Consider the following 576,716-nt stretch of genomic DNA (forward strand, 5'->3'; position numbering starts at 1 on the left):
GAAGCGGGGAGGTGTGCGAGGGGCATGGTGTCTCCCAGAGCACTTCCTGAGATGAGGCAGCCACCTCAGCTTCTGCATCGCTCAGAGCGAAGCCTTGAGACGCATGCTGGCCCAAAGTAATGAGCCTGGCTCTGGCAATGAAGTGATTGTGGCAGTAAAGTGAAACAGCCATTATGTGCTTGGCAGCGGCTCTAGCCTTGAGATAACCTGCTTTTTAATTGAGCTGAGGAATGTTTTCATTCTTTCTCAAGTTGCATATTATTTATGGGTACAATGTGTAATAATAAAAATTACATATCTTGGCAAAAACAGTGAGCAAAAAGTCAGCTGGAAGAACACTACACAGCGGGCGTATATTTTTCTAGAGAGGTAGTCATCTATTTTAAGTACCATTGTGCTCCGTCTCGCTGTGGTAAATCCACACAGAAAGCAGCCGAATGCTAGCGATGTTTTTGCACGTACAAAGAGACACAGTTTAAAAGCACAACCTCTAGGGGTGTGCTGTGAAGGACCTCACCTCCGAGCCCTGTAGACGCATCTCTTCGCAGACCCTTCCCAATCTGTACTCCAGCAGAGATACCGGCGGAGTGGACGGCCACAAAAGCTACACCCCGTGCCACTGCTCCGAAGTGTTCGTCCTCAGCAGAGCATCTTCCCACTCCTCTATAAAGGGAGCAGCAAAAAATTGCTCCCAATTTCCTTTCACACTTCAGTGCGCTGAGCACAGGCGTTATTGACAATTTGGGGGAGGGGGGGGAAAGAAGGAATGCGCTGCCTTTATCCATTTTTAATTGCTGGGGACTGTAAAGTTGTTCTTTAGGAAATAAATACTTTACTACTTTCCTCTCCCACTCCCAGCATGCCAGCACATTTGGTTTATCGATGGGTATTTAATAATAACTTTCAATACCGGAATTTTTTCAATTGCTTCTTCAGATTTTTGCTCCAAACCACTGCGGTTGGATTACTCATGGGAAAAGCTGAGCAAATGGATTTTCTGTAGTGTGCGCCTGCACAGAGGGAGAGTGAGAGAGCACAGAATCACTTAAATGATAAATCAACTTTTTTTTTTTTAAAGTAATTTTCTTTGTGCAATAACCTTTTATCTACAGCCGCGCTGTCACAAATACGCTGTTTAACGCTTTGTGTCCCGTGAGCAGAAAAAGCAGGACTGCGCCGCACACATTATCTTAAAACTCTTTTGCAGCCAACAGGTCTTGCATTTTAAATGGGAACAGGGCTACCTCCAGGTTTGTCAGCCTGACGTCTACTTGTCTTTGGGCCTACAAACCAAACATGGGGAGAACTGACGGAGGGGAAAAAAAAATGAAGGCTGAAAAATAAAGAAAGAAAAGGAAAGAATGCTGAACCTATAATGTGAATCTCATGTTTAATTAGGAGGGCTGAAGAATTGCGGCCAGGAAAAACATGTTTCTCTGTAAGTGGTTTTGAATAGCACTGAAGATGAATATAATAAGGCTGACAAATACACCTTGGAGGGTGACTGCAAGAATAAAATCGATTTATTTAATAATTTAGAAATTGCTTCCAGCCATATCTCCCATTAAAATCTGCAGGCCATTGTATTCTGTATTTCTTTGGTCTTTTTTCTCCCTTTTAGTTATGCTCCACCAGCTTTAATAAATAAGTAATACATGGGGGGAAACACTTATCTCAAGTGCTTTGCCACATTCCTGTAGGGCTTTTTTATTCTTTCTAACTCTAAATAGATCAAGTCAGGAACAATCACCTCCCTGGAGAAGAAGGATGTTTCAGGGTTAATACTCTAAATATAAGCAAGGAAGTCCGAAAATTAAAATTGTATTAATGACCATCAAAGATCGAAGCAAGTAAGCAACGTATTAAATGCATATTCTGCTTCTCAAAACCAAATGAAAAATCACCTGGACATGTAAACAGCAGTCAGCAGTTATATGCTCTTTTGTAGGAAGAGTTAAAGGAAAATGAGACATAATAAGAGTAATGATTAATCCAGAGATAACATTTTTTTATTATTCTATCACCTGTTTTGAAGTTTCCTCCTTATAAATGTTCCTACAGCTCAAGCTTCCTGAGATTTATCTCCTGATGGTGTTTTGACCATAATTGTTACAGATTCTTGTTTTTACACTGTGCGTTTTAGAAAGGAAATATATTGGGCAGTCTTGCTTGTAAATCAATTAAACTTTAAGTACTCACCACCTTACTCATTGAAAAGCAAATGTAGTCCAGGCACAATTCTTCTGCAACTATTTTATGCAAAATTCATAGTGTGAATTCTATAAACAATTCATAAAGTCAAGTACGAGTTTGATATAGGTGCATATCAGCAATGTAGGCCAACTTCATTTACTCTGGAAAATTAAACATAAGCATGGAAAATGCCTTTCTGCCCACTTGAGTTTGGCAATAAAGCCAGCTGCATGGTCAGGGAGACCATCCTTAGTTGCAGTTTGTTGCTTTCACTTGCAAGACCAACAGAATAGTTGAACTCTGCTACAGCAATAGGAATAACAATATTAATTAATTCTTTTCAGCCAAGGACTTCCATTTTCCCCTAATATTGTTCTTTTTAACCATTCTAAAACTAAATAAAATGGAGAAAGGAAAGAGAAAAGAGCACACAGTAAAAGCCATTATAGAAGAACCGGCTGAATGGATGTCTTTCTATTGATGTCAGTGGACTTCAGATAAATAAATGGGAAATTACGTTAACGTGCTCTTACTTTTCCCAACATACCAACAAAAAGTAGCTTTTGAAAGAGCTTACATAATAGGCCCACGTGGATTTCCTTCAGCAGCTCAGACAAGGCAGCACTCTCCACCTCAAAGTGCTGTCTGGCGAGCCACGAGCACACAGCTGGACCACGGGAGCAGGGCCAGTGGTTTTCACCCATGACGTGACCGCGTGATTCAGATGGGATGCGGGCCTGATTACACACCATAACCCCATCATCTTCATCTCCTGACACCTTAGCTTCTTGTTCCCATACCCTAGGGTTCTCCCGTCTTCCCATGGCTTTGGTAGTCACATAGCTTTGTCCCCACAAGGTTTCGGGGAAGTAATAGCTGCTTACCAGGAGCTCTCAGCGTGGCCTATTGTCTCTAATGAAGGAGTTGGCTCCAGAGCTCCCACCCCAAAAGCTTTATAGCTTTTTTGTCCCCTAGGTGGACAAAACCCCACTGATCGGACAAAATAGTGTCAGAGTTTCCCTGTGAAGTGCCGGACCACGGGGGAGATCTTCCCGCATCAGAAACTTGTAGGTGAGAACAATACAATGGAAGAAAACCAAACGCAGCCCCTTTGCACCCTCACCCTACAAATGCAGGCTTGCACCCCTGATGCGTGGGATGTTTTCTTAACGCTAGGGACAGTTCCTATCATTCCTGCGCTCCTAAGGGGATGGTTTGGGCTGTATCACAGCCTTGACGGTTCAAAGGGCAGGACAAGGATGAGGAGCCAGAGAAAGGTTATGTGGGTAGACAGGCAATGTGGCCCTCACCCTCAAAGACCGCAGCATTTCCCTTTGAACAGTCTCACAGTGCTCTCCGCAAGAGTTTATTCAGGTCTTTAGGGGCTCTCTTCAGCCATCTCCAAGAGGAGCCCCGTAGCCTCCAGCAGGTCATGCAGACTACAACCTTTTTAAGTATTTCTTCCATTAGGGGACCCCTGAGAGCTGGTGCTTAGGGCAGGCCCTGTAGAGCACTAAGCAAACACCAAAACCATCTACTGTTTGTTTTTGTGTTGAGGTCTCATCAGGGAATACAGAGAACTTATTGTCGCGGAGTGGAACAAAAGCAGGCAGTGGCTGGGTGGTGACCTTCCCTCCCCTCCTCTTCTCCATCTCAGGTACCTTGCTCACTTGTCAGGTTTAGCCCAGATAAGCAGCGCGGTGGCTGTGGCCGGCATGGCCAGCGTGCCATATTTCAACAGCCAGCTTCCCCTATAATCCTGATTATTCTTTAGAGCTGAAATGGGGGAGGGGGCGGAGATGGATTTTCCTTCTTTTTGTGCCTGTGTAGGGCTGTGTTGTCTCTCTTGTCTGCACAGGGGCAGGCTCACTGCTCCCGTGTGTGACCTGATAGGAACCCAGCAAAAGGAGGAGGAGGCAGCACTGAAGCAAGCGAGGGACAAAAGTGACTTGGTTGCTACTGCTGCTGCTGCAGGAGTTGCTAAGAGGAGGCACAAAGCCCCCTGGACATTACCACTGGAAAGTCATTAGGAAGCTCCCAGCCACATCCCCAGCACAGATTGCAAGTCCTCCTCTCCCAAGGCATACACAAGGGCATGGGGGGGCTCGGCAGGGAGAGGCGGGGGGGCCAGGAAGGAAGGAGGGGGAGCAGTCCGTTCCCCAGAAGGGTGGAAATGAACTGGAAAGGGGTGGGTGGAGCTCAGTGTGAGCAGGCTGTGGGTTTGACAGGGTGGGTTTCTTTCTAGCTGTAAAGTTTGCCCCTCCCCTCAGGATATTCTTTTTTTTTTTTTTTAAGTTTTATTCATGAGTTGTTAACCATTTTGTTTAGCAAATCGGTTTATCCCAATGACCTTTCCCTGCTTTAATTTTCGAGATGGCAGATGGCTCTAAAGAAATCCCCCTTAAATGCAGACCCAGACCCAGCCTGTTTTTTCACACACTGGACCTGCATCAACATGCCAAGCACAGCTCCAGAAAGAAGACAAAGTCCCCAAGAAAGAAGCGGGGAGGGAGAAGGAGGGGGCAGGGAAGAGAGAGAGGCTAGACAGAGTCCAGGTTGACTATTCCTTGCATTGTTAATAGTCTGGGATTTCTGTCTGGTGCCATTTGCAACCCCCTGCCACTACTATCTGCACACAGGCAGCAAACTCTGTGGAGGATGTCCTGTAGGATTGGTGTCCCCAGGTCTCTGTTGCAAGAAGGGAACATTGTAAGGAAGCAAAACAGCTGGGAGTGAGGGACCTGTGCAGGAATGAAGGGCAGGAGTGACGTGCAGAAAGCAGAGTCAACCCTGAACCAAGCTGAGCAGCCGCACCGGCATGAAAATACAAAATGGGAACAGCAGGTTGGAAGGAAGTATTGGAAAAAAAGCCGTTTGAAGCCCCAGTGATTTGAACTGCCCCCTCAGCCTCGTGGTGACTCCTCATCTGGCACCCAAGCAAAGGGCAAAGTGTCCTTCCAAAGGTGCCCTACCCCAACTGTTGTAAAAGACCTTAGTCCCAATTCTTCCCGCTGTAGCCCCCCGACACATTTCCAAGTTTAACCCATTCAGTTGTTGTGGATGAATAAGTGAAGCATGTTCAAGAGCTGTCATTTTTCTCTTCCCCAGCTGCCAAATTTGTGAGAAAAATCTATACAAATTATCACATCTCCTATCTTTCTCAACTGGTAACTAATACCACCCAGGAATGCCAAATTCCAACAAGCCATTCTGTTCGTTTTAGCCCACCATCATGTGGTTCTGGTTGAAAATGTGGTGAGAACAGCAATTGTTTCAACCAAAAAAACCCTGTAGGGATGAAAAGCATTCAGGTTCCACACCACTGGATTCCTCCCTGACCACAGTTTATGCCTAAAATGACAGATCCCAACCAGGGCTTGCAAATGGCAATGTGAGCTCCTGACTCAAGCCAATTCTTTCCAGTCTCCAGAGGGACTGTACAAACCCAGTTCTACTAACCATTTAATCCTGTGATTCATTTAAAGCACTTAAGTGAACCCTATTGGCTTTCCTGACTGGATTGGGTCATTTTGAGGGGGAAAGTTGGGGGAAAGATGCAACCACATCATGCAACATGTCACAGCCCACCACACCAAAAAGGGACAAAGGTGAAGGCACAACCCCTTACTTTTTCCCTCCCTTTCACTCAAGCCTATGGACTTCTCAGCACAAGAAGGACATGGACCTGTTGGAATGGGTCCAGCAGACGGCCACAAAGATGATCAGAGGGCTGGAGCACCTATGCTATGAGGACAGGCTGAGAGAGTTGGGGTTGTTCAGCCTGGAGAAGACAAGGCTCCAGGGAGACCTTATAGCGGCCTTCCAGTACCTGAAGGGGGCCTACAGGAAAGATGGGGAGGGACTCTTCATCAGGGAGTGTAGCGATAGGACACAGGGTAATGGTTGCAAACTGAAAGAGGGGAGATTTAGATTGTATATTAGGAAGAAATTCTTTACTGTGAGGGTGGTGAGACACTGGAACCCCCAGGTTGCCCAGAGAAGCTGTGGCTGCCCCATCCCTGGAAGTGTTCAAGGCCAGGCTGGATGAGGCTTTGAGCAGCCTGGTCTAATGGGAGGTGTTCCTGCCCATGGCAGGGGGGTTGGAACTACATGATCTTCCATCCCTTCCAACCCCAACCATTCCGTGATTCTGTGACTTCCATGGGGTGAGCACTCGGCTGACCCAAGTCCTACCAACAATAACTTTAGCCCATCGCCAGGATATAATCTTTGGACTACATCATGGGACGCTGCTGGGAACAAACTGGGCAAGACACCAAGAGCAGCTGTCACAAGCCTTTTTTACCTCAAGAAAGGTGCATGTTATGCCTAGAAAGATGCAAATTACTAAGGACTCGAGCTTCTTTCATGGAGCCTCTTGGCCTCTTTTCATTCTGCATGGCTTGTTTTTCACTTGGCTTAATCAAAACTCTACCCTGAGCTGAGAGAGACAATGGAGGAAGACAAAAGGTCTCCAACTGCATCAAAGTCCAAAAGCAGCCCTAGGTTAATATTGATGAATCTCACTGGTGAATCCCGCAAATGCCACTATCACGCAGCTCAGTCCTAACCCACACAAAATAAAGGAATTATTCCTGGTTTGGGGTATGCAGGGTACTACTCCAGAATAACAAGGCCAACTGCTCACCAAGGTAGTGCCTAATAGACCTAAATAAAATGACCACAGGAACATCGCCCCAGAACTTCCCAAAAAATGGAGAAAAAAATCAAAGTTCTAACACCACTGAAGTATAGAGCCAGGCTGTTGACTTCACTGTTTTGTCTCATGTCTACCTTCACATGAACTGTTTGCCCAGCACAAAACATACTCCAGCCCTTCTACTATTAGAGACAAGTGACCAGTTTCCCTCAAATGACTTACCTGCAGGGCATAGTTTGTTGGGTTTTTTTAATTTTGTTTATTCCCCAAGTGGATTGTGATTTCTTCAAATGCTTCCATTCAAACCATCTTTCCTCAGCGCTTGACTTTGGTGTAATGTCAGTTAACTGAGATGGGCCATGATTATTTCTGTTCCCTGATGCAGCTCAGAGTCTGGAGGTCTATCAAACCACTGTGGCTTCCATTCGCTCAAGGAGAGGTAGCAGCAAAACAGCATTTGGAAATTTTATAAAATATTAAACCTCCTGCTTTCTAGGCCACACGGTCCTTGCCTGAGGCAGCATTCATATAAAAAGTTAAGCTATTACAAGATTTATTGCCTAGATGCAAAGGAGCACACAAAATTGAAGTCTATGTCTCAGCCAGTTGGAACACAAGCAGATATTCCTCCTAAGGTGCCCTGAACTGTGCTAGAGACAGGCAACAAGACAAAGTAGTAGGCCCAATGCAGACCAGCCTGTGCTAAAATAAGAGCACCAGCCTGCAAGCACTCATGCCGTATAAAATAATCAGATTAAAGAGGGCACAGCCAGCCACAGTCCACGTACACTGTGCAGCTTCATCAGTGCAACGCTTTGTCATTGCCAGCGTGACACCAATCACCAGCATGAAGGATCCTGACTGTGGGAGGCAAGTAGCTGTCTAAGGAGGAACCTTCAGTACATGCACTTAGATTCATTCACAGGTCCTTCAGTCACCATAAGTCTAACCATACTGTGCTCCAGATGGGCAATAGATGTGTGGTATTTGAGGTGGGAAATCACTGGTATGGCCTCATATGCCAAATGCACTCAGCATTGATATACAGACCAAGCTTCCCAGGGGCTCCTCAGCAAGATGTGATTTTCTAAGACCTAATGCTTCACTTCTTCTCTGTGCTACTCAGTGTCTGCAGGCTGACAGATGATTTTTTTTTCATTACGTTCAAGCGAGGAATATGATTTTACAGGAATTCAGAATCGAGAGGACCATTTTCAAGTGGTTTTATGAAGACATATGGAAGCCAGGTCCCTCTATAGCCCTAGTGAGACTTCTTCTATCGTAACTATTGCACATTAGCTCTCCTCCTCCAAAGTGGTAATTCTCCAGTGCTTGACAAAGCTTTCAGCTCACTGCTGCAGTGAGACAGTAGCATTATGAATCTGTTATGCCACCTGCCTCAAACTGAATATTGTAAGAAGATGAACTGTGTGTTCTGAAGAATGTAAATAAACTTTGTTAGTCATACCATATCCTCCACACTTTGCATCCAGCAAAGATTTGGTACATATCCTGGGGCAAGTTTTATCCATTGCAAGTGTCATGGTACCTCATCTACCTGGTGCCAAAATATACCCTAGTTGCAGTAGGAACAGGATTACCATTTTTACACACACACAGTGGCAATAATTTTTTTAAGCCAAAGAAACATCCAACGTCATTTCCAACCTTAATTTATCAATAAATCCCCATAGAATCATAGACTTAGGCTGGAAGGGACCTCGGGTGTCACCTCATTCAACCAATGGCTCAGAGCTTAATACTGAAAATGATCACCAGATTCAACATTCATTGCAACTAGCCTGCTTCACCTGGCATTGAGATGAAGAGCCACTAACTCCATTTCAACTGAGAGGTTTTCTTTGTGACAGGCTACTGCCTGCTTTCTATGACAAAATAACCTGCTTGGTCGATGTGGGGCAAGCAGTGGACATTGTCTACCTGGTTTTCTCCTGGGCTTTTGACACGGTTTCCCACAGCCTCCTCCTAGAGAGACTGATGCTTTACAGTCTAGACAAGTGCTCTGTGTGGTGGGTGGGGAACTGGCTGCACCCAGGGGGTGGTGGTTAATAGCTCCATTTCAAACTGTCAACCTGTCACAAGTGGGGTCCCCCAGGGATGGATATTGGGCTCAATGTTGTTTAATATCTTCATAAGTGATCTGGATGATGGGATCAACTGTACCCTGATGAAGTTGGCTGGTCATACCAAACTGAGTGGGGAAGTGGACACTTTGGAAGGGAGAGCCACTGTGCCTGGATAGGCTGGAAGCGTGGGCTAACAAGAAACATATGAAGTTCAATAAGGACAAGTGTAAGGTCTTGCACCTGGGAAGACATAAACGAGGAGTGCAGCACAGGCTGGGATCTACCCAGCTGAGGAACACCTCTGTGGAAAGGGGCCTGGTGGTCCTGGTGGACAACAAGCTCAGTATGAGTGAACAGTGTGCTGCTGCAGCACAGAAAGCGAACGGGATGCTGGGTTGCATCAACAAGGACATCACCAGCAGAGATGAAGAAGTCATTATTCCACTCTACTCAGCACTTGTTGGGCTGCACCTGGAATACTGTGTTCAGTTTTTGTCCCCACTACACAAAAAAGTTGTGGACAGGCTGGAGAGGGTCCAGAGAAGGGCCACCAAGATCATCAAAGGGCTGGGAAGCCTGCCACATGAGCAAAGGCTGAGAGAACTGGGTTTGTTCAGCCTCAAGAAAAGAAGGCTTAGGGGAGACCTTATCACCATATTCCACTATTTAAAGGGTGGCTTAAGATGGAGATTCCTTTTTTACAAAGAGATTCCTTTTTTACAAGGAGTCACATGGAAAAGACGAGGGGTAATGAGTACAAGTTACTCCTGGGGAGATTCCAACTGGATACAAGAGGAAAATTTTTCCCAATGAAAACAATCAGCCATTGGAATAATCTCCCCAGGGAGGTGGTGGATTCCCCAACATTGGACACTTTCAAGATTTGGCTGGACAGGGTGTTGGGCCATCTTGTCTAGACTGTGCTTTTGCCAAGAAAGGTTGGACCAAATGATCCTTGAGGTCCCTTCCAACCTGCTATTCTATGATTCTGTGATATGATTCTATGATATGTTCTGACTCCCTCACCTCCAAATGTCTACAGCTGTGCTCTCTAAAGATAAAAAATAAGCTTTTTTTCTTCTTTTCTTACCCTATTTGTAGAACACATCTTTGCTCTCTTTGCATTGTCAGCCAAACAGTTGGGAACCGTGACCTCAGAAATGCTATGTTCTGCAGTAATGATCCAAAATTCAATAGCATCACATAAGGTTGACATCTGTGTTGGACCATCACTCACCATGGTTCTGTATCTTTTGAGGCTACAGAAGGGAATTATTGCAGACATCATAAAATGAAGTAGAGATGAAGGTTTAGAATAGTCAGTTCCTGGAACACCAAAAATAAGGTGTTCCTTACTTATTTTAAAGAATTTTTAAAGGAGTGTGCATAGTGCATAATATAGATGTGTAGTTCATTATAATAAATAAATTTTTAAAAATAGGGAAAATGAAAACTTAAGATGAATAACAAAACTCAGGTGTCCCAAGGAAAATTTTTGCATATAAAATTATGACTGCTGCCTTGGCACTGCAAATTTAAATTCACTGCTGCAGTCCTCTCTGTCACATTCGTTGACTACCTTCTTGGGAAATATTTATGTGACTAAGGGTTTGCAGGATCAAACCCAATATAAATAATAATAGGATCACTTAGGCAGAGCTTTACATCTGTACAAACACTGTCTAATGAATTCCTGATGGAGTTCTGCTGTTGACTAAGGAAATCATGTGAGAACCTCCACAATAAATGAAGCAGCAACAACATTTTGGATCAAAGGAAATCATACAGAAAAGCAAACTAATATACAAAGGGCTGCAGTCATTCTTGGCATATTTCCTCCTAAGTCATTTAGTCCTTCTTTAGGCATTGGCACTCTTTACTTTATAGCAAAACTGCCTGGCCTTTGAATCGAAAGATTTTTAGTCTTTGATATCAGAGCTCTCGTGTTTAACCAAGAGGACAGTCTTCAGGGGGAAGAGGGTGATACATGCAAACTTCAGCTCCATACAGTGTGAACTTTAATGCAGAGGTGACCTTTCATTGTGCCATTGTGCAGTGTGAGCACAGCAAGGTCCAGATCCATGCCAAAGATTCCTAGGCATTCAGGGACACAAACAAATAGTAACAGTCCAAAATTAACTAAGGTATGACCATACTGAAACTAACACCACATGCTATAGCTGGGTGCGCTTCTTGAAGTGAATCTCTCTGGAAAGTGACCTCTTTTCTACATGTTTTTAGGAACTATGTCATCCCCTGCAATTGCAGAAGCTGTACGCTTTGGTAACCTCCACCAGACCCTGTTGTGGCTGTCTTCTCCCTCAAGCCACATACACAAGGCCAAACAAAGGCACAAATAGCATTTTCAGACTCAGACCATAAGGAAGAAGTGTCCTGACCCTGTTCAATTTACCTGCCAGGTGTCACCAAGGATTCCCCCTGCTTTTTTACACTCTTCCATGTCCTCTAACTCAGGTTCCAACAATTTATCATACTCTAAAAACCCCACTGAAAGATAATTTCCTGAAATTGCCCATACTGTCCTCTTTTTCAATCCATAAAAATGTATCTGTCATCCTTTCTCTCATGTGTGTGGTGTGTATATTGCCAATATCAGGGACCACTGCTAAGGAGCTTCCTAACTACTCTGCTATCCAGGACTTCTGTATTTATGAGATGGCTGTTGAATGTAAACCCTTTTTCCAGGACGTCTGTAGCCAGCACTCCCTGCTTCCCACTGTACATCTCTAGGGCATGCCTCATCCTCCTTCTTCCCCCAGGATTTACATGCTCTTGCTGCCTTCCTCAGCAGGGTGCTAAGAAACTCAGTGTGCTCCCCACATCTATCACGGAATCACAGAATTTTTCAGAGTTGGAAGGGACCTCTAGAGATCACCTAGTCCAGCTCCCCTGCTAAAGCAGGACTGCCTAGAGCACATCCCTCAGGACTGCATCCAGGCGGGTCTTGAAAGTCTCCAGAGAAGGGGATTCCACAGCCTCCCTGGGCAGCCTGTTCCAGCGCTCTGCCACTCTCACTGTAAATAAGTTTTTTCTCATATTTGATCGGAACTTCCTATGTTCCAACTTGCGCCCATTACCCCTCGTCCTGTTACTGGGAACCACTGAAAAGAGTTTGGCTCCATCCTCCTTCAACCCACCCTTTAGATACTTGTATGCCATAATAAGGTCTCCCCTCAGCCTTCTCCAGGCTAAAGAGTCCCAGCTCTCTCAGCCTATCCTACAGCCTGACACAGCACTGCTCCAGGGTGGCCTTGAGACAAGAGAGATATCAGGGCTCATTCAGTTGCCCACAAATAGACATCTAGCTCCATTTGAGATGTCCTCATTACCCACAAATGGATACTCGGCATGAAGCAGACAGGACTGGAGACCTGTACCCTCCGAGACCAGCTGGGTGGGCTGCCCCAGGGCAGCACAATAAGGGTGGACACGGGCACGTTGGCAGCTGAAATGAGTCCATAGGGAAGGCTTCATGTTCCTTTGACTGTACTGGCCAACTCTCTTTGAATATAATGGGACATCTAGACCCACAAGTGAAGTTTAGACACTCAAATATAGGGCTGTATAAACTGGAGTCCAATCTGTCTTAATTCTCTGAGACTGGATTTCAGCCCTCAAGGCTGACAGGTTCTTGAGGATCCAATGCATGGGGCTATTCAGTCCAAGTCTCTGTCCTGCAAAAGGAGTCTGTCAGGTTAGCATGGGGTCCTCTTGGCTGTGCTGTTGGGAGCCATACAGCAATGTGCCTCTTAAACACACATATCCTTCACTGGAGCTGGCTCCTCATCAGGGATGAACTCCGGAAGTGCCAAAAAAGTGAATGAGAGCAATCCGAAAGCAAAGAACAGGCAAGATGTTTTGTCTTGGATGAGGACCTGCAGAGGAAGGGACTGCAGAAACAGCTAGAAGGAAGAGCGGAGGTCCACAATGCCTGAGCCAGCGTGCAACCGAAAGGCAGGTGAGACTAAAGACATGGGTGAGTAGTGCTGTAATTTAAGGAATCCAGCACCCCCAGTGATGCACAAATATTGAGCAGTGAGATCCAAACAGCAGAGCATCTGATACAGATCCCAGCCCGTAAGGATATAAATATATGGATGAACTGTCAGCCTTGGATCAAGAAAAAGGGAAGAAATAGATGCCGCAGTTACAGATCAAAGCAGCAGTAAATTCCTAAGAATATTTTTGTTTTTTAGCAGAGAACCTCATCTACTGTCCAGTAAACTGGTCAAAGTGCCCGCAGGGAGAAAATTTATCGAAATGGTTTCTCACCACTTTAATGCTCTAAAATTAGCATTTCCAGGAAATAAGCATGTAAAGAGAAGAGATTATTCCTGGCATAGAGTTAAAAAAAGTAGATAATGTTACCTGAATCACTTCTACTGACATCAAAATAACTAAAATATGTCCAAGGGGTTAGTTGGGTACCAAAAAGGGACCTGCTAACACCACATATGAAAAACAAAGGACATGTCAGCAAATGAGTGGGAAAATATCCTGAAGGTTTCAAGGAAGGAAATGAAATCTTGAGAAGTAGCAAGAATACATCTATTCATGGAATTGATAAGAAAATCTCCAAGGCATGTAGACTGCTGAACATAAAAATAAAATTATAAAAAAAAAAAAGGATGAAACACAAAAGCAAGAAACTAATGAACAACAGCTGCCTGGCTTGGCTCAAGGGCCTCTTTGAACCAGTTAGAAACCCTTCAGCATTTGTAAATCTGACCAAACTGATGCAAATAGCAAGAAGCATAAAGTACAGCAAGCGACAGGTAAGGAGTGAACGAAAAGAGGCTGAAAGGATTTCACAGAGAAGCAATACCTAAAAGTCATAGAAGCTGCTTATAAACAGGAAGGCAGTTTGGGAAAGTGCAACGTTCGTGGGTTATCAGAGATTAAAAGAAGCGGTTGTTAGACCACTGCCAGAGAGAGCAGGAGCCATACAAGGGATCTCTAGGTTATCACATGGCTGATTTTCTTCACAGATGGATACTGTTAGCATTTCAAGGAACAGTCTTTTATTGTCATTTTTCCAGCATGTTTTAAATGGCTTTACAGATTACATGCCCAACTCCAAATGCTTGGGCAAAGTTTACAGAAACCAGTTATTACTTCTTGTTATTGTTACATGCACATATTTCCAAGCCACTAAATAATTACCATCGTGTTTCAATGCAGAATATTTCTTTACAATCTGAAAACATAATGGCACCAGACACACTGAATAGAGAAATGTATTTTTTGATTATGTCATGGTAATAAGTGCCTTCACTGCTTTATATGAATTGAATTCTTAAAAAATCATCATAAAAATAGCAATCCTTTAATAGGTATTATCCTCTCCCATAATGGAGGCAAAGGTCACAGAACACCTTCCTTTCCTCATTACTGACGCTGCTAGAAACCAGGCTAATAACTTCATTGTCAGCGCAACATTTCTGCAAGGTTTTGCATGTGTCTAAAATGCAGATATTAACCCCTGCTTTAAACATTCGTTCACCAGCATACGGCTGTGAACCCACTCTCTAAGAACTCCAGATAAGGTGCCTGGCCTGAAATGAAAGAGCTTTTCCAGTTTCTTGGTAAGAGAGAAAAAGGGAGTTCTTTATCGAAAGCATATTAGCATATTTTGCCTCATTAATAACTTCACTGCAGCATTAATTTGCTTAATTATTACACTTAGAATTCAACATGGTAGCTAATTAATTCAAAGGCTAAAAAAAACCCATAAATTTGGAATCATAACACATACACATATCGCCCTGTTTTCTGAGCGCACCTTTTTGGGAAATCATTCTTTTTTGTCCTATTCCATGAAACACTAAGTCTGTGGACACAGTAAGTCAAAAGTTATCTTTTCAATGATTTATTTTAATACATTTTCCCAGGTTTGCCCATTTAGGCTTCTCTCCTGATGAATCTCCCTATAATAAATGGGGTTAATGCATCTCAACAGCCTGCTATCAGGACTTCCAGCTCCATTACCCACTATTAAGATCTTGTTCTCTTTCTCTGCAACTCTTTCTTTCTATTTTACTGGCAATGGCCAACAGGCACACTAAATTCTTAGCAGGTCATTTAAAAGGAGTAGTTCACTTCTTTCTAAGCAGCCCCAAAATTACCTTCTTATAGCCCAAAAGAGACCAAAAAAGAGACCAAAAAAAAATACAAAAAAAAAAAACCCTCCACTCCAAAACACCACTCTCCATTTCATAAAGTCTTTCATTGTACTCAAAAAGAAAATCTTGATGTATTTGTGTCACCCCTAAAATTCTCACAATCTTAACTGCTTGCTTACCTGTTACACATCTTAGCAAGACAAAACCATCACAAACCAATTAATGCTCCAGGGCTACTCTGAGCCAACTGTCTCTCATGTGCTGCTACAAAGGCTGCCCAGTAACGCAGGAGATGGTCACAGTGATGCTCCAGTGATGCTCACAGAGGTATATGGTCCATAGCTGTGTTAACAGAAAACCTTAACTGAATACAGCCATATCCAAAAAAAGCTATTTCAAGCCCTGCTACTCAAACTGAAAAAAATAGTTACATATTGGTAAGAAGCTGGTATAGCTGGACTGGTCACCAGGGTTGCTGGGGCAGCTCACTTCCCACTACGAGCACTTTGCTGGTGGTGTCCTCATCCATTTATAGTTTGGCATGTGCCGGCTTGGTGAGGCAAGGGAGGATTTCAAGGTTCTGGCCTCAACTGTCCACAATTTTATTCTCTTGGGTTGTTTCTATTTATACAACAAGCCTGTTTACCCTCAACTGCACTTTTTAAAGAGAGATACCAGGAACGGGGATTGACAGAATCTGCTGTAGATGGCTCAGCCTTATAGCTCATGTTATGTTGCAAGATAATTGTGTTTAATGATTCTCTCTGCTTTTATTGGCAGTATTTCCACAAGGACCAAAGAAGCCCATCAATGCAGTCATCATTTTCTTAGGGCTTTGGGTATCTAAAGTGGGACTTCAGTGAAACTGAGGCCCTTAAATCCAAATCACCCCATTCAAAAGCTATTTAGCCCTGGAAGTACATAAATTCAGTAGGCATTCTCTTTACAGTTGAAAACATTAGAAAACATCCTAAAAATTCTGCTTCCTGGCAAGCCTAGATCTGCTCCGGGTAGGGAGCTCAGCCTTATAGACTGTCAGGATGCAGAAACAAAATATACGAAAAACTAGGTTGCCTGCATAGCCCTCTCCAAAAGGTACTCTCAGATCACACCTAACACTGATGCTGTTCAAGCCCTCACAAAATGCACTCTGAGGCCTCTTACTTTTAAAAAGGATCCAGAAAACAAGGTGCTGAGGGTAGCCTTCTTCCATATAACAGCCTGAAGAGGCTTTTCTAGAGGGTCACACAGCCATCTTGCCTCTTACATGCATTCCTGTTCCCTCTTCCATCCTTTCTCCCTGGAGTCACGTATAAGGCATTTTTTTTCTGGCACAGTGTCCCTCCCCACCTCTTAAGCCCATCATCTGGTAGTTGTGTCTTTTGTGACCTGCAGATTCAAACCCTTTCCAAGAGAGCAGAGAACAAACCTGGGTCTTTAACTGCTTGGATAACTGCCCTAACCAGGAGGCCACCATGCAAGAGGCAGATTCCATCACATTCCAGATGTCTCTTGCAGCAAAAGAATGAACCTTGTTCCATCCTTTAAAAAAAAATTTAAATTATGGTTTGGAAAAGCCCTACCGTGAGGTGAGAGATGGTCCTCACTACAGCCAGGAGATGGACACCTCGGGGCTGCAGGTTGGGAGGATTTCGGACACTGCAGAGTCCTCCGCCACAGGTCTGGTCAACCCTCCACACCATGGACACCCCTCTGAGAAGTCAAACCCATAGCCATGCTTGAGAGCTCTGGCTGGGCAAGTGAAAGATGGGCAACAAAGCACGTGGATTTGAGAACTTCCAGATCTTGCCTCTGGTTTTGGTGCAAGGTAGTGCCCTGGGCTGGAAATTCTGTAGCAGCATCACATTCGCTACAAAAATGATGGATGTTGTTAAATTAAACATGAGGATGAATAACGAGAGTGCACACTCTGTTATTTATCTGACTTTTTAAATCATTTTACATATTTTATATATCAGACCACTTCCAGAACAGAATGAGCCATAAATTTTTGTGCAGCTAACTCAGTGTCTGCATCACCAGAATTGCCAATGCACCTTCCTGTGGGATAACCGGGTACTCAGGAAAGAACACGGTAAATTTGAATGTCTCTGCTAAGAAGTAAGCATCAAAAAGAGACAATTTTGCCACATGAAATCTTAACTTTCAGTTGCTGCATTGATCCAGTGTGTGAATGAAGCCGTTCAAATCCCTTTAAATGAAAACTGTGGCTTGAGGCTATCTGTGGTCACTTAGAGATAGTCTGCTTTTTGGGGGCCTTCCTCTTTGTCTGTTTGTGAGGGAAGCTGAAGTCCCTGGTCACAGTTCTGGGCCAAGCTATAGCATCCCCAGCAAGTTCTTTAGCAGGGGAATTACAGACCGGACACCCAGAGCAGGCAGAGAGCTAACACTGAGCTAAATTAGCAAAAGATCTATTTAAGGCAACATGTCTAGCATCTGTTTTATCGAGCATATGTACTCTGCTCATTGCTGTGCACCATTAACACTTTTCATGCAGAGATCATAAGACGCACATGAGCGCTGCAGAAGCTTAGGAGACTGCTATTTTTTTTTTCCTTCTTTCCTTTGCCTCATCAAGACATCATTCAGGACTGCTGTAGCCTAAAATTACCCCAGTGGTAAAAAATAAAATCCCCCTGACAATGATCTGAAGGACAAGGGGAATCAAATACAGAGGGAATTTTCAGAGTGATTAACAGACATCAGGAACGTGACTTTATTTCAGCTAGAGGAGTCTGGATAACCGAGGACAGATGCACTGAGTTATACATGAAAACACATGCTTAACCACTGTTAGCAATGACAGGATCTAACAAGACAGGATGCTCTGTCCTCTGGCTGTGTTGATCTCGGCAGGCAAATGCCCTGAGCCACGGTCCGAGGGAGGACACCCAGTGGGAGAGCAGTCACCCTTTCCACCATCCCACGTCCCCTGGAAAGCTGTACTTGGGAGCACCTTCACCAAACACGGAGCCACCTTCCCATCCTTCCAGCTGTGATGGATGCGACAAGGGAAACCCTGTGGAGCAGCCCTCTGTCCCGTACTCCTGGTCCCCGACTCCCAGAGCTGGGAGGACCCAGCAAGGACCCTTTCTCCAGGCTTTCTCCCAGACTAAGGCATCCCAGCTAGAATATGTGGAGTCTGAACCAGGTGAAGACAGTGGGTAATTGACTGCACTGCAAGGGAAAAAAAACGACCCTGCTCAAGCATCGCACAGTCTCGCTGCCTCGTTTCTGGTCTGGAGACCCCAAAAAGCACACAGGCCAAGAGGTTAATCTAAAATAATTAGAAAACTCAGAAGCTAGTGGTTGGATCTCCTTGGGGCTCACAAGGGGCAGATCAGCCTTTCGTTGCTTTCATTACCTGGATTACAATGAAAAGAGAGGAAAGATGGTAGAGACAGACACTTCCCTGCAGACTCCTTGCCCAGATGTTAAACCATCTGGCTACAAACCCCACACAGACGCTTTGATGCCAAAGCCAGGGCTGATGACAGGAGACGGAGACATGGCCTCTACCTTTCCCCTTCATGCCAAAGCAGACCAAATGATCCGTAGCACAGCCCAAATTCCCCACAGCAAACGCCACCTGGAATACTGATCTGCAGAGTCCCACTTCCCTGTTGGTACCATGTCCCTCAGGGTTTGGAGAAGACCTTCACCATCTGCACCAGCTCTTGCCAGTGGACCTGGAGGGGAAATCACACGAGGACCACAAGCTGTGGGGCTGCACTGCCCATACCTTGCGTTGCCTTTGCCTTGAACCACTGCAGCACCTTGCCCGCCCCCATCCCCATATGCATCTCACAGCTTCTTAGTCCCCACGTCACTGCTTCGAGCTGTCGCGGTGACCCTCCTCCAAAGATTTTTCATCCTCCTTCTTTTAAGTCATCTCCTTCCCTTTTACCCAGCACATTTTTCTAATTTGTATTTTAAGTACCCTTCTCATGAGAAATGCGCTTAGCCCACCAGGCAGGGCAGGAGAGGTAGCTCAAATAGACACCTGCGCTGGAGAGAGAATAGCTCTGTCATCTGGTAATCCATCATATTCTGGGCCACATGCAGGGAATTCAGCAAATCCTCCTCAGGAGATGTCCCTCGTGTCTCTGAACTGAACGGCTGGCACTCCGCACCCTGTTCATCCACAGCATGCTGGCATTCATAACAGGTAAATAAAACATTATTGCCAAATGCTTCTCCCTTCTCATTTCAAAAAAAAAAAAAAAAACAGCAGTCTGTTGATAGAAAATTTTGATTTACATAACCAGCAACTATCAAACCGATAACACAGAGCAGCCAACAACGATAAGCAGAAATTAGGACATTTACCAGCTTCAGCATGCTTGAAATCCTGTGTTGTCTCTTTAAAAACAATGAAAAACCATTCTGGATAAAGTCTTTCGGAATGTTTTATTTCCTCAAGAGAACAGATCTCTTTTCTTAAAAAAAAAAAAATTCTCGCTAATATTAAAATATACTGAACCTGGTAGAACAGAACGTCTCCTTTGAAGTTGTTTCAATCTTTTTAAATATCTAAAGGACATAACCCACACAGGGCTTGCACGTTTTCAGCCTGGAAAAAAAAAATCAAAGCTTTCTCCCCTTTTTTCCCCCATGTACACCCACTTGCCAATTATGGGAATTAGAAAAAAATCAGTGTCTGAAAGAGGTAGAGTTTTTTTACACTTTTGTAATTATGCGCAGGATTTAATCATTTGGGGAGAGGGACTGCTTGTGGGGAGAGGAGAGTTTTATTCCAAGAGTTATATACGCACTTTCGTCCTGGATCAAGTGTCAACCACCAGGTGATTTTTCGCAGGGATCGCCACGCTCCTCTGCTTAACAGCTCATCTCCGATTTGCCCAAACCATCAACAGCGCCTCGTCTTCTTCATTAGTCTCTCTGTTTATCTGCCCGGCGATGAGCTCCAGCTCCCGCAGCCAGAGAACAAGCCAAGAATAGCCAGATCCAGAGCCGTGAAAGATATTCTTCCAGCATCATCTGGCTCCTTGGCAGAGTCTGCGGGCAGCTGTACTCGCAGCCCCGTGCCTGCCGCTGGGTATGTCATGTGGCCACGCCGTAGCGGTACTGGCTGAGCATCTCTGTCCTCCTGGACACAATTTTCCTTTGATTCACCTTGAATCCGAGAAACCCATTACATGACCGTTGTCTCAGATCTGATAAATAAGGGCTTTTTTTTAATGACCACCCGTAAAAGCCAGCCAACGCGTCATATTTCTGCTGTCATACTTTATAAATCTACGCACTGCCTTTAAGGACCATTCCCTTTGCCGTACAAGGCATACTTCGGCAGCACTTTTTCACAGCACACGAGCAGGATCTTTTCCAGTTGATTTGTAGCACAAGGGCTGGACTTCTTCGCTGAAGGATAAACAAAAAGCCTGAAAAAAAGGCATGGAGGACGGGAGGGCTCCTTCAGGACTGCTCTAGATATTAAGGCTACATTAGCCAGTCTATAATTTCCAGAATACATTTGCTTATTTTCTTCAGGAAAACCACACTAAAAAAAATTAAAATGAGCAAAACCTTATCCCTGATGTGAAGGATACAATCCTACATGGCTGTTGCTTTGTGCTTTTCTATTCCTCTCTTCCTTCTCCCTCCTTTTCTTCCTTTCACAAGCAAGACCAGTAAAAGCCCTGTGTATATTAGCTACAAGCATCACCCATAAAAATCCTGTCTTAAACTATTACTCATATCACACGGTTGCACAGCCAAATTTCATAGGAAACAAGGCACTAAATGCAACATAAATTACATCAGCATTACAACTTGAGCATAAATTATCTGAACTAAACAAAATCTGACCTTGCTTCTACTCGTTTGGTCAGTGTCTCCATTTTAGATGCTGCCGGTCATCCTTAAACATAAGTTTGTCCTTTCAGTTGATTTTTACGTTTAAATCGGTTTAATAATTCATGACATAACAAGCATTAAAATATAAGCATTTTCTACCTAAGGAACTAATAGTCTGTCAGCTTCAGCAGTAGATGTGACACAGCTGAACACTTGAATCAAAAAAAGAAAATATTTCCATGAACTGCGACTGATGCAATTGTGTACAGGCTCTTATTTGTCTGCTCAAAGTTTCAACCCCGATAGTATTTTTCTTTCTTATTGTATTTGTCTAAATCCGATTGTAAGTTCTTCAGGGCAGCAATCTGTCTCCTCATATGTTCGTAAAGAACCGTGTACACCTATGGCACTCTCTAATAAGTAATTTCCTATCTGCTTATGATTAAAGAGGGATTTCAGGTGAAATATTGTCAATTGAAATGGACAGGGTTGGAGGAGAGCTTACATTACCAACACCATCAGGTTGGACATTGTGCTCCAACGCAGGACTGCAGCCAACATGCTATGCATGGTTTGAGCTTGCCTATGTGCAGCTCTAAATGCTTTTGAGAGCCATCCTAAAACCATTCCCCATGTCCTGGCACCATGCCCCTAAACAACGCATTGTGCAGGGTAAGAGAGCTCTCCATTAAATGCTTCGCACTGCGGGACACATCTGTTTGTAAGAGTATCTATCGCTTTTTCCAAGGTTACTCTCCAAGACTGTATTGGGTTTGTGTGGCAAGATTTTGGTAGCAGGGGGGCTACAGGGGTGGCTTCTGTGAGAAGCTGCCAGAAGCTTCCCCAATGTCCAATAGAACCAATGCCAGCAGTTCCAAGACGGACCTGCCGCTTGGGATAACATATTTAAGAAGGCGGGGGGAAGGAATCAACTGGGCACTTACAGCCAGAAAGAAAAGTGAGAACATGTGAGAGAAACAGCCCTGCAGACCCCAAGGTCAGTGAAGAAGGAGGGGGAGGAGGTGCTCCGGGCACCAGAGGAGAGATTCCCCTGCAGCCCATGCTGAACACCATTGTGACGCAGGCTGTCCTCCTGCAGCCCATGGAGGTTAACGCTGGAGCAGATATCTACTTGCAGCCTATGGAGAACCCCATGCCAAAGCAGATGGATGCCCGACAGAGGCTGTGACCCCCTGGGAAGCCCACGCTGGAGCAGGTTTGCTGGCAGGACCTGTGGACCCATGGGGGACCCACGCTGGAGCAGTCTGTTCCTGAAGGACTGCACCCCGTGGAAAGAACCCACGCTGGAGAATTTAGTGAAGAGCTGCAGCCCTTGGGAAGGACTCATGTTGGAGAAGTTTGTGGAGGACTGTGTCCCGTGGGAGAGACCTCATGCTGCAGCAGGGGAAGAGTGTGAGGAGTCCTCCTCAGGGGGAGGAAGGAGCAGCAGAAACAGTATGTGATGAACTGACCACAACCCCCATTCCCCGTCCCCCTGCACCGCTCAGGGGGAGGAGGTAGAGAAAATGGGAGTGAAGTTGAGCCCGGGAAGAAGGGAGGGGTGGGGAAAAGGTGTTTTAAGATCTGGTTTTATTTTCTCATTATCCTCTTCTGATTTGATTGATAGTAAATTAAATTCTTTTTCCCCAAGATGAGTCTGTTTTACCATGTCTGTTTTGGTAACTGGTGAGTGATCTCCCTGTCCTTATCCCAACACATGAGCCTTTCGTTACATTTTCTCTCCCCTGTCCAGCTGAGGAGGGGGAGTGATAGAGCAGCTTCGGTGGGGACCTGGCATCCAGCCCGGGCCAACCTGCCACAGAGAGCAAGCTGGACACACTGTAGAGCGACTGGAAAGACCGGAGTGCGCTGTCTTGGAGGTAAAAAAGAAAAGTGGAATAAGCAACAGAAGGGGGAGCAGAGAGAGAAGTTGAGAATTTGTTATATTAATAGGATCACCTGGTGACTCGCTCGAGGCATGGACACATCCGGACAGGTCTGTTCCCCACTTAATGGTAACTGATTTGTGCAGGTGAAACATGAGAGTCCAGCTGCATGATGCATGCATGGATGAAGCTCCCAGCATGCTTAGGATTACCATATTTTTGACAGCAAAAAGGCATGCAATAGCCTTCTGGGAGTGGTCTCCAGCTCATGACCCTGCCTGCACCCTAGGACACTACAATGCCTATTGGTGGCCATCCCAAAATCCCTCCTTTTCCAGAAATTCAGCCCTATGTATGGCCTTGCTGTTCCCTAAAAAGCAAAGCCCCTCTCCCTCAACTCTTCCCACTCCAGGTTCTTCAGCTTTGCACAGAGTGCCCATATCCAAACTCTGCTGACCCAAACCTCTTCAACCATCTCAGAGCTCAAATTCCCCAGTGACTCACAGACCATAGCTCCCAGCCTCCCCCACTCCAGATGCTGGCCCCAAAGCCTCTGGGACCCCAGAATTCCCACCGTGTCTCCCTCATCACCTTCCCCCTCAGGTCCCCTGGCTTCCTCAAGCCCCCCAACACTCTCCAGTCCTGCACCCCAGACTTTCCATCTCACAACCGTCTCACAACCCCCTTTCCTCCCTTTAGGGTCTACCCACATTTCCCCTTGATTCTTTCCCTTTCAAATCCTCCCACCAACTCCCTTCACTTGTCCCCTTCTTTTACCTTTGCTCACTCACCCCAAGTTTTCCCACCCCACCATCTCCTACCTGCCTCCATCCCTGCCACGCTGCTGACAACCCTGACATCCCACGGGGGCAGACCTTCATCTTCCCCCACAGGTGTTTTTTTTTTCCTACCCACATCCTTTCCAAAGAGTTGTTCTGGATGAAATCCCCATCAATAGTGACTTCACTGAGACTTTAGGTATCTGGAAGGGTTTTAGAAAAATAAAACCGGTAGCTTTGATTTGACTACAGCATTTCTAAGGGACCTAACCATAGACTGCCCTCTGTGGAGTATTATTTCAACTGTAAGACAAGGAACTGTCTTGCCCAAGAACACAAAAAGAGGCCATGGCATGGCAGTATAACCTAGATCTTCAAACTCACAAGGCACACCTTAAACAAACTGTGCCTGAGCATCAATTCTGGCTGCCCAAAATAAGTTCCTCACAGCCTCAAGGCTCACACGGGTCTTCAGCCTTTAACCGCCTTAGAAGCCCATTTTCGCCCTCAAAAATCTTCAGTCCCTCTATAATGCCTCAGTACCATTTATTTCCAAATACCACATTCCTGAGGCAGCAAAATGAGGGGGCCCCATGCAGTGGTTCCTTCCTTGCTGAGGGAAGAGCAGGGAAGGTTTACGGCAGCAGGGAAAAGGAAGCCAAAAAAGGTCACTGCATACCTGGAGGACAGGGAACAAAGAAGTCACCACCTGGGCAGCCAAACTTTGCTGCTTAATGAGCAATCACTGATCTAAAGTCCCATCATGCCCCAGGCAAGTTGTGTGATTACTGGGCATACAGGACAGGGTTGTCCCTCCACGGACCTATATATTTCAATGGCTATGACACCCAAGAGAACTGCACTGGAAGCACGTCAGTAAGACTGCAAAGTCAGGCACTTAAACTAGGAAATATGGGGCCTAAGGTGGTCTTTGCAGCCCCAGTCACGCTGTGATACAATCCTTATTTGGACGGTGAAGTGTTATTTCTCCACCAGCCTCCTGCTCCGCTCCACAGACCCGAGAGCCCTCGTTCCCTTCAGTGGTGTGTTCTGGGTCCTTGCTCCACGCCGCAGTTTCCTCACCACTCCAGTCCTGCTCAGGATGGAAGCAATAATTTTCTTATAGACTTCTCTTTGGCCTTCCCCACTCTTAAATTAGAGAGATTTGCAGGTGTTAATTATCTTATTTCCATAATGAACCTTTGGAAAGAAGGTGTATCATTAACTCTGCATTACAGCTGGTGAGCTGAGACACAAAGAGATGCAGGTTAGTAGATTAATATCCACGAATTTTGCACACCTAAGCTGAAACACTCAAGGCCTGCTTTTCTCTTCACTTTGGAGGGCCTGACACTGCAAACTCCACGATGCTCTACGAGTATCTCCCTGGACTTTAAGGCACAGATACTGGAAAAGCATAATGTCACCACCAGCTTTCCAGCATTCATCCCCAAGGTTAGGTTCGTCACACGGACCATGTCCCATTTGAGGAGGCACAGACCCAAGACCAGCATTGGGCTATCATGGCCAACTTTTCTTGAAACCGAGAGGGTAAGAGAGATTTTGTTGATGGTTTTTGATGGCTGTTTCCTGATAGCAGAGGTATACTTGGCTCTGTCTCACAAATACCCGGAATAGCAATCCAAGTTTGTGGCAGACCAGGAAAAAAGGTACTGTGCTTGGAAGATACTCTTCTGACTTTTTTCTCCCCAAACTTTCATCCCTGCTTCATTCAAACCCAGCAGTTTCCTTCTCCACCTGCCTGAGACCACAGAGAGATACAGAGTGCTTTCAGGCCTCTGGATCTGCCCAGCCTGTGCTTAAATCAAAAGCCAGTCCCAGCTAACATCATGGTGCACTTACTGCAGGTAGAACCTGGGAGGGATTTACCTGCTTAATCTCTACTCTACTTAACGCCTGCAGGCTGCAGTGTTTCAAATGTGTGGCCCAGTTTGGTTGAATGCTCATAAAAATGGCACAAGTCACTTGCCTGCTCTAGCCAGGCATCTTCTTGCAAGATTTCAAGTCCTCAAATGAAACTATGAAAACTCCATGGTTTAAGGGAAAAAAAAAAAAAAAACGGCAAACAAACCAGAAAAGAAAAAGAAGAGAGCCTGGATATTTATCCCACAGGCAAAAGAACCATAAAAAATAGCCCAGGATAAATTTATCCCAGCCTCCTTTCTGGAGATAGATGAACTGCTTCAGCTGAAACTTTCTCTTAGAAAGAACCAACAGCCTGAAGCGGATGCCCAGCATGGAAAATTTCAGCTTAAACAGTTAATGCTTCCTGAAAAATAAGCTCCTGGAGACAGTCTTCTATACAATATAAGTACTGTTATTACAGGGCTCTCCCCGAGTGCCTTTCCCCACTGCACCCACAGCCTCTGCCCCTGCTCCCCTTGCCCGGGTCCCCGCTGCCCCTTCCCAACCCGGCTCTGCCAGGTCCAGACGCACTTTTCCACCAGCCCCACACCAGTTTCTCACCCCAGCTGCTTTCTCCAGGGGAGGATGGCACAGCAAAACAAATACTGGGGAGTCACTAATCCAGCATCCTTCAATCCAAGATGCAGCTGTCCTATACATACTTCCAGCGTCCTGCAATCCAAGCTGCGGCTCTCCTATACATACTTACAGTTCCTTATATTTCATACTTTTTGCTGCCCTTATCACCTGTGAGTCTGGCACATATTTTTTTTTTAACTGGTGAATGACTTTATCCCTGAGCTGAGCACGCAGCCTCTAGTCATTAGCGAGCATCATGTGTTGGTGTCCCGTTATGTATCTTGGAAAGCTGTGTTTGGATACGGTGTACCTTCCTCGTTGCAATGCCAGGGGTGTCTTGCTCAAGCCTCCCTTAGTCTTTTGATGGACTGTAGACAGCTTGCTCATTAGTCTAGTATCTAATTACTTATCAGTCACACTCTCAAGCTCCTCATTACTTCACTTACACAGCTACAGTAATTAGATTTCACATTTCTTTAGACTCTCGTGGCATTGTTTTAGCCTACTGAGGAGGCACTCGTATATAATACACATATATTATAAATTATCTCCTACAATTATCATATTCATTATAATATATAACACATACATATACATACATAATGCTGCTGAGGCAAACTCAAACCTCTCCGATTCTGAGCGTCTGGGATGCTCCAGGAGCATCTCCGAGTACTTGTTTATCGGTTTTAACTTCCGCAAGGCTTCATCCATCTGTGACCCTTCGCTTACAAACCCGGCCCGATGGCACCGTTTTCTGCCTCTCACCCACCACCGCACACCTCTCCCACAACACAGAGCTTTCAGACCTGCTCGCTGCAGAGATGCAGATTCTTCTAGGCAGAAACACGAATTTGATGTTTAGTACAGCGGCAGGCAGAAAAGTCGCTTGAGCCGTCAGACCTCATTTTGGGGGATAACGGAGATTTTATGCCTTTTCTTTGGTCTAATTTGATGCATTTCTTTAGCACCTATTCTCTAAGCCTCAAGCTTTTTTTGCGAGATCATTCCACACATTTATTACTGCACTTAAAAAGCGACAATGTATTTAGCTTTTCAGAACAGAATTCTGCAGACTTTGGGGCCAGATGATGGTTGTTTTTTTCCTGGGGATGGGATCACGTGTGAAATATGTGTTGGTGTCCCTATTTCCAAATGCAAAAAACCACAGACGCTGGGTGGCATGTAAAATTGTGCACCTCTTTTTGAAGTGAATTAAATAAGTGAATGCACTAGGCGGTTAAAGTTGAAAAGGCAAGCAAGCGGTTCCCCCCACATTGGAAAAGGGACTTATCATCAAAGGCTACATCTACAAAAATAAACTAAGCAGAGCCAAAGTACGGAGCATTTTATTCAGTGTTATAGATATAACTGTAGAGACTGCAGTGGTTTCCAGATCACCTCCTTGTCCTGCTGCGGTGCACACTTACAGGCGCAGGAGGGACAGGTGACAAATCACAGAAGCACAGAATCACAGAATGGTAGGGTCGGAAGGGACCTCTGGAGATCATCCAGTCCAACCCCCCTGCCAGAGCAGGGTCACCTAGAGCAGGTTGCACAGGAACGCGTCCAGGCAGGTTTTGAATGTCTCCAGAGACGGAGACTCCACCACCTCTCTGGGCAGCCTGTTCCAGTGCTCTGCCACCCTCAAGGTAAAGAAGTTCTTCCTCATGTTTAGGTGGAACTTCCTATGCTCAAGTTTGTGCCTGTTACCTCTTGTCCTGTTGCTGGGCACCACTGAAAGGAGCCTGGCCCCATCCTCCTGACACCCATCCTTTAAATATTTATAAGCCTTGATAAGGTCCCCCCTCAGTCGTCTTTTTTCCAGACTGAAGAGACCCAAATCCTTCAGCCTTTCTTCATAAGAGAGGTGTTCCAATCCCCTAATCATCTTGGTATCCCTTTGCTGTACCAGTACCAACATATTTGGCCATCTCCTAAAGATGGGGAGACACAACACACTGGGCTATGGCGCAGATGCATCCCTCAGCCACAGGAAACAGCTCCACTCCTCTCCGCTCTCTGCCACCAGCTCCGGCCCCAGGCCATGTCACCCAGGGGCAGCACTGTGCCTCCTCAGCCAGACCCCTTCAGCGGAGCGTGCGTGGAGAAGGAGCAAGCGCCGTGCGTGAAAGGCGGGCGGTAAGCACAGGAACGTTGTGTAGCTCTGAAAGTCAAAGTCCTGCGGAGGTTAAAGAATAGCAGGTTCGGACAAAAAAAATAAATAAATAAGGAGGGAAAAGTCTTCCCATGGCCTCCTCAAGCAGTCTGATCTAGTCCTGAGCAACAGCCCAAACGCATGAAATGCAGCAAAATATGGTAGTAAAAAACCTTAAAGGGAAAAATCAAGAGTACTTAAAAGATTTAGGAAGCAAATTTCCACTAGTCCCCAAGCTTCTGAAAGGTTTAATTCTCGGTGACTCGGTGTGAATATCTAAAGCCTTTACAAATTTCTTGTAACAGGATGTGTTTGCTCTCCATCCTCCTTATTGTTGTGTGCCGTTACCCTGCCTTGCTCTGCCCAGAGGCCGGCTGCACCTCGGGCAGCAGCACACTGGCAGTTATCCCAGCTAAATTTGGTCCTTATAGGAAACCCAGCACGTTAAAGGTGGAGAGGGAAAGGGATGTTTAACTCCAAGCCCCGCCTGCAGATAAGAAAGGGACATGATCCCAAACTCAGGATGAAGAAAGGTGGCCTTATCGAACTCACCACCCGCTCCCCCCTCACCTTCAGTCCCGCGGCTGGGGGACTGAGTCCCGCAACCTCGGGCTGGGCAGATTCCCGAAGGGCTGACGGGAGGATGCTCACCCGCTCCCTGGGAAGTGAATAGCATCCCTGCCCTGGCAGGCAGCCAAGCGCGGCAGCCGCCCGCGTCTGGGCTCTTCCCCCTGCTCTCACAGCCTCTTCAACAGAAGTGACACCAGGCACGCTCTTGCTCGCAGCCTGCTGCCGCTCACGAGGTCGGGAGAAGAAGAGACTTAGTCCTTCACAGCTGGGGGTCTCTGACTTTGCAAGCCGAGGCGCGATTAAGATGGAGGACGAAGGGGAGGAAGAGAGGGGGGGAGAAGGCGAGGTGAGACGGAGAAAGGGACTCACGGCACAAGGCTGAGTCCCTGCCCCTCCATCACATTTTTCCCCCTTCACTGTAATACTCCGGGAAACAACCGGGAGCAGACCGGGACACAAACCTGCAAAGTATCCCCTAGCCCAGGAATCAGAAGCTGTGGCGCTGTGCCCAAGCTCATTAACCCCGCTGTGACGCCAGGCTAATTAGCTAGAGCATGGCATCACGCTAATGCAACTTCTCCATTTCCAAGACGGGGATCCAAACGGATCCTCAACAAGGATCGGTTCCCAGTGTCCCCTCCTGTCCCATGGACGTATCAGCAGGAGGGGGCAAGAAATCACATGTGCCGGGTAAGACTGAAAATAAAGAGACAGCAGAGAAATGGGGAGGATATTTTTATTGGCATAGTAACAATATATTGGCATGTGCGTAACTATCCTCGTGCTCGTGTAAGGATATGATTTTACTGGGAAGGTCATAACAGCAGGAAGGAGGCAGACCCCAAGGAGTGACCTGGCCAGGCTTGTTTAGTACAGCACTGGGTGGGTGGCACTGTCTGGGTGACACTGGCTGGCCAGGGACAGCAGAAGGACGTTCGGAAAGGGACTTTGCACACTAAATCGCAAGCGAGCCGCCTCTCGGAGAAATCAGTGGAGCCCGTCACAACCGCCCCACGTAAGTATTTGCAGAGGACTGCACATCTTCCTGGTAGCTGAGAGGCGTAATTCTTCCACCCATTCATCATTCATAAGAGTCTAAAATCCCAAACAGTCCTTCAAGGAGGAGAGTGTGAATGAGGCCCAGGAGGAAACAAGGAGCTGCTGGAGGAAAGCCAAACATACCAGCCTGGACACCTTCAAAGTGGTATGAAAGACATCCCAGCCAGGTGTACGGCAGCAGCCACAGAAGGGGAGCACCAAATCACAACAGCCAGGGAAAGAAGCCATGAGGCTCCCCCCTTTAATGTCCTACTGATCTGACCAGACCGCAAGCTACAGAGAGGGCAGGCATCTCTTCTAAGGGTCTACATCAGAGCCTGGTGTGAGTAAGTACTCTGTCACCCGCACCCTCTTAAAACCGAAGGCACCGAGGCAAAATAGCCAGGAAGGACCTGCATAATAAAGTTTGTTCCTTCGGAGGGCACCTCTGATCTCCTCCTACCAGTCCTGATGGGGGACAAACAGCAGGACTTGGGCTGTCACCTGTCCAATGCACTCACAGTCTGTGGTGCATTTGTCCTCACAGCACTGCTGTGAGGTACAGAAGTGCTCTGTGGACATGAGGGGCTGCGTCTGAGAGAGCCTCAAGCCTTCATCCAAGCTGAAATATGTCTATCTCCCATCACGTTCAATGGCAGTTCAGTACCTAAATACCTCAGACCTCGTCAGGGCTGAGCCTCATTAGCTTGCTCCAGATGAGGGAGCTGAGAACTGAACCTGGGCACCTGCCTCCTGGTTTAACAACTGGAAAGCCTCACCCAGCTCTTCTGGTGTGGAAAAGGTAGACGGTAAAGAGAGCTGGAAAAGGGGGAGGCAGAAGAGGGGAGGGACACCAAGGCGTAAGGTTATGCGAGACCACAAGCTGGGTTGTGGGACAGGAGGAAAAAACTCACGTCTAGCTACCTTGCAGGCAAGGCAGACTAGGGAGCACCCCAAAAAAACCCACAGTAGACCCCGGCTGAGTGCCACATGGGTGGACCTTTAGGAATGCGCTGCTCCAGGGATACCTCCGGGCAGCGCGCACGAGGCCCACGCTGTGCAGGGAATGCGAAGAACTGGTCTTTTGTTTCACGCCCCTTTGTTTTAACCTCTTGAATCAAAGACCCCAGCTGCTACTCCGGGAGAGGCTAGAAATTAATCCAATTAAAAAATAAATTCACTGTGGAATCAAAACTGCTTGCCGAGTGGGGGGTACGGGCATGCGATTTCTTTCTCCCGCAAAACAAACTCTTTCTTCTAAGCCACGTTTCACAGAGGGGAGATACCGACTGGGAAGCATTTGGAGCAAATATAACAAACAAATAACCGAGATGATTTATAACCCCGGTACCAGTCCGCAGCTCCCGGGAAGGATTGCAGCCTCTGTCTTCTATAGCCTGCGTGGACGGAGACAGAAGCACAATGCCGCGTGCTACCCTCCAACACAAACAGTCATAGAGCAACAAAACCCTTTGCCGCTTCGTTCCACTCTTTTGTTTTCCAGGGTTTTTGGTCGGCCGGGGCTTGTGGAGCTTGACAGGTTAACCCACACTTCCTTGGTTGCGGCAGAAATGATTAAACAGGGGGGGGATTGTTTATGCCGTGAAGCAGAAGGAATTCCTTTGTTTTTGTAGATCACTCCAAGGCAGCCGAGCCCGCCGGGATGCCCAAGAAGAAAGAGGCTGTGGCTGAGCGCAGAGACTGGTTTCCAGGGAGGGAGGTCATGCCACCCCTCTGCAGGCTCGGAGACGAGGGGTGAGAGGACATGTTGCATCCCAACTTCACAGATGGAGAGAAGGCAGCCGGACCCTCTGGATATGTTGGTGAGCAGAACCAGCTGGAGACCATGCCCAAATAGCCTGGCTTCTCCCTGCCAGGCTCAGCAAAGCCCCGGCAAAGTTGTACCACCCTAGGGCTTGTGCCACAAGGAGATCCCACCCCGCTGCCCCGAGGGCATGCAGCCACTGTGTAGCATGTGGTGAGGGCAACCGGGGCCAAGGGGAGAAGGGGACTTTCAATAGCCAGGGCTTGGTGCCCCTAAGTTGTCCCGGGACAGGAGAAGCACATACAACACAGCCACCTCTTCTTAAAGCCTGGCTCTCTTCCACCACCCCATGCATGTGTTAAGCTGCACATCCTCCCTCAAGGTCAACCGTAGACCTGAGGTACTAGGCTGGATCTCCACATGAGTCTTACCTTCTCTCGCAGCCCCAAAATGTAACACCTCTTGGCTTATCTCCATCGACAGAGATCACTGGTGAGGATCCCAGGAAGCTGCTGAGAGGAGGACAGCCTTACCCCATTGCGCTGGGGACACCAACACTTTGGGACATATGCAAACATACTGTGCTGTCGGTGATGGCGAAAAGGGCCATCACAAATGCCTGTGCTCAGCTGGAGGAGTGAAGGGAAGAGGAAAAGGAGATCCTGGATTTTGTCACCCTGCATAAGGCAATAACTATCTGTGGAGAGGGAAAGAGCACCCACAAATGTTAATTTCCAAGAGATGGATCAGAATCAGGGAAAAAGTAAATTTAAAGCTAAATATAAGGCACCTGGAGTGATTTGTCAGCTATCTCTCTGACTTGGTTGCTGTTGGCATCAGGCTGGTGGTCTAGGAGTGCTTTCACTCCTTGGGAGCAACACATTACCCAGGGATTTGGGTTTGCAAGGGGTGGGTGGGGGAATCTTGCTTTTTTCTTTGCCTGACACCCACCTCTCAGAGCAGCTTTGATTTCTGCATCTAAAAGGTACAGGAAGGAGCTCGGCAGCAGAGATCAGACCTCCGGACACTGCGAAACGCCTCCTTCTTAGCGGGCTCTGAGTCTCCGCACCAGCACTAAGTGCAAGAGAACTGGTGAATTATTAAAACAACCTTGCAACAGCTCCGGAGAAACCACCAGTGCCTCGGATTCAAAGGAAAGGCTGTGGTGTGAGAATCCCCATTAGTAACAATGCGCACAGTTTGCAAGAACATATGTCCCCGCATGGAGCAATCAACCAATCTGGGCTGTTTAACCACAATATTTCAAAGAAGTGCTTTTAATGCAGCTGATCCGTATGTTTATTTTTGAGCTGTAAAACGGGATTCTTCACTGGCCTTTCAGAACGTTTCTGTAATGGACTCTATCCAAACTATCGGGGAGAAGGCTTTGCTCCAGCGGAGCGACTGATACGTGGGGTTTTTTTAACTCAAAGTCACGACCGCGAAAAAAAGTATAACCCAGGCAGACAGAAAGTGCATTTTCCCCTCTAAAAATAAGGCAAGAGGAGCAAGACCCCACTGGGACCCTCTTAAGAACGGGTTTGGATCAAAAGTGTGTGAGCTGGGGACCGAGCGGATGGGAAAGGGGAAGGATTTCCGAGCCTCTTCTGACGCGGATGCTTGAGCACACATTGAAAATACAGCCCTTTGCACCCTTTTCTCCTGCAAAGTGCGTGGGAGGTGAAAGCAGTTCCTGGTTTATCGATTGATTGATTTTTTATAAAGAATAAGAGCTCCTCGTGGAATAGCCATGCCTTTGCTGGGAGGGAGGGGGAGGTGGAAGGGGAGGGCGGGGGGGGGAAAGGTCTGGTCTCCTTCCCTGCTCGATCTAATCCTAATTAAAAATAAATTACATGCTGTATGGAACTTGAAATGGCAAAGATAATCCTGTTACACACGAGGGGCCGCCCCGCTGCCCGCTGCCCGCTCCCGGACAGCGGCTTCGTTCTCAGGCGCCCAAACCCGGGACCCCGGCCCGGTCCCCGGCCCCCGGCCCGGCCCAAGGCGACCCGTCCCGGCCGGGCTACCCCCCCCGCCCAGCCACACCGCCGTCTGCGGAGCTCCCGCGGCGGGGAATGGGGAGGGGGGGCGGGGGGGGGGGGAAGACCTGCGCGGAGGCTTTTCGTATGGAAACCAGGCGTTTGGGGAGCTTTTGTTGGCGGCAGAGTGTGTCCCCCCCCCGCCTTTCCTCCCCCTTTCCCCCTCCTCCCCTCCCCGCAGTGTCAGCGCTGAGGCGCGATTTAAATCCCATTTCCATAAGCCGGCGCTGCGGGCAGCCTGCCGGCCCCCGCTCGCGTGCCGCCCCGCGCAGCGCCCCGCGCAACGACCCGCGCAGCGCCCCGCGCAGCCCCGCGGTACCCCTGCGGAGAAGAGCGGCCCCGCACGGAGCCGGGGATGGAGCCCCCTCTTCGCCCCGGGATGCTACATCCATCCGTCGGTGTGCGCAGCGGAGCGGAGCGCTTTTATCCCAGGCTGCCAAAGCAAAGCGGGGAGGCGGCGGGGGGCGGGGGGGAATCCGTTCGGTTTGTCCCCCCTCTTCCTTTAAAAAGCATCTCTTAGGTTCCCTGACAGATGGAAAGAGGGGAAGAGGAAAGGGAAGGAGGGAGAGAAGGAAGGAAGCAAGGAAGAGGGGAAGGAGGCAAGGAAAGAGGGAAAGGAAGGAGGAAAGATGAACGGAAAGGAAGAAGGAAAAGAAAGCGAGAGGAAGGAGGAAAAGGAAAGATGAAAGAGGGAGAGGAAGGAAGGGAGGAAGGGAGGAAGGGAGGAAGGGAGGAAGGAAGGAAGGAAGGAAGGAAGGAAGGAAGGAAGGAAGGAAGGAAGGAAGGAAGGAAGGAAGGAAGGAAGGAAGGAAGGAAGGAAGGAAGGAAGGAAGGAAGGAAGGAAGGAAGGAAGGAAGGAAGGAAGGAAGGAAGGAAGAAAAAGAGGGAAGGAAGACAGAAAGGGAAGGGAAGAGAGAAGGAAGGAAGGAAGGAAGGAAGGAAGGAAGGAAGGAAGGAAGGAAGGAAGGAAGGAAGGAAGGAAGGAAGGAAGGAAGGAAGGAAGGAAGGAAGGAAGGAAGGAAGGAAGGAAGGAAGGAAAAGAGGGAAGGAAGACAGAAAGGGAAGGGAAGAGAGAAGAAAGGAAAGGAGGAAGGAAAAGAGGGAAGGGAAGGGAAGGGAAGGGAAGGGAAGGGAAGGGAAGGGAAGGGAAGGGAAGGGAAGGGAAGGGAAGGGAAGGGAAGGGAAGGGAAGGGAAGGGAAGGGAAGGGAAGGGAAGGGAAGGGAAGGGAAGGGAAGGGAAGGGAAGGGAAGGGAAGGGAAGGGAAGGGAAGGGAAGGGAAGGGAAGGGAAGGGAAGGGAAGGGAAGGGAAGGGAAGGGAAGGGAAGGGAAGGGAAGGGAAGGGAAGGGAAGGGAAGGGAAGGGAAGGGAAGGGAAGGGAAGGGAAGGGAAGGGAAGGGAAGGGAAGGGAAGGGAAGGGAAGGGAAGGGAAGGGAAGGGAAGGGAAGGGAAGGGAAGGGAAGGGAAGGGAAGGGAAGGGAAGGGAAGGGAAGGGAAGGGAAGGGAAGGGAAGGGAAGGGAAGGAAGAAAAAAGGGAAGGAAGAGGGAAGGAGTCAGGAAAAGAGGGAAGGAAGAGGGAAGGAGGGAAGGAAGGAAGGGCATGCAGCTTCCTGGAGAGCTGGATGGATGCCCATCAGGACCCCCAGCTTCCCTCCCTGTCGGGTCCCTTCTCTGCGGGCCGGGGCCGGCGGCTGCCCTCCCCATGGCTGCCCAGGCACCGCAGGGCCAGGGGGCTGCGCAGGGCTCCGCGCCGGGGCCTTGGTGCTTTGCGGGGCAGATGGTTTCGTTCCCCCCAGTTCGTGCCAGGTTTCAGCCTCATGCTGTTATTTTGTTCTTCTGGAACGAGACTGGTGTTGCTTCCCAGAGAGGCCCTATTAGGACAAAAAGAAAATCCCGTGAATAGGCGTAACAGGGCACCAGGAGGGATAGGTCTTAAATGTATTTTAATATGAGCAGGGCATTGTGTGTAATTCAGCGCTCATCATCGTTTAGTCAAAGAGTTATGGCAGTGATTGGGAATGAATAGGGGGACATAATGGATACATGTGGCGTTTGCTCATTATATTCAACTTAGTCCAACTCCTCTGTGGAAACTGTTCAACTTTCTCTCCCTTTAGCCTGTCATAGTGAAATAATACAGACATTGGTTCCTCGAATGGGATAGCCTGCCATGCTATTATATTTCTACAGCTAACGAGGGCTTCATAAGCCTTTGATACAGCCTGATCTTTGAAACCTTTCCAAATCTCCTCAAGCTTATGCTAAATCCTATTTGGAACTTTTTTTTTTTCTTTTTCTTTTTTTTTTTTCCCTCGCCTGCTAGTGCCCCAGGCTTAAGAAACCCGGGCGGTGACATGCATACTAAAGCATGCGGGGACACCTCCTGAAAGGCGACTTACGGCGCTGATCACAGGCTCTCACGCGAGTAACACACCACTCCGGCCGCGCAGCTGAATGCCGCCAACCCCCCGGAACCCACCCACCGCCCCCTCCATCCCCCCCGCTCCGCACCCCGCACCCCGCTAATCCGCGCCCGCCGCCGCCCCGCGCACCCACCCGCGCGGCGCGGCACGGCACGACACGACACGGCGCGACATGCCACGGCGCGACACGCCACGACACGACGTGCCACGGCACCTGTCCGACCTGTGCCGCAAATTAACAAACCCCGCGCCCCGCATTTTACTCCGGCGCTCCCCGCGCCTGCTCCGCCGCCGCCCCTCCGGAGAGACAGAGAGAGAAAAGACGGGAAGGGAGGGAAAAGAAAGAAAGGGAAAAAAGACAGAAATGAAGGGTAAGAAAAAAAAGGAATAAAGCCGGGGGAAAGGGGAAAAAAAAAACAAACCCCGGAGAGTTAAAGAAAACAAAGGCGATAGCCTCGCGCCCCCGCTCCCGCCGGCTGCCGGAGCCGCCCCGGTCCGGGGACCGCCGGGGGGCCGCCCGCGCCCCGCAGCCTCCCATTGGCTCCGGAGCCCGCTCATTTGCATACCGCCGTCTATTAAAGGGCGGGCGGAGGCGCGGAGGGGCGCAGACGACGGTGGCGGGTGCGCGGAGCCGCGCACCATCACCCCCGGGTACCGCGCACCATCACCCCCATCCACCATCACCCCCGGACCGCGCCGTCGGGCTGAGCCCCGCGCAAGTGCCATGAGCCCCCTGCGGCTGCTGGCCGTCGCCTGCCTGCTGGCCCTGTCCCGCGGCAAGACGGTGAGGTACCGCACGGACGAGGAGGGGGCGCCCGGCACGGTGATCGGTACGCTGGCCGACGAGATGCCGGTGAAGGCGCCGGGGGAGATGAGCTTCCGCCTGATGCGGCAGTTCAGCAACAGCTCGCTGGTGCGGGTGCGGGAGGAGGACGGGCAGCTGAGCATCGGGGAAGCGGGGCTGGACCGGGAGCGGCTGTGCGGGCAGGCCCCCCAGTGCGTCCTGGCCTTCGACGTGGTGAGCTGCTGGCGGGAGCGCTACCGCCTGGTGCACGTGGAGCTGGAGGTGCGTGACATCAACGACAATGCCCCACGTTTCCCTCGTGCCCAGATGGCGCTGGAGGTGTCGGAGAGCGCCACACCGGGCACCCGTCTCCCACTGGAGGTGGCCGTGGATGAGGACGTGGGCTCCAACTCCATCCAGAGCTTCCAGGTCTCCCTCAACAGCCACTTTGGTGTGGAGGCGCAGACACGGGCAGATGGAGCACGCTGCGCAGACCTCGTGCTGCTCCAGGAGCTGGACCGCGAGCGCCAGCCCTCCTACACACTGGAGCTGGTGGCCAAGGATGGTGGCAGCCCGGCACGCTCAGGCACGGCCACTGTGCACGTCCGTGTCCTCGATGCCAACGACAACAGCCCTGCCTTCGCCCAGGGCTCAGTCACAGTGGAGCTGCCTGAGGATGCGCCACCTGGCTCCCTGCTGCTCGACCTGGACGCTGCGGATCCCGACGAGGGCCCCAATGGCGAGGTGGTCTACACCTTCGGCAGCCAGGTGCCCCCCGAGGCACGGCGGCTCTTCCGCCTCGACCCACGCTCGGGCCGCCTCACGTTGGAGGCCGCTGTGGACTATGAGCGCACCCGTACCTACGAGCTGGACGTGCGTGCTCAGGACCGTGGCGCCAGCCCCCGCACCGCCACCTGCACTGTCATCGTGCGCCTCACTGATGTCAACGACAACGCGCCACGCATCAGCATCAGCGCCCTCCGTGGTGCCGCCAGTGCCGCTGGTGTGGCCTACGTTAGTGAGGCGGCAGCCAGCGAGAGTTTTGTGGCCCTTGTCAGTGCCTCAGACCGTGACTCAGGTGCCAATGGGCAGGTGCGCTGTAGCCTTCGTGGCCATGACCACTTTGCCCTGCAGCGTGCATATGAGGACAGCTACATGATCGTCACCACGGCGGCGCTGGACCGCGAGCGCATCCCTGAGTACAACCTCACCGTGGTGGCCGAGGACCTGGGCTCACCACCCTTCAAGACCGTCCGCCAGTACACAGTGCGGGTGAGCGATGAGAATGACAATGCGCCACTCTTTGCCAAGCCCCTCTATGAGGTGGCCGTGCCAGAGAACAACCCTCCAGGTGCCTACATCACCACTGTGGTGGCCCGCGACCCTGATCTTGGCCACAACGGTAAGGTCACTTACCGGCTCCTGGAGACACAGGTCATGGGGGCCCCCATCTCCACCTATGTCTCAGTGGACCCTGCCACTGGGGCCATCTATGCCCTCAGGACGTTCAACTATGAGATCCTCAAGCAGTTGGACCTGAGGATCCAGGCCACTGACGGTGGCTCCCCACAGCTTTCCAGCAGCACCCTTGTCAAAGTGAGGATGGTGGACCAGAACGACAACCCTCCCGTCATCATCCACCCAGTGCTCACCAACGGGACAGTGGAAATCAGTGTGTCCAGCAAGACCTCCCGTGATTCCCTGGTAGCCCAGATCAAAGCTCGAGACGCAGATGACGGGGCCAATGCCGAACTCACCTTTGCCTTCCTGGAAGAGCCCCAGCAGGACCTTTTCACCATCAACCCAAGTAATGGGGACATTGTGCTGAGGGGAGACCTCTCCGAAGAGCTGGGACAGCTGTTCAAGGTCATCCTCACCGTGACAGACAATGGCAGACCCCCTCTGGCCACGACTGCCACAGTCAACTTCCTGGTGACCGCCACTGCTCCTTCCAGTATCCAGGAGATAGCCAAGCCCAGCTCCTGGGAAGGAAAGGCTTTGCAGTGGGATATCCCTCTGATAGTGATCATCGTCCTGGCGGGCAGCTGCACCCTCCTCCTGGTGGCTATAATCACCATCGCCACCACCTGCAACAGGCGCAAGAAGGGGAATGAGATCAAAAACAACGCTTCTTTGAAGGAGCAGATAGACATCTCCCACCTGGAGAAGGGCCGACAGGAGGAGGGCAGCCCGAGGGGGAATGTGTTTGAGGTACGAACCTTTCCCAGCAAAACCTCTTTCACCAGCCCCGACGCTTCTCCAGCTGCTGAAGAGATCTCCACTGCTGAGAGCGGCAGCGACAGCACTTGCCTCTACGAGGGTCAGAAGAGGCTCAGAGGACCAAACGGGGAGGTAAGGTCCTGCTGCGGGGAAGGGGGTCACAGGGTGTGTGTCGGGGGGGGTGGTGGTCTCAGAGGATGTAAATTGCAGAGATGAGATTCTGATGTTGATTTACCCTTCAGCACTCCCCCTCTCACCTCTCCTTTGATCCCCCCCACCCCAGCAGGGTTTCGCTGCTGCTCCGAGCTATGGCAAGGAGGCTGCTCCCCCCGTGGCCATTTGGAAGGGGCACTCCTTCAACACCATCTCCGGCCGGGAGGCAGAGAAGTTCAGCGGCAAAGACAGCGGCAAAGGCGACAGCGATTTTAATGACAGCGACTCAGATATCAGCGGAGATGCCCTGAAGAAAGATCTCATCACGCACATGCAGAACGGTAAGGGCTCAGCCCCTGCCCCCGGCTGGCCCCTCCAGACAGATGGACGGGTGGATGGGGAGATGGATGGAGGGACCCGTCCCTGGGGCACGGTGATTAGGCAGGGCAGCTGGAGGGGGAAACCTGAGGCTGCATGACTCAAACTGCCCGTCTCTCCGCAGCAGAGCTGCTAGATGCTGGTTCCTCCACCCAGCACGAATTTGCAGATGCTGGAAGTACTGTAGGATTGGGGTTTTTTTTTTTCTTCCCCAAAAAGCTTCCCTTAAAGTTAGGACTGTCCCTAGCAAAACGATGTAACCTTCCCAAGCATGTTTTTGTGTGGTGCTGTAGAGCATCACCTCCCGACTCCCACTGTCAGTGCATTGAATCATCCCGCAACTGATAACTCTGAGGATTATGAATGATGTTGATTTATTCCTGCAGTAATGACAGATTTCTCTCTCTCTCTCTCTCTCTCTTTCGCTCTCTCTTCTTTAGGTTTGTGGGCATGCACGGCCGAGTGCAAGATCCTGGGCCACTCGGACCGCTGCTGGAGCCCCTCCTGTGGCCGAGCCAACCCCCACCCCTCTCCCCATCCCTCAGCACCCCTCTCCACCTTCTGCAAGAGCACGTCCTTGCCCAGGGATCCCCTCCGCAGGGACAACTTTTATCAAGCCCAGCTGCCCAAAACAGTGGGGCTGCAGAGCGTCTACGAGAAAGTGCTGCACAGGGACTTTGACCGGACGATCACGCTGCTCTCCCCGCCGCGCCCCGCGCGGCTCCCCGACCTTCAGGAGATTGGGGTGCCCCTCTACCCAGCCCCCTCGACTAGATACCTGGGTCCCCAGACTGACACGGCTGAGAAAGTGTAGCCCGACACGCTCCCCGCCCCGGTACACACGTCCCTGCGCGCACACGACTAGGTCACTCCCGAGAGCCTTTAAGTTATTGACCAGATCCGGTGTCGTACGTGTAAATATGCAAGATGTGCCTTAAAAAATGAAGCCGTGGGGAAAGATTTCCAATCACGTCGGTACTGTTTGATATTTGCAAACAAAAAAAAATTGTTTGTAGTTAATGTAATTTTTATGAAATGTGCAGTATTTAAATTTTTTTTTCATGTTTTCTACATTGGGGGTTGTTGGTTGGTTTTTGGTTTTTTTTGCTTTCGGTTCACCCATGGCCTGCGATTTTTTTTGTAGTGTTTTTAACCTGTACATTGTGTAATGTAATGTTTGTACATAATGAAAATTGGTTATATTTTTATATAATAAAAGCTTAAAAAATGGGAATTCTTGCCAAAGGAACTGTCTGAAAGACACAATAATAATAATTAATAATACTATCCTGACTATGTAGAACCTTATAAGGGAAATTCCTCTTTCACGGTGTAATAATAGCCTAAGCAACCCAGTGTACTGAGAAGTTTGCCTTGCCAAATGTGACTTGTATTTCTTGAGTCTGTGGTCAACTTAAATGTTATTTAATTGCCTTTGGTTCCTGTAATCTGTGTCACTGATAAACACTAATAAAGGTTTTGTGGTGTGTTGGAGGGATCTGTTCATGGATTTCATGCTTCAGAGCGCAGAGGTCTTCACAGGTCAACAACAGCCTTTTGTGCGGAGAAACGCCAAGTGGGGAGGAGTGTGGACGATGCTACTTTTAGTCTTGCCCATCCTTCACCTCCAGCAATACCTCACTGGAGGTTTAGCTCTAGAGAGGATGTTAAAGATAGGTTGCAGGGCGGGAGGGCTGCGTGACGGAGCTGGCCTTTGCCTTCCACCACCTGGTCTGAGCTCTTCCAGCCCCATCCTTCGCTGGTGGGAGGGCGTGTAATTTGGGTGAAGCGAATGAAACTGCGCCCATCAACCAAAGTGTTCAGGCTGTGCAAATATCTTAGCAGCCGCTCGAGCACTTTGCTTTCTGATCTGGCTGAGATGTTGATTCGAGTCAAGCTGCATCGGTATGTGCTTATATGTTTATCCCTTGTCAAGGCAGCTTTACTTAAGGGCAGTAACTTGCATTTTTGTACATGTTTTTATTCACCAAGAAGAAGGATAGGCTTATATTTGTGCATAGAACAGAGAAAGAATAGATGTCAATTATGTCGAGATTGTCTGTGCTACATATTTTGCCGCCTCCTAGAAATGACAAAGGCCTGGAAAAAAAAATCACGTAGAGCTTTGAAATCCCCTCCCCTCAAGGTTTCAAGTTAAAAGCAGATCTCAAAACCTTTTGCTGAAATCAGGTATAGAAAATCAGGAATGAAACGAACTAAGCATGAGCATTTTTTCCTGTGTTCAAAAAACCTGTTTATAACAGAGATAACATTTATATTGGAGTTTTAATTTATATCGGGTTGAACTTTTCCAAAAGGAAGAAGTGCTATTCGCTTGAAATATATAATTTTGCATTTTGTACCAATCAAGAATCCAGAAATTTGAACACGACGAAGCTTTTGCTTTTTATCATGAATTCTTCAATTATATTGCTAATTACTACAGTACGTATATAGAGGAGATGACTCATGAAGAAAATATGAAGCCTTCTTAGACATAAACAAGGCTCTTTTAGACTTTGTGTGTCAAAAACGTAAGTAGAAAACAGTATCCCACCTGCATATCCCTTAACCAACAGAAATTTCCTTTTTCCCCAGGTCTTCCAGCTTTCTCAAGCCCTTGTAGGAAGAATGACAGAGCCTGACCGAATTTTCATGCACACATGGGCTGAGTTTTAACAGGGGCTTCATGAAAGCCTCTGCGTGAAGATTTGTGGTGGGCAGAGATCTTCAGAGGCTGTACTTGAAGGGAATTGAAATCAAGCTGACGCAAGACGCAACTGGGAAGCAACGTCTGTGATACAGCTTTTATGGTCAGGAAAATAGGCGAGCGTCTCTGGCGATTCATCTAAACCTGGTAGTAAAAATCATGATGCCTCTAATGAACTAAGAGGGTCGTCTTGATTAAATTTAGAGCTGGAATTGGGGAGGAAGGGTGGGTGCTGAGAAGGAAGGCTGGGAGCCTCCCTGCCGGCTAATCCTCAGTGATGCAGAGCAGCGAGCCCGCATGTGAAGTAATTAGTCATAACTCCGAATGCGGAGAGGGAAAGGCTCTCCGTCAAAAAAAAGCAGGCCAGTCTCATAAGCTGGTTCTTCCTCATCTGGTTCGAATGCCTGGATGACATACTCCAAGACCTTGGCAGCAGGTCCCTAGGCTCTTGCGGGAGGCAACCACGTCCGAAGGGCAGTTCCTCGCTTTGGGTTGAGGTGCCGAATTCGCTGCCTGCAACAGAGCCTGTGCGCTTCTATGGGTGGCTCAATGCTCCTCGCTGCCTAACCAGGAGTTGGGGCCACCCCAGAGTGAGGCAGTCTTGAAATGGGGGGAAAATAAAGTCACCCATTCCTGTTCTCAAAGCAGCTTTCCGCAGCAAGCAGCTACGGTCTTGTAGTTCAGGGCCTAGGATCTGTCTGTTCTGGGGTCCTATGGGCTGCCAGTAAAATGTGGGATTTATCCACCGGGATAAAAAGCTCAGCATTTAAATCTGAGCCAGTCACTTTGCAGGCAGTAATGGTAAGGTATGGACCTCTTCTGAGAGCATCTCTTCTTGGCTTGGAGACAGGCAATGGGGACAGCTCAGGTGCACCACTGAAGCTCCTGATCTCCCCTCTGCCTGTAAGGGCAAGGGGCAGCAGCCCAGACTCCTTTAACTTTTAGACTCCTAAAATTAGGTGAGGGAAATCCCCAAGCTCCATCAGTTAACATCACACATCATCCAAAATGCAGATGAGCGGAGAGGGGAGCCCAAGGCTTAGCTCCTGGGCAGGGCCCCTTGAAGCAAGTGTTTGCTTCATCAATGCTGTTTCAGTGTGTATGTCCTAGTTGTTTTTTTTTTCTTTTATTTTTCAATTAACATAACGGAGGTTTTTGCCAACATACTTCAGAAATTAATGCAGACCTATCAAGTAAATTCCATTTATTTGCGTGTAGCAAATGGTGTGGCATCAGCCCTGTGTCACGTGCGGGGGAAGAGACTGCGTGGCCACACAACCTCTCCTTGGTGGAGAGCTGCCCTCTCCTGCCTGCCTTTCCCTGACTGGGAGGGCAGAGGTGGGGAGGGGGAGCAGGTACGTGGGACTGGACACAGGACTCTCACACTGACCTGGCATTAATTCCACAGCCCAAAGTGTCTACAAGCAGCTGGAGATCACACAAGCCCTAACACCGAGCTTGAGTCTGCTCCTGCAGAAGTCTCCGGTAGTCACCTACAATGGAACAAAGCACCCTCAGCTCCCTTCACAGTCAGTGGAGAAAAATAGGCACTTTTAAGACACCAATCATCTCGTCCTGAACCAGCCAGCTAAAATAGATCTGGTGTGTTGCACTGAGAAGTTCCCCATCCCTGCCTACACGCAGCCTGCGGTGGCTGTAGGAGGCTGCACTGCGGACATCCAACAACTAGTGAAACCAAGCTCACCCCATGTGCTTTCAAACACTGCCAGGTAGTTTGCTGTTAGCAATTGCCATGAGAGCATCTGATCTGAGCACGCTGACAGTGTGGCAAAATGAGGGAGCTGTAACAACATCATTTAGATGAAGGTGAAGATACCTAGTAGCACCAGTACCGCCAAGCCAGGCCCTTGGAGACCAGCAGACTCACAACCAGGTGCCAGTGTGCAATTTCTTTGGCATCAAGGGAGGAGGACTGAAACACAGAAGTGGCTAATTGCCACAGCCTCTTCTCCAGGTGTATCTGCACAGCCATGAAGACCTACCCAGGACACACAGGAGTGATGCTACAGCAGCACAGCCATGAAATGCCTCATTTCCTGAGTGCCCCTGAGATCTTCTGGGACTGTGGGCTTGCAACTGCCACCCTGGAGACCTTGGGCAGATATCCAAATCTGTTGTAATTGTTAATAAATTAAATTCATTTTCTCAAAGTCGAGTCTGTTTTGCCTGTGACAGTAACCGCTAAGTGATCTCTCTATATTTATCTTGACCCATGAGCTTTTACATCTGATTTTCTCCCTCTGTCCTGTTGAGAACAAGGAGTGAGTGAGCAGCTGCGTGGGGGTTCTGGCTGCTGGCCAAGGTCAACCCACCACACACACCAAGAAAAGAAGATCCCAGAGATGCATTCTGTGGCGCTTTAGGCAAAAAAACCCACTGCCAGGCTCGTGTCTCCTGTGCCTCTTGAATGCTTTCAAGGATATTTTATGTTAATGAGTCAAACACCACCATAAGGTGCCTAATTCTGTTTCTGCAGTGCATGTTCCAGATGCAGGACTTCTAGTAAAATGAGATGTCAGCACTCATGCTTGTATGTGGATATGGCTATGACCTCTGGGATGGGGGTTTAATCCTGTTAACGCATGTGAGAAATGCTCGCTGCCTGTACCAGGCCCTGAAGGCAGAGACACCAGGGTGGGATTTAGCTGAAGATTCAGACGGATGTGCCTTTTGTGGCCAATGGGTCGGTGTCTACACACACGGTGGGCATCTACGTTCCTGTGACGGACAAGGAGGACTCATCAGGGGTGTCTAGAGGGCTGTCTGGCTCATCTCACAGTGGGCACCTTCGTTCAGTGAGCAAAATCACCCTCTAGTCTCCCATAACTGCATTGACTACCTTGTCGTTGTATGTGACAGCAGATTAAGCACCTGCCTTACACATAGAATCATGGAATCGTTTAGGCTGGAAAAAACCTTTAAGATCATCAAGTTCAACTGTTAACCTAGCACTGACAAGTCCACCACTAAACCATGTCTCCAAGCACCACATCTACAGGTCTTTTAAATACCTCCAGGGATGGTGACTCAACCACTTCCCTGGGCAGCCTGTTCCAATGCTTGACAACCCTTTCAGGGAAGAAATTTTTCCTAATATCCAATGCAAACCTCCCTCAGTGCATCTTGAGGCTGTTCCCTCTTGTCCTATCACTTTTTACTTGGGAGAAGAGACTAACACCGACATCACTACAATCTTCTTCCAGGTAGTTGCAGAGAGCAATAAGGTCTCCCCGAGCTTCCTTTTCCTTCAGATTCCTCCCCTGAGCTAAACAACACCAGTTCCCTCATCCACTCCTCATAAGACTTGTGCTCTAGACCCTTCACCAGCTTCGTTGACCTTCTTTGGACACGCTCCAGCACCTCGATGTCTGGACATGGACACACACATTGTGGATACAGAAATTCAGGTGGGTGAGCCGTCACCAAAGGAATGGTCCACGCTTCTCTCCATCTCCAGCTTCACGTTCCCATCACTCCTTTGTCACCAGCACCCAGAAAAGTCATCTGTCCAAGGGCAGATGTACAGAAGCACCACAACTGGGTAGAGTTCTGCAGGTTTAGCTCAACCAGGGGTCAGGCAATTATCAGACACTGTCAGGGAGGGAGCAAAAAGGAAGGAGGCCCCCAGGGCCTGGGAAGAAGGCAGGACTATGCTTTTGGCCAGCAGCCAACAGGTAGATCGGCCTATACATAATGTAAAACCTCTGGAGGTTTCTAGGCGATGTCAAAGTTGGACAAGGAGGAACCTAATGCCTTTTGAATGCTTTGAAGGCTTGGCATCACTAGTGATAATGACAGCTCACTCCCCAAATGTCACCTAAGCCCAAATTTAGGCTGAAGAATGTGGACCGGTAGCTGGGGAGAAGTAAGCATTACTTCCCACCATATATGCCAAGCTCTTCAAGCCTTCCTTATTGTCCTGGTTTCATCTGGGAAAGAGTTAATTTTCTTTCTAGTGATGGCTGTGAAGGGAATGCCAATAATACTTATTGGTTTTAGTTGTTGCTAAGTGATGTTTACACTATTCAAGGACTTTTTTCAGCTTCCCATGGAGGCATAGACTGGCCAATGAAATATTCCATACCATAGACGTCATGCTCAGTACATAAATGGAGGTTAGCCAGGAGGCGGGAATCCGCAATCACTGCTCGGGACGGTGCCAGTTCACCGGGAGGTGAGAGTGAACCGTGTCATTATCTTTATTGTTATTTTTCCTTTTCTGTTGTTGTTTCTATTAAACTGCCTTTAACTCAACCCACAAGGGATTTTTTTTCCTCCCTTTCCCCCTTTTGTTTCCCCTGTTCCCTGCACCCTTCTGAGGGGGGAAAAGGGGGTGGGTGTGTGGTTCTAGTTGCCAGCTGGGGTTAAACCATGACACTTATTTAAGAGGATGCTTTAGAGAAGCTCCCTGAAGTTGGGTTTTCCCCTCCTTAAGCAGTGGTAGGGATCCCTCCACTTGTCCATCATAGAATCATAGAATCTTCATGGTTGGAAAGGACCTTTGAGATCATTGAGTCCAACCATACACACACCAAAGGAAAAAAAAAAATCACAAACCACCACAAACAACCTACAATCTCTGCCACTAGAGCATGCCCTGAAGTGCCACATCTAGACGTTTCTTAAACACCTCTAGGGATGGTGACTCAACCACCTCCCTGGGCAGGCTGTTCCAGTGCCTGACCACTCTTTCAGTAAAGTAATTCTTCCTAATATCTAATCTAAACCTCCCCTGCCGCAACTTCAGACCATTTCCTCTGGTCCTGTCATTATTCACCTGGGAGAAGAGGCCAACACCCACCTCTCTCCAACCTCCTTTCAGGTAGCTGTAGAGGGCAATGAGGTCTCCCCTCAGCCTCCTCTTCTCCAATCTAAACGTGCCCAGCTCCCTCAGCCCCTCCTCCATATCTCCATCCTTCCTGATGGATGCAAAAAGCTGGTTTTGCCCTCATACCCACGATGCCAGTGGCAGTGGGATCCCCACCACTCTCAGGGCTCCTGGGACATGCCACCCATCCAACATTAACCATGTTGGGAGAGTTTGCAGGGAGCCAGTCACCCAGCCACAGGCGGGGAGAGATGCAGGGATCAGGAGGGCAGCGGGCTTCAGTAGGTGCGCCCCCACACCACAGGCCTGGGGAGGGTTAAAATCCCGGGAGGTAAATTGGAAAGAGAGCAGAGGGACACCAAGTTGGGAAAAGCAGTGACTTAGCCTGGCTGTGGGAAGCCAGTGGGTTCGTTCAGTTGGTAATTATTAGTTATATTTGAGTGGGCATGAGTATCCTCCGGGTCACGGGCATGAGCACCCATTTTAGCCTGCAGCAGGCAAAGCCCAGTTGCCAGTCAGCTCCTGCCGCAGTGGGCAGCCAGCCGATGTGCCCTGCCTTCTTGAGTAAGGAGGACCTACCAGCCCCACACACGAGGTAAGGAAGCAACCCTGTGTGGTGCTATAGTCAAATGTTGTTTAAAGATGCAGACGTTCCTGTGTTAAGTCCATCTTTCAGATTTGAAGGTAGGTCTCTGTTCCAAGCCCAGTTGAGGTCCATTGCCTTAACCTGCGCAGGGTGAACGTGCTAGGGGCCAGAGGTGGAGGCTGTCTCCTACCCGTTCTCCCCTCCCAGGTGACCGCTTCAGATCCCAACGCAACGTCCACTTTCCAGCTACCTCCAGCCACAAAACAGTTGACTCACATTTTACAAGTGCTTCGTCAGTCAAGGTATTGGGCCTCAGCAATAAGTTTCTACGGTCACACTGGTCCTCTGGGTTATCTGGGTGCCATGAGATTTGGGCATTTCTGCCCTGGCATGAGCACACAGGTGGCTGCAAGTGCTCCCAGTTCCCACCAGGGCAAAATCATCTCTAGGCTTTCTTCCAGATCTAAAGCGGACGTGCAGTGGGAACAGCCTCTGCGCCCACCACAGACAGCTGAGCACCTACACTTTCGCAGCTTCCCAAGGTCTTGGGGCGGACCGTCCGAAACTGGGTGCCAGAAATGACATTTGTCCCTGCAACTCTCTGCCCGGCAGCCTCTGCCCACCCTCGCAGCCCAGGTCCTGGGACACTTCATCCACCTGCCTGCTAACTGTAGCCTCCTGGCCCTGCCTGGCTCGGCTGCTCTACACACAGTCACTGTAACCCCAGCCATGTGCTCCATCCCCTTGGGGTGGAAAATGGCACCAAACAATGACCAGCCCAAAGGGCCCTGCAGACAAGACTTTCTCCATGGGCTCATGCTCTGTGTAGAAATACTCCTTATGGTTAAAGCAAAATGGCCCAGGGATAACTTGAATCTGCTCTTGCAAGAAGAAGGGAGTTTTGTGGGAGGTCAGCAGAGGCCACGATGATGAACTGTAAAACTCCGTTAGAGGGACAGAGAGACACAAAGAGAAGAGGAAAGGGCAACAGCTTCTTCCCTTCACCTGGAAAAGTCTTCTTCCCACTCACAGTGAGAGGAATACAAAGAAAGCAGGGAGTTTTGGGGGACAGGAGAGGGGGACCCACAAGATGTGGGACTAAGCTGTCTAGAGACTGCAAACGCACAATGGTTTTGGAGGACAATCCACAGTGAAATAACCAATTTCATTTACGTACAGAGGATGCTCAGCTTAATTCATCCTCTCTTTTCATTCAAAACATGTCCACTGGATTTGGAAGAAATTCAAGAATCCTGACCTTCCAAAAATCCTACAGCAGACACTGAAAGCAGGTTTACTGGATGACTAGGTAGACAATAGCATGAAGAGGCACCTCCACAGATCAAGATCTTAACATTACTTTTGCCTGGAAATTTGCTACTGCCTGAGCGTCTGCCTGTGGGACAGCAGTGCATTTGGCGTGTGACCCTTGAGCGGGGGCACATCCCATCCCCAGCTCTTTGCTGAGGCTCATGGATAATAATTCACCAAGGTGTCCTCCGTCCCCAGAGTTCAATTTCACTGCTGTACCAAAGACGTTCCTCCTCCCTCCCTTGGGGGCTAGACCACTTCAGGAAAGGGCTCCGGGCAGGGCTGGCAGCCTGCTGTGGCCTTTGCCTGTTTGAGTAACGCACGATAACAAGAGATCTGAGACGCCTCCAAACACACCGCTTGGCAGGATGTTAATTAAAACAGAGTAGCACTACCTCTACCCTTCGTGGGGCTGTAGCTCAGGGCGTTTTATGAATGCCCAGGAGGTAAAGGAACAAGTTCAAGGCCAGAAAACACATCTGTGAGAGAGCTGGGAGTAAATCCAAGAGGTTTTTGTTTACATATCAGCATACAACCTGTCATATAGGACGAATCCCCGGCTAAGACCAGCTGGATGTACCAGAGACTGGTGGCATGGGAAGGCAGAAAAATTGCTTCCAATCACTTCACTTGAAAGGGGAAGAGTAACCTGTCTCCGTCCCTTCTCGCCCACACCAGCAGCAAACCACCACTGTCCAAATTGCCTTTGCAAAGGTCCTCACGGTCCCTCGCTCCTCTGTCAGAGGATAACAAAGAGGTTCTGTCTACCACTTTCACATTCATGGTCACTTTGGGCCCCGGAATGGCCGGGATTCTGCTTTGTTTTACCACCCTGACGTGACCCGGGTTTTCTTAGAAGTTATTTATTTTTATTTATTTAACTGCATAAACTGATTATCCATGTAACAACTTTAATCAATTATCTGTGGCAAAGAACTTCTCTGCAACTTAATTAGCAAAGTTCTTCCCTGACCTAGCAATATCTGATTGCATCATATAAGAGCTTAACTTTGAAATGGCAACACAGTTCATTAAAAATAACTAATAGCTGCAGGGTTTAAAGATGTAAATGTTCATTTTCTTAATGAGGAAAAAAAAGGGCATGCAGACTCTACCTGTCTATATTCATTATACTGTGTCCACATGGGATGACTCACATTTGCAAAACTCAAGTTTAATTAACATGCTTATTTTTACAATGATATTTCTCATTATAATAAATTAAATGTTTAAACAGCCAGTGCAAACATTTTGATCCAAGACAAAAATGCTTGCACAGTGCTAGTTTAAGCATTTAATTTATTATAATCCTTTCCATAACAAATGCCTTAGAAGTTGATTTTTTCGCTGTGAAAGGCTATTAGTATTATTTCCTCTGGTAATGTTTAATCCAAGACAATCAAAATGTAAGGCGTGAACAAAATTGGACTGGAAGCGATGATGATAAATGAGATAGTGAAAAGAATCTGCCTCCGCCGGTAGCTGCGCCGGAGCCTGCAGCTGGTGCCAGCTCTGCGGCGAAGCTGCGCCCTGGCAGGCCGCGTTGTCATTAGGAGCTCATACACAAATTAATCAAAGCGCATCCGCTAATCCAAAAGCGCGTTTGGTCCCCGAGAGCGTTTACCCTGACCCCATCCGCCGCCCTCCGGCGTACCCGCTGTAGGCGGGGGGGGGTGGTCTTTCCGTAGGGCTCCTTCCAGTTGAAGTTTGCTTTATTTTAAACCAACCCTTCGACAGGTCGCGGCTGGAGAAGGGGGATGGATGTGGTTCCTGACACCTGGGGCCGGGAGGGACACAAAACCGCCGGCGGGATCCCCGCATCCCCCGGCCGCTGCCGCCGGCTCCGGCGGGGCCACCGCTAGATGGGGGTGCGGATCCGCGGCCGGGGCAGGAGCCAAACCGGGGCTGGAAGAGGGGGGTGGATTTGGGAAACATCCGTGATAAGTGGAAACAGAGGATCCAGGAGACTCCAGCATCCCCCACCGTGAAAGCGGAGCGGGAGGGGATTATGCTAAAATCACGCGGTCTTGCAAGATTTAGGAGGTCTCAGGTTAAGGTAGCTGCTTATTTTCCTGGGGTTTCCAGCCTGGGCTTTGGTGCAGGATAGGAGGAGGCTCAGCCATGAAATCGGCGGTTGCTTTACACCCACTACGACAAGGTTCAGCTGCAAATTTCTGAAAAGCTCCTAAAAGCTGCGAATTTCTAAAAAGCCCAGCTCCTGCGGGGACGAGGTGCTGGGGACAAGCTGAGGCAGGGAGAGCATCGTTCCCCGCTTGGTGTAAATTCACCAAAGGTGATATTATTCCCCAAAGGGATGCCCACTGAGTGAGCTCCATCATCTCCCACGCTGTATGGGGACTGGCATGTGAGGCCCCATGAGAGGTGGGGACAGCAGGGCACGGCGGGGCAGGCCAGGGGCTCTTCAGGGACACGGGGATAGCAGGAAGGGGTGCTCAGCCTGGCTGGGAGCCAAGATCCAGCCTCCAGCCAGCTTTCCCTGGGTTTGTGTCCCCTGGAGACATCTTCTGGACCTCCTCAGGGGAAATTTCCATCTTTGAGCTGGAGCCGTGTCTGCAGAAAGAAACGGGCCAGGAGGCAAATTCCTCTCAAAGTGGACCAAGAGGAAAAGTCTTGCAAGGGATAAAGTCAAGTCAGGGCCGTGCAATCAGGTGAAAAAAAAGCTCATGTGTTCAAACCCCCCGAGCAGCTAGAAAAAGACCAAGGCAATGAGCCACCAGGGCTGGGGACTGGCAAGCAAGGTCCCACTGTATGTCCCCAGCATAAAGCCACCAGCATCCCCTGCCACCATCTCACCCTTGCATCCAGGAAACCTCCCACCCTGGCTTGAAGTCAAATAATCACAGCCGTACAGCATATTTCGGCGATGCTGAAAAGTTAGTCTGCAAGTTACTTCAGTTTAGTACCTAATTCAAAAGTATATCATTTGAATTAATAAATAAAGCCCTTCAGGGGATCTCATTACACCGCGAAGAGCATTAGTGAAACACAAGTTGTCCATCGGTTTAGCCAGAAGACAAGCTACAAACCATCCGATGGTCCAGGCTGAGCCAAATCAGGAAAGGAGAACAGAAATCTCTTCCGAATTTACCTCTGATGAATGACCATGGCAGTGATTTTTTAAAGAAACAGGCATTAAAACATTCGTGGACAAATTACCAAGTGTCCCCAAAACACTGAATTAAATTCAGAGGTTGCTCACCATCTGACAAACGTCCTGCCAGAAGGCGCCCATTTATTTTTCATTGCTTGGTGCTTGAGAAATTGCTGCACTCACAAAAACTCGGTGGATTAATAAACTGATCCCACTGCTTAACTAATTGCGAAAAGCCAAAAAAGTGATTTGAGTAGTAGTACGATGGTCATTACAAAAATATCCACTGACTCTGGAAAATTGAGGGCACAACATCTTTACCTCGGAGGGCAGGTTTATGTAGGCCACAAAGTGCCTTGGGTATTTCTTAGAGTCCTCAAGTTTATTCATGTATTATTTCCTTGGATATTCAGTATATTTTTCCAGCAGGCAAGAAACTGAGGCTTCTGTGTACGAGTTTCATCTGCTCAAAATGTGAAAAAATATAGATCCCCTTAGCACATTCTGCCACAGTAGAAGCAAAGTGTAAAAGAAAAATTCCAAATATGTAGATTTAAAAATAAAAACACAGAACTCTTTCCTCCCTAAAAGGGATTTGAAGGAAAGAAAAAAGAAAAAAAAAAAAAAAAAGCTGGGCTACAGATAAGTCTAGACTTTAATTGTGGGGTTGCCTAAGAAGAATTGTTGGCCTGGGGTCATTTTAATCAGGTTGCATGTCAGCTTGCAAAATCTCCAAATTAGCTTACAGCTCGGGGAGAGAAAGATGTTTCTCTTTCCTGAAGAACGCAAACAGATTGTTGTGACATTTTCTCAGTCATCATGACAGATCAGATCCCTGCTTTGCGCTGCGAGCCGGGAAAGAAGGCAGCCGCTTCTCCAGCTCCTTTGGAGATTTGGGCATCTCCCAATTTGTCAGAGCCGGGGATGGAGTTTATAGAAATCCTCCTGAAAGTGAAGTTTATATGCAAAGACTCTGATAAAAGAGATTGACCTTAATTGGGAAGCAAGTTTCTTTCACGTTTTTTAACAACCTCCAGGCCTTCCTAGCAGTCTGATGAAAGGGACGTTGTGAAAAGAAACAATCTGTATTTATGCAGCAGGAACTATCATATCCTGAGCTGCGTGCAGAATGACAAGGAACCGACTCATCCTTTTTAAAAAAAGGATTAATTTGCCATTTTCTTCCTGAGTTTGTATAAAAGTAAGGCTGTGGGTGGATTTCAAAACAGGCTGAGTACTTTAGTTAGATTTACGGCAGGCTCTGAGCCTCTCTGAGACCCTGCACATCGCTGTGGAGCAGATGACCTGGGATGGTGTCCCCCCCCAGGGTGTCCCCAGCCTATGTGTCCAGTTCAGTCCCTTGGCTCTAGCACATTTGGGTGCTTTTTTCTTTTTACTTCCCCACGTTTTTCATCTGCCTCGATAAACGGCTCCAACGGGATCACCGGGGGAGGAGGAAGCGGGGGGACAGGAGCTGGGGTGGTGACTGGGTTTCATCTTGATGGACTACCAGAGGGAAGTGCAAATTCATGACAACTGGCCGACAGTGGGACTCATCTCGCCTACCTGGTGGCCCGCAAAAGGTCTGCATCTGAACTAGCAACCAGCAGTGTTTGGCCCACAGGATGAGGGAAAGATATAGGGGTCTCCAAAAGGCAATTCCTCCGACTTCTAGCTGCTGCCTCCTTCTCATAACAAGTTCGGGCACCTTATTTATGGAAAATGAATTTATCTGTCCCTGGTAGTGGCCGAGGGCTCAGTATTGCCTGCAGCTGGGAAAGGACACAGGCGGCAGCAGAAGCCCTCCCTTGGGACCCTGGCATGCCACAAACATGGGCACATCCCTGGGCAGAGACAGACCTGGGACCCCTTTGCCAAAACAGAAGAGGATGGGACGTGCAACAGGAGATCCTGCGTTCACCAGGAAGGACCCATCCTGAGTAGTTGACCTTCAAAATTGGGTGGGACAAGACAGTGTGGGGGGGGATATCTCTGTCGGGACAACCCCTGGCATCAGGAGAAGAGACTCTATTTCCCCATCTCTCTTTTTTCCTTCTGTGTCTCTGCAAGCCAAGAGAAGTCCCAATTGTACGTCTCTGGGTGGAAGCTGCCAGTTTCTTTCTCCCAGAGGCCTCCACGCTGACAGCAGAAAAACCTTCATCTTCCCTGTTGTGCGAGTTTGAGAAATTTAGGGTTTTTATTATTTTTTTTGCTGCCTGGCTCCCTGCCATCGGCCCCGGTGGGACCCAGGGCAAGGCAGCAGTGCCACGCAACCCAGATGTCAGCAAACCGCTAATCCCAAGGGACAGACCCCCCAGGGTGAGATTCCTGCTGCAACTTCTCCAATTAGACGGCTTACCTCCTGCTTTGCCTCTGCTTCAGCCATTTCGGACCTAACATATTTTATTGTTCAGCCTCCTCGTTAAACGGCTGGGAAGCTCTGGCTGTAAGCAGGCAGAGATTACTCATTCAATAATAGAGTCAGGCACGTTGGATTTACTTCTTTTTGCTAATAAAGCTCCAAAATAAAGCTGTTGACTCTTCTTTCATCAGCGTCAGCCCCACAAGGCTGTCCCACGTCTCGCCCGGTGATTAGAGCAGAGGGCTGGGAAGACGGGGCTGGAGTTCAGCCCTTAATGAGCCGCCTTCTTCAGCGTGTTTCACTCGGGGCTTTTGACCCCTTTGCACCTCGGCCAACTCAGCTGTAACACCAGCTGAAGGGTGGACCTCATGGAAACCAGCCACCATGCCCCACTTGAGTCCGGGTCTCACGGCTGAACACAAAATAAAAATCCACAACGATTTGAACCTGCGGTGACCCAGCTGGAATGCCACGAGGACGTCAGGGCCTTGCCAGCGCCAGCAGCGTCAGTCTCCGGGGTCCCCTGTCACAATGTCACAGCAAATCTAAGCAGTGCCCCTGCGATTTGTGAAATAAAAAGGTGCTGCAGACACCAGCACAGACAAGGCAACGTGAGGCCAGCTCTGGTACCCAGGTACCTGCAGCACCGAGCAGTGCCGGGAAAACCCGGGTGGCAACGCACCCATCCGGGTGGGGATGTGGTCCCCCATCCGGGGAGACCAGGGTCCCCATTACTCTCTAAATTTCTGAGCTGCAAGACAGCCCACAGCTCATCGCTTCTCCAGGAAGGCTCCTAGTGGAGAAGCCAGCATGAGCCGTGCCAAGGAGAGGAAAGCCCTAGTGCTCTTTCACACCAAGACCAAAACATTTCCAACCTGTCCCACAGCCGGGATGGCTGCAGCTGCTGGCACCTCTGTTAGCACTCGTTGCCCAGTGCAACAGAAGGAGATGAAAGGAGGAGCTTGTGTCTGGTAACAGCTTGTTTGCTGTGTAACATCTTCTGGGTACTATGGGGATGCTGAAGAGAAGTCCTGCCTCAGAGACCTGACCCTGCCCAACGCACGCATGTGTCTACTCACATGAAACACGGTGGTTTCTCTCAAAGTTGAGAACAGTTGAGAGCTTTTTCCCTTTTAAACAGGAGGTTGCAGGTCTGACTCGGAGGTGGCATAGAAGAGCCAGAGCTGCCAAACTGGGACTTCATGGGGGAGGCAGTGAAAAAGGGAGAAGCACCCTTCCTTGGGATTTCAGCGGTGTGGGGTCAGCCTTGCACATGCTGTTTGTCACAGTAAAATGGAGAAAGAATCTGTTTTCAGGCAGAGCAAGAGCACCTGGGATCCAGTCAATCCAGTCCTGGGGCAGGGCCATTCGTTCCCACACCTTCTCTGCACCTCCTCATACAGTCCTTCACCATACAGCCATATGGAGATGAGACTCCTGAACCAGAAAGCTCTTCCTTGGGGATCAACAGGAGTCCCATCTCAACAACATCCCACCTTGCACCATGCAGACATACCAAACCAAGCACAGGCTTGGAAAGAGCTGAGGTTGAGAACTGTATTATAAAGCCTTCTCCGTACCAGGTACCCACCACTTATAACCCCAGCTGCCCTGCAAAGTGCCCTTGTAGGTGCTTGGTGACTTGTAGGTGTGGAGAAGAGGCTGGCATGAGGTGTCTTCTGGAGCTGGGAAGGTGGGTATTTGCACGGCTTTTCCACCGTACAACGTGCTGGGATCAGTGCGGGTGGCTGGGTGTGAGACAGACCTTCAGCATACAACGGAGATCTCTGTTCTGGTGTAAGGATCCTTTCGCTGAGGATTTTCCATCCCTTGAGGAAAATATGCTAACAGGCTTTAAATAATTAAACAGATCACATTGCGGGCAAACCCAAGTTGATCTTTAAAATGCATTATCCTCAGAACGCGAGAGAAATGCTCAGCGCTTTACACCTTCCTCCAACCTCTTCACACATTAACTCATTCATCACACGAGGGACCACCCAGCTGCATCTCCACCACGGAGCAAAGGCTATGCCAGTCACCTCCGCCTTTAAAACCAGTATTGCCACAGCTGGGGGCCAGGTTTCTTCAGCGCCAACAAGCACAGGCAGTGGGGGAACAAAGCTCTTTTCATCAGGCCAAGCTTGCACAGAGGAAATGTCTCCCACAGAGCCGCTTGCTGGTCTTGGCCTGGAAGGGTGGGCTTCCCTCATGGCAATGAGATGCTCTGGTGCAACTGCAGCCACCCCCTTGCAGGAGGAGGGCGTCGTGTGTGGTCACGAGTTTGGCTTTCTGTGGGCAGAGGCAAGGAAATCAGCTACCTTGAACATCTCCTGTGGGCCACCAAGACCACGTATGGTGGAGACCTTCAAAGAGAGGAAGGCAGAGCAGCTGCGAGGCAGTTCTCTCCACTTAGCGTAATACTGCAGAACATTTATCTGGTTCTTTGCAAGCTAACTCTTCTGCTTCCCCAAAACCAGCCTAAAAACTGCCTGAAGACAAGTCCTTACTGTGTCCGTCAGACTGTGCAAGGACAGGTGAGCAGCTTGAGGCAACAACCAGAAGGTCTGTCAACGAGGAGAAAGCCTTGCCAGCGAGGAGCAGAGGAAGGCCAAGCCCATCCTCAGCCTGCCCTGACGTCCCCCTGTCCCAGCAGTGGGGCTGGGCTTTGCCCCTCCCCTGCACTTGCAGGACCCCCTGGAGGACAAACTGGTGGACAGAGGCCGCTGACACCCCCACTCCAATTAGTCTGGTTTCTTGCGGTGGTGTTTTCCGGCTCCTCAGCTCTCGCCCATGCCGTGCATGGCCCAGAGCAGAAAGGCTATAACATGTGGAGCTTAAATTATTTGACAGTTCCCCCTTTTGGGATTAGGGAATGCCATGGAAATGGCTGCTCGTGGCACTGTGGGATGGCACCGTGGTATAACCCCGTTTCTCAGGGCTGTGCTGGGGGTGCTGAGGGCAGCCATGGCTGTGAGCCCCACGGCAGCCAGCTCTTCCCAGGAGCTCACCATCCCTTCTCCCACTTCACCTGGCCTCCAGGTTCACGGGCTGCCATTCCTCCCTCCATCGCTTGCTATTCCAGGCTGTCCAAGGTGAAAGGCCCTCAGCGTTTTTCATGCTATTTCTCAAGTATTTGCTCCCCTCAGCAATCAACACTGGACACACATGAGGACCCCGCTGCTCCAGGCTTACCAAATCATGTCCTTGGGAAAGGACATTTGTCCCTATCCAGGCCAAAATGATTATCCTTGTTGTTGCTAGAGCTCGATTTTGTAAGTGAAGCCACGGAGGGAGGACAGGGAGTGCCCAGAAATGATGGTTGCTCTTGGTCTAGCTCTACCCTATCTTTTATTTCTCAGGGAAATATTTATCCAAGAGCTCCAAGGCTCCAGTTGAGCCATGGCACTGTCAGCTGGATTTTCCAGTGAGAACTTACTGGTTTTCTCCACCGTGTCCCACCCTGAGCACAGAGGTCCTCAGAGAGATTGAATCTCTCACAGCCTTCAGTGGGGAACACAGAGGCCTTGGACTATCTTGATGGAAATGTCGTAGTCTCCATAGTCATTTCTGAGGACCAGCAACCTCAAGAAAAGGGATGTGAAGTGACAAAAAAAAAAAATCAACACAGTACTAAAATTTAGCAGAAGACATGGTTATTTAGTGGTCCTTCTACTCTCCCAGGTTTAGTTTCTTAAATCCAATGTGAGGGAGGTTTTTTTGGAAGAATCCTTTTTTTTTTAAAGCACAGATCTGAATCCAGGGGGAGGAGTATTATAGATTGGATCAAAAAAGCCTGATGTAAGAGGCTAAAGGAAAGAACAGAGTACGGGTGAATAAGGATTAAACTCGCTGGAATCAACCTGCACAAACATCTTGCAAAGGTAATGAAGGTTAAAAAAAATAAAAAAGTGTCTAAAGTGTTGTCAGACGGGTGAGTAAAATAAACATTTCAGGAGACGGTATTTGTGAAAAACTTTCGGCTGCTGCAGGCACCTCCAGGACAATCTCATTGGAAATATTCTCTAAAGTTGGGTCATGAAATTATTAGAAGAATGGTGCATAGATTGAAAAAGAGAAATATAGTTGATTCATGGGTGCCTTCAGATGAGGAAAAAAAAAAACAAACCAGGCTCGGCCTTCGCTACAAAGCAAAAAAGAAACTTAGCAGATTTCTCATCAAAGGGTAAAGAAGCCTCTGGGAAAGAAACAGATTGATGCTACCAAGTTGTTTAAGATAATAACTACCTCCAAAGCACGAAGCTGTGGTTGGAGGTTAAGAAAGTAGCCTATGAGCAATTTACACAGAATAGCTACAAAAGAGACCACATCGCTAGAGGTAGGAATGAAAGCACGTGGTGACGGCTAGTTATTTTATTTTATTTCTTTAATTCAAGGAAAACAGAAGGCACAGCCACTAGCTAAATTAGGAAGAATAAGATGAAGACATATGGATAGATGGGATTCAGCCCTGGGGAAAAACAAATCAGCCTTTAGCGCCCTGGGGTGAGGAAGAGCAAACCGTGATGGGCCATATGTCCTCACCCGACCACCGGGGAGAAGAGGAAGGATTCGGGATGAGCGAGGTCCTGCACTGAGCACGTTTTGGACCATCCCTTCAAGCGGGGTCAGTCAGCTGCACTGTGCCGTCCTCCTGGGGATGGACCCCAAACGGGGATGTCCATCTTCTCCGGAGAGTAGCATCAGAGCAAGGGACGTTGCAGGGCTTTCCAGGGAGAATTTCACAGCCTACCAGGAAAAACAATGGTTTTGGGGTTTGAAATTTCATGTGTTGCCAGTCAAAGGAGGGAGGATGGTGTCAGCACACCCTGCGCATGGGGCAGGGAGGGAGAGGAGGAAAACCAGCATCCCAGGGACACCACAACAGTCCAAGGCCACCGCAGAGACAAGAGCTGTGGAGATGACATACATAGATGGTTTTTCATCCTTTGATCTCACTGCCAGCAAGAATTCTGAGAGTTTCTCAAAATCCTCAGGCTGTCACGGGTCAAATACCAAAGCCAAAATTTTCTTTTTCTGTAGGAATTTTTCCCCAAAGGACCTTGGCTATTTTGAAGAGACATCAAGTAAGTGGGACCTGAATCACCACCAGGCTATGGTGGTGTAAAACCATGGAAAAGCAGAGCAGTCAGTTGGGTGCCTGGTCTCAGTTCCCCTCACGAATTTCTGTTCAGTCTATTGCGGAGTTCAAATAGCTATTTGGGCCACTTAGAAAATGAAGATAAAACGCATAAGGCACCACAAGAGTCTTCCGGAAAGGCGCACAACATCACCAAATCCTTCTCATTTTTAATATTTCCACTTCCCCTTCTAAACTTCTTCTTTAAACTGGAAAATAATGAGAAAATGTGCTTCCTTGAGACAAGCTGGTACTATCGGCTAAGCAACCTCACATTCATCGTAGCACTCCAAGTACTCTGGAATGCTTTTCAGCCCGGAGGATAATAGTATTAGACGACCAGAAAGGCTGTCCTGTAAAAAGACTGTTATTATGATTTCCAGTCTCAGAAGTTGACTTAATCCAGCTGAGCACACACATGTTATTTAGAGAGGAGGCTGAGCTCAGACACTGCTATCATCGTCATCTTTCTTGCAAATGAAGAATTCAGCCGGTGAAAGGCAAGTCACGTTTTTTTTGTGTCCTAAGCCCTGCAAACACTGGCTGTTCCACTCGTCTTTGGGCGAGCGTCTGGAGCTGCTGAATGCTGGGCTGTTTGTTCGGATTTGCATCTGTCTAAAAAAAAAAACAACCCCATTTTTTCTCTCTTGGCCCCTAATCAATCAAATGGCAAAAGATGCGCTCCCTGCACCCTCCAAGGAAAACAGATACATCCCCCCACAAAAGGCAAAGCGTGAACACGGGGGTTAATGAGAGGTGGTAAGCTGCAAATCGTGTAACGGGAACATTTTTTTTCTCTTCTCTCTGCTTGAAATTTCATGCTGCTCTTCCTCTGCCCGTGGAACAAAAGAAGAGGCAGCGATGCTCTGAGTTTGGGGAGGAAAAAAAAAAAAAAAAAAAAGAAAAGAAAAGAAAATCTGGGATTGTTCCCAGCATAAGAAAAATATGTTTGGAGGATTATTTGGGGGGTTTGCACCTTGGCTTGTGAAGGCAGAGCTGCACAGCTTCTATCCCAGGGTTTGGGCAGAACGGCTCCCTCCCGAAGGACCGCTTCTCCCACCCACATCTCCCCAGGCCAGCAGGACCCGTCTCACGCCCCAGCACACAGAGGACCGGCAGCCGGGCGCCCATCCCTGCGGATCGGCTCGTGGCTGGCACTGCTGCCAAGACGGGGTGAGCCCTCCAACCCCATCCTTCACCTTCCATGGGGTGATACTGCTCTTCACCACGCGCTGCCCTCGCGGCACCTGGAGTGAAGATACCTCTGCAAACATCCAGCACAGATGTATTAATTACACCTATTTGTTCTTGCACCCATAGCGTCTCTGCTAACGCTCCCCCTCCACGCCATGTCCCCAGCCACAGTTTTGCTGGCCAAAATGGCATAGTGTCCCTCCATCCTTCCGTTGGCATCCCGGGCAAGGAGCCGTCGGGTGCTCAGTTGGGTACCAGGATGGGGGGACAGCTGTTCCCCCACCTCAGTCGCAGGGAAGCAGCTTCAAACGAGCCGAACCCCAGTGAGCAGCAGCTCTTCCCCAGGCAAGCGCTCCCTCCCTGGCACGTTTTCCCACGGGAGAGGAGCACAGGGACCTTAAAATAAATCTGTCTTTTTAAAGCAGCGATGCTAAATGGAGGTTTGAGATCAAAGGCTGGGATTCTCACATTTTGCCAAGATAGACATATCCATTCACGAGATTTTTGGTGTAACAAAATACTTGCTAATGAAGAGGATCATAATCTTATTACTAGCCCCAACCTACAACAGTATGTCATTCCAGAGTGGGCTAGAATATGCCCTAGTTTAGGAAGTTGCACAGTAGGCTTCGTTTTTGATTTAATGAGCTGTGATTGTATTTATTTTCAGCGGCAACTATGCCCGCTAAATTTTTGTTTAAGGTCTGATCGTTAACGACAGCAATCGACAGGAAGGCTGAATTTGGGTTGAAGGGAAGGAAAACGAGGAGAGTGTCTCTGGGATTCGGTCCCCAAACACAGGGATGCAAGGCGATCAGCGGGGACTGAGTTGTCTCCACTTTTGCATTGCCATCCAGCGTGACCTGGACAGGCTGGAGAGCTGGGCAGAGAAGAACCTAATGAGGTTCAACAAAAGCAAGTGTAGGGTCCTGCACCTGGGAAGGAAGAATGCCAAACACCAGTATATGTTAGGGGCGGACATGCTGGGAAGCAGCTCTGAGGAGAAGGACCTGGGGGTCCTGGTAGACAGCAAATTATCCATGAGCCAGCAGTGTGCCCTTGTCGCCAAGAAGGCCAATGGAATCCTGGGCTGCATAGGGAAGACTGTGGCCAGTAGGTCGAGGGAGGTCATTCTCCCCCTCTACTCTGCACTGGTGAGGCCACAACTGAAGTACTGTGTCCAGTTTTGGGCTCCCCAGTTCAAGAGGGACAGGGAACTGCTGGAGCGAGTCCAGCGAAGGGCAACCAAGATGATTATGGGACTGGAGCACCTCCCTTATGAGGAAAGGCTGAAAGAGCTGGGACTCTTTAGCCTGGAGAAGAGAAGGTTGAGGGGGGACCTGATTAATGTTTACAAGTACCTAAAGGGTGGGTTTAAGGAGGACGGAGCCAGGCTCTTTTCAGTGGTTCCCAGTGACAGGACAAGGGGCAATGGGCACAAGCTAGAACATAGGAAGTTCCGTTCAAATACACGGAAAAACTTCTTTACGGTGAGGGTGACAGAGCACTGGAACAGGCTGCCCAGGGAGGTTGTGGAGTCCCCTTCTCTGGAGATTTTCAAGACCCGCCTGGATGCAGCCCTGAGGGATATGCTCTAGGCAATGCTGCTCTAGCAGGGGAGTTGGACTAGATGATCTCTAGAGGTCCCTTCCAACTCTGAAGATTCCGTGATTCCATGATTCCGTTTGATGATGGTTTTTAAGCTACTGCTCCCATGAGCGAGGTGATTTAGACACGAGAAACAGCAAAGACTTCTGCAGTTATGGAGTGGGGCGCAGAGGAGAGGCAAGTGTGGGAAATCAACCGGAGGGGCCAAACCTGCCTCTTGGGGACACGCAGAGCTGGGATGAGCCGCGGTGGGATGGGGCCATTGCCCAGCCTCTGCTGTCAAGATTCCAGAAGTTCTAAGATGGGGGACACACATCAGTAGCGTGCTACAACTGAGCAAGACCTGCCAGACAAGCGAAATGGAGAAGAGAGGGGAAGAGAAATACAAACGGAGACGTATACCATGAAAAAAAACAATTGCTATGGCAGAGCTGGTTGGTGTAGGCACTGCTCCAGCGTGAGATGGGGCCCCACGTGGCAGGGTCTCCCCAGTAGAGGTTAGGGGCTGGCCTGCTGGAAAGCAGCTCTGCAGAGAAGGACCTGGGAGTCCTGGTGGACAACCAGTTGACCATGAGGCAGCAATGTGCCTTTGTGGCCAAGAAGGCCAGTGGTCTCCTGGGGTGCATTAGAAAGAACGTGGCCAGAAGGTTGAGGGAGATCATCCTCCCCCTCTACTCTGCCCTGGTGAGGGGTCATCCTCCCCCTCTACTCTGCCCTGCTGAGGCCACATCTGGAGTACTGTGTCCAGCTCTGGGCCCCCCAGTTCAAGAAGGACAGGGAACTGCTGGAGAGAGTCCAGTGGAGGGCTACAAAGATGATCAAGGGACTGGAGCACCTCACTTTTGAGGAAAGGCTGAGAGACCTGGGTCTGTTTAGCCCGGAGAACAGAAGACTGAGAGGGGACCTCACCAATGCCCGCCCTGCCTCCAGTGCCGTGTCCTGCCTGGGTAACTGGAGCTGGGCCGCTGAGCAAGCAGGGCAAGGCTCAACCCAGACATCTCTCCTCCACGCTCTTTTTGCAGTTGATCTTTTTTTTCTCTGCGTCCAGCCTTATGAAGGACGATCTGCTCCGTGTTTGACAATGTCAGCCCCAAAGGGTTCCAGCACTGGTTTATTCTCCAACGTCGCAGAGTGCACACACCGACACATCCATGTGCATGTCCAGGCAGGACGTCCATGCGGTGCATGATGGAAACAGATATGCGGACAGACACACGGACAGACACACACCGCCAGTTGTAGCTCTTAAAAGCTTCTCATGTACCGTATTAGAATAGGTGCGGATGAACAACCCTTGCAACCCAAATTCCCTGTGATCCTACTATACTTTAGATGCTCAAAAAAACCCACCCAACTGAGCGTCACGAGTGACAGGAAACGGAAGAAATCCCAGGGAAGTGTCTGCTTTAGAGGTCAAGTCGCAGGGTATCCATGACCTTTTTCAATGAAAAGATGAAATTCCCCCGCTCCCCCACGCTTTGCCCCTGCTGATCCTGTGGGTCTCAGCCGGAGGCAGGGCTTTTCGCTTGCGCCAGGCACCCAGCAGCAGCTTGAGAGCTCCAGCGCCTGCGAATTCCCGCGGCAAATGTAAAAAAGCACTTAAAGCCCTCTTTCTGTTTTAAAAAGCTGCTTTTTACGACGGCCGCCTGCCTGCCGGGGCACCTCTCCTCTCCTCAATGGCATGTGGGGTGGGGGGGTATCCCCTACACCCCCCTGACTCGCCCATCTCCAAAGCTGGAGACAAGCCCCGGGGGTGATGGTGGTTGGGGACGGGCTGGGACGGGGGGGTCGAAACCTCGGGGAGCTGCTGGGCGGCTCAAGAGGCTCATTGTGCCCGGGGAGGGGGGAGGGGGGCGGTGCTGACCCCCCCTCCCAGCCGGGGCCGGGGCCGGGGCGGGCCGGGGCGGTGCTGTCCCCCCGTCGGGGCCGGGGCCGGGGCCGGGGCTGGGGCCGGGGCCGGGGCCGGGATCGGGGCGGCGGCGGAGGCCGGGGTAGCTGTCCCTGCTGCGGCAGCCATGGCGGAGGGCTCCGAGAAGGTGCCCATCGCCCGAGCGGGGCCCGACGATGTGGAGCAGTGTCTGCCCCCCGTGAGTGCTGCCCGGCGGCACCGGCGGGGCGGGACGGGACCCAGCGGGCCGGGTCGGGTCGGAATGGGACGGGACGGGACGGGACGGGACCGAGCGGGTCGGGGTCGGAAGGGTTGGGATAGGATGAGATGGCTCAGGACAGGAAGAGATGGGATGGGATGGGATGGGTCAAGACGGGCCGGGATGTGTCGGGACGGGACAGGACGGGACCCAGCAGGTCGGGATAGGATGAGATGGGTCAGGACGGGTCGAGACGGGACGGGACGGGACAGAGCAGGTCGGATCGGGATGGGATGGGTCGGGATAGGATGTGACGGGTCAGGACGGGGGCGGGATGGGTAGGGACGGGATGGGTCGGGACCGGACCGAGCGGATCGGGATGGGATGGGTCGGGCCGGGATCGAGGAGGTCGGGTCGGATCGCATCGGGACGGGACGGGACGGGACGGGACGGGTCGGATCAGGGTGGGTTGGGTCGGGCCGGATCAGAACCGAACGGGTCGTGTCGGGTCGCATCAGGACGGGTCGCATCGGGACCGAACGGGTCGGGTGGGGTCAGGACCGGGATGCGGAGAACCCGGGGGGTCAGGACGGGACGCCGCCTTCCGCTCGGCCGGGGACCGAAGGGGGGGTCCCAGGGCGGGGGTCCCTGCCGGGCCGGGGGGGGTCCCTGCCCCGCAGCCATCACCGCGCTCTCCCCAGGCGTACGCGGCGGCGGCGGCGCCCCCGGGGCCGGGGCGGCTGCTGAAGGCGGGGGCCGCCGTGCTGATCGCCGGAGCCCTCCTGCTGCTGGCCGGGGCCATCGGCGCCTTCTACTTCTGGAAAGCCACCGAGCGGCAGGTGAGGGCGAGAGAGCCTGGAAGCGCATCCTCGCATGGAGACGGGGTGCGGGGAGGTTTTCAGCTGGTTTCATGGAAGAGGAACAGGCTGGAAACTTTTCTTGAGAGGTCGATAAAGAGGTCTTTAAGCAGATCTTTATTTTCTCCATGCTTAAACCCCCCCCCCCCCCCAAGAAATCCACCCCCCAAAAAACCCTATAATCATTATCTTTACTGGCTGTTTGGATGGAGCCTCGTGGAAGCACATTTATTAACGAACATGAAACGTAACTTTGAGAGCACAGATGCCACATTGATTTCTGCTCGCAAACCCTCAGCAAGCTCAAACCCCAACAAGTCCCCGGGGATTCACATCCTGGACAAACTCCAGCTCCCAGGACAAAAAAAGCATTGAAAGGGGAAAATTCCTTTTTCACATCATCTGCATTCTTGGTCCAGATCCTACCTGGACCCTCAAATATGTAATGCTATATTTAACCCATTAATAGGCACCATTATTTCACCCTGGTGGTTCGTATGACTGTGCATACACATAGACTTTTATGGTTAGCAGCTGTGCAGCAATTTTTGAAGTCATGATAAGTTTTCTTATTTACGTTTTTCTGGGGTACAGGGAAAACCCTGTATGCAAAGAACAAATCCGAGAAGCTGCTGATCAGTTTAAGAGCACTAGAATGTGATTAAATAATAGCTTTCCTTTCTGTTTACCTAAGATTTGGTTTAAAACATATTTGAAACATGATGGTGCGTACGTGAATGGAACTTGCTCCCTACGTGCAATTAGTATCTTTGAATTTACTTTGGAAGAAGCTTTGTACCGCCTCCAGCCCCGCGCCAGAACCCATCAAGGAGAGCCTTGTGCGAATCCCAGCAGCCAGAGCAGAGGTTCCCCCTGCGAGATACACCCACGCACAGGGGGATAATTCACATAATCAGAAAGTACAAGTTTTTACACCAAAAAGACAGGACACGTCGCTGACCTCTGGGACGTGCCATAAGAGCCATCTGCTTCTCTTGGCTTTTGAAAAGGGAAGGGGAGCCGAATGGGGAGGGAGGCAGGGAGCAGGTACAGCATATTCAGCTCTGAGCGAGTGTCAGAGTACAGGACAAAGTTTCCCATTTTTTATGGCTCCCGTTGTCTAAATTCTGCTTTGCAAAATGTGTCACATCCATAGCTGTCATTAAGCTTCAAAGCTGATCTCCAGGTGAAGACACGGGGAAAGCTTAGAGTTATTTTTCCAAGCTGCCTTCAAAGTCAAAAAGCTACGCTTGCCGTGCAAATGTTTAGGAAGCAACTGTAGAAATTATATTTAGGGTCATTCATAAAAAAAATAAGGTATTTTTATTGTTACTATTTTTATTTTAAATCTTTACATTCTCCTATAATGGATGAAGGTAACAAAGTCTCACCTCTAGCTCAGCCCCTGGCAGGGGACACCTTGTACACTGGTCCGGTTTTATGGACCATGTTCAACAAGAGTCCTAGACAGCCAAGAATACGGGACTGAATCTGTATAGCTGAGGAACCATAAATCTTTAGCACCTTAAGATTTTCCTGAGCGAAGGTGAGAGAAGAAGAAATTTGTCTCTAGCTGTCAGTGTAAATTTTTCATTAAAATGCTGCAAGGCTTTTTTTAAGACCAAAAGTAAACTGCTTGGGCAGCACTTTTAGCAGAGCTGCACAAGAGAATCGCAAAACCCCTCCAGATTGTGGTCCTCCAGCAAATACAAACCACACTGCAGCTTCCCTCATTGAAAACAGGATAAGAGCAAATTCGCTGACAAGGAAAATAGGAGTCTATACAACTTCACATCCAATTTAAACAAAGTTCACGTCCATTACAAGCTAGGAAGCATGTTCATATTCAAGAGGAACCCGTTTTCCTGCACCTCAGCAGAACATTGCAAGAGATAAATAGGGGTTGGCCTCCTTCAGTGCAGGATGCTCACTCCTGCTCTCCCCTTGGGAATCACGCCAGCATAAGAAGCGACTCCTAAAATATGGCCTTGGAGAAGGTTTTTAAGTCAGAGTGAGCCTGGATGTGGATTCGCCCCACATTGTTTTTGAAGTAAAACTGCAAGTGGTCCCTGGAGGAAGGACCTCAGGAGGTCTCTAGTCCTACCTGCTGCTCAGAGCAGGGACGGCTGTGGGGTCAGAGACGGTTGCTCAGGGCTTTACCCCGTCAGGCCGTGAAGGCTTCCAAGGATGGAGACTGCACAACCTCCCTGGGCAACCTCCTCCACTGCTGGCCTGCCCCAATGATCAAGTGTTGCAGTGGGGTGGCGGTGGCTGCTGGAGGGTTATCAAATGCCTACGGAAATAGAAGTTAGGAGCAGAATAGGATTGTAACAGTCAGATTGACCCATTGCCTGGTGTAGGAGGAAGGCAATAGGCAATTGCTGACACGTGCTACTGCTCTTTTATCGATTCCAGGTGTACAATGTTCACTATACGATGAGCATTAACGGAAAAGTACAAGATGGATCGATGGAAATAGACGCTGGAAACAACTTAGAGACATTCAAAACGGGAAGCGGGAGTGAAGAGGCTGTTGAAGTTCATGATTTTCAGATTGTAAGTACCACCACACTTGCCCTTCATGTAACATGCTCCAGCGCTGGACTCTAAGGATACCCTGCCCTGCCCGGACTTCACTGCCCCAGCAGGTCTCAGGTTCCAGCCCCCAGCTGGCTGGAACCACAACCACTCACACTCTCCCAGCTTACCTTTACAAGGCAGGCCATTTCCTCCAAAACAAAGTCTAAGTGCCTTTTGGGGACAGGTCGTGCCAGGTCCCACTCCGGGAAGCAGTATGGATTAGGCTGCACCGGGTTTGGCTCCGCATAACACTTTTCCTTTTCAAGCCACTGAACACAGCTGCAACATGTGCCCTTGGGGTCTTGCTAGAAAAACGTTCCCGGAGGCTGTGACACAGCCCCTGCGTGATTTCATATGATTTGAACCAAAAAAACCACCTCCCCCTCCCCAAAACATCACCATTTTAGGAGCACAGGGTGAACACTGTAAGTCGAGTAGATGCCAGGAGAGATGACTATACAGTGCTGGACTCGGGCAGCATCTCCACAGCTTGGCCTGGGTTCATCCCCAGGGGAGAGGATGGAGGCATTTAGCACAGCTTAAGCATCCGTGCACCAAACACACAGTGCTGGGCCACTTGGGCTGACAGCAAACACACTGGGGTAGCCCAGGGGGTTGGCTGCGGCAGCTCAGCACAGAGCCTGGGCTAACAGATGCCGAACCTCAGCGGAGCAGTTCACCGAGCTGCACCACCTTTGATCTACCAAAGGCACATCTAGGTGATCTTGCAGAAACCTATTTATAGGGCCCCGATCCTGCGATTGATGTTCTCAGGGGTGAAACGCTCTACTTAGCTTCAGAGTTAAGTCCTCTGTAAGTCCAAGCAACACCTAAAATAGAGGTGGTGCTGTCAGGAAGACTTGCCCAGGGCTTCTGGAGCAGCCAGTTCCCACTTGCTGAATCCAGAATGGTGAGGAAATTCAGCTCCTTGGCTTCTCGGGAGTACAAACAAATCCACTCCAGGAGACCCAGGACCCCGACTTATCCTCACAGCTGCAGTTCAGCCTTCGTGAAACTCTCGTTAACATCACCATAGCAACATTATTAGCAGCTCAATAACAGCACCCACAACGAGGTCTTCTCATTTGCCTTCACCATTCCACATCTGCACAAAAGCACAATTGATGTCCTCCACGTGTGCCTCTAGTAAGCCACCGCCTGTCACAACCCGGTCAGAAATCAGCTCCCAACACCGACCAGGAAAAGGCACCTCCCAGGGATTGTGCAATTACAGCTGGCTGGGGACAGGCTCAGCCAGGGCAAAAGGATGCTGCCAGTTGGGCTTTGCGCCAAAAATGCACATCAAGGAGAAAGAAATGGAAGAGATGCGCTTCCAACGGCCAAGCATTTACATTAGCAGCTCCAGATTGACTGGCACCGCTCCAACAATTGCACGCTGGGCGAAGACTTGGATTTGGCAATATTAGGATGCTCCTAGCACACTTGGTGCACCACGAAGTCTCATTCCCCTGTGCGCTCATCCCTGCATAGCCATCCCCTCTCTCGCAGCTTCACAATCAGTCGTTTTGTTTCGATGGGCGTCTGTCCAACTGTACAGGACTTGCAGGTGCACGGGAGGAGACTCAGGCGCCTCAGTACTGTCCATCTGAAGCCCCACTAGATGCCTACAGTACCTACGATGTCCATACAAGGCAGATGAGAGAGGCTGTGATGACACCCATGCCTCCCTGGCCCGGCAGCTAGAGGCCGGGCAGAAAACCAGCATATCTCAAATGGCACTAGGTATTTATATTTAGGTGGTCGAATGGAGCTTATGCAACCCTATGAGAAACATGCAAACCTTGCCATCTCCAAAAAAGCATCTGAATTCATAACATAAAGGAGAGCTCTTTTACAGGTACCCCAAAACCTACAGCAGAAACATGGAAACTACAGACGAGGTTCCCCTGCCCAAGTGCTGGCATAAGGCTGGCAGATACAACCCCGGACCTACAGGAGACCTGCAGCCCTCTGTAGCTGCTGAGATACCCTTCTCTTGCTTTAAACTAGACATCCATGGTTTAGACAACTGCCTTTCACCCTCCTAGGCCAGATGAAGGAAGTCCCACACACAGATTTCTGCACCAAATTCCCCGTCACGAGCTTCCCCTCGCTGTCACAGCCACTTATGTGTATAAATTGGACCGAGCTGCCCCCATATTTTTGTTCAGTCTGTGTCACAAGGGTACCGCACCGCCAGCTAACACAATTTCGAAGCTGCCTACGTTGGGTGCTAAGTTACGGTTCAAATCGTGTCAACTAATTCCTTAACAGAGCTACTTTGAGTAGCCTACAGCTGGCATGGAGGCACTTATATAAAACACCCCCATCCTTCAGAAATGATGGAGTGAAAACTTCTAGACCCATTTGACCAAAACTGTAAAGCTAAAATGAAGAGGGAAGAGCATTTTATTGCAGCTGGTTTTAAGTAAGATTTAACCTTCAGACTAAAAATTCAGTGGGAATTTCAGCTGAGCTCGAGCACTTTCTTGGGGGCGGTGGGGAGCTGGAGGGCTGCGCACAACCCCCTGCCTTCTGCTTTTCCAGGGCATAACTGGAATCCGTTTTGCTGAAGGAGAAAAGTGTTACATCAAAGCTCAGCCGAAAGCTCACGTCCCCGAAGTTGATGCTATGACTAAAGCGAGCCTCTCATCCGAGCTGGTAAGGGGTAATTTAACTTATTTTTTAAAAACAAATCTTTGTATGGAGAGGGACTTAAAGGGGTATTTGAATACAAACAAAAATGACATATGAAAACCACTGAAGAAGTCACAGAATCACAGAATGGCAGGGGTTGGAAGGGACTTCTGGAGATCATCTAGTCCAACCCCCCTGCCAGAGCAGGGTCACCCAGAGCAGGTTGCACAGGAACGTGTCCAGGTGGGTTTTGAATGTCTCCAGAGATGGAGACTCCACCACCTCTCTGGGCAGCCTGTTCCAGTGCTCTGCCACCCTCAAAGTCAAGAAGCTCCTCCTCATGTTTAGGTGGAACTTCCAATGCTTACGTTTGTGCCCATTACCTCTTGTCCTGTCACTGGGCACCACTGAAAAGAGCCTGGCCCCATCCTCCTGACACCCACCCTTTAAGTATTTATAAGCGTTGATAAGATCCCCCCGAGTCTTCTTTTTTCCAGACTAAAAAGACCCAAGTCCCTCAGCTTTTCAAAGTCATAGAACCATAGAATGGCTTGGGTTAGAAGGAACCTGCAAAGCCATCTAGTCCAACCCCCTGCAATGAGCAGTCATCAGTGGAGAGTTGAGGGTTCATTGACTGATTGCAAGGGGTCCCTGAAAGGGAAGAAAAGCAAGACTGGTGACAGAGATGCACTTATTATGCTGCATCCAGGGGCATGGTGGGAGTCTGCAGGCTGGGGAGTGGGGGAAGCCATGGACCAGCGTCTAGCAGATCCACAGGAGACCTCAATGACAAGCGTATCTGCCTGAGATCAGGCTGCACACAAGGCTGGAAGGGAGAGCGTGGAGGAAGCAACTGCTTTAGTCAATGCAAAGAGGGATAGTGGTAGATCCCAGGAGATTTCTATCAACACTCTTGAGCAGAAGCAGGGACTCCATTGCTCAAGTCCTCTGAGATAGTCAATAAGGGGGACCTGTGGAAAACATTATTGCAAAAATTTAGCTAACTCATAAGAAATAAGAGCTAAAAAATTCAAGAATTTGCCTTCTTAAATGGCATCAGGCTTCATTCTAGGACATCATGTTAACTAAGTTTCATGGAATCTGCATCGCAACCACCACAAAAGCTGCAGTTCTCACCCAGATACTGTCAAAACCTCTCCTTACCTCACATTTGTAAAAATGCCCATGGCTTTAGGTGCGCAATGCCTGAGTTTCCCAGAGCTCAGACCCCCAAACCCATCGCTCAGACAGGAGTGGCTCCGGTGCCTTCAGTACAGCTGAGCCTGGGCACTGGCAGGGGCTCAGCCACCGGCAGGAGATCACAGGAGTTCCACAACCCCTTTCCCTGGGTTTGCTCTGATCCAGAGAAAATAAGAGCAGATACAATTAATTGGCAGAGCGGCACTGTTAAGGCTGCACCTGCCTGCAATGCTGCCGTGATTACCAAACATCTACTTTAAAATGAATAGAAAAAAGGCGTGCCTAAATCCAGTCAGCAAGGCACCAGCAATGCTAAAAGGCCCCTGAAGTTGGTGAGGTTTTCCCCATGATGGGGAAGAGATCTTGCCCAAATCCCAGGCAAGGACCTAGCTCTTTCCCGCCTTGCCTTATTTTAAAGGCAGGCTGGGCTTCTTGACTTCATTAGCACTATTGCCTACAGTCAAGGTTTCAATTTTTCATCTTTTCGTAAGAATAAAGTCACAGTCCTGAAGACATTGTCCTAAAATAGTCAAAAAGTTATTTCTAATCTTCCACCTGGCTACAGTGTACTTATTTCCTTGTCCTGTTTTCTCTGCATCTTCTCCAAAGATGCATCACCTACACAACCGCTGCAATAAATCGTACGCATGGAGGCCAAACCAAGCCGCCGACTCAGTGCTACCATTGGGATATTAACCTTTCCCTGTTGCTCAACTTTCCAGTTTAGATGCACAACAGGAACGGCCAAGTAGTATTTATTTTTCTAGAGCAAGTCCCCTCTCTGTATTTAGGAGAAAGTACGTATTCTTACAACATGCATCATAACCAACGCTGCCTATAAAAAAAATGGTTGATCCAAATAAGCTTTTATAGATACCCAAACTCCGCCTGCTCACAAGTCAGGATCATCTCAAACAGAAACAAAGGATATTTTTATTTCTGAAAATTAGATTCAGATATTTCTGATGCTGATAAAAGCTTAAGTGGGAGAATATAAATAAAGAGCACTTCTCACTAGACAGATTGGATTGAGAACTTAAATGACTTGAGACCTACAAAAGAAATCAATAAACACATTAAAGGAACAGCAACGCGACGGAATAAATTGATCTAGTCAGTTATATAACAAGTTCTGATGACTTTTATGGAAGCAATTTAGAATTTTAACTTTGAAATCATACTGGTTTTCATGATTCACAAGTTGGTTTTCTTTTAATATTTCACTGTTGCTATAAAATACTTACACATTTTATGTAAAGTAATACTTTGAACTAACAACTTTAAAGAATCAATCACTGGCATTTTCCTACATTACTTTGAAGATATGAACCAAAAACCTGCAGGGTACACTTCAAAAAGGCAGGCTCCTTTAACTCGCACTTCAAGCTTTTGGTCAATTGAATTGCTTTCACCAAACGAGACCTTTAATCAGACCGATCACGTTGCCTTAAAACTGGAAGCTGGAGCAGTTCTCAAGCTATAATCCTCTCCAAAGCTTTTGAATGAGATTTTTTTTTATTTTTTTATTTCCCCCCTATTGTAAATACAGTTAACTCTTGAGAGTACATCAAATGAGAACGGGGCATGATAAAAGATTCGGGTCTTGATTTTAGCTGGTGTATTTCATTGCTGCTCTGCTGAAGGTGGTAAATCTTCACAGTTTCTACCACCTGAAAAATCTGGTGCTTTGGGCTGAAAGATCTCCAACGCCTAGTCCTTGCACAGGGGGCAAAAGCCTTCCAAGAGAGAGACGGGTGAAATTTTAGCCCTAGCAAAGCTGACAGTAGTTTTGCCGTTCATTGCAGTGGTGTCAACCGTTACTCGGGCTTTGGCTCGGTACAACCCGTTCACATTCATGAAATACAAGGATGCTCAGTATTAGCTGCAGCAGGTGATTATTCAGTTTGATGCTCAAGAATTAGCAGCAAGCAGGCACCTGACTGTTCACTGAGCTAGCAAAGGATTTATGCTCTTCTATTTGCAGGAAGATGAAATCATGCCTGTGAGATTTGATGAAAACTCCCTTATCTGGGTGGCTGCAGACGAGCCTATCAAGCATAACAGTTTCCTAAGCCCCAAAATTTTAGAGCTTTGCGGGGATCTTCCAATTTTCTGGCTGCGACCAACGTATCCCAAAGGTAACGCTTCTTTTATTTGAAAAGTATGTTATCCCTCCCTTCATCTAAATACCTCCCCCAAATCAGGTTTGCCACCGAGACTTGCACATCTGGAACACCAGGATCCTTTCCTCCTTTGCCCAGCCTGTCTTCCCAAGCCCTTGCGGGCTGGTGCCAAGACTGCAGGTTTGGAGTTTATCCATGCTTCCTAGATGTTTTCTATATTTGTATTTCCTGAGACAATTTATATAGCCCATGTGGGTGGCTTACCATGAGATGAAACCGTCCCAGAGAGGTCAACCTCCTCCTACAGAAGGACAAGACTTGCACTAGCTTAAACAAGGCTTAAACTAGCCCCCAAAACGTTTAGGCAGCTGACACCAGGATATCAGGTACCTACAGGTATCAGGAACACTATACCTCGACAAGAATTGGGGAATATCAAGCTCCTGATCTGGGACCATAGCCTGTCCCGTTCTCTACCCAGCTTCTCCAGAGGATTTCACTGGAGTAGAGGGACAAGATGCTTTAGGTAGGCAACCGGCAAATGAAGTTTATGAGGTCCTGGTGGCAGTCCCAGGACTGAAGTTCTCCCATCACCCACAGCCAAGCTTAGCAAAAGGTGTTCAGGGGTCACCAGGGAGGCAGCAACTTCTTCAGGTAACTTCCAGGCCTGGGAGGAGAAGAGAAGGCTTGAAAAGATTTAACTCCTCCTTGGCCCAGTTAATACTGGAACGCTCAAAGGGGGGGGGGTGGGGGGGGGTGGGGGTGGGGAGAGGAAAAAAAAGAAAAGAAAAAATCCCACCACATTTTAGAGCACCTGTGGATCCAAACTGCCAATATTTTCCACTTTTCTCATGACCCTGCATATCCCACTGGGCAACAAAGAGCAGTATCAAAGCTGTCCAGAAGCTGTTTCCACTAGTTTCACCAGCTGCCCTTGGGAGCAGGGCACCAGTCTGTCACAAAAGCACTTTAAAAAAAATGAGATGCACGTGACCCGTCTTGCTAGTGCTGGCAGCTGCTGCCGAGTTAACATCAGTGACCACAGGGTGGCTCAAAAAAAAACCCCAAACCCAACCAAATCTCCTCACACCCGTTTTGTCTACAGGGGAGGAAAAAGCGGCAGGGGGGGGAAGGCCATCTCACACCCCTTTGGACTCACACTGTCTGCAGATACAACACAGGGAGGCAAGCAGCTCCCATGGAGATGCTCATCAAGTTTGCCACCACAGTTTTGTCTCTCCCTCTGCCCCCCTCCCCCTTTTTTAAAAATATTTAAAAAAAAAAAAAAAAAAATCACAAAAACCTTACTGTGTGGATAAATACAAGGACATGCTGAAGATTATCCTCCTGTGATTATTTCTTCAGATAGCCCAAGGAGAGAAATGAAGAGAAACAAACGCCAATCAGAATCAAACTTTGATACAGAAGACTTGGGAGCTGCTACTGAAGAAGTAAACACCAGATCGCCCACCACGCAGCTGACTCGAGAGCTCCATCACCAATCTAACGAGACCAGGCCAATGGGACAAGAAACCGATGAAACACTTAATCCGGACAACCCATATAATGTAAGTATTTGCACTGTAATCTTCTTTCAGAGCCCAAGACTGTTGTAGACAGGTAAATACTGGTGATGGTGGGTTTTGTTTGTCTGTCTAATCTGCACAGTCTTTGGCTGTTCAGCTTTTCTCCGAAAGTAGAGACTTGTAAAACACCTTCCAAGAAGTTAAAAAAAAGTCTTCCCCCAGTCCTCTTCTCTCTCCCTCAACATAGTTTTCATTAGACTTCAGTCTGAAACAAGGACAAATGCTTGAAGTGCCAAGATTACGGCAATTGGTGCCAAGTGGCTTTTCAGGGTTCCAATCCACATGGAAGCAGCACTAGCAAGGTTCCAACCAGGACAGCAACCATCCGAAAACAAACCAAAGCTGCTCTTGATCAGACAGCTGATCCCCATCATGTACTGACAGTGTAAAGAAAGAGTCCAGTAGGTAGAAACATAGTTTGCCCTCAAACAGAAATTAGTAACAGAAGTGACTACTACAGAGGAAAGCAGTACTAGTGCCTGGTTGCAAAGAGATTAGGGTTAGGCCAAATAAATGTGTTTTCTCAGCCCCTTCTCTATGAGAGTAAACAGTCCTAAGTCTAGCAAGCAATTCACAGAAGAGAACCCGTTCAGAGGCACCAACAGTGGGTGGAGGATGAGAATCACAAAGTTTATTCTCGCACTTTGAGACGAAGCAGCCCGCAGAAAGAGCACAGGAGCCGCCACGCTGAGCCCCAACACCTTTGTCGCACCACAGGAGACCTGACTGTACGGTAGGCACCTTCCAGTCTACTGCACCAGCGCCAGACAATTTACACCCACCATTTGGTGCAGCAGGAGCAAGTCATTTTAATACAACACTGTCACAAGATAAATGCCTCCTGCTTTGGAAGTAAGTCCCAGCTCTGACTTGACATTTATGCAACAGCAGGAGATCATTATACTGTGACAGCGTTCTGCCGAGTTGACATCCCTTAATTAAACTTAAATTAATCACTCCAAATAAAGTGGATCTAAATCGACTCTCTCACGAGGTCAGTAAAACAGCAGCGGCTCTGGAATGTTAACTTCTCACAGCTACTAACGGGACCATGTCCCATGGGGTTCAAGCTGCCCTGTCTCTGGAGGGCAGCGGCAGAACAACTGCCGCGGGTCCCTTCTTCCAGCCAGAGGGACCCCGGGCCGAACGGAGAACGTCTCATCAGACACGGTCACCAGACTTCCCTCAGCCTGCCGGGCAGGATTCACCTTCACTAGCAGTTCTTCCATAGATGCCTATATCCAAGCTTTCTTTAGAGGCAGACTCGTTCAATTCAAAAGGATCACTAATTACACTGTAGGTCTTTCCCGTAGGATGAAACGAATCCTCCCTAGAACCATTTCTCTTCACCTGCTATGAGTAGAGTCTGGACAATGAGCACAGGTGTAGAAGGTCACACTGCTGATACCTGAATTCAAGAATGATGGATCCTGCCCAAGGAAATGACACCCTCCCTGCTCTCACAGCTAGGGGCCCGAACGACACCGAGCTGTCACTAGTGTCCCGTACAAGCCCAGACAAAAGATGGCACCCCCTTTCTGTGCCTCACCTTTTCAGTGTGCTGCTAAGTTTTCTGAATGAAAAATGGTCAGGTAAAAAGCTAAGCGTTACTCTTCAATTTGTTCTTTGCTGCTGCTTTTCTTGAAATAACACCAATGGGAAAAGAACAAATGAGTTTCAAAAAGCAGAATATCCAGGTTACTTTTTCTCCCAGAAAGGAAGAAAGGAATTTTGAAGGGCAGTAGCAAAAGCCTGCCTTTACATATTTTTTTTTACATATTTTATGCATGTCTTGCTCCACATAACTCCTTACTGTCAGATACAGAACAGGCAGAACTCTCACTGTCCACAATGCACCTAAGTGTAGCCAAGAGGAAAAAAAAAAAAGCAGACTGAAGACAAGGGAGAAATATTCAGAAAACTTCAGCGTACTAGCTTCCTGAATTATTCCTGGGAATGCTGTATAAAGCATTAAAATACAAAAATTAAAACAAAACATTAAAAACACAGCACACACTTCAGACATTGTCATCTACATAAAAGACCCAGACAACCGTCTTGAAATCTTTTCCATCGCTAGTATTTATTGGGAGTTTACTGCTTCTGGATCTTTTGCAAGGACTGTAGAAGAAAAATAATGAAGTAAGAGCTCCCTGTTGTTTCTTTCCATTTTACATGGGTGACTGCACCAATTCCACACTTCCACCAAACAGAGCAAGACAAAAGAGAAAAAAAAAATAAAGCAAGATGCACGGGTCAGTTAGTAGGAGTTCTGTTAACTTTGACAGGACCAAGATTTCAGTTTTTATCCTTTGTAGGGTTCTACATTCTGTGAGAATGAGAGCAGCGGGATGACGTTGAGTATTTTCCATTTCAGCAACTGGAAGGTGAAGGGATGGCTTTTGACCCCATGCTGGATCACCTGGGCGTGTGCTGCATCGAATGCAGACGAAGTTACACGCAGTGCCAGCGAATTTGCGAGCCTCTCATGGGCTACTACCCATGGCCTTACAACTACCAAGGCTGCCGTACCGCCTGCCGAATCATCATGCCCTGCAGCTGGTGGGTTGCTCGCATCATGGGTGTCGTGTGAGAAAAAGCATCCGGATCCTTGGCAAAAGAAGCAGGAATGCAACGACGACAAACTGGTAAAAGACTACAACCAAAGCAGCAGTACCAATCCTGGGTTTTAAAAAATAAATAAATAAATAAATAAATCAAAGTGTGCGTTACTGCACCAAAAGCAAAGTCAGATATTCTAACCGTAAATAAAAATTTGCAGTTAACATTCCATTAGCTTTACAAGCGATAAGGGTATACGAGCACTTACTGAATTCAAAAAACTAAGACATCCCCAAAAAAGACAGTATTAAACTTTGCTCACAAACTGGTTTAGCAGTCCAGAAGCTTGCTCATAAATCCAAATTCAGCCTTTCGAAACAAAACCCTCTCTTTCCAAGCTAGATGTGAAAATTTACGTCCAATTAGGCAACTAGCTCAACTTGTACACTTGGGAGTACCTTTCATCCATGTAGCTTACTTAAATAAATCACAAGTTAAGTTGCTCCCCGTTGCTATTCATACCGAGTTGCCAGGTCATTATGAATGGTTATAAACCAATTACAGCATACCTTTCCCACAAAGCTGCTCCAGGGGACACAGGAAAGCGCATATTGTGCTAAATCGGAAACAAATGGCAGGAAAAGGGGCTGCGGAAGGGAATGTGCGTGGCCGCAGAATCAAAACCCTTCGCACATCCCAACATCAAAGAAACCCCTCCATCAAGAATCTTGTATCCATGATACCACTGTAGTGTCTAACAAGTATCTGCTATCCAGCTACTACGGCAAAAGTATTTACATGCAGTTGCAGACCAAAGAGTCTCAAGACCCTTCAGAATCTACAACAGCCACTGTATTTATAAATCCTTGAACTAGACACTTTTGACACAAGATTACAACCCCTCTTTATTCCACATGGATAGCAGCCATTCATGCTAGCTCCTTTAGCTTTGCTGAAGCTAACCTCCGTTCCCTGCAAGAGAAACTGCTTACCAGTAAGGAGAAAAAAAAAAAAAAAAAAAAAAAGAAAAAGGTTTATAACCTCACCCTTTTTGCTTACTTGCAAAACTCTGCAATTACTGGGATTGATCCTATTACATATTAAATCTCGAAGGAAGGTACTAAGCTGAAACACTCACAAAGATGGAATGACTTAGGATTTCTAGTCTTGAAAAACAAAGACAGAGGTACTGCGCTGCCTTCATCCACACTATACGTCTCGAACTCTACCACTGAGTTTATGGAGCCATCTACACAGGCTTTAAACACACAATGGTCCAATTTTTCTTAAGTTCAGTTTCTGGAGCATTCATTTTTGTGACTAAACAGCTCTTGAGGTGTTGCAAGCCCAGTAATGTTATTAACACTGCGTGACACACAGAAAAGAGGAATTAATTTGACATAATCGTGGCTTAAAGAAAATAAAGACAACCTCATGTGGAATGCTAAACTGCATATCTAAAAAGCAAAGTGTTAAATGAGAATAAGATGAGAATAGAATTCAGTATTTTGCTCTATTGTAGTTGTTGTTTTTTTTTTTTTTAATATAAGCTTCACCTTCCCCTAATCTGAAGAACAGACTTGCTTTGAAATATTTAAATTAAAAACTTCTTAAAGTGGGATTTCAAGGCCTGTTAAATTTGAGTTTCTGCTTTTCAAAATGAAAGTGACCTTGATCATTTTGTTGTTTTAGAAGTACATAATTCATATGCTTAGAAAAGTCAGGTTTCCTTTTGTTTTGTGTTTTGTTTTTTTTTTACTGCAGATTAAACAAATACATTAAAAAACAGCAACTGCCTTCTGTGCTTTTTTCAATGTAGAAAGTGTAACAGTACCTTTACGTACATGTTCAAGAACTGTTTGGAGAGGAAAACAAGGGGATCAGCAAGTGAAACACTGAAGGCAAAGAGAAGGAAATGTGACTGTATATATGAACTGGACTGTTGCTCTCTTGCATCTAAGGCCATCTTGAGGCAACCCATGACCTGCTTCTCCCTGTGACCCCCCAGTAAAAAAAAAAAAAAAAAAAAAGTCTTCAGAAGATGATAAAAAAACCCCAGTCTCGTAGGTGATTTCCATGTCTACGCATTCTTAACAAAATTAACTTTTTTACCAAAAGCTTACATGCTTTGTTTTCTATAGGCCCTCACAAAGCACGTAAGAAGTAAAAAAGCATCCTACTCATGGATGCATTAAACTGCCACGTACAGCATGTACATCTTGAGAACTCTTCTGTACGCAGCATGCCAAGAAAGCCCCAGTGATCACACGAGAAGCAGATACACTACTTACATGGTCTGTGACTAGTAAAATTGCCGGAACTACAACATTGCCTAAGTACTTCACAGAGGGCACAATTTACCCATTTCCAAAAGAAATGCAGCAAAATGCTTTCCTCAACTCATGCTTCAAGTAAGAAAATTTTTGTTTACCTACATATTGCATTCAAAGTAAAAAGTAAAGATCTCTTGCTGCGGCAAGGTTGAAAAATCTTATTTAAGTGCAACATCTAATTTTGAAGGAAACATTCTGAGGCGACATAGGAACAACAATAAAACCAATGATCCAACAGCATGAAAAGACGTAGCAATATTCCCTGCGGTGGTGGCTCAGGCTACAGTTCTAGCTATCCGCAGTGATCCCATTCATTTCTGTACAGCATTTACTACCAATGTTGAAGACAAGTCTTCCACTGCCACCACAAATATAATATCTTGCACACTAAAGAGGTTGTTACAACATGTCCGCATTTGGGCGGCTGGGGGGGGATGTTCCTGGAATCTGACCCTGTGCTAGTACAAATCAGTTCAAAACCATCCTTTGGCCAAAGTTTAGGCGAGGAGGAAAGAAAGAGGGATGAGCTTGTCACCAACAGTGTTTCCCAGCCACAGGTGGGTGGATGTTAGAGCACCACAACTCTACTATCCTTAATCACCCATGTGGTTGCGTACTAGGAGGATTAGGATGGCAGAGCAGATTAAAGCAGAAAAAGGGGATAAATACAGGCTGGTGGTAAAGAGAAGGAAAACAGCCCACAAAGCCATAGAATTAGAAGGACTGAAATCCAGTGATGGGAAGGCAGGAGGAGTATCTTTTCTGCATCTACAGCCCCTTTTTCCTCCACTTACAAGGAATGAACCTGAGTCTCCTCTCCCTTTTTCCTTTTTGACGTGGGAATCATCCTCCACTTGTATCTACACCAAGAAAGTAAGATGCAGCTGGGGGGCATAGTAGGGAGAGATCTGTCTGCTGCTTTCCATGTAACACTTCACCCTGCTGCAGCACGAATAAATTCCAAGAAAGTTTCAGCAAAGAACAGATTGATCACTTGTTCCATGCAGTGCAAAAATAAAAAAAAAAATATTAAAAAGTGTAGAGAAGCATAAAACTACAGTTGGCAAAGAACAGGCTGTTGATTGGCACATTGGGGTGGACAGAATCTCCGCTCAGAAAGGGCAAAAGTTAGACTACACCAGCAGCAGCACCATCTTCTGCTTCTGAGAGGCTCAACTGATCTTTTACAAACACTGCACGAATACCAGAGATGAGAGGCAGCCTTAAGCTACAACAGACAGGCATTTTCTATGACCCCCAGAACAGTAGCAGAGAGTAATCCCATCTGTGATATTAAATGGGAAAGCTACTATTACCTCTTGCTGTCCTGTTCCCGTATTTGCAACAAGACCATAAATCAGAGCACTGAGGTGAAACTGCCTTGGTCTTCTGTACAATACTATCTACAGATGACCAGAAGGCTTGGGGAAAAAAACCCTCAAGAGAAGCCTGAACACAATTAAAATATCATCCACTCTATCCTTGCAGGCAGTTCTCTGCCTCCAGCCAACTCATTGCCAGTCCTGCAACAAATTCCACTCATCCTCTCCCAAAGGAAATTCCCTTTGCCACTGGTACCCTTCACAGCCTCTATCCAACCTCCAAGCTCCCTGCTAGTTTTCTCTTGACCTAGGGCTTCTAGAATCATTCTGTGCATGTGTTTTGCCAAGACCAAAACATCTATTGTTCATAAAGCACCTTCACAACAACTTCATAAGGAGATTTTGACTACTGCTTTAATCCAATCCCTTCCCACCAGAAAAAAACCAACCCCCCTCCCCAGCCTCCCCCCAGTTCCACCCCCCCACAAGGTAACAAGGGCTGCCATTATTGGTTCACCTAAATTGTCAGGTGGAACAGATACAGATTATCTGTCAGTGCTCAGAAACATGCTGGAATTATGTTTAGACCCACAAACTTGGCTTACAGGATTGAGATGGACAGGGAGGTCTACCACTTGATTGCTACAAGTTTTAGCCCGAAGCTAAAGCATTACATTTGCATTACATATGCCTCAAGAGTACGTAAGTAGCAATGCATTTTATTTTACTTTTTGCCTTAAGCTAAGTGAATCGAGTCCTAGAGCAGTGAAACAGTACCCACTTAATACAAGAATACCCTGTGCTTATCTGACAAAATATTCCCATGGTCTTTCTGTAAGTGAAAGCAGACAGAGGAACCCCTACCGTGTTCCCTTCAGTAAGAAAGAGCAACTTGATTGGCAGAAAACATCCTCAAATTACTTTTTCATTTCTATTTAAGAGATTTTTATCTAGACTCTTCCCATAGCGAGTCTTTGCTAAGCACTGTTAAGTGCTCTGAATGACATTTATAAAGCAAGGCTGGCCGGGAGACAAGAACCCAATTTTGTGACAAAGTGAAGCACTCAGACATTGTCTTCCTTCTGCATTAGAAAGGAAGAAATGCCTTTCAGAGCATAAATAAAAAGCAGCAAAGCACTTATCCAGGAGAATCAAATTCAAGTCCCTGTTCCAAATCCAGTCAACTTCAATGTTAGCATCCCATATGGATGCCAAATGCTCTAGGTATTGAGCAACTAGTTACTCAGAATTCTCTGAAGGGCAAGAAATTTCCCACTGAAGATAAACCTTCACTGAAACATGCCACAAGTATACGCTTTGAGAAACTCTTCCAAGAAGCAGACATTGCTCAGTGAGAGTCAAGAGGTAAGGCACACACAAAAACCTTCCTAAATCCAATCCATCTCCCTTCATCGTACTCAAAGCCCAGGATAACATTCAGTTCTGAAGGTCATCAAATCCAAGCTTTGGAAAACATGAGTCTGTTCTGGAGAAAAAAGTGATTCAAAAAGAAATCCAAGCCTTGCACTATAGAATAATCATGACCTAAGTGCACCAAGAAACTGCAGCTATAAGACCGCAGTCATAGTCTACAGCTGCCAAGTATGATGTTCTGAAGTTCACAGATATGGCATACATCCCCAAACAAGCTCTTTTTAAGATTTGTGAGATTTTAAACCCTTGGTATTTATCTACTGCACAGGTACAGTAACAATACTAGGAAAAAAACAACCCACTGCACTTCCTCATTGTCACTCCAAAACTTAGATTCCTAGTCCGCAGGAGGAACAGAATACTTACTTTCTTCCTCCTTAGTTTTCAATCATCTTTTACATACATTTACTACTGTAACAGGTGCAGACTTCACTTGTCCTATTAAAACACCTGTTCTAATAGCCTTTATATTTTACCAAGCTAATCCAATTCTCCCTGCAGTAAAATAACATATCAAATACAAAGAAAACAGACAGAATAACAAACAATCTGGAAAAGCTTACGTAATTAGGAATGCAAGAAAAAGTAGCAAACTTAAAGCAGCATCCAATGGTTAGCAAGGAATGAAGTGGCTCCCAGGGGGCTGCCAATACTTGCAGTTCATGGGGTTTCCTAGAATCATAGAATATTCAGGTATCTCTGAATTCCCAAAAGACAGCAGCACGTGGAATAGGCATGTTTACCACAACTTTGTAAATTCATATTCCTTTCACAGAACCACAGAATGGTTGAGATTGGAAGGGACCTCTGGAAGTCATCTTGTCCAACCTCCCTGCTCAAGCAGGGCCACCCAGAGCCAGGTGCCCAGGACCGTGTCCAGACAGCTTTGGAGCATCTAAAGGCCCTTGCAGGCTTGTATTCAAGCACGGACGTTATCTCTTATGTTTCTCTGTTCTTTCGCTGTGAATACTGCTATTTAAAATTTGATCATGATGGAAAAGCTGAACTGATAGAAACAAGGATGTATGGGCTCTTTTCTAAAATATAAATGGTTTCCAGTATTCTGAAATAACAGAACTTCAAGCAACTGCTTGCTATCTTTGCTTTCAAGCAACTGCAATAGATCCTTCTTTTTGAATATAGAAGGCAGACAAAGGACCCACTTTTCTGTAGAAATTTCCAGTCACTACTGACTTTCTCCCTTCCATCGCATATGACTGCAGTTCAACCCATCACCCAGGTGGAAGGACTCCATAAGTAGAAATTTTATGTCTGCAACAACAGCAATCTCATCCTCTTCACTGAACACAAGCTTTGCTCCCACACACACCAGTTGCTTTTTTTTTTTAAAGCAGTGTATTCACATCCTTACCTATATGCTTTCAGTGATGCCCCCACTGAAAAATAAGATTACTAAAAATGAAATGAAGCAACTTCCGTATAGAAAAAGTTATATTTACAGTTTTATTTAGCAGAGTTAAAGAGCAAACAATTTTAACACTGTTGTTGAAAGGTGTTTTTACCCAAAGTTGCCAAGATCTAATAAGTTATTGAACAGAAATATCGGGCGTAAGGCAATAATCCTGACTAGCCCATTAGAGATCACACCATCCCCAAAGAGCAGAGCTGATAAAGGCGGTAGAAAATTTAGGCTGTGATTGACTCTATTTCCAAAAATTAGACAGAGATGATGAAAATAGGGTTCCACTCTTGAGTATATCTTTAACATCTGCAGATGAAGGAATTTCTAAAGCACGCAAAATGCAAAGACAATTCCTGTTTCCAAGGGAACATTCAGTGCTTTGAATCCAAGAATGCTATGTCCATACACAGTGGTCAGTACATGACTATGGCAACACATAGATGGTAAAAGATTAAAAATAGGATTAGAATTTTTTCCATTCCATGTCATCAGGAGGATTTACTTCTACCTTCCTTTTACCAACGTCAGACCAGTTGGTGCTCAGAACTGTGCCTCCAGACTCCATCTGCAACATGAGAGAAAACTTGTTTAGTTTGCTAGAGAAATTCTAGCAACATAAAAGCCACATTTCTTATAGCAGATTAACAAATTCTGAAGAAAGGTGAAGAATTTAGCTTCAAGTAGAAGCAGCTTACATAGGAATTCTGTGTATCAATAGAATAAAATTTGACAAAGCTGTCATTCAATAATCTTCAGCCCAACAATACTTGGCCACAATGAGACGTTACTTCACTAACAAGAAGCTTTTAAAAGGTCAGTCAGGTTCTTGCATACATGGGCTACAAATACAAGGAACTAGATATAAACAATTAAAAAGTATTCGATCCCTTCATTCATGGCAACTCTTCAGGCTCTGGATGAGTCAAACCCTGTATTTCCTTTGATAACACTTATTGAAACAAAGAGATCACTGACGAAGCACAAGCTTCAGTGAGGCACAAACTTGGACTTAAAGAGTCACATTCGTTAGTGTACAACATTGTAGCTTTCAGCGAGACTCATTACACCAATAGCTCTGACAAAATCACTGCCATTCATTATAGGCCCAAGGCTTTGGTAGCCAGAGGCTTCCCAGTTCATGCAAAGCTTAGTAAATTGTGTCAGCATGCAGTTACACATTTTTTTCAAAGAAAAAGAGTGAAGACTTACAAACGATTTGTTCATGGCACGTTTCACTTCATCTGTACCATCTGAATAAATCTGCTGGAAGAGTTTATTTAAAGCAGCGTCTCCTTCTAACTTCTCATTCTTCTCCTCCTCTTTGATTTCAACTACCAGTTTGTCCCAGTTCCTCGTATAGTGAGAGGATGATGGATATAAGTGCTGGGTATCTGAAAACAGAAGTGTTACTTAACTAAGCATTTTCTCACGACTTTTAGAGCAGCAGAGAACACGTAGATATATATGTATCCGATGAATCAAGAGACAATAATGGAACATGAATCCGAAAATCCAAATGGATTCTTCCTTATTGATATAAGCATTGCAGTAACAAAAATAAAGGAAATTAAGAAATGCTACAGACTATGTTCAGCAGCTGCAAAAGTTTACATTTAAGTAAAGTTACATAATTTAGTTATCCAACAACAAAGTGGTGGATAACAGCAACGCAAATAATTGAAGTCAAAACAAGGCAGAAGATATTGGCTGACAGTAAGAAAACAAACAAAAAAAACCCCAAACCAGCCATCACCCTAGAGACGTAGGAAAATTTGAGCTAAATTTCAAAAAATATCTGAAAGCAATAAACGAGGAAGTTCAAATTCTCTCAAAGACAGACTGTTAATCTGTCTTGAAAACCTGCAAAAGTATTACTTTAAGAGCGATGGAATACTGAAGTAAATAATAATTAATTATTTAAGCAACAACAGAGGCATTACAATGCACAGAACTGCAAAACAGTGACCAAAACAGATAGCAAACAGATAAACCCAGAGGAGTTAATGACAAGCATATATCCTTAACAATCCATAGATTAATGGAAGTTATGACTAAATTTAATACTTAAGTTTTAGTAATGCCCTGCAGACTTTTTCCTGTCAATTCTTGGCAGCAAAACCAAGGCTATTAAGCTTTTCATTGTAAATATGAAGCAGTGTTTTTATAAACAATATTTAACACAAAAAAATATTATTAATAACTGCAAGTAACTTAATACAAATAAACCATTTAATACTTAATAGTTCAGAGAACAAACCTGGTGTAAATTGCTTTAACTTAAGAGAATCTCCCTGCCCCTCCAGCTTCTCCCATCTTACAGCCTCCGGCTTCTTCATTTTTATCTCAACCTACAAAACACAAGACAAAGAACATATTAATCCAGATGGCAAAGAACTCTGCCAAATAGGCTTGAATTAGTTGGATCCTGTCGCAGTAAGAAAATAAATTTGCTTTCAGAAACACAGTCTCTAATATGAAACCTGTATTTTAACAAAATTTACCCACCTTACAAGATGAAGTTACATGACTTCAAGTCACAGGTCAACTAAGCTCTTATGTGGCTGCATAGCTCTTGTATTGGACTTTTACCCTTTTGTTTAGTACCACATACTTCCTTTTGCTTACTATTCACTTGGTTCTTTTTGTAAATTATGGTATCCCAAAAGTAATGATCAGTCCCAATGTCTCTCTACTGCCAGGCACCAAAGTATTATCTTTCAAGCATCCCGTTCTTGCCAGCCAGCTCTAATAATTAAACAGTACTTTTGAAGGACTGCAAAATCCAACTTTATCTAGGTTTACATTTCATCCACCAAAAAAATTCATATTTTACGTGCAGTACATAAACCAGAGAAACATCCTGGGACTATGCAGATCTTCCCACTGGAGAAATTCAGAAGCTGTATTAATTTGGTTCAATGAACACACACTGCTATGGAGAAAACTGTCTAGTATTCATTGACAAAACTGGCAATTAAAAATAGATATGGTTGCAATTATCATAGGAGATCACAAAATTAAGTGAAGTATGTCATGCCCTATTCACAACTACACGTAATCCCATTAGACAACCATATTGAAATGTTTTTTCGTAATTAACCTTATCCTTTGGTTGCAGGGTTACAAAGTTGCAAAACAATGTCTGCAAAACAAGGACTGTCTAATGTCACTCCAAACAACAAATTCACTTAAGAAAATGTCACAAAGTTCACATGACGCTATTAATTAACTGAAATCAGTGCCTGCTAAACTTCAGCAGTTCCTTATTTGTGAGCAGCTCAGCAGAAGTGAGTTCTTAGCTCTACCTAAAGCCATTACAACCTGGGGATCCCTGCAGACCCAAGAACAAAGGCACCACTGTACAAGCCAACCGTAGACATCCTAACAGCAAGCTCCTCGCACAGCATCAAGTTGATCTGAAACTTGAACCTTACTTAATCCATTCTTCAAATCAGTCACTGGTAAGCAACAGACTGAGATACCTTATAAAAATAAAGAAATGAGCTCATTTAAGGTTCAAAGCTTCCATGTGTGCAATCATGATGCATTTTAAGAATCAGAATATTTAATTACGATTGCTTCTTTTTGTATTTTTCCCCCTGGGGAAGCTACCATTTCCCTAGGCAACTTTAAATACTTTTTTTCCATCACTAACTTGTAATAACTGAGAAAAACAAATGTTTAAGAAATGAGGCATGGAATGCCCTTCAAGGCAGGGAAGAGTTTCAGTAAGTTTTTAAGTCCAACACCCACATGCATTTGACTTCCCACTCCCCATGTCTGTTGGATTTCCAATGTTTTTAGCAACTTTTTCAGTAACAAATTAAGCATCAGTTTTTAAAATAGTGCAAGTCACAGAACCAAAAATAAACAAACAAAATACCGTATTACTCTAGTTGCTCAAACTATGTCCCTAAAGAAGGCCTGTATTCCAGAGTTTAATATTGCAATCTGTAAGGATGCAGATTCTGTTCAAACTATGCAGAAGCAGCACTCAAACTGTGACAATGGTTAGTCTTCCGTAGAACTAAACAAGTCAGCAAAGGTTCCTTCACTGAACTCTTCTAAAAACACTTTGGAAATTACAACCTGAAAGTTCATTTTTGAACACCTACACTCATAAATCTAATGCTCTGCAATTAGCTTAAGGAAGCTAAAATATTTGTATATCTAAGACAAACACGTAGTTCCACGAGTGCCAGAACTACCAGGGTTGGGTTTTTTTTCCAATGGATTTGGAGCTCATGAGTCAAACATTTAAGTTAATTAGCCACTTACAAAGGCACTGATTTGAGTATTAATTATAACTCATTTCAACCTGAGGAAACTGTACGACCAATTCATTTGTACATTTCAGTTGAGCATACCCCTATATGATCTATTTTTAAAAAAAAAAAAAAAAAAAAAAAGAGAGAGAGTAAATGCTTGATACTGAGACTGCTCAACCCTATACATCTTCAATTTCTCTTCTGTTTGTTTCTTCCTTCACTATCTGCTCCTATCTCTCACTTCAGGCTTTCCACCAGTGTCTTTCAGTATTTCAAATACAGACTATTTCATCCACACCAAGAATGACCTCTAATGCAATGTAACACTTGATGGGAACTCCTAAACATGGACTTTTTTCTTCTCAGAATAAAACCCTCCTCAAAGAACGCTTATAAAGACCTTTGGCTATTCATCAGAGCATTCTGCCCACGCACAAAAAGAAGAAAAAAAGGAAGATCTTTACTTCTGCTGCTCCAGTAATCCCCCTCTTTTTTAATCTGCTAGTTCTTACATTTTCGTCTCTGAAACTGTCCCTAAGATGGTACTAGATGACAAACATCCCTAAGGAAAAGGAAATGCTACAAACTAATTCCCAGTGCAAGATGCAGATTTCTTAAATCTAAACCATTTCAACCCTGCCGAGCTAGAAGTATAGACAGCTGAAGAATTGAGACAGAATGTATTTATGACATGATTAAACCTCTACCCCATCTACTCCATCCACTTCAATTGAAGCTACTCATTAGGCAAAGTGGCAGGCAAGAGCAAAACTAGGGAAATCATTAGCTGTATACCATTATACAACCACGTTTTCCAAAAATATAAAGCTATAAAATTCTGCCTGTGAAGGCGCATATTTCTTCAACTTGAGAGCTTTATTTGATCTAAGGAGAAACAAGTTTGCAAGTCCCAATTATGCACACAAATGGCAATAAATGCATTTTAATGAACATTTTAAAGCAGATACTGATAGCTATCACACAGAAAAGTAACATCAGTATGGACATTTGTGTCATATCTAACACACAAGTAATGTTAGCTTTTTCCTCTCCTTTGAAAAAAAATTCAGTACTCAGGCAAGAGAAATACATCAACACTTCGCCAACTACTTTGATTTAACATTTATATTTCATAAAATGTATGCCTGTGTGCCTCCTGCCAACTTCAGAATAAAAGACAGGAAAATTTTATTGCAAATTAAATGCTTTGCATGCCACTTAAGGACAAGCCTAATTCCTCAGCCTCCACTTGTAGCTCATGCCATGCAGCCACCTGACCACCTTGGTAGCCCTCCACTAGGACTTGCTCCACGTTAGTGCCTTTCTTGCACTGGGATGCCCCAAACTGGACACAGTACTCCAGATGTATGAAAAGTTCCAACGCAGAAATAATCCACCTTCTGATGTAATTTTTAAACTGCTAGTATTTCAGGCTCAAAGTGAGCAAAGCAAAAAAGAAAAGAAACATGGAATTTTGTCAGAGTAATTCATGCACTATTTGTTTGAAATACCATCTTGACAGAAACCTACCCTTCTGAGAAGAGGGTCAAATGGGGGACTCATCATCTACAAGGAACCCGATCCTCAGTGAAAGGATACAGAGAAGTTTCTACTCACAGAAGTAACTGATTTTTTAAAACCTATCAGAGATTTACACAAGTTTGTTTGCAGCTTAATCCAAGCACTACCTATCAGAAAAGATGCCACAGAGTTGCTCTCAAAAGCTATTCTAAACTATTTGTTAGTATAAGAACACAAAACCCCCTTACTTTAAGAATACTGGCATAAAAGAAGATTTAATCCAGTTTTAAGAAAGAATTTCTCCCCTTAGTTACAGATAAACACAAGACTAGTTAGCCAACATTAATTTCCTAGGTAGAAGCTTACTGTTAAAAAGCCTAAATCTTCGATGAACTAGATTTCACTTGAACTTACTACGTTTTGGGACAGGCATTGCCAATTTAACTGAGAAACATTAAAAAGGGAAAGAAATTTTACCTTCCTCCCTAGAAGAAGATGCTGGTATACACTGATGAGTTACAAGAATTTCTGTTTCTGATTTCTACTTCTTTTATATTTTACAGTCCATGCTAAGGGAAAGTTCACTTACCACTGGCAAATTTGTGTCAAGCTCTGATCAGATGGATGAAGGAAATCAGAACTGGCAAAGATTAAGCAGCAGTTCAGCCATTAATTTTAAGATGCATCAAAAAAATACCCTTTTAAATTGTGATGTTTTGCTATAGCAAAGACACGAGAATTCAGGGTTTCCAGTCAACTACTTGGACATTTACTGAACTACTGACTGCCTTGTCCAAGTTGTAAATTTTAAGTGTTTAGAGTTGTAATTTTGCAATCATCTCATGTATTTTGTAATCTAAATTTAAGGGTAGGACAAAACAGCACTATCTTCTAAAAATGTATGACCTATTCAAACTTACCTCTAAGATCACATGCACATACAGTTTTGTTATCTCAGTTATTCAAAGACCTTTTATACATTGCTTGAACTAGATGATCTGAAAGGTCCCTTCCAACCTAGGCAATTCTATGGTCTTTGGTCCATAACTTTAATAAAGTATACTAAGATGAAAACAACTCTTATTTGTTTTCACAAATAAGTGAACATTAAGAAATTTATTCTGTAGCAAATATATTGCAACAGAAGGGATTTAGTGGACACCTTTTAGTTTCTTTGCCAGCTATGTACTATGGAGAACTGAGTGGAAAAAGGTCAAAGTTTCCACCTTGCTGATATTACACAGCAACCACTTGTTAAAATTTTGAATTTTACAGAATGAGCTGGCAATACTGATCATTTTGGAATCCTAATACTCTTTCTTAGTGCTTCCTCAATGTAAACAATCGCTATTCCAATAGTTCTTCAATCCATCTTCTGTTAAGACAGAGAAAAACCCTTATGCATAGTTTTCCTATATGTATTTATATAATGCATGGGCACTGACTTTTATGCTTGTTTAAAATATAGTTCTGAGTATTTACAAGTTTAAATCTGCCCCACACCAATCTGCATTCATAAGAAGGAAAAAAAAAATCAAACTTATTTTCAGCCAAATAAATATCATGCCTATCATTGGGATGGTTTCTTTATGGTCTAGCCAGGAAATTGCTCCAACTAGCCCTGCCTAAGAGACACAAGAAATTTCAGAAAAGTATCCAACTCGTATCTTAAATATCAGTTTATAATTTACAGAAAACACTCAAGAATACATACGGGAGATATGAATCTGCATTAAAGCCTCACAGAGAAAACAAGTACATGAGAGCAGGGAAGTCTGCATTGAAGTGTCTGCAAGCAATTTAATGAAAATATCCAAAATGAGAAAGTATCTTTTAAGGATCGGAATGCAACGGTAAGAACCAACTTCAGTTAAAATAAATCTGTTCCTCTGTTTATCTATTTGTGTACATTCGCCTCTGAATAGAGACTCTGACGACAGTCCAAGAGTGTTTGAAACAGTTTCACTCTTTGCCTCTTCCCAGAGTTTGCAAGGCAAAATGTTGGTCTGAGGAAAATAAACATTCCACTGATGCGCACTACCATATTCTTGGCATGAAGCTGCTGAGAGCGTGCTTCTACTTCAGACATCTCTATTAAGTAACAAATGTCAACTGTAAAAGAGGCTGAGGATTTCTAACGCCTCCCCTGTTTGCAGCACAACTTTACCCCAGAACTGTCCTTGAATTAGAGATCAAAGAAACCACTTTTCCAAATGGCTCTAAATTGCTGCAAGTCATTGCTTGCAAAAAGCCCAAACCACTGAAAACTGAAAACTCACAGTAATTGTCCCCAGACCATTTGTGGATGCAAGAGCAGAGGGGATGAAAAAGACAAAGCACTATTTCAAGTTTCCTTCCAGTTCATAAGCACACGTGCTAAAAGCACATACTCGTCCTCATGCTCCTCTTCTAGGTCTTACAGAGAAGAAAACCCTGAGCATCACCTAGAACATAACAGAAGACTGAGAGAAGTGCTCACGTTACACAAGTTTCCAACAGAACACGGCAGAATATTCCCCTGGAATCCCCAAAACACTGACTGATAGACTGAATAAAAGAAGGAAAAGAAAGCAAGGCTGATTGTGCACAAAGAACTGTTTCAGAACATCAGAAATCCTTACACTATTTATGCATTTCTACTTTCCTGCCGTATTTTCTGGACAGAGACAGATCAGATAGCTTTGTCTTAAACATATTTAGTCATTCATTTGAAGTTTTTGTGCCTTTTTTACTTTTATGAAGGGGGCACGATGATATTACGCACTCTGAGCTACAAGATAACTGCGCACAGGCAACTTCCTGAGAGCAAACTTGCTCCAGCCTTTACATTTTGGCTCCCTCTTCTGGAAAGAAGTAAAAAAAACTAAATTGCATCACTAAAGGCTACCTTCCTCCTGTTAAACAGTTTTCAGTGTGGCACAGTTTTTCCCCCACTTCACCTGACACATGAACACAACTAGGGATCATAGAATCATAGAATGTGTTGGGTTGGAAGAAGCCTTTAAAGGTCATCTAGCCCAACCCCCCTGCAGTAAGCAGGGACATCTTCAACTAGATCAGGTTGCTCAGAGCCTCACCAAGCCTGGCCTTGAATGTTTCCAGGGATGGGGCCTCTACCACTTCTCTGGGCAACCTGTTCCAATGTCTCACCACCCTCATTGCAAAGAGCTTCTTCCTAAGGGATGACCACCAAAATACACAAAATCCTACCTACTGCGTACAAAGTCACGCTACAGACAAAGACCAGATCAGCTTCCATTTGTAAGACACAAATCTCAAATTTATATGGTGCTTTTTGGAGCTGCTGTTACTTTTTGCTTATCAGATTACTACAGTCGGACACCTTTGACGTGAGGAGTATAACCAATAACATCAATTGATCTAGTTGTTCTAATTATGATCTATCAACTGTGCTGTTCATCTACAAGAAAAAAAATGCCATGCATATATAGCAATTCCCTCAAGAGAAGGACTCAATACAGTTGTATTCAGCATTTTCTTACATGAACATTAGGTTGAGGCCTTAGATCATAAGAATTATACGCTGGACAACACGGGGCAATTCTAAGTAACTCATGACTAAATGTGAGCAAGAACCATAATAATAATAAAAAGCTGAATTCGCAACTAGCGTTATCTACTAAATAGCAAATTTTGAATTAGGTAAAAAAAAGTCTCCAAGCATGGCAGTAATACATACAGCCACTATTAAAGGCAGTCTGTATCATCTGTAAAACTGTTGACAACTAGAATATATACAATACCAGAATGCATAAAGAAAGAAATGAAGATTTTATTTCAAAACTGGACTTCACCTACACATTATGCTGTTCTTGAGTCGGACTCAAGTGTTTTACCTCTTCTAACTCACAGCTTGAAGTCAAAAGTCTGCGGATTATGAACACTAATTTACTCCTGCTCATACAGAAACCATTCAAACACCTCCAAACATCTATCTGTGCTACCTCTGTACCCTTTGCTAGTTCTGTTCTTTTCCAAACAGAGACTTTGTATCTCAGAGCCAGATACAGCATGGACTTACTGAAAGGTATAATTTCTATTTCATTGCTAGTAAAGAACCAATTCTTAAGGTATCAACTGCATTTTTCACCACTGTTAACGTTCCCAGAATCAATCCCAGAGTCTGTAGGTTCTGTCTGCTCGCTCTTTGTAGTTATTTTAGAATTTGTAATTCTGCAAATGTAATTAAGGCTATTTTCTCCTCCCGAATTTGCATCTTTACCTTTATTCCTTTGCATTTCTGAAGTGATGCTGAATTTTCAAGCAGCATTGTGAAATCCCTCTCCAGCTTCTCTTAGTTACCAAAACGCACAGGATTGTTCTACTATCTGCCAGTTCTGCTGTTTCATCCTCTATCCATTACGTTTATTAGCTTTATGAAGTTCATGGGAAACCCGAACTATCCACCACATAACCTGCCCATATATTTGACTCTGTTTCCCCATGTATTTCCTCATATAATTGGAAAAGAAAGACGAGACTCTTCGTTGCCTAGTGAAGACTACACGATGCTAATGGCAATGTGGCTCACACGTTCAAAGGAGCAATACAAAGTAAAGCAGAGTGAAAACATGCCGCTATTCTTATCTGAAATTATTAATCCACAGCTGTTCCTATCCCATGAAAATACAATTTCTTTAGGAGTGTATAGTAAAAAATTCACGTAATTGGGAAGATAATGAAATTATGTCTTTCTTTCCAAGTCCTTAGAAAAGGACTTCGTGTAAATGGTACAAAATAATTTTTAAAGCGTTTGAGAAGTTCTAAGTAATAAGATAGTTTACTCAAAGTAATAACTGTGTATTTTCCACACCACTTATAAGAAGAAAGTACATACACAAAACTTTTGAAAAGAAATCTGAATTTCTAGTATTCAAACACTAAGGCCACACTATTCCCTTGAAGTGCTTAATGTTTTTCAAAGTAAAATATTCTTAACTTTTAAAGAAGTCTTTGCAGGCTTTACGGAGACCTGCTTTTAAATGTTTTTCTTCAGCCAGACTCCATCTGCTGGTCAGAACCAGAATTAGCTGGGGCATGATTTAAATTGTATTTCCTTCACTATGCTTTCACAGGTGTCCTTATATTGTTCTTTTCTGCAAGAGGAAGAACATGTTGAAGCACTGCATTCTGCTGTTAGAACACCTCCTGCGTTCTCTCTCATCCCATTTAGTCTCAAAAATATTCTTTCACAACTACATAGGAACAGTAACATTTGGAAACAAATGCAAAACATTTACAATTCAGACACTGCCTGAACAAAACTAAAGCTTTCACACCACTTTATAAACCTCAGTCTAACCCAGGCTCCAGACTACTAGAGGTTATTCCAGAAATTAACCCAGGCTAGAGACAGTAGCATAGAAAGACAAAGTCAAGTTCATTTCAACAGTGCAGATGCTTCATGAAAGTAATGGTACACTTCAAGACAAGTGAGAAGTATAACATAAGCTAGATAGGAACATAAAGCAAACAGGACACCTCACGGTTACTCCTCTTGACAAGGCCCATGCCCATTCCACTCAAATTTATACAAATACTAATAGACTAGCAGATTTCCTACATACTTCGAACACTCTGCTCATCTCCCACAGCGTAAACGCTCACGTGACTCAATCACATAAACTGCCCAGCTTCCTTAGAGCCAGGAGTGGAAAAACAAGACCAGCTTTCTATAGCAAACCACTCCTGTCATCTTGAAATCCCTCTTCCCTGAAATGATGCAAGAACTATTATAGGTACCTTTCTGAGAAAGGAACAGGTAAAATGGAACAGGAGAACACAAAGGAATTTCCAAAAGCTCTGCAGAATCAACAATACATTCCTGCTTCAGAGATTCATGTTTGGCTCTATGGACAAAGCATATGTCTATCTATGCACTGTGCCGACAATATATGCTATGCCAGACCAGTCAGTTTCTTATTTTTCTATACCTGTAATGTAAAAGAAACAAAACTGAGACAAAAGCATTCTCTCTCACACCATGTGATTTTCAAGTGCCTCCTACCACTCGAAGTACTATTTCCAGGAACGGCACAGAACACACCCTCTTGAAAAGCCAAGAACAGTTAACTGCACGGCTAACCTTTACTGGCAAGAAAAGGTCATGAAAGTCTAAAGAATTATTTCAACACTGAAATCCTCAACGTCTGACTTTTATTTATTGGGCACACAAAGACAACAATGCTTCAAAAGGCAATATCAGCTCCTAAAAGTTTAGTAAAAGGGTGTCCATACTTTCCCGATACCTGAATTGTAAGAGTGAAGACCAGTCTTCTTTCTACAGTAACAAGTAAAACCATCCTCAATATAAGTGTCATTTGCACTTCAGTAAGCTCCATATTACTATTTCTGACATTTGCACAAGTTTAGAAAGCCTTCCATTGGCTGAAAGGCACCCTGAAGAAAGAAAAAGCAATTCTATATGAAAAATAAGATATTATGACTTGCAGAGAGACAAGACAATACAGCAGAAGCGTTTTCAACATGAGGGACAGTCAAGGAAATAATTTACACTTTAAGAAGCTTACCTTTGTTGAAAGCACTTTAAATGTACTTTGCTCTGGCACTATCGAATGAAGAAGAACAAGCTTTAAGTTGTAGTCTTCACCTGATGGAAGTCTCACTGATGCATTCATCTGTTAACAGTTGAAAACACGTCTCTGGTCATCTTTGAGAGCAGTTTTCCATTTCCAAGTAAAGCATTGTCATTTGGCACCAAGATTAAGTGATTAAATTAATGACCCTTCACTAGGGCACTTAAAGCATCAGGTGTCAGAATTTCAGACGATGCCATTACATTACTGCATTATTGAATAAGGTGTTTCTAAAGTACACTAGAAAATGAACAAGAGATTTCAATTCTTAGCCAGCAAGCACTCAAAAAGCCTATTATCTTGTCAGCTTGATCTGCATTCTTTGGCTGAAGAATTGTATGTCAAATGAAGTCTCAACACATTAATAATGGAACATGAAAACAATTCACAACTTCCCTTCTAATACACGCAAACTACGTGGCAAGTGCTCACACAATTTTAACCATCTAAAGCAGATAGCAACAACCGAGTACTTCTGGTAGTTCATGAAGGAGCAACTTAGTTGAAAATAAGAACTTAATTCTTCAATGTTCTCAGCTAAATTAAACGTGATCATCAGTACTGCACATGGTATTACAATAAAGAGATTACTGCACCTCCTTGAAATATATACGTTGCTGCCATTGACAATTTTCGTAATGCCAAAATCAAGAAAAAACCCACCCACCAACATTCACTCTTTTTCTATAGTTGTCCTAAAGCAAGGTATTACTCATTCATACATATTTTTAGAATACCTTGCTTCTGTCCATTCCTACTCCAGATGTATGCATACTCAAATATTTTAAGTCCAGATCACTTTCTCCTCCACCCCTCCAAACAAACAGGCAGCCAAAACCCAGATGTCTCCTTTGCAGCATGCACACTACACTACCGTTTGTGTATAAGTCCCATGGACACTGCTGGGACAACAGATCCCAGTTCACTTGATTGGGTGTATACACATCTACAGCACAACCGTACATAGAAAAGCTCAGACAAAGGACCTCTTGTACCATTTTTTTCATGCTATTGCAGCAGATAACATTCACTGGTTTAATTACTGCATCTTAGGGAATCTAGGGACACGTATCAATAACCAACACAAATCACCTCTTTCTCTGAGAACTGCACACTGACATCATCCTTCTGTGCATTCTTGATCATTATAGTCACAATTACTTGAGATTCTGTTTGGTACCAGTCATACCTGAAAAGAAAAAAAAAAAAAAAATAAGAAAGAGGAAAAACTGACTGCAAAGAGATGTACAGAAGAATACCAAAAGCTGGAAAAGTGCATTGTGTAGTTTAACAAGGGAAGACACAGAAAATAAGATTTCTTCCCCTTCCTCTAACAGAGCAGTTGCAGAATTGACAAGATAAGTGGTTGAAGAACAAATAATCATTTTTAATCAAGAAGCATATCAAAATTAGGTCACTTTCTTAACCAATGCATAATATTGTTTGCCTTCTATAAATTAAATGGCACTTTTTAGTTCAGGATCTTAAAAGCATCTCAAAAACATTACCTATACTAGGCACAATGGGCCAGTCTTTGAATTAAGCTCAGCATGAGAATTAGAAACAGAACCCAAAATGCTTACTCCATTCCCCACTCTCCCAGTAGGCATAATCTCCGGAAAGTAAAATTCAGTCTGAACAGAAGCAATGTCACAGTTTGAAATACATTTCACTTAGACTACCATGTTCTCAAGCTACAGAAAACGAATTATCTTGCTTCTCCGATCCCCAAGCCAAAGAATAGCTACTTGTCAATTATTTTAATTCCCACAGTAAAGCAAAAGTCAACTTACTTGATCTTTGGTGGCAGAGGTTGCTGCTGCATATTCTAGTTGAAGCATATTCCATTGGAAAGAAAGTTACATCAGTGTGAGTGAAAATATACCATGAAGTACTTTCCAAAGACACAAGTTATTTTCACAGTGATTGCTGCCCTTCTCTTGATTTATGCATGAGCATTAACTTAAGAGGTAAAGCTCTTCACTGTTCTTCCAGCCGTTTATGCCAGATTAAGAATTAAAGAGTTTCAGTTTACATTAAACATGTCAGTCTATAACTCAGAATATATTGGTAAAACATCTTTATAAATAGCAGTAAGTTCAGCTTTAACTCATTTTCTTCCTGGATAAGAAGGATACCTGAAAGACACACAGTGGCTACGTTGCTAATCTAAAAGTCAGGAAGGAAACCTGAAACAGATCTGAGAACTTAGGTATAACTTTTAAACATAAAAACCTTTTAACTGTAAGATCAGTCTTTACATACACCCACCATATTTCCTGTACACTTTCCTCCTCTATCCTATTCTTAAAATGTAAAAAATGGAAATTACTATGAAAGAGGGAGTAGAACATGCAATGCAAATTCCCATTTTTGTCTAAAAAAAAAAAAAAAAAAAAGAGGGGGTCTATTTCAACACCACTTCTGAAGATTTCCAATAAAAAAGAAAATTAAAAGCTGAACAAGTTACAGCAGAAAAAATTCCACACAAACCACCTGCAGGCTACTGGAAAACAAAGTTACTTTCCAGCAGTCACAAGCAAGTTAGTATTAAGATGAGCTGGTTAATTTGTAGAATTAAGAAGCAAGAAAGTTAAAGTTTACTTCAATGAGTGCACTGTAATTGCCAGATTTAAATGCTATTCCTAAAAGTTTTCAGGGCTCAAATTTCGCAACCTTGGTCTCAAATAAAACAAAAAAAACGCATTTAGAAGAAAACTTAAATCCTTCAGAACTGCATGAAATAGAAAAGATTAAAGTCTGAAAATTTTAAGAAGCCACTGAGGTTTAGAACCATACTTTAGCTTAACAAAGAAATTGAAACTGTAAAGGTATTCAGGAAAACATCTTACCGCTTCTGTCTGTGATGCTGCAGAAAGAAAGGAAAGTTGCACTTTCAGAAGAGAGATATTGAACGTATATGGCATACATTTATTCTAGCTTTTCTCGGTTACTCTAGACATTCTGCATTTATTTCACTCTCAACAGTAACGAGTTAAAAACATGTCAGTTCTACCTCTAGTATATTGCTTTTATGACAACCTACTTTTTAATCAGACTTCAATCAGCAACTTGAGCAATGAAACAACTGTAATATAGAGCATGTTCTGATTAACAGAAGGAACAGATTTTCCACTACTTTCCCTCGTTTATCAGAAACCTTTTATAATGAAAGCAACATCACAACATACAAAAGTTTTCAAAATCCCTTCCCGTAAGTCTGTACTAGGTTTATCATCCATCCATAGGAATAGCACAAAGTTCTCATCAAATCTGTATCTCCTGCTAGGCCAATGCAATTGGTGAATGAGATAGAAACCTGGCAGAAAAATTCACTTATATGGCCTTAATAATATTGTAAATACTTTGATCTAAACTATAGCTCAGTATTTCCCCTTCTAAACATTTTTTCCTAAAATATGTTTGAAAAGAAACAAACTTTCCCCTTGCTTCTTTATAATGCGTACTGCTAAAAAGACATAAAGATTAATAAAAAGAAGAATATAAAGTTGTAATTAAGAAATTAGAGGTTTTGGGGTTGGGGTTTTTTGGTTTCTTGTTTTTCTTTCTTTCTTTCGACTCCTTTTTCACAAGGAGTCACATGGAAAAGATAAAGGGTAATGGGTACAAGTTACTCCTGGGGAGATTCTGATTGGACACAAGTGGAACATTTTTCACAATGAGAACTATCAGCCATTGAAATAATCTCCCCAGGGAAGTGGTGGGTTCCCCAACATTGGGCACTTTTAGGATTCAGCTGGACAAGGTGCAGGGTCACCTTGTCTAGACCGTGCTTTTGCCAAGAAAGGTTGGACCAGATAATCCTTTATGTCCCTTCCAACCTGGTATTCTATGATTCCATGTTATTTATTTTTCCTGGAGTATCAGAGAATTAAGATAATGGCTCAAAAAAAGAAAAGACAGGGATGAATATTCAAGATGAAACAGGACAACTGAGTTGAACCAGACAAACACTGCAAAAAGTAATGATGACATTAGAGAAAAACATGTATTCTAACCTCTTTCCTTGAGAGGGCAAAGAAAGTTGTCACCCAAGATAACTCTTTGCAAATAAGACTACGCATACTGATCACTTCCCTAATTTCTCCAAATAAAAATAAACCTGGCAAAAATGTATCATGAAGCAGAAATTTATTCATTCCTATACAACACAGAAGGCTTCTCTTTTATTTGGTTTTTAGTCAAGAGGTTGATGTGAACTTGTATTGTTTCTACTGTGTGCACCACACAGAGGAGGGAAGTCACAACAGGTGAAGGAAAAAAAACTAAATCAGTTATCGTGTTGTACCTCACTAAAATCCACAGGCAGTTTAAGCTTGGTGGATGACTTCATTGCCAGGGATGTCAGTTTGTAGGAAGGTATGAAAGGAACCTATACTCACACTCACTGACCACCACAGATAAGACGTCAGAGCAGCAACTAGCACCTGACTAAGACACTCTCAGACTGTCTGGAATCAGAGTAAAATCCCCAAATTTCCACCTCTCTTTCCAACTTTACGTTCTGCAAGACTTAAAAACTGATTTTGATGCTGGTTTTAGAAAGCAAGTTGATACATGCTTCCACAGTTAAAATTAGCTAGCAGTTGTATATGAAAGCCAGTTAAAATTATTTAAGATTGGACTTCAAATACGTACTCCTCTGTACTAGCTAACTATTACATTAAAAACCCAGTATTTGTGTTCCTTTAAATCTGAGGCATAGAAGCGTTCAGGATATATAGTCTGAGAGAAACAAAAGATAGGAAAAATTGACTTTTTTTTTTTTTTTAAACAAAAATTTCTTTTGTTGTAAGTAAGAGATAAGCTGCAAGTCTTTGAAAAAACATGACACAGCTCCAAAGCACAGGGCATATCAAACCCCTTATCAAGTAAGTGTGTTTTTTCTTACCGTTTAGTGTTTCTTCACATCTTTTAATCCAAATACTAAAGGTATCATCTACATCTAGAAGAGATCAAACACAGTAACATTAAAACTCTTCAAGAACTACACATATTGCATAAAGAACAATTTCTCACAACTGCCGATTAGAAGAAATTCATCCCAAACTCGCATCAATTTACTAAAAAACAGTATTATTCCCAATTATCTTCTTGTAACCTGTCATTCCAGTTAAAACTTTAAATATTTTTACACAACTCTACTATTTAACTCTGTTACATTTAATTAACTTCAAATTAATTTGTAGGACACTCGATTTTCTTTGAATTGACCCAAATACACTATCGCTTTCCAGTCTGCTCAACCTCTATATAACTCTTTAGAAAGCAAGAAGTACAGTTTTACATATTTTTCCATTATTCTTAAGATATTTTTTTTTCCAAACACTCAGTCACATGCTTCCTCTCTAGAGGAATATCGGAAGAGACAGTCTGTTCTTAGGAAAAAGTTGCACAAGTTTTCACAAACACCAAGTATTTTCTCCTGCTGGTTTTACACAAACTTTAGAAACACATCTGAAATTTCAGGGATGTTAGGAATACGTAGGTGGTCATTCCACTCTATGAATCAAAATCACAGAAAAGTTTGCTAAGACCTTGATATTCTAGGAAGCAAGCTCTCCAGATAGAAATAAAGGTAGTGGTGTAACGATGGAGTGATCACCTTATTTCAACAAAATTCCCAGAAAAATCTCTCACAGTCAGGAAAATAAAAAAGTAGCAATGTTACTGACCAACTACTAAGAATAGCTAAACTTTTTATCTTTTTACAGTAGAGAGAATTCACACTGAGGGAGTTCACACAGTCAACCACCCAGCAAAGGGCTTGAACAGGTTCAAAAGAAAGAAGAGTTCCCAGCAGACATGCACGTAAGTGTGACTCCACTGCAGTTATGCAAAGTAGTCACAGCAACCCCTTCAAATATAAAACATACATCAACTTTAAGGTGTGCCTTAGGTCTTAAAATTGCTATGCCACTTCTAAGGCCACCTCCCCTTCCCTTTTATTCTGCCATCCCCAACAGTAATCTTAAAAGTTACCTAAATTTTAAGCTACATAACATTTATGTTACCTCTCAGTTCCTGCTAGAAAAAAGTAAAAATTCAAACAATATGGCTGTCTTGACGTTACAATAGAATCAGTCACTGACTGCACTGTCTTTTCTATAATCCTAACAAATCCTGGAAAGAAGATTCCTATTTTCAGATGGAGTTTACCAAAGTTAACTGTCAAAGGGTTCTGTTGGGATATCCAAGGGTTGTCTTCAATTATCTAATGTACACTTAAGGTATTCAAGATGACTGAGGGCAGACTGTTCTCAGAAGTACACTGGGAAAGGAAGTGAGGCAAAGGACCCAACATGCTGCAAAGTAAGTTCTGATTAGAGAAGGTAAATTCTTTACTAAAAAAGTGGTCAAACAGTGGAGCAGGTTGCCTAAAGAGGCTGTAGAATCTTCAGCCTTGGAGATACCTGGAAATCCGCAGTAGAAGGATCTGAGCAAACACACACAAGTTCAAAGTTAATACTACCTTTGGCCAGGGCATGGAATTAGATGAGCTCCAGAGCTTCCCTGCAACCTAATTTAATCTATAATTTTAAAAACTAGGAGTCTTTTTAGGGTATGGATGCTAAGTTTTGCATCTGGGAACAAAGTTTATTAATCAAAAGAGGAATTAAATGAAATTAGTTCAGGAGTCTAAGCAAAAAGAAACTGAGTCAAGTCTCCACTGATCCAGCCTCTGACTTTCAGCAGCAGGTGAGAAATTCTCTTTTCAACTATGTAACACAAATTTTAAGAGAAAGGTCCAGTGTTATCTGCCCCGTTTTCCTAGAAGACCCCCCTCACCAGCCACTGCCTCTTTCCCTGCAGCTCAGCACATTTTATAATTTGAGGCAAAAGAATTTTTTTTGTGTGCTCTATAATTGTATTATTCTCCCAAAGAACTTACCAACAATTTCTACTAACAACTTTCTAGTTCAGAAAACCTAACTGGGTCTTCACTTACCGATCGTCTACTAACTCTTGGAATACAAGAAAAGTACGTACTAAGATGTTTCTTTAAAAAATTGGCACATTACACCTTTATTAATTTCATTAGGCAGTGACAGCAAAAAAAACCCCAAGAAAGTTTGATTATAATTGTCCTAAATCCACATAACATACTGAAAAGTAACAGATCACGCTGCTTTTTCAATCTAAGGCACATTAATGAACTCCACAAATCCACATGCGTCTAGTCTCACGGTTAAGTGAAAGAAATCTTGTTTCCTAATGTTATTTTATAAAATAGAAACATTGCACATTTAACAATTCATCACGTCAAGCCATATTTAGATATCACCGTAGGTGGGTAATGGGAAGCTTGCTGTAGTACCCTGGGCCTGTCAGGCCTACCAGTAATGAGCACAAGTAGGAAGCTCATCATTGTTAGCATTCCAGACTAAGATCCTTACATGAGCAAGGAACAGAAAAACATACCGGTGAACTTCCGCCCCCTTGCGTGGCAAAGACACCAGCCTTGCCAGCAAAGAATTCCCCACCACAGCAATTCTCTCTGAGGCAGGAACAGCTAAAGTCTTCCCTCTTTATCACCTGCTTAGCCGTATGTGGCAAATTTTCCCTCTGCACTTTGTTCGTTTCGCACTAGCTGCATTTAACTGGAAGTTAATTGTTCTTCTAAAATGCTTATGCTCACAATTGTTTTCACCTGGGATCCATCAAACATTCCACAGAAATGCAAAGGCAAATTCTATTACTGACATAAACTTGCCAGCAAATTAGGTAATACACGGAAAAGAATCAACTAAAAATATGTATTTGTAAAAAGGCCTTCAGGAGAGTCCTCATCTCACAGCAGGTCACAGAATTTTGTAACGAGACACGGGAAGCACAGCGGAAACTACCTTCAGATGAGAGAGTAATCAGGAAGGACTGGGAAGCTTCAGAAACACTTCAACTGGGTAAGCAGCAAAACAATGGCAAATTAAATTCAAAAAGGTAGAAGTCAAGCAATTCAACACAGGAAAAGGATGTGCTGTATTTCAGGGATTCTGAGTTAGCTAAGAGGGTCCTGCAGCTCTGTGTGCTGTTGCACCCTACAACATAAGTAGGACGTGAGGTTAAACAGAACCAAAAAAAAAAAAAAAAAAAAAAAAAAAGTGATACGTTTTTTGTATAACCTGGATTTTAAACAGTCCAACTGACAAACCAGAAAGGTGACAAAATCCATACATGTGAAAAGGCTCAAACTGACAGTGATTGCTTGGGGTGGCGCAAGAATATGAAAAAAAATACAGATTAATCATTAAATTAATTGAGTTCAGGAGCGATGAGTTTGGAGATGTATGAAAAGTTACCTATCAAGTAAGGAAAGCTACAGAAGTCACTGGAAGGAATCACTTCCTTTCACGGGAAAATACTAGAGAACTTGGCTAGACTGCAGACGTGCTTGTCTTTTTAGTGTACAAACTAGTGGAGACTATCTAGTTATCCAAACTAACAAAACTGAAAGAACTTTAGGCAATGTCTTATATTTTAACTCCTATTCCAGAGCAGCCTAAGCTGACAACTAACAGTTGCTGCAATTCCACCACATCCCCCTTCCACCACCATTACCCCAACGCTGCTCTGCAGCTTCACTTCTGTAGGCTTCAGCAGTCAGACCCTTCATTGCTCTATTTCAACACATTAATCCAGGGGGAAAATACTTTAAAAATAGTAGTTTTCTGAAGACTTAAAGCATTGAAAGAAGCAGCTAAACAAGCACAAGTGTGGGAGGGAGCACAATCACTTGGCAGCAAGCATATAAATTAGCTTACACTCCCATGAAACTCCAGTTTTAGATCAGAGAAGCAGATCACTTATTTGGGGGAAGCAAAGTAATTACATTTTTGCTAAACCTTCAGGTCCCAGCCACTGTTACAGATAAGACAGCACACTAGAAACATCTGAGACCATGAAAATTCTTATCAGATTAGCACACTTTGCTCTGTGTAACCTTTCGAGGTACTTTTCTTACTATGTTCTTCTGCTGTTGGGAAGGGATGGAATGGGGTGAGTGATTTAAAATATGGGGGATATGAGAAAAGAAAAGAGAAAGACATCACAACCACCTAGAGGGCAGAGAGGAGGGTGCACAGCAAGCTCACTACCATGGACTTCAGGAGAGCAGACTTTGGCCTCTTCAGGGATCTCCTGAGTAGAGTACCATAGGATAAAGCCCTGGAGGGAAGAGGTGCCCAAGAAAGTTAGTTAATATTTAAAGATAACCTTCAAGCTCAGGAGCAATGCATCCCAACAAAGAAGTCAGGCAAAACCACCAGAAGGCCTGCATGGATTAACAAGGAGCTCCTGGACAATCTCAAACACAAAAAGGAAGCCTACAGAGGGTGGAAGCAAGGACAGGTAGCCTGTTAGGAATACAGAGAAATTGTCTGAGCAGCCAGGGATCAGGTTAGGAAAGCTACAGCCCAGAGAGAATTAAATATGGCCAGGGACGTCAAGGGCAACAAGAAAGGCTTCTACAGGTACGTCAGTGATAAAAGGAAGACTAGGGAAAACATGGGCCCTCTCCGGAAGGAATAAGAGACTTGGTTACCCAGGATATGGAAAAGGCTGAGGTACTCAGCCTTTTTGAGGGTTGTTTTTTTTGCCTCAGTCTTCACCAGCAAGTGCTCTAGTAACACCACCCAAGGCGCAGAAAGCAAAGGCAAGGACTGGGAGAATGAGGAACCCCCCACTGCAGGAAAAGATCATGTTCAAAACCATCTGAGGAACCTGAGGGTGCAGAAATCCATGGGACCTGATGAAATACATCCACAGGTCCAGAGGGAATGGGTGGATGAAGTTGCTAAGCCACTATCCATCATATTTGAGAAGCCATGGCAGTCCACTGAAGTTCCCACTGACTGGAAAAGGGAAATTTTTAAAAAGGGGAAAAAGGAAAAGGAGGAGCCGGCGAACTACAGGCCACTCAGTCTCACCTCTGTGCCTGGCAAGATCATGGAGCAGATCCTCCTGGAAACTGTGCTAAGGCACATGGAAAATAAGAAGGTGACTGGTGACAGCCAACATGGCTTCACCAAGGGCAAGTCATGCCTGACAAATTTGGTGGCCTTCGACGACAGGGGTACAGCATTGGTGGATAAGGAAAGAGCAACTGACACCATCTACCTGGACTTGTGCAAAGCATTTGACACTGTCCCACACAACATCCTGGTCTCTAAACTGCAGAGACATGGATTTGATGGATAAGGAATTGGCTGGATGGGTGCACTCAAAGACTTGCGGTCAATACCTCCATGTCCAGGTGGAGACCAGTGATGAGAGAGGTTCCTCTGGGATTGGTACCGGGAACAGTGCTGTTTAACATTTTTTGCTGGCGACATGGACAGAGGGATTGAGTGCATCCTCAGCAAGTTTGTCAACAACACCAAGATGTGTGGTGTGGCTGACATGCTGGAGGGAATGGATGCCATCCAGAGGGACCTGGACAGGCTTGAGAGGTGGGCCTCTGCGAATCTCATGAAGTTCAACAAGGCCAAGTGCAAGGTCCTGCACATGGGTCATGGCAATCCCAGGCACAAATACAGGCTGGGAGGAAAACAGATTGAAAGCAGCCCTCAGGAGAAGGACTTGGAGATGTTGGCTGACGAGAAGCTCAACATGTCCCAGCAGTGCATGCTTGCAGCCCACAAAACCAATCGTATCCTGGTCTGCATCAGGAGAAACATGGCCAGTAGGTCGAGGGAGGTGATTCTGCCCCTCTACTCCACCCTGGTGAGACCCCAGCTGCAGTACTGTTTCCAGCTCTGGGGCCTCAGCACAGGAGAGACATGGACCTGCTGGAATAGGGCCAGAGAAGGGCCACAAAGATGACCAGAGGGCTGGAACACTTCTGCTATGAAGACAGGCTGAGGGAGAAGGCTCCAGGGAGACCTTATTGTGGCCTTTCAGTACCTAAAGTGGGCCTACTGGAAAGACAGGGTGGGACTCTTGATCAGGGAGTGTAATAGATAGGACGAGGGCTCATGGTTTTAAATTGAAAGAGGGGAGATTTAGATTAGATATTAGGAAGAAATTCTTTACTGTGAGGGTGGTGAGGCACTGGAACAGGGTGCCCAGAGAAGCTGTGGATGCCCCATCCCTGGAAGTGTTCAAGGCCAGGCTGGATGGGGCTTTGAGCAGCCTGGTCTAGTGGGAGATGTCCCTGCCCATGGCAGGGGGGTTGGAACTAGATGGTCTTTAAGGTCCCTTCCAACCCAAACCATTCTATGATTCTGTGATCTTGCAATTGTTTTGCAGTATGCATTCCCATAACTTCTACCAAAGCTTTCTGTATTGATCTACTCCCTTCCTGCTTCCAGATGAAAATCAGATTTTTAAAAAAAGCTCTAATTCTCCGCAAACTAAAACATGTGTGAGTCCAGCTGGGAGGCTAACACTTCAAGAAAGAGACAGATAGTAACTACGCTTCTGTAATTAAGTGATACCAAATGTGAGGTAAAAATCCATTTTTGCCAGTTTTAACACCCATCAAGGTACACGTCCTTTCTGAAGACCAGTCTATCAAATGGTTTAACTACTAAAAAATTCCAGCTGCATGTAAGGAGCCTTTTCCATTCAGAAGCTTTTCTACTTGACATTGCCACCATTTATCTGTGACCTCCAGGAAGCAGGGAAACACCCCCCATTTTATACAGAAAAAAAAATAAATTCATATACCACTTGCTAATAATTTTGATACACATTTTTAGGCAGTTTTACTCTTTAATGCAGTGATTACAAAAACCTCTACAAAAGCCAGACATCTCAAATCAGGCACCTAATTCATTAGCCTTCTAAAGAAAAGAAAGCTTTTACCTTTACTTTCAGCTAACACATTAGAAAAAGGTTTTTTCTCATTAGCAATGAAGTACTGCGCACACAAGAAATTGTAATACTTACTGTCCAACCTCTGTCCCTCTCTGAAAGACTGTAATGCAGATGCATAGTTTTTGGTATGGTATTCACCTAACCTGACATGAATAAAGGAAAACACAAGGAAACAGTAATTACTTTTCGATCTAATCGACATTCTGAAGATCACAACATCCTTAGTTTACACACTATATTGGTTAAAATTACACATGTAAGAATTTAAACCGACAAAGAGATGTGTATTTGAAAAGGCCAGGATAACGTCAAGGTAAACACCCCAAACTAATTTGCTTCTTACAACCGCAGCTTTATTATGGATGGGTTATAAGCAGTATGGCATTAAATTTATTCATTCATGGTGTTGCAAAAAGCCTGTATAGAGCCATAATCCAAATGCTAATATTGCCCTACAGATTATCACAATATTACCAAAACACAATATATGATACATACCCTTTTCTAAGGAGAGCTACAGCATTACTGGGGTTGAGTTCTAGGGACTTCTTTGCATCTGCAACTGCATCTGTTGGAAGTCAGTTTAAAGGTGAGGAACATAATAACATCTTATAAAAAGCAGCAAACTGCGAGTCTTTTAGTAGTGAAAATTTTGGAAGGTGTACGATGCTAGCTTTCTTAAGTTGCACACAAATCACACTGAATTAAATCCAGCCACAGCTGCTACGGGTGAACCCTTCATTCAGCTACAGAGCTAGCTCTATTTAAGACAAGGCATGACTTAGTGAAATCCTCTACTTAGATCTGAAGTGTGAACCTGTTTGTTTGGTTTTTGCTGTAAAAAAACCAAATAGACCAAATCTTAAGTTATTCAGTTAATCTTTTTCCCAGGCATTATTCAGTTACCACATTCCTACCATGACAGGATTCAGTCTCTACCAAAAACATAAGGATGGAAGATGCTTACAACACAAAACTTAAAATCTGCCTAATAACTCTGCTTAAAAAAAAGGTGCCAAGATAATACTAGGCTAAAATCAAATGGAAAGCTGGGACTGCAGAGAACCCAATTCATTGCAAGTTTTGCAGAAACAAAACAATCAAAAAAACCTGTAAAATTATGCCCTAACTGTAGAATCAGCATATTAAGTTACAAATAACACTTTCTGCTACTACTATATTTGGCTGCAGATTTAAGATATCTTCTGTACAGAACATGTCATAATATACTTGTAAGAGGATTCTCAGTGTTGTCTGAAGATGTTACCAGCATATTTCTGTAGAAGGATATGAGCATAAGCTCGTTGACAATAACATTCGGCATCATCTGGATTCTTCTCCAAAGCTGTTGTCAGTTCCTGTAAAGACACATCGAAAAACATGAAATGGCACCTCAGAAGTCCCCTGTCAATTAAGAGACTTTTCAGAAGAAAATATCCTAAGTGGAATGACCGTTTACCTGTCGCTCAGTTCTCACTCACAAAGCTTAAGCGTTAAATCTTGAAGTACAAGGAACCTGCTAATTGTATCAAATTCAAGGAGCCTGTTTTCAAGGAAACAGGACTTTCAGCTGCCTTAAACATGAAGTCTTAACACACACATGATCCTCCATATTCCAAAGACCTTCCTACAATTCTCAGCATTTTTGTACAGAAATCTGCTGGACTTGAGGAAGCACTGCAGGATCAGGACTTTGGAAATCAACATGCAGTGTGTCAAAACACTTGTGTGGGGGTAACACACTCAAAGCATTGTAACACATGATGAAATACCACATTACATTATATTAGTGAGCACAGGAAATTGTTCCGATTTATGCTGAGCACAAAAACAGGAGAACAAAAGACTTATGCAGCACAGGCCTCACAGGAAATATCGTTGCACAATGGAAATAAGCATTAAGTAGTCCCTTGCTAGGGGAATCACTGGGTATACAGATTGAAATAATAATAATAGTATGCTCACTATGAGAAAAGTTTATGACTTTTGCATAACAGAATAAAATCACAATGACTCGATGCACACACCTGGAAAGAGCATCTGCAATTCCCCCCTTATTAATGAGATAAGTTCTTCTCTTCGCTAGAAAACAGTAGGTCTTCCAAAGCCACTAGAGTACATTGCTAAGTACAGTAACTCTGTTTACTAAGTTGACTGGACCCCTACTCAGAATTTAGCAAGCTCGAGGGTGGCTAAGATACAGGCTTCAAACCTGCATGAATATTAGTAGAGTGCAGCTGCCAGAACACTGTCCCACCAAGACAGAGAAAAAGAGCAGAAGGACCTGCCTTAGTTTTAATTCAGATGAGTACCTTGCTCTGTTTCACAGCTGTCACACAAAACACGCCAACTAGGAGTTAAGTGGCAACAACAGCTTTTTTTTAGCAGTAGCATGAGTTTTTATTAGCATAAAATACAAATAGGTACAGCATATGCTTCTAAAACATCTGGGGTCTCTAAAGAAAGTGGCAAGAAGTAGACAGTTGTAACCAGCAACACTTGATCAAATTATACAGATGCCCTCTTAAGATTTAAAGCCATGTAAAAGCAGTCATTACAGAAATATTCATGGCTATAGGTACTCCACACGGGATGGACATGAGGTAAAACATATAATAAAATAGGTGCATATTATGCTGAGAGGTGAAGTACAGCTTTTGATCCTCAAAACCAAGCATGGTCTGACTCTGATACTGAACATTACTCTTCACAAGCAGAGTCACTTCTGTGACAGGTCACCTCTCACTCCAAACATTAGTTCCTGTGATTTACGCTGATGACAGAAGCCCTGATTAGAACCACCGCACAACATACGAATGGATTCCTCTGCAGAACTAGCCCTCACACCAGGAAAGAAAAAAAAACAAAAAACAAACAAAAACCAAACCAAACCCAAACCCAAGCATCCTGAAGAGCATGAAACTCACCTCTTCGTTGGCTTTTTGTCAGTAAGTTGTGACATCTCACTCACACAAATGCAAAGTTACTCCTATAATACAGCTATTTGAGAAGACGGCCAAGTAATACTTGACGAGCACCACGAACTCCGGATTATGGACATGAGCAACAGTCACTTAGAACAAGCTTAGACTTAGTCTTCAAACTCTCAAGTATGTGCTCTCTACATGTTTTTACTCTAAAGGCCCTTACCATGCAACCAAGTTGCAAACATATTTCTAAATACATTGGGACGTCTCATGTCCCTCCATGCTCATGATAAGGAGTTTGTGTGAATTAAAGGTATTTTCGGTTTTTTGAATCACTAGTGCCTGAATCTAAGAGGGTCAGCACCCTTGTTTCTCATTTGGCAAAACACCAAAACAATGAATGTTTGTTTTAACATACAATTCTGATTGTCTCCTGAATCATCACCACTTGCATTGAAGAGTAACTAGAAAACATCCTTATTCCACACAGTAAACTATTTTTTCAATTTAAAATGCCAAAAAAGTCATTAAAGAGTTTACAGCTTTATCATTCAGATGGTATTTAAAGATGGATGATGACCTTTCAGTTGTATCAGATCCAGGTGCAGAAAGCTGAAGCATGCTCTCCAGGACTTAAAGGACTTAAGAGTCCTGACGACACAGTGCAGAAATGCCATGCCACGCTTCAGGCGTGGAAGCATTACACAGCACCATTTATAGGGTATCATGTCCTAGATTAGAAATATTAAGCACATGAGCTAAAAGACCACACCTAAGGTCGTGCAAACATGGTGTACTACCCGTAGACCCAAGCTTCTAAATCAGCAAAACGCTACATTGCACTACGGGACTTGGCAGTTCAGAGATTATCAAGCACAATCTGCCTACTCAATTCAGTACTTTTCAAAAAGGCTACACAAGTGACACCAGTATTACTGTATCAAGTAGTAAATATTGCCCACAGAATGTGTTATATATTGTTTTGAAGCACTGAATGTACAAAGAACTGAAATATAAACTAGGAAAGCAAAGCAGCTCTGTAAATACAGAAAAAAACCTAAATGCACATTCTGATAGTATTCTTTAATACTTCGAAAGGCCTTTTGGTGTTGGGGTTTTTTTTGGTTTGTTTGGTGGTGGGATGGTTTCTTCCCCTCCGCAATTGGAAAGACTTGTTTTTTAGATCTTAAACTAGTTTTACTATGCCAAATATATTTGTTTATTCCAAATTGCTTTTTAGATACCGTTTATCTTCTGAAAAACTTTTACAAGCTACATCCTAAACCCCAAAGAACTTTCAGCTTCACCATTTTCCTTATGGAATGATAATTCAGCATCATCTTATGCTTCTGCCACCTACTCTACTGAAGCAGAACTAACCCTTTACATCCTCCCCCCTTCCAAGTACGTTAAATGGAAATGCTTATCCACCCTCCAGTTCTGTCTTCTCATTAACCCTCTGTTTTAAGTAAAAACAACCTTTGAAAGCACGTTAATAACTGTTAATGGGTAAAATCATAGAACAGGCCAGGTTGGAAGGGACCTCAAAAGACCACCTTGCCCAACTTTTTGGGGGAAAGGCCCAGGTGTGGTTATCTAGCACCCTGTCTAGTTGCGTCCTGAAAACCTCCAGTGATGAGGGCTCTACCACATCCTTAGGGAGGTTGTTCCAGTGAAGGGCTGTTCTCACCGTAAAAAAAAATTATTTCTTACTTCGAGATGAAATGAAATTCAGTTCTGTTCCCCACAAAATATAGAAAGAGGAAAAAATATAGATCTGGGGAGAATAAAAACTAATGAAGATTGAATACATTTCTCCAATAAACTTGGGGCTTTTTTTTAAACTGCAAATAGCAATTGATTTAGTTAACTGAACCACCATCTACACAGAAGAAAAAGTTTAGGGTTCGTTTTTTTTTTTTCGTTTTTGCAACGCAGGTAACACAAATATTTTGACAGAAGGGCGCTAATCCGAACCATTCTATGATTCCATGAACTCCTCGGTAGCCAGACCTCACCCCAAAGGGGCTTCCAAGAGAAAATCTGCCAGACACCCGCTCACCCCACCCCCGCTCGCCTCAGCCCTTCCCCTCGCTCCCACCAGCGGCACCGCACCCCAAAAGACCGGGGCTCCCGCCGGTACCGCCCCCCCCTCGGCCCCCTCCGTCACCCCCCGGCTGGGCAGGCCGGGAAACTTCACACAGCCATGGGACAAGGCTCACCGCCCCCGAACCCCCGCCGGCCCGGCCCGGCTCGGCTCGGCTCGGCCCACCCCGGCCCTCACCTCCACCGCTGCCGCCGGGTCCCGGTCGACGTCGCCGTCCGAGAACCTGCCGAGGAAACACAGCGGCGTGAGAGGGCGAGGCGGGGGCGGGCGGAAGGAGCACGGGGTGAGGAAGCAGCGATGGGAGCTCACCGCGGAGGGGACGCCGCTCCCGCCGCCGCCATGGCGCCCGCCCCCCCGGGAAACTTCTGGAGCCGCCGCGGCACCCGCGCGCCGAACCCCAAGGCCGCAGCCGCCGCAAGGCCTGACGGGATACGGCCCTGCAAGCTCCTCCCGCGCCTCCCCGGGCGAGGCGGGGCTCAGCCGTAGCTACCGAGGCAAGCGCGCCGCCTCGCCGTAGAGTTGGAGGACCGGTCGTGGCAGAGGGGATCCCGGAGCCCTTTCCGCGCGCCTCTTTTGCCCCTTAGGGCAGCCCTGAGGGAGATGATGGTGGCGCCTTCACTGACGAAGCTTGCTGCAGGGCTTCCCAAGCAGGGTCCGCGCAGACACGGGGGAAGAGCGGGCGGTTGGCGAAGCCGCGCAGCCGCCATTTGGAGTGCGAGCCTGAGGGGAAGGGCGAGGGGGTGAAGGCTGAGGCCGCCCAGGAGGCGCCGGGCTTGCCTGAAGCTCCGGCGCCGCCTCTCGGCCCAGCCCGGCGGGTGCCGGCGATCGCCGCGCCTCAGCGAGCGCCGCCGGGCAGCTCCCGCCCGGGCGGGCCCGGCGCTGGCAGCTTGAGGCCTCCTTCCGTCCTCCTCCCGGGGCTGCCTTCCGTGAAACGCCTCAGACAAAAAAATGCCTTTTTTTTTTTCTCCTCCGCAGCCTCACACGCCTGCAGAAAAGAACGGCGGCCTCATTTTTTCCCTTTCTGAGTCAGCAGCGGCTGGGATTTGAGATGGCGGGTTGTGTTTGGCCACTGCCACAGGCACAAAGGCATTGCCCAAACTCCGCTTTTACTATTTATTCCAGCTTCTCCCATCCTCCATCCTAGTAAGGATAAAAAGTCTTTTTAGAGCACAAGTCTTGTGAGGAGCGGCTGAGGGAGCTGTGGTTGTTCAGCCTGGAGAAAAGGAGGCTGAGGGGAGACCTTCTCGCTCTCTACAACTACCTGAAAGGAGGTTGTAGCGAGGTGGGGGTCGGTCTTTTGTCCCAGGTAACAGGCGACAGGACAAGAGGAAATGGCCTCAAGTTGCACCAGGGGAGGTTTAAATTGGTTATTAGGAAAAATTTCTACACCGAAAGCATTGTCAAGCATTGGAACAGGCTGCTCAGGGAAATAAGTGGAATTGTTGTCCCTGGAGGTATTTAAAAGACGGGAAGACATCGTGCTTAGGTTGATGGTTGGACTAGATGATCTGAAAGGTCCCTTCCAACCTAGGCAATTCTATGATTCTAAGGAGAGCTAGAAGTACAGATACACTCGGCTGGCAGACTGGAGCCTAAGGGACATGGGAAGGGAGTGATTTTCATTTACTGTTTGTTACACAACCGAGTCTGCTGTTGGAGACACTGTTACCGTCTGCTGGAGATTTTCTCTGCTTCTCCAAGTGATACAAACTAAGGAGACAAATCATTTTTCCTTTGTAACGTAGTTGCATCTATGGCAAGAGGTTTTGTTGTCAAAGTTGTAACCTTAAGGAGTGATTTATTTTTTTTTTTAATTTATTTTCCAGGTTTCCAGTAAATTGGCAAAACAACATCCCTGCTTTTCAAAATGTCAGTCAAGCGTTATCACATCAGGTTTCCTAGTATTATGAAATACTTGTACTACAGGAAAAAGTCCCTATTTTAACCTGAATTAAAAAAAGCTATCCTCCCTCTCCAGTGCTTTCCTCAATCTGAAATAGCCCTCAGGATGAGAACTGTATCAGATCAGCATCCTTCATGCTTACCCGCATTCCTAGCCATATTGCCAGCCCTCCCCAGCAGCGGGGAGTGCTGCCAGATAAACAACCCCCGGTCAAGCTGGCAGCTTCGGTGTGGGTATGCCCAGCCTTCCTGAAAATGGGGTGAAACACCTGGGATTTGCAGGTGGAAGCTTGACTGCATGGGAGTCAGAGGGAAGAAACATTGACTTAAGCAGGGTGTTTTCAACTGCCAAGAAACAGGGCGGCTGTGGCAAAGAACTGCTCGTTCCATACAGTTTGTAGAGTTACATGTATTCAACTAGACCAAACTGTCTCTGCCTAGTTCTGCTCCCACTAGTTTTTCTAGTACTCATGTGCTTATCTTTAACCTTATGAACCAATCCATAAAACTCCTAACATGAATTCAATCATAGAAAGTCATATTCCCTTTAATTTTACATTCCATGAATCTTACCAGGCATCGTATTTATTTTTAATTCACCTTCTGTTGAGACATTGCAATATGCAAGGTTTTGAAGCCCTAGAAGTTTGGGCCAATGGTTGTGTTATAGGAGCTACAAAGACCTTTGCAATGAATGGCACTCCAGAATGACATTCAAAGCTTTGAATTGTTGTCTGTAACATATTGGGAAGTGACAGAAAAGGAGAAGTTTAAGTCCCATTTCTGAACTTAGCTCAACTTTCACTGGAGCTACAAAAACATACAGTACCGCTATTTCAAAGGATACCCAGGGCATGTTGGGTGTGTTGGAGTCTGTTCGGAAGTGATTTGTGAATTGCTCGTGTCCCACCACAGACCCACACTGATTAATGACACTGTCCCGTTCCTCAGTGTATTTTGGTTATTTATGATGACCATCAAAACACTACAATAATATAAAAAACATTTCAGAGTAAATACAGAAAAATGTTTTTCCACTTGATTTATTTTCATAATAAACCAATTAAAAATACAAAAGACAAGGACCCAAGGTTCAGAGGGCTCCATCATTTAAAAATTTGTCTTTAAATACAAATTCACTCTGTAATATGAATACATATAACATTAAACCTCTAAACATAATGATCTTATTTGCATCTATCAAAAATTTGTTTGGAAACAAATTAGCTGAAAAAACTTCCTTGTGACATTGAATGTACATTATTTACAATCAAAAAAAGAACTCTTAGCAGTATTAAACTCCAAATACCTGCATAAATTTATATTTCATTTCCCTCCCCCCTTACAAAATAATCTGAAGTAGAAAGCAAGATTGTTAAGCTTCATAGTTGCAAAATGGCATGAAACGCTTGCACCTGCAGTGATGCTGTTAGCTTCTGTAATTAAATATATTTGATGTTTTCATATAAAATATAGACATGGCATTGTCCAGTACTGGAATAAATGCGTACTCTCAATAGGAGTGTATATTCCATTTTGCACGCACAAAAAGCTTGTGCTGCAAAAAATGCAAGAAGATACCTGGTTATCAAAGTCTAAAACTGGTGTAAATTCACCAGTATGAAACAAGATACTTGATCATAAAAACACACGGAATGAAAAGGTCCCACTAAAAGTAACTGTTGCTTCAAAAGTTAAGTGATACACATGGATTAAACAGAAAAGGTTATAATAACATTACTGCAAGGTAAATCGGTGACAGACTGAAAAGATACAGTAAGAAGTTTGAAACTTTGGCCAACAACCTCAGGAGAAAGTCTTCATAGCATAAAAAGCATGTTCCTTCATGCCTGTATTTTGAAACATAAGTAATATATACTTTTATTTGTATGATAACATTTAGCAATTAATAGAAAATCAAAATCCATTCTAAAGCATGAATTCTAACAATTAACTGCAGAAATTAAGTAGCTTTGCAACATCTTGCTTCAGAATCAAATCATATATACATAACTGAAAAAGGTCCCATCACATTTATGAAAATAGTCATCCACAGGGTCTTTTTTTTTTTTTTTTCCTCAAATTTATTAATACGAATTGGGTTCCAATGGCTCATTTTCTTGCTTCACTTGCACGTTAGACGGGAAACCATTCGAACTGGACACTACCATCACAAACGGCTGCTGCTGGAATCTCTGCTCCGACTGCTCGGCATCATCTGATTTGTCACTGTCGTCTTCTTTTGCCACTCCTTGTCCGCCGACCTGTTTCGTTTCTGGTGCTTTAATGACTGAAGTGATCACCGTGCCCGACGGATGAGCCACCACCTGTGAGCTGCTCGGCGAAAACGTTACCACGGGGGTAGTGGCACTGAAGGATGGAGACGAAGCCATGTTGACTGTTCCATTGCAAATTGTCTGCACGCTGCTGGTGAGCACCTGCTGAACTTGTGCTGGGCTCAGCACAATGGAGGAAGGAGGCGAGACTGGCTTCTGAGACTGCAGCATGACGTTTTCTTTAAGAACCGTCATGGGTTGTGAAGTAGGAATGGCTTGTAAAATGAATTTTTGGGGCGTTGTTGCTGAGGCTGGATCCGTGCTGGCTATCACTGTTGTAAGAGGCACTGTCTGGAGTGTTACAGTATGCAGCTGCTGATTTCCAGGAGAAACAACCACTGGAACTTGAGTTGGAGTCTGTAAAGTCCTATTAAGATTAGAAAAGATTATAGGGTCAGAACACTTCCACGCTGAGTTTTGAAAAATAATTACAGATTTACTATTGAAAAATTGCTTGTCATCATAAACATTTCATTTACCCAACGGTTCCAGAAGAGGTAGCAGTCACCCTCCTAATAAAACAAGAACTGGACCTGACCCCTGATTTCAGCAACACAGTTCCCAAAGTAAAGGTACCCAGCACAAACGCTACTACCATCGCCAAACTGAACAGCCAGCCTTTGAGACGTCCTGTAGTTCATCAGAAAACCTGGAAATCACATCCAAGATCTCCTTTTCAAGCATCAACCAACATCACGAGCATGACGCGCTACATATCTGCCATCAATTTCATGAGGTACCCTAAATAATTCGTAAGTCACGAGCCTAAATAACGCGTAACTCAGGCCTCAATTCTCCTGACATCTGTATATACATTTACCTATATGTAAAAGTATCTGCACTGGAACAGTGAGTCTGGGCAGGACCTTCTCAGACTCCCAGGACACAGAGTTGTCTCTCTGCCAGGCTTGTACGCACCTTCTGGTAAAGCAACTGAACAGAATTTGCTCCCAGAACATCAGTTTAACTTAGGAATGATTCCATCAGTTTCAGGCTCACAGACTTGGGTACCACCTTACTTTCTACATACGTACAGCTGAAAGGGCAACATTAGAGAATTAACAGCCATATTGCTGAAGCACACAATTACTACAATGGACAATGGTGAATGAAGAGGTACGGCTGAAACGCATATACTCCAGTCATGCAAATCAAACCAAACCAAACAAACAAAACCCCCAAACCACAACATAGTCCTGGCGAAGCAAATGATTTCCAGGGGCGGGAAAGAGGAAGGAAAGGGTAAGTGCTTCGACACCCTCCCACAGCCTGCTGCAGCCCACCATGCCACGCTGTCTCTGACAATCTTTTTCTTTCCTTCTGTCTGCCCTGCAAAGTTCTCTCCAATCTTCCTGCTTCTCTTCAGTGGCAACGGACACAAGCTGGGACACAGGAAATTCCATCTCAACATGATGAGAAGGAACTTCTTGACTTTGAGGGTGGCAGAGCACTGGAACAGGCTGCCCAGAGAGGTGGTGGAGTCTCCGTCTCTGGAGACATTCCAAACCCGCCTGGACGCGTTCCTGTGCAACCTGCTCTAGGTGACCCTGCTCTGGCACGGGGCTTGGACTAGATGATCTCCAGAGGTCCCTTCCAACCCCTACCATTCTGTGATTCTGTTTTCTCCTGCCTGCCCACCTCCCCTTTTTCAGTCTTAAGCTCTCCCTTGTGTTTTCTTGAACATGCTTGACACTGACTGAAAACAAAAATAACTGTCTCCTCCTCCTCCTAGCTTATTTCTGCCCCTGCTGAAATCCCTTTAAATGGAAAGCAATTTTCTATCAACATTTGTACTTTCAAGTCCTTGCACGCTCTTCCTTCTGAAGCCTGGTCCTCAGCTATGCTGTAAGGGTTGCCTACTATACATCTACCATGGAATGTCCTCCTTTCTATAGTCCTTCTACCCCTGTCGTACCTATTTTTTACAGCTCTGTGAAATCCTGCTTGCCAGTGTTTAACCACTGACCAGTCAGATCAGACTCAGCATATTCAAAACTTCAACTTAAAACCATGCTCTGGCTATCATAGTTACAAAAAAAAGCTTACCAAAGCAAGACTTATGAAATGCTGAAGCCGTGGGGCAATGTGGATGCAGATGCTGCTGCTGGCAATAGTCCAATTGCACAGGGAGCTGCACTCCCCCTTCCTTAGTGCGGCAGCAGAGACAAGTGAAGGAATATTTGTAGAGGATTTCCCAGGTCCCTCTCTGCTCAGTCCTCTGGGAAAGGCCTCTAGTTGAGCTCCACAGATTGCACCAGCAAGGGCAGCGCTCCAGTAACCCAACTGGTATCGGGCTCAGGGCGCATCAGTCCTCCCCAAGCATTGTCCAGCTGCCAGTCCCTGCTGTAGGCAATCTCTTCCCCACCTCCTGTGTGGCTTGGTAATACAAGGAACAAAATCTGTATCTGTAGCTTTCTCATCCTCACAAGAAAGACAGGTTGCAGTACCCAAGAATGCTGCTATAGCAAAACAAATCCCAACCCTTGCCCATGAGGCTCCCACGTAAGTCTCATCACAGAGGCCATAATAACCAGGACACAAAATTTGATGCAACGACACCAGAGTCAATCTTGAGCTCCAGTTTCACACAACTGGAGACAGCTCATGGAAATGGGGGCTGGATGGAGGTGAAGCACCAGCTAGAGCTTGGTGCTGCACAGCAAATACCAGCAACCAAACTTAAAGTGCAAGGCTCAGAATGACAGCACCAAAGCTCACACCAAGTCTGCTGAGGGTTATCAGTGCTAACTTCCCCACCTCCCCCCCCCCCACTCCCCGCTATCAATTCCCCCCTGGCACCTTGATAGGAAAATCACAAGTGTCTGTGTCAGAAGTAGTAACAGGATGAGGGCATCCACTAGCTTTAAAAAAAAACAAAAACAAAAACAACCAACAAAACTACCTACAGTTAAACAAGCTTGCAGTAAAATCGCAATGTCATATAGATACAGTTCAACCCAGGAAAGTCTACAGAAAACAGCAATGCAAGTGGAACAGCTAAGAAGGAAAGACAACTGACACTTGCCATCAGAAAAGCATTAAAAATATCAGAGTAGATACCAAGCCAGCTCTTAACCCATGAAGAAATTTACTTGAGCCTGAAGGATTAAGACCAACTCAACTGTAGCAGTTTTGAAAGCAGCAGCTGAAGCTGCTAGCCTGTGCTGGTATGCCATCCAAGTATTTCTTTGAAGCTACTTTCTTGCTCTTTAGCCATTTTGTTTTAAAACAAAACAGTAAAAATAAAAGCTTCTAGCCGCTAAATGGCTGTAAAGGACAACCTCAAGAAGTGTGAACTGGATCTCATCAGTGCAGAAGGTATTCTGCAAAGCAGTATGAGCAACAGCTCTGAGAGGACCGAACCAGAGTCTCAGCAGACTGTAATTAGTATTTGCATATTGATATTACACCAATTTATTTCTTGTGAAAGCATGTCCCAGACCTGTAAATCATACTGTGACTAGCAGTTTACTCCAGATGCTCTGTCTTCTCCATCAGTCAAGATACATACATATGATACGCATACATAAACATGTATACACACATATATGTATACACACTCACCGAGTGTGAACTTGCTCCAGAGAAAGCATGCAGCAGATGTCTGTACAAGCACAGGATTAAGTAGCACACAGCACCATAAATACAAATTGTTATTTATGCTAATGGTGGCCAAGCAAGACATTTGCCTTAATTGGTAAGACTACAGACAACTGAGTCTGTTTACACACTAAAAATTTACCTGCTCAAACTATTTGCTTTGAACATCATTGAAAACAATACAGGTTTGATTAATTGTTTTGCCTGTTTAAAAAAAACCAAAGCAAAACCACATTACTTCAGGTGATCTGCTAACACTGGGCTACATTATTTTAGGTGCTTTAAACTGTGTATTTTGCTATGCGTCTGATGCTTCACCATCAATTTGTTCACACCCTTCTTACTCTAAGGTACAAATCTATTGGGTGAATAAAAGTTCCTGCAGAGGTTACAAAAAGAACAAGAACATTGAGCAACAGTGATGAAAAGGAAACGCTGCCATAAAACATTCTGGTTACAACTGAGAAAAGAATGACAAAAATTCTGAAGTCATTTTAGCTTGGCAGAAAATGATCATCTATGTCGTGGTCCACTTGGTATTACTCTTAACAGCCTGGAATTGTGCAATATCGTATTAGCTCATCAAGAGGTAACTAGTGATAAAGCAAACAATAAGTGACAGGCAGGAAAAACAGCTTTATTCACGGTAATTTATGTTAAATTTATTAAATGGAGAAAGAAGATACAAAAAAAACCCCAACCCACTGAAGCTATAAGGCAAGGTAAAACAAGTATTTCACAGCACAATAAGAAAATAAAACAGGGCAATATTAAGAAATACATAAAGAGAGAGGTAACAGAGGAGAATTCCCTCTCCAACATACACATTGTTCAACCTACAGCTATAAGGTAAAGGATGGCCTTGAGATAAACGGGCGGATTTCCAGGGACTTTCCCCATTTGTTCAACTAACTGGTTGCAAACAACTCATTTAGTCAAGCCAGGAAGAGCGAGGGAGGTGAAGGGGTGGGATATGCCTGTTAGAACCACTTCAGATGCCTGAGTTGAGAGGCAATCTCTTTTGAGGGACTATGGGAAGCATCAGGAGCTCTACTGTCACTGCAAACTGCTCCACAGCTGCGCTCGTGTACATCATCCTCACAGTCGCCAACAATCTTGTTGATACTGCACCCCAGCGTATCACTGTCATGGCCACTGGCCCTTTTACAGCACAAGCCACGTGGACGGGAGCTGCTAAGCAGTGTAGGGGGAGATGCCCACATGAGGTAAAAATGCACTTGATGCCTTCATACCCAGTCTGAACACCGTCTCCTCCAAAGGTAAGGCAGAACTTGCCTGTTCTTGTCTAGCTCTTTGCCTAGACAAGATAATGTCTTACAGAGGTTAAGATAATCTCTAAAGGAAAGAGACAGAGGACTTAACTCTCAAGTCTAGCGTCCTTTTTACTGACCCAACACAGTCTTACAGTCTTCTTTCCAGAATTTTTCAAAACTGCACACTCGCCTGAATTAAAAATCAGAAACTTTGCTACTAACAGAGACATGCAGAAACCCCACCTCTTTCGACAGTGGCAAAGACACGTAAAGAGAACTCCTGTGGATAGTTTGTCATTGCGCAGAAACAAAACTGACATTTCTAGAAGACTCTGAAGTCCCTTCTGCCGTAAGCAACCTTCTTCCTACCTACCACAGAAATTAAATCAGAAATGGGCTGAAGAAAAGGTCTTCTCAGCTGCAGGAAAATCCAATCAAAACATCTGGTTACAACCAAAGTCTTTGCTCTGATAGAAATTGTCCCTATTGACCTTATTTGGCATACAAGTATCTAAAGGGTGGGTTGAAGGAGGATGGAGCCAGACTCTTTTCAGTGGTTCCCAGTAACAGGACGAGGGGTAACGGGCACAAGCTGGAACACAGGAAGTTCCAATCAAATATGAGAAAAAACTTCTTTACGGTGAGGGTGGCAGAGCACTGGAACAGGCTGCCCAGGGAGGTTGTGGAGTCCCCTTCTCTGGAGACTTTCAAGACCCGCCTGGATGCAGTCCTGAGGGATGTGCTCTAGGCAATCCTGCTTTAGCAGGGGAGTTGGACTAGGTGACCTCTAGAGGTCCCTTCCAACTCTGAAGATTCTGTGATTCTGTGATACCTATAGCAATGGCAGAGGAGTGATGGGCCACAACATTAGTTGATATCATGCAGATCTGACACTCATTCTTACTCAGGGAAAAAAGACTGAAAGCAGATGGTCAATGCAAAATCTCAGTAGGACGGTCCCAGACTGCCTCCCTGTGTCTCTGTGGTTATGCAAGCTTGAGTAAAACCAATATAGATAGGGTGTAAAAGTATGATTACAGAACATAACAGCGACATTCACTGCAGAACTTACACAAGCTAACGCCTATACATGGCACAAGATGAAGACACTTCATTTGAAATAGCAGCTGTAATCACATTTTCAGAGTTGATAAACTCAGGCTAGCCAAATCTGTCTGTTTTTCAGCATCAGCGTAGCTGCAGTCAGACCACCAATACATCACAGCCTGGACACCGAAACAGATTATGGAACAATAGCAGAAAGCGTATATGTTTGCTTGGGGTAGACATGACTTTCAAAGGTAATTCCCTCTGCTTATTGGGACAATCCCTTGTGTTAGCATATTGTTGGCTTTATCATTGTTCTCACACAGAATGCTCATGCCCAGAAAAAACATGATTCACTTTCAGCTACTTCCTTCTCCTCTTGAACAAGGATCTTGCCACTGTGGTCCACGCTTGTGTCACCTTCAGGATGCATTATTGCAACATTTTCTACCCCAAAAGCTGGAAAAAGGTCAAGCTGAAAGCTGTGGCTGATTCATCATGTAGCAGTTCTCTGGTTCAGAAGGGAACACGCAGAGCATATCCCACTGGTCCCCTGTGGACCCCAGCTACAGAGCAGAGTCACGATACTGGTCTTCTAACATTCTCTGTCCATGCTATAAAAACAACAACTTGAAAATACAGAAAAGTAAAAATAAACTGAATTTTGATAGAAATATTGTGTTTGAAACCTTAAGTCCACTAAAGCATTACACAGGATCTGTCAGTAGTCAGCTAATTGCAAGTTTCTTGGTATACAGAGCTGCCAGCTAGAAGACTCGGCTATGTCCCGTACAGTCAAGAAGAAACAGAGACATGAAATTTTAAATTACTCACAATATGGTCTTCTCTGAACCATTAGTAACATGAGAACCTCTTTTGACTCCATCCAGAAGACACTCCACCTTGAATCACTACTACTCTAGATTAAAGGTAAATGAAAAGGCATGTCTCTACCTGCAGCCCTAATCATTTAAGGGAGCAATTTAATTGCCCCAATGCAGGCACCTTAGAGCCCTGTATGATGTCCTAGATTCTCCACAACAAGGTAAGTCCCTAACCTTACATGAAATGTACACTTTCTAGAGCAACAGAAGGGATGCCCTTTATGCTCAGAATGACTCGAGGAGCATGGAGCTGAATCCAAGGCCTACTTCAGTGCCTCTGAATTCCAAGCTAAAACACAATTACTCCAATAAACCAGGTATTCTGGTTAACCTGTATCAGTTATTCTAGTTTAAACAGAACAATTTTACAAGCACTAAAATCAAACACTTATTTTTTTTTTTCTTCCTTAAAAAAGATGGCTCATCGGAAAAAGTGAGAAATAAATCATCTCATCCAGAGAGGCATTTTTATTTTTGTCCTATCACTGGAAACACGTGGTGCCAAATTCAGCTCCCAGTTACACGACTGGAGACTGCAGTAACTGTCCTTGCATCCACCGAGCCAGAGTGATTAGATCTGCAGAACAGCAGTGAGTTTGCAATTCCAAATATTCCCACTGGTGATACTAGATGTCTTCCCTGGTCCACCAAATCCAGTTTACGTGACCTGACCCCACTCCTGCCCCGTTTCCCAGCTTGGGTTAGCACCACATCACCGCCTTTTCGTTTAACCACTAGCGACGAAGAAGAGCCATATTCCCCTGACCACTTCTTGTCTCCTGCATACAGCAGCACCAGAACTTGTATAAAAAGCCCCTTAGAAGCCATCCAGAAAGACAAGACCTTTCCACTTTGGAGTACGACACTACCCTCCCCTCAAAAGTGCACAAAAACTCTACAAGAGCTTTGTGCAGCTATAAATGAAGCCACTGCCTGTCTCCTGCAAAGAGCCAACCCCTGATTTTCACTGTCCCTTTCTTTGAGAAACACAAAAAGGCCTTGTGGAATGGCTGCCACACACACTCCCAGCAATGCTCTAGGAGTAGGCTTTACCAGGCAATGCCACCTAGCGCAGGGGAGGATGGTGACACGAGCCCTTCATCACATTACACAGAATCACAGAATGGTAGGGTTGGAAGGGACCTCTGGAGATCATCTAGTCCAACCCTCCTGCCAGAGCAGGGTCACCTACAGCAGGCTGCACAGGAACACGTCCAGACGGGTTTTGAATGCCTCCAGAGGCGGAGACTCCACCACCTCTCTGGGCAGCCTGTTCCAGTGCTCTGCCACCCTCAAAGTAAAGAAGTTCCTCCTCACATTAAATGGAACTTCCTAGGTTCAAGTTTGTGCCCATTACCTCTTGTCCTGTCACTGGGCACCACTGAAATATGATTCTTTTCCAAATTTCTTAGCAGAGAAGATGCATGTTCAGACTTCTGCTATGAAGGATATGGTTAAGTGTCAAGAAGGCAGTTGTTTTGACCTCAAAAATCCTCAATGTTTTCTCTATAGCATGTGGTTAATCACATAAATTTTTTTCTTCTCACAACACAACAGAAGCAAATCGCTGCAGAGAGAAGAACACTTATTTCCGTGAAGAAGACGGGAGAACATTTATATTAACGAAACTTTAGAAGCTACATTGCGTCAAGATAAATTAGATGGGTCCAAGATGTTCATGCTTAAAGGCAGAGCCCAACCACTAACCAATATGCATCAGAAAAACTTCTGAGGATCATTCCCAAACCCTGGTTGCCCTGACTCCAAAATGACTTTGACTATCTACATGCTCCAACCTCTGAAGAGAAACTGGCAAGCAATGTTGCTATTTGTCCTCATGCTTCCTTGTAAAACGGCTATAAAGTGACTCCAGCCACAATCCCGCAGAGAGTGTGCATACATCAGAAGGTTTGTCAGCTCTTACTCTATAATGGCAATTGTACGTGCTGTACATTTTCAAATCATGTAGACCACTTATTTCATCCCTTATGGAAACCCCACTGCAGCAATTCAGACTGTGTACACAAACACGTTCAGCTGCTACAGATTTATGGCTGCTTGAACAAGCAAACCCAAAATCCAGTTCCTTTGTTTTAGCCTTATTATAAAACAAGACCTAAAACATATGCTCAAAAAAATATTCCATGTGCCCTTCTACCTCACAGAACTATTTTAAGTCTGCATTTTGAAACTGAGCCGAAAAGTATCTGTCATAAACTGTATTTTGAGAGTCACTGCCCATTCCATACTGCACAGGACTTATCACCACCTTGGTCTGCAGACTGGCACATAAAATCTGGGTTGTGTTTTTTATTTTCACTCTAACTGCTCAGACACCTCAGTACATTCTTTCTTAATTAGCAGTGCCTCTATACCATTCAGTAATTACATACTATACTGAAAAGATCCGATGGGTCTTTTTTTTTTTCCCCCCCCTTCATCTGAGACACTTTGTCATCCTGGCTAAGAGAAGTGCAATTGAAGACTTCGTGTAATAATGTTTTAAGTTCCAAACACGGGATTAGAACCGATGCAATACAGAACTCTATGGCTTTAAGGCTTTTACTTCCTTGGAACTTACACATCTATCATCTCTACTACTTTTTTCCCCTTAGCTTATTGCCCAAAGTCTGATTGTGAAATGCCATAATGCAATAATTGGATGTCATAATGTCACTGAGAAACTTCCCAAATGTTCGCCTGGACTTCTTGCCTGCCTGCCTTATTAGGTCTTACAGATACTTCTGTTTATTACCATTTTTTATACCATCTATACTATAGTTATTGGTTTTGATATATAATCTAGTGTAGGTCTAAGACTAGAGCTATTTAACTCTGCAAATTGCAGATCTTTCCCCCTATTAATGTTTAATAGCATTATTCTACTGAGTTAAATGATACTGTATAGCTTCAATTATGTCTGTACTTGTTTCCTTTCACTATATTGCCCCAGTCAATTTCTACACGTAATTAAATCCTTCATCAACTCTGAAATCATAGCATTGCACTGTACAGAGTAGCTTCATGCCTAAGCTTTAAAAACTGACAAGACATCACCTTGATGCAGACTCCTATTAATTTTCTAAATTCATTCCAAAACCGGTTCTTTTCCTCGGGGGGGGGTGGGGGGGGGGTGGGGTGGGGTGGGGGGGTGTGGGGTGGTGGTGTCAAATTCTTCATAATTATCTTTCAGTAAACTTCCGATCAAATATAATCCTTCCCTCCCCTATCTGCATCTTGAACTAATTCTAGTTGGTTAGAACAATAAACAAAACTCAATTGCATTCCAAATAATGCATTTCAAAATTAAAAGACAAATGAAAACAGATATTGTCTACTTAAAAATGGTAACTCTTTCCATTTTATTTTACAGTGCCTACCAGTAACTATGAAAAATATTTTTGCTTTCATGGTCCCATGTATTTATTCCCTTGCAGCCTTTACTAACCAATGAATTTCTCTTTTCCGTGTGAATTTTTCATGTTGCAGCGTGAATGAAAACATTTCATAATCTTTAAGGGAAACTTTAAAAAAAGCAGGATTCAAACTAGGAAGACTAGGGATAATTTTAAAGTTCGGGGGTTTTGTACCCCAAGTAAAGAAAAGATAATATAACTTTTTTTCTTGATTGAAGCTGCATTCTGGGTTTGTCATTTCCTGTATATAAATCTTCAGCTTCCTCAACTACTCAGTTATCTCCTAAAGCGTTTCTTATTGATTCTATTGTATCAGTCACCAGAGGCTGATCTAAACAGTTTCAGTCGTTCTTTCAGTTCTTCTGAAAAATCTCTTACTGCTGTTCTGGACTTTCCTTTTATGTAAGTGGAGTTTTAATAACCAACTAGCTTTTACAGCATCCCCCTCGTAGCAGAGATGAGAGGGCAAAACTTATTCTTTGGAAACAAAGAAATTATTTGGTCTCATTACTTTCTGACAAAATTGTGTGGTCAACCCCAGATAGTCAGCACCATTCCAAATCTATTGGTGGCTCTGGATGTAATTTTCAAAGGAAAGAATAGAAGGAGGGAGTAGGAAATAACATTATTGCCATTTTGCAGCACAAAGTTATACCCATTATAATGGTGATGTTAACAGAACAAATCTCAAAAAAATGCGATGCTCATAATTCATTAAGAATGTGCAGCTTCTGAATTATATCCTGAAATAGCTTTAAGGTCCTGAATCACAATATACAACTCTGACGTTCCTGTGAGGAACCTAGATTACAAGAACGTAAATTTGGTTTTGGTCTTTTGTAGTCAGTGGAGATGAACAAGCTCCATCAGGGGACGCCCTCAGGCTACGATAAAACCAGGCTTAAATAATTGTTTTTAAAGCTTCTTCAATTAGGGTGCTGCTGCTAACGAGTAAGTGCAAAAGAGTCATGATGCTTAAACCCTGTGTAGCATTAGCCAGTTGACTGACAAATTAAGCATGGAAGCATGACTATCTCCCAAAATAGTCTGCAGATACCCAGCTCCCACGAGATTATTCTGTTAATTGTTTTCTGAAATCAAAAGAACATGCTCTTGTAACTGCAGCAAAATGCTAGCATAACACCGAGCTTTCCCTTGTTGTAACTGGGGACAATACAAAAGATGAAAGAGATGACAAAAAATTCTTAGGAAGAAAAATTAAGAAGCAAGAAGGAAAAATCTTTTTGAAGGGGTCATACAGACACACCATGTATAATTCAAAAGTGAAGACACCAGTCAGTGAAAAAGCAGAGCCATGAAATTACTGCCTCTGCTGTGGTTCAGAACTGACGATACCAATTTGAAAGGGAAGTTAGGTACTTTTCCTCTCTAAAGGACTTGCATCAGGCCTGATACCAGAGGAAAAATGCGCTTCCCTCCACCAAAGGCAGAGCATTTATGAGTGTACACGTCGCAGTATGCTGTAGTACCTCCCAATTCCTAGGATCAGCCACAAAGACAACGTTTCGCTTCAACCAAGCTGGGAGACGAGCGTTTTTTGGAAGCACAACAAAGAATCTAGTCTATCTAGCCATCATCCAGGGCATTTATTATTATTCACACGTTTATTTTCCGTACATTTTCTTACCTTATATTCTGAACTGAGGGATTTAACGTTTCATCCGAAACATTACTGGCTACAGCAGCATGTCCTTCTGTGAGGGACTGCAATGGCTGCATTACGTGAACTGTCCGAAAAAGCTGAGTGGGATGTACTGGCTGCGGAGATTGCATTGTCCTCAAAACTTCTGAAGTCAAGCCAGGTGTCTGCTGCTGTACAACCTCTACGTGCTCCTTCAGCTTAGCAGGCTTTGAGTTTCCTGTTTTTAGCACTGTGGTCGATCCTCCCTTTGTTCCCGCGTTTGCAGACGCTCTAGATCTGCTTGACTGGTTTCTATTGGCCACAGGAGTTGAGAGCAGAGTTGAATCTGAGGGTTCAGTGCTAGGGCTCGCATCTTCATCATCTATGTAGACAAGATCTTTTGGCATTTCTTTAAATTGATATACTAGGCGCTGACCTTCTACTTTAGCCAGTATTCCTCTTTGGTAATAGTATCTGTTTAAAGTGTACACACATCAAGTTACAAAGTGTTTTTTGACCAAAAAAACCAAACAAAAACAAACACAAAAAAGGCACCAAACCCCCCAGAAAATAAGACCAGCAAGTAAACGACATTTTAAGTGCCTAGGTTCTTCATTATAAAGGAGCAGCCAGTTTAGTAGCGTATTTTTATCACAAACAACTTTCTTTTACTGGTATTTCTTGTCACCTTTTAATTTCAACTTCAGATAACTCTGAGGAGAAGAGAAGAACTCCATGACTTGGCAGCTCTGCTATCAACTCATACTCTTTAAAAGTTGCATGAAACTTGTAATCCTCCTCTTGACTCATACAGTTCTTTCAGTTACCTGAATTTATGGTAACGAGTAAGCAAAGGCAGACATTTTAGCTACAACAAAGCAAAGGGAATAGAACAGGAGAGCGCTACTACTGCTACATTTACGAATTATATGGCACTTTGAAATGACACACACTGAAGTGAGAGGTGAAGGGAAATAAAAAGAAATGCACAGCTGCTCAGTTGGACAATTATCAATCAGCAGGTAAGACCGAAATGTTGTGGATGTCTGCTTATTATGTAGTCTTTTATGTATGAGAAAAATCCCAGCCTGGTAGGCAGAGGCACGTGATAAGATGCTTTAAAAATGTCTGTACACGCAAGTTCAGAGAAGAGCCACCAGACCTTAATTCTAAAACTATATTTTTCACTGGAAATGGGATCATTTGCAACAAGTAGAAATGATTTCATTAATACCCCTGAATTTAGCATTTTTTTGGAGAAAAGAGATTCAAATTTTATGTAAAAGGCTTGCCCCACTTGGAATCTTCAGTCTCTTACATCGTCTGGCTGACTGTGAAGATGCAGTTTTTGCAGCAGTACTGAAAATGTCTGAGCTGAGACTGAAGGTGACTGATTTGGGGTTGAGGTTAGTAAGGGTTTCTCTTACTTAGCTAATTTATTTTGCTGAAATAACTTAATTTCCCGAATGGATAGAGTGTTAACTCTTTTCTGTTGTCACACGACTTAGATGAGGCAGTTAATGCATGCAAACACTAAGGCAACAATATCAGTCTATTATTAAAAATGCACATACCTGAGAGCTCTACCCATTGTTTCGTAATTCATGTCAGGTTTGTTTTTGTGTTTTCCCCATAACCTGGACACAGCCTTGGAATCTACCAGTTTGAAAATGCCCTTCTCTCTTTGAGTCCATTTGATATATTTAGGACACGTAGCTTTGTCCTGGAGCAGTGCTAGTAAGAACTCCCAGAGATAAATTGTATTTCCTAAAATAAAAGTATTTCAGGACACAGAAAAAGAAAAAAAAAACAAGCATTAGTTGACCACATTTTATTAACAATGTAAATAATCTAAGAATTAAGAAGCTGGTTTTGTTACAAATACACTGTAATAGATCATCACGACTAGGAAATAGTGATGGAAAGGCACGGGAAGGGACTCTTAGTTACTATAATCTGGGTGCCCAAACACCCTTGCCACTGTCTGTAACCCACGGAATCAGGTACCAGTCAACCTACGGTCACCCCGATCCAACCACCAACGTTAGACAGCGTTAGTCACCTATGGGACACTTCCCTCCAGCCTAATCCAGTTACAGAAGCCGTCACTACTGCTTTGCCTCGAATAGGAACATGTTCAGGTCCATTCTCTGAAAATGCCGGAAATAAAGCCCTTGCTTAAACACTTTGCTGAACTGAGATGAGTGTTATAATCCTAAAAGGCTAAACAAAATCCTTTTAACAATTAGATTTATATGGGGCAATCAGTGGCATATGCTGAGGTAGGCAAACCTTCAAGAGTAAAATTCAGAAAAAGATATTTTTTTTTAAATCCAGTGAGCGCTTGCACTTGCTGGTAAACAACATTCAAATTTAATTTTACAAACAAAAAACTTACATACAAGCAATTTACAAACACTTGTATATGGAAATCCATCACACCTGCTTGGTGTTTACCACATATAAAGAAACAGTACTAAAATCATAGATTGTGAATACTTATAACTGCTCCAAAATTTGCATATTCTTTTTTCGAAAAGCACTAATTAAACCCTTTTTCCTGCTTTTTATAAGGTTTTTTTTGGTGCCTGATGTTCTTTTGGACACTTGAAGCTGCACATAAGCTTCTTAGTGATACGTTGTTAGTCTGAGAAAGGAAGAAAAAACTTTTTGTACGAAAGTATCACCTCCCACAAACAGCCCTGCAAAAACACAGCAAGGACAGCGTGTGCAGATTTCTTAAGTTTCACAAAAAATGATGCCCAGTGCATCAGAAGGCAACAGGATCTCTTTTGTTAGTTTCAGTTTAACCCGGCGTTTTTTTCAACTTTAATAACCACCAGTCTGAACTTTTTTCGACAAGAGGAGGTGACTTACAAACTAAAACTCCCGTACAACTGCATTACAATCTACATTCTGCAAATATTCAGCAAAGTCACTAGCTCTGGCAGTACAAAACGTTAGCAGTTCCTTCAGCAGGTGGAAACTTGAAAAGGGAGCATCCCTAGAGAAAAAACACTGCCTTTGCAACACGTCTCCCAACTTATATAAAAACGGCCAGCCTGTTCACCTTCAGATACCCCGAAGGCAAAGGTTAAGACTGCTTAGGCAAGACACCATGTCAGCCAGGAGTAAGAGCATTCCCAGCCACTTAACATCTAATCCCGGGTGCTTTTGTCGTAGTCTAGACTAAAAATGTTCAGCTGCATCCAGGCAGTCTGAAAATTTGTCACTGCTTAGCTACTGAAAATCACTGTGAAGAGGACTGTCTGCAAAAACCATGTCTGCTTTACTCACAGGCAGAATTTTTAACCTCCTCCGAGTCACAGCATAAGAAGAAATATGTAGAAAACTGAGTTTTCTCCATGCATCACATCAAATAATTATATGGAGGGCTTGCTATTTTAGCATACATGTTCCCCTTAGGGGAACACTGTGGATACTGAGAGACAGGCAACTCTCATGATTTTCTAGCTGCTTCCCTGACATGGCCAGTTATATTAATATCCCTTTTACTTCAATTCTATGTTCCTCAAAATGCAAAACATGTGCTTCTGTTGTAGCTTTTTTCATAACAGGCAGCGGCTTCGGGCAACAAGTTCCTTTTTAATTCCTTCTGAATTAGCAATTTTGTAACAATGGACAAATGTGAAACACAGCGTATCCTTGCTATCAGAAGGAAACTCTTCCACCCTTCAATTCTGTGGCTAGCTGCTTTAGTATTTTTTGTTATTTCCTTTGAGCACTACCTGTAGGTTCCTCTAATACTTTTCTTTAATTTTTACTTAAAAATCATGTTTTAATTTTTAAAAAAGAGGCAACAACGCATACTCAAAATTGCTGGTATTAACCTGTTAAATATTTATTGTTTGCCAACAGTTTGGTTTTTTTTCTCTGTTATTGCAGAAAATCCCTCTTCAGAAGAAAAAAAAACAAAACATAACATCCTCATTTGTCAGTGTAGTGATTTTTCTGATTTCAAGAAAGCCTGACATTCTTATGCCACCACCTTCCAGGTTTGTCTGGACTTCTGTTGTGGCAAGGACTCCACGCAGGCAAGCACATTAGTCCCTAGGCATGTGTGCAGGCGCTCGTGATGACACCGGGGGGGCTCATTTCCAGCTCCCACCCAGCCCAGCAGAACCCAGTGAGGGCTGGGGCATCAGGCTGCCATCCAAACACCAGCCCGAGCACTGGTGTGGGCACCGGACCCAACAGCAAAGCAACCCAGTTGTTGACAAAACCGACAAGCACTACTAAACAGTTCAGTCTGGAGGAAATGATTTATTGTATCAGTTATGTGGTATTTATTTTCTTTCTTCCTTTTCATCACAGGAGGAATGAAAGAAGTATCGAAAATGCAAGTTTTCTGCCCAAGTCTTCAAGCTGTGTTATAACTTTCCTCAAAATTCACGGCTTGGTACTTCCTGCTGCCAACTGGCAGCCTTGATTAGCCCCTCATGCAGAATTAGACACACACAGATGGAAAAAGTTTTCAAAGATCATCTGTCAAAATAACCACAGCCCAAGAAACACTAATACAATGCAAAGCACTCCCCAAGACTTCACTCAAAACGCAGCAGCTTCTGCAGGGGGTTGAAAAGTTTCCAAGAACCCTTGCAACTAAAGTGAAAAATACGTTATTCTCCCTAGGAACCGGGTATTTCACCAAGAAATCTCATGCGCTATTTTTTTCCTTGCCTTAAGATGAGATGTTAACCACCCCTGAGCAATAAGACCTAGTTTTACATCGCATGAGAACCAGTGAAGCTTTTCTTTTTACAGGTCACTCAGAAACAACGTCCTTTTAAAAATTTTAGTGACAACTCTTTGACTTACCCTTTCCATCTTTGTTTTTCTTTTTCACAGATATGTTTGGAGTTGTAGTAGGGGACTCAGGACGAGATGGTTTCGGCTTCTTCCCTGAAATAAACCACCAGTAAGTCAACTGCAGCTTAAAAAAAAAGGAAATAAAAAAGAGCAAAGACCTAAAAAGGGAAGAGATTTGTTTCCCAATTCAGAGAGGATTCAATTTCTGCTAAGTTAGGAGATCAGTTCTATGCTGAACTTTTTCAATTTCTACAGCAGGATTAGACCCCCCATGCTCTTAGTGTACTTCCAGTAAGGATTATGCTCACTTTTCTGAAGTCCATGTACCTTGGAAATTTCTATGTCTTTTTAGGTACTCTCAAGAGCACTTAAAACATACGAGATGAGAAGAATAAGCTATTAACTGTGGGCACGAGTTTAAACAGGAAAAGCCAGACAAAATACAGAGCACTATCTTGTTCACTCACCACCAAAATGGAATTTGGGGATAAAACAATATTGTCCGCTTGTTTAATAGACTGGAAGTCTTCACTGACAGCAGCAAACTACACTGCCATGTGAAGAAAACATTTTTCAATCCTACTGTCTTCTACACCTTTCTCAACAGTGGCTACAGGTAAAGGAGAGTCACTTGTTTGTTTGTTAAGACCAGCAGAACCAGTAATGGGCTCCGAAAAACCACCAGTTTTCAGTCATAAGCATGGTGGCTCTATCTGGTGAGGAAGACTGAAAGGAAGAAGTTAGTTACAACCGATGACAAGAATGAAGAGCATTCATTTGAAAATGTTGAGAAATCAACTACCTAAACATAAGCGGAGTAAAAAATATAAGTTGTGCTAAAGTATTTTTCAACATAAAACCTTGAAACTATTCCGTTACTAGTTCTCATTCCCTGCAATAGCAGCTTTTACAGGTAATGTAATTAATCAGAAACCTTCAGAACTTAAACATTTCTCTTACCAGGTTTTGCAGTGACCCCTTAGTACATTGGCAATACCTAAATTATTCACATACTGCCTTTGCTCTTTTGTGAGGCAGAATAGACCACGCAGACACAGGACTCAGAGAAACATATTTCTAGTCCAAGTAGCATATTGTCATAATTAAAGATCTAAAGAAAAATATTTTTCTTTTTCTCTATTTATTGCATTTCCAAAGAGTTTATGTCCTAAGGAGGCAAGACCAATAGACCTGTGAAATCCCATACACTATGATGTTCCACTTTTGGTTTTGTTTTTAGGGGTTGTTTTAGAAAGGAAATGTCTCTGCTGCAGAGTAAAAGTGAGGGTTTTTTCACTAGCTCTGAAAAAAAATGCTCTGTGCCAGCCAGCGCTGTCTGCTTTATTCTAGACTTCCAGGTATCTATAAAGAAGTCATAAGAAACACTGGCTTGAGCACTCACCTTTTGATATGAGCAGTCTTGCTAAGCCCACCTTTGGACCTTTTTCTTTCTCTTTCTTTTTTTGTCAGGGCTTGGGGGAGGAGGGATAGCTAGTTGAGAGAGCTACAGTGAGGAAACTCTAGTAATTTTCTTGCTTCCATTCAGACAGGATTCATGACTGAGGATGGGACACAAAGTTCAGCCATCGTCTTGGCCAGTAACGTCTTCCTTGATTTGAAAGAAGATGGGAGGGAGGAAATCCTACAATATTGTCTTTTTCATGTATCATCATACAAAAAGATAAAGAACTACTGGAGTATATTTTTAGCAGCTTTGTTCCACTCACCATTATTGGTTGCAGAAATGTCTGTTTTCCCTAAAATGTCTCAATGAAGTCAGTCATAGGTGAGTTTCTACTGCACAAGTCATCCCTCAGGGTAACTTTGATAAGTGCTTTGCTCCCCTTAGAGTTTTGCCATGGCAAGACTCTGTTGGGTGCTCACCCCCTCTTGTAGAAACGTGAATGTATACCAATAAGGAGCAGGGAGTGTTATTTTGATGTCATTAATTACCTTGTGTCCAAATGAGATCAAGTCTTAAAATAAAGTGAAGTGGATAAGGGTTCAAGTAGGTCATGACTGAACTTCTGCTGGTCAACTTCAAGAAATGTGAGTACCAATCACATATAATTTGTGCACTTCTGAGTAGGGATAGCCTAGACTACTAAATATGAATACTACTGCTACAGCAACTCGAGGCTCTCTTACTTTATCCTAGACTACTTCAGGACATCCTATTCGAACAAGTCTCTACCTGAAATCCGTCCAAAATTAGAAATCAGTGAAGAATGTGAAACTCATTTACGGAAAGGTATTGATGTTACTGCTCTATATCTGCGCTAGAGATACTTAAGATGATGGTTTCAGACTACACTGTGAGCTATAATCTCCAGGCGCTCACTGATACCATCAAAAGCACAGTTATCAGAGACACACAAGATACGTTTCCTTTGTTTAAAAGAAGGTATTTTCTGAAAGCACATTAAGCATTAGCACGCTTCCTCCTTTGGTTCAATAGAGCATGAATTTGTTACCTTTCAGAGTGCACCACTAAACTCCTTTTTAGGAGAGAATTTTACAAAGAGGAAGGATGAAGTATGTGCCAGAGCTAGGCCTTATGTGGGGCTATCATAATTTTGTATAGCTAACCAAATTTATAATTGGTATTTCCACTTTCCTATTTCCATGGTGGCAAAAACACTTAAGGTTAGAAATTCATGCTACAAATTAACGTGATATTTAGACAGTGAGATGCTCATCCTGATTAAAAAATTTATACCACACCAGAAAGAGTTCAATACATTTTCTTGCACTGTTTTCAGTAGTTTTTATTTAAAATAATGTGTGTATAACTTATGTGACCACCTACTGCCACACACCTCCCATAGCAAAAACAGGGCTGAAGGTATTAGCATAGGAAATTTCCAAGTTTCTTTCTCTGACATCCCTTTGTTTTTCCTGTCTTTCTGATCTGTAGTTTGGCAGCTCAGTGCTCAGACATTCATAAGTACAAACATCATGCTGAACATAGGTTTGGAGTTGAGCAGATGGGTGGATGCAGCTCTCCTGCTGCAGCAATAAGGCCCACAAGGAAAGGAAGTGAAATCACTCCATCACTTCTGGAGAACATTTTCTTGGAGGAGCTCTACATGGCAGTGCCATTCTGGCTCAGTTAGCTGCCAAAGCTCTGCACAATGCAACCCTGTAAGTGTAGCTGATGGGTTATATATGCTAGAAGCCTACAAAATCGTAAGTGGTATGGATAGGGCAAAATGGTCCTTTGCTGTGCCATAAAACTGACCAAAGGAAGGGAAACAGATTGCACTTAAAAAAAAAAAAAAACAACAAAAAAAAACAAACCCAAAAGAACCCCACCCACACACTGCACATCATCCTAAAGTGCACTACAAATTAATAACATTTTGCAGCAACTGTTGTACACCAATGCCTTGCAAATCCCTGGAGATTTTGAAGTAACACTTCAACAGCACTCAGACCATACCATCTACCTCATGAAGTCTCAACTTCATTGAAAATGAGTAGTTAATGAAACACTAAGCTGATGCATCTTTTCTCGTATTTTTTCTATCTGATGTAACTGTCAAAAACAAGCACACGCATTTGCTGTGAAACAACTGGTTTTCTAACCTACGTCTAGGGAGGAGGAAGGAGTGGGAGTAAGCAGAAACACAACACTGAAGAGGGTATGAAAGCATCAAGCCAAAGAGGTTAAATGTCTGCCAGACAGCGGCTCCTTGTTTTGACCCAGATAGCAGCCAACATTAAAAAGAAGAAGAAAAGAAAAGAACAAAACCAAAAAAACAGTTTAAAATCCTCTTACGGTTGGTTATCTTACAGTAGTGCACATCGCACGGTAGTTTCCCCAGCAGCACTCTCGGGGCAGCTGCTGGTAAAGCTCTCCTCCACAGCGGTTTCAGTTCAGCTTTCTTAGGGGAATCGGAGACTTCCTGACCCACACCCGTCCCTACCAGACCTTGTGACACACACGGGGCTCAGGAGGCTTCCCCAAGACCTCCACAGGCTGACACGCTCTGACAGATAACAAGTCCCAACATTTGGAAGCAGCAGCAAAAGTAGCAGTAAAAATGCACTCTCTCATTCAGCAGGAGCATGGCAGGGTAGCAGGAGACCTGTTCTGCAAGGCTTCTATTTCACAGGGGAACCTGTCAAAGTCATAGTGCTCTGACTCAGCCCTATGATTAGTTCCAGAAATACGGCGCTCTCAGTTTATTTTTCTTTTCTTTTCTTTTTTTTTTTTTTTTTAAATTTGTTGCAATGGCACCTTACATCTGCCTGCACTGCATGACTCCCTTCCACTGTAGACATCAGCTTCAGGACCTCTGGTAGGGTCCACGCTGAAGCAGCGTGAGAAAACAGGAGCAGAAAGTCTGGCTAACACCACCTCATTACTCTTTGGCGCAGCACCGACTCCAACGGAACATTCCTCGGTGAACACTGTGTAAGTGTTAGCTACTGAAAATGGGACTTACACTTATGATAGCATACAGGTACTTAAAAAAGTAAAATTAAACCATTTATATTTAAGAAAAGCTAAAAACCCTCCTGATTCTCATCCCATACTCTGAACAGATCAAGTATCTTTAGTCGAAGCTAAGTAAGAGCCAATTAAAGTGCTTCAGGATTCACAGTAACAAAAGCTCTATAACTTGTATAACTTTACCTAGGAACAAGCAGAGATTCGTGTTTCCTTTGGGATAAGCCATCATTGCTACCTCTTCAACATCATTAGTATCTGAGCACCAGTGTGTGTGCTCATTACCCAGTAAGAAAACGCTTTCTCTGCATTTCTAGCTGAGCCCACTCAGTTGTTTTGATCTGACACCCAGAATGGTTCCAGACACCCACAGGGGAGGTGAGCACCCCACCCACTGCTCTCCTACTGCACGCCACTGATCTCCAGTAGCATCTTACCTTTTTTCTTCTTTGGCTGTTCAAATTCAGGAGTCTCTGGTGATTCAGCGTAAGGGTCTGGGGCTTGGTGAACTTCCACCACCTCAGGGATCCCATCAAGGGTGACGGACACATGTGTAATAGGAGGCACCATATCATCCTCTTCACTTGCACCAAACATAGTTGCTTATGGGAAAGAGACGATAGTAATATTTTCACACAGCCACAAGGACTTCTAAAAGGCTATTTATTTTTTTACAGCAAAAATTTAAACATAGAATAAAATAAAACTATGCCACTCAAGACCTTCATGGGAGAGAAGACTAGTTCATAATGGAATACACGTGCTGATAAGATTTTACACAAGCAGAAGCACTATTAAAATAGAACAATTTAATGATATAACCCACTCCCCCAAAAAGCATGATTATTTGGTGATCACACATTTTTATTGATGTTTAAGGCAATCTGCAGATATAAGTGTATATTCTTTTATCGTGGTAACATAAACAGACTAATCCTCTATCAGACAAACAAACCACTGCAATATAAACCACCCGACTTCACTCACACCATCCCTCTGTAACTTCTGATTCCTTCCTTACCTGTTCAACTCTGGCATAGCAATGAAATCCTTCACTGCATGCAACATGGCACTTCTGATACCCAAACTATGTATGTAAAGGCTACCTGGAAGCAAAATAATCTTACCAATTCCATGCAACCATGCTGTACTGAATCCCTCCTTCTTTCACAAATAAACAAGGCAAATACAGATTGGATTTGCTTTCACAAAAAACTTACTTATTCTTTTTTCATCCAACATAGGACCAGGGGAGTCCATATTGAGAAGTGCTTCAGCAGCCTCGATTGTTTCCATTGTTTCATCCCCATTATGACAAGATGCTTCGACTAAAAGCAAGAGAGTAAAATTAATTCTTAACAAGCTACAAACTAGACTTAAAACTTGACATGATATTTATTCCTATTTCATTTGCAGAAAAAAATTAAGTGGTAAACACGGTCTTCCACTAGATCATTAGTAACAGGTTAGCTGGGGGGAAAATGCACAGTGCAATCATTTCATTTATTTATTGTATGTACTAAAAGTCCCACAAAAACAACACAAACCCTGTATTTCTCCCTCATTGTTCTAACTCCTCTCTTTGCTGATCAAGCATATGCAGCAAAACACAACACCCATGAACTCTAAGAAATATCACTATCTTCTGATGGTGTTCCAAAGGAGTGGATTCTGTAATTAAGAGATGCTCACCAAAAATATCCTGTCATTTAGCCTGGACGACAGACAAGAAAATATCCCTCAACTTCCATTAGAGAGCATGTGATCTGAACCCTAAACCATTCAAATCCATGGGGATTACAGGTAGGGCTAACAGTGCAGGCTGCAGGAACACATTGGAAAGCAAATGTCAAACACGAAAAAGCAATGCAGAGGGCTGGTAAACTTTTAAAAAAGTTTTGACTACTAGACAATATGTCATCAATCTCAGGAGGGTGGTGATCAGACAAATCCAAAGTTCTTGAGCATTAATTTATAATTAAGGTCATCTGAGGCTATAAAACAAAAAAATCTAGTAAAATATCATTTTGCAAAATAACAGCTGTCCAAGAAGATAATACTGGTTTGACTGGAGGAGTACCTTACCAGAGGATTTTTTTCAATATAATTGTAGCATGACAAATAAGTTAGATATTAGTTCCAGTACCTGGTACCGTAAACCTTTAGAACTGTTTAACACATTATTTTAGAAATTACTCTTTGTTGTATGGAAATGCTCGGGCCAGGCTTCCTTATCCTTCGACACAAATTTGAAACTCTGTTGGGGAATTCACTTGCATCTATCAAAGCAGTCCAAAGGGCTGCATTAGTATTCCCCTCCCTAGGATACCGATGAACCTCAGTTACTTTCTCAGTCCGGTAATGAGTCAGCTTCTCGCCCTCTCTCCCTGTTCAGCTTTGAGGAATTTTGGGTGGGGCAGTCACATACACACACACACAAAAAGGAGACAGACTGACGGACAGAGCAGGCACAAATGCACCATAAAACACAATGCAATGACCTTGGAACATTTCTTCTTCGCGTAAAAGCAAGAGGTTTATGCCAGAATTTCTATACTTTAAAAAATAATAAAAAAAAAATCACTATAACAACAAAGCACCCAGCTCACTAGCACTAAACAATCCCACAATTAAAAAAACAACCAACCAACCAAAAAAAAACCAGTTTCACCCTAAATATTTAAAGCTTCAGTAATCGTATCATTAGGAGAGGGCAAAGATGAATGGAGATGTTCACGCATCAGCCTTACCTCCTTCACCCAGCTGTGATTTACAGGCAGCACACCGTGTTTGCTCAGGAGCAAAACACACCGTGTTTTGCTCAGTTCTCTCGTGAGCTCAGGAGAAGCCTCCTTACCTTCTGGATTTTTTTCTTGACCTTAGTCCTACCATGCCCCAAGAGTCAGAGGCTTAGGCTAAGACAAAGTAGATGAGCATTGGATACCCCCGACCTGTACAGCCACTCACCCTGTTGTCTACAGGACCCCCTTCACCCTGCATCTTACGCAGACATTCAGGCCGTTAAGGATCCTCACCTTCTGGCTGATATCTCCCAACAGGATTAAGAAATGAGAAACACAAAGTTTGGGAGGATAGCATGAAAAAAAAGGGGAGGTAGTGAGTATGGACCAAGGTCCTGGCTTGGGAAGCCATAAAGTGAGTCAGGGCAGCAAACCGCTGACACTTCTGTCATGCAGCTTGCAGGCTCAGGAGCTCAGCCACAGAATATCTCAACGCCCAGAGCCGAACAGCATCCCCAGGGAATGCCTGGCCAGCTGAGGAGAAGACAGAACCAAGCGTAGCCCATGAGTCTGCAGGCACGCTCACACTCGGCCTGGCAGTGCTGATCTGATCGCTTCTGGTTCTAAGTTTTAACTGGATGGGAACTTCCCATACCATCTACCAGCATAACAACGACCACAGTAAGGATGTCACCCTAAATAGAGGCACACAGCACTGCCAAAGCAGCTGCCATCACTTCTGACATTGTCTGAATGGATGGGAAGGTAACCCTCCACGATCCAGCTCAGCCGAAGCCATTGAGCGGGGCTGGTTTATGCTGCAGCAGTACCCCCTGGTTCTCAGTGCTACGGGCGGGGAGGAGGAAGCAGCCGTTGTTTGCTCTTTTGTCAGCGAGAGCTGTACAAAGAGCAAACCCTCCCGCTTGCTTCAGGAGCTGAGGTGACAGAGCAGGGTCTGCGAATTCTTCACTCTGAATAATGGCAAGCGAGGCAGAGGTTGCCAGCTTTACAATGCTGTTACACTGTGTGGCTAAAAATCGACCATCCATATCCAAGACTAATAAAAGGAACCTATAATAGTCATATAAATAATGTAAACATAGAAATTAATACAATCTGATGATCACAAAAAACCATAAAGAGTGCCAGCTATCTGTCTATCCACAAACACACAATGGCAAAAATATTTTTTAACCACATTAATGCCCTTGCTAACACCCTTCAAGCCTCTTCTTAGATGATGACTTCACAAGGTGGTTTGAGCCAAATTGATATTTCCCTGTTGCTGAATAAACAAGGGCCATGGTTCTTCCTCCCATCTCTGCCCCTGGTTCATGATCCAAATTCCTGTGACTTAACACAAGCCAGGCTTCGCGCTTTTTTGATCATGCAGCGAGACAGTTTCGTTTTATAAAATGGCTCAAAATGAGTTTTTTGGGTTTTGCTGGGTCAGCAAGTTGAATTACAAAAACTCAAGAGCTAACACAACCAAGATGTGGGGTACTGTACAGAGGAGATGGAGAACCACGTCTCTGTCCCACTAGCAGCAAGATGCTAATATGCATCACTGAACTTGAGACAGCGCTTGGAGACAACCAACTCAACTACCAAAGACAAGTCGGTGTCTGTTATTTTAGTTCTGATGTTGCAGAGAGCTATTCCAATCACTAACAGTTATGATACATTCACAAATTTAAGAAGAACTGGGATGAAATACTTTATTTGTTACACTTTGGCAAAGCCAGAGCTGAAAGAATGGGGGGGGGGGGGGGGGGAAGTAATTTCTGAGAAGCACCAGATTTGAAATGTTATCTTAAATAGTTAGAAATGTTAAAAAAAGAGAGGAAAAAAAGCAGGGGGGGGGGAGGAAAAGGAGGGAAGGAAAAAAGGGAAAAGGAAAAAAGAGGGGAGAAGAAAAAGGAAAAAAAGGTAGGGAGAAAAAAGAAAAAAGGGGGAGGAGGGGAGAGAAAAATAGAAGGGGGGGAAGGGAAAACCACACCCAAAAGTAACTTCATTTTTTTCCCAGGGTACTCTACAAGTTCTTGTTTATCTGAGCAAGCCACAAATGTAAGCCTCTCTATCTGCACGCCAATTACAGCCTAGTTACTGCGAATCCAAGTTCGCTATGAATCAGCACTTCCCGTTTACGCAAGGCTTGCCCAAACACACCTTTCTGCTCTTCTCACCTGGTGGAGAAAGAAACCGTGCCTCATGCTGGAAGCTCCCCACCTCAGTCCAAAGTCCTGCTTTCCCTACTCCTGCCTAGAGTTTTTTGAAAGCTTTATACCGCTTTTGGAGGTCCCGTCCTGTTCCCGTTGCTCCCTCGGTGGCTGGCAGCTACAGAGAGTGGACAATGCGAGTCCTTGTCCAGGCCACGACAAAGAGCTGTGCAAGTCACAGCTGGGTTTAAATTCACTGCTGGTTTTACTATAGACAAAAAAGAGGGACCACAGAGCCTCAAAATAACGTCGGAAGAAATCTAAAGTTGCTAGAAGCAGAAAGAGATCCATTAAACATGGACAGAGCCCCCTTTTGCAGACTAGCTAAACGTAAGTGAAGAGTTAAATGTAAGCGATTGCTTTTTAGTACCAGCTCTGAGCTGATTGTTAACTGACATTGGAAAACCAAGTTTAAGAACAGAGGTATTTCAGGAGACCTACACATCACCCTTCATTTTCTCTTTTAAATAAGGCTTTACAATTTGTAAAGAAAATTATCTCATTGGAGAGCCATACCAAAAAACCTCTCACTAGTTTTAACCAGATGGTATGTGCAGCAGTGAATAATTTCTTTGCAAAGTAACTGAAACCGTATACATTTTTTTTTTTTTTTTTTTTTTTTTTTTTTTTTTTACACAATTGGCATCTTATCAACTCAAAATCCTCACGGATTAACACTATGAAGTTCAGTTTCCACCTAACTACTCCTTTGGATTTCTCTGAAGCATCATAAATGGTCACCGATAATGATGGGTTTCTGCAGGACTCAGTACCCAACATCTTTTTGCCTTCGTTCTCCTACCTGACCAGCTTGGCTTGTGCCACGAAAGCTAGAGCTTCACCAAACGGACAAGCCAAATGTTAGCCAACCTTGAAGTGCTTTAAAATAACTTGTGAACTGGTTATTAAGTACCACTATCAATCTATGAAAATGCACACTTCCATGCTCCCTATTCAGACCAGGGCACAGGGCATCTAAGCTCCATTTTTCTGTCCCTCCTCACTTATCCCCCAAAACTGTCTCAAGTGCAGATGCTTCCCTGATCCCATGAAGACAACTCCAGAAGAGGTGAACCACAAAATGGCAGAGTTTGACTTATTGTTATTTTTCTAAAGTAAACTGTCCAGAAACAGCAAAGTTAAAAAAAAAAATAAATTACTAACTAATTAAAAAAAAGTTTTCAGGAAGTTACATAATCCAATTAGTTCCTCCTTCCTATGCACCTTATAACCATAGTCAGTCACATTAAAAAGGTACATAAAGTGTAGCAAATTGTACCAAATTGTACCACCTGACAAGTTGGCCTAGAATTTATTCTGCACAAAACATTACACCCTGTATTTTTCAGAGAACAAACCCGCCACAATTCAATATTCCCTTTAGAGATAAAGCTTAATTCAAGGCCAAATGCTCCAATTTATTTTGTTAATCACCCTTTACTACATGATGGTTAATCATTTAAAATCCTATAACATTGGCAACAAACTGACCATATAAATTGCCACTGCAGCTTTACCAGGGAAAAGTGCTTTTAAAGAGGAAGGTGATAAGGCAGGTCTGCCTATTCATTATAAAAAAAATTGCTGCGTGAGCATTCACATAACTAAAAAGCTGGTTTTTAGCCATCTTTCAGCAGGGTTTCATGTGAAACAGATGCTGTTCTCAGTTTTCTGCATGGTACAACTTCTATTTCAGGTAAGTAATCACCAGCGTGGGATAGCTGTGGTTTTGAAGGGCTGAAGCTACATCCTATAGATGGAGAAACCTACCAGCATCTGTCGTTCTGCAGATAGATCCCTAAAAACTAATTGCTTCAGTTTCAGGAGAGCTACTGCTAATTTCTGTTAGCTTAGGAGAAAAGACAAGCTTAACGTATGACAGAGTCATTGAAGAGTACTGAAAAACTGGTAACTTAAAAAAAAACATATCATGCATGTTAAGCAGCCATTTCTCAGTAACGTTTTGCACAAATGATGGCGGTTTCAGTTTCATTTTGCAGTGAACTTCAGTCTTACGAATATTTTAATGTGGAATTAGTATAGTCTTTATTATAAAGTCTGATCCTCTCTCAAAGGCATGACATGGAAGTGATTGAAAAGACTGGTACAAACTTCAAAGAGCAAAACAACCCATTTCGCTGTTAAGACCAAACACGCCCCATGAAAAAAAAAAAAAAAAATCAAGAAGGGAACTTCAAAGAAGGGAAGGGGGAGAAAAAAAAAAGCAGCTGAATAAATAGAGCAGGTGGGAAATTTCAGTTATGATCAGCCCCATTTCAGAGGCAGCCTACAGGCGAGCCGTGCTTGAACCAGGTCTCTTCCACAGCAGCCTTGCAGTTAAGCGAGCAGGGAGGCGATGGGGTGGGGGGGTACTCCTTCCCCAGTGTCCTCTCCTCACCTCCTGTGGGGTGCCTTTGCACCCCTAGGCGCCCGAATTCTGCTCCACCTGAGTCAGGCTGCCAGAAACTAGAGGCTGAGCTGCCACCACTGCCCGCCTTGCATCCTGAGCAGGAGCTTTCGGCAGTGGTGCTGGTCCCTGCCCGGCCTGGGCTCATCAACTTTCCTTTCCAAGGAAACCCACAGCATGCACAGTAGCTAGCGGGATGGAGAGTGTGAAACAGATAACTAGTTAACACCTCCTTCACAACAATAATCTCTGCAAAGTGGCGGCTCTGGTTTTCTAAGGACTTTGCCTTTACAGAAAACCAGACTGCTTGAACTACAATGGATGATGGGAACAATACCCGTACTTGTCTGCCTCCAAAGTATCCCAGAAACCCTTGGACACCATCGGTTACAAGGATTACATATTTTCAGTCTCTGGCAGCAATTTGCAAACCCTTCTCATGTGACCAGCAACAACAACAACAAAAAAATGTTAATAAGAGCATTCACAAGAGTGGAGTTTCACCATTAGTCATATGCAAGTAAAAATTCACACACAATATATTACAGTGAATATGGATTCATAAAAACGATCTGCTATGAAAAATTTGCACAGCCGCATTAAGCAGTGCTTAAGTAACACGCGGAGGAAATGCCAGTTGCAGTGTGAATAATTAATATGAATAGCAAGTGAATAGTTGGCAAGGGGTCTCAACTTGAAATAATGTTTAAGTATGAAAAACCTTCTTGAATAATCAGCTAACTTATTTGTACGGTCACAGTCTGTTCACAGATAATTCACTACTGAAAAAAAAGCCATTTTTATAATAAACCATTATAAAATGGTTTATTATAAAATAATATAAAAGATAAAGAATAGATAAAAAAGATCTTATAAAAGATAAAACCATTTACTGAGAACAGCTCACATCAATTCACTCTGTGAACTGTTCCTCATGTTAAGTTTTGTTGAGTTTTTGGTTTGCTTTTGGTGGTAAACGATTGTATCAGAGTACGCCTTTGGAAATAACGTCAAAAGCATGACTGAAACCAGTACGCTGTCTCCAGCCCTGGACACAGTCCAGGTGTGGAGCCTAATGGCTGAAAAAAGATGCAGAAACAGATCCTCTCTATGTGAGGTATCTACTCCACCTTTCAGACTTGTTCTGCACAAATGTTTCATTTGCATTCATTCAGTGAGGGGTTATTTTTTAAAAAACTGTGACATATCTTTGAGCTTTCCTCTTGAGAACTGTTTTCTCTTTGGGGCTCCCTTTTCTAACAGAACTTACACAGAACATCTGAATTTTAGGTGTTAATTATTATTAGCAATCCAAAATGAATACTATGCTGAGTATACTTACACCAGTACGTCATGCTAACATGCATATTTTATGGCTAATTGTATATCCTTGGGAAGCTAAAAGCAGTACATCTACACAAGCTGCATATTCCTGCTTTTTGGCATGTATGCTTACTTAGGTATGTACCAACCATTAAATAAGAGCAAACAAATCTTATGAAGAGCAAAGAAAGATCTTGTTAGTACTCTGAGCAGGACTCTGTCTTAATCTCTGTTGATGGATGAAACTCTTCAGCATTATCAGCTGCGCAGCTGGGACTGCAAACCACCAGCTAACAGTACTAATGCAATTTTCTCCATCTTGTACAGAATTAACAGTATTCAATACTACTACGATTTTGTTTCCTGTTTTTTGTCATTAAGCTTTTTTTCCACCATTAGCCACAGCCACCTTGGTGCAAAAGCATGTCACAGAAATGTTTTTATTGCCAACCTGTGAGGGTGATATCATCATCTTCTATGATTTGCTCTTCTGCGACGTCCAGAGAGCTCTCAGTGATCATGTCACTAGGTTCATCCACGCAGGTTAAGCCAGAGTAGTTATGCAGGAGGTCTGCGCTAGGAACATGTTCCACGATGACAGCAGGGAAAATAGACGGATCACCAAGCTGGGGGGTGGGGGGGTAGAAAAAAGAAAATTAAAATAACAGTAGTTAGTCTACAGCGAATCTAACCCTTTACTTCAACGGACCTATACTACATCACTTGAATATTAGACAGTCAGAAGGGAGTACCAAAGAACGAGATGATTTTTAACACATAAAACCAAAGTAGCAGCAGTGTCCCACTGAGTATCACTGTAGTATCTAATATATTGACTTTACTCCAGTAGGTAATACCAAACTCCCACAACGCTATTTTGCGGCATAAAAGCTGACAATACAGAGAAGTGGCACAGCAGAGTGAATGCTAAACTTTGCTGGCAATAGTACTGGGCAAGCAACTTGTTGCAAGCACCTTAACCATTCGCTCTTCCCATCAAGCTGGGGGTGGAGGAGTCCTGTGGCTGTCAGGATGGGACAAAGCTCTCCCAGGCACCAGGTTTCCCCATGAGACACTAGTTGAAGATCACTATTTTAGGGGACGCTTGCTACAGGAGCAAGGGGTGTAACAGAGAGTGCTTGATACACGTGTTGTATTACTTTCCCTCTCTAATTCTTATGGCTTTAGTCACTTGGCGTTACTTCCCCCCCCGCTTTCTTCCTTAGCCTGCTTTCAGACATCGTCTTTCTGTCTCGATAGCTATTTTGCATCAGATACAGAAGAGGCAGCTGGGAAAACAGAAATCAAGCTGACCAGTCATAATAATAAGATGCACATTCTCTGAAAAAGCAACCATTCAACAGAAAGAGATTTTCAGAAAATACCATTTACTACAGATACAGTATTTTCCAAAGCGAGTCTTTTAAAATGTCATTTGCGGGAAGAAAGCCATAGCTGATGATAGCAGAGCAGGCTCAAAGAAAGCCCAGTGTAATTCTAAGGCTCTTTCACAATACAAATAAACAACATTCTGAATGCAGAAAGCTTAAAAACAAGAAAACAAACCAAAAAATTGCTAAGGCATGTTTTTGAGAAAACCAGCATATGTACATTTGGTCTCACCCTCCAGAGAAGAGTGCAGACATGCACAGATCAAGCAGGTTTTTTATTTTAACCACACAAGAAAAAAACCAACCCAGTCATACAATTATGAACGTACTTAGGGATTGCTTATGTCTCAATATCTCACCACCATGCACACCGCCACCAACGGAAAATGGTATCAGAGCTACTGGCTCAACACATAGACAACAGCTATGGGAGTAAGCCTCTCCTAGGGAAGAGTCAGTCGCTTCAGGACTGAAAGAAAGTGCAATTAGAAGTTTTAAAAAGCAGTAATTACCACTTTAAATTGCTCTGTGTTTTGTAAAACATGTCTCAGCAGCAACTGTGGTAAAGAGCAATCAGGAAAAAAGGGGAGAATCAAGAAACAAAATTAGGATTTCTATGAGCTTCTATCATGGACAGTCTGCTAAACAATAAACCTCAACAAAACTAAAAACAACAAACCTCCTACCTACTCTACCAAACATAAGCTTCCAAATAGAATAACACGGCTGGAGATCAATAAAAAATAACAAAGGGCAGACCAGTTAATGCCCCCTTGTGCATCCACGTTGCCAGATGATGGGCGTATATCCAGTCAAGCCATGGGACAGCTTCTACCCCACACCTTTGCGGCCACCTCTATCCAAGGTTGCATCTTGCTGGAGCTGAGAAACCAGGAATCAATGGTGGCCAAGAGGCCCTCTCTTCTCCTCAGAAAGAACCGTGTTCACATTACGCATCCTGTTTGTTTACTGACCCCAACATCCCTGATCCCATTTGCTTCCAGGCAAGAATAAAAAAATAGATTTGATTAAATAAAAGCCACATCAATAACAAAAGGTAAGGACTGTAAAGAGAGAAGAAAAATAAAATACTGTATGCATTAAAAAAAGGTTTTGTTTTCAACAATATATTCCATAAACTAGAAGGAAGATGGCCCATTACAGACTCATTACTGAGATACAACTCATGCTGTAAAAATAGTTTAAATACCTCAATTTCAGTAATACGCCACAGTCTATAACTTTTGGGATATAAGTTACATATTTTGTGCACCCATATATGTAACAACATTTAAAAAACAATTAAAAAAGGATGACATACAACACTCCACTCAGGCTCCTGTCACCTGCAAGCAAGAAGAGTACATACTTTGCAAGTACCTGTTCAGTATTCTACTGAGCAGGTAAAAACTATGGATTCTGGGTATGGAAGATGCAAGTAAGAAGACTTCAGTCCTCTCATCCTTAGTTCATAGACACTAAGGGTGAAGTTCATCTCATCAAACTTCAGACAGCTGTGGTGCAGGCACTCGGACTTGAGCTGGGAACCTCAGGTTTCCTTGAGAGCCAACGGAGACAAATAGGTATTTCCAGGGCACAATTTCCCTGACCAGTTTCAGGCTCCTGTGCTACGATAGGATGAACCATGCCCTAAAAATGCCTATTCCTCTCCGTTGACTATAAAAGGGAGGAGGCGTTGGGGTGTCTATTTCTAATGTAGGTGTCCATCTCCTACATGCTCATCAGCAAATGGCCAGCTGCCTCCCCACAGTGTCTTCGAAGTGAGGTGCTCCTTCCTCCCTGCTTCTGCCGTGGCACCAGCTCGATAGCTGCAGCATCTTCAGCAACATATGGAGTTGCCTGTGCCTCACCTTAGCTCCTTCTGGATTAAAAAAAATAAATTACTCTGGCTCAGCACCGTCCTTCTCTAATGACTGACACTCATGTCACTGACTTGGCCTCCAAGAGGCAAAACCAACTCCAGTGCTGCTGTTATTCTTCAGTGGGGACAAGTCATAAAAAACCGTTTCAGAATAATAAATGACACACAGATAAAACCAACCGCTTGTCACACGTTTTTCAGCTCAGTTTCTCAAAGCCCTGTTTATATTACACCCTACTTGTCACTCTGCTCGGAAACCTAATTACAAAAGCCTGATCATCCACATGTTACTGAAACACGCTTCACCGCTGACTGAAATGTTTCCCGTGGTACTGAGTATTGCTGCTGCCACCCATTTCAGCAGCAGTTGGCTTGATCCGTATGACCAGATGTGACCTGCTCTGCAAGGTTAAACTGTATTTTGACCATGTCTAGAAACAACCATCATACACATACTCCAACACGGTCCCTTTGTCTGTCTACAGGCAGAGAAACCCCCACGGCAGGGGTGTACCTGGTCACTTGAACTCAGCGCCAGACCATCCGAGGAGCTTCCAAAATACAAGAGATGACCAGAAAAGCACTCACTCATGGTAAGACACTTTCAGTGTGGTTCTCTTTAAATTAATAACAGTTTTGAGCTGGGAGAATCAGAATAAATATCACTCCTTGCGGTCTTTCATTTTAAAAAGATTTTTACACCTGCTTCCAACATGTATCTTATGGAGGTACAAAGTATGGATTTTCTTTCCTGCCACACTTGTGAAAAGGAAAGGCCGGAACAAATACATGATATGCTTTCAGAAAGAAAAGCAGTCATGTAACTGCAAACAAATCTGATTTGAAACACATTTTTGCAGAAACCGTCACCACGTTTTTGCAATTGGTTATGATTTCCTTAACAAGCATTTTATTCAGTTTTAAAAGCTACTACTAATCTACGCTGATGTTTATATGACCGTTGAGAGGTAAAATCCTCTCTCAGTGCTTCTGTAAGTCCTTGATTTCATTGAAAGCACCTGGATCCCAGTCGAGAGCCAAGCTAAAACTTCCTGTAGCTCTGTTGTTGCAAGACACAGAAATAACTTTGTCCACATTTAGAACTGCAGAATAGCCCAGGTTTACCACAGCTCCCTTTGATGATAGTGTGTAATCAGAATTACACACAGGGAAAAAAACATTAAATACAGGAATTGAAGGTAGTGATTCAATTAAGACAAATGAAATTACTTATCTAATAGCAAGATCACAAAATAATTTATTTCTAACGCAAAGGTGGTTCTGCACACACTAACGAAAAGTGCAAAGTATCCCAAAATTTAAAAAACAGTCCCAAATTAAAGTGTCAGCAATGATTTTCAAGAAATCAATACATAAAACCATAGAAAAACAATTTGTGCATTTTTTCTTTTGCCTACTTCTGCTGCTTCATCTTTCTTATGCAAAATACAGTTAAAATATGACATGCTAGCAGTACCAAAGCTTTGGCTTGTCTTCAATGCATCTCCCACATCTGCTGGACACATAAAGGAGTTGAGCTACTGCTGAAACCTTCCCGAGTCTTAGACACCAAATTCCTCACTGTAGTTTATCTACAAACCAGTCCTGTAGACTGACCTTTAACAATTTGGAGGAGTGCAAAGCTTCAGACAGATGCTGAAGTCCATGGAAGCTCCCATGAGCAGGTCCCTGAAAGCACTGGTCATGCCCCATGACCCCCTGAAAACTGAACCCTGTTCTCCTGCGGGGGCCAAAGGCAGCGATCTTCCTTCCTGCTCTCAAATTCTTCTTGAGTGTTTGACATAATGACAAGGTGTTTCTTTTTTTTCCTTTGAGAGTTTTCTCATCAGCTGTCACCAACCGACAGAAGATCAAAACACCACCCTGGTTGTGGAAATGGAAAGTAAGGAAGGGGATTTCTTCTGCTTTGGAGGCATTGGCTTCTCATACTACAAGTCCTCTAAGGAAGAAAACTTGTCCTTGGAATAGGTGACTAACTTCTAACTGGTGTGGAACCGATTTTGTGCGAGTGATGGGTGGGAAGAAAGGCACGCAATACACAGGAGCAGGGAAAAGCTACACAGAAAAAAAAAAAAAGAGAAAGAAACCTCAGTGAAAAAAAACGGCCTTTTAACAGAGCAACAGAATTCAGACTTGCGATACACTTGACCATTTATTTTTTTAAAATAAAACTAAATGAAACTAGGCAAAGTGACCTTGGTGAGTAGAAAATAGGCTTTAGTTTTATCTTGCTGAAGTTCCTGTGCCAACAGCAGAGGCAGCCTCTTGACTTTAAAGGCATTCCCATGGCCAGCATCTGAGAAATTACTAAGTTTCACGGAGGGATGCTGGAAGCAGATAAATGCCACTTGCTTTCCTGAAGAGATAACCTCATTATGGATCTCACAATCATTTCCTGAAAGTCTTCATGAAACTGCAAGTGGATAAGGGGGGGACTTTCAGCAGGAGCTGGAAATAGGCAAAAGAACGTAGACCTTGGTGTTGACCAGGTGACTCTATGTTTCCTGATGTTTCCCATGGCAATGTGGAAGAGCAAGCCAAGGCACGAGAAGCTGGTGCAGAATTCATGGCCCAACCTAAGGGTTTGGACCTCTCTTCCTCAGAGGAAGGGAAGAGAAAAACATCCCTTGGAGATACAGAAGGTGTCTTCAGGCACAGGTTATTACACATGTCAGAGCCACTTGTTTTGCTGGCACAGAGCCATCACGCTGGGGACCCTGCTAGTAATTTAATGGTTGCAATGATTCAGCATGTCCCTGGCACCATTTAAAACTTCCTAGTATGGATCCAGCCTCTGTGGCTGCTTTTATTCATCTTTTTAAGTCAAGAATGTCCCGGTCAAGTGTCATGTTAAGAGTAAGTTAACAAAGGGCTAAATGAAAAGACATTGAGAGAAGCTGCAGACATAAAGAAAAGCAGTTTTAGGCAGCGGCACTGACTCAGCCAAAGCCTGTAGCTCCTGCCCAGTTTTACACGTGCAGTCTCTCTCTCAAAAAAAAGGGAAGAAAATAAATTAAAAAAAAAAAAAGCAAACGGTCTATTTAACCAGGACCTCTGACATGTAGCTGCAGCCAGTCAGGTTATCAGTAGCATTGGTGCAAGCCACTTGTTCCCTTCTCAAAATTACAAGTGTATTTTCACCCCATTTCTTCCTCGCCATATACGCACAATGCGATAAACGAACCCCCGCAAGAAAAAAAAATTTAAAAAGAATCATTATTTTCTAAACTGAAAAGGATAGAGCTGATAAGAGAGAGACTCTCCCTTTCACACGAGACCACATGATTGAGTCCCTCCCACTGGCATCTGCCACTGGCTGAATGCTTACATTTGCAAATGGACTGTTCATAATTTATTGTTGTTTAACCAAGACTTTTAAAAAAAAATTAAAAAAATAGCCATGAATTATGACTTCCGTGAAACACCGAGTGTAGCTGCCATCTAGACCCCGAACCTCTCCCCACAGCTGTTCCACGTCCTGACAGCTCTTGGCACACCAAGGCTCTGGCAAAGCTTTGACAAGAAAAAAATTACCAAAATTCTTTCAATGACAGCTATTGTGGGCATCACAAAAAGAGTTATCCAAAAGACCAGTTAACTGACACCCTTGTATCACCTTCTGTATTCTGATGAAGCTCAAAAAATGCTTTTGACCAACACCAGAGCAGTTCCAGAGCTAAATTTTTTGCAAAGCATACAAATCATGTTATCTATCCTTGAATGCAATTTACCTGTCCAGGAATTAAAAACTTCAGGAGTAGCAATAGCTCCTATGTTGTAAGAAGATCAACGAGGGATACACATAATCAATTGTTTTAGGTTAATGTTGAAGCATAAATCCTTGTCTGAGCTAAATCTTGCTACAGCTTCCCAGATTTTTCCCTATGCAGGATTCCTTTTCTACAACTGAGTATTTAAGATCCATCTTTGGTGCAGCCAGCTAGCTGGCTACCTGTACCTTTGATATCTGAACTAAGGTAACCCAGTGATTTAAGAGGAACTTGCATCCAACTGTTTGCAGTGATGGACCTTCTGCTATGCACTCTCTCTGGCCTTTCTCATCTTTGATTTCATCATTTCGGGTATGCTACAGGACACCTGCTTTCTTCAGGCTTCATCTGGAGTAGGATTTATTTGGGTTATGAGATAAATGCTAAAGTTGAGTTTGTTCTGGGGCTGGTGAAAGTTCTGTATAGGGAAGTTTTACTGCCCTGTTGAGTGCTCTTTAATATTTTAAAAGTTTTTCAGGTGAGCATCTGAAGTTGCAAGAGGCAGAACACACAGCTAAACTGAACAAAACCACGTTTGCTTATATTACCCTTTCCAGAAACCACACTGAAGTTAGCCCTCCCCATCTCAACTCTCCTCTCTCCCATTGCCTTGTAAAGTAAAACCAGCAATGAACAACAAACAGAGGTAATAAATAAGGCTCGTTTTCCACTGTGTTTGTGCAATTCCCATATCTAAATCCCCAGGCTACCACAAGCTCTGGAAAAATACAGGGAAGGAAGTTACATTACTAGTTCCACCCAAAACTGAGTTAGCACTTTAGACAGACAACGCTCAGTTCATTGAAATGATCGCATGATTCTGACAGCAGAAACAGGCCACTGACCCAGCCAGACATTAGGCCATACAGAAACCCCAGAGACAAGATTATAAAGCCAGAAGTATTTTTGAGAGAGAGGAGAATAAATGCTTTTCACATTCACAAAAAGAGGAACAGTTTGTTGTGGCACTTCGCAGCCTTTTAAGAACTGTCTCTCCACAGTACCCAGACACCTAATTTCTTGTTAACAAATGCAAAATCCTACTATTAACCACCACCTACAGAGGATCTGCCTGATTTTTGTAATAGGAATCCTTCACTGAAGCCTCAGGACTCACGGGATGTGGTTTAGATAATCAACACCTAACTGAGAGCCTCCTCGGTTAGAGAGACATATTTTCCCTGCAGTGTGAAAGAAATCAATTTAAAATTACTTTGAAGCTTATTTCTGAATAGCCAACATACAGTAACACAGTTTAGAAATCAATCTGTAAAAAGCAGTGAGCAGGTACCTACTGCTCTTTCTAGTCACCTGTAGTGTTACCATTACTTTTATGCAGAATTTCATCCTAGCATGCTAGGAAAGTTAAAACTACTGTCAAATAGCACAATTTGGAGAATTTTGCATCACAAATGGATGGATTCTATTGGCACAAATCAGCAACACAGGAAAAACATTTTCGGAGGAGGATGTCTCTGCAATACTGCAGAAGTTATAACATTTCAACCAATTTCTGTTTTGCCCATGGAAGTTACAGGAAGCAACAGGAAGATTTTGAAACAGCACAAAGATCTGCTGTAACAACAATGACCTCGATATTAGCTTTTTTGTGTTTTACACCCCATTTTTTCCTCATGTTTTCATAACATTCCTAGCACCAACTGGGACGAACATGGCTTCTTACACTATCCCATACCTGCTGCTCATCCTCCATGACGTTGCTGGCAAATTCAAACACAAGCTCATTCTGCTGTACAACTGCTGCCATAATAACGCATTCCCAGGTCTCAGCTCCACATACAAAGAAAGATGTTCTCGAATGCAAAAGAACGGAGAGAGTCACCGAGGTCCAGCTGGGCAGAAAGGCAGGATCACAGGATGAATCAAGTATCGTTGTCGGTACTTCTTAGATCATCGGTATTCCCAGGTTCTTGTCTTCTTGAAGGGAAACAAACCAAGGGAAATCTTGTCCTGAGCTGTTCTTCCTGCCTTGATAGCCTTTATCGCTGTGGAGGGAAAAAATAAAAAAGTTATAATTAATAAACGATCGCTTTAGCTATGTGAAATAGTAGCAGTCACAATAAAGCTTGCTCCAAACTACAACTGTTCTAAGTCTGACGAAGTCAGACACCTTTGTATCTTCAGAGGTATCACTTTTACTGATTAATACATGCAAATTTTCATTCCCTTAAAATTAAACTGTTTCAGGAAGTAAAATATCAGTTTCAAAGTGTTTAATATTAAAAGCATGGGACTAAGAAAAAGTTAGGAAAGGTAACAAAAAGAAAATCCATCTTTTCATTTGACTCATATACACAGTTTTCACATCCATTAGCAACTCTCATCTTTAAGGTATGTTCAAAGTAACGATACAAAACCCAGACGGACCTACTCAGCTGTAAGGTATCTCGAGTATATCACCTTTCTTCTTCATACACAGTGCAAATTTAGCAAAGTTACTATTTTAAAAGTAAAATGCTCTCGATCTTGATTCCCACAGTGTCAACCAGATGAAACCAGCACATAAATTCTTTGTACAATCCAGAGAGCCCCCCGAGTTCCTACACGAAGCAGATCTTCAGCTTCTTGTTAAAAATGCACTGTAAACGTATCCTTATCTCTACCACAGGCTCGCAAGCAGCCGGAAGGAAACAGCACTGACCACGTCATGGCAAATTAGAACAGGCAAAAAAAAACTGCACAGTACAATAGCAAAGAAAAAAAAAATATCCCAAACTATGGAATGTAAACAGCTTCACTGGAGGGATGCGTGCCTGCAGCTCCCACATTTTCATTTACTCATCAGTGCCAACGGTAAACATGAGGTTACAAAGAGATGTGCTGTATCACTCCTGGGGAAAAAGGTGAGCACAAAACGTAATGTTTTTATACAACTAAGGTGACCAATACATTAAGAAAAAAAATAATCTAGCATTTCAACATAACAACAGAAGCAGGTGTCTAAAATTAGGAACCTAAGGGAGTTTAAATTAATATGTTTTTAAGGAAGCAAAATGTGTGCTGCCTAGCATTTTGATCAAAATTATTTAAACTGCCTTAGACTAAGGGCTGCTGTGAGAGAAGAATAAGGGGCAGAGGTCTACCACATACCCATCCAGACTGAGACCCCCAGGAAAGGCTCTGGGTGACTTCAGTGACATTGGTGAGGATTAATATTTGCCTTTGTACAGGAGGTTTAGCTTTGCCTTGTTTTTGCAGTAGGCTGAAACTAAAAAAAAAAAAAAAAAAAAAAATGAAGGGCATCTTGCTCTCCTCAATGCCAAGCAATTTAATTAGGGAGGATCATGTCACAGGCTCATACTCCCTCACTCTAGGAAATGTAACAGCTGTTTTTCCCATATAGATTGTGGTATTCCAAAATTCCTAAGTAGTGATGGCAGAGCATTCAAGCATTTAAGTCACTAGATCCTACCCTTCTAAGAAATCAGGAAACCCAAGATTATGCAAACAGGAGAACCTCCCCAACTTCCAAAGCATGCTTTAATTAGCTGTTAAAGGGTTCATAAGAGTAGCCACAACCCTAACAAGAGAATATTTGCACTAATGAGAGCTACATGCATGAACAGAAAAGGATGTGCTTTGGGAACCGTGACTGTTCAACCTCAGCCCTTGCCATTTTGCAGGATGCCTTAAATACTTACAAGGCTTTCTCTGTACTTCAGCAAGACTACGGCAGTGAAAACACTACATGCAACCATATAATGCTGGGTAACTTCCCTAATTTAATTAGTTGGCCTCGCCTTTGAGAAGATAAGAATGCTATTAAAAAGTTACACACACTCCAGCAGTGGGACTAACACCAACTTGTCCCATCCCAGACTCTTGCCAGCTTTGTATGCCAGCCTCAAAATAAAGTATGTTATCTATAAAATACATAGTTTAATCCTACAGTGGTTGAAATTGGTCAGTATGGGTCAATAGGGACATACCAGCTCTTTCAGAAGAGAGGACAGGTATGGAAATTTATTTAAGTACAACTTCTATTTTGGTTACTGCCTAGAAACAAATTATAACTCTCCAACAAGATGAAATAATAATACCTGAAGTCACTCCCTCTAATCAGTGAAGAGTAACTCCAAAACATCACCGGGCAAATACAAGAACCTCCTCAGCTTCCAAATGGAGACTTATTTTAAAACGGGGGTTAACCTAATTGTCCAGGGAGAATGAGAGCCGGAATACAGCAAGGGCTTATAATCATCTCCATTACACTAATTGAAGCCACGTGTATGAACAAACAGTACAAATTCTTAAGGTCCAGTAACTTTCTAAGGTCAGTAACGATTAACAGCGTCAATGTAAAATTAGGATAAATGAAGTGCCGGAGACATGGGCTACCTAGGAAGCTCATGTGGTACAAGGAAAAACGGAGCTATAGCCACCGTGACAGATTTTAGAAGTTCCCTGCATGCACTGGGAACTGGCATATTTTTCCATTAATGCCAGATCATTCTCTGTAAAATAAGGATATTTTACAGTACATACTACCATACGAAGATGCACACTAAATGTGTAAGATCCAAAAGCTTTGGCAGTGCACTTACTAAAAGCCATCGAGGTCTTTTTTTACTTTTTATTTTTTAAAAAAACAACAAAGCGCTCAATGCAAAACTAATCATCGTGATTTAACATCATTTAAGAGAAGACAGCAGTGTAATGCATTTGATCCTGAAGGGATCCACATGAACACTACTTACAATAGTCACACTTATTTTACTTTTTTGAAGTTCCTAATCATCCAGTACTGTTGCGGGAACAGCTATTCAAAAGCCGTTTTATAAATTTTGCACCATGGTGATGCAGTGATGCAAGAATATATAGCAGACTGTTCCTTCTCCCTACACCCCCTCCCCAAAACCACAAAGAAGGAATCTATAAATAAAGTAGAATGATACCTTTTCACAAGAAAAGAGCCATCTAACCACAACATTGCCACCAAAGTCAAAGACAAGTGAGTGAATAGGCTTTAGTGGGCTTTTATATCTAAGCTTATAAAGGTTAGGCACTCAAACTATTCTTATTTATGGGAAATTTTTCATTACTTCTTTAGTGGTAGGCAGTAATAGCAAATGATCTATCGGGCAATAATAGCATGGCAAAATAATGCAAAAGTACTTTCCCTTAACCCATATCACTTTCTCTGGCATACAGAAAACAAGCACAGCTTTTCACAGAAGCCAGCACAATTCTAAACCAGCTACATTTTCCTGCACATCTATTTTTATAAACTGTGCTTTCATTATTCCAAGTATCACAGGATCCTGCTGTCTATAGGCTAACACAAACATAACTGTTGTTTTTGATATATAATGCCACTTATCTCCCTGCCTGGTTATATGTACATCTGTGAGTAGAAAATTAATTATTTGCAAACAGCACAAAATGTGTACATTGTATTCACATGCACAATAAGCTTGACTACATACAAATAGTCCTAGGAGAAAGGGAACCCAGTATATATTACCATAAAATTTACATCAAATTTTCAGAACTACAGAATAAGTAAGGTTTTGCTTTCATATTTACTAATTGTTGTACAGACCTGTTATAAAAAGCTATATTAAGACACAGCAATATATATAAACATCTTAGTTTTGCTTAATCCTTGAAACTGAACATACAAATAAATTACTTCAATCCCTCTTGGAAATTCCCCTCCTCTAGTGATTTCAACATCTAGAAACAAGTCCTCAACCAGTCTGTCAAAAAGCACATTCAGCCAGTTTAACCCTTAGTACACTGCCGCTCTGGTTTCCCAGAAGATACATTGCAGGACTCCTTCCAGCTAGAAATCACAACATTTTTCCCCACCACTCTTCACCATATATACCCTGCACTTGAACCTTAGCCCTATTTAGCCAGTTCAACAAAGCTCATAAGAAATACTTCCAGAACCAGCGTTTTTGGTCCCAACGGTGAAGTTGCAATACTGCAACTAGGCTCCAACTTGGAAGCAACAAATCCACAATTATACGAAATAACACAGTGGCACCATGCTGGAGCAGGTAGCAGGCACCAAAGTGCTAGGCACAAACATAAAATTTGCTGAAGGAGCTCAGCGGTAAGCTAGGAAGACCCAAGTCTTGGCACTGAGAGCACCCCAGCTAAGCAGAAAGACACCTCCAGCCAGCTCCCGGATCCAGTCCCATTTAGGGTTATTACAGATGACTGTAATCATCCCGCGCTGCCTTTTTTTGGTGAAATTAGTAAGATCATTCATACATTTAAAATTAAGAACCAGCTTAGCTGCTTTAAGATTCAAACGCAGATCTGAATCCCGAGTCACTGCTGAAACAGCTCAACTCGTTAAGCACAGGGACAAATGACTTGGGACTGAAGTTTCACAATGATTTTCTACGACAGTCTGCAGCATGAGCTCTAGCCTAGAAGTATGGAAGTTGTGACTTAACAGAAACGCAAAGCTGAGCCCCTTTCTCAACACCATCTTGGATGTGGGAGGAAGATGGGAGTGAACGAGAGGAAAGGGAAGAATAAAGACATCACCTGGAAATTTTGGACTGAAGGACTGAAAACCATCCCAGGTGAAGTCAGACAAACACACGGATGGTAACTGCACCGTCTCACTCAAGTTTCTAATTCCTTTCTACCAGTGGAGGTTAACGACAGATCAAGCCAGAGGCAGTCCACGCTCTGCAGAGTCACATCTTTTTAAGATAGAGTCTGGTTTTCTTAAAAAGGGGGGAAAAGCTGAATGATATTGCAGTTCTCGTAATGCAGAAATCCCAAACCCATGATGATCTTCTTTACATATGGTCCACACTGAACATAGATGCTAACAACATAGTCTACTGTGGCATTCTTCACAGATTGATTATTCCTATTCAGCAATATTAAGAAATTGCACAGAACAGGAGCTTTGAACCATGTCCTTAGACCCAGGGCACCTGTCGTTGTCAGAATGACAAGCAAGAAGAACGAGTTAATCTATGTTACTTGGCACAAAAAGTTTCTGAAGGCTCAGTATCTCAACTGCTCATACAAATTAAAGGAGATAGGAAAACAACATGGTAAGGGGCTATCACCGAGTAAGGAAAGAAACCACATAAGGAACAGCCTGAAATCTTCTGAAAGCATCCACACTGCCTAGGGGAAACTGCAAAAAGCAGCTACATAATAAAAGTCAACAGAGTGACCTTTGCAGAGCTTTCGTTAAGGACAAAGAAATCTTCGGTATCAATAAATCCCTGTTTTGCAGCCAGGCTGGAAACTAGCCTATGTCACCACGGGCTCTCAGTACACATCCAGCAAGAGGACAGAGAGTAAGAGGCTTCATCTGTTAAATACAAACAAGCATAAAAGAAAAAAGAATAGGCACACAATTCAGTCAATACAAAAGAAGTGAAATGAACCCCCCTTCCCTAAATCTCACATAAAAAGCACACGCTTACTCCAAAGAGAGCAGAAAGCACAAACGCAAGCAACAAGCTCTTCTTTGCTGTCACCAAAAAAAATCACATTTTCAACGAGTATCTTTTTTTTTTTGCAACTACTTTTTTTTTTTTGACAACTACTTCTTTTAGCCTGAACATTTAATATGAGGCAAGATTCCTTTCTAGACTATTAACGGTAACAACTCCAGCACTGTTTACACACTCCCCCACCCCTGAAAACCTTCCTTTTCCTATCTCCCATGTTCCTTCATACTTTTTAAGTCCCTTTTATTTAGCACATTTATATAACACAGCTGTTGTACACAAACCCAGCAACCTGGTGAAGCGCTGCAGGGAAATCTGAAGAAAATTACAGTGTGGTTCATGCTTTTTTTTCCTCTGTATCCTCTCCCGCCAGCATGCTCGACGTATAGAGGTAGCCCCAAATCAGTGTAAGTGTGTAGACGTAGAGCACTGTAAATAATTGATTTATGCTGCAGCAACAAAAGATGAGACTATCACCAAAAGGCCAATCCTAAACAGCAAGCTAGAAGATATTGAGGCAAGGAAGGCTCTCCCCAACTCAACTACTGAAGCTCTTGAGCTCTGAATACAGTATTTGAATATCCGCTACGATAAAGAGCAAGCCTCCCTAATCCGATCAGGAAGAGAAAGGCCATGCTGGGTTTTAGTCACCTCTCTGCAAAGTGTTTGCTCTTTCAAAGTAGAGCCAACTCAACAGGAAAAGTTATCTGTAACTTGTCCTAAAGCAAGGGAGCCAGGGCATTCCAGGGGGAAGCAAGGGTCCAAATCCTCTCCCCCACTTCTTCATTCACCTGAGAAGAAAATAACTGAATTTTGCATTTCTATAGGTTGGGTGCATGGTATAAGAAAAAGAGGTTAGGGAGATGGGACATCACAACATCATCTCTTCCTGCCTCCCCAAATCATGTCAGAGATTGGAACTACTTCCCTGCCTGCCCCCTCCCCGTATCAAAACTGTTTAGTGGATTCAAACACCATTTTGCAGCTGCCCAAATTGCACTTTCTGGCACATCAGACACACAAAAGAGAAGATGAGGATAAATTTTCAGAAGTGGTTATGTGAGCTGGCAGTCTTGGCCATCCATAGGGCTTTGAAACTTTTCAGATTGAATTTGGGTTACTAAAGCCTCAGCTCACAGATAAGCTGCATTACTTCAACTACAGTTAGATAAAAGCCACATAATATTGCTTTAATGCATAGCACCTACTCAAGATGCCTGGGTGGATGCACGCATACACCTATCAGTTGCAGTCACATAAAAACACTTTACCCCTATTTTTGTATGTGTACACCCAACATAAGAAGGACATGGACGTGTTACAGTGAGTCCAGAGGAGGGCCACGAAGATGATCCGAGGGCTGAAGCACCTCTCTCATGAAGACAGGCTGAGAGAGTTGGCATTTTTCAGCCTGGAGAAGAGAAGGCTCTGGGGAGACCTTATAGCGCCCTTCCAGTACCTGAAGGGGGCCTACAGGAAAGATGGGAAGGGATTTTTAACAAGGGCATGTAGTGACAGGACAAGGGGTAATGTTTTTAAACTAAAAGAGTGTAGATTTAGATTAGACATTAGGAAGAAATTCTTTACTGTGAGGGTAGTGAGACACTGGAACAGGTTGCCCACAGACGCTGTGGATGTCCCATCCATGGAGGTGTTCAAGGCCAGGCTGGTGGAAGGCATCCCTGCCCATGGCAGGGGCGTTGGAACTAGATGATCTTTAAGGTCCCATCCAACTCTAACCATTCTATGACTCTATGAAATGTATGCTCTTCTAATGCTTTGACTTTTTACTTTTGGTGTAGCTGTTTTGGCTACCAAAGAAGCAAAACTCCCACAACCTCCCACATCCCTATACAAAGGGCGATATGCAGAAGTGCTCCTTCTCTGCTTTCAGTTCAGTCACCTCCACCCATTGCTGCTCACCACCACCTCGGTTCCACTGGGAGAATATTTAGCTTGATCTTCCCCTCATCTGCTGAAGGCCAAACAAAGTAGATTAACTGGACACCACCTCCCCCCTCCCCCCCCCGCAAAAGGACAGTGTCCCCCCAGGCAGTGCACAGGGAGTTCACACAGTCAGCCAAGCCAAGAACTCAGCAGTCGGCCTACCAGCCTGGGGAAGAGAGTAGCACTAACATCTCCGTCTTGCAAAGATAACATCTGTATGTAGTTACGGTCAAAAAGGGGAGAAAAGTATGTGCAAGTCAGGCCTTCACCACCTGAAAAACATTGGCCACAAGCACACCAAGCTTCCTGGTGACCGACAGCATGACTGCCAGTCTTTCTAAGAACTCCGTGATGGTCTGTCTAGAGTCCTCTTATCCTAACAACCACCAGGTTTTGTTATGAAGAACATTTACGAAAGCGTGGCCTTATTTAGCAATATAATATAGATCCAAGGACCAGCTTAAAACAGCAGCATTCACAGCAAAGACCTGCTTCTCTTCTTGCTACTGCATAATGGTACACGTGCGTGCTTATCTCCAGTAAACGCAGAGGCTGGGGAGTGCGGTTTGCTGGTCCAAAACTCTTGGGAATCACTAACATGGTCTGTCCTTTAATTCTGCCTTTGTAGTTAATTCATCACTATTGGTAAAGAGGAGGAACAAATCAGGTGCTCATATTTCCTAGTTGATAAAATGAGAACAAGGAGACGTTCAATTAAGTCGAGAAGCAACTAGTTTTGAAAGGACAAAAGGCAAGCAATTAAAAATGCATCAGCCTAGACGTACTTGCTCAAACTCCTTGCTACAAACATGACAGAAAAATTATAAAATGTTTTAAAAACAGCTCGATGTAATTAGAACAAATCAGCTTCATTACATAAGGTTTTCGTTTTAAACAGAATGGAAAAGACCTGTCATAACACAAGGCAAACCTCCAGCAATGCAGATTGCAACCACACATTTCTACGGGCAGGATTTTGCTGCCTTTTTTTTTCCTTTGTACTTGCTCACTTCTGGACTCACTTATTCCCCACCAGAAAAAAAGAATACACTAAACACTCCAAAACCAGAATAGATGGACTACAAGTTTAATATGACACTGCAAGTGTCCACATAGTCTAGCTCATCAAGAGGTAAGTGATACTGAGCATGGAGAGAAAGGAAAACAAAAGATCTCTCATTACTTCCTCTCCTAAAACACACTGTATATGCTGTTTTATCCAATACTAAATTGGATTGGTTTATGTGTTATCATAAAATAAACAAATTACCAGCATTAATAAATAACATTAGTATCAAAGATGTCTTACTATTTTTTATATTTCAGAAAAATCTCAAAAAGCTGGTTAAAAAAAGATACCGAGAAAACTGTAAATGGATAAAATCCCCAACCTGTTTCAGAAATTTCTGCAAACAAAATGAATTATTCCAGTGACACAGAATAAATGTTTTAAAAGGCACCCTCAGGCGGTTTCTGGCCTTTAATAGCACCTTTTAAGGAGCATTCAGACCACGATCCTATAAGCAACTATAACAAGAGAGCGGCAGATAAATCAGATCTCACTGATTTCAAAGGGAAAGGGTCTCAACATAGAGACAGCCGAAGGGCTGAGCTCCAAGACAGCTACAACAGGATACAAGGAAACTTGTAAAGGAGGGTGGAGGGGGAAAGAACTGCTTGACCCCCAGAGGTTTTGCTCTTTTGATTAACACATACACACAGGAGAATGAAGAGGTGGCAGCAGAGGAAGAAAGATCAGGGGAAACTAAATGTAATTGCTTTGGCTAGGTGCCAAATTTCACAAATTACCAGTTGCCAGTCTGTACCCAATACTGATATAAAACTGTCAACCGTTCTCTAAAAATTACTTTGCCCACAAATTAGTAATGCAGTCATCATTTTTAAATCACCTGCAGGTAAGTTAAGTTTACCAAAGAAAAATACACTGGCCAAAAGACATAGACTTTTTTTTTTTTTTGAAGCTGGAATATAAATGCACATAAAAAATATACATTAAAGGGGGAAACTGAAAAAAGGCCAGCGGAGATCAGGTTCAAGTCAAAAGTTTCTTATTCCAGGCGACCTTTTCCAGCCAAGCGTTGGTAATTCTAGATCAGGGAGTTAAACTCCCACAGGATTTTTCAGCATTCTGCAGAAGATGCTACAAGACCAAGCTCAGTAAAAATCCCTGTTACAATTTCTGCAACACGGATTTTTAGCATTCTGTGGCTTTCCTTTTGCAATTAATTAATTTAAACTTTTCCAACTGGACTGTCAAGCACAAAGAACAAAACATTTAAACAAGTTCAAAATTACTCTCTGTTGTAGCCATAAAAATACTGTGTGATTTGCATTTCTAGGAGTATCCAAGCAGTTTCAGAAGTCTGAACTTGATTTAATTGATGTGCACCAACTAGAAAGGGGGACAAACTAATCGACGCAGAACTTGCTGAAGCTGCCCCTTTCCCAAACACACACAGGCACAGACTTCAAGCTTCAGTTTACTCCTATCGACGATGTGTATGTTCAAGGCTACATTCAGCAACTCTGCCCGGTTGAGAAATGTAAAATGTCTTACCTTTGCAGTGTCTTTAAAGAACCTGTATGAATACAGAGCAGATTAGGCAATGTTTCTGTTGTTTGCCTCTCATTCGCTGTCAGCTGTCAGCAATATGAACAGTCAAAACCTTTTGGAGCAGGCTGGTATTAGTCAGCTAGACTTGAATTTCCAGTTCTTTTACATTGCTCTCTATTTTCCTTCATTAAGTTAGGCTGTCCTACCCTGGCATCAGATTACACGGAGCCAACATTTATAGCACCTTGCAAAACAGTCAAACATATCACATACCTAAGTCTGCCTATACCTGTTGCCCTCAATGTTTAACCCTTGCTACCAATGGGAAAAACTTTTATTCTAGCATGTATCACCTAAAAAACATTTGTAGCAGAGGAGTCATTTTTCCTTCTTACCTGACAGCTAGAGGACGGCGTGAGATTTCGTTTTAGGAACTGGAGGACACAGGCTGGCTACACCAAGAACAGCAGCTCTGAGATGCCCTCAAGAACAAACCCAGAGAACCAGCAGCAGAGAGACTTCTCCTACCTCCGATGAAAACCATGGCCAGGAAGCACTTGCTGCTTATTTTAGCAGGTCTCAGAAACCCCTAACAGCTTGTTCTGGGTTCAAGATCATTTAATTACACTAATTTCTCACCTCCCTTCAGACCCTGCTGCTACAGCAGGAGGCAGGCAGGTGTATTTTCAGTACATGACCAGCACAGCATGAGATGATGGCTTTTCCAGCCCATGGCCCTCCCAGCACCACCAGCTTCCCTCTGCCCGGCCAGGACACGGTGCTGCCCTGGGCTTGGCTCTTCCACCTTTTCCCTGATGGCCTTTAGCCTGCCTTCTCTTTCTGGAGCATGTGCTGCTAATCCTGTTTCCACAGTCTAGGGTCTGCAGTCTAGACAGCAGCGAGTTAAACCCCGCAGTGCTGGAAAAAAAGTAGCAGCGATTTATCTCTTTATGCAAGATGCATGGCCATCCCTATGAACATCAGCTTCAGGTGACGCTTCAGAGGACTACATAAGGTATTTTATGTGTTCTTGTATGACAGGTGCCTTAGCTTTCCTACACCCACATAGAATGGTTAGAGTTGGAAGGGACCTTAAAGATCATCTAGTTCCAACCCCCCTGCCGTGGGCAGGGACACCTCCCACTAGACTAGGTTGCTAGTTATGAATGGGTTACTCCATGTGAAAGGAAGTCATAAAAAGCACACAATCAACTTGTTAGTGAATGTTCATGAGCTGGTTCAAAACAAGACACTGGCAGGTTGCAACCACTGGGGACAACATGCCACATTCTTTCCTCCTCTCCAGCTGCCAGCGTTGAGAAGAACCCCATAACACAAGGAAATCCACAATACACTTCAAAACCAGCAAATCAATGTGTTTCCCTGTGATTCCATCTCGGCCTTACTCTGCTGCTTTGAACAGGGGTGCTACGTTGCACGCCTCAATCCGTCGGTGTGCAACTCTACACCTCACCAGGATCCCACCTCCACAGCACACACTTCAGCAGTCTCCTAAGTTCATACACCTTGGAATTAAACAGCGTTTTAACAAATAAATATGTATACTCTTACAACTCACAGAGGACTACTCAGGCAGCATCCTTCTTGGGACAGGTGGTCCATTTTGCTAAAGCTGAGAATACAAGATAATACCCCATTACACTCACACAAGCGAGCTAACTTGGAGAGCGTAGATGAAACAACCAAGAAGAGTTTTATCGCATGCTGCTTTAACCTAAACCTTTATTTAAATAACTTTTTAACCCTTCAGACAAGAGTCACAGGCCCAATCAAAGCAAAGCAAAAAAATAAAATCATAAAATGAGAGCTTGTGTCAAGAAACAGTACAGCCAGTATCACAAAGCACTGCAACTATAAGCTGCTTTCTTAAAACAGCGTTAAACAAGCATTTCGGTCTTTCAGAGTTTCTAGCTCCAGATTTAGAAGAGCACTTAGGTTTATATTTAAGTTAGCATTGTGGTTAACAATGACGCGCGGGTAAAATATAGATAGAAACATCAGATTTTCAGTCTTTCTTATTAATAAAGCTTATCAGTTAAAACACATTTTTGCAAACTGTGCCTGAAGCTTTTTAATCTAATTGTCACAAAGATCCTCATTGAGCTTTTCCCACCAGCTTTACCTCAAATATAAGAAATGAAAGTACTCAGTCACGCATTTCCAATGGTTATACCACAGGAATTCATCAGTGAGGTTTTTCGCACCAGGCAAGAGGTGACCTGTTTTCTCCAGTCTGTGATCAGACAGAGCACGGCACCCACAGGGTGCCCCAACACACACCTTCCTTAGAAATCCCCAAGGGTCCACTTTGTCTCCTGCTCAACCACGACCGTTGAGGTTACTTCTTCTTATAAGTTCTTTCTGAAATAGTTTGATGGGTGTACTAAGACGAGTACTACTGTGAATTTTTTATGTTTAAGAGCTTGGAGAGTCTAATACTATTACTAACACAGCCAGGGAGTTATTTATGAGGTTGGGACAGAAGAGACACTTCTCAGTCAGCAAATCTTTCAGAAAAATTAAGACAAATCTTGTACTTCGTCAAAATCACAAAGCTAATGTTTGCACTAAGCTTTCATACAGATTCCAAAAAAAACCTCAAAAGGCAACAAAAAAGCCCAACCCAAGAGTGAGTGACACCACCTCCTAACATTTCACAAGCACAAACACTTGATTCCAAAAAGCCTGTAGAAACAGGAATGCAAGGTCATACAAGAGGAGGTGCAAAGTACCAAACCACCAAACCGTACCTACCATCAGGCAGACTGATAAGGAACAGTTGCACACAGGGAAGTCAAGAGATGTCAGTCAGACTCCAGGAGCACCCTCCCACTAACCTCCAGGACTGACGAGTCTTTTTTTTCCACACTATTTGTCTTTTCTAACGTAACTGGGTCTTTTTAGCCTGAGTGCATTCAACTTTATTTTTGGCTTAATCAGGTTCTTTAGCTCAGAGCGTTCATGTAAGAAGAATTCACGTAGGCCATCATAGTCTTGCTCTCCTAAATGGGACACCAAAACAAACTCCACACCTTCAAAACAGTGTCCCAAATCAAGGCGTGGGGTTTGTTACTCCTTTCTGAGCTGAACTCTTCCACCTGATTTCTAGTTTATCATATTTTACAGATCACTGTAGCTGCAACTCATGTAACTTCTACAGGCCTAACCAAAAAAAAAAAAAAAAAAAAAAAAGAAAACTGTAGAATGAGGGAGCTTAGCTTTTAAACTCACAGGCAGAAGGGCTAAGGATAGAAGGCTGTAACCGTACGTTTTCCCTCAGCAGAACGAGTCACAGCTCTGAAGTGGTACGTGCTTACTGCATGGGTAATTCATACCAGCGTTGCTGGTCACAGCTCACCACAGAGAAAGGCAAGAAGCAACAAAATACTCCAGATATGCTCAAGTAAACACGATTAGTAAGCTCTCCGGCAGCATGCAGGAAAGGGAGCAAAGTAAGCCACCAACCAGTTTGCTCTGAACTCAAGGAATACTCTCAAAACATTATTTAAAACTGAACTTGAGCTGGAAACAACTTTAGGAAAGCACCAACACACACATGCAAAGACAAGGAGGGAGGGATGTGGCCTTGGTTAGAAAAGGTGAGCATTACATAGCCAGAGAGACTTGAAAAAACAAAACAAAGCAAAAATAAACCCCACCGAACCCTATGCTCTCACTGTAACATGTTTGGTACACAAACCACCTTGTTTCTAGACAGCTAGCTACTTAATGGGCGTGGAGCACACAGCATGAAGAGCTCTACATGCAAGTTATCCCAATAATCTCGTCTAATGTAGACACACTGAATATACTTCCACTGTATACGGAAAAAGGTACAGAATTGTCTTTGTCTCTCACCCTTCCGGAGACGACAGCTTCATCCATATAGAGATCGCAGGTTTGGGTTTTTTCTTCCCCAACCTTTGCATCATCTTTTCTTCTTTCTCCTATTAGCATCATCTTTTCTTCTTTCTCCTATTAGCATCTTCAGTGTTAACTCACTTGATATACTTAAAGAATATTGTTTTGAGAGGCAAATGCTTCTACATTTCTCTTGTTTACCTCTTGGATACCTTTGTCTCATTTCAGCCAGCTTTTCAAAAGGTAATCATCTATGTCCAGGTTCCAGGTGTTTGCCAAGTCAGACATTCACTGAACAGTTGTGCTGTTTTCACAGAATGGTTGGGGTTGGAGGGAACCGTTAAAGATCATCTAGCCCACTCCCCCTGCCATGAGCAGGGGCATTTTCAACTAGATCAGGCTGCTCAGAGCCCCATACAACCTGACCTTGAATGTTTCCAGGGCTGGGGCCTCTACCACCTCTCTGGTCAACCTGTTCCTGTGTTACAACACCCTTATTGTAAAATATTTATTCCTTCTATCTAGTCTAAATCTACCCTCTTTTAGTTTAAAGGCCGTTGTAAGGTCTCCCCAGAGCCTTCTCTTCTCCAGGCTGAACAACGCCAACTCTCTCAGCCTGTCCTCATAGGAGAGGTGCTCCAGCCCTCTAAGCATTTTTGTGGCCCTCCTCTGGACTCGCTGTAACAGGTCCATGTCATTCATATGTTGGGGGCCCCAGAGCTGAACGCAGTACTCCAGCTGGGGTCTCACCAGAATGGAGCAGAGGTGTAGAATCACCTCCCTCGACCTGCTGGCCACGCTTCTTTTGATGCAGCCCAGGATACAGTTGGCTTTCTGGGCTGCAAGTGCTCATTGCTGACCCGTGTTGAGCTTCTCATCAACCGGTACCCCTAAGTCCAAAGACACGGAATATTGTGGTGCCTTTCCCTTTTCAGCCTGCATAGCAAGAGTGGTCATCTCCTGACCTGACAAGCTGCCTTTTTTAAAATGATGCCCTTCACCTACTTATTCAGTACTACCCTTCCCCAAAAGCTGCTGCTGGGTTAAATCAATTAAATGCTGAAGTCTGCCTAAATTGGAGAAGGAGCATTAACAGTATGAAGAGTACAGGCATTTCTGCTCTACTGAACATCTACCCAGGACGCACCATGTGACAGATCTGATTCACTTAACTGTCTGCAGAAAAAAAAAAAACCTTAAGTAAAGAACCAAACAGAGAATACCACGTCTAAAATCATGCCTTAAACCTCTGCAAGGTGAGAGACTGCTTACACAGTTACAGTGGAGAAGAACATTCACTCAAGCCATAATTAAAAGTTAGATAATACTTTTTAAGCTGCCAATTTTAATGCATTCTAAAATGCAATGTATTCATTCATATTATTCTGAAAATGTGTGTACTTCATGATGCTTAGCGTAATTACAATATTAAATACATTAACTTGCAGCTATGTAGGATAAGACAGAAGCTAATACTCCCATGCCATCTGTACATTTTTATTCTTACAGATCAGTGTAGCTTAAATTTTATGTCCTAAAGTATTTGCATAGGGTGGGCTTAAGAAGGGAGACTATTTGTCTGGGGAATTTCAAACTAGTGAACTTGGCTATTAAGGGAATATAAATTATCTCCTGGCTTGTTGCTAGACGAACAATTCCCACCGTGGGGTTTCAAACAATGAAACGCAAGTTAAAGACCAACAAGATTAATATAGAAAAGCAAAACGATTTCTCTGAAGAGTGATGTGGAAAAGGAGCAGGGTCTGCAAAGGTCCCTCCAGGGAAGGCAACGTCTGGACAGGCCAGTATTTCTCATTTCGTAATGTCTGGGGAAATGTTCGCACTGAAGCCAAAGTCACTCTCATATGAGCACACACCTGCCCCTGGGAGACACGGGAATTCACTGCTAATGAACTAGACACAGAATTTATGAGTGCTACATTAAAAGACCGACAAAATCAGGGTATTCTGGAAAGTTTCAGAGCCCCCACAAAGCAGGTGTAGAGAAATTCAAGCCTCACCTCTTCCTCATTTCATCATTCAAGTTCCTGTGTCTTTTGCAGAACTAAATCCGGCATCAGAGGTGGCTGCTGTGCACGTCTCTGTGCCATCCAGCCGTAGCCCCTACTGCAGGGCTCCGTGAGCCAGCCTGACTCCCCAGCTGCAGGGGGAAGCAAGGTAGCAGGGCTGGAGGGGGGGGAACCAAATCACCTGGGGAAAACACAAAATTGCCCGGTCACCTTGGGCTGAGTTGCGTGCCCAACTTGGTCTCACCCCGCAACAGAAATCAGCACAACCTTGCCAAAGTCACCGGCTCACAAGCCTGGAGACCTCTTTCTACCTCCCCTTGTCTCTGCAGAACAAATAATACAGATATTACGGCACCCGGGCCTCATAAAGATTTTGATATGCAGCTTGTCAGCTCAGGAGATGACCGCTTTTGCTATGCAGGCTTCAAAGGCAAAGGCAACACCATATCCCATGTCCCTGTTCACAGAGGCAAACATGCACATGCACATGTGCGCCCACACACACACACACATGCACTTGCCCACCATCTCAGGCGCTGTCTGAACAGGGCCATTGCGCAAGTCCACCCATGCCTCCCAAAAGAGAAATCCCGATGGTGTCATACACAGAAGGGTTGAGCAGACATGCACCCACACAGCTTCTGCCATCCGGAAACAATTTTCTCCTATGACAGCTTTTCCGCCTTTGACCCACAAAGTAGGATTCTTCCTGACAATCAAGTCCTCTAAATTCAGATTAATTCTAAGAAACTCAAACACCTCGGTAAGAAAGGACTTTGGTTGCTCTAGCTTTTCCCTACAACCAATGGGAGGAAAGGCAGGCTGCATCTCCTGGAGATGAAAGGCCCTTCCTTGAGTCATTTATCTGAGTTGCCTAAATTAGGAGTTGATCCAGGCCTCAAGTCATAGAATCACAGAACGGTTTGGGTTGGAAGGGACCTTCAAAGAGCATCCAGTCCAACCCCCCTGCAGGGACAGGGACATGGGCAGGGACATCTTTCACTAGACCAGGTTGCTTAAAGCCCCATCCAGCCTGGCCTTGTGGAGCAGCCACAACTTCCCCGGGCAAACTGTGCCAGTGTCTCACCACCCTCACAGTAAACAATTTCTTCCTTATGTCCAATCTAAATCTAAATCTACCATCTTTCGGTTTAAAACTGTGGTCCCTTTTCCTGTCACTACAGGCCTCGGTAAAATGTCTTTCTCGATCTTTATTACAAGCCCTATCTATATATTGGAAGGCTGCAATCAGGTCTCCCCAGAGCCTTCTCTTCTCCAGACTGAACAACCCCAACTCTCTCAGCCTGTCTTCACAAGAGAGGTGTTCCAGCCCTCTGACCATCTTCATTTAGCTCTGTGGGAAAACAAGCACGCAGTGTGGTTGAAGCAAGCATTCCAGCCTTTCTCGCAGCACAACAGCCTCATCATGCAAGAAGCTCCTCAGCGGCTCAGCAGACATCTGCTCTTTTATGAAAACGTGCAAATTATCACCGAAACCAGAGATTAAAAAAACATTCTATCTACCATTTCTACCCTACCCTTTCCTCACCCAGCATGACATTCAACCTGTACACAGTCAGGACAAAAAAAGAAAAAAAAAAAGAAAAAAACAAACAAACAAAAAAAACAAGGAAAAGCTGAGGTTAAAGCGAAAGATTAACTAGTACCATAAACAAGGCAATGCAGGAAGAGGTTGCTTTACAGACTTTCGAATCCATCCCTTCATTTATCCTCCAGCCTCCTTTCTTTTTCTTCTTTTCTGTTGCCTATCATTTCATCTACTTCTGTGAAGTCTCAGTGGTTTGCTGTGATCACAGATATAATAAATGAGTATCAGAACTGTGGGTGGGTAGGGAAAAGGAAACAATATTACACTTTTTTCCAAGATGCCATAGACTTCAAGCAGAGTTTTGTGGAGGTTTTACTATGTGTTCCCTCCAGAGGATTGTGCCCCATTTGTACCTTTCCTCTTTCAAACAAGACAGTACTAAGAGAAACGATGCTCAAAACTGAAAGGAAAAAAGGTTAGCAGAAGCATCCTGTTGCTGTGAAGGGCTTCCAGCTCAGCTATGCTAGAAATGCGAGAGCTGGTGCCTTTCACAGAGGCAAAATGCAGAGTTTTGCCCTTGTGGTGCTGGCTGTGGCCCTGCAGAAACCCAGCGGGACCAGAAGCTGCTCCCTCAGGGTCAAGGCATCGCCAAGAGATAGGAGTGGTGCCTGCCTCTGTGAGAGCAGCTCTTCTGCCAAGCGCGCGAATTCTCCCCACCTCTCATGCAGGGTGTGATGCACGGTGCTCCATAACCCACGAGAAGTCAGGAGAACAAACAAAAAAAAAACCCAAACCCCTTATCCATCCAATCTCACTGCCCCTACAACCTTTCTACTCTTCCCCACCCAGAGGATGTGCCCCTCAGGCTGAGAGCCTCTATTATAAAGAGCACGTAGTACAAAAACATCTTATCACGCGGCAAAGACATCTCCACTCAATGCTGGCTAGTCAACAAATAAACAGTTAAAGGGGAAAAAAACCCCAGTATTTTGGGAGTTATGCTGTCACATGAGGACGAAAAGAGCATAAAATCAGGCAAAAAGGCTGAAATGAATCCACACAGTTTCAGTTCTAACATAATTTTGATGCGCAGAGTACTTGGTTCTCTAAAATCTGATGCTGGGGAAGATATTATTAGAGTTCTAGCTCCAATAAATGAAGTATGTTGTAATAATATGTGTATCTTCAGAAATCATGAGACCTACTTAAAAAACATTACATCTTTTAGAGTAGAAGGCTTTGCGTGCTTTTTCTGTGCATTTGTAACAAGTTGTTTAGCTGAAAGCCGGAGCTGCCTCAGAAACACACAGATCCACAAGAGGATTAAAATGAAAAAATTAATAATAATTTAAAAAAAAAAAAAAAATCACTCCAAAGATCACAGAATCTTACAATAAAACTCACCGGGTCAAGTAACATGGCAGCATCTGCCCAGAAAGATGTAAATGAAATTGCATGACTTCATGCTTAATCTGTCTGTTTCTCATATGCATTTAAAAACTCCTACACTGGCAGCAGTGGAAACAGAAATACTGGACCTCAGCTCTCACTGCATTAGGATAACTCCCATGGTTACTCTTTTACGGTCCATGCTCCAAGAGTTCAAGTACTGCTTTCTGTGGCACTAATTCAAATTCTGATCTTTACTCTCAGATATCTAAATGAGGGTCTCGGACGGATAACAAAGTCAAAAGCGTATGGGCACGAGTACGCTCTTGAGAAGACAGTTTGTTACACAATGGCTGCCTGGGGCAGACGGAGGAGTCGTCATCTCTGGGTGCATCTGCTCCCCTGCTCGTGGTTTAACTGACAGGAAGCACAGACAAAGATACTGGGACCCAGCGACGAGTGTTTCCTGCCAGCACAGCCACGTGTGTCGTGTCCGTCCCCCCCCACCCCGCCACACTTGTCACTGAGTGCGCCTGTCCTACTGCACGGGCCACGGCCTCCCACGAGGGGGAGAAAACCCATGACACCTTTAAAAAAAAAAAAAAAACCAGCAAAAAAATTTAAATAAGTTAAGCCCACGCACAGAAAGCCAGACAGCTGGATGGATGAAAACTGATCAGGTCAAGCGTGTTGAAATGGGGCCCCAGAAAGCCACCAAAACAGGGTATAAAAAGCTGGTGGCACGTTCTCATCTGGCAAGCCATCTCTGGAGGTTTTAGAGTCCGGCCTTCCTCAGACTTGTACACCACCAAGGAACCAAGCTACCTGACTTAACAGATGAGGAAGCAAACAAGCAGAAACCTTCAAAAATGAACCGCAACCAGCGTCAGAAACCACACTGCCAAATAAGGCACCAGCAAGCCTACTTAATGGGACCACCCCGTCCTACAGAAGGGGACAAGTTAGATGACCTATGGGGCTTTTCTAACACTAATACCTAGAGTAACACCTGTTAGTCTACCACAAAATTGAAGTGCTGAGGAAGCACTGAGTACCAACAGGATAAGCACAAGAATGAATAAAGCTTAAGTAAGCAAAGAATCAACGGCTAGATACAGAAAAATTTCAGTGAAAAGCAGAAACTCCTACTGTTACTCCTACTGTAATTTCTACAGTATCTATATGCAAAGCTATACTCAGCCCCTCTCTAAGTAGTCTTCTGCTCAGTCTTAGATCACCCCATAATGTCACCCGTCAGAAAACACCCTCTCCTACACCTCCAGGTAGGATGAGAAATTATTAAGATGGCCTCATATCCTTCCTCCACCAACAGCCAACTGGTGGTATAAAACTGAGGAAAACCGATTTTGAGTTATATCTGCAGGGTTGCCAACTAAAGCAACAGAAGACATGTTACTTGTGCAATTAAGTTGGGAAATATATCAACTGGTAGATATCTAGTACGTTTAATACTAGCATCTATTGCTATAGTCTACGAACATTTTCTGCATAAACTTTAAAGCAGTAAAAAAGTCTTTATTGGATTTCATGGAGTTTCTGCCACAGTTCACCCTTTATGGAACCAAGGGTCTCCATCCTAACACGCTCTCCATCCTAAGGTGCTCTCCATCCCTGTACCAGAACAGCTGGGAATAAAAATGCCTTTACATGGTGACTGGCGCTGTCAGTAGAACAGCCATCTCAAAGTCAGGAGTCTGCAATTTCCTGAAAATGACCAGCCTTCAAATTCTCCTCATTTTTAGCTAGAAACCTGTTCTGTAACCAGGTTCCTCTGACAGAGCATGCTTTGTCCCCAGCTTTCACGTGCTTCCATCTGAGCTCTGTGACCATCTGGGTTATCCCGGAGAACCGCAGCTGTCCAGTGCTTCAAAAGACAAGACTACATCCCTCCACGTCACTGGGCACTTGACCCCTTCAGGCCTTGAAAGTCAGAACAAATGCCCTAAACCAGGACCCATCAGACACTAACACAAAGCCAGTGGTTGAACTTTTAGCAGAAGTTCGCTTCTGCAGCATTTCTGAGGTCCACTTAAGACACAATTCCCACCCTCAACAAATACTCAAGTAACCCCAAGAAGCCAACAAAATTAAAAAAAATACAAAGTTACGGTTGCTCGAAAGCCTTTCTGAACAAAAAAGCCTCGCAGCATGATCTGAACCTTACAAAATTTTGCTGGATTGGCAAAAGGACTTAGAAGAGAACCGAAAAAAAAAAAAAAAGTATTTTCCATCTCAGATTCCAACAATACTATGTAGCCAACAGCATTTTGTAGATTTGCTTCTTAGTTTGTAAGTCACGTTGGTCATATCTTGCAACATGTACTGGCAGGATTCAATGTTTTCCTAAGAAAACTGGGGTGGCAGACACTGACACTGATCCAGAAACGGTTTATTCTCAAGCTGGATATTCTTTTTAACCCTGAAAGTTCATCTGTGTCCCGCTAATGAACTACAGATTCTATTACAGCAAATATTTCAAAATTCTTGTATGTATTTATTTTCATGGTGTATTACTATTGTACTAGCTCTAAGCATAACACTGAAAAAGTTATATTTACAAGCATAATAATTTCTATTATACTGATTATAAACTATTAAATTAGACAAAAAATTAATGTAACACAAGCATGGGGCTAGAATAAGGGTGGGGGTGTTCTTTTGTAAATGATTTTGCGGCACCTTAAGATCACCTAAGTTTTCAAAGCTCTGTATATTTTAAGGAAAAATGGAAAGGTAAGTGTTGCGGTATTTATACTTACAAAAGCAAACCAAAAATCAGGATGCCTCAGTTCTTGCAAAATTGAAAACGTGAATACGGCGGCTGCTGCGTGGCATCAGCAACACACCCGCATGCTCCCAACTGCCTGCCCCCTGCGCGTCTTCCTCCGACGTGGTTTTACAGCTACCAGGGGAGGAGTGGTCTCCACAAAACTGCTTTTCCTGCAGAACAGCTATGAGTCAACTTGTCTCACGTCTCTGCAACCAGCAGCCGAACGGCCTTGCTACCCAGGGTGTTTTTTGAGGAGGTAGGAAGGATCACACCTCGCCCAAGCGCTGTAGAGAGAGAGGAGCAAAAGCGAAACCGAGCTCATCGGCACCCACTGACCAGGCTCCCCACACAGCAAGAAAGAAAATGCCTTCCCGGATTTCTATTTGCTATAACCAGCTGCAACAGAGGGGAACATGATTTTTAATCCTACCATGTCCCTTTAATAAACACCCCAAAGAAGACATTTTCCAGATAACCAAGGAATTTTTTACAGTGTTGACTTACCAAGCAGAGCACAATAACCAGCTATTCTGTTTGCACTACAAGGCAGTACAGTGCAATGAGTTAATAATTTATCACGGCATTACTCTTGGCAACTGACCATAATCAACTTTTAAAATTCTTCCTCATTCTTACATTTTTAGCCTTAGCAAGAATATGGCATCCTTAGAGCTTCAGCTCTATCTGAACATTTTCTAGCTGAGGTAGGAGGTTTAATCTTCCCAAACACCTGCTTTCCTCCTGTATTGTTTAAGGCTCAGAGCAAAGGTCATCATTTCATTTCAATAACCTGATTTAGCAGGCAGGAATAACTAGAATATTTTTAACAAAGCAAAAAGTTAACACTATTCTTTTGAAAGCCTCGGCGGTGCAGTTCTCATCCCTGTGCTTCCTTCCCCCTCCTCTCACACAAGGAAAAAGAACAAAAAAGCCCAAGCTTCTCCCTCAACGTGAAGCTTTTATTTGCAAATGTTCCCCAACCAACAAGCAATGAGCTTTTTGTCCCTTTTTACATTATCAAGTCTTACGCCTCTATATAATTTTGAGCAAAACCTAATTTATTAGTTAACACGCTCTTCCTCTCAATCAGAAGGATCCAGCTGTGGTGTTCAGACAACTCACTTGGAAAACAAGTTTTCAAAAGAGTTTAGATGTGACATGTAGAAGAGCGTTAACTGTCCTAATTACCATTTTGTGGAAGCTTTGGCCATGGACAACAGTCCTCGTCCAAGGACAACTGTGCTACTTCATCCTCCCCCTTATTTCTCAACCACAGCTCTTACAAACTCCCCAGCTCCACCACTCCGAAATCAATCCTTAACCTGGTTCGGTCAACCAGCCCAGCAACTTCTCATGGTGTGGACACCTGACTTGCCAACTTGGCTCATCTTGGCTGAACCAGATAAGAGGTTGCTCACACAAACAGTTTGGACTGCAGATGGGAGGGGAGGGCAATAAAAAAACAGGAAAAAAACTATGCTGCCAGTTTGGAAAAAAGAGGGTGGCACGCCTCAAGCAGCACGGAGGCAGCTGGATGAGTACTCCTGCCATGGAAACATCTAGGAACGATCATGCCCACCTCTAACTGTTTCACTAAGGGTACGCTTTAAATTAAATTAGGCTGGTGCAAGTTTGTACACTCACAAAAATGTGCATCTAGAGTTTAAATTGCAACTTTACCTCAACTAGTTCAGCTTACTGTTGAGTCAAGAACCTGAAGGCAAGCTAAGGGCCTGGGCAGATGCTATATGAGCTAAATGCGCCATTTAAGGATTTATAACCCATCGCCTCCAGGACAGTTCATTACCTGAGTAAAACTTGCTTGATCCAAGCCTCCCTTCGGTGCTTCAGGGCCTATCCAGGTAAACCCTTGCCGTGTGTGTTTTAACGGGGTAGTTATGCACGCAGCCTTTGCTGATGAGTGAAAACGAGCAGCTGGGGTGAGGCTGAAGCACCTTCAGTCTGCACATAAGCTGGGTAAGCACATGGTGCGTGGAGTTACTGGAGACAGCATTGAGGCACGAGCATCATTCTCTCTTCTAGTCAGTAAATACCAGGCTTCTTCATGACAGACAGCATAGCAGGTTCATCCAAGGCAGCCTCTGTCAGAAAGCAAGCTGCTTCCTCCACAGTCGTCTTTTTTACCAATTTCACCCCATCTAGATATCCTCATGTAAGGCAGCAAAAATGAACCCACAAAACTTCCCACTGATTTTTTTTTTCTTTTCTTATTCCTGAATGCTGCATCCATGCAGCACGTATGGATCAGTGGTTCTGGGTCTCTTCTCTCAGGGCAGCGACTATTCTATCCAGCTAGCTATTTGTAACTAATAACTGCTACCATCTCTCCCCTCAAATGCACACATTTTAAAACACAGTATATCAATAAAACGTCATCACAGCTCTTTTGTTTACAAAGCCTGGTAGTACAAATTAACGAATTCTTCCTAACTCCACCTCAATGCAGGGCACCAGTAAGAGAAGCTTTAAAAATTAGGAACGTCAGAATCTAGATACAAACCATACCCTTTCTAACTACATGGCTTCAAAAGTATTAAACCTTTTCTGCAAATATCCCTATTATTTTTAAACAAAATATTTGCAAGACCAAGCCCTTATCTTGTAGTTTGGCAAAAGTTTTCTGACATTTCTTACTGTTGAGAATTATTTCTAGTCCATTACCACTGAAACAACATTTAATACAGCTCATTCGAAGGACTGTATTAAAAGACAACTAGTTTGTTGGGTTTTTTTATAAAAACAAACGGTAGGATGTTGTATAATTAGACATATATCTTTCAGAAGTGTACACTTAGTAAAGCAGCCATCCAGCGGTAACCTCCTCCTCGGTTTTCTTCTCAGGAAATCCCTCCAGAGCCCATTCTTAAATGGTCAAAATTAATAGCTTTCTATATTAAGGCCCCACCAGACAAATGAAAATTGTATTTCACTTAGTTGCTTCAAAAGCGGCTAATTTCACTGTTGATTTTAGCTGGTACTAAAAGAAAAACAATTTTTTAATTAGAAAAGGGCCAGTATTTTTAAAAATGCCACAAGCCAACCCTAGCAAACTTGAGACTGTTTCTCAACACAGAAAGTTTCATTTTCATTCATATGTCTAAACCACCTTTGTAAAGAAAAAAAGCCCCCGAACAAACACTTCCTCACTACAGTTCCTTCTTTTCTCTTTTTGAAATAAACAAAAGTTCGTTGTTTTTTTGAAAAAAAAAAAAAAAAAAAACAACCCCCAAAAAACAACAGGATGGCAGCCTCTCAGTAGCACACCACCAAGGGCATCTTGAGGCCCCTGCTGGACTCATAGAGCTCTCGGCAAGCTGGTTCAGAGGCACCAGGGGCTGACAAAGTAAATTCTTGCAATTTATGCAGGTTTCAGACCCTTTGCACTCCAGGGCAACGCAAGCTTCGTAATTATTTTTTGATAGCTAACACCCTCATTGGCATGCTTAATTTACAGGCACCGTGACAAAGCCTGAATAGCTACAGAGAGTAAATAATTTACAGAGGCTCTGGAGAGGGGAGGGGGGGGAAACAGTACAAAACAGCAAACATACCAAGAGATCGGGAGTCGAAAATGTAACCCCCACCTCCAAGGACAATGTCAGGACAAATTTTGCCTTCAACAGACAACACGCAAGCCCTGGTGCCTTCAAGATCCAGTTTTCATGAAAGCTCTTCCTAAGAGGGTCATCTTCTGGTCAGAAAGACAGCTTCCACTAAAAACAAACCATGCCATCATATCCTTGGGAAACTATTCTTGTTAGCTACAAAATTATCTAGTGCAGAACATGTAGCATGCACAAAGAGGAGAAAACTAACAGTATCTTTGTGAACTTGCTTTTAACTTGAAATTGAGTCTGCTTGGAAGAGCAAGTTAAAGATTAATTTTCTGACAGTGGTCAGCCCTGGGTATCACAAGTTGTAACCGTAGTTTCACAATCAGGTTTTGCTGCTTCTTTCCCTCGCTGCAATATAAAACTGAACAAACACCGAGATAGCCAGGAACTGGAGAACAGCATTAGTGACCTGCTGCAAAGCTCATAAAAGCAAGGTAGCTTTCTCCTAACCGGTCAGCTTTATTAACTCTGTCGAAAGATCCTATGAACAACACTAGTAACTCTGGAGGAACATACAGCATGACAAAACAGCATATGCAGCCACAATAGACATTAACATGTTTTTTTCTGTCAACAGCAGGCAACAATTTGAATCAACCAAGCACACCGCTCCGTTACAATTCTGAAACCCAGTCTCATGTGGGATGACATTTATACTGAGAACACTGAAGAAGTTAAACCACTACCACGCAAGAAGGTAAATGAGGCAAATGCGGAAGGAGCTTGCAAATGGAGTGATGAGACCATTAGTAGGCTAACGGTAACCATTCAAGAAGCACAAAACATACCCCTCAAAAATCAAAAATATATTTGGTATATTCACACAGAAATGCTGACGATGAGTTAAATATAGGGTGTTCTAGAAATAGACTAAAATGTCTAATTATGGAAGTGGACAGTGACATTCAATCCATCTAAAAACAAGCCTTTCCCACAGTTTCTAACCTATGTATTTAGTATTCCTATTCCTAGCACATTATCTTAACCATAATATTTTTCCCCCCCAAACAGAAAGAAATAATTTTTATGTGCAAGTATAAGAACTGGAGGCTCTTCCCAGGCTAACAAAACGGCTATCATTTTCACATTTAAACCTGAACCTAGTACAAAGTCATACCTGACCCAAGATGACTGATCTCTTTAAGGACAAATAAATGACCTGAGCTCTAGCCATCCGATTCATCACTAAAGATAGCTGGTAGGTAGTTAAGGCCTAAAGCACATCAAAGTAAGAATGCATAAACTTCAGTCCCTATCTAATGGGATCCTTTTAGCACAAAGGCTGACGCGGTGGGAAGCTTTGCCGCAGGACAGACCCATACTGAAGAATAAATCGTTTTTACCTCTACACAGATTAGCCCCTTCAGGTCAGGAGAGTTGGGAATGTCTAGAGTCTTTCACATGGCTGCTGCAGACTTTTGATAAGCAAAAGACTTCAAATTTCAGTATGTATAGTCTCTGTCAACTACTTTATCTGTGAAGGAACATTTAAGTAAGATTTATGAAAGCAACATTTAAGTAAGATTTAAGGAAGCAAATAATCTTTAAAGCACATCAGTGGCGTTAAAAGGATAAGCACAGTAAATCACTGGCGTACGGTAGCAAAGCTTCAGTGCTTACGGAACAGATCATAACCAAGGCTGGAAACGTGAACTCCACCTCCTGCCACTCCTGTGCTGAATCACTCCGGCGGGGGAAAGTCCTTGCTGCTCCTCACACACCCAACAAAACTCCAGCGAGTTACCAAAACTGTCAGTGAAAACAACAAAATCTGCCAGCAAAAGCTGAGAAACTTTTGCTAACGCTTGCAAGAAGTGAAAGCTGTTTTGGAGATCAAAGCGTCTCCTCTGATACAGAGGGAAATCCCACGTTTTTCTTAAAAAGTCTTTTTTATCAGCTCACCGAACGCAGCCCTACTGTAGTCCCCTCCCTTGAATACAGCTGTGCTGAAGAGAGAGAAAAGGTTACTCTTCTACACCTCATATATTTATTTTTTTTATATATACACAGAAGTGTCCCAATAGTAATGCACACCACTGAAGTATGAGTTTGCAGCAATACTGAAACATCAGGCTATACCAGGCCAACAACATTCTTCAAATCTGGACATTCACTTCTTTTATTTTCTCATTTGAGTGCCAAGATCACGGACTTGGCAATTCTAATATTCAACATCAACAGATGAAAAAAAGCGCACATTAGAAAACAGGCACTTCTGTAAAAGCATGGGTCTGGAAATAATGTTCAAGCTAACTGGCATCTAATGATACCACTCCCATGGTTCATCTCTCAACAAGCACTCAATCCAAATTGAAAGATCCCTGCCTTAGGGTGAGGGGAAAAAAGACAAGTTGGGGTTTTGGGGTTTTTTGAGACAAACACAGGTTTCAGCTATAAAAATCAACAAAAACTACTGCCATTTCTCTGTCCCTTCTAATCCACCTCTCTGCCTTCTAGAAGATCTGTACAAGCTATCATCTGCAAGGCTTGGAGGACTTTCAAATCATGTTTTCCTAGCTCCACCACTGCATCCCAGATGATTCTGTAGCCCTGGCGCAGTCCTTTCGTAGCAGCAAGAGAGCCCAAACATGGCAGCTTTGCCTTCAAAGAGGAACTGCTCCTCCACGAAGCCCTGCTCGAGAGAAAGCAGCAGCAGCAGCGACTTACCCTTTAGCACACAAAAAGCGTCCTGCCCAAGATAAGCAGCTACAGCTTGGGAGCCGACTGAGGATAACTCAAGTTTTTAAGGTTGGATGTCTTGGCAGGGTCCGGCAGAAAGAAGGGGAGGAAAGAGGCAAGGAAAGGGAGGTCTCTGCTCTGCCAGTTGCAAGCATGGCAGACAGTTGTTGCCTCAGCCCTAAGATCTGAAAATAAAACTCACGATGAAAAAAAGGAAGATGCAAATACCTTAAAGAATTTTTCAGTAAAAAAACCTTTTATCACTAACTCAAAACAATTTTTTTTCCAACTGGTTCCTCTGTAGTTCTATTATTTTCTCAGTGGATTTTTTAACATGAAACAAGGCACCAAATAAATCTCCCAAACCCTTGCAAAAACTGTTGCTTTTCGAAAGAAAAAAGGCAAAACATACAATCAAAAGATGGTAAAAACCACACCATACTGTAAGATGTAGAAGGAAGATACAGGTGAACACTGGAAAGGCTGAAGACAAGAGACAGCCTCACCCAAAACACGACCATTTACTTAATGGTTGCCTCCCTCTACCTCTCCCCTGTACCGACCACAGTATTAAGCAAGACTCCATTACTCCATTATACTTCACAGATAGAGGCTCCATACGCTAAATGAAACTGGAAAGTTTCATTTATGTGCAACAGTTTGAGCTCACTGTCACTTCATTCTCAGTAAGAAGATAATCAACTTTATTTCTCAACTGAAAGACTGAAATATAGGGTTGAAAGTTATGTGCCCATACAAAAATTCTAGAGGTATTAGCGTGCATTTCTGTTCAACTATAAACAAGGTCGAAACACTCATTCTTTTCTAAAATATTGTGCTGTTGTACATAATTAGGAGAATCAAGGCGGTTTTAATCCACTGAAAGTTTAAAAAGCAATTTGACACACCGCAATTACCTCCAGGATTTTCTTCTCCCATTACAACCACCACTAAGCCCATTTTATAATTGGTCTGTCCCTCTGCCATGAACACCATCCCCATTACTATTGTTCCCTAATCATTTTCAGGAAAAGGTGAGTACCTGCCCATTTTTTCCACACGAAACAACTTAACCCCCTCTATTTTAAAACGACACCGTGGCGGCTGGCGCCGATGGAGTTTGTTTCGGCCGAAAGAGAACCGCAGTTTTAAGGTGGCGGGCACAGAGAAGTGATCCATCTTTGAAACGACAAACCTGCCATTTTACAAGCCCTCTCAGGACCACAGCGGGCAAAGGGCGGCGGCGACAGAGCCAAGGTGCTCAAAGGCACTGCTGATTACTAATACTTTGCCCGAATCGCTTTGGACCAGGCTCTGCTACACGCTAACTGGGTCCCAGGTAAAGGCAGATTGGGAATAAATAAAATTAGTTTACCGTATGGCAGCGGCTGAGGGGGTCAGACCAGCAGCCTGCCCGACACCCCCACAGCCTTCGAAGGCGACAAAATTATAAAAGATACAGCCAAATTACCGATCAGGTCATGAAGCGTGTTGTTCAGAGCAGCACAGTGGCGTCTGCTGTGCCCTTCGCCCGCAGCCACACGCTCAGCTACCGGCACCTCCCGGCGCTGCTGCCCCGAAACCCAGCTGAATTTATTTTTTTTTCCGCTTTTCCCCGAGGACGCTGCACTTTACCAGAAGTTCCCTTTTTAACACACCCCCCCCGCCAGTCCTCCCCAGACGGCTGAGGAGAGCTGCTCCAGAAGCGGGCCCCGCACGTCGGAGGCCACCAGCCCCGGGAAAGCCGCGTCCCCCCCGCCCCGGCCGCCCTTCCCTCCCTCCCCGGGGAGCACGTACCGCCTCGCCGCGGGGCCTCCACCGCCCCGGCCGCCCCGCAGCTTCGTGCAGCTAAAATGGCTCCTTGTCGAGGGGGGGAAGTGGTGCCCGGGCCCCGGCCGGTGAGTCACCGCGGGGCCGGGCGGGCTCGACGCGGCTCGGCTCCACACGACACGACACGCCCCGGGCGGCGGCCAAGCGCTCCGCCGGGCCCGGCCCGCAGGTGGCGGCGGCCCCGCTCCGCTCGCCGGGCTGTGCTGCCGACAGGGTGCCTTGTGGGGAACCGGGGACGATGCGGGGGGCCGGCCGGCTTCGCGCCCCGCTTCGCCTCCCCTCGTGTGAGGAGCCTGAGCAGGCGTGGCTCCACGTCCCGGCTCGCACCAGCCCTGGGCTCATGGCGGCGTCTCCGCTCTCCGTCCCTGAGGGGGCCCGGGGCCAAGCGCCCACACCTAGGAGTGCTAAGGTTAACATCCCACCTGCTCCTCTTCACGAGTAACAAATAAATAAACACACACGTTTCTGTGGAACATCTGGCCCAAATCGCTGTGGGAAATTCAGTTAATGCACAGGGTTCAACGAAGTACTGACACGCACCTGATTCCAGAGCCAGGGTTTTCAGGCATCCGCAATAAATCACCTATATCCTCCTTATGCTCTTCAAACGAACTTCTGTGAGGAGTAAACACGATGCTGGAAGCTGCCCAGCCCACGGGCTGACAGCAAGGAAAGGGCTTGCGATGGGCTCTAGGAACTTACAGGGCACTCCCAAAGGCCCCACAGAAATTCAGTCGTAAAAACATGGCATGGAGAGCCACGCATCAAAAGAACCATGGCCAGCAATTCAAGAGAGGTGATTCTGCCCCTCTACTCTGCTCTGGCGAGACCCCACCTGGAGCACTGTGTCCAGCTCTGGAGCCCTCATCACAAGAAGGACATGGACCTGTTGGAGCTGGTCCAGAGGAGGGCCACGAAGATGATCCAAGGGCTGGAGCACCTCTGCTGTGAAGACAGGCTGAGAGAGCCGGGGTTGTTCAGCCTGGAGAAGAGAAGGCTCCGGGGGGACTTTATAGCGCCCTTCCAGTACCTGAAGGGGGCCTGCAGGAAAGCTGGGGAGGGGCTGTTTGCAAGGCCATGTAGCGATAGGACGAGGGGCAATGGTTTTAAACTAGAGCATGGTAGGTTTAGCTTAGACATTAGGGAGAAGTTCTTTCCAATGAGGGTAGTGAGACATTGGAACAGGTTGCCCAGAGAGGTGGTGGAGGCCCCATCCCTGGAGACATTCAAGGCCAGGCTTGATGAGGCTCTGAGCAACCTGATCTAGTTAAAGATGTCCCTGCTTACTGCAGGTTTGGGACTAGATGACCTTTAAAGGTCACTTCGAACTCAACACATTCTATGATTCTATTCTATGATTCTATGACAGAATTGCACCCACCTTTTACTGTGAAGGGTAAGCGCAGCCTCTGTTGGCAGGCTGGCATGGGCATTCGTTTTCCACCAGTTTCCAGAAGGACGGAGCCCACCACAGCACGCTGGCCCTGAGGGACAGCACGGCACAAAGACCCAAGCCCATGCAGACAAGGAGAGGGGCAAAGAGACGAGAGGCTCCTTGGGGAGGAAAGAAAGCAGCAGAGGCGAGCTTGCAACAAGCAGGGAAGGTGTGAGTGAAAACCTGAAGCTACATCTAGCAAACACACTGAAATAATTACAAATATGATTAGGTTAAATCAGGTTGAAATTAATAAACTATTACTCCCCCCCCGCCCCGTAATAATTAAACAGTAGTCCCACAAGTGGTTCATTGTTTTACGGACATTAATATCTCCAACTACTGTTCATGTTAAATAACTGAAAAGAAAATTTTGGGTTTACTTCCAAGTAATTCAGTTCCTATGTCCTATATTCAGTCCTATACCTGCCTGGCACTCAAAGGCAAAACTGGCTCACAGTTTATTGTCTAAAGAGCAGTTATCCAGGTACAATTTTATTAGATGTATTTTATCATTAAATTTTGTAGCCTGCTTTAGCAGGAGATCTGAAAAAAGAAGGAGCAGGATATTTTTTATGACTTACTGAGCAAAGGTATCAAGTCACTACTAAAGTAGCTTCACTAGAGCTCTTTATTAAAATATGTCTTCATTTGTATTTCTCAGTTGAAAAAAGACCATGTGGAAGAAACACCACAATCACAGAATCTTCATGGTTGGAAAGGACCCTTAAGATCATCAAGTCCAAACAAACAACCTACAATCTCTGCCACTAGAGCATGCCCTGAAGTGCCACATCTAGATGTTTCTTAAACACCTCTAGGGATGGTGGCTCAACCACCTCCCTGGGCAGGCTGTTCCAGTGCCTGACCACTCTTTCAGTAACGTAATTCTTCCTAATATCTAACCTAAACCTCCCCTGCCGCAACTTCAGACCATTTCCTCTGGTTCTGTCATTATTCACTTGGGAAAAGAGGCCAACCCCCACCTCTCTCCAACCTCCTTTCAGGTAGTTGTAGAGGGCAATGAGGTCTCCCCTCAGCCTCCTCTTCTCCAAGCTAAACATGCCCAGCTCCCTCAGCCTCTCCTCATATGACCTGGTCTCCAGACCCCTCACCAGCCTGGTAGCTCTCCTCTGGACACGCTCCAGCACTTCAATGTCCCTCTTGTACAGAGGGGCCCAGAACTGAACACAGTACTCGAGGTGAGGCCTCACCAGTGCCGAGTACAGAGGCACGGTCACTTCCCTGCTCCTGCTGGCCACGCTATTCCTGATACAATGTTATGTTAGTCTCCATATATTTTCCACCTCTCACAACAGATGTATTTTCCCTCTCTCCAACAATTCTAATCCAATGTTACATCTAAAATTATTTGTTTCGTGTGCTGCAAAGCCCTTTGGGGCTTTCCCTGCGGAAATCTTGGGGCATTGAGAGGAGAAATCTGACCCAGAGGCACAGCGGTTACAAGCAAACTGTAACATTGGCACAGGGAGAGTGCCATTTTAATTAGTAAAAAAAGTCTAATAGTTGTCTTTTCCAGGGGGAAAAAAACAACAGTCTTATCCAGGCAATCAACTAAATTGAAAAACCATTTCGTAGTGATATATGAGCACAAGCTATGCAAACATTTCGCCGTTTCTAAGCTAAATCTGGAAGCAGTATTTTTTTTTAAAGCGTATGTAAAATGTAAACATACTTAGCGAGAGAGAATGCAGGTAGATGTTCATCCCCGGAACTGCATCAGGTTTCTTGCTAATTGTAATTTGGGCTTAAAGAAGTGACCTTGCCCATTGCTGGGATGAGTATCTCTACGAAACTTAGATCATCGTTTGCCCAAAAGACATAGCTAGACACTGACCAACAGCATGACTTAAGCCAATTTAAACAGCTTTATCCCTCTGCTCCGTCCCGACTGCATATTCCTCACACCAAGCTACTCCCCCCACTGTTTCCCAGCGCAAATATTTGTGCAGCCGCACAGGGCGGCAGAGGGTGGATACCCACCAGTGGAAAAGTTAAGGCTGCACAAAGAAATAAATAACGCATAATACAATTTTCACGTTGCCGTTAGCCCCAGCTCCCAGAGAGATGCATGCCAAACGACACCCCGAGGGGAGCAGTGCAGCTGAGTAGGCCACACACTGGCTGGGGCGGCAGAGACCTGGATGCAGCTCCCACTTCTGCTGGTCTCATGCGTGACGCCAAGGAAGCCGCTTCTCTTTTCACACCCTGGTTTGGTAATCGCTGTCCCCCCTTCTCTACTGGCTTTGAAAGCTAACAGTCTACAAGAGTGGGATGGGATGGGATGGGATGGGATGGGATGGGATGGGATGGGATGGGATGGGATGGGATGGGATGGGATGGGATGGTTCCCCAGGAGGGGACCACAGCAGCCTGCCTGCACAAGGGATGGCATGAGGCTCTGAAGCCACATGAGGACAGACCAGAGAGATGTGCTCTGGAGGTATGCTGTCCCACCTGAAAGACAGATACATTTTAGTCTCATAAAAATGGGCTGAAAGGGAAGGTTGTGACTGTATAGAGCTTTTGGGTTTGGGAAGAAAAAATATTATTTTGACAAAGGAAAGGGAGCAGACACTTCAGATTTAAAAGCTCCCTGTTTTTTATTTTCCTGCTATCTTATACACAAGGTATATATCAGAAGCCTATGCTTCACCACATGAGAAGCCTAGCAAGCTCCCATTTACGTGGGACCCTGTGCTGCCATTCCTAAAGGAGCTCGAGATGCCGTAACTCCTCTCCACTATTCCAAGAGAAGATCCCACCACCCTGCTTCTCAGCTCAGACTCATACCGCCAACTCACATAGGCTCAGGGCCTCATCAAACTCTGGCTCAAGACTGGATAAAAACCTGATTTAAAGAACTTCTGTTTCGTATTTGTTTTTGTAGGATCCCAGCATCTCAAGCCTTCACCCAAGCCTTTGAGTTAGCACCCGGACTCCTGCACCTTCCTTTCTTCTTGTATACAACATCAAGAAACAGTAGTACACTGCTACAATGTTTTAATGTAATACAGATCTATCATGGTGTTACTGTCCTGGTACTTTGAATTTGTGGACTGGCACTTCCCGCTGTGGTAGATGCCACATAAAACACAGAATGAAACTATTATGGTTTTCTAACACTGCCAGATGCATAATGACCTAAATATTTACGCATGGAGAAATTCCATCAGGAGATAAGGTTACTTGCTCCTATCCCCACAGGAAGCCTCTGCTGCAGGACATTAGGTATAGAACAGTTCTCATCACTGTGTTATTTAACAACTTAATCACAAATTCAGACCGTATACTTCTGATAATTTTAAGATGATTGTTTGCCGTCTACAAACCTCTTGCATTTTCAGAGATTTCAGTAAAAAAGCATCTCAAAGCAGAAACGTGGAACCCAGGGTTTCAGATACCTGGAGTGCATCCCCGGCAGCTCACAGTTCTTAATTTGCAATTTAGAAGTATGGTTCAGTGATGTCTCAAATTCAGCACAATGATTTTGAGGGAAAACAGGCTATTTTTTTGCTGTGCTGGTCTTCTGAACTTTAGTTGAATTGTAGGAAAGGAAAGGTGGTAGTAAACAGAGTGGGTATGAACAGGCCACTATTCTTTTCAGAAGCTGGGAGGGAAGGAATCCCAGGAGTCCTCTGTTTAATTGGAATCCTTCACATAGTAAATGTCGTCTTCTTTCAAAACACAGAAGAGAGTCTTTTGCAAGCCTGCGGTCAGGAAACTCCCAAGCCTCCAGAAATTATGCCTTGGCAGCAGAAGGGGCAAGAGAGGTGTTTGAAATGAAATGGACTCACAACTGAGCACCAGGCAGCTTTAACCTCATCCATTTTACGCTTCCAAGTTTGCCTCCAGTGGTTCCTAGTGAAGGCAGATTTGGCAAGGTGGCTGCCTTTGCCAGCAGCACAGCAACATTCCACACAGCTACAAACCCCTGACCTTGTACAGCCTTGCACAAACGCTTCTTGGATCACCTCTAAGGTATTCCTAGGTCACATCCCAGAGATGACAAGCCTCTAGGAAAATCGACTTATATAGTCACTTTTCCTCGCTCTTTTAAGTTCCTTCCTTCCTCCTTTTGTTGTGGGTTTGCCTCTGCTGAGAAGTATGCTTCTCAGTATTTCTGAGAATGGTTTAAAAGGTGGTTATATCCTCCTTTCTACTGACAAGCAGGCTTTGGAGGGAAAGATTGCAAAAATCCAGGTAGGAAATACAGTTCCGACACCCGATAACCACTGATCCACTCTCAGCCAGAAGCTGCATGATCCAGCTTCTCTCTGACACTTCTCTACCAACCCCGACCACACTTTTCTCTCCCCATTCTCTCCTTGCATCCCCTCCTCTACTCCATGCGGTACCTGTTAAACCTTCCACTGATCCCGTTAAACACCTTAGTGCGGCAGAAAGCTGACTGGGGTGGGTGGGGAGCCACTGGCTGCTCTTCAGTCAGCTCAAAAAGGATATGATGAGCACGGCCAGCAAAGGACATAGGACCTCCCTCTGTGGGTGGTAATGCACTTCTAGACTGGCCCAGCACTAAGGTAAATTTTCACTCTTAAGACTCACATGATTGTACAATAGCTGAAAAAAAAAAAAGAAAAAAAGCTCAAGGCATGTTACCTGGGGAATGCTGCAAGCAGAAAGAAGGGACAAACATGCCACTTAACCCATGGATCTTAGACCTGAGCTAACTCTGTTCCACCCTCCCTCTGCACACTACTTGCCCACTTGTGTTGGACGGTGCACTGAAAGTCATTTAACATCCCATAAACACGCCTGCCTGTAGGTGCCACAGAAGTCACACTAGTAAATCCACAACTCTGTCGCACAAAGAAATCAAAACAAGGGCAGGACAAATTTATAGCTGACACTACTTCTCTCAGCAGGCTTTAGACCCCCCCCCAAAAATCACAAAACAGAAAGAATTAAACCACTATCTGCAAACATTTGTAAATCACATGCAACATTACCTGTTCTTCTCAGGTGACAGAGAGGAGAAATCCTTGTGCCTCACCTAATGTTATCACCAACCACATTCAGACAGGCAGTTACGGCTCCTGCATCCTGAAACCCAACTCACTTACAAATTGCTGCTTCCCAGTCCTTCATTCGGGATCATGAAACTCTTCCAACAAGGCCAACATCCCTTACATCTTTAAATATCACCTCTAGACCCTGTTCCAGCACGGGCCCTAAAACAAATCAGGCAACTACTGGAAAGACTGGGAAGTAAACAGGCAGATAAATGTATTTTATACCATCAAATGGGTAACTCTATCTGGATTTTTTATCGTTTTTCATCTAGAAGAGCTTACTGCTTGAGAAGACAGAAACAGTTTCTGAAACAAGGCAGAAGACAGTGTAGTTCTACTTAATGCCCAAGTATAGCTATGCACTGTAACGGTAATGCTATTTTATGGACAGAGCACCTCACTACCATGTATTTGCAACAAAGCAAGCCAAAATGACCTCATTTTTGTATGGTAGTAATTACTGGATATCCAAAGAACCAGCAAGGACGTAGCAACACAATGTTTTTATCCCAAATTCTCATGTAATATGTATACCAGCCCTGAAAATTCTTTAAAAATATACCATAATATCATACAAGGCTATGCAATCCTGACTGCAGTCAGATTACAGTAAGATCCACAGCTCTCCAAAGGAAATTATCACCTGGGTGTACAGCTGGTTTGAAAGACAAGCGTTAGGTCGCCTATGTATTTCTATAGATTTGCACTCCAAACGAAGCTTTTAGGCAAATATGGATTTCCCCACTCTTGTGCAAGACACAAAGGCGTAGGGATACTAGGCATGAAGTGAAACTAATAAACAGTGTTAAAATTTAAAAAAAAAAACCCATACGCATGGAAGAAAAGGCCAGATTTTCCAAGAATAAGAAACAATCTTCCCAGAAAGAAAGTCAGTGTTGATTTTTGAAGTAGATCAGCGCTGGACATCATCCCACAAAGTAAGCTTCAGATCCCCCACCATTGTACTCCCTCAGAGCTGTGTTGCTTTAATGGGATGGTTATATTTGCTCTGGAGTCCTTGCAAGGATAATTTTTAAGAATATAAGCTCAGTCTAAAACTATTAGAGATGTTACTATGCCAGTAACAGTAAACTTAGCCTTTGCTCTTTTCCTTTCTAACAAAAAAAATAGAAAAACTCCAGAACTATTTGTAAACATGCTGTTCTGTGGTTTTTGTTTGTTTTTAATGTCAGAATTTTGTCATCCCTGATACAAGGCAGAGAAAAAAAAAAAAAATCGGGCAAATGAATGAATAAAAATATATACCAAGCGAAACTATGTTGGAAATGCACACAGAAGGAACATGAAAGCAAGGGCTGGGTGGGTTTTAGATAGTCAAACAGTGGTTTCTTAACTGGGATGCTTGTAGTCCTCTGAGGAATCCTCATTAAAAAGCTATAACTGTATTTTTCCTCTTCTATTCTGTGAGTCACTCATTACATTTTTGGATGTTGCAACACATTCATGCATAATAAACACATACTGGGAAGAAGAAGAAAAAAAAAACAAAACAAAACCCAGCATTCGCACTGGACTTTTTTTATGTCTATATTTATCAGGATAAAAATCAAATCAAGAATGAAGCTGAGATTTGTAAAAGTTTCTATGCAAGGAATGCTATTAATCATAGACGAAGTATTTGGTATACTAGGGAGAAGCGTACAGATATGCACAGAAGTTACAGCACGGCAATGTTAGTATTACTATTATTGTTTGGCCTTTATACAGAGCGAGAGGATCAGGGGAGGGATCATAATGTTCCCCATCAAACCCTCTCCTAAGGGAGAACAGCCAGGCGCCGCCCTTAGCTAGACAATTCTGGACCCAAAGCTGTACTTTTGCAGCTGCTTTTTTTTTTTTTTTTTTTTTTTTTCCCAGAGGCTAGGGAGTTAGGTTGCAGAGACTGAGCAGCCCCAGAAAGTCAGCCATGGTACAGGAAATTATTGCTGACATCTTGAAGAAATACCAGGGAATTATTTATTCACGTTGGTGTTTTAGACAACAACAAAGAGCGTCTCACATATGCTCATGTCAGGGTGGTGGCTGCAAGGTTTTCCACTGCTCCAGTCAGATCAAAAAACCGTTTGCTTCTCTTCCAGTTTTTGCGGTCCTTTCGATCCCGCCACCCCAGGCAGGCCACATTGGCTACCTCGCACACTTGTGCCGACTCCCTGTACGGATGCAGGCCAAATTTATGGAATTAAAGGAAATCCAAATAAACATCGGGTTTGGTTTTTTTTAGAAAAATGTTGAGCTAGAGTTCCACAAATATTTTACATGCTTGTGAGAGTGCAATGGGGTATTTCTGCACTGCTCAGGATGTGAACACAAAGGAAAGGAAAGTGTGTTTATTACTGCTCTTCCAGCTGCTCTAATTAAAGGAAAAAGATAAAAGTGCTAATTTGGAGAGGCAGGATTAAAAAAAATTAAGTCGTGCAAAAATTAAGCTCATGTGAGTGAACGCATTTTCCATCGCAACGCATTCAGATAGGGAATGGGCTATTAAAGAACAGTTAGCTAGAAACACGACCCGATTACTTGTTTGTTCAGGAGATAATCAATCCTTTTAGTAGCAGGCTTACCTATCCAAACACATGCTACGCTAACCAGTTGGTGAATACATAAATCACGGAGAAGAGAGAAAAGAAATAAAGACTGCGGGACACACAAAGGAGGGGCGTCTGGGAGCTTGGTGCCGCTGGAAGGCCAACATTTTGATTTCTCAGCTACATTTCAAGGTGCACAAACAGCAGCCTCCCATCTCCAAGCTGATCTCCGGACGGGTGAGCAATCCTACCAGAAAATCCTGTAGGATTATAATCTTGTGGATCGCTCCAAGAAATCAATAGTCACCTCTACTATTGTCACTCGCCTATAAAAATGAGGTACAGCAGTCGGACATATCCTAGAAGATACCACAAGCAGAGAGGCTCGGTTCCAGAGAGAATTGCTGCTACTGCGGTGTGTTTTCCAAGAGCCTCACAGGAATCACCTTTCTTGACTCTGTGGCCTAGGGAGTTCTGAAAACAAAACCGGGAACCGGAGGCTAAGAGAATGAGAGGACATCATGGCAGGCATGGTTTCACAGATGTGATTTTTCTCCTGCTTTCCACTAACAGAGGTCATTTATTTAGTGGAGGGACCTCAATATTCTCCTCAAGTAACCTGTCATAAAGACTTTGTATTCTCAATACTCCATTCAAAGTACTATGTATATATTTCTGCTTATTGTTCTAGTCTAATATTGTCAATTTAGCATTTTCAGTATATACATTTAACCTTATAACCCATTTTGTCCTGCATTTACTGAGGGTCCATCAGCTTTAAAGATGTCTGTGCTCTGGAAAACATCCCACTAGCCAGAGTGGAATGATTTCAAATCCCTCACTCCCTCTACCATCAAGGGACAGAGACGTAAATTTGAGGGTAAAGCGCCCACGTTCTAGGACCGTAGCCTAAATTCAGAGTGTTTCATCCACTGCTTCACTGTTACCAATTTTATTTCTTGAACTTCTACTTTTTAATGCTCTCCCTTTTTAGTGAGACACATTAGAAATGTCTTCCAGCTTTGCATATCAGACAAAAAAAAAAAAACACTATTTGTAACTGTGGTCACAGAAATTTGCCTTTATTTCAACCACTACGTAAGAGTAACATCAAACTAATTTAATTTTAATATTCCGAATAAGAATGATTAAAACAGCTTTTCTTAGGACAGATCTCACTCGGGAGGGAGAAAGAGTAAAGAAAATGACTTTATTATTTTTTTTTTTTTTTCATTAATTGCCCACATCCTCAGGCCTGTTGGTTTTATGATACGAGCCCTTGCTGCTTTGCACGAACTCAGAGCAGCTTTCTCCCTGCTACTCTGTTCCGGGAGAAAACTAATTCCCCTAGTGTAAACAAGCATCCTTTCATTCCTTCATTGCTAATCCTTAATTGCATGCAGCAGGCTGCTGCTTCACCAGAAGATCCCAAATAACCTATCCAAAGGTTTTGGATTCAGGTGATTCTAACAGAGTTAGGTACATTATTTCTACTTACTTTCTGAAAATATACGAATTTCCCTCCATCCTATTTGATTAAATTACATTATCCAGTGAGCATTTTCAAAGCTACGTGGGTATATCATATGTGCACTATTCCGGCAGAAGTCAGATCTGGAGGTGCAGGAATTACACAACAAAATCATACAGCACGTTGGAAAATTCATTTGTACCATTGAGCGCCAACTCGCAACACCAGGCAGCAAACAGGAAAGATACCACCTGTATCACCAGGAGATGCACATTTGCATTTTTGAGGTGAAATGGCAGCTGGATTCCGTGTAGGGAGAGAAACAGGGAGGAGGGAGCACCACACTTTGGATACAAATCCATGGGCAACTTGGCTCTTTGCTTATAATGTCCAGGGAACAATTCACGTTTATAGGCAGAAAAGAGCAGTCTAAAGATCTGCAGGCCAAAGTTAATACAGCAAAGACCTTTTAATCCAAACAGACAAAACAAAAGAACGTGGAAAACAGCATATAATCATTGAGCAGTTGTGCTGGTTCAAGGATTGTTTTCTTCTACACTTCTGTATTCCCCAAAATGGAGGGCGGGTGGGGGGGTAATGTAAGGTATAAATAGGCCTTCTCCTTCCTAATTCTACTTAACTATAGAAAATTAGACCCGGGCTCTTGCCCCTTTGCCCATCAGCCTTTCACCTTGCAGAACATCATTACTGGCGTAACCACACAGGTCTTAAAAAAGGAGAATGACATTTACTAACACAAGGTCATTCCCCTTACCTCCATATCCAAAATGGTCAAAAAATGCTGCAAAGTCAGTTCTCCTAAAGGGATTTGGATGCCAGTGCTTCTGGATGAGAAAGCTCGTGTTAGGTGAGGTTTAATCCATGACAGGAGAGAAGAGGATAAAAGGGTCCCACTCATGACTTCATTTGATGTTGTATTCAAAATATCCCCAAAGTCAAGTTACTAAATTCCTATATATTTATAGGAAAGGTCAAAATACACAATGAAAGAGCAAAACCCTCAAGATAATTTAAACATGCTGTTACAAAGCAAACAGAGAAATAGGCAGAACATAGTTAAGGTAGATGCAAATACACCACTATAAACTGGTTAACATTTTGACTCCCAAGACTTGCCCAAAATCATGCTATTTATAGAGAGTATACTTATATACATGGTGTATATATACATACACTACATGGCTGTATATACAATATAATATATGGCTATACATACACTATACAGCTTCTGGTGTGCTGGGAAGCCATATTTAGAAAAACATTGCAAAGGAATTATGAGGAAATCTGAGTGACATCTCCCCAGTTATCTGAAACACCACAGTTGGATACTTTTTGAGTCTGTATTCTACCCCCTATACATTTTGGCACACTCAAGTTTGGTTTTGTTATGAAGCCCTTCTCTGACACGCCATCCAACATCACAGAATGGTTTGGGTCAGAAGGGACCTTCAAGGATCATCTAGTCCACCCTTTCCGCCATGGGCAGGGACACCTTGCACTACATCATGTTGCTCAAAGCCTCGTCCAACCTGACTTTGAACACTTGTTCACCCACACTCTCTCTCTGACTCTGAGCAGAGCAGAAATACAGTGTGCTTGCACAAGCCTCAAAAAGATGTATCCTCATCATCCATTTATTTTCATTTTCATTCAATGTCAAAGGTATAAAGACTGGAAATCCTCTGAAAAAAACCAGAAACATTGCTGGTGAGATAAAATGGAGCTGGTGGCAGGCTACTCATTGATATATTCTTTTTCCCCCACGTCCCTGATGGGGCCTTGTTGCTTCAGTTTCCCCATCACTCTCCCCTTGGGTCTGATCGCTGACACCAATCCCAAGCTAAAACCAGCACCTGACTCCCCACAGAGTTGCTCAGGGCTTTCTGTACCTTCATCCCTGAGTGTAAAGCACAGCAAAGTAAGCCCAAATTGTCTAAAGGGAATGGGGAGAGGTTGAGCTCTTGGTCACACCCAAGGGGGAAAGCTCTGGCACTTCACTGACGGCTACCGCTCACTTAGAAAATCTGATCATTAATTAGGTGAAAAAACTGCCTGTCCACGCTTCATGCTCTTAATCTCCTCAAAACTACATCACGCTAACACAATGTTTGGGAGAGGAGGAGAGAAATCTAAGCTGTAACTACAGATTATTGTTCTTCACATTGTCCACACATGAAGTTGGGTGAGAGGAATTTAAATTTCTCACCATGGGTAATGAATTCAACTCAAGATTCTTGTGTACACACTGATCTAGCTCCCAGTTATTCTACAACAGTTTAAATTATCTCTATTTTATCAGCAGGATTATTCAGAGTTTCTTCCGCATCTCATTTCCCTGACAGTTAAAAGGAGACAACTACTTCGGATTTATCTTCTTCTATTTCCTTCCCTTTCTAATTTGTTTTACCTGATTTTCTTACATCCCCAGCTCTGTTCCCTATTCCTCAAGCATATGGACGAACTCTCAAGATACATTTTGGAATAAAGATGGAAGAGTTTTATTGCAGTGGCTCCACAAAACGAAAGCATAGAGATGTCTGTTTTCAAGCCACCCAAGCTGTGACCTTCTTCCAGACAGAATCCAGATACGGGAGTCATCTCCTCACCTGCATATCTGGCAGATAAAACAAGTAATCTCAAGAAAGAGATTTTCCTCAGAATGTTGAAAAAACAAACACCTTTAGGATTTTTATTTCTGCTTGTCTTCAGTTTACTAAAAAATTGGAGAACGTGATTTAGAAATCTGACTAGATAAGAAAGAGGGAGCACACATACAAAAAAGCGCCAGCGACAGTGTTCATAAAGCCACCTTCTCACATCAGTCCTCCAATTTCTTTAACACAGTATCCAAGTTCAGTGGTTTTCCTAATACTTCCCATTTATAATAGCTTCCTCTGCTAAAATGTAGTCATTCTGCAAAAGTGAGTGTGGTCCTATACAAAAGAACCAGAATTATGCATTTTCTCCCTTAAACTGCACCTGCACGAATACTTGTGCCTATTGAAACACCTGTAATTAGACTACTGCTCAGTCTGATAATAACATATACAGAATGGATACCTAAATCTGAACATGCACATAACTGATCCTTCTCCACCTAAAAAAAAAGAAAAAAAAAAGGAAAGAAAAAGCATTTTTTGGTTGTCCACCATACGTCTTAAACCAAAAGCTCCAATCAACTATGTAGTCTCTAACTACATTTAATGGCATTGCATGTCCTGACATCAATCCAAAACAAGAAAAGGGAGGATTAAAGAACTCAGAAAAGTAAGCAATGTTCTTGACAGGTATTGAAGCAAAGACGTAAGACCTGGTACTTAGTCTGAGTCTTAAAGTACGTGAAGAAGTATGCAATATTTATCACTAATTCTCCACAATAAAGCCAATTCCCTGTATAACTACCTTTTTTCTTCATGAAATGAGTGATTTTCTTTCACAAACGTGTACAGATTTGGGAAAAGACAAAAACCCCACACCTAGCTAAGTGAAGACAATGACGGGGGGTTGTACAGTAACAGCCTTGCCTATGACTTGACCTTCCAGCTGCTCGTCACACAGAGATGCTAAAACAGAGACTATGAACCCCCATTTCTGATGCAGCTTTTATTTCAGAGGGACAGAACACAACACCTACAAAAGTTAATGGATTGGTTTTCTCACAGAAAAAATACAGAGACCTCTTAAGCAAACAACATCCTGAAAAAGTGCTTCGACCGCTCAGCTGTCTGACCTCTGTTTTAGACTGACCCAGAAACTGTGTCCAGGGGCAAAGCAAGCAGCTAGATCACACTTTACATAATATATTTGCAATAATTCACCTTGAATGAGATACATAATGATGCAATCACCCCCTTCCCCTCCTGAAAGAGTATAAAAATTATAAAAATATACCAGTAAATTTGATCACATGGAAATGAAAACTATTTAACATCAATAGATGCATCCTGGAAAATTTTCACAAATGGTCATTTGCCAAGAATATGAAAGTATATTTCTGGCTCTCACCATCTTGGCTGCAATATGTTTATGGTCAGAAACCAATTCATTCATTCATTAAAATTTTACACCTGTAACAGCTGAAAGGTTTTACTATGCTGTAACACTAACATTTGAAAAGTGAATTTGAAAAAGCTTTAGTAAAGTTTTTAGAAGCCCTAAAGACTAAACCTGTTAACATATAAAATTTGTTCAACTAGGAAAACCTAAAAAAAAAAACAGCCCTAAAGGTTTGTTTTGGATGGCTCAAGATGAAGGTCTCACTTGAAAAGGCAACCAGTGAAATGCTGCACAGCAGCCAGATACCCAAATACATAAGAAAAAAGCTCAGCGCTACTTCAGTGCAGGTAGGCAGGTGGTGGGGCACCTATTCTCCACACACAATTACATGTGGGTGTAATTCCCCTCTCCCAGAAGGAAACATAAGAGTAAAATGCCGGCACAAGGCTGGAGAAAGGTTTACAGTTCAATAGACTGCAGACACATCTCATTACCACTGTCTCCACTAACACACCACTAATTTCCGCAACCCACCCCCCAGCAGCTTCTCGGTACACTTACCAGAACCTGCCTCAGCTCCCCAGTCCACTTAAACTGAAATGAATCTACTGTTTACACCATGTAGTTAAGCAAAATCATTTGTGCAGAAACAGAAGGGTTCCCGTGTTCAGCCAGCAGGTCGGGGTGCGGCAGTAAATGCCGGCAGAAGATGAGCAACAAGCTGCTGGGGGGGTGACCGATGGAGAAGAGAGGTAACCATCACAGCCACGGCAGTCATGGGCATGGAGACCCAGCCACCCTATACTTCTTAAACATGCCACCGACACTTTTTCAGCACGAAAAAGCTGGCACCTTTGCCTGCATGGCTGCCCCTCAGGCCCATCATCTTACTTAGATGTCTGCCTGCAGTTGGGATCCATATCAATTAAATGTCAGCCATTTCATTTGAAGGTGCTGTCTGGCATGTGCGAGGTGGGGATGTGAAGGGAGAGCAAAAAAAAGCTCTGGGCAAGAGCTGCCCAAAGGTGTTCGGAGAAATTACTGCTAAGAATATTCAAGCTTGGCAGTGGCTTCATTTCTGTTGGGTTCATCCGCACCCCAGGAAGTAGCACAGGATGGAAGAGGCCCAGGGTCCAGGCCAAGAAGGTGTTGGGGCTCTCTTGTCTCCCACTGTCATTTTCACTCAGTACAAATGGCTGCATGAAGACCAGGAGCAGTCTTCCTTAGGCTCAAGGGGAAATGAATTTTGATGCATGAATGAATTCAGTTATCTGTACCGAGTTACTCAGTTTGCACATTGACGATGTTTAAATCAGTTGATCTCCCCCAAAATACTGAAGTTCCTGAAACTCTTTTCCCAGAGATTTATTGTTGCTTGGGTAACACATTATTATCATGACATGTTGGATCAGTCTGTGCTCCTACAGCAGTATATGAACGCTAAGTACTGTCACCATCCGTTTGCTGACTAGTCTTGCTGTCCTTTTACCCACAATACCACTTCCCCTGTCATTTATCTGAAATCTTAAAAAAATAGCAAATCCTATGCCACAGGGTAGCACAACATCCTCACCTCTTTAGTTGTTTAAACTGGTGACAAAGTGGGCTCTTTCAGTTTCCCTCAAAACAAACCAGCCTGCTGTCATTCTCTTGATCAACACTGGAAAACCTTGCAATTTCTCATTAACTTCCCCTCCTAACAAAATTAAAAAGCAGAGAACAGATACCACGATGCTGTTCAACCCCTCTTGCCCAAAAGAGGTCTCTGAAGGTCTGCAGCAAGTTGCAGATCCAACAACTTTCCCACCAGCGGTTCCACTTCTCAACCACCAGCTCGTGTCCCCAAAAGCATCTGATACAGGCTTAACCCGCGAAATGACACAGCAGCAGCACCTCTCCGAGCAGCAGCAGATGTCGAAACAGAAGCTGCAGCAGCAGATAACACGTGAGCAACCTTCTGCCAGGGCTCGGAGCAGGCTTGGTTTCCTACCCGAATACATGACACGTAAACAAGTCGCAGAACATGGTCAAGCAAGCTGAAACACCTCATTAAATTTCCTCGATGCCTGTATGACCAGGTACTCCAGACACTGTAACTGCTTAACATCACTATGGTATAAAAAGAAGGAAAGAGACAGGAATATCACGCTGCCTAGAGTATGTGGATGAATCTGAAATAGTAGGTTTTAACAAGAGAAAAGGTATTTCTGTATACATACATAAATAAAAGAAGGAAATTAAACGAATTCTGGGGGGCAGGCAAAATTAGATCTTCACTGGCCGCAGATGTGCTGGACAAGGGACTGCGTGGGAAGTTTGCAGACACACAGCAGATACAGCACAATACATTCAGTAAAAACACCTAACTTGACTATCTCGATTACAGTTACATTTGTCACCAGTGAGGAGAAAAAAAAAAAAACAAACCTGGCAGAGAACTTGGTCCTACTGCTATTTCTAGCCTTTGTTAATTCGGTTGTTGGGGTGCATAATTATCCTACGCACCCAAAATTTATGCTGTTAGGCGTACAAACAGGCAGTTAAATAGCTCAGATATTTAATAGTATTATGTTCAAATTTGATATACCCCCCAAGATGGACATAGGTCACTTAACAATTCTGTAAATTTTAATCTCAGCCTAAAACACTGTTTGACTTCACAACCGGCAAAGGGATAAAACTCACTAAATATTACAAACACAATCCGATGTCATGAGGTGGAAAACTACAACCCGTGACTGCACTGTCAAAACAGACACCACACGGCGATTCTCGTTATCATCTCCATATTGACCCAAGTTTTACCCAACTACTGGAACATTAAAAGAGGATTCAAAATTTACTGTCGATTCTACGATTTTGACATTTTACAAGAAGAAATTTATTAAATAACCTGACTTAAATTATTAAAAACTGAAAACATCCAACCTGATTTGTACTTTATTAGTGAGTTGGATCCTGTATCTCTTGAAAATCAATAGAGCATTACCATTAACTCCAATGAGCGTAGCAACAGACATACAGGCCAAAGCCTAGAAGGCTGTACTCTCATTATTTTCTTTGAGAAAATAATGCACGCCTCAATAAGGCAGCTGAGGAAAGTGTTTTTAGAAATCATGTTTGAGAGGAGTACTTTAGCACTTAAGTATTTCCAAGTAAGCAGAAATGCTTAGATGCATGTTTTGGAGAAGTCTAGAGATACTGATTTACAAGAACTTAGGCTCCTCAAGTTTCAGTTGTTCTCAGCAGGAAAATTTCCGGTAATGTCATCCTGTACAGAAAATGCAATTCGTTACCTTAAAACATTCATGGGATATTTTAAAGCATGAACGAAAAAGCCCAAATCAAGACCACTGTGTGCAATACTGAATATCAGATCCTGGCACGCTTTTGTGTACCAGGTACCCTAGAGTAGGTACAAGAAAATAAATTTCCTACAAAAAGAAATACTTCACACTCCACTTCAAGTGAATTTATTCTAGTTCAGATGCCAGGGGAAAAAATGTGTCTGTTAAATTAAAAAGAATGAACTATGGAATGATAAAACATCATCTCATAACTATCTAGGCTGAAGTGCAATTCCCAAGCCAAATTAAACCTTCAGCTTTATTGTGAAGCTGCCTGAAAAGTAACTCTGCAGGTGATGCTTCAACTTGATTCAAGCAGTCAGTCTCGTGTTTTCAGGTTACAAAATTATTCTACTGCCGTAACTTCTGTTGTTTTAGCGTCTGCCAGGGGTGCTATGCTGCCAAGCCATACGCACACATGGCTCCCATCCCCGGTGCCTGCTTGCAGCAGGAGATCCGGTGGCAGGAGAGCCATGTCTGAAGGACAGAGAGGTGGTTATGGGGAGAGCAGACTTGCAGGTACCACAAGCCCTCGGCAACTGACTTCTGAACGGTGAGCGACATCCTTGCCTACCTAACAGCAGGGGAAATTTCTTCATCCCTGAATATAGCTGTCAGCATCCTGAGAAAAGAAAGATGGTATGCCAACCTGGAAACATGATGGGACTCTGTACTGACAGAAAGAAGTCAGTGAGGAAGGTGAGTACCCAATATCCTGCCTCCAGCTGCAACCAGATGTTGATGCTCTGGAGGCAAGTGAATAGTATACAATCATTAATCATAATCCCAGAAAGCAAATCAAGGACCAAGAAAAAATGGTCTTCCTGACCCAAGAGAAAACCAGCCAAGTTCTGAGGCATGACTTTTATTATAATCTTGTCCAAGGCAGCAATATGTGCTACAATACACGGAACGCACTACAAATAATCCTGTTTTCTCAATCCGGGGTAGAACGTGGGTGAACAGAGCACTGTCCTTCCCTCTTCTGGGAATGACATGCACTGGAAATGTCCTCCACTGAACCAAGCCAAAGTACATCTTTGGTAAGGAAACCTCATCTCACCTTAAACACTCCCAGCAGCAGCAAATCCATTACAATGCTTTATTTCCCACATTGCTACTTATAACTTCAAGGTACAACACACCTAACCAGCTCCTGGACGCTTTATGTCTCAGTAGGGTCAAGTAAGTATCATGTATTTTCCTAAAACATACGAATGATATATATACAGGCATCATTTCCCCTCCCTGTCTCTTCTGCACTGAATAAACTCCGTACACCCTTTATTGTGAAGCTTTGTTTCCAAACCCTGGATCGCTTTCATCACTGCACTCTTACTAATATTTCACATCCTTCCTCACGTGCGAGCAGCAAAACCAGACACAGAATTCCCATGATCTTACTAATGCCACGTACTTTCCTATTTCTGTGCAATATTTATATTGCTGTACAGCCAAAGACCACACTTCAGTCACAGCATTACAATGAAAACTCCTGGTGAGATGATTCTCCACGCAAATTCTTAAGCTTTCTTTCAAATTACCAGTTCGAAGACAGTCTCCTATCCTGCTGGTGCAACTGTATTCCTGGTTCCTTTGTATCTGGCTGCATGAAGAATGCCTTCTGCTGGATGCAAACCATTTTTAAAAAGTGATGTTTTTTTAAAGTATGCCATACTAGTATCTCATTCCGCACGCGCACCAAACTGCATGTGATCTGTTGGTAACAATGAGATATTATCACAAAAACTGCAAATATAACGATATTAAACAGCCTTACACCGAGATCCAGCCCCCGGGGAACCCCGCAAGAAACAGCTGCACTCCCCTAGAAGAAAGGCACGCCTAAGTGCCTCGCTAAACGAAGAAAGATTTATGAAGCAACTTTGCCAATGTTTGTGGTATTTATTCCACAGTGACTCCATGGCACAATTGTTTTAAACTCACACTTCGCTGCAGAGTTAGTAGATATATCGGGGACACAATATAGGGTGAGTCTGCTACAACAGAACAGTTGATGAATAGCTTAGGAATTTGGGAGATGTGGTTTTTTACAATTCAGAACACTGGGAAGCAATTTGCTCTCGCTCTACTGTAAATTGGTCTTTAACAATTGTTAAGTCATTCTGAAAGACTCAGAACGAGTAAGCCCTGGCTTGTCACTTATTTCAGAGGCTCCATGTTAAAGTTTTCAATTTTTCAGCCAGGAAAACAATAATGAATAATGTGCATAAAGAAAAGCATTCATACAATTAACCGAAAACTTTTAGGTTCCATTGTCTATTAAAAAAAAATCAGAAACAACTGGGTGCCAATTCGTCAACTGGGTAATCTATTAATTAATAATAGAATTCAGCAGCATATTTCCACGTTCATAAACATACACACATTATTGATGAAGCTTGTAGCACTGCCTATTAGGCAATTGCAGAACACTTCCAATGCAAGATGCTGCTTCCAGCTGCTTGTAACTTGGCCAGACATTGACTGTTTGGGCTGAAATTTTCCAAGTTGAATGTCTGCCTCGGGCTAAATTTTGTTCCATGTGTTGTAGAGGTTGCCTCTGAGGGAGGGGTGCAGAAGGAGGTAGACTGCAATTAGAAGAACTCGGCCAAAATACTTCAGCTGTTTTCAGAACAAGACCAGGGAAAATGCTGTCTTTCAACGTTAACAGAAATCTTTGACAAACTTGGAAGGCTACAGCACCCTTCCAGCTCTTGGTGACAGATTTGAAATCTGACATGAGGGCTGGAGCCGCTGTATCGGAGGTGTCCCTCTTGCTGCGCCCCAGGAAAAATCCACCTGCATTTGGTCACTTTATGCATTCTCAGTTGGTAATTGCTAGGCCACATTCACATTCTTCTCAACTCCTCACGCTGATGAGACAGCATAGGTCATCTCCACAGCAATAAGCAACTCAAATAACCACGCTCCAAGCCAGAAAACGGCAGCAGGCTCCAGGCTTTCCATGTAGGGGCTGGTGGTGGTTGTGATGGCACCAGGTATTCAGGACACGAACATGAGTCCTGCTTCTCCTTGTCCTTTCCCTGCCCCATCCTATCGGTCTTTGCAGCAACACAGACCACAGCCATGACCTACCACCAGCGGTTATCCTCAACAGAGAGCTCCAAAAGCAGAGTGCCAGGTGTTACATTAGGAATCCAGCTGATGAAGGATGGTGACACAAGTACACTACCCTAGGCTGCCTATCTGCTTTTTGGCTCTTTTCCTGAGGGAAAGAAAACCTAGGGAATTACACACAAAAAGCAGTATTAAAAATGTGATTAACGCGGCAGAATTCAGGAATTATCAGAACCAAGTGGCGTACAGTAATTAAAACCATCTCCTAGTGCTTATATGCATAGAGGTCAATCTCTAATTGCAACTGACCTGGTCACATTTTTTTCCCCATAGAATCTTTGCTACAATTAACACACAAATTCCTCTTTTTGCCCTTGTTCTCTAGAGCATGACTACACACTTTCGAAGCACAGAGGGAATTATTTCTTTTCTCCCAGGTTCTTTTTATGGTTCTCATCACTACAGTAATCTATAGGATAAAGGATACTGTTATCCACATTTTTTTTTAAAGATGGGAAGCTAAGACATGAAAAGATCAGAGCAAAAAGCTGCAGGACACTGAGCAGGCAATTCTGACACTCAAGACCTGTATTTCTAACATGCTTAGACCTACAAAACATCTTCTGTACATCAAGAGTGAACAGCTGTTGACTTTTGTTCCAGATGGCCAAGGTCAGCATAACTACACAGCAGATCCCAGGGACTCAGGCCAGGCACCCAGACAAACCGCGTGCAAAAACCTTTATGTTTATGTGGAAATCCCGCAGGAAAGGCAGGGGCTGCAAGATCCAATTCTCCAGCCGTCTCAGGCATGAAACCACCTCTCCCTCATTCGCGTCACCTCTTCTGACTGCTGCACCTTGGTGGATGCACCGCTGGTTCATCACCCAAGCTGGACGGGAAGGATGGTGGCGGATCACGTCACATCATCGCACACAGGTCCAGCGCAGCCAGATGATCCCAGCATTTTTACAACTCCTCAGCACTTTGCTTTGCAAATTTACCTACAGGGTAGGGCTGGGAGGTAGTAAATGTATAGAATAGAGTATATAGAGCTCAGCTACATCCACTGGGTGGCAGACATGTTTCGTGGGATCCAGATACGTGTACATACAGAGGTATACAAACGAAACCTCTTAAATACTCCGCTTGTTCCCTGTCTCAGAAGCAGCAATTGAACAGACGCGGCAAAAAAAATAAAAAAAATCAATCCCACAGAATGAAGTTAACATATTCTGCCTTCATTTTAACACCGGCTTCTCATCTGCAGCGCTGAGGTGTCTAAGCTGTCCTGGCACTCGGTCGGAGCTGTGCATACACGCGGTGCCCCACGTCACTTCTGTAGGTGGGTGCCCTAATGCGAGGCAGCAGGACCATGCAAGAGTCTTCAGGGTCTCTGATGCACTAATTAACGTGTAAAAAGCCATGCCTGCAGAGGCCAAGCCTTTAAACTCTTCCCTAATTTAACAAACTTTGTGGGGGGAAATTCTTTTTTTTTTTTTTTTGGACTAACAGCTGTAAATGTGTCCATGTGCGTAAGCGGCTAAGTTTTAAAGTTCAGAGAAACATAAAAAGCCAATATTTTCCATGGATTTCCACTTAACATCTAAGCAGAGTAATTTCAAAATTTGCTTAAAAAGATGTTTTTGGAGAAGAGACCGCCAACCAAGTTTCAACCCAACGCATATTTTTATAACCAAGTTGTAAACTCCATAAAAACTACACTTATAATGGAAATGCTGACAAACGCATAACTACTGCAGCTAGCTATGACAGCCCGACCACAAGTCCTCCTTCAGGAAAAAGCAACGTTTACTTCCCCCCCCCCCCCTCCTTTTTCAAGGCTGCGCGATCACAAGCCGGGGCAGGGGCTGGGTGGTACGTACGGGTACCTCTGCCTTAACCTTCCATTATGAATTTAAGCAGCTCTTATTCCGCTTTATCTCCCACATGTTGAATGAGCCACCCCCTCTGGTTTTGCCATAAACAACCAGAGGGCCTCTTAAATCCATGACTCACTCCGCTGGCTTCTCCTCCAACCCTTGTGCGCGACTAGAGCAAAAAAGTTGCCAGCCGTAGCCGGTGAATTAAGCTTTTTTTTTTTATTTTTTTTTTTCGCGGCACCGTCGGGAAATGACCCACACAGCGCTAAGAGTGAATACAAACCCGGTATGACTTTTATTGAGGGGGTGCGTGAGGAGGACCGGCAGCTGAGAGGGCTCCTCTACCCCCGGCCACCCTAAGGCACGGGAGGGACGAACACCACCACCACCACCACCACCACCACCACCCCCCCGCCCCGGGGGCGGCAACGCGGAGGCCCATCGGGGGCCAACGTGTCGCCCGTGTGCGACCGTGTCCCCGTCCCGCCACCGGGGCGCCGCCGTCCCTCAGCTCCGGCCGCCGCCCCCCCCCCCCCCCCGCCTCAACCGCCGCCGCCTCAGGGGCGCCCGCACGCGCCGCGGCCTCCCCGCGCAGGGGCGCGCGCCCGCCAACCGTCCGCGCCTCGCGCCCCCCCGCCCAGCCCCGGGCAGCGCGGAGCCGCCGCCGCCTGGCCTCTCCCCGCCGTCTGTGAGGCGGCGGCGGCAGGGCGAGGAGGAGTAGGCGGCGGCAGGCAGCACCCCCCCCGCCCTCCTTCCCCCCGGCGGCACACGCGCTGCCCGAACTCTTCAGAAAGTTGGCAGCGGCGTCCGGCGCAAGACGGGGCGCCGGCTGGCCCCGCACCGCCGTCCCCCACCCCGCCCGCGCGGGGCCCGCCGCCGCCCCCCCAGCCCTCTTCGCGCACCCACCCCACCACCCCCCGCACCTCCCGTCTCCCACAGCCGAGGTGGGGCAGGGGCAGTCCGGCCCGGGGTAGTTTGCCGGCGGCGGGGATCGAACCCGCGGCTCCAGCAGGCTCCAGAAGGGGGAGAGCCTCCCCGTTCCCCCCGAGCCCGGGGTTGGCCGCAACCTGCGGCGGGCGGACACTCACCGAGCGGCGGCGGCGGCTCCCTCGCCGAGTGGCTCCCCGCAGAGCGCTCGCTTCTCCCGGGGGCGGGGGAGGAGGAGCGGGCGAAGGGCGGAGGGAGGGAGGGAGAGCGCGGATTGAGCCCTGCCGGCTGCCGTCGCCGCGCTCCCTGCCCCCGCCCCGGCCCGCCCCAGCGGCGCGGCGAGCGGCGGGGACCGGCGAGGCGAGGCGGTGGTGTGCTGCGCTGCGCTGCCGGGGAAGCGGCGATGTGAGTGTCCAGGGGCCGGGAGGGAGCGCGGGTAGGGCCGGCCGTGTGAAGCTCTCCCACAACCCCCGGCACCTGCGCGCCGGGGCGGGCAGGGCCGGCAAGGCGGAGTGGGGGCGGGCGGGCGGGCCGGGCCCCCGGTGCCCGCAGGCTCTGGGGAGGCCTTGGGCAGCCGGGCAGAGGCTGTGCCCCCGCTGGGGCCGGCGACCCCCGCCTTGCTGTCCGAGTTATTTCCCTCTCGCTCCGGTGCCTCTGCTCCCGTCTGTCCTGCTTTTCTCCCCGCACCCTCCCAGTTGTTTGTTTCTGCTGCCCTTTCGGCCCCTTATCGCTCCCGGGCAGCTTCGCCTCCCGCCCGCGGGGACGCCGCCACCCGAGCGGTGCGGGGGAAGGCGGCTGGGTGTCCCCGACCACCCACACACCGCCGGCTTCCTCGGAGCCTCCGGGCCTGGGGGAAGCGTGTGGGGGAAAAGCCGCTGTGCCTCGGTTTTGCTGACCATCGCGACTTCCTTTACGTCTTTAACGAGAAAATTTGTGTTAATACCTGACCACATTTGGGGTGGGCGTGGTGTAAAAATCCAAGCTTTGGTCTTTATGAAGTGAGAATGTCATACGAATGGCATTTTTTCGTTTCTGCTACTTTTCTGGATATCCTAACTTCCCTGCTGAAAAAAAAAAAGAAAAAGAAAAAGTAAGAAATCTGAACCTGACCAAAAATATCTTTAGAGATCTTTTTTGTGGGGAAGTATTTGATGGTTAGGTTGTGTCAGCCTGTCTTGCAGGCTGGTACTACATACAGCAGTGTTCTTAATTTTAGTTATTGCTAAAATTATACCTGAACAATTTCTTGACCCAGTTTATGTTGCTGGGTTTTTCCTCTCCTAATTCTTATCATATTCTTCCTGACATAGCCCATATCCTCCTTCTGCATCTACAGTAGCAGACCTCTGCTCTCAGTAGATATCCCTGACTTCAGATACTGAACTTTTGAAGGCTGACTCAGGCAGTTCGCTTTAGGTTCCCTGTATGAGGAAGAAATACGCATCTGTGGAGTTCAGTTTGCTTCTCAGATGCCTACTTAGGATGGAAAGAGTGGCGTTCAGGAGATGACAGTCTCCCATCTATTGACATGGAGAACTTAGATGACTTGATATCTCACTTTTTAGACAACTGAAGTTAGGAGAGATGAGCTCCGTTGGAGCTCCATACATGCAGAAGGCTCCCTGCCCTGATACTCTTGTGCATTCTTGTATATTGTTAAAAATATTTGTAGTATTACCTTTCAAGTTATATAATTTACGATTTAGAAAAGAGATCTGGCAAAGCAGATCCATGCAAATGATCTTCAGCACCAATATAGGTCAGACTGAGCAGCTTCTGCAGACTCTGTGCTCCACTCAGATTGTCTTGCGGGATATGACGATTTGTATGTTGATCAGAGGGGGCTAATACAGTAATAAAAAAAACCAGCCGCTTGGGTTGTAAATTAGAATTTACAGAAGGATTGCAAAAAATATAATCAACTTGAAGGCCAGAAGAACTAAACCCCTCACAGGACTGCTCTGTTCCATGTGGATGAAACTGCCATCCAGTACTACTCTGTAGGAGCCCGCATATAGACCTATATTCTGTGATATATGCGAAGGCCGACACGCTAAGGTTAGGTAGAAGGACAGCCCCATATACTCAGTGTGCCAGGGATGCTATTTTCTTGTGTCCTTATTTTTAAATACCATTTTTTAAAAAATAAAAATTAAGGGTATGTATGTATCTGAGAAGTGTTTTGAGGGTAGGATTAGTGCACTATGAATTAACGGAGTTGCTGTGAATTATTTGGGAGCGTGGGCTGTTAGGGCCATGGCACCAGGACCTACTTCATGGGACAAGAAAACCTTTTCTTTTTTGGCCTTCATCCCTGCCGATTCTAGCATTGCATTCTTAAGTCTTACTAATACTGGGATGTTTGAATTAGAATTAGCTGTTCTTGAATGGTTTCCTATGTGGAGGAGGATCTATTGTGAAATATATGTGATTTTTTTCTTTCATTCTTTCTACTTCTTTCCATTACAAAACAACTATTTTTATTTAGAAGTACACAGTATTCCCAAATAGAATTTATTAGTATTTCTGAATACTGTCCTGTTGAGTGGCTGTTATAGAACAGCCATAGTAGCTAATCTGAATTCATTCCCTTCTGTAGTCAGGAACTTGAATCCGTGTATTTATTACTTCAGATGCCTGTATTCAAAAAGATGATGCACACACAGGCTGTTCAGTGTTCAAACCTGCAGAAAGCTGGAAGATATTAACTTTGTTCAAAGTCTTCAGAGGTTGTAGATATTAAAAACAAAGAAGACTGCTGAGCATGCGGATGATGTTTTTCCCCCCCCTAAAGGCTTATAATTTGGACAGATATATCCCTGATACAAACCCCCCTTCATCCCTGCCAAATTTCAAGTCTGGTGTTTTAGAACAGAGCTATTCAAAGCAAATGCTTCCAGATTTTGTTTACATAGCCAAATTATTTTTTTTCTTGTGTTCAGAACCACCTGAAACAGTTGTTTCGGATTTTTTCCACCTTTTTTTTTTCCCACCTTTTAATTTCAGCCAGTATATGGTAGGAACAAAAACCTACAGCCCAGTCTCAAAGTAAAGTTTGGCAACACTGTCCAAGCTGAAGATAGTTCTTTTATGAGGGTTTCTTAAGCTTCCCTATATAAAGAAGCCTGACTGCACCACCTGTTAAAACATTAATAATACTGTAAGTTGTGAGGAGAAGCAGCTCGCAGGCTGATGGTTTGGGGCCCTGGACCCTGGTACTGCTGGAGTTACTCTGCGGGTTACTTTCTGAATGTTGTCGACACAACCTGTCCCCTTGGCGTGCTCCCAAATGCATGGTTCGCATGCAGTGGGAGTGCATAACCCCTTCATTGCAGTTGTAGGTTGCAATGTTTGAGTTTTGGAGTTTTCTCTCTGAATTTAAATGTTTTCATACCTTTTGAGATGGCAAGTGTGGCAGGTGCTGTTAAAGCAGAGTTGCGATTTGTTCTTCCCCATCTCCTTGTTCCCTCTGAAGTTTTAAATGAATTTCAGAAATCTGAAAATGGTTTCAAGATTGACACTACGTGCACTTTCCAGCTGTTTGCAGCAAAGAGTTTGTCATTTCGTTAAAGTTTCAAGAAAACAGTTTGATGTTTGCTCCCCCTTTTTCCCTCCTTCCCATTTAGTCCTTGGAACTGTTGCACATTCTGCCCCTGGGTGGTTTAACGAGTAGAAGATGAAAGAAAATCCCTTTATTGTGTGTTTTTCTTATTGGAAAAAATCTTATAATTAATAAATCTTCTTACTACTAAAATCACAATTTCTTCAAGAGACGTGCATTTCTTGCAAGTTAGTACAAGATTTCCAGCTCTGGCTGAAAGATTACAGCAGTTTGTCGAGAAGTTGCCCAGTACCCATCTGTATCCGTGCTGCTGTGTTCTCTGTGTGCCAGGTAGCAGGTTGCCAAGCTGACTTGCTCGGCCAGCTCTGGAAAATCGGGCTCCAAGCGGACTTGGAGGTAGAGCTTCTCAGTAAAAGTTGCCCACCTCTCAGGGTCGGTGTCACCACGCTCCCTTTGGGATAGCTGCACCTAGGTGAATGTGTACAGAGCTGAAGTCTCAACCCTGCAAACCTGGACAAGCCAGACTTGATGCACTCTGGACTGTCTCTTCGTTTTAGTGCCAGGAAGAACGATTGTTGCGGTGGTGATGGCTAGCTGGTCGGCTTTGTGGTCCTTAGCAGGTTGGCCCAGCTGTAAGGGTGAAAACAAGAATCTTAACTTTACTTATATAAGTGCAGGCAGAAGATAAGGAGTCTTAAAAGCTGTACTGTTTTTACTGGAATGACTTTTAAAAATAACTGCGTTTCCCTTGATTTGATTCAAGTGTAAAGGACTTCTGTACCACTTTAATGGCATCTCCTCTCAGGCGTGTATTTGGCAGATTAATAAAATAATCACATACTTAAACATTGTCTTTGATCTGGATTAACTTTAAGGCTTGTGACTGGAGCCTGTGGAGCACTTGTAGCACCTCACCGAAGTTGGGTCTCGCTTCAGTTGCCACTCCTTTCCAAACACTCCTCTTTGCTTTGCTCTCATTGCAGGGCCATTGGTGCTTTGCAGGCTCCGTCACTGTTATAATGGCAGATGTTATTCGCTGGATGTTTCAGCTGAGCTTGCTCTTTTATTGAGTGTTATGAACTCAAGTGGAAAATCTTTAAGAGAATTACTCGACATATAACACTCCTCATTCTCATAAGTCATGGAATTGGGACCATAATTTACACAATTAACTTCATTAATCATGAAGTGCAGGATTTAAGGTTCCCCGGATACCAAGTCTTCTGCACAGAGTATCATTTACGCTTATATGTAACAACAGAGAGCCAGCTCCAATCTTTATCAAAACCAAAGAAGAGATGAAAACAAAAGGCTTCCGTCGTCAAGACCTGGATTTGTGTTTGAGCCCCAGGTGTGCCCTCAGGTTCTCCAGCTACACGATTACTCTCTGTGTAGCTGCAGAGGTTTGCAACAGATGTGGCGTCCAGTAGCGCTTAGGAAAGAAATCGGTGGAAAATATAGCTGTGAAAATACAGCTCGTCACACTCTCAGGTCTTGACTTTTGGTGGGTGCAGCTGTACAGTCTTAATTTTGGCACTTACGCTTGATTCTGTTGAAGAGAAAGAGCCAGCCCCGTTAGGTTAAACTTGGAAATACGCAGATGTTCTTGCATCTCCGAAGCACACAGTGAGGCTCTTTGACAATTTATTTGTTTTCTGTCAGAGTTGGTCCGTGGCCTTAGGAAGGTTAACACAGCTTTTAGCTGCAAATTTATCTTAGATGACGTCGAAGGATTTAGAGACAATTTAGGAGCTATAGCTCAATAGGAAAAAGGGCCTCGAGGTATTTCTGAGCTCTGAATTTCTCCCTCCCACTCAGCTGGTTTTTCAGCCAGAGTGTTCGATTTCCCAGGCTTTGGCCCTAGGACATTCTGATATATAAATCTCGAAAGCCTTTTAATTAAATGTGTGACTAAATAATCACCCAGTTTTAAAGTACACCATTTAGGGATGAGCAGATTTCTGTTTAAAGGGGGGGGAAGCCCAGCTGCTTCTTTCTAGCTTCCCAGAAAATTGCTTGAAAAGCTGTGCGTTGCTAACGCAGTATTGCTTACAGGTTGATACATTTTTGCAGAGGATATCCTTCGTACTTAAACTTCTCAATAATCATAGCCTCGTAGAAATTGTGTTTTTTCATTAAGCATGGTAGGAGAGTGTATTTTGATATCTACTTAAATTTTAAAGAGTTGAATTGATCAGCTGTTTCTGTTATGAAAGATCCGTTCGCAGGTATCCTAAGGTGCTGTTCGAGGGTGCTGTTGCTGTGCATGGAAGAATTTTTGTGTTTATTGAATAAAAATGTCAGGAAGTATTTTCCTTGAACTCTGTACATTGATCTTCAGATGGAAGGCAAAGATACATTTTTTGGACTGATCTTTTTTAATGTTCTCAGGGTAATCTTGAATTGGTTTTGGTTTTGCCCCTCCGTCTTTTTCATTTTAACTTAAAAACATAGAAATGTGTTGCTGGAAGGTGTTCTGTTGAACCAAAGCATTGCATCTGTTGCTGCAAGTCAATGACAAATGGAATTATTTCTGCACAAGCCTCATCTGGCAATAGAAAGCAGTTTTTGATGAAGAAACAGCCATTGGAGCGGTTGTTTGTTTTATTGTTAAATGCTTTCATGTAGTAAGTTTTGAGCTCTGAAGAATTTCCCCCAAGTTTCCTCACACATGTGCAACTTATCTAAATTGCATGGTTCAGAAATATTCACATTTTTACACTGAAACATCCAAACAATTTAGTGCTGTGTCTGTGACCCCACGGGTCAGAATCTGTTCTAGGATTCCCCGCAGTAGCTCACGTTGTCCAGAACTGCATCTTTGTGTTCCTAAGCGCACTCTGTACAGTATCCCAAGAAGACTTTAACATTAAATCTGAAGTTTTACACTTAGAACCGTTTGTTGTATGCATTTTTATGGAAAATAGTGCAAGTTGTACTTTTCTGACAGTTCTGTGTTTAATTAGGGTATCTAGAGATGCTTGTTTATCTCTGGCTTGCTTTGTCTTGTATTTCTGGTTCTTACAGCATCGCCTCCATTGTAAAAAAATTGCAGTCTTCAGGGGTCAGATGAGCACAGTCTCAATACTGAGCTGTGCTTTATGGGGACAGTAGTCAACAGTAGTCAATATAGCTACTCATGCTTGCTCCCCATAATTTGTTTTTTTTTTTAAAAAAAGAAAAACTTTTAGCACTCAATCACCCAAAGAAGACTAAATTTAGTTTCTGAAGCTATACATATATATATATATATATGTATACAAAAACCTGTGGCTGGGATTATTGTTTCAGATTATACATCTTATTTTTTTTTTCTCTCCCCAGGGCCGATTACTGGAAATCTCAGCCAAAAAAATTCTGCGATTACTGCAAGTGCTGGATAGCAGACAACAGACCTGTACGATGGTCTACCGTACAATGTCAATGATTCTGAAATACTAGGAATTTGAATTACAGGCTTTTAACATCACTTTTGATACTATTCTCTTGATGCATGAAATGTGTGGGTTTAAAATGCCGTTGTAATACTTGTGATATTTAAAGTATATTATGTTGAGAGCCAGATGCTGCATAAAAGGTGGTCTGTGCTGTTCTACTTGGCAGTACAGATAAGAACTGAAATATCTGACCCTGCTTTTTCTTCAGCTTCTGTAACTTAACATTTGATCTGTCTTGAAACTTTGTCCATGCCTGTTCCTAGCCTTTGTATGCAAGTAGAAAGCAAAACCTGGCATATGTGCTGTTTATATCTGGTAGGCCTGGTGCAGCCAGCACTCTAAGCATTTAAAGCAGGTTTCTTTCATTTCACACAGCCCACAGAAACGTTCCTGGGTTACAGAAAGGTGTTTCTGACTTGCAGATGCCATTTGCACACTGCTAGACCCATTGGTTTCTCACTTAGAAATAAATTTTGCCTTCCTGACTCGATGCCGAGGGTACTTCTGGAGCTGAGCTTCATCTGGCTTGCAATTAGATACCTGCAGTTCAGAGTGACACGTGTGAGCTAATTGGTTTAAGTTTCTTCTTGCAGTCAGTGAAGAGAAATGCACGTTAAAGGGGCGGGGGATTTGGCTAACTTATATCTCATTTAACTGTCTTTAAATGAGATGAATCGTCCCCTGGATGCGCATCCTCTGCAATTCGGTTTGTGCAAAGAAAATCCAGGGTTACTAGGTCAGGCTTATGCACCTGATATTTGGGCACCTAAATGAGCTCAGATACTTTTTGTAAGAACCACATGAGGACTTCCACTGTTGTACCTGTGGAGCCTCTGAACTGCTTCCAGCTCCTGCTGGCTTCAGTCTTTCTGGCAGCTTTTTGGCTTGCAGACTGTTCCGTTGTCCTTAGTCACCCAACTCTCCCACCTTACCTTTTCCTCTCTCAGATTTGCGGACCTGCAGACTAGTTTGAGTTCATGGGATATTTGTGGAGCATAGCATAATCAAATTAAGGACCGTAGCTAATATTTGGAACTCTAAATAAGCCATACTGTTTTTAAAAATTTGCATGAAAACAGAGAGGTAAAAAAAAATGACAAGCGATGATACTTGGAAGGATGGCATGGAGAGGGAGCTCAGATTACCTGTTACTTGTCTCTAATCTGTGTTCTGAACAGTATTATTTGAAAAAAATTAAATCTGATAGACCATGAAATTTTATTATACCATTTTGGAGTGTTACTGATTTTTCATAATTTCTATGTTGAGTGTTTCTCAGTGTTCCTGAATTCCTATAGCCATTTTATAGCTGTAGTGTTTGCTGTAAGTGTTTTCAGAACAGATTACATTTAGGCTTGTTCAGCTAAATTTAGTCTAACTAAATTTTAACTGTGTAAATTAACTGCATTAAAATTGTGTAATACATATTATTTTTCTTGGGTTTTTTCTCGCTTTTAAGAGCATTGATTTTCATGAAAGAGGGAAGAATCATAAAGAAAATGTGGCAAAGAGAATTAGTGAGGTAACTCAAATATCTTATTTGGACGAACACTTTTTTTTAATCTCTCTTATTATCAGACTTGTTTTATTTATTCTCTTGGGGTTGTTTTGTCTTGTTTTGTTTTAGATTAAAAAGAAAAGCTTGGAAAAAGCAAAAGAAGAAGAAAACATGTCAAAAGAATTTGCAGCAATGGAGGAGGCTGCAATGAAAGCATATCAAGAGGACATGAAAAGGCTTGGAATTAAGCCAGGTAGTTCATATAGCTGCCAAAGGATTAAAGACAGAATTGAAAGAATATTCAGTAGGAATGTTTTTTCTTAAATTAGGTTTTAGGAACATGAGAACAGGCCTTCAGGACTGTGTTTGCTGATAAAAAAATAAAATCAAAAGCAAAACAACAAGGAGTCTGCAAATTGCCAGTAGTAGAAGTTGCAGTACAGAATGTTTTTAGCTACAAAGTCCTCTGGTCCGTGGAACAATATGATTTGGAATAAAAAAATTAAACAATGTGATAACAAAAAATAGGCTGTAGCTGGTGCTTTGAATCAGCAGTGCAGCTTCCCTTAGGTAATTTTATGTTAGATTTTTGCCAATTGGAGACAAAAGTTCCTATTGAATAGGAGAGGTTGGGTTCCCGCTGGGGTTAAACAGTGGAGATGAGAATCTCCTACTCAGCTTGCAGTTCAGCAAGTGCCTTTGTTTTGTCCATGTGAAGACATATTATCCTTTAAAATAGTTTGTAGTTTCAAGCTCCTGTAGGATTTATCTTTTTCGTAATTCTTTTAGTTTCTTTTCTGTTGTTGTTCAGTTAAAGATCATTGGTCCTTATGGTTTTTCTCTTTAGGTTAGTCATCTTTTGGTATTTGGGCTTTCTTATGACACTATAGTATTGCTACAATGCAAGATTCTTTAAATATAGTCTTTTAAACTTACCTGCTATGAGTGTAATACTAGTGAGTGAAAGTACTCATAAAACAACATTTCCTATTTGCTGTTGCTCAAAAGTGACTAATATTTAAGCTCAGATTATTACTCTTTTTTAAAAAGAGAATATTATTTTCTTTAAGATGAGGTAGGTCCCAGTTCGACACAGAGTAAACCACAGAGTAACACAGTGGAAACTCCAGGAAAGAAAGAAAAGAAAGAGAAGAAGGAAAAAAAGGAAAAGAAAGAAAAGAAAAAAAAGACACCTCAGGACCCCTCAATGCCACCAAAAACTGAAACGAAGGAGTGGGTGCAAGGATTTTCTCCCGAAGGCTATACGTATTACTACAACACAAAAACAGGAGGTAAAAAATAGTGAGAAGCAAATGCAGACACAGTTACTGGATATAAATGAGAAAAGACTGCCTGCATTTCTTTACTCTTCTGCTCTCTCAGTAGTAAGCTGATTATTAAAAGGTGAACAATTAGGTGGAGTTTTGATATTCAGCATTCAAGGCTTAGGCACCTAGAACTTCAGACTGGTTTTGCTGTTTCTTAATAATGTAAGAATGCAGTAATTCCAGTTTCTGGAGATGTTTAGCCTTTCACAGGTTAAGTATACAAAAGATAGCTGTGTTAAAGAAGCTTCCTTATCAGGAATGTGAAATAAATGAGAGTAAGTAAATGAGAGCTGTTAGGGATTGCTGTCTGATTGTTTCTTTCCACATTGACAGGATTTATCTGACTGACTTCTGTTGAGGAGCTATGTGTTATGATCTACTTTAGAGTGTAAAAGCAACCTTCTTTTAATTAGACTTAATGAGACTGTTACAAACTGTTTCTTATAAATTTAAGAATTGCCATTAGTATTTGCCGTAGTCTTTCCTCATGCAAGATAACTTCCAAAAGGTAAAAATCTCGCGTGTTTCATTTCCCCTGGTGTATGCTACCATTTCAAAAACAAACACCTTTTTTGTATGAAGATTCCAGTATCTGTGTATCAGCCATAGTTTAATAGTCTGGGAGGTGGTTAATCCTCATAAAGCCAACTGTAATAATTATGATACTTTGGTTTATTGTTCATACCGTGGTTTGATCAAGGCAGATTTATATTCCAGTGAGGTGTATCTGTATTACTTGTTTGTATGTGTGCACACATAAGTGTCATACCTTTTACATCTGTTTTTTTCTAAATATTATTAAACAGGATTGAATGATGGGTGAAATATGGTTTTGCTTTTTTAGAATCACAGTGGGAGAAACCTAAAGGATTCCAAGGCAACTCTCAAAACTCACAAACGGTAATCAAATACTGTTATTCAAACTTTTCTTTGTCCTTGTAAGCACTTATCAGAAATAAGAGAAGCAATTTGCAAGTCTTCTGATTGCAGAAGATAAATTGTTTGCTCTTAGTAAACTTAGAAAAACATAATTTGAATATATGGAATGTTTTATGATGTACTTGATGAAAGCACAAATTTTGCTATACAAATGTTTTTTGGCTAATTTGTTTATCAAGGGAAGAGAAGTCATAGTGGTGGTTGTGTTTTTACAGAATATGTTTTTTGGATGCTTCAACCCATAAATTCTGTTCAACCTTTCGTGAATGAAATCTAATTAAAAAAATTAAAACTTACACATTTGAAGTAGTTAAGACTCTTTTATCTTAGGAAACATTGAGATTGCATTGTCAGAGAGTGAAAAAAAAAAAAGAGTGCCTATTTTTTGTGTTTGCTTTAGGATATGGCTATGTGATAATTTGTCTTTTTCATGGAACCTATGTGCAAGCAATATTTTGAGAATATTACTTTTAGAATATCACTTTCTTTTTCTTATTTAAGGCACTGGAAAACTTGCCAAATAGCCCAGAGAGAGAAATATTTCTTATTACTATTAGTGGGCTTTGCCCTGATGCTTACCACTCGAGGATTTTTGTGCTTCACAACATTAAAAGTTTTTTTTTGTGCTTCACAACACTCCTGTAAAGTGATGTTACGTTTCTCCATTTTTGAGATAGGTGTCATAAGTATAGTATGATTTAAAGTCAGTGTTGTTTGCTAATGTTGGTTTTATGTTAGAGATCAGAAAAGCCTGGCTTTTTCAGAGCGCTAGGCATTCTGTAGGTCAATATTGTTGTATCTGAGAAGTGGCTTATGCTTGGTACTGGGTTACTTACAGTCAGAGGAGAAAATGGTTATAATCGTGTATATTTTTAGGCAATTGAATCAATTCACAAAATGTACGTGAAGTTTTGTCAGTATTCCCTCTCTTGATAAGGCAGTGTTTTATCTCAAAAATGCAGGCTTTTTCCATCCAGCGTTCATTCCCAAGAGACCGCACACTTCGTGTCAGAGCTGCCCATCACACGCTATTCTGGCTTTCTGATTCCTTTATCCTGCGGTTTTGCACAGCTTGTTAACAGCACTTCAACTTTATCTTTTCAGTCAAGGCCTAGCTTTGCAATATTTATAAGCCAGTCTTACTGTAGCCTTCCCCTGGAAGAGGTGGTCCTGTGACTAATCTTGTACGTTCCTTGGTGCGTATTTGCCCTGACAGTAAACTTGTTTAGGGAGCGAAGACATCAGAGTTTAGGTTAGCACTTTGTAGGCTTAATGTCCTTGCAATCAGCTCTCGGGGTGATCAGAGAAGTGCCGGTGCGGGGAGAGCAGATGGAGGAGAGAAGGAGCTGCCTCTTGGCAACAATTTGAAGTTAGCTCATCTCAGCTATATCATAAACACACACCTTCAGCCTCGGGTATCTCTCCAGTGCCACATGGCTGTATTTTGCCATTCCTCCCTCACCCTCCTTGGTGACTTTGTGGTGTCTTGAGTTATTTTCGCTATTGCTAAAAACAAGCATTTGATTGCTCCCTTATTTAGTCTGAGCTAAAGATACTGGGAACATTCCAGATCTCTAACAAGGACTCACACTGCCCAGAAATCAAAGGGCATGCTTGCAGTATGTAGTGCAAGTGAGATTCACAGGCCTTCCATGTTTTGCAGCATGTTAGCCTGCTGCTTAGACTTTGTGGTGAGAGAGCAGAGTAATGAAAAGGCATGTTGAAGACTTGAAGACTACCTACAGCTTCAGTTAGATTGACATCATGCATGTTAGCATTTGCATAGGAGGATACTCGGTGTGCCTAAAGTCAAATAGCTGCTGAAAACCTCTAAGAACCAGGTCTAAAATGTTCAGGATCTAACTCTTAACAAAAAGGATAAGTTGTACTTAAGACTAGTCTTTTGTCCTCTTTCAACTTAGATAAAATAATTTTTCCTTTTGCTTCTTTTGTTGAAACTAGTACACTGAAACTTTTGAGAGCCAAATCTCGAGGAAACTTGCTCACTGACGGCTTTCTTGCTTTTTTGCCTGCTCTGAACCTGTTATTATTCTGATATTATTAATCTGTTTCATATATAGCTTTCTACAGAGCAGGTATGAGAACGTTAAGTCCTGATTGTTTTGTGTTTTTTTAAAAAAACGCAAAGTTTTAATAGAGCATTAAGCAAATGCATAGGAACGTGTGTGCAGAAGCCTATTGGGGGGGGAGGTGTTTATGTGTACCCACAGAGAAATTCATTAATGCAAAAATCATGTGTGATGAAGCGGCATAGAAGTTCTGCCCAGTACAGGGGAATGGGCAGTATTAGTATTTAAGGAGCAGTGAAGTAGTGTATGTGTAAGTGTTAGTGTTAATGGAAATCAGGTTCTTAAGGAAGATGTTAAGCCACGTGTAATGACTGACTAGCTGTGTCTGATTCTGCAAAACATCTTTATTTTAATTACACATCCACAGAGCAGAGACATAACAGCAACTTCTGCCGCATTTCATATTAATTAGTAGGGAAAAACAGTGCTTTGCTGAAATTGGTGCTTTACTAAATAAGTAAATTCACGGCATGCATTCCTGCAAAGTCTGCTTCTCCGGTATTTTTGGTGAAGATCTATTTTGGAATAAATTTTAGATGTTTTGGTTTTGTTTGCTTATGTTTAATTTGTGATAGTATTTATCGTACTGTTTTTCTATAGCCCTCATAAAACCCTGAGTCTTCCAGAGAAATCTTTTCTTGGTCTCTACTTAAGACAATAACAAAACCAGGAAATGTTAACTTCAGGTGTGAATACTTTGGAAAATAAAAAACATGGCCTTTTATGGCTTTTATCATAATATGAACTGTATGGCAACCTTTACTATACTGCTTCATACTAATTATCTACTGTTTGAAAAAACTGTCTATGTGCATTTGCAATACATTAAGTTAATTCAATCTCACTTGAGTCAAAGGGAATACTTTCTAACAACTTCAGGGGTTCAAGCTTAAAAACAGTAAAATTATCATTAACAAAAAATACTCAAGGTTTGAATAGTCTTGTAAGCGATGCTTTGGCTGATCCTTAAAACTCTCTTGTTTAACGAGCGCCTGTATCGTTTTCTCAGGGAGCAGAGTGGGTAGAAGGTGTCACTGAAGATGGTCATACCTATTACTATAACACACAAACAGGAGGTAAGGAGAGCTTGTTTTCCAGTTAATCTCTATTTCAGAAGAGAGGGTTTTCAGAGCAGCATTTTATTTTGCAAATAACTGCATTTTAAGGCCATTACTAAGTTTTCTATTTCTTAAGCTGTTGCCTTGGTTGAAATATACTAGTTGTTAAGTCAAGGCTGGCTTTATAGTTGTATCATCAGTGTGTATGCATTTGTGCTTCATAGGTTTTATTTGACATTCCACTTACAACTCTAAAATATGGGTTCTTCTTTTCTACATATATATTGAAATTATTGTTTGAAAAACAGAAAGAAGCAGGATGTTTGGGGGTTTTTTTGACAGAAGAATATCTTGAACTTTTCTTCCTGCTGACGTAGCGTTGATAAGAGAGTCCAGAATCTTACCTCCTACTTCTTTTCCCCATTTTTTTCCCTACATGGGGAACTTTGTGGTAACTCCCCCACAACAAGCATCTGTTTTCTGAATCTGTTTGAATCGTTTTAAGGTCAATGATTCCTCTCTGGAGAGCACATGATTTTATGCTGGCTATGAGTTTTCCTTCTGCTGTTGGGTATGAAGTGGCATTCCTGACGATGCCAGGAATAGCAAAAAAAAAAACAAACCCAAAGCCTTTCAGTTTTTCAGCATGCCACTCCCCTGCTCAAATGATTTGTGATTTATTTTTTTTTTTGAAAGGGAAATGAGATGATGGTTATTTTTAAACAGTACCTTCCAAGTTCAGATACATTTTTTGCCTTTGGTTGTATTGTTTTTTAAAGTTCTTCATGGACACACGACACTCGTGAAGAATGTTTTTGTAATCATTGTATTTGGTTAAATTTTGACTTGTGAGATTTTAAAGCAATGCCTGACTTTTATAGAGCTGTAAGTATCTTGGAAATGCTTGAAAATTACTTGTCAGTTCTGTTAACGCTAAACCCATCCTCTGAAGACAAGACAAAGTGTTAACCGAGGGGACTGATGGCAGTGTCTCATCTCAGGTGTATAACTTAAGAAGCCAGTATCTCTAGGCTTAGCTCCTGCTACGAGTCATGCTTTGGGAGGCTGCAACTTACTCCGCTGGCTGTATGTGACACCCAGGAAGGTGAATTTTTCCAGTTACTGGTCTAAAGCTACGTGGCGGCAGTACCATTTTTTGTTCATTCAGAGCCACTTATTGCCAGTTTCTTACACCTTTACTTCTTCAAGATAAATCTAGAAGCATACCTGTTAAATGTTGTTTTCAGGTAGGGATTTCTCTGGAAATAGATAAAATAATTGGAAAAATAGTAGTTTTATCACATTTGAAAGCTTAAATAAAATTGTAGTTTGAAAGTTGGTGTACTTTTGCCTTATTGTTACCAAAAGCAGTTTTAAGACCATTGAGTCAACTTTTATTTAAATATTTCCTCTCAGTATATTTACTGGAATATTACGTTCTCATTGAAAATGAGATTATACCCCGTAGATACTTTAATGGCTTTTCAGAATAATGGTTGTATTTCCTTATTTACTTGACGGCTCTTTAATTAGAGACCTAATGCTCCCAAGCCAAGTAGTACAGGGAAGGGGGTTATCTGCCCGGGGAGCTGAGGCTCACAGTTAACATTCTTTACCTTATCCTTTCTTTGTAATCAATGGACAACTCAAATCAAATAGGCACCTCTAGAGGCCAATTTGTCTGTCCTGTGATAGGATGGGACCACAGTTCACCATGCATGATATTTTTCTTAAGCACTAATTACAACACGCTTTATCAACAGTGAACTCAGCTGTCATGACAGTATCTCTGCTGGGAAGTGAAATGTTGTCTTTCTGATTATATTTATGAAAACAAACATACCAAACAAAGGCAAAAGCCTTGTGCTAAATTATTTGCTGTATTTTTGCATAAGGCAGCGCTGCTTCTGAAAGGTAATGTTGTCAAAGCAATAACAGATCAGAGTTAGAAACATAAATAACGTGGTTATTCAAATATCTTGGACAGTATCTACATGGGAGAAACCAGCTGGTTTCGTTTCATCTTCAAATGAGAAAAGTCAACGTGACAAGCATTCTGAAGAGCTTGCAGAAACAGATTCCAAAGGGTCTGATTCCGACTCAGAAGACAGTGAAAATGAAGCACAGGGTTCAGAAAGAAATTTCAAGGTACGTTCTCTCTTCAGATTTATTTTACATACAGTATTAATTTTCTGGCTTAAAATGATTTCTCTCTTGTGACAGGCTTTACTCATTGTAATGAGGTTAAACCGTATGACTGAAAGTAGAAGTTTGCACTTGTTCGAATAGCAAAATGAATCTTTATTCAATTATTTGGCCCATGGGTGTCACCATTCCAGAATAGAAAGCATGATCTTTCCTTCAGCCCACCAGAAGTAGATTGAATTCTGCCAGAAATGTGATGTTCTCTGAGAAAGGACTGTCATCTCTCTGAAGTAATCCACAAAATGATTTGGATTTCAGTGTGAGCATATGACTTCTAACCTTCATTGGTACGTGTGACTGCCAAGAAATCTTCAGGGAATGCCTTTGACTGAAAATTACATGGTTAAGTTTCTTTATTAATTGAGGAAAACATTGGCAGCACACAATACAAAACCTGTATCAATTAAATATTTTTGTCTTCAAATTTAAAACTTAAGGGTGTGATTATGGCTCTGGTTGGGTCAGATGGTTTTTCTGAAACTGGTATTTCAGAACAGGCAGAGACAGTTTAAATATAAAATGTATTCATAGACAGGTGTTAATTCTACAGTACATATTTTTATATCACTGTGCATCATTATAAACTACTAGGTATTAGCTGGAAAGTGTGTGTATCTGCATGTACAGAAAGCTGTATGTGAATTTTTGCCTCTTTTTTTTTTTAAACATGATAAGCTTTGTTTTGAAGTAAGTCTGTATTGGCTACTCCTTGCTAACTTCAGCCTTCATAGATGGGATTTTCCAACTTTAACTTTTTGTAACATTTAAGATTTTTTTTCAACTCTGTATGTGACGAAAGCTCAAGGAGAAAAATTTAAAGATTTTATTACAATATGAATTTATTGTTTCAAGTTACTCTTGATTGAAAAGTATGAATAGTAGGTAATAGTAAATAAAAGATGTAAAATAAAGCTGCATTGTGTTTTTATTTAGGCGTTTTTGCTTAAGGTGGGTTTTTTCCTCTTTAGAGGAAAGGAGATAATGGTGAAGAATCAGAGGAAGGGAAAAAGTCTTCCAAAGCTAAAAAGTTAAGTCCTTATGGGAAATGGCGAGAAGTTAAACCAGAAGAAACAGCTGGTAAAGAGGAGAGTACATTGGCTTCCCAAGAATCCTCCAGTGATGCACCTAACAAGACCAACCCTTATGGAAAATGGAAAGCAATTAAGCAAGAAGGAGAAGAAGAAGAAGAAGAAGAACCATGGTGAGGATCTTTTTACTGTAGTTATTTTCATAATATTTGCTTCCGGAATACTTGTTTTCAGAGCTGAAGCTTTTTCGTCTGAATTCTGGCAGAATTAGCACAGCAGTGATTGGAAATGTAGCCCAAATACAATTCTTTCTGCAGTGATTATTTTAAGTAATAGCTCTCCATGGCAGACAGTGGTGGGGTTTTGGTTTTAACGTAGAAGTTCACCATGAGTACAAAGTAAATTAAAGTGATTTAAAGGATGATTGTAATCCATTGTTCTTCTCAGAGGCTGAGTATCAACTTTACATGCAGTTACTCTAAGCTTATGTTCCTTAACATCATCTCCTTCAACAGTCTCGTTCAGCTGCCTCTTGTTTTTTCAACTGCTTCCAGCCTTGGAACGGCACGGGCAGCTTTCTCGGGGCCTCTAGCTTCCAGGCTAAGTTCTGTTTCTTTCTGATGAGTAATTAGCTGGGCTAACTTTGCCTGGAATTCAAGATCTGTCTTGATCTTCGAGGGCCAGCAGCAACCTGATCTTGATCGTACTGGGTTAGCATTGTTTTGAATCCCTTCCCTGTGGGATCAATAGTTGCTGACATAATGAGTATGCTTTTTGGACTCCGAGCAATTTCTACCTAAGCCCGGTATGTTTGGCTGAGTTACTTCCACAAGCAGTGAATTATTTCTCACTTTGTGGTCTTGTACTAACTCTAAACTGTTCACTTGAAGGACACAGCCTAAAAGACACTTCAATTTTTTTGTCTTACTTTCACCCAGTATTGCAGTAAAAGACTTCTGATGGCCCTGTTTCTTGTTCTCTCATTTCCCTCATTTTAAAACAAAGTTAAGCAAGACCAAACCAAAATCCACTACGACCTTTTCTGCTGTCACTCTGGGTGAGTCCTGGGGCCTCTTACAATGTGGTGGGAGACACTTTCTGTAATGATTTAAATAAGGAGACGAAAGACAAAACATGTGTAATCTGTTTATGCCAATTTTAATTTTGGAAGCTCTGTCCCATGCCCAACCGATGTACTGCAGATGTTTTCATGACATGCATCTGATCAGAAGGGGGTTTTTTTTGTTTTGTTTTACTGCATAATGCCTGAGATGGCTCCTTTTCTTTGAGCTGAGATGGCTCTGGCTGTCTTTTATGGCCAGTTTCTTGTTATGGGGCCTCTAGGGGTCTTGAAAAATTAGGTTTGGGAGAATGAAATCAATCTTTTCCCTCACACTGACCCCATTCTCCAGCATTATTGTTCTAAATTATTCAGCAGAAACAGTTTTGACACTGTTTGAACTAAATTACACTTCCGTGGAGATGATAATGTCACTTGATCAGTTCCCCTAACGCCTCCTGTATTGGACCAGCTAATCGCTCCTTGACTTCAGAGCTGATAAATTCTTTCAGATTTTGGGGAAGCACTGTCCAATAAAAAGTGCTTTCACCTACTGACCTACATTCTAGGGATGCTGCAACAGTCACATTTTTTTGACTTGCAGTCATTTTCATGGCTCTGTTTTGGGTGCTTGAGCTGATCCGTGTTTTCCTTGAAGCACAGGACCTGAAACTAGGTATAGGACACGAGCTATCAGGCTAGCACTCGGTAGTACTGAAAGATTTATTGCATGGATTGGCCAGGAATACAATGTGTATCTCTTTGCAATAGTGTTATGCTGGTGTGATTCCCGATGGACTTGTGATTTAGATCATTTTCTGTGAACTGTTCAGTTGTTCTCCATCGTATGTTTGTGCCACAGGTTATTCTTGTAGAACACAGTGTTTTGCTGTTGACCTCTTAAAACTGACTGGTCATTTTTAGATGGTCTGATTTGTTCAGATCAATATTAGCCGTGATCCTGTCCTCCAGAGCTGCTTTTCCCAACTTGGGGTCATTGGCTGATTTTGTAAGCCTGTTCTCTGCTCTGACACGCAGACCTTCAAGGTTGGACACCTGCAGAAAACTACTTAATATCATTTTGGCAATGAACTATTGCTAATTACTCACCAACTACTGTCTTTCAACATTCTTAGATTTACACACTGAAGTCCTGTTGTCTTTTACAGGACTATTTATGTGATGAGTGCTTGGGCCATGGTATAAGCTCTGCAGCGAATGAGGTCTTAGTTTTTCACTTTTCGTAACCAGCCCACACAGAAGAAACAAAGAACATGTTTTTTTTCTTGATCCCTGTCATGATGATGATCTTGGCTAGAAAACTGCATCTAGCTCAAAGCTGCTTTGACAATTAAATACGGACGTTTGACAATTAAATATGGGGTGCTGCGTCCAGCTCTGGAGCCCTCAGCACAGGATAGACACGGACCTGTTGGAGCAGGTCCAGAGGAGGGCCATGAAAATGGTCAGAGGGCTGGAGCACCCCTCCCATGAGGACAGGCTGAGAGAGTTGGGGTTGTTCAGCCTGGAGAGGAGAAGGGAGACCTTATTGCAGCCTTTCAGTACTTAAAGGGGGCTCATAAGAAAGATGGGGATAAAGTTTTTAGCAGGGCCTGTTGTGACAGGACAAGAAGTAATTATTTTAAACTAAAAGAGGGTAGATTTATACTAGGTATAAGGAAGAAATTTTTTACAGTGAAGGTGGTGAAACACTGGCACAGGTTGCCCGGAGAGGTGGTGGAGGCCCAATCCCTGGAGACATTCAAGGCCAGGCTTGATGAGGCTCTGAGCAACCTGATCTAGTTGAAGATGTCCCTGCTCATTGCGGGGGGGTTGGACTAGATGACCTTTAAAGGTCCCTTCTAACCCAAACTATTCTGTGATTCTGTGTTACCATCTGCAGTACACCATGTTGTTTTCTCCATGTAGATCAACCCCTTTATGTTTTCCTCTCTTCTCCCAGTGAAAAAGTGGACCTGGAGCTTCCCAGTACGGAGAGTGACAATCTACCACCACCAGTGCTAGATGTTCCAGAAGATGCGACAATGATATTTAAAGAGAAGACAGTCACCTCCCTTGGAGATATGACAGAAGGGGTGCCAACATTTAAAAAGAGGAAATTTGAAAATGGAAAATCTAGAAACTTAAGACAAAGACTAAGTGATCAGTAATACTTAACAAATCATTTTAGATTCTGTTTAAGCTAGAGTGAATCAAAAGTTTAATATTTTAAACAGGCTTTTATAAAGAAAATGTTGGATAGAAATTAAGGATTTATAGGTATTAAAACATGTGTGAGTTGTAATATTTTTTTATTTCATTTTGATGTGATTGATTTTGGAATGGAAGTTTGTGTTTTGTTACTTATGCAATATTGTAAATACGTTTACTTTTTATTTTAACCATGCCATCTAAGTTCAATTTGCTCTATGTATGCTGTTTTAAAATCATTGTGTAAGGTTTTTTACTCCTTTTCTGAGTATGGGAGAAAGTAGAAATCCTTAATCTGGCAAAAATGATGCAGACCTTTTATTTTTACAGAGGAAATGGATTGATGGAAGGTACTAGAGAGTAAAATCATCCCCCAAGATTGTTTATGTGGAGTAGTTTCCCAATTAATTGAGTAAAAATGTTGTGCTTACTAACCTTTGGCTAATCGCTCGCAAAAGAGTACGTTCTGAGAGTGCCAACATTTTCAAGCGTAGACCATTTGAAAGCTGTTTTTAGAGGAATTAGTTGCATCAGTGCCACTCATTCCAAACAACTTTCTGAAAGAAATTCTTTGTGTCCATGCATGATAAATGTCTTAAACCTCTGCAGAAGATTTAAACCTGATGAATTTTAACTTTTAATAACAGCACTGGAGCCATGCTTGTTGGAGTAGGTATTTCTGTGGTGTCTTCCTGCTGTGTTTTGCTCTATTGTTGTCTCTGCTTGAATTTTTCTTTCTTCTTTGTGTCAAGTTTTCTTTTTTTGGTCTTGTTTTCTTTTTGTCTCTTTCCCTGTAAAAAACCAATTCCCTGGTATTTCCAGGAAAAAAAATATTCCAAAGACCTGGCCCTGCTACAGCATGCAGCACCCTTTCTGAGGCTGATGGGTTTTGTCTGTTGATAAGAGGAGTGCGCTGAATAGTTGCGGTGTTCGCTAAGCTGGGAGGGGCTAAGTGTATTGAAGCTTCATTTTTCTCAGTACCATAGGAGAGGAAGACAAGAGATGGATAAGTAGAGCTGATGGCTGTACTCTCCAAGATGGCTTGGACACTTTCTTAAGGATTGGACATTTGATTTCTTCACTCGGTGGGATTGGTCTGCGTTTAGCATCATCAAGATTCATTGTCTGCATAAGAACACAGCTACGCCCATTGCTTCTCTTGGTATCAAACAGGGGACCATAAAGGTTCACATCATGAATCCATTAAAAAATATGTCTCTGTTTCTAAAGCTGACAGTGTTTTGTTTGGAGAGTCTCAGTCAAAAACAGAGGGTGCAACTTAGACAGTTGTCAGAGTCCAGCTACAGCAAAATAGAGTTGGTAACTGCTGAGCTTGAACTTAATTGAGAAAATGACTGTTCATCTGTCAGGTCGGCGTAGAAAGGAGTGCAAGACAGGGAATCTGGCTTATCCTGTGTTACAAAGGCAGCTGAAGTCCTTTTTTCTCATCTGCAACGTTTTCTCTGTGTACAGAATTAAGTATTGTATTTAATCCCATGTGTTTCTTTGGCTTCATCAGGGTTGTTGTATTTCTTCCAATGTTTGTTTTGAGAAATGTGAAAGCTTCCTGTAATATCTTCCCCTGGATTGTCATTTAGGGATGCAGGATGCGTGCCGGATGCTCTCATAGTCATAGATGCAGGAACATACAGCGTATACCCCACGTGAGAAACCTCCCATGCAAGGCTACAACAGAAATGTCCTTTCTACTGAGGAGAGGTTGCCAGGTTTCTTAAAAAGCAGGTTTTTTAGGTTTTGCTCTTACTCGAACTTTATTCCAGCAGCTAAGAGCCTGCTCTGCCTTGGAGCCTTCGTGTGTTTGCCACCAGTTTGCACTCATTTCCTCCCAACTAAGACGAGTATTGCCCTTCAGCTAAGTAGCTTTTCTTCCTCTTGAATCCATCACATCTTTTCTGAATCACATAAAGCGTCCTTGTGTGACAGGACCTTCAGCGCTCCACCAGCGCTTCTCTTCATCCATTCCAGCCTGAGTTTGCCTAGGCTTTGTGTTCAAGGAAGATTAAGGCCACACGTGATGTCACTAATGCTTCCTTATCGTATTGGAAATAACTTTTGATATGTCCCTAAACCACATTTGCCTTTCACATGACTGCATCGTGCTGTCTGCCGTGGGTGCCCTGTGATTTACCAGTACAACTACCCCTTTCTGCTCCTTTGCCATGGCCAACTGCTGAGTTAGCAGCTGATCATGCTTTCCTTTCAAGCACAATTTTATTTTTTCTTACAAATTTGTTTTGTACTGCTTCTGTTACTCCAAGCCTAAAGTATGTATCCATTTCTGTATGATCTCTGTACAATGATTGTATTGTTTGCTAGTACAGTTTTAGACAGTAGTATAGGTGTTTCGCAGGCTCCGCTTTTAATATCCTCTGAGGAGCACATCTTTCCGTAAAAATGTTTCATCACATTGAAGTGGTCATAGGCAGTGATTTAAGATACCCTAAATTGCTCGAGCTGATGTTTAAAACCATCTGGAAACAGGAGTGTTCAAAACTTGTTTCCTTAAGGAGCTGCTGTTAGTTGTAACATGAACCAAAGGTCTTTGTCAAGTACTGCGTTTAACAGACCAAAACAAGTATTTACGTTAGGAAAAAAGATGAAATGTTTTCTTTGTTCACTGCTAGTAAAGTTGGTTTAAATCCCATGCGCTTGCTTTTGCTGATGTGACCTCTAAAGCCTGCATTTTACAAAGAAATACAGCGCCTCACTCCCCACTACCTCTGAAGGGCAGTTTGAGGAGAGACCAGTTTATACTTTGTCCTTACGTGTAAATTGTAACAAGGGCCAGTTGAATCCAGTTTGATCTATCCAAAGCCACTGTTTAATTTTGCACCATGCTGTCATTCGATTTCCTTATTGTCTATCTAAAACAAATATTTTCTCTTCTGTACAAAAATACTACTGTCTTGTGTTGAGATTTAAGGCAGACGCTGCTTTTCCAGGACATCTGTTCTGCACAGACCTCTCTCCCTTCTGCGCTATCTCCCTGCAAAAATCTTCTGCCTTTGGAATTTGCCGTAGGAATCCTCTAGGTATTACCACAGTTAGGCTCCTCATCTGCTCATCCTTCCTTGGGCCGGAGGACAAGGACAAAGGAATGTTCCTTTTACTGTTTCAGAAGAACAGTGTTTTCGGAAGAAGAGTGCTTTTGTTTTCTGAGTAACCCATTTTCTGTCACGCGGCGTGTTTGTCTCTGCTTGCCTGCTTTTATTGCAAGCTCCTTGAGTGAGGGCTACATCCTTGGCTTTATAGGTGGTCGTAGACATTATTAGCAATATGAGAAGGGGAGTTGGAGAGAGAGGGGGAATCATTGCCATTTCTCTTGGTGATTTCTGATTTCTTTTGTGTGATTTTGAGCAAGTCAGTTCACTGCTCTGTATTTTTCTTTCCTCGTCTCATCTTTCACTTGTCTGACCTGTTTAGAAAGAGCTTCGTGGTACAGGTGTGCGTGTTTTTACAGTAGGGTCTGCCTGAAGTTGGTGATGCTTTTAGAAGTAAACATATTGCACATACTAAAAAAGAAAATTATTTTGTTGGGCATTTGTTATGCCAGGAGCTGTGCAGCAACTTGCTCAACTTGACTCAGGTTACAGAATAATCCTTGTTCCTATTTAGGCTCACACAAATTTTAACCCTTCACCTGGGAATTTGTAGATTTAAATCCAGACTTGTCCAACAGGGTGAAGTTTGGTTTTTGTTTGACGCTTGTAGGCAAAATCTGTGCTGCAGCATCATCTAATCCAAATATTCAGATTTAGAAGGTGGGGAGGCCTGGTCATGACATGCATAAAAACATTTCTCCTTCCCCCTCCCTCCCCAAAAAAGATTATTTCAGTGCATATTTTGGCATCTCAGAAAGGGAGTAAAAAACCGTTTCATGCTGCATGGTTTCCTTGATTTGCTTTTTGAGTTGTGCCTCCCCTTTTTCGTACTTTTCTTATTACTGGTGTCTTCCTCAAACCGTCTTCCTCCAGCATTCCTATATATGCAAATCTATGTGTCACCGCTGTGCCGCGTTTCTGGTGTCCACCTTCACCTTCCCCCCCTGCTCTCCCGAGATCTTCAGAAGGCCTCACCTTGGCTTACGTCGGCCACCGTGTCTCCAGATCCCAGCTTACGCCGAGCGCTTCTGCTGCCTGTTCGCGTCATGCCCTGAAGAAGCACAAGCTCACCTATTTTCAAACAACATGCGAGCTATTTCAAGACCGGCTACATGCGCTCTTTTGATTTTCTTGATAATTTGTTTTCCTGAGATGATAGATTTCATTCCATTCCTCATACGGGGTTTTGCAGCCCTTAAATCCTTCTGCTTGTTGGTGCAAAAGCTGTCTGTGTACCTTCTGCTCTCTGCTGCGGCAGCCCTGGGGTTCTGTTTTGTCAGACACATCTCTGCAGTCTCTCTTGTATCTACCTCTTAAGTCCTCGTACCTTCTACCTGCTAAATTATTTAGCCTAGAAATCATGTTAACCGTTTGTGTGATTAACAGATCTACCTTTTGTGCAACGTTTCGGGATATCGCTTGAGTGAAAGTTTCTGTACAAAGCAAAACACGTTGCAAATAATAAGCTGGAAAAGGCAAAATTTGCCCAAGAGGATTCCCAGAGAATGTTGGCAAACACGGGTTTGATTTCACTTATAAAAGCAGATATAGCTCATGCTAAAAACCAGCAGTGTTCCACAGACCAGGGGCTGAAGACAGTGGGTTTTAATGGCTTGCTTAACTGAAGACGCAGTGAAGAACAGTGGGGTGACTGAAAAGCGCTTGTTTTAGTTTATAAGTATTGTCCGCAAAGTTACAACAGCTGGTTGCTCTTTAGCAGCTTCCCAGTTGCAATTACAAAACATTGCAAGCTCTTGAAGTGGAGTTTGTATGAAAATACCGAATAAAGCTTTCATTTGAACAATCTCTATTACTGTTGTTCATCTGTTCGAGGGTTTTGGGACAACCTGAGAGATTTATGGGTGCATATTCTGTTACAAATGGGGCCCAGGGTAAATAATAACCAAATCAGGTATGTAAATATGGAAATGCTTCTTAAAAGAAACACTTTTATTTTGTGGTCACCAACGTAGTGTCTGGGTGCCTCCCAGCAGCGCATTAAGCAGTTACCGGAAATCGGTTTATTCTGTGCATCAATTATGAGTAACAAATGACCTGGGTTACAATTGTTAATCTTAAAATTCCTAGCAGAGTTCAGGTAAGGCTTGTTGTCGTTCCTATTTAGTAAAATTCAGAATGTAGCTGAATATATAAACTTGCTGATGGTAACAGATTGTGATTCAGTAGTCTTCAAAGATACGCCCTTTTAAAAGGTGGGGAATGCGTGTAAATTATTTCATGACATTTTTCTTTTACTGAAAAAAATGTTTCTGTCAGCATGATTTTTTTGGCAACTTTTTTCACAGAAAGTGAAAAAACTATTCAGCTAGAAAAACCTAAGTTATGATCCGGGCAAACAGCTCTGTTTGTTAGAGTAGGAAATATGTTTCGTTGCTAACAGCGTTTGGTTATTTCTTCCTTTTAGCTGAATGAGAACAAGCAGCTCGCTACTTAAAGTGAATAAATTCATGATTCTACGATTTGTAGTTCCAGGATTTCCGAGACATTCCCTTGTATGTTCTGCTGGTGATTAAATGGAGGTAATGGAGGTAAGGCACCAGGGCTGTTCTTCGTACGCAGAGGGGAAGCAGAGGGCTACTTCCAGGCTCGGCTTTTGTCTGGGTGGGATGCCGCCGCTCCAGACCTCAGGAGAAAAATGAAAGAGATCCAGGAACTACGTTTCGTGTCAATCACCAGGAACTTAGGAGAGATGAAGCTGGTGTCTGCCACCAGCTGCAACATCACACCCATGCGCAAGGTCCCGGTTATGCACACGGATGACCGTGAGGGGAAGCCAGGCGGAGGAGGTGGTATTTTGTTCCCGTGGTTGTAGCACTATTTGACAATGGAATACGAAGCTGCAGGAGAAGGCTGGTCCTACCAGGTGAACCTGCTCTTGCTCTGCTCTCCCATGACCCCTCGTGCTGTCCTGAGGGGCTTTGCTGCCTTCCAAGGAAACACTTTCCTTTCCATTTTCCTCCCTGTGCTTAGTTATCATAATTTTTCCTGCTAATGGTTTCACTGCTGAAAGTCAGGGTTGCTTTTCAAGCCCAAGTTCAGAGTATTCCATCCTGAAAACGCCCCAGCGATGCCATCATTCTACGTCACACCCCTCCCATGAGGAGAAGCACCATCACACAGGCAAACCCCATCACAGTCTCTCAGCTCCTACTTCCTACAAAGAGACTGGGATGGAAGAACTTAGAATTAAGTTTCAAAAAATAGTTTGGAAGTTAGGAGAAAGCATTGCTTCAAATAATGCTTCGTCGATGAGGAGAAGCAAATATATCCGGTTTTAGTAAAAGAGAGCGCTGCAGGCAATGACCTCCCATAGAAGTGGGTCTGCTCTCTATCAAAGTCTCTGTCGTAGCTGAGCAGAGCAGTGTTTTGCTGTCATACACAGATATGAGCTATTGCAGCATAAGCTTAATATGACAAAGATCCTTCAGAATGCACCGGATCAGGCTGGGAGAAGGGATTGAGCTGCTAAATTTCAATCCCTACATTGGGGGCACCCAAAATGTAGCAGTAGAGGGGAGCTGCCTCCTGCTTTCCCCTTTCTCATCACCCTGCACAAAAACCATCAACAACAAAGCAGCACTACAGAAAATTATCTTTGTTGCAAATATCCCTAAGGCCCAGCAGTCAAAACACGAGCGTCTTTCTTCCCGTAACACGTGAGGCTCATTTTTTAAAAGCACTGCAAGTTTTTCACAGTAAAGAACTTCATGGGCATTAACCGAGCTTAGAAGGACAACCTCATCATTTAAAAGGCCTACTTTGTACGAAGTTTCCAAGATTGTCAGGATACATAATTAATAAAATCAATTGGCTTGCATCATGAAAGCGAGCATAGTAACTGGATAAGCAGGTTAACTGGATACTCTAATATTGCAGCTGATCATATTAATTATTGCCAGCCTGTCAGCACCGTGTAAGTATAAGCTGAGTTGTGTATCTTCCTGGAGGTCTTTTTTTTTTTTCTGAACTGCTTTCTGCAAGTAGTCAAAGTTCAAGTGTGCAAATGACTCTAAGTCACGTGGTAAGAAGTTTCCTGACTGACTTAGAGTACTATAAATTAAAAAAAAAAAAACCCAACCACCAAAAGAACCAACAACAACTCACAAACAAACAAAAGCTTTCGTAATTAAAGTGTTGGAAGCAAGTCAAAAATTGTCAGACAAAGCTTGCTGATAAGAATGTGCAAACACACAAAAGAACTGAAAAAAAAATCCAGAATTGAGAACCTGAGTATAGTTTTCCTGCTTTCTTCCTGCTACAAATTGTCTTTCTTAATATAGCCGAATAAAATTAAAACTGTTGTTTGTTATATATACAGTAGTAAAACCTATGCCATTTAGAAGAACTCAGTTTTGAAATAATTCTTTTTCCTAAAATAGGTGACATTTTCTCAGTCCTGTATCATTCGTGATTACAAAATAAACATGTAAATATAAATCAACCACGAGGTGTCATTTAAATCATTAACAACGAATTGATTCTTCACACACAAAAGATGGTGCAGAGCAGCTCTATAGCATAATCTGGGAAGAGCGGGATAAGAAGAGCACGCCGTGATCCAGCAAGTCAACCCCGGTGGGCAGAGCCCTTGCGTGTTTTTGTGGAACATGAAAATATGTGAGTATTGCCAAATTGCTGCGTACGACTCCTGACTGCCTACAGCATCCTGCGCAACATGCGCTTGGGTGAAAACATGAACACAAGTCCTACTAAAGCCGAGCGCGATCTACAGATACTTGGGCCCTGTACTCGGTCGGCACTGGTGAGGCACCACCTGGAGTACTGTGTCCAGTTTTGGGCCCCTCACTACAGCAAAGACACTGGCGTTCTGGAGCGGGTCCAGAGAAGGGCAACAAAGCTGGTGAAGGGTCTAGAGCACAAGCCTTACGAGGAGCAGCTGAGGGAGCTGGGGTTGTTCAGCCTGGAGAAAAGGAGGCTGAGGGGAGACCTTCTCGCTCTTTACAACTACCTGAAGGGAGGGCATAGCAAGGTGGAGGTCGGTCTCTTCTCCCAGGCAACAGGACCAGAGGAAATGGCCTCAAGTTGCACCAGGGGAGATTTAGACTGGATATTATGAAAAATTTCTACACTGAAAGGGTTATCGAACACTGGAAGAGGCTGCCCAGGGAAGTGGTGGAATTGTCATCCTGGAGGTATTTAAAAGACGGGTTAGGTGTGGTGCTTAGGGACACGGTTTAGTGGTGGTTTTGTCAGTATTAGCTTGGACTGGATGATCTTAAAGGTCCCTTCCAACCTAGACAATTCTATGATTCTATATCTGGATCGCCCTCAGAGACAGGCACACGTTCCCAAAGACATCAAGGCCGAAACTGAATTCCAGAGCTCCCGATTTGCTAAAATGCAGCTACACTGTGAACTTGTTTTCTCTGCCAAGAAGCAGGGAGCTGCCTGTTATCACTGCTAAACTCCTTCCAGAATCTCATCAACTTAATTTGAAACTAAAACACGCACTTTCACGCTCCATGGCAGCATGTGGTCCAGACCCACTCTAAGCTGACCCAAGAATGGCTGGAAGAAAGCTTGACAGGCTTCTCTGTTAAGATTCTGGCTCCTTGCCTGACACCACTCCCTTTGCTTTTGCGTGTTCACTCTAAAAAATAAAGCATCATAATGCAGAGTTATCTTTACGGGACTAAATTTAGGAAGCTCACCCAATCAATGGATAAAAATATGTATTATTCATGAGGCCATATTCTAGACTATACTGGGGGAGCTTAGGTTCTGTCACCTGCAGGGGAACATCTCCCACCCCCAAAACAAAAGGTGCACTATACGTTGTATTTATTCTGCTCCATGACCACGATTCTGTATCTTTACAGCTGAATATGGTCAAGAGAAGGAATAGCTTAGCAAAGCCACACTGTCAAGACAGAAGGTACGTGCACACAGTACTCCAAGGTTGTTCTTTTCTGCTAGGGCTGCTGTAATAAATTCAACCCATTTGCACCAATATATATATAGATATATATATATATGTATATATAAAAAAGAGTAGTATCACACAGTGAAAAAGAGAGGCATGGATTTTAATCCATTTATCATCTAACAAATGCATTCGTTTTATTTTGCTACTGAACACAACATTTCTGCTTTAACTCTACCTAAGGTCTTCAGCAGCCTCCTCCTTCTAAAGCCTGCAGATTTTCTAGATATTCGGTGACAGCCTCTATCTCTGCAAACTCCAGTAGTCTGTTGATCAGCTTATCCAGTGCTTCTTTCCCGCTTAGAATTTCCTATGGAAAAAAAAAAAAATAACAACAGACAAAAGCATGACTGACTGCATACATCAGTATTATTCTGCAACGCTGACGACTCAAACGAGGAGCTCCTGGAATGCACTTTGCCTGGAGTCTTATCTTAGCGCATCCACCTGCTGGTGTCCGCGGCTCCCTGTGTGACACCGACACAGTGAGATGTGCAGCCCCCAGGACTTCTGCTGCCTGCCTGTGAAAAGCACGGTGCCTCTGGCAGCAACAAGAGGAGCAATCAGTGCCCTCCTGCCATGCTTTCATGGAACGCAAGGGTTTACATGAAAATCTCCCAGCAAGAACAATCCAGGACTGAAGAACCTAATTCAAATACTGTTGTTCGTGCCAAGAACTAGTTCACTTTCCAAGCAAAGCTTAACTAGTTTTTCTTAGGCAGTTGACCGTTTCAGTTTCACTCAAGAAAAGTAACAAGTTCCCAACACTGAAAAGCTTGACTAACAAAAGTTATTTTTATATAGTGATGGAAATTCTTCCCATTCTCCTCCACCGTTGTATTTGTGTAGCTATTCCCCACTCCATGAAATATTCCACATGCCCTGTGTTCTCTGTAGTTAACCAGGACAGCTGTGGGTACAGTTCAAAAAGTGTTGCTTCTTATGCAACAGCACTTACAGTAAACTGGATATCTAAGCCAAAATATTGAAGGGTCACCCTAAATTTTGTCCTCAAATTAAAAACATTTTCATAAATTTAATACAGAAAAATGCATTACTAGGTACTTTTTTCCCTGTAAAAGAACCCAATAAATAAGATTCAAGCCTTAAATAAAGATTTACTCAGAAATAAGACATCAGGCAATCTTAAAATGAAAGCATTTGGTTTCAGGCTTTTTTAACTGTGGCTTGTGAGGCAAACATAGAGAAAAGTTTTTCTCTTTCTTCACTCCGTTGTTAGAAGGAGGAGGAAAGATTGGCTTGAGGCAAAAATAAAAAAAGTCCTTTGCATCAGGTTTTTCTTTTGGATGTACTAAGCTTCAAGAACCTCAAATAACACTTGCCCAGTTTGGCCAAGGGACTCTCAGAGTTCACTGAGGACTACATGCGGGATCATTTTTCACTTATATAGTAGGAGAAAAATAGGCAGAGAAGTAGAACAGCGAGTTATATCCTGTGCCAGTCACCTTTAGCACTACCCTACAACAAGGCAGGAAAGGAAGTTTAAATTTTCTAAATCTACGATGTTCTGTCAGAGCACAACTAGAACTTTGATTTCCTCATATATATTAAATCATTTTCACAAGGTTTAACTTTTCTTCATATGGTATACATAAGCGTCGTAAGTTTTAAAACTCTCATAAGAAACCGTTACCTTGATATTGCGTGCATCATACGAGATCCTGTGGTCAGTGACTCTGTCCTGGGTGAAGTTATAAGTACGAATTCTCTCTGACTGGGCTCTTGTTCCCAACTGTAGCGAAACAGCAAAAAACAAATTCTACTACATTTTGGTTAAAAAAAAAAATAAAAAAAATCAACTACTACTCTAAAACAGAATAAACTTTAATAGATCAGCCTGTTTCACCTACAAACCTAGTGGTCACTGACAGCTTTTGTAAAATATCATGGCATTACTAAACTGTATTGTTTGATATTTTGCATCATAGACCAAGATTTTACATCCTCCAGTATACTTTTATTCCAGCTCTGCAGCTGGAAGAACTACATAACTCTCAAAAGCCATGCAAGGCAAGAGATATGTCTATACATGTCCTTAGTTCAAAAATTTAAGTGTGTTTTTCTTTTTTGGAGGGTTGTAGCTCCCACAAAAGCTAAGGAGAGTAGGCACCAGTAACAACAGAAGCAGCACAGTCAACGTTGTGGCAAAGCAGTTCCACTAACGTTTGGCTGCCAGAAATTAGCACTGAAGAGGATTAAATTGAGACTACGAAGAGTAGTCCTCTAGTGGTAAAGTGCAAGACTGCAAGCAATTCTAAAAGTTTTAAAGCAGAAATCCAAATGTAGCGTTGTTGTGGGGTTAAACGCTTTATTAAAGTGGAGAATTAAATGCTAAAAATTGCTTAGACAAACAGGTGTCTACTTCAATGGGCTTTTTTGAAAATTTCACCTGTACTCACATGTATATTGCAAAACAGGGAATTTATCGAATATATTCTGAAAGAAAAGGTAATTTACTTTTGCCTGGGTTTCTGTAGTATTCATATAAATGTACTACATCTAAGTACTTTATGCAGCTTTGAAGATTCTCAAGATAATAACAAAAGACAAACGGCTCACTGCTTACAATGGCTGAGTTAATAATCTGCAGGAACAATACATTTAAATGCAACCTGAAATTAGTGATTAAATAGCTAAGAAGGAAATTCTGGAGTACTGAATAATTCTGTAATTCTGAAGTATTTTTATTCCTGTTGATCACTATTGAAGTTTGCACCACAGATGGGAAAATACTCGAAGAATGGGAAAAGAGAAAGAAAAGCACACTTTGCAGCATAACTTGAGGTAACTCCCTCAGGGAAGTTGCTTCTTCCATAATATGTTACCTAAACCCATAGCAAATAAACTGTTACCCAACTGCGAAGTGGCAGGATTGTTTATATTCTTGTTTCTTTCAAAAGCTCTGTATGATCTTATCGAATACTTTGTTTTAGAAACAGGTTAAAATACAACTCTGAGAACTTCTGATCCTAGTTTTCATGGAGGGTAACTCTTTAACTGCTGCTCTAACTGTGTTAACTCTGGCCTTAGTCGGGGGGATTCAATACATGATGATGAGTGCTGCCTTTTGGATAACTCCAGCTACAGTCTTTTGACTCTTTTCTTTCCAGCTACAGGTGATGTTTCTTTTTCATTGTCTGCAAAGTCTACCCTAGCATTGAACTGGGATAAGTAAAAAAACGGATTTACCATTTCAAAGCAGACTTATCATCTTAATATACTGGACTCCCCTCTGCAAGCACACCTGGTCAGACACACACACTCATTTGCTCTGTCACTGTCACTCAAAAAGACCAGAAATAAATCTACAACAGAGCACCCTCTCCAAATTTCATCAATCACGTGTTCTCACCTGCAGTTTTCTGGCACTCTGCTCTTGACTTAGTTGTTTTTCAATGACCTGCTGGTACAGCTTAGCTCTCAGTGTCCGCAGAGCTATTTCCTTGTTCAAAAGCTGTGATCGCTCCTGCTGGCACTCAACCGCTAGTCCTTTACAGAGGGATTCAAGAGAGCTCAGATCAAAAGCCCATTATAGCAAAGAACAAACAAGCTAAATTAATTCTAACACATTAGGCAAATGAAGCCTTCTAGAGTGCTGGTTTGTAGGGCCTTTCAGCCGTAGGATAAAAAGTCATTTTAACACGCTGGCCAGAAACATCAGTATGTTTTTAAATTCTTCTCAGCTGCATCAGCGGCTTTGTTCAGTGCTACAGAAAAGTCAGGGATATTTTAAAATTTCATGAAGCAAATGAGTTTCTGACATTCCCTCCAGAAAATGGATTCACTCCAATTAGCTATCACATGTTAAAAATGTAATTCGCACGGTCTACAGAAGCATGTTTAAAACAGTGTCACACAAGTTTTTAAAGTCTTAGCCTAGACAAGCTCTTAGAGACCAGAAAACTCAATATTCTAGCAGAGCAAGGTGTCTAAACAATACTGGAGAGTCTTGAACTTAATTATGAATAATGAAATAAAGTAAAATAAAGGTCTTTAAAAAAAAAATAGTATTTATTTTTACTTCTCATTTGATTTCTGAAATAAAAAGGCATATAGGAAACAGCTGTTTTCAGGTCACTACCAGAATTTCAGAGAGTCATAGAATGGTTCAGGTTGGAAGGGACCTTATAGATCACCTAGTTCCAACTCCCCTGCCATGGGAAGGGACACCTCCCACTACACCAGTCGGCTCAAAGCCCCATCCAGCCTGGCCTTGAACACTTCCAGGGATGGGGCATCCACAGCCTCCCTGGGCAATATGGACAGACAGCAGAATTTCAATAAAAAAAAAAATCCTGAGAAAGACAGAGTGGTCCAGTATATAAACTACCTTCCCATTCACATACATTTTCCTTCCTATTCAACATATGATAGCATTATCTAGTACTGAGTGAAAACCTTCAACTCTTCTTTTTTCTCAGCCACGTAACTACACAGGTTGCAGCCAGGCAAAGTGCACCCTGGATTGCCAATGGCCATTATTTCTGAAGGTACAGAGCACACAGCACGAATTATTTACATCTTCCATCCCATCCCTGTCACCCTCCATTTGTTCTTTCATCCTTCAAAGACAGTCTATTCATTAAATACTCCCTCTGAAGATAAAACTGGCATAATAGCAACATGCTGACCATTGCGCAACTGGTACATGACCCCTTTCTCACACGTTGCCTTGCTGTAAGAGGGGCAGAACAAGAAGGTGCTACTTCATCGTTTTGCTATAAGGTCCAACCTTGCAAACTCACTCTAAGAGCCAACTTGCAGGATGACAAGTTTTCTCTTCAGGATGCAGATTTAGGCTCATTAGAATTTCGAAATACAGCCAGACTTACCTGTGGGAAGGTGTACAATTCTCACAGCACTATCGGTTTTATTAACATGTTGCCCTCCTGCTCCTTTGGCCCTGAATGTATCTATACGCAAGTCTTTGGGATCCACTTTAACATCAACCTAGAATCAAAGAAAATTACTACTTTCTACTTATTCTAAAAATATTTTGAATGTCTTTTCAACGTTGAAAAAAAAAATCACTCCTCAAAAACCTGCTCTTTTACAACTGTTCCTAAGTAACAGCTATAATTATTATACTTTAAAAAAATGCAATGTCAAATATCTCCGCAAAGCGAGTGATGCTTTAAATATCTAACTTATTTTTTCAAACTCTTTCTCCAGGTGCTTCACAAAACAATGTATGTGTGTGTGTGTGTGTGAAACAAAACAAAATCAACAACTTTGTGTAAAACCACTAGCTTTGGCAGGGAGACTAAGAAATAAGCAAATAACAAAAAACTACTTCTAAGGATCTTGTGCAAGGATCTCGTCCATGAGTCAAGCCAGAATTATTCTTGCAAGACTGCTTAAAAACATATAACTGAGGAAAAACTGGGTGTATCCTGATCCAACATTGGAAACATGAGTCCATGATGACCTGGAACATAGTTTGAGCTCAGTGGATAGGAAAGGAACATTCAGATCTGATCAATGTTGCAAGGAAAGCATTACAAGGAAGCAGGATAATGTGCAGGGAAAGCCTACAGGATCTGGTTTTGTTTATTTTGTGTGTAAATTGCTGGTTTAAGTGAGAACTGCCGGTATCACCGGGAGCTCACAAAGACTAGCCAACACACTCACTCACTCAAATTCAAAGTCCTTGGTTTAACAGAGAAGGACACCAATAATTTGAACGAAACAAAAACAAACCAAAAAAAAAGACCTGCAGAATCACATTACTATGCAACACTGAATATTTTCTTGGATATATTCCCCGTCTTACTACATGATGTAATTTAAAATTGGCTTACTCATAGCAGTCAGCTTCGTGAGTGTTGGGACTGGAATACTCATTGAAGCAATTATTGATTTACATGTCATTTCAGGCAATAGCAAATCTCTGCAAAGCTGCTTCTGATGATCCATTTGAACACATAAGGTACAAAGCCAAGGACTATTGCCTTTCAGAGTCAGAGAACTTGTGGTTCACTTGCTGAAACTTGCACAAAGCACTTGGGTATCAATAAAATCTCAAAACAGTAACAGTAACATCATTTTAAACACCTATTCCAATGCCTAAATGAGTGAGCGGGGATACACCACCTCGTCACCCTGATTAACAGTTATTTTACCTCCTCTGGTTGAGGGAGGACAATAACTGACATTGTCCCAGTGTGAATACGCTGCATTCTTGATGACAGGCCCGTCTCAGGGATTCGTTGGACTCGATGAGTCCCTCCTTCATATTTCAGATGCCTGTAGACATCATCTCCTGAAATATGAGCAGCGGCGTGATGCAACCCACCTAGAGAGACAAATAATGTGTGACAAATATAGCACAGAAACACAGCTTTTAATTTCGTTGTCTTGGTGGAATGTCTGAAGAAGTACTGTACCTATCTCAGCCGGCGTATAATTCACAATGTCAAAGGTCCAGCTTTTATAGTCTGCATAGTTCTGGTACATCTCAAACATTTCTTTAGTGAACTGTTGGCAGATGTCTCCTAAAAATATAAAGGCACTACAACATAAAAAGCAATTCACAAAATGGCAGCCACTGGTTTTTAGATTTAGACGCAACTCTAACCACAATCATTAGACAGATTGACACTCTTCTTCAGAAAATATTACTTTATACCATTAAAGTACAAAAAAAGGCATTAAGAATAACCCATAAGAGGTTTAATAAAGTTGGATGGAGGTTTTAAGCAACCTTTACTGTAGGAACTTTGCTGACCTCCAGTTGTTCTGCCAGCTGTCACTTCCAATATGACATGACTTCTATCATATTTTTCCTTTGGCACTAGAAGCTGGAAAAGCTGAAAAGGAAAAAAAAAAACCAAAACAACACAGAATGTCATTATCTCCTTCATGACTCTGTATCTCCTCTTAATCAAATTTACGGCTGGCCTTCACAATTGCCACAGCTTGACCACACACAACCACTGATTTCTTTTGGCAAACTGGTAAGGAGGACTGAAAACTAGTCCTACTAGTTGCAACTAGTTGCAATAGCCATTACAACTCAGTGCAGTCGGAGTGGAAATGGGATATGCTGGTGCATCCACAATAAAGCTAGCTGAAAATTTGATCCCGCTAAGTCAGGTACCAGGTCATCCACTCCAGCCCCAACTACCTATGAACACAAAGTTATTAGCTATAACCCAGCCAATCTTTACATTAATCTTATTTTTCAGAAAGTCCCATTTCATATTATCTCAATCTGAACATAGAAATGAGACCAAATATTGAGCTCTCCACTGAATTGTTTCAGCTTCTCTGCTTATAATTAATTTCCCCACCCATGGAGTGCTGTCCGCTGAAGAGAAAATGAAAGACTGCAAGTTCCAATCAGAAATCTTTCAAGAATGCATGCTCTGCTGCCACAAACAGTTACTAGGATGTCATGTCAGGTCTCAATAGCACAGACTTGCCACTTTTTTAATTCCCTTCAGCATCTGCAGACAGACAAGCAAGCAACGAAAAATGACTAAAATAATAAGCTTCTAAGACACAGTCATCAGCAAGAAGCTTACTAGTAATTAATGTTGCCACTTCTTCTCAGGGAGAATAGAGAGGCTGGACTTCTATTTCATTAAATGCAAGTGTCAGAAGCTATTGGTAAGATCACAAAGGAATGTTTTTCTGACAACTTTATTTACAAAGCCATATAATTTTACCTCAGGCTCACCTTTCTGCACAACATGTTGATTTTTTTATCCAGGGTTTCCTTCTCTTCTAAGGCAAGCTCTAGAAGTTGTTTCTCATCTCTGCTGTCTAGCTCTAAATTCAACAGGAACAGATGTTAGCCCATGTCACCTAGCTTAGAGCAAACTGAAATACAGCTGATCAAAGGCATGCACTGCAGCACATAAAAGCTTGCAGTTGCATTTTGCCAGTATGAAATATCAAAGAAGAGCAGCCCAAACCAGGATGCATACTGCTAACTAAATGATCAGATTTTTCACGCATGCTGAAGGAGTAGCGGATATCTTACCTCTCAATCTCTACCTTAGGGCTCAAAGTCTGCATTAAATAGATGCCAGTCCCACGGGACAGTTACTCAATCTCAGTTATAGTGATGGTTATGTTACACAGATTGACAGTCCAGGGGTAAACCCAGAAACTGATTTAACAAAATATGCCAAAAAACATGCCTGCAGACAAGAAGTGCCTCAGTTTCCCATATTACAATTTTTTCATGAAGCAAAATTTTTTGTTTCTAGGCTTGCCCAGATACACCCATATATTCCACAATTCTTAGGCAACTCATTAAGGTGAGCACTACAAATAATGGTATGATGATAATAATGAGGTTTCTAACCTTCTGCCTCCTGCTACTCAAGAGATCACCGAGACGTGGGAGTTATGGATGCAAGTCATCAGGATGTGGGAGACCTCACTTTGACTCTTTGCTTTGCTTAAGGAGATTCCCTTCCCCTCTCTTCAGCACATGAGACTACAATCTGGAGTACCGTGTCCAGTTTTGAGCTCCCCAGTACAAGAAAGGCATAGAAATACTGGAGTGAGTCTAGTTGAGAATCACCAAGATGACCAAGGGCTGATGGAGCAAAGGATGTATGAGAAGAGGCTGAGAAAATTGTGTTTGTTCCCCCTTAAGAAAATCAGAGGGAGGAAAGGTTTTATTGTTGTGTACAACTACCTAAGAGAAAGACGAAAAGATGGAGACAGACTCTGTATGTCATGATAAAAGGAGACATAAACTGGAATATGGGAAGTTCTGATTAGATATTGGGATAACTATTTTCACCCTCAGGATGGTCAGACATCTGAACAGGGGCTCAGAGACGTTGTAGGGTCCCTGTCCTTGGATATATTCCAAACTCAACTGGACAAGGCCCTGGACAACCTGCTCTAACTGGTCCTGCTTTAAGTAGGACATCAGACCAAATGACCTTCGGAGGTCCCCTTCAAACTGAATTATTTGATGATTCTGTGATTAGCCTGCCCCTTTCCACATTTTAAAGCTTACTACCAGACAAGGAAACATTCTCAGGTAAAGCTAGGAGAAGCTCCAACCCTCTTCTGCTATGGAGACTCCAGTTTACAATAGTTAAAGAAAACCTGCCACTACCAAAATAGGGACTATCCTCTCCTTTTTATCTTTCTTCCCACCAGCTGAGGAGTGGCTCTGTCACTCAGCTCACCAGAACATAAGCCAATTCAACTCACCAAAAGAAAAAAAGCAGGTCTGGTTAAATAAATGCATATATTTTACCATGCCAAGCTGAACTAGATTTCATTTACAACCGAACAATCACCAGCACAAATGAACAGCTGGGAGTGCAAGCAAAGGAGGAAAGAAACAAAGAGAAGGAGAAAGCCCTATGCCTTCTGGCCAGCTTGGAAACCGTAGGTTTGCCTCAGATGCAGCATAAAACCAGTCACTTAGCAGCTGAATGCATCTCCTCGCCTGGCATTACCAGTTGCCTGAGCTCTGGATTCTGCGGCAGAAATCAGGTATCTCAAAGGCAGGCGCAAGGATCGTGGGCTACACATCTCTGGGCATCTGGAGCCTGGTTCCCATTCACAGCAGCTAACACACAGACACACAGACATTTACTGGTGGCCCCATCAGAGAGTTTTAAGAACTAAATGGGCTGGGATGTTGAACCAGCTTTGTACACTGGGCAAGGACAGCAGCAGCTCTTCCATATCACAGTTCTGCATTTATGCTCTGGGTCTTTTTTCCTTAAATAAAAGATGTCAGATCAACACTTGAAACTAGCATCCCCTGTACATAAGGCAAGAACTGTATAAATTTCCCGACCAGTATGTCATGACTCCAACTCAAAGCTCGTACTGAATCAAACGCTTCTAGCTGGTCCAAAAAGCATCATTATTGATTAGTTACATAAACAGTATCAAATTAACTACTGTCAGCAGAGATGAAAGAATGGTCTGGTGGTGACCAACGAGCTTGAGGTTCAAAGGATTGGCATCCTATTCCTACCTCCCTGCAAACTTGACCTTTAAGAATTCACTTAATCTACCCTGTGATTCACATCACCAGTGGCAAACCAGGAAATAAAATTTTTCTCCTTCACTGAGTGTTGCAAATATAAAATCCTAAAGCAATTGTGAGGAACTACAGAGAAGAGGATAAGTTAGGGAGCTAAACGGAACGCAAAGAGCAGTCAAACGAAGGGAACACCTGTGTTTTAAATTGGCCACACGATAAACAGTACAGATAGAATAATTTGGCTCCATTTAATTAAATTCTTGGCTGTAATTTTCCTTCATTCTTTTCATTTCCCTTCTTTCAACTAGAACTCACTCCATTCATCCACATCATAATTTATGGAATTAGAAAAATTCTTCATTATGTTTACTTGATCCAAAAATAGCCTTCTTAAGTTGAAGTATGAATTTTCCAGTGTTTTCTTAATACTTTCTAATTCTTCCAAGAACATTTCTTTTTCAGTTTTAAATTTTTGTCCCTTCTCACCTTCACTCTTTTTCCTCTTTCTCCAATGCAGGGAACTTGAGAGGGGTGGGGATTAAAACATTTTCAATAACCACTGTTTTTTTCAAAAGCACAAACATCTATTTATTTCTAAAACTAAAGAACACAAATGTTTTCTACCTTTCTAAACATTTTACCAGCTTTATTTCAACATGGCATTTATTGTTTTATCAATAACCCTTCATTCTCTCTGAAAAACACCATGAACTTTCATACTTCTCCATTTACACTGCTGACTACGCTTTTCTCCTGTCCTTTGTTTTTCCCTTGCTTCAGTTCTTTAATGTAAACCCCATTCTCTCCAGGCCAGCATTCCCCTCTCTTGGCTTAATACCTCCTCTCATGGTTTAATACCATGTAGCAGAATGGATGACATTTTTTCTTTCCTACTTTGTGCACCTCCTCACACTTTTAACAATGTTTTTTTGTCAAAATGTTGCACCGTTACTGGTGTTGTAAACTCTTTTACTCCCTGCGTACTTTCTTATTCCTGAACGGTATAAAAAACAGCGACAATTTTTAATTCTTTTTTACCCCAACTTCTATTGTAGCAGAGTATTGAAAAATTGAAAAGCAACAGCTTCTTAGGCAACCATCATTTTTTATTCCTTGAAGGACTATTCAAATATTTTCAAAGAAATATTAGCTTTTGCCATTTAAATTGTAATCTGACAATGCATGTCATAATGAAAATTCATGTAATTTACTCAATAAGTATCAATGACCTGGCTAGATGGAATCCCGTTTTAAATAACACATGTGAAGTCTGCATCTATCAGATGTATTAGGCTCACTAAATTTTCTCCTTCAGCTCACACTGCTCTTGGTTCTTAAAACAAACATTTTCAAACTATTTCTGCTAGACGGATAGCCCTGAAATTCCAGACGATCCCTACTCTCCCAAGCTGACTATATGAAGACCTCAAACTGAAGTGAGGTGAGATGAAAAATGAAAGGATTTGGTCGGATGCACAAAGCCCTAGCAGCACGCAGGCTCTCAGGAGCAGGCAGGACCAAAGTGTTCCAGGGCTGGCTTAACTTACTTAAAAGCTTTCTTTAAAGCCTGGGCAACGAAGTTTATCGCAAGCAAAGCTACTGTTTTGAAACAAGTAAGTAGACGTCTGCTCCTTACCTCTGCACATAGCTTCTAACTCCTGACCTTCCCTTTCAGCCTCTTTGATTTCTTGAAATGCAGCTGCAATGGGGGACAGATCGGCACATCTTTTCCGCAGGGTTCTTTGCTCAAAGTCATTTATTGAGTCAGCATTTAACAGACGACTAACCTGCTGGTATTCTTTGCTTAGAGTCTCCAGATACTTCTGCACAGCCTCATGCTTCCACAACGCTCGAGAATCCTGATGTTTTTTCCTATGCCGACTGTTAAAAGACAGAGTGAATCTAGACGTGTCCAACAAAGATTTTGGCCTCCAAAATCCACACTTGTGCAGTCCCACCACATAAGTTATCTTCTTTGCAAGAGGAGGGAGAAGACAGCTGTGAAGTTGACCATGACAGTAGCAACTGGCAAGCAGGCTCTTAAAAAGACAGACGCTATGGAAAGGCTTCATTTTTGTTTTTTACTTTTCCACCACCTGAAATTAAAAGTAGACAGTACATGGACCACTGTTATTCTCTAGTAAAAGAGCGCGTTCTATTAAAAAAAACCCACAACCGAACAAGCACAAGAACTGCATCAGGCCAAATCCTATTCTTGATTACACCAACACAAATGCAACTGTCATGGACAAAACCAGGATAAAAGTCCTGGTTTAAAACAGGAACACTTATCAGCACCATTACACTGACTGAGGGCTGGAAAAGGTCTCTTCCCCTCCTCCTCAGTTTATTTATGCTGTGAAAAAGCTACTGTAGATGTGGCTTTTCAGGCAACAGCTTTATTTTTCCATATGTCTCATTGGAAAAATCCAACTATTTCATGCCTTACCAGTGAAAAAAAAATATTGCTCAGAGAAGAGGTGCAGAATTATACATAGAGAATGTATGAAATGTGCAGAACTAATGTGCAAAGTCATACCCACTACCATAACAAGATATAACTTTGGCAGGAGGACATTAGGAACATCGAACTGACCTTGCAGCAGATTAGTCAATAGGACTACAACACACTTGCAATAAATTACTCATGCATATATGTACTATGTAAGACATAAGCACAGCACTTTATGTCCCATGTACTCCTTCCCATGATATATTTACATATAAGTGTTATAAATATTTTCTGTCCAAAAAAGTAAGTACTCTGAAATGCAACCCCTGTATTTTTCTGAGACACTTGGCCTACAGCTTTGCAGGACAAAGGCTCCCTTTAGCATCACTGTTGCTCTAGGAAAGATCTTTTCCCTCTTCATTTTATAACACAAACATGGCAAACTACACTATGAATTCTTACTATGTTCTAAAAATGTATATTGGAGTGCAAGGGTCTACCAAGAGGACTAAAGTGAAATCATTCTTATTCTAGGACTACTCACACAGAAAAGGTCTGACAAATAAAGAAGCACTCCTTAATATCTCTGCCAGTGCCACAATCCCATCTGTCTACTGATTTTTACAAAAGTGGATTCCAAGAAAATGAGAGTATGAAACTTTTGCAGCAGGATCTCCTTGAAACATACACTTCAGTTTTCTGACACAATTATTTTTTACTCATCAGTGACAAGACCTTCTGTGCATCTTCAGGCATTTTATTAACAAATTACTATGACATTCTGACTACTCAACTCACCCATTATCCTCCCCTATTTACTTTCATCCATTTGTCCACAATGACTAATAAGCAATATGCAGTAAAACCAGAAGTACTGCATCTTGCTAGCCAGGATGCCTGTTTTACTGCCTACAGAAGGAGGGAGGCACCTTTATTGTACTTCTGCACCTTCCACAGATTCCCAGCCAGCAGGTGCTACTGAACCCTCAGTGGCATCTTCAGGACTGCTGTAATTTACAGAAAGCCAACACTACCCCTCATGGCTTCTTCTAGTGACTAAAGCTGGCTGTAGCAGAGGGATCATGTTCCCTTCACCAGCAACACAGCAAAAGGCACAAATCAGGCTCATCATTTACAATCCTGGGCTTAGTTGCTCACAGGCACGTGTAGACTCAATTCCAAAAGACCTAATTCTGCTGATGGTACTGGAATTGCTCCAGGCCTGCATGGCCCACCACAGAATCATAGAGTGGTTTGAGTTGGAAGAAACCCTAAAGATCATCTAGATCCAACCACCCTGCCATGGGCAGGGACATCTCCCACTAGACCAGGCTGCTCAAAGTCCCATCCAGCCTGGCCTTGAACACCTCCAGGGATGGGGGTTTGGTCAAGTGCTAACCATCAACTCATTTTTAAAATATTAATTTTACATCTTGTTTAATTAATTAATAAATTCAATATATTTACTTTTAATATTCATTATAAATTAATTTATAATATAAAATATTAATTATAAAAATGTAAAATCTTTATAGAAAATATTAATTAATTATATTAATTTTTTTTACTGGCATAGTTAAGAAGCAATGTACTCAAATAATAACAGATTTGTACTATAGTACACCAGATTTTAGTAACTTCTTTATGTGACAAAATTACCCTGTGCACATTCACAAATCAAAACCAGTAAGCAAAAGTGACAACTGTAATTGTCTTATTACAATATAACTTAGTTATGTTACTTACATAACAAAAAAAAAAAATTTCCAGACAAGAAAGAGTTATTAATGCTGTGACCACTTTTACGAGGTTTTAAAAATCATTTCTAAGACACCATTAACCTCATGCAAATTAATTCAGGCATGTAAGAATATGTAGGTACACGGAAGGAGCATGTATTTCAAAGCATGCTGTAAGAGGAACAGCTCAAGGCCGTGCTGCCGAGGCCACTTTTCATACACCTCTGCCTCTCACCCAGAGCAAACCCCCCAAAAGCTGTGCACCAAGTCCCCCGGCAGCCCTCCCCCATTCCAGGGGTTACGGGTGGACGCGGAAGGCAGCAACAGGCAGGAGCAGGCAGAGGTCATGCAGCAGCAGCGGAGAGCGGCTGTGTGGGACACGGGGGGATCCACTCCCCGTCACCCACCGAGGAGCTTTGGCACTCACCGTCTGCACGCATTGGCGCCAGATGGATCCTACCTCGAAATAGGAGGCCATGGCAGACAGGAAGTAAAGCGGAAAAACTCCCAGTCCCAGCATGCCTGCTAAAAAACACGACTCCCGGCATGCTTCAGCTTCGGCTCAGGCCTGCGTGACCAGCTGGCCAGCCCTCCACAGCACGGCCAGCCTGCAGGGGCACGGGGTACCCTTACCAAAGGTCTACCCGCATCGCTCCAGCAACGTCGTCAGTAAAGGTGGGCTTTGCTTGGCTTTGTGAAATGCAAGCCCCCAAATTAAAAATGGGGAATGCGACCGTAAAAACAGCTCTTAATTTTCCGTATCTTCCTCACAGTAACACACTCTGACTTCAGCAATGCGTTGGGAGAAATGGCAAGAGTAACAACACCTGGGAATATTTCACTTCTGTTTCCAACTTCTAAGCTGTTCTATGACATACACTCTTCCATGTATTTTCCCAAAACGTGGGCTGAAAATACACATCATTTCAAATCTGGTTATTCAAAGGCTAATTTCAGAGAAGTTTGCATAAAACAACATTAAGTTCCACTTTATGTCAAAGCTCCCTACTGAATTATATTTAAAATGAATTATTACTATGCTACTAAAGACAAACATCAGTTATAAAATATTAATAAACATATAACCATTCAGATTATCATTCCACTAATGGGCTGCAGCTTCCTAATAAGGTATGTTTTAAAACATACTATGCATATGCACATTTTAATAGATAGTATTAAACAGATTATACAACTACCTCGCTAATTATATTTGCATTTTAAAAAGACTTAAGTAACATTGTTTTTTTATGCCTATAATCACCTAAAAATACACTTTACTTACTCTTTGCTATCTATGCTACAGGAGGGAAATGTATTCAAACATTTAAGATGAAAAATTCTGCTGCTTGAGACTGTTTAATGTTTCCCATAGGTGCACACTTGAATTGAAAAGCCATTCTTTCTTCTGAAGTTTGCTTTATTCCAGTAACTTTCCCCACCTCATTTATATTTAAGCAAATTCAGCTCCGCTGTAAATGCTTGAAAACCCACTGTGCACTGAGTTTCTTTCTTCCCAGCTACTGTCAATCAACAGGATTTTAAAAAGGTAAAAATTTGGTGTTTGGCACATATAGCATCTATGGGGTTTGCTGAGGTAAATACTCCAAAAGACCGAAAATGAGACTGATAGGGAGGATTTGGATCAAACCTCATTGGCACCTAAATGACAACTAATGGCATGTCTAGATCTGAGGACAGATTCTGGCTCTGCTCCATCCCCCAGGACAAAAGGTAAGGCAGACAAATTAAAAGGCTCTTCCAGAGAAAAGGACCCACCCCAGAGCCAATCCAATCTACAAAGGGGCCACAGCAAACAGCACCCTGAAAGCTCCAAGGCACTTCCCCAGGCCTGAGCCTGCTGGGCTGAGCTGTGCAACGCCACCGTCCAGACACCGTCCCCACCACCCCTCACTCTTCTGCCGCTGCAACTTAGACCTCAGTCAAAGGAAATAATAAAATTATCCTTGCATTGGGACTCTAAGTATGCAATCTGATACTTAAAAATCTTGGGAAGGTAATCTATGGGAGGACAACCGAGAAGCTAGTAAGAACATGAAAGCAAACCACAAACTAAAAAATTGATTTTAAGAGAAGAGGGTAGGCAAAGGAAAATCAAATAAACTTCTACTCTAGCCAGTAATAGTTCTTGCATTAAAGCCTCTGATTAAATATGATTGTGATTCTCAGCCATCCCTACCAGGCAGCAGCCTGGGCAGGGACCACATGGCCAAGACAAGAGCTGGACCCCATACTGTCAGCAGGGTTCCCAGATACACCATCAACCACAGGACCTAACCCATGTATCTCATATTCAAAGCATATAAGATAACACCCTTTCCCCATATTTACCATATGCTTTTAGAATGCAATATGGGAACTGAGTATGAAGGATGGGAAATCCCGTTGCCATCTGTCCTTCCACCTCCTTCATGGTTTGCTTTGATGCCTTAAAACCTGCGTGGCTGAAGCAGCTGCCTACGGAGCTGGTGAGGACCAGTGGTTTGGGGATGGAGGCTGCTTGGGGCAGGGTGCCACTGCCTTCCTCAGCCACCATGGCAGCCCACAGAGACAACGGGTGGAGAAGGGAAGAGTGACAGAAGTACAGCAAGGCTTCAGGACAGACATGGCGGTCCTGTACTTGAAAATCTGGCAATCCTAAACTGCCAATTGCTTTAGAAACTGGAGGCAAAGAAATGGCTCATGAGACAAAGCAGGCTCCAGGCCTTACAATGTGCTTGTCCCTGCCCACACAGAGGCCCTTTTTCGCTCAGGGGGCCCTAACCGGGTTTAGCGATCTGCAAGCACCGTGCCACAAACTTCTACGGATACCAAGTGATTTTGACAGGTCATGGAGCAACGTGAGAGACCTGGCAAAATGACACAGTTGTTATAATGTACATATCACTTTAATATTGCTCCCCCCTTTCAACCCAAATAGCTTGTCAACTGACTTCTGAATTCTTTCTGTTTGAAGGAAAAACTGGTGACAAAACCATACGCGTCTCGAATACAGTCCTGTTTATTAACAAAGCCTGTAGAAAGAGCTTTGTTTTGACCAGCACAGTGGGATTAAACGACAAGAAGTTTTCTTGACTGCGATCCCAAACCTCACTTTTAACTAGAGCTCTGCCTCCCCCAAAAGCTCCCTTCTTTGTTTATTCTCGCCCAGCTAGCCTACAAACGTTTCTTTTATTGCCTCCTTGCTTTCCTTTTCTTGCTGCTTTTAACACAGATTTTTAATACAGACACATGTCTAAATGCAAATCGAAGCCCTGCCTCTTATTTGCAATTTGTTTATTTTCAGACAGCATCCCTTCCAGTATTTGGACTAGCAGGAAACAGAGATCTTTAGCTGTCAAGAATAGCCTTACTGCTTCAGACCAAAGGTCCACCTAGCACGATATTTGCCTGACCATCTCAGGGATGCATCTGTTTTATCACTCAAGCCAGCCGGCGGCATAACATGCCTTTTGCTAAGACAGAAAACTAGAGCTCATAAAGTCTAGGCTTCAACTAGTTATAAACAGTGCCGAATACATGCTGTGGTACAACCAGGCTCTGAAAACAACGCAGCAGGGCAAAGCCAAGTTGGCCATCCTTGTCAACAGTACTCCTGCTTTGAAAAAATCAGATACCGAATACAGCAGTACTCCACCATGTAGCAGAAAGAACAGTGAATTGGGTACAGCATGTGGAAAATACCCATACTGCTGTCAGTGACCCATGATTAGAAGCATGCCGGAACAAGAGAGTGAGAAATAAACACAATAAAGATAGCCCTTCTACAAAGAAACTTATTACTGACCATACATCTAAACAGATTAACAAAACAACACCAAAAAGAACCACCATCTACAAAAAGTGGCCATAAACTGATGCTCAGCTACGAGGAACCAGGAAAGCATACACTGTGCTGCTTTAACATTCTCCTCACCCTTGCTATTTTCATCTCAGGAGGCTTCCAAAGCCTACCACAGTATTATTTTTTTTTTCTAATTATTAGTCCCCAAGTTCGGCCATCATCCAGGTTACTCTCTTCCGAGAAAATGTCCACTCTCTTGTTCCCTCTTTTCGCCTGAAAGGAAAGCAGCTATCATGTCCATCAGCTTCAGCACTGGCCAAGTCAAAGACATGCTGCTTGGGATGCTGTCACAGTCACCTACTTTATGTGTAACCAAATAAAATATGTTAAGTACACAGCTTTTCTAATTAGCTCTTGTTATAGACTGGTTTCCACACACTTGCTTTACTGTGGGTATCTATCACGTTCATCATCTGGGGCAGTAGGTGGATAACCACATTATTACAAAATTAATATCCTTTTAAAACATACCAAAATATAATTAATATTTTTAAAGGGTAATTACATAAACAGAGATTCTAATTGAAGCTGCCTAATTTTTTTTTCCCCTGTAAGATGGTCCTTTTTAATTGGTTGTAACCTTGACAGTTTAACTAGTTTTCCTTCTAAGCAAATGCCCCAGGCCATGTGGGTTTGGTGTTTATGGTTGGTTATTTTTTGTTTTTTTTTTTTTAAATTTTTGCAAAGATTCATTTAAGAACGATTTCTGGGAATAACGAGAAGAAAAAATTATTTCCAAAAGACCTTAAACCTCCTTTGGCGAAGGAGCCAAGCCACAAATAAACACTTACTGTTCTAAGCGGGCACGATAGCGCTGCGAAGCTTTACATAACCAGCTGCTGAAAAACGCATTAAACGCAATAGATGACATCCCCGCTTGCTCGAAGTCTGACTGCTAAGTTTGCTGTTCTTTCCTTAAATTACCAGCCTGGGCACGGCGAGCCAGCAGCCGCTCAAAGCTCTACAGTTTTGTACAGACTTTGCTCTCCTCCAGCAATCCCTCCCAAGGCTTTCAGGCAGCCTGGCTCTCCGAAATAACCAGTTTAAAGCGAGCTGGTGGGATGGCGGCCACCACAACCGGGTTACCAGGGGTAGAGGAGCGGGGCGGCCACCACACAGAAGGACACTTTCTGCCCACCCAGCCGCGGCCGGAGGAGGCCAAACCGCTGCAAAAACCCCCTTCGCCTTAGAAACCGCCGCAAGCCGGGCGAGCGGGAGTCGGGATTTGGGACAAACCTCAGCGGGTGGGAGCCCCCTTGCTTCCCTCGGGACCTTGCCGAGGGCTCCCCGCCTCAGGGCCGCCGGCTGGGCCCGCGGCAGGTAACTCCCCTCAGGGCCGACCAACAGCGAAACCTCCCCTCACGCCGGGGGATAAGAGGCCGAGGCACCGCAGAAGACCCCCTCGCGCCCTGGCGGATCCCCCCCCTTCACGTCCCGGCTCGACACGGAGCAGGGTGTATGTGTGAGGGGGGGGAAGCAGCGGGTGGCCGCCTGGCGGCGGTGCGCCTGCGCGGAGGGGACCCCGTCTGCCATTTTGCAGCGTCAGGCGGGCCGGCGAGGCCTCCCCCGGCAGCTGCGCAGAGGGGCCGCGCTCCCGCGCCGCGTCTGAGGGGAGCCGGCGGGGAGGGCGGTGCAGGCCAATGAGTTAAAGAGTCGCCGCCGCCGTTCGGGCAGGAGTCGCGCCGCCGAGTCCGGGGTTCTCCTTCCCCCTCCCCTTCCCCTCCCTCGTACCGACAGCCGCTGGGCCACCCCCGACACCCCCCCCCTCCCCCCACCCCCCCTTCCTCCTGCCGTGCCTGCCCCGGGGCCGCCCGCACCATGCCGTCTGTGCCGCTGCCGCCCAAGGAGAGCAACCTCTTCAAGCGGATCCTGGTGAGCTACCAGCCGCGCTCCTCTCTCTCTCTCTATCTTCTCTCTTCCCCCGGCGCTTCTCCCTCCTCTTTCCGCTCGCACACTGGCCTTGCTCGGTGCCCTCCGACCCGCGGCGCGCCTCACTTCGCCCGCTGCCGGAGTTGGCTCTGGCCGAGCGAAAGAGGATGCGGCGGCCGTGCTCGCCCGGGGAGGGAGCCGCCGGCGCCTCCTCGTCCCGGTTCGTCCCCGTTTCCTTCCTTTGTCTGGGGCCCGCCGAGCAGGCCGGGCGAGCCCCCCTCACTCCTGTTGGCGGGGGGGGAGGCCGGGAGGGGCCGGTGTCGCCCCCGGCCGGGCGAGGGCGGGAAGGAGGGAGGGAACCAGCTGCCGCTTTCCCCGGGGCCGCGGTTCTCCTTCCTCCCCGCCCGCGGCGGTAACTCCGGGGCGAGCTCCGGGCCGCCGCCGCTCCGTCCTCCCCGGCCCTGCCGGCAGAGGCGGGCCCGAACCCGCGCCTTGAGGGGGCTTGCGGACGGCTGGGGACGGCAGCTTTGGGGCGTGGGGGGAGCTGTCACCCCCCCACACCCCGGGGATCTGGCTGAGGGCTCGGCGTGGCACTCAGCCGCAGCGGCCTCCCGCCCCCGGGAGGATGGGAGAAGACCTCGAAGCAGGCTGGAAGCGTAGCAGGGATTTGGTGTTGCTAAGTTGGTTTCCATAGGTGCCTCACTTCCCATAAGAACATCATTTATTAGTACAGGGACTCGATTAAAGCTCGTTTGCTGAGCCATCCGAAGTGTAGCTGAAGAAGTCTGGCAGATTAAAGTGTCCTGACCCTGTAGACTTGTCTCAACTTCTATGTGGGGGGCTACTTTGACTAAATTATTATCTTGGACTCCTTCAGCTCTTTGATACTTAATGGTGCAAAGGACATCTGGTGTTTGTGAGGTAACTTTAAAGGAAGAGCTCGCTTTAGCTGTAAGTTTCTACTCAATCACTGTATATTTCATAGTGCTAACTCGTTATGGAAAGAAACGCACTGAGGTGCATCCCAACCTCCCAAGGGGGGAAAAAAAAACTACAACCCACAACAAAACACCAGATCCCCCCTTTCCTGAGCTTTTCAGTGCGTTACTAATGGAATTCTGGCTTCAATAAAGTTGAGGCGTTTTGTGCCAGTTTGCTAGTCAGCAGGCAGAGGAGGTCTATGCAGCACAGTGGTAATCTGTTGGCAGGCACAAATTTCTTCACTTATATGGGAATTTGTTATGCTAGTTTCAGTAACTCTGTGGTTGAGAGGTGGGCACTCTGTCTTCAGGAAACTGAGCTCAAAACAAGCAGTGTGTGTAAGCCTGTATACTCTGTACGTAGCTGGTGCATTTCGGCAGGTGCTTCAGAACTGTTTTCTTTTACCTGCTTTGGGTAGTATGCAAATTTTAAGACTTAATGGTTCTTAATGGTGATTTGTTGCTTACTGCATGCTTATGGTATGCATCTTAGTAAGTCATTCTAGCACTCCTCTTTCTCTCTGCTAAAAATAAGTGACTAATATTAGAACAGTTAAGTGATTATTGTTACTAGTAGCAAACAAGTTCACAGTAGCAGTCACTTCTGAAGTTTTTTCAACTGAAATATAGAAGCGCTTTTCTGGAGATCTTATTTTAGACAAGCTTTATTTTTTCTGTATTAAGCACTGGACAAAACATAAGTGCTTAGGCAAGGAAAAGAGATGCATAGAACTTCATTGAAGCTGATACGGAAATTTACTTGCTTCCTAAAACCTTCAGAAGGTTTAACTGGTGCTGTTTAGCACCAGGAAATTTTTTACAATTCCCAAAGTTTTAATCACAAACTTCTTTACTTGTTAGGTGGTTACTTCATGTACTGATACTTCTTGAAATTTAATTTCTTATTACTTATTCTAGCTTTGCGTTTTCATGACTCTCTCCGGAATACTACTGTCTAAATAGTACAAATTGAACCCTTTGGTTGATTGACATATTTCAGAGTATTTTAGTGTAGTAATACAGCTTGTAGTGCTAAAGGCTCTTCTCTAATTGAAGCAGCTTTTGCCTACTCTGGCGCTGCCAGCATACTCGAAATTATTAGGGATGCTATAGGCATTTTAAAAATTGTAGGGAGAGGGGGGAATTATGTAGGATGCTGTATAGTAAGACCTTACAAGCATGTAGTGATCTAATCACTCGGAACAGATATGAGGAAACTGTACTTATATATTAAGACTAAGTATTTTTACAAACACTCTGCGGAGAATTAGCAGTTATGAAATGGGAAACTCATTTGGAGATCATTGAGAATTACTTAGCAGTCAGTGACTTGGTGTGTGGTGTAACACATGAGACAGGTTATCAACAGTCTGAACAAGATGTCCACATAACAGCACACCAAACTTAGAGGTGCCCAAACTAGCGTGGCCTCGTGGAGTTCAGCGTAAGCTGTGAAGTCTGCTCAGGAAGCTGAGTAAATAGTCTTTAAGCCACATCAATTGGTGTGTCTGCATGCTTGGCAGTACTTGAAGAAGCTGACTTAAAACTAGCTGTCATGTGATTAGAGAACTAATAGCAATTGGAGCATAGGTAACAAGTTATAGTTTCTCAGTACTACTGTAAAGTAGTGCTAGAGCTCAATTCTCTCACTGTCCTGGCTTCCAGGTCTGCTTTGCTTCTTAAGCCTTACTTCTACTCTGCTGCAGGGGCTTTTTCTCGGACTAGTGCTCTTCCCTTGGAAGCTCTGATGGTGCTTGAAGGTGTGATGTTGGTTGGGAGGGAGGGGCTGAGCAACTTCAGGCTCTTCTCTTTCACTGCTCAGCGTCACAGAAGGCATGGAGGAAGTGTTTGAAAGCTTCCTGGCTCGCCCTTTATGGAAAGAGAGAAAGGCATCCATAAAGAAGAATTAATACAGGAATGCTGGAGTGTTTCTTGCCACTTAAAATCAGTCTTCAGCTGATGTCACTTGAGTGGGGCAGATGCAATCTAAAGTAAATGTGTAGACTAGTAATTTAAAAATACTTCTTGTTAACATTGAAGTTTGGTAATGTGCATTTGGTGTTTAATTCTAATAAGCCTAGGCAGATCTTTTATTTTGTGTATTTAAAACAGAGTTGTAAGCTTGCCTTCAGAGTATGTTTCAGTTTGAGCAGCTTTTATTTATTTTTTTCTCCACCTGTGAACCTAGATTATAAACTATGTCTCATCTTAAAATTCAGATGTTTTAAGATTTGGCTTTATAGAGTCAAATCAGCTCTGTCTGGACAGGGCATGGCAGTAGTCCTTATGAGTGCTTTAGAGGAAAGCCATGGGGTTGTTGTACTTTCATGGCTTACTTGCCAAATTGTTTTTGTTTTTAAGAAATGCTTAGTGTCCTTTAATAACTATTGGTGTCTGCCCAGTGTCACACAGTGTAAGTTATTGTCTACTGTTTGTTTCATGCCTAGTATAACTGTGGATAGTATCATGCTTGTAAATAACTAATCCTTTGATTTCTTAGTGAATTCCACATGTTGTTGTTGCATAAAATAAGGTTTGCTGCTTTAATTGCAAATGCGTTTCCCTTGAGGAAGGGCTAGCCTGTGAGTATTTCATCCTGTTGGGAGGGAGCTAAGTTCTAATACCTCTTCAGATACAAAGCATTACTCTTACTGAGACCAGTTTAGCCGTTTACTCTTCTTTGACTTCAAGTAATTAAACACAAAAAGTCTGCAAGTATGTCTCTGTAGCAGTCACTTGTTGCTGCATAGTTCATTCAGGCATGTATCTTCCACTTCTTTGGGTGAGGGAATCTTAAAAGTTATCTTAAGTGCCCTATCTCTGAGGAGTTGTTCAACTTCTCTGTAGGGTCCTTTTTGTTTCCTGACTTCTACAGTAATCTTAAAAGACTTCTTCTTTGATAAAAGATAAATGTGCAAGCATTTGTAGGAGTTAATTAAATTAATTCTGATTCATAAAATTCTAAAAATCTTTTCCATTTTATTTAATGAAATAATAATGGATTATAAGCATGCATAAGTCAGGCTCCTAGTAATGAAGTGGTGGAATTACCAAACTATACAACTCAATAATTGGGAAGGTATGATGCTATTCTAGTTAATGCCTCCCAAATGACATGAATAACATAGCTGAGGTAGCCATTGTAATTCATTATTGGAGTAGTGGATGTTGGAAGTCAATGTTAAAGACCCCTTTCTTCAAAGGTAAGGGTATGGAGCTGTCATTAAAAAATCTTCTGGTGTGACTAATAAAACTGATTTGTGGTGCAGTTGTTACTTGAGCTGCTAAGGAGGGGCAGCATAGGAAGAGTGCAGGCTGTTTCCTTTCAAAAGAGGTGGTGAGGATGCCTGGCCAGCTGCAGACTACTAAAATGACAGAGTTGTGGAGGATAGATGATAGACTAATGGTAAGAGTAAGATTTTGATAAGGGAAAATCATGCTTCACATTTGTCAGTGATTTGAGAGAATGTGATTTGGAGGGGACTTTATCCCAAATAAACATTCCTGGTTTAATTTTTCAAAAGGTGTTTGTAAATGTCATCATGAAAGGCTCATAAAACAGACTTCCATGGAATGGTGCTGGTTGTTTATTCACCTGGGACTTTTTTTTAAGGAAAGTTCTTGTATGAATAAATGATAATTTTCCAGAATTAAGTCCCATAGTATTTTGTGCTGGAACTTTTTCTTAATTGCCTATGGTTATATTGAACAGAACAAGTGATGAATAGCAAGAAGAGTTCAGTTGTACTAAACTACTCAGGGCACAAGAAGTGAAGGCCATCTGAAAACATGCAGAATTACTTCATGTTTATGGAGTAAGTTGAGTTGTAGCAAGTAAAATTGTTTGTAGGTGAGTTAGACTTGGAAATACTAACTTAATGTAGACCTAGTATGGGCTGTGAGCTGGATTGCCCTTAAGATTTGAGATTTTTAGGGATTTTCGAAGTTCTTAAAAACTGTTTCCTTATACAGTAGTTGAAAGCTGGTGAATCCTGGTGTCATGAAGAGAAAAAATGCTGTTATCCCACTGCTCAAGTACACTGCAAGTCTAGATTTGCAGTGCTGTTCCCCTGGTCCTGCCCCCCACTGCCCACCCCCAGGCCTCCTCAGAAGAAGGATGCAAGTATGAAATGACCTTCTTGAAGGAGAAAGAACTTAATAGAAGATTCTCAAATTATGAATAGTCTGGAGAAGTTAAGCAGGGACTTGTCTATTTTCAAGCTATTGTGCCTAGTTTGTATTTTGGTAGAAATGGTGGCTGCAAAGTAGCAGGCTTCAGACAAAAAGTTCTTAACAAAAAGATACTTACACAGTGGAACCCTTTGCTGCAAGATGTAGTAGCTACAAAAAGTTTTAGGCACTTCAAGGTGTGTGTGGGGAGCCCTTTTCTTCTTTGTGTGTGAATATATACCCTTTGGCTTGGAGGATTGGTGAGGCACAAATACCTGGAGGCTGAGAACATTCTGGAGAGAGCTGTAATAATGCTTATCTTATAATAAGCCTCACCCTATGCATCTCCCACTTGTATCTTACCTCTAATGGCCTATACCAGGTAGGTCTGATCTCTCTGGCCTCATCTGTTATGATTCATGCAACTTTTTTGTCTGAATCGCTGTGAAACCTTCTAGGGAATGTTGAGATGCAGTTAGTGTTAAAGGCTTGCATCAGTGATTGCCTTGAACTTGCTTTAAGATGTCTAAATAAAAGCATAACTTTTTAAAGTGCGAGTTTTATGTTTATGTCCATCAGGTCTTACAAAACAGTGCTCATGTTGATAGTTTCATTTGTTTAACTGCTCACAGATGCAGTTCCACTAGCTTGTGGAGCACCTGCTCTGTCTGAGTTCTTGCTAGGCAAATTGCAGTTTCATCCTAGGAGATGTGGCAGATTGGTCTCTTCAGTACTTCTACACAAAGTGCAGATTAAAAACTACTAGAAAAATGTGTGATGGGGGCTATGACTTGTCTAATTTCTAGTGTTGCCGTTACGATTTCTGCTTTGCAGAGGCATACATGTGCTCATAAATGGTAGAGAACTCTACTAGCTCAGATAGTGAGGAAGTTACAGATGCTAAGTGCTGGTAAGCAAGAGCTCTTTCTACTGTGTGTTCTCTTGGTTTTGCCCCCTCAAAGAAAAGGATGTTCTAGGGATTCAAGTTGCCTTGAGCGTGTATGCACGGTGCGGAATTAGAATGGGCCTTAATTTAAGACAAGCTTTTAAATAATGAGTTTCCCTCTTTAAAAGGTTTATAGGGCTGTTAAAGACATCTCTGACAACAAATGTTGAAACAACATTCTCTTATCACAAATGTTCTTTCCAATAATAAATACAAAATCAGTTTTATTCTGCCAATAATAAAGTACAAACAGCAATGATTACAACTGTTTATACAGAATGCAGGTGGAAGTATGTTTTATGTATTCTGGAGATTTGAACTTAAATAATTGGAAGAAAACTGGTTAAACGAAAAGATGCTGTTGTACACAGACAGTCATGATAGTGAAAGCTTAGATACCACTGTGACATTAGTACTCTGATCAAAATGTTACTGCTATATATGATGCTGGCCACATGTTCTATTGTACACTACCATCTGTGGTCTGACTCAACATAGTTCTGCATTGCCAGGTCCCCAGCTCTGGGGAAGAACTGTGTGACCTGCCCATTTTGACAACGGGAGCAAGCAAGGCTGGAGCCAAGTTGTCTTCCTCTTCCTGTCTACCTCCCAGAAGGAATGGCCATGCATATATAAAATACCAGTAGGGCTTGGGGGAAAGGGTAGAAGAACATGTTGATACTCTGGAAGGGTTGTCCTGGGACTAGAAATCTAGGATTCTGTGGGAATGGGAAAATGATAATGAACTTTTTCCTTGGCCTCCATGAGCTGAAGCCCCTTCTGGCTGAGAGTTTTTGTTTCTGTTCTCTCAAACATCAGTGAACTGAAATTGTTGTGGAGAGAGGCTTGCTGGTTGGGGAACCTCATGCAGAGGACCCCAGCCTGTCTCTGAAATGTAATAGTATCATGATGCTTTCTTTTCCTGTATCAGTATTGCAAAGTATCCAAATATTTCATGATACAAGGAGCATTTCCAATGCAGATGGAAAGCTGAACTCTTTTGGAACTTAATCATATATCATTCAAACAAGATGGTGTCAGACCTTGCTATCAAACTGGTGAATAATTGAGTAATTATTATTTGTTAGCATAGAAACAGTACATGCTGAGTTCTGCCTGAAGTATCATTAAGGTCCTTGGATAACTAATTTCATCAATGGCTGTGAGAAACATAGGTTGTCTGTTAGATGCAGATGACATTGTTTTATAGATGTGCAATAAAACAAGGAAGGCTTTTTAAAAGGTCCAAGTGTTAAATACTAATTAAGAAGAATACTGACAGTATGCTGATGTTCCTGTATTGATTGTGCCTGGCTTTGGTTAGAAATTCGTATTAATAATTTGAACAGCCCCTAAATAACTGTCAGATAGCTCCTAGGAAAAGTTGCTGATCAGGATCACTGTCAGTGATAACTTTGACGGCTTTTTATTACTGAACTTAATAACCATTGTGGCTTGGACAGATTTCCAGCACAACTGACTTCCAGCATTCTTTCCGTAGGGCTTGATGTGTAAGCCTTGTCCTTTTCTCTGGGCTTGGGTGTTCAACGTTTAGCTCTTGGGTTCCTTCCTTACCCAGCCCAGTTTTTTAAACTGTTTGTCTGCTGTGTAACACTGGTGGGGATCAGTGTTACACAGCAGACACACAGTTTAAAAAACTGAAGATGTAAGCATTGCTAACACTCCAACTCATTTAAAAATAAAATATTAATCTTATGTTCTCAAAAAAACCCCAGAGTTTTGCACCGAAATCTTGGCAACAACAGAGAAGATGCTATGTGACAAGAAGAATGTTGAAGCTGAGTGTTCTGCAAGCAGGATTATGTGGAAGTACAGTAGCAGAAGACTAATAAACAAATTAAATTCTTCTAGTAAAGCTTGAAGCTGCTGTTATTCAGCTAGTTAGAAATCCGTTGAAATGCTTATTTTTCTTATTGGTGATTCTCGTGGTCCAGCATGTTTCTGGTGAAGCAGTCTATCAATGTGCAGACCTGTATTAATAGTGTGTGGACTGCACAGGTAGGATTTGAGATTAGTGTTAAATTGCTGGCAGTAGTTTGGATTTATTGTTTGACAAGCTCTTGTCAAGAGGTACAAAACCAACTTCTAAATTGCAGTGTTGTTATTAAAGAAAATTGCACGTAGAATCATAGGATAGTTTGGGTTGGAAGGGACCTTTAAAGGTTATCTAGTCCAACCCCCCTGCAATAAGCAGGGACATCTTCAACTAGATCAGGTTGCTCAGAGCCCCGTCCAACCTGACCTTGAATGTCTCCAGGGATGGGGCCTCTACCACCTCTCTGGGCAGCCTGTGCCAGTGCTTTACCACCCTCATTGTAAAAGAATTTCTTCCTTATATCTAGTCTAAATTTACCCCTTGTGCTATTGAAACAGGCCCTCCTAAAAGTCTGTTCCCACCTTTCTTGTAAGACCCCTTTACACATGCTTGCTGTGAGGCTGGTCACTGTGTCTCATTTCGATTGAACTTCTTCGCACATCTGTTATAGTCACAGGACATCTTAAACAAAATTATTAAAACATTTAGGTTGATCAAGGAAACCTGGTTGCTGTGCTTAACACTGCTATTTGATTTGATGTAATAACTGTCCTCGTTCTTCAAATGTGATACTGCATTTTATTCAGCCTTCACATGAATTCAGTATGTTCAGAGGCACTAGGGACAGGGAGTGAGGAAGGGAATTGGTTGCTGCAACTGCAGTGTCTCTTTGAGTAGCAAGTTGAGATTTTTTTTTTGTTAGGTGGCTTCTCAGAAGTGAGTGCTCTTGTCTGAGGGCCATAATGAGATGTTCTTCAGCCATAAAACTGCTGATCTGTGTATTACACTACTGTTAGTATGTGAAAAACATAGCTGTTCTCCCAGTGCAAGACCTTTTAACTGGCAAATGCTGTGTCTAGGGAGATGTAGTCTGTAAAGCCTCCCTTTACTAACCTGATCTTGCAAATAGTTAAACATAATTTATGTGTAAATTGCATATGTGATTGAGTAGTGATACATTAAGTCCTTCTGTTTTATAAGCAATGTTAGGGAGCCACTCAGATCCCTGATTCTGTTGATATTTAGTAGTGGAAGGGGGTTTTGTCTGTTTAAAGGGTGGAAGGGTCTTTGTCTCTTTAAAAAAAGATGGCATGGTACAAAAAAAATTGGAATTTGTGAATGGTAGTTCCTTATGTAGAAGCAGCAAAGCACTGTAATATAGGATTAAATTCTCCTCTTGCTCTTCATTGTTGTTTCCTTGTTATTAGTATGTTTCTACCTTTACAAATATAGTTACTTCCTAGGTGCTGTGCCCATTTGACCTCTGTGTAGTGACACTTGATACTTACCTGAAAGGGCATAAAATGATGTCTAGCTTAATTGTATGGTAAAGTCTACAAGTAGATTGTATCTTTGAATTAGTGTTGAAAAAGGGAATAAACCAGGATGTGATGTTTGCTAGAGGAGGTAACGTCCTTCAGGAACATCTGGTAGCAGAAGTTCTGGATAACATTTTGGCCTTGCCAAAATCTCCCTTTGAGGTTTCAGGCTTGTAAACATTCATGATTTGGCTTTTATGGCAATAGTTTCCTGCTAAAATTAAAGGGTGATGAGGAACATCACATCAAGCACAACAGATAAGGCTGTTCTTATAAAAAAAAACAAAACAATCCCAGAAGAATATCTTGAGCCTTTAGTATACCAAAGACTTAATGCAATGGGACAGATGCTAATGAATGCATTTCAGCTATATTTGTGCTGATTGGTACAAAATTTGAGAATACATATGGAGACATCAGATCTCTCAACTATGAAATTCTCATCTGTACTACAAGATGAGATGGTATCGTGTGGCATCAAACTCTGGTCTCCTGTAAACAAGTTACAGGTGGAGTGTGGTGTGTTCATTCACAGTTTTTGGACAGACAGAAGTTTAAAAGCAGTCCATTCACAACGTTTGGATGCTTTGAAGCCCCAGGCTTATCCAGGTAACTGAATCTGTAAGCCTTTCAGTATATCTATATATGTTGATGATGAGAGCCAAATAATTTGCTTTGCTGAGCAAAGTCCTCTTGTCTTATGTTGGTGTATGCTTAAGCCAATGTACTGGTACAAATACATAACTTATTTACAAATGTGTGTGTATATATATCTGTATGTATTTGGAGGGAGTGGGGCTCCGAGTCACCTTTGACTAACCAGCAAGGCTTGTCCCATAAAGCAGTGGAATTGCATAAAGTTGTGTTTCTGTAATGAGCTCCTCTTTTTGTTTAGTAACTAGCAGCTGGGCAAAAAATGGTGTGATTTGTGTCTAGTTTTGTGCTAACCTGTTTGTCAACATGTAGAAGTATGTTGGTTCTATATCAGCAAGCCAGACAACTGTGAATGTTGAACTCGTGCATCTTTCTTGGTGGAGAGCATTAACTTCTCTCTTCCATCCATCTATTGGCCTTTAGAAAATGTGATCTTGTTTATCCTCCAAAAATTATTTTTCTGTAATTATCTAAGTGGAGTTCTTATTCTAGGCCTGAAACTGAACTCTGTAGGATAAAAATGTCAGAACAAGGATAACAGATATGATTTCCTCAAGTAGTTAATCTATTTTAAATGCATACTTGACTCAAATAGCTTCTGTTCTATGGTTAAGCATTGTTTTATATTTGGAGTTTCAGACAACATTGCAAGAGTTGTAGAATTGTGGATGAATGTTCACTATTCTGTTACTTTTTTAGGCATATCTGAATAAACTTATAGAACATACTTAGAGAATCTTATTATGATTCTGTAAAAATGATACTAAGCATCTTATGTCAAGAAAGGAAAAAAAAAAAATAGATGAATGGGAGAATTTTACTTTCCCCTGGAGGGGACTCCAAGTTTTGCTGCAACCTGGGTTATTTCAGATGAAGATGTGGAAACTAGTTCTCAGCTTAAAATTCTCAAAGCTTTTCTGTTGCTGTTGTTTAAATGTTAATTGCTGTAGTATAACTATTTGCCTCTAATGGGAACTCCCTGGCAGAAGTCAGCCAGGCAAAGCAACCTGATCTAATATTAAGGCTAGCTCTCTTTGTTTTGAGGGGTGATTTAGGTGACCTCCAAAGGTTCCTGCTGACCTAAATTATTCTGTGATGTAGTCTCCACTTAATCATGGTTAACTACAAGTGTCTTGAGTTTCAGGCAACAAAGATTTAAAAACTGTGGTTAAGCCCTTTCCCACAGACTGGAGGAGGACCCTTGTTTTGGCACCTTAGCCAATTACCCAAGAGTTAGCATAGGCATGTGTCTGTATTGCTTGTACCCTGGGAAGCAATGTGGTGATGTATTATGTCTGCAAAGGAGTTACTATGTTCTGCATTAATTTAACATAAATTTTTACCTCTGTCCTGGAAGATTGATGCAGTGTGAATGACCAGTTAAAGTACTCAAGCACATAGCTGAAATGACATAGTTTCTCCTGAGAATAGCTGTCTAAATTACAGCAGGACAATGCACCTTATTAACTGAAAATGGTGCCAAGTTAAGCCTGTTGGCTTTTGTTTCCTTCAAGTTAAACGTAAATGACCTTAAATCATTTTCATGCTTACTGATACAAGCATGCCTTTAACTGGATTAAGTAAACTTGTTTTGAAGTGATCAGCTGTAGTGATCAGTAATCCATTTAAATTACTGAGACCTTACTGATGTATTAACGTCAGGTGGTGTCTTTCCAAAGAAAGGGGACCCAGGTTCACATGGTTGGTTTTTTTATCTTGTGTTCCCACAGTTGAACCACATTGTTTTCCAGTTTACCTAGTGATTAGGTAAATGGTACCCTACATAAATCTAAAAGTTACTCTTAGCTGTACTATTCCAGCTAACCATTGGATTTTTTTTAATTCCCGGGTAAATTCTCCCTCCTCGTATCTGTATATATAGATTTTTGAGGTTACAATAGGTCTATCCTACTTCGTGGTTTCTCTCTTCCTCCCAGAATTCTACATCAGCAACAAGGAAAGTTTTCTGTCTGAGGTCTCTTACTCTGAGGGGTCACTTAGGCTAGGGAAATGGGACGTTGAAAGGAGTATTTATACTCTTTAAGACTGGCTCTTCTCAAAATAATTTCTGAATCGAAGTGGACGCTCATACTTGCCTTTCCTCTTTCTGTTGAAAAGGAATTACTAACTTTTCTAAAAAAGGAGACCATGAGGTAGAACATTGGCTGCATGTAAATGAAGGCAGATGCTGTTCTGAATGCTGAAAAAAGGGAATGTAATATAAAGTCATATTCAACTAGAGCTTGTTAGTGATCTGATTACCATACCTTACTGAAGGAACTACTGCATTTGTACTAGTATGTTAGGGTAATCAGTTTTTAAATGCATTTCAGTGATTGTATTCTACCTTTTTTCCAGAAATGTTACGAACAAAAGCAGTACAAAAATGGACTCAAGTTCTGCAAGATGATCCTCTCTAACCCAAAATTCGCTGAACATGGAGGTAACTTCAGGTTCAAAAGTTGTTTTTTCTTTTTTCTTCTGTCATGAGTTTAAATGTATAATCAGTCTATTCCATACTATCGTGAAAGAGAGGAGCCAGTTGCTGGGCATTATTCTGTCCTTATGACTGAATAATTACTCTGGATTTTCAGTCTTTGTGCATTCAGACCAAGTTTCCACCCTAGCACTCCTTTGTGGTGGGATGATGAAGATCAAGGTATATGGTGGAAGCACACTTCAGTGAAGCTTCCAAGTAAGTTGCCTTTCTAGGTTTCTGGGTCAGAATGCTCATGTGGGTTTTTCTTATGTTCCTGTTTAACAGCAAGCTCAGCCTTTTTTGGAATATTACATAAAGGTATTCTGCCAATGAATTAAAAATCTTGCTCTTCTTTTTGTCAAGTACATACACTAAATTTTCTGTACTGCATACCAAATTGTTAGTAATAAGGAGCGAAGTTAAGTGTAATATTTATTGTTGCTGCTAAGATGTGAAGCTGAAGACAGAATCTGGAGATCTTGTTCTGAGAAATACTGTAGGAAACTGAACAGCAAAAATGTGGCTTCTATTTACATCTGTCAGAACTTAATCCTCAGTAAGATATTTTAGTCTTACTGTATTATAGGGCTTCTGTTGCATGGTTCAGCCAATCTTTACTTCTGATGCAATAAATCTTTCTTGCTTCTATGCTGTTGAAGCAGCCTAACACTGACTGTGCTTGTACTGTGTCAGTAAAATTATTTTCCTATTTGACACTGTCAAATCTTGGCAAAATGTTCGACTAATCCTTTTCATGCTTCTGTCAGTGTCTGCTTTTTCTTCATTGTCTTCATTACTTCCCCTAGAGATAAAAGTAAGGTTTTCTTGTTGTTTCAAAGCTAGTGGCTTGTCCAGCTCTGACCTCATGCATTTTTCTCTACTAGCATTTGTGTTTTTATAACATCTCAGTATATATCTCTGTCTTTTCTGCTCTTGCTGCCTCTTAAACTTTTCCAGGACAACTAGCTGCCTTGGCAGTACACATACTACTTGGGCTCTGAGCCACTAATGGCTTTGAAGCTTGGGAGCAAAGCCTGGAATGAACAGCTGAAGCAGAACTAAGCCAATGAAATGATCTGATGGGAAGCTGCACTGTTGTCACACTTAGCTTCAGAGACAAGGAATTTGAAAAATTTAGTGAGAAGGTGACAAACAGATGGATTGCTGTGGCTGGACAGCTATCTCCCTAGTGCGGGAAGGTAGGAGTAGCTTGCCCTCCTTCCCACAGTGGGGATATTCTTTTTCAAGCTTCCTGATGTTATTGGGAAGGTATCATTCTAGCATTCTCTGTTCTTATAGTGTGGATGTAGGACAACTTAAAAACAAAAACTTTGGGTCACTTCGGGTCATCATTCCCTTTACATGTACTTTTACAGAAAACTGTGTTAAACCGCTTGATAGACCTTATCAATGAAACTTCAAACTGCTCTTATGGCTGGTCTTGAGCTGATGGGACATTGCCATTAATACTGGGGAAAAGGTTGCAATTGGAGGAAAACCAAAATGCTATGATGAAAATGTGACTCATAATCTTCTGGCAGAGACTAGAAGTGGTCTCTTATTTAGCAAAAAAAACCACCCCAAAATATGAATCTGGAACAAGTTTCAGGCATAGCACATGCATTGCATGCAAGGTGTTGCCCACAATGTTAGTTAATGGGGGAAGAGGGGAAGCAATAGTAGTACCAAAGTATTATGTGGCATCTTGTGCCTCTTGGAATGTTGATTAAAATGCTATGACTTTGAGAAGGTCTTTTACCCCCAAAATACTGTAGCAGAAAATATACTTCTCTTAACTAATGCTTTGTAAGCAACCTGTAGTAGTGGAACTGACTGTGACAGAGGTCTGTTTCTTATGTGTGACACAACCTGATGAATTTTTCTCATTCTGTGTACCTGGAACTTTAACACACATTAAGCTCTCTAAAATTGCTTTAGATTATTATTAACTCCCTTAAAGCCAGTTAAACATATTTATTAAAGGTTTATGTTGTCTGTGTTCATGACATCTGCATGATATTCTGCAGTGGTCTTTTTAAGACTAATTTCAAGAAAGGAAATGCTTCCATATAACAGTCTTCAGCTGTGCTAGGCTGCTGTCCTGATCTAAATTTATCATTTAATGGGGAACTTCACTGTGTAACAACTTCAAAGGGTATCTGCACTGTGAAACTGGCATATGGGAAGTCAGAAACATAAGTATATGATATGTCTTACAGAGACGCTTGCGATGAAAGGACTGACCTTGAACTGTTTAGGGAAGAAGGAAGAAGCATATGAATTTGTTCGTAAAGGACTTCGTAATGATGTAAAGAGTCATGTCTGTATCCTTTGTAATACAAAACCTGATCTTTTTGCTGTAAGTTCTCACTCCTGTGTATAATTTTGTTGCTACATGAGTGCATACTTTTGAAGTACATAATGTGGCCTTTATAAAAGCAGTCTAAAATAAGGTGTGTACAGTGAATATTAAATGGTAATCGGATACTTGAAGTCTTACTTTCCTTCTACAATTTTGCAAATTCTTTAAGGAAAAATGCCTTTTAGGAAAAGACCATCTATGATATTTACTTTCTGCAGAGAGTAGGTATGACTTGTAAAATCTGGCCTTTTCTAAAATTTTCTTCTCTGTTAAAAAGGTATACGAAATACAGTCTAGAGGTGTTCTGAAAATAGCTATTTTGACACTAAATTTTAGATAATGGCTTAGGTCTACTGGCTTGATGACTACTACTCTATTCTGAACTTGTCATTGAAAACTTTATATCTGTGAAATAACTTAACAGCTACCCAAGAGCTTCGGGAGTAGCTGTCTTATGTTTAAACCACAGATAGGAGGCTACTTCAGATTTGCACAGAATGCCTCACTTGTTTTGTGTGAATTTGAGTTGCACATTATGGGGCAAATTTACCATTAAATATTTAAGTTTTTAACATTTTTAAAAAAAAATCTTCCTTTAGTATCACAGTTGAAAGAAACACTTTCAGATGGCCGTCTAGTTAAGACAAAGGGATGGTTGTTTGCACCATTCCCATATTAAATATCCAGGAAGCTTGAGATTGGGAAAAACCTCTAAGGCTATAGAGGTTATCAGAGTTACTAGAGGTATGCCATAGAACAGTCAAGGACAATTTGTACTTTCTTGATCTTAAAAGCTGAACAGCTAAGGAACACCAGACCAACTTTAATGTATGTGTAAGAAGTCTTGCATCTTAAATCAGGAAGCAAAAGGATCTGGGTGAGGTAGTGGAGAGTTTGTGGGGAATTCTGATTCCTAAACAAATTTCCAGAGTGGGATTGATCGGCATCCCTAACTCTTCTCTGCAGTTCATACCAACTCTAAAACCGTCTGGAAGACTTCCATGTAAATCCGGGAGGGATATGTGCTTTTTCTGATCTAATTTGGGGGGTGGGGTGGTCAAAGGGACCCTCTTCCTGGACAAGTTTGTTCTTTGTTTTTTTTAAAAAGACACATTGATATTTTTAATGAGTTCTAGTGAATTTTATCACTGTTTTGCTGACTTCTTAAACTTACCTTAAGAAAACAACAAGGATTTTTGTTTTCTGAATTCAGAGAAAGTGTGAACTCATCTAAATCCTATTAGGCACAAATGTGGTGGTGTTCTTGCTGCGTCCATAGAACTAGCTCTGACAAAGCAAGGAGTTCCAACTTTTTGCATTTAAGTGTATTGTTATAGCTCTACAGAAAATCCCCTTGAGTAATCTGTCTATGCAGAATTGCTTCTCTACTGAGCACAAGCTAGCTGATAAAGAATTAATTCCAGGCTGTCACAGTACGTTCAGTTATCAACTCTTGGTAAATTCTAAAGAAATAGCAAACCTCTTTTACTATTACCATACTTCAGGTGCACCTGATGATCATAATGTCACTACCCAAATATCTGAATGTTTCCTGATGGTGGGGCTCCAGTACATGGGGAGAGTCAAGACTAGGAGAATATATGTTCTAGCCCATGAGAAACTGAGATCTGAGGCTGAGATTTTTAATAGAGGTTCTGCTACATACTTTGCCAAAGGCTTGTGACCAGCTATGAAGTTCTGATGAAAACTTGAAGGCCTGTTGATCCTCAGTGCTATCTAAGCAGAACTTGGGAGGTTCTCTAAAATAATTGTTTACATTTCCTGTTTTATGTGAGCTTAATGCCTGTCATTTGGTTTAAAGGGAGAGGTGGGGAGTAGCCATTAAAGTCACCTCATTCCATTAGCTGGTTTCAAGGATGTACAAGACATCTCTGCGTTCTTATGTTCTTGTGGTAGCAGGTGAAGGTGCTTTGGTGTATTTCGTCATCTGTGCTTTTTAGAAAACACCTGGTAGAGGGTGTTTAAAGTACAGCTGGTCACTTCAGTGTTCTGATGTTTAAGGAGGAGTAGAAGATTTTAATTCTTCTGCAGTTCCCCATATTGAGGTTTGGGGAAAATGGCTGCTGTAAAATTGTTTAGAAATCTAGAAGTTTTCTGGCCAAATTACAGATTAATTCTGACCCCTTTTTGGATACAACTTGAGTAATGATCTGGTCAGATATCTACACTTATTTCAAGAATAACTGTTTCAGATAGCGCCACGTTACACTTGGGACGCTATGGGAACACATGCAAGACTACTCAGAGCTGTCTACTAGAATAAATTGGTGGCACTGTGCGTAATTGACTTGTGTCAGCTGTTAAAATTTCTTATGCTTAGTCTTGACTACTGTACACACTTATTTCTGGATGGGTTTATGCTTTTCTTTACTTGATTGCTTGGTGAAGAATATGATTTATGAAAGATTAAGCCAGATTACCAATTGTATCCAGGAGTGGTAATGATCCCTGATATATTACTCAAAGCATTATCTTAGTCTAAGTACACTGTAAAAGTGCATATAAATTCTTTTGGACTGAATTGTCTTGTCTTAGGTGAGAATCTAAAATATCAGTAGTTCTGAGGCAGGTGTAAGAAGTTGTAGAAAGGCAAAACAGGGTCTCTTGCTTATGTATTGGAAGCTTCCTTCAGCCTATTAATTCTCACAAGTCTTTTCTTTTGTCCAGAATCATATATCTTTTCTTCTTGATAATTACAGACCTGCTTTGTATCTTCATATCTAGAAGACATAAGTCTTTCTAAGAAAGAGGGAACTTACGGTTCTGTTTCTTTGATTAATTTGACCAGGTTAACACATTGAATTTTCTATGTGCTTTCTCAACTTTTTGAGATACAAAGTTTAAAAATGTTAATATCTTTGGAGGGAACAGTTGTTTCTGTTTCAGTTCAGTAGCATAAGAACTCTTAAATATTTTGGTTATTAACACTATGAGTTATTTGTGCCATCTTAGTTGGAAGAGGGTGAAGGATGCATATACCTCCCCCCAAGATTTGCTGTGTTTTGCTGCTTCGGGGCACATGGGACAGCTTCTTGAGAGAACTGTTTAGCCACTTCTAATTTGAAAAGCAAAGTAAGTTCAGATTTACTGTTGTGGAAGGTGTTGCCTCAGTGAGCTACCAGTAACCTGGAGTAGCAAAAGGTAGAGCATGTCAAGTAAACTATACACACAGTGTAACACGTTGCTCTCACATACGTTGGTTTCATACTTTGAATTCAGAATCTTTCCAGGACAAAAAAAGATGCTTGTGAGAGGAAAGTCTATTGAAATGACACACTACTGATGGAAATCTGAGATGTTGAGAATGTGACAAAGACTTCTGACACACAGAAATGCTAGTATTTCCTTTTGTCAATGAATAAAATGTAGCTCTGTGTGTATCCATTACTGTAAAATCTGGAGACTAAGTGAGGTTACAGATAGGCAAGTGAGGAAAAGTAAAACTTGTACACAATTGTATTGTTAGAATGAGATACTTCTAAGAGTAAGAATTCTTACTGTAATTACAGTAGTATGTTTTAAACAATAAATGTCTAGGAATAACTCTTCTGAAGCTTGTAGGTTTTGGATCATTTAGTTTCTATAACTGTTTTGGGGGCGTTATGAATGTGGCTTAGAAGACTTTTAAATGAGGTGGTGGTTTATTTGGAAGCATTTAATATTTAAAAATGTATCAGTAAAGTCTGGCTGCAGTAATCAGACTTAATTTATAACGGTGGTGGTCTTCAAGGAAGGCGTCACGTTGTTTAGTCTGTAACACAAATGCACTGCAGTTACTTTGTGAAAATTTTGAATGTATTTTCCTTAACGTGCACTAGGTTGGCACGTCTATGGTCTTTTGCAACGTTCTGATAAGAAATATGATGAAGCCATCAAGTGTTACCGGAATGCACTCAAACTAGATAAAGATAATCTACAGATCTTGAGAGATCTCTCTCTGTTGCAGATTCAGATGAGGGATTTAGAAGGATACAGGGTAAGTATTCCCTTTGAATTCCCACTTATTGCTGTTAGCATTCTCTTGTTATTCTACTCCATTAAGTCTTTCATTTGTAGTCGTTCTGTTGCTACTTGGTTTTGCTGTTTCAGAAGTGTTTTAAGCTCTTGTTTAGGAAAGCATGAAAACATATTGCAGCAGAGCTCCATAAAAGTTGAGAACAGAACTAGAAGTACAGTCATTCTGTACAATTTGACTTGTGGATCACTTCTTAAAACTGTAGCTCTCAGCTCATTTTTCACTAAAATAAAAAGGATGACTTAAAGCTGAACAAGTAACAGTACTTACTGTGCTATTGTGAAGTACTGCAAATGATGGTTTGGGTGCATATACTGAAGGTGGCTGCTTTTTTCTTTTTTAAGAGAGACACTGACATGTTTCTTGGAGTATGCGGGGAAACGCCCCACGATGACTGATTTCTTGAACCCCAATACTGATTTTTATCATAAATAAAACCCTATAATCTGTCTAAAAACAGATTTAGTGGTTTCAAAATGGCTGAACTGATTTGGCTGTGAAAGGGCAAAGTCCTGTTCCTCTCCCATCCTCTATTTCATGTGAAGTAGAGGGCTGGGCTGTAGGCTTTGGCATAAGTTGGCCTCCTTCACTGGGGATGTTGAATTTACTCATGCAAGAAAAGGGAATAACTGATTTAGGAATGTGATTTGACTCAGGAAGGGGGTCTGAGAAGTCCTGCAGCAGCATAAGTCTAAGGACCTTGTTGCCTGGGTATGAGGAGGGTGGGACTGCTCTGTCAGTGGCAGTGAGTGCATGTTTTCTAATGGAAACCTCTCCTGGAGTTTTCAAAGCTCTATCTTTGGAAATAATGTAGGCCCTTAAGAGGTAGTCTTGAAAATGGCACCTTTTGTGTACCAACGATCTTGTGGTATGACTTCTATATTTAGTATGTAGCTCCGAGATTTATGAGACAGAAACATGCTGCTTTTTCCCATGCTGTTAGAATTCCAAAAATGGCCCAGGGCTTTTAAAAGATTAACTGTAGTGGTGGTGAATTGTGATAAAGATGTAATAACTCTTTTTTTTAACATCTCTTATTTTTAAATTGCTTTTCTATCACCGAAGGAGACAAGATACCAGCTACTTCAGCTGCGCCCTACACAACGGGCTTCCTGGATTGGATATGCCATTGCATACCACTTATTAAAAGATTATGATATGGCCTTAAAACTACTTGAAGAGTTTAGGAAAACCCAACAGGTAAGACTTTCTATTCTGGACAGAGAACACTGTCTGTATGAGACCCACAGTCTGAGGAATTGGTTCTTCGTAATTATGAAGAACTAACTAGGAATGAGTTAAGAATTAGAGAAGGAACTTGCTATTTGTGGAGCTTTCTGGTTTGAGCGGTAAGATTTCCAGAGCTTAGCAGCTGATGCAAATAATACAGGAATACTTTTCCCCTTTGCATTAGGCTGTTAGGGTTGTGGATATAAGGGTAGATTGATGTGGACTAACTTAAAGTTTGAGATTTCTAGCTAAAGAAAACGTGTGATGATCCTGTCCCTTTACAGTAGGTAAAACTTCAGAAAATACTGTTTAGTGTTGGATGTGCTCATGTGCCCTCTCCTGCGATAGCCTGGATGCCATTACACCTCCACAAAGAATGTGAAAAAGTTTTTCATTGCTTTGTATGCATCTGTATATTGCACTCTTAAAGTCAGTACTTGGTGTCAAAGAAACCATAGCTGAAAATTCTTTGAGAAGATTTGGTGTTACTGAAACTTGTTGGAACAAATCAAATGGTACAATGCTAAAATCACCGAGTATAACCTTTTTTTTAAGAGAGACCATTCCCATGTTCTGTTATTGGTAGCTCAGAACTATAAAATCTGAGTTAACAGAACAGAATGGATGTGTTGATTATTCTGTAACATGGAAAGAAAAACCATGTTTATAGATGCATTCAGCTTGAGAGGTGTGTTGGAATTAACATGTGCAGATACTAAGCTATTACTTGACCTATAGATTGTGATTTCTTTTTTAAACAAAAAATCTCGCATCCTTTCTGAGAACTGCATTTGAGATCTTGTACAGCCAGAATGGGATTAACTGTAAAAAAAGAAATTAATTAATTGCTGTGAGCGACCAGTGTTTGTGTCTTGGTCATGTATCATGGTCAAACAAAGGATGTTGCAAGCCAGGGATATATATAGCTTAGTATTTCAAAAGAGCTGTAACTTCAAGGTTGAATACAAACTGAAAACAAGAAGTTTAAATGAAAACTGGGTCATCCTCTATGAGTGTTTGACAGCCAAAAAGTCCTGGCTCTCGAATGAGTCAGCAGAGCCCAATCTGAGTTCAATGTCTAAATGACTACTTGAATTAGAAAAAAAATCTATAATAGATGGAAAAACTGCAAATGAAGTGTAAGAAATTTGGGCTCTTCTAAGGACTAAAAGGGCTTAAGAGTGGTATTGACCACTTGGAGAGAATGGAAGTGATGCTGTTAACGTTGTTGTCTTTTCTAAAAGGTTGTGTGTAAATATGCTTCTTGAGGGCAGACATGATGATAGTTCTTTAGTCTAGTGACTAAGCTGGATTTAAATACCATTTACTGTAGATTAACGTATTAAATCAGTTGAGTCGGCTGTGCAAGTTATCACGATCTTCAGTCTCACCCTAAAACAAATCATTAGAAGATCTTAGGCTCTCATGCCATTTTTTTAGTAAAACTGGAAGTATTTGGTAAACTTCCATAAATAGGAAAATGGTTTGTACTTGAACAGTATGAGCTGTTTAACTATTGCTTAGCATAGTATCAGTGACAGGAAAATGGTGGAAAAGCTGATTAAGCATTTAAGGACAGAAATATACTAGAAATTTTGGACAAGGTGAGTTTATAGAAAACTATTTATATCAAGCCTCTCCTCTTTTTTGAGACTGGTAGAGACAGTTAAGTGGTATACTGTGTTTTCTCCCCAAAAACACTAAAAATAAGGATCACCGCATTAGTATCATTTCTCCTGCGAGTAGAGACTCTGGTGCTTTGCTGTGCTAGCTCCCCTGAGGAGTGCAGGCCCATGGAGACCCCCAGCCATTGGAAGAGAAATATCAATGTGTTGTGTCCAGAACAGTCATGAGAGGCCAAGCAAACTCACAGCTCAATTTTGCCACTCTTTGGCTCTTCCATGATAGTCCCCAAATGTACTAGTTGTGGTGTCTCTATGTATTTAACAGTCCTGCACTTAAAATGGTTGAGTTCAGGATACTCCATTGATCTTTGAGGAGGTACATTTCTTGCTTACTTTACTTTTCTAATCTCTCCTCTTGCCCTGTCCTTTGTATTCACTCCAACTCCACAGATGAACTTTTGTGACTGATTTGATAGAATATTGCATGTGACTGTGATAAAAGGGTGTTGGGTGTTCAAGGTTCAAAAGGAGGGTTGAAAGACTGAAGGGTTTCAAAGTCACTAGTGAATGGGAAGGTTCAACAGACTGATGGTTTCAGGGAGTCTTATGGCAATCTGTATTAGGTCTGATACTGTTTACTGTTAATGAACAAAGTAGTAAATGTAACATGTAAAATGCTTCTGTTGTAATAATTGGTGATTAATGGTGATGTAGGGTGGTCATATTCATTTACTTGGATTACTCAAGCAGCTCTGTCGATTCAGATGTGAATTAACACAGCCAAAGCCAAGCAGTAAGATTAAGAAAAAGATCAAGGAACTTTAGAGTTTGTAGGTGAGTATTTAAAGATGCAGTATTACAAAATAATGGAGCTAATCTAACTACAAGCTGTTGCCAAAGCCAGCAGTCTGACTCTTTCCTGTGTGCTCCCACTGCTTCCTTGTGCAGCACTGGTTGACTCGTGGAGGGCTGGTTCAGGAAGCCAAAGTGACAGAAAAATAATCACTCTTTTGAAGGATTGATTGGCTGAACTGAACAACTGTGAGGTGAGAGGGGAAAGAGGAAGGGGAATAATAGAGGGAAGTGAACTGCCTTTGTTGATCCAGACTGCGGACAGATTAACTTAGCTTACTGTAAAATTGCTCCTCAGTGCAGGCTCATGGGTGAAAAGCAAAAGCCACCCTTATTTCTGTGGAGAAGCAGGGATTTTCTCTATATAGCACTGATTACTGAGAGATCAAGACTTACTGATGACCCTGTTCTTAAAAAGTTAGAAAATAAAAGGAACAATATGGGAAGATAAGAGGTCTAGTGAAAATGCTGTCTAGTGAAGGGCAGAGAATTCTCTTTGTTTACTGTAGGCAGGAAAAAACCCTAGGTGATTGTAGTACGGTTTAGATTCTGTATTTTGGAAGAATGATAGCAGAAAGACTGCTTAGTGGGGAAAAATAAAGAAACAAGTAGCTGCAGGAAGTTGAGCAACAAATTCAAAAGATAAATCACTTTTTATCACTGGCGTTTTTATTCTAATGGCTAAGTTATCATTGGAAATGGTGAATTTTCTGTCTCTTAGTGTATCCAGATCAACACTGCCTGTCATCTGAAAGCTGCAAGTTAGCCAGATGCACAATATTTCAGTCAAAAACAGGTTATGTGGTTGAATGCAGACATCACTGCAGGAAATGTAACAGCCTGTGCTGTCCAAGTTAAATCAAATGATTTAAGAGTCCCTTCAGAATTTAAATTTTGGGATCAAAGGTGTAAAACAACTATGCAATTTGTTTTACTGTTGTATGTCCCATTTTCCTTCTTTTCCAGAATAAAACTTTTATTCTTAATTTTTATTTTATTCCTAATTTCTGCATCAGGCCCACAATTACAGATATGGACAGAAAACCTCTGGAATTTTGGGGGTCTGCTCTTAGGTATGTTTTGGCTGCATCTTGTCACATTCTTTCAGTGACAGTTATGTTAGGGCATCTGTGGTTGTAAAGTTGACTCTTTTTTTTTTTGGTCCAGGAGAGGAAGAAATTTATTCTGAAACAGCAGAATTGAGTTCAAGAGGAAGTTGGACATCTCATGTGCAAAAATCATAATTCTGGGGGGAGGGAGGAGTAAAGATGTTGTGCAGCAATAACAGCGGTGTGGAAAAAAACTTTTTATAGAATGTCTTATTCTTTATAAGACAATCTGATTATTCAGATAAAGTACTGGGGTTATAAGCTGCTTGCCTTCTGATGAATTGCATGTTTAAATCATCATTATCATGAGGAGTTTTCAAAATCTCTTTAAAAATGGACTTCTAAAACTGCTTTTAAAATGTCTCTGGTAGTGACAGTGAGCACAGTATCCTTCTGGTGGATTTGCCCTATGTGTAAGAGGGAGTTAATTTGATTTTTTTTTGAGATTTCATAATCTCTTTTCTTAGTCCTGCCATGCCAGAATAGGTTAATACATGTTTCTTCTCTTTTTATATAAATATATATATATAGTTTTTTTTAAGGGTTGTTGGGGTATTCTGTTTTGAAGGCCTAAAACCAATTCATGACATGCCAAAAAGCTGTGCTACTTGCAGACTTTAGATATGTGTATTATATTGTATGAGAGGATATTTTTGAGGGAAGTCAAGGAGAAAACTAAATTGGTGCTCTGAAGTTTCAGTTTCGTAGTATTGCAGGAAGACATATTTAAATGCTTAATCCCTGTTGCATGTGTCAATTCTGTGAAGCAGTTAAAAATGCTTTCCAGGTAACAAAGTTTTTTTTTTTTTATTAGTGCCTTCCAATGTTTAATAGGGATAAAAACTGAGCAAAGGTGGGAACAGAAATGGAGCTGCAGATGGAGGAAATATACTTAAAGAAATGGGTAGGGCTTCATGCTGCCTGCTGACTAGTATGCACAAGGTCTAGTCTTGTTCCGTTAGCCATCATTTGCTATAATACATTAACAGTTAGCAAAAAATACTTTAATGCTGTTATTTTCAGCCCCAAACCTGATGTTCTTTGTCAGATATACACTTCTTTACAATATTGTAATTTAGTTATGCTGTCTTTAGAACATTTTTACCTAAAAGGAAATCTTCTAAAAGCTCACAGCTATAAAAGCTGCCTCTAAAAATTCAAAAAGCACATAAACAGAAATGTTAAATCTCATAAAATTGATCTGTGCTTAGGGAAGGACTGGAAGTAGTGGTTTAGGACAAGATTCTTCTAATATGAATGTTAATTTCAACTGGTTTAATGTTTTGGGGTGTTTTTTGTTGTTTATTAAATTACTTAGTTCTTTAAAGGAGATAGTGGAAAAGCTTTACTCAGGGAACAGAAAAGTAACAGTAAACCATTTGGTGACCAATTTGACTTCAAAGTGTTGCTTGCTCAGGAAGAAACAAAGTATCTACTGTCATGGGAAAGAACATCAGTAACATTTATCAAACTGAACTGCATCTTATCCATTTTTATTTAAAAACAACAAACATGTAGACTATAACTGTCTTTACTTCTACAATTTCTATTTAGGCGGTATATTTCATATATTAAACTGTTGCATAGATCAGCTGGGCATTGTCTGGAGACTTCCGCATTTGGTTTCTGAAATTCTTGGAATTTACTTGTGGTTGAAGTAGCTTCTGTGCATATTAGTGAAGAGTATTTCATATGAAATAATTACTATAACTCTGTCAAGAGTTTTCATTGCCTAAATGCACTTTTGGGAGTTATCCCTAGAAAGGAATACTTTTGAATGTCATCCTCTTCCAGTGGCTGATGTATCACTGGCAGGTGGATGACCCACTAGTCTTGTATAGCCTGTAGGCAAAGTCCTCAGTATACAACTGGCAGCAAACCTCAAAATAATTACCCGTTGCTTGAAAATGCTCTTTGCATGCTTCTGCGCTCTGTTTTCCGGGGGATTGAACTGCAGGAAAAAGAACACTTGGTTAGAGAGAACTAGCGTAAGCTTCCTGTCTGAAAAATTCTAGTTGTCAAACTACGGCTAGTATTTGGGTGGTTCATTGCTCTTGGAAATAGTTTAATCCGGAGTTTTTGCTATGCTGAAAATGAGTCTTGTGATGTCCCAGCAATTTCCTACAGAACTTAGGTCAAAATTGTTGTGGAGTACATGAGTCCTTCAGAAGGAAAAGATTACCAAGATCTCTGCAAATTTTACTGAATTGCATGAGAGAAGGCAAGGATTCTTTTTTAAATTAGCTCGCCACAGTGATAGAGATAAGAGAAATATAGGAATTCTTTTGAACTGTTCTCTAACAACATCCTGAGTGAATCTAATTTAATTGCGAATAACAGGAGTTTCACATTTTGAATGTTTGGATGGGTATATAAATAGACCTGACTTATTCTGTAGCCTGAATCTTGTGTTCTGTAATACTGCATATAGTTGATATATGGGTAAATGTTAACTAACCTATTGCTTTTTTCCCCTGCAGATTCCTCCTAATAAAATAGATTATGAATATAGTGAACTGATTTTATATCAAAATCAAGTGATGAGAGAGGCAGATCTATTTCAGGAGTCTTTAGAACATATAGAGACATATGAAAAGCAAATATGTGATAAATTAATAGTAGAAGAAATCAAAGGTAAGTCATTCTTCTGCCCTCAGCCAGTTTTGTTCTAAACATTTGCGACTGCCTTTCAGATACAATAAAGCAGTAAAAGAAAAAAACCATGTGAAATCTTTTATTTGAAAGAATTACTATAAGGAAACTGGTAACACCAGATTTACAATTTTGTGCTCCAGTAACTCGCCCTACCAAAGTGGAGAGTGGATGCAGGTAGTTTAATTTAGATTGACACAGGAACAGAGATCTCGGAGATTATTATATTGGTGTATATTAGAGGAGCCTTCTGTAAATCGGAGCTCTTACAAACCAGTTTTAATCTCATGAAGAATACTGTTTGTAGTACAGATGCTGACTTTTTTTTTGACTGAAGTATCAGATTCTTGTTTCCTCCTTAAGCTTGCACTTACTTGTACTGCCCTACTTAGGTGAATACTAAAATTGACTTTTTTGATTAAAAATAACCCACAGTTGTTTTGGGGATCTGAAGTACTGAGTTCTGAATATGCACAATTATACAGTATAATAGCATGTATTCTTTAATTGCTCCTTGGTTGCACAGTTGTGGTGGGTTGCCCCTGGCCAGCAGCTAAGCCCTGTACAGCTGCTCACTCACTTCCTCTAGCCTCCCCCATCAGGACAGGAGAGAGGAAGAGCAAAAGCAAGAAAATTCATGGGTTGAGATAATGATGGCTTGAGTGAAGGGGACACCCCACCACCAAAAAAAAAAAAAAAAAAACCCCAAAAAAAACCCCCAAACACCAAACCAGATCCCCCAGTGGTGCAAAGGCAATCACTTACCACCTCCCACAAGCAGACTGATGCCCAGCTAGTCTCCAAGCAGTGGCTACCTGCCCGAACGCTCCTTCCCCTCAGTTTTTATTACTAAGTGTGACATTATATAGCAGGAAATATCCCTTTGCAGTTTGGGTCAGCTGTCCACATTGTATTGCCTCCCAACCTGCTTGCTGGGTGGCAGTGTAGGGGTAAAAAGAGAAAGCCTTGATGCTCTACAAGTACTGCTTAGCAGTAGTGAAAACATTGTAGTGTTATCGGTGTTTGCTCACAAATCCCAAAACACAGCCATGTATGGGCTGCTGTAAAGAAAATTAATTCTATGCAAGCCAGACCTGGTAGAACAACTTACTTAGTAGCAAACCAGTGTCATTTAACAGGTTAAAAACTGGTTAGTCGGTGTAAAAAATGTATGTGTAGTAAAGTAAACAGCCTTGTAAAAAGTGACAGTCATGTGTTGGAGTCCTGGAAGGAAGAGTTTCTTGTTTCTTTGATATTTTAAAGACTCAGATACAAGCATCAAAATAATCACTTTTTTCCCAGGTGCTGAATGCTCCAAACTGTGTTGATCTGTGTGTTTAGTAGCTTTAAGTAGCATTTGTAATACATATTAAAAGCCTCTTTAAAAGTATCTACATATGATTAAGCCCAATTTTATGTATCTATTTTTGTAAACTTTACTCCAAAGCCATCAGTGTTTTCCCATGTAATTCAGTTATTTACTGCATTGTTTTTAGGAGAGATGTTACTGAAGTTGGGAAGACTGAAAGAAGCTGGTGAAGTATACAAAGAGTTAATTGAGCGCAATGCAGAAAACTGGTATTATTATGAAGGCTTGGAGAAGGCCCTACAACCTAGTAAGTTAAGATACACAGATACATTGAAAATACATATGATATAGGATATACTTAAAGCTTCTGTTTGATATATTACTGTTTTAGATTAAAAGCCTTACTTGGCAGAAAACAATGTACTTTCGTATCTTGGATATGATATAGTTGTGTTTATCCATTTAAAAAAATGTTCACTGACAAACTTGCATGCATGAAAATAGCAGCAGCAAGTCTTTCACTTTTTGGAGCTAGAGGTGGTGTTTGGTAATGTGCTTACACGGAGAATACTTCCTTGCCACACACAAACTTGGAAACCAAATTGCAATTCATTCCTATCTAGTTAGTTGTATGTCAGACTACTATCATATACCACAACATAAAATTGTCATTCTGAAACTTGTTTAGGTGGTACCTCTTTCAATGAGCATATGCAGAAATACTCAAATATCTATTTCAGATGGCCTTTTAAAGATAGGTTATCTGAAAAAAAAAATATCTTTTTTAAGCTGACTGTTCTTTGGAGGAAAAGGTGATAAATGTGATAAAATCTTTGTTATTCCAGTGCTAGTTCACATTACTGCTGTTCTGTCTTTCCAGGAAAATAGCTAGTTGTTTGGTTTTGTTTTTTCTTTTTAAATTACAATATTGTAACAATTTATACTGTAAGTGTTTTGCAGTTGTAACTTTCCCAAGTGTTTACACAGGAGTGGTTTCCTTGTATTTCACTGTTCACTAATTAGTGGAAATTTTATTGGAATTATTCTGATGACATCATAAATCATAAGCCCGCAAGGATATCATTTGTAGATACTATAGTTGCATTATATTTCTCTACCAGCTTCCTCCTAAACCATTTCACAGTTGGTTTTTTGTAAGCTCTGGGAATATGGCTTGTGATTGGGAAACGAAAATGATGGCATTTGTTATATTTATGCAGAGGGTAACATTGCCCTTTGAATGGTTTTCCTAGCATATCCATGGAGTTGGAGATGGTGATTATTGTCTCAGAAGATAAATTACCCAAGAACTTGATTATTCTGTTTGATATAACAAATATGTTTACGAAAATGTGTAGTTCTTATCAAAGAACCAATCTAGTAGTTTATTTGACCTATTAAAATCCTATGTAGTTTGAAACTGTACTAATTTATAAAACTAATAATGCTACTTTATTTTTTAGGTGGTCTTAGGACTATTTCCTCCCCCATGGTAAGTTCTGGAGCTCCAACTTGTGACTTCAATTAGGGCTTTTATATGCTTTAGTTCCAATCCAAACATTATTTTAGTGTAACTCTTAGAACTGTACATCTCTTGGAGCCACTGGGTAACATATTCCCCCCCCTTCCCCAACGTCTGAGCTCAGTGACAAGACAAATTATTTTTCGTATGAAATTAAACCAAACATATTTATTAAATATATGTTGTGTCGTAGTCTTGATCTGTACACTCAGTTTTACTTAAATTGCTTGATCAATTTAAAAATATTCAAGCAAAATTGATCTTAATTATGTGAAAATGGCATTTCAAAGCAACAGATTAGTTTTATTTAAGTTGTACCACATTGGAGCTCCAAAGCATATTATGGGGGAAAGGGGAGGAGTGGGAAGAAAAAAAAAACCTAACAGAAATAAAGCTACTTAAACATTAAGGTATAAAAAGTTCTGGTGCTCAGTACTCACACTGGCAGTGTTGTGCCTTGTTTTTGCTGCCACCAGAGGACCTATAATAAAAACATGCTTGCATAGTATGTTATTTGTATGCCTATGACTTAGAAACACAATATATTTCTCTGGATGCTTTAAGTATGTCTAAAACAGATGCATAATGAAAAACAGTTAATTGAAGCTATGAATGTCAAACTACTGTGTGAATGGGTCTGCACAGCTTGTAACTAAAAGAAACCAAACTTTAGTACTCTATGATTGAATGTGCAAGGTAATTGTTCTGTCTGCAGTTTCTTTACTGTGATTGATGCTGGTAGTTGTGTATTGTACATACAGTTTGTTTTCAATACAGTTGTACACAGTAATGTTTATGATTAACTGGAAAAAATAGCTTGAAGTATTTAATTGTTCCAAATCCAAACTGTATAACAAATGTAGCTAAATTAATTCTCAACACTTAAACATTTAGAAGAATAGATTTTTGTCTCTGTTACTTATGTCTATTATATTTACTGATAATAGGCACTTTAGAAGAGAGGCTTCAGATTTATGAAGAAGTTAGTAAAAGACATCCCAGAGCAGTTTCACCTAGAAGATTACCTTTAAACTTTGTTTCAGGTAACAAGTTGCATATCTGTTCTGTAATAGTTTGTTTGGTTTTTTAACTTTTCATCAGGCTGTTGAATATGCATTTAATACCTATTTGTACATGTACACAAATCAAACCTAGGCATTTTTCTTGCAATAGACAAAATTATTTGTTATGTCTTAGAAATTGATAGAAAAAGTTCATGTGCTCTAATGGTGATACGATTGATGTAATGTTTGTATTGATAAAACTACAGTATGGAATGGCATATAGATTGTAGGAATTCTTCTACATAACTCTTCTGCATCATGCAAGTTAAGAATTGTAAGTTAAAACGTAGAGGGTATAGCACACTTGAATTAAAAGTATAGGGGCGTGTGTATATACCTCCCCCATACCTTTTAATGTTTTATATATAAACTGACTTACATTACTTATGAACACTGAAAAATGTAAATGATGCATATAACAATCACAATAGCATAGGACTAAGAAATTTCCTATCAATTTTTGTACTGGTGGTATACCAGAAAATACCAGATCTTTTTTGTGACTCTGAATATCTTACTGGGTGTACAACATATTGTTGTAGAACCATTAGAATTTAAATCTACAACATGAACTAACTTTGTGCTGATAATTTAATAAGAATAGGAATAAAAAGCAGGTCTGCAGTGTTACATAGCACAAACTTTTAATTTTATAGCAAAGTTCTTTCAGTGACTCTATCTTTTCAAAAGTTTTATTGAAATACGGTGCACAAATATCCTCAGTTTTGGAGTGAGTATGTATATACTCTTTAAAACAGAAAGCTATGATCATCCAAAATAGAAGGAAGGACGCTAAATGAAATGGTAAATCCCATAAAAATTTACACTTGACATGTAGCTGTCTAGCTGCTGTAGCTCCAGTAGAGAACTTTTGGAAAGAAATAGAAAGTACCCAAGTTAAAAACTTCATGACAGCTAGATATCTAAGTTCAGCTGCAAATTCCCAATGTATCTGCTCATGCTTTTGGTTTTCTGAGGTTAGTTTTCTGTTTCTCACTTACTGAGCACCGCATATGTGTACCTTAAATGCTACAGAGCATAGCTAGTCCACTTTTCTGTTGTTGCTCAGGAGTCTGTGCATACACCTCTCCTTGTAAAATTACAAGATTTTAACTGCTTCATAAGAGATTTAGACTTGAAGTTAACACTTGTGGCTTACTCAGTCCCAGATGTTTCAGTTTCTTTGAAGACACAAGGGCAAATTTTAAGGCAGTTCGGCTAGATTTGAAAAGCTAGGTGATAAGTAATTGTTTTCCTCTTGTAATAAAATTATTTATGGTAATGAATAGCAAACAAGGAAATAACCTGCAAAATGCTTTTCCCTGTCTTTATTAATAGCGTGTTTTGCTGTTGACTTCATTTATTTTTTTCACTGGATGTTTTGCACTGTTACCTCACAATATCTGACAGTGTAGTTTCACAGCTAATGTTCATTTAAATAGAAATATGTTTGGTAATAAGGATTAGTTGTTCCTGCTATAGTATTACTCTAAATGAAAGCAAAATTCATTATTAAATCAGTCCAGAAAAAAACTCATAAGTAGACTGCCTTCTGCAGTGTTTCATAGCACATAAGAATTTTCTGGAATTAAAACTTTTGTTTCTATTAAGCTTGTATCAGTCATGATACAGCGTTTTCGATCCTGTAGAAATTAATACGTTAGGTTTACATCTATTTACTAAATGATTTCTTGTGTTTGTAAGTACAGCAGATGAGGCATCCTGTTGGCGAAAGTTAATAGTGAATGTGAAGGTGTAGAAACAAACTTTTTTGCAGAAATGTATTTGCAAATTTCAATAGGGTAGAATTTTTGGTGAAACGAGGCTGTTTGTTCCAGTGTGGTCACTGACCGGTTGCTTGCAAAGAACACTGGTTGATTCAGAACTGGCTTAAAATACTTTAAAGTGCAGGGTTGTATTAAAAGAGCAGCCCTTCCCAGACTTTGTCAGGCACTGCATCTTAATAACCTTGTATTCGATATAGATCAGCTCCTTGATCCAGTTAGAAACCACCTTTATGGAGGAAGGCTGTTCCAATTAATTTCAGTTTTAGATTTATTTGTGCTGCTGTGGATTCACTGTTCCTGTGGACAGGTCTTTTCTGTGCCTCAGAGACTAAATTTTGAGCTGGGCTTCATGTGATAGGTGGGTGCCTAGCTGTATGTTTTGCGTATTTCAGACATTGTTTTAAAGCTGTTCTGCCTTCTAAAAATATATATGTAGTTAATGGAAACTTGAGTCTTGCTTTCCTAAATTCTGAATTACAATTCTTCCATCAAGAACATAAATGAGAATAATTCAACAGAAGAAACTGAGAAACTGAGATTGGTATATTTTTTTTTGTCATATAGGAGAGTTTCTTATAGTGCAAGAGAACAACTTTTAATTAACCCCTGTGTAATAAAGCATGTGTTTATAGCCCAGTTATGGATCCTCCTCCATAAGTAGCAGGAGTTTCTATGTACAGCAGTTTGGTTTAGTACAGCTAGAGAAGAACATGAGGTACTCGTATTAGTCTTGGTAACAGTGCTTGATATAATAAGTGTAGGGAAATTAAGAAATGGTGGAAATACCTGAGAAACAATGTTATATACAAAGCAGTAGTATCCTCATTTTCTGAATATCTCTACAACACTGTTAATCAAACTTATTAATGCATTCTTAATGAATTGGAGTTTTTCGACAGTTTTGCATGTGTATATGTTAGCGTTATGTGAAGTGCGCTACTTCCTTGTTTAAAGACTTGGAGAGGACCACAGTAGAGTAGGCAGTGAAGTGTAGCAACTTCATCCCTATGCAAAGCAAACAATACCAATAAAAAATCAAAACCAAATTGAAACAACTGAAAACAACCACTTTTCATCATAGGAATAAGAATGTGAATAAGAATATAAGAATACATTTTCATCCTGACTGGATATCTTCTCTTTGAAGTCCTGCTTTTTTTTTTTGAGATAGCATTTCTCAGAAAGGTAGCATACTGCAAGTACTGTGATTTTTACCTGAAAACATGATTAAATCACACTTTTAGCTTTTTGCCAGTATATTTTGATAAAGATGATTCTGATGTGGTGCTTATCCTTCTGAAACCCAGTCTTTTATTCTGTTTCTGATTCCAGAAACAATCATATTATCATCGGAAGTCATGTCCTACTCATAAAAAATAGGACTAGAAGAGAGGTAGAGGGTTCATTTCATCCATCCTTCTCCCTCAAAGCAGGATAATTTATATCTGCACTATTCCTAACACACATTTGTCTAACTTAATCATTAAAACTTCCAATGATGGAGCTTTTACAAGATCTCCAAGGTAATCCATTCAAGTGCTTAGTTATTCTTACCATTATATTTTTTCCAATGTTTGTTTAAATAGCCCTTGCTACATCCTCTGTAGCCAGCACTTAATACTTTCTCTTTTTAATAGCTTCTACAAGGTTTGAGGACTCTTACTGTGTCTTCATCAGCAGTCTCTTAAACACTAGCCATTTAAGCATTTTAGTCTGATTTATTTTTTTTTAAATCTGGAGCATATTAGCATCTTATTCTTAAATAACAGGAAAGATGAAAACCCTTAATCGCAGTTTCTCAGTTGCTCTATTACCCAAGTTGCACAGCGATTAGTGCTTATATTTATACAACACTTGTAGTCACTGACATGTAACCAAATACACTTTTGTTTCTAGGTGAAAAATTTAGAGAACTAATGGATAAGTTCCTGAGGGTTAACTTCAGTAAAGGCTGCCCACCCTTGTTTACCACTTTGAAATCTTTATATTACAATCCAGAAAAGGTAAAATTTAGTATTTATTTGGTTTTAATGAAGTCTTCTATACTGAATTTCTAATGTATTATCTGTTTTTGTATGGACTTTTCCCTTGTAACTTACCAATAACTGTTGCTGAACACTTTTCTCGTTAATGTGCTATTTTGTGCTATGTGAAACATCACTTGTTGATGCTTAATATGTATGAAACTTCACTTCTGTAGACAGTTGATGTCAAAATATTTGAAGTTGGATTGGTGCAGAATGCACTGAAGTTCTTGAAAAATCAAAGATAATAACTTTATTTTCGTATACGTTGAATGCAAGTGTGTCAGAATTCTTTCAGCTTATGGTTTATGATGTCACCAGAAGTCATGATTTTAAAATATCACACAGATGGCTATTGTTCTACATACGTTTCTGAATTGCATGGATGTATTCTTTACCACAAAGGCTTGTTTCCTGTTTCAGGCTTTGGCTAAAACTTTAGTGCTTAATTTTTGCACTTCTAAACTCTCCGAGTTTTGGCAAAATTGTGTCACATTAGAACTGTTTCAAATGTAGTTCTTTGTTGCAAGCTTGTCAGTAAGGTATAGTAAAAATAAATTTTCAAACTAAATCGTGTTACTAAAATGTGTCAAAAAAAAAAAACCCAAACCCCAAAACAACAACAACAACAAAAAAAACAAACCAGAGCCTGTTCTGATGTTGCTATCTTTGCTACAAGCAATAAAAACTCTGGGTATTCTAATCCATTCATGACTAGGTAAGAAGAGGTTTTTGTAGCTGGAAATACCCTAAATACACGATGCAGCTTTTTAACCAGCCTTGGATATTCCTTTAATTGGACTAAAATTACTCTTCTTTCAAAGAGCCTCTTTGTTAGTTGTCCTACCATGAATTTTTTAATATGCTTATGTCTGGAGAATGTATTCTGTACTATGTCTCCATGGTTGACATAATTTTAGTAAATTCTGGTATTGTGTATAGTACAAGGTGTTCTACAGTGCCTACTGCTAATGCAGACTTTCCAGTGTAAACTTCTGAAACTGGATTGAATTATTTTTTTAAAATTAAGATAGACTGACTACCTAGACAGAAAGACAGTGCTGTGAAAGTGTTCTCTGCTATTTGAAGTATGAAAATCTAGAAGTTAAGATACAAATAAACACATTTGGCTTGCAAAAAGATTTTAGCACTTAATTCTTTTTGAAATGATGGGTAAAAAAGATGAGGACTGCCATGTTTTGGGACAGACTTACCCAGAAAGCTGCCTTGCTGCGAGTTATCTTCACTGACTCAAATCAGCAGTGCTCAGAACTTAATACTAAAAAGTAATTAAAATTAAAATCAAGAGCCTCACAACTTCCAAATATGCTTGGTTTTGTTTGCACTGCTAACTTCTGCAAAAGCATTTTCCTCTTCCTTCTCATCCTTCTTTTCCCAAGAGAGTCTCTTTCACATTTCACTTGGTTGGGGTTTCATGAAACTGCAGCGTAACAGAAGGGACTTTGAAACTTTAATTTTAGTCTCTGACAGTTAATATTAGAATCGCTATAACTTAGGGGTTAGGGGGCAGAAAATTGTGTCAAACTAATGTGTGCTACACCTTTCAGGAAAATGTTACATGTTAGTATCTGACTGGTCTAAGTTGGTGCTTAATTCTAGCTTCTCACATAAATTATTGGTACATTTTGACTGAAAATACAAAGAATTGTGGTCAGGATCCTGTTACATGTACTACAAAATACCTAGGAAACGACTCAATTCTCTACAGGTTGGGAATGAGCAGTTCCCTCTTATTTCTTTGGAAACAGGTGTAATTTGGTGTAGTCAACTGCAGTTGTATTTTGAAGTGGCATAGATATGACTATTTTATGAAGAGTTTGTTTTTAAGCCTAGAGAATTCCTTCTTTCTAGAAGTCCAGGTGTGTCCAGGATCTTTCATAAACCATGGCTCTGGGAAAAGGTCAAATAAGCAATATTTATATTAATAGATGTTTTCTATTTATATGTACTTAGCTCAAACAAAGTCCTGCAATATTTTATATGTAGGAAAGGAAAATGTAAGTTAACTCAATACCTGCACAAATACAGAGGGATTTAAAAGCAGACTGTAGTCTACTAATACTAGTTAGCGGGTTTTGGCGAAATCTAGCTTCAGGTACATGGAGCTGCAAAACTCTGGGACTTGCCCAGATCAAAGTGAAGACTATTCAGGGAGGTTTTAGAAAATCTTCAGTACTTAGACTGCTTAGAAAGACTCCAAATACGAAGGTTATAGGTTGGAAGTTGCGCTTTGTCTTCCAATACAGACACTATTGTGATAAAGATCTGAACCAGATTTACTGTACTTACGTAAGTTGTAGGAGTAACATCAGAAAATTAGTTGGGAAAAATTCTGATTTTTGGTCTATGTAAGGAGTTAAAGTTCATCTGTGTTTTTGTGATGACCCACTAGCTGTGTTTTAGTATGTTAGCATTGACTTGATCAAAGATCCTTTAAGCAGTTAAAAAGTTTAAAAGGTAAATTGCTCAACAAGTAATCAAATCCACCAAGAGCACCCTGGAGTAACTTTTAATTTACACATTAGCCTAACATTACATTTGACTTTTTTCTTTCAGCTACACTTATTTTTGTTCTGAGAATTGTTTTGACAAAAATCTCTCTCTGGTACTATTTTTTACATACTTGTTGCACTTGTTACACTCAGACTTGTTTTAGGGAGACTAGAAGTGTGGCTTTTGAGGTTGTGATTCTTAAAGTTTTGTGCTCTTATTCTAGTCTGATAAGAAGCATGTGAACTGTTCTTTGTCTGCTTCTTCCTCTTCGTCAAGCCCCCTAGACTGGGGGGAGATAAAAGTAGTAGAGACTGAAGGGTGAGAAGCTTGAAGAAATGGAGCTTACAATTGTCTTTTGCCTAGAAACTGTGCTATCATTTAAACTTCATTGAATGTATTGTGCTGTGGATAGGGCTTTTGATTATTAAAATGCTGTATCATTAAAAAAAAATCGTGCCAGCTGTTCAGTATCCTGAGTGCACTTCTATACCATGTTGTAGTATAAAATCGACCTAATATTGAAATAAGAAAGGAGCATTTAATTGCAGGAGGAAACATTGGACAAAGGCCAACTGAAAAGGAGATGTTTGTTTTACCACTTTCTTTAATACTGGCAACTGATTTTTCTCCGGGTAATGTGGGATGAGTAAGAATACAAGTTCGTTCTTGAGTGATAATTGCTATTATGCTCACTGTTTGCAGATACCAAAGGCATGCACTAATAGCTTCCCAGCTTGCTACGTTGGTACACAGCCAGATTCTGTGTCTTTCCAGCTGAAAAAAAGATCAGTTAAACGGTGATAAGAGACTGTCAGACTGAGTATTACTGTATTTTCCAGGGTGTCTCATTCAAAACAACTTTGTAATACTATATAGAGTATGTTCACTGGTATATCATTGTGGATATTGAGTCATAGATCACTTTTAACCTACAACATATTAGAGAAATCATTTGATGAAACACAGTCTTGATGGCTTTGTTCTTAACTCTAAAAAGAAAAAAAAAAAGTAAGAATAATGATCATCACTGTATCTGTATCTGGAGTGACTATTGGAGTAGCCACTATTTGTTGTGAAGAAACTGTCCAATTCTTCCTTCTGTTCATTGGATGTCAGCCTCTAGAGAATGCTGCAAATACAGCCTGGGGCTTTTTAAATGTGAAAACTCCTGGTCATGATGAATTAGTGTAAAGTGAGCATCGTTACGTAAAAGACAAAGCTCATAAATGTAAGAAGTACAGTACCAGGTTCTACTTAGCTGTTAGCGTTGGAGAAAAGAAAGGAAATGGCTGGTCTGAACAAGAGCTGAGACCTTTTGTGCAGGTTACCAGTGTTAAGGAGCAAACCCGCATTCTGAGATCAGTATTTACTTTTCTCAACTGATCTTGTTATGTCTTGTAAGGACAGTATGTTTGACTTGTCATGTCAAGTAGCTGACTTCTACGTTGCTGAAACATCTAGCAGACTCTCAAATACCACTCAAAGACACACTTCTTGTATGGGACAAGTGCAGGGAAGTATCTTTTACACGTAGCAAAACAGTCACAAGCAAAATGCAAAAAACCCTCTTCATATCTCTTCAGGAAAATTAAAATTCACTCACTTTCCTGCATAAGCTGTTACCATATGTAACATACGTGTTGGATTGGGTGGATAGTGGTTTCATTAGTGTGTATTTAAAAAGTATGATTTTACTAAAATATGGATAAAAAGAATATTGTTGATGTTTTTGTGGTGTTTATAGGTGTTGCTATCTGTCATTCAGAAACAATTTGCTGTTTTCTGTCAAAAATAGGAAATTCAGTCTTCAGAAGAACATGCTTTAATTAATCTACATGAATCAAATTTTAATTAGTCATCTACATTAATCTATGGCTGCTAATTTGAAGGAAGAAACGAAGATGGGGAAAATATGAGTATAGACTTAAAGTGTTTCTATTCCATGTATTAAAACAAATGCCAGCAACCTGTGGTTCTGTTCTTCATCAATATCTGATTTTTAAAATAGCTTTTAGAATATGGAACCATTACAGAGATTCCACAGTAAACACATGCGCCTTGGCCATGAGTTCAGTCACCTTCTCAAATACCAGCCTGTGCCTGTTTGTGCAAGTCTTCTTCAAACACACTCTTGGTTCCGGCTATTGCTCAAGACACCAAGAGGGAACCCTGTGAATATCCTGCTGCTCTGCAAAACTCCTTAAGTTAATCCCTTGTTTGTTTCTTGGGACATTTTTTCCCCTTGTTAACTTTATTTGGATAATTTCTGTCACAAAATGGAAGAATTCGGAGGGAAGAGTTATCTAGAAAGGGAAGGCACTCTGTGCTAAATCCCATCATGGTGATGTTTAAACTGCAGATTTAGTGTAAACTGTACCCTTCATACATTGAATCTATGCCTTTAATTGGCAGATACAGCTGATCTTCCTCTGAGGAAGACGTGCCCCAAGCAGCTACTTTGTAGGTTGGTTTGGGTTTTTTTGCCTTCTCAACCTGTGTCTTTCCCTCATCCACTAGCACCAAGACAAGCATGGATATGGTGATACTTTTATTCCTGTCTTCTAAGTATCATTCACTCCTCTGATAGTCTCCTTCTGATCTAAGAAGTGTCCTAAGTAAGGCAACTGCATCTATTCTGTACTTCGTGCAACAAAACAGCAGTGGATGGTTCAACTGACACCTAGTTGATGCCCTTAGTGCTGTCTTGGTGATACTTGCCTTTATTCTCTTACCCATCCGAGAGTGGATTCCTGTTACACATCAAGGAAAAGCAGAAGATAACAATTGTCAGAGACTTCACTGACAACTTTCACTGTTGTGGTAAAAAAAACCACCAAAACCCAAACATCTTCAGCGAGGCCCAATTCAGAGAAATTCGAAGCCTCTTTCATGGTAATGCACTTTGTCATTTTTCCTAACAAGATTCTCATTTCAAACTCAACACCTGTGGTAAACCGTCTTAAAGCCTTCTTGAGAGTTGCTGAGAGAAGGAGCAGGTTTGGTATACCAAGGCAATAGAGAATGTACACGTTATCTGTGATTTTTTTTTTTTTTTGAGAGCGTATGGGTGTCACTTTCATTACTTTATTAAATACATGCTTCTCAGTGAGGAGGATCATAGGTTATAGAACATTTAAACAGATTGGATGTGGCCATGCCCATTAGACCTGATGAGGTGTGTCCACAACTACCGACAATGTCACTACACTGCCACTTCATCTTTGAACAATCATAGCGATAGCTGAAGTTTCCTGAGGACTGGAGGAAAGCAAATGTCACTCCTGTTTTCATGAAGTACAAAAAGGAGGATCTGAGGAGGTTATGGGCCTTGTGAAATCAACAGAGCTTAATCTCAATCCTTGTGAAGTTAACAGAGCAAATAATCCCGGAAACGATTACCAAACATACAGAGGACAAAGTGTGGCTGGGAGTACGTAGGATGGATTTACGAAGGGCAAGCCATGCCTCGCTAACTCGATAGCCTTCTATGACAAAGTTACTACCTCGGTGGACAAGGGGAGAGCAGTTGATACTGTTTATCTGGACTTCAGCAAGGATTTTGACACTGTCTCCCATAACACAAACAAACTGTTAAAGTACAGCTTAGTAGACAGTAAGGTGGACTGAAAACTGACTGAACTGCCAGGCTCAGTGTTGTGATCAGCAGCATGAAGTGCAACTAGTGTCCCCATGCAGTTAATACTGGGGCCAATAATATATAACATCTTCATTAGTGACTTGGTTGATGGGGCAGAGCGTACCCCTCAACAACCTTGCAGATGACACAAAACTGGGCTAGTTCTGGGTTCCCCTGTATGAGAGCTACATGGACGTATTGGAAAGAGTCTAGAGACAGTTGATGAAGGGACTGGAGTGTTTGGCACATGAGGAGAGGCTGAGAGCTAGAATTGGTTAGCCTGGAGAAGAGAAGGCTCAGCTGGAACTTTACATGTATAAATACCTGAAGGCAAGAGTGCAAAAAGACAGCTAGCTGCTTCTCAGTGGTGCCCAGTGAACAGACAAGATATTATGAGCACAATTTAAAATATAAGAGAATATTTGAGCAAAAGAAAAGACGCTTTTATCATGAGGGTTGTCAAACATGGGAGCAAGTTGCTCAGAGAGGTAGTAGAGTTGTCATCCTTGGAGGTAGTCAAAATGTGACTGGACGTGGCCAGCAGTAACCTGCTTCAGCTGACCCTGTTCTTTAAAGGGGGGGTTGGACTAGCCGGTCAGTAGAGGTCTCTTCCAACCTTGATCATTCTGTGATAGTATCTTCTTACTGGGTTTCACCTTCAAGTCTAGGACCAGCTTGTAGAGTTGACTTGCTAGCCAACAAGCTAGTCTTCGACTGCTACTTCAGTATTGGGGCAAACGTGTTTTATGCAAGTCTGGCAACACTGAGATCCTATAGCAAGCCATGTGGAAAGGCACAATAAAGATGGACATGCCTCTATATATATGAGTGTCTATATACAGAAGCATTGAGATCCCTAATCTGGATACTGTGATTTGGAATCTTTGTGATTTTTATATCTGTTTGCCAGCATAGCCCTCCTAATCAGTTCCTAGAATTTCTTGCTTCTTCCTTCTCAGACCATTCATACAGGCAAAACCAGGCACTTGTTGCAGAATCTGCCTTTCAGAAATGGATTAACCTCACACAGAGGTGAATTACTGCAGACTTGCCTCAGTATTAGGTTAAATGTGAGTACATGCATGGTTCACCATGTGTCAAGTGAAGCATCTGTAATTGCTGCTTCAGGGTAGGGACTTTCCTAAGAGCAGGTTGTTTATTCAAGAGTGAAGTGGGGTTAAGCTGAGGACGCTATCTATAGATATGAAGGGATCTAATCATTATTTCAGTGTAGTCCTCCATCCATCATTCTTGATTTTGAAGCTCTTTAAGTGGCACATATGGCATCCCTGTTTATTTCTGCGGTGTTCCACAGTGCAAATTCTAATAGACAATGTAATAATTTTGCATTTCGTGTTTTGTCACTGATCATCTGCTTGTAGTCTCAAGTAAAGAGAAAGAGCTGTATAAAGAATACTTTGAACTTCCTAGAAATTAGCAGTCAGTTGGCCAAGCTGTTGATGTAGCTGTTCACTGAAGTTGAGTTTGCCCTTATCTAGTTGGTAAAGGAAAAGTGGAGATACTGATAAAATTCTAGGAAACTCATAGTTGTGTCCAGGTTATTTCTCAGGTCAGATAGCTCACGTTCAACTTGAGTAGTTGCCTGCTGATGGAAACAGTCTGGTCCAGCAAACCTGCTGATGTTTGTAATGTTATTGATGTGACAGCGGTGGGATCGCAGCATGCTGTGCTCTCACTTTCGACGCCCTGTGTTAATGCACAGCTGTTGGGAGGTGCTCAGTGGAGCTGTTGTTTTTAATGCTTCACAAACGCCACATGCTAGGCTTTAAATGAGGAGCTGTATTTTGGAGATCAGTACTTCAATTTTTAATGACTGTTATTTATACTCACTATCCCGAGTACCTATTGCCGCCTTCTACTCTTCAGTGGCCTTTTACCCTAAAGTAGGCTGCTCTATGAGATGTGATAATGCAAGTCCCACGATCTGTCATCTTCATTTTGGAGTTCTGATTTATGTAAATTCTGCGCCAGAAAAGTTCATGGTCTTTGTATACTCTGTGTGTTGAAGGTGAGAATAATGGGCACAGAATCTGTACGACTCCAGCAGATGATGCTACTCAGGGAACTGATGCGTGAGCGTGCGTGTGTCATGCAATTCAGAATGGATTATCTAAAGGCCCTGACTCATGGACAGAGTGGTTCACGTTCCCAATTGTTCATTCCACCCTTGTCCTTCAGTTGCCACTTTTGCTGAAAGAACAGCGCAGGTGTTTGAGTACCAGTTTCTGAATCTATACAGCTTTAAATTTGTACTCGTTTTGGGTTCCCTTAATACGTTGCGCTGTTTAGCTAAAAGCGCAGCTGCTCAACAAACCATTTCTGCAGTGGCAATCTCTAAAAGATGGCTGGATTGAACATATGAAAATTAAAAACACTAGCTGTCCTTCCCTGAAAAATCCACTGGCATAATTTAGAAAAAAAATCACATGCTACGAGAGAGGTGTTTGTGTGTAGTGGGGGCAGTGTTGATAGTGTGTTTTGAAGAACTGTAGTTTTTTCTGGAAAAAAGTAGTTTCTTTTAAGAACGTTATTTAAAACATGTACTTCTCATACTGCTTTTGGAGATTTATCCACTTGATTTTCTTGATCTTGCCATAGAATACTAAGCTTCTGCATCATCAATTCATAAGCATACTGTGGAGGTAATTTGCATTTTAAAGTGCATTTGTCGTCTTTTCACTTTTAACCATGGACTAAGTAGTAAGAATTGTAGGTGACAGTTTAACTAAAATGAGTTAATTATAAGCAAGTGAGATACATGGGAGGATATCAGAGGAGGCTATAATAAAAAGGCAGCTTCACCCTACATAAGGAAACTTGTGAGTTTGTGTTTTGAGTTTTTTTCACTAACAAGATATCCTGCTTTCCTCTAGAACTTTGAAGTGTTATCTAAACAAGACGTGGCTTTAAAAAATGTGAATATAGTGGAATTTTTTTTACTTACGGTTGATACTTCTAAAATAGCATGAAAAGTTTCATTTTTTGTGATTTGTGGAGCCTTTTGGAATAACCACTTTACTGCTGTGTAAATGAAAGGTTTTGAAATGTGACTGAATATGTGTTTTATTTACATGCTAAGCCCCAGAGCATTTACAAGGAAAATGTCTCAACACAATACAGTATGTGTGTACATTAAATACTTTGGTATGGGTGTCTTAATCCTTTTCTTGGGTATAGGAGACTTACTATCTAGCCACTGGGCTTTTCTTCTTTTATGCTACAAGTGGTTTTACAGTTTTTATTCTTTGCTTAGTGCTTTAGTTTTGAAGTTTGTTATTATTAAAAAATGGGTATCAGCAAAGTAGCCATTCTCCTTGAGTTTTCTATAATGCTAAACCTTTAATTTAAAAAGCCTGCTATATAGCATGGAGGCTTATTAAATTTTTTTATTAGGCTTCTTTTAATTTCTAAATAGCAAGTATACTTGGCTATTTGAACTACATTCATCATGTTGATATAATAATAAAATTCACACAGTTGACACAATACGTATTCTGTTGGGAAAAAGCTGTAGTCTTTTTTGCATATTCGAGAAGCAAAGTCTTGTGTTTAGGAGTACCGCTGCATTATTATGAGTTGTTCATGCAAAGTTACTGTTCAGGGTGAATGTAGCTCTGGCTTTTGGTAGAATGTTTCTTCTGGAAGCTGGTAACCTGAGGTATAAGCAATTGTATGGGATATAGTAATGTTCACATTCTGTAAGCTGCTGTCCAGATGTATTAGAAATAACTGTGAACAGCCTTATCTCTTATTGTTCCTCACAAGAGAAGGATCTTGAAATGCTACCCTCACCTACCCAAAAAAAGTTCTCTTTGTACTTGAGCAATATTCAGAAATACTCTTTCGTTCCCCATACGTGCTGGTCTCTGTGCCCATGAGATAAAAATCCAAAGAGTGAAGATCTTCAATTAGTCAACATCAAGGTTTGCGTCGATTGTGTTGCAGGTGCGTTGATTCCATTGAAGCTCGACATTAGTGCACATGTGCCCTTTTTCTGAGTAACTAAAAACATGGAGACTGTGAGGAAATACTGGATGAGAGAAAATGTCTGACTGGAAGAAACATCAGAAACAACAGTCTCAAAAAAAGGTGTAAGACTGTCTACACAGGAAGGTAGGCTGTCTCCAGTGAAGATCTTTCTTTAACCCTTTCAGGAAAGAAGGCATTTTCCCCTCCTTGATGTGTAAAGCTAAAGGAATTTAAAGCAAGTTGCAACTGTTTTTGTAGTTAGATGCCCTCTGTGAACTATTGGTGGCTTTCATAAGGAAGTAAAAACATTAGTTCGGCTAGGAGTCATTTTAAGAAGAAATAATGCTGTAAGATCAACCAAGGACAGCCTTTTGTTCATTCAAATTTTAGAAAGTAGTGTCTTTGAGTTAAAATTCCAGGAGGGGAAATCTGGTAAGTGGACTTGCTCAGGATCTGGTTAACAACTGGTACATTCATAGCAAAAGATAGTATGTCTGCTATATAACTGTAGCTTGAGGAGGAGTAAGGAAATTATGTTAAAGTAAGTGGAGGAAGGAGAAGGATGAGAAACTTCATTGCGGGTACTGCCAGGGTAGGATGCTTCCACTCTGTAATAAGAATGGGTAGTGTAAAACATGATGGCTGAGAATTCAGGTCCCTGAGGTAACATGTAAACCAAGAGCCAACCAATGTAGCAGCTGACTTACAAACTACTTTATCAAGAGAGCTTTTTTAGTCTTGAGTGGTCTATATTGGGAATAACTGCTCCAGTTACCCATCTGAAGACCCACAAGAAATGCTTTCAGCAACTCTGCTGGTAGTTGCTCCTGTTGATGCTCTCCTCATATGAAACTATTTGTTTTCTTTTGTGCCGTCTTAGCGCGTTTGTTTGCTCTGAATTTGTATTATGAGTGTCTTAAAACTTTCAGTACAAACTTGTACTGCTGTTGCTAACTTACTCCATTGTGGCAACAGTTTTATGGCTTGATCGTTAGGAGTAATAGTAAGACTGGAAAGTCAAGTGCTCTAAAATGAAGAATACTATTTTTTTGAGTGTGTTTGCACACTGTGGTATAATACAAATGTTTTGTTTGTCAGTTTTCTCATATGCTGTGGTTTATGTCACGTCTCGCAAGTTATTAGTCTTGACACAGTACAATAAAGAGGGGAAGTATTATCCATACGTCACAGGCAGTAAAATGTCAAGGCCAAATTCTGCAGGCATTGAGCATATAGCTCAAGAGTTACGGTTTATGGGATGTTGGGATGTTCATCTTCAGAAGCATTCCCTGACCTCAGCTGATGCGGAATGCTCAGGATGTTAGAAAATCTGGTTCTGGATGTTTTAAGGCAATAGGAAAATGAAAGCAAAAAATCTGTTTCGTGGGTGTCACTACTTCCATAGAACGTTACCCTGTTTCTTTCCCATTTCATTCATACTCTGGTATATGTTAAATGAGGCAAACACTCTTCAGGAGAAAATAAGTAACAAAAAAACTTCATGTTGTGTTGTTTAGTATCTGTATTTCTGTCACTTTAGGGCAGCTCCTTGATTTGTACCTTACAACCTGACGTCTTTAGTGTAATTCAGGCATGTGACTGCTGTTGGAACAGTAAATCTGAGCTAGCCGGTCATTTCTGAATTTTAGTATTGTTTTTCTTCTGTATTACAATGATATGAAGAAAACGTCAGGTTTTTTAACTTATCAGATATTTTCAGTTCACTATTAAGTGTAGATTAATTTGGGGTGAGGTCTCAGTCCTCCATATGAAGGGCTATCATAGCAGAACTTTCTGATTTATCACTATGTAACTTTAAGAGTCCGTTTCATAAGGCTCTGTCATGTCTGTGACGGTACGTCTGGGGAAAAATAATACCCCATTTATGGTCTGTTTATCCTTTTGGGCTAATTCCTAGATGAAAAATGTCTAATACATTTAAGCAATGTGCTTTTTCTAGAGATCTATCTTTGTAATCAGAAACAGCAGATAAATGAGTGGGCTTCTCTAAGTTACAGGCAGGCGTCAGTAGTAGGCTGGCATGTTAAATGTCTATAGTTTATTTTGAAAATGCAGTGAAAGATCAGTGTTTGGAAGCATAAAATCAGAAAAGAAACTTAATCAGGCCTTTATTAGCCTTTTGCGCAGTCCATAGGTTTTTATTTTAATTTTGTGTTGTACGTTTTACAGCTTCACTACTGTGGGAGAGTTTTCCTGGGACAGCCTGTTCTGTCTGTGATGATGTTGTCCTACTGAACACTGGGTTGCTGCACAAAAGTCTTCTAAATTGCGTAACTTCTCACTGGCAGTTTTGTAAATTGCTGATCTGAGGTAGCTTTCAGTTCCAAAAAAAGATATCCTATGTAGAAATCTGATATGAACATCATAGTAAAATCAGTTTATATTTTTGATACAGCTGAACACTAATGTTCGTACTTGTAAGTGTTCTGTAGCTTTACGATAGGCAGTGTATTTGCTGCACCTGTAGACAATATACATTTTCTTTGAGGTTTCCTTCAGTTTTTGAGGGAAGTTAAACTTTGTATTATATAGATAATGTAGCTAGATGTGTGGTTGAATTTGAAAAATTATTTAATTAATTGTACTTTTATCATTTTCTGAATGGAAAGATGCTACATTTTATGGAAAAGACTTGAGCAATTCTGACAGTTCCCAGCAATCTCAAAGTTAAGACCTCATTTCCAAGTCTGGATGAATCTTACATTTTTTTCCATCTCAAATAGATGCCTAACAGTTTGTTCGTAAAGATATTCAAGGATTATTGCTTTAAAATAACTTTTAAGGAGTTGTTTTAATATTCAACTCGTTACATTTGAAGAACTTAAAATTCACGGCTGTCTCTCGTATTTATTGTCATCTTACTTCAAGTTCTTAACGTGAGGCTGATCTTGTATTTCTAATAATGGTTGCACAGTTCCAGAGGAGCTTGTGCAGTTGTGCTTTCAATGTGTAAACATACACATGCTAGACCTTTCCAAAGCAGCAGTAAATTCTTTAATGAAGAATGTTCTTGTTGTGACTTATTTGCCATTCTGCTGGGGTAGTCAGCTCTCTGCAAAGCTGGTGTACTGAGCAGCTTTCTCCTAGCTGAGAGTTCTGTCCTCTGAGAATAACTCAAAGTGCAAAACCTGTTATATATGGGACAAAATATGTTTCCAGTGCAGACGTTCGAGACAAAAACTGGTTAATGCAGTCACATATGACTAGAAATGTTGTGTGGTTCAGTCAAAATCACAAAACAATCGGTATGTTTATCAAATGCCACTTGTACTATAATCTTCCCAGTTCATTATGCTTGTACACAGCATGCCCTAAAAAAGAAAGCAAGCTGTTTCAACAGAGCAAATGTACAAAATACCATGTCACAAGTTACTTTTTGAATGACAAATAAAAACTAAACTCATTTAGATAAATGGAGGAAGTTTTTTCTTCTGGAGTTTAGTATTTCAAATAGCCTGTGTGTTCATTGGTGGTATTGACACTAGAAAAAAGTATCACCTGTTTTATTTCAGGAGTAGCTGTTATCAGTGCTAGCAGCAATAGACAGCAACAGTAATCTTCACTTACAGGCTAAGTTAGCTTTATCTTGAGATGCTAAATCAGAGTAGGATTTGACGGCGTATGTTGTCAGCACAGATTACTCACAAACTTACTGCAATGCAGCTGTACTGTTCAGGAAGACATGCAGTTTACTAGCAATGACGTGTATCATAAGGCACACCTCAAAACGTAAGCCAGGGCAAAAAGGAGCCCTAGTTATGCTTGCTTTTTAGCAAATTTTAAATTCTGAATGTATCTGCCACTGCAATGGATGTATTTCGCGTTTGAAAGTGATTACAAGTCATTAATGGAGGTGTTTAGTTGTAATGAACTAGTGTAAAGAAAAATCTAAAAGCTAATAAAGCTCATGTCTCATTTTTTCTATGAAAATATACAATAAACCAAAATGCGTGAACTTCCTCTGAGTGTAGACCACCTCTAAAGAAACATATCCAGTAGAAGGCTACTTTTTCTGCTGCTTACAAAGCATGTAACTGATTTCTTAGACGGTCAGGGATCAAAGAAATCTATAACTTTCCAAAGTTGTGGGGTGGGTTAGTTTTTTGCTTTTAATTCTGTTTTGTTTAAATACAGTACTGCAGAGTTAATGCTTTGTGGCTAGCCAGTCTCTTTGGTGAAATTGGTAGCTCTTTGGTGAAATTCCTGAGAATTATGTCTGCTTAGCCACTATGTGCTGAGAAATGCTGAAGTTAGTGACTAACGATGATACTATAGGATTAGCTTTATAGAAAAGTAAATAATAAAAAATTCCTACTAGCTGGGTCAAGATGGCCAGTTGCAAGCTGACTTGGAAAAAGGGGTTTTTACAGGTAGTTGAAGTTGACTGTAGAATACCTAGCTTCCCACTGAGAGGGACTGCAAGGTTCTGTGCAGCTGCTTAGCGAACTAGATCAAGGAACACATCTGAATGAAAACCCACTGATTTTTATTTTATTTTGTTTGGCAGTTGACTCTCATTTAGGTCAATTTAAAAAGACTGTGGAACCTCCCTTATAGATGTGTGTTTTACTGCAAGTGACAGATTTTTGTCTTGCCGTGTGTATGCATGAGCATACACGCGCATTTAACAGTGCTTTTCTTAGGGAAGCAGGAGTGAGTATTGATGGCTCAGCTGAATAAATTTAAAAATAGATGCACCTATGTCTGAACTGCTGTTAGTTTCAAAGCAACACTTTCATTGTGTGTTATACAAAATAGTAAAGCTTCTTACAAAAACATACTTAGCATCTGTATGTGTCAAAGATACATAGGAAATTTAAGGAGACTTGTGTTAAGTAGAAGGCTGCTTGTCATGTTTTCCTGTTTATACTTGCATGGCATGAGGTGGTCAAATAATTTGTAATGGATTGTGATTTTTTTTTATTGCATTCAGATGTTAGCCACATAGTAAAATGTGCAATGGAAATTCTCCGTATGAGGCTGAGTAACTTTTCACAATTGGAGTAATTTATTTGAATAGTCTCTGTGGGCTAGTTCCGTGGTTCATACCTCATTGGGTGGGGTAAATCTGTATGCGCTATACTACAAGTTGTCGAGCAGAAACTCTTCAAAGGAGACTAAGGAAGTTGTTGCAAGTAAGTGAGTGCATAGCTGCTTTGAGTAAAAATGGAAATATTCACTCATTTGCATACCCTACACCTTTTCTGTTTTACACTGATAAATCAGAGTGTCAATATCTTATGTTTAAAGTAGGGGACCTTTTTTAAATAGTGGAGGAACATTGCTTTAAAAAAAAAATCAATCAGTGTGAGCCTTGCTGAAGAGGTGTTTTGGTTCTTCTGTGAACTGTGTCAGTTTATAAATGTTGTGATCTTAGATATTCTTTCAGTTAAATTTATAGTAAGTCATAGGAAATAGCACTTCTTTAGGTGGCTGCCCATATACACCTCCCTGTGTGGATACACTGTAAAAGTCTGAACTCAGACCTTTTGTGCTGTGCCAGTGTGCCAGCTGGCTCATGTGTTTGGCGTGCTCTGTTCTTTGCTGCCTTGATTAAAAAGCACATCTCGATTTATGCCAATCACCTCTTGGCTATAGATGAAGATGCTTCTTGTCTTCATTAGGCTGTAGTAAACCCCCCGCCCTTTTTTCCCTCAATGTAGTTAATTGAATTTATGAGCTTTTTTACTCCATTGTCAGCATCTTTATTTGAAACTTCCTTCCTTTTTTCAGTATTTCCATCCAGAAAGGTATGGTCAGAGTGTCCTGGATTGAAATACCGTTAATCATGTGGTGGGACTGTGCTAGATACGATAGGTGATCAGAAGTGTGCCTCTTTGACCACTTGTAATATTTTTCAGGCCTCAAAGTTCACATCTAAGTGTCTGCATTTGTAGAGATGGGGACTTCAGGCTGGCTTTGAACCCAGGATCCTCCTGTACAGCATCTCTAAGGGCGTAGAGAAGGGTGTACAGTTCCTTGCCAAGCTGTATGTCTGTCTCTTCCATCACAAGTAATAAAGTAGCCCTTTTCAGGGAGGCTGGGAAGGTGCCTCTGTGAGCAAAGGGAGTTTTGAAACAAAATTGTTCAAGAAATATTACTTCAGAAGATGTTCTTGTTTGTGCCGTCATTGTATTGGAGCTTTTTTTAGTGCTAAACTGTTTCTGAGGAAGGTTCTGTTCAGAATGGTGTGGAGAGCGTAGCATCAAAAGAAAAGCAAGGAACCAACTCTTTATGGTATTCCTATTTTGTGGGTTCAGCTCCCCAGCTTTCAGCTCTGTGTTGGCTGGTTTTGTGTGTGTGTGTGAATGATTACCACGGTCTCAGAAATGGACTGATAATGGAGGCAACTCAAGAAAGGTGTGGTTTAGTACTGGTATTGTGTGCCACAGACCAGCCGCTAGCACTGTTCAAAATGTTACCATCAAAGGCTTTCTCCAGAACTCTGAGCCAGCAACTGCTTTCTTTTTTTTCCGCCTTAACTTATTCGGTACTAAATTCATAAATATCTTTCAGAGTGGATTGATAGCGCTTCTGCACGTTGTAAGCACCTTCTTATGTCTCTATTAAATAACATCTCATTGTAGCAAAGACTTCAAGTATTGACAGCACTCTTATGGACTGGTTTTTATTGTTGCTTCTCTGTTTCACATGAAGCATTTAGGGTATTGCCTCAGGGTATGTCCTGGATACTTCTTTCTGTCTTGTGAAAGATACTCTTAATAATTTGATCACAAGGGCTTTATCTGTTAACGTCAACATGATTTTCTTCTGCCCCAGGGAAAACAGTTTGCCAGGGCTGCTGTTGAAAAGGCTTAGTTTGTCATTCAGTCTTTAGGTATCCCATCTTTTCTGGATGATGAGGAGTGTTTTGAAGTTGCACAACAGCAATTTCCTTTAGGTACTCTGTAGCAAAAGAATTTGCAAATGTTTTCTAGGTATTTTGAAAAGTACAACTATCTTTCGATTTCTCTCACAGACATAAGGATCCTTAGCAATTCCAGTGGATGTCTCTCATGCTGTGCTGGAAAAGCGGTGTCACAAAGCCAACTACATCCCACTTCCCTGAATAAAGAATACTTTTCTTACTCAAAGCTTTCACAATACTGGTGGTAGGAAATACAGTCAAAATTCAATTGTACTTTGTTTGTACTTGTACTCTTTGTTTTTTCCAGTCTAAGTACTCATTCTAGATGGCTTTTGAATATAGAATGATCCTTCTATGTCATCTTTCTCTTACAGTTTAATTCAAGAGCTTTCTGAAACAGATGAATCTGAGTAGGTGAGATTCTTGTGATAGTTCTATTTTATTTTTTTTTTATACCTTTCTGCTGTAATTACTGAGAAGTAAATACCCGAGGTTTCATAAGAGAAGCCTCATTGGGTCACCTACTGTAAGCTGAAGAGCTGTTGTCTAATTTTTCTCCTCTAGCCCTTTGTGGATGGTTATGAAAGGAGTTAACCATAGTGTTCCCACATGGAAAACCCTCCAGCTCTGTCATGGGGGTCTCAAACTTGTAGGATCCATTGAATTCTATTTGAAGAACAATTTGAAAGCTTGTAGGTTTGACACTGAGGTGAGGTTGGACTATTTTCTGAGACAGCAGCATCCTCTTAAAGACACCAGTTTTGGAATGGGTTGCAGTGAACCGTGCAGCTGTGTTTGAAGCAGGAGAAAAAATTGCTCTCATTAAAGTAACGGAATAATTAAAATTATTCTGGATGCAATACGAAACTGTGAATAGCTAGTCGTTATAATTTTAATTTCTCTTAAAAAAAACAAAACAAAAACAAAAACAAAAACCAAAAAAACCCCAACAAAACAAACCAAACAAAAAACCCCAACAATACCACTAACCACCACCACCCCACCCCCAAATGCAAAACAACAACATGCAAATATTTACCTTCTGGTATGTATGATTATTAGGCATTCCTAAGGAAACAGTCAAAGTGGTTTTCTAAAGTGTCAGTCTCCTACTGTGTGGTAATTCCCAGAAGTCATCCATTTGATGCATGATGGTGATGGGCTATTTCAGTGATTTTAATGTCACTCTGCACATGTTTGTGCCAAGTTATGTGTGATTTGTTCTTGTCTACTGTCTTTTTACTCGTCTGCACTGTTTTGTATCCTTTTCATTGTTGATGGTGTTCAGGGCAAGATAATGTATCCGTTGCCTGTGTCTCAGTAATGTAAATGTGTATTAATTTTGTAATAGTTAAATCTTTTTATAAAACAACATACTAGAGCACATCTTTCTAAAGTATTTATGGGATTTGCTTGAAGATTCTTCCGCACTAATGTGTAACTAAACTTTCTTAACTTAAGATGACCATTGCATTTATATCTACAGGCCAGTAGCATATTTTCTTGTTTGGGCAGCCTTATAAATGCACCTTGAAACTTTATACCTCAGTAGCAGTATTCAAACCGTTCCTTTTGGTTGTTTGCCTTTGAGAACAGTGCAGATAATACTGAACATGTTCTCAGGAATTCAAAAGGCAGGGGCTGAAACCTGTGCCAAATGTTAAACCTATGGATTGCTTCTGAAACTGCCTACAGTAGCTTTTAATCGATTTGTGCACTGGAAGTGCTGGTACCTTCTTACTGATTTATACTGGCAGCAATTAAAAAAAATACTTAAATTGTGACTGATAAATTAACAAGCTGAATTCTTGGGGAAAAAAAAAAGCTATTGGCACAGCTTAAGTTTGACCACTTTATAGTACATTACAGTATTTCTGTATGATTGGTATTGATAATTCAGTTCCTTTTCTTACAGTTGTTTCACTGAAGAAGGAAATGCAGTATTAGTGTTTTGAAGGTTGTCGTTGAAACAGAAGTCTATTACAAAATATTTTGCCCAGCTGCTGTAATAATAGGTTATACAATCAATGTAGTAATTTAACTTCCATAGTAATGAACCAGAGAGTTTTAGCCTTTTATTTGAAAAATTTGCATCCCTCCTTTGTGCTAGTGGGTGTTGATTTAATCTTTTATTGCATATTTCACCTCACCTTTGTTATATGTTTCTTAAAAACCTTTCTGTATTGCCTTTCTCTTTTATTCCATTGTCATTCCGTTCAACTTACCTCCTACATGGAGTACATAAAAAAAAAAAAATCAAACTAGGATTTAGCCTACTGAAGTAATAACACCTCATTTTGGATCCCCATATTATTGTTCATATCTTCAACAATCCTCTTTTGCTCTTTGTCTAAAGAAAAATTTATGTGGTAGTAGTCACCTGGTGTATGGCATAGCATGCAGCACAGATTGCCATTTAATGACTGGCCCATAGGTGCCACCATAACAGCTACAAGTCATGACAAAAGAATTCTAGCCATCAGCCATTTACCTGGAAAGCAGTAACCTTCACTTAGGCTGTCCCATACAAAAGAGGAGACAAAATATTTCTCAGTATAATCAGATAAGTAAAAAAACCCTAAAGCTCACAGGAAAAAGTAATTCAGAATTGGGGTTCAAGTAAATTGGGTTTCTGTTGCTTACAGTTTAAAAAGAAATTAAGATGTGTATGCATTATATTTATTTCAGTCTCAGTTTTGCTTTTTTTTTTTTTTGGAAAAAACTTAATTTAAGACATTTACTTATGAAACCATAATTTCCAATTGAAACAAACTGCACAGAAATGGAAAAAAAAAAAAAAAAGACCATTCTGGCCTTTGTGGAGTCTTTGTTTCAAGTAATATGGAGTGTGGAAGATTCTTTCTTAACTTTCAAGATTATTACACTTGAAAAGAATCTGTACTGGTTTGTGAGCATGTGCAATTTTAATCTTGACATAAGGTACAGGAGGGAAAACAAGCACTTCACTTGTCTGTGCTAATGGGGAAGGCTAAAGCCCATTTCCCCCTTCTTGCATTCGTGCTCATTGTTCTTTTGTAATGAAATTAAAGTTGTAGGTTGTAGGTCGTTGACCTATGAAGAGGTTTGAATTTTGATTACTTAAGAGCCATCTGAAACTGGTGACCCCAGTTCTGGAATTGGCTCTGTTCTTGTTGTAAAACCTGAGATTTGCTGATGACTTCAGTTATGCTTTTGTAATACCTTAAGCTTTTTCAGATGCATGGCAAGGGAGTAACTGAAACTTTTTTCCTCGAATAATACCGTTTTAAAGTAACTCATCGTCAGTATCATGATATTTCCAGGTACCTCGGCTTGATTTTTAGAAATTGTAACACATGATCTTTATGAAGAATGCTGCAGTGTTTAGAAATAGTCAAGTATTATTGTCTTAAAGATGACAGTGGTGACTCTAGAATACAAATAATAAATGGTAGTAAATCCAAGAGAAACAGTTTAGTACTAAACTTGCAGTTGATATGGACACAGAAATTAGGGTTCATATTTCCAGATCATTTATTCCCTGAAGCAGCACATGAACCTGAAATTATTTTCCTAAATGACTAGCAAGACACAGAAGCATAAGCATAAAAAGGGAGAAGGAAGATTCCGAGTAGTCATGAGAAACAAAGATACTGTCACTTTCATCAAAAATGTCTGCAATAACCTACCTGCCTGGTTTGCATGATTTTTGTAGCTGTTGCTTTCACAGAATACTTTTTTCTAGATGTATTGTTCAAAGTAGTTTTCAGAATGACAATTCCAGTGTAGTTTCTTGGAATATAGAAGCCAAAACCACTGCAGAGTGAATTTGGAAAAACTCAGCATCTTTTAAAACACGATACAGCGTGGTGTTCTCCATCGCATCAGGATCAGAGGGTTTGAGCCAGCAGTGTGCCCAGGTGGCCAAGAAGGCCAACAGCATTCTGGCTTGTATCAGGAATAGCGTGGCCAGCAGGAGCAGGGAAGTGACGGTGCCTCTGTGCTCGGCACTGGTGAGGCCTCACCTCGAGTGCTGTGTTCAGTTCTGGGCCCCTCTGTACAAGAGGGACATTGAAGTGCTGGAGCGTGTCCAGAGGAGAGCTACCAGGCTGGTGAGGGGTCTGGAGACCAGGTCATATGAGGAGAGGCTGAGGGAGCTGGGCATGTTTAGCTTGGAGAAGAGGAGGCTGAGGGGAGACCTCATTGCCCTCTACAGCTACCTGAAAGGAGGTTGGAGAGCGGTGGGTGTTGGCCTCTTCTCCCAGGTGAATAATGACGGGACCAGAGGAAATGGTCTGAAGTTGCGGCAGGGGAGGTTTAGATTAGATATTAGGAAGGATTACTTTACTGAAGGAGTGGTCAGGCACTGGAACAGCCTGCCCAGGGAGGTGGTTGAGTCACCATCCCTAGAGGTATTTAAGAAACATCTAGATGTGGCACTTCAGGGCATGCTCTAGTGGCAGAGATTGTAGGTTGTTTGTTTGTGGTGGTTTGGGTTTTTGGGGGGGTTTGGGGGCTTTTTTGGGTTTTTTTTTTGGTGTGTGTGTATGGTTGGACTCAGTGATCTCAAAGGTCCTTTCCAACCATGAAGATTCTGTGATTCTATGATTTCACTGGTGCTGTAAGCTGATTGAAGACCCTCCAGCTAAGAAGAGCAGCTTTCTTACTGCCTCACTGCCAGCTCCCTCTGATGATGGAACTAGTAATTGGGCATCTGTACGCTGAGGGTGGAGCAGGGCGTAAATCACTTGTAACCCTGGCTACAGCCACTAGCACTCACCCAAAGCAGGGACCAGGCACATGTGGCTTGGAGGTGGTGGCACCATTCTTTTTGGTGGTAGCATGGTCTTTGTCCAGCTGTGAAGCCATTACTCCAAGTGTGCATTAGTGGGGAAAAAAAAAAATACATGTAGAGTTTGGTAGTGGTGTTTGTTAAGGAAATGAAGGGCTCTTTCTCACTTTACACACAGTTCATTTGCAGTCTGGCTGCTCTCAAGGGAATTTGAGTTTACCAACAGCCAGATGAGAATAACTTTGGGAACACTTTGAAGTTCCAGTGAAAAACAGCAAGGAAATAACACTTACTCTGTTGCATGTACACACTGCAAGCCTGCTACCTGAAGCAGGTGCTTACTTCTGCATTTAAACTCATTTTAGAGAAGAGAATCTTCAAAGATCTTCTGAGGTTGTTGAAGGTTTCTTTTAGTAAATAGCTGTCTGCAGTCAGAGAACAGCTTAATGCATTTATTTGCCTTTGACTTGTGACTTCTTCACGTTCTTTTATCACTCTGTAGTTATTTGAAGTCTAGTAACACTTTATTGTATTTGAGATTTTGCTACCAGAAACCATTCCTTAGGAGATTTGCCCAGAGCTTTCCAGAATGCGTGTGTGTTTATACGTTTTATTACACTTTTGAGACATTTACACTGGCTGTGTGTGACTTGGGTGTGTCACTTTCTCTGCTCTCTTTGAAACAAAATGTTTGACATTCCTTGCTTATTGTGTTGAATTAGGTTAAATAAAGTAGTATCCTTCAAATTGTATATTTTGATCTTCAAGAACAAGATTTATTCCCTTCCCCTCCTCTCACAAAGTGTATCTTGAAGTGGATGCATGCTTTTTTAAACTTTGATGTCTCTCCATGATATTTTTTATTTTACTCTTGCAGCCAGCTTTTTTTTTAATGTAGGATTGTCTTACTTTCAACCATTAAAGTGTTAGGTTTTTACTGTCTATAGGTTTCACCTAATTGGTGAATGTAGCCATTATCCTACTATGCTTACAGTCAGATCTTAATTTTTAAATCCCTTCTGTGTTTTGGGTATATATACGTAGATCCTATTTCTTTCTTTTTTTCTTTAGTATTATCCTTGTTCCATAGGAGGCTGGTTACTTGGTGGATATGGCAGGCACACTTGGAACGTAGCTACAAAACAGGTTGAGCCTTTCATAAATGCTTAGAAATACTACGTGGCACTTGTAAGCCACAGACCCGGTATTGGACTAGTTCATTGTTATGACATGCACAGATAATAACACTTGCATGTATTGTAAATGTCAGACTTGTGTAGTGTGAATTCAGAACTGTGTGGGTGAATTTTGAGTCTTCGCCCCTTGGAATGAACGACAATATTGTTGACAAGGTCTGATTTCAGAAAGTATTAGCCTTAAATTAATCAATATGTAGATTTTTTATGCAAAAAGATGCAGTCCGTATTCTAGGCAGCAATACCTTTTTAACAAAAAAAAATATCTTTAATGGTACATATCAGCCTGCCAGGAAACCACAGAAGTCTCTTCTGTACTTTCATTGTTATGGGAGGTCCATGCAGGGTCTTTTCCAAAGCACCTTTCTTCAGTTGGCTTGGTTTGGAAACTTAAAAATTCCAAAATACAATTTAAAAAGGATACTGATCAAATGTACTTGACTACTTTCTGCCGTAAACTGCCAAAGATTACACCTGTTTCCCTGCCACATCACCAGTTAAAAACAGTGATCAAAGGTAGTTTGTGAAAGATGAAGTAAACTATATGAGGATACATCCAGGTTTTTTTTCCAGATTAAGTTTTTATGGTTTAGTATACTATTTTTAATTTTGCCAAGTACTTTTTCTCAGTGTGTTAATTTATGTAAACATGATAGTAAAGCATAATTTAAGTTGACATCTCTTTATATGCAGGTTTCTACAATCCAAGAACTTGTTACTGGTTATGAAGCCTCATTGAAAACTTGTGACCTTTTTAGTACATGTGGTAAGTTTCTATTGTCTTATGTTAATTACACTGTAATTACCAGTACTGTTTATGGCAGTTACCAAGAACTGTTGAAGTGATGATACTTTTAGCAAGAAAATAGTTGTAATACGTCCTAGCAAATGCACGCATTACAGCAAATATTTGCTGAATTTGCCAAGCTTTGTTTTCTGTGTGTGTTTTTTCAAATGCAGTCTTCACCCTTACTGGTTACTGTAATTTTTTCCATTTTGTTGCAGAAAACGGAGAGAAAGAGCCCCCAACAACACTGCTTTGGGTTCGATATTTCCTGGCACAGCACTTTGACAAACTTGGCCAGTGCTCTTTGGCCTTGGATTACATTAACGCTGCGATTGCTAGCACTCCAACATTAATAGAACTATTCTATTTAAAAGCAAAAATTTACAAGGTAAGAAATTAATTTGGACACATAGAGTATCTAGTTTATAAAAAACCAACCCATCTAATTGGTGTGAATGTGTGGATAGTATGGTTATGGGCATCAGTTTTCATGTGGGTTTCTTTTGGGGCACTGTTCTGTCAGTAAGAAAATGAAAACCCTTTTGTTTAGATTTTGCAAAGCAACTTACAGCGAATTGTCATTCTGAAAAAATCTGGGGGTGGGGAGAGCGAACAATAAATAATGCCTTTTGTTATTTCTGAGGGAGAAATACCAGTAACTGTAGATTTCAGGAGCTGGTCAATAGCAGGCTTATACTGAAAGCTAACTATTTAATTTCTCCCTAACAGCATGTAGGTAACCTCAAGGAAGCTGCCAAATGGATGGATGAAGCACAGTCTCTGGATACTGCAGACAGATTTATTAATTCTAAGTGTGCTAAATACATGCTGCGAGCAAATATGGTAAAGGACGCGGAGGAGATGTGCTCTAAATTCACGAGGGTAAGTATATGGCTTTAATGAAGAGAGGTTTTGTTTGCCTCTGGCAGTTTATTTTTCACTCGTGTAACTTTTGACCAAAATAAAAATATATATTTTATTAGTGTCCACTTTTAAGATAACGCTCTTACACTTAGTGGTAAATAAGTATGTAGAATCTTAGAATGGTTTGGGTTGGGAGGGACTCTTTAAGGATCATCCAGTCCAACCCCCCTGCCATGGGCAGGGACACCTCCCACTAGACCAGGCTGCTCAAAGCCCCATCCAGCCTGGCCTTGAACACTTCCAGGGATGGGGCATCCACAACTTCCCTGGGCAACCTGTTCCAGTGCCTCACCACCCTCACAGTAAGTTATTTTTTCCTTACGTACAACCTGAATTTCCCCTCTTTCAGTTTAAAACTGTTAACCTCTTGTCCTGTCACTACAGGCCCTGGTGAAAAGTCTCTCTTTCTTACAAGCCCCCTTTATATATTGACAGGTCGCAGTAAGGTCTCACTGGAGCCTTCTCTTCTCCAGGCTGAACAGCCCCAGCTCTCTCAGCCTGTCTTCATAGGAGAGGTGTTCCAAGCCTCTGATTTTTCGTGGCCCTCCTCTGGACTTGCTCTAGCAGACTCATGTCCCTCTTGTGCTGGGGGCCCCAGGGCTGGACACAGTACTCCAGCTGTATAGATCCCGTAAATACTGGAAAAAATGGTCATTCAAAGGTGGTTGTCCAGAAGTACTTTATACTGCCGTACTTCCAAGTACCTCTCTGAAAATGCATCTGATGGATACCTTGTTTGCCAAACCCGCTATTCCCCAGTAATACCATCTGAGTGAGTGCATGGGAATGTGCACTGTATTCATTATGATTTAGCATTAACATAAATTAATTTGGACTTGAACATTTCGTTCCTTTAAGCTAGTTCTAAAGATGAAAGTTTTGTTAAAGCAAATCCTGTCCTTAAAAGATGGGGTAAGCACTTGAAATTCTGTATTGTTTGACACTGAACAAAATTTAGATTCATAAAGACTGGATTTCCATATTATTTATGTAACTAAATATGAAGACAGCTACTTGTAGGGATTTTCTGGAGCAGATAAATGAGTCAGGCTCCTTAATCCTTCTTAATTTTAGGTGTGAAAACACTTGAAAATGAATCTGAACTTTGTGGATATTTCTAGGAACGACTAAAAATTTGATCACTAAAACTCATTGTGTATGCTTGTCAGAAGTGTTAGAGCAAGAAATACAGAACTCTAGCCATAGATATTGTGGTAAGATAGGATAAATCTGATCCTGAATAATTAAATGTTGTGAGTTGAAGTGGGTTTTCTTTTTAGTAAAAAGGCTGTTCTGAAAATTTGGTGGCTAACATTCGTGATATGTGGAATGTGCTTCCAGTTTGGTTTAGAGCATTGAAACTATAAAGAATAAATCCTAGGATTTTTTCTTGTAAAAGTATGAAGGATAAATCTAACTTCATTTATTTAGACTAACAAGTTCTAAGAAACTTATTATTCATACTACATGATAAAGCAGTAAATATATTAGTGAATTTTTAGACTAGTAGATGACACCTGACAAGGGGAAAAAACAACAAAAATTATGTACTGAACTTAAAGATTTTTTTAAAATAATGTTGTTTTCTGCCCCCAAATTATAAAACTAAGACTGTGTATACAAGCATGAGTTAATCGTAAAAATCTGTTGAGACAGTAATCTTGTTCAGGTAACTTTTTTTTAAAAAATCATTTAATCTGTCCTTTTCTATCTTGGGAGCATAGGCTATCACCAGTGTTATTCTCGGTCATTGGGTGGTTGTATCTATTTTCTATTGTATTCCAAGTAGTTGAAGGATTGATTGTTTCCTACTAATGGCCTGAAACTAGCCATAGTTGAAAGAAGCCATTGATAAATTGTAATAGCAAAAAGTGATAATGACACTTATTTCAGGAAGGAACTTCTGCTATGGAAAACCTAAATGAGATGCAGTGTATGTGGTTCCAGACTGAATGTGCCGCAGCTTATCAAAGGTTAGGAAAGTATGGTGATGCCTTGAAAAAATGCCACGAAGTAGAAAGGGTAAGTAGGTACAAACACCATCAGTTTCTTTCCCAATATTTCTCACACACTAATGAAAATATTTGAGGTAATCAGCATGATTTTCTTTGCATATAAAGTTTCTAGTATAATGCCTTTTAAAAACAGGTTGATACTTGATGATTTATTGTAATAGATGTCACCCCTAGCTATTGTGTGAAAAACATTTGAAGTGAAAAGGATTCAATATAAAATACCATGTCTCCCAACTATACAACTATTTGTACATTAACTTTATGCTGTCTTTTGCCAGCTCTTTTTTTTTTTTTTTTTAATCAGAACAACAACATTTCAGTTGGCTTTGAAAGGGTGCCTAAGTCTTTGAACAATCACATTATAGTTTTTGTTATGAAAGTGAGATTTTTCAGCGTGGGTTTTTTCCCCTGCTGAGAGGTTCCCTTGGACAGTCAGTATTATACGGATATTTCTATGCCTGTTAAATATTTTATGTAAATAATCAGTTGTAACTTTATTCACCTCCATCTAACTAAAAAAATAGATGAAGCAAGGGAAGCGCATAAGAGTTGTGTGTGTGTGTTCTTTTTTTTCTTGAAGCATTTTTTTGAGATAACGGATGATCAATTTGACTTCCACACATACTGTATGAGAAAGATGACTCTCCGTGCCTATGTAGACCTTTTGAGATTAGAAGATGTGCTCAGGAAACATGCCTTCTACTTCAAGGCTGCTCGGTCAGCAATTGAAATCTACCTGAAGCTCCATGATAATCCTCTTACCAATGAAAGCAAAGAACAAGAAGTGAATTCAGGTACCTAGACCATAATGGAGGCTCATATGTGTATGACGCATGTAAAAGCTTATTAAGCTAAGTAAGTTATGTGCTAATAGAACAAATATGAGTTGTAACATACACAAGTTTTTCCTCTTTTCTGTCACGATTTGATGACTGGTGAGATCACAGGTAACATGCTACAGCTTTCTTCCTCTCTTTTCTCTCATCGTGTTGTAAAACTAGTACACGAATGAACCTAGCTGTAGTCGGAGTCCTTGGGGATGAGTGGCATTTCAGAACATTAAAAAGAAAAATCGAATTCAGTTCAGCCATTTATCCATTTAAACAAAAGATAAATGTCAGTAACAGACAAACTATGAAACGCTGGATAGATTTTGTGGGAAAGCAGTCTGAATTGTAAGAATTTAGTTTTGATTTAGTGTATTTAATTTATTCCATAGTAATACTAGTTAATCCTGTGTTACACTTCAGCCTTTTTTCACATGACTTCAGGACCAAAGAAAACATGCATAAGTGTATATTAGCAAGATTAATACATTTGGGAAACAATTTAAAACTAGCATTAAGTGAAAAGCAGGCTTTCTTAAGAAACCAGTGGGGTGTGGTTTGGAAAAATGAGGCTTCAATGACAAATGAGTTATGAGGTTTTTTCCTTTAAGATAAGTAGTTGCTTCTCCGTTTGTGGAATCGCAGCTACTGTCAACACTGCAGTGGCTGTTGACTAAAGGGGTGCAATTAATGTCTAGCACTTTACAAAGGGAAAAATATTTGACATGGGTTAAAAAAAGTTAAACTGAACGAAAAATGCCACTTAATATTGCCAATACAATTTTACCTTTCATTCAGAAGTGAATAATAAGTTTTCTCCATATCTGCCTATGTATAATGAAGTACGTATAAAAAGAGACACATTTCACAGCACGGTTCGACTTGCATCTTTTTTTCTCTCCGATTTTAATTTGTTTCTATATATAGTGGAAGATCAGTGTGTGACAGAGGATCCTGATAGCAATATGTCATAGAAACATAGACATTCAGTAGGCTCATCCACAGGGCATGATAGCACTGTATGAACTGAGTTAAAAAGAACACTTGCTTCTCCTTCCTTCCCTGTTTCAGAGTGGTGGCTGGCCCCAGTAGAGAGGTCATGGTGCCATAGCCACAAAAAAAAAAAGTGTTAGTCCCTCAGTAGCGCATTCTTCTGTTCCTTGACACATTATTAGCACAGATTCTGTTCTCAGTGAAACACCACAGTAAGCAGACTGGAAACTACAATATTATTCGGGCTAAACTGGTCAGGTCAGTGGGATGGCAGGGAAGGAAAAAAAAGGGTGAATGGAAAGGCTGGAGGCTCCTCGCTTCTGTGTGAAATGTAGGAAACCCATGTTTTGTGTGTTCTGCTTTTCATGCAGCCGTTAAACTGTCTTGGTTTATGTAAATGCTTGTCCAATCTAAAAATCTGAACACAGCAACCAGACTGGAGGTACATATAATGGTCCTGCTAATACATACCAGAATATTTGACCTCTCCTCACCCTAAACAATATCAGTTTTTACTTGCATCCATTTAGCTATTCCGTGGTGTTTGCAGAAAATCAATGCAGTTATCATGGCTGTATGTTGTTCAGACACTTTAATGAAAGATAGCAAGCTTGTTTTAAGATGGAGTGTAAATCCGTCTGGGTGTTTCTAGTTAGCATGGAAAGGAAACTGAGCTATGGTCAATATGGGAGCTTAGTATTACCCTTGAAAACCACTTCTGAGGCAAAACCTGCCATAGATACAACAATTTCATGTAGTTAACCTTTCAAACAGTTGAGGCTTCTATAACAAATACATGAGAGTGTTGTGTTATGCCGTAAATAGTAATCCAGTAGTAATGTTGGACTATATAGTGATGATAGTCTGGCAAATGCTGATATTTCTGGAAATCACTGTAAAAGTATGCCATTTTGAGATGGGGGAGGAGCTTAGTGGGATGGCTGGGTGTTTGAGAGAAACAAGATTTTTTAATTAAATACTCTGTGAATATAAGTTATCTGTTTGTTACTTTAATCTGTAGAAAATCTCTCAGCCAAAGAATTGAAGAAAATGCTTAGCAAGCAAAGAAGAGCACAGAAGAAAGCAAAACTTGAAGAGGAAAGAAAACATGCAGAAAGAGAGCGACAACAAAAGAATCAAAAGAAAAAGCGAGATGAAGAAGAGGAGGAAACTAGTGGACCCAGGGAAGAGCTAGTTCCTGAAAAACTGGAAAGGGTTAGCATGGTCTTTCATGTTAAATTCATGTGATTTTCATAAAAAGCCTATAATAAGCGATTACTGTCAGGTTCCACTGAAAGAATCCAGGTGTTTCTATAAAATTATTTTTCTATGCAAAGATACCTTTTTGTTGTCTGTTTACACTAAAAAAAGTCATTTTTTCCTCTAATAAGTCAAATATTATTAATAATATTGTTACTTTCTTTAAATTTGAGGTTTTTTTGAACAGTAGGCCATCCTTCATTAAAATAGATACTGAACAAGAAGATGGTTTTTGTCTGAAGAACTCTGTTTTTTGTACAGTGAATAGAGGAAAAACTAACAGAAATGTGATAGCAGTTCACAAAATTTGAAGACATGAGCCAGTATTGCTCTAAGTACAAAGAACTGCCTCCTTTATCACAGTGACTTCAGAAGTTTAAGCTTGCTGTCTAAGGTGATTGTATTTAATTGTTTCCTAAATACTAAATTACAACGCTGAGCACGCTACATAGGCAGTGCCAGAGTTAGCCATGATGCCGTCTTTGTCAACATGAAATAATGAGCAAACACTTTTAATTCAGAAAGTTCGCTTTTGGCCTCTGATTATTTAAATGCACTGAATAATGGAAACTATCCTTGGTGGGTTTTATTTGACATTTATTTTAAGTTTTAAATTTCACTGTGTTTTCATTAAAACAGGTAGAAAATCCATTAGAAGAAGCCATTAAGTTCCTTATACCACTTAAGAATCTTATTGGAGATGACATAGAAACACATTTATTAGCATTTGAAATATACTTCAGAAAAGGTAAAGTACCGCATGATTTTATTTTGCTCTACAAAATTTTAAACCCTTCACTGCAACCTGTGTTATCTGAGTGTAGCCTAAAGTGCTCTGGAATAGATCTTTACTTGACTGAAGTTGGGGTTTGCATCGTATCCAGTAATAATAGGAAAAGTAGAGGAAAGAACAAAGTAAGTTGTAGTAGATACCGATAAATGCGGTAGAGAGATATTTGCAGTGTGATCTTTAATTATCTAGGGGAAAACAAAGCCAAACAGTAACACCTATGCAGTGTTGCCAGAGTTTGAGCAGCAGACATTTCTGTTATTCAAGAATTAGGATGGGAAAAATTAAATCTTCTTTTTAATTCTGTGTGGGCATTGATGTTTCTAATATTTGTACTAGATTTACTAAAAGAAACAGTGAAACAGAGAAGAAGTTCTGTATTCTTAATCTTGGTATGTTTTTGTTGTTTTTTTTTCCTTCCCACAGGAAAGTTCCTGTTAATGTTACAGTCTGTCAAAAGAGCTTTTGCCATCAACAGTAATAACCCATGGCTACACGAGTGCTTGATTAAATTCTCTAAAGCTGGTATGTGTGTAGGAAGTACGCATGTATGTAAAAAGATACAGGAAGTTACGTTGTACAAAGGCGTAACTACATATTTTTGCAATGTATAAATACTCTTGAAACACAAACTGATATAAAATAAGAATAGAAATAGACGGCTTGTTTTCCGTGGTAATACCCAAGAAAGTACTACGCAGGGTACTGTGCATGTATTATATTATGCTCTTTCCTCCGTTAATCCACCAGGTGGACCCAATAACTCACTTTGGCTAGATTTCACAGAGAGTAGGTGTTCCAGAGATCCTTGAAATTCTTAAGTTTTAAGAAAAGTGGCAAATATGGGAGATTTTGACTTGAAGCAAAGCACACGTTCAGCAGGAAGTTTACATGACAGAGCATCCTTGATGACTGTTTCATCTATAAATGCATCAGTATAACTGCTTGTGATGTGTTTTGAATGGAAATTTGTGTTTTCTTTCTGTGCCCTAATTTTAAAAATGGGAATTTTAGCAGTGATGTTTGTGGTTTCATACTGTTTTCTAGTTGTTTAAATGGCTCTTTTTGCTTCTCTCGCTCTTACCTTCCCCCTTCTAGTATCTGACCATAGTAACCTCCCGGAAATTGTGAGCAAGGTCCTAACTCAAGAAATGCAGAAAATCTTTGTTAATAAAAACTTGGAAAGTTTTAATGAAGAATTTCTCAAACACAACGCTACCTCCATTCAGCACCAGCTGTCAGGTTTGTTTAGCTTTTTAATGCTCTTGAAAAGTAGATGATTTAAGTGATTTAAATCCAGAATCTTTATCTGCAATCTATAATTCGTACATAAATTCCAACGAGCTAGAAATTCACATGTTTACCTTGAGTTTTTGCTGCCTGCTTTTACCATGTTAAAAAAACCAAACACCCTCATTGACTTCTTTATTAGATGCATAAGGAATGTGCTTCTTACCTCCAAAAAGTGTGCAATAAAACCCCTAGAGATATTCAAGTATGGAAGCACTGTCATCCCTGCTGTTGCAGGTTCTAATTTTGAAATGATTAGAAAATACAAACCAAAAAATCCTATATAATAGAAGCAGTGCTTTCCCCTGCTTTCTCATCAGCTGGAATGTCTCTCTTCCTACTCCTAGCTTTGTCATGTAGCAACAGCATCAATAAAAATATCATGACAAACTTGTTATGCTAGTTTTGCTTTTCTGCTTCATGGTCAACAATGAAAATGTTGAAATATGAGAGTCTTCCCCTATTTGTGTAGAAGAGGTGCAAGTAGCTGCTGGAGGTAAGTCAAAGGAAGGTGGAATTGAAATTTGTCATGTCTACTGAGTACAGAAAGGTTTGGAATAAAAATTGATGTCACCTGAGAAGCTAGAAGAGGAGAAAACAGAACACCTCTCCAGCAGTTAGGAAGAAAAAAAAATAAGTGTAGATTTATCAGGCATTTAAAGTACTTAGAACAGTACTAATCTCACCTAGTTTGTAAAAGTTACCCAGGGCCTGTCCAGAATCACTAGAGAAAGTTAGCCTCAGAGGATTGTTTATGTCTTAAAGGAAGGTTAGGTAACTTACCCCAAACTTACAGAGGCCACTAAAAGATCCCTGTTTCAGGGCAGCATCCTGAGAGGAATACTTGCACTTCTTTTCCTGTGAGCAGGCTCAAGATTTGGGAAGTCAATATAGATTTCTTGGCAGGCAATTGCTGCTCATTCTTACAGATGTGTCCTTCCACTCTTGTCATTGTTGGGCATCTAACTGGATGTTTTCCGAGTTCTATTTTCTGGCCCTCCGTTGTTATGGAAAATAGTGTAGTCACTTTGTCATAGTAATTGTACAGGCGAAGACTGTCACAATTCCAAGTTTGGCTTCACACTGCCTACATCTTTATTGACTTTGAGAAGGAGCCAAGCTAGATCATGGACAGTGGTGGCACCCATGTTAAGAGAGGTGTCAGGGAGCCCTTTGAAGAAAGTGAGTCTATTCACATTCAGTGGAGATGAGGGACTTCAATGTGTAAAACCTCCGTAGGGTCAATCAGTGAACCTTAGGGTCCATTGATGGCTGTGATCCAACAGTGTATCAATTTACAGGCAGTGGGAACAAACGTGGGATTAGGATTTTAAAGTGAAATGAGTGAACTAACTGTAGACATGCCCTTGGTAGCTCTGGGTCTTCGCCTACGTGTCAGTCTTCTGTTTATGCTGAGGCAGATTTGAAGAGATTGACTTATCTACTGTACAGTAGATAACTACTTAAACTGTCACCTTTAATTCAAGTTTGAAAATGGAAAGGTCTGAAAGACCTAAACCTTTGTTGTCTGAGAGTACAAATGAGTGTTTTAGCTTAAAATGATTACTAGTAAAAAAATTATGAGCAGAATTTTAATCCCTTTGGGTTTCTGTACCATAACCTCCCTGTAAACAAATGTAACTAGGTTAAATTTCATAAGTTTTTTGACAATGATGAATCAAACCCAAATATATTCAGTCTGGCAATTTATTTTCTGAAACCTGGATATAATAAGCAGTAAGAATTAGGAAAGTTTCTTTAATTAGGAAAAAAATTTTAATAATCTGGGAAATGAGTTGAGCAAGAAGAGATAATACACTCAGAATGTGGGGTTTTAATTATTTCAGTAAAATGATTTCTTAAGTTTTTGTTCTTTGTAGTAGATTATGTAGTGAAGTGTGCCCGGACTTTGTGTTTGGGAAAAGGAAAGTGTATGAAACGTCTGCATGTTCATTAAGATGAGATTTTAAATCAAGGCAGTTACGATACGAGGAGCAACATAATATTTTGCTGAGATGCCCAGATGCATCTTAATAAACTGTTCGTGGTCCAAGAAGCTGGAGAGTTTCTTCGGGACTGTGTTCCATAATTTTTTCATAGCTCTATTCGCTTATCTCCAGTACTTTTCAAAAGAATTCAGAGTATCACTGAGAAAATATATTTTACTCACTCGTACGTTTGGAGGACGGATTTCATTTAGCCTGCTGATTTGAAGGGCTTAGTCACCAATATACTCTGTACGTGTGTTTCAGTAACGTGAGGCATTTCAGTTTTGCAGAAGCAGATCTCCTCCATTACTCAATCCTTACGCTTCTAATAAATTTCAAAATAGCTTAGAAAATAGAAAATTAGTTTCGTTAGTTTTAAGTTACAAATAAGAGAGGAAAATGTGGTTTATTAAAACTTGCAAGAAGTCTTAATTCATATTGATTTGCACGGTTTCGGATTCTGTGTGTCTGTACGTGCGGTATTGCATTTAGGAACACTTATCTAAATATTGTGTTGTTTCTTACGATAAGGTGCAAAGATGATGTATTTCCTGGACAAATCAAGACAAGAAAAAGCAATTGCTGTTGCTACTAGATTGGATAAAAACATGAGAGACAAAAACGTGAAGGTAAAAGATACAGTACCTCAAGCCAAAAAATGTGTGGGATCTTAAATAACTTACATTTAACTGCAGGGTAACGTACATGCTTCATGTACCATGATATATTAGTAGTATTTGAAAGGACAAGGTTTCAGGTTTTTTTCACCTAAGTAACTATAAGATATCTGAATGCCAACAGAGAACTTGCTGAGATTAATATTGTTTAACAGTACATCTTTTAGTAGAAAAGCAATTCTATAAATCACATTTATTAACTGTTACTTTTGTTTCTTTAGACGTTAACAAAGGTTTTTGAGGCGCTGCTTGATGGCAGTTTTGGAAGCTGCCACAGTCAATGCGAAGAATATCAAGCAGCATGTCATAAACTGTTTCCTTTTACGTCTGCCTTTATGCCTGCCACAAACGAGGACGATAGCAGCATTGCATCTGTGAATCATACAGCCATTAACCATGATTTGCTGTCTAATGAAATTTGAAGTCGTGTGCGTGAGCCCGGGTGTGCGTTATACCCAACATGCACACGCGTATACGAAACTCTGACTCTCATTACATGCTGGCTGGATACAGATCAGGGTTTACTTCTCCAGGTTGTATTTTAATATCTTTAACAGGTATAAAACAAAATATTTGGATAGTTAAATGAAATGGAGTATGCTTTTAGTTATTTTTTTTTTCCTCCCAACAAAAACTGCCAATATTTATGTAAACATTATCCTTAATCAGCATTTTTCATGTTTATACTTGTACAGTTTTAAGTCTTCTAATAATCCATCAGCCCTCCCTCACAAAAATTATGGATGTTAAAGACTGCTTTCACATAAGTGTCGTTACATATACAGATAAATGTGATCATATCTTGTTAATAAATTATCATTTGAGCATTATTAGCAGATTAAGACTGAGGTGCTGCTTGAACTGCCCTCTTTGTCTTTTACTGGTTTTTTTAGGTTTTTTTCTGGGTTTCTTTGGGTTTTATTGTTTGTTGGGGTTTTTTTTGTTGTTTTTTTTTTGTTTTTTGTTTTTTGTTTTTTAAATCTTTGGTCAGCTTGGTTTGTTTTGAAGCACAGTGACAATGAAAGCTTGGGGCTTTGCATGTTTTTGTCAGGTGTGTGTCTTACATGGAACCAGTGTTGATGGATACGAAGATTAGGTTTGTGTTAAAAAAAAAACTAAGGCTTTTTGAAAACTATTCTATCTACCTTGTGTTCCATAGCTATTGTTTCCTTAAGTTTATGGTCAGTTTAACATTTTTGAGTATCCTGAAGCAATTCCCTGTGAAAACATAACGAATTCGATACTGTTGTTTGTCTTTCGTTCCATCCTTCCCCTTTCCTCCTCTTCCTTCTGGTTTCTCCCCATCTGTTCCCCTATTGACACTTAAGTTGAAAAAGCTGCTCCAATTTTGGGCAAGTGCGTAAGGTACAGTAATGGGGGAATACAGTTCTTCTCTACATCGTAAAAAATTCACTGGTAGGTTTACTGTATTACCTCCATTAAAAGGCCTTAGTTGTCCACTTACGGCCAATACTCCAGTACTTCTCACGACTAAATACTATTGCTTTAGGTGCTACAAAGCACATGGTATGTGAGGAGTATGTTTTACATTTAAAAACTACTTAAGGGAGCACAAAGAGGCTGACTACAAATCACAATGAACCTTTTTCTTACTTTATATTCTGGTGCATTAACTATTAAATATACAACACATCAAAACGGAAGTCTGAATCTAATATACCTATTTAAAGCATAGTATTGCCGGACAAAATGGCTACATATGACAGCTTTACATTCTATAAGAACTGCTATCAAAACATAACTATACTGTGGCTTGTACAGAAAATCTGTTTTCTGGAAACTGTAATGGAATCATTCGATCTCGGTTTGTTTTTATTTCACTGCAATGTAAATAATTTCAGTAATATTAACTAGCCCCTCAAAGGCAAATATAAGTTCACGAAGAGGGGATTTTATTAAGACAAATAAACTGTTCTAATTAAAATTCTCCTTTGTGTGTCATCTGTTTAGATTCAAAATTGTTGAATGGAAAACTCACTGTAAAATATTGCCAACATATGTTATGCTGTAATAAATTATTTTGTACACACTTGCCTTTGGTTTGGAATTTTTGCGTATTTATGGACATCAAACTTAGGTCCATCACATTTATTAGGTTTTTTTCCCACTCAGTTGCAACATTCACTGGTTTAACAGGAACTCTGTAAGTAGTTAAGAAAAAAAGCATAAAAATCACTATTTAGCACATTGAGACATGTATCTCTCTATATAGTAACACGCTGCCCTGAGAAATATGGCGAGATGTTTTTATCCTACATATTCACCGTGCCGCTTGCTGCGGAACAACTTGCTCAAAGATGTCTCAAGGAGGGAGAGGTGGTTGGTCATAATGGGATTGTTCTGGCTCAGCTGTACCCTAGAGGGATACTTCTCATCCTAGGGAATAAGCCTGTTCCAAAAGCCCAGGCCCTAATGGAAAATCCTGTACCTGATAGTCGTGTGGATCACAAAAGTTTAGTCCAGAATTAGCAATTACGGTGGAAAGGGCAGTTTCTCACATCTCTTCAGCTCTAGCGTCTTCAGGCTTCCCAAATAATGAATCCCTCGGCTAGGAAGGGGTCAAGCTTTAAGTGTGTCACGAAAGATTGAAGCATAATGATGTTTCCGGATGTGAATGCACTTGCCACTTGCTGGTTCAACAGCATCATTGTACGTACTTTTGGCATTTGGTTTTTTGTGGCTGAAACCAGAGGTGTTAACGAGAAGTGGTCAGTTCACGGATTTTCCCAGTAGAGGGAAGCCTTGCATCCAGAATGCTTTCGCAGCCACGAAAGGCTGTGGTCGTGTTTGTTTTCTGGTTTCATAGTAAGCGCGCAAGAAAACGCTGTCTTCTTTTTTTTTCTTCCAGGCAGTGCAGAGGGGTCATTGGTGCTTTGTATCTGCTTAAATGGCTGAACTAGACTTGTATTCACGTAACCCAGCACTCCTTGGCATTGACTTGGGGATCTGAAGTTGAGAGCGGAGTTGCTTGAGCTTATTTCATACCTGCTGAGAACAGAGACACCGGGAGAGGGTATCTGAGCCCACAGATGGTCAGAAGCACCTTTTGGGAGATCCCAAAATATGCAGAAAGCGTCGGTCAGGCTTCTGAAGAGAAGCTGTAGTCTTCCTCTACTGCCTGTAAGCTGAGGCAGAATGTATTGGCCTTGATGAGCCTTGGCTCCAGTTAATTTATCATGGACTAAACATGCTGTCTGTCCACCACTCAGACGTCGCTGCTTAAGCATATTTCAAGTCTAGACAAAGTATTTGAGAACGTGCTGTTGACGCTTAAGAGAAGCTTCACGTTTTGAGAGGTTCCTAGAGGTATTTTAGGTATGCAGTAAGGCGGGAGAAGGAAACACATGGTAGTTCCAGGACTGATTTCATATGAGAAATGGTCAAACTTAAAGCAAACCAGGGAGGGAGGACCAGAGCAGGAGCTGTTTTCCTGTTCCCTGTGCAGAGTGCCTAGCACAGAGCAGTCCTAGTTCAAGACAAGGGTTTATACCACAAGTAATAAACTGTCATAAAAACGATCTATAAACGTAAGCAAACTATACCTGCTTGAGGCCTGGTTCTGTAAATACTAGTGCAAAAGATATCCAGGGATCCACAAAAGGTGTCAGGCATAAAAGGAGTCTGTTAATTGTCACTGGATATGTTTAACCAAATTTTAGCTAAGCCACACAGTGATTATATTTGAAATGAGCTCAGAGAGTACCTGAAGTTGAAGGAACTATTATTTCAATTAATAACGTTCCCTGCAGGTCTAACTGTCTTTCTAGGGAAATTCAAAGCAATGAACTGAAGCAGTTAGGTTTGCCATGGATAAATTTACTACTTTGGGATCCATAGGAGAGACCATGAGTTGTTTGCTGAGAGGCTGAGTGCTAATCCAGGTGGTGAGGACGTGCTCTGATGGTTAGCTCGGGTGTTGCAGAGCATCCAGACATGAACTAGTACAGAAATGTCAGCAGGTACTTTACTGTCATTGCACTGTTCGGGACTACGACACTCAGCTGTGGGGTTTGCCCTTGTGGCCAAGAAGGCCAATGGTCTCCTGGGGGGCATTAAAAAGAGCGTGGCCAGCAGGTCAAGGGAGGTCATCCTCCCCCTCTACTCTGCCCTGCTGAGGCCACATCTGGAGTACTGTGTCCAGCTCTGGGCCCCCAGGTTCAAGAAGGACAGGGAACTGCTGGAGAGAGTCCAGCGGAGGGCTACAAAGATAATCAAGGGACTGGAGCACCTCTCTTTTGAGGAAAGGCTGAGAGACCTGGGTCTGTTCAGCCTGGAGAAGAGAAGACTGAGAGGGGGCCTCATCAATGCTTATAAATATCTAAAGGGGTGGTGTCAAGAGGATGGGGTCAGACTCTTTTCAGTGATGCCCAGCAATAGGACAAGGGGCAACGGGCACAAGCTGGAACACAGGAAGTTCCATCTCAACATGAGGAAAAACTTCTTGACTTTGAGGGTGGCAGAGCACTGGAACAGGCTGCCCAGAGAGGTGGTGGAGTCTCCGTCTCGAGATATTCAAAACCCGCCTGGTCACGTTCCTGTGCAACCTGCTCTAGGTGACCCTGCTCAGGCAGGGGGGCTGCACTAGATGATGCCCAAAAGCCACTTCCAACCCCTACCATTCTATGATTTGTTTACACTGAAGTATCCGCCAGGTGCTTCTCCAGGACACAGAGACAACAAAAGCCAAACAAGCCTGTAGTGACATCAATAGGTGCAAATCTTCTCTTTAGAAGCCTAAAGCTTCCCTAGGGAATTTCTTTTTCAGTAAGCAGGGAATTCATCAAAAATCAAAAGGTTGGACAGCTCTGCTGCCAGGGAACCCCAATGTCCAATTCAAAGCCATGGGCACCTCAGGATGCCAAATATCTAAAAATAGTTATTGCAATACGGAGATCTGCAAGACTGATATCCTTTTTGCTTCTGAGGTGCCACCTTGACTGTAACACGTTGTGCTGAAAGATGTAGATTCACAGGATTTCGTGAGCGCATCTGACAATTTGCTGCTAAAAACTTTCTGCCGTCTCCCCGCCGTACTTCTCCTCCAGCCTCTCTCCCTGCTTCAGGCTCTGGCACTTGCTGTTCGCTTCTGTGAGCGGATTCAAATGAACAGCTTAGCAGGAACCTCACCCAGCCAATGTCGGTTGGTTATCTCCCGATTATACATAGATAGACAGGGAAGAGACAGCAAAGTCTAATCAAATGTGAGTAGCAGTCAAATCAATATGAGGAGCAGCCCACACACAGCTGTATCAGGCTTTGAATATTTTGTTCATGGCCTTCCATTCACAGAAGGTACAAATTCCTCTCAATTACCTCCCAGAAGTAAGTTTTTCTGGAAGAAACTGTGCTCCTCCTGGGTTTGCTCAAACAGAGCCCTGGCTATGGCCGTGCATGGTTTCTCCTAGCGTGTTTCACGGACGATCTCACAATACCGGCCATCTCTAAGGAGCAGAAGCGGGCACTGGGGAAATGGCAGCAATAACTAATTGATCCAAATAAAGTTTCCTCGGTGTTTGGCTGTTTACTATTAGACAAACTCTCGTCAGCATTGCCTGTCATGGCAGAAGCCCGGGCCTTCCTGAGGAATGAGGACCACAGCGGCTGGTGGCCACACTGGCCTGACCTACCACGACAGAATTGGCTGCAGAGACCCCTTTTTTCTCCAGAAACATCAGCTATTGCTATCTCTGCAGGTCTTCTCTTTCCCTCTCTTGTCTCCTCCTACTTGATGAGGGCTTGTAAACTTGCTCTCCATGACAATTCATGTCTGTGTGGAGTGCTAAGCCTGGCACAACACCACCTAAGTGTTAAGTTAGTGTCTGCTCTTTGAGGTCTGCTTTAAGGAAGACTCGTAGCCCGAGTAATCCTGGATGCAATGGCTTAACACACACCTTTCTCAATGCCATGGCAGGATAAGAGGTAACAGGCACAAACTTGAGCATAGGAAGTTCCACCTAAACATGAGGAGGAACTTCTTGACTTTGAGGGTGGCAGAGCACTGGAACAGGCTGCCCAGAGAGGTGGTGGAGTCTCCGTCTCTGGAGACATTCAAAACCCGCCTGGACGTGTTCCTGTGCAACCTGCTCTAGGTGACCCTGCTCTGGCAGGGGGGTTGGACTAGACGATCTCCAGAGGTCCCTTCCAACCCTATGATTCTATGATTCTATGATAAACCTGGATGTGCAGAGCTGGGTTTTTGCAGTGGCAAAGCCTGTATTTTCCAGTGGTATTTTATGTCCGATGATTTTTTTTTTAAACTGCTGTCCTCTTGTGTAAATGCTCTGACTCCCGTTGTGTATGCAAGTCCTCTGCTGTAGAAATAAAACTGATAAATCAGTGCTGGGCAGTATGGAGTGGGCAACTCTGAAAGCCTGTTATTTATGACATAAAAGTTGGAAATAGAAAATGAGCATATGGAAGAAGTGGCTGCCGCAGATCCTCCCTCTGGCTGGGGGAATTAGAGTACGGTTTACTTAACTTTCATTTGTGAGGTGGACAGGATGCTGCTATGGCTTGTCACAAAAATTATTCGAGGCTGAGAAAAATGGAAAAAACCCAGGGCTTTTAATAATTATTCTTAAATAGAAATGCAGTTGTCTCAGTCAGAGGAAGGAGCTGGATGCAGTACGCGGTCCCTGGCTGTAACACTGATTCTTTTCTTCCCATCTACACACCCCCCTGTGCCCTCCTAACACGAGAGGCTCCAATGGACCAAAGCACGGTTATTTCCCAACCGTAAATATGCAAATCCCCGTCCCTTAAAGGAGGGTGATTTACTGGCTAACCAAAGTGCGAGGATTACTGCTTTTGTTCCAGGTTTGTATGCTGACTGACTCAATGGGGTCCCGGTCCATGATTGGCACTACTGCAAGACAAAGAAATGAAGAGCTCCACTTCTGTTCTAACATATGCAACCACATGCCTTCGGCAAACAAGCCGCCTTGGCTTCTCCTTTGGCCTCCTACCACCTTAATGCCAACAGTGCATGGGAGGGAGAGTAAGACTTGATTTTTTTCAGCCTGCTTCGGTAGCTTGCTTCAGCAGGGTGGACGGGAACGACATCCTGCCCCACCCCACCATTCCTGACGTCCCCTATTCTTGTGGCTGTGCCGGTCTGAGTTACCTGGAGATTGGTGCAATACAAGAGAAAGATGCTTCTGGACATGGAAAAACCAAAGCATTGATTTAGTCCCACAAGGGGAAGTAAAACAGACAAAATGGAAAGCCATGTACATTTTTAAAAAGAAAAAAAACCCAAAACAACACGCCACAAAACCCAGAGGATATTCAGCGTTCCCAGAAAAATCTAATAAGGATTCTTCTTGGGTAAGGAATATTTCTCATTTTGGGGATGTGGTTAATATCTTTTTGGACAGGTATTTTGGCCACAAGTTTATTTTATTATCATTGTAATTATCAATTACTTCAATGTAGAGCATATATTTCTCGGCCAGAGTTAAGGCTCTGGAAAGACACAGTCCCCAAACAATGCTGGATGTGAATTACAAGATGACTGAGCCAAACAGGCTACGGGTACGTGGCTGAGTGAAATATCACAATAGAAACAGTACAAAATGCATAAATTTTAGTTGGAGCAAATAGCATTGATGTAAAATACATCTGCCTGAAAATTTCACTGCCTTTTATTTTACTCGTGGAGGAGATGAATTGGGAGAGATGTCTTATTATTTTAATTAAAAGCTTCCTTATACGTTTCATTTCGCATGACTTAAAATTTGTTTCCAATGTGGTTTGCGTGTCAGGTATTTTTCATGAAATGCAAGCCTTTCATGAAATGTAAGGCTCTCAAGCCTTAAATTCCCATTTGTTTCTTATATGTAATCATCCACTGTTGAGTCAGCATTCCTTCTTCTCTTGACAAAATTACCATTTTTCTGAAGTAGCACGGTATCCAGCCACCTCAACTCCTCAATTTCTCAACAATTCAGAGCAAAAGCAAGTGGAAAACAACAACTGTTTCTCATTTGCATTTGAAATGGTACAAGTTCCTTGATGGAGCGGTAGTCATGGAAGGGTTTGAAGCAAAACTGGCAGAAAAGTAGAGAATGCAGCTTCTGCAGTTCATGGTCCAGCACATGAACGTACACCAACCCTGCTATGGTGGCAGGAGCATCAGGTGGAGGTAGAAACGGCGGTTTGCCTTGAGCTAGAGCTCATGATCTAGTGACACGGAAAATACAGTTGTCGTTACATTGCATTCATGCGTATGGGTTTTGTGCATTTTTTAAAGTTTCACATTACCCTATTAAACTGATGTTTACTGCTACTGGACTCTTTTAGATGACTTCTGCTGGGGGAGAACTTAATGGAAGAACAAACTCTTTCCTTACTCAGTCTTGTGCAGAGTCTGGTGTGCAATCTGCCGAGGCAGAGGATACGTGCACAGCCTTGTTTTCCTGAAAACAGAGTCAAAAGGAGGCAATTTCTTCACTTCCAGTTGCCACACAGCACTCCAGCTGCCAGGCTCTCTCCCCCTCCTGGCTTACTGCCATGGTCCCTTTGCTTACATTTCTCTTGCTGTCTTCTTGGCTCTTTGACCACTTCTTTCCACTTGTTCGCTGGTTGATCCTTTGCACTACAGGGGAAAAAATACCATACGACATCCATCTCCTTGCATTAAGATCCAGAAACACTAGTGCGGCTTTCAAGCCGCGTTTTGGTTGGTTTCTCCTACACCTGAAACCATCTCGTTCTAGCAAAGGAGCTTCTTATATCTCTCCACTGCCACTATAGCATTATCTATGAGTATCTATTATAAGAGGAGGATCACGAAGATTGTGAAAGGTCTTGAGGGCAAGACCTATGAGGAGCAGCTGAGGTCATTTGCCTTGTTCAGCTTGGAGAAGAGAAGGCTGAGGGGGGCAGTGGAGGGAGAGATGTTGATCTCCTCTCTCTGGTGACCAGTGATAGGACAAGAGGGAATGGAATGAAGCTGCATCAGGGGAAGTTCAGGTTGGACATTAAGAAAAGGTTCTTCACTGAGAGGGTGGTCGGTCACTGGAACAGGCTCCCCAGGTCATGGCGCCAAGCCTTCCAGAGTTCAAGGAGTCTTAGTCATAAGGTGTAGTGATACGGTTTAGTTTTAGGTAGTCCTGTGAGGAGCAGGGAGTTTGAGCTGGCGATTCTTATGGGTGCCATCCAACTTGACATATTCTGTGATTCTGTGATCTTTTGCCTATATACTTTCTGGTCAGTGCACGCTCTGTGCCGTTGGATTTTGAGGATTTTCTGATGGACATGAACTTTTGCTGTGACTTTCAGTGAACTCCAGATTGAAGGTTCCCCAAAACCTGGCTGTAATGTATATTACAGCCCAGTGTCTCTCGTGTTTGGTTTTATAATGCACTCCTTTCAGTTTGCTCTGCTCCTAGCCATTCTGTTCTCAGGATATCGGCAATGTTTTGTAGTTGCAAAACAAACTTATGTATAATTGGAAAAACCTGGTGACCAATAAGGAAAGGAAGAAAAAGACTTGTCATGCAGCTTGATATTAGAAGTGTTTCTGCAAATATAACCAGGAATTAGATTGTCAGCAGTGTCTCTTTTGACCCAAACAGCTGAGATTTAGCTTGTTACACCAACATGAAGAAAAGGAGGTGGTCCTAGGTACCTCCAGCAGTTCTGTGCCAAGAATATGCAAGGGAGTACTTTCCTGAGTACAGAAGAACTAAACAAGCAAAGACCAACTCCATGTTTTCAGGTCCAAGCCTTTGGTTGGGACCTATATGTCTCCTGTAGAGTTGGAGTATGTTTGAGATGGTCTTGCAGTTAAGTTTCCTCTGAAAGTGAAGTCAGCTCCTGCACAGGAAAAATGCTTAGAAACTGAAACCACCAGAAGGCAGCTGGAGACAATAGCAGATCTGCATCAAAGTTACTATTGCCCCAAGTCAGATTGATAATATGAACATACCTTTCATTAAGTGACACTATTCCTTTAATCTTCTCTCAAAAAGGCACCAAACAGAATCTGATCGAGTTATTTTGAAACTTCCTTATCTCTCCTTTTTACTCACTGCCATCCCTCTCTTTACCTGAACTCCTCTCCCTTTCCCATGCAATGCTCAGCCAAAGTCCCTTGACCCAGAACTTTCAAATTCTTGAGTGGTTTTGCATATCTCTTTGCTGTGGACAGAAGCTCTCACTAAACCATCCCTTCCAGCAATGTCAATATAGGTTACAATTGCACCTATCAGTTTCAATGACTTTTAATCCAGCTGCAACAATAGTGATTACATTTAAACTGCCATAAACATGTTTCAGAGTAAATAACTCATTTAAATATATCCACTCAAAACTCCAAGACCTTCTGCCTCATGTTACTGACAGACAGAGGAAGAGAAAACCGCACAGGCTACATTGTGTTCGCGTTTAGGGGGTTAATTTACAAGCAGAACATTTAGAAGTGTAACAGGGTTGAGAAAGTGAGTTTAGGTTTTCGCAGAATTCAGCAGGAAGACGTCTGCTTTGCTTGCAAGGCCACAGTCATGGGTGGCAGTGAGCTGGTCCACGAGTTTGCATCCACTGTGTGTCAATCAGAGTGAGAGAGAAAATCAAAAGAAGTTTGCGGTAAGTTCAGGTTCAGGCTTAAGGTCCACAGAAAAGGTTGGGAGAAGAGGAAGGAAAATCCTGTGAAAGATCTCTGGCAAAAAGTTTGGGGGTCTTTTGCAGTTTTTCAAGATGAATTATATTGCTGTGTGACACACACTCTTCCCGCTGCTGTCGTGGATTGAGCTACAGGTCACAGGCTTGTATTTAGCCCGACTGGCAGCAAATGCAGGTTGTTACGCCTCTGATGGTAGTTAGGTAGCCTATGTAAAATGCATGGCTCATCTCAGCCAAGTTTTAATTAGGCAGCTGTCCTCATTACAGAACAAGTTTAGCAATTCACTCACATAGGCAATTCCACTTGCAGTGCGAAGGATGAAATAGACTGGAGTGTTAACCACCGTCACACCCTTCAAAAGAGCATCCCGAGGGCAGGGTTGTGATGTGCTGAACAGGAGACAAGTTATACCCATGATGTTGGGTCTATTCCTGCTCTGTGGCTCAAGGAGTTGGGTTTCCCCGTGTGTCAGTCTGGCTGGCACCTGTGCTTTTTCATCCTCCGGCAGTTTTCATTTTTCTTCTCCACAGCTGTCTGAATGTTGGGTTCCCTTGCTTTCCATCAGCTAGAAGTTTGGCGATGATGGGCTTATATTTCTCATTCCCACGTTTTAAATGAAGCATCTACTCTAGCCACTTGGTAGTTACTTCTGTAAAGAATTATTATTTTCACAGACTGAAAAATATTAGAAGACACCTGGAAATTGCATATTCAAAATTCCAGGCTGCTTCCACGGGCAGGGATCTATCACTCTAGCTTTTGTCTAGCACCAAAACCAGTGAGAAGACGGGATGAGATTTCACAAAACATCTGCTTTTAACTGTGGAAACATGGTGCTTACTCAACAGGATTGATATTTTGGGGTACTCTTGATCTTTGAAGCGGTGAAAAGAAATGATTGATTAGACCAGAAGTTTTCAGCCATTTCTGACTTGCAAATTCCCCCCTTCCGCAGCTCCGGTTTCTGCATATGTGCATATGGGGCTGCATATGTACTGTGAATTTTAACCTACTTCCAGTAAATTTGCCTTTCTTTTTTTTTCCTGTCTTAAGTGAATGTCTCAGAAGTTGTTCATGGATCTGTAGGCATCTCTGGGCCACAGTTTGAAAACTACTACGTTAGCCAACCTGCAGCAAATGCCTGTCTAAACCAGTCCTAGGATTCTCTTCGGCGTAGCAACACAAGGTTTTGTGTCCCAAATTACTCCGTGTTTCACTTAGAAAACTAGTACCTTGAGAGCCTTGCAACTTGGCTATATCAGACTACCTGTTTTAAAAGTCTTTGCCTGAAGCATATTTACAGGCAGGATTTGTTGGTTTAAATAGCTATGTGGCTTACAAGGTTGTGAGGTCAAAAACGCAGTAGGAAACCACTGTAAACATTGCATCACCAGCTGAGGAGGAACTGGAGACACTGTGTCGAATGGTCAAGAAGAAATTCACTTTAAATACAGCTTGGACGGCTGCCTAGAAGAAGGGAGGGACTCGGTAGCTGAGGTTTACATTACAAGTTGCGTTGGATGTTTCCACCGATAAACAAGCGCAGCCTGCCGCGTCAGTCTGCAGGGTTTGAGGGCACTGCGCTTAAAAGTCACCTCTTCATTTTGCCGGATGTGGGCTGATCCTGTTGGCATCAATGGCAAAAACGCATCTAATTCAGTGGCAGCGTGTTGGGATCCTTTGAGAATATTTATGGAGACGCATGGCTACGTGGTCTATAACAAAGAACCGATAGGCATAAAAATCAATCTTTAATTCCCTCATGTATAAGATAATGGCTTATGCAGAAGATTAAAATTCACCAGCTGGATCTCAGCTGCATTCAGTGGAATCACGGGCTGCTTAGGAGAAAGACGGAGCTGCAGTAGAAAACATGAGTATTTACTGGAAGAAATGCTAAGAGGCTCGTCTACGGAGCAGTAAACATGACCAAGGATTTTTAAGCCCGGGTTTTCTTAAGGAAAGGAGATTCCCAAACACATGGCTGTAAAGAAGGGAAGTTTATGGAATCATTTCTTCAGCATGCCTAGAAATGATTCTGAAAATGGTAAATTTGAGTGTATAATAATAATTTAAAGAGAATGCCAGGGATAAACTCTTGTATCCCTGCGGGGAAGCAGTTGTTCTCCTCCCCTATCCACGTTGCTCGCTCCTTTTACCGGCTCTGGAGCTCAGCTATCCGAGATGAGTCCGTTCAACTCAGTCCAACAGAAAACAACTCACTCTCTCGCAAGATTAGTTTTCTGCTGTTTTAATGTGTTGAATTGGATCAACAGAAGACGAGACAAACTCACTACAACAGAGATGCAGAAGGTCTATGTCAGGAGTATGAGAAGGAAGAAGTAGGACAGGTCATTCCCTGTTTTGTGGCCCCTGAACATTCAAGCCTTATCGTACAGCTTCCTGTGCTACATGTGTGCGCTTCGTGATGATGTGACGCCGTCCCAGACAGCTGTGAGACTGCTTGACCATCTTCAGAAGACATAATAGGGAGGGCACAGGAGGACTGTTAGCCTTTGGTTATTTTGCCTGTCTTCCTCACAAAACAGATAGGCTCAAGCCTGGTCTAAAACACCATTTGCCTCCACGCCATGTCTTGCTATACCAACAAGCGTGAGACTAAACAACCAGTGCTTGATGGGCATGTGTGTGGACAGTAAGGCTGATCATATGTGTAGGTGCTTGGGCAAAAGAGAGTTGATGTCAGCTGCGGGGCCAGGTCCTTGCCTTTTTGGGCGGGGAGTCACGTACTCGACGGTTCTCCTTTCTGCCCGGTGTCTATTGTCGTTCATCCTGCTCGTGCTCTTGACGTCATGCCCTCGTTATCTTCTGGTTCCCTACGTTTTAACCCCGCTTTCCGCCTATGTCACTACTGTCTTCAAAAAGGATTGTTTGTAGCCACTTTTATTAGCAGAAAGAAAAACAGAGGAAGACCACAAGAAAGGAGGAAACCGCAGAATAAATAACGACTGAACTTCACCATGAAAACTTCTTTTGATCCACTGTAAAAATAAATAAATGCCTCCATATCAGCTGGTAAGGAGAGGTGAACAAATCTGTCAGATACAGATGGTTTATTGTCTAGAATATTGTTTTTCTTATTTTATATCTTGCAAGAGCAATGACAACATGTCTGAAAACATCGAGAAGTTTCGGAGAGATGTTTTTCTTCCCTCTCCCTGTCCTCGGCTCTTCTATTTTAATTCTAGATAGTCTCATCAACACACAAACATAATCATAGCTCTTGATGCATATGCACGGAATAGCACCTGATGTCTGTTTTCAGTATTACTGGCCGTAACTAAATGCGACAGAGCCTTCCCCGGTGGGTATTTAACAGAACTGGTATTTTGCTGCTCAGGCAGCTTTTATTTAAAATGAGCGAGAGGCAGCGCAAGAGCAATACTCGGTAGCAATGGCACATATAAACATCAGGTTAACCTGACTTCAGGACAAGTGCTAATATCTTTCTCCCAAGCATAAGGAAAGCTCTCCACTGGAGAACGCTCTGGCTGGTGCAGCTGGGGCCATGGCTCTGTGTCCCTGCACAGCCCCACGTGTCACCCCTGACACCTGCTCCTCTTCTCAGGTCACCCTCTGTAACAAACCACCCCAGCTGGCTCCGTGGCTGTGTTTGCAGCAGCTGAGCCATAACCACAGACATGCCAGCACAAGGCAGGGTGGGGGGCAGGCAGCCATGGCGATGGGGAAGGGGCTCCCAGCGGTGTCCGAAGTGGCACTGCTGCCACATGTGAAGCTACAGGCTCACTGCAAGGGTAAACCAAGCTACACAAGGCAGGCTGCTGCCTCTCCATGCTGCTCTGTGCCCACAGCAGGCAGCAGCCACGGGGCTGGGTAAGAACCATCTAGTCATGAGTTTTTCACAGAATCACAGAATGGTAGGGGTTGGAAGGGACCTCTGGAGATCATCTAGTCCAACCCCCCTGCCAGAGCAGGGTCACCCAGAGCAGGTTGCACAGGAGCACATCCAGGCGGGGTTTGACTATCTCCAGAGAAGGAGACTCCACAAAGTAAAGTTTTTCCTCATGTTGAGATGGAATTTCCTGTGTTCCAGCTTGTGCCCGTTGCCCCTTGTCCTATTGCTGGGCATCACTGAAAAGAGTCTGACCCCATCCTCTTGATACCCACCGTTTAGATATTTATAAGCATTGATGAGGTCCCCTCTCACTCTTCTCTTCTCCAGGCTGAACAGACCCAGGTCTCTCAGCCTTTCCTCCTAAGAGAGGTGCTCCAGTCCCTTGATTATCTTTGTAGCCCTCCGCTGGACTCTCTCCAGCAGTTCCCTGTCCTTCTTGAACCGGGGGGCCCAGAGCTGGACACAGTACTCCAGATGTGGCCTCAGCAGGGCAGAGTAGAGGGGGAGGATGACCTCCCTTGACCTGCTGGCCACGCTCTTTTTAATGCCCCCCAGGAGACCACAAAGGCACATTGCTGCCTCATGGACAAGTGGTTGTCCACCAGGACTCCCAGGTCTCTCTCTGCAGAGCTGCTCTCCAGCAGGTCAGCCCCCAACCTGTACCAGGGCATGGGGTTATTCCTCCCCAGGTGCAGGACCTTACACTTGCCCTTGTAGTTTTGTGAGATTCCCTCCTCGCAGCGGGCTCTGATGCTCGTTGTACCCTCCACCACCACAAAGCCAGTGCAGACACCCCCTCCTGAACCACAAACAGCAAACTGAAATCAGCCAGAAGGTGGGATGGGAGGACGAGGGGCGACAATTCCCACCTGTGGTAGCGGGGAGCTGTTCACAGAATCACAGAATGGTAGGGGTCGGAAGGGACCTCTGGAGATCATCCAGTCCAACCCCCCTGCCAGAGCAGGGTCACCTACAGCAGGTTGCACAGGAACGCGTCCAGGCAGGTTTTGAATGTCTCCAGAGATGGAGACTCCACCACCTCTCTGGGCAGCCTGTTCCAGTGCTCTGCCACCCTCAAAGTCAAGAAGTTCCTCCTCATGTTTAGGTGGAACTTCCTATGCTCAAGTTTGTGCCCGTTACCTCTTGTCCTGTTGCCGGGTTCCACTGAAAAGAGCCTGGCCCCATCCTCCTGACACCCACCCTTTAAGTATTTATAAGTGTTGATAAGATCCCCCCTCAGTCATCTTTTTTTCCAGACTGAAGAGACTCAAATCCTTCAGCCTTTCTTCATAAGAGAGGTGTTCCAGCCCCCTAATCATCTTTGTAGCCCTTTGCCATACCCTTTCCGGCAGTTCCCTCTCCTTCTTGAACCGGGGAGCCCAGAACTGGAGTGTTCAAGGGACTCATGTTGGTCTGCAAACCCCAGCCTCCGGCCGAACATCCCTGCCGGCTCGCAGGCCGTGGGGTTTCCCCCCCGGCCCGGCCCGGCCCGGCGCACCTGCACCGCCCGCCGGCCCCCCTGGGCGGGCCGGGCCGGGCCGGGCCGTGGTGCCACCTCCTCCTCCCGCCCCCTCCGCCTCAGCCCCCAGCCCGGGCGGGGTATAAGAGGCGGCGGCGGCGGGGCCGGGCCGCCCATGTTGGCGGCAAGAGGCTGGGGCGGCAGCGGTGGTGGGGCACCCCCGCCCGCCGCCGCCATGAAGTCGCCTCAGGCCCAGCGGCCGGCGGGTCAAGGTGGGAGCGGGTGAGGGGGGGGCGCGGCGGGACCCTTTCCCCTTCCCTCCGCCGGGGTGTGGGTGTGGGCTCGGGATGCTGGGGGAGGGGGCTGCGGCGGGTGTCCCCTCACAGCGCGGGGGGTCCGGAGGGCGGGCAGCGCCCGGCGGGCCCCTCACGCTGCGGCCGGCAGGGCTGGGGGAGGACGGCGGCGGGGGCCTGGCGGAGGCGCTGGGGGAGTTCGACGCGGTGCTGGCGGAGTTCTCCTGCCCCGCCGGCCGGCGCCGCTTCCACTACGGCGAGCACCTGGAGCGCATGAAGCGGAGGAGCAGCGCCAGCGTCAGCGACGGCAGCGGCCTCAGCGACTCGGAGAGTGAGTGTCCGTCCATCGGTCCGTCCGGCCGTGCCCGTCTCTGGGGCGGGAGTGGGGTGGGTGGGTGAGGGAGGCTCAAAAGCGGGTGTTAAACCAGCCTGTCCCCCTCCTGCCTGAGAGAGGCAGGCACCCTGTGCGAGGAACCCGTGTTAAAAATAATAATAAATAAATCGCGTTTTATTTGCTTTTTTGGGGGTTGGAAGCGGGACGGATGCGGAGTCTGGCCCCGCTGGGTTTGAACAGCGGGGGAGGGGGGGAAGAAGCCGCAGCAAGGTGGGCTCCTGGGCAGACCAGGCTGAAAAACTGGCCCTAGGTAAAGGTCAGGGCTTCCACCAGGCTGCTGGAACACCCAGGCATCCCGGTGTTATAAAAAAATAAAATAATAATAATAAAAAAAATCTCTGGATTTAACGGGGTCCATCCGTTGTATCTCAGTAGCTGAGGAATCAGTTTAGAGACAGTGAACTGAAGTTGTGCTTTCCAGAAGAGACTGAAACTCACCCGGGCTTCTGGTTTAGTGTTATCACTGTTTTGGAGGTGGTAATTTTAAGCTAACTTGTACTGGAGTGTACTAGACGCATAGGAACAGTGCATGCAGAAACTAGTACAAGAAGGGTGGGAAGCTGATACCGACTCATGACCCGCTTTGAGCAAGAAAACATAGAATTGGAACTAAGGTTTTTCTAGTTATCTTGGAAAAAAAGTTTTACCCCTCTTACTTTTTTTTTTTTGCCAGTCAGGGAGAGAAAACATCTTTTCTCTTCCAGACAGTGAGGTTGGAAACTGCTGTTCTCCTCGGGAGCAGTAGACCCAAGGGCTGCTTTGTCAGAAGTAAGTTCTGCTAAAAACAAACAAGCTATACCTATTTTTTTTTTAGATCCTAAACTGTACAGGAGGTTTTAAGATGCTTATCTGCTTTTCAGTTACTTAAAGTTGCTCCTTTTATTTCTGTTGTGCATTTTCGTAAGTTCAGCAACTTACCATGCAGTTCTGTTGATTTAGCACTAAAACATTAATATAATCTTCCTAGTGCTTAAGCTGTGAGAGCATAGCTTCTCCATATTATCGGAGCCCCTTATTCCATCATCATGGGCAGGATTAATTTCATTTCATTGACAGGTAACGTTTTAACTGCCCTGAACTTGGATACCTTTCCATGTAGTGCTTTTGAGTTTGATTTTTTTTCCCTGAAGTCAGTGGAGGTATGTGGATCCAGATGCTGCTATGCTGTTTCGTAATGTAGTGCATGAACCACTCCTTGCAAGTATCTCTTTCCCTCTGAGGGAAGTTTAGAAATGCACACCCAATTTAGGCTGGACACCAGCCTTTTGGATGGCAGAGGGTGCATAAGGTGAGGTCTGCCTTTACTGCATCAGACTAATGAACTATGTGAGCCGTGTTGTAAATCCAAGTCTATTATTAACTGCAGCAATACAGCCCTAGTGTTGCTCTTTCTTGTGCAGTCTTCAGTGTTGTAATACATTAACCTCTCACATACTTTTACCACACATGAGACACTTAGAAAATCTTCATTCCATCAATTTATCTAGTGAAATAATTTATTGTTGAGAAAGCAAGAAAAAAGCCAAAACAGTATCAAGAACTTTGTCTTCTTGCATGGATAAAGACATCTGTAGTTGCTTAGTATATCTGCTGTGGTTCAGAAAACTTAAATCCTGAACAGAGCTTAAAATAGCTAGCTTGTTTAGGATGGACAGGAAGGGCGTTTTGAGCAAGATGGTGTTCTCTGACAGGGCAGGAGGCCTGGTGAGAAACAACGTGCTCATGCAAATTGGCAGACAAGATCTTCAGGAAGATCTGGGAAATAAAAGTCGGTGTCAGAAATCTGCACTGATTTAGGCTGAAGGCATTAACAGGATAGCAGGATAGACAGGGTTTGATGGTTCTGTAAAAGTCCTTAAGGATCTTGTAAGAGGAACTTGTCAAGCTCCCAAATCCTGTCCTGTGCTGGGGTTCTTCCCTTGGTGGTGCATCATGTGAAAAGTGACTCTGGAAAAATCAGAAGTCACCAACTTCTGGAAACTGGCATATACTGGATCAGGAGGTGCACTAAGAGTGCTCTGTTGGCGTCCAACAGTGTCAAGCATATGAGGATATGTCTAAGGGAAGGGAAACGGAAAGTTAGCTGGCTCTCCTCATTTCTCAGAACAGGCCCAGTAAAACTCTTATTCCTAAAGGCGTCCTTCAGCATGGACAACTTCTTATTTTGAAGTTATAGTAGGATTGGAGAGGAGTTGCAGATTTATAAAGAACTCCTTTTATAAAACAGGCTCCAGTGTCTGATGTAATACAGCTACACTCCCAACATCTATTTTAAGAACAGAATTCTTACCCAGGCTCTTTTTGTTCAAACTCAGGCTTTTCTTCCCCCTAGGTTCACGTTCCCTTTGGTCTCTATCATTTAGTGCAGATGTAGTGCTGAATTCATGACCTCGCTTTTCCCATGGTAGTGCTTAGGCTAAACATTGCTGCAGGATGAAGGACAAACTGGGCTGAAAGAGCAAGTTCTGACAGCAGGAATCTGTAGCAACCCAACAGAAATTCCAACAATATTATATCTGCAGATAGTTTGAATGATCCTCTTGTTCATGAAGACTCTTTACGTCTTTGCAAAATCTTGTTATCCAGAGCCAAGACTATTTGAAGTACACTTTGTCATGTATGTACAAAACAGTTCACACTATTATATTTTGTCTCTTCTTGTTTGTTGGTTAATCTAAGCGTCCTAACTCATGTGATGTGGCTGAAGGTTAGGCGTATGTGTCTTTTGGCCACTCCTGCAGTGATGTCTTTTGATTCTAGACTGTAAAGGGGAGGTAACATTTTAAACCATTGCAACTGTTTGTTTCGGGGCCCCTGAATCAGTCTTAAATTCAACTTTATGGGAAGCCGGTGACCTGTGTCAAATGGTCATACTCAAACAGTACTGTTTTGTAGTATGGTAAGGAAAGACTTTCCTTTCCTGGGACTTCTGCCATGAGGATGAGCCCATTTAATTTAACAGAAGTATTTACAGAAGATTTTTATTGATATACTTAATCCTGGAAATATTGCTTTTAACCCAAAAATCCCCTCTTGAGGGACCTAGCTCCAAAAGTACTACCTGAAATTCTTATATTACATATTTCAGGCTTGTAAGAAAAAAAAAATAAGAATTTGAAGACACTACTGTGGAAAATGGGCATTATAGTACTTGGCTCTCCCACAACTTGTCCTGTTATTTGACTAAATGATCTTTGGACAAGGCCTGTCTTGGCTGTGGTTAAGCATTGTACCTAACACAATGGACTCTAGACCTTACAGTAATAGAAAGGCTCGCATGTGCAGATGTTCGTGATGATCTTAGTTCTTGGCCCACAAGTATTACATTAACCACAACAGCTGACTAGGTCAGTGCTGGAAATCATGATGCAACTGCTGACTTACTCCAGCAGGCATTCTTGAGTTGCTGGGCTGTGAGTGAGTACCAGTTATGTTTCAACTTGATGTACTCAACCGAATCGAAGTGTAACAGCTTTGTACTTTAGGTTATTAATCGTGCTGAAACTTCTAAGCTGAGGAATACCTTATAGCTCTTTGCAGCATATGTTGGTTGTCATAAAATAGGATTTGTGTTAAGAGTGCTGTGCTGGCAAAAGTCACTAGTGCAGTTGTAGTTACGTTGATGAACTCTTACAGATATCATTTGCTGATGTGCTGGAGGAAGCTTGCAAAGTGTGAACTTGACCATGTATGTTGTATGTCCACTCAGTGCATTGTGCTAGTACAGTGGCATGGCTAGTACATGGCAATGTCAGGACAGCCTTCCAAGCTTAGGCTTAGGATAATGAATAGAAAGTTGGACTTTGAGGGGTTGTGAAGGGAAGCACTCTAACATTTCTTGTGCTAAAGCTATGACACCACCAGAAAGCTAAACGATGATCTGTTGTTGTGCTCTCAGAAATGTTTCACACTTGTAGCTCCAGATGTGTTTTCTTGAGGCAGGTTCAACTTCCAGCCTCTCTGTTAAAAGCACTGCAAAATAAATGTCTTCATTCAATTCTTGCACTCATACAGCCTGCAGTGTATCTTCATAGTTATTTTTAGGAGTGTGTAAATGTTTTCTGACAAATACCTCCTGGCTTTTAAACACAACAAAAGACCTTGAGTGGATCTAGAACTCTTAATTTTATAATTTCAAAATCAAACAGGTGCGGGTCAACTACAGGATTGCGCAGTAGCTGTTAGCACCCAGTGCCTGGTGTAGCGTAAGCATTTGTGGTTATGTGCCATGGATGTCTCTGCGTGGTTGTGCCAATGCCTCCCCTATCTAGAGATGAAGCATAAGCCACTGTTAATACTGCAGCACCCATCCTGAAAAGCCTGCTTGCATTTGCAATCTTTTATAGAGAAGGTGCAGAAAAAGGCAAAAGAAATTATTGAAGAAATAAAATAGTTTCCGAATGACTAAATAGACTGTGATTGTCAGCCCAAAGGAGAGATTGACTTGGGTGGGGACAAGCTAGTCTTCCAGAAAATCTTAAGTGACATTAGGAAAGTGACTGCTACCTCACCCAGTATGAGGAAATCAAATTAAACCAGCATGTTTCAGAGAAATAAGAGGAGCCATTTCTTCTCATGGTGTATCGTTAAACTGTAAAACCTATTGCCTTAAGGTATCGTGGATGATAAAAGTTTACATACTCAAAAAATAACTAGGTAAAATCATGATGGGAGGGACAGGGCCATCGGGGACTGCTGTAGGCTAAGATGCATCTGCTGTCTTAGAAAAAGTATTGATCTGTGCATCACTAGAACCTGGTAGAGTTTATCTGGGAACTATCAGTTCTGTGGCAGCACCACTCTTAAACTCTTCTATAGGCATCTGCTATGAGATATGTGATAGATTAGCAGCAAAGATGGTCTTAACAGCAAATCCCAGTATTACATGATGAAGAGGAGAATATTTTAAGGAGGTAGACTGTTACTGCAAACTTCTAATGGCCTGTCTCTATCCAGAAGGCAATACAATATTTATAAAGAAAAAATGAAGTGAGACTCATGGAGAAATTACCTTTTATTAAATCATCTGAGAAATAATGTTTTATTAAATTACTGATACATTCGAAAGGAAGAAAACCCAGAAGTTTCAGGTGCGTAGGCTTCTCTCCTGGTATTTCAATTTAATGAGAAATGTGCTTTTTTGTAAGAGTTCCTGTTCTTACCTCTCCAGCATACCTGTTTCTCTTACACTTTAGAAGGGAAGCATTAATAAAGGGGAAGGTTGGAGTTGGAAACGCCGCCTCACAGATAAGTGTGGTGGGGGAGTGGAAAGGTAGGCTTTGTATATGATGAGAAGGCACGCTTGTATATCTGCATTTCAGGCTTCCTAGCTAACTTCCTTTTAACTATGTGATTTGAAATCTTTTAAATCATGAAGCCTAGACATATAGAAGATAGTGAAAAGGTGTGATTTTTGTGTCAGTGTTGAAACAGATGTTTGTTAGCTTGGCAAAAACAAAAAAAAACACCCAACTAACGCAGCCGAGTGTAACTGTGATTATGACAAAAAGAAACACTATCCTTGAGGGCTGCAACATATGTATTGTGAAACAAGCTCTTTGCATCATGAATGTTTCTTGCTTCTACTGTTGGCATTAGAAATTCCTGATTTTATCTTGTTTATTATTTTAACAAGTAGGCTATGTTCTCCCTAGGAATGAGTTGTGCAGTCTGTTCATTAAATGCTGAACTATTGTTTTATAATAAATCTATGGCTTGTAGAGGCTTACGTGGAATTTTAAAGCTCCTCTCTGAAAAATTTTGAGATGTGATTTATTTTTTCCTCTAAAAACTTTCTCCACTGAAAACTGCAGTAAAAATTTTACCCACTCTAGTGCTCTTTAAAATTGTATCCTGAACTACGGTACTAGAAAGAGCATAATATTAAAGAAGTCAGACAGCTGAACTCTTCCATTGTCTGTTTTTAAAATGAAAAGTTTGAGGTTTTCCTCCTTCAGTTATTACTGCCCAGAACCTTTCAATTACTCATTTCATGGGGACATTCTATATTTACATGGTATTGCCATGGTTTTTCTTTGTGGTTTAACCATATAGTGGAACAGCAAAGGTCAATACTAACTACAGATTACTTTGCCAAAGTAAAATACACCTATATTTATTCCAAACCCCTAATTTTGCAGCTACTGGCTTAGTTTGACTCACGTAAATCAACTCAGGAGCTTAACTCTCAGTTTTTAAGGCCCTTTTTGAAAGAGATAGTTTGAGTGTTTTGTTAAAATAGCTAAAGGGGCATAGTCTATATATGCACACAGGCAGTAGAATGAAGATACCAAGTGAAAAAATAAGTAATGGATGATAGATGAACTTGTGTGGTGGTGTGTGAGAGGGGCTGGATGAGGAAGGACAGCAGTGATGAGAGATCCTTGGCATCAGCCTCTGGCTATTGAATTGCAGGGGATGTTGCGTTTGTGTGGCAGCGGAAATCTTCCAAGGGCCATTATTGGAGGTGAATGAGCAAATCTTGGCTGTGGCAGCTGGTAGAAAGCAAGGACTAATGCGTCCTTTTCCCAGAGCTTTCTGCCCTACAGCCACGCTTTGCCAAAGCAGATATTTTTGTGCGATGGGTATCGCAAGTATGTTTTTTTAACAGCACATCGTTTTCGGCAGTTATAATGACCTTGATGGTGGAGTCAATGCATTCCTCCTCCCATCACCAGAATTTCTGCTGCTTGGTGGCCACAGCCAGTAGCTAAAGTATGTTTTTGCTTTTTGAGAAAGATAAATGTTGATATTTTCCTGAAAATACTAATTTTACAATCCATCAGAAGATGACACTGTTTTGCAAAAACATTTCACCTTTTGAAACTGGAAAAAAAACCTTCAGGTATTTAAAGCAACAGTTCTGTCTTATTTTCTCTTTGCCTGGTTGTAAATATTTCCCAGCATAAGGCTTGTGGAAGCCAGTATGAAATAATGTTTTTTTGGTCTCTATACATTGCGAGGTGAGCGGTCAGTACTTTCAACTGCTTATAGAAGAAGTATGGAGAGAAAAACCACAAAAAGAATCAAAGGTGACTGGTAGCTCGGTACATGGATATGAATAAAAAGAATTGTGTGAAAAGTTTGTGGCCAATTTAAGTGGCTTATTAAAGCTTTCATAATTTGAGTTGCCCTCACAAGCATTCACAAAAAGAACACTTTATTCCAGCTATATATAAGAGCAACTGGAGCTTTAAATTTGGTGTATGGGGATTGGTTTGTAATACACATTCCCAGCGTCACTGCACTTAGTGTCTGCATACTAGTAGCATAGACACCACATTAAAAGTACGCTCTGTTTTGTAGCTGTTGTTCCCTGGATTATTTTTTTATTAATTCAACTAGCTCTAAAGCCTTTAAAATATGAAATCATTTGGAAGTTCTCGCTTTGCTGTTTTCAAATACACTGCCTGGAAAGTGTTCTGTCTTTTGATGGTCTGTTCCGTCAGTGTTTCAGTGAGTTGTAGTCTTGGCTACAGGTCTGTTTGTGTGAGGCATTACGAGATACTTGGCTTTTTTGTGGTGGTAGGGGCTTTCTTCTGAACAGCTGGAATTTTCCATTCTAAATTTCATGGTCATTGGGATTTGCATCTTGGCTGGAAAGAAATGTGGTTTTAGTTGAAATTTGGTCTATAAACTGGAATTTTATCATCCCTTTAGTTGTTATTTCACTCCATTAATGTACGGGGTTTGTGTTGTGTAGCACAACACTGATGACACATCACTGCAGAACAGTGTCAGATTTTTTTACCCCTTTAGGTTGTTTTTTTGGGAGCTACTTTTAAAATTGCTTATTTTCCCATTTTTCTATCTAAAACTATCTCAATTCTGCATTGTATTCCTCAAATCTTTCTAATATCTGAAGTTTTAATTAGGCTGGGTTTGATCTGCTCAGGTTTAGAGAGGAGAACAGGCACTTAAGAGTGAAGATTAAAAAAAAAAAAAAAAAACAACAAACAAACACACAACCAAAAACTAGTATGGAGAAGCATACCACCCTTTCTGAAGAAGAAATACCAACTGGTGGCTGATTTGGGCAAGCAGTAGTCCCAGGTAACAGGTGTCACTCACATCATTGCTCACGTTCGCACAGAGCTGCAGGTAGCATGTGCATATGCTGGAAGAGGTTGCCAGGTGATGGTGGAGCAAACTGAAAGACCCCACTACGGTGGGTCACCATGCTTGTGAAAGAGGAAAATATTCTGGGGTGAAGCTTGTAGCACAAGCTTCTTCAGTGTGTGTTGCAGCAGAGGTAGGCTTGGAAGCTAGCGCAGAAGAAACAAATAGACAGCTGAGGAAACATCTGACAGGCTTAGATGCAGTTGTCCTGCCTGGCCTGATTTCACACTGTACCTGTATACTCCTGTGGAAGGTGGGTTTATGCTGGTGAGGGCTCCAGGCTAGAGGAGATGAGGTGTGTAGACACATGCTCTTCTTCCCAAAGATAGGAGGAACTTACGGTAGAGGAGTGGTCAGCTGGGGGATGGTCCCTGTTTGATATTTGCAGACATCATGGTGATGTTCAGTGAAGGTGCAGATGTGCAGATCTTGGTAAGGTGAGCCGTGGTCCTGTCCCCTTTTTGCTAATTCAGCAGCATACCTGAGGCAGTCATCTCCTGGCACAGCACATGGGACGGGTGTCCAAGGAAGTGTGACAATTCTGACTTGGATGGCCTTAATGCAGTGTAACCACCTCCTATGCTGGGGCTCCAAGGACAAATGCTACATGTGCTGCAGGTAGGCAACATTGCTGCCCTCAATGATGGCAGTGGTAGTCACCACGCTGTATAATAAGACATACATTTATTTTCCTAGGACATGTGACAAATAAATGGAGACTGTTGCCATGTTCATATTACAACGGTTTCTTTTTGTAGAACTACAGTTTTCAGGTCACTGGCTCAAAACTGCAGGAACCAGCGGTTTTAGTGTCTCCAACACAATGACAATTCCTCCTTCCAGTGGAGCCATGACTAATACTTTGTGTGCACTGTGCATCATGGAACTCTCTCTTTATGAAAAGAGAAAAAATAAAGATCATTTTATTGAAAGTTAAGGCCTTGTCTAAAATCCAAGAACATCAGAACAGTATTGGAACCTTTCCTGTTGCTTTCCATGGCGTATAAAAGCTTTCTTTGAAAGACCACCTAAAATAAGATTGCAGAACATCTTGTGTACAGATTTACTGCTTTGTGAACTCCAGAGAGTTACAGAATAAAAGAAAATTAAAAGATGCTGTACAGGTTCTCTAGAACACAAGACTGAAGCAGCAGAGTATGGAGAAATGGGTGAGTTTGCTTCAGGGATGAAGACAGTGCTGAATATCTTCTCTGTTCTGGGGGACTGTCTTTGTCCTGGAGCTCTTTATACAGCTTTTAAAATAGCTTTTGAAAAATTCAGGTAATTTCTCAAACTAATTTGAATTTCAAACTAATTCAGAATTTCCCAGAATATTGTGAATTGAGCCAGTCCTACCAGGCCTAATGTAGTGGGTGTGGGATGATTGCCATTCCTGTAGTATTTTCCAAGTGATGCTGATTCCAGGGGAAGCTGACGCTTCCCTTACGGGGGCGGGTGGGGGGGTGAGGATTTGGTCTAGGGCTGCTTGCTTTTTAACAGTAGGTGTTGTAACAGCCTTCACACGATAGATGATTTATTTGTCACTCTGGCTTTAAAGTCCGTAAATTTGAGTTCTACAGATGTTGAAGCCAATGTAGGAAATGTCCCACTTCTCTCTTTTTAATTGTATTGCAAAATAGCAGAAAGTGTTAATTTTACTTTAATATAACTTTTTTACAGGTGCAGATTCACTCTACAGAAATAGTTTCAGTCTCAGTGATGAAAAGCTTAACTCTCCAACTGCATCTATGCCAAGCTTGCCATCTCCATCAGTAACTCCATGTAAAGGTAAACTTAATTTTAACTATTGGCATTTCTTCCTAATTCTCAGCTCTCTAGGCTTCTTTCTGTGAGCCAGGATTCACATGTGTGCATTGACTTCTTTTTTTTATAAAAATGACAAGAAAACTAAGAATTACTGTTAAGCACACTGCAGATTTAAGTATTATTGTCTTGATTATAAATAGAAGTAGCACAATGCACCCACACTTCTTTGCAGGTGACCTGGCAACTCTTTTGATTCTGAAACACCAAGCTAAAGAAAATAACTTTTTTTTTTGGTTGATGAGGAATCATGGTACAACTTACAGCATATTTCACTTAAAAGAAAAAACAAGTTAAGAATTAGCTTAAGCAACTAAGTAACTTAAGTGTCCTGTCTATATACAGAAATATTTAGCCTGAATGCAGGGGTGCAGTAGGTGACTTCTCCAAAACCATATGCTCCCATTGAAGTTAACACAGTTAGTGGGGTCCATATAAACCCTGCACTGCTGATACAAGCATGTACTAGTAATTCCTTCCTCCTTTGTACCTTTGCTGTTTCAGAGTGGCATCTGTCTTGCAGCTGATCTAATTCCTCAGGAGCTTGTTTCATTTAGTTTAACTTAGATTAACTTTGGCGTAGATGTATAAATAAATGAACAGATATACCTAGACACTACATGGTACTTTCATTCCAACTAGTCTTCTCAGATGCATGCTCAAGAGCTTTTCACACTTTCCTGTCGCTTCCACATTGGCCAGTCACAAAAAAGTAAAATGCCTTTTCTTTTTTCTCATTAGCATGATACTAGGGAGAAATGATGAGTAATAGTTAATAAGAAGTAGCAAAAAAAAAAAAAGTTCAGTTAAACTGGCAGGAAACACTTGTCAAGGAATTACACTAAAGGTCAAGATGCTCTTCCTGATGAGAAGACAAAAAGACAGAAATAGAGTTGGAACCAGCTTGGAATAGACCGCAGAAATGCGATAAGGGAGCCACTGGCAGTAAAACTAGATTGAATGGAACCAGTGGTGTTCTCAGGAGTGGGAATTTAGGTGGATGTTCGGATCCAAATTTATAGTGTATGGACCAAGATCAAAGGATCTGACATCAGAGCAAACCAGTGATACCGGGATGATTTAAGAGGGTTAGGTTTGGGTAGGACTGGGAGCTAACTGGGTGGGGTTTGATTAGGGCCATGAATGCAATATCTGAATACATGCGATAAGGACTCCCACAGTAGCAAGGACATGAATTAGTTGACGTAGCTTTTTTTCTCCACTTCAGCCTCTGCTTTTTAAGGAAACTGAAGAAGAGGATTGCTTTGCCTCTGACAAACAGTAAAAACTAGACTTTTAATTCAGTCTCCCCCTGCTTTCTAAGAGTGCATTTGGACATTGCAGCAACCTTATCGCACTTACCTGAAACCAATCCACGGCACCTTTGATACCACTGAAAATGATCTGGGGGGATTGTGTGGTTCCAGTGTTTCTTTTGGCCAGAGAAATATGGCATGGCTGAGCAGTATTTAACTGTTTCTTATTTTACAGCAAAGCTCGGAGACACAAAAGAACTGGAAGACTTCATTGCTGATCTTGACAGAACACTAGCAAGTAAGTAGATTTTTGTTAGTAGGCTGCTTCTCACTTGGTAGCAATCATTTTATATAATGTGGCTTCATTTTAGTTTGCTAGACTAGACCTATGGATCATTCGGTGGATAAAAAGGTAAAATAGACTAAATTCTAGTCTTTGCCTGAATGTCCAAGGTATGCAGTTTAGTTTGTGTGACAAAGGCTGTACTCAGTGAACTCTGGTCCCCACCTCTGAGGCAGCTGCAATTCACCCCTCCCTGACAGCATATAGATCAAGTAAACATCACTTGCTTAAATGCTCAAAACTCAGCTAAAACATGGGGGTTTGTTTCTTCATTGTAAATCTGAGTAACTGTAAGGGAGGGAAACCTTTTTATTCTAGAATTTGATTTATGAAAGAATTAAGGAGCAGCCATCTGTATCTATAGACTTAGATTAAATGTCAAAATCTTGTTTGTGCTTGTCTTTACCAGGAACGGAACTTAGATCACATTTTCTGTCACTATCTAGAAATTGTATTTTCCAGTTATGGTACTAGGTTCTTCATTATGATTTTTAAAGAAAACCAACAAGAACAAAAAAAAAAAATCCACCCTCCTATCTCCAACCACGTACTCTGCCTATTCTTTCTGCTTCTTCCTGTGCTGTTATGGACATGATACATTTTTTGTGGTATGGAACCAGACTATAGAGCCCAAAACAACAAATTCTAGGACTAGACCTAAATAGCTGCATGAACAAAACTCCCCTAATAAACTATGAACTGAGAGTTTCTTGTATTCATTAGGTGTTTTCCCTTCCCTCTACTTCTTGAAGCCTTGGCCATCTGCCTTGGACTTAAGACAGCTGCCCTTATGAGCTTCCTACTTCCCTGTCATCTTACTTGTGGCTTAATCCCGGTTTCACTTCTCTTACTTAAAATATATTTCTAGTTTCCTGACTTCTGTCGTGGATGTATGCTTGAGCCAACTCCATCTTTACCACTGAAACCTATTTGACTGCCCTTCTGAAAAACCTTCTGAGTTTTTGAAGGTTTGTGTAGAGCAAGAAAACCCCAAACCAGCAAATATGGTCACAAATATACGTTGCTGTATCTTGCACAGCGCGACTGCATATGGTATATAGGTTTCATTGTCCCCTTGCAAGGTACATTGAAGGTGAGGGTGCCACCTGCTGTGGTGGGTTTGAGGGTTTTTGTTGGTTTTGGGTTTTGGGGTTTTTTTTTAACCTGACTAAGCAAATCTCTAGTGATTTCAGCGGAGTCTCACTTATAGAGTGCCATTTGTCTTGCAGTGATACACTATCACACAGAAAGTCTGAGGAAAATGTCCAACTGCCATCTGATATTTTATCATCATGTTTTTAAGGAGTTGTATTTATATGCTTGAGGTTACACAGAACTCTGTACAGGTGCCTTTTCAAGCCTAATGCACTCGTTAGAACAGTAGTTGCCTTGATTTTTTACACACTAACCTTTTGGCTCTCATATTAATTTAAAAAGGCATAATTTTGGCCTGTCGGGCAGTCTAGCATGCTGGGCATAGATAGGGTGTCTGGTATTTCAACAACATGCGATCTTATTTAATATAGAACTCAATGGTCTTCCTTGTTTTGTATTTCCAGGTATGTGAAATGAATCTTTGGCATTGTACTTGCCTATGAATGTCATCTGAAGGATAAGTGACATCACTCACCGAGAACTGCTGCCCTTGTCTGATAACTGTGCTACCCCAGATATTCACCTTCTGAACATAACCTTTGTCAAATCCTATAAGTATTTAGCTGGCAACATCAGTTTTGTTACTTTGCAGCAGATGGAATAGGATAACTTAAGTGTTGCAGCTGTATTTTGCTTTAAACTATAGCTTGGATTTTAATTTAAAGTTGCTTTTATGAAAATATATTTGTAATTTTATATAGTTGAGAACTTTTAATGCTTTTTTTCCATTATAATATATTTTTGTATGCAAATAAACCCTGAACCTGGAATCTGGATGTCTGAAAGTTTCATATGAACACGTGAACTCTGAAACATAAGTACAAATTAAGCTCTTATTGAAAACATCAAGCTTTAAAATATCTGATAAGGATGTATTTCCTGTTAGGCAAAATGTGTTATGCTGGCTTCACGTGGAACTTAATATTTTTCTTTTCAGGTTGCTTAAATAGGAGAATTTTGTACTACGTAAAAATAATACAGTCAGGAAAATAATAAAATTAATTGGTCAAACTGTTACTTCAGACTTGCTTTAATACAAATGAAATAACACTGACTTAGTACAGATTTGAACAGTAACATCTATTTCAAACCTTAGGTAAAAGCTAGCTTGAAAATTCATTCATTCTACGTATGAAGTACGAGTTGGGAGGTCAGACATTTAGGCCTATGGGTTTAAAGGTGTGGAGATCCTGTAGCACCCAGAAAACACTTGTCTGGATGTTTCTGATACCAGCCCTTTGAGTCCGGCAGCCTACCACTATGAAAAGACTTCCTGGCTATTGGTGTTACGCTGAAAGAGTGGAAGGTGAACCTGTGTTTTTACAAGGAACCTGATTCTTTCCGTGTGCATCAGCTGCTGGAGATGTCATTGTGGGAGCTCTCCTCCAGCTGCTGCAGGCATTACACTCGGTTCTGCTGTCTGAGCTGCTTATGCAATGGCTCTCTAATCTGTTCAGACCAAGTCAGCTGGGCTTGTTTAAACTCCAGGTCGTCTTTTGACCAAAGCCGGGCCAGTGGGCAGTTACATAAGTGGTCTGGATGTTGTGCCTCCTTGGTCTGTTGTCTTCGCTGAGCCCATGGCACGGTGACCACCCAATTGCTTAGGGCCCTTAAACCATGGACTTGGACCCATCTTCTGCAGCTAGGGGAAAGTCTACTGTGTATTTGCTGATGGGAACCCCATGAGGATGACGGAAATCCATCTCCCTGCTTTGGATTTTCAAAAAAAATTGACCAAAACATTTGGGTCTTGTTAAACATCATATGATTTTTCCAGTTTTAGTCATTGGTAAGAAAACGTAATTCTGAACCAGGTACATCTTAATCAGTCTGAAACAACCTTGAGGTGGTTGTGTGGGGTTTTTTTTTTCCTCCTTTCAGGTAGAAGGGCAATGTAAGGTGGTGGAGTATTTTTCTGAAGAGGAAAAACTGCCTTCAAGGTCTTACGAGGAGCAGCTGAGGGAGTTGGGGATGTTTATCCTGGAGAAAAGGAGGCTGAGGGGAGACTTTATTGTGCTCTACAACTACCTGAAAGGAGTTGTAGAGAGGTGGGGGTCGGTCTCCTCTCCCAAGTAACAGGCAATAGGACAACAGGAAATGGCCTCAAGTTGCGCCAGGGGAGATTTAGATTGGATATTAGGAAAAATTTCTACACCGAAAGCATTGTCAAGCATTGGAACAGGCTGCCCAGGGAAGTGTTGGAATCGTCATCCCTGGAGGTATTTAAAAGACGGGCAGATGTTGTGCTTAGACATATGGTTTAGTGATGGTTTTTGTCAGAGTTAGGTTGATGGTTGGACTCGATGACCTGAAAGGTCCCTTCCAACCTTGGCAATTCTATGATTCTAATGTTTCTTACCCCAGGTTCGGGGGTAAATTGTCTCTTTAAACAGAAAAGGAGTGAACTGATTCAGGAGGGTGAAGTTTTGTGTTGCTCTAGGTGAACTCTAAAGTCTGTGAAGGAAGGTGGTATGGCTCAAGTACAAGACAGTAAGGAGCTTCTGCATGCTTTTGGACCTTCTCAGAGGCTCCTGCGCAGCAGGAAACCCATTTTGAGCCGCAAGGTAGGCTTGCCCTGGCAAAGCCAGAGCATTATGGAAAGTCACTGCTGCTAGACGATAAACACAGAGGAGAAAATCCTCCTTTTGGCTGCCTCTGTGAAAATGAGAGGGGGGCCTGGCCCTTCTCCCTGGTCCCAGACGCGAAGGGATATGTTGGCGTGCAAAGCCAGGGAGGGGGATTCCTTTGGCTGGCGTCGGATTTGCTGTGACGTAGGGAGGGAGGGACATCGTGCCTTTCAGCAGGAACAGAGGGAAGAGGAACCAGGAGAGCGGAGCCAAGCTCACGCTTTTCTTTTAAGAAGTGTCATTAGCGTAAGGTATGTTTTTAAAGTTGCTTGAATAGCAGCAGCAGCAGTTTGGGCCGGATTTCTGCATTTTAATGCTCTTCAGTAGGGTGAACGATGGAGTGGTGGTGAATGACGGATGTTACTGTCCTGAAGGCAGAATACCCCGACTAAGCATGTGTTAAATAAGCCAAGAGTTTCAGAGGAGGCCACCCCAAGCGATGGCGAGGTACAGGGGAGATGGACAGCTGTTTGCTCCTCTGTTCCTCAGATGGGATTGTTTGAGGTATTGGGTGTCAGTTTTTCCACTTTCCCTCTGCACGTGCAGTTGTTGCTTGATCCCGCCAAACACTCTGGGCCTATTGGAGATGGGAGGTGCACAGGCAAACTGTTGAATTTTGCATTTTGTGTTTTTTATGCGTGTGCTTCCACAACCATCTCTGGAGGATCCAGCATGTCCAGAGCATCAAGACACATATGGCTCCAGCCTTGGCAGAGACAGGCGTCTCCTTGCAGCCAAAGGGTGTCACAGAAGTCTCACAAGCCTGGTGGGGGTTGGTGCTGCTCTCCCATCCTTGGCTTGAACCACCTCAATGGGTTTGGGCTAATTCTCTCAGGTGCCATGGGGAGCGGGACGGTGATGGAGCCTGAGCCGCGTCGTCCCCCCAGTGCAATGTGGGCAGCATCCTTTGGCAGCTGCCGACGTCCTCATCCATGGAAGTCCTTTGCTTTGGTGGGTGTGAGTCAGAGCCCAAGGCAACAGAGGTGGTTTTGTCTTAATTCATTATCGCAGCACACCTGCGCCAGGCAGAGAGGGGACACGCACACAAACAAGGCTCGTGCAACTTTGGTAGTTGGACTCGGTGATCCTTATGGGTCCCTTCCAACTTGAGACATTCTGTGATTCTATAATCAGTACTTAAAGTTGGATGTCTCCCTTTATAGAGTGATATCACCAAATTAGCACAGTGCTTCGGAATGGCAATACTTTGTCCTTACGGACACCCAGTGGTGAAGATTTTTCCAGTATAGGCAAAGGTTTAAAGCAAGGCGTGTTCCTCATTTGGTGTAATGTCAGCTGGGGATGGAGTTGGGGATTAAGTCGCCATCTGTTTGGGTTTTTTAATCTCATTTATGCATGAACAGGTGGAGACTTCTGCTTGCTTATACAGCAGTTCTGGAGATCATCGGCTGCAAAATCTGGGAGTGTCTTCGGTGGAGCTGTTGATCTGAATTCCCTCCCTTTTGTTACGCTCAATTTTGAACATCTTGCTGTGTCAGAAGGAAGGCACTAAAGTAGATGTCATTTCATGGGAGTATGCTTATGATTTAAGTTCATCATCTCATTACATATGGCACTGAAAAATGCATTGCTGAGAAAAGTTCCTGCCATACTCTGGCCCCAGCGAGCATTGCTGGAAGCTGCACTGTCCTTATGGACCAGCCTAGCTTTTTAATTCTTGTTTTGACCTCCCTCTCGTGCTGTGATGCTGAATTTGGATTCAGAAAAGAGTCTCGGCCCTGCCGTGCCAACGCCACGCATCCAGAAATGGAAACGAGGAGCTTAAACTAAGCAGATATGTTGCTGCAACTTCACGTGTGTAAGGTGAGGTGCAACGGTTACTTGCACGTATGCTCTTTACCTATTGTAAATTCAAGGTTAAATGGATTAGTTTAAACCTCCATCACTGCGGCTTGAGCTGATGTGTCTTATCTTGGGTTCGCTATCGACTGCGTGTGTCCTCGGTGCCGTCACCCAGGCTCAGCTGATAGGTGGTAACTCATTAAGCTTGCTAACGTGCTCATTTGTCTGAGCCCTTAATAAGGGAGAGAAGAGACAAAGGAGGGACGACTTTTCTTTTTTCCTGGCTGCGTGTGTGTCCGTAGCCACTACTGATGCACTGACAGCCGGGGGAGTTTTTGGGAGGGAGGAAAACAGTTGCATTGGTGGTGATGGAACTTGCTTATAGGGAAGGGCTCAACCCTGCCGACTCCTACAGCCTGTTGTCCCAACGCCTTCCCCCCGGCTCCTTTGTTGCTGGTATTTGCTTTGCAGTACACGATGGGCGTGGAACTGATTTTCAGCAGGGTTTCCTGATGGGAAGGGTCAGAGAGGGGACAAGAAACCGTGTTCACAGCTTCACAGATTTGTTTAAGCCTTGGGTTCGGTAGTGGATGCTTGCAAAGAGAAAACCCACACAGGGCACTTCTGCCTGCTGGGAAACGTTTGTGTCTGCAAACACGGAATATTTTTTTTTTCAGTTCGCATCATTAATTGTTGCTTTTAGATTGTTGTCCAGCTGCTTCACACCCTGCGTGAAGTGAAAAGAATCCACCAGTGGGAAAGGTCCACCCAGCGCAGGTCTCTGTAGAGGAACTCAGATGGACTCAGAACTCCATCTGAGTTCATCTTGGATGGTGTTCTGCTCAGACATACGCCGTTGACCATCCGAGAGGTATTTGCACCATGCTGGAGCCCATACGTGAGATTTCATTTATCTGAAGATGCCTAAATGTGCTAGACATGACATCTGTTAGACTGTTGGAGAGAAACTTCCAACGCTGTGATGCTTGGAAGCAAAGCGAGTATCATGAAGCCAATATGACGGCAGCAGCTCTTGAACTAAATCCAGCTCTGTGTGCTAACAGCACGAACTCCATACTCTCCATGGGGAAAACTCCTGTTTTCTATGTTACTTTCTACATCACTGACTTCATTGCAGCCTGGCTAGCAGCTCTAGCTGTCTAAATAACTTCACAATAATGTAAGATGATCCTGGCTGCTATATCTCATCGCCTTAGAGTCGTAAAACAGATCTTTTCAAGGTCCTTTTCTTACAGATTCGAAGCTATCAGTTAAATGCTGCAGATTGGCTTGTGGGATTAAAACTGGCCAGTCAATACAAAGGGATGCTAATTCTTTGGTTGCTTTTGCTCTTTCATGCCTCTGTTTTGGAAACTAAAATATTGATCAGCTCAAGTTTTAAAAGCTACAGCCTAGAGGCCTGTGCCTCCGTTCTCCCAAGACATCAGAGCTCACTGGCTTCTCTGGGAGGCTTGGGAATGCTTAAATGGGCTTCAAACTGGAACAAAGTGTTGCCTTCTCCATAGTGCATGGCTGTAAGACTGACCACCACCCTTAGGTTCTGTTTATAATGTATTTCAGTAATGTATTTCAGATCAGTATGTATAATTACGAACGTTGCCCTTGTCTCAAAAAACAAATCATGGTATTCTGGTCTATATGCAGTCTTCACACATCCAAAAAAATTAATTCTTGCTAGTGTATCAAACCAGGTCAGGGCTGATCCCACCTGACTTAGGCACTTATGCAAAACACTGAAGTGAGGATGCTGCCCTTGGCTCCTTCACTAGCCATTACAAGAAGGAGAGGGAGGCTGAATTGTCCCCTAATGATGTTCCTTTGCTACAGTGAAGACTACAGATAAGACTACAGTGAAGACTACAGATAAGCAGACTTTTCACTTGGGCTTCTTAATCAGCCGCCTAAAGAAAAGCATGTGTGTGTTGAAATAAACACACCTACAACTGGACTTAGAGTGTAACAGTTTGTGGGGCTGGAAGAGCAGAGGTAAAACTACCCACCTGGCCAGGGTTACCTGTTTTGGGGGCTTTGCATCACCTTGTGCCAGCACAGCAGCTTGCTTCAGCCCTGTGAGTTGGGACATGTCTCCCTGTCTGTGCCGGGCAGGGCAATGCCTGCTGGTGTGTCACCGCTGGGCCGTGCAGGTATGTGCTGGGACCATGGCCTGAGGATAAAGCCACAGGAACTCTGTGGTGATGTGAAGCAGAGTTGCCAGAACAAGCTGGAGGAGAAACGTGCTCCTCGTCCTCGTTGCTGCCACCGCACTGCCTGCCAATTCCCACCGTGTTAGCCTGTAGAAGAGAAGACTGAGAGCGGACCTCATCAATGCTTATCCAAATGGGCGGGTTTCAAGAGGATGGGTCCAGACTTTTTCAGTGGCGCCCAGTGAAAGGACAAGGGGCAACGGGCACAAACTGGAACACAGGAAATTCCATCTCACCATGAGGAAAAACTTGACTTTGAGGGTGCCAGAGCGCTGGAACAGGCTGCCCAGAGAGGCTGTGAAGTCTCCTTCTCTGGAGATATTCAAAACCCACCTGGATGCATTCCTGTCCAGCCTGCTCTATGTGACCCTGCTTTGGTGGGGGAGTTGGACTAGATGATCTCTGAAGGTCCCTTCCAATCCTTACCATACTGTGATACTGTGATGGAGGATGCGGAGAAGCCGGAGTTACTGAATGTCATCTTTGCTTTGGTCTTTACTGCTTGGCCCAGCCCTCAGGAATCCCAGGCTTTGGGGAAAGTAATGGGGAAAGAAGACGACTTCCCTTGGATTGAGGAATATAGAGTGAGGGATCAATTAGGTCAATTAGATATTCAAAAGTCCATGGGCCCTGATGGAATGCACCTGAGAGTGCTGAGGGAGCTGGCGGAAGTCATTGCTGGGCCGCTCTCCATCATCTTTGAAAGGTCCTGGAGAACAGGCGAGGTGCCTGAGGACTGGAGGAAAGCCAGTGTCACTCCAGTCTTCAAAAAAGGCAAGAAGGAGGAGCCAGGAACTACAGGCCGGTCAGCCTCACCTCCATCCCTGGAAAGATGATGGAACAGCTCGTTCTGGGTGTCATCTTAAGGCATGTGGAGGAAAAGAAAGCTATCAGAAGTACTCAACATGGATTCACCAAGGGGAAATCATGTCTGACTAATCTGATAGCCTTCTATGATGGCATGACTGGATGGATAGATGAGGGGAGGGCAGTAGATGTGGTCTACCTTGACTTAAGCAAGGCGTTCGACACGATCTCCCACAGCATCTTCATAGGGAAGCTTAGGAAGAGTGGGCTTGATGAATGGACAGTAAGGTGGATAGATGACTGGTTGAAAGACAGAGCTCAGAGGGTCATGATTAGGGGCACAGAGTCTAGTTGGAGGTCAGTGACAAGTGGTGTTCCCCAGGGGTCAGTACCGGGTCCAGTCCTCTTCAATATATTCATCAACGACCTGGATGAGGGGATAGAGTGCACCCTCAGCAAGTTTGCTGATGACACAAAGCTGGGGGCAGTGGCTGACACACCGGAAGGCTGGGCCGCCATACAGAGAGACGTGGACAGGTTGGAGAGTTGGGCAAAGAGGAACCTCATGAAATTCAACAAGGGCAAGTGTAGGGTGCTGCACCTGGGGAGGAATAACCCCATGCACCAGTACAGGTTGGGGGCTGACCTGCTGGAGAGCAGCTCAGTGGAAAGAGACCTGGGAGTCCTGGTAGGCAACAGGATGACCATGAGCCAGCAATGTGCCCTTGTGGCCAAGAAGGCCAATGGCATCCTGGGTTACATCAAGAAGAGTGTGGCCAGCAGGTGGAGGGAGGTCATCCTCCCCCTCTACTCTGCCTTGGTGAGGCCGCACCTGGAGTACTGGGTCCAGTTCTGGGCTCCCCGGTTCAAGAAGGACAGCGAACTGCTGGAGAGGGTGCAGCAAAGGGCTATGAAGATGATTAGGGGATTGGAACACCTCTCTTATGAAGAAAGGCTGAAGGATTTGGGTCTCTGCAGTCTGGAAAAAAGATGACTGAGGGGGGATCTTATCAACACTTGTAATTACTTAAAGGGTGGGTGTCAGGAGGATGGGGCCAGGCTCTTTTCAGTGGTGCCCAGTGACGGGACAAGAGGTAATGGGCACAAACTTGTGCGTAGGAAGTTCCACCTAAACATGAGGAGGAATTTCTTGACTTTGAGGGTGGCAGAACACTGGAACAGGCTGCCCAGAGAGGTGGTGGAGTCTCTAACTCTGGAGACATTCAAAACCCACCTGGATGTGTTCCTGTGCAACCTGCTCTAGGTGACCCTGCTCTGGCAGGGGGGTTGGACTAGATCATAGAATCATAGAATCTTCGTGGTTGGAAAGGACCTTTGAGATCATCGAGTCCAACCATACACACACACAAAAACCCCTACAATCTCTGTCACTAGAGCATGCCCTGAAGTGCCACATCTAGACGTTTCTTAAATACCTCTAGGGATGGTGACCCAACCACCTCCCTGGGCAGGCTGTTCCAGTGCCTGACCACTCTTTCAGTAAAGTAATTCCTCCTAATATCTAACCTAAACCTCCCCTGCCGCAACTTCAGACCATTTCCTCTGGTCCTGTCATTATTCACCTGGGAGAAGAGGCCAACCCCCACCTCTCTCCAACCTCCTTTCAGGTAGCTGTAGAGGGCAATGAGGTCTCCCCTCAGCCTCCTCTTCTCCAGACTAAACTTGCCCAGCTCCCTCAGCCTCTCCTCATATGACTTAGATGATCTCCAGAGGTCCCTTCCAACCCTATGGTTCTAAGATTCTATGGTTCTTTGATTCTATGAAGCTCCAGTCAACTCATTTGGCAGGACCAAGGCAATAATGGGGAATCTCAGGTTGGTGCTTGGGTGTCTTGGTGCTGATCTCTGGATGTTTGCCCTTTGGCTTTATGAAGCCTCAGAACATTTTCTCTCCCATCTTTGTCGCAGGGCCTTGCCTCCCCACCTCATGCTCACAGTCAGGCCAAGCATGCTAGTGTAGCAGGATGTTTGGAGGCTTTGGGTTTTTTTTAAACTATTCTAAGCTATTCTAGGATGATGCCAGTGGCTATCTCAGCTGCAGATCACTTCTCAGCTAATTATCCATAATGAGTGGCTTAATGGCTGAGGACCAAATGGATGCCACTGAAGTCCATGGCAAAATTTGCAGGTGGGTGGGGATTTCATTCTGTGTCAGTACATAGCTGGGCTGATGGCTCCATCAGCGCTCCAGAAAGTCTTAACAAATTGCAAGGGGCGGGTGGGGTGGGGGTGTCAGCTTTCTCATGCAATGCAAAAAGGAGTTTCTGGACAGTATTTGAAACATCTCAGGAGACCTTTCCCCTAATAGCTAAGTTAAACTTGAGTGAGGGATGGTGTTTTCCCCTGCTTTTTCTCCATCTCCCTGAGAAGTAGAGTGATTCACGATGGTGGATGGGGCTCGTCGCCATTCCCCCGCAGGTCTTGGCAGCGGGATTGACTGAGAGCTTACACCCACAACTGTTTTGCACTTTCGAGCTGTGACTTCAGCGGGCTTTTGCGCTGAATCTTAGCTAGAGTTAGGCTCTGATCTTGGCAACCTGTCTTCATAGACTGGTTCTCAAGGCTGTGTATAGTTTAATAGGTTTATGCTCTTGGGAAACTGATTTATAAGCAGTAGCTTTATGTTTGTTTATGGATAGAGTTTATGACGTGAAACAAAATGCATGTTTTTCTTAGATGCCAAACAGAACAGCTCAGCTCTCAGGCTCCAAATAGCGTCCTAGATGATAATTTATTTTGTTGACAGCTGGTACAGCGTGCTGCTAATACAACAGTAATTATTACACATTAGCAGCTACACACTGGCTGTGTCAGAGCTCTTTGGCATGCTCTAATAAATACCACTTCAAAGCACAAGGCGGATTTCTCTAGCATGCAGCAACCCTAACTTAGAGGGAGATGGTGAAAGTTTGGTCTCGCCCGATGGCTTGGCCAAAGGACGCTGGTGGTGCCAGTGGTCTGAAGCCTGCATTAACGCTGAGGTTAGGATTAGGACCTCTTGCTCACAGCACTTCTGCAGCTTTAAATAACCTTGTAGGAAATGCCTTGCCCTAGCAAGCGTCTCTGGCATTGCCAAGCCCTCCTTGAACAAAATTAGGAGGAGTAACTCGGTGGTTTTTTTCTGAGCTTGCTACTGGGTAACTCCAGCCCTGTTGATTGCAGGGGGAAGTTACAGAGTTTCCAGAAACTTGTCCAAAAAGCACTAGTATCCTTGCTTGGTGTTTTCAGTAATGTATTTCATCAGGGACCATGTGATTCTTCATACCTTCACCATCCATGCAAAGTACCTTGTAACGCAAAATGATTCTCATGAGCTCTTCTTTTCCCTCTACTTTCTTTTGTACGTAGCTAAACCCTTCCTTCCAGTGTCCCCTTCGCAAATTGGGCCAAAAGATGAGCATCACAACCCGCCCAGCAGCTGGTCCCTCTGTGGAAAAGCAGGAGGAAAGAGGAGTGACCCAGCCAGAGGTTGCAGACTTCTTGTCCTCCTTCACCCCTTTTCGTGTCTCAGCGTTCACGTGGTCTTCTGTGGGAAAGTGCTGTGAGGGGCATGAGCCCCTTTCCTGTAGCCTCAGAGGCAGAAAGCAGGCAGAGCCAGAGCCGAGCTAACGAGATCCTGCTCATCTCTCCAGGATTTTAAATCTCCTGTGTCCTAGCTGGCCCTGTCCCCCTGAGTTGTAAAGCCATAGGAAAAGCGTAGGAGTGAATATTGTGCATACATAACAAGCCTTTAGACTCTTCTCTCATGGACTCTGGCCTTCTCCAGCATCGTTGGTGCCCCGCTGTGTAACGAGGGCCGGCGGCTCCCCCATCACATCCCTCCTCGGTGGCCCAATGGGTCTGTGTGGTGGCCATGCTCCTGCCCCCCACCGGCACGTCCAGCTGAGACGCAGCCTTGCACGCGCCTTGGCTGTGCTGCAGCAGCGGCAAGCACTGAAGAGCAATAAAATAAGAAAGGGGCCTTATGTGTAAGGGTTTTCCGAGATCCGATTTCACACTTTCTCTCCTGGCTCATGTAGTTTTCTGTTTCCCCTATCTGTTTTGCAGGGTGTTTCAACCATGGGGTTTTTAATTAATGTTTTTTTTCATGCAGATGAGAAAAGGTTTAGTTATACACTTGGGTCTCGTGTTAGAGGGAGGAAATCTTGTCACGTCCAGTTGTGCATGCTTCGTTTAATGCACTTGATAAAAATGTAAGGTTTTGCCATCACAGAACTTGTGCTACGGCAAGATACACCCAGCAGCCACTCCAACTTGTTGATATTTTTAAGTCTACATGTAAATTAAACTATATCTGTTGGTGATCTACCCATGGTTGATCTTGAGAATCACATCGGCTTCACCAAACCCAGCTTTTAGGTTTCTGGGTAGCAGAATTTGGTAGCTGGCCTGAAAAATGTTATTTTGGTGAGGCATAACTCTGGCTTTGTAATGTCAGTGTAGTTATGCTGACTCCTCTATGATTCCTATATGACTCTTCTATGGCTCTGTAACTCCTCTATGAAGTGACCATGGTCACTTCATCCAAAGGCTCGTCCATGGCATGGTTGCCCAGGATTGCCGAGCAGCTGAGCTGACAAGTTGTCTCTGCTTTCCAGTGTCTCTCCTGGAACTTCACCTGCTTTCTAAAGCAGCACATCCATGTGGGAAACAGCTTCTTGGCAGCTTTTTAAATATGCTAACACCCTCAGATATTTAACTTCCACAGGAGTGCAGTTGGCCTCATCTTACTAGACTAGGTAACTTCTTTAAAAAGGAACCAATCCTGGAAAAGCTCATTGTTGGCAGCAATAATGAACCTTCTCTCTGTTCTCTGGGGTGAAGTGTCAAATCATCTCTGCTCAGCATCTGCGTTTAGCAACACGTTTCAGTTCTGCTTCACCCTCGGGTGAAATGCCTTCCTAGAGCGCTATAAAATCACATTTCCCCACAGATCTCAGAGCAGATATCTTTGTGAAACGCTCGTGCTAAAATGCTGCCTTGCCTCCAGCCCGTAGATGACAATCAAAGCATTGCCCATGGTTCGGAATGGGAATGGGACTGCAATGATCCTGAGCAGAGCGCAAGCGTGTGGGAGTGTAGGAAATAATTATTTTGTAAACTCCCGTGGTACACAAAGAAATTCAGACAAAAAAAACCCCAAACCGAAAGAACAGTGTGGCAGGGCAAAACCCTACTTTTCTCCCCAGAACATTAAATTTTCCTACTGTGAGACACAGTCACCTTAAATGTGCACCTAAAGACAGCCAGATTTTACCCTTATTGGGCTCTTTGTTTTCCTCACCCCTTAGGAAAAAAAAAAAATTATCCAGCAGTACCAGCAGCTCAGTCTGCATCTTTGGGAGAATTTTCTCCCACACAGATTTCTACAGTTAAGAGCGTTGACACGAAGTTGTCGGAATTTGCTGTCTGTTGTTTTTTTCCTTTCTTTTTTGGTGATTAAATGGCTTAGCTTCAGAGGATGGGCCCTGGGTGTATGGGCTGCTTTGTTTATCCCTGTCAGGAATGGGGGTGGAGGGGAAGGGAAAATACACCAAAACAGTGGGCAATCTTGACTGGAAAACATTTCAATATTTAAAATGTCAGATCCATTTTAGTATTTCTTTAATATGACGCATCCACAAGGGCTCACATTTTATTTCCGGAGTCTATGGGCTTGTGTTTAAGACTAAAACAAGCTTTTCTCCCAGTGATGGCTGGGCCATTTGCCACTCTTCCCTAGCCCTCATGGCTGGGTGGCTAAATAAGAAGGAGTCATTCAGCTAACCTCAGCATCTGCCAATTGTGCTTTCTCAGTGACCTTTCCAAAAACTGACTTCTTTTTGACTAAAAATAAATTTTACATTACCAAGCTTGAAGAGGCAGACATCCCTATGCATTTTGAATAACATCTTTGTTTCTAAACATCTCCTGGCCCCCATGCAGTGAAAGCCTGACATTAAAAAAAGGTGTTTAAAATTGGTGCTGAGTATTGGCTGGTACTCCAAATACAATAGGACAGTTGAGCTTCTGTGCTATCTTGTGACACGCCATCATTAGCACCTCATGAAATAGAGGGGAAGGAGAGGAAAAACATTCAAACATTTCCTGGAAACCTTCCTTCAGCTATTTTTTTTTTTATGCAGGAATTTTCACTTTCAGAGTGCCTCCCTTTCAAACCATTTCGCCAAAATGACACATCTAGCTTTTGATGAAAAATTTTCAGGCAGATCTTAATTTCTCAGGCTTCTTCTCTCTTTCCGCCCAGGGAGGAGCAGTTGGTGTGGTGATGACCATATCCAAAATGGGAAACGAACTCTGAACTGATCCAGTTCCTCAAGGAAAGCCTTTCCTTTTGGGGTTTGGCATGCATATATATGTGTGTGTATATATACATATAAAAGCTTGGCCTGAAATATGACAGTGATCATCCTTAAAATGAGAGCTCGGTAGCAGAGGTGAAGCTGCGGAAGTAGGGAAAGGTCGGGTAGGATTTGGAGGGCACTGGGCTGCGATGATTTGCTTTCTCAGCTTCTGCCATACAACAGAATTTGGTGAAGAGCTTTCAGAGCCAGAGCTGCACGAGCCAGTGTGTCCTTGCATGCAGTACCATGTTAATAGACTGGAAACTGGGCTCCCAAAAGCGTAATTCCTGCTTTATATCTGTATGTAAAAATGGATTTGCAATATGTGTCTGTTAAATCACTGATACCATTTCAGACGGTTTCCTCCACAGTTTACAGATCATTTCCTAAAGTCAACCCAGTTCCATTGCATCTTTTGCCTCTTGCAATATAAATGTTAATTTTTCCTGGCTTTTGTGAGAGGCAGAAGGCAAAATGACAGACCTGCCAGCCCTGCAAATGTAGACTTCTTATCAAGAAGGGACACTACCGTATGGTAGCGATGTGTGACTGCAAACTGACCATGCTAAAGGCAGAAAGCAGGAAAACCGACCCCACTTAGCTTTGCTCAGACAAGGGCTCAGCCTCTTATTTTGCCTATTCTTTGGCTTTTCTCCAACTGACGTGTTGTCGAACTTTTATTTTCCCTATAATCAGGCTGATATCATAGAGATTTGCATGGAAACTGATGCTCTCAGCTCATCTCAGCGCCAGAATTACAACAGTCTCTTGTTCCTAATGGAAAAAAGATGTAAAATCTCCAGACGGCCCCAGTTCGTGTGGTGAGTGATTTGCTAGCCTATACGCAGGGGCCAGTTTGATGCCTTCGTCTAATTCCATGAAACCGGAGGAGAAGTAGAAAAAGAAAGGATCTATTTATATGGTATATGCATGTGTACTTGTTCATTGGGTCAGTGTTTCTCTGCTGCTTCTGTCTGCAATCCCCATGGGACCTTGCCTCTGGCACCTGGGTGATACCGTCCTCTTTTGTGAAGAAAAGGCCCCAGGGTGCTTGGTTATCCCCAAATGGAGCAAAGATGCCTTTGTTTTGGGACCCTACAGCCATTCTGCTGCTGTCAAGCTCCCTGCAGATTCAGGCAAGCGTCACTAATGGCTTCTAAGTTTTGCTGAAGTTGTTGGGTCCAGTGTCCAGCCCTTTGGGGGTTAGCTTCTTGGTTTAAAGTAAGTTTGGCCTCAAACTCTACCAGCTGAAGTAAACCATTCCTCCTCTGTCTAGCAGTAGCTAAAGTGAAACGGTAGGACTGGTAGAATGAAAACGCACTCATGTCCTCAGGCTTCGGTACCCTCATTTGGTACCATCAAAGCAGGTCTGGCAGAAATGGGTCATGAATCACGATCAGATAATGCTGGATAGATGGATTATAGTGTTAATAATACTGTCACTCATCCAGAGGAAAGAAGCCAATGGATAGGCCTTGAGTGCCTTCCCTCTTCTAGCATATTTAGTTCCTGGCCAAAGCTTTGGGAAAAATAAACTGCTTTTAACAGAAGCTTGCGCCAAAAACACCCAAATATTGACACAGGGCTGTTGCCACATGGCAAGATTGAATCTACCTGGCTTGTTGGCTCGCTCCCTTCTGAAAACAAGCCACCGTCCAAGCTGCGAACAAGTCATAGTCTGACGCTCCCGCCTGATGCAATTTGAAGCAGCCAATGTGGGAATGCACACCGGAGAGCCAGCTCAATAAAAATCAAGACCTACTTTAGCGGTGGATTATGTGTAAGCCACAGTCATTTCAGTTTTTAAAGCCTTGGCTTTGGACCATTTTTTCCTATTTAGCTCACTACTTGCTTTAACCAGAGCTGAGAAAGATGCTGACTCCGTACTGTGAAACCTCAGCGACCCAGACGAGAAGATGATGTGACTTAGTGCCAGCATCGTGCTTGAAATTACTGGCTGTTGTTGCAGTGATGTTCAAAAGACCTCCAGCTCCTACTCCTGACCCCATGTGAGAGTCTCTCCTGGCAGTCCCCACCTGCAAGCCAAATCAACCCAAGTCCCTAGCAATTTTAGGGAAATAATGGTGTTTTGAAATAATAGGCTTCACATAGGTCTTTTTCCTGGGCAAGAAAGCTGGAGTGGATGGTTTCTCCTCCTACATGCACACAGGTATTTTTTCTTTATATGTCATGCAGAAGCAGTCCCTCCTGTTTACATTTCTTTGGTAAGCTTGCAACCTTGAGGGATACAAGATGCTTCAGTGAAAGAAAATAGAGAGTTTTGAGGTGGGTTTGGGGAGGAATTCTGCGTTTTCCTTGGGGCTGTTAAAGTTGCCCAATATCTGGGGCTTTTCGGCCTTTGGGTCTGCAGGAGGTGTAGGAAGGAGCAGCGGGTAGAGGTCTGAGGCTCTCTCCTTGCCTCCATCCTGATGTGAAGGGGTCTCTGAGGAGTGTCTGCCCCCCCAGGAACACCCCTTGCAGGCACTGAGATCCCCAGCAAAAGGGTCTATTTTCGCAAGTGTCAAAATTAGGGACAAATGAGTAGTATTTATTTACATGGTATGTGTAGGTGCTTTTCTGGCTTTCTTGGGAGATGTCCTCTTTCCACTCTCTGCCTCCCCATTCATCTTCTCCTCTCTTGCCTCCCGTGATCCCCCCTCGCACCCCCCGATGGATTACTCTCACTAACAGGAATTGGGGCTGGCAGGCTCTCCTGCGGACGGAGAAGGAATTGGCCTCGGCAGCTGCTCAAGAGCCAGGGTGGTGCAGCTTGGGTGTCCTCCAGGCTCCTGACTCACTGCAGGGGGGCACAGGGGGCAACAGCATCCCTCCTAGGGGGCTGACCTGCTCCAGTTTGAACTCCAGGCCCCTTTCCACCTCTTTCCTGTCCATTTTTGGGTTTCAGGATTCAGAGAGGAGGAAGGGCTCTCTGAAAGGGACTGGGGCTGCAGATGGACCAGCCCTACTTGGGAAAGGCTGCGTGAACATTTTTTGTCCAGCTGGTCAGCTGTGTAGTGTTGTTTTGGTATGACTCAGGAGTGACTGACTTTGCCTGAAATAAAGACGCCTTGTAAGAAAGCATCCCTCTTCCAGAAGCAGGTGACTCACTGGAGATGTGCCTCCTCCCTTTGCGGGTACAGCCCCCCGCTGTGATCTCCTTTGGAGCCCTTCCTGGGTTTCTTTCACCCCAAAACATGTGCTGACTTTTAGAAGCGGAATTCAACATCCCAGGCCAAAGTCTGCTCCTGCGCACCTTGTGTGGGCCAAGTGGCTCCTCGGTCCCCTGCAGGCCACATCCAAGGTTTCCATTTTGGATTGAGTTCAGTTCAGGGTTAAAAGGCACTGTCATGAGCAGTTACTCTGATTTTCTGTGCTTAACGTACACCTTAGGATTTCCTCCAGTATTTCTGATCCAAGCCCAGAGTCTGTGGCTGGTTGAGGACACAGGTCTGCAGCCAAGATGTGCGGCGGGGGCCAGTCTCTGTAACCGAATATTGGCAGTAACTGATCATAAAAGTTCTCCAGCCCCTGGAAAGGCTTCCAAGGCTTTTAAATTACTGACTGCATTCCTGATCTCACTGACAAAAACTTCTGTTTCTGCAAGATGTGGATGCTGAAATCAGGCAGGGGGAGAAGATGCTTGAGACAAGGAGCTGCAGCAGCCTACAAGCAGAGCAATGAGCTGGTTTTAGGCACTGAGAACCAGGACCTTGCTGGAGGGAAGTGCTCGCCCAGGTCAGCACCTAAACCCAACCCTGTTCCCGAACACCTCTCTGCTCCCCAGCAAAACACCTTTCTCACTGCTGCCCTCCAAGGATCCTTTCCAAGGTGTCTGCTAATCTGCAAAGGCAAGATTCTCCTTGATGCCCAAAAATGCCTCATGACCGCTGTGATTTAAAAGTTAAGCATTGCAATGCAGAAGTTTTTATGAAAACATTGGAAATCAGTGCTTAAAAGATACTGTTTCACTCCTATAAAGTGTCACTAATGGTGACAGAAAAAAACAGTGTTCGTAGACATTTCTTTTCCTTGCAAAAAAAGTGGAGACTTAGCAGTAAATTACAGTCAGGGAACCGGTATCTTCTCACCCTCACAGATATGGGTGCCGTGGCTCGGCTGGGCATCTTTCCAGTCCACTTTTACCAACATTAATGGTGCCCATGGAGATAAACCTCTGTGATATAAACGTAAGGTTTAGCTTCAGATTGACTTTGCATGGGAATAGCAGCTGTAGAATAACAGTATTTTTTCTTAGATTTCTCTCAAACATAAGGCTTGGGTTTGGAAAAAAACAAGTTAAATTAGTGTATAGCATGTCTTAGGCTCTTTTTTTCCCTCACACTGAACTTCTGTAGCCACCAAGGACATAGCTGCAGCATGCGACAGTGTGAATAAAGGAGGTGGAAACATCTACTTCTTGCTTTATGTAGTCCACCGAGAAAGGAGAGCATGCTTGGGCAGAACAGCCCCACTGGGACTGAGATGTTTGGGTTGAACAGTCTCCTTAGGAAGCTCAGGGATGCTCTGGAAAACAGCAGGAACGAGTTAGCTTGCTTCTGAAATGTAGCATCCTCTTGACTTCCCAAAGGAATGATGGGTCCTCAAGGTTGCAGCGGAAGGATGGAGTGGTTTCATATCCCCCCAAAATCTGGTGTAACTGTGAGATGCAGCCCAAAGGGTAGCTCCCCTCTCTTCACCCCGATGTGTCCCCTCTCAGCACTTGGGTGGGAGCTGGTGACGACCTATCATATATGGTAGCCCACAGAGGCCTTGTATTGGTTTTGCAAGGGAAATGGTAGTCACCTGGGGCTGGAGCTGGGGCTATGTTTGGGGAGGAGCGAGACTACTCCTCACCTCTTCCAGCTTGTCAGGGACCTGCAGTGTCAGCTGAGCGTGAAGCCATAGTAGGAGTATTTTTCTCTCTTCTTTTTTTTTTATTTAAATAACCCCATCTGAAACTACAATGAGGTAAGAGCTAATCCTACTGCAAACAGTTTAAGTGACAAATGTTTAAACATCTGAAGATGGTTTTAGATGAAGCAAAAGAAGCAAAACCACAGGAAAAGCAGAAGTCACTGGCTGTGGCTTTACAACCTGAAGCCCACGTGAGCTTGGGCCCAGCAGAGAATTTTCACAGGGGAAGAGAAATGTCTCCTTCCTTTCAGGCAGTGCTGTGGCTTCATGTGAAGATTTGTCCTCAGCTGGGATACAAATCGAGGCATGGAAGGAGATGAAAAGCTCAGTTTCTTCCCTCTGTCCATGGAGGGAGAGAGGGACACGTGTGGCTGAGCTCTGTCGCTGCTGAAGCACTTTGAGCCAAGCAAATGGCAGGAGATCGGTTCAGCTCATTTCTCCATCATTTGCATATGTGGCTTAGATTTGAATATACAAATTTTGTTACTGTCAGGTAGAAAAAAAATCTGTAACATAGTTACTGCATCAAATTGTGTTCTAGTACTTAGCTAATGCTTAAAAAAAAGTGTTCTGACATGGACTTTGGGAAATACCTGTGGTGGCGGGAATCATAGAATCATAGAATGTGTTGAGTTCGAAGTGACCTTTAAAGGTCATCTAGTCCAACCCCCCTGCAGTAAGCAGGGACATCTTCAACTAGATCAGGTTGCTCAGAGCCTCACCAAGCCTGGCCTTGAATGTCTCCAGGGATGGGGCCTCCACCACCTCTGTGGGCAACATGTGCCAGTGTCTCACCACCCTCATTGTAAAGAACTTCTTCCTAATGTCTAATCTAAACCTACCCTGCTCTAGTTTAAAACCATTGCCCTGGAGATCCCTGGTGGTCCTTGGCCCTGGGATGGGTTATCAGTCCCTGCTCACTTGCCGAGCGGCAGCACCACAGGGCTGCAGAGCTGCTCCTCGTCCCTGTCTGAGAGGCTGGAGCCTGGCGACGGATGATGTGGTTCGTCACGTTCTCTGTTTTCAGTGAGCCTTTGGGCCAGAGCTGCCCTTCATCCAAGTCAGGCTGCAGGACTCGTGGCTGTTGTGTTGATGTGATGGCGCAGCACTGGTGGGACAAGACTAAACAATATATCCTGCTCTGGAAGGATTTCTGGCAACATGGAAAATCCTGCAGAAGGAGGAAAATATCATTAATTACAGTGCTAAAAGTACATGTAGGGGATGCCAGTGAAAGGAGAACCTGGTCATCTCCATTGTACCACATACAGGTGATCTACACCAGTAGCTTATTTTGCTACCCCTGTTCCTGCACGCTTGTGTGACTAAGTAATTGCACCTCATTTAATTGTGTCTTTCTGATTAGTCTGATACATTAATTTATGGCATTCCTTGATGCCTTTGATGAACTTTTTGTGCTGAGTAGGTCCCCTCATTTTTATCTTCTGACACTCAGTCTGAAAGGAGCCCTGCTCCTGCCTGAATAACATGCTAACCTTGGACACCAGATGCTTGTTCTTTTACACCAAGATCCCAAATTATCTCTGGTGAAAGATTATAGTGTCTTAAGTCTGTTGATTCCAATATAAACAATGTTCTGGCCTTGGAAACATGAGGCTACTCTCAGATTTGGCCTCAAGCTTCTCCTCTTCTCTATTTGTGAAGGCCAGAAATACTCGAGCACCTTCTCCAGTCCCCCATAAGCTGCCTTGGACTTTGAGGCATCACAAACAGGGGGAAAAAAAGCTCTCCAGACCTTCCTAGCAGCCCAGCTGTGAATTGCCCCAGCTGGAACCAGTTTATACTGATTTTTACAAGACTTTTGATAGACTTGGAAACCAGTGGTCCAAGGCTTGTCCCTCAGTGGTAACGAGACTCATGTGAGTAGGAGTCTTTGAGGACATGCCCACCTAAGCAGGAGCCAACACATCATGGGGGATAATATGAAATCTGAAGAGAATTTTAAAAGCATATTAAAATATTTAATAGTGACAAAGTGACTCAAAGAATAGCCAGGGGAGTATCTCCCAATGCTACCACGGAATTGCTGTTTGATAAGAAAGGTCAAATAGCAAACTGCTGAGGACACGCATACTTAGCCAAAAATCATATTATCTTTCAGGACAGTGTCTCTGATTTGCTCAGGTCAAACAGTCATCTATGTTTTTGTCTGCCTGCCTTAGAAGTGAACATTTTAGGAAGCTAAAGCTATGACAAGTATTCAAAACAAAGCAATGAGATTCCGAACTGTCTCAAACCTGATTTCAGAGAAGACATCAGAAATTATTATTCTTTTCTTTACCTTGTGGCATTTTAATCCTTTGCTTGAATTGTGTCACATTTTTAAAACTTTCCCTGCAGCCAGAAGGGCTGGAAACTTCACTTAAGAAGAAGGGGGAAATTTCACCTAATGTGGTCTCCAAAGAGACTTTCATGATCTCTCAATAAAAACTGAGCGCTCCAAAGTCAATAAGCTGGAGCTTGGAAGGGGGAAAATAAAAAATGATTCTTCAGTTATGATCAGGGTTAAGTGTGGCAGCTATGGCTTTGCCAGGAGTTCTGTATGCCACTGTCTTTGGTGGCATGTAGATATTTACTATCTAGACAGGTTTCTTTCTGAAGTGTTGTTAAATCAGGTAGGAATTTCTTAATTTACTCTCTTCTAGCCTGAGATTTAAGGAACTCATCAGTAAGTCATTCTGGACTTCAAATAAGATCTTTGATTTCACCTTAGGCTTCTTGAGCAGATGTTGTGATTGCTACGTAGGTCCATGGTGAGCAATGAGAGTCATACAGGTAGTTCCAGCTATTTTTTTGTAGCTCTTTCACAGCTTACAAACCAATTCTCACCTTCCTTCCCCTCAAATATTCCCCAAGGATGAGACACTAGTTTTGGCCTTATACGCTTTAGATTAGATATGAGGAAGAAACTCTTTACTGTGAGGGTGGTGAGACACTGGAACAGGTTGCCCAGAGAAGGGATGCCCCTTCCCTTCAAGGCCAGGCGGGATGAGGCTTTGAGTAACCTGGTCTAGTGGGAGGTGTCCCTGCCCATGGCAGGGGGGGTTGGCACTGGATGATCTTTGAAAGTCCCTTCCAACGTAAACCATTCTATGATTCTATGAGTCTGTGCTGCAAATCACTTGCAGCCTCTTCTTGCATTCGCCATAAATACAAACCAATGTCCCTTGCAAGCTTCCCAGGAGGTCAGAACCTGCACTGCCATCTCACACAAGCCCCCACATATATTCAGCTAATGAGGGCGAGCCACACCTGTTTTTTTGGTAATGATTTTGTCCAATGCAAAGGGACAAACCCATGCCATTTTCTGTCTTTTGTATTGTACAGCTGTGTATGCAGGGACCAGTGGTTTCAGATGTGGTGTCGTACAAACCTGTATGTCATAGAGGCATAACCAAATATTCTCTCTGTGCACAGCAAAGCAAGTTTGGCCAGAAGTCTGGGTAAGCAGAGCTGCGGTGACCTGGGACAGCCTGAGTGCAACAGCTCTGCCAATCTCACCTTGGAAAACCTTAACCCCAGCTGCCAATGAGGCTTTGCAGCTCTTTCTGAGTCTGGAAATGTAAAATGACCTTCTGTGAGTCCTACCCTGTGCATTTCTTCCCAACGTGACCGTCGCCTTTGAGGAAGTGCTTTGCCAGAGGTGAGGTATTTGTCCATCTGCAAAGGTAAAGCCTGAAAAAGCTCCTCCATGGGAGAGAAATCTGTGTTGGGGAAGGGAGAAGGAACGTTTCTGCTGATGGAAGACTTGGTGGTAAAATTGTTTTTTTCTGTTTTTTATGGGAAGGGGCAGCTGACAAATCCATCCCGCCTGTGCTTTTTGTGTGGCATTACAAAATTAGAAAGTTGTTTTTCAATGAACACGAAATTGCTGAAGAATAGAAACCGAAGTGCCAGAAATAGCGCTGGGCTCTTTGAAGCCACAAAGAGGAGGCTGTTCTGCTGGGAGATGCCAGGCCTGGGAACACGAGTTTTCTTTGTTCGTACGCCATTATGCAGCAGCTGGCATACTTTGAGCACAACTCCCAGATTTGCTTGTGCTGTTAACTCCAGACGAAGAGAAAATAGAGACAGGCTGTGAGTGGGGGCCAAGAGAGATCTGAGTCCTTCAACCCACCTAGCCCAACGGGCAACGATCTGCTAAGGAGACACGTGGTAGGGTAAAGAACAGGTCTGCAAGTAAAATTTGGAAGGAGCATATTTTTTGATTCCCCTAAATATTGTTCATTTCTGTGTTGTCTGAGCAGGGATAAAGAAATCCTAGTTCTTAGGAGGTACGGCTTTGTCTCCAATGTCATTGTCACCATCTCCAGTGGGTTTTGCACTGGGGATGGTGGCAGCTGACACAACCTGTAGGTTGTCCACCCCTACTGAAAGGAGCATTTTAGTGCCCTGTTTGAGCCGTTTGGCTTAAAATGCAGCTAAGGAAGCAACGGACACTGATGGAGTTAGTGCTGAGCCCGTCTGAAACCCCTTCGTCGTTACACCCCAATGCCAGGAAGGGCAAATTATGGGCAACTTTGGTTGGACGCAACTCCCCAAAGGTGTCACCTAATGAGATAGTTGAACCGAGCCCAAACACACAGGAGACAACTGTAGAAACCTGTTACATTTTACCTGGTGCAAATGCACATCTTTGGGTAATTGTGACCCCATCCTACCATCCGTGTCTTCTTTCTGGATGGGTGATGTCTTGGCTTGAAACTCAGAGATGCCTTTTCCCCCTCAACTGTCCATGGCTGTGCCTCGGCTTCACACAGCCCCAGCTTGGCTTTTGGTGTTGGAAACAAGGATGGTCATTAAAACCTGTTGACCTTCCAAAAAGCCCCAATCTAAACCCTCACAACTTTATTAAAAAAGGGGAAGGTGCTGACTCTGAAGGCTTTTTGTCTCATGTACTGCGTGCCGGATAACGGCATAAGAGATGCTTCTAAACGGGAACTTCATTAAAATTTATTAAAGGACTCTCAGGAGTGAGGGCTGCGCCTTCCAGCCTTGTCATGGGAGAACCGCTGCAATAAAACTTAGTTTTAAAACTAGGCTGCAGAAAGCAGGTTTAAATGCTGTCAGTGCTTTTATTATATGGGTATGCACGGAAACATTTTCTTAACTAACGAACACATGGTGAAGTCGTTAATTAGTTTTAGGTGCTTGCGAGCCTCAGTGCATTGCACTGTTTAATTGCTTGCTCAGTTTTCAGTCTATGAATGGTGCAGGAATAAATGCCCCATGGAGCCAAGCTTGAGGACAGACAACCACAATGCAAGAGGGGGTTAGGCACAGTTTCTCCAAGGAACAGTAGCCAAGATCTGGGGGAAAAAGCTGCCAAAATCATCAGCTGAAGTAAGTAACTCAAGAAGGAGCTGGGCAGGTTTCCAGAGCTGCAGGGTATGAGGTAAAGCCATTAACAGGATTTTTGGTTTTAAGATAATGAGAGATTGGTTAGTGATTGGGATTTCCTGGACTCCCAGGGCTTAGGAAATGGTAGAAACATGGACATGGATGGCTCGCCTTGGGGAAGCGGGTGCAGGGGCTCCTCTGTGCCCACCACCAGCCTCCCCTGTCCCAGCGCCCACCCAGTTCCCTGCAGGAGGAGGTGCCTGGCAGGGGGGGTCCGCACCATGCCAGTGCTCCCCCAGCCAAGGAAAGGACGGGGTCCCCTGTTTGGCTTGGCCCTCCTGCCCACTTGGCAGCCATGGGGCAACAGCAGGTGGTCTGCACCCAGAGGAGGATGGGGTTACTGCCATGGCAGGGGGTCCTTTTGGATATTTTTGTTATATTCCCTATTCTTCCAGTTATTTGGACAAAGGAGCTGGTTCTTTTCAGGGACAAAACTCACAAAACCCAGCTGGTGACCACGAGAGCACAATGGGGTGCCTGCTTGCGAATTGTAGCTTCTGGGGTTTTAATGCCAAACCCTGTCCTTGCATTTGGAGGAGCTGGAGAGAATTTTTTGATTTTAAGGGTTTTTTGACAGGGTTGTGCTAAAAAGTTGGAGGACCGCATAAAAATGAATCGGTCACTGACTGGGGGGGGTCTAAGTCTGGGCAGACCCAGAAGGGTTTATGTGTGCTGGCATCCTGCTGAATAGCCAGCAGGACCTTGGATGATGGATTAGTCATCTTATTGAGCTACTTATTTGTCTGTGTCTTTAGGTTTTCTGCATGCCGGGGGCTGGAGCTGACCCTCTCAGATCTGACCCAGAGGGCCGCCATCCTGCTGCCCTTTTGTGGCTGGTGGCCTCTGAGTGACAGCAGCCAACACATTTGCCATGCCTGTGGGGAGAGGGAAGATGGCCTCTCAAAATCCTCTGATTGCTTTCTCCTTGGTTTTTTTGTCGGTTGGGTTTTTTGTTTTTGTTTTTGTTTTTTTTAATATGCATGAGGTACACATAGCATAAATTTACAGAGCCCATCAGCCTAATTGAAGAGAGTCATCTTCAGGTGGGCACACAAGATGGAGCTGGACCTTTCCTAAAGCACTTTGCTACGATTAGGTTGTGCCAAATCTGGCAGGGAGGTAGCATCACATCTGGCTGCGCAAGGGCTAATGTGATCATAGGATGTCTCTTTGCTTTAAGTTTTTTCCATAGGCAAATGATCATTGCAAGTCTCTTGGCACGCTTTACAGTAATGACCAAGAAATCAAATAAATAGTAATGAAATAACTAGCTTTCCGGAAAAATAAGGTTAAACCACACTCCCAGCTGCGTCTTCACAAACACCACAGCATCTGAACTGACAATAAATAATGTTCAAACTCCAACTATGTGTTAAGGTTAATTTTATGCCTATGGGTAAATTTGCTCTGTCTTTGCCTGCCTGAAGAGTTTGCTTCATCTTAGTGCCATTCAGTGTTGATCAAGGCTCCATGAGTGGTGCAAAGACATTGGGAGTTTCACTTACTAGAACCAGGTATTCAAAGAGTCAAATATTTGTACGCACTAGCCTTTGTTAAATTAAAATGGTCTTAATCACGGGTTTGTTGCAGGAATCTTAATTCCTATCTTGACCTAATGTAATCCTGTCCCATAACACTTTAATGCCTTCTGAGAAAGCCTTGTTTCATTTTTCCCCACCCTTTCCTGTACGAGGCATGCCTACCCTACGGCAGCTTGGGAGCATACTGGTATATCCTCCCTGCTGTGGACAAGGCTGGCATCCTTGTCCATCCAAGGCTGGATCCCATTAGCATCCACAAGAAAATATCCCAAATAACAATGCTGAAACCAAGGAATTCTCCCCACTTGCAGTGATCCTACTCAAGCAGGAGATAAGAAACAGGAAGAAATGGTATACGACATAGTGCTTAGAGATATAGTTTAGATTAGTGATGGTTTCTGTCAGAGTTGGGTTGATGGTTGGACTAGATGACCTGAAAGGTCCCTTCCAACCTAGGCAATTCTACGATTCTATGACGTGAGCTATACCCTAAAGCAGTGGAGGACAATATTAGTGGCTACCTCACCAGTTAGGGATGTGGGTTGTTCGGCACACTGGCTGGGTGGAATGCTGTCAGCAACGAGTATTGCCGCCTGGAGGGAAGTGGAGATTTAGGCCTGGAGACTGGTCCCTTACAGTGTGGGTCCAGGTCCATCCAAAACACTGGAGGCTGAGAAGAATTTAAGGGCCAAGCAAATGACACTTACCTAGTTTCAGATGGAGTGTGAAACTTGAGCAATTCAAAGGGGGTTGGTTGTTTTTTTTTAAACCCATAAAGTGTTGGATTCCTGTTTTGAGGAAAAAATGACTAAACTTTGACATTCACTGCCTTGCCAGCCTGAGTTTCCCACATTCGCACAGATGCTTTTCCTAGAAGAAATCAACCAGAGAAACAATATGCCTTTTGTTAAGAGCAGCCGGTTGAGTTAAATAATGCTGCTTTCAGACTCCTCCACGATAACGGAAAAAGCTTGGTGACCTTTTGGTTCGCTGTCTGCCATCATCTCAAGTTCAGCTGGGCTTTGCGGGCTGCGAGGTGACAGAGAGGATGCCCCAGGCCCTCTGAAGAGGTGCGTTTGGTTTCTGGAGTACGGGCCGAGCCAGTTTTGGCCAAAATCACAAGGAGATGCTGCCCTGCAAAGCCCCGGCCTTGAAGGGTGAGGGCGGCCGGGGAAGAGCTGCTGGGTGGGGTGAGGAGACGCCAAGTCTAGAGGCCGACTCCTACTCAGATCCACTCTCCACGGCACTTGAGAAGACTAAATAGAGAGGGAAAAGAGCTCTTCCAGGATCTCTTCTGTCTCACTCTGTGCCTGGGCACGCTTATTCTCGACTACTTGCTTTTGTTCGCCTCAGCTTGGCTTTGGATCGTTTCCCGCCTCTTTCTAGCCAGCCCTCTTGTATCTGTTTCTGTTCTTATTTCTTTTACCAAAATGAATTCTCCTCTCCTGCTTTCCCCTCTTCCCTCTTTATCACTTTTAGTGGTGGAAGGAAGGTTCTTTTGAATTTTTGTTCATTTTTTGGAGAATAGCTGCTTCCTTTTTTTTTTTTCACCCTGCAAATCACATTACTGAGGCAAACGTACTCTAGATGAGGGTGCACACCAGCGCTAGGGAAGTAGGAAGCTTCTAAAAACCACACGCTGACTACAGTTTCTGTAACGGATTGTATCACAGGTGTTCTGTGTGGAGTATGCAAAGAGCTTCTCAGAAGGCTCACGTGCGAGTTCGTTATAAGGGTCATGCTTAGGTGTTAATGTAACGACTTGCTGCAGACGCTTAGTGTACATCACCGGCTTGCTTTAGCAAATCTTTTGCGAAACGTTTTAGCCACACCATCTGGATGATGCTGAGGAAGGAACAGGGCATCTCATTTAGGGGACTTGCACATACCAGTGACTGAGATTTAACTTGTGTATGAAGTAATTTGTCCGTCCACCCTAGATGGTGTACTAAGCAGAAATGATGATTTTTAAAAAAAGAAAAAGCTAATAGGTTTTGACCATTTTCCAACAAGTTGAAGCACCTGACTTTTTCAACTGCTTTGTAAATCATTTAGCTGCATTTATAGAGGTGTTTTGCATTTGTTTTGTGATTCCAAGATACTAGTTTTAAATTATACCTTGGCCTTTGGCAGTATCTAGCTCTTCTCCGGCTGAATAATTTATTTATTCATTTGTACATGGATAAAAATTCACAGAGTATGAATTAAAAAGCAGAGGAGAAAGGACACTCTATGTTTTCATTGCATTCTAAAACTTATTAGTGAGTTTAGAGCTATAATATCACATGCTAAAAAGCTAAATAAAAGAATTTGTACTTCTCGGCATCCAGCGCACAGCAGCATTAATTCTGGCCCGTGTTTGAGTACACATGCTGCAGCTCAGGGCTTGGCTCCGTAGTGCTGTGGCATGGGTTTTTGTGCTGTGTTAATCCAGATCTTGCGTATTTTAAGATCTTCTGGTCCCACCTTGTCCTGCCTGCAAAAGACCAGACCCTACAGAGGCTCCTTGGTCTGCTGGGACTATTTGCAGCAGCGAGAGGAGCGATTTGGGGCAGGAAGGTGATGAGATATTTTTTTTTTCTGAGCTGGCGGTAAAGAAGATGAGAGTTTTGAATTCTTAAATACACTGTGACAAAGAGGGAAATCTGCTGTTTCATGGGTGGGCATGGAGACCTTGAATGAAGTGGCAGAATGAGGTGGCTTAAAAGTGGCAGAATAAGGGAGAATAAGGTAACGTCTTAAAAAATTCTCTTGGTGGCACTTGCAGTGACTACCCCCTCTTCACTGCCCCATCAGTCTGTGCCTGCTCAGTGCTCAGCTATGACCTTTGCAGTGAATTTGTGAAATTACAGCCAACTTGCGTTCCTCCCTGTCACAAGCTAAACTGCTGGGAGCGGAAAACGATCTCCCTCCTCTTCTCTCCTCTTCGGGTCTTACAGCAAATATATGGACAAACGTAAGGTCTTGGTCTTCCTCTTGCATCTGGCTTGCTCTCATCGAAAGAGGGTCATGTCAGAAAATTGAGGGAGTGAGGGGAACTAGTATCTACTAATATCTCTAGTATGATTTTGCTTATTTCGAGCACATTACGCAACTTCTCGCTTAAGGGATGCAGGGAGGGACTCAGTCCTTTCCCCTCACGGTGACAGCAGAGAAAGAGGACACGGCATTTCAGTGTTCCCTGTTCACCCTCCGTATGGTGAGGAGCACCAAGGGGCTTGGGGACAGCAGGGAGCAGGAGGGACCTGCAGAGCATTTTCAGATAATTCGGATGGAATCACAGAATCATAGAATGGTTTGGGTTGGAAGGAACCTTTAAGATCATTTAGTTCCAACCCCCCTGCCATGGGCAGGGACACCTCCCACTAGACCAGGCTGCTCAAAGCCCCATCCAGCCTGGCCTTGAACACTTCCAGGAATGGGGCAGCCACAGCTTCTCTGGGCAACCTGTTCCAGTGTCTCACCACCCTCACAGTCAAGAATTTCTTCCTGATATCCAATCTAAATCTACCCTCCTTCAGTTTGAAACCGTTACCCCTCTTCCTATCCCTACACTCCCTGATAAAGAGTCCCTCCCCATCTTTCCTGTAGGCCCCCTTCAGATACTGAAAGGCTGCTATAAGGTCTCCCTGGAGCCTTCTCTTGTCCAGGCTGAACAACCCCAACTCTCTCAGCCTGTCCTCATAGCATAGGTGCTCCAGCCCTCGGATCGTCTAAAAAAATAAATATATAGCCATTTTGGGGTATCGAATTTCCACCGCACTTTCTGCTGCTGAGTGCAGAGCTGGCAGGCTTTTCATTAAAATGGACTTTGGGCTTTCCCATGAGCCAGAAGCAGTGAATTAAGCTGGCAGAGCCCTGGGCGGACACAAGCTCCAGCTGGGGGGAAGGAAGCAGCAGGAGAGGAGCAGCTGGTGGGGTCACTGGCTTGGATGGAGGGGTGTGAGATGCAGGGGCCAGCGGAGACGCCTACATGTCCTTGTCCTTGCTAAATCTGTCCCTGCACCACCCTGCCCTGCACCGCCCGAGCAGGAAGAGGAGATGAGGCCATGCTAAAGTTGCTCCTTTGCTACCACCAAATGTTTTTGGGATGGGGACAGCGTGTGCAGGCTATGACAACAGGGAGGCATGTCCCTTCCGTCAACAATTCTCTGTAAATCACGGCAGGGGAGCCGTGACTTGTCCCTACTCAAATGCATTTCTTTAAAAAAAGCAACCATGAACTTGTATTTATAATTGTCAATTTGGAAACTATAGTAGGTGACCTTATGGATGTCAAACCCATCCAAGCTGGAATGCAGATGTTGGTACAGATGGCATGGAGCATGATTTAGTCATGACGACAGCAAAAGTATCGGGTACACCATTACTCGTATCACTCTCCCGTATAACACATATTCCTAACCAAGTAATGCTATTTTTGGACTTCTTCCAAACCACCGTCTGCATGTAATATTGTCATCTTACTCAGAGAGCCCGGCCAGAGAAGTTGACATGAAATACCCATTTAATGATTGGAACTGAAAATGCTGTTCCTAAGAATGGGTTTTGTATCAAGTCCTGGTATAAAAAGGACTTTTTTTTTTTCATATTTGTGAGATGTACTTAGTTTGCAGGTGTTTTTTACATTTCCAGCTATCAGTATACCTACTGTGATTAGTTTTTTCTTGAACAGGGTCTTCCACAGGTGTAGTGTGGAGCATACAGAATTTTTCCACGTGCAACCAACGCCAGATGTCCAGACTAATGATGCTGTGAGTAATGTCAAGGATATTTGTTTGGTTTTTTAAAGTAGATTTTCATATGTTTATTTATCCTATCAAAAGTTAGAGAACAGATAGTCCTGAAAAAGAAGTTATTCAAATTTTATAATGCTTTCCTCATGTTTGAAAAAAACCCCTCACCTTCATCTTAAGCTTGAAGAGTGTTGAATATCTTCTTCAAATCTTCACACGTACACTTATTTCCCAGAAAATGTAGTCGACTTTAAAACATTTTATTCAGCGACGATGCTGTTGACATTGTCACAACAATCTCAAAAGCAAAAGCACTTCTGAGTTAGGCAATTTGTTACCTGTTTATTTTGATGACGCCCTGAACTCTAGGGTTTTTTTAAGCTTTTTGAAGACTGATCAACACAAATAACCCTTTAATGCTTGTAATATCAGAGAATAACTTAGTTTTCGTCTTTCCAGACCTACCGGTACAGAAGAGATATCGTACATCACACTGCAGCAATGTCCATACTGAGAAATAAACCACGGATAAAGTTGTATTCATGCAGCAATTTTGCAAAAAGACTTTCTAAAATAGCCTGCTTACAAATCAGCGCATGACTGGTGATAAAGACAGACCTTTTCTGGCTTTAAGCATTAAAATGGTGTAACGCCTGTCTCCTAGAAGAAGAACCTTCAGCTGAACGGTCTGCACTTTTTTTTTTCCCTAGGGGAATTTCTTCACTGCAAACTGTTGTAAACAATCACAGATTCTTGAGTTCGACATCACCAACATTCCCAGCAAAGAGCGTGGTCACATCAAACAGTTACACTGAGACTTGTCTTGGAAAAAATATCCTTAATAGCACAGTCCCATATGGCATGGGAGGCATTTTTAATTCAACCGATACGGGAAGGTCTTGACTTCACTGGACTATTCCAAAATGCTCAAATGCTTTGGGCATCAATATCTATCACTCAGCAACTGCAAAACCCAGAGCACCAATCCAGGGTTAAAGACCGTAACTTACCTCGTGTGATGTTCAGGGATTGTTGGACACCCATTATGTTGGATAAAATGACTTCCGCACCTAATGGACCATGTAAGATGCTTCCATAGGTTGAGTGCTGTTACTACACAGGGGCTGAGAGGGAGAAATGTTGACCTTCCTTGTCTAAAAGGTTCATTGTCAGGGCAGGAGAGCGGGTTTGCTCTCCCCAGATGCTGGCAGAAAGAACAGTAAGTGATAAAATGCAAGGGTTTGTGGGTTGGTCTTTTTGTTGATGTTGGGTTTTGTTGGTTTTGTTTTTTTTTTTTCCAAAGACAGGGCCAAAATAGACATGTTTGCCGCAGAAGCAGAATTATCTAGGAGCCAAACAACAACTTCCACTATATTTACAGCAGATAAAACTGAAGAGCTTTAACCTATTTACGCTGAACCGGTAGCATTTAAAGCACTAACCAAAGCCTGAACCTTTTCTGATCTAGAGATTCTGTACAACAATTATATTTTCAAATCAGCCTTCCAGATTCGATACATGGTTAGGAATTTGACTTTTATTCCTCAATAAGTATCTTCTACATTCCCATTTTTATAGGGACATTATTTATTAATAAACACGACAATGTGCAATAGCCAACACAGCACAGTCGCTTGGGTTATTTAGTTGTCCAAATTATTTTAACACTTGTTTTGTATTAATTCAAAAAATAATCGCAACCGCATAGATAAAGAAAACCTCTAGTATTCTTGCGTCTCTTACCTGTACTCTCAAATAGGCATCAGGGTTCTTTCTTCAGCTTGAATTTGCACATCCAACACCCTCTCTACACCTCCTGTTGTAGGCCTGTTTGCTGGAATATTACGTCAGTATATTTGATCAGCGATTAGGATCTTTGGTCTTAATTTTACCAGGCTAACGGGTAACCTATAGCATGACATTCGCAATCATGTTTGACACCTAGTGTTGGTAAAGGAAAGAAGTGAAAAAAAAAGACTGCTGGAATCAAAGATGACAAGTCCCACCTCACTCTCCTTGCACTTCATGCTAATTCATCACTTTTACACGTAGTCGCGTGGAGCTGTTTATGTCTCTAAATGTTGGCCGGGCTTTGCTCTGACCGAAATCACATCTGCCTGGGTTTTCTGTATTATTTTTTTAAAATCACAGTTAAATAACAATCCTAAATGACTCTGTACTCCTATTAACTGGTCAATGAATATGAACACATTACACATACAACCAGAACAGGACCAAAATCTGCACCGTAAGAGGCAGCTGACTATTAAGGCACTACCGATAGGTCAGGACCCGCTCCAACCAGCAGCTCGATTCATTCGCCGACAACAGTGCCTTTTCATAAAAACTGATGAGCGCGAAAGTGCCTTAATATACTGTGAGAAGGATGAAAAATACCTTAGCGCGCTTTCCGAGGGCCTGAGTGACACACGCCGCCAGCGCACGCGTTGCAACGCGAGCAGTCACTGGTGCTGCTGCTAGTTAAACCCAGCCACGTTACTCTTAAGCGTTTTCCTAATTAAAAACAAATGCGTATCAAGAAGCTCTGCAATTCCCAGGGACGTGGAAGAAGAGTGTTTGCTGAATTTCTGAGCAGTCCAACAGCCCTGCCAGTCCTTGTGAGACAGGGAAAAGCGCAGCTGCTGCTTTGATTTCCCCGGGGCAGCGATGGGCATTAAAGCAGGTGAGAGATGCACGGCCGGGGGAAAATTTTGCCCTGAATTATTACCATTTAGAGAGACGCTGTCGGGTCAAATACGCTCTGCAATGAAGCGTTGGTAAAAGCAAAACCTCAATTCCCTCCTTCTGAAAAAAAAAAAAAAAAGGGAAAAAAAAAAGTTTTATTCATCTCTTCTCCTCTTCTCTCAAAATCTACTGGGAACCGTTTCCATTCTCTCCCAGCCACCCTCCTGGCCAGGCCTGGCCCTGGACATGCCCATGAAATATGAACCGAAACACAACGGACATCTCCCGAAACCAAGAATAAAACCAAACACTTCAGAAAGGTAACTTTAAATAGCATGGCATGAAATACAATTTACAAGGATAATCAAAACCAAAAGGTTTAAAATCGGATTTATCCTAGAGTTTCACTTAAATAACGCTATTTTTTTTTACAATAAAGATAACAATAAAGTATCATACTGCATGTAAATCCAAGGCGAGAAAGTTTATCCACTCAAGTAATCTAGAAAGGGTACTAATTTGCTAATTAACAGCAATAAAATGTTTCTTTTTTGAAGGGCTGCTGGCAATAAAAGCAGAGGTGCCGAAGGAATTTCCATGTAAAAACACATTTACTAACACACTTATTAATATGCCAATTCTTTATTGCATTTAGTATCTCATCATATGTGTACAGGACCAAGATATTTATATTTTGAAGCGTACTTCCACTTGCTAGCCGTGTCTGTGTGTGTGTGCGTGTACATGCATTTGTCCCAGCCAGGGGTAACCTCCTCGACCTTCTCCTCCCAATTCCCTTCTCTCCAAACAGGAATCGCATCTTCAACCTCTTTGTTTTCACATCTATAGTTATCATAACAATACAAACAAGCCTTTGAAAAACGTCTTCCGTCCTCTCTTGCCATAGAGAGTTTCAAAGCTGGCCAGGCTTCGAAACACGTCCTAAATAGGGGACATTTTTGATGCTCTGGTAAAGATTTTTGCTGCAGGACGGATGGAGTAGAGAATGACCGCTAGCAACCGGACCCTTTAAAACACCGATGGTTGTATTTAACAAGACCAAATTAATTTGCCTCCTCCTCTCCAAACACACTGCTCACAGTGCGGTTTGAGCAACTGTGGGATTAAGAGAAATATTAGAAGTGAAGTATTGCAGTTGCTCCTTCAGATTTTTAGAAGTAGAAGTTGTGGGGGTTTTTTTAGAAGTTTTTTGTCTGTTTTTCTATTCAGTTACCCTCAAATTAACATCAGCAGGCTATCAGTGACGATGCACACCCCCTCATCCCAGCGTAATTAAATCATACATTCAATTCATCAAGTATTCCAGTGCTCCTGATGCACTACAAGATATCTATTCTTTGGCAGATAGAGAGGAACTATCGCCCCATGGGACCTGCCAAACACCAGCCGATTGAATTATAAAATAAGTCTTTATAACTATCCTGGATATTAAATATACCCCCCCTCCCCAGATAGCTTGCTAAAATAAAAATAGATTTTTTTTACCCTTTCTTAATAAAAAAGAACTCATTTCCCCATGGCCAGATCTCTCCTCCAGCCTCATCTCCAAAAGACCCAAGGAACACAGATCATGAAGGAGCTCTAGCAAAGCACTAGTAGTAACTTAAAAGTCTCCCGACCGAAAAAGCACCTCCACGTACTGAGGCCATCCCAGGGAGTCTGAGAAACAGTGCCACAGGACAGCATCATCCGTCATGCAAAGGAAACGTGGCAGCAGTTCCCTCCTTGGCAACGCTGGCTGTTGGGTTCTTCAGACCATTTTGACCCTTTCCCCTTACTTTTCACAGGCAGAACTGAAAGAATCTATTTTTGTTTTGTTTTCCTTCTGAAGAGCCACTTTCTCTACATCTGACAACCGAGCACCGTGCCTGATCAGATAATGAATGTTTACACGCCACGGTCAGTGTTTGCAAACTGCTCCATTGTTCCCAGCATCCAGCGGTGAAGCCCCGGTGCCTCGTCAGGACAAGAAAGCAACAGCAGAGGAAGGAAGGGTTTCCTGCCCGACAAGAGCAGGCCTGTTTAAATCAGAGATGGAGTTAACTACCCATTCAAACGTAGGCACAAGAAACACTGAAACAGATTGCCTGGCTCTGCCTTGCATAATATTAGCAAAACCCAGCGAACCGCGTTTAATAAAATAGGGCGAGATGATAGCGGAGCGCTGGCAACACGGCAGGCAGAGGAATGATCACAAACCGTCCTTTATTTGTTTGTCCCTCCGGAAAAAACATTCGCTCTGTTGCCATCCGGCGATTTACCTCCGCCCCGCTGCAATTCTTTGAACGTGCTATAAGTTCGGTTGAGAGATTTTTGGGCGAAATTTTACAGCCCGGCTGTCATGCAGATTTGGGTCGCTTTGCTGATTAGAGAACAGTATGTATTTTATTAAATAACTGTGTTTATCTGCAGCTTTAGGGTTTATAACTCCAGCAGAGTGGGTTTTCTTCTTTGAATTCAGGCACGGTGACATCGGTGACGCTTAGGCACTTGACAACATGGTAGATGTGAAGATCTGCTGCAGAATCTGGGGGATCTCTTTGGTATCCATGGCAATGAAAGACCGACCTGCTGGTAGCGTCCTCTGCAGCCTAAGGAGCAGAAGGAGAGACAAGACACAATTACCATTTCAAATCATCTTCCCTACCACAAGCCAGGCTTCCTTAAGAATGGATGTTTTTCCTTTTGAATACCTTCCCAGCCCATGCCGTTCACGTTGCTGTCACCATGCAATTAAAGGCTTGGGAAAGAAGCAGAGGGAGGAACCACTGAGAGCGGCTAAGTCACAGAGGTCCTTTCAGCAAGATAATCAAGAGCCGTTCTCGAGATTCCTATTCATGTCCTCTTTCTGACGTGCAAAAACTCCGTCTTGATCAAGGTACCAGTGACCCCACGAGGTATTACCACAGCTGGTTTTTTTGAGGGCAGCTAGAGATTTACTCTGGAAATGAAGATATTTACTCTAAATACATCACCATGAACCCACAGCTCTTTCAGTTCAACACCTCCAGTGATTCTAAATGCGCTCTTTGTATTTCCCCTTTGAGATCGCAGCAGATTAGATGGAAAGATATTTTTCTGTCAATATTAGCTCGACACATTTTTATTCACAGCTTAACCCTCCTTAAAAAAGCTAAACAAGATGCATGTTACAAACCCCATCTCCCCCACGTCCCATCAGGAGGCTTGGAATTTATTTTTTCACTGCTTTTTTAAAGGAGTTTATGCTCCACGCTATTTCTCCAATGCTAAGACTCACTTTTAAAGCGAGTTTTTAAAAAAGCTGCAACAGAGAATTCCCTTCTCCTGCCCCCACAGCGGTTACAGGAAGGCTTTGTCTAATTCTGCACTTCCACGTACATAGAAATGCGTTTCAGTGACAGCATTGTGTGCATTTTCCATCGCCAGTGAACTCGGGAATTTGAACTAGGGCAATTATACGATCTCCTCTTACACAGCAGGATTACGGTCAACGCTTTTTTTTTTCTTTTTCCTTTTTTTTTTTTTAATTCCTAGCAGAAGGAAAAGGACTTTCTGTAATTATAATCTTTCAGAATGTATTCTCTTTTTAGGCGTAACGCAGCTCCGAGGCACAGACCTGCAGACACGACTAACGGCGGCTGTGCAGCTGTATCTTTCAACCCTTTTCTGACTAAAACTAGTTACTCAGGGCCAATTCCCTTTGGGCCTTCTCTCATTCTGCTCTAGTTGAAGAGCCGAAGAGAAGCAGAAAAGGCACTGTTGATATTTGTGGCTATACCAGCTCTTTGCTGCATGTACTGGTCCTCAGTGGGTATGGAACCGAGGGACACCTGACATAGAATTTCCCTCTTTTCCCCTGTGCCCAAACAATTTAAAGTGAAATTACGTAGTAGCACTAAAAATAGGTGTATTGGCTCAGATTCGCTGAAGAATTTGTCTCTAACAGAAGGGGAATATCTGAGTCAAACTTTTGGCAGTTTTGAAGACCATTAAACTCCAGCTTGTCTTGCTCTAATCTCTTTTCTTAGGCACCCCCACACATTCAAAGCACATACTGGGCAATGGCAAAGGCACCATGTCTCCGTCATGATTACATAGTGATATCACGTACGGGGACAGTGCACAACCTCTAGTGGGAGGATGGCTTCAGATGCTCCCTTTGGATGAGCAGAATGCTCTGAACTAGCTGGCCATTTTATGATTAAGGTGGTGAGACACTGGAACAGGTTGCCCAGAGAAGCTGTGGATGCCCCATCCCTGGAAGTGTTCAAGGCCAGGCTGGATGGGGCTTTGAGCAGCCTGGTCTAGTGGGAGGTGTCCCTGCCCATGGCAGGGGGTTGGAACTAGGTGATCTTTAAGGTCCCTTCCAACCCAATCCATTCTATGTTTTTATGCATGGGCAACTATGCCTAACTCCACTGCAATAAAAGCAGTTTAGATTTATGATGAATGGAAAGAAAGAAAGTTATATTAGGCATAAAACAAATATACTTACCTATCTGCCTGGTCTCCTAAGGATCCTATAAATATGGCAAAAGCATTGACTTGAGCATTGGTGGTCAAGACCTGGGCAAACCTCGCTGGCTGAATACCATATCGCTCGAGATTTGCATCACTCAAGACGATAACAAAATACTCGTCAGCCTCTTCCTTGGCGATTTCACGAATGGCATGCTCTGTCCCTTCCAAGGTATGGTCTCCACTCATGCAGAACTGAGCATGGGCATGCATGATCTGTGTGCACAGCATATCCAAGTGGAAATATGTAAGAGGACTTTAGGAATAAACATTCCTTTCAGCTTGCACAGAAGGGAGTAAATATTCAGCTATGCTATATTAGGGGATGCTTCAGATATTGCAGAAGATGCAGCTTTTTGTACACAATACGTTGCATTTTAAGACAGGCGTCGCTTCTTAAAACCACAGTGGTTTTAAGACCACAATCAATACCTGAGTACTCAGGGAGCTGGTGGGAGAGCTCACCAAGCCTCTCTCCATCATTTATCAACAATCCTGGTCAACAGGGCAGGTGCTAGATGACTGGGGGGTGGCTAATGTGACGCCCATCTACAAGAAGGGTCGGAAGGAGGATCCGGGGAACTACAGGCCTGTCAGCCTGACCTCGGTAACGAGGAAAGATCATGGAGAGGATCATCTTGAGTGAGCTCTCACGGCAAGGGCAGGGCAGCCAAGGGATCAGGGTCAGCCAGCGCGGGTTTAGGAAGGGGAGGTCCTGCTTAACCAACCTGATCTCTTTCTATGACCATGTGACCCACCTTCTGGATGCGGGGAAGGTGGTGGACGTTGTCTATCTGGACTTTGGTAAGGCCTTTGACACCGTCCCCCACAGCATTCTCCTGGAGAAGCTGGCGAATCATGGCATAGACAAGTGTACTCTTCGCTGGGTTAAAAACTGGCTGGATGGCCGTGCCCAGAGGGTTGTGATTAATGGGGTGAAATCCTCTTGGCGGCCGGTCACCAGTGGTGTCCCTCAGGGCTCAGTTTTGGGGACAGTTTTGTTTAATATCTTTATCAATGATCTGGATGAGGGGATTGAGTGCACCCTCAGTAAGTTTGCAGACGACACCAAACTAGGAGGGAGTGTTGATCTGCTTGAGGGTAGGAAGGCTCTAGGGAGGGACCTGGACAGGCTGGATCGATGGGCCAAGGCCAGCTGTATGAGGTTTAATAAGGCCAAGTGCCAGGTCCTGCATTTCGGTCACAACAACCCCAAGCCAACGCTACAGGCTTGGGGAAGAGTGGCTCGAAAGCTGCCCGGCAGAAAAGGACCTGGGGGTGCTGGTGGACGGCCAGCTTAACATGAGCCAGCAGTGTGCCCAGGTGGCCAAGAAGGCCAACAGCATTCTGGCTTGTATCAGGAATAGCGTGGCCAGCAGGAGCAGGGAAGTGATGGTGCCTCTGTACTCGGCACTGGTGAGGCCTCACCTCGAGTGCTGTGTTCAGTTCTGGCCCCTCTGTACAAGAGGGACATTGAAGTGCTGGAGCATGTCCAGAGGAGAGCTACCAGGCTGGTGAGGGGTCTGGAGACCAGGTCATATGAGGAGAGGCTGAGGGAGCTGGGCATGTTTAGCTTGGAGAAGAGGAGGCTGAGGGGAGACCTCATTGCCCTCTACAACTACCTGAAAGGAGGTTGGAGAGAGGTGGGGGTTGGCCTCTTCTCCCAGGTGAATAATGACGGGACCAGAGGAAATGGTCTGAAGCTGCGGCAGGGGAGGTTTAGGTTAGATATTAGGAAGAATTACTTTACTGAAAGAGTGGTCAGGCACTGGAACAGCCTGCCCAGGGAGGTGGTTGAGTCACCATCCCTAGAGGTGTTTAAGAAACGTCTAGATGTGTCACTTCAGGGCATGCTCTAGTGGCAGAGATTGTAGGTTGTTTGGTTGGACTCTATGACCTTAAAGGTCCTTTCCAAACATGAAGATTCTGTGATTCTGTGATCAAAACCCATGCATGGACATAATTAGATTGGGCCTTAGGGAAGGTAAAATGCTTTGATTAGCTGCAGTTTGAGTAGCTACATTTCTATGTATCTAAGGAAGAAAATAGGGCTTAATTTCCTAATGGTGTGACCAGCTCCTGCCTGTTTATAATTTGCACTAGACTTCCAAACCCTAGTAGTGTCACAGTCATTATCAAATATCTGACTCCTGACAGTGGCAGCAAGGTTTAAAAATGTCAAAACATTTTGTTCGAGCTTTTATGAAATAAATACACTGTTTTCATTGACGAAGCTGTTTCCTATGCAGAAGTCAAGGTATTTTAGAAACATTAAGGAACATTAGAAAATCCAGTCCGTCTAACTCAAGTAGCTGCCGATCTTTTAAACATACTTTTTGAAGGAAGCTCAATTACATAGTTCTAACCCATTGAGCTGCCAACCAGGTAAATCCTAAAATAGACTCCATTTTTCTTCATCCTATTACAGTAAAATCTTGGTGAATACACTCACTTGGCAATTGTGATTTGACACATTTTCAATCTAGAATTGACACATTTTCCCACTGCTACTGTGACACAGAACTTCTTGAAGGTACCAGGCTAAATCACTGACCTGGGATCCCTCTACAGTCTGAATTAGTCACTTAGGCACTAATGATATCACCACGTGACTCAGGTAGAGCTATCTATATGATTGTATAAAGCCTGGAACTTCCTAGGATGTTGGGTAATGGTAGGACTAGAGGGAATGGATTAAAACTAGAGATGAGTTGATTCAGACTGGACGTTAGGAAGAAGTTCTTCACCATGAGGGTGGTGAGACACTGGAACAGGTTGCCCAGAGAGGTGGTGGAAGCCCCATCCCTGGAAGTGTTCAAGGCCAGGCTGGACGGGGCTCTGAGCAACCTGATCTAGTGGGAGATGTCCCTGCCCACGGCAGGGGGGTTGGAACTAGATGATCTTTAAGAATTGTTAGTGTTGGAAGGGACCTATGATTCTATATCCTTTGACAGGTAGTTAAAATGACACATTTATGACACATCAGTCCAGAAAAAGGCATATCTAGCTTCTACTATTTTGGCATAATTTGTTTTCTGCCACCTCTCTGAAAAGTCCTGTTTCAATTTCATGCAAATACACAAGATTTTACTTTCTTGCCTTTCTTTTATTTTACTCTCCTTACGTTTCGCATTCTGTGACCCACCTACAGTTTAATCTTTGCAGTCACAAAATCCTTAATTATCCAGCAACACTTATCAGTAGGATTTACCTTAAGAATCTCTAATCTTTGCTTATTGTTCTTGGGAACTTTGTCACTTCCAACCAAGGCGATGTCGAAGCCATCTCCTGAATGTCCAACAATATCATACTGCAAGAAAGAAACTTCATCAGTCATCTGTTAGTCACAAATGCCCCTCGGGTCACAATGACACAAGACAGATCAAAGGCAATTTGCTTTCAACAAGAAAACCCAAATACTGTTCCCCGCTTCTGTTCATGAGCTGCTTAAGGGAACTACTTGCAATTTCTCACCAACATGAAAACACGGGAAAGGATTGCTAAATAATGAAATTAAAGAACAGTTACTTATTTCCATGGTCTGTTTTTCACATCACCCCATCAATTGCAGAGCGTTGATGCATAACATCAAGACCTTGCCCTCTCACATTGTCCATGTATTTTTTTAAAGTAGCAATTTTCGTCCTCTTGAGTCTGACACACAAGAAGTGCATTGTTTAAGAGTAGCTCCCATGTTTGATAGATCTTTTTTGTGACCTCATTCTTCTCTGAAAAGAAAGTATTACAAGCCTTCCTTTTTGAAAATCAGCACTCCTTATTTTTGTGCCTAACAGATCAAAGTCGCTGCTCAAAGTAGGTAGAGAAGTGAATTCCAAGTGTCTCTGTATGTTTTCAGAGATGATGTGCACATCATTCTCCTGTGAAAGATGCTGCAAAAGTGACATGTAGAGCTGTGATAGTTCAAATATCTTGTTGAACAAATAATGTAACATTGGGAAGGGCTTTGTTTTATGTGAGAGTTTTATTGTCTTTACATGAAAACCAAGACAAGCTGAGTTATGGCAAGGTCCTGACCTGCCCTTTGTGTTGTAGATGTGGCAGTCACCCCAGGGAGAACTCATGAGCATGACAAAAGTGGATTTAAGAGCTGTCTACACCAAGTAATAGAGCACAGTGCACGGATCCTGAGCCCGAAGAGACGTGAGCTGGCAGTTCCTCGACATGAACATGCCTGTATTTCCCCCTGACTAGCTGGTACAGACCTGTCTTTAGTTAACAGGGAGCCCTTGTGCAATATTTTGCCTTTCTGTTATCTTTTATTCAAGTGCCGCATACAGGTCCCTGATGGGTTCACCATCCCTAATTCCTATATAATCAATTCATAAAAGGCAGGTCTGTTCCTCACAGTTTTTCTGTTCTTTCTTTCTTATCGAAGACCACTTTATTTGGTATAAGTTGGGTCCTGTAGACTGGGGAAATGGCATTCTTTATCAACAAAGCTCTTATTATTTGTTTCCACATCACTAATCTGCTTAAAAACATATCAAGAGTAAAAGAAACCTACAGCAGCTGGAACAACACTTTTAAAGGTGACACCTCCCTCTGCAAAACAGCAAACATGCCCCATACTATAGATTATGTCACCCAAGGTCAGACCATTTTATGACAGCCTCACATAACCCAGACTTCCTCCCCTGGGGAAATCTTTATATAATCTGGTCCCCACGCTATCCCATTTATTTCTGCTCTGTTGGCTTTTCCCATTCCTGTTCTCAGCTCTTCCATCTCTAGTATTTGCTACCCAGCCTCATGTAAAGCTTCCAGTCTGACACATGCTTGCTCTTCAAAACCTATTTCTTATCACCAGTAATGCTTCAGACTCTCTCTTTCTTGATGAATATTTCACTGGTGCTTCTGTCTTCCTCAAACCATTATCTTTCCTGGCGAAAAGATGTGGCAAATGAAAATACACCAGTTTTGCGAATAATGTTGAGGTTACGTTCATCATACTTCCAAATTAATAGAGGAATACATTCAGAATGTGAACCACACTAAAAGAGGGCGTGCATTCATATTGTTTTAAAAACTAGAGATCATTCAAATCAGAGGAACTAAATAAAGCAGTCGTTTAATGGAGCAGAAAATATACGGCGCTAATGTCATTCTTATGCAATGTCAGAAATGTCCACAAATCTTCAGGGTAGGCTCTTAATTATGAAACCCCTGCACGTCCTTTTCTGAGCAGTTTTGTGTTCAGTATAATTTTTAAATCAACAACCTAATTACATAGAGCAAAATGCTGTCACTCTCCTGTGCAAAAAGAAGGCTGATTCCTTCGTAATGAGCTCCTTCCCAGCATTTCGTGGACCTCTCCCACCAGGTGTCCTGGTATCAGCTTTGCCATATTGAGTTCATGCGAGTAGGCCAAACTTTGCTACTTGGGAATACCATTTTGGTTCTTGGCACACACGAGTAACAGACCAACCTTTCATCTGAAAAAGGCTGGATTTAAACTCAGCGTGACAGTCTGCGTTAAGGGAACTGCTGTAGCTCCTAGCTGAAACCCCAGAGGTTGACCCTACGGTTGGGGCCCCTCCACATTCTTGCACGAGGCGGGAACGTACAACCTGGGTACAGGCAAGGTGAGGCTGAAATAATCTGAGCAAAATATTGCAGGCACGTAAAGGCGTTCACCTGGGAACGTCATGTCCTCTCCGTTCCCTCCTCGGGTAGCTGCTTATTATTCTCTGTGTGTGCCCATGCATGCGCCTGAGTACGTATACTTATATTTAACAGATGTGAACTGTTTCCTTGTTTCTTTGCTGACATTTTACTACGCTATTTATGATTAAAAAAAGTATGGTGAGGCAGCAGGGAAGAAGTGGCTATTTGCTTTGTCCTGGCTGCTGCATTCCGGCTCAAATAGGGCCTCCTGAAAAGCAGGGTAAGATCCTGCTGAGCTGTGGAAGAGATGTGCTGTGGTCACCAGCCCTCGCGTGCTGGTCCTCACAGTCCTCTGATCCCCCCAGAAGTCAAGTCAAGGACCAGAATAGCCCAAACCTAATGAGTGTGAGGTTGCTTTTGGGCAGCTTAGCTCCCCAAACTGTGAGGCTGGATAAGTACTCGTGCCCCAGTGAAGAAGGGGATGGAAATGTAGCAGCACTGATTGACTTAAGTCAACATAGGGCTGCGGCCTGGGAGACCCTGTGACCTCATTCAAGGTCACAAGCCAAGCTTTCGAGGTGACAGAGGGAGATGTTTGCCCAGTGGAGTCTATGGAGCCTACCACAATTTAGGAATACAGGGTTTGGGGCCGGAGTAAAACTGGAGCGAAGCAGCCCACTGCAAGGGCAAAGAAGGAGGACTTAAATTTGTCACCCAGGTTTTCTTTCAGTAAATTATTACCTCCTCCTGATTTGTGTTCTAGTAAAATGAACCCTTGGTGATTTGATGTTATCTTGGAGCGCTCATTTTAAAGAGAAGGTGCAGACAGCTCCACAGCCCTGGCCAACTGGGGACCCCAACACATGCAGGCATGTGCACGCTTTGTCAGAACCAGTTCCCTTCCTCTGCAACCCGAAAGACGAGCACAGAAAAAGGGCCTCTGAGAAGCAAGGATCCAATGCATTTTTCTCAGAAATTCCCTACGAGAATTCACGTGGATGGTGTTACAAGTGAGAGAAGAGCTGCGATACCATCTTACTCGGAACTGACTTCTGTTTCGTTTTACAAAATAGACTGCAAGCACAGGCTCTCAGGAAAATACATGCTTGCCACAGTGCAGGCTTAATTGAATTAATTTATTATTGTGGTAGACAGCGGCTTGTTTTCCAACAGCCTCAGGTACACCGAGACAAGAACTGCTCTATTCAGAGCCGTGAGTACGCAATATGTAAACACGCCTCTTGAAATAGCATCATTTTGTTGGTTTCTTTCCTTACAGGTTAAAACAATCCTTATTCCACTGTCACATTTTGCACTGAATGGATGGTTGCTGCTGCCTAAAACGGGTAAAATGGAAGACTTTGTCTTCTGCAGCTGCCATGCCAAAAGGTTTAATTTCTGAAGGCATTTAAAAAGCTGAAAGACGAACGCATGCTGAATGTAAAAGGCAGTGCGAATTAGACAAGGCCTCTGCCGGAGGGCTAGACCTTTATAAATGCGTCTCTTCTTTGGACAACACTGAACACTCTTTTTTTTTCTTTTTTTTCTGAATTTATTTCAAACCTTTTGTTTATTATTTAAAAGAAAGTTTTCTGCCAAGCACATGGAACATTTCTTCTTTTCCCGAATTAACAGTGCTGCCTCCGTAGTACATTTTACAAATGGGGAATGCTGAAACGGGCGTCTAAAATCTGCAATATCCCTTTCATATAGCGATAAATAACAATTCAGGCTTTCCCTGCCTGTTACATAACTTGCTATTTATTGAGCCACTTACAATATTTTAAAGGCTTCATAAAATTGCTGTTGGATAATTTACTGGACATGCCTCCTGAATCTGCCATCATGTGTGCAAATGATGGTAATTAGGGATGATACAAAACCGTATGGTTTGTGCGACAGACATAATGCTACCTCAGATAAAACAAAGGACAAACTGCCCTTCTGTACGTTTTCAAATAATTGTCACCTAAAATGAGATGTACGAAAGATGTAAGAACTTTAATCCGGCAAAATAACTTGCTTATTACAACCTATGCATATAAGGGATGCAGCCACGCATTTAAAGGGTCCAAGGGGCATTTGTAGGAACGTATTTAGCCCCCATTATTAGGGTGAGACTGAGAATGTGGCTTCTGTTACCTCAGTCACTCCCACTCTTTTCTTTAATAAAGCGCTTCAGAGGAGGCGTGGATGAGATGACATTGGAGGAGGGCTTCGAAACATGGCTGTTAATTTAAATGGATTTCCCGACTGTGGGATGAGCCTCTCATTTCCCCCTTGACAAGGAATGATTCACTGCCTGCACTGATGGGAAACGGAAGCAGGCAGGTTGTCCTACGCCAGCAGAAAAAGCTGACAAATACCTGCTGGCGCTTGTCTGCCTTTTTTTTGAAGGATAACTTTGTTACCTGCTTGGTACGGTCACATACCCAATAGTTAGCTCTTCGGTGTAAGAAGGCAGGGAGAAAGTATTCTCTACCTTCATTCAGTGCTGTAAAGACCAACCATACAATCAACATCATCAGTGATACCAAGGGGTACAACACATGGGGAAAGCTCAGCTGGTAGGATAAAACAACCAAGGAAAAGCCCATCTGATTCGTTCACAACCTTCTTTAGCAGAGAACTAAACCAAGCACCAGCAGAAAAGTCATCCTGAACCACGAATTGGTTTCCAAAGTTTGCACTGCACTTAGACAGCAGAAGGGAACTCTACTATGTAAATCCCTTTTGAACGCTTTGCTCAACAAGCCTGATGGTCCCCCAGGTTCAACACATGGCGTACAAGAAACCCCTCAGATTTGCGGCACATGTTGTTGTGACCCTCGCAGATGGGGCCACAACAGGAACAGATAACAGCAGGCATATCTAAAGGCCAAAAAAAGTCTATTTTTATAAAACCACTCTTGGAAGGCAAGAAGAGGATAAGGAAGAGAAAGAAAAAAGTGATAAATGGCAGATTTCTCATGGCACGCTACACAGTTGTGTGTTCTTTTCTCTTTTTTCAAATGGTTCCTCTTTTAGACATGAGAAATATATGCTACTTTTGCAGACACACCAAAACTTCAGCTTTGTCCTGAGAAAAATTAGTAGCATCTTGCAAAGTGTCCGTGTTTTACAGACTGGAGCCATTGATATTTTAAAACAGTCACTGACTCTCTTACTCTCTAAAGATCTAATTACAGTCATTAGAAACTGAGGAACCGGCACGAGCAGCTGGTTATTGATTGCATTCATGCAGGTGTAGCATCTGCCACAGCAGATTATACGCCAAAAAAATAATATGTATTTTTGAGCTGGAGATTTTGGAAATGCTATTTATTTTTATCAAAGGAAAGAATCTCATTCCTCATATGAGCGCACTGTGTACTATAGGTTAAAAAGAGATATTTTGCCATAATTATTGGATCATGTTGAGAATATGGTTCAAACATGACCAGTTAATAAATGCCTCTCTTTGTGCTCATTTTGGGGGATGACTTCAGTGGTCAGTGAAACATAAGGCCATATCTTGTTTCCTGTCCTAGTCATCTCTGGTCTGCTCTGGTAGATGTTATGCTTAGAGTGAATCAAATCCCAATGAGGCAGCACAGAGACGTGGCGAAAGAAAAACACTTTTCTCCCCTTGGGCAAAAGCAGCTCTGAAGCTGACAGAGTTCACGCTGGATCTGACCAGCCTTGAATCAAGGGGCTGTTACTGCACCTTCCAAGTTCTCTATCCAGTGGAAGGAGCCCTTAAATGGAGGAGAGCTACCCTAGAGGCAACTGAAGTTGAACAGATGTAGAAGCTGATGGCAACTTTTTTTCCTTGATGTGTCACTAAAATTTCTAGCAGCTTCCTCACCACGATTATTTTAAACATAAAATTGGCCTTACAGTTCTTTTGACTCAGAGATTGTAAGGATACTCCTGTCTTATTATCATCAAAGAGTGGCAATTTTCACATCTAATAACTGCACATGGTTTTCATGTGTTTTTATAAATGGTTAGTGGTTGTTAGAGAGGCACATTTACTATTACAACTAACTGCATTTTGAGCTATTTGCTCAACTAAATACAGGTTTTCATCTATGTGCGGAGCAAAACACTGGCCAATAGCAACTATTGCCAAGCAAAATATAATAATCTGTAATAGCCACAGAGGGATTTGAAAGGTAACGAAACATAGATTTTAAAATCCCAGAACTGAAAACAGTTCATAATGATCTTACTAATTCTGCACAGTGGGCTATCTGTCTGTCTACTTCTACATGTTATTCCTTTACCATGCACCTGAGGGTCATGTCTGGGTTCTCAGCTATAGAGCTGCACAGGAAATAAGGACAGCTGGTTAAAAGACCTTTAAGATCATTAAGTCCAACCGTTAACCTAACACTACCAAGTCCACCACTAAACCATGTGCCTAAGCATCACGTCTACACATCTTTTAAATACCTCTAGGGATGGTGACTCAACCACTTCCCTGGGCAGCCTGTTCCAATGCTTGACAACCCTTTTGGGGAAGAAATTTTTCCTAATATCTGACCTAAACCTCCCCTGGTGCAACTTGAGGCTGTTTCCTCTTGTCCTATCGCCTGTTACTTGGGAGAAGAGACTGACCCCCACCTCGCTATGACCTACTTTCCGGTAGTTGTAGAGAGTGATAAGGTCTCCCCTCAGCCTCCTTTTCTCCAAGCTGAACAACCCCAGCTCCCTCAGCTGCTCCTCATAGGACTTGTGCTCTAGACCCTTCCCCAGTTTCACTGCCCTTCTTTGGACACGCTCCAGCACCTCAATGTCTTTCTTGTAATGAGGGGCCCATCTACCACTGCACTACATCTATTTTCAGAGTTATCACTTTCTAAAGCACTGTCCTCTGCTGTATAAATGTAAAATAATCCATTATTCATAACAAGAGCAGAATGGCTGTAGTAGAACAGAATGAACAATTGTCCCCGTGTCATTATTTCCATTTTAGTCAAGATTTTATCAGCTCCTTGATTTTTATCTCCTCCAAACTGAGTAGTTCTTGCCTACTTAGCCACTACTCATACCTGGACACTTCCATACCCTTTGTAATCTTTGTCACCCTCTCTTCTTTTTCAGCTCTACAAGAATTTTTGTGAAATGGGGGACCAAAGTTGCACACATTATTCCTGATATGAATGTACTATGGAGGTTTACAGCAACATTCTGATGCTTTGTGCTTTATTCTCTGTTCTTTTGTTAATAGCTTCTAACATTCAATTAGCCTTTTTGACAGCTGGTGGGCACCGAGTGTTCAAAGAACCATACAACATAATTACAAAATGCCTTTGTTGAGCACTGATATATAGCTGAGAGAAAGCACTAATGGATAGCTGAGACTTCCTTACTGAGTATTTTAAATCAAAATTGCTTTCTTCCATCTGCAGCACTTTCCATTTAGCAGCACTGGACACCATCTGCCATTTTATTTCCCAGTCACCATTTATGGCCACGTCCTTCTCCAGAGGAGGGCCACGAAGATGATCAGAGGGCTGGAGCACCTATGCTATGAGGACAGGCTGAGAGAGTTAGGGTTGTTCAGCCTGCACAAGAGAAGGCTCCAAAGAGACCTTATAGCACCCTTCCAGTACCTAAAGGGGGCCTATAGGTGAGATGGGGAGGGACTCTTTGTCAGGGAGCGTAGTGATAGGACAAGGGGTAACAGTTTTAAACTGAAAGAGGGGAAATCTAGATTAGGTATTAGGAAGAAATTCTTTACTGTGAGGGTGGTGAGGCACTGGAACAGGTTGCCCAGAGAAGCTGTGGATGCCCCATCCCTGGAGGTGTTCAAGGTCAGGCTGGATGGGGCTTTGAGCAGCCTGGTCTAGTGGGCGGTGTCCCTGCCCATGGCAGGGGGGTTGGAACTAGATGATCTTTAAGGTCCCTTCCAACTCTAACCATGCTATGATTTTATGATTCTCCAGCTTTTTGCAGCTGGATTTCCCTTTTGTTTTCCCAAACAACTTCATACAACTAGCAACTTTTGTCACCTCACTATCCATCCCTTTTTACAGATCATTTATGAATATATAGAACAACATAACAATACGGGCTCTGGTCCAAATCCCAACACCAGTGACCTTCCTTCACTTCTTCACTCTAAAAAATGACCACTTAGTCTGTTTTCTATATTTTTAGCAGTAGTTCATTTATCTGAAGGCTCTCCCTTTTATCCCCATAGTATCATTTCTTCACGAGCCTCTGGTGAGGGACTTGGTGAAATGGTTTTGGCTAAGGAGACTATCAACCAACCCTGCTTGTCACATACATGGAGACTCTTCAGAACGTATTACTTCCCTTTACAAAAGCCATGTTGACTATACCCCAGTATATCATGTTTATCCTTGTGTCCACAACTTCTGTTTCATCTTCTTGTGTGCTTGATCCTGCATTTGGCTGTAGTAATATGTGTGTTGCTCAGGTATGTCTGATTTACCAAATATACACAAATTGTGTTGTATAATTACACTGCCCCTGTTAATATATGTAATTGACTTTTCTATTATCAGTGAGCAGGAGATACATGAGCAGCTGAGCAAATAAACCCCTCATTTCCCATTAATTACAGTCGAGTTTCCACATGGCTTCTCTGGGCCAAGGTCTAAGGTTATGGTTACAGCATTTTTCTCCATCAGGAATACAGAGCATCACTCTCTACCTGGCCTGTTTTCATGACATTTGCAGGAATTTAGTGTCTTTGGGAACAAACCCACGGTTTCTAATTTGATTGAAATTGTGCAACATGCTCTGTTTAAGGGGGAGAAAGCATTATGGTAGCACACCCCTTGTTTCCTTAGAAAAACAGGCTAAAACATAATGCCTGTCTCCTTTTATAGCCTTTTCCCTGACAAATGGAAGTCTGAATGATTGTACTTTAGAAGACATTCTAGAAGCACATGCCTCCATATGGCCTGGTTTGATTTTGTACAGGAGATTCTATGAAAGAACAGAAATCTGTAGGATTACGCTGTTGGAGGAACAACGTGGAGCAGACCTGGCTGAATTGACCTGGCCTAAGTTTTCTATTAATTTTGTTTAGGAGATTTTACATTTTGTTCAGATGTATTTTAAGTCTTAACGTTTGAGATGCTCTTCGGTAAAAGCATCGGACAACTTTATTCTTCCATTAAACACTGAATCTGTCAAGAATTAACTTGAGACTGGCCATTACTCTCTTTTTTAAGGTTAAAGAAACATACCCTAGACTTTAGGCTTACTGAGACAAAAAACAGTATAAAATTTGTTTCCATTTCCTTTGCAGGCTACCACTAAATAACATTTGGAACCTAATACCTTTCAGTACAAGAAATTATTTTCTTGCTTTCAGGTAAATGTAAGAGAACACAAGTAAGGGATAAAGTTTGGTCTTTTCCTGAGACAAAGTACTCCTGTCTGTACTCTGGGCAGATGGAAAGGCAGGGCATCTTTGCATGTCTTGAAGCTCATATTTACTTGTGTTCTGTAGGTTTAAGCATTTCTGCCCAAAGAAACAAACAGATAAATACAGAAAAAGGCAGCAAATTTCACTCACTCAAAGTCTTAAAAGTCTTAGATTGAATTCTCCACTGCTGAAGCCTGTAATGTTTCTTATCCATTCACTAGTATTATTTTTCAGGTTGCTAGAAATAGATTAATGTCTATATTTCCTTGTGGGAATGAATAACGTTCTTTGGCTGGACTGATTGCTGAAACACTTTTTCCACTGCTGCGCACGGCCTGTGCAATAACCACAGCGCTCCTAGCCCAGCTGTAATTACCTTGAATTTGTGCTCATAATTCTCAAAAGCTTCCATGACCATGCAGACAGCCTCCATGGAGCGTTCCAGCCGTCCATCCACCCCGTTAAAGCGGTACATGCTACCGGATACATCCACCACCAGGCGCAAGCGTTTAGGTTTCTGCTGGGGGCTCCCAGGCTGACAGGGAAACACAGGAGAAAAAAAACCCCAAACAATATAAATGGGAAAGCTAAACATCCGTAATGATAAAACATTTCAGAAAGACAACCCAATGCACTCTGCGAAGCAAGAAACTTTTACCCAGCAAACGCCGATTATTTTTTTAAAAAAGAACAAAACCATTTTAACCTTTTTTCTAACTGTTTCAAACCAGTTACTTGACAGATACCTCAATTCATTCTTTCCCCTCGCCTTCAATGACTGGAAACAAAATACCTTGAAAAATTCCACACATGCTTGTCAGGAAAATACTTTTTCTGTCTCAGTTTTGATTCTTAACATTTTATTTCAGTGAACAGACTCTCACATTCACTCTTTCTGCCAAGGCTCATAATGGAAATGCTTTTCCTTGGCTTACGGTACTAACAGGGACCCGTATAAGACTGTAAAAACTTGTCTGATGAGGTTAATAACGTTCCAAAAATGTTTGAAATCTTGTTCTGATTAACTAGTAGTTTCTTCTTCATTCTGATGCTGAAATCATTATTTCTTCCTGAAAACAATCCCCATCTGTTTTAACAATTTCTGGCACAGTACATTCAAGGGAGGTGTTTTATTTAGTGTGCAATGAGTCTGGATTCAAGTATAAGGCTATTAAAGATGATCTGGCAAAAAACCCAGTTACATTAAAAACAAATAACCAAAACGTTTCTTTTACCTGTAAAGGGCTGCAAGCATTTGTGTGCTTTGTTCTTTTAATTATTCTCTTAATAGACTGTGGCATCACTGTCCTCCCAAAAAAAAAGGAAGGGCGAGGGCCCATTAAATCCTGCATTTCTTTTGGGTTTTATGCAAAACTTAAAGGTGCCCCCCCCCCTTTCTTTTTTTCTAATTGAACTATTTTTACAAAGCCCTAAAACTGACACATTGAGTAAATACATTTTGGAAAAAAATGAGAAATGAAGATCTAGTCACTTTTCCCTTATTGATCTTTCACACAGGCCATGCCAAATTCCACAATCTGTTCAAAGCAACAGACATCAGGACCAAGTAGCATAAAAAAATAATACCAGGGATTCATCAGATGTGGGTAGCTGATGTGCAAAAAGATGTTGTACTCAGCTATTTGAAAAAAAAAAAAAATCCTAGTGCAGTTAAAAACTGCAATCTGTCATTAAGCATTACTGTTAAATATTACGGACTAGCCCCACCAGTTTTGGCCAGGTTTTGTTGGTCTGATTCAAGTGGTTTCTCTGCTGCTGACTCACACAGGCCTAACTATAATGTCTCCTAAGGAAAGGCTGAATTGAAACACAGAATGGACAACTTTACTGCATCTTAATGGCTTTTTTCCGATTGTAATTTTTATTTTCGTAAATCCAAATACCTGTGGAAGCTGAAATTCTTCACATATCACAGAATAACGAGAAGACATTTGTAAAGCACTTTTTTTTTTTTTTTAAATTTCACAGGGTAATTATTATCGAAAATTAAATTAAATTAAGTTAGTGAGAAAATATTTTCCTTTTTCTTAGACAAACAAACAAAATGTTGTGTGCTAACTGCCTTCAGCTCAATAAAATATAAAATAAGAACATAAAAACTGTTGCACTGGATCAAAACAAAGGACCGCCTAGATCAGCATCCTCTCTCTGAGAGTGACAAATAGCAAATATATGTGTATGACTATAAGAAGTGAAGCAAATCTTCCATCTTGTGGTTGCCTCTGTCTCAGGGACTTCCCAAGATTCTTCCCAATCTTCCCAAGATTCTTCCGAGTTTCTCATCCCGGTAACTCCCTGAATATTTGTACTTATATTTGTACGGCCACTACAAAAACAGCAAATTGGTTAAGCACTTCCCTACCTTTCCCTGCTACTTGTTGGATACTCACTTGTGGTTCAAGTTCTCCCCGTCGTTTATATATGGCTTTTTCTCCTGTCAGCCCATCAATGATTTTGGCGTCATCTAGCTCTCCAACAGCTTGGTGTCTCAGCCATTGTCTTTCTTTACCCTTGGCCTACAACAGAAAAGAAACCTTAATTCACTCAGTGATGTGATTCTAAAGACATACTGAACGTGACACACGAATGAATTTTCTTTGTAATGATGTGATAGTTTTGGCATAAATCAAAGAAATCTGAACACGTTTTCATAGCTGTCCTGTTCTTTTCTCTGAAAGAAAAACTAACATTGACAAAGAACACGTTCCCTCTGTAATTTTATCTTAAGTCATTTCATATATGGGAATTTAACTGTGGACTGTGGAAATGTTAACCTTTCTTCTTGTAAACGTGCTGGAAATCTGTGTAGCTTAATCAGAAATACATACAACCAGAGGGACAGGCACGACTGACTGTTTGTTATCAGTTCTCCATCCAAGCAGCGCAAGAAAAAAAATAATTGGGTGACTTAAAGGTAAAACTAAGTAGTAATGGTAAGTAGTTTCTTTTAAACTAATGTCCATAAGAAACTATATTTATATTTTAAAATAAAAACCTTGAAAATTATGATACTCGAGACAGTCCACTGAATGTTTCTTTTATTTTCTTTAAAAGAACACTGGTTACCTACGGCCTGACTTGATGAACATGCATGACAATCCAGGAACTCAAATATTCATAGAAGCAAGCACTAGAGATTTAAGACTCAAATGGCTTAAGATTATAAACAACACATTTAAGAATATTTGCAAAGGATAGCTTCATCATGGTTCATAACACGTACGATCCATCTAAAGACAGCAAAGTCTGCATATTTGGGTTTCATGGTCTATTTCATTTCTGCTTAAATCTTCAGGCTGAAGTTGCTCATCCTAGCAGCAAGCCCAGCAAGGAAAGAAGATTTTAAATCTATCTATATATATATATATATAGTGCTTTTGCACTCTCAGCAGATTGCTGGTCAGAGCAGCTGGAGGAAAACCAAATACCCAGCAAGACACAAATTGCCTTAAACATCGGTTTTCAGGAATGAAAATCAGTTGCTCCCTGATGAGCAGGAAGCGTTACATTTCAAATCCCCAGTGAACTGCAGGCCTGGGATTTGAGAGGATGTATCTTTGTGATTTCGGGCACTCTGAGCAGTCAGATGATGGCTTATTAAGCCTCAGAGAATCTTTGATTTTGCTTTGGTCAAAATTTATGAGTTTTTCTTTCTGGTGTGTATGGAAGAAGGAGTTCTGGACTACTGTCTACTGCCTATAGTTACTCAAGACTAATGGACTATTTCTGAAAAATGAAAAATTACGAAAATAAGTGAGCAGAAAGAATACAAAGGCAGAAGGAAAAAAGTTTGGATTAATTCATTTTAAAGTGTAGAATTAACATAGTTGCAACAAACATGTTTGTTGCAGTTTCGTTTAGTTAGGTTGTGTCAGAAGCTTTACAGATGCTTCCTAATGGGTGGCAAAAATAATGCCAATACACAGAAACCTCAGTCTTTTAGTAAATCACAGAAGGGGAAAGTGGAAAGGATTTCTTAGGTCGTGAATTCAGTCAGTTGTGCTTCAGTCCACTTAAGCTTTAACCCACTTTGGCAGTGGGGCATCTATGAATTTGTTTGTATCACCAATTAGTAGTTTCCAATACCATTAAATATTCTTGGGATGAAATTTGCAGTCCCTTCTTCCATAGGATTATCGATTCTTTTGTTGCCTGAAGAGTTGTGCAATACCACAAAAAGATACCAGCAAATTCCAGGTGACCTCCATGTGTTCCACCAAAATGTCACACTGTAGGAGTTTTCCTGCTGTGAAAACCACAGTGGGATAACCTGTGGCAAATTTCAACAACTCTCCAACTAACCATTAAAAAAACGGTCCTGGAGACAACATGGTGTTGAGTAAACAGAGCCAGTCTGAAGTGAATCATGCACCTTCCAGGATGATGCAGATGAGATGACTTCGTTCCTAGTCATTCTCGCGCTACAGACACTGTACAGATACAGATCCTTAATACTTCCTTCAGAGGAATACTTCAGAGCTGCTGTTTTGTCAAATTTTTGTCATTTGCTCCCTTTCAGTAGGCAGGAGGGACAAACAACAGAAGATAATAAAGTTTTGGCTTCGCTGAGCAAATTCTCAACTAGTTTCACTATTGCTTTCATTGACAATAGCTTTGTGGCTATTTGCTGTTGCAGGAACAGCAGTGTGAGGAGAAAACTGCTTTTAACTATGGACATAGTTAAAAAACATTTAATAACTTTTGAAGCTTATGCAACAAAAGCCAGTATTTGAGCTGAAATCTTATTGGAGGAACACAGAGTTGACATTTTCTCCTAAAATAGGAAAGAATGCTGACAAAATCTGACCTCACCCCTTCCCAAAATAATGCTAAAATTATTTAGACTATTTAGTATCTGCCTCTTCCCTGCAGAATTCCTAAGAATTTATTTCCTTTTATAAAAGCTGAAAAAAAATCCCCTTAAGCACGTGTTATACAATGCACACAGAAAGCTTTGAAGCATTTTCAATATGTAATTTTCATAAGCTTAAAAGCAACATAAGTTTAAAAGCATTTAGAATTTTAAGAGAAAAACAGAACTATTACATATCCACCTTGCTTTGATATTTTACCAGAAAGGGCATACAACCCGTTACTATTGCAATATACTGCAACCATATTGATGAAAAAATACTGTATATATGTTCGGTGTGTTGCTTTTGAAATTAGAAAAATGTGCTAGATACCGTATCTTAACAGCATGGCAATGGCTGATCACAACACACCACTGCGGTAACTCTTTTCACTGAAAGATATCGAGCGCGTATTTACAAACAATCCTGCAAAATATAACTGTGATGTCTGTAAACACCACAGAAAAAGTTGTGTATGTGAGGTGATCACGTTTAATTACGTAATTCGTAACAGTATAGGATGGTATGAAATACTGCCCTTTGTTCCTGGGATAACACTATGCAAATGTTCCCTTACCTGCTGACATCAGAAAACTACTACTGACAGGGCACGGGGTTTTTCACATCGCCAGCTCTCTAAGCCATGTTTATTATACGACTGCCACTATTTTATTTTCGCTGCTATGACCAGACAGTTCCCACTTGGTCTAAATCAGACAGACCCCCAACTAAGCTCGGTGACTCAGGCTCAGGTTTGCCCAGTTTAAATGTAGGTGCCTAAATGATGCTCAGAAGCCACAGGGACAGGTGCCCCAGATTCCCTTTGTAATAATCAATAAAAAGAGAAGCACTTTCTGGAAGGCAAATCATCTAAAATCCAAGAAGGCCTTTCTGAGTGACGGACTGACCATAAACTTTTGAATCTGGAGTTCAGACAAGCAAGCTTTCTTCAGGCTTTGGCCAGCATTAGGAGAGAGAAGAAAGCTCGTCACTGACGGGATTTCCTGGACTTCTGGCTTTGCTACTTCTATAGAAGATAAACGACAACTCATAACATTTGCTAATGTTGTTCAAAGATCTGACAGAGATGAGTGAGTTATGCAAAGTAAAATGAACAATGAAATGACATTCTCAGACTGTATTTATGCATCGCTTCCAAGGATCAGCCTATTCCAAGCATCTCTTTCTGCTACTACTAGTTTTTGTGAGCCGTCAACAACGGGACCCGAATCCAGCCCCTCCACTCTTGGAATGTAAAATATAATCAAAGGAAGATTTTTTTAAAACCCCCACAAACCTAACAATAAAAAGGCATACGTTGAAAAGAAAATCCAAGTTAAATAAACATGGACAATATATTTCCATTAGGTGGACACACTGAGTTTGAAACAAAGAGAACTCAGACATTTGTAAAAAGCCGAAAACGTTCTCTACTGAGAAGGTAATTTGGGATTTTCACAAAGTCCAAACCACACAGACATCTGAGCTGCAAAGTTTACTGCAACTGACTGTGCCATTGACTTGTTATTTGAGAAATGAGGAATGTCTGACTGATAACAGAAAGAAAACAGTTTTAGCGAAGAACCCATGGTGTACATAGGACTATCCGGAAACAAGAAGAGACGGAGGCATAATCCTTCATCAGGGTTGAATGACTCACCATGCTGAAGAATTCAAATGGATTTTTTTTTTTCTCAAAGAGATAACACGAAACATGAAAGAGCTTCTCAATTAACAGCAAGCATTTTGCAACTAAGTAACTCCTGTTATCATTTATCTTCACTTTCCTAGTGCATCTTCTAATAAAAAACCTACCAAAATCTGTATAAAATTTATAAAGCGAAAAACTCGCTTTCAATATTGCTCTTATTCTATGAGCTAGCTTTTCCAAATACAGTGAGTTTGTTTTTTCATCTTAAAGTCCATTTACTGGCTCTGTGGTTAGCTGTTACGGATTTTGCCAGGAAGTTAGCAAAGTCTCATAAAATACTGAGGCTTATAAGACTTTGCCTCGATATTAAAATGACCTTTTTACCAAAGCAACAGGATATGTCTCCTTATACTAAAAGATATTATATTTTGATTATGTTTAATGTGATCTCTGAATGTAAGAATTTTGGCTCCAAGGAATAGACGAGGCACTCTAAAAAAAGACTTTAAACTGAAGATTCACTTATTCACTTCCCCCCGAGAATGTGCTTCCAATGGCATGGCTACTAGAAACACAGTAAAAAAAGCACCTAGATATAAATGTAGGAAAAACTGAGATTTATATCTAAAATTTTTCAATTGAAACCTGTCTTTACAAGCCAAAAGCTTACGTCCTGAACTGAAACACATATTAGGTGCATGAATCACCTAATCACGACCATCTTAAATGTTCATTATTTGAGGAGCTCTCTGAATTGATACATTCATAATAAAACCCGCTAATGGATCTCTGTATAGATATGTGATTATAGTAATGTTGTTGTTTTTTGCTGTGTTGTTGTTTTTTCGTAGTCACAATGGCTTACAGATACAAGTAAGGCAAAGAAAAATGTTAGCTTTCTTACTTGCAACACCAGAGGATTGGATTTTTTGACACAGGAGGAGCCTGTTGATCATACAAAGTAATTTCTTTCTATATTTCAGTGTTATTGCTGAAGTAAGGAGACAGATTAGACACAGCACAGTGACTGACTAATAGGCTAAGGTATGTGTATACCAGTGGTTGGTAGCCTTCCACAGAAATATTTTTTATCATCAGAGACATCTTATAAGGAGCAAAATTATTTTCCTTTTATTTTCACTGAAGATTAGCAGATTCCTCCTAGAAACAATGCCCTTTTTATTTTATTCACCCCGTATACAAGCACTAATATTAACAAAATCTGGAACCACAGGACCAATTACTAGAAGACAGGCAAACTGGTGGTTTTGGTCAGCTTCCACTTAGATTTGGGGTACATCTATTTTTAGTAGCAAGAGTTAAAAACAAACCTGAGAAAAAGTCATGCTTTCAGCTGCATATGCAGTAAAGCTATGGCCTGGTGTGAGTGTTTCTTTTAACATCTATAGCATTTGCGCTTCTAAGCTAAAAAAGTCTTTTGGACAGGAGGGTAAAGACAAAGGCTGTGATCTACACACCGCTATATATTCTTCTAATAACATATAGTATTTTCTTTCATAAAATTGTGCTCCTGAATAAGTAACCTCTGTAAGGCGTGGTATGGAAATACTGTAACTTGTAGAGATGAACACTGGCATCCACTTAAAAACTGCCTTTGAAATATCAATATGAGACTTTTTTCTAACTATGATATAACCTGAATCTGCTTTTAGCTCTCAAAGGTATGATCATCACATGCTAACAGGATATTAGCAGGATAGTATTTAGAATCATAGAATGGTTTGGGTTAAAAGGGACCTTAAAGATCATCTAGTTCCAACCCCCCTGCCATGGGCAGGGACACCTCCCACTAGACCAGGCTGCTCAAAGCCCCATCCAGCCTGGCCTGGAACAATTCCAGGGATGGGACTTCCACAGCTTCCCTGGGCAACCTGTTCCAGAGTCTCACTACCCTCACAGTAAAGAATTTCTTCCTAATATCCAATCTAAATCTACCCTCCTTCAGTTTGAAACCGTTACCCCTCTTCCTATCCCTACACTCCCTGATCAAGAGTCCCTCCCCATCTTTCCTGTAGGCCCCCTTTAGGTACTGGAAGGCTGCTATAAGGTCTCCCCGGAGCCTTCTCTTCTCCAGGCTGAACAACCCCAGCTCTCTCAGCCTGTCCTCATAACATAGGTGCTCCAGCCCTTGGATCATCATTTGGGGCCTCAGGTAACGAGCTCACCACATTCCTTTATCAGTGAATCTAAGGTTACCTGCAGATTGTCTAAGATGATGCGGAGTGACTGAACTTGACGTCGGACTGCTCCAGAGAACCTTTCGTAAGTTGATGCGTCATATTCACTCATCTGAATCTCTTTCAATCTAAAGCAAAGAACAGGGAGCTAAGAACAGTTTAGGAAACATGCATATCATCTATTTACATATGTAAATTACAAGCTTACTTGATATCAGACAAATTCAGACTGTAATAACCGGATGCAAGAGACAAATCAAAGTAGTGGCAGCTGCTTTTGTGAATTTTTGAAAAGGCAGGTGATCACCAATGTCTACAGGGATTGCATTACATTAAAACTTATTAAAGTTAGTAATCCTTTGTCTCTCTTCTAATCTGCTTTAATGTTTGGGAAGTAAATCAGATGTTCTGAAAACTGTGATGAAATTCTAAAGGTTTTATTGGCTCAGGTGTTGCTATCTGTACATAAAAGGATCATAAGCGTCTATTCATTACTTCACCGTCGGAGTATTTTAAACATATCATGATCCATGCTTTAACACAAAGGTTAAGTAAAGACACACTATAAAATCTGTCCTTGAAGATCCACAACTAGTAACTCTGTCTCAAATACCTATCTTTGTGCTTCATAAAATGATGAAACCCTGAAACAAAGAAGTTCTAAATAAACATTAACGAAAATGTGCTCCCTCACAAAAAAATGAGTCATGTCACTGAACAGTATTCTGTCCAGAGGTCAAAGAGTGTGCAACATTTGCACCTTAAAAAAACAGATATAAGCTTTTTCTGTGGCCACTTAAAGTTCTGTATAATTATTCTCAACATCGTAGCTAAGTGGATACTCTTAAACTGGTGAAACTCACAACCGGAATTGAATTACCGAGGTCTAATGTTGAAGAAGGAGCCAGGAGAGAGGTGGAAATGCTGGGACTGTGCACTGTTCGATATTTTCCATGATGCAGAATCATGTAGCGAGGCAGCAACTGTGCATCTGCCCACGTATCCAGCACGTTGCTGGGTTCAGTCCTGAGCTAAAACGTATTGACCTATCTGTGCAGAGCTCATTTCAAACAAGCACTTCATTACAGCATAACCTCACTCACACTGCTTTGAAAATACCGATTTTTGAATGAACTATATATGGATAGTAAAGTACGTATAGGCTAGTTGTATTTTTAATGACAATTTTTTTAATATCATGACAAGTTACTCGCCTGGAACATACAGTATACTTGTGAACTGCTGTTTAGACTAGCCCTTAAATGATAATATTAAAATCATACATCAAATCTTTGTTGTCTTTAGTATGACTATGTCTTTTCCTACTTTGAATTTAGCATATGGTCATTAGAGCTAACTATTATTCATTAGAGGCAGGAAAAGGTAACTTTCAGTGCTACACACTTTATTTTATGAATCCTGCCAACGGAGTTCAGTATCTTAACATCAATGATGAAAACATTTTGTTTCAAATAAAAAAAAACCCTCACGTGCAGTTTCATGACTCTACATCAATCCACAGTGAAAGACAGTTCAGAGAAACGCCATGAAAAATACCGCATCTATTCAAGGGCAGTTGCTAATTTCATTCTACTGAAATAGGGCGATTTAAAATGTTTGCCACTAGCAGTACTATCTAGCCAGGAAAACAATCAATAGCGTTCATATTAAAATCCTCCCTTCCAGATAATCATGTATAAAGAAAGCAGTGATATTTGCAGTCCCCCTTAATTTTTTTTCTTTAGCCTGAGGACTCCAACCTCCCAACCTGTTAGTTCCCACAGCTATCCAAAAGGTACAGAATAATAATCCATGTCAAATGTGGCTTCAGAATAGGCTACACTTACAGCTGGTACATGCCATCTCACTGCTTTTAGCAGGACACGAGTTGTTATCTCATGTACCAATACTCAGGTTTTACAGGACACAGCTGCGTTGTTTCCACAACACGTAGCAGTCTCCAGGAATTTCCCCGAGCACGAATTCTATAAATCACCATACAGGCAGGTAGAAACTCATCCAAAGCATGCCATGTGTGTCTGTGTGCACAGACACAAAGAGATGTACAGTCTCCAAACCCATACATACTGATTGTTTCTACTACAGAGCAAACGATAAGCAATTTTGAAGAATGGAGACGTGGAAAGGGTTAAAAGTAGTCCTCCCCACCTACCTCCCCCTCTAAATCACCAGGAAAAAAGACAAAACAAGCTCTGCCTTTCCCCTGAAAACAAAGCCTTACGTGACTATTTTTAATTTATAATTCTGTATGTTGTTTGTGTAAATTAAATCACTATTGAAAGGTATTTTGCCTTTCAGGGTCTTTTGCTCCAAAGCACTGACATAATCTATACATTTTTCCCTGTCTTGATTAATTACTAATGCTCTGATGGCAATGCTAAATGCTCCAGGTAATTTACTAGTAAAACATGATTAAAAAAGAAACTTGACCTGAATGCAATAGATAAAATGCTGTTTTTAAAGACAGTGATTCGTGTACGGTGTGTGCTCTGTGCTTAACAGCCTAATTATTTACCCATCAGTGGAAGCAAACGGCAACCTCACCTGCTCCTCACAGCACCCAGATTTGCCCCCTGTTGGGAACCACTTTGTTAATAGCAACAAAATGTGAGCTGATTAAGTCGCTGCTAATTTTATTTGCTCTGATGTTTGAATCTGTGTCTAGTACTCCCTACTTTCAGGCAGATACTCACATTGCTATATGATCTGGGCTGAAATGTAAAACTCATTTGGAATGACTGTCGATACACTTTGATTTTTTCATGCCCGGTACCAGAGTTTGACTTGAGAGTTCAGCGGGTGGAAAAAATCTGAATCTCTGTGCACAGGCTGGGAAACAGTTGATTAGTAACCACGCATTACACTAATGCTGGGGAGATCTGTGGTTTCTCTGAAAGTCTCTGCTGAGCTCCAACAGTTCAAATCATCTCACCATTTGGCTATGGGTCTCACAAACAGAAGCAATTCGCTCACAATGGTCCATTTTGAAAGTCAGGTGATGTATTCCTAACATCATACAATCTGGATTCATCAAAATTCAAACTAACTTTCACATGGTAGATCCCTTTTTTACAAAGATAAATATTCAGATCAGTCTCCTTATCCACCTAGCTATGTTTTACTCTACCAAATCACACAATCATCTTAAAAGCGTGGCTTAATTCAATAAAACATCCTATACATCTTGTCCAGACCAGTTAAACACGTGCTCGTAAGCTCTGTTAAATGATAACGATCAGCGTAAGGTAGTTGATAAATGCAGTTAAGAAAAGACAATTCTTTTAGCCATCTTTTTAAAAGCCACCTTTTTCTTCTGGGAAAGGGAAGGGAAAATAAAGACTTTCACATTACCTCTGTTTAAAGGCCTTTTCACCCATCTCTCGAGCAGCTCTCTTAACCTCCTCAGGAACAGCATCCTTTTCAGCTTGAGATATTTGGTAAACCCTGTGGCCAGCATCCAGTCGATATGGCCCACCTTTGCCACCTAATCCAGCCGTGTCCCTCCCACCTGACACGAGGAGATAAAAAGTAATTAAAAATATGCATTTGATAATAAATAAGACCACATTTTCTTTAAAGCTTCCTTTGTCGTATATACAGATGTTCCAAAAATTTTGCCAACAATCCCCAGGAGAAATATTTATTGCCAAAGATTTTCAAAACCAAACAGCTATCACGGTTAAGAAGAACTTCAAAGGAAGACTTGTGTTTATAGTCCCCTGAGACCAGCTTCATGAAGGTTTCCACCTTGAACGAAGGGGACTATAGATCATATGTGTCTTGTACATCTCCTCAGAGCTCCTGGTTCTTACAGCCATTCATTAAGACTCTGTCTTCTCCCTAGAATTTGTTGGTTTACATTGTTCCCAAACCACTTCATCTAGTGATCTTTTAGAATTAGGAGGCACTCAGCTTCTTCTGTGTGACTCTGGCCTATACTAACTAAATTGCTGCAGCTACAGAGACATTTAAGAGAACGGCAAATAACCTAGTTTCTGTGGCTGCAAGCTTCTGGTTCTCTATACGGTGAATGAAAAGAAACAACAACAAAATGTAACTGAAGTAGAGATCTACTATATACACTTTGATACTGCAAATACTTCTTTTCACTGGCAATAAAGTGAGCTGGTATTGAGTAAAACAGCTCTAAGTAGAGGGAGGCCTTGAATAAATCCATTTTTGACTGGCACAGCATCTCCCTTAGACATTCTTCAATGATGCATTAAAAAAAAAAGAGAATGGAAAACCTGTTCCACCAGCCCAAGTATTTCCACCAACATGTGGCATGTTGTCTGGATCCACTTTTCCATGTTTGGGGGAACTAACATCCAAACCACTGTCCCTCTGAATGGTTATCTGTAAAATAAAAAATAGAGCAGTAAATCTATAGATTCTATGAAATCTCTCCCATAGCAAGGAAAACCACTCTAACAACCTAACAATAACATACTAGGTCTGCTGAAGAGCTCTTGAACCAGAATTAATTAAAAAATCGCAACATCCCACCTGCTGAAGACAACAGGATAAAGGAGAGTAAAATAGGGCTCCCGAGTAGCACGTTAAACTCACAGCAGATCTAAGACTACTGCCACACCTGAACCACCCAGTGCTTCCAAGTCTTACCCACACTAGAAAAGTGCTTACTGATAATCACAGAATCACAGGTAGGGGTTGGAAGGGACCTCTGGAGATCATCTAGTCCAACCCCCCTGCCAGAGCAGGGTCACCTACAGCAGGTTGCACAGGAATGCGTCCAGGCGGGTTTGGAATGTCTCCAGAGACGGAGACTCCACCACCTCTCTGGGCAGCCTGTTCCAGTGCTCTGCCACCCTCAAAGTCAAGAAGTTTTTCCGCATGTTGAGATGGAATTTCCCGTGTTCCAGCTTGTGTCCGTTGCACCTTGTCCTGTCACTGGGCACCACTGAGAAGAGTCCGGCCCCATTCTCTTGACACCCGCCCTTTAGATATTTATAAGTATTGATGAGGTCTCAGTCTTCTCTTCTCCAGGCTGAACAGACCCAGGTCTCTCAGCCTTTCCTCATGAGAGGTGCTCCAGTCCCTTGACCATCTTTGTAGCCTTAAATAAAATTGCCAACATAATTCAAAATCCCCCTGTAGACAGGATCACCTGCAGTTTGAATGCTTCTCATAGTATTGGCAACACCTGGCTGTACATCCATTCACAAATTTCAAGCACACCCAACCACAGGTCCCCATTCTGTATGGATGAGCTGACTGATCTTCCTTTCATGAACAGGGACTAAAGAAAGGACATGCCAAGGTTTGTCAGTAAATGGCTAGTTCAAATGTCACGCTCACATAATCCTGAACTTCCCTGCCATGACCGCAAGAGTCATACAGCGGTGAGTTTTCTACACTTGCCTACTGACTGTACTCTCCCCACCGATTCCCCGCGCAGCTCAACACCCAGCAGCTGTCAGATGGTCAGGGCTGAGTCACTTCAGGCTGGGGCTGGATTTAAGTGGGCGACTGAAGGTAAAAATACTTCTTCCCATTACCAACTCTGAGTCATGGAGTGAATCGATTCATGTGTAAACTGCCCTTCAGTTACTAATCTCCTATAATTTAATGCCAGTTTCTTTTTTTTTATGAAACTTAATGACAGAGATGTAAAATCGATGCCTTTAACCTCTAAAAATTAATGTCCTTCTCATCTAACATAATACATTTAATTCTCTGATGAATGTATGTGCCCCAATAACTACAATTTACTGCCTCAGAAGTTCACTGGCATTATCAGGGTATTCACTGGGGCTGCGGAGCAGTTTAATCCTTGAATTCACTGTCTTGCAGACTCCACTTTACGCTGACATGAATTCCATACATGTTTTCGAACTGAAAACATGTGCTCTAACAACAGTGTCTTGGCAGCTATTCAAAACATCATTTTCTTTCCCTTTATAGAATTTATATTAATTCAAAGAGGTACAATACATCCTCTGTGAACCATGTCATTAGTGTAAAATCGAGATCTAATCTGATTAATTACATTAAATTAACGTTTGTATAGGAAGAAAGACACTTAACCACAACAGCATGTCACCCTTAGGGTTCTATATATTTCTGTTTATAGGATTTCCTCCAAAATAAACACTTTTTTGCATAACTGGCAGATTTCAAAACTATCAAAAACACAGCTCAACAAAACCAGCTGAACTTAGGTTAAAATAAAATCATAAAACCAAAACTGTAGCGTCAGCCTTATGTATCAAAACAAAACATTATTCTGTAAAGAGAAACAACAATATGATGGAAAATCCTCTACGGTTTCATCCTTCTGGGTTTTTCACAGAAAAATACTCAAAATTCTGCAAAAGGAAGCTCTGAGGCAAACATAACCATAATCCATACCATATTCTATTTTTGTCAAGTTTTCCCATGAAAAAATGTCACCAAATATTTTGCAACACAAGTATTGTTTAAATTTTGAGTGAAAAGTTCTGTAGACAACAGAGCTTTGTTACTCACGTATTTCTCACATATAATTAGTTGTTCACAAATATTTTTAGTATGTATGTCCTGGGTAAGTTTGCAATATAAACCTATTTTACAATAGCATTGATCTGATTAAAGCAGGTATTTGTAACTTTGAAACAGCGTGTAGTTAATACAAAATCTTTTATTTTATAATGATTTGTGACTTCTGTTCTTAAAAGGACAGCACAACATCCAACATCTGATTTCTATTAAAACTGAAAAAAATTGCATGAGAGAGAGAAAGAGAGAGAGACAAGTGGTACAATCTGTCACGGCTTAAGAATGTGACCTTCTTATTAATTTTTTTAAATATATAGTTAATAGGTTACTGTCTAAAATAATTGAAAATTTAAGGATACTAGAATGGACCACCACCAGCAGACGTGTAAATGTCACACCAGTGAATTGCAGCAGTTTCATTCATTCACTTGTTTTTTTTAAGTATGCGCACAATAGGTAGTAGAATTTTGCTACATCTGAATACTTTAGCAACCAATTTTTATTAGCACTGGTTTGCTGGGATAATTGTTTTTTAAATTTACCATGCACTTAGAAACTGCATTAAATTAGTGCACTCTAGGGCCCTTTGAAGAATGTCTTCTGAATGTACTTTCCTGGTTTTCCTTTGAGCTCTTAGATAATTCCATTATCTGATATATATACATTTTTTTTATATATATATATATTTATATATATACACACACACATATATATGTGTGTATATATATATGATAATTCCATATCATTATTCCAAGTGACTTATGCTTTTCTCCTCCCCATCCCTGTCTCCATGGAAGCATTTCAAGGCGATTTTACAACTAACAACTTGTCTCTGCTCTGAAGGCGCCCCTATAAAGTAAAAGTTAGACTAGCAAATATCTACAATAGAATTGAAAATATATTTTAGAAAGAAGTAAACAGTAAATCACTGAGTCTGGATGTGAAATCAGAGGAAGGGTGAGGAAAAGAACTGAGACAAAAACTTTTGGACAAAGACACATTCTTCGGTATGACAGATATACGGAGATGGAAGAGTCATAGATAAGTCACCCCTCTGAGGGTTGGAGGAATTCTTGATGTTCGAAACTGTTGGAAAGGTAGATTTAAGGGGGAGGATCCAAAACTGGATGTATTATGACCCTGGCAAACTGAAAGACAGTCAGTAGGAAAAATCTAGTTTGTCTGGAGTGAGAAGGAAGACGAGAAAAACAAGTACTGAAAGTAGACACGAAGCTCAAATAAATCTAACAAATCCCTAGTAACTTTTCCAAGCTTGTCTGATTGGAATTTATAAACCTACTGAGATTTCTCTTAATGTTGTGATGGATATTTTTCCAAATACATAAATAATTTGCTTGATCAAAAGTTGATCTGTCCCCTCCTGAATACTTTCTGTTTGACTCTATTGCAAGACTTCTACCAACTTTGTTTCTTTCAGCAAGAGTTTTGACTAAGCGTCTCTTTTTGAGAGAAATCTGTGCTCTTCCTAGCTATACATGCACTGAAAGGCGCTATTCATTACTGCATTATTGCGAAGATTTCATACCGCCTGGTGTGCATATCACAGCTTTGTAAAACAACAGACGAATTCAAGCTAGTAGCCATGAGGTCAGAGTAGAATAGCTGGAAAAACTGTGAAACTTTCCTTCTGAGACTTCCTTTAGCTTTCCAAAATAACCACAATTTCCAAAACACAGGGCACGCGTGTGTCAATTATGTATTTTCTAAACTTGTTTATGCATATTGGTGATTCATGATCAGAGCATGAAAGCACTTTTCCACTGCCTGTTTGGGCAGGTTCTTCTTTAAAGTTCTCACCACACAAGAAGCACAACTGCCATCCTCTCCTGGCATGATTCTTATTCTCTGTGAAGTCATCATCAATGATCTTAGTCCCTGGTTTACAATCTTGTTCTCTCCTTTTCTTTGACTGTATGGTATCCTCAGGCACTTATGCCAATAGGTAATGGAGGCATTCAAAAGGACTTTATGGATGAAGACTTGGTAGGTCTTCCAAAGTCAACGAAGCAAACAAACAAAAATTTTATGCAAGATGAACATGAATACTGCAGGTCAGAAAGATGCTAAAGGGATGTGCTTTTCTGAAGAGGCAATGGTATGAAGAAAGCACTTGAGAAAAAAGGAAATGAAGAAACAACAGCAAATACCAAGACTTGTTAATGCTTTGACTTAATTTTCTGTTCCTGCCTCTTACACATCCCTTCACCTGCCCCCAGCAAGCGCAGCCAGACAGGAATAGAACTGAACTCTCATTTTACATTCAGTGAGACATACGCAGTATCCGAACATCCGAACAACTCCCTCTGTATCAGTTCCGTGAGATACGTGAATGGATGCCAAAACAGTTTTACATGGCTACACTTCTTTTTTTTTTTTTTTTTTTTTTTTCTGACAACACTGGGATTCTAAGAGACAACTGAATAAGGAAAACTGATACAAACACTCCGTTTGGAAACTAAGTGATCTTATCATCCTTCATATAGTAATATAAAGAAGATAAAGAGGCTCAGAGAAGCCAGTTACATGATTTAATGCACTCCACAACACAACGAAACCAGGTGTTTCACATCTGTGTCATATTTACGCCAAACAGCAATTAAATGCATACCAATCCGTAATAGCGGGTACTCTGAAGATGAGTCAAAGGCTGGTAGTTTTGTCTAGACTTTAGCTGGTCAGACAAAGTATGGTAAGGGAACTTTATATTGTGTACTAACCAAATCTTAACCGTGTTTGGAAGTGGATCTAGAACCACATTCATGCCATTTAAGTGAACGTGGGTTTGAATCCTATTGCATTCTGATGTGAAATTATCTATTTTAATAAAATTAACCCCTGGAGAATAAGGAAGCACTGGCATACATCACAGTTTGATACTTTTATCACCCTTCAGTAAAACACAGGTGCTGAATTTGTTGAGGATCACCCAGCTGACCCAGATACAACGTGCATTGCCTCTGCAGGACACCATCACAGCTATGTGAAAAAAGGAGCTTGTAATAACCCATAAAAAAAGTGTGTGAATTATGGAGAGGGCTGCTATACTCTGTTATTAAAGTGATTTATGTCCCACACTTTTACATTAGCATTTCATTCTAATATGAGCTATTTTCACAATTACAGTACTTCCTTTCTGAGCTCAGGATTAATCTTCTATTATCTTGCAAACAAATCTCTCAGGCCCTATGAGTAAAATGAACCAAAAACCTTATCAAATTTAGCTTCGACTGATTTCTTGCAAGCAAGCTTAACAATATTTTAGCTCCCAGCAATCTTGATCATTCATTGCAATGAAACTGAGAAGAAAAAAAATGTCTTTAAAAAGAAGCTTCACCACCTCACAGGCAGTCTCAAGTAGCGCAACTGTGCATTTCTGTATCTTAACAAGCCCTGGTTACCACCAATTTGCTTGTGCCAAGCAAATAAATATAAAAAAAAGAAACGATAGCCAGTCTTCAGCATGTCAGATTTATACGTCTGATGGCAATAAAATCATTAAACTGTCTGACTTTTTACGAGATGCTTTTAAGGAACTATTCAAAGTACATCTAGACTGAATATATATTGATTTCTCTATTATAATGTGTTTATAATGGTATTCAATTTAATGAGTAAAGACACTTAGCAAAGCCAACTGAAATGAACATTTCAGTATGTCTATTATTCAATCATTCATATTTCAGAGTATTCACGGCCTTCAACACTGCTGTTTTTTCACCCATGCATTTCAAGCCCATACATCAGCTCCCTGTTGTTCAAGTCTGTTAAAATAAACCAAAGACTAAAATTCCAGGAGTTATCTTTATTGTGGAGACAGGGAAAAAGAGAGGGAATCTCATCTCCTTCTGTATTTTGCCACTTGAAATTTTCTTTATTCCTGGGATTTTCATGCAGGAGATAAAACCAGCAACTCTTGCTATCTTAGATGTCCATACTTCCATTACAGCCTTGTAAAAAGCTCTTTAAAAGAAGGGGCAGAACACGAACTTAACCGCTGGCAGAAAAAGAACTTGTGGTTACAGGTTAGGAAATATCTTTTAGACTTTGTAAGCAGAAGTCAGACGCGGTTGAAAATATTTCTAGCTTTGAACAGAAAAGTAATAAATGAGTGATGGCTTTCAGTAAAAATGTGAAGGATTATTTTCTCAATGCAGTCTGGGACGCGTCTCTGTTATGGATTGATTTTTTTGGTCATAGATATTCCCGTCCGCCTACCGCGCACAGGACAAGCTTCTGTTCCACACAGCGACTTGGCTGGAGAGTAGATGGTCTTTTAAAACAGCAGCTTACTTTTGTATTCTGATGCGGTTAACTTCATTAAAATTCCCGAAGGGCACAGGATGTGCCAGTGCCTCCCATTCAGGAGGGGTCGCCAGAAAAGCTCCTTTGCGGTGCTCACAGCAACAAAAGCTAGTTTCTGCCTGAGGACTGGGAAAGAAACTCTGGTTTCCAACTGGGACGAGCTGCCCCGGGTAGAGGGGAACACAGCCTTCCCCTCTCAGTTAATACATCTGGCTCTGACAGGACTAACTCTTATCTAGTCCTCTTATGCAAAACACAATGCTTATTTTAATACTCCAGATGCAACTTAAAAAGAGGGAAAACCCCAGAAAAAAATACTCTAATTCCAGACTAACACCCTGCACGTGTAAAGAGATGCAATTTGTACTCTAAAAAATGGACTGTATTTCCATTCCCCAAACCTTCCGAAATAAAATTTTTCTTTTTCTTTTGGGTATGTTTTAACAGAGCTTGCCATTCCCTACAGGATTTTACATCTTCATAACAGAAATAAAAGGAATTCCTCCTTGTTGTATGCGGTGACAAACAAGTAACCAACCTTTCTACAAAGCCCTTTTAAGCATTCTTTAGAGCATTCCACATACAACACATAAACTGAAACTGGCACCATCTCATACGTCACAACTTAATAAACACACACAAAAGGGCAAAACATCGTTTTACAAAATACAAGCAATCAGGGTCACAGCTGCAGAATTTACAGCTGTAGAGAATATTTATGTAGGGAAGGCTTCTTAAAAAGAAAAAGCTGAAGTGCTGAAACAATAACTATTTTCACAAGCTCTTATCCTGGTATTCGGAATAATACTGCATTACTGTGTGTTTCTTACCGTTGATCAGAAAGATCTGAGGTGGAATACACTTCACATGATTTAGGTTCTTAGTTTAATGCAAGTTAAGGAGGTGTGCAGTAGATTAATTAGTTGCACGATTAGACAGTCCTGGAAAGTAGGCAGATGTAGGCAGGATCTAGACTGCCAAGATCCCATTCTTCATTTACTTTTTTCATCATAAGGGAAAGAACCCTGCTAAGATGTAAATTAGAAGATATCCGTTCTTATCCTAGCATACCTGCTACACAGAGGGAAAGAATTAATGTGCTATTTTGCCTTCTAATTAATATATAACATATTAAACAGGGCAGTTCATAGTTAATGAAGAATACATGCTACTTTCCATACAACGCAATAAATTATTGTTGAAAAATATGAGTTACACAAATATAAAACCACTACACTACAAATACTACAGGGTTAAAATATCAATGTTTTCTTAATCAGCTTGCCTTCTTCATTAGCACTGTGCACAAAGATTGGGCATGTGTCAGAAGATCATTGCAGGAAAAGAAATGAAAACATCTTAAGACTTTTGTCCTACAGGCAATTTGGGAGATGTTAATTTCGTCATCAAGATCAGTGAAAAATCTTTTATCCAAACCATACATTATTATGAAAGAAGGCTGACTTTGGCTGTAACAAAACATGACTATTCTCCAGGTGAAAAAGGCATTAAATAATCCATCCCACAGTGGCACAAAGGAGTAGGAAATGTATTCCATGGAAAGCAGAATGTATCTCAGCAGATGTGCAAAAGACTGATTTTTCCCTGAAACAAATCTTTGTTTGCTTTTATCCCTCCCCCCACCCCTGCCAACAACCTTAAAACCTCAGTGTTACCCCAGGCTGCGTTTAACAGGTCACAAGAACATCCTTTCCTCCAAGACATTCTTTATCAGCGTGAATATAGGCATTATTTTCTCAAAGAGTATATAAAAATTCCTAACAGGCTAATCTGCCTGTTCCATGGTGGTTTTACATTCTATTGTAAAACTGATTCTACCCAAGACAGGAAGAAAATGTTTCATAACGTACTTGCACGAACTAGTGAGAGAAAGGCAAAAATAGGAACAAGAAAATCTAACGGCTTCTATTACTTTTACTTGTACCTTATCGTGTACAGGTTTTTTTTTATGTGCTAAAAATTAATACCACAATTTCTGTTCACATCAACAGCACAAAACTGAGCCCACAAGTCATTTTTCCACAGAAAGGAATATTCGGTATTAGACAAGACAATAATAATTTATGAAATACACTCTGTCTTCAATTGTATCCTGAAGTGAAAAAACATTAGTTGCACTGCAGTATATAATGCATTGAATAGGTTTTCTTCATTCATTTTGGCTTCATTTTGATTTTCTATCTTGTCTGTAAAACTTTGCAAGAATTCAAAATGAACTAATGAAGCTTCAAGCGTTATCTATCTGACATCCAGGAATTAAATTGCTCTCTCAAATAGCAAAATCATTCAAAGCATCACAGCTTTAATGGAATTTTGGATTTCTAAAATAAAAGTGAAATCACAGGTATGGTAACCTGGGTGGGGAAAGAGGTAGAGATTTGGAATGAAACACGTACAAAGGGATATGTGGCCTGCAAAGTGAAGGTTTTACACACCAGCTAAAAAAACCCCACTATGTAAAATGCAGTTGTCGCTGCCGTGGGTGGGTCTTCGTTTGAACTAAACGCTGTCACTCTATGAGCCAACTCAGAAACTCTGCAGCAGTAGGCGCATTAGACACTTTTGTTCATGAATATGTACTCTGTGGCTTAAAAGCTGGATAAACTAAATGAAGTAATGAGACAACACCGTGCATTTGCTTCCATCTGACAGATTCTCCGTTACGTTAACATCTGTGTAAATTCCATTTTACGCTTTCGTTATTAAAATTTGCCTAGTCAATCACGGAAGATGTGAGGTCATCACCTTGTTACTATGCAAATCCATTACAAAATATAATCAGAGCACACAGTGTCTGGTTTGGTTATTTATCATCACTACTACACCCCCCCATAAGATCAATAAACTTGGAAAACACCGAATTCTGTTTCTTCTGCAGCACACTGAATAATCAGCAGCTAGAAAGCTGGGGTAAGTGAATACACTCTGACAATTGGGAATACTCTGGACAGAACACCGCAGGGACATTGCACGGTCAAAAGAAAGTTGAAAAAAATTACACATGGAAGCAGAAAAGGCTTATTTTCTACGGAGCTAGGACCTTGTCAAACCTGTCCTTAAGAAGCAGAGACGTAAGTTATTAAGGATCAACTATGTTGTTTTGTTTTCTAAAGGAAAGCCTCCAGTATTTACCACTGCTGTAACATCAGATGATTTGAATTTTCATTACATTTTGCTAATTAGGGAACAACTTTCATAAGGGCAGAATTACTAGTTATGCGTTTGTCTCGCTGGGACAGCAGGATTTCAGCGGGGTTGGGAGCTCCAGCCTTTACGTCAGCGACGGGCACTGCCGCAGGCTTTTTGAGAGCTGCAAGACGGTGTGTTGAGGTTCTTATATTTTCTCCCACGAGAATTCCGGGCTTTCACAGGAAGGTCAGAGGAAGAAAGAGGAACTTTGTGCTGGATCCGCCTGCTCTAACTGAAAGTTAAGGTTATTTCCACTCCTGCTTCTTGTCTGTCTGCTCTAATTAGACTGGAAGACCTTCAGGAAAGGGAATGTATTTTAGACGTGTTTGCATAGTGTTTCCAGCAATGTTTTCATTTCAGCTGAGGACATTTATATGAGAAAAAGGAGCTGACAGAGAACCAACGATCTTTATCTGAATTGCTTTACCCAGTGGAGACTTGTAGAGATATGAACTTCCCGAGCTCTGTGTGTTCATGGCTTTCTAGTCTTATGTTTCCCCATACTCCAATGCCTTGTCTCCAGGGGTGGTATGCGTCTCCTACTCCTCACTTTGCTAAAATGAATCATGCGGTCCAGGAAAAGGCCACAGACTGTGTATTTGAGGCTTATGGATCTCAGAACTGCAAACTCTATCAAACTATATACCTTGTAATCCACTTACTGACTAGATAACTCTGTAATCTGCAGTATTTCCAGTTCTTCAGGATCCCCCGCAGGACTTCAGAATGCCATCATCTGGTTATTCCAAACTTACAAAAAAACTCTCTAGTGCATATATTTTTCATAATTTATGGGATTTGTACCGACAGTATTTAAGAGAGGAGATAAATCACTGTTATTAGCTCACCGGTGCCCCCACGTGGTGAGAAAAAACACTTGGTCTAAAGTAGGAAATCGAGCAGCAGGGGGGTGGTGGTGGGAAGGTCATGCTTTTCTCTCGAATCAAAAACCGCAGCTTTACCCAGTTCGGTCTTAACATCAAGAAAAAGACGGATTTTATTTTTTTTAAAATGTTATAAAGTGAAACATCGCTTTTAAAAAAGGAAAAAAAAAATCAATTGCATCAAAATGCTGTTTTTAGCAAAAAGCCCTTGCGTCATGGGTGATTTAAGCAGTTAAGCACTTAGAACACACAAAACAAACCCCCTTAATTTTTTTAGCCATTGGTGATGAACACATATACATTGCTGTTTTACGTTACTGACTTGAACATACGTTCATGTCTTCTAGCTGGACACAGAATAACTTATGTGTTCTGTTATCATTTTTGAGCACTGCTATAAGACTGTGAAGACGGCCATTTAAATCTGAAAAAAATATCTATTATTTACTGCATTTCTTGAGTCTATACTCATCCCAGCTAAGCATGTTTTGACCTCGAGCTATACAGAGTTAACATTTGTTTCCTTAGGTGGCTGCACTACATTTATATGCAATTTTTGCCCAATTTAAGGTATTTCTTACTGATTGTAGCATTCAAGGACATTCAAGCTTACAGAGGTACAAAGCATATTTATATATCCTTATGGGTTTATACTGCATTTACTCCACCTCTGACACTGCAGCGTAGACATACAGTGTGCACTTAAACAAGTGATAATGCTTACTGGCTCCAGATGTTGCAATAATTACATATTTAAATGTTTAGGGGTGTCCAAAGGGAAACAGTTATGGATGGATGAAGTAATTTTTTTCGTGTCTCCATTTGGCCACTTACAATGATTCACGCTTTGTGGAAACACTGCATCAGTAAAATGTTAACTAATCACAGCAGAAACCAAAAGAACATGCCTCTAGCGCTACTGGGAAAAGGAAGTGCAATTTAAGACAAAACCATTCATTTTTGACAGAAAGCTGTTCTCTCTGTCAGTTCTCCAGGGCAGAAAATCTTGAATGAAATCTCCCAAAACCTTAATCTAAAGCCTTCTTTATTCTTACATACACGTCATTTCTGTCTCCTTTTAGTGCCAAGGCCAAAACCATATCCGAAATATATCCAAGTCATGCTGAGCTGTCCACCCCCAGGACCTCTTCTAACAGAAAGAATCTGGGCCAGTACTGTATGAACTTCTCCATCTACTGCAGAACTGTCCCTAATGCATTTGTTGTTCAAACCACTGGTGAGACGCAAGCAGATTTTTTTCTCATTCATGCGTTTTTCTAGATTCATTCCACCATCTCAGTTTTATGATGCTGTGAACTCAAATGTGACTTAACTGTTCAGTTGGCTTTTTGCTAGAAAATAGATCAGGTCAAGTCACAAAAACAAAGTGGGGAAAGAAAATGAAAGAAAATTTCCGGCTGCTGCTTGTCTCTGGAAGGACCTGGTTTCATATTAAGGAATTGTCCAAATAAAAGTCTGCCCCAATGCAGGGGCTATTACTGATAGACACTATGTGAACAGTCTTTAGTGACACAAAGAAACGTTTTTGAACCAGGTGGGTAGAAACCTGCCCTAAGCAGGTGTCAAGTGTCTCTTACACACTTCCTTTGGACTCATCTACAAAGAAGTATCTGTATCTTTCCTCAGTTCATTCCTACCATATGTGATCTTGACATTACATCGGCTGAATCTGGATCATTTAAGGGACCATATATTGAGCTCTTACAACAGATACAGCCTGCACCAAACATTTCAGATTTTTTAGTTTCTGAGGAAAATACACACTACACAGAACACTTACGTATCATAGAATCACAGAATCATAGAGTACCAGGTTGGAAGGGACCTCAAGGGTCATCTGGTCCGACCTTTCTTGGCAAAAGCACAGACAAGATGGCCCAGTACCCTGTCCAGCTGAATCTTAAAAGTGTCCAATGCTGGGGAATCCACCACTTCCCTGGGGAGATTATTCCAAAGGCTAATTGCTCTCGTGAAAAATTTTCCTCTTGTGCTCAGTTGTAATCTCCCCAAGACTAATCTGTAGTCATCACCCCTCTTCTTTTCCATGTGACCCCTTGTAAAAAAGGAGTCTTCATCTTCTTTGAAGCCACCCTTTAAATACTGGAACATGGTGATAAGGTCTCCCCTAAGCCTTCTTTTCTCAAGGATGAAAAAGGTCAGTTCTCTGAGCCTTTCCTCATGTGGCAGGCTTCCCAGTCCTTTGATCAGCTTTGCGGCCCTTCTCTGGACGCTCTCCAGCCTGTCCACATTTTCTGTATAGCAGAGACCAAAACTGAAGACAGTATTCCAGGTGTGGCCTGACAAGCACTGAGTAGAGTGGGATAATGACTTCTTCATCTCTGCTGGTGATACCTTTGTTGATGCAACCCAGCATCCCATTGGCTTTCTGTGCTGCAGCAGCACACTGTTCACTCACATTGAGCTTGTTGTCCACCAAGACCCCCAGGTCCCTTTCCACAGAGGTGCTCCCCAGCTGGGTAGATCCCAGCCTGTGCAGCACTGCTGGACTATGTTCTCCCACTTGCAAGAATTTACACTTGTCCTTGCTGAACTTCACAAGGTTCTTGTTGGCCCATTCTTCCAGCATATTCAGGTCTTCCTGCAAGGTGGCTCTCCCTTCCGAAGTGTCCACAGAATCACAGAATCTTCATGGTTGGAAAGGACCCTTAAGATCATCAAGTCCAAACAAACAACCTACAATCTCTGCCCTTACGACCATGCCCTGAAGTGCCATATCTAGATGCTTCTTAAATACCTCTAGGGACGGTGGCTCAACCACCTCCCTGGGCAGGCTGTTCCAGCGCCTGACCACTCTTTCAGTAACGTAATTCTTCCTAATATCTAACCTAAACCTCCCCTGCCGCAACTTCAGACCATTTCCTCTGGTCCTGTCATTATTCACCTGGGAGAAGAGGCCAACACCCACCTCTCTCCAACCTCCTTTCAGGTAGTTGTAGAGGGCAATGAGGTCTCCCCTCAGCCTCCTCTTCTCCAAGCTAAACATGCCCAGCTCCCTCAGCCTCTCCTCATATGACCTGGTCTCCAGACCCCTCACCAGCCTGGTAGCTCTCCTCTGGACACGCTCCAGCACTTCAATGTCCCTCTTGTACAGAGGGGCCAGAACTGAACACAGTACTCGAGGTGAGGCCTCACCAGTGCCGAGTACAGAGGCACCATCACTTCCCTGCTCCTGCTGGCCACGCTATTCCTGATACAAGCCAGAATGCTGTTGGCCTTCTTGGCCACCTGGGCACACTGCTGGCTCATGTTAAGCTGGCCGTCCACCAGCGTCCCCAGGTCCTTTTCTGCTGGGCAACTTTCCAGCCACTCTTCCCCAAGCCTGTAGCGTTGCTTGGGGTTGTTGTGACCAAAATGCAGGACCCGGCACTTGGCCTTATTAAACCTCATAGAGTTGGCCTTGGCCCATTGATCCAGCCTGTCCAGGTCCCTCTGTAGAGCCCTCCTACCCTCAAGCAGATCAACACTCCCACCTAGTTTGGTGTCATCTGCAAACTTACTGAGGGTGCACTCAATCCCCTCATCCAGATCATTGATAAAGATATTAAACAAAACTGGCCCCAAAACTGAGCCCTGAGGGACACCACTGGTGACCGGCCACCAAGAGGATTTCACCCCATTAATCACAACTCTCTGGGCATGGCCATCCAGCCAGTTTTTAACCCAGCGAAGAGTACACTTGTCTATGCCATGATTTGCCAGCTTCTCCAGGAGAATGCTGTGGGGGACGGTGTCAAAGGCCCTACTCAGTTTGGTATGACCAGCAAACTTCATCAGGGTACACTTGATCCCATCATCCAGATCACTTATGAAGATAATAAACAGCAGTGGGCCCAATATCCATCCCTGGGGGACCCCACTTGTGACAGGTTGACAGTTTGAAATGGAGCTATTTACCACCACCCCCTGGGTGCAGCCAGTTCCCCACCCACCACACAGACCACTTGCCTAGACTGTAAAGCATCGGTTTCCCTGGGAGGAGGCTGTAAGGAACTCTGTTGAAAGCCTTGGAGAAATCCTGGTAGACGATGTCCACTGCTTGCCCCATGTCAGCTTACTTTGTAGCATGTTGGTTAGTGATAGCCTTGGCTGCAGTGATCACAATATGGTGGAGTTTGGGAATGTACATATATTATTTTATACATATAATATATGTAAAAGATATTAAATTGTATTATATATTATATATTTATATATCACACATATATATTATTATACATTATATATAATATATATTATTCTATATTATTATATCTCACATCTTATACATAACATATATATATGTGTTATATAAGTTATATATAACATACACTTACACAAATGGAAGTCGCACAGTGCACAGCAGCCCTAGAGCCCTTGAAAGCCAGTGCTGTCATTTTCTGCAGTATACAATCCTTACTCAAAAACAACAGCTCAACTATATCAGAATGTAATGTGTTCTTCCTATTTAATTTCTATCAATAACCTTTTGAGGTAACACAAGTAACACAAATTTACCAATGTCTGCCTATTGCCATGAAACTTTCAGGGCAAAATTTTAAAAACAAATTGTCTTTCAAATTCTTTTCAGATAATGAAGTGACCTTATTTTCAGAAACACCCAAAGAGTGAAAAAGCTCAACAATTCTTTGATTTCAGAGTTCATTGCTTTAGGAAATCCAGTATTTTGTTTAGATATTGTATGCACTCCAATTTAATCATTTCAGAATACTGTAGTCATATTTTGAGTTTAAAACTTCAATTTATGAAGAAAATTCCTGACCTGCCTATATAAATGCAAACTTATGTAAACATAAACCATATTTCCAGAAACTATTTTTATAGCCTCAAGACTTCAGCAGTTTGAACTCTGCTGAGTATATCAACAATACAAAACAAATGTTGACTGTTTTGAAGCCTGCCACGACATTATATCAAGGGAGTCTAATTACTGATTATAAGTGGAACAGCTGTTTGTTTTCCTCTGTTTCATTGCTTATGTACATACAGCCTGTTTCTGAGCTCTAATGTGTTTGTGAAAGCCAAAATGCAGCCCTAGAAGACTGCACCAATAGTTCCAACCAAAGCCTGGCTGAAGAGTTGCTTCTACTTCTTTGAACCTATATTTATATTGAAAGCTCTCTAATTCCTTTTTCTCTCAAAAGTCAGGAAGCTTCAGAGAGATTCACTGTGTTTTTGCAGAACAGTGGTTCCCAAATACCTAGGTGGGTTTAGTTTTGGTCTGAGAACATCACCATGAAGGACTAATGAGCTTTGCTAAGCCTGTGGCAGCTTTGTGGGATGCATCAATGGCAGCTGTTAGCGTGGGGTACATTGGGGGTGGGTGGGGAATGAATTCTAGCGATACGTGGAACACTGAGAATTTTCTTAAGTGAGTTTCTGCTACAAGATGATTGGGAACGGTAGGTTTAGTTAAGGACTTAGAGATGCCTCATTAGACTCCAAAATACTTAACAGGAGCATGAGCATGAAACATTACACAAAAGAAGGTGATTTTCACACACCTGAATGAACAGATCAACACATGGTTGCAAATTATCTCCAATTCTGTAAAAACAGGTATCAGGAAATATTTAGCTGCAGCTTTCTTAGCAAAGTAACTGTCTCTAGAACAGGAAACACTGGAGCTCTTACTATGTTTACCTTACACGGAATCTACACGGATATGCTTTCAAGCTAACAGGATCCTTTCGTTCCCGGAAATTAATGGCTTAATAAAGTACTGCTTTTATGTCTAGGTCCATTGAGAAATTGAGTTAAGTAGAAAAGGTGAAGACCCTTATCTTCAAACAGAGTTAACATAGCAACTACATAACTATTATCTTACTGGAGAGGCACAAAAAAATAAAATAAAGGATGGAATTTATTGCTTATTGCTCTGTAATGCTCTGGTACACAAAGTTTCTTAGGTCTCATTATCTTTCCATTGAAAGCAAAGTGTGTAAAGTAGAGGAAAAGAAGTTAGAAGTTAGTAATCACGCAAGTCTGAAGATCACATGGGAGGCTTTGTTTCAGCCCTTTAGCTCAAATCAAACAGTATGCCATTCTGAGTGCCGACAAACCACTGACTTGAGCTATATACTCTGCATTGACAGCTAGAAAGAAGAAAGATACTCTAAGAAGATTTTACCCTGTAACATGCCCAGTAAGTAGAGAGGCAAACTGTCAGGAGCGAGAAATTCTACAACAGAACTTGAAAATTGCTTTGTGGCTGTGGGAAAACTTCTCAGCCTATTTTTTAAAATAGTTACTTGACATTACTAGTTAAATGACTTAAAATTTTCTGACGATGTGTACTTTCCAAGCCGGTATTCTCTAATATTTAGTTGACTAAGACTGATAGTATAGTAATACCGTTGACTAAAATTAAAAGTTATCAGAAAAAAAATAAAATAAAACAAGTAAAACTCTTAACTGTTCCTCCTGGCTCTTTTCATTTCTACTTGTCAACTTGATCAGTAGATGAAATTGGGCTGGGTGTAGACCGACTATAGCTGACCATAAGATGGTGCTAGTGCTACTGCATTGGTAATAAAAATGGCACTGGTAAAGCAAGAAGGAACCACACAAACATGCTGCTGGGTAACAGCTTCCTTTTCTCATTATTTTTATGAAAGGCATTTGCTGAGGGTCCAGTAACAAGAACGCATCAGTTCTTGCACAAGTTTCTATAACGGCAGAACATCTTGTAGAAAGGGAGCTCACAGCGGGAAAAGAAAGTGAAAGAGCTACCTTTTCAGCCTAACAAATGTCATTCATGCTTGAGATAGCTGGACACCTCGTAAAAAAAAAATAGATCTAATTTAGAAAAGACTCATCCCTGTTTTCTGTTCTAATGTACTGTGAAATTCATGAAACAGAAATAATTGCAATTGTAGATAGAGACAGCATCTTTCTAGTAAAAAGCAGAGAAGTTCCCCTAAAGCACGCTTGTTCTTTGAAGTGATACCTTCTCCAGTCACGAACAGAAATTAAAGATGGAAATGAGTAGTCCTGAATTTTCCCTCTGTGTTGCAATGGTAATCATACGTATTAGCCAGTACATTAACACTTGTATACACATACGTACATACACACACACAGAGCATACGTGCATATGCTGTATATTTTCAACATCTGCCTAAATATTCCACAACAGAACATGGCTGTATGGAGACTCTTGAAACTCTGCTCAGCTGGAAGAATTTTCAAAATCAGCCAAGCGCACTACTGTGAACTCAAGGCATCTTCCACCTAGGCTTCCTGTTTCTCTTCTGAAGTACAAAGACAATATTTTTTCACAAGTATTTCAACTTTGGAAAAGTATATGCTTTCCTTAAAAATTAATTTCATTTATTCTACATTTTGAAAGTTGCAGTTAAAAATCAGGAGGAGATAAAGGATTCATTTGCATTTAAATGTACTGGAATTTGGCAAAAATACGAACACTGCAAGACAAAGAGATTGTCAGTAACGATAATTACAGGGGTCACAAATAAGCTTTCTAATTAAGCTATTGTGTCTTTTCTTTCCGCCAAGACGTCTATTCAACTTTTCTCGCAGGCCTATGTCTACTTCACAGTGTTTTTCGACACAGCTCTCCCTTGACCCCTCTTTCCCAGCTGAAAATTCATTTTCATCATCAGCTTTGTGAAGTCCTACCTGCACAGGACGACCATCTTCTTGGCCAATCATGTTCCTCCAGTCCTGCAGCGACCGCTGGAGGCTGTCCAGCCCGGTCTCCCAAAGCCTCACACCGCCTCCCATGTCCACGGTAACCAAACCTACTTTGCCCAGTGGTGCCAACAAGGCATCGGCATCCGAGATCTTGGAGAGCCAGGATGTATAAGGAGAGAGAGATTGTGATCTGAAAAACAAGAATTAACGTGATCTTTCTTGAATGTGCAATTAAAAAGAGGATGAGTATTTCTGTAGTTAAGGTGGCAATTAAATGAAATTACATCCTCATTCTATGAAAGACTATAACTAAGCCCTGCAGACTCACAATTTTATCTGAAACATTCCACCTACTGAAAGCGCATGCGATCGAAAGATACTTGTCAGTATAAAAAGCAGTATAAAAGACCAGGCTGAAAGGGAATGTGTTGCCTAGCCCCCTGCTGTATCTCATCTATCTGAAGAAAATCAGTCTTTACAAAAAACCCACAAAGAATATGAAAAATTTAAAAATGCGTTATAGAAAAATGCAAAACTACAAAAGAAACAGGAGAGAACACGACCTGGGCACTGAGGAAAATACCTTTCCATCAGCTTAATGTAACACCTTTCTCTAGTGCTTTAATAAAAAATGAAGATTTAAAAACTCATTTAAAAACGGCACATCTTTATGCACAGAGAATCTCAGCACTGTTTTAAGCAGTCAACTTGCAGACAAAAATTTACTGCTGAAACAGAGGGCCTAATAGCTATGTAATACAAAGGGGAATTTATATAAAGTAGGAAAGATTATAGATAATAATAGAAAGGTTATTAGATTGTAGCATAGAACTATTCATCCATATGAAAAGTCACTTTATTTATCAGTTCTTAATGAAGTAAATTTTAAAATCTGGACTTCCGCTCAGATTTGCTATAAATAGCTTAAATCCTCATACTAGGTTAATGGTCATGATGTTAAAATTTGGCTTTGTAATTTTTGTAATTTCTTGTAAAATCCTAGTATAAAATAAAGTGTGATTCACTACTATTTCTATGTTAATGCCTTACACTTTTGGATGACTGCGTAAGACGTAGGCCAATGGATCAATTATAAAATGGTAAACAGTCCAAAATTAATTCTCTGTTAATTAAAACATTCCACAGATGATTAATGAGGCAGAATTATTTAAATAAGAATCAATTAATATGGTCAAAACCAACATCTAATGGATAGAATAAAAAAACCATAAGAGCATAAAATTCCTTATGTGTGGGCTTCATACATGTGCTATTTAAACATGCAAAGCTGAGAGACTGCTATTTAAAAGAAAAGCCTTTATTATTATTGCAGTGGAAAACGAAAATGTGTAATTAAAATATATGTTTATATCATAAAATATTTGCAAATATGCTCCACAAGGGTGAGAGATTGATGTTAAAACCATACAGAACCATCCAGAAGCCACATAGCTTGGCTATTCTAATGTATCACGCAAGACACTTGTCTATCATGCAAGATAATTGTGAGGGAATGTATATTTTCCAAAGAGAGAACCAAAACACAGAGAAGCTCAAGTTATTTTCAAGGTGAATTTTATATTGGACCAGAACTTGATTCCTGGTTTCCTAACACCTAGATCTGCCTATCTCTTTAGACCCCCAAAGGCAGAGAAAAAGGAGAAGAAAATAAAGAGCAAAATGAAATGAAAGACAGTGGAGGATAAAGCAGGTGAAGAGGGGGAAAGAGCAAAGGGAATGAAAATCAGAAGGTAAAGCTACCTTTCATATTTACTAATTAATTGCTACATTTTCATTGATATCACCTAGTAAACAGATAAAAAATGCTGACAAAAATATGCTACGACAGTTGCAGAAATTTACACACTAAGTATGAATTATTCTTACTTTCCACATCAGAAATATTTGCTTATCCTGAAGTAATAATACACACTAAATTCTCTTTGCTCTTCCTGTAAGACAGAGAGGCTGCTCTAATCACTAAAATCAGTTACCTAGGAATAGCAATGTATTTGATTTTCTTTGAGTTAAGATCTGTTACTTCCAAGTATCCAGCCGCTTGTGGAGGAGTGACATCTGAAAATAAACAAACACGTTATTTTTCTGCTTCGTGATTAACTGGTTATTGCATTTGCATTTAATAGATTAAATTTAAACATTTCATTATACAGTACCTGTCAGAAAATGATAAGCTTTCACATTCAACACAGAAGTATAACTTGCAAATACAGAATTGTTTTACTATCATTATAGTGAGCAACAAGACAGGCACAATTATATAAAGAATAATACATTTGTATAGCAAAAGTCAATATTACACATAAATGTAGCCCTACTCACAAAAGCACTAATCAGGCATTAATGCAGTCCCTAACTCACTGCTTTTACCTGCCACTGACGATGTCAGCTGTATATCTGACTTTAAAAGCATATTGAGGAACACTTCAAAACATTATGCTTATGATTCCCACTTGCAAATTTCTCAAGAATATTAACCTAAATCTTATTGCCTTAAATTGAACCACTCTTTTTGCAGGTAGAGTCTCAGTATGCAAAGATTTTTTAACTCCATAGTAAATAGCCGTAGACTGTCAGGCATTTAATATTCTGTTTATAGACAGTTTAATGAATACAGCTAATACCAAGTCTAGATTTCCTTCTGAAACATCTCCTTGAAATGAAGGAGAGCCTGATGTTACCTGCAGAAGTGTTGATGCACGCATACAGCACACACAGAAAAGACCAGAACGATCCTCAGTATAAGGGGATCTAATATTCAAACGAGTACGAGGAATAACGACAGCAGCCCTTTATGCATATCTCCTGTATCTACATAGCTATAGTATGCATATCTACAGTAGGACATCTGTTGACTTCACTCATCTTCATAAAAATGGAAATATCAAACACATCGAGAAGAGGAAAAAAAAAGTCTGGAAAAATGCAGGTTTGTGGGCCACAGAGCACTTTTTGTTTCGCTCACATTTTGTTACTGTTTTAAAATGTGCTCTTTCTTTAGGCAGCAATGGAGGATAAGATAAACATTAAAAATTCTGATGAAGATCTAGAACATAGAGCTGATACTGCACTGGAAGGGGTAGAACTGTGGGATAAGAAAAACTAAATTAATAAATTAGAGGGAGAACACAAATTAAACAAATTAAATTATAAAAAGACAAAGGATTGCAGAGAAGGAAGCTGAAGAAAAGGTAATCAAATGTTTAAATGCAACACAGGAACAACTGGCCAGGCCCCAGAACTGCAGTCAAGAATCCTAAGATGAAACATGAACATCAGATCTAAATAAGTGCAGTTTGTTCCTCTTTTGCCGAAGCCTGATGGAGAAGAATAGCTATGCACAGCTCTAGACATCCAACTTTAAGGAAAACATAGGCACACGAAATAGTCCTGGGTGTGAAAAAGAGGTTAGAACAGAAGACAAATGTAAGGAATTGATTTTGGTTTTTTGTCTAAAAAGAGACTTTTTTTTTTTTTTTTTGGAAAAACACATGTCCCATAATATCTAAAAGATTCTTACAAAGAGAGCAATATTACCCTGACTGAGTGGAGGTGACATGAAGTATACAGGTTTTTTTACAGCAGAAGAAGCTGGATACTAGGAAAAGCCTTTCTTATACAAGGAGTGAAGCATTGCAACAGGCCAATTGTTCAACAAACACCAGTTAAGAACAATCTAAACATGTGTCATCCTGTCCTAATATAAACAGGTGGACCAGATGATGTGTTGAGGTTATTCCCGTAACTGTGTGTGTGTTATACTACATGTCGTTCCAGTTACTGTCACACTAACATAGATACACACTCGGCAACAAACTGTTATTTTATATTCATATATGGAAAGTGCTGAGAATCCCAGTAAATATTTGCTCTCAAGTAGCCCTCATTTCTATAGCTTTATTTTTAGAATAAACACTAACACTTATTTGCTGGATTCTGCCATCATCCCTTGTCTGAGTTTATATTTTGCAGCCATACGTCTATTTGGCAGTTTTGGGGAAATTATTACTATGTGTCTTTTCAAACACAACTATTAGCCTGGTTTACAGTTCAAATAAAACATAAAGGAAATTACTTCTTTGCTTGTTGTTCCTGGAACAGTTTCAGTAATACATACTGGAGTATACTAGGCTTTGGCTGAGTACTTTGAATTATTAATAGAAATGGAAGGCTGTGTGCCAGAACTGACCAGTTGAGCAAGAAGATGAGAAAGAAAGCCTGACAGATACACAAACGGAAGCAAGAATATGAAACGACTTCTCAAAGGGAACATAAGGATTAGTGCAAGAACTTCAAGGGAATGCCACGTACTCGATTTTTATGCCTTTGCTTCACTACACCATCTCCCAGGAAAGGATACAAAGACTTATGAATGAAGCCTTATACAACTTCTGTAGGTAAGTAACTACAGGTTTCCAATGGAGAAACAGCAGCGCAGAATCGCCAAATATCCAAAGGCCCCCATGACTTATGCAGCACAGTCAGGAACAAGCAACACTGAATCTCCAAGGGACCAAGACTATTAAGCAGCCAATGGTAGCAGTTAAATGTGCATTCAATTAAATATTCTGTCAGTTAGTGAGATTGAGGGGCAAAGTCCAGAAGAAACAATAGCCCAGCAGAGAGGGCTGCAAATAGTGGATCTCAAATGGGTACAGTAAGGACTAGTACCTTATAATCTCACCTTCCAAGTGAGTACAAGAATCACAGAATTACAGAATCACAGAATGGTAGGGGTTGGAAGGGACCTCTGGAGATCATCTAGTCCAACCCCCCTGCCAGAGCATGGACACCTAGAGCAGGTTGCACAGGAACACGTCCAGGCGGGTTTTGAATGTCTCCAGAGACGGAGACTCCACCACCTCTCTGGGCATCCTGTTCCAGTGCTCTGCCACCCTCAAAGTCAAGAAGCTCCTCTTCACGTTTAGGTGGAACTTCCTATGCTCAAGTTTGTGCCCATTACCTCTTGTCCCGTCACTGGGCACCACTGAAAAGAGCCTGGCCCCATCCTCCTGACACCCACCCTTTAAGTATTTATAAGCGTTGATAAGGTCCCCCCTCACTCGTCTTTCTTCCAGACTGAAGAGACCCAAATCCTTCAGCCTTTCTTCATAGGAGAGGTGTTCCAGTCCCCTAATCATCTTGGTAGCCCTTTGCTGCACCCTCTCCAGCAGTTCCCTGTCCCTCTTGAACCAGGGAGCCCAGAACTGGACACAGTACTCCAGGTGCAGCCTCACCAAGGCAGAGTAGAGGGGGAGGATGACCTCCCTCCACCTGCTGGCCACACTCTTCTTGATGTAACCCAGGATGCCATTGGCCTTCTTGGCCACAAGGGCACATTGCTGGCTCATGGTTATCCTATTGCCCACCAGGACTCCCAGGTCTCCTTCCACCGAGCTGCTCTCCAGCAGGTCAGCCCCCAACCTGTACTGGTGCATGGGGTTATTCCTCCCCAGGTGCAGCACCCTACACTTGCCCTTGTTGAATTTCATGAGGTTCCTCTCTGCCCAACTCTCCAACCTGTCCAGGTCTCTCTGTATGGCGGCCCAGCCTTCCGGTGTGTCAGCCACCCCCCCCAGCTTTGTGTCATCAGCGAACTTGCTGAGGGTGCACTCTATCCCCTCATCCAGGTCGTTGATGAATATATTGAAGAGGACTGGACCCGGTACTGACCCCTGGGGAACACCACTTGTCACTGACCTCCAACTAGACTGTGCCCCTAATCACGACCCTCTGAATGCGTGTCTCTTTTCTTCTGTCTTCCCATTTTCACTTGGAAAGATTTTGGATTCATGCCACAACAATGGCAATGCTAGGTCCTTCTAATCCAGTATTCTGTCTCCAAGAGATGTTAGATGCTTGAAAGACAAGCACACCTCGTATTTTCCTCAAGTCACCAATCAGTTCCAATCTAGGGGCTTCTTAAGCTGAATGTGGTGTCTCTTGTTTTTATTTAGTAACTTTCTATGAGTTTGTCATTTTCCTTTGGATCCCATGTTTCAGCACTCACAACATTCTTTGGGAAGAGGTTTCACAGGTTGGTTCATTGCTTTGTGAAGAACCACCTCTTTTTGTCTGTTTTGATGAAGTTCCAACTAGCTTCATTAGCTAGCCCCTAACTCTGGTACCCAGTGTAAAATTGTTGCTTTTTCCACATCTCCATGCCCTACATGTTCTTATAGAACTCCACCATATGCCCCTTTCCTGATCTTGTCTCCACATGCAGGAGGTTTGGCCAATGTAATCTTGCTCATCCTTGTTGCCCTTTTCTGAACTTATCCCAGTTCAGCATTCTCCCACCTTCAGAAAGAGGAGCAAAACTACACGGTGTTAAGGACACATGGATTTACAGAACAACACAAAGATGTTATCTGTTTTTCTCTATTTCTTCCCTAGTAATTCTTAACATTTCATTTGCTTTTTTGACTGCTACTGAGCTTTGGACTGATATTTTAATGAAATGCTATCATAACCCCAAAATCATGCTCTTGAGATGTACTGACCAGCCCCACCATTTTAGACATAGAATTTGGACTCTGCTCTTTCTTTCTTCCTTCATGTACGCTATATTTATCTATACTGAATTTCATCTGCCATTTCTATTGCAGTCAGCATTGTAGTCCTCCTGTAATCCTTCATGGTGAATCCTTTCTACCATGAATAATAACCAGTATCATTAGCAAACACTGCCACCTCACTGTTCATTCATTTTTCCATTTTTTCCACGACTATGCTGAGTAGCACAGGTCTCTGTAGGACTCCACTTGTAGCTCTTCCTCCACTAGAAGAGTTGACCATTAACTGATAAATGGAAATGTCTGAAGTCCTGAAAAAAGGCTATGGAATAGAAAACGTAGAGTCTTCCTCGGGTCCAATTTAATTGTGTCAGTAAGGTCATATTAAACATGATTCAGATAAGATCAATTTTGGTACTTCATAAATTAAAACATCATTTAGGAAAGAAAAATCATTCAGCTTAAATGGCTATAAAGCACTCTACAAACTATAGCTCATAAAATTTTCTATAAATTTAAAGCTATCAATCACTATTCATGGCTATATTTCACCACAGTTGAGGGGGAAAAAAAGAAAAGCTATCTTGTTCAGCTAGAACAACAGATATTAATTAAACTGCTTGGTCAGACAGAAGCCAATTCTCAGACAGATAATTTATTCAGGTCACTGGTATCCATGATTCATGAAGAATGTCCCTTGGTTTTTAATTATATTAATCTAGCATTATAATGTGTTACATACCACAGCAACTTAAAAGATGTTTAGAAGTAACTGTCAGGTTAACTGTTAGGTATCATTTGGAAGCATGGTATCCTTCCCTCACTCCCAAACAAATAAACTAATTTTATCAAAAGCTCAGAAGATTTACCTGCGGAATTTTTATACCATCCACTTCAGGGTTAGGTTTGTTTTTTTTTTAATGTGAAGGCCTAAAAAAAATTATGCAGTCTGACTCTTCAGCAGTTTATAAAGTATGAGAAGATTACAGCCTGAAGTGGTATACCTAGTTCCAAGATCATCATGCTAACTCTAACCTATTATTAAGTTTAATCTTTTTAAAAGCTAACCTTTTCTTGACAAATATAGGTAACTTCTATTTTCCACCCTGTTTACATCCTTGACTTTGTTTCTTCAGTCAAGTAAATGTTTTATCCTTTTAGTAATAAATAAAAGGATTTCTCTACACAGGTAAGTTAATCTGCGTTAAATGAGGGCAGACACATTAGATCATTTATTTTATAAAAGGGAGTTGATTTGGAATAAAAAATTTATTCTGGGACAGAGAGTTCATATACAGAACAAATCAGGAACAGCTTCTTGTGCTGAATTCAAAAAAATCTACCGTTCTACCATATACAAATATTTTCTGAGGTTTCTCTTTTGATACTGACCTTTCCTTGGAGATTTCTAGAGGTAATTAATGCAAAACTCACAAAGCCTGTTATTTATCGCTAATTGGTATATTTTCAGTTATCGGCTGAAGAAGCTAAAGACACAATGATAACATAAAGCTTGGCACGGTAGCACAAATAAGTCTGAGGTCTGTAGTCTATACCTGCTTTATTAGTGTGTAAAAGGAGGATGCTTTTGGGGTATGTGAATGTTGCTCATACAACGCTCTCTTGGACAAGAGAACTAAAAAACCTGGGCCTCTTCAGTTTGGAGAGAAGGTCGATGTGACTGAAGGTTACAAAGTCACGAAGGTGATGGTTAAGGTGATGCAGAACTGTGATTCACCCAAGCCTGCAATGATAGAACGAGGGGCTCTTGATAAACCTCGTAGGAGATCAGTTGATGACAGAGAGTAGTGAACTTCTGAGCTTGCTCTGGAGACACACAAGTTCAAAGAGGGACCAGACAAACTTGTGGACAACAGGTCCATAAAAGGAGATTTCAAGGCTGAGGCAGGGATGCCCCCTGCAACATCCCTAATAAAATTACTGCAAATGTTGAGAAAGTATGAAGGGGAAGACTGAGAAGTGGTCAGGCTCACATGCATTCCTGAAATAACCTCTATTGGCCCTGCTGCAGACAGAATACCGAGCGAGATGGACAACAGGTTTGTCTTATCACTGTGTGTCTGCGTGGCACTGAGCAGAGGCTGGAAGTACTGGTGAAGGACGATTGCTGAACTGGAATGATCATATTCCTGTAGCTGGTTCCCAGTGAGGACAGAGGGAGATCCCATCCACTGGGATATTCACAGTGTAGGTAGCCCGTTAATTCCTCAGAAATATAATTCAGCATGTTAATAAGATCCAAATTAATTTTAAAAATGAGTGCAACTAACTCTCAAATGCTTGCTTTGTGATTATTTAAAAACATTTTGGAAAAATTCATGAGTGATTGCAGTTTACAAAACAAAACCAAGTGTGCACAGTTGTTGCAGCACAAGTATATGAACCTCTTACCTTTTGGGTAAATGTCTTTCAAAGGCACATCTCCAGGTGCTAAAATTCTGACTATTTGATTAGAAGCCAATAAAGTCGCACAATTGGTTTGTTTTGCAGCTCCTGTTTTCCTCCGGGCTCCATAATAAAACGGATCAGAAGGAGAAGCACGTTTGTGACTCAGAGAGGAGTTTCTTTTCCAGCTATACACTTCACTAGGAGACTGCAAGAGAGAAGGAGTCTAGTGAACAAAATGTTACTATTATTGAGCCTAAGAACAAGTGTTTCTTGATAAGTTCCACTTCTTATCTAATTTCAAAACAAATGTGGCTACTGTGGTTCACTCTCATGTCACCACATGACAAGGAAAAGACCTGGATTATTTTGTCATTAAAAACTCCTATAGGTGTGAAAAACAACAGACTGCCTACACAAGTTTTAGGAATTGAGACTCTTTGAATATCTGAAGCTGAATCGACGTATTTTTTCATGTTGAACCAGGAACAGAAAGCACCACAAACAGATATTTCAGTAATGAATTCAAAGCTAGACATTAAGGCTGGGATTTGACTCCTGGAACAGAGACATAAATGTAGGTGTCCACATCTGAGCCAGAGTTCTTCGTCTCCCGCTATAGGCAGTAGAGCCTAGAGAATAAATCACCTCATCTTGAAGAAGCCCTCTACGTTTGGTCATCTGAGCATTGCTACTATGAATAAGAGCTCAGATACCTTGTTCCTACTAAACACCTACACCATAAACACTGAATCTGAAGTTTTGTCCCACCTCCCTCACATTCACCTTTAGCACCCCCTCTTTGACGTTCACACAGAGATTTAAAACCATGTATAAGGAAAGACAGGGCCTCAGTCTAAATCAAGGAGAGCAAAACGCTTCATCACCAGTGTTGGTATTGAAGTGTGTAGCATCTTTACTACTCCCTCCTCTAGACTAACTCCTTTTTCCAGCAATAAACTCACATCTATTATAAATGGTACCAAAAGCTAGTACAATCAATCTGGTAATATAAATGCAAATCAAGTAAAACTCAAAAGCTAATTGCAAAGGCAGGGAATGTCTTATTGACAAAAGCTTATTTTGGAATCATTTTGGATTTCAGACTATTTTCTTCAATCATTTGGCTTTCCCAAAATTCAGGTCTGTTAGCAGTTACATTGTCTAATTTGCCCCAATTTATTACACAAACATGACACAGACTTATTTATTCCGTAAGCACCACCCTTTCTATGTATCATTAGGTAGTAAATATAAATAAATCTAAAGAATTAAACATACTGCTTTTATTTTCCCCGTGTTTACCTCTATTCCTTGCAACAGCCTTAGTCATTACACTGTTAACTTTCACTTTCCTTTCTGGTCCTTTCCTAATTGTGTCACAGGAGTGAGCACAATTACATGCAGTATTTACACTTAACTATATTATTAAATAGTGAAGGGGATGTGTGATTTTGTTACGATTTTCTGGGTCTTTTTTCTTTTTCTTAAAGCTAGAGTCTTGCTAGCTGCTGCACACTGACCAAAAAGTTCACACTGAACAGTCCAAAATGATACCGATATCCTTGTTCTCGGTGGTTATATTTCATTAAAAATCTATAAAAACACAAGATCTAGAAAATATCCCTCTTGCCAGCACTATTCAGAACTTGCCTACAATGAATTTTATCCGTGCTAGACATCATGGTCTCCAATTTCTTATTTCAAACTCCACTCAAATCCCTCTAGATTAGACTACCCTACCAAACGGTGTACACCACATGAATTTGTCATTTACTGTCATTCCCTTCTTTTTCCATACCATTTGGTAAACAGGTACTTAACTGGTTACAGAACAAGTGAGATCATATTACTTCATTGTATAATAATGCCGAGTATTTACCAAGAGGTCTGGGAAACCAATAACAATAGTAGCGTAATTATGTTCATCTGAGAAAATCCTGTTGGGGGAGCTGATCTTTTGTCCCACAGCTGCACTGAGGTTTTCTGAAGATAGCTGGTCACTCGAAACTGCATGCGGCACACACAGCTCTGACGCTAAACAGGGAAATTAAACAAAACGAACATCATTAAATCCAGATGTGCAATAGGAAACAATATTAACCGTACGAGCGCTGAGCACTGGTCATTGCTATTACTTTGCGCATAAAATTACTAAAAAGCAGAAGATTTGATTATACTATACCGTGACACAGAAAAGAAGGCAGGAAATAATGTTATTTTTGCAAAGTTAAGTACTTAAAATCAGGAAATACTAGCTTTGTAGTTGCTTATACCACTTAATTTTGCCCTCTACTGTGCAAATGAGGCAGGAAGCCTATGGAGTAGAACAGCATGTGATCTCACTGAAGACTGTTAGAATGCAAATACAGAAAAAGGCAAAATGTAGGTTTGCACAGGTGTCAACGTGACATTGCTTGGTAGCTGTCTTGCGGTCTTTGCAATTTAAATAATGTTATTTGTAATACATTTTCTGGCAAATAATGGTCTAGTTTTCTTTTTCTTTAAGCTAGGTCAAACTAAATTTTATTCTGTGCAACTGTAACAGCCCTTTACCTTCCCTCAAATTATCAACACAGTCAGAACTCGTTATCTTTAGTTCTGCAGCATACACTGTTTCCACTTCAATGGGCAGACTATCTCCTTTACCTGGCAGCGGGAGAAAATCTTTCCTCCCTCAAAGGATGAATGGGCTACTGGTTTGGGTCAGTGGCAAACCCACACTGGTCTACCTTTTCTTAGTTCTCCTGCCACAGGTTCTGCCTCAAAGAATGAGAACGGTCTGAAGATGTTACATTCGGGGTCTGCTGGATGATTTGGAAAAAAGTGGAGAGGGGATACGATAACTTCTGAGATTGGAAGAGAAGAAATAAGATAACAAAGGATAAAAATAGCACAAAAAGCATGCAGCTATAAACTGTTCACAAATACTTTGGGACTGGAAATTATAATAACGTTTCTACCCATCTGAGGAATGATACGCTATAATGGTTTCTAAATAAGGGAATAAGAGGAAGGAAACTACTGTGCTCTGATGGAGCTTGATAAGTTGATAGAGTAAACTGTACAAGAGATAAAAAGGATCCTAGACATTTAAGCTGCGGCTAGAGTCTTTGGTATCCAATTTGTTGCTGTTTGTGTAAAATAAGCTCCATTTGTTATTTGTCAATCACATTTGCTTGTATCATATTTACACTGTGTTAATCTCATTCTTCATACTTATGCTAGCCACAAGGACCGGGATGAAACTTTTTTTCTCTTTAACAGATATAAAATGGTTTCTCTATTTTTTCCCCCTCTCTGTCTGAGACACACTGGCAACAGGCCAAAGCCTATAAAGTGTTAGGTGGGATGCACGTGTACTTCCACTGTTATCAAACCATGTAGACTAAAGATTTTGTGCACCGTGATCAAATGCTCAGGGTTGAAAATGTCATCAGATCTGAAGACAGGCAGATCTTGAAGCCAGGCAGAATGATGACCGTTGGAGATTTCTGCCACCTTCTGTAGATAAGGCATGCCTCAATGCCTAGCACCATCTGGGAATTTTACCGGACAAATTGCCCCCGTCTTCTAACACAGGTGTGATGGCCTCAATGGCCTTCTGAACACTATCTGCAGAACTTTAGAAACTGTAACTTCTGTTCTGTTCTAACACTAGGTCTTTTGTATTTTTATGTGTTGGGAAATGTCTTCTAGCTCATCTGAGAGTGCGTAACAGACCTGCAGCAGCGTACAGACTGGACTCATCGACGTATTTGGTCCCTTCTATTCCTATGTTCTAATTCCTGCCTAGTCATCTTTTTTCCTTTTCCATTCTGTATGCTTGTACGTTTCCTGAAAGTCCGTGACTTAGGGCCTTAAATGTTACGATGAAACAAAGATGATTTATTCAAACAACCTGAAGTCTGAGCATGGAATTTGCCATGCTTTGTGAAAAGTTATTATTAACCAAACATGATAAGGTGAGGACAAAAAGAGAATCAAAAGAGAAGGTTACTCAGACCTTTAAAGTGAAAGAGCCTTGTTTGTGCAGCTGCAAACACAGAAATGATTTAAAAAAAAAAAGGAAAGAAAAAAAGAAAAAAAGAATAAGCCAAGGTTGCATTCAATACCCGTTGTTAAGCCAAATCCCATGTCAGCTGGCTCTTCACTCAATGCATACAGCTGGCAAACCTCACTGTCTTCAGCTTCCATATGGGCACGCTTGGTCAAAAGAAATTTCCTGTAAAGGATACACACTTATAATAATTCCTGATTAAGCTTGTAACTCTAAACAAGGACTTTCATCTTCCGAAACAGCAAAAACATTCAATATTTATATAAACAAGGTTATCAACACCTTTTGCTAAAACTAAATACGATCTACCAAACATCTGTGAGACAGAGAGGGTAAGCCAGCAAGTGGCAGATTTGTCTTCTGGTAACTATTTACACACTTTTATTTGCTGTGCATTTATAAAAAGTAATATTTCTTTCATGTGACCATGAAAGTAAAGCAAGCAGGCACTAAGTCTGGACGATGTGGCTGTATTTCCAAAGCTAGGTCCACCAACATCCTCATTTCTAAAGATCAATACCACCTCAGTAAAGACAGTATTAGCAGGCGTATAATCAAAGCTAGTCTAGGTTTTCAGAGGCATGAATTTAGGCAGGCACATCCTGTTCATTTCCTACTCTAAAAGCCTACCTGCACTTTCACCAGAGCAAATCTGCATCTTAAACACCAACTGTTTAAATCTAGCCAGTCTCAAAAACTGAAAAAACAACTCTGACACCAGGAATGAAATTCCTGAACATAAAACAAACACAAACAAGAAATGCTGGCATCAAGAAGACTAGGAATAACTAACTGATTTGTTTCATTTTCCACCAAGAGCCACCGGTCTTCAGCCGCCAGGAAAACAGATTTCAGATTGATCGGAAGTGAGATGGTATGAGTTTGACCCTCTAACACATCCAGTACAATAAGGCGGTTTCTGTAAAATTTGAAGCCAAGAAAAGAATAATCAGACAGGGATGTACACAAGGAGATCTGTTATAAATCAATATAATACAAGGATATAATTTACTCTCACCCTGCTTCCTTGTAGAACACCAGCCAGTTTTTGTGTGAAAACTCTCGGCACATTTTGTAGTTGCTCTGTATAAAAATACGCCATACAGCAATTAGCATTTATTAGATTTGTCCCAGTGAGTTTCCCTGGCTCCCCTGAAAGGGTACTACATTTTTCCTTTATTTAGAACAATTCACAGCATATATTACCTCTCAAAAATGCTATTTAGTCTGCCTTGTCCCAAGTCACATAATTGCATCACAATTGAGTTCATTATTTTGGACATAATCCCTTGTAACAAAATGTCCCCTTATTCCCATTTCTAGTTCCACAGAGGGATATTTTAAAGATACATATCCTCAGACAACAGAACTTATTATATTTTTCATATCATGTGTAAAGCATTTAAATAGACATAAAAGTAAACAATTAAGGCTGTAAAAACAGAAAGATAAATGATCCCAAGGCAGTTTTTCCAATATTGAGCTTTGATTTTAAAAAAAGGACTTAGTATAATAGAGGCAGGTTCTATTCCTCACCATCTCTTCTTTGCTGCTCCACCAAGATGTTCTCTTAGGAGACTCTTGAGCATCTGGTAAGAGCAACAGGCGACGAAGGGCACCGTTGTTTGTATCCAGCAACAACACAACATTGCTCTGTAAATGAAAAGCAGATCCGGGTACATCTCAAGCCCACTTGAGAGACTACAACAAATCTATCTGAAGCGCTTTTGCAACTCTAGGACATTTTGAAAAGATGATCTAGACTTTGTTGGAAAACGTAGGCTAAACCTTCTTGGTTCATTTCAAAGCTCATGGAGAAATGTAATTGTAGAGGTTAAGTACATGCAAAAAGGGCTGGAATGATATTTCAGTTTTTCCATAGTGTTTTATCTATGCATCTCACATTCACTTCTGCATAGGCTCTAGGAAATAGCATGGTTTACATGTCTAAGCTGCAGTCAGCTACATGTGAAAGACATACCAGTTTTATTCTGTCAAGTCACTAAAATACTTCATTTCAATTTTTATGTTTTCTCAGCATTCTTCTAAAGTACCCATTGCTTAAGTTACACCAAAGGTGCAAAACTGCCGAGAGAAGAAATGACTTAGTATGTTCTCTCCAAGTTCATACTTATGATACTGTGGAGCCCATTAAATATCCCAGGGCGTGACAATCCTTCCGTGACCTGCGCGCTCAGACAGCTTACGGTGTCAGAGGCAGGACAGCTGTTGGAGGACAGCGGGATGACTCGAGGACGGAGGTCAGAAGCAGACAGGATACTGAACAGAGCAGTGCAAGGGTCCCCCACATCTCATATGTGAAAATATGGTATGCTAAATTTTTGAACTTCAGATTTCTCAGTTTGTTACCCAATGCCCCAGGGTCCATGCATGACGTCAAATGATGGGGACGTTTTAAACATTTCTTTTTACAAAGTACTTAACTAAAAATTCAAGAGTGCAATCATTCAGGGCTAACCTTAACCGCCAAAAATGAAATTTAAAAGGTACAAAAGAACAAGTTAATTAGGCCTTGGGTTGAATTTTTTGTTTGCCGTTCAAGGAAATATTAGGTTCTGCAAGGACATTAGGTTCTGCAAAGACTTACTAAAAGTAAACCGTCTACGTACAACATCTGCAATAACGCATGATAGACGTTAAGGAAGTAAAAAATAAATTCCCACAAATTCTCCTAAATAAAACAAATACAAACAATCTGAGTCACAGGGGTTTTGTTCTTTTTGGGTACCCTTCATACTTTCACTAGGATCATTTGGAAGAATTAACTTTATTTAATAATGATAGTAATTTGAAGCTAAATATGGTAAAGCATTTGAAATATTACCATGTCATTTGGAGCATTTGGGAATTTCAGCTAGAGTTCAGTACCTCTAAAAAAAGAAGTTTGCTTATGTATTACAAACCAAAATTACAGAAACGCGGTTCAGGAAAAAAAAAATAGGGCATTTGCTTTGGATTTTGGTTTTCTGCCATGTTTTATTTATATAATTCTGCAACAGCATCGCTGAACCAAAGCAATGCATTAGCCTTCCACGTGAGATAAAGAACACATATGAATCAATTACATTCCTCCAATTAGCATTAAATTTATGAGAGCAGTTGGTAATATAAAAAGCCTCCCTACTCCACCCCTTTTGATGTTAATGGTTTCCTTCTGTGCTAAGTGACTGATGTATATTCTGTCTGTGTTTAAGAATAGATTTTTGCGTCACTTGCGAACACATCCAAGAGCAGCTTTGGCAACTCTTCAAGTGGGCTGGGAAAAGATGTTGGTGTGCAATTCCGCTGTGTTTGTTCTCGACTGGGAGAAAAGTAACCTTTGGGCGACCTCCCGACCCCGATGTCTGGAATTCCAAACTCTGGACAGATGCAATAACCAATCTCATGAAGTGGCGTGCCTTTATTTTTAGTTACTGCAAAGTTTCCCTTTCCTTACTGCTGTTTTTATTTTAGCCAGCATTTTCCTCTTAAAAGTCCTTAAACCAAACAGGGCTGTGATTTCACTTTGCTGGTATGGGAAGCTGTTCCTGATGGTCTCGCAGACAGAGAGGAGGGTTAGGGGAAGGAATACACACCAATTTCAGAGTGTGACAGTGCAAACAACTCAGTTTAACTCTCTTGTTTTCTTCTCCTTGTACGGCCTCATCGTTTTCTTCTCTTCTGCCCTTGATGCTCGCATCCTGAGCTCGCAAACAGAGGGCCTTGTTAGCTGTCAGCTTCAGATGAGGCTGCTCCTGAGCTTGGCAGGGTAACCCCTCTGCACCTCTCCTTGCCTCCTGTCCCAAAAGCACCTTTTCTATTAGTACCACTCATGGACCTCTCGAGTGAGACACACATAACAACCCTGACATGTAAATATTTGGCACAGATGCACAGATGTAGATATATCATATTGTTCCTTAGGCTCAAGTTGAAAAAAATCTGTGGAAGAATTTATGGATTTGGGCTCAAACCACCAGGCCTTCAGAGGTGGGAAATGTATGAAAGCAGATTACCGGTGTTCCAATTAATGCGAGCGATGTCTTTCAGATGATTTGGGAGACTTGATGGTACCAGAGATTTCAGGGAACTGAGAACAGCAAACAGAGATACAAGCTTTGTGCTTACAGAAAAGGAAAGTCTTCACCTTTTCTACAGAAGGTGCACACCTTTAATTTAAGAACACCTTTCCTTTTCTATAAGGTGTGCTTATAGAAAAGGAAAGCCTTACATAAGAAACAACAACAAAAAAGAGAATTTAATAATTTCAACTAGTTTTTGAAGAAAACACACCCTTCCTCCTGAACGGATGCACCAGAATATTATGGGGACTAGAGGCTTCAGGCGTTACTGCTAGTAGGTTGCAGGTCCTTCCATATGCAGGTCCCCACTCGTGTTTCAGGCCAGATCACAAACCATTAAAAAAAGTCTTCTTTTAAAGGATGTTTGCCATCTTCTACGTGCAGTGAGTGAGGTGGATCTCTGTCAGCTTCTGTGCCACAGATTCTCCCACTCCCTTGCTATCTGAGAGCTTTGACAAAGAGCTCCAGCAGCACGTGGGACAAGGAAAAGCACTTCCCTCCCTCCCTACCCCACTTCCTGACCAAGAAAGACAAAAGCAGAGTTAAAGGATGCTGGCAGGACACTGCCTGGGCAAAACTTGTTGTGCTCCCTCAGGCGGACTGTAGGTTACTCTCTCCGTCCAGTTGTAGCCTTTCAACAGTGCAAAATACTTGTACGAAAAAATGGAAGTGTGCAGTTAATTCTCCATGTGCATTTTCCTCCTATAATCCCATATAAAATCATGCATAAAGTTATCAAAATTCTTTTCAGTCTGTATTTGCTCTCCTCCTGAGCGGTAAAAGCAATAGGTGCAGAAAGAAAAAGAAAAGTGAAGTAGGCAGGCGTGAAGCCTTATAGGAAATAGGGGTATGCCTGAAGTACTCGTGGGGAGGTCAGGGCTCTTTGAAAAGATGAATGCAATTCCCACCTTACGAGGAAATGACGTGAGATTTCTGAAGAGTCTTTTCAAAGTCTATCAGCTTAGTCTGAACTGAAAGATAGTCAAAACAGGCGGCACTGATCAAGACCAATGGCCACCGCAAGGAACAGAATCATCTACCCTTTCTTCCAAGAAGACGTAAAGGTGGCTTAAAAGCAGATAAATCTCTGGTTTGTGCTATTAAGTTAAATCCCCGAGGAGTTTAGTTTTAGTAAAATTTTATTTAAAAAGACAGGAAGGAATGCTGATTTTTCATTTTATTTCACTGGAGGGCTCTATTGAATCCAGATGGATGTCAGCTGGGAAATAAATCACACAAGCTTATTTGAAGAGCCACAATATCATCATCTCATCCTTTCCAATAAGTTTATCATCTGTTTAAAATTGTTCTTTTTTTATAACTTAATCAGAAACAATTATTCTCCGAAGACCTTTATTAAAACAATGAATTGTGAAAAATCTTTACCTTTTAGTACTGTCTAATTAATGGATTATATAATTTATGAAATTTCAGCTGTCAAGTGGACTTCTTTATTTAACGAATGCAACTTCTTATTTCTACAGATATTGTTAATACTTCTTGGTCTTTTTGCAAGTACACGTAGACAAACCTTTAAAGCATCACAAACATCATTTACATTACTTGTTTTTCTTGAAGATCTGCACCCTTAGCACAAGTAGCTAACCCTTGGAGCCTGGCCAACAAATGTTCCTGGAACAACAGTATCACAGAGACACTAGTTACGAAATGACTGAAACCTACTTAATACCCCAACTCAATGTAGGAAAGGTTCTTTCTGATCAGAGTCTCTCACCTATTGAAAAATGGGCAGAAGAAATTCAGAACAACAAAAGAAAAAACGAACCCACAAAAATGACCAGATCAAATGCCCACGTCAAACCACTATGACTGGTAGGTAACATAACAAACTATTATTAATATTAAAAAATGAACAGCAGTAGCACTGTATCAACTGTTGTCTCTTCCCACTCCTGGGCAAAGAAGTTCTGAATTGGAAACGTTCCCATCAGTTCACTGATAGAAATGGAAAGTGCAAAGTACGTGGAAAGTATGCAATACTTGACTAAAAAAAGTATTTGAGTCAAACCAACACTGAAGTCGTCAGTGGTTCTAAATTTGCATTCCTGATAAGCTACATGTCAAGGCTTACAGAGTCTTCTTTCTAGTCACGGTACTTCAGATGCTACAGAATGAGAAATATTAAAATTCACAAAACAAATAAAAAATGGTGGCACAAAGCAAACACGAGCAAAATTTTACTTTGTGACTCAGAGAACGTCTCATATACAATTTGAAAAGTAAAGCAAGAAGAAGACTGGAGCAGAACTTAAGTTCACAGCATAAACCTGCTTACTTTGTACTTTGCATTTTGCAAACATACGCTGCTTGACTGAGATTCCTAAATTCAACTTGCTCTCTCCCTTTCTCCTCTAAGGCCATCAGTAAGAGAAATAAGATAAGCAGGTAGAAGTCAGCTTCAAGAATGCAGAAGGACACTGTCCAGCTAAAAGTGCAAGAGGAAAATCTCCACATAAAAACTAAAGTTGAAGGCAACTCCCACGGTAGGAAAAAAGAGAATATTCAGAAGGGGGTAGGCTTGTGCAAGCTATTTCATCTATAGAGGTAGACTCCTCATCAATCCTACTTTCATGATACTACTTTGCTCATCACTAAACATTTAGCTGCATTTTAATTTTTTTTTACCTCCTCTTCATGCAGAACCACTTGACCTTTGAGTGGATTTCCCAGCGGTGCCACAGTCACAAAAGGTTGCCAGACATTTCCGACGGTTCTTGGGAAGAGGTCATAAAGATCCACAAAGTATCCACTCTTACTAGAAACATTCATGAAGTACAAGGAAACAGGATTGCACGTAGTAACGTAAAGAATATTTTCAGCTTCCTCTTCTGGAATAAGAAAATAAAATTAACGAAAGGCTACTGACATCATGCATTACTCTTCTGGAAATACATATGTCATAAACTTGGCAGCTGATATAGCAAAACGTACAGCGAAATTACCACCGCTGACACAGGAAAACGAAGAGAGAAATGGTATCTTGATACTAACTAAACATTAACAGACAGAATCTTGCTACAACACTTTTAACGCTTGAAACAAGTAGTCCAAGGCACATTAGAGTAGATATGACTGTAGTGCCTGCCAGCTGCTAATATACACAAAATCTGTCCAGATGTTTTTGTTTATAAACTTCGTTCTCCCTCCTTCTCTATCTTATCCTCCCTTTCAATTAATATATTTAATACTTAAACATGGGCTAAATGTGAACTTCGTATGGAACTTTTCACACATAGCATCTTCCTGACTGATTTCAGACAATTCTTAACATCAATCCAAAGCCATGTAATTTCTGTTTCGCTGTCATAAAAGTTTGTTAATGTATTTGAAACTACAGCTACAAAAAGAAAAGGCAGCATTCCAGTACTGATAATTAGTGATCTGCTTATAATACACAATAAAGTTTAGATATGTTTAATGAGGAACCCTAAAAACATTTATGAATATTCCCAGTGATGCCAGTCACTTTGGGACACAAGTAGTACAGGTAACTAAGGCAGGTTTGATCCAGTGAGAAAGAATTTTAATCGGTAAAGCACAGGGAAAAAAAGCACACAACTCTGCAAGTTACAAGATTTGTATTAAAACTGAATTGACCGAGAGAGAGGAAAACTCAAATCATTGTTTTTCTGAAGCAATACAGTGTTGAACATTAAAAACTAGACAGACTTGCAATTTTGTGGCCGTGTTCTACTTTAATTATATATCCTTCTCTTAGGTTGAGAAGGATGCATATCCTTACCAAGACCACAATGTCTCAGTGAAATTATGCTCACATTTCAGTGGCTGATTTTGTATTTCATCTACTGTCAAAAAAAATGTGCAAAAAGAACAATTATTATTCCTATATTCCATTCATCTACTCCATATTCTCCATTCCCATATTTAAATTCTTAGTATTATTCCTATACTCTATTGCAAACGTAGCCAGAAATACATACGATTGTAAATGCACTGAAGTGGTGTTATTAGACTTTAGAATCCCTCATATTGCCCTTTTATATTCTGCCACTGGCTACCAGCAAGCACTTATGAAGTCAACAGCCAAGTTCGTCCTCATCTCTAGGATATTTCACGTATTTATAACACTGGGGATCATTACAAAAGTTATTAGCTTTTCTTACCACACCTTTTGTTACCGTGACATCGCAAACGAAGTTAACTTCGCCCAAAGGCAGTGTCCAGAAAGCGAGTTCTTCTGTAAAACTGAGGGACCTGGCTTCATGTCGTTCCAGTGGAAATCCTTGAATATTTAAGTACACAGGGCCCTAAACCAAATTATAACAATGAGGGCTTGCTAAAATATTTCACTCACCATTCTTTATGGAAATCTAGAAGTCTGCTTCCAGACTGTTAATAGTATTAACACTTGAGACTGACCAATTACTAAATCAATAAAAGGGAAAAGGAAATGCTTTCCTGCAAGCTCTCTGGACGTCCATACTGCCATTTTCTTTACCGTATCTTTAGTCTTTTATTGGTTTGAAACTATTACTGCTCAGTGGCATGAAGTACTGATAAAACACAGTCCAGGAAAAGAATAATATTTTTATTTCAAAGAAGTTGAAATAAAGTGGTGATTTCTTACTACATAAAGTTTAAATCTCACCCCTGTGTCACATTAGCAGTTCAGTTTTTCCTTATTCACTGCAGTAATAATTACTGAAGTTAAGCCAAGAACTCAACGCTGAAAAGGACTTAGACGCTTTGGCTGCAGGTCAAACTGTACCAAAGGTTCAGATTCAAACTTGGCAGTGCCAAAGACCCATAAGAATTCAGCTGCATGCAAAACAGAAACAGAAAACAGCCTTCTTTTCAGCCTCTGATCTAACCCAAAAATTGAGATCTGGGGCCTGAAACCGGGCACCTCCAAGCATCCTACAAAGTTCCTTCAAATATGGTATTTTCAATATCTTTAGAAAAACCTCTTTTCAAGAACTCCTGACCAAACTTAAGGAATTTAAAGCACACCTCACGTTGTGAGGGCTAGGTATAAAAAAACGCTCATTTTTCTAGTCAGAATAGAAACCCCAAGAACAGGTAACAAGGACCACACTTTATATATACTCTTTCCAGGAAAAATTAATCGCATTTTAGATCTTCACATTCCAATAACTAAAACCAGTATTATATGAATTTTAAAAAAAATAAATTAAAAAGACAAACCTTTACACCTATTTTTTGAGTTTCTGTTGGGCACAGCAGTTTCTGTCGTGCATTCTCTGGTTGATCGATTTTCCAGTAGCCGATAAATTTATGATCTGGTAATGGCAGTCTGTCAAACAATATAGGAACAAATGGATTTTTACATTCATTAACCAGCAGTTGACATGGAATAAATCATTTAAACAACTGCATTTTTCCAAAGAGACGCATCTGAAGATTCTCCTGAAGAAAATGCTTCCTCACTAAAATATTTCATTTTTTTTATGTTTTAAATCACAGAAATTTTAGCCTGCTAGAATACTAATACAGTCGCAACCTAAAAAGCATCATAAAAGAAGCAGCAATTCACATAATATGGCCTCAAAAGGAAAACATTTCCAGCCTGAATTATTTGAGACATGTAATAAAATACATCCAAACCATCTCTTGCTTTGCTTTATTCAGATCAGGCAGATAGTATCACTTAAAGGCACTACTGTCGGTGGCACCCTCATCCAAAAAAAGCAGCAAAATAAGCGAACATTGTGGCAAGTTAACCATGCAATAAAAGTTCAACGAATTATTACATATATTTTGCCACTGACATGAACAAAGGCAAAGGAATACAGACGTGAGAGTATCCCATTGCCTTCCGGCCAGCACAGTATACAGAAAGGACAGGGACATCTTCAAAAGCCTCAGTTGCTTGCCTTCTTCATTTCTGTACCTTTTATTTAAGGAAGATACATATAAGCCACAGCAAAACTCATTCATATAGGAAAAGAAAATGCTGGTGTATGACAAAGTACCTTGACAGCAAAATAGGGACAACACAATTTTTCTTTCTTTCCTCTGAAGCGATTTGCAAGCACTGAAAGCAGTTTGATTTCGTTAATTGGCATGAATACCTTCAAGCTAATGAACTCCTCGCTTTTGGTTTCTTTTATTTGTGATCAGCTGCTCTTAAAGAGAGCTCCTATCAAAACTACATTCTGCGTTACACGCTGTTGCAAATTATTGTACAGCTACAGGACTTGGCAAGAGAACAGAAGACATTCCATCTCCCAGTTTCTATAAATATCTCCAAAGTCTATTTTAAGGAAGTCCTCTTAGACTGTTTGTTAAAAGTCTGTGCGTGATCTCTTCTGTCCTGTCTGATGACGCTCATTCCTACTGTTACAATTATTTCTCCTCTCCCCACCAACCAACCCGGACCCTTCTAGATATTAGAGGTCTGTTTCATTTCTTCTTGATACTCTTTGCAGAATAAGAAGGGATCCCAAATAAAAAAAAAAAAATAAACCACTCAGTTGGACTATATATGAATCTTGGGGAATTTTAATTTTACTTTTTTTCCCACTAAGAACTTATAGGAAAATTCAGGGAATGAACACTAATATCCTCTAATCTTTGCAACTCATTCAGGAAAGCTGCATTAACATTTCTTACTGGTATATTGACACCAAAATTGAAGCAACCTGGAGAAGCCAGCGCTCGCAGGTGGAGAATCACACAGCCTCCATCCCCATTCTGTGTTTGGACCATCTGCCAAGGCAGTGAGATAGCCAAAGACACTTTTTGCAAACAGAAAATGGTTTGGATGATATAGATTGTCAGTGTTCACAGATAAATATCCAGCTGCCAGCAATATGCCAATGGGGCGTGTAATGACGAAAGCGCATCTCATTAAATCTCTCTCAAAGAACCGGTAGAGTCTTCATTGCCCGTTTGTTGCCTAGTTAAGAGTATGAACAGATACCAATGTTTGAAGAGTCATTTATTTTACATTTTACCACTCTTTACACCTAGCTAATCTAGCCAGATTCTTCCCAAATTAAGAAGAGAAATTAAGCCAGACTCCAAAAAAATGCAAGTACAATATATTTTAGATTGCAACATTCAACACCATTAGGAAAAAAAAAAAAACCACATTCAGGATGCACTATTTCAATATATACACAATTCTTAGATAAATTTATTCATGCAGTCAGAAAATGGGCAAACAGCCAAGTCACTAGACTAAACGTCAGTTTATCCACAAACTGGAATTTTACTTCAGGCTTCCATTTGGGTTTCAAAATGATTTGTTGGCAAAACATTGGTTATGTCTTGAGCCAAAACTGTCTCGTGTGCAAAAAGAAACCGGATAATTTTTTTTTTTTGCTATGGTGACTGTGATCGGCATAATCTCTGATATGCCTATAATCAGCAATAATTGTTTCCCGTTAGCTCAATGGAACATCAACCTCCACAAGGATTTGGACTTTGGTTTTAATTCCTTACACATTACTCCCATGGACAACATCCTAGAAATCAACGGGTTCACTACTAATCATGAATACTTATTAAATTTTAAAACAAAACATATGTGAATAACCAGCTCTAACCAAATACCCTGCTTTATATAGCGACAGAATTACAGATTGCATTCCCAAACAAACAAAACATTTCCACTCTGTTTCAGCTTTCCAGAGATTTGCTTTACTAATAGTTCCCCTCTTCCCTCAGGAAAACTGGTTTCTCCTTTCTCCTAGATTCTTGAGGTTTTGTTCCTGTTTCTGAATGACTTAGTTTCTCTGGGGCAGCGGACCAACAGCAAATAGGAGGGAAAGGTAGATCAGAATTTAGGAATAAAACAGAAAGCAGAATTCATAATACAAAGTTTTGTCAAGAGTAACATGATCTTGTTCTTCCAGGGTCTGACAATTCTTTTTTACTCCATCTCACTGCTCTCTCTTATAAATCTGGTCTAAGAAAGAGGCATTGGGAGGTATTAGTGGGAGGTGTCCCTGCCCATGGCAGGGGGGTTGGAAGTAGATGATCTTTAAGGTCCCTTCCAACCCAAATCGTTCTCCTATTGAAGAAGCTGGTGGTATTAAAGGCCTTGTAACTAGTCTGCCTCCTGAACGATTTTCAGGAGAGAGTGAGGATGCAGAAGGACTGGAACAACATGGCCACACTGAAAATGTGTATACCTCGTAACAGTTTTCCTCTAGTGAATATATATGATACGCAGTGAAGGACGGAGATTTTCTTTCCACTGGACTTACAAGTAACAAGCAAGTTTTGAGAATAACTCAAAGTGACAGTACTAGTAAAAAGCTTCACAAGGCGCTCCTTGCCACACTGCTGTATTTCAAATTAATTAACCAAATACCGTTCACATAAAAGGCAGACAGAATACTATGGAAATGCCACCACCGGCAAAAATCTCTGAAGTGAACAGATTTGATGGGTGTAAAAAGTAGAGTGGCTGGATAAGAACAGTACTGAAATGCCACTGCGCTCTCTCTCCAGCTGGGGTGTACAGAGTGATACGCGTTTTTTGCTTTCCTCAAAAGCTGGAAAGAGTTTCTAGAACAGAAAAACTACAGGACAAACTGCAGTAATCTTGTAAGAAAGCCACGATTTAAAAGCAAGTTCTAAGGAATTATTCCCGATCAGTTCTTTGATTATGGATCTGTCAAAGCCTGCTGCTTAAGGAAAATTCAGACATATTTTTTAATGTTTATTTATTCTTAATTTTATACCCTGGTTTTCTACAAGACCACTGCTGTCCATGACATGGTTATATAAGCAGGTATTTTATTTAGAAAAGGTGATTGCACAAGACCTACAGCTGATGGGGCAATTCTACAAAAAATTACTATTTATCCTGATTTTCTTCATGCACAGCAGTCTAAAGGGAGATAATCTGTCAAAAGGTAGTTCTCTAGTGGCTTCTGCTGTTAGAAAATTTTTCAGCATTACACCTGCAGAACACAATTCCTCTTCATTTGCATCTCTTTCATTTTAGAAAATAAATTCATTTCAGGCTAACTAAAACCAAACCCAAACAAAACACCCAACAACTGTGTTCAAAAAGTCAACAGGCCCTGCTTTATAAAATTATTTATCTAGCTTTCTGAGAACATACTGGAAAATGGCCAGGAATCTTGTAAGACTGACATTCCACCGAATGCGAATTCTCTACAGCCAGCTATCGGACTAGTACAGCTGTGGACGGGAACTATGAGAGACAAAAAAGCTGCTTAACACATGATCTTGTAAAACAGCTCGGTGCTGGCACAGAATGTGTTATTCAAGGACTTCAGCAGCAGCCTGTGCTTTCCCTCCAGCTGAAAAGACTTCCAGCCCACCTAACTTTTTTGGACTTAAGAAAGATACAGCTTGAAACCAGGAAAATTCCTTACCAACCAGATCTCCGTACTTTATTTAAACACTTTTTGATTAAGCATATGAGCAGTAGATATACAGAACAGTCTTACGTTAGGCCTCCTATTCCCTGACAGTCAAGTGCAGAGCCTCCCTCCCATTTCCCCTCCAATGCACAAGATGAACAAGAGACACACACGGTATGAGACAAGTCCAACAATTAACTACAGATTACCCGGGGAAAGAAGAAAAAAAGCCAACTAACATTCTCAAGAGAAAATTAAAGTCGTTAATATTTACATATTGACACGACATATAAAAAATTCAGTTCATATAAAACGAATATTCAAGTTATAGCAAGCACCTGGAAGTGGACAGTGACAGGAGGAAAAATATGGAACGGCAATTTCCCCAAGGATAAATGCCAGAATTAAGAGCTGAATGCTGTTTTGCCTAGGAACTGCAAATGGTCTGAACTGTGCACCAAAATGGCAGATTAACGTGAGTTCAGACAAATGTGACGTAACAGATGTCAAGGGGAAAAGCAAATCGTAATTGTACATAAAGAAAGATAGTGAGTTAGTACAATGAGTAATCCCTTTTACCCACTATGTCTTGGCAAAGCATCAGAGAGAAGCCATCTGTTTTACATGCAATACTGATAAAATTTATAAACTATTGAACAGGTGACACCAGGAGATACAGACAGTATCAGGATGTTACAACCTGACAATACTGAACATGTCAGTGCCTTGAAGAATAGTCATCCTATTTGTGAAAAAAAACACAAAATCAACAAACCCTGAAGGAAACAAAAAGCCCACATAAAGCATTACTTTACAGGTCTAATATACAATACTAATTTTGGAAATAAACAAATTAGCATCTACCAATGTATTTCCCTCTTAAAAAAATAACTACTGCAAGAACTCTTCTTTAAATGGTCATTAGACACCACCTAATCTTTCCTTTCAAAATTAGGCATATTAATTACAGAGCCTAAGCTAAAATTCCCATAATGGTCACTGGTACCATCTATTAAATTTCCCCTGTAATTTCAGCTGTGTACAACCTCAAAGTTCCTCCTACTGTAGCGTGTTGCTTGCGTGTCTCATGTTTTTGTTCCTATATTTACAGCAGTTATGTTTCAGCAGCAATTTAAATAATTCTGATTTATTCAAGTTTTCTTTTAGATCAAGTAAATGGTGACAGACAAGACTTCCCCAAAACTTATTAAACTAAAATAAAGGTTCATAAATTATTTGATCCAAGACATGCCACAGAGTATGAGTATAAAGGAGTCAGCATTTCAGTGTAACAATTTTCCTGTCCTAGAATCCCCTGGAAATGCTTCTGTATTGCAAAACTTCTTAATTGTACAGGATTTATATTCTCACCAATAGCAATGATTTTGCTGCAGGTATGACTAACATCCTCAGGCAGAATCAGTTTGGACTATTATCCTAGTTTTCATGTTACTTAGCAATTTATTATGCTAGCTAGTACCTCTCAAAAGTCTTGCAAATTACAACTGGAGCCCAGAAGCGAACCTCTACGGGGGTACGCTGTTGTCACTACGACACTGTAGAAATCACACCCAGAGTAAACCTTCAGATTGACAACTTTTGAGAGACTATAAGCAGGTGAGAAAACAAGCTTAAAACTGAAAGTGATCTTGACAAGTCTGAGAACTAATCTGAAAAAATACAATACAGTAAGAGAAAAGTGGGAGCACGAAGGAAGCTGATTACATAAAGCGAAGGTGGGGTAAGCGCTATGCAGGGTTCTGCAGAAAGGATCTGGAGGTTCACGTTTAGAAAACTAGACATGAGTTAGACATTGCAAGAAATGCAAACATACTGGGTTTTTTAAAAGGGACTGCTGCATGAAATACATCTCTATTCTAAACGCTCAGACTACTCAGCTCTAGCAGAAACTAACCTGACCAGTTCCACACACCATGCTTAAAAAGAGACATGAATCAAGTGCAGAGGGGGAACATAAAAAGAAAAATAAAATCAACCAGAAGCCTTAAAAAAAGGGTGAAGATTAAGAAAAGTGTATTAGTTTAGTCTAGAGATGACTTTTTTATGGCAAGGATATTTAGAAACAAGAGTGACTTGCTTTGGGAGGTTATAGAACTCCATCTCCGAAGGTTTTCAGGCATGAATCATGATAAAAATCAGATAGAAGGGTTTTAGATTAACTTGCATCTTTTCTGAAGGAAGAGGAATTGACTAGATTAGCACCATTATCATACTCTCAAATTCCTGGAAAACAGTATAGAGGAGGTGAGTACTCTAGTTCTAAACATGTAGCAACTTTGGGAAGTACCTTTTCTGCAGTGGTCCAAACACCATACCCAGTTACCTCAATGTGTCCATCATGGGAGCTTGCCATATGGGCTGGAACAGATTTGGAGAGATTATCTAGATGTTCTTCTACCCCAAGGTAGAACCAACTGTGCCTAAACCATTCCTGAAAGATATGTCTGTAATTCACCTGATCCACCTGTGGTTTACAAGCTCCACAGGGTTAAGTCTCATGACCAACAGCAAGGCTGTCTTGGAATGGAGCAGTGGGACAACCTGAAATTCTAGCTGTGGTGGGTGCAAGTGAGAGACCAAGACAAAGACTGCTGGATCATCAGAGCCAGGTGGTCAGCCTAGTCCCAGTCTTCCATGGTGATATCTAAGAAAAAGTTGCTTTTATCAACTGCATGTGAACTGCTCCTGTAGTTTCTCCTCCTCTTAGCCTTCAGTGGACAGAGTATGGGCTCATAGCTGCCAGTCAAGTGAATTTTTTGATGAGCATCTTGTGGAGGTCTTGTAAATCTGACATCCTTGGTGTAAGCTGTCCTATAAAACCTCAGTGACGGATTCAAAATGATTAGGTGATTATTCCTAATTCAATATGATCAGATCTTTCTTCTATCTTCTCACTTCTAGACTGAACAGTCCCCAGTTACAGCAGTCTTTCTCTTACGTTTCCTAAACCTCTGACTTTTCAAAACTAAACAGTCCTCTCTAATACACCCATTTAGACCCACATCTAAACTTCTAAAAATTATATAAAGTGCAAAATTTCTCAAAAACTATGTCAAACATTATAATTCTTTAAAATAGAAATTATGAAGTGACTTTCAGCAAAGACACTATGGCAAGAGTTTCAAGCGTGTACTGTCAATTTTGACAGACACTGTAGTTGCTCAAGTACTGGTTCCCTAGGCATGTAATTCTTCTGTCATCAAAATTAAAAGGTACACCACAGTCACTACACTGCCAATCTTCTTTTAACAGTTATATGTAGGATGTTAGGTATGAAAACAGTGGTGCTCCAGCAGGAGTAACCTACACACGGACACCTAATACCAAGACATCATGTCATAAGAATCAGTCGCTCCTTAGCAAATATAAAATATATATGTCCCAGGGCAAACTCAATTTTCCATATATCCATAAAGCTTTCTTCATGAAAGGGAAATATTTGTTTCTCCATAAATAAATTATGTATTAGAGTTCAAGCCAAAGTTTTCTAATTGCACTTCAATATGGTCTACCTAAGGCTGTTATCTGTGAATTGTAGAAGAATGAGTTAAATCTATTTCATAATTTAGTTTGACAGAAAAAAAAAAGCTATTTCTATTCTAACCTCAGAAAAAGTATATGGCGTAATATGTCAACTGGTAACATCATTAAAGAATAATAGTGCTATACAGACACACACAGAAATGGTTCTTAGAGCTCACATGCATCATCCTGTTCTGCAGAAGTACTTTTGTAGAGCCTTTTGTGAGTATCAAAAACAAAATCCCACTACCACTGAAGACAACTTATTTTGTTTGCTACCGATTTAGGTGATAAATAACAGGACAGAAATGGATTGCAATTCAATCAAAAACACAGGAGAAGAAACAAGTATTTCCCTTTATTAATATATATCTGTTTACCGTACAAGCTATCAATATGTACATGGACATTAAAGATTAAATATTAGTAATAGGTAAACACTCTGTCATAAAGTAATTTATATTGTTGTAACTTATTTGGAAGAATATAAATTTGAACCAGAAGAAGACTGACTTCAAGTATTCCAGGTTGTTTTTAAATCAGTTAGCAGCAAGATAACACGCTAGTAAAAGTGATAATGAGACACCTGTCTTCTTAATATATATCTTATGTTATTCTTACTCCTTGGCCAGCTGTACATTGGTCGGTTTTGCTCCAATAGGTATCCCATATTTGTGCAAAGTGCTGATTAAAATTTCACGCATTTCGTTGTTGTAGGAGTCAAAGTCAAATACATTTCGAACAACATTTGCCAGTCCTTCAGTTGGAAATTTCTGTGAAGAAACAGATGCCCACATTTATTTTATTGAATATCTGTTAAGTTACAGCATACCATTAGATACTTCTAAACCGAATTGTTATAACAGGAACTTTGCTCAACTTAGACAAGTGCTTAAGTCATCTTTTTTTTAGTTCATAGAACAAAGAAGGTACGTTGCTTCAAGTCAGAATGAAGTTACTGGCACTAAAACCTGAATTAAACAAACAAGCAGGAGACAATTACTTGAGTACTCAGCATCATTCATGTTTTAAAGAATTGTTTGCATTATACACATAACAAGATGGTGTAATCATTGGAACATATAATTAAACATAGCCTGTATTTTTAAAATTTGGAGCTGCTTTCCATTAACAGTGAAGATCTGACAAAAATACATATATTTGTATAATTCAGCTGTACAATTGATTTAAGAATTCTGATTCTTAACGTTGAATATAGAAAAGGAGAAGATACACTGCTTACTAAAAACGACTTTAGGTCATGATGGATCTTAGCAGAAACAGAAACTGACTTAAGACTCGCAAATACTTGTTTTCTTAGTGAAGAATACTACTTGAAATGTGCTGTGTACCTAAACAAGTTTATCAAACTTTCGTTACTATTTGCAACAAAGGAAGTTTTGCTACTGAACTCAACTGATGATTTAAGGCCAGTGTGCTCTTCCAGGTTTCAGAACTGCCGCTCACATATTCCCACACCTTTTAATTTTTGTTCTGCATGAAGAAAACACATCTTCCTGCCTCTCATTTCCCACTAAGACCCAGAAGCCAGTAAGACTTAAAAGCCTTGACCGAGCAGGCGATTGAACTCATGCAATAGGAATAAACTGAAATGAAGAAGGTGCTTATTGGTACCTGCAGAAGACACTATAGGTGTGAAAAGCCAGCTTAGCCTTTCCGCAAGCTGGTTCCAAGTGCTCAGTCAGTAACTTCTTCCACTGTCTTTTGATTTACCCTGAAACTCCAGTAGCAAACATGTATCTGTCCCCATTTAAATTAAGGCAGATTCCAATAAGTATGGACCTTAATGTATACTGCCATAATTTCAGGCTTAAATAAGCTTATTTTTCAAAGGAACATTCAGGTAATTTATGTACTGTGCAAAATGCAGGTTTTACTTGCCATTGATAAAAACAGCTGTTTAAGTTGAACGTGTTGACACAGCTAAGTCACTAAGCCTTTTCACAGATACTCATTAATAACAGATCTGAAAAAATCATCCTACTCTTGTAAGACGTAAATAGAGTAAATCAAATAAAAAGAATTTTAAAAAATAATCAACAAATTACTATATATCCTAGAACTTTACCACCTATCTGCTTTATTTTACCCTTTTTTTGGCAAGAGATTGGAGTGAGAATCTTTTTATTTTAAACTTCTCACTTTTTCTTCATATGCCTTTTATTCAAATACTAGATCTCTGAGACAAGGACCTGGATGCCCCCATCTTGGTATGGCACATTTACAGTGATGAAGATAAACATGTGAAGAAGCATTTTAGGGAGCTGAAGTCTTAATTGTTTTTTTCCGCATTAGTGAGCAAGGCTGGTACAAAAATCTTGAAAAACAGACTTAACAAAAGTGTCAGAAAAATTTATAAATATTAGAAGTAAAGCTACTTGAGCCCTGAACAACAAGTGAAATAGAAGAAACCAGAAAATTTTCATGAATGTTTTGACCTGTACTCTTCATCAAACATCAGCCTTAAACAGGAGCTTAATATTTTCCCAACTTAATAAATATCTAATCTCTAAAATAAAATAACCGTGACACAAGCAATACTAAAATTAACTAGTTACTGTGGTAGAATGGAATACCACTGCTAGAAATAGGCTTGTACAAACCTTTTTTTAATCTGTGGTGTACATGCCACAGAATATTTCAGTAGTCGTGCTGGTATAAAAGCACGCTAAACTACGTCCTGCTTTTTCAACCTGGCCATGAGGAAACTATTACAAGTTCTGCGTTATTACAGCTTAGCAAAATACAAGTTACTGTGGGATAACATAAAGTTGTCCTACAGCCTGTGCCATGCTGGTTACGATATTTCATTCAGTAAGGAATGGATAGGTACTAAAAATAAAATTTCTCCAAACAGTTATTCTAACTAAAGACTGTAAAAACATTTCACATGTAATGTAAATGCAAAATGTTTGTGACAATGTTCAGTAGTGAAACTACTAACTTCTATAATTTAAATTGTACCTCGGAGTCAAAGTAAACAAGATATGCAAGAATAAGAAAAAGCCCACAGCCTTATAAAAATGTACACCACAGTTAAGTTTAAAAACATGTAAAGCTAGTTAGTACTCAGTGTGCAGGACCCTCTCTCAGTCTGTTTTCAAGTGAGTCTTCGTTTCGATAACAAAAACAAAACACGTCCAGAAGTGTGCATGCTTTATATAACCAAAACCTTTCCTTAAGTAATTATTTCAGAACACTTATGATGATGAATACCACATTTTACATGTTCTTCCCTTCTCACTGTGAAGTACAACCAACAAACTGGCACCAAACTCTCTCGTTTACTCATGACCTACTCTTTTACCTGCCCTCAACTAGTTACTGCAGAAATCTTCGTCAAGTGCTTCAAATATTATCTGGTTTTCACTAGTAGTCTCCAAGTAGGTCCATGGTTTCCCGAATCATTGTGTAACTTCTGATATCGGTACCCTTCTCCGCAATGAATTGCTCAATAGTTCCATGCCTCTTGATCAGTAGGACATCATAAAAAAATTTATTGCCTCAGGTACAACTGATCGCTGCTGTCAATAAAACCTGTTCTGAACACAAGCCACTTGTGAAAAGGCCCTTCACTTCAGTTATTAAAAAAGTCACAACTCTCTTCTTTCAATCAGAACAAATCCAACCACTTTTAACTGCCTGGACAACTGCTTACTGAAGAAAGGCAATAACAGCCCACTTGAAGCAAATAAAAATAAAAAAAATCAGAAAAAAAAGAAAAAAAAGTTTAATGTTTGAGTTGAACATTTAAAAAAAAAAATCATTTGGTTTCTATTGATTTTTAAAACCAGATTACTGGAGAAAATATTGATCTCTCATCAGTCTGTCTGGTTCTCATTCATTGATTCTTCCCCTTACAAGTGACACCTCTGTGTGTACCTCAGAGTATTTTCACAGTTTAGATTGTTGGCTATTCCTTAAAATAGCAAGTAACATAGGTTTTGATTTTAACAATTTTATATTTTTATATATATATTTTATGCTTTATTGGATACAGAGTTGTGACAGAATTCAGCTTGGTGAAAAATCCGTATTTTTATGGAGCTAACTTTCCATGAGTACATGTATTGCTATAGTCTGCTTAAAGGCTACCAGCAAAGTAGTACTTTCCTAGCACAAGTATAGAATCTTAATTAAAATATGCTATACACATTGAGGTCTACTGTACTTCTACCACTACCCTGAAAACAAAGTGACAAATTATTTGGTATCCAGTCTGTAATGAATCCACATTTTTGTTTGAGAGACTTCTACCTTGTGTTCTTACTACTGCTCACTTCCCTACATATTCCAGTGCCTTCAGACACTCGCATGTATCCCATCCTGCCAGCAGCATCCCAAAGGCCCACCCTGCTCTCAAGACACCAACAGATCTCTCCCTACCTGCTCATTCCTCCCTGCCCTTGGCTTCCCCCTGTATCCCTGATGTCCTTTTCTTGAGCGCTGCCAGCTCTCTCTGTGTCTCCTCAGTTGTCCTGTCAGCAGGGCATAAAGCACCACGTCTATGGCTCATCCTGAGCGACAGGAATACTAATTGATTAACCAGTGCTCATGTCTTCAGTGGGCACCGTCTACTGCCAAACAAAACAGCTGAATTTTCCCCCTGCCTTTGCATTCACAGGAACACTAATTTCAATCTCTTCCTCTCTGTCACATAGCCACTGATTTTGATTAAAGCAGCAGACACCTAATTATCTTTGAAAACTGGTAACTGAGATTCACTGTGGTTGGCCAAAAGGGTAAAAGGTTATTATCGATGTGCGTTTGGCAGCAAGGTGAGAAAGGGATACCAACTGTGATTTGATAAGCCTAGTTTCCTTTTGAGATTAGGCCGAACAGAAAAAAGTACTGTCTTAGCACAAAAGTGTACCGAACAGGCCTAAAAGCATGATGATTAGTAGAATTCAGGGCCAGAAGGTACCTTAGACATTCACTGCTTGAAAACTGTTATACTAGTGCCTACTGTTAGGAAGTAATCATAGAATGGTCTGGGTTGGAAGGGACCTTAAAGATCATCTAGTTCCAACCCCGCTGCCGTGGGCAGGGACACCTCCCACTAGACCAGGTAATCTCAGGTACAAACAAGAAAAAAGGCCTATGGAAAAATCTCAGCTTTCCCAAACTCAACAGAGTTAGTAAAAAAGCTATTTCCATTTTATCTGGACTGATGTGGCTTGCCTGATCGCCATCTACCAGGGACATCAGGTTAATCTTGACTCTGCAAAACAGCATACAAAAGATCTTGTGAAAACTAGTATATTAGATTGCAGAAGAAGCAATCATAGCATACACCAGTAGTTATGGGCAGCACATGGCAACCCAACGGAGAGAGAACAGAGCTTCACAGCTTGCCCGTACGTCATTATAAGCATCAATAGTTCCGACATTTGACACAATCTGAAAACTGCAGGTTGAGTGAGACAAAAAGGCTATATTCAGGACACCTGCAATCTAGAGCCGCAAGACCCTAATTCCCTATACAATCTGTGGGGAGAAACAGGTGCAGCAACCAAGTTAGGCAGCCACAGTGGACAACTTTCCCTATGCCTGCAGTTTTAGGTCTTCAAACTAGTTTGGTGTCTCAAGCTTCACCAAAAAACCTTTTCCTTAAGAAAAAAGTTAGTATAGAGGCAACTTAGCTCCGAATGCAGCGTCTAAGCTACAACTAAATTGCTATGGGTTCCCTACTTGCATAATCTTTATGGGAATATGCTCTTGTAACTACACTGTAGACACAATCTTGTATGTTGACAACTACAATTAATCAGATTGCAGAATTTAGCCTAATAATGCGTTGATGTCACAGTAATCACAATATTCTCTTTACTGACTAGCCCCAACACTCAGATCCTCTCTCAGATAACAGTAATCAACAGTAATTTTTTCTCTGAAACAACCAACTCTTTTTTTGCAGAAGCAAAGAAGTACAAAATTATGTGAAAGAAATCAACACAACAGTACAAAGAGAGTGGGTCTGTGGAACTGCTGTAAGGGAAATTGTTTAACAACATGACTAACTTCCCTCCTTCCTTCCTAAGGAGCAGCAATTTTATTGACTCATTTCCCTCCTTCCTCTTTCTTCTCTACCTGAAGACCTAAAAGCTTCTTACTTCAGAATAACCATTATGTTTATATTCATTGTTTACTTTTGGCTACTCCCAGCCTTTTTATGATTCAGATTGAAAAACAAGCTACAGTAAACAAAAAGTTGCATCCTCTCAAAGAGATGGGGATCTTGAAAACAAATGTTACAGAAGAAATCAAAGCTGCATGTTGGACATTTCTGTGGATATTTACACTTGGCTTTGAAAGAGGTGAAAACTTAGTAGACGGGAAACTTCCACACTGATCTGTGCCCAATGTCCAGGTTGAAGTGACCATACTAATCTGGTTAAGTGAAGGAGACAGAAGCAGAGGTTAAGTGCCCTTAAAACAATTAGCAATGCAGATCTTCCAATCTTCAATTAGATGCTATTCACGCTCAAAGAACAAACGAATTAAGTCCATATGTTTCCGCACCATTTGGTGACAGAAGACAGCGCAAAGTTCAGATTACTTGGAGACAGAAGGAAGGAAGGAGGTTAGGATGGAAGGTAGGAACAGCCAAAGTATGAAGACAGGAAGTTCACTGAAGAAAAACCCTAAACCCCCAGCCTTTCAGCTGCACAGCAACTGTTCCTCAAATTTCTAGTTTTTGCACTTTCATTTAGTATGTAAGTCTGTGTTTAAAGAAATCAGTGACATTATCAATATGGTACATGTTCCCATCAGTTTGGTAAGCAAATACCTATCAACTGCTACTGGATCCTAATAAAATACTCTGCTTACATGTTTATTTGGATGGATTCCTCAACTTTCAGGTCTGAATTTTGTTAACTCTTAGTACGAAATTATAAAGACAGCATTATTTTTTATTTATATTGTTGACATCATAGTAGCACCAATTTACTTTGTCTCAAGACTGCATTGCACCCTAGAGACCACAGAGCACAAAAATCTATCCTCCCCACAAAATCTAGATGAACTGAAGACTAAAGACTTTTAAAAGTAGTAATTCTAAGCTGCAGGATCTAAAAGTCTGTGTATGTGAGTATGCTCCTGAGCACAAACACAAAACCATCATGCGACCTTGTTATACTATGCAGTGTTAAACACGGGAACAGGAGGTCAAATAATTTGTGAGAAATTATATTCTAATTGTAATAATTACATTAATATTTCCACTAATCCTTTTCAATCTAGGATTCGGTAATTCAAGAAACAGTCTATAAATTAACAAATTACCGAATTTATGCTTAGAAAATAGAACAAAATAAAAGCACTGCTATTTCCAAGTGCATTAAGATAATTTATATTTCAAATACTTCAAACAAATGGATCCTTTAATTTGTAAAGGCAGAAGTCAGGCTCTACTGTAATCTTTAAAAAAACCCATCATTAAATCAGAGTTCATGATTTTTCAGTTAAAATGTGTGTAGGAAGCAATCATGCATTCTAAGTACTTGTTTGCTAAGTTGTTATCCATCTAACATTTTCCTTAGAAAAAATCCACCAGTGATGTATTACTGTTATGCAGCAGGAACTTGTTTTCCCCCAGGAAACGATTAAAACCAAAAATTTTACAGCAGCATAAAGTGAGCAGTTGAACTGTCCTAGAAGCACTGTATGCTGAATATGGAATTCTATAATGAAGGCTAAGATGAACATTGCATACTGTATTCTCAGTATGAATGTGGTATTTTCTCATGCAGTAGAAAAACAGACTCTCAGGGGGTTTTTATGTCTATAAATAAACATACAGAAAAAATATCTGCCTTTGTACATCTGCGATCCTTACCCTCAGACTACCTGAGCATTCCTTCAAAATGCAAAACTTTTCATAAGATTGAAATAAAAATGCGTGATCAATAATGGCATCTTTTTTCTAAAACCTTCACGCGTTAAAAAATTAGTAGTAATGAACTCAAGTTTTCAACGAAATCTGACATACTGTACCTGTAAATGTTTTACAATATTCACAACTTCTCTAGTTGAATAGGGATAGTTAATAATTCCTTGGTCAGCTAAGTCCCTGAGTTCTCCAAAAGCAGACACCAGTTTCTGAAGAATTGGCTCTGGAACATCAGGACCATATTGTCTAAGCATAGCCAATTCGGACTCTGGTTTGGGATTATCAACAGCATGGCAACTAAAAATGTCCCCTAAAAAGAAAAAAAGCATACAGTTAAGTAACTTATAAAAAGATAGCATCACAACAGCCCCTTTAAATCTCATACAGCACCTTAAATGGAAAAGCAATGGCTCAAGAGGATGCAGGGTACCTGCTTGTTAAAACAAGACAAAAGCTGCTCTGAAAAATGTGAAGGATGAACTTGCTATGAAGAACATCAAGGTTCCTGGCGACATGGAAATCTCTCCTGTCATTTTAATGAAGGTGATCACAAGGGAGAAATTAACTTCAAGAAGAGACACAAGTCAAATGAATCCAGAAAAAACAGAAAAGAAAAAAGGTTTAAAGAAAGAACAACTGGTTAAATGGAATCAATTTGTGAACACCTTCAAAACACCACAGGATGCAGGGTAATCTTGATATGCAGGAATGCCCTAATGCAAACCCAAGTGAGAGTTCCAGGGGAAATCCTGGATTTATCTTTTCTCTCCGCCTGTTTAGAAGTATGGTAAGAAATTTGGCAAGAGAGTCTTTTCCATGTATTTGCATTATATTAGTCCCAATCATATAATCTATAAAATTGAGTTTATTCGTAAAGAGTCCTTTAACAGTCGTACAAAACTTTGCAGAAGCATGATTAGATCCTGCTGAAAAAGAACTTGGATTAAAAGCAGAAGAGCCCCTCCGCTTGAAAAACAAAATCAACGAAGAACTCCAAAACCTCAACCAAGCCTCTGCGGTGCGGGCCAAAAGCAATAATGCTGGGATGATCAATTTTGTTTAAAGGGTCCATGTAAGGAGGGAAATTGGGCCAAGAAAAAGAAATCGGCTATATTGAAAACATCTTGGGGCAACATAGCTGGGTGGAATTCAGAGCCAACGAGTCTCTGACACAGAATGTCCATTCACTGGGAACTACATCTGATAAACCAAAAGCTACCGTGCAATATGGAATTAGGTTTTGCACCTGCTTTTATGAGGAGGTTATTATTTTTTTGCAGAATAAGCATTACAGCCAAAGCTAACGGATAAAAACAGAGAAATTAAGGTGCCTGCATATAAATGGCTAAACTAACATAAATAGCACAGTCAGTGGAGTCTGGAGGGATATTCAGTTCGTAGCCCTGGTGCAACACTGCCAAAGCCTTGCCAGAGGCCCACTTAGACTGACGCTGGACTATACAGGCCAATGAATTCTTCATCACTTGCCCTTACGCAATGGAAATTCTCGTGATGAAGCTGCAGGGAATCTTTGCTGATCCACAGGACTTTTAGGACCTACCAGGAGCTTTCTGAAATGAGGTTGCTGTTGATGTGAAAAACTTTGATGTGAAACTTGGACAGCCTTACCTGAATCTAGGATGAATTCAATATCTTGTCAAATATATATATTTTAATAAGGCCTAACACACACGGCCATGGGCAAGGAGAGGCTAATGAGGATTAAGAAGCAGGTAGTACGGTGCTAACACCAAAAAAAGACAGTAGCCTCCACTGCTGAGAGGAGAGAAAAGAACCATCCATCAAGCTCCCATCTTTTGAACTGAAGAGGACAGCACCTGGCCCGTGGCTTGTTTGATACAGGGAAAAAAAGCGGTGAGCGGTTGTATCAACCATTGATGTCAGGTATCAAGCTACTTAAAGCTCATGTTTTTGCTATATTTGTATACAATATACACCCATAAACAAAGATTTCTTGTAACCTTGTCTGTCTGTTGTGCTTTTCCAACTCCCGTAAAACAAATTAGTTGTAACACAGATAATCACATATAGCTGTTCACTTCAGGGCAAGTTCATGCACTTTTATTAAAATATATAAATTTACACCTTAGTCTTCAAGCTGAATCTTACCCTGAGTGTCTTATGTGAAACAAAGTATCAATGTGCATAAGGACCCCTTCTCCACATGAAATCTAATGAATAAAGACAGTCATTCTATTAAACGATTCTATTAAAGATCACCATTTAACATGAATCGCTTACCTAATGTGCCAAAAAAGTCATTACCCAAGAAAGGAAATCCAGGTCTATTTGCTAGAACTATCATTCTAAAATCAGGATGAATAACTATGACATTTTCTCTCCCCTCTACATGGGCTTGATCTGGAAAAGAAATAAAATTTATTAACTGCATATTTAAGCTTTGCATTATAAATGAATTAAACAAGCATAATTAGATTAGAAGAATTCTTAGAATTCAAAGAATTCTTCTAATCTAATTATGTTCTTCTTAGAATTAGAAGAACAGTTACAAAAAAAGGCTGAATGGCCTCTTAGCACGCCATTCAACTATGAGTGTTCTAGGTTTCATTTTAAAGTTTCATGATTTGTTTCATGAAAATTTAACCCAAGTGTTTCATTTAAAACAACAAAAACGCATCCAGTGTTCTTGGGGTGTGGACTAGCTGTCCTGTTTATATTTCATTTCACCAAAATGCTGAGGCCAATGATGAATAAAGTTTCTTTTTATATAGGTCTGACATTATCTGATCTGGGAATACAGGACTGAAATTCCTCCTGGATATTACAAAAATATGTGAGAAGCCAGAGACACATGATTTCATACATGTGAAGTATCCGTTTCTCCAAAATGAGTCAAACCGGTCCCACTTGTTCCTTTACTGCATGTTTCCAGGGGCACAGGGAGTTTAGGAATCCTTTTACCTCCTCTAAAAAACTAAAGTAATAATTGAGACTGGCTAGCAATATATTTTAAAAAATGCCCACCTACAGTTTATAATGACAAGCAAAAATCAAGCGTTGTGCTACACAAGTGCTGAATGATTGCTCCATTCATACTTAAACATTGTTCCCAACATTGTTAAAAACAAACTCATTACAGCGCCTACTAACACCAAGAGGGCATTTCAAACATGGCCTTTCTTTGAAAAATAATGAAAAATATTTAGTTCCTGTAATTCCCATGAATTAAACTCCAGTAAATTACAAAACACTTTCATCCTGCAGGATATATTTAAATAATATAAGCACATGCAACATTTGATTAGATGAAAGCCTTAACAATTCAACTTTATATATACTCATATCTTCAATCCTAGATTTGATCAAATTATACACCAACTGTCCAGATGGGCATAACCAAGATCATAATTTGGTCAACTAGACCTTTACTTCTTATGGTGAATTAGATGCAGAGGGGTCAACTTAGAGTTTGTTTGGCAGTTTGTGGGGGGGGTTTGTGTTTCTTTTTTTTTTTTTAATTTTCAGCAAAATTCATGAGAATGGTAATTAAGAAAACCTTTGTGGCTATTGCAAAAGCAGTAAAGAAAATGACAGTAAATTCTTTAATTGTTAACCCATTAGCATCACGTACTTTTTCCACTTGGACTCTTTTGGGTCTCTACTTAGTAACTCAACATGTTACATTTTACTCTAAATGATCAAAAAGCTTTCCATCTACTTACTGGCAACAATTCGCCTTCCATCTGACAAAACCATTTCCCCACTTTCTACTAAAGTTTTTAAGACACAGGTAACATTCGTTGGTGCTTTGTCTGCCTCGTCAATTACCAATATATGTCCGAACTTCACTGCTTTTACCTGCAAAAGAATCAAAACATCAGAACTCCCCAAAAATTACTGCAAGAAACTGCATTACTGATTTCTCAGCCAGTAGTAGTGACATGTTGCTGGCAGTAAGACAAGAAAGGGACTCGGTGCACGGATACGCCACAAACGAACTGCAGCAGAAAGAGGAAGGAGGTGAGACAAGAAAGGTGGGTGTTTCTCTTTCTTCAGGATGGGGATGGAAAGGGCTGTGGGTAGGGAGGGAGGTGAGGAGCCTGACTGAGAATGGAGCGCTGACAGAGAAGTGCAAAAGCAGTCTGCGTCTACACTGTCAACACGAAGCTGAAAGAAATAAAGAATGGCTGCAAGAGCTGTCTGGAGTCCAACTTAGCAGGTAGATGCGAGATGCTACAAAAGAGAAGGAGAAAAATACCACTCTACCAGTTAGAATGTGTCAGGTTAATACTAAATTATTTTCCATACTTATTTTGTGCATGCAGGCTCTCAAGACTATCATCTTACTCAGCATTTGGCACAACAAACATGACAAATGTGACCAAAGTAAAAGTTAATGAAACGTTACCACAGTCACTGACTATGCCATGAAAGTAATCAAATCACAAAGCATTTTCTCATTTGGAAAGCCAGCATGTTTAAACTGCTTGTTTTTAATGAAAAACATTTCCAAATATATAATCCAAATGTTACTACTGACCAGTGGTGAATCTTCATATATGATAAGACCATCTTTAACAGAAGGTTGTAGGGTAAGGCTTTGTACAGTGGTATCCCTGAAATACAGAAAAATAGACAGTATTAATTAAGATACACAGGAATTTTAGTTGCAATAAAATGCAAAATGAATAAGTGAAAAACTGAAGGCTCTCTTTTTCTAAGAGGAAAAAAATTAAATATATATATATTTTTTTTTTTAGAATTCTCAAAGAATTTGAACTGAGAACAGTGCAGTGCCAGCTTAGTGGTCAAAGGTCATATCCCTGTCTCTGCCAGGGTTTTCACGGTAGTTCTCAATTTCTCATACACCCTGTAAATGAAAATGCTGAAAATTGAATGCGTATCTTTTGCACGTAGGCACATTACTACTGTTACTTCTATTTCTAGTTAAGCATGCTTAAACTGTCATAACAAACAGTGGAATCTCCCCAGAAGACCCAAACAAGAATTTGCAGTATCATAGTCAAATCATTAACGTTTTAGTTGCTCTTCTTCATGTACCACCAAGAAAAAAAAAAGAGACTAAAAATACTCATGTGGAATTCTAAAAATCAAGTATTTTTAGTTCTATCTAAACCACACCAGATGGAATAATTTTTACTAGCACTTGCTGTATTTTATATCATGGACAGTGTACGCTCTTAGATGGGACAGAGACTTTAATAGCATAGTATTTCTTTTTGAAATTGCCTTTGTGTTAGAATTGCTCAAATGATTTTTTTCATTCAAATTCAAAACAGTGTTAATTAAAATCTGTAATGAGAATATTCCTTAATCTTTGCTATTTTCATCTATTCCAACCACCACCGAATGTACAGATAAATAAACCCCAGTTGCAATTCAGAAAGGCCCAGCAACAGACATGGCCACGCTGGATTTACCTATGGAAATTACATCCGTAATCTAGGGCAAGCCCCTCCTGATTCTTCGAAATACTTGTCAAAACCTTTGTCCGGATCCGTAAAACCAACCCCAATTACCTTGGGGTTCAAAGGGATCAATGCGCTAAGGAATAACCCAGAGATGGGTGATGACAGAAGATCCCCATGACTCCCACGGTTTCACGGGCAACAGGATATCCAATTCAATCTTAGGGCAAGCAGGCTATGCCATCCCGTTCCTCCTGAATTTCAGATTTTGGATTAGTCTGTGTCAGCAGAATGAGGGGCTATTCACGTGATATAACCCATCAGGAGAGCCTCACTTATGCCGCTTGAGATCCACACGCTGGTTGATAGGTGAGGTTGGTAACCTTTGCACTGCGTGTGAGATTTGATGCAACAAAAATCTCTTACCTTTCCCAGCCGTGCCGTATAACAGAACTGTTTGCTTAAGCTACGCTGACTCACTGTTCCAAATACCCACCTTAGTCCTATCTTTAATTTTGTAACACCTTGTAAAAAAACCAATAATCTTCTGATAAGCTCCGTGGGTACAGGAAATCAAACACAGTACTGTTTGCAGCAAACTATTAAATGGCCAGCTTCCAATTACACTTTTAAACTGACAGCATAGCATGCAAATTTCCTTTATTTGATCCTGCTGTCAGCAGGATTTCTGTCCCTAACAACTAATAATTTCTTGTTTAGCTTTAAACTCATGATTGATTTATCCCAGTGTTTCCCATGCACAGGAATAAAGCATAGGGCGGGAACAGAGATTTTTTTTTAATATTTGGCCACTTCATCTGAACTTTAATTGGGAAAGGTTACAAAGCTGGGATCACCTCCCTTTCATTCAATCCTGTTAAATGGGGCCTCCCATAAGCAGCAACGCTCCCCAAAATAGTAATAGTGATACGGTATTCACATGCAACACGTATTTTTTTTAACCACCAAAATAAGCAGTAGCACTAACCTATTACCTTAGAAATCCTACCACCAACATAAAAACAAAGCTTCTATTGTCATCCTGCTTGTCTACCCATTTCTACATTGGCCAGAGAAATCAATAACGGATGCAAAAATAACAATAAACCAATGACCACTGTTTCCTGAGCACAGCTTATTTAGGGACTAAATTCTCAGATTGTACGTACCAGCCTACCTCCATTAGCAGTTATCATTTCTGGTTCAATATTATACAGTCGCAGATGTAGAAGAATTTTACAATATGTAAACTAAACCCTGGAGTGCATGAAAGCACAGCCACACGTTACTAATTAGTCAGAAATAATTCATGGAAAAGGAAGGAATTAATCCAAGGAGAAAAGAGAAAGGATTTGACAAACCTGAAGTGTGATCTCTTAAGTAACAGAAAGGAGAAAATGGGAGGATCTAAGGAAAGCGTAGGACAAGAATAAGGTAAAGGAAGGTGAAGCATTACAGGATGTTTTACAGATCATAAAGTTGCAATTAGCAGTCAATGCATGAAAAAACCAAAGTGAACAGAGAGTGGCAGCAAAGGAAGATCTCTAGTGGTGGCATGGATGGGCAAAGGTGGCAACAGAAGAAAAGACACAAGCGTTAAATGGCATTTTACTGTAACACTAAATAGTGTATTTTACTTCTGGTGAGCTAGTTAATCCTCTGGCTCTGCAGAGATTACCCACAACCACCTGATATGGAATAACAACTTGTGCTTAAGTAACACCAGCAGCCCACAGAAATCCTTAGGATGATCTCAGTCTTCAGGGAAGACAGAATTGACCCTATCTTTGGCGGAAATAAACAGTGGTAGAGTTTACAGTTTACTTAAGTGCTAGTACGAAAGTTGCATGAATCAAAAAAAAAATGAAGAATGAATCAAAATGAAAGAACAATTGACATCCTAAATCCAGTTTCTAATTCTTTTTCTTATTTTATCAGCGGTTCCCTCCTTTCTTCTACTTTGTTGTTATTCAGCTCTAATATTTTAAGGAAATATTTTAGGCGATTTGCAATGTATTATAGAAGCTAAAGATACAGCCAAATATTAATTCCATCGGCTTGATGACATAAGTGAATGCAAAACTCCTAGACTTGTTTAAGCTTTTACATTCAGCCGTGTACATAAGAATGATTTTGCCAGGGTTAGTACAGATAAATGCTATTTTCCTTTCAGAATCATAAGCTACGCAATTAGATGTCATTAATTTCTGTTCTTCAGAAACCTAACATGACCTAAACACAGTAAAGAATGGCTAAAAATAATCTGCCTCTTTAGGGTTTTCTTCTTCATAAATTTCTACTTTGTAATGAATTATGTAAACATAAAGACACTGAAATATAGAATAATAAAAATATGCTAAGTCTGAAATATTTCTGAACAATACGGCTTGCCGATTTTCCTAAATGTAAAATATGTCTGGCACTCAAAACATTAGACTGCAGAATTTCACTCCCACAGGAAAGGAACTAAAAACTGTAATTCACGTTCCCTTATTAATTTTAGCATCTTAATATTAACGAGGCTCTAACAAAGACATGAATATCACATTTGTCACCCAAGATGAAAATAGTTCTGACACAAAGAAGCAAGAATGTGGGAATGTAGAAGCAAGTGAGAAAAACTGTCTGACATACTGTCATCCTACTCAACTGAACTGATTTGTCTTCTCCTGAATGTAAAAGAAAAATATGAAAAGCTCACTAATGTCCTTCCCTAAGAATGTATTTTTATTTTTATCAAGGAAGCCGTCCTCACAAACTCTCTATGGAAAAAAAAGAAAAGAAAATAAAAAAAAAATTAAAGATCTGCTACTGAAACTCAGCAACTCTTCTGACAGTACCACTCAATTCACAGTAGGACTTCTGAGAATTCTTTTGATGTCTTTTTGTTTATAAGCTCACGTCACTGCCTTTTATATATTTTTTTGCTAGTGGTGCATTATTTACCCTAAAGGCAGCTTTTTCTGAGGTCTATAGACTTACTCAAACATACCAGTCTCTGACAGCTAGTATTTCTTTGACAGCAATGCCTTCTTTCCAGGGAAGAACTATGAGATGCGGCAGGAGAAATCTCCATCAACTGCAGAGACTGTTCAGTCTATTCTGTCCCTGACAATTTTCAAGATTCACCCAAATTCTATTACATAACTGAATTGAAAAAATTACTTCAAAAAGAGAGGAGAGGAACTGCACCTGATAGCTATTCTATTGTTTTAGAATAGAATTCTCCTCTATACAAACCCAATGAGTTCAGCATTTCTTAGTCCATTCACTGGAGACAGAAACTTTCTTCCAGGTTCTTTTCAAATGAATATTTGGAGTTGTTTGGAAGAGCTGAATACCCCTATCGATAGATCTTGAAACAGAGCAAGATGGGAAGCAAAGATGGAAAGAAAGTAAATCTCCAAGCATTCTGGATATCCTGTGCTGAGACACAGAAGCTAGAACTAGCCAGGAGGAAAAATTACGAAACAAAGGAGAATGATATTCCTCTTCTGATTAAATTTGTGTGAGTTCATCTGGAGGACTATCCAGCTGAAAGATGCGTCTTTAGAGAAATGAAATCAATGCATGAAATTCTTCATTATAAATGTTAATGCTGTCTATATGACACATCTACAAATATTCATTTTATGTTCTGACACTTGTCCTTCCCAGAACACTGAAGTGTAAACATCAAAACAGAATTTGATCCATTTTATAATTTACTCATTGACATTTAACTTAAGAAAAGGAAAAGGTATTCCAATGGTTTATTTTAAGACTTGAGCCCCCAAGGAGGCTTATGTCCAAATACAGGACACGGTGTCAGGACCTTAGTTAACATTACGAACATCCATATTTCCTGAAATTACTCCATCTTGACAAGTGCTGAAAAATCCTGTCCTGGCTTTTGTATGTACTTACTCTGAGGCTGAAAGGCTAAGAGCTTATCTATGGAAGGTAACCTTGTGTTTTAAGGGTTGGCGCTCATGGTAACAAGCTTAGATAAACCAGATTCAAGTTCGGCCTTCCTCTTATTCTCCCAAATTAAACTTTATGGTAGTTGAAAGGAAAAAGCAGACACACAGAATATACGCTCTAAGAATTGTTGTTCTTCATTGTTGTGAGATATCTCGGTAAATACCTATGTACATAGATACATATATCTTCTCAATTACGTTTCAATCAGACATGAATATAGCCATCTGCTGTGACCTAATTTTAAGAGTATTTGAAAAATAATTAGGCCAAGGGCCATCTGAAGCTGTTAATTGGTCAGCTAATCCACTCATGGATTATCCTGATGAAGAGCAGGTGATCTGAACACAAAGAAAGAATCTGCATGACTTCAGCATTTACGAATTAATTTGTTTTGCAAACCTATCATACAGTCATTGCATTGAATGATCTGACCACTATATTTAGGGAATTCTGAAATATCTGAAAAGCCAACCAGCCGCCTCATTTCTCTGTTAAAATGACACTGTAAAGCCTTTTTGACTTATCTCTATGCACTGATAATTAAATCCCAATTTTTTTCTGCTAGGCCATTATAGCTACACAGCAGGACATATATTTGTTTAAAATCCAAGAAATTATTTGGCGTATAAAGGTACTCGTTAGTCAGTACGACTGCGGGTGGCAGAACAAAGACAAAAGGGAATTGTATGTTTAATTCAGGTTATACGTGATCCATCTTTCAAAACGAGATGCAATGTGTTTACATAATTTGTTATAACAACATAAAAAAATTCACTCACCCTAATTATAAAATCCATAAATGACACCCTACAGCTCCCCTTATTATGTATAAGAATACATTACACCGAGTAAACAGCAAGAAAATGTTACTTCAGCTTTAGAGGAAAATGAAACAAAGGGGTCTTCTAACCTAAGTTATTTCTCCGTAACAGCCACACAGCACGATATTCATGCTGAATTCAATTCCTACAAAAAGATAAATGAAGGAGCTCTCTAACACCTGGAATCTGACAATAGCAGAGCAGTCTGACAGCTTGTGAAAAGCTGACATTGGGAACAGAGACCATTAGCTTGCAGGAACTCCTGGAAGCTTTGCAGTGCAACTCTGTATTGATTGAAAATGTATTTAAGAAACGGGAAAAAAAGAACAGGCAGAGTAAAAAAGCATAAAGACACCCATTATATGCCAGCCAATACATTCAGTGCTTCACAGCATAAATCTTCATAACAAAAATATGTCATCTTATTATTTATTTCCAAACCTGAGCTGCATCAAGAATAAAGCACACACTATAAGGTTACTGTGTACCACATTAAAAGAAAATATTCTAGACACATGCATTCATGACTCAAAATCATCAGGAAAAACTACCTAGCCTTTTTTCCTTTTTTTTTTTTTTTTTTTTTTTTTTTTGTGGCTGCCAACATACAAATACACAACAGACACACATCTTCACTGGATTCCTCTAGCAAACCAGTGCAGCTCAAGAGCACTTGCTTCAACAACAGTCTCCTACAGAAAAAGCTTTTCTGGGTTGTTCGTTGTTAAAAACAGACCTGCAGAGCTATATCAGCATTTAAAGTGTTTTACATGGTCCCATATTCTTTCGAGACAAGATAACTAAATGCAATCCTGAGAACGAGTACACTATAATTCTACAATATCAGATGTTCATCTGTCTCTTGGGCAGAGGAAGTTATTCCTTCTGAAACAGCTTTTTTTCATTAGAAATTAAAAACTCTGGAGTCAATGAAGCTGAAAGGGTAGTTTTAAATGATCTCAATAGATGAAACAGGTAATTAGATTTTATACTGATTATGTGTGCTGAAAAAGAAGGGAAGAAAATTAACATCTAGAGATTAATGGACAGTTTCTAGTAAAGTATTGCTTGTAGGGACACCATAAGCTTATTTTCCTACCCTAAAACCTCACCATAGATTTGATTGTTAAAGATCACAGCAAAATTACATTTATTTTTAAAAGGATAACATATGTAAACTCGGTTAATTTTTGGAAGGAAAGATCATCAGATTACTGTAATTTAATAGGGAACCAGAGAAGGCACAACACAAAAAGTAGTAGATTTCTTAAATGAACCCTGTATCACGCTTTACAAACACAGCAACTTTGACAGGAAGATGCAATACCATTGGTAAATTCTTTGAAAAGAAATGTAACATTAGGAAAAACAGAATAAGGTAGTGTAATACCTTCTAAAATAGTAAGATTATCAGATAATAAATAGAATTTCTATAGCTGTCAGTATTCTGTTGACAGCGGTGAGACATCAAATTCACAACAAAGCCAAATTGCTTTAGAATACATGTTAATGCCTAGAAAAATGGAAAACAAGTGATCTCAACTTGTGAGAAAAGATACCACGTGGAGAACTAAGAGTTAATATGGTTAATTTAAGGGCACAAACCCTTTTATTTAAAAGCTGAAGAAGAAAACTTCCTACATTCTCTATTTTCACGAAAAGGCATCAAAATCATATTTATAAGCAGTTTTAACTTTTTTGACCTTACAGAGAACAGCTCTTGTACACCAAAACCTTTTTTTGTTATATGACTTTATGAAGATTCTTATTCTCTTTTTTGATAATTAACTAATTTCCTAGAAGATTATTTTATTGATATGCAGGAAGAGAACACTTGAACAGAACTAATCGCTTCATATCTTCTGCAGATTCGTGATGCTCTGAGCAGCAGAAACTCCATTCATAAGCCATCAATAAATTATTGACGTAGATTACACTGCAGTCTGCTCATCAAAAGCTTTTATTTCTGTAAGCGACGGTGCTGTTCTTACACAACTAAATAATTGCAGATCTACATACTGAAGACATCAGAGTTGAGGTTGACTAGTTTTACTTATTGTGGCTTTGGCGGCCGCGTATGCAGTAGCTCAGGAGGGATCCAGTTCTCCCACGAGCTAAGAGTAACCAAGTTCCCATCGCAGTGGAAAGGGTTGGTACTTTTTATTCCTGAACGTTCTGAATTGCTTAGAGGAATGCCTGTGGCAGACACACTGCAGAGGAGAAGGCGGGCTGCAATTTTTGCGTTTCCTAGAGCTGATCTATGGCTGAGACAGGGTGAAGGCAGGAAAAACCTCAGAGAATTTTCTCTTTAACAACTGCTCGTTATTTAGACTCATATCATAACAATAATAAATGTTCTAGAAGTTATCAAACTTAATCTCATTACATGAAATGCTCTTATTTTTCTTGTTCTCAAAACAGTGAGTCTGAAGCTGCGTCTTAATTACCGTCAACTTTAACTACTGTTCCATGCTGGCACATTTGGGCATCAGCTAAGGGCAGTGCAAATGGAGTCCCCAACATGGAATAAACACTGCTGGATCATCTAATTTTATGAACGCAAGATAAACTGATTTCTAACAACTTCTTTTTTTTCTCTAATGAACAATTTTGATTTAGCAAGACAAGTTACTACAACATACCTAGAATAAGAGCTATCTGGGGTCATCGAGCTGCTACCTTGCAGAAACTGATGGTAAATCACAGAGTGGTTGAGGCTGGAAGGGGCCTCTGGAGGTTGTCTGGTCCAACCGCCTGGCTCAAGCAGGGCCACCTAGACCCAAGTGCCCAGGACTGCATCCAGACAGCTTTTGGATATCTCAAACATCAAGGAATGTAACGTACACCAAACTTTAAGAAAAGGTACTGACACAGAAAAATGAAAATTGTGCCTTCCTGAACCAAGCAAATGTGCTGCCTGGAACACAGACATTCTTTCCACAATTAATTTTTCTTAAAGGGACTACCAAGACAGATAGGCTTTTGTTTGCTATCAGAGCAATTAGGAGAACAACTCCTGATGGCAGATAATAATTTCAGAGGGCTTCTGTTGCCAGTTGCTCTTTTTAGCTCACACGACTTAAAGCAAACTCAACCCCAGCAGAACAGAGGTGGCAGCTTTCACAGGTCTTCAGTTGACACTATGTATTCTCCACAGTATTTTTCCATTTCTCTTTAGTTGCCTAAACTAAGATTTCAGATGAGAATAAATGACATGTAAATCTTCTTTTCCTTTTTTTAAGCTCATGTATTAAAGACTAGAAATGTATTTTAATGAAGGCTGAGATCAGATAACACCATATGACTCCAAAAACTTGATGTATATATTAATCCAAATGCCTTTAGCATGAAAAAACCAGCATCTTGTTTATACTAGCAGAAACTACTATTAAAAGTGTGCCACTGAATTTTACATCTTCCTAGTCAAATCTAAACTTTCAGGGAACTTTCTATTAGAAGCCTCTTCACAATCAAAAAAAAACCCACCACCAAAACCCAGAAAAAAACCCAAACCAAATAAAAAAAAAAGGACTCACAAATAAAGCCTGCACTAGAAACAAAAGGATAAATACTCTAGTTCTGTAATATAGTCTACACAAAAATAGTAACTTCAAGGAGGAGTAATCATTGTCATTAAAATCTAAAAAGCAGCTTGACAGTACGACTTAATTCCAAACAGATTCAAACCTAATGTTTAACTGACAGGTAAAGGACATTTTACTCCATCAAAGCTATTCTTTGTGTGCAATTAGTTACTAATTTGATGATAAGAGAAGTAAAATTAATCTTTTTTTCTTTGATCACATCAAAGGAGCAACCGTCTAAAGTCCATGATACTTTCTTCTCACATATTTATGCAGGAGAGCTGTGAGCTTACATTTTTATATTTATCTATTACTCTCATCAATGATAAGAAGGATTTTATAGTCTTAACAGGGCACTTGTTCTTGCCTGAGTCTTCTCTAAGGCTTTAAATTTTTTCTTCCTTCTCTGGAATCCTCTTGGCCTAAGGGACTTTGTAATTTAAAGCAAGATATTATCGGCTTCCATCAAAATATTTTTCCTGATTCAATAAAATTTGTTTTACAGATCCACAATTTAGTCTACCAAATTTGGCTTCAGATTTCTGTGTAGAACCACTGGCAATTGCTTTCTACCCAACTCACATGAGGGACAGCAAAAGAAATAACAGCAAGGTTCATAAAATGATGAGGCTTTCCAGGGTCCACACATTTAGGAGCAACACAAACACTTGACTCTCTTACATTTATTTGGAGAACATCAAAGTTTCTAAGAAAGTCATCCAGTGTGTGTTTAATTTCTATGCAGATCTCTTATTGGCCTGTGACTGCACAGGCCTCATAGATTGTCACCCTTCCAGCAGCACCATGAATGCACGCTCAAGGTGAAAGCAATAAAACCCTACAGTTTAATATTAGGCAAGACAACACTATTGTATGTTCCCTAACGTGTAGCCAGTGTCCTGAGTGCACAAAATTGAGATAACCCTCCCTGAGGGGTAAACGAAATTTAGCATTTCTCTGCTGAAACTTATTCTTGTAAAGGAGTGACTGGGAAATCCCAAGCAGATGACAGTTCGTCCTTCAACAAGGAAAAGGAGCTGGATGCTTCTTCAGCGCAGTTCTAGAGAGGCTGTGCAGAGCCTATCCCAAATTACCCTTTTCAGAAAGAGTCCTATAACCTCACAATTAATGCGATGAGAGAGCTGGTTAGACTCCTGATCAACTCCTGATATTAGGCAGTACGCAAGAGGAAGTAGCCAACTTTTTGAGTAATTTATACACCAATATTTTTCTTAAATGCTTTCCTCATTAAATCTTATCACAGCTTCTTTCCAGGCAAGATTTTCAGTTTTATGGTCCCAAAATGATTTATAAGACTTAACAATTTAAAGAAAATAAAAACTCAATGAGATGCTGTAAGAAGGGTTAAGAATAAGGATTTATCACCTCCACAAGCAATCTAAACCCTAAGGTCAGGCTGACCCTTCCATGTGAATCAGTGGTAGAGCAAGTAAACACAGATGTCAGAAAGGATGTTTAAGGAAAAGCACTCTCTTTTTTCTGTCCTCTATCTCCTCTCATCATTTTAAAGTATAAGATATAAAACGTGAGACTTGAAAATTACTCCTGGTAATAGCTCATTGTCTCTAAGGCAAATATTCCTTGCTTGAATGTCACTGACTATATGTAGCATTAGATCAGCAGAACTCCTTACACTACGCCATCGAGACAGTAAAAACAAAACAATCGCAACAAAACAATCGCAACAAAAAAAACCCAACAAAAACCACCACCCCAACCAAACAACCCCAAGCCAGATTTAATAGCATTTTTATGCCGTGGTGTATTTCCCCCTTATTTACATCACAAGATGTTGAAAGCAAACACTTCTAGGATCTCTTCATGATTTTGGCACTTTAATATCATTAAAAAACTAGTTTTTGAAAAATGGCAATCGGATTCATAAATCAGAATACTTCTGAAATTCAGTCTAATTATTTTTGTATATTATTTATTTGATAATTTTATTTAGTACATAACACTACACTTTTTATTAAAGATCTTAATCATACTAATTTTAAAGCTCTTCTCACAGTTTTCTCCACTCCAGCAGTTTCTTCTCTGGCTATATCAACACTTATAAATACTTAAAGGGTGGGTGTCAGGAGGATGGGGACAGGCTCTTTTTGGTGGAGCCCGGCAACAGGACAAGAGGTAATGGGCACAAACGTGAGCATAGGAAGTTCCACCTAAACATGAGGAGGAACTTCTTGACTTTGAGGGTGGCAGAGCACTGGAACAGGCTGCCCAGAGAGGTGGTGGAGTCTCCATCTCTGGAGACATTCAAAACCCTCCTGGACACATTCCTGTGCAACCTGCTCTGGGTGACCCTGCTCTGGCAGGGGGGTTGGACTAGATGATCTCCAAAGGTCCCTTCCAACCCCTACCATTCTGTGATTCTATATCTTAATTATTGCCACCAACAAAGACATTTTAGTGCTAAGGATCTATCTCTCTACTCCAGAACAGCTACTATTCAGTATTGACAATATAGAATCATAGAATTGCCTAGGTTGGAAGAGATCTTTCAGGATCGAGTCCAACCATCAACCTAACACTGACAAAAACCACCACTAAACCATATCGCTAAGCACCATGTCTACCCATCTTTTAAATACCTCCAGGGATGACTTCCCTGGGCAGCCTGTTCTGATGCTTAATAAATAAACCTTTCAGTGTAAAAATTTTTCCTAATATCCAATCTAAACCTCCCCTGGCGTAACTTGAGGCTGTTACCTCTCGTCCTATTGCCTGTTACTTGGGAGAAGAGACCGACCCCCACCTCTCTACACCCTCCTTTCAGGGAGTTGTAGAGAGCGATAAAGTCTCCCCTCAGCCTCCTTTACTCCAGGCCGAACAACCCCAGCGCCCTCAGCCGCTCCTCATGAGACTTGTTCTCCAAGTTATACATACATGCATATTACTTCTTTTATAGCTAATTATGTGAAGTGACAGTCGATATGGGCAAGCTCAAGAGCTCACAATGTCATCCTCATCCATTTTCCTACAGATTCCCTACCTCACTAGAAACTCAGAGCCTCAGGATATGCAGCTGACAAGTGCACACTCATTGCCAGAGAGACTAGCTGAAGCGGAACTAGAGAGTCTGCAACCCAGATTCCAAGGTCTAATGAGGTACCATCTGTCAGACACATTTCTGAAAGGGCAGAAAATGTCCAACCTTCGTCTGACGCTGAATCACCTCCACATGTTTCATGAAGAAAGCAGTAAAATAATTTCTTTTCCTTACAAAGTAGTCAATTAAAATGCATGCTTTGAATGTTCAATTGCTCTAGATTTATAATCCAGGTATATGAGCACCATTAAAGGTATGATATTTTGAAATACTTTCCGGTTAGCATAAGTAATGGTATTGATGGTAGCCAGCTACGAAATCTGTAGAAATACCACGGACTATCGAAGATGAAGTACACGTTCTAGCATATTTTCTAATAAAATACATCTATGCCATAAGCTACTGGCTGCATTTCTCCCCACAAAATATCCAAAACTTAGTAGTGAAATGGGAACTGGTTTGGCTTTTTTTTCTAAACTTACTCTTATTTTGTTTTGCAATATAAAAGTGTGCACTAACACTATTGTAATCCTTGTCTAAATGCCCTAAAAAGTTTATCAAGATATTATATAGACTGGGTTCTTCACAAGGTATTTCAAAATGCCACCCAAGAAATAGAAATTTCTGAATTTTCTATATTCAGGAATTAATTGTGTAGAACATCATAGGACCACTCATCATTTCCTACTTCAATCCATCTCTAGAACCCTCAAACCATAAACAATACTTCACAGAGTCTATAGAAGTTTGTCTTGACTAGATAAAAAAACCACAGTTTTTTTGTATGTATGTATGTAACAAATACATTCTACAGCTCCAACCATGACTCCAAACGTCATGCTTATAGAATATTCTGAATTTATGTTAAAGTGCTGTTCTGTCTGACCACACCTCACTGGAGAACAGTTTTTCAAAATCACAAATGCTCTGAATGACAGAAAAACTGTAGTATTTTGTGAAATAATTGGGATTTGCAAAAATGGTAGTGTATTTTATCCAGAAGGACAGGGTGGCTGCTCCAAGCAGAGAAGATGGTAGGAGAGTTAACACAAAGCTGAAAGTAGCACGTCACAAAAGCGTTATTTGGGAAAGTGACAGAAGTCTATAAGATGAAGTACAAAAGAAAACAGCAACAGAAAAGTGATGAGATAGATCTATCCATGTATCAGGAATAGAAGGACAAGACATTTGAAGGCAAAGAGCTGGGGGAGAATGTGAGAGAGACAGTGTTACGGAGACCATGCTGTTAAAGGGCAAAATATCAAAGATGTACATTTTTATTAGCCCTATTTAAAAAACAGTGATTATGGAAAGAGACAGGGTGATGAAGTTAGGACGGAGGAGACAGAGAGGTAAAGATTAGGAATGAAGCTGAGAAAGGATGCAGTTCAATTGAAACTGATTCTTCTAGACATATCCATTCTTCATGTCAATTTATTGATTTAAAGTTCATGTCATAAAAAACAGGCAGATAATTTGATATTATTTCAGCTTTTAAATTGTATTCAAAATTTGTATTCATTGGTTTGTTGTCTTGAAGTCCATTTTTTTTAGCTTTCATGTGAAAATAATTATAATTTTCTAATCCAAGTATGTTTATGGGTGAGAAAGAAATACATGTGGTCAGCGGGAGTGCCAAAGATAAAAAAACCAAAAACCTTTACTCTGTAAAATATTTCTTGCCTAGTGAGTGCCATATTCAAACAAGCACCTTTGAACTTTTTCCCCCTCACACAGTATTTCATGCTTAGGGAAATCTCTCCAGACATGACAGAAAGATATTACTCTCTTCTTGAGCATGGTTTAATGTCTATACGCTTTGACTGCTACTTCCTCTTACGTTAAGCAACGTGATTGCATTAGATTCTTGTACCCCCTTCTCAACCTGTCAGCATATCGCCCCTGTCTATAAACCAGATACATTTCTGTGGTCTGTGTGCCACTTATCATAATAGGGTCTTTGTTCAAACAATGAGAACAAATTAAACTTCAGAAACACGAGTTTTAAAGCATAGGAAATCAGACTACCAACACAAAGTATGGAAGCGTAACACATTCTTACCTGTGCAGCTGTAAATACTCTCTGGGCCTGTTTAAAAGGTGAAGGAATCTGTCAACAATCTTGTTTTTCCCAACGCCCTGCAATAAACAAAAATAATATTAAGACATAATATAGAGGTACACATTTTAAAGATATAAACAAAGAATAGACAGCCTTCCAAAACTGTTAAAATACTCTCCATACTCCTTTATAGGCAAATACAATTTCAATCCACATCAAAGAATTCTGAACACAACTTAATGATATATATTTTATTTCAAATACTTACCTGTCTTACTAGGAATAACCAGAAATAGGGTTGAGTCTCTAGAGTTAATGTCATGCACGCCTATGCATTCCTTTAAAAAAACCCATTTTTTTGCAGCCCTTTTATTTCACAAAGGTATTGTGAGGCTGTGAATGCTAGGAAGTTGGCTTGCACTAAATATGAAAAGATAATTCTTGGTGGTCCAAGGAAACATCCTGTAACTGTCACCTGGAATTAGAGCATTGCCTTGGTAATATTTGCTAATTCCATTTCCACAGGAATTAGCAAAAAAGGCACAGATGGAATCAGAATTGGGTTGGAGATCAAACTAATCTATAACTCTCTATAGCAGGATGTCTGCATTAGCAAGCTGTGGAGAATGATGACAGTGGATTGATGCAGGGAATCGAGTGTTGCTAACACCCTGGTGCGTCCTGTACAAATGGTTCAGGAGCTGGCACTTCAGCCCAGGCCATTCTTTCCTATGGAAGGAATCAGCAGAGGAACGAATTAGGTGTGTTGCTGGAGAACATCCTCCAGTTTAGTCTCATCCTAAGAGAATCCAGGTCATACATCCCTTGACAGATATCAAACTGCAGTAAGGAGACTCCCTTCGAAAGTACGCTCCTAACGAGGTCTAAAATGCTAATGTAGATGCAGACCAAGATGACAGTTCAGATGCTTATCCCTCCTGCAAGGACATGGCTTCAGACCTGGGAGCTCAGAATGACAGTGAGATCGCCAAGGGTTGCAAAGGAAAAAGAAAAAGAATTAGCAGAAGGAAAAGTCCAGTTGTAATCCAGCCAAAAGCTGTGTGACAAAACACTGCTGCGATTCTCACTCTGCACGAATGCATCTAGTAGTCCACACCGGCATAAAGTAAAGCAGACAAATATAACCACAGAAAGATTAAAGAGATTAGATTAGACCAATTTGAGACTCGCTCATCTGTTTCACTTGGCACTGAAACAGAATAGGAGCATTCAGAGCTGCAAGTTATGACGTTTATGACTGTAACTTCTAGCTGAAGGATGGTAACTGCCAGCTGCAAAACTGCAAACTGTTTAAGCTTCTCAAAATGGGACCACAGTCTCTCATCTGACTATACTTATGAGAATGGAGAATCGCACACACATGTGTAGTAGCTGAAATCACGGAAGGAGAGTTCTCACCACGAGAGCAGAGGCAAAAATAACGCAGAGCTGACAAAAATAGAACACTACCTAGATTCTACTGTGGACTCGACTCCAACACAGGAAAGCCAACTCAAGTTAGTGCTCTGCCACACACCTCCTCACAAACCTTCTTCCTCCTGATTCTTCAGAAGAATCTACAGCTTTACACACAGGTGTAGTAAGAAGCTGCAACACACCAGTCATTTCCGAAAACTGTCACTGGAAAGACAGTTCTCCACCGCTTTGAAACAGGGGATGAAACTGTGCTAACAGATTCTTCCAGGAACTCAAAGAACATACCCACTTGGGGGGTAACACATAACTTCAGGAATTGCATCACAAACATCAAAACTAACCAGAAACGGTAAGAATCCTTTAGTAGTGCGCACAGGCAGTTTTATTCCTATATGTTTCCTACTACTTGCAGTCAGATACTTGGAATCATAAACGGGTGAATAAACAGGAATACTCCCTATGTCAAGCACAAAACACCCATGCTGAAAGCAGCTTCCTTTACTTTTCCTAAGAGAGCTAAAGATGACCGGGCAGATGTCAGCACGCAGTTTTCTGTACCAATCCCAAGCGGATTGCACATCCTTTTCTCTGCAGAGTGGGACTGCAGCCAGCTGTGGCAAGTACAAAGACGAAGAAATAGATCAACATATTGAATCAATGTAAAACACATTTAATATCAAACAAAATGGTTACTGTAATTTAAAAAAAACTTGGCTTTCATGTGCGTAACAGAAAGCACGTGTAGCTTGTATGTTTACGATAGATTCTTAAAATTATGCCTGAAAATAATATTTTCCCAACAGTTCCCAATAAGACCGCTAGATTACTTTTTTTTCTCCCTCTCTTGTTAGAATAGAAAGCAAGCTATTTGGTCCAAATAGCTGGGTTTACGTATTTCTATCTGTGGTGTTATCACCAAGGGTATTAAGGGAAGCGCACCTCACTTTTAAGAGAATGCCCAGAGGATGCAAGTGTGGTGAAGAACCACTTTGGAGGACGGGAAAGAGCATGGTTACCAAAGTAACACAGTGAAGTCAATGGGAGCTGTGCCACGACCCCATCTCGCCTTTTCTTCATTTGTATTTGTGCATCTTGCCAGGCTCCCCGCACACCTCCTTTTATTTCATTTTAAGTATACCTCAATTTCAGAACGTGATAAATTTTTTAAAAGGTGCATGCAGTATTCAAAAGCCAAAAGGCATTCCCACCAGATTTTAGCTATTATAAACACGTTAACGTTGCCCAACTTCTAGACTGAACTGCTTCAGAGAGTACATTATGTGCCTTCATAGAGGCTGTGGTGTACCACATAAAATCCTCGGTTGGCAACAGTAGCTGGAGCAAAGTTCAAGTCAAAGCTCTTTGATTCCATCCCTCCACATTCCTACTTCATGAGAAGTTACCACTTCTCTTTGTCTCAGTTACTCCATTGAGAAGGCACGATATAATAGAAACGAAGGAGGAGACCAAAGCTATTCAAAAGGCTCTTCAGCACCACTAAAAAACTGCAAAAAAGAGCTTGGATGAGTTCATTCTTAAAGTACTATTCATTAATGTAAGGCCAAAAAAAGTAGGTTTACTCCAAATTCACCTGACCTTCATAGGATAAAGAACATGCCTGGTAGTCCTCTTCAGGTGAACAATAAATGTGGAAAATGCTAACCCATTTTGGAAAAAAACCCTCTGAAGTGAGTTACTGGCACCTCAGAAACAAGAAATGACAAAAACGGCAACAAAGTCATTCTCCTTTTCCCTGAGTTTATACCCAATGCCAAGGATCAAGCTGGATCTTCTGGATGCCCACACAGCGGTCAACTATTTAAGCAGAAAGACTCACAACTACCTTTCATATGAACGTACTAAAAGACGGAATTGAACTTGGACTGGATTCAGAACGCAATCTCATGTGATTTGCAATTATTGCACCCTAAGGTAACATTCAGAGGACAAACCAGTTCGCCATTAACACTTGCTGTATGTTATTTATATACGCATTATTGCAGTTACTTAATTTAACAGAAATATAAACACATGCTAATTAGAGAGAAAAGAACATCTGTGTTGGTGTTTCAGCTGAACGGAATAAAAATATTTCCGAAAGTAAATATTAGACAATTTTTATTCCGTCGGACATATGGGAAACTGAAATAGAAAAAATGGGAAGTAAATATCTCCACTAATGAATAACAAAAAGGAAATTCTGCAATGAGAAGGCAAAATAATCCCTTAGTTAAAAATTCTCCTAACTGACATTGTAAACACTTGTTACCAAGGATAAAATGACTTAATCTTCTAGCAGTAACTGCAGTTTCAAATATAAACAAGGTTGTTAGAGGTCCCAGGAGGCATTTTGCAATTCAGGACGCAGCTATTACAGTAGTGGGATGAATTTCTTCCCTTGCACAGCCCAGCTCAAGTCAATAAAATTATAGTCCAAAAGAACCAAACCCAAGGTTATGAAATTAATAGTTTGCTGCTTAGAAAAAAACATTATTGGAAAAAAAAAAATCTAAACCATGCTGCCTCATTTTTATTTTTTTTTAAATGATTTGCAGGTCATACAGAAGCAGCAAAAGAGGTTGCCATGTTGTGCTCATCAGTCACCTTTGCCATTTCAGTACACAGCCATCCAGCGTAGCAGAGCACCTGTTTCATTACAAAAGAATGAAACAAAATTTGAAACTGGTGAAAAAGGCAGTTTATAACTTTTTTTTTCACCCTAGGAAATTTTATTTTAAAATTAATTCAAAATTACGTTAGGGAATGAAAGACAGTCTTGACTTTTCATTAAATGTTAGTATACAGACCACTCGCGTCAGAGTTCTCAGTTTGTGACATCATAGAAAGTTATATTGATAGCGTCATTATCACAGAAACTTACGTCTGAACAACGACAAAGAAGAAAACGAAAACACTGTTGCTAATGTACGGCTTCTAACACTGGGTATGGCACTAAACTACCTTCCGTGCCCACAGTTCGCCTGTTTCTGCCAACAGAAACATTTGGAAGAATGCATGCATTTTGATTGAGGCTCCTATTTTTTTTATTTTTTTTTTTTTTTACACCAGAAGATGTATTTCTGATTTTTTTTTTTTTTTAAATGTACTGTTATCACCCAAGCAACAAGCAGCACCTATACAGAAGTCTCTCAAACACTCCAGGTGCTGTTAAGCTCATCACTCCTTGCTTGGAACAAAGTGTATAGTGCAGTGTGATAATTGCAGAAGGCACGTCACTGGCAGATACTAGACGTTGCTACCAGGGGACCACTGCGACAGACCCTGTTGTTGCTACCTCACTTGGATGCCAGTAACAAAGGAAAACAGCTGTGCAAAAGCAGTGGTGATTTAAGTCTTGCCCCAGCTGCAATCTATATATTTATCAGTCACAACAGTCAATGCTCTGTGCTTTAGGATCTCATTTTATTTTATCAGCTGGGGCACACGAAATTTATGGTGATGGTAAAATAATAAAATTTCAACATAAGAACAAATAAACTTAATTCCCTGATAGAAGTCATGAACTGAATGCTTTGGATACGTCTCTGACTACAGGTCTAGATAAGCTTACTTTTCTGAATGCAAGTACAACCTTCAACCCAGAGCCCTGTCAGGCTAAATACAATCTTCACATTTCCAGCGACGTAAGACAATTGTGGTTTCAATGCACATGAAAATTTTACAATAGAAAGAATCTGTGGGAAGAAACATCCGAAAGAAAAATCAATTGATTGATCTTTTTTTTTTTTTTTTAATTCTGGTTCTTTGGTATAACTTGTAAAGGCAGAAAGCAATACTATAAGCAGAGACACATTTAAAGAGCATGTCTATTCTCGTGGGTGCACATACTGTTATGACTGTAGCACGTAAAAGAGAAATATTTTCTGAGTTTTCCAAAACTGTCACACAGAATTAGGCAAAAAATATCACAGTATTTCGCCCAGTGTAGCTCATTTGGAGCTCAGTTTCCTCATGCTCATAATAATAATAAAAATTTGGTTTAGGATAGTAGATTCTTTCTTTGCACAGGAAGCTGTCCGTTTTTACACAAGTTGAAGAAGGAAAACAAAGTCCTTTATTTCTAGAAAAGTTTAAAGGCCAAGCATTTGCTATTTAAAGTTTTCTGGTGACTGATATTATCACACTCTCAGTATCTACTTAATTCAATTTCACAGTGAGATAAGAAGAAGAATATTACCTTAGAAGGACAGATCTATTCAAGCATGTCCTTTTAAATATCCTTAAGAAAGACTCAACCATTTGTCCTACTAATTTCTTCAATAATAAAATAAATTCCTAGAGGTAGCCCATGAGTTCATTGAAGTTGATCTCTCAATTAAGGAAAGGCAGCAGAAAGGATGAAATTACATTCTTCTATCAGGGAAATAAATTACCAAGCGTGCCAAAAGGACGTTACATTCAGGTATTTGTGCCAGTCTACTTACTGTGGGCTCACGTCAACATTTTTACTAAGTGCTGCCAGGGATTTTGTCATGATCTTCTTTCAAATTATTTACAACAATACTTAGCACCTTTATAGAATTCTTCATTCTTATTCTACTTCATATTTCTTTCTGATTTTCCCTTATCTATACATTGTCTAACTAGACTGCAAGCTATTCAGGAACAGGCTTGTTTTATTACTTTGCAAAGTGCTTTCCTTCTACATGGGGAAGTAGACGGGGAGCAATTTTTACACTATCAAATGAAGAAGGACAAAATTTAAATGCTTTCTGTGTTCAGCAGTAATTTAATCAGTAACTGAATGCTTTTTCGGATTATTCTTATTGATTATCAACTTTACGTTTCTTACTGAAAAGCGAACATAAGCAATAGGAAAGCCTTTTGATTGAAAGAACACAACGTAGAACTCCAGCATCCATTAAGTCTTAATAATAATTGCCAAAGAGAATAAATATATTATTTGTTGTCTTTTTAAAAAAAAACCCCACACAACAGTAGCTCTTCCTTATTAAGTAATTTACATAAAAGCAGGATGGATACTGGGAATACAAGTATTTCGTAATCAAGGGTAGATCAGCGAGTACAAAATACTTAGAAATAGCTGTAAAGGTTGCCAACGAAGAAAACTACAAGACAAAACAGAAACTGAGAATTCTGGAAAAACAAGCAAAAAGACGACAAATAGGGAATAGCCCGGATGAACATGAGGTTGTCCCAATGGTATACTACATTTCCTCTGTCCGCTCTTCAGGAAGATTAATAAAGAGAATGTTCCTCATAATTTTGGTAACACTTATATGGCATGGACAGCAATGTCCACTCAACCACTTTTGATTGCTATGCTCTACACTTTGAAAATGGTATAACGCCTGTAACAGATGACCTAAGTGTAGAAGGCCAAGCACTGTGTGCCAAAGCCGACAGGGTACGGTCAAGCAGAGGAGCACCCGCTGACTGAAACACACCTAAGAATATTATTGGCTGTACATATTGAAATTTGAATCAAAATGAAACACGTGTACCATTTAAAAGACACATTATGGAACAGATAAGGGCAAGTGAAGCATTAATGACGACAGGGACAGGGATCATATGCCATTCTCAAGGCACAGCAGAACTCCTGGACCTGGTACAAGCTGCATCTGTCCTGCTGCTTTAGATAACTCCTGATAGATCATGGTAGAAGTGTATTTTAAATATATTTATACACTATATTCATTGTATTATTGTAATATTGTATTGTAATATTTGTAGCTATGGCATATTTATACAGTGAATGAAAATAGAATGAAAAAAGCAAAATGAACACTACTTGTCATTAAATACTTCCTGTATGCTAACTGTGGCCTAAACCCAGAAATGTTCAGGATTCGTTGCTACAACAGAACCTCTTTGATTTATGAAATCAGCTATCTGAACAGCTCATACTATAAATCATGGCAACAAAATAATGACAAATAAAAAACTTAAATTTTGTTTAGCATGTTGTTAGGTGTTTTAGAACTTCAGGGCTATAAAATAATTCAGAAGTGACAAGGCTGTGAGCCCTCTCTCTCTCTCTCCAGAAAGCCACAAATCCCTTAAACTATGAATATTTTGTTTGATATCTTCAAAACCAGATGATGTTTGCCAAGACTTCACCTATGACCAATAAAGGTGAAAGAATCCAACAGCTCTCTTTAGACACCTTCCAAATGCAACAATTTGGGAAATGTTACGTGTAAAATTTAAAATTGCGAGAAAAAAATGAAAGTGTTTCAGCCACTGCTATTTTTCAAGTTTTTCCACATAAACAAATTCTGTTTATTAGCGTAGTTTCTCTGCTGTTTGTCAAAGATAGGAAATTCAAGGAGACATTAAAAGATACCAAGTAGTGGCCAATCCACAAACTTTCACAAAGACACAGCCTAAAAATTTTCCTTGGTAATAAGAATAAATACTCCAGTCTGTCTCATGAAACTGGGGAGCAGCTGTAAGAACTATATGTAATGACTAAATAAACAGTCACTGCAAAGTTTGGAATAAGTGACCTTCACTAAACAGGACTCTTGCTGTTGCTTGCCTGTTGCTTTGAGAATAATAAATACCTGCTTACTCTCAGCCAAGGAAAAAGCTACTTTATAGCTGCTTTGAGAAGCTATAGATGGTCATACATAGTTTCATTTGCACTTAGTCTACAGGCTCATTCAGGAAGCAATATCAGAAGCCGTATAGAAAGCATTGGCATTTCTTTGAATTGGAAGCTATTTCATAGCTGAAAATTCATATCTATCCCCTGCCTTTTCCAAGGGCCCAAAGAAACCTGTTTGCTTATAGATGAAATGGGAGCAGATTCCAGTTAGCACGCAAAATAAATCAACAACCAATGTTAAATATTTACACGAAGCCATATTTCACATGATACATTTATGCTGTGAAATCCTGGGCTAATCCATAGCCATATAAGCTCCAGGGAGCACACGTGAATGAAGTGGGTTATAAAGTAGTTCACTTCAGAAACTGAACACTTCTAAAGATATCTGTTGGTATCTAACACTTATCTTCAAATTTCCTTCAGCTTCATTAAGAAAGCCAGTCCCTAACATCCACCAACATAATTTAATTCTAATTTACTGAATTTCAAATACTAATTGTCAAAGTTCATATCTTGAAAACAATCTTGGTAAGAAGACTCTCATCAGACAGCTCTTAACTAAAAAGAATATACAAAAGAGACGACCTTTACAGACTTTCAAATAAAGAGAGAGGTCTTAAGCTAACAGGAATTTTATGTGTGTACACGTGTTATGAAAACGAAAGAGGCAAAAGAGGAAAATCACATTCAGTCAACCAAGCAAAACCAAACCCAGTCTCTAAAAGAAAGACTACAGGTCAAGCCTTGCACATTGAATCACAGTTGAACAGACGTACTCACTTACATAGTCATCATTTTGATGGACCTAATTATGGTCTAGGTATATGCCAACTCATTTAAATATCTAGGAAATGACACAAATGATGTTAGTCATATATTTTTAAATACCCAGGTTCAGAGTATTTGAATTGTCAGTTATTCCATGATTCACTCATTCACCAACAAGAAGTACAACAGAAAGAAACCCAAAACAGCACTTCGTATCTCCACACAAAAACATTTTCTATTTCTTCCAAATGAGAAACATGGGTCCACACTGATATATATATCAAGGAAACATAAAACCCTACCTTCTTATTACAGACTGAACTGTTAAAGTAACTGAGCAGCAAAAAAATCCTATTTCTTAATAATTTTTACAAAAAGAGGATGAAAACTCTAATAACTTCAAGGGGAAGGTATTTGCACATTCAGCATGAAAGCACATGGATGTAATACAGTTGCTTTTAAAGTACTTGAACAGGATTCATCAAACACTACGGAAATTTACAGCAATATATTTCAGAAATTAGCCAAGCAATTTCAAAATGGTTAAAAGATCACCCCTGAGAAATCAAGGATGATTGATGTGGTCCTAAAAGACTGCAGAATGGCAAATACAGTGCTCAAATTTAAAAATAGTATTTCAAAAAGAAAAGGCCAGCTGGCTTTTTCTTAAGTCACACATAAAAACAACGGAACAAATTAGTACAGAGTAAACCTGGAAGTACTCAGAAATATGTTAGCAATTAAAAAACAAAACCTGTAAGTATTACTGATTTGACAAAGAGAAATCACAGCAAATCAAATGATTTTCCAACTTAGCGGTTCAGCTGAGCTGATGTCTAGAATCAAAGCAGTATGTTCCAATACCTCAACCCAGCTAGATCTTTTAACACTGTCTTCAATTAAGAGTTTCATAAGCCTGGAGAAAATGTGGCACATATTAAAATATTAAGGATGAGTATATCACTGCTGGGAAAATACCTTATACCCTAAAAATCCTACTTGCATAGTCTTCAAAATTTTTTTGGCAAATTGGTAGAACATATGAAGCATGTGTCCAGGCCCTGAGTGTATCACCGGGCTCTGCAAGCTCTTCCCCTGACCTAGTGTTTTACTTGCCTGTGTTGAAGGTCAGCTCTGACACGGTGCTGCTGCCTCACTGGGGTCCCCTTTGCCCCCATGGCTTGGGAGCTGCATTTACACTCAGGCCCTTTCCTGGGTTCCTTCTCAACCTACACTGTTGGCGATGCTGTGCCTGGCCCCTTGCTGACCCCAGCCTGGACCTGCTGACTTGAGTTCCTAGCTTGACCTCAGACCTGCCTCATCACCACAGACCTGTCTGGAAGCCACTGGGCACTTTGCTGACCATGGCTGCGGTTCTCAGACCTGCTCGTCTTCTTGGAAACTGTGGCACTGCGAACCTTCTCATTAAGGACACTGTCCCTGCCTCCATTCCCTTGTGGAGCAGCCCACTCCTGCTATTCCCTGACAGCAAGTCCTGCAGGCAATCTGTACTATATATTTTCAATACCAACTTGGAAGCTGGCATACAGAGCACTGTTTATGAAACAGAATAAATAGATCTTACTTAATTTATGAAAAAGATTCATTTCTATTTACGAATAGATGAAACCTTTAGGGAGAAGCTGGCATCATTCAGCAGAAGTCTAAAGAGGTTTCAAGTATGTCTTTGTAAATTCAAGCTGTTAGCAAGGACTCTAAATAGATGAGACTGTATATAACTACACATTATAATTTTAATGCATATTAATAACAATTAGCATTTTATATTCCTTGCCATGTATGTTAGTCCATTAGTGTTTTGTGTTAGACTTTTTCCAAAGGCTATTGCAAAACATGAAGAGAAACATCTGCTCGAAAATTATCGTACCCTTGCTAAGGGAAAGCTAAACTAAAGGGAGATTACTTTACGAGGGAAAAAACAACCTGGTAGCTTGGGAAGTATAACTTTCCTGAACACTTCAAACATACAGAAATAATAAGAAAAGCTCTCTTTTTTTTTTTTCAGAGCTAACTGGCAAAGCGTATAATTCTGTTTAAGTCACCTAACAGTTCCAGTAATAGTGTAAGGTGGTTCTGAAGAACAGATTTTCAAACATACCCAATTGGAGAACATCTGCCCACACCTCATCTTGGGGAACCTACAAACTGCTAGAAGGTGTCATGAAACAGCAACGACTAACTAAAAGAACACAAGAGCCCCCGTGACCTCACCAATAAAGTGTCCATCAACAAAGACACTTGCCAAAGAATAAAGCTAATGTGTATCTCTTTTAGAGAAAACTAACATTTTGCTATCAATAAATAAGGTTTAGATAATACTTATGTGTCTGCCTCTTATCTACCAGGGGAGATTTTAAAGGAGAGGTCTCATACATAGCCATGAAGGATAACCAAACCGTTAACTGAAGATTTTAAAGGTAATGATGTTACGTATAACTATTAATGTTTTAACTTGTTACTCTGATAGCAATGTAAAAAAAATTTAAGGCATTTACATTTTCCACAGATATGTGCCCATAAAACCCATGGACACTAGTAGATTAAAAAAAAAATAAAAAAAATAAAAAAACAGCTCAAATACTTCTATAGTAAAAACGAATGCAATTTCAATGAAGCAAAACAAAGATTTAATGTAATTTTTAAATGATGATTTTGTTCCATGCATTGTAAGAGATGTTTAACTCACCTGATTGCCAACTAAAAGAAGATGTTCTCCCAGCAGAAAGTCCTTCAGCATGTCTTCCATTACCATCATGTGCTAGAGAAACAAAAATACAATTTTCACCCCTGTTTTTATACTCTCAAGTTTATGCATTCACTAACGATAGTAGTACAACAGCAACTTTACTTTCAGGATTTGGGGCCAAAAATTTTTGGACTTTATACTTACAGCTATTTATTTCATTGCAAGAGTCTCTCAGCCAATAATAGCAGAGCCAATCTACCCAGTGACTAAAACAATGAAACAAAAATACTAACTCTCCCTATGTATTTCCTCTGCTCCAACTGATTGTGGGTGTCTGATTTCCCTAAATGTATTTAATTCTCTGTAATCACTCCTAATGCATTTCCTTTTAGCCTAGTTGAATGCTTGTCACCTAGAGTGTAAGAACTTTCATTAATATGTGTACGACGATTTTCCAGCAATTGTACTGGGAGGAAGCAAAATGTATCCTGGTAGAACTTTACAGAAACCAAACAGAGGGAATAAAAAGCAGCTGACATTAATATATAAATTACACACATTTATTTTATTCAAGGTCAAACGCCAGGTATACCTCAATGATAAATACACTTTCCTATTCTAATTAAACTTCAGGGCTCAGTGTTGGGACCATTTCTGTTTAACATCTTTATTGATGACCTTGATAAGGACATAGAGTGGATCATCAGCAAGTTTGCAGATGACACGAAGCGAAGTGGGAGTGTTGATCTACATGAGGATAGGGAGGCTCTACAGAGAGACTTGGATAGATCGGACCGATGGGCCAATGCTAATGGAATGAGCTTCAACAAGGCCAAGTGCCGGGTCCTGCACTTGGGCCACAACAACGCCATGCATCGCTACAGGCTTGGGGCAGTGTGGCTGGAGAGCTGCCTGGCAGAAAAGGACCTGGGGGTTCTAATTGACAAGCGGCCGAACATGAGCCAGCAGTGTGCCCAGGTGGCCAAGAAAGCCAATGGCATCCTGGCCTGTATTAGAAATAGTGTGACCAGCAGAAGGAGGGAGGTGATTGTCCCCCTGTACTCAGCACTGGTGAGGCCACACCTTGAGTATTGTGTCCAGTTCTGGGTACCTCAATATGGGAGAGATATCGAGGTGCTGGAGCGAGCGCAGAGGAGGGCAACGAAGCTGGTGAAGGGCCTGGAGAATAAATCTGATGAGGAGCGATTGGAGGAGCTGGGACTGTTTAGTTTGAGGAAGAGGAGGCTGAGGGGAGACCTCATCGCTCTCTACAACTACTTGAAAGGACACTGTAGAGAGGTTGGTGCTGGTCTCTTCTCACAGGTCATTAGTGATAGAACAAGAGGGAATGGGTTCAAGCTGCAGCAGGGTAGGTTTAGGCTGGACATCAGGAAAAAATTCTTCATAGAAAGAGTGGTCAGACACTGGAATAGGCTGCCCAGGGAGGTGGTGGAGTCACCATCCCTGGATGTGTTTAAGACTCGTTTAGATGTGGTGTTAAGGGATATGGTGTAAGGGAGAACTTTGTAGAATGGGGCTGATGGTTGGACTTGATGATCCCAAGGGTCTTTTCCAACCTAAATGATTCTATGATTGTATGATTCTTTTTTTAAAGGAAAATAAGGATGAAAATGCAAGCTCAAGTCTAAAAGTGTTTATTATGTTTCTTACAACTTCTAAATTAGACTGTCTAATTGAAGCCAAAGTACTTGAGGTATATTTTATATATATCCAGTATCATAAAAGGTAACATACAATGTACGTCATTTAACCTTATCTTGCTTCTCACAAATAATTTGTTTAAAAGGATCAAAAGGATTTAAGGATAATGTAGCAATGCAGACTACTTTACTCGCAATACAGTCATGTATATTTCTCCACTGTATCTAGTAAAAATAGGTCATCTGTAAGTAGGTCAGACAACCTACTTAGAGAAATGAATGCTTGCCTTTAGATAAACATACGTATTTTTTTGCCTTATCATCTCATCTCTAGCAATTTATTTAAACAACCAAAAAAAATCAGTAGCTTGCCTATAATTTCTAAGCACAGAAATGCTCAGTTTCTAACAGTGTGAAAGATGTTTTATGTTTCCAAATCTCTCCAGAACAGAGGCTGGGGGTGGGGGAAGAAACTCGTGTAAACGCAGCTTAATACCACAAAATCCTACCCAGGCATGCCAAAAGACTACTGAATACTCAATACACAACTTAAGGAGAGGACTTCAAGGCAAATGACTATATTTTCTGGCATGCGTATGCACTGGAAATTGATAAGTTATGAGAAGAACTTTGACCAGATACAGCATAAATTCTGGTAAGTCAGTTTTTACCATGCACTCTGATCACATTTTTCATTTTCTTGCTAAGGCATGAATGCTTCCTTCTGATTACTTCTTTTTTTTTTTTTTATGAAAAATTGCACAAATATGTGTACATTATAGTTCCCCTGCATAACAGCCTTCCCACAAGAGATACTATGTATCAATACTTTTTTTTTTTCACCAGGACCTAAATTAACATTGTATTGGGATGCACACAGACATTTTAGATTAATTACTTACACAAAGGACTCATAAGTAGACACATCAATATCATGCCAACATTATCCATGCACGTTCCCCAACACCTGGCCTGAAAGTGGCATTTGGCAATTTGGCATATCACCTAAAAATTATTTCCATCCCTGTGCCACTTGTGGCGAACAAGAAACGTCTCAAGACCAAACACAGGGAGGCAAAATTATGTATTTCATTACATTGTGCAGCACTGCAAAGGGCTGAGGATATATTTTTTTCTCTGTTTTGGTTTATTTCTGTAGTTTTTAGATACCAGAGAGGAAGTATTGCACTCGACTCATAAATCAAATTTGTTCTCCAGCAGGTTTTGCTAAACGATCATTACAGCACTTGAATGATCAAATTACAAACCAGCAATATTGAAAATAAAGTAGAATTCATTTAGAAGTGGGAATAGCTATCCTGACTGGTACTTGGTGCTTTTTTCCTTCAGAATGCATAGCTACTGGGGACAAATACAGAGCAGTTCGTTCTCTGCAGCATTTTTAATAGAAGTTGCCTAAATAAAAGAGATGCGTAATATCTGAGCACAGGTTGTGTACAGGTTTCTGAAGCTATAAGCAAGAAGGTGGGAAAAGCAACGCAGGTAGAAGTCCTAGCAAGACTCAGGATTTCATTTCCAACAGACCCAAATTAAGTACTTCACCAAAATGGCAACACGGAACAAAATCTCACAGGAAATGTTAGTGGGGAAGATGAAGACGACTGTCATCTGTTCCCCTTGCACGGCCTGTCATCACCTTCAGTAGGTGATACCCCTGTAGCATAGTCTTTCTGTGGAGAAATTGCAAGCGAGGGAGGAAAAAAAAAAAAAAGAGTAGGAAAGGAAAAGTAAGCAAACCCACACCAGGCCCCCTAAAAGAAAAATATTTCACAAGATCATGCTATCAGTGTTGCCTTTCAGAGGCAAAATATTCTAAAGGTAACTTGGAGGGTAATCCTTCTGCTAAGAATACTCATGTCTGACAGTTTTGAGGCTTCCACACTAGATGGAGAAGAAAGCTGCAGTACACCTACCTCTAAAAAAGGGGTGGGGGGAAATAAATAAAAACCAAAAAACCTCCCCAGTCACCAAGCCCTTCCCTTTCATTGTGTTCACTAATTACTCTTACTTTTCACTACTGCGAACTAATTAACACTAATAAGACCAATGACTAATTAGTAAGCTAAACTAATTAAAATAAATAATTAATAACCAATTAACTAATAACTAACTAACCACTCTTCGCCTTGCTTTTATTAGAATTAACTCTGCATGTTTGAAAAGGCAGGTACAACTTCATGCGACAAGCTTGTAAAACAGTCTCAGGATGGAATCAATAATCCAGCCCTAAGAGTTGGTCAGTCCAGGAGCAGCCAAAAACAACAACAAAAAAGTCACTCAACACAACATCTGATCAAATAATTCCAAATAGAATTCAGTTTCAGTCACTGTTACTTCATATTTTAAGAATGTTCAACAGCATTGTCACAATCTCTTCACAAAGGGATGGCAAAGACACATCTGAAATGAGCATCAAATCCTGTGAGAAAAATTTTTACCCTAAAGAAACTTCTTCAGAAATATACCCTTAAAATTTAATTAGCACATTATTTAATATATGTGAGCATGCACATTAGCAAACCTTCAACAAGCTTTTTATACCTCAAAAGCCAAAGATTTGTACTTACTTGCCGATTTTCATAAAACAAAACATCAGGCACTTTCATTTTCTCGGTTGAGTTATAAATTGGCATCGTCACAGACCCTATCTTCAGAATCCCATTGTTTATTTCACCTAGACGTTTTTCAGGAAACAAGCAAACGCATTACTTAGAGCGTCCTCTGAGCAGACAGGCAATCAATCCCCAACATCTGCAAGTGACAATTTACAAATTTTAACAAGGCCGTGGGCTGCAGTAAATGGTTTCTATCTAAAGAAGGAGAACGCTTGAAAAAGTGTCTGTTAAAAAGAGGTTGCATTACCATGAATTTGAATTGCAAAGAAGTCTATTACAATAAGTGATGAACAGGTGATCTTATGGGAAAAGCACCATAAGAAACACTAGCAGTTGTGACCGCTGCCTTGGTTTAATTCCATACTCTCATTTTATTATTGGAATATCACTAATTAGGCTACATTTCCTCAACCCAGAAGTTTTCTCTCTCTCATTCTCCCTGTTCCCTCTCCCTGTCCCACTGGGGAGTGGGGTGCAGAGGGGAGGGAGTGAGTGGCTGTGTGGGTGCTCAGCTGGGAGCTGGGGCCAACCCACCACAACAGGATAGAATCACCTTTGATCCTCCCTTTCAGCGCTGCATTTTTGCTCAAATGGGTTAATGTCAGAACATGGACGTATTGTACAATTTGGTGAAAACTGGCTAAATTTGCACTCATTGAAATAACCTTAAACTGCAGCTCTGAGAGAAAATGTAAACTAGAAAAAATTCTTAGATGAAAAGAACCATAAATTCTGTCCTTAGGAAAATAACAACTAAGTGTAATCAACAATATTGTCCAATAAAAACAGTAATAATTTTTTGCCACTAATTTATTAATCTGGTATGGTGTAAAGCTGAAAATAGCCTAATTTCTAGATGGATGTTTTTAGTTGTTCACCTATTATTCTAGATGACTCTATGGCACAAAACAGAGAAACATAAAGAAAATTCAAGGGATGTATCGAGATAAAAAACAGAATTGTAAGCAGGCAGCATCACACAACTGGCAAGAGTTCAAATTATTGTATATATATAATTTTTATATATTCAAAAAATGCAAATACAGACATGCAAATACACAGATGGGTGCATATGTATGTGTGTGTCTATATGTATATACACATACATATGCCTGCGCATATATATTATACCGTAATACATACATCAATATATTTGTATTTATGTGTATGTTTTTATATATACACACACACAAATAAAATCTATAAAACCAGAATCCATGCTAATTAAAGCCAAAGATGTGTTTATTACTGCAAAGATCTAACAGTAAAAACACAGAAGTCAAATACATCACAAAACAGAGAATAAGCACACAGAAGAATGATAGCAGAGCTAACATGGGTGAAGAAGAGTAAAGGAAAATTTAGTGAATGGAAAATGGAAAATTGCTTAAAGTCTGCCGCATGACAGAGTACAGGAAAAGATATACAGCTAGCATGAAGACCAGGGGGTCATGCAGGAATGAGAAAGCGTGAGAAAAATGGCAGAAGCAGAAATATATGCGCAGCACTGAAGGCTACTGCAAACAAGAACAAGTTGGATGAGGTCAAGAAACAATGACCAGCTTGATAAAAGTGACATATAACAACCACAGCAATTTAAAGAGAATAAAAAGAAGGGAAATTTTACAAGAGCCTCAAAGAGAAAAAGGTTGGTTTTAACAGTGGAGAGAAAGAAGCAATGGTAAAAAACAGAACAGAGAAATATTAAGATCAAACCAAGGCTGTAACTGTACAGAAGAGTAGTTATCAGTGATGACAGAGAAAAAAATAAAAAAAACCACCAAAAACCAAAACAACCACAACCCAAAACAGTCCAAAAAAGCCTGAGGCCATGGATCTTATAGACTGGGAAGCACTTAAACATGATGGAGAACAAAATTCCATGAGCTGGGAATACAAAATACAATACAAAAGTATCAACATACTGAGAGCAGCACTGTATTCTCCCAGAATACAGTCAAAGGGATATAACTGGAGCAAACTACGTTTAGTTTTGAGGATAATTAATACATGTTTATATGCCCAACTGTCTTACTAACATTCATGAAGAGCAGGACAAAAGGTGGCAGAAGCTTACATGTGTAATCCTTTTCCTCTAGTTTCTTCATGTCATCTGGACTTGACTCAATACGAGAATCCTGCAGATTTTTATGTAAAGCTGATCTGGCGAGGTTTGGTAAAAACCTAAATAAAGAAAAATAATAGGGAGGTTGCATTTTAAGGAATGTTAAAAAAAAAAGTTTTCAGTATTTTCTGTAACCTAAAATCAGTATAAGCTTTACTTAGACCTCCAAACCCCGAATGTCTATTCCCATCCCGCTCAAATATTCTTCAACATTTACCTATTCCCAAGGAGAGAAACTGAGCTTCTTCCATAGGCAATGAACTACATTTGTTGCTGTGCGCTCACTTTAAAAGGCTTCAGCGTTATCAAATATTGCAACAGGGTTGTAACGTAGCATGGATTAGGACTGGAAGTATGTGATGCCCACGTTCCACTGCCAGTAAGAGCTACAATAGAAACAATGATTTTTCGGAAATACCTTTTCTCTTGACTCAGTTCACTTTGCCCCCAGGTTCCAAAGAGAAAAAGTGAGCTCTGAGGTGTCTAGAACTAGGCTCTTTCAGTTTTCCAAACAAGTACAATTTGCTTTCTTTTGAAAACAAAACAAAATAAAACGAAACCAAACAAAAAAAACCCTAGATGTCATGACTTTTTTAGATACAGCTTTTAGAACTGAAACCAAGCCTCCACCAAACATCTAGTTGTACTAAACGTTAATATAACTCTGCTTTGAGTGTTTTGAGACAGTGAAGTAATGCTGATAACGGTGACCTAATTTATATAACGTAATGAAATATCTTCAGAAAGATGTGAAGAGTGCGAAGTAATTTGTACCTAACCCCTAGGTTTGAGAATACCACAGAAATACTCCTAAAGAAATGACAGACTTTAAGGAGTAAGACAGCAATTGTATGATCTACTAAAATGCATTAAAAGCTATCTTGCATGTTAGCAACTGGCCAAGAAGCTCTTGAACTTCCACCGAAACTAGCACTTCTACCTGGAAAGGCAGGCTTTGTTAACAGCATAGTAAAGGCTTTCATCTGGATGTTGTGACAGTCGACGACAAATTCGCAACAGTTGTCGAGTAGATAAAGATGAAGCCAGTGACTGTGCCTGTCAAAAAATACAAGGTAGTTTGATTATCTGATCTCTGGGACTGGATCTCAGGGATTTAAACTGAACAAGTCAGCAGAAAAAAGTAATCCGAAAGGACTTATTTCAACTTTTCTCCTAATTCATAGGTGCTTTCTGCCTTCTATACCAGCTTGTGCTTTTTAATCCGCAAGCTTGTAATTCTGTATTTGTTGCAGTAATTCACTGCCATGGAAATCATGATGTCATCAAAAGATTAGCCTTATGATTTCACTTGATAAGCAACAGGAAGAAAAATGTGCCGATAACTGAATTTTATTTGCCATGTAAAACCTAACACTAAAAAATATTAACAATAACAAGGAGGTTAGCCACTGTAAAAGGAGCAATGTCCTAAAAACTCGTCTGCCCTTCACGAACTCAAAATCTGAGCTCCACATGTAATGCTCTGGCAAAAGGGTCTGGCAGGATTCTTGGGTGTATAAACAAGACAACACTGGGCAGCAGTATGGAGATTGTATCACCTCTGCACACGCCTTCTGGGCGGGCCGTTACTGGAACACTCTGTCCTTTTCTGTTATCCACATGTTAAAATAAATGCTAAAAACTGGACATGATTCAGCAAAGAGTTACAAAAATGATTCAACGCCTGGAAAAGCAGTCCTCAAACAAATACAGCAAAATTTAAAAAACAAACAAGCAAACAAAACCCTGAAACAAGTGACCACGTCTTTAAGGAGAGATATAAAGACTGAGAAAGAAATCATTCTATAATTATATCTACCGGATGAATGTATCTAATACAAATAGGTTCCTTATTTTAGCAGGAAACACACAACAATGAGTGTGATCTGATAAGTCACGCCATGCTTTGCCTGGGTCAAGTGAAATATTTTAATCAGGTAATTTTGAAATGTTTTGTTCTGGTTCATACAAATGATTTCTAACTGCATTACAATTATCTTAATATATTATGCTGTTTCAATTGGAAAAAAAATCCTGAAATTTGACATGCAGGGAGAAAAATAGAGAAAAGCAACACTTCATGAATTTCAGAGCCTTTTTTCCCCCCTTAAGAATTTTTAAGCACAAGAAATGTCTTAGCATCAATTCTTTCCCCTGGAAAGCTGCAGTTTTAACAAACAGGCATTAATATTTGTTTTAAAAAAAAAATCATTCTATGAAATTGTACAAAACTTTTCTCAAATGCCGAGAAAGCAAAGGATACTACCTGTAGCATAGCTCTGAGCAATGAGCAAGAATGGTTTAGATTGGGCTAACTGCAAAGTTAACTACATCTGCTCCTCCTGCTTTCATTGACCGAAGACTGTGAAGCATCTTCTGAACCATCATAGTTTACCACCCAGCATTATGGACACTGTGACATAAATGATGGCATTTCAGGTGTCATTTCAAGACCTACTCAGCCATGCGTGAAGCACGGGCAAGGGAGAGAGGCAAGTGCTGTATCCTTGTTATCCCTGCCCACTAGTCAGGACCCTCGCTCACTTTGGAGATTATATTCTCTTTCCAAAAGTATCTTGAACAGGTGTAATGCTCCCAGGTAGAGCAAGCTTTGGCAGGGAAGCAATCCTCTTAAGTCACAACCTATGGAACTGCACTGATGGAGAATGGCAGCTGGGCACAGTAACTGAGGCAGTGTATTTCATATATTGTACCACCTTGACAAGTCCAATCTCTCAGGACACGGGCATTTTAAAGTCTAAATTATACATAACATCAGATCCTGCACTGAAATAAATAAGCATAGAGGTTAGGGCCACAGAGGAAAAACTGTATCACATCTTCTGAATATTTGCAACTGGTAGTTAAAGTTTTGGGACCAAAATTTCCTCTTTTGTCTTACCTGGTTTGTTTTTTTATATTTAATATTGAACAACTGTAAACTCAAAATTGGGTTAGGACAGTCTTTGTAATATATATCTATGAGGCATCTAATTCAACAGGATCTTGACTGTGGTCTCTAGATTCTATTGTAAATCAAGCAAACAATTACAATGACGCAGACAACGCCCACAGGCTGAATAGTCTACAGGTATTCTTCTATTGTTAACAAAATCACTTTAAACAATGGTTAATATTTCAGGATTATCTCTGGCAGAGGCTTACTTACTCAGGCAACTCTATAAATAGCCTGACATACCTAAGGCACACAATTCAGCTCTCCGCACGGGCGTGCTATTCCCAACATGTTTCATGTCACTCCTGATCTACAAGAAGCCTCCCTCAGTCCGTGCTGTGACTCACTTCTTATCCAACATCATGTACTTCATTTAGATATTTCACTATGCTATAGACATCCATATATTTGGAAAGGATTTTTGTAATGCTCTGTTCAGGCATGGTACATCTCCAAGTATTCAAAACCAGTACATTTATACATTAGGTATAGGAAGCTAAATAGATAATAATAGCAAGGCTGTCCCAAAGGTGTACCTAAAAATCAGCCTTTTTACGACTTTTTTTTTAAGCTCAGAAGAGCATAACAGCCTCTCTCAGCTTCTTAAATAGTAATACTGTAAAAACTATTACCCGTATTAAAGTCATGAAGACTAAGAACGGATTACATTTGCATACCAGTTGAACTGCTGGATTCCACTAAAAATGTTTTACATTTTAGTTACATTAAAAACATCCAGTGCTTTAGTTGCCATAGCAATAAATTCTTTTTCTTTTCACTGTGATTTGACTGTATCTTTTTAAAGAATTTTGTGGTTACTATGTCAGCAAAACTTATTTTTCTTGACAACACTGCTTTAATAGAATAGCCTGTAGCAGTAACGCAGCCAGCAGTTCTGGAGTTTTCCCTTTTCTTCTTTGCTGTTGCCCGTTGGCATTTTATAATGGCTAGGTACTTCCCATTGCCCAAAAAACCCCAATAATTTCAGCTACCAAAGTTCCAATGACTAAAGCGAAGTAACCAAAAACTATTTGGATGCATGTGATCATATCCATACCTATTCAAAAGGCACCTCAAGCATGTTTCACTGTGAGCCGTGTATCCAAACGCACCGACAACACGTGCACCGTTCTGCCTGACTTCTCTGGGATTTGGGCAATTTCCTAAAAGCTTTATTCATGCAGATTCTAAAAACGTCCATCATAAATCAAAAAAAGTTTACAGTATGTGGTGCAGTAATCGCCAGTAATAATTTTCTGGGGCTAGTTTTCCAATCAGGCAGCCTTTGAAATAACACTATAGCTTAGCATGCTTCACCCAGCCTTTGTTAAAACAAACAGTCACAGTAGGAGAAAGTAAATTTAGAAAAAAAAGAAAAAAAAAAAAAAAAAGAAAGGGCTCACCGTAGCATCATTTGTCTCCCGAAGCTTATGCGTTAATGACAATAACTGCTCCACAGCAACGCTGGGTACATTTGGAATCTGCTCGAAAGAAAAACAGTATTAATCTTACTGCAAGATATGCAAGTTCCATATACAGTTACGCCCAGATGCAATGAGCATACAGTTGCTGAAGTTGCTTTATGTCAACCAAAAAGGAATACAGTTTTGACAAAAGCATTTTTCTATTACAGCACCATTTAATATCACAATAAGAATACTAATTTATATCAATGCTATTAAAAGATAAGCAGATACACTGCTTTTATAAGCTTTGAAAATGAAGACATTTACACTACACTGCAATAGCAAAATATTGTTTATGTAGTAAATAATCACATTTAGTTAGCAACAGTCAATAACTGCCTAAAATACTGAAGATAGTTACCATTTCTTTAATAACTTGAATTTCTTCACTCTTGCTTAAAGATCGAACATTATGGAAAAGAAACAGCGTCAGAAACTCTGGACCCAGCCATTGTTGGGTACTACTTCCAATGACGGGAGGTTCTGCTAAGACCACTATTCTGAAAGAAGGATGGATCGGAAAGATAGACCTGCAAAAAAAGTTTAACAATGCATTACCTGGCTTAAGCAGTGAAAATCAAATTTAATTTTTACAATACATGAAAAAAGAATTAAATTATTTTACTGAATCATATCACAGTCTATTCAAATCATTTGCAATGCAACATGATTTTTTAAAAGACAAAGACTGGATAATGTGACGTGCAATTTTATACATTTACGATTTTTTTTATGCTCAGAAGGCTACACAAGTCTCCTCTTCTCATCTGCAACAGGACCTGCGTGCCTCCAGATGAACAAACACCGGGAACAAAGCTACAGTGTACTGCATTTCATGTCTGAAATGGACCCATCTGATGGACTTATACAAGTGCTTTACCGAAAGCAGGATGTCTCACAGGCAAATCAGGGAGAGAACCAGATCTACCAGAGCTGCAGTAATGAGTAACTTCTTTTACTCAATTAGACTGACAGAAAGGGTCATCCCATAGAGGAGACTGGCCTAGATACCATAAAGAGCTGGATTTAGTAACAGTTTAGGAACATTCCCCTTACTGATGCTCTTTGTGGCCCTTGGAAAATCAACTGGGGTGAGATTAATATGCCTAACTTCATAATATTTCTGAAAGTTAGATTTCAAAGACCAAACCAGTCACCTCACCCTTGGCTTGTTTTAGAGTCATCATGGGGAGACAGGTCCCTCCAATGTCATTAAAATCTTATAAGAACTTGAGAAATGCCCTACTGAGTCCTTGAATCCACCCATCTAGCTACATGTTCTGCCTCTGATTATGACAGCTGGAGATACTCCTTGGGGAAAGCACCTAAGCCTGGCCACTACCAGTAGTGTGTCCCCCTCACACTCTCCCAGCATCCACAATCGTACCTTCAAGGATATTGGAGGGTAGATCTCTATTTGCTTTAATGTCGGTCTACCCACAAATTTGTCTAAACGCTTTCTCAACTTCTTCATTCTATGTGCCTCCACAACTTCCTGTGGCAACACATTCACTGTTCATTGGTGTAAAAGGTATTTTTATTATTTTTTTTTTTTAAATCTTTACAAAACTGACATGCTAGCTTCAGTGTCCCTTAGTTCACACTGCTTGTGTTACAGGACTTGGTAACGAACAGTTTCTTAGATACCTGTCTATTTGATTCCACTGGAGATAATGGGAGCTTACTGTAATCAATACAAACTAAAATATACGTTTTTAGATGTGTGTGTTAGGGCAGTAGAACACCACTGCCTCGGTTTTGGGTATCTTTGCCCTCTTCACGTCTTTTGTCTCCCTTATCTATGTAATGTCACATCTTCTGACTGGGAATTCATTAGTACTCATCAATCAGCACAATTGCATGATCTCTAAATAACAGACAGTAACAAGTCAGACACAAAAGCCAGTCAAATTGTGCAAGGAGGGTCTGTTTTCAACAATTAATTTCACAGTACTCTTATTAAAATAGGAGATGTTAATTTGGAAAAAGCAAGTGAAATTTAATTAGACAGCTTATATTACTAGATATGCCTGTTATCATGTCATTTTCCATATAAATTACTACATTTGAAATCAGAATACTTGGAGGTAAGTATTCTTCCTGGGTAAAGTGAGGGGGGAAACAATGACATAGGCAAGAAAATCTGAAGACAGAATATGACCATTAAACATAAATTAACAAATCTACTGCATAGTTGGCTCATCTGTTCATCAGAACAATAAACCTGTGATACAACAGAGCGATTATAGCAGTCTCTTGTATCAAAGCAAACACAGTGGGGTGGCATGAGTTATTCTCAGCTGAAAGTCATAAGCCTAGAAGCTACTCCCTGATTGATAAAAATAGAAATAGATGTCTGGAAACATCACATGAAAGAGGAACCAATGGGAATGTCACTGTCACTAAGCATAAAAGAAGGTCAGGGAACATTACCCAATCTTATTATAGGAGAAAACATTTCCTAGATAGGATGAATACACGTACTTCCAGACTCACCTCCTACTCACCATTACTAAGAAGGAAAATAGCCCTGCTCCAGTAGTCCACCAAATTCGAAGGACCAACTCTGGTCCTTCTGTAATACCATAAGAGAACACTAGAAGCACGTCAGCTTTCCCCACTAACGGGAACACATTTCTCTTGTACCACCTCCATGTCACTGCCTAACTCGAAGGGCACGGTGGGGACAGCCAGGGAAGGCATGGGGAGAGGTGGGAGGAGAGGAGATGCAAAGTCAGGGCAAGGTAACTTGGTGATACCAGTTAAAGTCACTGACTTACTCTCTAGACTTGGACGTACCACAACATCAGTGCTGTAGGTTTCCAGTTTGTAAACATGAATAAAACTATTTGGCTACTTCAAAAGCCTATTGTTTGGACTGATGTTTGCAATGCTGAAAATGTCAAGCTAAGCATATTATTAAAACAAATGCCACAAATGACTCAATCCTGCAATGCTCTGGAAGTTCCCAGCCTCCATCGGCACAACTGAAGTGCTTCAAAGTTGCTCCATCGTATTACAGATCGAGTCTCCAAAGGAATATAATATGAAGCTCCTACACGGAGCTACATTTTATAAAAAAGAAATCCTTTACATCTTGTATTCTTTGCAGATGAAGGCCAAGTAAGCGTACCTTGTTAAATCTCAACCCTTTTTAAATTAACGAGCCTCAAACACACTGGGAAGATTTGGTGTTAGTTGATTAACACAGAGTCTCTATCCTTCTCTCTATTAAATGTTTACTGACAACACAGATAGCAGAGCACCCTCCTAATAATATGCATGTCCTTCTTTTGACATCAGTGTTTAATTCCAACCAAGGATTACTGTCACTGCTTGCAAGAGGAAGATCAGAACACAGTCTGTTCAGGGTGATTTTAAAGAAAGATTTTCTTGTTATTGACACATGGTTCTGATTAATTGAAGCTTCTCCTAAAAAAAGCAGAATGGCATTCCTAATGCCACCTTGCAAAAACAAACTATTTTTTGTTGTCTCTTTCTGTAACATGATTTAATACATCTCATCATTTTCTATCAAATTTTATGAGTTGGGAATTGTTATAATACTAGACCACAGTGACCTATTGTTGTTTTCTTGCTGTTTTTCCTTAAATTTCACCACAGTCTAAAATTAACAGACCACAACAAAAAATGAAGTAAAAGCTAGAAAATGTAAGCAATTAAAAACTTTTATTGCTTGCTAAATTCACTCCTTGCCACATTTTATATTTGTCTCGTCTACTGTGTGTTCCCTTTCAGTCTAATCGCATGGAAAATAATCCACTGTCTGCAGGGCATTAAAACCACCCATGCATTATGAGTGACTTCTTTTAGCTTTTGAACAATCCTATTATATACCTACTTCCAGATTTTCCTATAATAGATGCCTTTCTGCTCACCACACCGAGGACTTATCATCTCTGCGTGTGTGTGCATGTGCTGTGGGGGGAGACAGCCAGCAAAACAAGTTAAAATACAGCATCATAAGACAAACCACCACTTCACTGCTTGTCTTACAAAGGCTGTGTGCTACCTTTACAGTATCTGTCTCAGTGAAGTAATGGATGATTACAGAAGATATTCTATGCAGAGATCTGGGATATGCACCGTACTTCAACGCACTTTCTCTTAATCTCTGAACCTGTTCATGACAATGAATCATACAATCATTAAATGAATAAGGAATCAGCAGCTATAAATTCCTTCTATGTAAAAGATCTTTAAGGACCATCTGTCACTTTCCCAAGGGCACCTTTTTTTTAATTCTTCCTCAGACTCATAAACAAAAATACTTAGTTTCCTCAAATGAGTGAATGCCATCTTACTATGACTGTTTGCTAACTTAAGTCCACAGCCAAAGTGGCACAAGAAAGAACAGAAGAAAAAGCACTCTGTGACCACTGCTAGTTACCTTGCAGCTTACAGGCTTTCAGCACACCAAGGAGTATCCCAAAATCTCACAAAGGCAAACGTACTGCTTGCACTTGTCAGTCCTGACCGAGCTATTGCACCCATCGGGCTTAAGCCCTTCTCAGAAAAATGCTAGTAGACACGACATATGTAAAAATGTAATGAAATAATAGCGAACATATAACTCAATAATTAACATCATTTAAAATAAGAATATATTTTATTGGCTCTTGCAAAAGTAATAAAAGAAGTTGTTCAAAAATATAATTTAGGAAGAATACTGTTTTAACCTGCAAAACTGGAAAACAATCTGAATTTCCTCTTTGTCCAGCACTGCTAACAACACTGCCATGGTTTAAGCACGTTCACATTCTCTACTGTAATACTGTTTGCATTCATATACAGAGGCATGTGATTTCTTTAGGTCAATGTGATCTGAAATATCATCACTTTATTTAAAAAAAACCCAACCAGCCCTTGATTTATCAGGGTTGGAAATCAAGTGATGGATTGTGCATTATTCTCCCTTCTGTTCTACTACATATATGAGTATTATTATTGTTGAAGCACTAAAAATTAAAGGCACTAAAACTGTGAAAAAGTATTTCTTTTTTTTAATATCAAATATTTTCATAAAGGAGCATGAAAACTTAGTACAAAATATGTCTTGCTTGTCTGAAGAAGAGATTCCCTAAAGTTTCTCCATTAATATCTCAAATTTTTACCTTAGAAATGGGAAAAGTCATTAGGTTTGTCAAATCCTCTTACAAACACAGACTAAAAATGTTTACACAAGTTTTGGCTCATTGGTTAGGAATAGTGTTCCTTTTCTCTAGAACAGATTTAAATGGAAATCCTGTTTTAAAATTCCATTCACAAAGTACCGAGTCCAAGCAGTCTACTAAAAAGCATCATCAGTTGTTCTTTTCCATTATGAAAGACATATTTGTATTTATGTAACTTTCAGCAGCATCTGGCCACCTCATTAGTGAGTCTTAAATTTAGGGAACGGGGAGCAGCAGTGAGTTATCTCGTATTTATGAACGATTAGAAGTAGCACAGGAGACAGAAACTGCAAACTATACTACAAATAGTCACTAGAATGAAGAACATTCATGCACAGCAAAGCTGACCCGAATGGGGGGAAAAGAAGTATGTGCTTCATGTTCTCAGTTTCTCTTACCTATGGCAGTAAGGTATCAGCTCTTCTCCATCACAGCTGCCTTCCAGCCTCCAGCTATTGCTTTTTCCGAAATCGTTAAGGTGGCCCTGCCCTCTCCTAATCTAATGATTTCCTAATGAAGATTTTGGCTTCTTTCTTTCAAATTCTAGTCCTTCAGAAATACTCTTTCTTCGCTTGATCTTACACCCCCTCTGTTTATGACTATTTTCAGCTACTTCATTTAGGTCTTGTCTGACTGCTTAGACATTTAAAACTCCGTCATGCACTTTCACTGAATCATTGATGTGTCTCTTGGTATGTTTTTTCCTCTTCCACTGTTTCGCATGAGAACTACGTTAGTACATGAGATCAGGTAGATAATAAAAAGGTTAATAACAAAATAAAAAAGTTACTTTTGTAACTGTACAGTATATATTCTATGTACGATATTTAAAATATGTATATTGATTCCCAATATACAAATGAGAATCGAGGCCTCAGACTGAATGAGTGAGATGGGAGCGGGGGGGACAGAGAATAATGTCCTGATTCAAACAACATTTGAAACCACCTTCCCTAGGGAACTTCCTTACTGGAAAAGTAATCTTAATGTGTCACTCAGCAAACATTCGAGGTTCAGGCACAGTAGAACTGTGTACATTCTGCTGGCCTGGCAAAGAGCAACTGTACTGAAATTATTTTAGTCAAATCCAGTAAATCAGGATAAGTAAAGCTCTCTTTTCATCTTTCTCTAACATCAGAAATGTAGCTAAGGCCACTAGCCACAGCCATTGACACACAATAAAAGACGTCATATTTCTCATCGATATGGAAAGCACCTCCCAATCACAATTTAGAAGTAAGAATTTGCCCAGCCGATCTGCTAATAAATTCAAGGTACAACGTATACTCTATAATATCTCCACAAGGCAAATCTTTTGTGGGCAAATGAGGGATGGTTAGCACCATCCTGCTTTCTTAGGCTGTGATTAAATCAGCTGTCGGTACCTAGATATCGTTTGATGAAAAGGTGTCTGGAGAGAAAAGCTAATTCTGCACATCCATTCTGCACCACTGGAAGGTACGGAAGCTTGCAGTGACAGGTAACTGCTGCCGAAAAGGATGAGTAGCAGGGAGGAATGCAGTCCTGGAATCAAAGAGCAACTATTGACATCGTGTCTTGGAGCCAGTGAAAGGTAGTGATGTTTGCAGAACACGTAAGGGACCAAAACCAAGGTGATGTCCTGGAACACCTTCAGTTCCTCCAGGGCTGATAAGAACAGTGTCCTCTCTACAGAGGAGTGGTTCACTGATGCCAAAGAAGCCCATAGCCAAAACCAAAGAAGCAGATTCATGTTTGCATTACTTTACCCTGGCTTCTTTCGAATAAGTTAATACAGGAGAAAGGCGAACAAGGGCCAGACTGAATGTTTCACCCAGGAGAAGGTGGGATTCTCAGCGCAATGGACTTCAGCTAATTCAGTACAAAAAATTTTCATCTGTATCTAAGATGGTGCTAAATGGTCACACTGTGGTTCCAGATGCAAGAATGCCTATATAGTGGGGTTTCTGTTTGTTGTTTTGAAGATCAAGTACTAACCCAAAATGTATTCCTGTCTAAGACAACAGATACCCCACACTTACGAATTAGAGGGTGAAAGCTAACTGTCAGTCCAGTAGATCAATTAGGGCTTAACGATTCACACTATACTCTGTTGCAAAATATTAAGGTGGCTAGGTAAAAGCAGTAAATTGAGATCTGAAGGAAAGGGGACACCCTTCTGAGGGAAGGCAAAGACTTTCGGAGCCTCCAAAGCAGTCAAAAAGCAATGCACAATTACCACCGAACAGTGGAACCATAAGGTTACTCAGTGACACCAAAGGGAAGGAAAATGTGCACAGAGGTGGCACGGTAAGATGATGGGTCTGCAGAACAGTCATTAAAGACAGCTTGGACAGTTCTCGTGGTCTAACAGATAACGAAGGTTATAAGGGAGTCCACTGCCAAAACACCCATAGTTAGAACAAACAGGGAGACATGGAATCCACACAGAAAGCTATATTCTTGTGGGAGAGATCTGATCCAGGAAGAGAGGCAGTACTGAAGATGAACATGTGATGAATTTTCCAGGTTTCTGAAGTATATTGGCATGGACTAGAGGGTACCATGCAGTAAGCAAAACAGCACAGCCACTGTCATTCTGCCTGAATGCACCTGGGGCAAGACCATGAACACAGAGCAGGGAGAAGGAGACTCACACAATAACTAGACGTATTTTTGAAGTACAAAATCCAGTGCAAGGTTGGGATATAATCCAAGATGGATCCTTGGAGCTTTTTCACTTCTCTTTTCAAAGTCTGGGCTTAAAATCCTGATAAACAGAACACTTCCCTGATACACAGTTCTACACTCAAATAAAACAAATGCAGGAAATGCCCATCTAGCTGGGTGTACAGCCTCAGCAGTGTGGATACACTTTGCAACAAGTAGGCTTAGATTACACCACAAAAAAATCAAAATAAATACTATGGAATACTTAAAATGAAGTTTGTTTTGTTGTTGGGTTTGTTTTGGTGTTTTTTTTGAAAAAAAACAAAACCACATCACAGTATTTTTGGATCAAAAGGGAACCAGAAATAACAAAACAACCAAGCAGTGAAAGAAAAACAGCTTTTTTAACGGGTAGACTATGAAGGAGGTCAAAGGAAAAAAAAAATGTATGCAGTTAGACAACTCAAAGAAATGGGGTGGCACATCATGAATGCATCCCCTCTGTAACCGATAAGGCCTCTTCAAAGTCTGGGCACACGCACACCCTGCAGTGTAAATATGAGCACAGACATCTAATATAAAACTTCAACTGTTTTTTCAGAGGTTAGAGCCATTTAAGAATCACCCTATATTTAGCTCCTCACATATTACTGAATATTAGATGGCAGTTGTTTTGACATACGCTCAATATCCCTCCCATTAATTAAAACTGGTCATCAGTGTTTTGCTATGTATCAAGTATGGCCATCAGAGGACTAGAAAACATTTCTATCTGTGGAATGTTTCTAGCAGACAAGTGGAAGTGAAGAAACAAAAATAAGCATAATGGGTCCCAACCCATCCTTAGGATTTCCTGCCCCATATTACTTGTAAATTAGCTACCAGCTTTCTAGCTAATGAGGCAAAAGAAAGTAACAAGTTGTATTTAACTTCAATTTAGCTTTATTTTCCTAACACTCTTAATTAAAATGTTCCAACGTTAAATATTATATACCTCTATATCTATGTTTTTATGTACTTGTAATTTCTGTTCAATTTCTGACTCCTTCAGTTAAACGACATTGAATGTTTTCCTTTTAGTTTGAGCACTCTAAACAGGATATAATTTCCTCATGCCACAAAAAGAGAAAAGCTCAGGAGGAAACTGACATTTAAAATATGTTTCTCTTAGCGATTAGAAGGTATCAATTTAATAGGGAAGCATTTTGCATGATGCTTATGTAAAAAAAAAAAAAACCAACCAACCAACCAAACACAAAAAAGGAGATCAAGTTCCTTATAAGATGAAATGATGTTTGCATTATATAGTGGTAGCTGACACTTTACCTTTCCTGTAGGTGCTCATCAGCGATTTGTAATTCTTCTTTTAAGTTTTGGTACCTATCTTCCCTTAACAATCTGGTGCCGTCATAGAGGGTCAGCTCTCTGTCGTGTATTAGTCTGTTTGAAAATAAAGAATAAGCTTTATCCAGCGTTTGATTGCTTTTAAAAATACTTATACAACTAATGCTTTTTTTAAAAGCTACCTCAGTCAACACAGGTCATCGTAATAAGAAAAAGATATACCAATTTAAGATGCATCCAGGGGTGGAGGTAAAATAATGTGCATAACTAAACAGTTTCAGCGCATAGTCAGTCAGTCAACTTCGTTTAAATAGATATGGTAAGAAAATGAAAAAGAAAAAATTCCGTCTTACCAGTAGAGTGTGCATAAATGGCATGAAACAGCCATTTTTTTATACTTGTACCAAGTACTATACTTCTGTTTTGTTTCTTGAAGCAGTACATTTCAGTTAGCTTTAATGATCAGTATATGTACAGACCCAGATTTTATTTTTTAATGCAGAAGTTGGTTAGATATAATGCATGCACAGAAGAAAAATCAGAAGGCAAAGCTAAACTTTTAAAAAGGGGAAAAAAAACACGGGAAGCTTAATTCTCTCTTCTGCCCTTCTGTGTATATATATAATAAAAGATGGCACAAAATGTTTCTGCTACAACCTGCTTTTGAAGTTGGTGATGTCCTTTAAGTTTGCAAAAGGCAAATGAAATAGCAGAAAAATTTCTCCTGACAGTACAGATTATTAACATAGTATTTGCTATTACAACTTCTGTTCTGCTGTTTATTTTTTATTGAATTATGAAATAATGTTTAGAAAGAGTTCTTTGCAATCAATATAAAGTATGCTTTTACATGTAATGATCACATTTTATTTAGAAGCAGAATGCAAAGTCTTTTAAACATTTTGTGACATCTTGCATTTTCAAATCATTGCGCAAATATTACTAATTTTTAGATTTCATAAGTTTAGAGTAAAATATAGCTCATTCTTCAATTGAGACTCACATTCTGTATTTACAAAGAGTTGGAACTTTCAGTATTATTACAGATTTACCAAGAACATGAAAGAATTGCTTCTGCTTTTAAATATGTAAAGACTGAACATTACATATTCTATGAAACTTCAACGCTCAGCTTATTTTTAGAGTGTTCTTGAAGTTACAAAGCCATATTCACCAGAAGGAACTTAATTTCTCGGTATGCGTGTGTTCCACAAACAGATCACGTGCACCCAACTTATCCTGACCTTTGAAGTACAGCTAGAGTGCCAGGGTTAATTCGATGAATGCCATCAAGAATAACAAGTTTTCCTTCCAGGGCAGCAGTAACAAGTGGTGATGGTCTCCAAGCAGTGTCTCCATTAGGAAGAGTGTATCTTTGCTGCAGCAAATCTCTAGCCGTCATATCCTGTGATTATCAATTCATCAGAAGAATATATTTATGCTCTGTTTTCTTCATCTACAAATACATGCTTTCTCCTTAAAAAACTGCATTCTGGTTTTCCTGAGCATATAGCCAAAGAATATTATCAGGAAATCTTCAATTACTTTTCCAAAGAGTATTAGAAATACACATACGAATCTACAGACACACACACACACACACAATGTTAAACAGTCTTTGGAAGTTCTAGACTTGCCAGTACCACCTCTTTGAAAACAGAACAAAAGCCTTTTTTTTTTCCCCCCACACTTAAACCTAACGCAAGCATATGACAACTTGTACACAGCTTTGTGTACAGAAGGGGGCAGCAATTTACACCTGGAACAAACAGGAGTCATTTATTTCATATAGAAGTAGTCACCTAAAAGAGCAAAGATTTCATCATTAATCTTGAACACAAACCAGCATGACATCCCACCCCTCAGCAGGAAAACGCAGTGGAAGCATCAGAGAATAAAGCACAGAGTAAGGAAAAAAGCCAGTACCGTACAAAATATCAAAAGTACATAGCGTATCACATAATAATACTTAAGGGATAAATCAAAACCAATGGCAAAATCTAGCATATCTTCCAGCACGCATATTTCAGATGCTCCATTATAACAGGTAAGCACTACAGCAACAAAGACGTAATAGCCATTTTGTAACCTGGAAGATGAAATTCCTTCCTTAAGCTGTGCTGTGAACACAACTTAACCTAAAAGCAGATGAGAAAAATACTTTCTATTGTAGCTGTAGCTTTTGCATATGTCCTTTTCACAACTATAAACCCTTTGAACTTTACAGAACAAAAATAGAACACATTACGTCATATGCGCTGAATCATTTCCTCTTTTTACATTTCCTTAAAAGCCTTAAAATAACAGGACAAAGTCTGGTTCCTTCAGCGCTTCCACATTTGTATAATTTAAAGCCTCACATTCAAATCCACAAAACCAGACCGTATTTTTATTGTTGTGTTTCTGTTTTTTTACTGCTGTGTTTGCTCTTTTCCATTTTATTAATGAATTAAACTAAAACCTGAACGTGAAACATTTTGATCAAAGCCAGAGAAAAAAAATGCGTTTAGGACTTGCATCAGAAGTGTGCATTCGGTAGCTAGTACATGCCGTATAACTGACTATTTAACTAACACACCTTCCGACAATTCACTTCCAGAGGAATGAAACAAGGTACAGTACGAATTGATCGGGAGCCTAGTACACTATATAGAATGTCCCTCCACGATTCTAAAAACCACTTGAGAACCACGCATTGATTTTCTGAAGGCAAACTCAGAAGTGTGTTTTGCTGCAAGACATTTTCTGAAGTATAAATGTTTATATCGTTTAAATTTAAATGGTTGAACGATATTCAATGTAGTGATGCATTAAAAAGAAGTATCATTCCCTAACACCCATGCAGTTTCTGTAAGGGATTTGTTTTATGGCTAAGTACCTGCCCAGTGATTTATTGTTTCTATTTACTTACTCTAAACCAATTTTTAGTATACGATATTAACTATATACATTATGAGATACAGTGTTATAATACTCTAAACACTAAAAATCCCTCCCTTTGGAGGGGAGATAATAGAAACACATGCATTAAATTCCCCCCCCCCCCCCCCATTTTGGGCAAAGCAATGGCAACATTATATTGCTTTGTGAAACAAAATGCTTATTTTAATTTGTAACAGTCATTGTAACTTAGATGTTTTACATTGTGTTGTTTATTTTCTACAATACCTTGTACCCAGGAAAAAAGAAGTTTAGGAGAGAAAACAAGTAGGGTAATTTCTATTTCACCCCCTTTAGCAACGATGGCAATACAAGCCTTCAACCTAGCCATTTTCCATGGCTCACAGTGATAATCATGTTCTTGGCGATTATGAGGCAAAAAATCTACGTTTCCTGCTTTTCATGCCAATTTGGACTCGTATTTTGTTAGTATTTCTCAAATAAAAAATTGGAAGGAATTTCTAAAGAAAAATTATGAGGTCATGCAAAAAAAAAAAAAAAGAAAGAAAAAGAAATCCTAGAAACAAAACCCTCACAATAAACAAACATTAGCGATGTGCTTAAAAGACTATTTTTGCTGGAGAAGGAGCAAGTTGATGCAAAATTCTTTTAACATCACTTTGAATATTGTTTCCCCCACCCCCCAAAACTCAGGGTGGGGGGTGGGGGGGTGGGAAATGCTTTATCTTAAACAATTTAAAAAAAAAAGCTCCCTAAAGACAGTCCACAAAGAACTAGCTGGCTGCTGCTTCTCATTTGCTGTTGCTTAACTGCATTAAAAGACAACATAAAAACAAACCTTTCCTAATCAGGATGAATTTCCTTTGTCAGCAATTTGCCCATATGGAATTACATATAATGAGAACTCCATATAATAATGTCAGATATCACAAACGAGACAGGAATCATTCTCTGAGTCAACTGTTAGTATAAGAGATGATCTATGCGCTCAAAAGGTTTGGGAACCCTCAGTTTAGGTAAATTTGATTCTCATCTCACAACATAAAAGCTTTTGGAGGTGTTTTTTTCTGTGAAATCAATATAAAAGCTATGCTTTTTCATACTATTCAAACCCTTGAATCAACTTCAGAAGGAAAGAATGATGAAGCAAATAATAAAACTAAAAGTAAACATTACATATATTAAAAAAAAAAAAATCTAAGAATTCATTTCTTCACAGAGCTTGAAGAAAAACAGTACTATTGCTTCAGACCAAGGATAAGTCCCCCACTACTGATTTTTGTGCTTGCAGAAATTATTGGAAAATAAAAATGAACCATAGGACAAATAAAAGCCTCCTTAATTTTAGAAATGGATTTAGGACAATATGGTGTGTCTCTCAAAAAATCAAAGACGCACTTTTGTGAACCAAAGTAGAAAAATCTGCTAAATGTACAGCATTACCAAACTTCTCATTGACTTCACTGCTGAATTATTGCACAAATTAATACATTTAACACTGGACTGTCATTAAATTACTTTATTACTTTGCTATGCAAAGCCCCTAATATGTTATTACATATTTTAAGAAAAACATTTAAAAATTTATCAGAGGATGTATAGCTCAGCTACATTCAATCATTTTTTTATACACTGCTTCTGGTAAAAACTTTTGAGATTATGTAAGATATTGTACATAGTAAATATCTATATGTATAGATACACACATGGATCTTACCTCGACTTGTCTACACAGGAATTTATAGTGAACAACGAGCTCAGAAACAGTCATTTATTTGCCTTAGCGATACTGTTTGATATCGCCAAAAAGCCTCTCTATAAAAACCCTCTGCCCTTTGAACTTGGTCAAACCCTGCTGAAACCAAAGGAAAGGTTCGCTTCAGTGGGAAATATTTCAAACCCGTGGCCTAGATTTCATTTCTGTAGGCATTACAGATCCCCTCTGAAAGAAAGATGTTTGCTGAATAACTAATTTAATTATCAGCTCTTCTCATGTGTCTCCAAAAAGGAAGTCCTCTGCTCCTATTCGTTGAAGCCCTACTAATTAAAGGTAGGATGTTGAAAAACAGCGGCCATGTTTTTAACCAAATAATTGGCTAATTTTGCTGCTGAGTGCCCAATACTGTATTACGTGCAACAAAATAAGGGCTAGGGTGTGCCTGTCCTTCAGCAGGTTTGTCAAGCTACAAAAGTTATTTTCCTGGGATGATTTAAAAATACGTTTACAGTGACAAGTGCAGAGAAAAGTATGCAGGCTAGATGGACACATTCAGTTCTGGCTCAGAAAATACACACTTATCTTAATATACCACTGTACAAAAGGTAATAGGCGCTGCTGGGAATCCAGGTGTACTACTATGAACGCAACATTGCACTGATGAGGCCATGTAGCTTTGGGACCCAGATCTGCTCACACCTGGTCATGTTAAAGCATAAAAAAAAGGCACAATTCATCTGTCTGACTCCATCTATGCAGACACAACTTCAGAGTCTGTGCCTTTATATCAGCTGAAGCCACACAGTGGGAAGGAAAAGCAGTGGGATCCTGTCTGGGGAGGTTCTCAATCATGCAAGAAAACACAAAATGGACTGGCTTTCTTTTTTCATCATCAGTAATATTTCTGTTTTCTATTTTCCCTCACTTTTTGTCTGTTTCAACCCTTCAACCTCACCACCCATTTCTGTCAGCGTCTCTGTCTCACCACATGCCACTGCGCTTCCAAATCAGCTGCCACTGCCATTTTTCCTTTGGAGGTCTCCATGCTTCATGGGAAAAATTTAAACAAGCAAAGGGATGGAAGAAATACCAATATATTGTATTAAATCTGATGCTAGTGTTCCCCTGCAGCATTGCCAATTATCCCTTACAGCTGTAAATCCTGTGGTATTTGGTGCATTTTGACTCACAAGGTCATGGGAGACTCTGGACTTCAGATTCTATTTGAGTGTTTTCATTCCTCAAGGTTATGGAGAAAAACACCCCTTCCATGTGTGATCCCTACTGTGAAAAGCTAGCAAATTAATTCATTCTACTTTTTAATCTGGTAATTTTTCAGTTAGGTTACAGGCATGAGGTGTGAGGTTCAGTTAGGTATGAGCCTGGAGTGTATTAAGATCTAAGACTGACAATTCTTTCCAAACACGTACTGAGTGACCACTGACTATTGGAGATCACTGTTAAGCATGACAGACCTTGGGGCCTTCCATAATAATAAAAAAATTGTGTTGATAATGGAGAATTCCATTATAAGATTGAACAGTATACGGACAACCAAAATAAAGGGAAGACAAAAGGTCTTCCGGAGGCATTCAACATGCATGAATTACAAGCGGTCACCACGCTGACCTACAGCCAGGAAACATACTTCAAAAGGGGAAAAAAAAAATTCAAAAAGGAGAAGACACAAAAGACAAAGTTTTCTTTATGACACTCAGTCATGCCAAACCACAGAATGAGTTGTCACTTCTCTGCGACTAGGAGAAAGACCACTGTGTTAAACTATTTTCCTTACATTTAATTTAGATTACCTCCCTTTCACATTCACAATGAAGTTAATAAAATCAAAGGAAAGCCGTATCAGGCCTAGTTTATATGTAATAACATCGTACTATCTATACTGCTGCACAGTACTCCCTCTGTTTAGACCTACAATAAGAAGACATTTTAGATGACTATTCTAACAGAGAGAGTAAAAAATGCTCAATAAGGATCAGAAAAATTTGCTATCTTTGAAATCTTCACTATCCTGTATTTTTTTTAACCCATATCGGTGATTATCAGTGATTTTAAAAGCTGCAGCTGTATATGAACATATCTCACAGCTTCTAAAATCACTGAGAGAAAGAAAATACACAAAGAATCGACATCTGTGTATTATACTTTGGATCATATTTAAAGCATGATCATCAGCAGATAGTTTACTTACCTGGTACAGCATGATGGGTTCTATGCTGTATCCCAGCATATCAGCAAACTCCTTAGCAATAACTGTTTTGCCACAGCCCTAAAGAGATGAAAAATAAGAACTAGATTACATTCTAAAGGAACATGGGGAAGGAGGGAGAAAAGAAGTTTAAGCGCTTACTTTTCCTCCAATTAAACACATATCTTTAACCATATGGGATTGCATCATTTCTGCCAGCAATTGATCATGACTGGAAGTCCTTATGAAAGTATCTGATCGAGGATGCTTTCTTAACGGCCCAGTCCCAGCTGGAACCTACAGGAAAAAAACAAAAATACAAAAATTCTAAATAAGCTATACTGTTGTAACTCTAGGATTTGTGGAGACTGGATTACACTTCTCCAAAACTATTGTAATACTTTGCTGATGACTGTCATCCATCAAACCTAAATCTTTCACTAAAAAAAAAAATAAAAAAATTAAATCATGTAATTTCTAATGGAAAACCTCTTTCACAACCTCCTTGAAAAAAAATAACAAAATGTGAATGAATTCGATTACAGCATTGGGGCCTGTAAAGAACTTGAGGCTGTTTGTGCTAGAAATAAAATACAAAAATCATCAATATTTATTGCTCATCAGAGGAACATGGAGAAGGAAGATCAGTTTGTATTGTGAAAATCTGAAGGAGCTGCTTTGACTAGAACTTTGGAGAGTTTCAATTATTCCCCACGTTAAGTCACTTGCTTTATTTCCACTTCCCATCCTACTCTCAGAACTGTTTGATCTGTGAACTACTTATGCCCTCCTGTTCCCAAAAAGACATTCTGCAGATGTATTTTCAGAAGGTATCACCTGCATGTCAAACGAGAGTAAAAATCTTCCCCTCAGAAAGAGTTGAATCAGGTCTCTACAGACTCACATTTTTCTGACAAATTCCTATTTGCTGCTGTTCCCCTTTTCACTTCGTCATGGTACAAACTCTCTGAGGATATTCTTCACTGACAGCAGCCCTGCTGCGAAGGACTCAGGGGTGCTGGTGGACGACAAGCTCAACATGAGCCAATAATGTGTTCTCAAAGCCGAGAAAGCCAGCCATATCCCAGGCTGCAACAAAAGAAGCGTGACCAGCAGGTTGAGGGAGGTGATGCTGGCCCTCTACTCTGCTCTGGTGAGACCCCACCTGGAGCACTGTGTCCAGCCCTGGGGCCCTCAAAATAAGAAGGACATGGACCTGTTGGAGCAGGTCCAGAGGAGGGCCACAAAAATGATCAGAGGGCTGGAGAACGTCTCCTCTGAGGACAGGCTGAGAGAGTTGGAGTTGTTCAGTCTGGAGAAGAGAAGGTTCTGGGGAGACCTTATTGCTGCCTTTCAGTACTTAAAGGGGGCCTGTAAGAAAGATGGGGACAAACTTTTTAGCAGGGCCTGTTGCAATAGGATGAGGGGTAACGGCTTTGAATTACAAGAGGGAAGATTTAGACTAGAGAGAAGGAAGAAATGTTTTATGATGAGGGTGGTGAAACGCCAGCACAGGTTGCCCAGGGAGGTGGTAGATGCCCCATCCCTGGAAATATTGAAGGTCATGTTGGACGGGGCTCTGAGCAACCTGATCTAGTTGAAGATGTCCCTGTTCATTGCAGGGGGGTCTAGATGACCTTTAAAGTTCCCTTCCCACCCAAACTATTCTATGATTCACCGATGTTAATATGATCTTTCTCTGACTCCCACTAATTCACCTTCTTTACAGACTCTCTAGACTCTCCAAATTCAACATTAACTTAAAATTCTCAGATCACCATCTGTTTCCTGAATAAGACCTGATTTCACCACCTAGCAGGTCATAAACTTCATTGGAAGAAACTCAAACTAATCATGTTTGATGTGATTACTTTTGTTCTATTTTCCCAACATCCTGTGTCGGAACATTACCAAGCACTCATTAGATTTTATTTTAAGTGTAGACAGACTATTGTTTTTATTAAAAGAAAAAGGGAAAGCAGCACCAAGAGTATCACAAGTACTCTCTGCTAATCCAATAAAAAAATAGGAAATTTATGGGCTTTTCTTTCATCCATTCTTTAGCATTTCTTTTAACACAATAAACTTAAATGAATCACATGTAGCAAAGTATGAGTTTATCTAGAAATAAAATCTTGTGTATCTGTAACATTTCAGTACCTAAATGTTTTTCTAATAAATATTATGTGTTACTCTTACAAAAAATATTCAATGCAAATGATTTTTAGTGTTAAATATAAGTGTCAAATTCTTGATGAAATGAAAGAAAGTTAGTGATATCTAAAACCACATATAGTTTGATGAATATATAAATTCATACCTGGAATGTCACTTCTTTTTTACCAATCTGGACAGTTACATCAGCCTTGAAGGGTTTGTTTCCATGTACACTTTCTACTTTTGTAATCCTTCTGGGAAGCAAGTGGCTTTCTGAATCTTGAAGCTCAAAACGCTGTAGAATTAGGAGGTGGGGAAAATTAATTATTAAATACAGCTTTCTGTTTTTTAAAACTGTTCCTTCTGAAAACAAGGCCAGAAGCATATTCAAGATTAATTGCTTGTGAAGTCCTAAATCCATTTACTTCAACTTTTACTTCATATACATACGTCCACATTCTCAACAGACTATATATTTTACATTTAAAACAAAAGCAAAAATAGCATATACCATCTACTTATTCTGACTGTAGTACAGATGTAAAGTGAAAATGTCATACAGTGACTATGACAAGTCTTAGCCTGACAGACCAAAATAATAAGAGAAAACGGATGATGGCCTTTAGCATGTGTAATAATAGATCACCTGTCTCTGCAGGTCATTATAACCAATTGCAGATTTAAACATCTGGCTACCAATAAAAACAGCCATCAAACATTATGTTTACTTAGCTCCACAGCTTTATTGTACAATGAAAATTGAGGACAACCTGTACAAATTAAGCCTTCAGCATCTTCTGGGTATATTAAGGACAAAAAAACCAGGACATTTGTCTTCCCAATCCTCTTTTGAGCATTACACACTATTTTATGCTGTATATAGAAAGCATGAAAACCATTTAAAAAATCCTGTAAAAATTCTATTTTGTCGGAGAAGGGGAAGTCATATCAGGGGGTTTATGTACAAAAAATGCCACTAACTGAAATTACTGAAACCATAGAGCCACTTTATTCAATAGAGTGAAAGCTGAGTAAACAAGAGGAAAAGGAGTATTATGCAACTCCTTATAATTCTTAGAAAAAAAAGGGTTTTTTAAACAGATGTCACAAATGTAAAATAATTCTTAAAAAGCATGTAGCTTTATTACTACTAGGATTCAGAGCACCATCTATTAAAGTTTAGAAAGAAAACTGAGATGCATTCATCCAAATGCTTTGGCTCTTCATCACTTTGTAAATTCCCATTCTGGAACAAAAGCCTTCAAAAATTTCATGTTTAGACGTGAATTTAAGATAAATGAGCTTTAGTAAAGGACTGCACCAAATTATATTCTTATTGTAACAGCTGAGTCCACTTCAGATACCATTACACATTTAAACAACAACAGAGGACAGGAATGCCTACTGAGTAGTATCTCAAACTATGATTCTAAGAAATGCTCCAACTATGATTCTGTGAAATGAACTGCAGATGTTCTCACTCTTATGTTCATTAGCAAATTGTAATATACTTACTAAGTCAATGGCATCTTGGATAGGGCCTAAGCTGCTCGTACACAAAATTGCAAACTGCTTGTACACTAAAATCCGTTATTCGGATACCAACAGAAGAAAATAACTATGAGCGTGCAAGAAGATTATGTACACCAGCAGCCTATGTAGCAAACAAGGAAGATTTGGATACAGCAGCAGCACACCTTGTAGATGAAGGTCTTGGGAGTCTAAAATATTTAAGGTGGTTTTTTGGTTTGTTTGGTTTGTGGTTTTTTCCCTGTTGTTGAGGGTCCTCCAGATAGCCTTTTACACCCCAAATTAGGACAGTGAAAGAGGACTGTCTATCTCTGTGCAGATCCTTACTGAATTTATGCAATTTGAATTCATCACATGTAAGCATGGAGATGCTGCTGAACTGGATAATTTAGTAATTCAACAAGGTAGCACACTTATATCTGGTCAAACAAGAAAACCATTTGTGGCTTTCAGAGTAAGACAGATCTCTCTGATGCAACTCTTTATTTAGAATTATGATAGCTAGATATGGAATTAGAGGGTGGCATGAAGTGGATATACAACCCATTAAACATACTTAAACATGGCCTGAGCCAGAAGCAACTTCCTCTATACAAAGTCCAAGTTGATAGCTGCAAAGGAAAAAATATTTGTGGCTTGAAAGGGCAACTATTGAGCACATTCAGTAGCAGAAAATTTGGGAGATGCTTGGAGAGCTAGAAGTGGGCAGCCTCATTGCCTCAGACTCAAGAGGAAAGAAAAAAGAAAAGACTAGACACCAAAAACAAGGGAAGAGGTTTGGCAGTCCATAATCAGCAGGCCACATACTGCATGCCTAGTAACACATGAGAAAAGGTTGTAAAAAAACTGTAAAATAGGAAGGGAAGGAATTCTGACCACTTGGAAGTATCTAATGATCAGTAGTGTCTCAGCATGGAAACTGCAAAGAATACGCTGGTGATCCAGTTGGTCAAAGGAACAGAGATTAAATGAGATGTATTAGCAGATAACCACTCTGCCAAACCCACAAGACAGCTAAGCTATCCAAAAGAGGCATCCAAAAGCAACTGATCTTTCTTGAAGATTTTCTGCATGGGAAGGGAAGAGAATTTTTCAAGAAACAAGAGGACTGAACTGCTTCACAAGAAGTGAAATATGACCTGCAACTGCAAAACAAGATACATAGATGAAGTCTGACGGACAGATTCCGCTACAATGGTATGTATTGGCACTAAAGGCATTCATTAATGCAAACCCTCAAAGATTATAAATTACTTTGGGGGGAATAAAAGGGAAACAAATCCTTTCTGAGGCCAATGTTTGCAACAGAAACATCTTAGAAGCGAACAGAATTGTCTAGACAAGAAAGAAGATTCCAGTTCTCTGAACTATTAGCCCACTCTCTATGAGAGAGTGCCCATGTAATCTGAAGATTCCATATCACAAAGCAGGGAAACAGTTTTCAAAGATGAGTTCAGCTAAGTTTAAAGTGGGGGTGCAAATAATACAAAAATGAGTCAAAGGGAACAAACAAGCTTTTATTTGATAGAAGATCAAGATAGTAAGCACATAATTAATCGCGGCATGAAAAAAACGACGAAAAATTCTAGAAGAGTCTTAAAGCAAAACTAAACACTTGGATAGTAGGATGACAGGGACTTGCTCATTTATTAAGACAAATCTGATCTATATGTTGTTCCTGAAAACTGATGGGAAGATTCTCTTGATTAGAAGGTTTAAAAAAAAAAAGTAGATTTTTCTAACACTGCGGGAAAAAGGCACACAAAAGGCATGTGAGGATTAAAAAAGCAAACCCAAAATCTCTGATGAATCTGAAGTAAAATACTAAAAGCTTATGGAACAATGAAGAAATAAGCAGAGAACAGCTGGAGTCCCTTATGAACCATCAAACACCCTAAATGAAGGTGACCAGTTTTATAAATGCCTATCAATAGTATACAGGACAGAAAACTTCAATACTGTGGGAGACATCATATGTGCTTAAGCTTATTGTTTGGGAATGTTTAACTGGAGGCTATTTTCCTTGAAAGCAGTGATTTCTCCATATCTAAATCTTCTAGAGAAAAAGCTTAAATAAAATCTTAATTTTTGTAATCATATTTCATATGTTCATCTGTCAAAATAATTTGTTATGCCAATATTTCATGATTACATGATTTCATGATTACAGAATAATTATAAAGCCCATAATTCATACTTTCCTTTGCAAGGTCTTCTAAGTTTTAAGTTCTTCTTTAAGAATTAGAATAGAAATTGATGGTTTCCGAAGTGTAGAAACTTCAAATGTTAAGAAGACATTAAGAAGTGATTCAGTTCACACAAGTTAACCCATCAATTGCAAATACACTTCAAGTATTTATTTTTTCAACTCTCAATACCTACCAGTATTGTAGTAATTCCTAACTATATTCTGTCACACAGAGAGAAGTATTAGTGGCAAAAATTAGCTGGACATTCTTTGGAAATCTGTAGGAAGGTAGAGTAAGAAATCACCTTGTTTCTGCCAGACTCCTTTCCTTCACATTTCTTATCAAACGGAAAAAAAAAATATTTCTTATCCATATTTAATACAGTTAAGGCACTGCTATTACTAAAATACCATTATAAACAGAAGTTCCTCAGTACAACCAGTTATTTTCTATATTTCTTAAGGTTCATTGCTTAACAAGATTTGCTGTGTGCAAATAGAATAAAATTCCAAACAGGATTATATAGAATCACAGAATCATTTAGGTTGGAAAAGACCTTTAAAATCACCAAGTCCAAGTATTAACCCAACACTGCTATGTTACCACTAAACCATGTCCCTCAGCACCACACCTACACGTCTTTTAAATACCTCCAGGGATGGTGACTCCACCACTTCCCTGAGCAGCCTGTTCCAATGCTTGACAACCCTTCTGGTGAAGAAATTTTTCCTAATATCCATCCTAAACCTCCCCTGGTGCAACTTGAGGCTGTTCCCTCTTGTCCTATCGCTTGTTACTTGGGAGAGGAGACCGACACCCTCCTCGCTACAACCTCCTTTCAGGGAGTTGTAAATGTACTTGGTGACATAATAGGACAAGTTCGTATAAGTAGTGAAGAGGAACAGTATAAAAAAAAAAAAGAAAATAAACACAGAAAAATGTAAATGATAGGGAGGTATTTAAAAGTAGATAATCATTGAGAAAGAAGATTTTACTAGTCAAATCTTACACATGAAGAAAAAGCATGCACATCACATAAAATTAAATAAAAAAAATGGAAAATGGTGGAAGCTGATGGTACTGAACATAAAGACATTCACCACCTGTAACTGACAGGGGAAACGAAATGACACAAAGGATTTAAAATAAAGGCATATTAAGAACAGAAGTGACTGTTACTGCTCTGTTAACAGATAGAAGTCTGTATTTCCACCTTGAAATGGTTCTTACGGGCAACTGCAGTCACCCTGACATGTGATGGAAGCGCAAACACAGCATGACACAATCAATCTAGATATCTGAAGCTTCCTGGAATAACGTCTCGACACAGGCGCTGGACTGGCTAGGCAGGGGCGAATGCACAGACAACTCCTGCTATTCACAAACAAGGAGCAATCGGTTGTGGATGTGGCAATCAAGGACATCCTTGGCTGTTAGCAACCATGAAATAATGGAGTTCAAAATCCTGAAGGGGAGTGATGAAGGCAAGTAACATCAACTACAGATCCTGGATTTCAGGCAAGATTGCCTTCTTCAGGGAAGTGGCAGGTAGGACCCAACAGGAGGCAGCTTTGAAGGTTCATGAAAGCTAGCAGGTCATTCAGGAAAACCTCCTTCAAATGCGAGGACCGTCCATATCAAAACTCAGGAAGACAAGTAGGAGACCAGACTGGTTAAACAGGGAATACAGGGCTGAGTTGCAATGCAAAAAGGCAGTATATGGAAGGCAACAGCAGGGATGGTCTACAAATGTTTCCCTGACACATAGGCTTGGTTTTAGGAAAAACAAATATTCACCAGCTACAACGTTGGTTATTTCTAAGTATGCACATACAAATGACTTTTATTTTTCAGGTCTGAAAGAGCTGGGTAAGACGCTCTAGGTCTTGAATGTTAATTTTCAAAAACATACATAACTCCTCCAACACACTCAAAAATGAAAGCAAGCCAGCACTGTGCTAAAGTTTTAAAAGGATAAATGGAATAACCCAGCATAATTATAGGCTTTATAAGCTATTATTAAACACGGACAAAACAACAAAACATATCTGACCAACAACAAGCAACAAAAGGTTAACACAGACCAAAACCAGAGACTAATACAGTCTATAATCATGCTATACTGAATGTATTTTGTGCATGTGATCTCTATTGTCATTTTAGTACCTCCTCTTAAAAGTCAAATGCCCGAGGTATTTTTTAAGCTTTTCACTACCTTAACCACGTAAGTAGCTTCTTCCAAGTTAATTACCCACTTATATAATTAGAGTTTTTCTGTAGTCTTGAACGGAGGACTAAATATTCTACAGAACATAGAGGTTTCAGCTTTCCCTATAATGAAATCTACTAGCTTATTAAATTTGCTTTTAAAATCCTGTTTTAGCATCAGAAATAATGTACCATTTAGTTTACTTGAGAGTTTGGGGTTTTTTTGCAGAAGTAGTGAAGTAACATTAGTCAGAACTACTGTCATAATCCATCACTCCCTGGAATTATAATATATATATATATGTGCGATACTTACTTTTAACGCGTCTTTGACTGCAGTCTTGCCTTCCTTTCCGAGGAAAACATTATAGGGGTAAAGCCGGTCAATAATATGCTGGACTGACATCATAGGAAAGGTATCCTAATTCAAATTAAAAAATACAAATTAAAAAAACCCGATTGGCTCATTCGATCATCCAACTATTAACCTGAAAAATCTTATATAGCACTGAACTTAAAATAAAACTGTAAGGGCAATATACAAATGACCATTACATGCAGTATTCAATCGAATACCAGAACAGACACTTCTCAGGTGCAAATAATTATAATACAAATGTCTAAAGTAGATTAGAAGAACTATATCCTAAAATTTACTTTATTTCCCCTGCATAAACGGAAGCTACAATGACTGCAACCTAAAGACATTTAAGGTCAGGAGAGACAAATCCCACTGCAGGTAGCTGAGTTTCATAGTAATATTAGAAAAGAATCAATATGACAAGAAATCTGTATTACAATGATGATCGTTTCGTTCACAGCAATTTCTAGTATTTATTTTAGATTCTATTACATTGTACAGATTCTACTTAAATCAATTCCTAGAAATTTCTGAACGGTTTGATCAACATTGTTTTGTTTTGAAATGAGTTACTAAGTATGCTTTCTACACACGATTGAAAACCACTTTTGGGGTTTTTTTTATACTATCTCCTTGTTAGTTTTAAATACTAACTCTTCTGTCAGTTGCTGCCTGAACCAGACAAAGATTCAATTATTTTTCCCCAGTAACAGAGAAAGAAATGGAAGTGCATTTAGGAATACTCAAGAAACATATACATAAAGCCTTTCATGAGGGAAAAAAGTGTTTCAAAACCCCTAAAGTACTGCTTGATTGGTTGGTTTACAAGCCTCGCAAATTTTTAAGGACTGCTTGTGTGTACCACTACTGAAAAACCGTCAATGGACTGGCACTACTTTTTTAAGCCTTCATCAAAGTAAGTTAAAAGTAAATAATGTAATTCAAATAAAATCAACTGATTTTCAGCTATACTCTTTAATTTACATAGGCACCAAACTGAAAGAAGAGTTGTTTAGAAATGAAAGCAGGAGATGCATATTTTATGAAATGCATAATTCAATTCATACATATAATCAGTAATACTATTTATAATGTTCCATATTAAAAAAAGATCAGTAAAAATAAACCATTTAAGACACTGTAGTAGATGTACTGCTTAAAGGATCAGGGAGCCCTTTATTGCATTTTAAAAGCCCTCTGTCTATATATAAAGACACAACTTATAATTTGTCCACATTATCTCAAATTAATACTAATTACAATGGCGTATATGAAATTAGCCTCTTCAGAACAGCACCCTATTAAAAATTCTCCTTTTCATCAGGCAGGAGTTTTTGACCCAAGAAATACATTTTGGGACTGTGTAAATCCATGATAGAAGACAAGAAGATGGTCATTACAACGCATTCCCTCCACACTTTTAAACAGTTAAATCAACCAAGATAGAAGTAGAGGATGGCAGCGACCCAGTATGCGAAGGAAAAATGCTATAGCTAGAACCTCTGAGAACACTTGGCTTAGGAAACCAAGTGATTAAAACTAATTCTAAAAGAAACAGTCCTTGTCTACCTAAAAAAGACACTGTCATACAATGATAACACTTCACGTTCTCTAATGTAAAATAAAATGCTTCCTTCATTCCACAGTTTAGATAATAGCTTAGGGCTCATTTTCTTTCCATTACTCTGAAAGCCATCTGGCATTCATTTAAAAATAATTTTTCACTACAGGGCTCAAAGAATAAAGTTGCAATTTATTTTAAAATCCAACATGTGCGTCTTTTCTAAAGCCCTCCGAATACCGTTTCATTTCTCTGAACTTGAATTTTAATCACTTCTTAACATCTGATGTAGTATCACAAATTCAGAAAAAAAATTATGTCTGCCAGTATCCAGCACAACTAAGGGGACTGAGCACCACGGTAACACAAGTAATTGGTATGGTTTAATGTATATAATCCAATAAAATATGTAGAAGTAATCTGCCATTGAGCAGCACCATAGGTAAAATGATTGCACAGGAGGCACAACAGAGAATTATCCTGAGCCCTTTTTACAGACACCTGCACCTTGGAGAGAGGGTTTGAGAAGCTGTCCTGATATTTTACCCTCTTGGGTTGATCACATCCTCCCACATGCAAAAGGGCACCAGTCCCTCTCTCTCTTCATACAGATCTCATCTTCCTGACCTCCTTCAGGAAGCACCTTCTGATTTTACTTTGACTTTTTACCATATAATTATAAAGTCCAAGGGACAAAAGCCTGTCAGGGAAAGCAGAAAGACTGACACAGCTTTAGTCCTGACCTACCTGATCTGCCACTGTGAACTCAGCAAGTGCACAGTTGTTATATTTCCCTATGGATTGCAGCTGTCAGGAAGTATTGCATCTTCAACTGTGCACAACCTGCATCTTCAGGTAACCCTCTATGTCTATGTTTATTCTAAATCCACCAGCCAACCCAAAGACCTAATGTAGACTTCATCTTATACAACTTAACTGTCTCCTATACCCACATTTGAATAGTTGGGTTTTTTTGTTGATTTTAGGTGTCAATGGAGAGTAATAGGTGTCTTTGTAATGCAATCAATCTGATTTACATGCATACCATTAAGTCAGAGGCACTTTTAGGCTGTGCTTTTTATTTTTCTCCAGTGACTACCTCAGTGTCATCAGGTAACCTGTAGATGCCATTGAAGTCAGGTAAGATGATTTAGCAGAATAAAAACCATTATTTTGAGCACTAAGATCCATTTAATCACATCACAAATCTTGTGTCATTCCATACTTTGTCCTTCAGTATTGTGCTATATACTTGGTTAAATTATCATCCAGAGACATCTGACGGGGCTTTTCTCCTTCAAACCATCCTTAGTTTTTTTGGGTTTATTTTTTAAATGTTCATGTTAATCTTCTTCGAACAGCACGAATAATCCAGATCTAATTTTGAAAAATTTTAAGCCCATACAGTTTCACAGCACATGTGTACGCACATACCAAAATCTGAACTGCAGCCGATAAGCTGTCTAACGGAAAATCTGGAAGTCCCAATGTAGAAGATTCTTGAGAACAGAGAGTTGTAGCAAAAGACAGGAGCTGAGAAATTCTGCAGAGGAAAAAAGTAATTACAGAGTTTTATACATGCTATCTATATTTAAAATACTAAAGCCTAGAAAGTTAAATACAGTACAAGATGCTGAAACTATTTCTGAGTGCAAATAAGTAAGGTGTGATTGAAGTTCTAAAGCATTAAGGATTCATTATGTGAAGGCTGCACATGAAAAGCTGTGTGAGCATACACCCACACATATTAAAAAACTTCTTCAGTTCTAGTCTCTATGCAGTGACAGAAGATATAAAAATAGCACGGAATCCTGAAAGGACATCACTTTTCTTCATTCATTCCATTTTAATTTTTTTAAATTATGAAGAATTACCTCTCTGTGGAAATGTTTGATCCAATTGAATATAATAGCTGAAGATGGTCCTGAAAAAAGAACATAAAAACACAGAATAAATTAATTTGGGGATCATGCTGTGGGTGACAGCTCATGATGTATGAGGCCTCTTCTATTTGTCCCTCTAATTTAGACACGTGGAGTCTACTCACTCCTTCCTTGACACAGAATTAATTTTATTTTATTAAAAAGAAAAAAAAACTCAAAAGAAAAACCCAACAAAAAAAGGAAAGATTATAAAATCTTTCTTTTAGGGTTATTTTGTTTTACAGAAGTTATATTTCTGCTGTAGCATTCCTTGGCAACTCTAAGCCTGCTTTTCAGGAATTTATTAGGCCCCAGTATGAAAAATACCCTTTAAGATAAATTTATTACTCAAGGATTCTTTTCAGAGGTGAGGTGAGTAAAGCATAACGTCAAAACATTAGCTCTACTCAGTACAGATACTGGAAGTCTTCTGCTAGGACACTTACCTTAAAGGGCAGATGATAAACATCTCTAGCTTGAAATCGAGAGCGAAGGGGTGGATCCAAAGGGTTACCAGAGTATTTAGGTACCGGCAGGCCCAAAGCTATCACTCGAAAATCTTCACTAACCCGAACAATCTTCCATGAATCTAACTCTGATTTTGTATGATCCTAAATTAATTAAAATAAAGCAACAAGAAGAAAAAAAAAAACACATTACATCATTAAAAACTTATGATGACTAAGGTGCACAATGACTAACAGTCCTGGTCCTTCAACCTAAATGTGGCAAAGTTCTCATCTTTAATTCAGAGGAGCTAGAAAGCATTGGACTAGTCAAATTTGTGGATGGTAAACGCAAGTTTCTCCAAAATGAACGTAGATAGAATGCTTGATTAGATGCAGCTCTCAGGCATGTAGCAATTTGACCAAAGACCCCACAGATCACTAACACTGAAAAGGTATCAATACAACATTGTTTTCACAAAGAATAGAAAATAAACAGACCACAAAATTTATTTTATTCTAAAACATTATAAGCGGGTTACCATAAGCAAGTTTTTTTCTTATTTTTTACCCTCTTACAACTGTAAAGGAGACTAAAGTCTGCATTTAAAAAGTTTCATTTACGAATTATGCTTTATTATAAGCAATAATACAGAACTAGGCTCCTTCACAAGGACATTAATTGTCGTATTTCAGTTGTTGTCATGTAAAAGATTCATTGCATACAAAAAAATGTAACCTTTAGTCTTCCCACGTCACAGTTAAATCTTCCTTGAAACCATATTTAAGTACATTTCCTGCAGACCTAGATGTACAGTAATTATTCACACAGGAGAAGACAAAACGAACATTAGCTTATATAATACAATATTCCCCAAACAACAAACCAACAATATTAGATTTAGTATCGTAGCAAGAGATTTACTTAATTCATACACTATTAGCCATGTGCCTCAGGCACTCATTTTGAAACATTTCATCATCAAAAAAGTGTTAAAAAGGAAATAAGAAAAGAGGAAGATGTTTTGCATAATTGCAACCAAATCCTGTCTAAGTTTGAATTCTCATTTTCAGTCTCTAAATACAATTCCATTTTAAAAGATTACTTTTAAAATACTGTAATAATGCTTCCAACAACTGCATCTACTAATTAAACACCATCAAAATGTTTTCGGAAAAGGTATGGATCGGAAGAATTGTAACCATGGGTAAGAGGTATAGGAAATAATGATACATTTTCAGAAATCCTTCGCATAGTTGGCAACTTCATACAATCGGGGTCAATGACAGAAGGCTTATTGCAAAATTCTTTGCTGTGCCACATGGGTCTGAATTACGTACCTAACCACAGTTAGGTACAACAGACAGGAACATGAGTGATCAGGGGTCAGGCTGTTACAAGAGACTGACAGGTACATGATCAGAAACTACAGTATGTGAAAGTAAGATGCCAAGTAGTACTGGAAACTTCTGATGAGATTTACTAATTTACTGATTATCCCCAAAAGCCTGAAAAGTATCCGCTTAAATTTCAGCAGTAGGACTCAAAGCCCCCCCAAAAAAGGAAAATGGCTAAAGTAGCAATGGCAGCAGATACTAAAATCCCATTTCCTATTTAAAAAAAATAATTCTCTAACCATTTCCTATAATTTAGATTGTCTGTTTACATATGCTTTTGTAAACTGAAGGCAAGACAATGCTGATGAATATAGCGTCACTCATCTTGACATCATTTTTTTGGTATGCGAACATTTTAAAAGCTGAGCAACAAGGCTATGGCAGTGTTGAAGCATTATCTGAATTTCATGGGAACAATTTCACCTTAAATCTCTTTTCCCAAGTGGTTACTCTCACATCGTGGCTTTCACATTTTAGAAACAGGCTTCAGGCACGGTTAACATGGACTACTCTCTTTCACGTGGACAGACAAGATAGATACAATTTTTTTAAAAATTTTTTTTTGCTGTTGTTGCAAGCAGTAGTTTGACTTCTCACATAGTTTTCACCCTGCCTATTTTATCCCATGAAACATCCCTGGAAAAACACCTTGTTGAGATTTCCCTCATTTAGCTCATACATACTCTCCCCTTCATAATGGTATTTCAGCACTATCAAGGAAAACAAAAATGGAAAATCCAAACAGCATTTTCATACCTGCAGAAGTTTGTCATAACGCTCTGCAGACATGAGAAAACGACCATCTTCAAGCTGCATTTCCCTATTCTCCAGCAAATTATTTAACACTGGCAGGACGTTCCGCTCAGCCTTCTCCAAACCCTCCAGCACCAGGATTCTGCCTTCGGTAGCCGCACGAACTGCACACTTTTCAAAAATTAAAAAAAAAAAAAATTATGATAGAAATAAACATTACATATCTCGTGAAATCCTGCTGAAAAAGGACCTCCAAGGTGCTTCCCAAAACAGCATTCATTTCTGTAAGAATCAATAAGATTGAGTAGTGATCAGGAAGAGTGACAGCTGATTGCTTTAACAGTGCTACGCACTCATGAGCTGGACTTCTATCTCCGAACTATTATAGGGACTGCCGAAACTAAGTTCCAGTATCTTGTTCTAACAGAATAAAATGTAAAACCTCGCAGACATTTTTATATGTTTTACATGTTTGCAATTGTATAAAAATAGTTAGACAAAAGTCAGGTATACCTTTGGATTGCTCTGGTTATGCACCAGTGTAATTCATCCTCAGTACATTGCTGTAGTCCGACTAGAACATAGATCTATTGAAAGCAAACATGGATGATAAAAACAAAATACTGCTATAAATAATCAGACGTTAAAAACTGTGATAAAAATTAAAAGATTTAGAATTATTATTCTCTGACTGAACATGGTCTTCTCAAAGCCTGAATAAAAATGTAGCCGTTATCTTGATGATCCTCTGGAGCCTTTGGGATAGAAAGTGATTTCTTGTCTATATGTCACTTTATTAGTTTATATGTGGCTGTTTATTTAAGTGCATAACGTGGAGCCAAAATGTAAAACTAAACTCTGGTGCTGGTAATTCTGTGCAACTTTCTTGCAGTCAATGACATTCACTCAGGCAAATTAACTACACTTCATATCTAATACTCACAATTACTGTCCAGTAAAAGACTCTGAAATTCAGTACATTCTTGTCTACTTCCAATTTGCAGAAGTTTAATCAGATAATAATGGGGCAGGTTTAGGCACAGGCAACATTTAGAGGCACCAAAGAGTCTTCATTTGTATTCCTACAACATTTTAACACAATTTTAAACACAAGCACAGTTGCAAAGGCAGAACAAATGAAATCTCTTCCCAGCTTCTCTCCTATAAAATCCTACAGAAGAATCTGTCCTATGATGCTAGATGGAAATCTCTGATGAATTCAATAAGATGCCAAAAACTGGGACAGCGAGAAGAAAGGAAGATACAAGAAAGAGTAATGAAGAGGTACCACAATACAAAAAATAACAATTACCTATGAAAGGACAAAAGCATAAGCGTAAACTAGAAAAAAAGAATAGTTCAGCACAATGAATGAATTGCTACATGGCACAAAGCATACAACACAATCAGAGATCCATCTGAGGAGATAAAGAAGACACTACATGATAAATCTAACTAATTTAGATGTACAGCATAGAAGCAGAAATAACTACTGGCAAATCAGCCATAACCTAAGCTTTTCACATTGCTATTAAAATGGAAATAATTCCTTTATCTAATCTGGATTCAAGCAAACATTACTGAAAAAAGGCCTTCACAAATCCTGGTACATACGTCCAGATCAAGCTCCTTCTCTGAAAGACATTCTATATAACATTTTAATACCTAGCCTCATAATCAGTATCTGAGGAACCTGGAATTATCCCATTAAACAAGCAATAGTCCTCAGATTACTTCTCTTCCACTGAATCACTAATTCTTTCCAAAAGCAATCAGTATGTGAATTGATTTATTTTTTTTTTTTTTTTGGTCAATTCAGGACATCATATTCTACAGGCAAAATAAAATTCCTCTCTCCTCATGCCATAGAAGTTGTACAAAGGACAAATTTTGCACTAACATTCTTCTCTAGGAAGGTCATTGGTCAAGTCAAAAATCTGCTCCAACCTGCTTGAATAGAAAACCTGAATCTCCAGTGGCCAGTCCAATACCTGGCATGAACAAAATGCTATTTTGTCTAAACGCAGTTTGGAGATACAGCCAGAATATGCTTTAACAAACAATTTATTTGCCAAGTTGGTTGGATTCTGCATATTATAAGTCTAAGAAGACTTTATGACTGAGTTTTACTAGCTAGAGGAAAATACACATTCTGTTCATATGGTTTCAAAATATTTTGAGTATCCACAGAATCTTGTTGACTCAGGTTGACACACGCACTCTAGGGATGAAGGCTTGATGAAATAACAGGCTTCCAGTATCAACACGAATCTCTTTCCTGGGCTTATACATGAAGACAATCTGCTGTAGGGGTAGACTGTGAGTATATGGAAGTATATACCAATTCTTAACTTCAAGAAAGAAGATGCTCTCCATTAGCAGTGCAATCTTGAGAAACAGCCTACGACACTCTGTTGCCTGCTGATCATTAGCTTATAGAATCAAAATGTTGAATGTACAGAGTTTCCGGTGATTGAAAACTATTTGAAGTTTTTATTCAAAATTCTATTGCTCAGTACAATGGTATTTCAAAACATATGCTATGCCTTCGCCTACCCACATGTACCTTTTATAATCAACTTCACGAATGGCTGAATGCACAATCGTGGTTTTTCTCTCCTTAAACAAAGACACCCCATAACAACAATAACACCACCACCACCTGGGTGCTAATTTACTCTGATTGGCTTTCTTCCAAATTGTGCTCCCCATATATCTTCAAAGCATATCTGAAATACTGGAAATTATCATGGAATAGTTTCGGTTGGAAGGGACCTTTAAAAGTCACCTAGTCCAATGCCCTGCAATGAGCAGGGGACATCTTCAACTAGATCAGGTTACTCAGAGCCCCGTCCAACCTGACCTACAATGTTTCCAGAGATGGTGCATCTACCACTTTTCCAGGCAACCTGTGCCAGTGTTTCACCACCCTCATCATAAAACATTTCTTCCTTCTCTCTAGTCTAAATCTTCCCACTTGTAATTTAAAGCCATTACCCCTTGTCCTATCACAACAGACCCTGCTAAAAAGTTTGTCCCCATCTTTCCTGTAGGCACCCTTTAAGTACTGAAAGGCCACAATAAGGTCTCCCCAGAACCTTCTCTTCTCCGGACTGAACAACCCCAACTCTCTCAGCCTGTCCTCATAGGAGGGGTGCTCCAGCCCTCTGATCATTTTTGTGGCTCTCCTCTGGACCTGCTCCAACAGGTCCATGTCTTTCCTATGCTGAGGGCTCCAGAGCTGGATGTAGTACTCCAAGTGGGGTCTCACCAGAGCAGAGCAGAGGGGCAGAATCACCTCCCTCAACCTGCTGGCCACGCTTCTTTTGATGAAGCCCAGGATAAGGTTGTCTTTCTGGGCTGTGAGCCCATTGACGTCTCATGCGAATCTTTTCATCCACCAGTACCCCCAAGTCCTTCTCAGCAAGGCTACTCTCAAGCGCTTCATCCCCCAGCCTGTGTTGATACCAGAGATTGCCCCAATCCAGCTGCAGGACCCTTCACTTGGCCTTACTGAACCTCATAAAGATCACATGGACCCACTTCTCAAGCCTGTCCAGGTACCTCTGGATGGCATCCCATCCCTCAGGCACGTCAACCTCACCACTCAGCTTGGTGTCATCTGCAAACTTGCTGAGGGTGCACTCGATCCCATTGTTATTGATGACGATATTGAACAGTACTGGTCCCAGTACACGGACATGAGGTTGGTCAGGCAGGACTTGCCCTTGGTGAAGCCATGCTGGCTGTCTCAAATCACCTCCCTGTCCTCCATGTGCCTTAAGCTTCAAGGAGGATCTCTTCCATGATCTTCCCAGGCACAGAGGTGAGGCTGACTGGCTGGTAGTTCCCAGGGTCCTCCTTTCTACCCTTTTTAAAAATAGGTGCAATGTTTCTCTTTTTCCAGTCAACAGGGACTTCACCTGACTGCTGTGACTTTTCAAATATCGTAGAGAGTGGCTTGGCAAGTACATCAGTCAACTCCCTCAGGACTCTGGGATGCATCTTGTCAAGTTCCATAGATTTCTGTATGTTCAGGTTCCTCTGGTGGTCACTAACCTGATCTTCTCTTAAAGTGGGAGGGCCTTTTGTCCCCCAGTCCCTGCCTTGTGGTCCGTCCACTCAAGAGCTGTGGGGAGAGTTTGCCAGTGAAGACTGAGGCAAAAAAATGGTTGAGTACCTCAGCCTTCTCCTCATCTGTTGTTACCAGTTTGACAGTCTTGCTCATCAGGGCAAGTATGCTTTCTTTGACCTTCCTTTCCTGGATGACATACCTGTAGAAGTCCTTCTAATTATTCTTTGTGTCCCTTGCCAAGTTCAGCTCCAGCTGCACCTTGGCCTTCCTGACCCCATCCCTACACAACTGGGCAGCACCCCTAAACTCTTCCCAGGATACCTGTCCCTGCTTCTACTGCCTGTGCATTTCCTTCTTGCCCTTGAGTTTGACTGGCAGGTCTCAACTCAGCCATGCAGGGCTTTTGCCCTCCTTTCCTGATTTCTTACACCTGGGGATCAAGAGCTCCTGCACTCTATGGAAAGCATCCTTAAAGATCTGCCAGCTCGGTCCTGCTCCCTTCCCCGAGGGCAGTTTCACAGGGGGTTCTATTGACTAACTCCTTGAAAAGCTGGACATTTGCTTTCTTAGATTTCAATGTTCTGACTTTACTCTTCGCCTGACCCCATATCCCTCAGGACTGCAAACTCCACCAGTGCATGATCCCTGCAGCCCAGGCTGCCTCCAATCTTGATGTCATCAATTAACTCGCTTGCATTGGTGACCATCAGATCTAGTACTGCATCCCCTCTGGTGTGGCAACTGTTCTCCAAAATACAATGACACACAAATTGTTCTCCAAAATACAATGAAATAAATGCACAATTCATCTACCTCTGAAGCAGCTGCACATCTCTGGCTGAACTTGATATTCTTGCATTCTGGTTAGTAACGAGTAGTAAGTTTTTCCAATAAGCAAGGCATACCACAAGGCATCCTCTGAATCATTATTTCAGTTTTATCTGTGTATTGATGGATTGGTATGGAAACTAAGATGCATAAAAAAATAAGAGCAAGAAAAGTAAGTTTGCAATCTGTCAGTGCAAATCATTTTTAAAAAATGCTTCCAAGAAACAAATCTTCATAATTCTGTAATGAAAATCTGGAAACAGCTGTGCTGCCTCCCTCTCTCACTAGCCTCATTTATTCTAAATGTTTAATACAAAACACAATTTGATGGGGGGAGGGGGGGAGGCTTATATTGTGCAACCTTCATGATAAACCTGAGATTAAAAGTATTAATTTTTGTTAAAAGGCCGAGAGGGATTTGTTAAATGTTTACTTTCAGATTTACTGTAACTGCAGCGAGGGACTATTTTGCTCATCAGAGGAGGACAGACGCTGCTGCCTCCCACTCGTGCTCCTAAGGCTCCAGGATGGTAACCTGGATACCTGCTCCAGGGAATACCTGCAGCTACCACATGCTGGGAGTAGAAACCCTTCACATGGTGCTGCTCTCATAGTAATGGCTTTATGCAACAAATATATAATGCAGATTGCATACCCTGGTTTCACACTGCACCTACAAAAATATATTTTTATCTTTAAAGGCAAAAACACATTAGGAACAAGACACCCCCAAGCAGACTTCCATTGTCTTTCCTGTAGCTGAACCACGGTGAGCTTCTCCACTTGAGCAGTGCAAAATACAGTAACTGCAAGGAGCTCTAAACCCCAATTTTGACATAAATCACAGTGTATAAGCACGTAGATAAAGTTTTACAGTGTCAGAAAGGGAATAAGGACAGAAAATAGGCTCACCACAATGCACATACTGAAATGCACAAACACCAGAGAAAGGAAGACATTTTTACAAAGCTAAGCAAAATAGTTTGTAAAGGCACCAGAAATGGTCAAAATAGTTTGTAAAGGCACCAGAAATGGTCACAGTTTAAAGCACCAGAACTGAAATGGTTGTTCTGTTTTCTCAGGAAAATGCATATGGCAAACTAGAAAATTCTAGTCACCCTGAAATCCGTGATGAATGTTCTCAGGGAACTCTAAAGGGCTGTAATCTTTCAGATCTGGGCATCATTCTGAGTATGATTTACAGGCTATGTTGCAAAACTGTATTTAAAAAGTGCTGCTAGAAATCGCTCCACTGTAATCAGAAAATAAATGACTTTTTTTAAGGGGCTACCTCAAGGTAAGTTTGTTTTTAGAAGATGACTTGCCCCTGGTCTGAAAACTGGATCCCTGTAATGACAACTCAAGCACAGCAACCGAAATGACAAAGTTGCAAAACAACAGAACAAGTAGCTCAGTGAGCAGGAGAAGTAATGAGGTAAGGTTTCCCTACATCTGCAGCCTACATTTTAGATGTCTCTTCCAACAGAATATCTTGTTCCCACCACCCGCACAATATCCCACACAAACTCATCCACCCAAGTCCTTCCATTCACTCCTGTATCTCATAAACATCCCAACAATGTAATGTCCAGATGTCTCTTATGGTGAAAAGAGATCCTTAACAACCATCTGGTAAAGACAACACAAAACTTTGGCTGGTTTTGAGCTAAGACGATGTTGACTGGCTGCAGCAGGCTAATAGAACTTGAACAATTAAATCCATGGTGCAGCCTTTTTTCCAGGGATGGGAGGTGTATACTAATTTGAAGTATCTACCAAGCTACCAAATACCACAAAACTCAGAGCAAACTGGTATCTTCTAAATTTCTTCCCATGGGTCAAATACAATTAATCACAGTTTTCAAATTTAAATAATTAAAACTAACCAACAAGTGAAAGCTAGCAGGAAAAGAAATGACGGAGATGCAGAATGGAATATACTACAAGCTTTTATTCCTCATTTTATCAGAGAAGGAAGAGGACATTGACCAAGACTTGTAATTTACTGTAAGTGCCTCAGGTCATTCTTTTAAGAAGTTGCAACAGAACTAATAAGATCATCAATTTTTTTATAATACTTCCGTGGAAACAGCAAATTATCTAGAAATTCAGAGACAGTCTTAAGACAGATGTACAAACAGATGTTGAGGGCAGTGAGGCATATAAGGGGAATCTACTTTGCTAGATTTAAAAAATATCTGTAGAGTAAACAGCATGTCTAATGGTGTGCCTCTACCAAAGAATATCTTTCAAGATATTTGTTCAGTTTTAAGGCCTCTTAATTCCTTAGTTATTGTTTTCACTCATGAGTTGAGCAAACAGGAAAGTTGTTGAGCAATGCTGAAATGGATGACTATTGAATGGACTGAAGGGATAACATACTTCCTCCAAAATAAAAATATTGTCAGAAATTAAGTAGTAAGATAAAGGGCTATTAAAAGCCACGCTCAACCAGTTTCAAAGCAACAATGACAACTTTTTGTAAGAAATTACTGTTATCTTTTTCCTGAAATATTTGTAGAATCTTGTGTTAGTTTTTTAAAATAACATGTATTTAATAAAAGAGTTCTGAATGTATAATGCCATTCAAAGATGAGGTTACGAACAGACCTACTATTCATCTAAAATACACATTCTATTTTTTGTCACAAAATTTTTCACTTTGTAGATGATAAACTATAGTTTTGCATTTTACATTTACATTTGCATTTTTAGGCCACAAATATACTGTTACATGTATTCCAAATGTGATGTTCAGGTTTTATTAAAATCAACATAATAGTAACTAATGTGGTTAGTCAAATTAAAAAAGTAACTTAAGAACTAAATAATTCAACCTTTTTCTCCCCCTGAAATGGAGGGGGGGCTTTCATCTTCACTATTCAGCCTACCTCCCTGCTGAGTTTAATCAAGTGTTTTCTGGGTGGGTTTTATAGCTAATTTTCCCCCATGAGGTTATGAAAATTACAGGGCAGATTGCATTTAATACTGACATTCACTCCTTTTCTTTATTAAAAAAAAAAAAAAATTACAGAGAAATGGCAGTACACCAGAGCACCATCGGCCAGGCTACTTAGTATGCAAAGAAAGACTCCGGTTTTCCGCAGTAGTTCCCATTTCAGTGAGGAAGAATGGCCTGAACTAGTGAGCACCTAATTCATGATGCAACACCATGGCACAGAATGAAAAGCAACTGACAAAGAGACCATCTGAATTTATTGGAGGTTTGAATCAGAAAACTAGGCTAGAAAAGTTTACCCTAGGAAGTGAATCGACATACGATATGATCATGAATATGTTAATGTGACAAGGACAGTCTTTCATTTCAGAGTCATTGATTTTAGCTTCCCCCAGTCATTGATTTCAGCTTCCTCCACTCGATCTTTTTTCCCTTTTTTGAACTACCACACGTCAAATGATCGGTTTTATTTCCATCACCCCTTCCTCTAACATGACAGTCAGGTTTTTTTGCCACAATGCCTCCAAATTGTATTTACAGGAGATTATGTCTCCACCTTGGCAGGGTCCGGCCATTTTAGCTGCTTTACACCATGTATGTTAATAAAACAGTACATTTACATCAGGTATGTGAAATGTTTTGCATCTTCGGCAGAGAGCAGGCCCAGGAGCAAGCAATCTGAGTTTCTGAACAGGTTTACCAGTGCAAATATCTACAGAGAAACCTACGGGTTTTCATCTTCATTCTATACAGCTCTTGTCTCCCGGACAAGAAATAAGGGGGATGGGTTATTTAAATTTTTCTTCCTGACGAGTAGCAGAATAAAAAGGAAATTAAGTACTTGACAGATATCTAAAAATGATGAAGTTACTTATCACTTGTAAATTACTTTGATTCAGAGCCCCATCCACCAAGTCCGTATTGCCTATGAATGTTATGATCCCACATATTACAAAGTATTGCCCCTTCCCACGTTGTAGGAAATACTGTCTGAAAAGAAAGTGGAATATATATGTAACAGACACAAACATAAAAAAGAATCCCACACATTTGATTTTAATCTATAAGGAATTATAAATCCACAGGCCTAATATTCTTCACATTTACACCACAGACATTCATCTATATGCCCTCCACAACAAAAGAAGATACCAGAGTATGAACTGCTAACTTAACAAATCCAGTTAAATGCTGACACTTTTAGAAACAGAAAAGAAGTATCGCAAATGATTAAACCAAAATCCCTTCTACGAGTTAAGAGGCGGTCCTTACCATGCATTTTCTTTTTAGAGACAAGATATACTATGTCAACATCAATGAAGATTAACTTCATCCAAATAATGTTGGTTTCTACCTAATATTTCCCTATTTCTGTGCAGTGTTGGGCACAGCAAGAAAATTCATAGTAACATTCATACTCCTGGAGCACTGCATCACTTGCCTCTTCTTTCTAGAGACTTTGCTATCTAGCTGCCCGTACTAGACAAATAGATACTGCAGTGACAGCCCGTCAACTAAGTTACACTTTCTGACAATGCCTTTGCCGTGGCTAACTTCTCAGCTCATCAAAAATCTACTGTCACCTCCAAGGTAGTAAAGTTAATAAAGTCACAGAATTACACAACTTGCACTCACTGCTTAGTTTTTTCAAAAGCTGAATTATTCTTACCCGTCTCTTTGCCAGGGTATAGAAAGAATTTATTTTTTTATATGTTTACGCAAACATATACACATATGTATACACATACGCTCTCAAATATGATTATAATTTTATTCGATTAATCTCATGTCTTATGTTATAATTCTCTTTCTAATCTTTTTTGATTAAAAGAAACCAAACTCAAGTCTGTGTAGTGCTACTCCAGGGGATTTCATGTCATGTTCATTTTACAGACAGGATAATTTAAGCTGTCATTTCTGTCACTTTGGGTGTTTAATTGATTACTACATGAAGTCTTTCAAGCCACGGTAGAAGATCATTTTTCTGGTATCTTGACAATCAATTTTAAATTTTATCATTGTATAACTTATGATGCTGGTGCAGTTAGGGATGCAAAAGCATTCTATTAAAATGAGTATGTTCACATAGTTCAAAGACACATCAAAATTGAGTCTAATTCTGTATATCCAGAAATGACAGTGATCTACGTACTTATCCCCTCAGTGGATACAGCTTAATTAGCAAATCTTCAAAAACATGACATTGTATTTGTAATTTTTCAGCACATAACCATAAAATATTTTTCTACTTATTCCAACCCCAGTCAGTTTGATTGTCCCGAACAGAAGAGACTGTACGGTTAATACAGTAGCCTGTGTTTGGGAAGTTTGTTTCATTTAATATGAAAGCTGGAAGATGCAGGGTAAACAAAACCAGGCGTTCCAGGCAACGTGGTTTGTGGCACAATCCTGGAGCAATACACCTCTCAAGTGCTAAGAAAATGTCTTAGCTGCTCTCCTAGTTGCATCCACTACATTAAAATAGCATAAGATTTCCTTAGATGTAATAATTAATAATGTAGCAGGCTGTACTAATAAGAGTTTAAACCAGAGGTGTGCCTTTTGTAGCTGTACACACACGATGAAAAGAAAAACTGCATCACAAATGGCAAAAAAAAAAAAAGGACATAAAAATATCAAATCTAATTCCTTAATTTTTGAAAATACAGTAGGCTGATATTAGAATCTCCATCCTGGTTCAATCAAGTCGGTGGCTCAACTACAAAGAGTTACAGAAACAGAAAACCACCCTGCAAATCAAGCTCCTCTATCAATAGAAGCAAAATTTGAAGCTGACATTTAAATATTTAAGTAATATAAAGTAATTCTAACTAATTACATGGGTTAATTATGTTGTGTATCAAGTAATAAATTACAGAATAAAACCAAGAGGTTACTTAATTGTCTCAATAACAGCAATAATGACATTTCTGAGGCTTTTAACAGTGAATTAATAGATGAAAACCATAATTAATGACCCAAGGTAAAGGAAGAAAACCATTTTCTGATGACAGTATGTGAATGCAAACAAACAATTCACCATTACCCCACTCTAAGTCCTTTATTTTACATTCTTTTAATCTGGAATGAGTTTGATAATTCAAATGTTTACCTTTATTTCAATGGTCCCCTATTTCTGAGGTAAATGAAACCTTTTTTCCCCCCCTCATCAGATATCTCTTCTAACTTCCTAACTCCAAATCTTCTCCCATTTCATCCCCTCCGGTACTAAGAAATGCTAATATGCAAGGATATTTGATACACTGGCCATTCAATATATATTTCAGTATGGAATTTCAATCACTTTTTCAAAATCACCATCTCCCAAATCTATCTTAAATAATTACCTGCAATCATATTCAGTAACTTCATGTTAAAATAAATCAGATGTTTTGAAACCTCCGAGATATCCATTTGCAGTATGTAATCTGTCACTATTAAATGCAGAGCTATAAACAACCACAATGTCTTAACAAATCACTCACAGACAACTGCAAACCTTTGTGGGTCTGCAAACCTGATGATTCACTATATTAAAGTTATTTCTGGTAACAAGATGCCAGCTTTCGTTACAGTGTATTATTATTCAAAGTGTAAAATAACTACATTATTACAGTACGCTTTGCATGCAAAGAGCCTCATCTATCTCAAACAACAGCTAAGTTTTATTTGACCCACGGAATTCATACAGTGGATGTTCTGGAAACTAGACTTTCAAGCTTTGCTGTCTTCTCTTGGGTGTCATGAACAGCAAGCATAAGATTCTACAGGAAACAAAATGGTTTTAAATCATTTAAAGAAGAGTAGTGTCTGGCTTCTGTAACGTTTTGAATTGGCACAGCCATCTGCAAAACTCAAAATCATTAAGTGAACTAATTAAAATTGAAACCCCAGTGTAACCTGTAGAACTTTATTCCCTTTTATTATTGTGCTATGATTAGATCTGTGGTGATTCTAAAAATAACTATGTACCATATTTTACGCGTCTCTAACTAAAATGTAGGGTTAGAAAACTTCATCTTGAACATCCTTACCTATGCGATTCATCTTTCATGTTTCCAAAAAAAGTGCTCATCTAAATACCTATTTTCTTATTTTCCCCTCAGAGCTTAAACATACATTGGTTACATACATGATGAGCGACACACGAGCTGAGGAAAGACATCATGATTCTGATTGATTTTAGTACTTTGGTGCCTTGCTAAAGGAGAGTCTTGGTCTGAAGTACTGCAGTGCTGAATTCTGGTAAAAACCTTTTAACTGAAGATTTCCAACAGATTGAGGAAGAAAAGTAATCTTAGACCTTTACCTTAGAAAGCTCATCTTCCTAGAGTGTTCTTACTGGAGTGAGATCACTCAAAATGGCTTGTACAAAGCGAAGCAAGCTGCCTCAAGCTTACATTGGGATCAAAGTCTTCAGACAAACACAGGGTTAACAGACCGTCTCACATCTTGGTGAGCTTCTTACAGTCCCTGATACAGTGGCTCTTACAAATGTTCATTAAGTAATGCTCTTACACCAGGGGTAAATTACCTTGACTAGCCTGTAGTAAGCGTGAGGATAAGGCTGTCCGTAACAGCAGTTAGGCATGGAGCTAACATGAGCTAATGAGTTAACCCTACAGCCTACACAAATGCTCTTATCCCCTAATACACAGTACAGTACTTTAAGTTATCTCATATTGTGCAACCATCATATTTCCAGACAAGCATGTGACAACTTGAAGTCCTAGAAGTAACTAAAAAAAATTTTTTTCAGATTAACTGTTATCCTTCATTCTGAGGATCTTCCATTGCTCAAAGTCATTTATCGTGGTTTCAAGAAAATCTATTTAAAGGTTTCTTCAAAGTTTGGAGGTTGAAAAAGAGATCATTGGGAATTAAAAAAAAAAAAAAAAAAAAAGAAAAAAGAACGTTTCTTTAAAACGGAGAACAAAGCTTTTAGGTTCTCTTTCCTCTCCTGTTCCCATTTCCCTTTCCACCTACAAATCACTCATATAATGGGAGTATCATTAAACTCTATAGCACCACCAGCTGAAAACTGTTTTAGTTAACACATTTAAATTCACACTACATCAGAGGAACTGACCCACCCTATTTAATTAGAAACCTAATTTGTACAAAAATTTCAGGTATCTAGGAAAACAGACATTCTAAATTAAGTATATATTTTACCTGCATAATCAAAAGGGAGACATGTCGTTGATAACTTACAAAGAGAAATCTTACCTAACCATAGTCACTCTATGGTTGTAATAGATCAGCTAATGGGTTGGGGCAATACTGATGGCCGGAGTGATTAAACCATTATTTTAGTCCAGATCAGCTGTGAGCTTTCTTATGAAATCTCCCAACTGTCTCTATTTACTGTGCCTGGGTTTCACAACACAGAGCAGTCTTAAAATACGTGAACTAGACTCTTTGACAATTAAACTAGACCACTTCAGATTCATTTCAGGAATACATCTAATGTGCTACAAGTGTTAGGTAAGGGACATGCCAAGTTTCACACACTTGTGAAACTACAGTCTAACTTGCACAGAATGGATCTCACTCCACATGACAAAAACATATCAAAAATAGTCTGCCTAAATCAACCCTGTAGTACTCTTAGGAGACAGAGTAATCTTGGATTTGGGTAAAGATAAAATTTTCGGTAATAATGAGATCAAGAGTGTTATATGAGACTCTCTAACTGCATCAGAAACATGTCAGTCACTCTGAAATCCATGTACTCATTTTTCATCATATAAATCATGACTTCCTTCAAACTACCTCTAAACAATAATTAGGTGGTGTGTGACTGCAACTTGCCTGATCAAGATAAAAGGCACTACCATCTCGGATCTCTCGTCGCTGTTTGAGGTCAGTTTCTGTGGTGTCCCTCGATAGTGCGATATATTCAACCTCCCGCTTTGTGAGCTCCTGTGGACAATAATCTGAAGTTATTACAAAAATAAGACTATAACCCCAGCAAGTGAACTTTAACAACAGGCCTAGTGGTATAATTGTACAGAAGAGCTCTAGGCAGCAGCACAGTGATCTGAAACAACTCTGAACAAAATATAGTATCTCTTATTTTTAAAATGTTTACAGTGTGTGCTGTCTCAAACAAAACAGTTTGAATTTCTGCTCAATAAACTTTTATTTTCCCCAAACCTGCTCTAGAAACGTAATAAACAGCTATATATTCTTTCCATTGAACATCTGCAGCATCCTGTAAGTTAATCTTCTGGTTCTGGACTCTGAAAAAAATAATCAGCGTCTGCAAATCTTGAATAAAAATCAGAGGTTTTCCATAGAAGATTGAAAATCTCCAACTCTCACTGCTCAGTAACACAGTGTGACACAGTTGTGATTATTACCTGTACATGCTTTGACAGTACACTGACGCACTATACTGTTCTTATGCTCTCTCCCTTTAATGTCATGAGATGCAGCCTGCAACTGTAAAATTATAGACTACTTAAAAAATGAGAACCCATGGGTTATTGTTTTGTTCCCTTTGATTCAATATGAGATGTTCTTAGAATTTTCTGTCTTAAATGAAAAAAAATTAATCCCCCATGTATTTATACCTGATGTTCCCGCTACTTCCATATCTGGGTTTTCATGCATTCTGCCAGGAAACAGATCCAGGCTGAAATGTTCTTTGCCCTTACCTCTCAATTAAAGGTATAGTATATATATAACAGATTTCTCTTAAGAGGCAGCCTGTAACTATCGTTGTATGAAAAAATCAAGCAAAGACACAAAACCCCATGAAAATTATTTCCTTTCCACTTTTTCAGAGCCGATTGGTTACAAAGCCATCACTTCCTTTACGCTACAGGTAGATATAACTGTAATTCCTTATAATTAAAGGAAAAAAACAGAAGGTGAAATACAGCAGAGTTTTCTTCAAAAATTATCCCTGTGTATGAACACATAGTAGTAGCTTTCAGCAACAGCAGATGAAAGTTTTCCAGGCTTACACAGCTTCATTAAAGGGATCACAGCACGTATCAGCTCACATGAAAAGACCAGCCTTCACGTAATTGTTTGGCATGGCATTGAAACAGGAAGCTGCAGCCTTTCTATTACAGCTGAGGTGCATACAAACAGTGGTATAAATACTATAAAATACTATAAAAATAAAGACACATTCTATGTCCCATGCCTGGATATCAGGTGTTTCCTAAATCCTCTTTTTAGGTTATACCAAACTCTTCTCATTTATTTTAAGGAATGCATTGAGCTATCTAGTAGAATACCTGGTTTGATGAATTAAGAAACCTTTGCTCTCCAAAGTTCAAAATCTTGTCGCTTTCTCCTGTATGCTTTACCTCTGAGAGCTAGTCTTTGAACTAGTATCTTTCGATTTTTCAAGGAATGGCTGACGTTTATGACAATTGTTTATACATCTCCATTTGTGATCCTTCAGCCCAACCAGATTATAGACAGAGCTCATGGCAGACAAAGTTCTAGCCACATCACCTTTTGGGACAGACAACCCCCCTTTCCTGATCATTTAAGGGCAGCGACGATTTAAATGTGAAATTTTGCACAAGGTGTTGCCATGGTTCATGCAGATGGACGTAGGCAAATCCTTCCCACATTCCAAGAGAGGATCATACACACATCTACTTTCTAATCACTCGTGATAACTGCTCCCAAATGTTACTCAGAACACTCTCACTAATCCTTTCCTTCATTTCTTTTTTTATATAACGAAGCAAAAACGATTTGTTGTCTGTAACAGTCGGCAGATATCTTAATCTTCTAACATACATAATGCCTAGAACAAACTGTTTCTCCATTTGTGATAGCATATGGCAACACAGTTTTCCAACTCTTTCTTTTTTTTCCCTCCCCCCCTGGAGTTTAAGCAGAAAAACATGTATTAAAATGTCTGTACTTTCTATTCGTCTATAACAAAACCTGAACTTTGGAAAGCGCATTTATGGAAAAACTTATGTACCTCCTAAGTAGCTTGCTGTAAGATTTTCTAGGACTACCTTTTACAATTTGGCTAGTAGAGGAATGACTAACTGACATTAATGGCAATGTCTCCAAGAGTTTAAATCAACATACTTACCAGATACTGCATGGCAATAGACCGCCGGAGCGGCCCAGGAGGACCAATAAGAAAGACATCTTGGCCGAGAAGATCTTTCTGCATTATCCATCTTAAATGGTGGACTACAGCCTGGGCCAAAGAATCTGTCACTTGGAAAGAAACACAAAGAAAGCATTATTTAAATTTGAAAAGTGTTACATACCTGGCCATTCACACATTTTTTTATTCTTATCTCCAAAAACAAAACAAAGACACAAAGATGAGCTGCCCTAAAGCTGGATAGCTGAAGAGCGGGAAATTCCACGCACAGTTTATATTAGACTACTTGTTTACATATATGCAGTTTATATACCTATCTTACCCATTGCCTTTTTCTCTGCACAACTTCATCCCTCAAAAAAAAACCCAACAAAACCAGAAAAAAAATGCCGTCGATTCTCATTTCACATTAAACTGATTAATGCAAAGATTGGTTTTTATTACCCAATGTTGAGTGGACTTCTCAGCATCAGTTAATATAGTATAAATATGTTATTAATAATTTGTAAGATATTTATCCAGCCTATATCCCAATGCTTCTGTGAATCATGAACTTCAAAAAAAAAAAATACTGTGCTTGCATCAGATTAATGTTCAGGGAATATATTTAATTTTCTATTTTCTTAAGAGACAACTGTATTCCTGTTTACACTTTGACACAATAAAACACAGAATTAAATTATCAAGGAAATGCAAACCTTGCAATATCACTACATCAATACCACGCAGCTTCCACAATCATAATAAAAAACAACTCAAAGTAGATCCGCTTATTTCTATTATTGAGAATACTACCCCCTAATTATTTTAAGAAGCAATAACCTGATTATAATTAAACTAAAACCTTTATCCCATGTATGCAAATGCTGGCAGCACTGGAAAGCACCCTGCAGAAAGAGCACAGTGAAGGAGGGACACCATTCCCGCTGCCGTATATCCCTCTGTCCCCAGAATACTCCTTCCCACACCTCCCAGCAAAACCTGGCCCTTTCTCAGGCACAAGCAAAACGCACTAGCGCAGGAGGAGAAGAAGAGCACAAGCAAGCCAGGAGGAATGTTTATATATCCATATATATATATATATATGGTTGCTTTCAGAACAATCTAAGATCGATGATGGGGTTTGAAGCTGGAGCCTCAAGGGTGGTGTCTGGGACGCTGACGTGCACTAAGAAGGAGCAAGAGGCCATGAAATCTTCAAATTAATACTGGGGTATTTACCTTCTTTTTCAGTGTGATTAATGGTTGCAATTAGAAGGCAACATTTTAAAAAACAAGCCTCAGTTCTACATCTTTCCTGAGGCAGGGGAGGCATTCCATGCAGGGCAGAGTTAAAGACAGCAAGCAATAGTGCCCCGCAGTTCTGAGGGGTTTCAGTTCTCTGCTGAGTCTTTGTATACTAGCATTAAAATTCATTTTTGTAAGACCACAGAAACAGTATTAAATGATTGCATGAGATTCAAGGAAGATTTTCCAAGCATAAAAGTGGCTAAGGAAAACTTTATAAAAAATTTTAACTGAATGTTTTCATCTGGCACTCGGGAAAACCATTTGAAATATTCTTCCACGTCCAGAGAAACCTACTACAGTCTCACCACCAGTATGAACAAGAATAGCATACACACACAGGTGAACAATCTATGCATTAAGATTATCAGATTAATTGTAAATAAACATTTCAGGTTTGCTTTTTTGTTTTGTTTTGCTTTCTAAACAGCTGCCATTAGCATGCCCAGGATTAGTTTTAATATATGGTATGGTAAGATCATATGGATGTAAAAATATTTTCTTCTTCACTGCAATATTGTTTTCCAAAAGCAATACACATCACACGTCCCACACGCAACAGGCCAAATGCAAATAAATTCCTCACAGAGAATAACATGTTCCTTTCTACGAGATTTTCAAGCAAATTGAAAAAGTTCCTATTACATATAATCTTTGGGAAATAAAGGGTAATACATCACACCAGAAGAACTGCTCCATCCAAACTTTGCTACGGGACAGGTATGGTAATTTGAAAAGCATCACACAAATAAAAAGCATTATATCAAAGGTACCATTAAAATTGCAAGACAAAGATCTCATTGAGAGGCACATTTATTATTACTTCTACCTGTTGTATGAGCATGCCAGTGTGCCTGTAGTGTATTTTTATGACAGCTGTTCTCTAAAAAAAAAAAAAAGTTACTTTGCTTAAAGTGGACAAACAAGCTTGGAAATCTTGCTGAAACATTGAACTCTTTCATGTCAAAAGTCATGCATTGGAAGCATGGCAAAACCAGCTTTGACACAGCATGACTACAAATGCTTCTGGTGTAATTCACATTAATATGTGTAGCTATCTTTTTTATTTTTAGGACGGCCTCAAGAAAACACTCGGGTCAGACTTAAAAGCAGTACCATAAATAGAAACAGGATTTAAGAACCTCCAGCAGCATCTGCAAGGCAAACTGTCATGGAAAAGAGAACGTGACTGTACAGCATTCAAAAAAAAAAAAAAAAATCTAAAATCTTAGGAATGTGATCCCCCTGCAAACCTTAAGGAATTTCAGGGCACTCACATTCTCATCATTGTGTTTAAACAATCCAAATTAACTCTGAAATATTAATATGAAAAATGCAAATTTTAAAAATCTCCTATAATTTCCTACCTTTTTTTTTTTTTTTTTGAGAAAAAGACACGAAAGACACAATTCCTTATCGATACATTTCCTAGAAAAGGCTTTGATTGTTTCCCCATTTGAGTCATTCTCCTCACATACAGATGACATCCAGCTGGATCAATTATAATACATGTTTTCAATCACAAAGTCGGCACAATGACTATCTGCAAACTGACTCAAAGGAAGCCTGTTACAAATAACGCCGACAACTCAAAGCAAGCATTCCCTAAGCTGAACTGTCATGACAGCATCTTCTACTTGCCAGTTCCTTCTATTCTAACGTGTAGTACCTGTACATCGCTCCAAATATCAAGCCTAGTTCAGCACCCCAGTTACGTCCTTCTAAAATCAGAATATAAAGTTTTCTTTGCGTACGCAGTCTATGCTGCATAAACTGTTTCCAAAGCACGGTATGCTTTTCAAAAGCAACTTCAGAGGCAGATACACAGTACCTTGTATATTAGTTCTATATATTTAGACTACTTGTACCGTGGTATCTTCATTACAAAGCTTTTACATTTTCTCTAGCATGACTTGAAAAAATTCCTCTCTGTTCAAGTACTGTATATTAACACTACTACAAGCACCATATAATCATTTTCTATGACATTTAGAAGACAAGGAAAATTAGCTGAAAAAAGCACCAGCATGTATATTACCGCAATTTTTATTAATTATCCCATGAGTCAGATAGTATCTAATGCAAACTGGGTTTGCACAATCTGTTTAGTGGCACTCTGCTGATTTGCAGTAGTTGAGTAGCTGGCCCTGTATTCTTAATCTGCAGGATGGTGCGTAGGAAGCCTCTACAGTGTATTCTCAAAGACACCATCTGGCACATGCAAGAGAGTAGTCGGTGCTACAATTTGCTATTCCTGTGTATCAAGGATGGCCAGCGAAAGAAATCGCATTCTATTGCTTTGTAATATGTGATAAGTAGGACAACACCTAGCAGAATCCGCGCAAACGTTTCGTAAAGTGAGCAGTTGAAGCTGAATGGAGAAATCCCCAGATAAGAAAAGAAGAAAATGTCATAGATAGATTTTTGAAGCAAATGCAGCAGCTGCTCTTGTTTGATCCACAAATCAGCTTTTGATAAAACCAAGACTGAAATGGCTTTGCTAGCCTCGGAAATTTTCCCGTTCACTCATACTTGAATTCTTGGCACATGCTACACTCACTGCAGCCGTAAGATTCACTGGAGATAGCAGACAGTATCTGCTGGCAAGTCCTTGTGTCCCACCTACAGAAGAAATCCCATAAATGAAGGAGACACCTACCTCTTCCCACTGTTCAGAGACAGGCAGTTAAATGAACTGATTCCCAAGAATATCTATCCCAGATGTGGTATAAAATACATTAGAGCTCACATCCCTGTATGACTCTAGTTTGGTCAAGCACATAAAAACATAAAAAGCACATAAAAACCAACAGGCGCTTAAAAGATATCAATATATCAATATATATATATTATATATATATCAATATATATAATTTTCAACGGATTAAAAAAGAAGACCTTTGCTATACTGCATTGTTCAGAGTCTGAGAGTGGCTCCTTTTATCAGGCTGCTGTAAAATACAGTTGAGGAAGAAGGGGACAAGGAGGGAGGTCTCTGCCTAGAAACATAAACACATTTCAAAAAGGGAAAACGTTAAAAAAAAAAAAACAAAAAACCTGAGCTCACTGAGACTTATTTCACGGCTTGTTCAGGCTGGGTGACAATGAAGGAAGGGAGTGAGTTGCCCAGGACACGGTGAAGGAGGCAGCATGGCCAAGTGAAGAGGGAAGCACTCCCATGCGGCCTGCTTTCGCCTGCTTTAGTTTAGCACTTCGCAGGTAAAACATTGCTGCTCATCCAATTTTATGCTGATGCACAGAGCCCAAGAAGTTTTCAAAGGTCTCATAACATGGTTACATCACAGTTTTCACTGGAATACTCTTTTCCCTCATAAACTTTTCATGGAAACGGTCTTCATTCCAAAAATTTTTGTTCTTGCGGTGGTAAGGAAACAAGTTGCGAGCCTTTGCAGAGGCTTAGAAAAGGGGAAGCTACTTCTTGGATGAGCCCATAAAGTCATTTATTATTAATTCCTCTCAGTCAATTGCTTCACAGGAAGGTGTAAGATCTACATAGGTAAATCTTATTTCTCCACATGAGTATAAATAAAAAGAGAAAATAAAGGAATCATGTAAAACCAAATAGCTTGCTGGAAGGAACCCTGAATGGGATTGAGAAGACCAAGTTTCTCTTAGTGACATATAAATGTGGAATAAATAAAACTACTCTTAGCTGGAGGTACAACTCATAGGGAAATACATAGCCAGAGCAGTTATCTGTAGCTCAGACTCCAACTGGAGGGACATACTGCGTCTGCTTTTGAGCACAACAGCTCAGTCCAGCACTGAAAAGTTTGAGAGATTCTAGAAAAGAGCAAGAAGAATTACCAAAAGAAACTGGAATTCAGTCTAGAAAATAAATAACTGAAAATCATAACAACTGTTTTCCAATATGCAAGACAGAATCACCATGAAGAAAAAGAGATATCTGTACATCATGGTTATGCTAGATAGAACTAAAAGTATGTCCAAAAAGATCTAAATGGAGCATCAGAAAAAGCTTTTTTCACAAAAGAATCGTTAATTACTGGAGCAAAGTGTGCAGAGAGGTTCTGGGATCTATGTCACCAGCACATTTTAAGAACAAGGAAGACAAACATCTCTCAGGAACCGTTCGGATCCAGCTGGCCCTGCTTTGAGGCACAAGGAACAGGGCAGACAACTCCATGAGCTTCACCAGGACATTTGCTGTAGGTTTCCATGTCCCCGTGTCTTCTTCTGCCTCACTCTTCGTATAGACAAAACAGGCATAATGATGCAAAACGTTCTATTGACAAAAACCCCAGAATTTCACATTCTGGATTAGGTGGTAACAGCCAAGTGGCAGGTCAGTTGCAAGTCTACATGAAAACTCAAACTGCTGATGAGTTTTCACCATCTCTGAAATAGACACCTTTCCTTAGGCTAGGAAAGAAGAAATGTAATGACAAAAGTCTTCGTTAGCACAAAATTACAGTCATCCAGCAATACAACCTGTCTCTGTAAAGTGTTGCACTCTGACACTCAGATTTAAAGTTAACAGAAAGAAGAACAAACACACATTCCTGCGCAAAACTGAACCGACTTTGAGCAATAACTGAAGACACACGGTTGTCCCTGCTTCAGCACGCGGTGCAATACCTTTCTGGGAGAAGGACACAGAGGTGTCTTACTGTTAAGGCAATACTGACCTTTCAGGTGAATAAATAACAAAAAAATGCTGGCACCACTGAGCCTACTACAGAGAAATAACCCAAATTTCCTCAACATTAAAACAATTCCCTTTCAAGCGCAGAAATCCATTTACTACTACTTCTTTTATATTTCATTATTATACGCGCAAACATTCTGTTTAAATTCCTCATGATAATTAGGCTCAACTGACAAAACTAACAGGATTTACCACTTAACCCCTTGTATACAGGCATGTCACTTTTGATCACACATTGGGGAGGGTGCTCAGACTCAGGACACCTGGCACAAAACTACACTGTTTGAAATGAATCTTCCACAATTGAATGCAGTTGTCTGTAACACGACTGCAGCCAAACTCCCAAATGCACTTGCACCTTCAGACAGCAGCAGAGACGACGTGGTATTGCAAGAGAACATCCCTTTTCCTGCCTTAACATATTTGCCGTCATCGAATAAAGTGTCCTGGAAAAGCTATGTTAGGAACCGTTCTGTCAAGGTTAATAAATACATGAAATATCAGGTACGTTGTCATTTTCATAAAATTTCCAGAAGCCACTAACAACAGCAGTGCACTGACATGAACTCCACTTTAAAAAAAAAAATTAATGTGCGTTCTCACAATTCAATTTTAGATCTAAACTATCATGGAAAGCCACACAAAGTTTCTCTGAAGTATAATTAAAGAAACAATCGTGCTTTTCAGGCATGGTGAGATTTTAAAAATGTAGGTTTTATTTTTACTGATAAAAGAACAACCAGTGCTAAAATAAGTGCCCTCTTTCTAGAACGTGTCAGACACAGTTATGACAAAAATCCCATTAACAAAATTCCCTTGTGTATGACTCATTTTTACTTGTCACTTATAAAAATGGGAATAATTCAGATTTTATGTACTTTTAATTATCATCTTCCAAGAAAAAGCCATTTGCCAACAACAGGAAAACAAATTAATATTTTATATTGACACACAAAATGGAGCACTTCATACAGGACTTGCTCAGTATCTAACATAAAACCTGAAAAGCAAGGACATGAAAACATAAGCTAAGCAGCAGTACCTATCCTATCCACTTATACAAAATGTAACATGGTTCAAAAAAGGACTTAAAAATCACTTTAATCTGCTAACACAAAAAATGAAGTATTTTGGTACCAATTAAGTGACAAAATGACAAAGGTAAAGTTTTGTAGGCACTTAATACATTTATGTTCCTTATTGTGTTACGTATTTTTTTTCCAGGGCTTTAAGGCTATTTTTAAGCCTAGAAGAACAATGCTGAGTTTAGAATAAGTTTTAACATCCCTAAAATTTGCTGTAAATTATAGATATGCACTTTCAACATTACTGTATTTAACACGGCTCTTATCTGGCAGAATAGCAAAAGCAGAAACATTCTATTCTACGCAAATAATGAGCTAGAAAACAACATCACGCGCAGTACTAGTAAGTGAACTGTAACTGCTTCAATTCCCTCCTCTTAGTTCTTACTCCACTGCAAATATTACAATGTCTGAGACCTTTTCAGGAATATTTCCCACTTAACTGGATGACCAAATTATTTCTAGTCTTAGTTTAAAGAAATCAGGGAAGTACCTTGGTCGTTTAAATGTAATATTAGTTACTATAATAAAATTTCAAAATATGTAACATTTCGGTTTATAGATTAGTATAAATATGCAATTACATTCATCTACTTTACAACAAAACATCTTGTATCTACAGCGGTCATTCACACAGCAAAACAAAAAGTACTCTTAAAACAAGGAAAAGAATGTGTTCAGGTAAGTAAATGCATGTACTCTCTAAACGTCTCATGAAGAGGAGATAATTGACATGGAACAAATGCAATCTACTTAATTTCACTAAAGCAGTATAACTTTGTTCTTCGTAGTAACGTAACCATAAAACTTAAGCACTAAGGGATAAAAAAAAAAAATTCTAAATTTAAATATACAAAGAAATTGTCCTCAAGTATTTGAAATTGATTTTCTGCTATTAAATACATGAGTATTCTACGTTACTTAATTTTAACTAATTTAATATTTAGGTTTCTAAGCAAAATTTTGTACCTTAAGTAATCCTACTATAAGTACATGAATACTGATGAACGATAGTATCCCAAGCATGACATAGGCTCCTTTCAGTCATGATTATTAAAAAAAAAAAAGAGAAGCAACTAATAATAGACCTAACAGTGGTAATAAATGCTAGTTTTAGTTGTAGTATTACATTTTCCCTAAAATCCTATTGTTCCGTACATTCTTAATAACTTTTCTGCTATCAGATTAGTTTTCAGCCACTTTTTCCTGCTTAGAATCGTTAACTAGAAAAATCTCAGATTCTTTGAATCTACCATGTGTTTTCATAATTCTCCTTCCTTCCCAATCCAAAGAACTGAAAGAGATGCTGTTAACTTAGAGCTAACATTTATCTTGCTAAAAAGTGCAGATTGACCAAAAAATGTAATGGCATGGTATGGAGGAGTGGAAGGCAGGAAGGCATTGTTAATTTTAACACATTTAGTACAGCACAGAAAACCAGAAAGCAAAACAATCTACAAGAAATGGAAATAAGTGAAACAGATCGCATTAGTCATTGACATAGACAACTGATACCCTACTATATGATCAAAATGAGGAAACAGGCATACAGAATAAATGATGAAAAGCAAAAATTGATCATTTAAGAAGCTATTAAAAGTAATAATACAGAGTAGTATTGTTTGGCCACATTCCCAGGGAACTCACGAGGTATGGGAAGTGTCATTACAGTCTAAACCAGAAAACCTTTCCTCATGGGCTACCCCGTAACAGCATGGACTGACACATGTCATAGGACATATTTGGTACCCAGATAACCTGGAGGAAAGCATCACAGTGTGATGCTTACTGGGGTATGGGAATTAAGCAGCCCACGATCCAGATGCAGACCAGCGATCTGGCCTACGATGCTACCGGTAGACCTCACACTCATCAAAGACTGAACGTAAACAAAATCTCCTTCTATATTCCTGCTACAGCTCTCAAAGGACAAACATTTCAGAAAGAAGGTCACATTTCAGAAAAGAGTTAAGAAACATTAATCTATGTCAATAGTAACACAGATGTACTATCCCACAGTTAATACAAAAATAAGGAATCACATAATGGCTGAGATTGGAAGGGACCTCTGGAGGTCATCTTGTCCAACCCTTCTGCCCAAGCAGGGGCACCTAAAGCCTGTCAGATGAACCGATGTCTGATGAAGTGAAGTCATACTGCTTAAGAACGCAACAAGATAAACCTTTACGCAGCAGCTCCTGCCCTTTCTGATACTATACCGGTAGCACTCCCTGTACAGCTCTAACATACCTCTTGCCCTCTTCCCCAGCAGCTATCTGCCATCCTGCCAGCTGTGCAGTGGCAAGTCCACTATTGATGTTATCAATGCCATTCTTCTAAAACCAAACCAAACCAGACCAAAAAAAAAAAAACCCACCCTCTGTCCCCCAAAAAACCCACTGTACCAGCAGTTTCCTTGATATCCTCTTCAAAATATCATGGAAAGAATTTAGACATGTTGGAAAGCAAATAGGCTTGAAGTGAATGACTACACTCAGATTCCAACTGTAGGACCTCGCAAGCCCAGCAATAACAATCACTGGGAGTTCTCAGTGCTTGGCCATGTCTAAGGGTAGTATAAGACTTATATATCCCTTTAGAATACCCATGTGTGCTTGGTTTTGGTCTGAGAATTTATCTGGGTGGAAAAATCAGTTGTTGGTGGGGTTTTTTTAATTCAAATTTCGGCCATCTGGCAGCCTACATGTGAAAGTGCTGAACGAATGGCAACTCATCTTTTTGGATCCTGAGGAAATAGTTGGCCTGTGCTGTCCTAGGAAACGTCACAACAAAAGCATGATGCACTTGCTGATCCACAGTGCAAAAGGAAAAGCTCAAGAAGCATTTCCTATTCTCAATGAATAGGAAATATGGATGGCTGAGAATCCGTGGCATTTTTGATAAGGTATCAAAACACAATGTGAATTAATTGTAAGTATATGTATTTGCATTGTTTATGTGCTGTGACTTCAGTAAGTATTTGATAGCATTTTTTATCACTATGCAACTGACTTCCTATTAACTTGATGGATTGCAAAGATCTGTATGTTTGCCGATAACAATAACATGACAATCCGGGAATATTAAATATCACAGTAGAAAAACACCATACATCTGCCATATAGCAGAAAACTCCTAGGACCTATGATCATATTGCAACCAAAGATAATTTTAAACTGCTACACTTTTAGGACCAAACAATTTGAGATTATTTATTATTTTTAGAAGTAATTGCTGGATGAGACTCCTTTTGAACAAAATACTTAAACATACACAAAGAGTCCCTTTACTGTCCCACTGACCAATGGGACAAGTTACATGCAAAGTTAAGACTCCTATATAACCAGCTGAACTAGAGATACAGTAAAGAACTCGGCAAAGACAGCCTTCCCCAAATTGCATGTGTTTTCAAAACATATTTCTTAGATAATTTCAGTGAAGTCAGTGGAGTGACTTGAGTAAGTAAAAGTTTTTTTAATAAAGCCTTGAAACCCATTCAAAAAGGAAAGCAGATTCTTACTGTAGTTCTGTGGAACAAGTTCTGGGTTCTTCGGTGTTTTGAGTTTAAAAGACACATCTCCAATAGTGACAGTATCACCTAAAAAAAAGGCGAAAAGAAGTCTTTTAGTTCCCACATACTTTTAAAGTTTTTAATATCCTTATATTAAAGTTTAAATCATAAGGCTGACTGTGAGTTCACAAAGCAGCCTCTAATGTGTTTGAGAGCTATTAGTTTACTAATTAGGCTCTGCTGCTTTTCAACAGATCGGGTACTAGGATAATTTACACTTAATTAATATTCCTTGACGTTTCTCTTTTGTTGCTGTTGTTATAACCATAACTTATTTTGTTGGGAGCTATGGAATTCAAGCTCCCTATAGAACCCCATTCCAGGTACCATCG

The 576,716-nt window shown here is 41.3% G+C and overlaps 9 protein-coding genes across 16 annotated transcripts in view; 5 read left to right on the forward strand and 4 right to left on the reverse strand.

The window, feature by feature from the left end:
- The first annotated feature begins 36,677 nt into the window (after positions 1 to 36,677).
- On the forward strand, positions 36,678 to 41,121 carry PCDH8 (protocadherin 8). Its single transcript, XM_074564603.1, has 3 exons — positions 36,678 to 39,215; positions 39,367 to 39,577; positions 40,055 to 41,121. Exons 1-3 carry the CDS (start codon positions 36,804 to 36,806, stop codon positions 40,426 to 40,428), a joined length of 2,997 nt encoding a protein of 998 aa, XP_074420704.1. The 5' UTR covers positions 36,678 to 36,803; the 3' UTR covers positions 40,429 to 41,121.
- Positions 41,122 to 64,455: 23,334 nt separating this feature from the next.
- On the forward strand, positions 64,456 to 79,120 carry CNMD (chondromodulin). The gene is made up of 7 exons (XM_074564729.1): positions 64,456 to 64,573; positions 65,275 to 65,412; positions 67,846 to 67,986; positions 70,558 to 70,671; positions 73,832 to 73,985; positions 75,336 to 75,538; positions 77,934 to 79,120. The coding sequence occupies exons 1-7, from the start codon at positions 64,502 to 64,504 to the stop codon at positions 78,147 to 78,149; spliced, it is 1,038 nt and encodes a 345-aa protein (XP_074420830.1). The 5' UTR covers positions 64,456 to 64,501; the 3' UTR covers positions 78,150 to 79,120.
- Positions 79,121 to 84,646: 5,526 nt separating this feature from the next.
- SUGT1 (SGT1 homolog, MIS12 kinetochore complex assembly cochaperone) lies at positions 84,647 to 114,622 on the reverse strand. 2 transcript variants are annotated; one of them, XM_074564743.1, is made up of 13 exons: positions 114,218 to 114,622; positions 114,086 to 114,131; positions 110,142 to 110,232; positions 109,373 to 109,442; positions 108,947 to 109,017; positions 101,949 to 102,002; positions 99,889 to 99,905; positions 98,830 to 98,864; positions 98,129 to 98,225; positions 96,971 to 97,078; positions 86,888 to 86,978; positions 85,840 to 86,021; positions 84,647 to 85,195 (listed from the first exon to the last, which is right to left on the reverse strand). In XM_074564743.1, exons 1-13 carry the CDS (start codon positions 114,247 to 114,249, stop codon positions 85,094 to 85,096), a joined length of 996 nt encoding a protein of 331 aa, XP_074420844.1. In that variant the 5' UTR covers positions 114,250 to 114,622; the 3' UTR covers positions 84,647 to 85,093. The 2 variants fall into 2 exon arrangements, with proteins under 2 accessions (XP_074420844.1, XP_074420853.1); XM_074564752.1 differs by having other exon boundaries at positions 110,105 to 110,232; positions 114,218 to 114,324.
- A 2,205-nt stretch (positions 114,623 to 116,827) lies between these two features.
- ELF1 (E74 like ETS transcription factor 1) lies at positions 116,828 to 210,880 on the reverse strand. 3 transcript variants are annotated; one of them, XM_074564617.1, is made up of 9 exons: positions 210,736 to 210,880; positions 156,746 to 157,055; positions 148,437 to 148,611; positions 140,516 to 140,623; positions 139,733 to 139,897; positions 134,849 to 134,932; positions 131,584 to 131,776; positions 130,016 to 130,483; positions 116,828 to 118,513 (listed from the first exon to the last, which is right to left on the reverse strand). In XM_074564617.1, the coding sequence occupies exons 2-9, from the start codon at positions 156,815 to 156,817 to the stop codon at positions 117,898 to 117,900; spliced, it is 1,881 nt and encodes a 626-aa protein (XP_074420718.1). In that variant the 5' UTR covers positions 156,818 to 157,055; positions 210,736 to 210,880; the 3' UTR covers positions 116,828 to 117,897. The 3 variants fall into 3 exon arrangements, with proteins under 3 accessions (XP_074420718.1, XP_074420729.1, XP_074420739.1); XM_074564628.1 differs by lacking the exon at positions 210,736 to 210,880 and adding an exon at positions 186,781 to 187,099; XM_074564638.1 differs by lacking the exon at positions 210,736 to 210,880 and adding an exon at positions 157,438 to 157,682.
- Positions 210,850 to 232,216, forward strand: WBP4 (WW domain binding protein 4). Its single transcript, XM_074564654.1, has 10 exons — positions 210,850 to 210,979; positions 217,461 to 217,533; positions 219,033 to 219,095; positions 219,201 to 219,324; positions 220,142 to 220,363; positions 221,244 to 221,299; positions 224,438 to 224,504; positions 226,474 to 226,634; positions 227,660 to 227,892; positions 230,743 to 232,216. Coding segments are annotated over exons 1-10 (1,209 nt in total). The 5' UTR covers positions 210,850 to 210,977; the 3' UTR covers positions 230,951 to 232,216.
- Positions 232,217 to 240,159: 7,943 nt separating this feature from the next.
- On the reverse strand, positions 240,160 to 259,575 carry MTRF1 (mitochondrial translation release factor 1). The gene is given in 12 exon segments (XM_074564703.1): positions 240,160 to 240,387; positions 241,732 to 241,830; positions 243,451 to 243,587; positions 244,931 to 245,048; positions 246,221 to 246,393; positions 246,485 to 246,592; positions 246,826 to 246,907; positions 247,780 to 247,871; positions 251,708 to 252,146; positions 252,148 to 252,167; positions 254,690 to 255,170; positions 259,364 to 259,575. Coding segments are annotated over 11 exon segments (1,512 nt in total). The 5' UTR covers positions 254,811 to 255,170; positions 259,364 to 259,575; the 3' UTR covers positions 240,160 to 240,264.
- A 73-nt stretch (positions 259,576 to 259,648) lies between these two features.
- On the forward strand, positions 259,649 to 330,769 carry NAA16 (N-alpha-acetyltransferase 16, NatA auxiliary subunit). Of its 4 annotated transcripts, none has more exons than XM_074564666.1 (20): positions 259,649 to 259,999; positions 272,480 to 272,564; positions 274,820 to 274,924; positions 278,802 to 278,959; positions 280,064 to 280,198; positions 286,295 to 286,448; positions 287,963 to 288,082; positions 290,245 to 290,340; positions 294,045 to 294,151; positions 317,863 to 317,935; positions 318,175 to 318,344; positions 318,686 to 318,838; positions 320,774 to 320,902; positions 321,476 to 321,689; positions 323,737 to 323,930; positions 324,615 to 324,723; positions 325,192 to 325,290; positions 325,864 to 326,007; positions 328,575 to 328,672; positions 328,942 to 330,769. In XM_074564666.1, exons 1-20 carry the CDS (start codon positions 259,946 to 259,948, stop codon positions 329,140 to 329,142), a joined length of 2,598 nt encoding a protein of 865 aa, XP_074420767.1. In that variant the 5' UTR covers positions 259,649 to 259,945; the 3' UTR covers positions 329,143 to 330,769. The 4 variants fall into 4 exon arrangements, with proteins under 4 accessions (XP_074420767.1, XP_074420789.1, XP_074420780.1 ...); XM_074564679.1 differs by having other exon boundaries at positions 259,714 to 259,999; positions 272,480 to 272,574; XM_074564671.1 differs by lacking the exons at positions 259,649 to 259,999; positions 272,480 to 272,564 and adding an exon at positions 273,742 to 273,799.
- Positions 330,770 to 344,835: 14,066 nt separating this feature from the next.
- Positions 344,836 to 359,101, forward strand: RGCC (regulator of cell cycle). The gene is made up of 5 exons (XM_074564714.1): positions 344,836 to 344,973; positions 345,146 to 345,325; positions 355,187 to 355,294; positions 356,822 to 356,884; positions 358,489 to 359,101. Exons 1-5 carry the CDS (start codon positions 344,877 to 344,879, stop codon positions 358,494 to 358,496), a joined length of 456 nt encoding a protein of 151 aa, XP_074420815.1. The 5' UTR covers positions 344,836 to 344,876; the 3' UTR covers positions 358,497 to 359,101.
- A 32,427-nt stretch (positions 359,102 to 391,528) lies between these two features.
- The window catches only part of VWA8 (von Willebrand factor A domain containing 8), a 196,166-nt gene continuing 10,978 nt past the window's right edge, over positions 391,529 to 576,716 (reverse strand). Inside the window, exons 2-45 of one of the 2 annotated variants that reach the window (XM_074564766.1) lie at positions 576,334 to 576,411; positions 565,731 to 565,861; positions 563,468 to 563,578; positions 549,795 to 549,962; positions 547,641 to 547,805; positions 547,147 to 547,196; positions 546,707 to 546,815; positions 543,667 to 543,771; positions 537,587 to 537,718; positions 535,429 to 535,563; positions 535,270 to 535,347; positions 529,687 to 529,847; positions 528,425 to 528,538; positions 519,616 to 519,784; positions 519,192 to 519,269; positions 515,773 to 515,888; positions 514,785 to 514,891; positions 512,660 to 512,766; positions 508,411 to 508,482; positions 496,901 to 496,977; positions 482,506 to 482,581; positions 481,688 to 481,823; positions 480,246 to 480,365; positions 478,088 to 478,293; positions 470,690 to 470,841; positions 462,366 to 462,474; positions 461,329 to 461,467; positions 459,825 to 460,027; positions 454,633 to 454,749; positions 454,115 to 454,179; positions 453,890 to 454,015; positions 453,152 to 453,261; positions 450,919 to 451,073; positions 449,043 to 449,244; positions 442,092 to 442,173; positions 440,083 to 440,287; positions 421,735 to 421,843; positions 420,839 to 420,995; positions 417,486 to 417,594; positions 411,155 to 411,280; positions 409,120 to 409,278; positions 398,940 to 399,038; positions 395,706 to 395,944; positions 391,529 to 393,819 (exon numbers count right to left, since the gene is read on the reverse strand). In XM_074564766.1, the coding sequence (XP_074420867.1) occupies positions 393,711 to 393,819; positions 395,706 to 395,944; positions 398,940 to 399,038; positions 409,120 to 409,278; positions 411,155 to 411,280; positions 417,486 to 417,594; positions 420,839 to 420,995; positions 421,735 to 421,843; positions 440,083 to 440,287; positions 442,092 to 442,173; positions 449,043 to 449,244; positions 450,919 to 451,073; positions 453,152 to 453,261; positions 453,890 to 454,015; positions 454,115 to 454,179; positions 454,633 to 454,749; positions 459,825 to 460,027; positions 461,329 to 461,467; positions 462,366 to 462,474; positions 470,690 to 470,841; positions 478,088 to 478,293; positions 480,246 to 480,365; positions 481,688 to 481,823; positions 482,506 to 482,581; positions 496,901 to 496,977; positions 508,411 to 508,482; positions 512,660 to 512,766; positions 514,785 to 514,891; positions 515,773 to 515,888; positions 519,192 to 519,269; positions 519,616 to 519,784; positions 528,425 to 528,538; positions 529,687 to 529,847; positions 535,270 to 535,347; positions 535,429 to 535,563; positions 537,587 to 537,718; positions 543,667 to 543,771; positions 546,707 to 546,815; positions 547,147 to 547,196; positions 547,641 to 547,805; positions 549,795 to 549,962; positions 563,468 to 563,578; positions 565,731 to 565,861; positions 576,334 to 576,411 (5,573 nt within the window). In that variant the 3' untranslated portion in view covers positions 391,529 to 393,710. The remainder of the gene's footprint in view (positions 393,820 to 395,705; positions 395,945 to 398,939; positions 399,039 to 409,119; positions 409,279 to 411,154; positions 411,281 to 417,485; positions 417,595 to 420,838; positions 420,996 to 421,734; positions 421,844 to 440,082; positions 440,288 to 442,091; positions 442,174 to 449,042; positions 449,245 to 450,918; positions 451,074 to 453,151; positions 453,262 to 453,889; positions 454,016 to 454,114; positions 454,180 to 454,632; positions 454,750 to 459,824; positions 460,028 to 461,328; positions 461,468 to 462,365; positions 462,475 to 470,689; positions 470,842 to 478,087; positions 478,294 to 480,245; positions 480,366 to 481,687; positions 481,824 to 482,505; positions 482,582 to 496,900; positions 496,978 to 508,410; positions 508,483 to 512,659; positions 512,767 to 514,784; positions 514,892 to 515,772; positions 515,889 to 519,191; positions 519,270 to 519,615; positions 519,785 to 528,424; positions 528,539 to 529,686; positions 529,848 to 535,269; positions 535,348 to 535,428; positions 535,564 to 537,586; positions 537,719 to 543,666; positions 543,772 to 546,706; positions 546,816 to 547,146; positions 547,197 to 547,640; positions 547,806 to 549,794; positions 549,963 to 563,467; positions 563,579 to 565,730; positions 565,862 to 576,333; positions 576,412 to 576,716) is intronic. The other variant, XM_074564775.1, reaches the window with a different exon arrangement.

Source organism: Larus michahellis, chromosome 1, assembly GCF_964199755.1.
Source record: "Larus michahellis chromosome 1, bLarMic1.1, whole genome shotgun sequence".
Classification (NCBI taxonomy): Eukaryota; Metazoa; Chordata; class Aves; order Charadriiformes; family Laridae; genus Larus; species Larus michahellis.

Bases quoted from the DNA above. Each gene is read 5' to 3' on its own strand.
- PCDH8 (XM_074564603.1), top strand. From the start codon at position 36,804: ATGAGCCCCCTGCGGCTGCTGGCCGTCGCCTGCCTGCTGGCCCTGTCC. The intron at 39,216-39,366 runs GTAAGGTCCTGC...CCCCCACCCCAG, and splicing joins TCAGAGGACCAAACGGGGAG to CAGGGTTTCGCTGCTGCTCC. The intron at 39,578-40,054 runs GTAAGGGCTCAG...TCTCTTCTTTAG, and splicing joins CATCACGCACATGCAGAACG to GTTTGTGGGCATGCACGGCC.
- CNMD (XM_074564729.1), top strand. From the start codon at position 64,502: ATGGCGGAGGGCTCCGAGAAGGTGCCCATCGCCCGAGCGGGGCCCGAC. The intron at 64,574-65,274 runs GTGAGTGCTGCC...CGCTCTCCCCAG, and splicing joins TGGAGCAGTGTCTGCCCCCC to GCGTACGCGGCGGCGGCGGC. The intron at 73,986-75,335 runs GTAACGCTTCTT...TTATTTCTTCAG, and splicing joins GCGACCAACGTATCCCAAAG to ATAGCCCAAGGAGAGAAATG.
- SUGT1 (XM_074564743.1), bottom strand. From the start codon at position 114,249: ATGGCGGCGGCGGGAGCGGCGTCCCCTCCGCG. The intron at 97,079-98,128 runs GTGATTTGTGTT...AACTGTTAACAG, and splicing joins TGCAGTTCTCAGAGAAAGAG to ATGAATGCATCAGTGAGACT. The intron at 86,979-96,970 runs GTAAGCTTCTTA...TGTGTTTTGTAG, and splicing joins TTAAAGTGCTTTCAACAAAG to GTTGAGATAAAAATGAAGAA.
- ELF1 (XM_074564617.1), bottom strand. From the start codon at position 156,817: ATGGCAGCAGTTGTACAGCAGAATGAGCTTGTGTTTGAATTTGCCAGC. The intron at 148,612-156,745 runs GTATGGGATAGT...CCCACCCCCCAG, and splicing joins TCATGGAGGATGAGCAGCAG to CTTGGTGATCCGTCTATTTT. The intron at 140,624-148,436 runs GTTGGCAATAAA...TCTTGCTTTTAG, and splicing joins TGATGATATCACCCTCACAG to TCGAAGCATCTTGTCATAAT.
- WBP4 (XM_074564654.1), top strand. The intron at 221,300-224,437 runs GTAATCAAATAC...TCGTTTTCTCAG, and splicing joins ACTCTCAAAACTCACAAACG to GGAGCAGAGTGGGTAGAAGG. The intron at 224,505-226,473 runs GTAAGGAGAGCT...TATCTTGGACAG, and splicing joins CTATAACACACAAACAGGAG to TATCTACATGGGAGAAACCA.
- NAA16 (XM_074564666.1), top strand. From the start codon at position 259,946: ATGCCGTCTGTGCCGCTGCCGCCCAAGGAGAGCAACCTCTTCAAGCGG. The intron at 272,565-274,819 runs GTAACTTCAGGT...TATGTCTTACAG, and splicing joins AAAATTCGCTGAACATGGAG to AGACGCTTGCGATGAAAGGA. The intron at 326,008-328,574 runs GTTTGTTTAGCT...TCTTACGATAAG, and splicing joins CATTCAGCACCAGCTGTCAG to GTGCAAAGATGATGTATTTC.
- RGCC (XM_074564714.1), top strand. From the start codon at position 344,877: ATGTTGGCGGCAAGAGGCTGGGGCGGCAGCGGTGGTGGGGCACCCCCG. The intron at 345,326-355,186 runs GTGAGTGTCCGT...ACTTTTTTACAG, and splicing joins CGGCCTCAGCGACTCGGAGA to GTGCAGATTCACTCTACAGA. The intron at 355,295-356,821 runs GTAAACTTAATT...CTTATTTTACAG, and splicing joins ATCAGTAACTCCATGTAAAG to CAAAGCTCGGAGACACAAAA.